Source organism: Python bivittatus, unplaced genomic scaffold, assembly GCF_059951505.1.
Source record: "Python bivittatus isolate LINGU-HERP-01145 unplaced genomic scaffold, Pbiv_v1 ctg000850_np1212, whole genome shotgun sequence".
Taxonomy (NCBI): domain Eukaryota; kingdom Metazoa; phylum Chordata; class Lepidosauria; order Squamata; family Pythonidae; genus Python; species Python bivittatus.
This window is the reverse complement of record NW_028277112.1, coordinates 13,512,033-14,088,748: the sequence shown is the minus strand read 5'-3', so window position 1 is coordinate 14,088,748 and position 576,716 is coordinate 13,512,033. Positions and strand designations below refer to the sequence as shown.

Below are 576,716 nucleotides of genomic sequence, written 5' to 3'. Positions count from 1 at the left end.
CTGTGGCCAAGAGATCTTTGCACAGGTACGTATTGTGCGGCATATGTGTCCTTTCCTGGATTGAAAAGCCCTTCAGACAGTCACTTGTGCCCTAGTGACCTCACAATTGGATTACTGTAATGCACTCTACATGAGGCTACCCTTGAAGACCATCTGGAAGCTGCAGCTGTTCCAGAATGTGGCAGTGATGGGGGCACCGCTTTATGTGTGTATGACCCTGCTGCTTCATGAGCTGCACTCAGTTGGCTTCTGGGTGCAATTCAAGGTGCTGTTATCTTTAATGCCCTTCATTGTATAGGGCCTGGATATCTTAGTTACTACTTATTTTTAGTTGTCTCTGCCCATCTGGTTTAGTGCAGCAAGACTGAGTGCACTCTAGGCTCCCTCAATTAAAGAATGTTATCTTGCAGGACCTAGGAAGCACTCATACTGTGTTGCAATTCCTGCCCTCTGGAATGATCTCCCCCCAGAATTTTGTGTGGCTGCCATCCTTATGTTCAGGAAATAGTTGAAGGTTGTTCTTCCAGGCCTTGGGGACAGGTGATTGGGAAGCCCCCTTTGGTTTGGTTTGGTTCATTTTGTTTTATTTTGGCTTGATTGTGGAGGGGAGGGGGATATTTTGCTCTTCCGGTTTGTTGTATTGTCTTTTAATAAGTTGGTTTTTAGTTGTAAGTTGCCCAGAGTTGTTTGGGAGCTGGGCAGCCTATAAATTAAAGAAAGAAATTAATAAACAGTGAAATCTATCATGTCTAATTTCTTTCCCTTGCCATGAATACACATCAGTGTACATTAGAAACAAACCATTTTTTTTCAAGGAAATACCAACCAGGAAAATTTGTTTAAAAGCTAATTCTTAGGAAAGAATTATGAATGGGGTTCAATACAATTCCTAGTTTAAGCGCTTTTAAAGGGAATATTGTAGAAATCTTCAGTCCATCTGAATGATATCATAAGGAAGGGTTAATATAAATTTCTTCACAGAGATCAGATATCAGTCCAGTAGTAAGTGGATGGTTATCTTCATGAAAACAGTTCATAGTCTCATGACTTAGACTGATACAACAAATGTAAGTTAAAATTCATATGGAATGCTTTGCAAACAAAATATGAACAGGTAAATTTACACTGGGTTATTTGAGCAGAACACCTAAAGAAAAATCATTTTCAGAACAAAACAGTGCCATGAAGTTAATTGAAAGGAATATTCTACCCCCCTCCCCCCCAAAAAAAAGAATTGTCAGGTCCGAATCAGAAATTGACCTTCCGTACACATTTTTTTTTTACAGGAAAGAAAGGGAATAATATAATTCTCTAGTCATTCCTACATATAATTATTCTGATATTAACTGCAGTTTAAAAGCAATTAGAATAAGAGTAGTTTGTTTTTTCTTTAAAAAAGATATTTTCTTGTAGTGCTGTAGGAGTTTCCTAAAAATCAGCCTAGAAATATTTAAAGAAAATTCAATTTTGTAAATGTACTATAAAACAGTAAACATTACTGTCTACGATGGCTGGTGTGGGTCTTCCAGGCTGTGTGGCCGTGTTCTGGAAGTTTTGTTTCCTAACGTTTCGCCAGCCGGACACCCTGGCACTCATCAAACAGATCTTCCCAGAAGACATCACAGCTTTATTTCAGCACTGCCTAACAACCAGTTACTTCCAATGGGATAATGAGTTCTATGAACAGATGGATGGCGTCGCCATAGGAAGCCCCCTGAGCCCAGTCGTAGCAAATTTTTAGATGGAACACTTTGAAAAACGGGCTTTAGAAACCGCACCCGTTACCTCAATAGTCTGGTTCCGGTTTGTGGATGACACCTTCGCAATTTGGGGTCAGGATGAAGAAGAACTAGAGAAGTTCTTGAACCACCTAAACAGCATCCACCCCAATATACAATTCACCATGGAAAAAGAAATGGACGGCAAACTTCCATTTCTAGACACGTTGGTCATACGCAAACCAGACCTAAAATTAGGAGACAAAGTTTACAGAAAACCCACCCACACAGACCGGTACCTACACAAAACCCCAACCACCACCCACGTTAGAAAAGAGGCATTATCAAAACCCTGATGGATCGGGCCAATCAGATCTGCGAAACCGAATTCCTAAACTCTGAACTTAACCACCTTAATTGGGTCCTACAAGTGAATGGCTACTCCAAGAATGAAATAAAAAGAGCCATCAAACCAAGAAAACATGCAACTGAAGAAGAAAAACAGCCACCCACCAACAAAGTATTTCTGCCCTACATCAAAGGGGTCACAGACTGCATGGGAAAACTGATGGAAAAACACAATTTCCAAACAATCTTCAGACCCACCAGAAAAATACAACAAGTGCTAAAATCAGCAAAAGACAAAAGGGATCCTCTCACCGCCGCAGGAGTATACCGGATACCATGCAGCTGTGGGCAAGTATACATCGGGACCACAAAATGCAGCATCCATACCAGGATAAAAGAACATGAAAGACACTGCAGACTACAGCAACCAGAAAAATCTGCAGTAGCTGAACATGCTCTCAAGCACACTGGACACAAAATCCTATTTGAAAACACAGAGATACTGGACAACACCAACAGCCACTATACCAGGCTATACCGGGAAGCCATTGAGATTCACAAACACCAGCACAGCTTCAATAAAAAAGAGGAGAGTCTAAAAATCAACAAAAAACTGGCTACCAATCCTGAAAAATACAGCCTGCAAAAGGTCAACAAACTCAGCTCAACCACCAGGATGTGTGAACAGTTCACACAATGAACATACTAATCACCCCCAGCAGCCACTCGTTAACAACTCAATAGAAGAAAAAACCCTGCCTAATCCCCAGGAAGATACACACATATTCTGACACCAAAACAAGCAGCCACTCGTTAACCCAAACCCCACACCCCCCCACCACACCCCCCCAATCCCCTCCCCTTCAGATCTCTATAAATACCCACAAAAGGCTCACATCATCCTGGGCACAGAGAGAACTCCTGTCTATGCTCCTGCTCTCTGAAGATGCCGATCACAGTGCTGGCGAAACGTTAGGAAACAAAACTTCCAGAACACGGCCACACAGCCCGGAAGACCCACACCAGCCATCGTATTCCGGCCGTGAAAGCCTTCGACAATACATTACTGTCTGCTATTTCTGTTTCTCGCTAGATCCACATATGCTGTCTCAGTAATGCAGTGCATGTTTTAGATTTTTAAAACAATTCTGTTCTTATTTTTCCTGCTTTGATGTAAATGTTAGATCAAAAATATACAAATCCATGCTACTTCCTAAAAAAAACCATGAAAAAAAAAGATAATTTCCCTTTACATTAAACATTCAGGGTATTCAGGAGCCAGGTTTTATAATAGTGTTAGTTTTGGTTTGTTTTGGAAATATTTGGAAGTTACTGGATGTGAGAAATACATTCATTAAGATAATCACTCATATGCTTTATAGATGTTCAGATGTGCAGAAACAGGTTAGCATTCATATCTTCATGCATGTAAACATTTTTATTATGAGAAACAAAGAGGGAAATTCTGTTTGAAAGGCTAGTTTATACATTTGGTCCCCACAAAGACAAGTTTGAGAACACTTTTGAAAGTGTTTTATCTGAAAATAAGATAAAATGTGACTGTCATTGCAGATAGAGAATGCTAATTACAGAAAATGATAAAATAAGGAAACTAGTGGCACTGTACAAAGAGCTAGTTTGGTGTAACTGCTAAAAACCAGCAGACACTGAGTTCTGGGCCTCCTTTAGGCATGAAAGCCAGCTGGGTGACTTTGGGCTAGTCGTTCTCTTAACATAACCTACCTCCCAGGGTGGTTGTGCAGAAAATAGAAGGCAGGAGTTTTAGATATGTTCGCCACCTTGAGTTGATTGAATATATTAAAAAAGGCAGGCTAAAAATAATAACAATAACAATAAAAAATCTTAAAAATAGAGAAACAGTTTGGTGTACTGTATAAGGTACCAGGCTAGAAACTGGAAAACTCTGAGTTCTAGTCCTGCCTTAGGCATGAAAATAGCTGGGTGATCTTGGGCCAGCACTCTCTCAGCCCTCTGAAGAAGGCAGTGGCAAACCACTTCTGAAATCGAGGGAGGGAGGGAGGGAGGGAGGAAGGACGGAAGGAAGGAAGGTAGGAAGGAAGGAAGGAAGGAAGGAAGGAAGGAAGGAGCTCTTAAAATATTTGAACAGTGTCTGGTGAACTTTTTTAGGTGAAACAATTGTGGCAGTGGATAAACACTATTTTATGCATAATTAAACTTTGGAATTTACTACCATAAGATGTGGTGCTGGCTATCAGCTTGGCTGGCTTCAGAAAAGGATTGGACAATTCAAGAAAATCATGGAGAACAGTGGTTATTAGCCTTGATAGCTAACAACTTGTTAGTGACTGCCTCTAACACTCTAGGCCATCTGCTTAGAGTGGATTAGTGGGCTTCCTTTTGGTTGGCTGGCCATTGTGAAAACAGTCTGCTGGACTAGATGGGCCAAGGGTCTAATCCAGCAGGGCACTGCTTATGCTCTTACATTCTTAATGTGGAGAAAGGGCTCCCTCTCTAAGTGATGGATTCTGGTATGTTCTGAAAACTCTGCATTTGTTTTCTGTCATAAGAAAGACTTCAGCTCACTGGGTTCAACTTTTTTTTTATAAAAATGCTGCTATTGCTTAGTCTGTATGAAATAAATTAAAGACTGGGTAGAATGAATTTGGTGATAAAGGAACAAATAACATTCTGGCAAAAACATGAGATTTCAGAGACTTTAAATAAAATAGGTTAATACAGCAATATCCTCTTACATAATTATTATGGATTTGCCTAGTTAGACAGTTTTGCAGGGGAAATCTCCTTGTACAAGCTTGAATAGCAAATTCAGTTTAAATAATGGATTTATATGCAACAGACCTTGGGGCTTCCTTACTTTTTGTCTTCACAGCTGAATAAATAGCTTTGGAGGGAATAATTGTTTTGCTCAATGCGGGATTTCAGGATGTGACATTAGTAAAAGAGAGAAAAGTTAGTAGCATAATTATGTTTGGTGCTTGTGCATATTTCTCTCTCTCATACACACAAACATACACATTTAGGGAACCAAGTTTCCACTGAAGTAAATATTAGAGGAAGTTTACAATTGTAGGTAAGGAACATTATCAGTTCTAAGGTGCCCCTGTACTTAATTAACTTCTTGTTTCAACTATTGGGGCTCTCATGTAGCCTTCACAAATCCTATATGAACAGGTAATTCTTGCTTAATGACTGTTCATTTAACAACAGTTCAAAGTTATGATGCCTTCAGAAAAAGTGCTTTACGACCTGTACTTCCACTTACAACTGTTGCAAACCGTCGCACCACTCCCTGTGGTCATGTGATTGCAATTTGCTACTTTTTTATGATGGTCATTAAGTGAATCACCATAGTTGTTAAGCAAATTACATGGTTGTAAAGCAAATCAAGTGGTTGTTAAGTGAATTCCAGCAAAAAAAATCCATTGGGGAAGCTGGATTTGCTTAAGAACCACATGATTTGCTTAAGAACCACATGATTCGCTTAACAACCATTGTAAAAATGGTTGTAAAATCGGGTCTGGTCACATGGTGTCTCATTTAATGACTGCCCTGCTTAACAACCAATTTTCTGGTCCCTATTGTGGATGTTAAGCAAGGACTACCTGTAGTCAATGTAGGAGGAGAGGCATGTTAGTGTACAGTAACCAAAAATCAGTACTGTAGGAGACATACCTTTTCAGAGTACAACATTTATTACATTGCATAAGCTTTCATGAATTACAGTTCACTTCATTGAGATCCAGTTATGGGAAGACAGGGTCATTATGCAGATGCAGGTGACTCATCAATTAACACTTGTAATGTGTTAAAACTTGTGTTTGTTAAGTCCTTCTGAGATAGCCTGAAACCTTTTGAAAATATACAGTATGTGACTTCTGCAGTTTCTCACTCTATTTTCATGAAGCCTCTATAGCAACAATAATAGACACCTGATTATTGTGGAATTAATGAATTTATTTCACAGCTTAGCTTGGGGAAGGCTAACCTAAAATCAATAAAAGCAGCATATAGAATGGGTCCTGCTTTACCTATGTACTTTTCTGCCAGGTGCTGCAGAATAAAAGTGTGATCGAGGGGAAAGTGATCAGCTCTAAAGCCAGCCCATTCCTCTGCAAGGATTTGTTCTGCTTCCAATCGGTTGAATAGTTTTGTATTTAAATGTTTAGCATATTGTTTGCAAATAATGCTTAATAAACTAATAGGGCAGTTACTAGCTATTGGTCTCTTTTTTCTTTTTTATAAATGGAGATTATCGTTGCTGTATCCCAGTCCTTTGGAACCATCACAAAGAGATCTATAGAAGAGAACAGGAGAGCTAAAATCGGGGCCACCATTCTGAGAATTTCTGCTGTTAAGAAATCATTATCTGGTGCTTTTCTTGCTTTAATTTTGGTTAATCAAATTTTAAATTTCTGAACATGTTACCGGAGACCAGTGAGGAAGCAAGTGAGCATTTAGATACATTTTATTAAGTCTAGGCTCCTCATGTACATACCGAGAACAGAAATGTGCCTTTAAAACTTCAGCTGGAATTTTAAAAGTACAGTACAAGGAACGTGATTTGTTGATTGTGCAGCTCTTAGGTACCAAAATTGAGTTGAGTTATGGGCTGCTATTATCAGCTGTTATCAGGAAGTTCTTTGCTTCCCTTTTCTTCCTATAAAGTAGTTCCTTTTTGTTTCCTATAAAGTAGTCCCTTATATTGTCATACATAGCAACGCATGGATAGAATAGATCAAAGGATCTTTCTTAATTAAAGAGCCTTAACAAAGCTCTCTTGGTTTCAAGGCAATTTAAATCAAACAAACACTATGATCAGGAGATCTTGTCCCTGGTCCTTGGAGCTACGGTTGATATAAGAGTAAGTTATTAAAATTTTAGTAAGCATTTCTCCCTGTTGTTCATCTTCCTTCCCTGATAATGGCCTGGAATCAGAAAATAATGTATCAGGCACCTGAAGAGAGAGATTCCTTCAAAGTGGTGACTGTCAGGCTGACAGTATTAAAAAAAAAAAAAATGAATAAAGAGTCACATTTTGTGAAATTGGTATATAATCTATTAGAGTTTGGTGACAGCCAAGTGATAAAATTCTGTGTAATCAGTGGACAAAACTATTTAACAGATTTAAGTTCAATATATGAAAGGCTTCCAGCAAACTCAAACCAAAAAATTTCCCCACCATATCCTTAACTGCCAAGTGAGAAGTGGTGGGGATGTTTTTGTGTCAGGTAGAAAATGGTGGTATTTAGTATAAAGACAGTTATCAGTGCCTATCCTTGCATTAAAGTAACATGCCAAAAAAATAAATATATAAGAGTGTTTATATGGTAGGTCACAAACATATGACTAATCTAGTCCAAACATTTTTACTTGAGAACATTATCATAAATGGAGGAATGTATACACTGATAAGTAAAAAGGAAAACATTAAACTAAGATACGGCAGCATAATGTTCCAAGGAGCACAAATGCAAACTTTCAAATTAAGGAGCAATAAAGATAAGTAAACTGAAGCCCCTACAAAGTCTGCCCTACCCCAGGAATTGCCTTCACTGAAAAACGATTTAAAGCTATTTAATACTGGGTCATTGGTGAGCCAGGTTTCCTGTAGGAAAATATCATACTTCATGGTGCACTTTTTGAAAGCAGTATTGCGAAGTTTGGCCAAATTCCAGGAGATGACTGTCAAGGGTCGAAGAGCCAGGAAATGTAATTTGGAGGGGGAAGATTAAATGTTTGCTTCTGCATGGTATTCCTCTGAAAGACACTCTGAATGGTGATATTGCATTGCCTTCTTTAGGCATTCTGAAGTCAGTCTTACATGGCATCATGGGTATTGAATCCTTATTAGTTGAATCTAGGTAGTTGGATTTCCCTTTAGCTTCAGATCCTTTGACGTCCCTCCCTTTTTGGTATTAGTACCATTCTAGCAGGGGTCTCGGGTATATCCACATAGTTAATATCTGCTCTTAGGGCCTGGCCCTTTTCAATTCTTGAAGCTAGCTGTATGCTTCCTTTCAGCTCCCTATTTTGATCTTTATCTTCTGACAAGATCTCTGGCAAATCAGTATATTAATGAGGAACTCAATATATCATATTCTTTGCAACCACTTGGGGGATGTGGGAAAATTAAATTAATTAGTGGTGCAGCTATTACATGGGTTGCTACGAGCCTATATCTAAGGTCATCAAGTTGCTTCAAAATTTCATCCCATTCACAGCCTGGCAAAGTTCCAAAAGAGTTGATTTCTGAACTTCTCTATGGGGGCCTCTCTTCGAGTTTGATCATTCTTATTTATTTTAGCACTGAATTCAGGGCACTGCCTAGATACAAAATCGGTACGTTTTCATTTATAAGATTTCCCTCCTGACGTCTTTCTGTTGTGAGTGGAGTTGCAGAATATACAGCAGCAGCCACAGCTGAGCAGGCAATTGACAGGGAAGGAAGTCCTGACAGTCAGATTCCTTTTGGAGAGTAGAAGTTTGGTCAGTTGTTGACTCTTAGTTTCTGTCTGCAGATCCCACACCAGCACATTATATCTGTTCACAAACACACACGGCTTATTTACGTGTTTTGTTTTCTTGACCTCCAGGAAGTTATCTATTTTTTGATGGTTTATATGGTAGTTGTGCTCCAGAGTTTGCTCTCTGGCACTTCTTTCTTTTCCCTATTGTATTTTTCAGGTTTGAAAAAATTGTATTCCCTGTTTCTGCTGTAAGAACTCAAAATCTCCACAGAGAACTCTTAGCTCAGACAAGCAGATACCCCCCTGTGCCATTCCACAAATGAGAGCCTTGGGGTTTAACCCCTCTCCCTCACCACCATGGAAGGAGAGGAAGGAGAATGACTGCAACACAGTAGCCCCTATTTCCAACCTCCAGAAGCAATGTAGAAGGATTCTATGATCTGTGGCATTGAAGACAGCTAAGAGATCAAGTAGTACCAGGGGGTAATTGAAGTACTGAAGGCCTGAAGGAATGTCAACCATATTGAGCATCCTCCATTGACTCCTCAATGATTCTGAGGTGAAGTCTTTGGTAGTTATAGCTTATGCAAAGGAGAACCCTCTGAACAGCTGGCTCTGACTTTTCTTATACAATGACTGCTATTGCTGAAAAGTCAAGCTGTTGTTCTGCAGTGGGAATTGCTGTGACAGTACTTTGGGCTTCAGTCAAACCTTTTGGTTTCCTCTCATGGCCACTTTTTATTTAAAAAGTGATTTAGATATAAAACTGATTACCATGGCAGGAAATGAGGCAAGTTAAATTGTAACTCAGTGTAGGAATATACATATGCATAGGGAAAACTGTGAGTGTAATCAATACTGGCTGTTCCCAACACTGATGCTAGAATTTTGCCCTTTACTCTTAGCTTTTGTTAATTGCATTCTGCTGCTGCTGAAGTCTAAACCTGCTCTAAGTGAATCATCCTGTCTTAGTTGTTGCAATAATATTCAATAATTTGCACTGTTGATACCATTTGTTTCTCTAACAACAGTAAGTGGATTCTTAAAAAGTACCAATCATAAAGTTAAGTGGTTGGAGAGTTGCATATGAGGTATAATAAAAAGGGATGTTATTGTGATATTTTATGGAATCGTAGTGGCAATAGTTTTTCTTAAGATTTCTCAAGTAAGTATATTAACATTGAAAATGTAAAAATATCCAGTGAAATCCATGAGTAACATTTTTTTTTAATTACCCAGTCTTATTTCAGAAATTGACTTTTTGGTTCCACTGATATACATTTTCATTGTTTAAATCAAAATATATTACAGTTTACATTTGCAAATATTATCTAAATCAATTCCAGGTATTTAGTAATTATCTAAATGTTTTAACATAATTTTATGTGCTTTATTAAACTGTAATTTTAAAATTTATGTTCTAAATATGAATAAAAATACTGTTAACCCTTGAATTTTATGTGATATATTTCTCATTGTTATTGTTACTGACTGGCCTGTGCAATCAATAGAACTTTTTTGTGTAACAACTTTGTATAATCGGGATCTAAAAATGAGAAAGAGCTTATTAGGCAGTTTCTGTATTGTAGTATTGTGTTGATTGAGCAGGCTGAAAGAGGCAAGTTTCTTACTGATTTTATGTAAATACTTGATAACATTCTGCCTTTATAAGTTAATATTGTGTTTTTAATAATTATATCAGTGTTTTTGCCAAAATCTGCTTTGATTGTTCCATTCCTTCAGTTATTTGAAGCAGTATACTTTTAAAAAATGAAATATTTTTCTGAATGGATTTGATTCTGCGATTTTCTTATAATTGATTGTTTTTTAGATTTTGTGGTCTAGTGCAGAAGGAAATTAATGATATCATAAGCATCAGCACAATCCTGTAAGGCAACATGTTCTAAGTAAACATTTCTGTGACTTCGCGCTAGTGTCTGTTGATGTTAGTACTTCAGTTTGCTTAAGGGAAGGAAAACAAATGATACTCTAGGTATCTGGTAATTAAAATTATTCTGTAATGAGTTTGTGCTAATGCTTCATAGTGTTCCAAGGTTCCAATTATCTTCATTTATCTTGAGATAATTAATTATATTAGTCTCCAGCTGTATTGCTGAATGTTGTGCAAATTGATGTAAGCTTGTATGGTGATTACTAAGTGTTCTATCTTTGGTGTAAAATCTGTATTTTAAAATCATCTTAATGCAAATTGATTCGCTTTACACTTTTGAAACTTCTTGCTCTGCTCTGAGACTTCACTTGTGCTTTGAGGAGGATTTTCCTTAGGATTGCAACATAGGAGGAAAATATGTATTTATTTGTAGAGCTTGTAGAGCCAGTTTGGTGTAGTGGTTAAGGCATCAGGGTAGAAACTGGGAGTTCTAGTCCCACTTTTAGCACAAAGCCAGCTGGATGGCCTTGGGCACTCTCTCTCAGCCCTAGGAAGTAGACAGTGGCAAATCACTTCTGAAAAACCTTGCCAAGAAAACTGCAGGGACTAGTCCAGGCAGTTGCCAGGAGTCAACACCAACTTGAAAGCAGCAGAAAAAAAAATAATAGACTGCTCCACTAGACTCTGAGTGAAGTACAATTTCCCAAATCCATTTGTTGGGTTAAAAACAATTAGATAAATAGGTGAAAAATCAATGTAAAATTGTCAATACATAATCAAATAACCCTATAAATCATGCATTACTATACATAAACTATGAATTTAGCCATGAATACCAAAGTAAAACCAACCAATTAAGCAGAGAAATAGTCTCAGCAACTGATGAAACAACCAAGTTTTCCTGACTTTCTAAAACTTTCTAAAAGTTAGGAAGTTCTAAAACTTTCTAAAAGTCAGGAGGGAAGGGACCATTCAAATACCTGAAGGGATACTATTCCAAAGAAGGGAGGCAGCAACTGAAAAGGCGTTCTGTGTCCTCTGCAGATGACAGTCTCTAATTGAGGGTACATGTAGAGATCCCATCTTATTAGATCTTATCAGACAGGCAGATGACATTGGGAGAAAGTGTTCCCACAGGTATCCAGGCTCTAGACCTGGGTTTTAAATGTGACAATCAGCACCTTGAATTGCACCTGAAAATCCAGTGGTAACCAGTGTAGCTCTTGAAGTATTATATGGCACACCCATTACTAGCTGAGCTGAGTTGGAAGACTTATCATCTCTTAAATAATGAAAGCTGTCTGGTTGAACAATATACTTTCAATTCTAAAATGTAGGATACAATAGTTTTGGTTTATGTAGGATGGAAGACATAAATATATAATTCAGACTAGAAATACTATAACATCTTGGCATGGGGAAGAATTAGTATTGAGGATTATTGTGCATTGTTCTCGTTCTGTCCTGTGGTCTGTTGCTATTGCACTTACATCTTTGCAATGATGATATATGTGCATTTAACTATGTACTATATGTATACATTGTATATTACATATATTATGTGTATACACACACACACACACACACACACACATTATATATTATACTATATTATGCATTAATACAATCAGTTCATAGTTAAACAATAAAAATGAATCCCATCCCCAAATTTATAACTCAAAACAGATAATGGCCATTGGGTTAATCAATTGATTTGGCCAAAAAGAGCATCTTAATTTCATTATTATGACCATATTCCACATCTTATAAAATCAGTCAGGGATTGGGAGTGCCATTTCTCTACTACTGTCTACTATTGACATTTTTATCACCACTTTTTAATCAAACTTTGTGTTCATGTTTCTTCTCTATACATCATATGAATAATGTAAAAGATTTCTAGATGAATGAATGTTAGTTGTGTTATGTTTAATCATTTCTACCACTCTAACAGTGAGACTTTTTATTCTGTTGCAGCCTTGTTCTAGTGGGATCTCCCATTTTTTAAGAATGTGTTTTAAAACTATATGGGGCTGCAGGGAGAAGAGGCAGTTTCCTGTCTCCTGTTTCTGTTACTGGAAGTAGTTCCACCAACAGGAGACCCTGTTGAATTATTTTATCCAGTATTGTTTTATTTCTGCAAATTCCAAAATTAATGCATAAAATCTGTAAATTGCTCTCAGCAATATCAACAATTGTCATGAGTTAAGTGTTATAAATAAGCTTTAATCTTTTAGAAGTTTTATGCACATTTGTTGCAATTTAACTCTTACCTATAATTCTTCCAGCTAGTGTAATTTCTCTCTAGGATTGAAATACCAAAAACTCTCAATTTCTTTTTATATTGCAAGTGTTTGTGCAGATGAATTTCTCTCATTCATCCATATAGCTACTCCTTAATCAACTTATGTAACCATAATTCTGTATTCGACGTTCTATGTTTTCTAACTCTCTTAATAAGTGTCTAATTTGGAAATGCTCATATAGTTCAGAATCCATTTGATTCATTTTGTTACTAGATAAAATAACTGTCTTCATAGAAATTGACAAAATCTACATGTTTTATCATTGAGATGTCTTTCCTAACGCTTCACTCTGATTGACCTGCCACTACTCTAGCTCCATATTTCTATTAACATGTGGATTTCATAGTTCTCCAATCAGTGGAAGAAGAACTGGTTGCTCCATAGCATGTTGAAAGCCTCCATTTTGTACCTGTACTATAGCCCATTTGCTTAAATTTGGAAGTCTCAAATGGGGTTACAGGTAGCTCCAAGGACAGTCAGCTTTTGGGATGAGTCACAATTTTATGGTCTCTTGCTCCATATGGTAACATAATTTTTGAACACACAGTTTACAGAGGCTTCTCAGCCCACTGTGGAATCATGACAACATTACAATTACTAACTTTACTGAAATTATCAATAATATGAGGATAGATTTCTTTACCCCATAATGAAACATCAATCTTAGAATTTGACTGTTATCATTGTTCCAAATAATTTTATTTTCTGTTTACTTTAAAGAAGTTCAGTTAATTCTGATCACTGCACTGTGATGGGGTGTAAACTTATTCCTTCCTTTCCAACTCCAGTTGGATTGCAGTTGAATCTGCCTTTAAGTTGGGACAGAATAGCAACCTCCATTGGATGGTGTCTGGCAACATTGCATACCCAGTTCTGTCCACCCCTCTTTGTGGCAACTGCTTGGTGCCCATTTAAACAATAACATGATGGTGGCACCAGTATGTATCACAAACAGAACAGTAGCACATATCTGCTTCCTCACTTGATCCAAGATTTATCTTTGAAACATCAGGAGAAAATGATTAGGAAAGATTACTTGCCCAAGTCAACTTTCAGTGAATGAAACTTGCCAGACAATAGCTAAAGATATAGCTACTACCACCTGAGATGGCAGTCTAATTTTGCCTAATGAATCAGTTTAAAAATTTACCAGTTTATCTTCTAAATACCAGCCTCCAAAGAGTCTTAACATTAATTCTTTCATAAAGATAATTGCTATTATCAAAATTGGCACTGATGTATTCAGAGTTTGTTGGGAGGGGTTAGGAAGCCCAGTATTTCCAAAACCATGTCAGAGTAGTAAGTAAATATTGTGACTTTGTGTGTTCAGGCAGATTTGCCACAGTAACATTATTTGTCGTCCCCCCAAGACACTGCATACATGTTTACTGTTTGTGTTATGTGGAATTTGTGAAAACAAATTTGTTGAAAGTCCAGTGAATGTGGTAGAACAGGGACTGATTTTTGTATACATATGTTTTGCTCTTTGAGCTCTCTAGGTTGTTTCTTCTGTTTTCTCACTTTTATGAAGTTTTCCTTCTCTTCTGATCATCAATGTTAAACAGCTGACTTAATAAGGAGCCTTTATTTAGCTTTAAATATTTCAGTAAAAACAAGTATACCCAGAAACCACAACCTTGCACATTTTTACTTATCTAGGAAGATGTTTAGTTTTCCATTTCTGTGCTATTTACTGAACTATTTACATTACCTGCAAGAAAACATGGAAACTCTGGCAGATTCTTTGTTAGGATATAACGTCTAATGTTCTTTGGTCAACAGCTACTTCATGTGTTTTGACAAAATAAACATTTTTGTCAAAACAAAAGTTTTGAGAGATCCCACCCTCGATCCCTGTTATGTGAGGTGCCACAGGATTCAATGCTCTCTCCCCTCCTATTTAACATCTACATGAGGCTGCTGGATGAGCTCATCCATCGCCATGGGGTGAGGTATCATCAGTATGCTGATGATACCCAATTATACATCTCTGCCCCAGGCGAATTAAGCGATGCTGTGAATGTCTTATCCCGGTGCCTGGAGGCTGTGAGGGTCTAGATGGGGAACAACAGGTTTCAACTGAACCTTGGCAAGACTGAGTGGCTGTGGGTTCTGAGGCCTTTTGGTTCTAGAGTTATGCCATTTTTGGTACTGAATGGGGTTGCACTGCCTCAGACAGACCCTGTGCGCAATCTGGGGGTCCTCCTGGACTCACAAATCCTGCTCAAAGAGCAGGTGGCAGTCGTGGCTAGGAGGGCCTTTGCACAGCTTTGTGTTGTGCGCCAGTTGCACCCATTCCTAGATCGGAGGGACCTAATCACTGTCATTCATGCCCTTGTCACCTCCGGTTTGGATTTCTGTAATGCGCTCTACATGGGGCTGCCCTTGAACAGTATCCGAAAGCTTCAGCTGGTGCAAAATGCAGCGGTGCGGGCAGTTATGTGTGCCCCTAGGGTGGTACACATTACACCTCTGCTTCACGAGCTGCACTGGTTGCCAGTTTCCTTCCGGGTCCAATTCAAGGTGCTGGTTTTGACCTTTAAAGCCTTTCATGGCATGGGGCCGGGTTACCTGAGGGACTGCCTCTCCCTGATTACATCTGCCTGTCCGGTCAGATCTGGCAGAGAAGGCATGCTGTGGATCCCGTCTGCTAGAGAATTACACTTGGTGGCTTCCAGGAGGCGGGCCTTCTCTGCTGTGGCGCCCGCCTTGTGGAATCTTCTCCCCCCGGAAGTGAGATTAGCTCCATATGTCTTAATATTCCGTAAGTCCCTCAAGACCTGGTTATGTGATCAGGCCTGGGGCTCCCAGGGGACTGGGGAGATTTTACGATGGCTCCCTTATTAATTTTATCCTCTCCTGTTTTGTGTGTTTTTACAGTTTTTTATGTATACAGTGGAACCTCGGGTTACGAACACTTCTGTTAACGAACTTTTCGGGTTACGACCAGCTCCAGCCGCAAAATTTTGCTTCGGTTTGTGAACTCCGCCTCAGGGTACAAACAGGATACATGGCCATTTTCCCTCCCGTGACATGGTCCGCGGCCATTTTCCGCCCGACACATGGTCCGCGGCCATTTTTCCGCCCCTGACACGTGGTCCGTGGCCATTTTCCGCCCCTGACATGTGGTCGTAGGGAGGGGGACTCTCCCTCCAAGCAATAGCCGCCTCCCTGTCCTCCACGCCAGAACGGACTAACGGTAATTACATTGAACCTTATGGGGAAATTTGCTTCGGGTTGCGACCAATTCGGGGTGCGACCAGAGTCATGGAACGAATTAAGTTCGTAAACCGAGGTTCCTCTGTAATTGTTATGTATTTATTTTTTAATTGTTGTATGCCGCCCAGAGTCACCTTGCTATAAAAGGCTATATAAAGATGCGTGGATGGATGGATGGATGGATAAAATTTTACATACCACTAGTGTGGGGCCTATAATTTCCTGCATAAAGTTTCTCTGTCCTGGCAAAGCAGCATTGAGTACACTTACTGGGTTTTCCAGATGTGGAGAATATCCCTGTTAGCAACTGGTCACTCCCCCAAGCATCCTGCAGATCAGTTATTTAATTTACCACAGGTGGAATGACACACATTTTCTTTTATATAATTTTATAAATTATTAAGTATTTTAATTACAATAGTAAAATCTAATACAAACTAAAAGAAAGAATAGAAAGAAAGGGTGAAAGGTGCAAAAGAGAAGAAAAAAACTGTAGAAAATAGAAAAGAAAAAAGTAAGAATATAATAGAAAAGAAATATATAAAGAAGTGACTTCCAACCTTCATCACAAGTATAAACAATTTTTGTAACTGTTCATCCCCCCTTAGTTTATAACCAATGATCTCTTATTTATAAACAAATGCATAAAGCATCATCTTTTCAGTCTTAGTGTCAGAAGAAAGTCCATTTAGTGTTGCCAGAGATAACACTATGTTATTTTGATCTTATTTTAACCTTGATCAAATAAGCTAACTTTATATTACTTCCTTTTACTTCTAACAGTCTTAATCTTCAGTCCATTCAAATAATGCCGTAGAATTTGATTTCTTTTCATTTCTTCTTTGTCCGTTGTCACAAGATTCTTCCATGTTTTAACAAGCCTCTTTTGTAAATCCAATATAAAAAAAAATTATGCAGGTCACTCTCATGGCTTATTATTTGTAATTCCCTTTTGATTTTTAAAACATCATCCGGTTTCTTTTATATGTCCAGTGAGACATCCTTTTCCAACAATTCTTGTACCCTGTTATTTGTAGATCCATTTTTGATGCCATCTCTTGTCAGAGAAAGCTTGTTCCTCATCTACCATTTCTTCCATAACATCTTTTGGAAACAGTCTATCCATAGAAGGCAAACATCGCTATTGACATTGTTGATACTAACTAATTATTCTATTTTCAAAAGTATCCTTCAGTATTTTCAATGTTATACTTTGCATCATTTTATACATCCCAGTTAATTAGCTGTTAATCAGACTTATATATTTTTCTCCTTTAACTAAAATCTTTAGTTCCCTCTAGTGTCCAATTTTTAAAATTGCTTATCTTTATTTTTTCTTGCAAAAATCCAAACAAATCTATTTCCCACAGGAAGGATTCTTTATAATGAATTCCAAAATCTTATTCCAAATTTATATGGACTCTTAATCTGTTTATAACTTTCTAGGATCAAAGTCTTATTTAGCTTTTTGCTGTTTATTTCAAAGTTATTAAATTCTCAAATTTGTGATTAAAATTTTTTTTCATTAAGGATTGAAGGCAAACTCACCTGGCATTTTCAAACTTCTCAATCCGAAGGTCTCTAATAGTTAAAAGTAGTTAACAAGCAATTTCTGAATGTGATTAGCAAGTGAGATTAGCTAACTTAGTGTCCTTTAAAAGGCGCTGACTGCAGTTGTGAGCAACATGGCTACTCCTGCTGTCTTCCAGGACTCAGACCCTGTTGCGGATTGCTGCCTTGCAGTCCCCTTGCAAGGAGCAACTGTTTGGAGCACACGTGGGCTTCCTTCTTCGAAGAGGTTCCAGACAGCCAGTCTACTCATCGGCTCTTTGTTCTTTGCCGCATTTGTCAGCTCCACTTTTTGTGGAGCCATCTTCAGTCTTCCATTTCTTCCTCTGGAAGTCCAGGAATTACACAAATTTCCCAGCCCTGATGTAGAACCAGTTTGAAAGGATCTGCTCCTAGTATAAATACTTGTAATGTTTCCTTTTAATAGATACTGTGTATGCAGTGTGACTGTGGTTACAGATGTAGAGACATTGGCTTCTACATTAGCAAGAAGTCTGACATCTGGAGAGCTATTTCGTTCATGCATGTAGGAAAAATCAAGTGGGCCTGGCTTAAATGCATCCAATAAACTTCATGAGTATGTGGGTTAGGATTAGGGTATGTGGGAATTTTAAATTGGGTTTCTGGTCTGAAACTAACCATTAAATCACATTGAAGGATGCTTTTGGGTATCATTGCTAAGACTTTTAAAAAGCTACAAATCTCCAAGTGTTAGTAAGCCTTTTTAAGCCTTATAAAAATTATGTATTTCTTAAACTCAAGGGCACCTTTAAATACAAAAGTTCCTCATTGCAGCATATAATCATATTTTAACTCATAGAGAGAGATGTTCACAGAATGGAGAGAAACGTGCCGTATTTTTCCGTCTATAAGACGCACCTATGTATAAGATGCCCCGCCACTTTTCCAACCCAAAATTAAGAAATCAATATTTTAAAGATAAAGCAGAACACATTTTTATTTAGTAATTAGGTAACATTTACATGATATACTCAGTGGGAGGAGGTCCAAATTGTCTCTCTGCAGCTCTATTTCCATGCTCTTTTGCATAACTGATTACATTCAATCATGAGTGAAACTGCTGATAGCTTGTCTCTGCAAACAGACTTCCTCCAATTGGTTTGTTCAGCATCAGCTGATGTCAGTTACATAAGGCTCGTGATTGGAGGAAGTCTGTTTCCAGAGACAAGCTATTTCACTCGTGATTGGAGGCTAGTGATAGGAGGAAGCCTGTTTGCAGAGACAAAGTATGGGCAGTTTCACAACCGCGCGGTTCTCTCCTCGGCTTACTTCCTTGCATAAGACGCCCTTCAATTTTTGGTATAACGATTTTAGAAAAAAGTATCATCTTATAGACGGAAAAATATGATATGTCAAGATTCCCCTGGAAGCAAACATATAGCTGTACACACAAAGGTTATTTTGTTACATACATTTCCATTGAGCACATACTGTTGGTGCTGTTGAAAAATGATATCTCAGAGATGACTTGGGAAGGAGACTCCTGGAAACTGCCATATCCCTATTTGTATGTTTATAAGCTTTTAGAAAAGCCAGAGAGAATGAATCTGGAATATACTATATGAGAAGAGAAGTAAATAAAAAACAAGAAACAAACAGAAAAATCAAAAGTGATCAAAAATGAGAAAATATATTGAAAAATATTCTCCCATTAAGACTAGTATTTGATTCATAATTCTGCAGATGTTATGGCATCTACAATACACGTTACACTGAAACTGTCACAATCTGGGAAGAAAGTAGCTACTACTTCATTCAAAAGAACCTGACTAAACTTTACATTCCACCTCAGAGGCCATAGTTTTTGGCCAAATTATACAAACTGATATAGACTAGCAACAGCACTCTCACATGGCACCAAAGCGTTGAAAGTCCTCTACAGTGAGAATTACAGGCTGCAAAAAACTTTTTCATTCAGACAGTGAGCAGACCTTATGCTATTTTATGTTTTGTTGTTGATGCTCGATTTTAATTCTCTCTGGCTTAATCTCAACTGACTGGCACTTCTTGATAAACAAGTCCCAATCTTGGTCCTTCCTCCGTGTTTTGTTAGCTAGTTCCCATCTTGGTCAAGCCTTCTAGATCAGCTAATTCTAACGTACTGATTTTCACAGTCCCAAATCTGTATAGGACTGAGCTACATGCTAGGAGTTCAGTGTCAGTCTTGAAAAAGGAAACAATTTTTGTTGCTTTATTGCTAACTGATGCTGTCAAGCAACAAGAGACATTTGTTTAAGTTAAATTAAATTGTGGAGGTTTTTTTCAACAGAAATAAAAAAATATAGCTTATTGTTATTTCAATCTTTATTGGATAACTATTATTTTACAAAACAATTGTTTTACAGTTTCTTACTGTAAGTATTCAAGTATTTTAATGTTTAGTGATCCTTTTCCTTCCTTTCCTTTTGAGAAATGTGGGGATGTATGTTATGTGATTGCTCCCACCCATCTGTGGTTTTAAAATTCATATTTTATTTCAGTATCTATATATTACTTTCCCAAAGCTCAAATAAGACAACATAATGTCAGCGATGCAGAAACAAAACTTTTTAAAAGGTCAATTAAAAAAAAACTACAGCTGTTAACTGAAAAAAAGCATTGGTTCAATTGAATTAAGATTAAGGGACTTCGCCTGGGAATTGTCTGAATTGCAGTCCTAAACATTTTTCCTAAAAAAAAAAAAAAAAAAGTGCCAGTCTAGAAGATGACCCTAAACAAATGGGTATATAGCAAAAAATAGATTTGGCAAGATTATTTTATTGGCCATTCTGGGAACAAAGTTTAAATTGTTATAGCTCATTCCATTAATTCATATTTTAAACAATGTTCTATATTTGGAAAGCCAGACTAATCAATCTCTGTGTAAGATTGGGCAAGTCTAATTGTACAGTTTGTTCTTTTGTAAGGCTTTTAACCTGTAAACATTTGGCTTCTTGGTACATACTGAACACTAATGCTCTAGAGAAAGTCTCTGGGTGTGAGAATATGTGTGTGTTTTCTGTAGTAATTTCTTCTACATGAGAAGCAGCTAGGAATGTGCGAAATTTTTTCTTTCAAATGGAAAATGTTGCAAAAGCTCAATTTTGAGAGTGAAGCAGAATGTTTTAAAGCTTTGGATATGTCTTAAGCTTAAAACAGTATCTATGTTTTGTGTTTGAAACAATTCAAATGGACACTTTTGCACAACCCCTGGCAGTCCCAAATTTAAAGTTTTAATTTCTGAATTGGAAGAATGATTTATCATAATAAATCCATTTACAGCTCAATCCCTTACATGTTTAACCAGAAGTAAATCTTGATTGCTTGATCAGATTTTCTGAAGTTCATAGAGGATATCAATTTTTGGTTCTTTTATTTTTGTTAGGTGTCTTTCCTTTTTTATTCCAGTGTATACTTCAGCTCAGATATAGTTTAATCACAACTTACATAAACATCAATGATATTGAATAATATAGCTAATGTAATTTGAAAAAAGAGTTCAGAGCTTGAATACTGAATAGGCCAAATCGCAGTATTTTGTTGTGCTGAGTATCACAGAAAAACCATATGTACAAGATAGGCGGTACTTGGCTCAGCAGTTATACTAGTGAGAAGGATCTGGGTGCCCTGATAGACAAGCATGAGCCAGCTGTGTGCTGCAGCTGCCAAAAGAGCTAATGCCGTAACAGAGATATAATGTTGAAATTACAGGAAGTGATAGTTTCACTTTATACCTCACTCATTGAAATGATAGTTCCCTTTTATACTGCACTATTCTGACCACCCTGAAATACTGCACAGGTAGTCCTCACTTAATGGCCCTAATTGGGTCTGGCAACTCTACCACTAAGCAGAGTGGTCAGTAAGTGGGAAATCATGTGACCGCAACTGTGCTTTCCAGCTGGAAAGAGACAAGGCTACTCAGTTTCACACCTTTGGCTTTTGTTTGCCTCATAATCACTCCCCTGTCCTTTGGAATGCTCAAGTGCCTGCTTACTATCTTGTACTGTGGAGTCCTTGGGGTTCTCCGAGCTTGGTTGTTTTGTTGCAAATGTTTCGTTACCCGGCTAGTTTGCAACGAAACGTTTGCAAGAAAACAACCAAGCTCAGAGAGCCCCAAGGACTGCACAGTTCAACCGTGAGCTACACATATTCTCTTCTATTGGTACTATCTTGTACACACTGAAAGGAATGCGATTGCGCTGGAAGCCTGGGGCTGGGAGCCATGGGCACGTTACCCAAACAGCTTACTGTCTTGCAATCCCCTTCTCTCCAATCTCTCCGCTCTGTGGGGGGGGGGAGCGAGTGATTTCTATAGGCAGTCTCTCCTTTTTCTGACCCTTTCCCGCTACCAGCACAATCACATTGCTTTTGATGTGTAGAAGAGCAAACACCTTACTCTCTTGCATTCCCTTCCTCTCCAATCTCTCCACTCTGCTATGGTTGTAAATGTGGATCGGCTACCAAGCGCCCAAATTTTGATCAAGTGATTGTGGAGGCACTGCAATGGCCGTAGCTTCGAGGACCAGTCGTAACTACCATTTGTTCAGCATTGTTGTAACTTCAAACAGCCGCTGAATGAATGTTCATTAAGAGAGGACTACTTGTAATTATTAAAAGATAATAGTCAGGCCTAGAGATGAATCCATATGTATGCCCAAAATACAAACTAGAATTTTCAACAGCAGTACAACTTTATCTAAAATATGTTGAATATATAAGAGGCCTTTATAATAAAAAGAAATATGTGTTATTTGTAAATTCTGTTAACATCAATCATTGTTTCAGAACACTTTCTTTAGTCTAAGATGGAAAGGATATTTAGGGACTTTCTACATATTTATTAGTGATGCTGAAATCTGAAAACTGATGGATCTTTTCCATTACTTTAACGTAGATATTAACATGCATGTTAAGCAACAGTGATTCATCAGATATTTATTGTAAAAGAAGCAAATATTTACAAGAAATACTTAGGTTAGTATAGAGACTGAATTTAGTACATGATCCAAAAACAAAAAGGGCATATATTGTTTGCTTAACAATATTTGAAAATCGTAAATATAAATCACTTCAGGAGTTCAAAATGAGGCACTATCTGCAATTTTAACTTAAAGAAGCACAGTGAAACCATTGGAATGGCTTGTGTGTGTCATTACACGTGTCTCACAATGGCAAAATGGTGGCATTGATCTGCAGCAGTTAAATACTGGCTAATAAGGACAGCTGGAGTGCATGAAAGATTCATTTTGAAATGCTAGTTTGACCTATAACTAGTAGAAATCAGTAGTTTCTACTCTATGAAGTTTACCAACCTGATCTGAATTTATATAAAAGAAGATTAAGTTTTAAAAATGTTTTATTTGCCATGTTAGGAGTCCAGAATATATAGTTTTAATCTGAAACTAAGACAGAATATATTAGAAAAAGTTCCGGACTTACTAGATTCCTGGGAGAATTAATGCTTTTTACAAGTAGGAAAAATAAGGAGTATAATTTCCCTTTCCAAGTTTAACAGAAGATTTTGTTAAAATACAACATTGCATTGCCACAAGAAGGAATAAACTGAAAAATTGGCTCTGGTGAAAGCTTTGTGCTCACTTTGGAAGGCCAGGTTAATTAAAACTTTATAACTCTTTTATGACTGAAATACTTGCTTTTGCCCATGGGTGGTTGTATATAAAATTATTTTACAGGAATCTCAGTACCATGAAAGCATTTCTTTTATATGTTAATGTTCACTTCATAGAAGTTGTTGTTTTGTCTTTAGACAGAAGTTTGGGAATGGCTTACTCTGCTGCCATTAACGGATAGCAAGCCTTTCCGCATGTTGGCAGTGACTGTCCCATTCTCCATATGGTGTCAGCTTCAGGTCAATTTGCTGTTCTATCATTTTGTCATTTGTCCATACCCCATGTGTTGTGAGCTGGATATTCCTAGGACTTCAAAAAAGGGAAGTAAACAGGTACTGCAGTAGAGCGACCAACAGCACTTATTCTTTCTGCTTCAAAGTTATGAATTGCTGACTTTATTCCCATCCTCCTAAAAGCTTTCTGCATTCCATGATTTAACTAACAGCCCTTCAGCAAAGTATCTTTGCAAGTAATGCCAGAATCTTGATGATAAGAAATTAGGCAGTAGGCCCTGAGCCCACTGCCCCTCAGGCATCCCTATTCTGGTAGTCAACCACCTGCTTTCTGCAGTAGAGAACCTGTTTCCTCAATACAGCATACTATGGTTAATATTTTGGGATCAGCTACAGGCTTTTCATTACCATATTTCTTCTACTTGAAGTGCCTTTTCCTCCCTTTGTTATGCTTCACTCTGTTTATTCATTTACATTTAAATGTATAGCGAACAAGAAAACATTGAACATGAAAAACAGTGCAAGAACACATAAATAAATAAAACCGGAAAAAAACACAAAAGCAACTCACCCAGAACATTTAGTTTGGAAGAATATGTTAGCACATTGATAATCTTAAAGAGTGATACCAAAATTTAAATGTCCATATCCCAAATTCCTGTAAAAAAAAGTGTAAATTTTACAAAATTACCTTGATGTGTCTAAAAATTGGCAGCCATATATGAATAAAACAATTTCTAATGAAAATTCTTCAAGACTGTTTGAAGATAAGTTGATTTTTCATCCAATACTATTTTCCAAAATTTTAAATACCATGGATCCAAACAAAGATTTACTTTAGTTTTCTGCTGTTTTCCTTTGGTTTTCCACTGTTTTACTGTGTTGTATTGTTCTGTTGCTTGCTAGTAACAAAAACCGTTTTTTGTATTAAACTATTTTGTCTTGGCAAAAAAAGGAGATAATAATTTTACACTACAAATATTAAAAACTGACATCAGAAGGAGAATGGTAGCACCTGTTCCAGCTAAAATTTTTTATTAAAAGACATGAAAGACCATCCTTACTGTCAACATGATTAGTTTTATGAAAATATATTGCTGGTTTTAAATAATGTAGTAAGCTGAATGTAGCTTCACATGATATGTTAACTGATTCACTCTGATTTCTTACCATGGTTTTATAGTCTGTCCCAGGCTTCTGTGACTTGTTGAGAAACCATACTTAAGGCAATGTATGAATCTAACCAATACCATGTTGATATCTAGGAAGCATCTGCTGCCACTGTTTTCCAGGAATAAGATTAGCAGAGATATATCTTAACATCTTTAAAAGGAAGGATAAAGGTTTATAACTTCCAAAATTTAAGATATACTGAATTTCCATTATAAAACAATGTGGAACTGCAAACATTTTTACTTCCAGATTTCTGTCTCCTTAATCTAAAACAATTAATTCAAGCAATAATTTTTATTACTTCTCTGTAATTATATTGTAGTAATTATTAGTATGCATCATGTAAAAGTGAAATTATTTCCTTTTTAATATATTTTGAGTTTTTAGATATATTAGAGTACAATTTTATATGAATGTATTAATTTTACAATTGCATTCCCCCAAAGGTGTGCTTTTACTCTTGTCTCAAATACCCTGTATGTCTGATAGATGTGGTAGCTTATGCCAGTAATAGGCAATCTTTTTGGTGTGCTGGGTACATTTGGAATATTAAGAGTGCTTTGAGCAGGCCCACAACATTGATGCCATAATAGCCAGTCTCAGGATCTCTGTTGCTAGAAACTGTTGGAGTTTCTCCCTGCAATTTTTAGCACGGAATGCTCCCTGCCATTCCAGGTTTTTTTGCTAGATAGGTGGCCATAGTGCCAAAAAGGACTACACTGCAATAACTCTGAATTTTTATTTTCAAGGAATGTCACGGGGATGATGTGGGGCCCAGAGTCATTCTTATTTGCTTGGCAGCACACCAGCTTTCATTTTTATTTTTTAAATTAAGAGTAAAATTGGGGAAAAAATAAAATCAACTAGGGCAAGGAATTTAGTAGGTCCCAAGAAAAGTGTCCATTGGCACTTTGGTGCTTTTGCTGTAATAAATGTGTTATTGTGTTAAAACACAGCTTTTCCTGCAACAGAAGGGAATCATTAATTTGCAAATTTATGACATTAGTAAGCTTAACTGATGGAGAGGTTTGTTAAAGGGATAAAGAAAAAATCTTATTCGTAATTTTAATGCCTAACGAGCATTTTAAAGAATATGAATAATGTGTTGGATTTTGGTCAATCAGTGGATTTTCTAGTTGAAAAATAAATCCTACATATACTGTTAGATTCATAAATTTGTAGATTTTTTGCTTTTTATATTGAAATATGTCATAACAGATGAAATGAGAATACCAGTAGAAGAGAATCAACATGCACACAGAGATAATCAACATCTACACACTATTCAAGAGACAATAAAAAGGAAACAAAAAGACCAGAACATCTCCTTGACATCAATCATCACCCAGATGATCAGAGATGAACACCAAGATTAACAATAGACAAACAGTCAAGCAGTAAACAATACCCTAATCAAGGAACTACCAGAGAAGCAAAAGAAAACCCCCACCCCCACCAACACTGGCAGGGCATGCCACTGTATATAAACAGAGAGCAACCCCCACTCCATTCTAGCACTGAAGAGGTTACCTAGCTGGGTAACGAAACTGAGCTTGGTTGTTTGCAAGAAAACAACCAAGCTCAGAGAACCCCAAGGACTCCACAGAAATGAAAATAGTTTGGAACAAATATATGAAAAGCTAGGCATCATGTTCAAACTTTGACATAAATCTGGGACTATACATGTACAGTGGTACTTGCAGTATTTCTCTGTGGGCCTTATGCTTACAGGATAGTGTGATATGCATCACCAGGTTTGATTTACTTATGCCGAACTGCAGAGAAAGATGAGATTTAAAGAGCTCCTGATTGCTGTGAAGGTACTGCTGTTTGGCGTGATAAAAAAAAAAAAAAAAAGCTGAGCTATTCAATTGAGATTGAGGACTTTTACTAATATGATTATAATTATCTTTTGTATGGTAGAGAGACTACTGTGATGCCAAAGCTTCAGCTGAGAACCTGGAAACTTCTTGTTGCTGTTCTGGATTAATTATCAACTTAGACCGCCATATCAGATACTTTGATAATATTAAACTAAATATCCTGGGATTGTAATACAGTTTAAAGAGCAGGAGAATAATTCAGAAATGTAAGTCTTACATCTGAGTAATTTATAGTTATTGGGAACTGTCAAAGCTTGGGCATTTACCAAGAAATTTATTCGTTTGCACCCATAACAACGTCTAATCCCCTGTAGGAGCCTTCAGAGTTCCTTATCTGCATTTAATCAGGTTTAAAATATAGTATCTTAAATCTTGGGACCTTTCTAATTTGGTGCTTATATTTTATTCTGAACACAAAAACAGACAGAATTCACTGAGCAAGAATTGTGCTTTAGGGGATATATGGCCTTGAGCTATAAAAGTATAACATTTCAGGATAATGATGGCTGTTCTGCTTAGATATTAAAAGAAAGAATTATGTATTTCATTTGTGCTACTTGCTTGAGTGTTTATTTTTGGGTGAACAATTGAGTAATAGACTAGAAAGTTTGGTTGACAGGATCGAATGCATACAGAGCATGCACGTTGAAAGGAAATTTGCTTGGAGCTTTCAGCAGGAAATATCCCTGTCCCAGTTATAAGGAAGTGACTTACGCTTGTGAGTATTTCTCTCATTCAAAGAGCAGGAAACAAAGTTGAAAAAAACACAAGTTTGCTGAAGGACCCTTACAGTCTCATCCCTGGACTTCCAGTGTAAAATTGTGGATTGCTGCTTTGGAGAAGTGCCTGCTGATTGACTCCAGATATGTTTAGCTTTTATATTTGTAATAAAACTAGCATTTAAAAAATGTCATCACTCTCCATTGTGCTGTGATCTAAACAAAATTAACTGTTGTATCTGGAATTTTCAGCACTTGGAAAAGCAGTGAGCATACCAGTGGGCTGATTTTAGATGGCTCCAGCAGTACTCAGTTGCAGACCCTATTGGTGATATACTGTGTGTTGAAAGTCTAGCAACAGTTTTTAAAATTATTTTTCTGTTGGATAAGGAAAAGATAAACAGAATGTAGGCTTTTTTGAACTTTAAAGAAAGGGAATAAGAAATTAAATCACTTTATTTAAACTGATCCTATTTTGTGTTAAGGAAACCTAATGTCACTGTGTGTGAGTTGGGTGGCCATATAAATTTGTTTAATAAATAAATAAAAAATAAACACATTTTGAAACCTTAATGTGGCTTTAATTCTATCAGTTTCAGACTAGGAGATTAAATTATATTCTGTTTATAATTATATCACTGTATCTGAATTGAGAGGGTTCATGGATAGGTGAAGCTTTAAGATGGCTGCAAAATATCATCTGGAGGGATTTGACTGTTTTGGGGAAGCTCTGGCATGAAAGATTTTATTTGTCAAAAGGATTTGCAGCAACAACGGATTCTCTGAGTGAGTCCATGGTGAAACCTAATTGCCTCTAAAACGTAGTGCTACCAGAAGATTGGAATGATCTCATCACCAAGTTCAAAGGATTTGAGGAGTGACAGGCTACAAGCTTTTTCCAGGGAAGTAGAATGCAACCTTCCCGGCTTGCCTGGAAAAAGTAAAGCCAGATCAAGAACATCTCTTTCTCCAGTTCTAAGCCTTACCTTTGCCTTCTGTGGAATTTCCTATGTCTTTCCTAATAACAAGCTTGGATATTTTTTATTTTATTTTATTTATTAAATTTATCCCTGCCCATCTCCCCCTAATGGGGGACTCTGGGCGCCTCACAACTCATTAAAACGAATAAATATATGATTATATAAAACCTAAAACCTGTACAAAACAATTACTAAAGAGTCCAGGAGGCCGATGGTTCGGAGCAGCAAATGCTAGGCCTCTAAGGGGCTAGCCATCCCCACACCTGATGTCTTCCCTCCCCACCCCAGGCTAGATGGCAGAGCCAGGTCTTCAAATCCCTCCGGGGCTAATCTCACCTCTGGGGGCAAGATATTCCAAAGGGCAGGGGCTACAGCAGAGAAGGCCCACCTTCTGGACCCCGCTAGTCAGAGCTCTTTTACCGAGGGGGTCCGAAGCATACCCTCTCTGTGTGATCAGGTGGGATGGGTTGAAGTCATGGGGAAGAGGCTGGTCAAAGGCCATTTAGGGCTTTAAAGGTGATAACCAACACCTTGAGTTAGACCCGGAAGCAAACTGGTACCCAATGCAGCTTGCAGAGCAACAGCATTACATGGGCCCTTCTTGGGGCTCCAAAAATAGTCTGCGCGGCCGCATTCTGGACCAGCTGTAGCTTCCAGATACTCTTCAAGGGTAGCCCCATGTAGAGCGCATTGCAGAACTGTTATGGGGTTAGCATCAAATGTTCAAAGTGTTGATGGTTGTTACTAATTCCATACCATGATGCTAACAAATGATAAAAAAGAAAAGGTATTAATAAACATTTAATAGCTTGCAATTAATAGATCAGCTGTCCTGTGGAATACATTGTTTGTTAGGCAGCCATTAAGGCGTGACAGTATAGTCCTGCATACTGTAGTTAAATTCAGATAGTTGAGAAATCTTAATAATTTGGGTTCATATTTTTAAAAAATCTCAAGTTTGATGTGTGCAAATTCTGATAGATTTATTTTATTTATAAAAGGTCTGTCCTGTTTTTTAGAAACATTCTCAAAGTGTATGGCTATATTATGATATGAGCTCACTGTAGTGTCGGTCTTGTCGGTCCTTTTCATTGGGATCGTATTCATTCATTTATTCATATAACCAAAGCTCCCAGGGAAACCACAGAATTAAACCTACCATGTAAATGTAATATATGAGAGTGTTTACAATGTAGCTTAAAATAGTAACAAACTATAAACGAATTTATAATATCTACGGAGTTGAACTCATCTCTAAGATGAAACTTTAAAAACTAGACCCGTTGGGTCATCGTTACAGAGATATTTCCTTACCTAAGCAGAGAAACAGAATGACCAAGAGCAAAAAAGTGGTGGGAGTAGGAGTGAGTTGCTGCCAGCTTCCCATTGACTTTGCTTGTGGGAAGCTGGCAGGGAGTGTCAGGAATCTTCCCTCCCTCCCTCCCTTCATTTCCACATATAATATAGGCTTGCACCATTTGCCTTCCCCTCACAACCCTCAGGAGAGCCCGGGTGAAGCCGCCGCCACCGCCTCCTCAGCTGACCAGCGGAACTACCACTTTGCTGGAAGGAGGTGAAACAAAGGGAGCCATGGACCATGAGGAAAACTCCACTGCTGCTCCCCATTCTAGCATGTTCCCAAGGGCCCTCTCAAGGAAGGAAGAGGGCTCACCCATCAACCACCAGTCCCCCCCAGCCAGCCCTACTTTGCCAGCAGGCATCCAAGTAGCTTCCTCATCCTTCCTTCAATGCCCACAACCATTAAGAAATTTCAGATTTCTGCCTCGTTTCCAAATCAGCCAATCACTGCTCACCCGCTGGGCCTTGCCAGCAGCTGATTGGACACAGGGAACAGAGGTAGGTAGGAAAGAGGTTGGGGATACGCTCATGACGATCATGTAACCTGGGGTGACAGCAGTGTTGAAGCAGCCACAGATTTCCCAAATTTCAATCCCATGGGAGTAATGGGTCCTGGATTTTGGACATGTTCTGTAAGTTAACCCATTTCAGGTACCTTGGTTCAAAAATGGTTGCCCTATGACACACCATTTTGCCCAGCTGAAGGTTACAGACACAAGAGTTTTAGTAGCATATAGATGGTTAGTAAGAGCTACAGAAAGTTAAACAGGTTGAGATTTTAAAAAATCTCTTGAGCCTGAAAAATAACATAGATACCTGAAAGACACATAGGGAAGGTGTTCCACAATTGATAGGTAATCAATAAAAACCTTGTTCATAGTTGGCCACTGTATCTCTACTGAATACGAAGACTCTTTTGACAGGTCTTCTGTTCTTGGAGCATGGGTAGGAAGGTATAGAAAATTATAGCCTTCAAATTCTGTGGCTTTAACTCATGAAGAACTTTCCAGGTTAAAAGTAAAAGTTTATCTCAGTCTGGAAAGAAACTGGGAGTCATTGATGATTGTACAATACTGGTGCAATGTTTGCAATGCCCAGTTCCAATTAAAAGTTTCATAGCTTCACAGTTTATTTTATTTATTTATTGGATTTTTCCACTGCCCATCTCCCCCACAGTAGGGGACTCTGGGCGGCTTACAAAGACATTAAAACTATAAATATATATAAAATGCATAATATATATAAAATTTTATGGTAAAAATAAAATTGTTTCACCAACTGGCAAGTTTTCCATGATCCTATAACAACAACTTCTTAAATTTTGTACGTGTCCAATATTATTTCCCTTCCCTTTTAATACTTTGCTATTTAAAATTTAGAGTAGTTAAAATTAATGTGATGATTGAGACAAGATATTGTCAATATGATCTTGTACAAGATATTACATGGAAGTGATCCTCATGCTTTCTGGCTACTTATGTGAGTAAAGTGTAAATACTTTGAGCTTTAAAGCTTTTTTGAGCTCATTTTTCCTCATAGTTTATGAAAATAAATAATCATTGAGCTGATAATTAATCATTGCTCAAGTTTGAATAAAAAATTGACTGAATCAGTTTCCAAATTAGTACTTATAATTAATGATTCAATATCAGTAATAAAGTTAGGAATATTTATGACACATTTCAGTGCAAAGGCTTCTTGCTTTGGTACCTTTTAACATACATGTGCATGTTGAGGTTCACAGATGCAAGTGAATAGAAGATTGTAGTAGTTAAAGCCCAAATTTAAAGCAGCTCTTGTTAACCCTGGACTGTATTTTAGCAATATAAATGGAAATAGATTAATTATTTATATAATTGTACCAATCTACCAGATGTTCTGTGTTTCTCAGTATCTTAGGGGTACAATAATAAATGGGAAAAGATTCTGTTTTTTGTGGTGTCCTATCTTTGAAGTGTTTCACTTCCTAGTAAACTTGTCTACACTATAATGTAATGCATTTTGAAGTCAGTGAAGATGATTTTAATTTCCTGGACTTTTAAAACCTCCTAAATTTCCTTGGATTGTCTTTTTCTCTTTTTAGTATATAGTGTTATATTTTACTTGCTTTACTTTTTAATTACTTCAGAGTGGTTGCATTTTAATTGGGTGCTGCCCTGTGAGTACTTGTGCCAAAGATGCATATTTAGCAAATGAATTCTCAGACTTGGTATGACTGTATAGAAGAAGGTATTTTGTTTCTAGTAATAAAGAGTATATTGCTGATTCTAGAAAGTTACTTGATTTATAGTGGTTGTCAGTATGCAGGTAGTTTGTCAATAGATTTTCAAATACAGTGGTACCTCGGGATACGAACGCCTCTACTAATGAACTTTTCGGGTTACAACCAGCTCCGGCCGCAAAAATTTACCTCGATGTGCTAACTCCGCCTTGGGGTACGGCCATTTTTCCGCCCTGACACGTGGTCCACGGCCATTTTCCCGCCCCTGACACGTGGTTTGCGGCCATTTTCCCGCCCCTGACACGTGGTCCGCGGACACCAGAATGGATTAATGGTAATTACATTGAACCTTATGGGAAAATTTGCTTCGGGGTGCGACCAAATTCGGAGGGCGGAACGGATTAACCGGATTTACATTGAACCCTATGGGGAAATTTGCGTCGGGTTACGACCAACTCGGGATACGCCCAGAGTCACGGAAAGGATTAAGTTCGTATCCCGAGGTACCACTGTATGCAAAGTAGAAAAGCTATAGCTTCTGTATTGAAATAAGGAAAGATTTAAAAAAAAAATAGAAAATTTGGTTTAAAATCTAATTGTTATTTAAAATTTTATTGATATCAAATTAATACTGCACAAAATACTGAAGTATATTCCAATACTGAAGTAACCTCTGTTAAGAAATATATTTTGTGTGGTCTGTTTTTTTATGGTAAAAATAAAATTGTCTTGTATAAAACAGCCCTATCAAGGCAACTTTCAATAATTGTCCTATGGTAATGAGAGAAATTAATGTTATTACTTTTCAGGTTGCCTTGGATACCTAAATAATGAATTATAATGAATGATGTATTTGAATAACCGAATAACTGATTTCTTAACTTTGTAGTAGAAGAAAAGGAGTGAGATTATGCCTTTTACTCTATCTTGATACTTTTGAAGAGAAATTTAACAAAATGTAATAATAGTAAATAACTGATAGACAAATTATTGTCTTATAATTTAATAAAGAATACATGATATGAATTCTAGGCTTATATCCATAGAAGTCTGAAATTTAATAAATTGTCAGTGACCCATAGGTATTGAAGGAACTTTAAAAGGTCATTCTTTTGAAAAGCCCTTATGAATAAATTCTGTGATTCTGGAGAGTTTCATGCTTATCCATTGTAGCATCAGATGTAGTATTTGCTTGACAACATAGACTTTTAAATGACAGAATCTTCCATTTCCTCTTCTCTTTTGGACTAAGCAAGGAGTAAGCAATGCAATGCAAAGCACAGAAATGGAGTGAAAAATTATAAGTCAAAGAAATGAAGGCAAGAGATAAAAGAAATATAACTTCAGTAAATCTTGCTTTATGCTTTACTTTCATGCATTGCTTCATACATTGCCTTTGTTCTTTAATTTAACTGGTATTGGCTTATATTTAGGAAGATAGCACTGGTGAAGCTAATTTATACTAGTCTATCTTACTTAAAAGCATTATGTAAAAACATTTTGAATATAATACCATAGTTTCCTATGGAAACATTTCAGTGGCTGGGAACTATACTTGCTTGTATTTTTTTGTAGGTCTGAGGGCTGTAGTAGGCAAGACCATGCCATCCAAGTAGAGGTGGATGGCTTTCTGAGTTGACTTGACCTTTTTTGGGGATGGAGAAAAATGGCAGTTGCTTATGCTGTTAATAATTAATGTGATGGGAAAGGGATACACACCATACTAGGATCCTGAAAGAAGTTATATCAGCTTTAAAGCTTTAAACATTTTGTTTCTCAGTTGATGGAAGCATTGAAGGAATAGGTTTTCTCTTTAATAGAAAGTTGAGTAAAAGTGTCTTAATTTTTTTTTCTTGGTGCTCATACTAATTTAACACAATTACTTAAGCTATTGAAGTTAGAGCTGCTCAGTTACTAATGATATGTTACTATAATTATTGAAAATGTTCAAAATAAGAATTTTAACATAATAGGATGCTGTAAAATTTCTGAAATTCAAATAAAGTAGTACCAAAAAAAAAATAGTAGTTGTGCAGGCCATGAAGGGGGGAAAATCCAGATCCAAAGAGGCAATAAATATTTGGCCAAGTGAATTTTACAAAATCACTGCGATTATTCAAGTGTCAAGAAATTAGATGATAACATCTAATTCCAGAAGTGGAGGCACGGAGAATAATGCATTAACTAATGACAAACTGCTGTTAACACTGCTTATTAAACTATATAAATGTGCAATTGCTTGACTTTCTGTATTAATTGTTTAAGGTTTTTCTTTCTGTTCTGTCAATCATTGTTCTAACTGTCAAAACAGGAAAAGTAAATTGTAGAACAAGCTATTACCTATTGAATACAATTGATCTTTTGAGAGAAGGTAATAATTTGCTTCTATAATATGAATCTTATTTTATTATCTTAATGTCCTAGTTAGAATAAAGAGTTTTATTTTGCAAACAAGATAATTGGGAAGATATTAAAACTGTTGAAAGGATGTTAAATATTTTCTTTATGCTTTTTAGAAAATTGGTCTTACTGGAACAAGTAATGTAGAATTATCCCTTGCTGAACCTGGCATGTACCAGTTGGACATTACATTAAGAAGAGGTACTAATTTAGCAGCTCGTGATCGAAGAGGTAAGAGTGTGCTTACAAAAATGTTCTAATATAGCTAGTTTCCTGAAGACTGAGATGATGTCTGATGAATACTATTACCACTATTACTATTACTACATTATGCTACACATTTTTGTAATGATAGCTATCCTCTTAACACAAGGATTTTGTTTATTTTAAATTATTGTTTGGTGACATATAAAATAGAAGGCTAGAGTACAAGGTAAATTTGTACCAAACATATTTCTCTTATACCTGGGCTTTCCAAATTTTATAAGGCAATGAACCTTCTTTTCCAGACCTTTTTTTGTGGTCCCAGAATGTGAACGCATATTTTCAAAACATGAAAAAAGGAATACATGTTCAATAATTCTGTGGCTACAGCAATATTGGGTTGCAGACAACATTTTGGGAAAAGCTGCTGTATGCTGTTATCAATTCACTTCATTATAGATTTCATAATTCAGAATATAAACATATTTTGTGTACTCACAGAAGCATGACTTACACAGAATTGAATGCACAGTTGATTACATTAAAACTGAGATATTAACAAACATTTATTGTCATTAGTTGAAAGATAGCTCAAAGCACTCGCTCTGTATCTTATCAATTGACAGAATGGTAGTTATATTTCAGAATTTAGCTTATTTTTTAAAGTGTCTGTGCCAATCACCTGATACTTTCTGCTATTATTTTTCTTTGTTAATGGACCTAGAAATTATATGAATGTAGTCTAATACTTATTAAATATATAGCATTTAATATCTATATGTTGTGTATATGATATAGGACTGATCATTTGAATGTAGATTAAGATTTTATAAGTATTCTGGTAATACAAAAACTATTTTTCTATATGTTTTGAGTTAGGAGGGACTATGCATACTCTGGATATGATGGTATGCTGAATGAGGGTTGGTGAACTAAGACTGATTCTTGGTAAAACAGAGGCATTGTTAATAGATCATTGCTTGGGAATTAAGAAGTTACAAGCATTGAATAGGATTCAGAAGTACTCCTGAAGGGGAGTACTTTTGAAGCCATTACTTTCAATGGAGACAGAAGTGAGTTCTGTGTTAAGGAATGCCAGTTTACAATTCTGGCTGGTTCCTGAATGGGGAACCATGCATTGGTTATTCAAGATTGGATTGTTGCCATGCAAGAAGCTACCCTTGAGGTTAATCCAGAATCTACAAACAGTGCAAAATGCTGTGGCTAAAAGGCAACCTACCTGAAAGATGCTACTCCTTTCTGAAGAACCAGTATTGGCTGCCAGTTAGTTTTTGAGGTGTGTTCACAGTAATTGTGTTGTGATTGGATGCCTGGACACTTTTGATGAAGTTGTGTGGATATCCATTGTGTTGGAACATGTTATATTTCTGCTTTTTGGACTTCTGGGGTTATTGCAGAGTACCAGCTATCACAGCATAGTCTGCACAACCCATGAAAAGGATAATTCTGCCATGCATGAAAAGCATCTCAAAAACTACCAACTACAGCCCCTTCATACCACACTGACCTGTAATCCAACACATCTGTCCAAAGTGTCCTAAGCAAACCCAAAGATCCAACAGCCAAAGAAGATAAAACAGGAGCCATTTACAAAATACAGTACAAGTATGGTAAAAACCACTATGTAAGGCAAAGAATAGAAGGTTAGCAGAACACATCCATGAACATTCATTGGTGGTTAGAAGACATGATGAAAACTTCTTTATTTCATAACATATTGAGAAGTTTTAACACAATTTCAATTGGGAATCTGTAGACATTTAGAACCAGCCAGATTAAAAAATGCGAGAGAATTCCTGGTGTCTTGGATTCTGCCCTTGAAGAGCATTCGGAAGCTTCAGCTAGTACAGAACGCAGCTGCTAGGGTTGTAAATAGTGTCGGCTACTTGGCACATGTAACACCACTGCTTTGGGAGGTGCACTGGTTGCTGGTGTGTTTCCAGGTGCAATTCAAGGTGCTGGTCATCACCTATAAAGCCCTTCATGGCTTTATATGTTGTCTTTCCCAGTTGTTTCTACCTGTCCAATCCGGTCTGGCAGGTTGGACATGCTCTGGGTCCCATCAGCCAAGGAATGTCGGCTGGCAGGAACTAGGAGACGTGCCTTTTCTGCTGTGGTGCCTGCCCTCTGGAACATCCTCCCTCCTGAGATTAGGATGGCCTGATGCTTTTGGCTTTTCAGAAAGCCTTGAAGACCTGGCTTTATGCCTGGGCCTGGGGCCCCAAATGTATGAAGGGCCCCATTTCATGGTTGTGTTGATATCAAGGGTTTTTAAGATCTCTTGGCTGCATTTATATTTAATTTTTGTACTGTTTTTAACGTTGATTGTTTTTATTGTTGTTAGCTGCCCAGAGTCACTGGTCTGAGATGGGCAGCTATATAAATTGAATGAGTGAGTGAGTGAGTGAGTGAGTGAATGAATGAACAAACAAACAAACAAACAAACTTAACAGGCACATTGAAATAAGCTACATTTATAAACCATTCAGAAAAGGAAGTTACCAGAGATCAAGGAAAGGGGCAATAAGTTTATCCATCCTTATCACACTCTCATTACCAAACATCCAGATAAGCTGGAACCAGCACCAGATACATAGGAATAATCGAGGAATAACAAGTTACCATATATAAACAGCTAGCAAACTTTACTCCCCCATGCACTGATGATGTTACCTAGCCTGGTAATGAAATGTCTGCAAGAAGAAAAGCAAACTCAAAGAACACTAAGAACCCAAGCAATTACTATTAATGCCATACTTTGTAGGCCTTTATCATAAATAGAATATGTATCTACTCACCTAGTCCTTTGCTTAAATTTGTGCTGCTGTGCCTTTTCTTTTGCTATTGCTTAGTCCATGTTGTAGGGTTTCCATACTGTGTTACAGCAATTTAAGCTGTTTCATCGTTTCAAAACTGAAGATATTTGTGTGGATTTTGTTGCAAAATTATTGTTGTTTTATTTTGCTTTGCCTTTTACAAAGCTCTGCTTTGGGATTATTTTATCAGTGAGAGTTGGGTTAGTCATTTTATAAATAAACGCAAGTAAAACTAACATTTTGAACATGAAACATAGGGTAGAAGTTACCCAGTCTGGCTGCCTAAATGGAATTTATTTATTTATTTAGTTTATATGACTGCTCATCAGACGCAGTGACTCTGGTTGGCTTACAATTAATTAGAAACATAAAAATAAAGGAACTAAAACCCAAACCCAAACATCCAAAATAGAATAATCAAGCCCACCCATCACATATCAAGATATTTCAGACTGGACAGGCTCATCCCAACCAATTCCCAAGGGAAGAGCGAGCTTTTCAGGGCCTTAATGGAAGGTCAGCAGGGAATGAAGCCTATAACTGTTGTCCCTAAGCAGATGTGTTGGGTTTCAACTTCGTTATATCAGGTGAGCATGTTCTTTGTGCTGGGTGAGAGCTATAGGAACTGATCCTAGCTTGGAATAACTGATTCTTTGAAAAGTCACCTCCACTGTTACTTGACATCAAGGATTCAGTGCATGCATTATTTGATTTACTGTAACTTAAAAATGTGAAACAAAAGATTCTTTTTTCTTCTGAAGGAGGAAGGAGAGCTTTGAATCCAACCAAATCTGTTGAGAACAAAATTTCTTTTTAAACTCTTTAACCTTCTAAAAAATACATGAAAATAATATAAAAGGCAACAATTAAAAAGAAATACTGCTTGATGTTAAAAGGTTATGTTAGTAAACACTGTCTTTCACACAGTGTATAAAATTATTATCAAGTGTGTTAAAGGCTTTATTTCAGGAAATGTTTTACTAAAATATATGAACTAGATTGTTTTAAATGTCAGCACTCTGGACTAGACAATCTATACCTGTAAAGGAATAGAATTCCCTTTAGCAGTTTTAAACTTCTAAATGACTTTGAATTGATTTCATACCATCTTTTACTTTTTACTTTTGCTTTCTTTTGTTAGTGTGCTTTTCATGTATACTGACTGGTGATAGCAAATCCAAAATGAAAGTGAAGAGGTGGAATTTATATTCAGATTGGATATAGCTGGATATAGGTCAGATTTTAAATGTAGGTCAGATTTGTGATAAATGGAGATTAGAAACAGGATAGTTTACCACTGAAGAAGTCTTTCCTTTTTAGATCACTGTGTGCTTTGCTTTGTCAGTTTAATATTAATTGGGAATCTGAGTCTTAAAATTGATGTGGGAAGAGCAGAATCAAAGAGGCCCAATAAGACTAGAATCTTCAGACAGTATTTGGTTATAATTTAGAGTGAAGTATTATTTTGAAGCTTTAAAAAAAGGCTGCATTTGGCCTTTTTTATTCTTAACTCCTAAAGCAGCTCTGATAAAATGGAAAAGCCTTTAATCTGGTTTTAGTTTCATTTCATAGATATCATAGGCACATGCAAACATTAGTTGTTAATATGCCAGTTTTTTATGTAAGTTACATCTGTGACAAAAACAATACATCTCTCTTTGCTGGTGTTATTCCTAGTTCACAGTTGCTCACTTTATGCATTGGGAATATAATAAGAAACAATTCAGTGTGATAGTCTGCTCACTCTAACAAGCTTAACACATTCTAAATCACTCTATTTACTTTACAGTAGATAACTATCTCAAATAATTTCACAGCTGGGTCACACTAAATGGAATTTGAAAAGCTTTGTTATGTGAAAACTAAAAGGATAGTGCTTTCAAACAGTGTTTGAAACTAAACTATGGATGTGACAGTATGGTAATAGAACCAATGTTTGCTAAGGATATTTTTCTATTCTCTGTGGCTTGTGTATATTAAGAATGTGGACAGGATGCTTGCAGAAATGCCTCTCCTATTGGTTAAATAGGTCAGGATGGGACTAATGGGTTGGTTAAAGGTGGAGATCAGGTCCTTCCTTGGAAAAGAAGTATTTTTTATTAACTTAAAGGGTATTGTTCTAAGATCCTTATTAAAGATGTTGATACACCATTTCTGAACACCGCATGTTCTATTACAAACAAGCCTTTAAGATCTGGAGAAGAGGCCTTCACAAACATATGTCTGCTAGCGGAGACATGTACAAGAAAGACTTTCCCCAGGTATTGTTCCCCAGCTTGGGAGTGATATTTGATCCCTACTTAATATTTAGAAAATCTGTAATGAAACATCTTTAATTTTAATGTTAGTTGTATTTAGACTTTAATCTTTGGAATTGTGTTTAATTTTGCTTGCCACATTGAGTGATTATCTGAGCAGAAAGATGAGTTTAAATGAAATAAGTTACATGACATGAAAATAACCCACTGCTTTACCAGGTAATTACTTTTGTATGACTGCTTTAATTCTTGAGTCCTTTCAGCTGAATTATGAGCTGACTATTCATGTGTTCTGTTTATTGACAGTCCAACTGAAAATTATGTTTAATTCACTTTATTTATTGAGTGACCACTGTGTATGCAGCATTTTATAGAGTACAACAGGTAATTGTGACTTCACGAAGTTACAATCTAAAATTCACTACATGGAAAAAAAATTAGAATAGGAAATGTAATATGTGTAGAGGCTCATAATTAGGATTCTTGTGTGCTTTTGAAGTTTCTGGATGTAAGTGGATGAGAGTTTATACAAATGGAAAGGCAAATTGTATATGTAACAAAAATAAGTCATTTCAACAAAATTATTCTGCAGGTAGTAGCCTGCTCTGTATGATTAAATTATGAATGAGCACTCTAGCTCATCCATTTCTAGCAAATGGAACTTGCTGTTTAAATCTGTAGTCTTGTGAATCAGTTGTCAATGAGGATCAAGACATAATTATGAAGAATCCAAAATTTTGCTCAATAACGTTGTCAGAATGATAGTTCTGAGAGCTGCAAATGGTTCCATGTATTACATTGAGTACTGTATAAAAACTTAGAATTACTATAATATAGTAATAATTGAAGAAATTGCACCTAGTGGAGAAAAATTATGGCAATATATGCCATTCATTATAAAAGGTTAATAAGAATAAGTAGCATGATCTCTCCTGAAAAATAAATTGTACAACAAAATTATATAAAGACCATTTTAAAACATAGGCTAGAAAGTAAGGCTATAGCCCACTGAATAGTATAATTCTGTTTATACAAAAGATAGAGATTGTTATCTCAAAAACTTTATGTAAAATTTCTGTATACAGAATTTTGCAAGCTAGCGATAATATAATTATACCTTGGATTGAAGTGATGTAGTCTAATTAGTTTCTCAAAATAACGTACCTATTATTTATTTCCTTTCTGTGTTTCATGGAAATTGATACCTAAGGCGGCAGAGCATTTTGATTCCTATGTGTTGAAGAGAAGGATCAGTAACTGTGTGCCATCAGAGGAAGTGTAAGAATGGTTCAGAAAAGCTTAGGAAAAAACGGCTCATGCTGCTTGTAGTGTTACAAGGTTCTCAGAAGAAGAATTACCTCCATTATTTATCTTATTTATTGTAATCAAATAAATAAATGTATATTCACCTTTCTATTCATTCTGAGGCACCAATAATAAAATACTAGAGTTGTTTATTGCATTGCATTTTATTTTTGGAAGGGCATTTTGGAACATGTGGAAATGCAAATGCAACACTGTCTGCAACTCATCAAAGCAGCCACATCTTTTTCCAGGATCACATACATAATTCTGAGGAAAAGATGTAACTGTATTTTTAGAAAGATGCTTCAGAGCACATGGGAATGTAAATATAGTTCCTGTCTGCCACTTATTAGCACGTACATCTTTTCCGAGAATCATGTGGCTGCTTTAATGAGTTGCATACATTTTAATACTTAATACTAAGGTCTTCCCTGTATTTTTACTTATTGTTGTTTATGCATATTAAATGAAAAAAGAAAGAAAAAAGTAAAAAAAAAAAGCTATTTGGTTTCTAACTTCCCCCTTCTTGTGACTCTACCAGTTTGCAGTGTTTATAAGGATTTGGGCCTCCTTAGAAACCATACTGTAAGTGTTTATATTTGCCTTGCTGCAAAATATATTGTATATATGATAATCATTCTTGCTTGAATAATACAATTAAATTTCTGTAATGAATATATGCTGTTAATTTTGTCATTGCTGCATATTCTCCAAGTTTAAGTTCCCAATCAGATATCATTGGAATTGTATCATTCTTCCAATGTTGGGCAAAATTTATTCTTGGTGTTGTGAACATGTATCTCAGTACATTAAGATATTTCTTGTTGAAATATTCTGTGATTATACCTAGTAAAAAAAGTTGTGGTTTCATTTTAATTTTCAAAATTTTCTGCATTGGTACTATGTAATCTTCTGAGGGTTTTTTACATGTTCACCACATGTGGTACAATGCTGTTTCATGGTATTTTCAACATTTATTACTGTATGATTTATCCGTTTGGAGATTATTGATGGAGTTGTGTACAATCTGTAAACCATTTTGTACCAATTTTCTTTTAGATTGTAGCTTGGAGTAAATTTTATGGATTTGGTCCATAATTCTTCCTATTGTTGTGTTGCGATTGTTTCTTTAAAAATGTGCATTCATTTTATCATGCAATTTTTTACTTGTTCTGTTTCTGTGTCATATCTAAGTAGGAGTCTGTGTATGCATCCTAACATATCGTATTGGATTTGTATAAGCATTTCAGATTCTGTCATTTTTCTTAATGTCCCGCCTTCATTCTTAAGATCAGATTTTATTCTTCCAGCAATTTGTAAATACATCAACCATGGTATATTTCAGCCCACACTGAATAATTATTGCTGTGTGTTTAATCTATTGTTTATTGACAGCAATCAACAGTAGTGGGTCTAATACGTGCTACAGGATTATGTTATGAGCCCGTGATTTGTGTAGGTTTGTAACAGAGCTCCAAAAGAAAGAATTTTGCTGTTATACTGCCACCGTGTGCCCAGCAAGGACTGTTGCTGCTGTAGTTGCTTTGAGGCTTTTTTAAGGTACTAAAGTGAGACTAAAAAAATACTTTAAATATATATTTTTAAATGAAATAAAAATTGCAATATTAGAATATAGAGTAAGAAAGCATTGCAATAATTCTATTAATGTTAGAAGTCTGCTTGAAACATTGTTTACTCAGACAACTGACTTGGCATATTTGCACTTTGAATTAAAATGGAAATGAATGAAATGTTAAACACAGGTTATACTTGTAATGGGCAAACTTACTCAGCCTTATATTTACATGGGATGATAACCTTTAATGGTAAATATTGATTAAATCACCATCAGTGTAAGTTAGATTCTAAATTCCATCTTACCTTCTAAATTATGCATGTGAATATAGGTGTATACACTTTGGCTCATATGCACATTTCATTGCAGGAATTAATGTTCTAATTGACTATTTAAATTCTGTGATCAGTTCTGAATCCAGACTAAATACTCTAAAGAGTGCCTTGAGATACTTTTCATGTAAGTTATTTAGAGATCAAGGGTTGATTTGATATTGTAGAAACACATTTTACTTGGTAATCCAAAAAGGCTTTGCAAGGACAAGTAGTCCTCACTTAATGGCTATTCATTTAGCAACTGTTTGAAGTTACAACAGCGCTAAAAGTTACTTATGACCAGTACCCAAAGTTATGACCGTTGCAGTGCCCCCATGGTCACATGATCATAATCCATGCACTTAGCAACTAGCTTGCACTTACAATGGTTGCAGTATCCAGGGATCAAGTAAATCACCATTTGTGATCTTCCCAGCTGGCTTCCAGCAAGCAAAATCAGCGGGGAACTGCGTGATTCACTTAACAACCACATGATTCGTTTAATGACTACTGCAAAAAATGTCGTAAAATCAGATCCAGTCATGTGATGATTTGCTTAACAACTGCATCACTTAGTGACCTAAATTCTGGTCCCAACTGTGGTTATTAAGCAAGGACTAGCTGTATTGTGTGTCTGCCACACAATACAGTTTTAAATCCAATGTAGAACAAATTAAGGTATTAAACTATTGCTTTCAGTTTTTTTGGTATTGTTTGATTGGAATTTACCTCAAATATTTTGTTTGCTTCTGTTGTGTAGTGTTTAGAATCATTTAGTTACTGGAAGAGGGGTTAATAAAGGATGTTTCCAGTGTTTGGCAAAAAAAAAAAAAGCATTTGATTTTTTTTTTTAATTTAACCTGATTGTAAACTGGGTAGATAATTTTGTCTTGTCATTGCCTGATAAAATATTACAAAAAATATAAATTGTCTTTATGGAATGATTTTGAATATGTGAAAATGTATTACAGGTTGCTCTTAAGTTCCATTGCACTGTAATGTGCAGTTTGCATGCAGTACTTACTTTAAAAAATTAGAAATCGAGGCTTCTGAATGTCATGTTTACAGCCATGAAAAGTTATTTAATATAAAACATCAAGTATTTTATTGTTCTTGGAATTGCATATTTTGCTTTAAGAATTAATGTGTGAGGTCTTACCTCATTTTCTTTTTCAAATGCTTTTTAAATATTTTTAAATGCTAATTTTAAAGGAACTATATAAAAGCATTGATTTAGCTTCAGGATATCCACTGTACATAGAAGCCACATATATATAAGGCAAGGAAAATAGAAAATAAAGAAATAATCAATAGATGGTAACAACCAATACATAACATGCAACCTTCCTATCACATATTAGAATTACCAAATCTTGAGTTTCAAGAACATAAATATATAGAACTGATCCAATCTCAGTGTTATTTTAACCTTTTGAAAATATTGATTACTCCAGTCATCTAAAAAGAGAAAACTAGCTGCTTTATAGTTGTTGTTATTTTAAATTTATGAGTTCTCAAGAACATCTATGTTTCATGTATAACCTTAACTTTTGCTTCAGGAACAAGTGATCCATATGTCAAGTTTAAACTTGGTGGAAAAGAAGTCTTTAGAAGTAAAACAATCAATAAGAATCTTAATCCTGTTTGGGAGGAAAGAACTTCCATTCTTACTGAACACTTAAGGGAGCAGTTGTATATAAAGGTAAGCCACATCCAGTTCCACTTAAAAATAGCAATAATGGTACGTCTTATTGATCTCATAGCTTAATCTTGTTACAGAAATATGATTAAAGAACACATTCCTTACTAAAATTGCTATATTTATCAAAATATTTCAGAACACAATAAAATAATGTCTTCAAAGCTTTGGTTAATGTTTGGAAAATTATGCCAGCCAGAAAAAACGGAATAGTAAAATAGAACTTCCAATCTGTTTTTTGTAAAAAAAAAAGAGTAAATGAACTTCAGGACCTATTATTTTGCAGTATCTTCTAGTAATTACATAACTCATGTATCTATTTGTGTAAACATTGGCCTGCTAAGTTTATGAAATCTATTTTCATTAATAAAAGTGCTGTTTCTTTATTCATCTTAGGTTTTTGATTATGATTTTGGACTTCAAGACGACTTCATGGGATCAGCTTTTTTGGACCTCAATTCCCTAGAACAAAATAGGTATTATTTTATGAAACTCACTGAATTTCAATATGTGTTTTTCTCTATTTGGACGTGACTAGGGAGACAGAGAAAGAAACAAAAGAGGTTTAATGTTTAACTACAGATGCTAGTTAAATTTAAAGTACTAGAGCTGATTTATCACTAATTAATGAAAAAACACTAGGAACTGTTGCCTTACTTTCCTTTTCCCTCCTTATCTAATATGCCTTCTCTTTTACATCTTTTAAGCTGTTTTGGGAGCATTTCAAACCATAAGGGTATAATGTCTGAAGTAAGTGATTTAGATGAATCAGTTACTGTGGGGTCTCCATATTTGTGGTGGTTATGTGTAAACACTTTTGCTGAAAATCTGTATTCTCACCCAGCCCCAGATGTTTTCTACATATGCCTAAACATTTGCACAACCATTTACAATTGACAGAAAATGTTCAAATGTGTTTAAAAGGTTATAATTGTGTTTTATAATAATGAGTGATATTTTAGACCCATGTTTCTGAAAATACTGTTTTAAAATTTTACTGGATACTGTAGTTAAGAACAAATCATGCACCAAGGTATTCATCACAGGATTCAGTTGTCCTCAGTAGTAGGGTCTTAGAGGATGGAGAAGAAGCAGGGATGAGCGATGTCGAGACTTCCAGTGTGGGAGTATAAGAAGTTTTAGGTGTCAATGAAGAAATTGTGATGGAACATTGTAGTGGGAAGCTGCTGTTTCTTTTGTCTGAACTCATTGAACATGTCTTTATATAGTGTTACAATACTGTTGAGACTTTCCTTGAACTTCATTGCATGAATCATGTTGTCATATTTATAAAATAAGTTTGCAAGGTGTTTAGCATTATGTATTGCCTGTGTTAGGTTTCCAAGTTGAACTTCTTCTCTTGGTGTGGTTCTTCCTCAACCTCATCCTCATCCTCAGAGTTGAGGCAATAATAACTAAACACTTGAAGGGTTTAGATATGGGAAAAAAAATTTAACCAATTGTACAGAACAAGCTTTCTTATCCAGTATAGAGTGAACAATGTGTTCATGTCATTTTAAGATTTCAAACAGTCCTTGGTATCCATTAAGAGCCTTTGCCATAAGTTTACAAAAATCATTGTTCTTGTGCTTGTCCTCATAGTTTACTTGGTGAAGGTGACAGAAAGCAAAACATAACTCACATCTTCTTAAACTCTTTGTCCTTAGGCAGTCTGTAGAAGCATCAATTTTAGTGTTTTCATTTTTCTGTTTACTTGTTTTTCTAGGCCTGTTGATGTTACACTGAGTCTGAAGGACCCACATTATCCTGACCAAAATCTTGGGACTATATTATTAACTGTGTTGCTGACCCCAAAAGAGCAGCAGAGGGAAGTGGTAAGTCTATGCTAAATAAGTCATATAAGCAAAGCTTCTAAGTTTCTAACTGGACACTTATAAATGTCTGAAGTTGTGTTTGTCAGAGATGATAATTAAAAGGGGGTAATTCTTCTTCTGAGTATGTATATACCTACATTCTAAATATTTACAGCTAGTGATGAGCTTTTGTGGTGCATTTGATTGCAATGTAATGGTAATGAGATTTTGATAGCACAGAATATACAATTAATGTAGAATGTATTTTATGCAAAGAAAATCGAATCTAAGATTTTGCTTTTGAGGTCCAACATATCAACCCACTTACAATGAAATTTCCCATTAAAGAAACAAATAATGAACAATTTTGGAAAAAGAATGAAACACCTCACCATTTTTGGAAAGTAACATGCATAGGACAAAAAAGTGGCCCGAAGCAAGAATTGCTTTATCAAGAATTAGCAACAACCAAATCTCGTGTTTGGAAGCAGAAAAAATAACATCATCAAATTTTACTTGTCCAAGTATTCATGAGTATCTTTAAACTGGTATGTCAGAAAAATGTTAGTTTGAAATAAGACTCTTCCTGTGTAATATTCAATATTTTTATTACTTTTCTCCTCTAGAACTACCAAAAGCCTGAGGCATGGCCCTTAAAAACTTCCAAAAGTTGTTACCAAATTATAATCTGAAATGTGTCAGAGCGAGGGAGAGTTATTAAATATGTAACTGAGTTACATTTAAATGGAATCAAATTTCTACCCTGCCTTACCCACAGCTTTTTCTAAAGTGGTATGCAAATGTCAAAGGCAGCCCTTCATCAGGAGTTCAAGGTACTATAAATAATGTTCTGTCCTTCAGTTTTATCCCCACAACCATAAACATACAGGATAAATTAGGTTGAGAGATAGTGACCAACTCAAAATCACCTACTGAGGCTACATAGTTGAGTGTGAACTTGCATCTGGGTCATCCTATTCCTAGTTCAATATCCTAACTTCTACATCATGTTATCTCTCTCACAATTGTGCAGAATTTTAGAAGAGAAAAAATGGTTATGGAATTTCATTCTTATCTATAAAATAACTTGTAGATATTTGGCACAGTATATTTTGAAAAATTCTACTTTTCTTTTCAAATGAGTCTGCTTTTTTGTTGCAGTATTTTGGCCTTAAAAAGTTACAATATGGAAGAACTTTCATTAGATGTTTATCCTATACATTGCCAAAACAAATTATATTTTAATTACCACATGCCAACTATCCAGGCATACTGTAATGGTAACTTGAAATGTGTCAGAGATAGGATAAAAATATTGCATTAAACTGAGAGTCTTCAGTGGTTTAAAACATATGTGAAAAAGAAAGGCATTTCATTTCAGCTTTTTGTCATGCATAGTATACACTTTTAATAAGTTGCATCTCAATGAATGTAAAAAGCCTAGTAGCTAATACATGGTTGCCTGAAACCTAAAGATTTGGAAGAATCTTGATGTAGTCCATATTATGATGCAGAATGGTAGAATGATTAAATGCTAATTTATTGTTGGATTAAAAGTAGTTTTCATTGTAAAAGGATTTATTAAAATTAATATTGGGCTAAATAAATGAGTAGTAAGAGGAAAATCATGAAGAAGTCATAAGGAACAATTGGTATTGAAACATTGCCTTAGAGTTTATAAAAAAGGCAATAGTTAAATTTTCCTCGGCCTTAAATGTCTCATCCCACTTTCCACTTAAATTCTGTATTCTGATCTTTTTCACAAAGATATTTAAATGTTATACTTTTTACTTCAGGGGAGGTAGTGCCTTCAGGAAAAGAGCTTGATGGCTTGCAACAAAAGTAATCAGTTAATTAAATCTGTACAGTATATGTTCACAAAGATGCTTATTGATTAAAATTTATTTATTAGATTAAAGTAAGTGTTCATGAATTAATGAAACTTCAAATTACCATCCTAACAAATATGCGTTAAAGTATTTGGGAAAATTGCAATACTAAGAGCATAGACTGTGTTTATGAGTATGTCTCTGGTCATAAAAGCAAAAGAGTAGCAGGCGTTCAATTAGAGGGAAAGGAATGGGGTTGTTGAAGTGTTAGATTACTGCAATTAGGAATTGTTAATGATGAAGTTATAATGAGTGCTAAAAAGGACAGCAGAAACATTCCATTTGGCTAATGGACTAGCTGGATAAAACTTTTTTTTTTTGTTCTATACCAGTAGCAATTCCAACTTCTCATAGTTGTGACATGCTTTCAAAATGTTTTAACTTTTTTTAACAATTAAAAAATAATTTAAAACTTTTCTATATTTGGGGGCATGTGCTCAGGACATGGGATCTCTCACACACATATGCATTCTTTTAGAACTTGAAGCCCTGCTTCTTCATAGCATGGATGGCTGTGTGCAACTCCTGTTGAATCTCTTCAGTCTGTTTTCAATTTCTGCAGTGGTAGCACATTCATTCTCGCAGCTGGTTGATACTTCTAGAATTCTTCTCTTTACCTTGTTCTGTTTTAATTTTAATATAATTTAATTGCATATAAAAAAATCTTGATTTTCTAGACTTCATGTACCTCTTCATATCCTTTGTAATTTACACTACTTGTGTAATGTTGTGACACAGTTACACAAATGACATATTTGCATCTGTTTGCATAATTTGCATAGTAGCATTAGTCAAATGATGTACTTAGTGTAATGCCAGCATCATGAAGCCTCCTGTCATTTTTATCATGATATCAGCAAATGATGTAATTTGTTTCATTTGTGCAATGTCCTCAAGTAAATTAAGTAAATGATATTATTTGCATTACTGTGATAATGTGGTTTTTCAATTTACTGGACTTATTTCCAAAAGTGCAGATATCCTTCTCCCAATTTGTTAAGACAAGGTTTCACTATTGTTTTTCCTGCATGAGAAATTTTAGGTCACAGGCTACAAACCCTATACAGGTAGTCCTCACTTAATGTTCACACATTCAGTGACGGTTCAAAGTTACGATTGTGCTGAATGATGAGTACTTACAAATGGTCCTTGCAGTCGCAGCCATCGCAGCATCCTCACAGTCACGTGATCACGATTTGGGTCTTGGCAATCAGCTCACAATTATGACATTGCAGCATCCTATGGTCACATGATCACCATTTGCGACCTTCATTGCTGGCTTCCAACAAGCAAAGTCAATGGGGAAGCTGGCAGGAGGTAGCAAATGGCAATCATGTGATCATGGGATGCTGTGACCATGTGGGATTCGCCTAAGAACAGCAACTGGGACTGCTGGAACTGCCGTCATAAGTTGGTGCAGTCACATGATGTCACGCTTTATGACCACATCGCTTAGCAATGCAGTTCCTGGTCTCAGTTACCATCAGTAAGCAAGGACTACCTGTATGTACCTTTTTTTACTTTGTTTCTATGGCTCTGAAGGCTTCATTGTGCACTACTAAATTTCTCATTCTTGGATAAACAGCTATTGTTTTCCTTGTCTTGAGGAAGGACTTATAATAAACTTTTGTAAGCACCAATATAAACAGTTCCTTTTGCAAAGACTCTTTTTGCCTATGAGTCACCCTTGGAGGCAAGCAGTATGGCAGATTCTGAGGTTATTACAGCCCCTTGTCATGAGGTGTCTCATCAACCCTCCTCAGATAAGGACCGATTTGCCAGAGGTAGACCTGGTGTTGTGAAGGGCCAACAAAGAAATACAGATAGCAACCAGCTATGCCCTGCCACTTTGACTTTGACTAACAGCCTCCTCCACCCAGCCCTCAAACATCCAGGTATCAGACAAGGTAACAACAGAAGGCATAATTGCAGAGGAAGGCAGGATTAATCTGTGAGAAAACTAGATCAGACAAGACCCAGCAAGGTAGAATAGAGGATCTTTCTATTGAAAAAGCAGTTTGGTTCATTTGGTGCTGCTAGAACAATGTGGTTGTGATGGTCTTTTGTCAGTTCATTCTGTGACAATTTCCTTTTTATTGCTCCCTTAAATTCTGATGAGTTTGTATTTGGGTTATGTTCTCTTGCTGCTTGCCCTTGTATACAATCTGCCTGGTCAAAATGTTACAAGTTTGGGCTGGATTTATGATTTTGAAGAAAAGTCTGATGTCTTAATTGCTCATAAAGATAGACAAGTGCTTCTCTTTGCAAGACCAGGACACTCCTTAATCTTCATCTAATGTTTCTACAATGTCTGAAAAGTTGTTGGGGGCTTCATGTGTGTCCCCATTCTGCTGAGAATTCCCCGGATTCTGCAGTTTTGTTGTCAGCACAAATAAAATCACTTTATAAATGGTCAAAATTTGCTAAAACACCCATCCCGCCTGGTTCCAAGGAGCATAAAAATAAGAAAAAGAAAAGAACCCTCCTCCAAATATTGGGCCTTGTATTTGTGGTTCTTTTGCCATGCTAGTTTCCTCCATCTTTGATCCTGCCTACAATTGTATTGCCCTCTCAGATTTGGGTTTCAATTTCAGAGGAAATCTGTAATAGATGTCTACCAAGAACTTGTTCTCTAAACCAGAAGCAGAGCTATCCTCTTCCTCCATCTCAGGATTTTGGGGATCAAAGCAAATCCCATTATGTTCATCCTGCTTTTGGGAAATCCCATTCCCTAGTTTTCCCTTGGTTCCATAGCCTCTCATTAGCTGTTGCTCTCTTGTCCTACACATCATCAAGCTTTCCATTGTCTTGATTAATACCTATAGGCTCACTGGAGCAGCCCTCTATACTATAATACTAACAACTGCATGTTCAGGCTATCAGTTCTATATTATATTTATTCTTCATCCAGGCTTCGTGACTATAATCCTAACTACAGTAATCATTTGTAAGAAAAACTCCAAAACCAAGAGACTCCTGTAGTATCATTTTTACATCTTTGTGTCCTCGATATGCTTTTTCAATGCAGTTTTCACACCTGAACTCTAGTTGTCCATAGCCTCTTGCCTGAAGATCATGACCTTCTGCACTATCAGGGATCAGTCTTCTATCCTCAGATGCTCTTTAACACCCAATCTTTCAAGTGCTCTAAGTTTTGGGACGCTATTCAGGGAACTTGGTAAATTTAGAGGCATTGCAGCATATCATCAAACTGAAACTATTAGTAGTTTGGGCCTTTGAAAAGCAACTCCAGGGTAGTTTGCTGTATTTGCAAAAAAGGTAGTACCAGGTCCCTCCCACTTTTAGATCTCCCACTGAAATTTCAGTTTTTCTTGTAATCTGCATGCCAAGAGACAGCTGTATCCATGAGGTCTTTCAAACTTGACTTTATTACAGTTTAAATTAGTGCTAAGGCACTTTCTAGTTCCTTTTTAGAAAATTAAAGTATAACACAAGAGTGCCTGAATTCTTTAAAAAAAAAAATTTTTTTTTTTAAAAACTCAAGTTAGTTCAAATAAATTAAAGCACTAATTCTTTAAAAAAGAAATACCTATTCAAAACTGACCTTTCCTTGTCCATGGATGCCTGTCATAACTACTTGTTATATTGGAGGTTCCTATCTCATATTGCTGAGTGAGGTCCTGAATTTCTGTATAATATCCTGCCCTGAACGCACCTCTGGAAAGAGTAGGATGAACTAGGATGCTCCTAGTTTCAGATAATTTCTTACTCTTTTTGAGGATCTTCTAGTACATCTTCAGGTTACCATATATAGTTTCTCTTTGCATCATTAAATAATAGGAATCTTAAATTGTAATTGTGCTTCAGTGTGAATAATGTTTGTAGCTGTTTGATTTCTGTCTTTAATTGTTTGAAATGTGTCTGATGTTTTGTCATGTATATTACTCATTTGGAAGGCAGTTGGCCTTTCCATGTGAACAAGTAAAAGGTGATTAAAATGCTCTATTTCATTTGCAGACAGTGCTAATGAGGAAGAGTTGGAAAAGATCAAGTAAGGTAATTCTTAGCATGTAGCCTTGAAACAACTGATATTTTGTAATGTGCCACCTTGAACTTCAAGATGTGACATGTAGCTTATTCTCTGTAAACCTGTTTCATAATCTTGACAATGGAATGTTCCTTTAATTACTAAAAAATTTTATAGATATACTTTTGTACAGAGTTATTACTGCAGAACATTTGAGTGCATCTGATTAACTGTAGTCAAGAAACATTGATTTATATCAGTATCTATTCATATATTATTCATATTGTCCTTAGTAATCAAAATGACTGTGTATGTGGCAGGCAAAATGTGAAGTATAACTATAGAATGTATATTTTCTTAAGCAGATATATGAATATGTACATACTTTGGTCATTGGTTTTGCCTTCCTGCAGATTTGGGGATAGTAAGATATACTATTTTTTTATAGGTAATGTAAATGTTTCTGCTTTGAGAGGAAATCCTTTAGATACATGCAGCTTTTGTTATATATATTTTAGAAGTTGGTAAGAATGATAGCGTGCAGCTTTGTTCTCACTGCTTGTTATATGCTCCAAGATGTTTTACATTCTTTTGTCAATGTATGTCTACCTCACATATCTCAATAGTTTATTTACAGTAATTAAAATATATAAATGTTTACACTATGGCTGTTTTTCATAGTATAATGCCTCCCTCTACCTTCTTTTTAAGTTTGTCATGCCTTGTAAGATATTGTTTCCTCCTCATTATTATAATGTTCCACTATATTTCCCATCCTTTAAATCATAAACTAAACTAAATACACAACAACCCCCCTAATTTTTTAACTTCCTAACATTGAGGTAATAAGTAAACTATTAATCACCTCTGATAGCACCAGCCATTATTTTGCCCTTAGAAATAATGGCTATTTTCTACCTATACAGAAACATAAAATAGAAGTTTCAGATCACTTTACTTCTAGAATTCACAAGTTCCATGCTTAAAATAAGAAACAAGAATCCAACAATGGTGGTTGTTTATCATTTGGTAGAAGTTTATTTTGGAATTCTTGTCTGTTAACAAACCTATCTCACTTGATCCTGTTTGTTTATATTCCTGTGAATAAGATAGCTGTTCCTTCTCTAGATCTAGCTGTAAATATCTTCCTCTTAATTGTGTGCGAAGGTAGGATTGAGGTATGTGACAACTGTTGCTAGATACTTGCTGTTTCTTACCATTCCTTGTAGTTATTTAATTTGTATTTGGGATCCAATTCTGGCAAATTATGCACCCAGTGATGGTTGTCATTGTTGAATTTGTAGAGTTTTTTGCTTTTGCATCTGATGCATAGACTGTCTTGAAATAAGGCCAATGTAACAAGGTGCATGTTTGTTTTCAGGATTCCTAGCTAATTATCCATGAATAATTGTGCTGGGCTATACTTGGGATATGAATGGGAGTTGCTCTGTAATTTAATAAATCTAAGAACGGATTTTCCTGTTCTCAAATTTATTTTGCAGTTTGAACAGCTCTTTCTGCTTCTGCATTGACATTGACTTGTGAATAGTATGGGCCGTTAATAATATGACTAAAGTTATACTTCCGTGGAAAGAGTGTAAACTGTTTCCCTGACAGTTATGCGGAGTTATTCATTTAGGAATTCATCAGGACAGCCTCATGTATCTATTGTATTTTTTAAGCAAGTAATAGGGCTTGGTAGATTGGCCATGGTTGCAGTCTCAAGTTACCTGCAAAAATAATTTATGCCAGCTAAATATTTATGAACCCGAAGTTCACAAATATCAGTTCCAGTGTTTCAGAGGATCTGTTTTGCACTGATATAAATACCACTGGTTTTGTTGTTTCGTTTTTGCTGAAAAAGTTACCTATACCCTTTTTGCAGAAGTCTTGTCTTTTCACAGTTTGTTTTCTGTTGTTTCAAGTCTGTGTAGATGTAAATCCATCCAAAAATGCCATTTTTCTTGTGTACCAGTACTACTGGTGCTCATTACTCTGTTGGTTTAATTGTCATTTCAGTTACTCCACACTAACTCATCCTTTCTGATTCTGCTTTTACTTTAGAAAGTAGTGGACTGCTATCAGTCCAGCTATTAGGAAATGCTACTTCTGAAACTTAATCAGGAAGAGATCATTTAGGCTACTGAATCTAAAATAAAGCATCCACAACAGATTCCTGTCCATTCGTTGCTTAAAGATATCCTGTGAATAGTGCCTAGCATTTATCTGTGACTGGATTTACTGTCACGTTGCTCTTTTTTACAATATTCAACCAATATCTGATTACCTAGAATTTATCATCTAGCTGATTATTATTTTTATTATTATTTATGTAAATTTGATACAAATTTAATATAAATTTGATTAATAAATAAACAAATTTGTTATAGCCACCCACTCCAATGGACTCTAGCTACTGTACAACATCAGAAAACAGTAAAAACAATTAAAAGCATAAAACCACATAGACAGCCCAGACTAAACAGTCATATCTGCAACAGGAAGCCACAACAGGAGCCCCAGAAATACATTAAGCCCAGCCCCGGGACCAACCAGGTTTTAAGAGCTTTCTGGAATCCCAGGAGAGAGGGCGCTTTCCATATCTCTGAGGGGATCCTGTTCCAGAGGGTGGGGGCTGCGACATACAAGACACGTTTCCTAGCCGCAGCTGCCACCTGCTCTTTGAGCAGTAGCTGCAAGTCGAGAAGAACCCCCAAGTTGCACACCAGTCTCAAATGGGGGAGTGCTACCCCATCCAAGACCAACAATGGTAACATCCCCAATCTTGGGGGCCAAATAGCTACATTCACTAAGTCTTGTCAGGATTGAGCCAAAGTGTGTTCCACACCATCCAGACTCGAACAGCCTCCAGACACTGGGTCAGGACATCAACAACTTCACCTGCGCAGCTCAGGGTTGAGATATAAAGCTGGGTTTCATCAGCATACTGCTGATACCAAACCCCTAACCAGTGGATGATCTCACCCAGCGGTTTTGTGTAGATGTTAAACAGGAGAGGGGAGAGCATCAAGCCCTGAGGCGCCCCACAAGTGAGGGGCTGCAGACATGATCTCTCCCCCGTCAATATTGACTGAAACTGACATTTGAGGAAGGAGGTAAAATATTGCAACACAGTGCCTCCCATTCTGAACCCCTCAGTTGGTCCAGAAGGATATTGTCATTAAATGGTATGGAAAACTACTGAGAGACCAAGGAGCACTAGGATGGGTGCACTACCCCCCATCCCAGCTCCACCATGATCTTGGCTGATATCAAGCATTGTTGACCTTGGTTAATATTTAAATGGGGGAACTACCTCAAAATTTTAGGTTTATTGACTTAGACTCCAGTTTATGAGAAACCTGTGATGACCACTCTTTAAGGACACTTTTTACACTTGCAGCATAGTGATTTAGTTGCCATGCTATCTAGCCCACATTTAACTAGCTTGTTGGGTTTTCTGTGAAATACTTTGCTGAATTCAAAATATATTGTGCCTAGGATATTCCCACAATGTATAGTTAACTAATTTAAAAAATGAGATAAGGTTAGTATTGAAAGGCTTGTTCTTAAGGATATGCTGATTTCTAGTAATTACTGCATTGTTTTATCTAGAATCTTCCCAGGTACTGATTGTCCTATACTTCCCAGATCTTCCTTTTGTTCTTTTTTTAAAGTAGGATAATATTAACCCTCTTCAATCATCTGAAGTCATCTATTCTATTCTGCACCATTCTCCACAATTTTTCAAAGATAAAGGTTCTTCAGAATAATACACATATTAGTCCAGAAGAAAGTTTAGCTGACTGTGAAAGAAATGGAGGAATTTGGGATTATTGTAGTAGTGCACCACTTACTTTGTAACACAGTATTTTGAACTGATGTTTATTTAGAAAAAGGGAGATGAGAAAATAAATCTTAAGATGTATTTGTATCAGTGTAGTGGAATTAAGAAATAATGAATTTAAGCTAGATAGTGTAACAAGAAGGCAATTATTAACAAATATACTTTCTCAAATAGATGAGAACAAAAATACAAAGAGTGGATCCTAAAGTGGGCCTCTATTCACCTAATATGTTATTTATGCCTGTTCCTTTTCCATATATAATTTTACATAGGTATGGATGTTCAGGAGGCTGTGGAGACAATGAGGAGTTGGGTAATCTTTGTTCATGAACATCAAATCTGTTCCATTCACAAAATCAGGATCTAAGGCATTGTTTTAGATAGTATGGATATTTTGTTCTGAATACTTTGTCTTGGAATCTTGTTGTGGATAGATAGTTGCCATGTTTCTTAGGCTAAATGTTGATGCTAATTTGTAAACATCCTTTTCAGGCAACTAAATGGAAATTTTGTTTAAAAGGTTTTATTTTACAATGTATGCCAAGAAAATATGTAGAAACTTCTATTTTATTTCAGATGCCTGATTATTCTTTCAAACTATATAGTAGCAAGCTAGCTTTCAAGTTCAGCTCATTCTTTGCTCACAATTGTTTTAGAAAAGAAACTCTTGGTGTTTTCTTTATTTTTGTCTTCTTGCTTTAAAAAGTGCCTTGCATATTTCTTAACCAGCTTGACATGTTTTGGGTAGCGGTTGGATATAAATCAATTGACAATAAGGCCTAGAGGTAATTGCAAGCAATGCAATATTCTTGATTATTCTTCATCATTAGAAGGAGAACAAAATGTGGAAGTAGATTTGCTGAAAATTTATATACCAGTTTTCAAAAGTTGAGAGGCTACTAAAATGATTTTAAAAGATTAAGGTGTGCATTTTTATTGCAGGTCATGTACATTGTAGCTGGTTAGCTGCAAACCATCATCTAAGAGCTTGCAAATAAATCTGTGTTTGTCATAGAACACGTAGCCCACTAACTAAAGACTCATATCTGGATGAGCTATATAAATAATCACCATTCCATTATTTTTTTCAGAAGTGGAGTAATACTAAAGAATAAGTTGCAGCTTTTTCTTGCTGTTCTAAAACCTTTTTTCATAAATGTCCATCCATCAAAGAAATTTCCTAAACATTAAGAAATGTTCTAAACTTTCCTAAATATTTTCTTAAAATAATCATTCTGTTCTGAAAGCAAATTACAAAGTTATTGTTTGCTTCTGATTTAGTAAATCAGGGTTCTCTCTGCACCTGAAGTTTCAGACCCAGAGTATACGTCTGTCGGACCTGCACAGAAAAGCTCAGTTATGGAGAGGAATAGTCAGTATCACTTTAATTGAAGGTCGTGAACTCAAGGCCATGGATCCAAATGGGCTCAGTGACCCATATGTGAAATTTCGGCTGGGACATCAGAAGTACAAGAGTAAGGTAACTTTCAACTTTCTTTAACTAATTTTTAGAGATGGTGGTAGAATTTTTTTTTTGTAACTTCAGCATTTTTTGTTGAAATCACTATTTGATTATTTTCTTAAGACTGCAGTAGTAAAATCTTAAATAGCCTTAATATTACCCAGTGTTGGAACTCTAGGTTTAAAGGTGGTGACCTACTAAATCACACCCCCAAATACAGTTAAATGATTTTAGACCTGGGCTTAATTAGATACTTGAGCGTTAGGCTATATTCAACAAAATGCAGTTCAGTAGTGATAAATGTTTGGTTCTGCAACAAGAAGTACAAGAAGGATGCGGAAGAAGTGGAAAAAGTACAGAGAAGAGCACCAAAGGTAGGGAGAGGCTTGGAAACTAAATCTTGTGAAGAATGATTAAAAGACCTGGGTATGTTCAGATTAAAGAAGATAAAGCTAAGGGGAAGCATGTGTTAGGTTCAGCCCAAGAATCACCACAAGACAGTCCAGAATTCAGCTCAGCTTCTTTATTAGCTTGCACCTAATAGACAGAATCACGCCAGACTAACTCTAATCCCCCAACAATAGCAACTGTAACCACCATGCCCTTGGGGGGGACAGTCTCCTCCTCTTGACTGTCACACAGTCCATCTGGGGGCTGAGGAGATGCTTTCCTTGGAATGTCTCTCCCCCCTCCCTGTAACCTTGAAGCTCCATTCCAGAATCCTCCCCGCTCATCCCTTCCATCACAGCATGATAGTAGTCTTCCAATATTTAAAGGGCTGTCACAGGGAAGAGCATGTTGATTTGCTTTCCATATGTCTGAAGGTAGGACAACAACCAAAGGGTGGAAGCTTTACAGAGAGAAATCCAAATTCAAAATAAGGAGGAATTTCCTGACCGTGAGAGTTATTAAGCAGCAGAACAGCTTGCCTTCTGGAATCATGGGTGCTCCATCATTGGAGGTCTTCAAACAAATGTTGGATGTCTGCTTGAGATGGTCTGAAGATTTCTGCTTTGGGCAGGGGATGGGTCTAGAAGATCTCAAGGGTCCCTGCCTAATCCCATGATTTGTATGATTCTATGAACTTACTGGCTCCTAATCTGAAAAACAGTAGGCATGTTATGAATCCCTCCATTTCACTTAGCTGGTCTCTGGATATTTGCTCTCAAATATGCTGTTACACTATCCACATGTTTTTATATATGTAATGGGAATCTTTTTCTCTTTTAAATAGCAAATATTCTCATATGATTATAACATTGTATTCTTTTGTTGAAACCTCCTTGAATTTTAAAAATGGTATGCAATTGCACATTGGAAACGATGTTCCAGAGCCCTGTGGGGCATTTGGACCTACCTACATGAATATTTAAACTGTGAGCCTGTGTTACAGCAAAATATTAGTGTCAGATCTCAGTTAGAAAATTTCAACCTAACTTGAGGGACTGATTTGATTGGAAGAACAAGAATGCAGAGAATGTAAACAAGTATCCCTTACCAGTAGACACTGTGAGCTAGAGAGAAGAGGAAACCCAGTTTTCTTCTTCTGAGCTGGTGGTACTGCAAGAAAGCACAAAGGTATTTGAAATTTGAGTGGGAACCACCATTCCTGCTTGCTCAGAAACTCTCAACTGTACTACAGGTAGTCACTGGGTTAAGAATGCCCAATTTAAGGACGATTCATAGTTAAGAACGGAGCCTATTGTAGCAAAATTTGAGTTAAATACATGATGATTTGAGTTAAATACACAATGGTTTGAGTTCATTACACGATACTACTTATATGGTATTATACAATAAGACTGTTCTGGCTTACATACAAATTTGACTTAAGGACAAATCTTGGGAACAGAAGTCATTCTTAAACTGGGGACTACCTATACATTGCTATCATTTTCTGGAATAAAATAAAATAAAAAATTCTAGCTGCATTTGTGCTTGTCTTCATGCAAGCCAGACAATTTGTAAATAAATGAAATACTAAATAAGTTCCAAAAGATATCCAAAGTAGTATTTTTGGTATGTCTAATAGATTGAACAAGAGGTTCAGTAGATTCTGACCTTTATTTTCTGATTTATCAAGTATGATATACCTGAAAAGAGTACAAGCTAAATTCATAAGGGTGATTCTGCAAGTGCCCAGATGTGTCTGCAATGCACAACTATGCTTGGAAACAGGCACGATAAAGGATGAATAGAAAGTGCACCTAGCCTCGCTGAATTTCTGGCTAAAAATAAAATATTATCTGCAGGGCTTAGCTCCACTTAATTTTCAGGATAAATTTCAATCCTTGTGGAAAAAGGACATCGAGCTCAACCTCTCTAAGTTAGGCTGTTCTACGGCTGGGATTAGCAATGGAACATGAGCAGGCAAGAATGGCCATAGAGCAAAGGACAGAGGATATAGAACGACAAGCAGATTTAGGGAAGGTTCCATCCTTTTTATCCCCGTCATGCTGCAAGTTTACGGTCACTGCTGCCAGATACCTAGCGCAGCTCGAGCTCCCCAGTCATCGGAAAGCATTCTCCTTAGCTTGTTGTCATGCTCTTCCTTCAGCGGTGCTGGATGGCAAATATAAAAAAATTCCGTTAGCTGCAAGGCTTTGTCCTTGTGATGCCAAGGAAGTGGAAGATATGGGTCATATTCTCCTCCATTGTACCTTCTACCAAGTTCCACAGAGTAAATTGCTTGCTCCCTTGATCAGTAAGCAGCCTGGCTGTCAAGAATCAGATCACCTTCAAATGCTTCTTATGGATGATCGGCCTTGTGTTACAGTGCAGGTAGCCAGGTTCTGCGCGGCGGCAATAAATATCCGCCAACATCGGATAGGAAGCTAGCTGAAAGGTTTTGCAGTAATGGATTATAGTCAATTAGTGTTTTAGTTTGCATTATCAGGTACCTTTAGAATGTGGCTCAAAAGTATGATAAAAAAATTATCAGAATTTGTAATATTTTATTACTGTTATTTGACAGCTACCAGTTTAAACAAGGTCCTTATGTAGATTTTTGTTTGTTTTGGTCACTGTATTAAATTCTACCATTAGATCTGCTAGTCCTTAATAGGGCAAGCTCCTGCTATATAGATGTATTTTATATAAGTCTAGATATTATTAAATTCCATTTAATTTTAGATATGATTACATTTTAGATGTCATCAAATTTTTAATTTTAGATGTTATATTGTAGGTAAATTTCAGATACTACCTTACTTATATCTTAGACATAGAGTGCTTTGTCTGAATTCTACCTATGGCTTTGTGCCAGGTTGCTTTATATATGTATTCTAAATGTGCATTAGATGTTATCTAAAGATTTCTCAGTTTTATAAGTGATCACAGGTCACTTATGAACAAACTTCTTGTACTGTTCTAAGACTGTAATAAAGTGAAACTGAACTGAACTACTGTTTCTGGATTTTCTGGATTTTTTTCTCCATTCTGTCTCTCATAGTTGAGGTATACCTATGATGAAAATTACAGGCCTCTCTCATCTTTTTAAGTGGGAGAACTTGCACAATTGGTGGCTGACTAAATACTTTTTTGCCCCACTGTATCTGATTTCACTTTTTTTTTTATTTTGCAAAATTTTATGTTTTACAAAAATGAAGATCGAACCATTTTTTTTTTCCTGAGGAGAGTCCTGAAACTTTGACAGCACCCTATAGAGATTGATTAGTCTGTGTACAATATCCTCCTACATTTTACCTTCATATTGTAGATGCCATGCATATTTTAAATACAGGTAGTCCTTAGTTAACATCAGTAATTGGCACCAGGACAGTCATAAAGCATGATGTCACATGAGCACACCAATTTACGATGGCAGTTCCAGTTGTAGTTGCTAGGCAAATCCCACGTTGTTGTTACATGTGATGTCACATTATTGCCATATGTGACCTCCTGCTGGCTTCCCCACTGACTTTGCTTGTTGGAAGCCAGCAGTAAAGGTCGTAAATGGTGATCATGGGACCACAGGATGCTGCAACCGTGGGAAGTGCAAGCCAGTCACCAAGCTCTTGAATCATGATCATGTGACGATGGGGACGCTGCAAAGGCTGCAGCTTTGAGGACTGGCCATAAGTCTCCTTGTTTAGTGCCGTTGTAAATTTGAATGGTCACTGAACGAATGGTTGTTAACTGAGGACTACCTATAGTGGCCACTTTTTCCCTTTCCTTCCAACTTTTTTTGGTTGTGGTGTCTTGTGTTGACTATGTTGTGTGAAAGTTTATACAGTTTTTTATGACTTGCCCATTATGGAATTTCTAATTTTTCTTATGGCCAAAATGTAATTTTGTATTATTTGTCTGACGTGTGTGTGTGTCTGTGTCTGTGTGCGTGTATGCATATTAAATGAGCATAAATGCTGATTGAATATTTTCATACACACAAATTTTGTAGGTTTCTTGCCAAGGACCCTTATGTTATATACTATTTTCATACATAATATTGATGGGAAGAAGCCTGATCCTTATTGGCTATGTGGAATAAATAGAGGATTTGTATTATTTAGGTAAAGAAGTCTTTCTTATTCTTTCTCAATTCAGGAGCTATTTACAGTGACTCAGAGAAACCTTCTGGGGTTTTGGACATGTCATTTCTAGCTCTACTGTGGGTACAAAAACTTGAACCTTGAATTTTCTCTACGTAACAAGTGTGTGTTGTACCACTGAGCTCTGCTCCTGCCTCAGATTCTATTTTGGTCAAATTATTTCTTCCCAGGAATAAAAACTCTTGAGTAGTAAATTAAATAGTATATTTTATGTAGTTTCTGAGAATTGGATGAAGAATGTCCTGTTTTCTTTTTATGTAATATTTATTTGTTTTGAAGATGTTTGTTTTTAATAATTCAGCTCTTTTTATTATAGTTTTATTTTTCAAAAAGGAAATAATATACTGAGAAAAGAAATTAATTTTTTATAAATGTCAGATTGAAAAAGGCATAACATCTGTTTCTTCTCACTGTGTTTCATAAGCGAGAAAAAAATTAATCTATTTCAAGAGTTTAAAGGAGAAACAAACTAGAAACTCAGTACACCAGTTTTTTTGTTATAAAAGGCAAATATACTGAAGTAATAATATGCCTGATATTACAGTTTTCATAGAGCTTTTTTGTGTTTTGAGAAGATTTTAGCATATTTCTCAGTGAACATTTTAATACATCTGGACAAATGTATTTCCTACTATCCAGGAGAGAAATAATATTTAAATAAAAAACTAAGGTAAATGAGTAACTTTTAAAATAAAATAATATTTTGCTGTTCTTGAAGATAAAAAACATCATAACTCAGTAATTTTTTTTTCTCTCCAGATAATGTCAAAAACTTTGAATCCCAGGTGGAGAGAACAATTTGACTTACATCTGTATGAGGAACGAGGCGGAATTATTGATATTACAGTGTGGGACAAAGATGCTGGCAAAAAGGATGATTTTATTGGCAGGTTTGTCTACAAATAACTTGTATTATGAGAATGAGCTTTGAATAAAAAGAGAAAGTATAATTTTGAATTGCCTGAAGTAAACTTTTGGTATTTAAAAGAGGAAATAAATTTAGATATTCCCTAATTCTTTTTGTCAATGTAGGGAAATAGTTTTATTGATTTATTGATGGCAGATCTTACCAACCAAAAGACATCCCTTTTCAAAATTGAATTTCAAAAGAATCAGGGCACAAGAAGTTTAACTCAATTATTGACTATACAGTGCTATCTGTCTGTCTATATATAGAGCATCACATGTGAGGGTAAAACAGAATGATCAGCATCAGAAGCTTGAATATGATTTTGGATGAGGGAAATGTCAATTTCTGTAAAGATGAGTATGTATTATTTGATCAAGTTAACCAAGAACTCCTTATAAAACTTCTACATATCTTTAGAGGCATTGTTATTAGGAAATTTCAGATTCAAATACTCAAGCTAGTAACTGACATTAGGTATACATACATATTGACATATTGATATTGTGTCTAAATGTTAAGCTGTAGCTGATATTAACTTGGTTTATTAAACAAGACAGAACCTGATTTGAATGCTAGCAGAGAAAGTATGGTATGGCTGGCTGCTCTGCAAGTACTGGTTACTTACAGTCTCTGCAATTGTATTTTGGAGAGAGACTTCTGCATTCGTGGGGCCTGAGAAAATTAGTTCCATTCCTCATTCCCCAGAGCTTCTGCTAACAGTCCAAAAGGTGACATGACTTCAGATTATAGTCTGTGATCTAAAAATTCATAGTATAGTTGCTTAGGATAGAACCTAAAGAATAGTTAAAATTTTGAAGAGAAAATTGTAGTAGCTTAAACTGTAAAGCTGTTGAGTTAGAATTTCATAAAAAATCATTTCCTATTATTTATATATCTATAAAACTCTGGAATGTCCTCTTATTTGCCATGAATTTAATTTTCATGTAGTACATTAGGTTATTTTTCATTATGCATTGAGAAGCAGCTTTTAGCTGTTCCAATAATTTTTTTTTTTAGTGTATTTAGTTTTCAGGTGTTTGGCAGGCTGCTTCAGTAATCAACTTATGCGACTTACTGTTTTTGCTTTATCCTAACAACTTACAACTTCAATATTTTCCCTGTCGAATATGTGATTAGTTTTAAGGGCATGGTAGCTGTTTTGTGTTTTCAGTCTTGTTTTTTTATTGCAGTTTTATATTCCTTAACTGTTAGATGCAGTTGGCACCCTATTTGTCCTATGTAGTAGTAGTTGCAATCCATATACAAATAATTTTGTATATGACATTAGTTGTGTCTTGGTAGGGTGTGCAGTCTTTTGGTTTGTAATGCTTTTGTGGGTTGTTGGGCTACTGTGATGCCTAGTGGTTGGAGTAGTCTACTGGTGTGTTCTGATGCATTTTTTATGTATGGGAATGTTATAGTAGTTCTTGGAGGGGGCTCTATCTGTTCTTTGTTTTGATTCCTAGGTAATTTTTAAAATGAAACTGGGGGTAGTTGTTTTTCTTGAATATATTTTGGAGGTACAGTACAGTCTCGCTTATCCGACATAAACAGGCCGGCAGAACGTTGGATAAGCGAAAATGTCAGATAACACACAGTAACGATTGAGTGCGGTTAAAAAAGAAAAAAAAACACGATCCGCTGCGCCTGTTGCAATCGATTTTTGCGTTGCGGCGCCGCACCGTCAGGAGCAACAAGAAAGAGTACACTCACGCTCGCAAACAAGCGGCACACTTTTCTCGTCGCCGATTTATGCGTCGTGTTGTGTTTTTTTTAGGGGCATCGGATAAGACGGAATGTCGGATAAGCGAAGGTCGGTTAAACGAGACTATACTGTAGTTAAGTTCTCCCTTTCTGAGTGTTAATGAGCTGCAGTACTTAGGTAGCTGATTTTGTGAGCTGTGGGATGGTTACTGAAGAAATTTAAAATGTGTTCAGGGTTTATTTTTCTGTAAACTTGGGTAGCTGTTGTTCTGTTGGTGATAAGGATGTCAAGGAATGGGAGTTTCTTTTCTTTCTTAGTCTCTTTGGTGAATTTGATCCCTGGGCATGTGAAATTAAGTGTTTGAAGTGTGCTTCCGATTTGATTTTCTTTTAGGATGACAAATGTGTCATTGAAATGTCTGATGCATGTTTGGGATTTGATTTTGTTCTAGTGTTACATGACTATTTCTGCTATGCACATGAGATGGGGGATCCCATAGATGTTCTGGTGACTTGTTGTTATACACAGTTGTTAAATTGAAAATAGGTGGTGAGGCTAAGGCTCCATGAGGTTGGGAATTGAGATTTTGGTGTTCTGCATTGAATGGTGTTCTTGTAAATTAGCTTTAACTGTGTTTCCTTTCTTTTTTATTGCATGCTTTTATTGTTTATTACTCCTTTTCTGCACTCTGCATAAATGTTGTTTATCCCCAAAGGGAGTAGCAACTCAAGGTGTATATATGAAAATGATAAGCAGTAATTGTGAGCTTAACTTGGACCTGCTGGATTGTCAGGTTAAGGTGAACAATATTCCTCCATCCCCACTTTAAGTGATTACTGAGGACTAGGGTATTCTGTTGATATCAACCAACAAATTGTATAACTGAGGGTAGACGCTTACTGTGGGACCTAATGGGCTTTGGTTTCTATTGGTTTCTATTTTCTTCAATGTATGATATAGTTAATGCTCATGCAGAGAAAAAAGTCACAAGACAAATTTCATTAGAGGGCAGAAGAATTTTACTTTTTTTTTAGTGACATCTTAACAAAAAGAATCATAAGTATCCCAGCAAAGTAAAGTAGTAATGCACAATATAGTAGTTAGCAAGCTTTGATACACATACCAATTTATAAATTCTAAGACTTTCAGTGTAATCTCACACCATTATGTGCATTATCTTACCCACTTTAGAGCACAGCTGTAGGAGAAGAGGAAGATGTTGTTTTCTATCTGTGGTGACCTCTTCCTGTTTGGCATCATGTTTCACATGTGAACCCATGGCATATATATGCTTAAGGGAGCTTAGCATAACAGAGCTCCCTGTTATGTCTGCATGCAGAGGAAACTATGAAAAACGTATTCAGGGCATTTGCCATAAGATATGATAGGGGATCTGTTCAAAGTGTGTTTCACCTTTTGAACTCTTGGCTTGAACCAGCTTAACACCTCAAGGGCTTTGCCTGAGTTTGTTATCTGTATTGCACGCCTAGGTTAGGGCTTTGCCCATTAACAGTTTGTTGTCAGTGAGGAATTACAGGAATTGTGAATAATGTGCAAAACAGGCCTGCTTCTAGCTTTCCTTTTTCTGGAAAGCTAGCATGCAGGACTGCCTGATGCAACAGCAAAATGGTTAATAAATGATCTTTTTGAACATGATCTACTGGCAGGATCTGCAAGAGTTAAGGGCAGTAGGACTACCTTACACTCATTCTTATGTAAGCCATCCATCTCTGACATCATAAAAGAACTGTTGGTCCCTGTGAAAGATTTAGTGAACTTGAAGAAAAGTTGCTATATAAACATTTAATTTTCTATTTCATTATTCTTACTATTATTATTAAAATTTATTATGGCTGGCTACTCCAAAAGGCTCTAGGCAGCTTACAACATCCAAATATACAATTAAAACAATTAAATACATGATAGCAAAACCCAGCAGCCTGGGCTAACAACAACAATAACAAAAAACAAACATGACGGGCTCCACAACACATTGACCCCAGCTCTGGGAACAAAGCCAGATCTTAAGGGCCTTCCAGAATCCCAGGAGTGGGTGCCATAGGTATCTCTGGTGGGATGCTGTTCCAGAGGGCAGGGGCAGCAGCAGAGAATGCACACTTCCTCTGTCCCACAAGGTGAAAACTTTTAATTGAGGGTACCTGGAGCAAACTCACTCTGCCTGAATGTATTGGGCAGGCAAAAATGATTGGAGATAGGTGGTCCCACTGATAACCAGGCTCTATGCTATGAAGGGCTTTATAGGTGATGACCAGCACACTGAATTGCACCTGGAAGCTGACTGGTAACCAGTGCAGCTTGCGTAGCAGAGATGATACATGGGCATAATGAGAAGTGCCTATTACTGCTCATATTGCTTCATTTTCAACCAGCTGTAGCTTCAGGGTGTACTTCAAGTGTAGTTCCATGTACAGTGGATTGCAGTAGTCCAGTCATGAGGTGACCAGGGTGTGAGTGATCATCTGAAGGGCCTCCCAGTCGAGAAAAGGGTGCAACTGGTACACAAGATGAACCCGTGCAAGACCCACAGCTGCTACCTGCTCAGGAGCAATATCTGTGAGTCCAGAAAGGCCCCCAGGTTGCACACCAGTGTTGAATGGGGAAGTTCAACCTCATCAAAGACCAGTGATGAAAATGTCCCCAGCCCAGGGGGACCAAACAGCCGCAGCCACTCAGGCTGCATGTCAGGATTCAGTCATAGTCTTTTCCTCCTCATCCAGACCTAGACACCTTCCAGACATTGGGTTACTACACTGATAGCTTCACCTGCAGAGCCTGGGGTTGAAATGTATGTTGTACATACGTTGTACGTACGTTGTATGTACGTTGTTCGTACGTTTACGTTTATGTACGTACAAGGGTTTATGGGCACAATCTCTCCCTTCCTGTCAACAATTAGTGAAAATGACTACTGAGGAAAGACTGAGGACCCACCCCAATCCAAGTCATTCCAAGTTTGGTCCCTCCCAGCCTTGAGCCTCAGTAAGGTAAAGGACTGCCTCCAACTGCATCCACCCGCATATCTCCCCCCAATCTCTGCCCTTGGGTTTGAGCTCCAGGAGAAGAAGGGGAGCTATCATGCTCTCAACAGTAGTGGAGCCTTTTAAAGGATATTGGGTTCACTAATTTCAGTTTCTAATCACTTTTGGAAATTACCTATCTAACTGTCTTAAGGCTATTACAGATCTTCAAAATGACAAATTTGAAAGCCACCTGGTGAATTTACCTTCATTCCAGAATAAAAGAAAAATTAAGTATAAGCTTAAGAATTTAAAGAATTTGAAACAAACAGCAAAAAGCTAAATAAGACTTTAATCCAAGAAAGTTAGAAATGAATTAAGAGACCAGACAAATTTGGAATATTAGAACTTTTGCTGTAAGATTTTGGAAATAATTATATAAACAAACAGCACCTTCGTGGGAACTGAATTGTTTAGTCTACCTTAAGTCATAACAGAAATTTGAGACTTTATGATTTCAGAAATTGGACATTACATTGGACTAAAGATTCCAGGCATAAAAGGAAAAGAGAGAGAGAGAAAGACAGGTTTGCCTTTTGTCATTGGTCAGCATTGAGACAAAATGACAGAAAATGGTATGACATTTGAAATATTCTAGGAAATATTTTTTATTTTTTATTTATATATCAAATTTGTCCCCGCCCATCTCATTAAAAAGCGACTCTGGGTGGTTTACAGAAAAGATAAATATTAATTAAAAATGCAATATAATAGTAGTCCTAAATAAATAATAAGTACATTTCAAAGATTGATGGTAACTAGAGAGTATTAGGCTCAGAGAGTGTCATCAGGGTGCCAGCCACCCCCAGGGTTGGTTAAAACTCTTGTTGCCCCACGCAAGGTGGCAGAGCCAGGTCGTTAGTTCTTTCCAGAAAGCCCAAGAGGGTAGGGGCCTGCCACACCTCTGGGGGGGAAATATTCCAGAAGGTGGGGCAATGGCAGAGAAGGCTCTACTCCTGGGCCCCACCAGCTGACATTCTCTCACTGATAGGGTCTGTAACTTGCTTTATCTTCCTGACCAGGTGGGGTAGGTTGATGTGATGTGGGTGAGATGGTCCCTCAGGTAGCCTGGACCCATGCCACGTAGGGCTTTAAAGGTAATAACCCAACACCTTGAATTGGAGCTGGAAGCAAAATGGGACCCAATATAGGTCCCACAGCAAACTTGTTATATGTGCCATCCTTGGGGCACCCAAGATTGTCTATGTGGTCTCATTTTTAGTAGCTACAATATCAACAATGATGTCTGCGTCTATGGATAGGCTATGCCCAAAAGATGTTAAAGAAAAAATGACAAATGTGAAAGAGAATATCCTGTGGCCTCCTCTCGAGGAGCAGCCATCCAGAATACAAGTGGGCAATCTCCCATCCTCTCCTTATCCAGAGAGGTTCCGTGGGACTGGTCTACCCACTGGTCCTTCATTCGTGGCTGTGCAACGTTGCCTCCGCTTATTCCAAACCATGCTAGCTTGTCATTTGGAAATCCAGAATTTCATCTTTCAAATCAAAGGGAGACTATTTAAAATTGTGAATCTAAATCCACAACTACAGTACAATGATTTCTCCATTCTGTGAGAGGATATTTGGAAAGCTACAATCCTCCAAATTTGTCTGCCTCATTGCTCATTTCTCTAGTAGCACAGAAGCAAAAGAGGCCAGTTAGGCCATTTAGGCCAACCTTCTGCTTAGTGACTCATCCTTATGAATAAGTTAAATAACATAAATCTTAACTATATACTTAACTAAGTAACTATAAATCTTAATATAGATTTTCTTAATTCTTCTCTTTCTTGGCATATAAAATTACAGTCCCATGGTTGATTTCTCTCAGTTATGTACTGTAATCGCTTTATATTTTACTTCCTATTTTTCCAATTATACTTCCAAAAGAAAATCTATTAATTCAAAATTACACTTACTATTAGATAAGTTGAAGCCTCTTCTGATGACAGGCATTTTTGTTAGTGGATTATCTCACCAGTATCATTTTCCTTTCTTTCACTGTTTTGTTAACAATTATCTTAACTTTTTCTTTTTCTTTGCTACTGAAGACGATCTTGGCTGCCACTTTTACAATAATCAGCTCATAAAACTCTGTTACTGTTGCATCTTTAACACATAAAAATAATCTGGCCAAATTGGCTGCTGCCAGCTCTAATACATATATCCAGGAGAGAGTGTGATGAGGAAACAAGTTAACAAATCTCATGTTGTGCAGTGTTACTGGGTTGGCATTATTTTACTCCAATATATCAGCATTTATACTGCTAGTTATTAGTATGAAACTAATATGTTCATTTCAAAATAATGTTTGCTTATATTTTTACATCAAGCTATTCCTGCTGAATGATTTTCACCATCCTTTTCAGAATATATAAGCTCTGTGCAGAACACAGTGTAGAATTTTGATAACGTCATAATTTCTTTGCATTACTGGTATGTGTGTGTGTGTGCTCACACACACATGTTCCATGTCATCTCAGTTCAACTTTTTGACAGTTATTTCTATAGTGAGAAAGGGATTGCATCATTTTGTCCAACTTAATTTAATAATAATTATTAACTGAGGCCTTGAAATGTGTCTTGGACTTTGCTGCATCAATTTTCCATCAACCCTGTTCATTTAATGGCAGAGATGTTTTAGCAAAGAGTCACTTATTCAGTTCAGAAAATGATGCTAGCCCCCTTCTGCATTTGAACCGTACACATAGTCTTACAAGTATGTTGAACTATGGTTATACATAAGGAAATTTGTATACTAAAAATTCGTACAAAAGAGATAAATTTGCATTCCTTTTTTTGAAAGTCTACCTTTGTATGACTGCAAGAGTTGACTTTATATCTCGCTAAACATTGTGGATACAAGATAGATAGGAGTGGATTCTCTCCTGTTTAGATAAAATATTAATAAGGAATGGTATTGGAATAGGGTTACTTTCCTATAGTTGACTTCATTTTTAGGTAGCCAGGCTGAGTTCCTATTAAAGTGACTCAAGATATTCTGGAACTTAGGCAGACCAGCATTAAACTGCAAATATTTGGTCATTTGGAAATCAGCATTTGAGGCTACAGAAATAAAAGAATGCTCTTTCATGCTTAGGCAGAAAGTTGAAATAGTTTCACACAGGTTTGTTTTACTTTCTGCAAACTTCAGGGATGCTAATCAGTGGCCTCTCTTTCAAGGCTGGAGAAGAATCTTATACCATTATCAACCCTTTACCAAACAGGCCAGAAGGAAAATATCATCCTGCCTTTGAACATGCTGTCTATGGGTATTTCCTTCATGGATCCTTTTTCCAGCATCTTAATTGGTGGGCCATAAAGGGCTACAAAGCCACAGGCTGGCAAGGCAAACCTGCTGGGCTGTTTGGTGCAATTTTCCTCTGTTCCAGGGCAATTGATACTAGTCTAGGTCAAGGGTGAGGCTCTATTTAACAAGACTAATGATACTGGGAGTACAATATAGGAACCACTATAGGGACAAATGAACTTTGGTCTTCCTTGGCAGGGCAGTTGCTGCTCTTATTTCTGGAACGGAAATTCTGCCAGTTCCAGAACACAGCACTCTATTCAGCGATCACAATAATACTATTGTTCTTTGCCTTCACCAATCCTTTTCTCCTATGATAATTTCTGAATTTCACATGAATCAGGATATTATGTTCTTAGCACTCTTTCTTACCTATCTACTGTAGCTTTCTGGAGTAAAACTTCAGCAGTGGCTAATAGAAACCACTACACAGTTTGGTATAGTGGTTAATGCACCAGGCTGGAAACCAGGAGACCGTGAGTTCTAGTCCCACCTAGGCACACAGCCAGCTTGGTGACCTTGGGTCAGTCACTCTCTCAGCCCTAGGAAGCAGCCAAGGGCAAACCACTTCTGAAATCTTGCCAGGAAAACTGTAGCATGATGGAATGTATCTACAAAGGGGAGGATGATGTGGTGGATAGCAACAGAGAGCAAGGCTATCAGGAAGGAGGGGGTGCATTCCAGGAAGGGAGAGCAGACAAAAGACAACACAGTCCATGGGAAGCATAAGAGGTTCAGGATAGCCACTCCTTCAAATCTCCCAGGGCATATCCACTAGTTTCAGTAGTATAGATTTTGTCTAGCAAGTTTCTGTCTATATGGTATAAGCAAATAAAGGAACAACTCAACTGGACTGTTTCACGATTGTTCTTGGGCTGAATCTGACATGTAGGGACTTATCCAGGCACTCACTAGGAGTCAACACTGACTCGAAGGCACCCCCCCCCAAAAAAGTGGCTAATAAGTGTCTTCCCAGTGGGTAACTAATATTGTTTTCTTCTGCTCTTAATTGGTGCACCTTTTTTGCCTTGAGAGTATCCAAAGGCATGCCACTAGAGCTGTATCTGCTTCTGTTGCAGCACTTGGGCAAACTCTCCTTCAGGAATTCTGTAGAGGAGTAACTTGGTCCCAAGCATAGACCAAGTATATGATTTGGAGGGAATGCAGCATTCAGCTGAGTGGTCTTGTTTGCTTGGCTCCTGATCACCTGAACCAACCTACCAGGCAAGGTGATACATGTGATTCACAGAGATGAAGATGAACTAGTTACCTGTAACTATGGCTCTTGGAATGGTTGTCTGTGAATTCACATACTCCACCCCTCGCGCTGTTCAGGAGATTCTTTTACCTTTGGTTTCAGGGATCCCTTTGGCTGTTGAATAAATTAAGATTTATAGTAGTAAATGTCTTAGTAAACCCAAATATGCATTAGGCTGCTACCCAAACGCTTTCCTACACAATGTCAGATCCCTGTATATATGAATTCTCAGATGACAACTCAAAGAGCTGTAGTTACGGATAAGTAACCAGTTTTTTCATAGAAAGTTGGTGGGTTTTTTTCTCCCTACATCCTACTCCATATTGAGATTATGTTGTTCATAGGATACTGATATCTGGAGCACAAAATATGCTTATGATTTTCCTTTCAGACTTACTAGGTGCTGGTTGGGAAGTACCTCTAGAGCTCTATCTGTTTTCCCACCTCCATGGGTGGAGGTGTATCAGTATAAATTGTGATTGTAGAAAAAAGTGTTGAGTGTGCAGCCAAATGTTATGAATTGTATTCTGAACCAGGGTTTGATAGATTTCAGTTACATTTCTGGTTAGATGCCAACATTACATGTATTGAAATCTGTTTGACCAATGAGACTTTCTATTTCTCTGCTTCCCTCCCAAATCTGGATTGGGGGTCCCCTACTATCTAGAGCAGTTTTTAGAACATATAATAATAGACTGTGGTGAAGAGGGGAAGTTCATCTGTTTGCTGCTCAGTCAACAAAAGCAGTTTGGTCAACATTAGCAATATATTGGATTCTCTGCTATGAATTTTTAAAAGTTATCATACAAGAAAGATAAAAGCACATTTCATTTCTAGTTTTCTGCTTCCTAGCATTTCAGCTTCATAAGCAGGGGTATGACTCTATAAAATGCTTTGCTGAATGATGAAATAGCTGAATTTGAAGAATTCCTCCTGAAAATGAGAAGTAAATATAATATGGTTTATTTTGAGTTCACAGCATTCCACAGCACTGTTGTGAACAGAGTGACATGCTAATTGAAATGTTTGTTTCTAGGTGCCAGGTTGACCTGTCAACCCTAAGCAAAGAGCAAACTCATAAGCTAGAGCTGCCTCTGGAGGAAGGCGAAGGGCATCTGGTATTGCTGGTTACTTTGACTGCTTCAGCTGCAGTCAGCATCTCTGACCTCTCAATGAATGCCTTGGAAGACCCAAAGGAACAGAAAGAAATCCTAAAGAGATATGTATGCAGTACCTTTTTCTTACTTTTATTTGCATAAGATTATAGTGATAAACAGTGAAACGTAAAAGGAAAACTTGCTTGCTTGCCTACTTACTTGGCTTATATGCTACTGTAATAGTCCAGCTCCCAGTAGCTAACAATAAAACTATACAATATAGTTTACCAGATGGTAAAAATAGGGGATGAGGTCCTTCTGGCCACAGCTTCCACTACTCACAGTGGCCAGGTGTCCAAAAGACCCCACAAGTCACAGATCTGCTCCTTCCAGGGTAGTACCCCCACCCCCAAGAGAAACAGTATGAATAAAAAATCAACCTAAAAGTACTAAAAGTTGTTGAAGTCACTTTTCTTAGAATGTCAGTTTAGTATGGCAGCCTTAGTTGTCTCCTCCTCCTTCAGCCTGTTGCTCACTCTATCTATTTAGGACTATAACTCTCATCTGTACTAGCTGTTGTAGACAGCTGTACTAGCTGTTGTAGATAAAGATTATTCTGTTTATTTTTAGTGACTATGTATATTTACTTATTTTCCCACTGAAAAGTTAACTTCTTGTTATAATTTACACATTTCCTTACTGAATTTTTCCAACAAGTAAGGTCTTTAAGTAGCTGAAGAATTCAATTTTATATATGGATCAACTTTGTCATTATTTAAAACAAAGTCCCTTCCTTCTGGGATTTGTTCTGTTAGAATCACACGTTTGTAGTGGTTTAGAAATCTAATATACAGTGGGGCAAAAAAATATTTAGTCAGCCACCAATTGTGCAAGTTCTCCCACTTAAAAAGATGAGAGAGGCCTGTAATTTTCATCATAGGTATACCTCAACTATGAGAGACAGAATGGGGAAAAAAATCCAGAAAATCACGTCGTCTGATTTTTAAAGAATTTATTTGCAAATCATGGGGGAAAATAAGTATTTGGCCAATATCAAAAGTTCATCTCAATACTTTGTTATATATCCTTTGTTTGCAATGACAGAGGTCAAACATTTTCCGTAAGTCTTCAAAAGGTTTTCACACACTGTTGCTGGTATTTTGGCCCATTCCTCCATGCAGATCTCCTCCAGAGCAGTGATGTTTTGGGGCTGTTGCTGGGCAATACGGACTTTCAACTCCCTCCAAAGGTTTTCCATGGGGTTGAGATCTGGAGACTGGCTAGGCCACTCCAGGACCTTGAAATGCTTCTTACGAAGCCACTCCTTCGTTGCCCGGGTGGTGTGTTTGGGATCATTGTCATGCTGAAAGACCCAGCCACGTTTCATCTTCAGTGCCCTTGCTGATGGAAGGAGGTGTTCACTCAAAATCTCACGATACATGGCCCCATTCATTCTTTCCTTTACACGGATCAGTCGTCCTGGTCCCTTTGCAGAAAAACAGCCCCAAAGCATGATGTTTCCACCCCCATGCTTCACAGTAGGTATGGTGTTCTTTGGATGCAACTCAGTATTCTCTCTCCTCCAAACACCACAAGTTGAGTTTAGACCAAAACATTCTACTTTGGTTTCATCTGACCATATGACATTCTCCCAATCCTCTTCTGGATCATCCAAATGCTCTCTAGCAAACTTCAGACGGGCCCAGACATGTACTGGCTTAAGCAGGGGGACACATCTGGCACTGCAGGATTTGAGTCCCTGGCAGCATAGTGTGTTACTGATGGTAGCCTTTGTTACTTTGGTCCCAGCTCTCTGCAGGTCATTCACTAGGTCCCCCCATGTGGTTCTGGGATTTTTGCTCACCGTTCTTGTGATCATTTTGACCCTACGGGGTGAGATCTTGCATGGAGCCCCTGATCAAGGGAGATTATCAGTGGTCTTGTATGTCTTCCATTTTTTAATTATTGCTCCCACAGTTGATTTCTTCACACCAAGCTGCTTGCCTATTGCAGATTCAGTCTTCCCAGCCTGGTGCAGGTCTACAATTTTGTTTCTGGTGTCCTTCGACAGCTCTTTGATCTTGGCCACAGTGGAGTTTGGAGTGTGACTGTTTAAGGTTGTGGGCAGGTGTCTTTTATACTGATAACAAGGTCAAACAGGTGCCATTACTACAGGTAACGAGTGGAGGACAGAGGGGCCTCTTAAAGAAGTAGTTACAGGTCTGTGAGAGCCAGACATCTTGCTTGTTTGTAGGTGACCAAATACTTATTTTCCACCATGATTTACAAATAAATTATTTAAAAATCAGACAATGTGATTTTCTGGATTTTTTTCACCATTTTGTCTCTCATAGTTGAGGTATACCTATGATGAAAATTACAGGCCTCTCTCATCTTTTTAAGTGGGAGAACATGCACAATTGGTGGCTGACTAAATACTTTTTTGCCCCACTGTATAAAGAAATAATAAGGATACTGAATGCTTAAAATCTGGGTTGAACATCTTGAAAAAAAAAAGCCTGTCCTCATATCATAGAAGCAATTGTGTAGTTTTAGTAAAAGAACAGCAAGGGGAGCTCTTACTCCAGCTTTTATTAATATTGGATTCACTAAAACTGACTTACTAAACACAAAGAAGAAAGAAGAAAAGCTATCTTCCCTAAAATTACAAAGCTTTTATTGTACACGGCTGCCAGGTGTTTAGAAGTCATCTCTAGACACTGTGCCATTAAACTAAACTCTGACTAACAGAGGACTGTTTAATTTTTCTTTTTTGTTTTAAAATATTCCTATTCAATGGTTGACATCCTCTCAATAAGTGAATTTAATAAAGATGTACCTTATCAGGCTGGGCAGATAACATGAAGTGCTAGTACTATTGCTGTACAATATTCTTCAAACAGATTAGCAGGATGTGTGCTTCAGCAAATTTATTCTACCTATCTCCACTGAATCAGCTGTCTGCAAGTGATTGTACAAATCATACACCAATAGTATTATCATAAACACTGTTTAATAGAGGTGACTTAGCAAGGCTAAACATTATATTTCCAAATCAACTGAGAACTAAGAAGTGCACTGTCTGAAAACTAATGATTACAAATATTATTTCAGATTTTTGAATCAACCAAGGCAAGGTGATCTGTCAGACTAGATCTTAGTAGATAAATGCATTTTTCAGAGATTAATTGTAATGAGATACACGTTTTGGTATCAAGTATAGAGATTACCAGGATAATGTGAAGCAGAGGATGTTCATTGTCCTGATTATCTTACAATATTAAACAAATATCCAGTAAATCACAAGTTTTGGACCTATGTCTCTTTTTCCCCAAATATTTTTATTAGTTTAAACAAATTTTAATAGAGAACAGAAACATCAATTTTTCTTAAAAAAAGTATGAAATTGAAAAACCATCTGATCATCAAGATGATTGTTTCAGACATCACAACGTTGTTTACTTACAAGCTGAATAACTTGGTTCATTAACATAAACCATACGTAGCTGCAATAAGCCTGGATAAATAACAGCATCATAATGTATATGGAAATAGCCTATGTCCTACATATTTTTGTAGGAAATCTCCATCCCTACATGTTTTATAGGAAACCTTCAACATTAGTGCTGTTGTCTTTTGCTAAATAATAAATAAAATATTACTGGGTATCTGAAAAATACATGATTTCTTTTATTATAAAATTATTCGTAGAGTTTTATTTTTAAAGCATTTAAAAAGAGGCTTTTCCATTTAAAAATGTGTTTTGCACCTATTTTTGAGACTGAAAACAGTAAATGCACTGACCCTGCCATCAGATCAAATAATCTTGGAAAATGACTCTATTACTGTCATTTAACCATTTGTAGCTGAACATCAGAGCCCTACAAATTAAACAGGCATTACTGTTTGAACCATTTTATCACAATTGTATGAAAAGATTAATTCCTTTTGGGATGGGAGGAGGGCCATAATGGGTAGCACACCAAAAGAGAGATTCTCTGACCTTTTCAGAACGGGTATGGTGAACCCCTGCTCCCCCTTGTCACAGTTTAAAAACCAGAGAAGCTAGTTTAGTGAAGAAGTTGTTAGCATTCCATTTTTATTATGACATTTCACAGTCATCCGATTTAATGTCCCTTGACCAGATTGTCCACCGTGAGACGATGGGCTTGAAATGTTATTTAGAGCATTGATAAAAGGTGAGCAGTTATAAGATGACAGCAAGTCATAAGGCTGGTGGTGTGACATTAATTTTCTCCATAACAGAGATGGAATAAGACGTCATGGTGACAAGCTGTCAATCAGTGCTGGCCCCTCAGTGTATCTTGATGCCATAGGATGGGGTATTGGTTCTCCCATAATAGAGCTGAACTGAGATGCTCTCCCTGACAGCTGCTGCAGCCATACAGAAAATATATTATACAGCCTTTCATTAAAAAAATAAAGAGGACTCATCTCCAGAGCATTTCAATCTCTTCCCATCTATTGAGGGCTGAAAGGATTCACAGCAAATCATAGATTTCTGTGCTATGGAAATTTCAAGCCTCTGATACCATCTGGATTTTGAGGCCTCCAACAATCTTCATAAATAAGAAGACTGATAATCATCTCATAAATCATTACTTTAAGTTGCATGTTTAAAGTAATGTATTAAAGTCATTTGCTTTTCACAAAATCCTACAATAATCTGCAGTATGTCATTGGTTGAGATTGTCAGAAATGCAGTAAATTGCACTAAATCAGCTGACTAGCAAAATCTAAAAGTTCAAACTATAATTATCCCACTGGCAAATAATAGTGGGCAAAATATTGCTGTGCCTTTTTAAATGAATGTGATGTGCATATAGGTGAAAAGGTCAACTTTTGCTTTTATTCTATGTTACAGGAAATGCAAGACAAATATAGTTTCAAACCAACAAAACAGACTTTTAGTTTCACCATGCCTGCCTGCCTTGTTCAACATAGCATGGAACTGGAAAATATCTGTATTAAAGTGCCAGGATTGACCAAAAAAAAAAGTCCTCAAACCTTTTTGAGAACTGTAATATTTGATAGTACCAACAAACACAATTTTTGTGTTTTCTTTAAGAACCAGTTTGAAACCACATCAAGAAAATAAAGGGAGGTGGGGGGTGAGACTTAGGGTTGCCTCTCTGATTAAGCACATTTCTAATAGGCAAATATTATAAAATTAAAAGTTAACAGTTATATTATTCATGTATTAGTGATCCTATAGAATGCTAGAGACAGAAATGCATTTATATGTGAAGATTGATGTGGCATATAAACTACATTGTCTCAGCTGAACATTGTATCTCTGCTCAACAGTCATTTGTGGGATGTATATTGTGGGCTTTGTGTCTCATTCTTATTAATAAATAGGTCTGTCTAATACATTAATGGTTAAGATTTAAACTTTTTCAAGCAGAAAACATTTTTGTCAAACAAAATACCATTAAGAATTTACATCTTGCACCATAATAGAAAAGAACATTAATGTAAATCCAGGTTTGCTGCTTTAAAGGGCTTTAACCTGTTAAAGTGTTTAGAAATTCATTATTTACTTGCTGTTTTATTTTTAAAAGACAAAACTTTTATAAAATATTTTAATTGTATTTTATAAACTATTGATTATATAGTTATACTAACTATAATTTTATGCCATAAGAATATATGAAATGTTAACATATGTATGCTGTCTTTATGCAATTAAAACTTATAAACAAGTTATTAAAATAATTACTAATAATTTTATGAAGAATATCAGGAAGCTGTAGGAAAGAGAGCTAAGTAGTACAGAAGTGTGTGTGTGTGTATATATAATTTCAGTTTTGGTACAGATAACCCATAAAACCTTCAGTGTCTAAATTACATCTTAAGAACCTGCTAAAACTCTGGTTTAAAGAACAGAAATACATTATGACCTAGGTCTAATCATGTGATATAATTCTGGTGCACTATTTCAATTAAATAGTAAACAACAAATATTAAATAGGAGCCTTTTAAATTAGATATGTTAAATCACGCATTTGAAATAGAACTGAATATTTTTTCTGTTGAATGTAAACTAATGTTAAGGAATAAAGGTGGTATGGCAAGAATCAGTGGTTTCCATGCCAGTGAGAACTAGTGCAACATAGTTCAGGTGCCTTCCAAGGCTATCCAGAGATCAGTCAAATACCTGTTGACTCAGGAAAGTGGGAGAAAAAGGCCTAGAAATTAAACCCAGGACTCTGTACAGTGGTACCTTGGGTTACGAACGCCTCTGCTAACGAACTTTTCGGGTTGCGACCAGCTCCGGCCGCAAAAATTTACCTCAGGTTTCGAACCCCGCCTCGGGTTACGAACCGGATCTGCGGCCATTTTCCGCCATGACACGTCTGCGGGTATTTTCCGCCCGTTCCACGTGGTCCGCGGCAATTTTTCCGCTCGTGCCATGTGGTCTGCGGCCATTTTCCACCCGTTCCACATGGTCCGCGGCCATTTTTATGCCCGTCCCACATGGTCCGCGGCCGTTTTTCCGCCCTGCCGCATGGTCCTCAGCCGTTTTTCCGCCTGACACGTGGTCTGCGGACGCTGGAACGGATTAACGGTAATTACATTGAACCTTATGGGAAAATTTGCTTTGGGTTGCGACCAAATCGGGTTGCGACCAGAGTCACAGAACGGATTAAGATCGTAACCCGAGGTACCACTGTACATATATGTGGGCTTTGACTTCTGTGTACTGCAGTGGAAATATATGTTTATGGCTTCCTTCTTGTCTGCAATTAGGACTAATCTTGCCAAGTTGTACCCATGAGTCTTCTGCCAAGTAAGCCAGTTCCAGAATAAAGGGTTGAGTTAGACCTGAGTGCAGCTTGACAATTAGGATATATTGAAAACACATGTAATGTAAGCAATCAGGATGAGGGAATGGTCTCTTCCTATTTTGCTTTTTTATGATTTCAGACTAACTTCCTAATTTTGTGTATGTTTCTAGAGCCTAATACAGATGTTTCAAAACATAAAGGATGTGGGATTTCTCCAGGTGAAGGTCATCAGAGCAGAAGGTTTGATGGCAGCCGATGTTATAGGCAAGAACTACTTCTAATTTCTGTGCTAATCTATAGCGACTGAATAATTTTAGAACATTATACTTTACAAAACCAACAGTATGGCAAATAAAAGACTTAAGTTTGCTAGGCTTTCTTCTTTTCTTGCTTAATGAGGAATTCTGTTATTTATTTTTTAAAACCATTTTGCAAATTTTGTATCTGGGCTTTTGAGAGCCCAAAATCTTACCAGAAATATTGACTGAAAGGGTGAAATGATGCAATCACATGCCTTTCAAAATGTTTTATTTTGAGAGCCTTCAGTGAGTTACTGTATATACAAAATAATGAAAGAAAACAAGTTAAATATTTTGCAAAATAAAGTTATCAGTGGTTCACAGTACAACAACATTACATGTCTGTGTCCAGAATACTGTAAAAATGGGGAAACAAAATAACTTAGATTGCAAGTTAGTCTTTCTATAACTGAAGTTCATATAGTTATGTAAACCCTATAAAAGATATATCATGTGTGTTCTTCTGTTTATATTATGGAATTACTTTTTTCCAATAACATACAAATTATATAGCTATCTCCTTCTGAGAATCTTCCTAGGAAAGGGACACTCATAATTGTATGGTAGTTATCTAGAATCAAAGGATTCAGAGTTGCTTTGTTGAGGAGTGGTACACTTCCACTTCTGCCAACTCATCTGCAACTCACTCCTACAAAGATGGTTTGACATTCTCTTGAGTTACCTGGTCAATCCAACCTGGCTAGATCAAATCGGCCATCAAGAACAGAAGACACAAAGAAATGTTGTTGGACACATAGCTACAAGCAATATCCTTGGACTTTATTATAGGAAGTCCTTGATTTATGACCACAATTGGACCGGAATTTCAGTTGCTAAGTGATGTGGTCGTAGAGTGAGATGTCACATGACCGCATTGTTTAGCAACCACAACCCTATCAATCCTCATTGCCATTGTTAAGCAAATGTTAATGGTTGTTAGCCGAACCCCCCCCCCCATCCAAGCCATTCCAGGCTTGGTCCCTCCCAGCCCCAAGCCTCAGTAAGATAAGGGACTGCCTTCAATTCCCCCCACCCACCTCTCTACCCCCCCTCTGCCCTTTTGGCTGCCCTGCACCCTGCCTTGCAGGGCAGCAAGCAGCTCCAGAACCGTGCAACTCTGGGGCTGCTTGCCATGTCCTGGGAAGCTGCAGCCATCCCAGCCCAGTCCCAGACGCCCTTGGCACCCTGCACTCCAAGTCTCCGGCACCTGTGCTCTACCTCCCCAGCTGACCTTTGCTGCTGTAGTCTTGCTCCTGCTTATGATGAGGTGTGCCCAGCCTGGATGCTGGGCCACATGGCAAAAAAAGGGGGGGGAGCAGCTTAAAGGGGCTGGAGCATGCCAAAATGCCCCTTTGCACCATGTTCCTGGGCTGTATGAGGCTGGCTTTGCGATGTGTAAAAGGGAACTCCTTTGGCAGGGCTGGGGCTGGCTTTGCACTGTGAAAAAGGGGGGGGAGGCTGATTTCAGCTTTCCCCCCCCCTTTTTCACAGTGCAAAGCCAGCCCCTTATGGCCCAGAAGTGTGGCGCAAAGGGGAGTTTTATGGCCTCTTTCAGCTGCTTTGTGCATTTTTTTCCTTTTTTGCTGTGCGAAGCCAGTCCCATATGGCCCAGTAGCCAGGCTGGGCATGTCTTGTCAGCAGCAGGAGCAAGAAGACGGTGATGAAGGTGGCAGGGGGCTAAAAGGGCATAGATTGGGGGAGTTACCACGTGCCTGAATTTTGATCTTGTGACTGCAGGGGTGCTATAGCAACCATAACTTCAGGCATGGGTCATAAGTCCCTTCATTTAGCACCGTCATAACTTCGAACAGTCACTGAACGAATGGTCGTAAGTTGAGTACCTGTACAGGTAGTCCTCACTTAATGACACAAGTTGGGACTGGAAACTCCATTGTTAAGCAATGTCATAAGTCAAAAAACCACATGACCATGCTGCTTAGCAATGGCAGTTCCAGCAGTCATGGTTGCTGTTGTTAAGTGAGGATTGTGCAGGTCGTTAAGCAAGACCTCACGTGACCATGACTTCTGAGTTCCTGCTGGCTTCCCCATAGACTTTGCTTATGGGAAGCCTGCAGGGAAGGTTGCAAATTACAATCACATGACTGCAGGATGCTGCAATGTAATCGCAAGCTGGGCGTTGAGCACCCAGATCACAATCACATGGCCACAGGGACACCATGCTGGCCATAAGTACAAGGACTGGTTCCAATTTCCACTCATTCAGGACTGTCATAAGTTTGATAGTTGCTAAATGAGTGGTTGTTAAACGAGGATTGCCTGTAAACTGTTTTCCCAAGACTTGTGTGTGCGTGTGCATGCGCATGTGTGCCCTCAAGTTAGCATTGACCCCTGGTGACTGCCTGGACAAGCCCCTGTAGTTTTCTTAGCAATATTTTTGGAAGTGGTTTGCCATTGCCTCCTTCCTACGGCAGAGAGAGAGAATGATTGGCCCAAGGTCACCCAGTGGGCTTTATGCCTAAGGTGGGACTAGAACTCACAGCCGCCTGGTTTCTAGCCTGGTGCTTTAACCACTACACCAGACTGGCTCTCTTTCACAGGACTGGGCCAGGTAAAATGCTGGATCTCTGTTGTGACAAGGTCACCACTGAGACTATCAGTTTATCTTTAAGGAGCCTTGCAGATGGCTCACAGCTGGTTTCTGTAGACTTACAGGGACGATGTTTTGTAAAAAGCTACCTAAAATTGCAAAGCCATTATTTTATAATGTTTAAGAGTCTTTTCTGTCCTGCTGGATGGCTATAAAAGAATGCAAAGGCCTTTCATTTTGTCTCTGGTGCTAAATGGAGAAAAATAGTCCTATTATATAACTATACATATAATTAAGAACATAAATCTAAAATAGCAAAACTCTGGTCCATTTTCTCACACTTTTTTTGGTGTAAAGCAGAGGGGGCTTGTCTCTTCTATGAAGGTGGGGCAGTCTCCATATGTTGGTTGTTATGATATCTACTGCTAAACTTAACAATGTAAGAAATGATAGGGCTCACTGATATAGCACAGTTAAATATATACATAATTGTATCAAGAGAAGAATCTCTGTTTGATCTTGGCAAGAAGAAGTTTAACCTCACTCCAGGGAACCCAATATAGTAGATATCAGTGTCTCCATTGATAATAACAATGAAAAAAATATCTTGGTTGAGATTGAAGGAGGGGGAAAGTTTTACGTTTTCTTTATAACCTTTATGTTTAGTGATCCAGAAGGAAATAGAAGCAGAAAAGCAGAAAGGGACTTATTTAGATGGGACTTATGTATGCACATATATATATTTCAACCCCTGACCCACTAGACAACACATTATATAGCTGTTGGGACTGAAAAAAAAGGTCCACCTCTAAGTAAACATATTTATGTTGCAATCTATTACTGTGTAAAAATATCAGATACAGGAACGTGTATACTTCCAGAAGTTAAGATCTATCACACTGAATGGAACTAACCATCTGCCCGTGGCTTTATGCTGCTCTGCAAATCACCTTTTTGCAGCTGTTAGAGCTGGCCTGACCATGATTTTGAAAACTGATGGCACATTTTCCCTCCAATTTAGAGTTGGGATTCACAGTTAAAGAACTCCTCATTCTCTCCAAAACAGCTCTGTCTAAATGTATGATATGACTTGGGCCTTCAACCTCTACCAAAATATGAGATATATTCCTTTTCCACCAAGTATTGCCCACCAGTGCTCTAAGCAACCATGCTCAGGTTGTAGTGATTATTGGTTCATTGACACCATGCACACAAACATACACATACAGAGCCTGCTTTTAGAAAGTTAATGATGTAAGAAATTACCTAGGTAAAAACTATTACGTTTTTAATCCATTCTAGAAATAATTAAAATATTTATGGAACATAAGTGTTACAACTTTTCTGGTGATGTCTGAAGAAAAATCCAGTGATCTAGAACAATGTTTCTCAACCACTGTGCCATGGCACATTTGTGTGCTGTGAAAGATCCACAGGTGTGCTGCATCAGTGAGCCACAAGTAAATGATGGGAAGTGCTGCACTGTTGTGCAGCCAGAACTCTTTCTCCGTGACATCACCAGGGGTAGACTGCTTCCATTTCTTCTCCCCAGTCCCTGTGAGGTCATGGGACTTTCGGCTTCATGAACTGGAAGCCCCGCCTATGAGATTTGTGAAGTTAGCACTTTTTCAGTGTGCCATGAAATGAAAAAGGTTGAAAACCACTGATCTAGAGGGAACATATGTTGTTTAATAGCCAATGGAATATTCACTGAGACATTTTTCACTTTGGTCTGTTTTCTGGTTTCAAAAATTTGGGAAAAAGTATTTGGGTCATTCACATATTTACAGACCTTCCAGAAACTAGTTGTTTGTGAAATGATATTTATGCCTTACATGTCAAGTTGTACAGAAAGAGGAAACAGTGTTGTTTCATGATAAAATATTTTTTATTTTTAATATATTGCTTTATATTCCATAAGGCTCCATATGGTTGCTAGGTGCTGTAAATAATTGGAAAGATAATTCTGAAGTTCAAATATGAACAGTATTTAGAATAAATTTGTAATGTGCTTATTTTTATTATTAGATTTCTTTCTGTATTTATATCTCTAAGCTTTGAATCTGACATTTATAATATTTTATCTTAGTTCATGCCTCAGCTGGTTGGAGCACCTGTCTGACCTTGTTCTCGGTTGGGAAGGTGAACAAGGTCAAACCTGGTTTTGACATGGTTAGGAAACCACCAGAGAATACCAGACTGATAGGCTAAGCTACAAAGTTGAAAAAAATACCTCAGAGGAAGCTGTGGCAAACCTCTGTATACTGTTGCCAAGTGTCCCTGAAATCACCAAGAGTCAAGCCTGACTCAAAGGAGAGTTTACTTTTTAGTCCTGTTGACACTATCTATGAAAGAGGCTGGTATAAACATAATTCATAGACATGTATACACAAATATTTTGCTCTAATAGTAAAAAGGTATGTACATGTGTGTATGCCTACAGTCATACGACCACTTAAATTACAATAAGGCCTGCTGATAATCAGTGAATCTTATTCTGAATAGCCAAGTTTGGTATTGCTGTAAGACGTACTTATATTTGATTATTTTGTTACCCTTATTGCATGCTATTAATTGGTGGCTATTATTAACATTGCAAAGATAGTTATTCATGACTTGCCAAATTCCATTCCAGTATAGACATAACAGTAGTGACTGGAATTATGATGCAGATTATAGAAACCTCCAAGGATTGTATGCCTCTGTTTTATTGGTATTAGCAAGTTACAGAACATTTCCACGATTTCTTTTACTATAATAATATAGCACAGCTGTAGATGTAAAGGCTTGTGTGACTGACATGCCCAAAATAAAGGTTCTAGCCCTTAAACATTTTTCAGATATATTTTTAGAGATGCTCCATTGTGTAATAAAAGCTGTGGAATCTTTTAGTAACAGCAATTCCTTCCTTTAAATTTAATTATTGTTAAACATATTGTGATATTTGAAGATTTGAATACAAAGTTTCTTTGTCTTTCAGATGCATCATTTCCATGATGATAGTTTTGCAGTGCCAATGACCAGATAATTGCTTGTATTATGGACGTGTCTAATAATATTAAATGCATATGCATATTTTGGACCCCTGTCTTTGGTTTTATTAATAATGAACAGGTTATTTATTCTCTTCCCAATGAAAGAGAGAATCTTGGTAATCAATGAGATGTAAAATTGATGAATGTTTTTCATTAGATTAATGGGAGAGAAAGTTGCTTTTTTTTTTTTTTTTTTTTTTTACTAAAACAGCATTTTTTAATCAGTTGAAATATATACTACACTGAGAAAATTTAAAAAATCATGGGATTAAACTTGCCGTAGAGTTATCAAAAACAGAATCTTTTTCTTCCCTTTTTTTCTTTTTGATTGATTGATAGTTGTTGTCCATGGGAAATCCACAACTTCCAAATGAAGGCCACCACTAAAGAACAATTAGTAGGACTCATCACTTAAAATATCTAAAAATGTGATTCAGACAGACCACAGCTTAAGTTGTTTATGATGTAGCATCTTAAATTATTTTGAAAACAGAGTATTAAATATAAAATTTAGCAAAAAAAAATTATGAAACATTTTAATAATGGATGATTATCGTATGTAAAATAATTCTTTAGCTCTCTATTCTTTGTATGTTTAATAATAGTGTGTTGATGATTTAGTGTTTTCATGCAGTATTAATATGTTTTAATTAATATTGTTGATGAAATATTATTGCAGAAACAAGAACAGTGAATGTGATGTTGAATCCTTGTTTTTACTACTACGAACTGAGTCTTACTTTTGTAAGAAATTAAAACACTGAAATTCATTAGTGGAGTCTGCATTTGACAGGCTGCCTAGAAAACAGTTTATTTTTGCTATCTGGGTTTTAATTAAGATGTGTTCAATTATAGTCTCCTCACACACACACTCCCCCTGCTTGCTGTGTCACAGACGGGCGATCAGGGTGCTTTCAGATGGTCCAGCCCATGACTTTGACCTTCTGCACAGTCCAGTGTTCCCTGGGGAACCGTTCAGCTCATGAGGTCTGATTTCACACTTCCAGGATGCCTCAGCTCTCTTAACAATGACAGGGAGACAAAGCCCTTTAGAACACGCCGCACAGGGACTTGTTTAAATTGGAAACTAGAGAGGAGTCAAGGAACAAGGTTATGGACTACAGAATAGTGCTTTTAATAAAGAGCTCACAGCTCTGGTTCAGCTCAAAGACGGTTACTTCTGTACAATTAATTGAGCCATTTATCTAAACCATCTTAGGTGTCTGATTTCTCACAGAAAGATGCAGATTAGAAATGCACAGAATGGATTTTAACACTGATCGCTTTGGGGGTTTTAGCTTGCATTAAAGCATGTATTTGTTTTCCCCACATGGTCTTAATTTTATATGATTTTGAAAAATTTTAAATAGTTGTTATTGACATTAGAGAAAAAGAAGTATAGCTTGAAAGATATATCTGTTCTGAATGGAAACAAAATTTCCAGAAAACAGTGTTCTCTTACTAATGCTTAGCAATCATGCTTTTATTCATCATACTATACTCCTGAATTTTGCAGCTGCATAATATATCTCAGCCAATCTCCATCCCCACCCCAACTTCATTTAATAGGTAGACCCATGTTCTAGCTGAGTCAGAGGAGTAGGTGGTTTTAGGTTAAGTTCTGGAGATAGTAGATAAAAAGCTTGTAGGCAGATTGTCAGCAAAGTAAATAGTCAGCTGATGGCCTTGAAGAATTCAAACAGTTCCATGGAAAATGTGCCTATTACTACAACAAAAATCAAAGCCTTTATTTGAATCCAATGCAGGTCTGATTATTTGTGTAATCCTTCTGTTTGGAATTTGGAGTGAAGGTATTTAAAAATAAAGTCATAATTGAATAATTGATTTCAGCTGCCTCTTCTGCCATGTTGTTAAGAGAGACCCACTCTTAGTCTTTTTCTAGATTATTCTGAATCTTCACTAGACCAACGTAATAGTGAATTCTTTGTTTGAAACCTGGCCATACACCCATCTCAGAGAAATCTTTTGGGTATTCTGTGTGGAGACAGGTCAATCCACTTAACAAATTCTGTACTTTTGAAATGGCCCATCCTATGCTGGATCAATCCAGAAGTGATAATTTCATCTTGTTCCTGGTTCCAGAGCATGATTTGGACAAATCAAACTGTACTGCAGGAAAAAAATTCCCCCTCACATTTTTTAAAAAGCCTTTTCCCTTTAGGGGTGTATTTCTTTTTTCAGAGCTTGGTTACTGTGATGCTAGCAGCCTCCCTCCCCCCCTTTTTTTTCTTAAACCCTACCTCCAGGAGTTTTCAATGCAGGTCCAGATAAATACTCTGTGTACCTTAGACCAAGATTGCCTCATCTCAACATCATGCAGGCCCTGTAGCTACAACCCTCTAGAAAATGACAATATTATGGTCATGTGCATTGGGAGTGGGTGAGGAATGATATATTCCCCCTCCCCCGCCATCCTCTACTGGCAAATTGCTGAGAAGTTTGTTGCAGTATACAAAATACATACACCCCACTCCCTGTATCTTCAAGGCTTTATTGCAACTCCTTGGGTCTGGGAAGATTCTTCAGAGCTTTGTATGTCTGCATGATTTTTTTTTTTTTTGGTCTCCGGACCTTATCACTTGCTTTCTTAGGCCACTTCTGCAGCATTCCCAAACCCCCAATAATCCTTTGGATTCACAGTTTGAATGAGAACTACCTCACATCTCCTCACTCTCTCTGCCATCCAGTCAATGCCCAAAAGGTCACCATCTATTCAATATTAATATAATAAGATGTTGTGATTGATAGACTAGCCTTAAGGATCACTTTGGAGTGATTGATGGGGCTGATCTTTCTTTATTACAGATTACTTCTGTAGATGTTTTCAGGTATGTTCTTAGTTTTATATACTGTAAGTCTCCTAAAGTTGTACGAGTAAGCAACATACAGATGTGTACAAAGAAATAAGTGTTGATAAATTGGGATCTGAGAGAATTTTGTAGTGCGGTTCTTTACTCAAAAATGCATAACACTTGTATAAATGAGGTGATTGAATGCAGACATGCATTTTTAGGAAATGTATATGATTATGAGTCTGCATATATTTTTATTACAATGCAGACTGGAAACTGGATGGAATTATGAGCAGAAGCAAAACTTGATTGATTTACTCATCTCTTCTTGTGACACTCAATTCTATCTCTCTGCTTCAGAACAGCTTACAGGATATTCTCAGGTAGACCTTTTTTTTTTCCTTTTGAAAGTCAACATGTTCAAAACCAACTGCTCTTTCCTTCAAAGGCTTTTTCTCTTCCCATCTGCTTTGAATAACAAGTGCAGAGCTTTCTTCTTTGCTTTTTATATTCAATCTGTAAATATCTTCTTATTTCTTCCATTTTAATATTGAAAAAATGAACCCTTTTATCCAGGTGAAAGCTTGCTCATGTCCTGATAATCTCACACCCATCTCTTCTCTTGTCTTCCATTGCTTAACCTTGTTCATTTTATTCACTTTAACCCTACCCACGACTAGCCTGGAAGGGGAGGCACAATCATTTCTTTTATTGCTCTGGCAATGTAAACTCAATATTATCCAGTAACATGAGATGTTTGTCTTTACCATCAAAGTTCTTCAGAGCATTATCCCCTTATCTCTTTGCTTTAGTATTATGATAGTTCCTGATTTTGATCTACCCCCCTCAAATATCATCAAGTGCTTCTTCAGTATTTTTTTCTGCCCATTGTGTAGATTCTGCATATATGTTGTATATGGTGCTGCCTCATATTTAACATGAGACTTTTGGAAACGTTTGATTGCTTTCAGGACCAAATCTTATGATTATATTGAAGTAGTGCTTTTCCAACTGCTTTGCTCATCAAATATTTCTGGGCTCAATTCAAAATTCTACTCTGAATCTATTTTACAGATGATTCTTAAATTTAGAGCTAGGTCACTATGTTTCACTAGTGAAAAGAAAATTCTCTGGAAGAATAAAAAGGCAGGAGGCATTCCAGGGAATGTTTAGGTGGATTATCTTAACTAGTTTTTCCACTTTAAAATACACTTCCTTGATTTTATGCAGCCTTTCCACAACCACCTACATCCACGCCACATTTTTTCTCCTTGTGAAAGATTCCCATAGAAATGGTACTACATATCTAACTACATTTTTTTAAAGCCTCTGGCCCAACCTTCTAATTTGCATCTCCTAACATAACTGAAGTGATAGTGAAATCTGAGAATGTCTGTGATAGTGTAATCTGAGAATGTCTACTTAGAAGTATGAGACTTCCTAGAAAGTGTGTTTAGAATAGGAATGTCTATGCATGAATTCTTATGTGCATGGATCAACTAACTTCCAGTAGTCTGTGTTGGGACTGAAAACGCTTGTGTTATGGGCAGAAATGTTTGAGGAGAGGAAGAATAGGAAAGAGCCAAGGGCATCAATACTACCACTAGAGGGGAGTAAGAAAGGGAAGGCACTGGGAAGACTGGGGAGATTATGACTGAGCCAGTTATATATCCATCACCCATATTCTTGTCTTCAAGCACAGCATATTCAACCAGTATTCCTGCTACTGATCTTCCCAGGGTCTTACTTTTCTTACTGCATCCTTGGCTTCCAGCTCTGTCAGAGGGTGGGAAAGGAAGAAGAATTAAGAGTGACTTTAATTCTTACAGTGCAAATAAAGTGAATAATTCTGCTTATAATTCTAAACTAGTGTTATGCATAAAATAATATGCATGTACATACAGAGCTTCTTGCAGTTCTGCAGCAGTTCCATTTGGTCATTGTTTTGTTACGTTAACTCCTTTAGATTACTAATCAGTACTCTCCCTTCTTACTCTTAGCCTTGAGAGTAGGAGGGAAAGAGGAAAAAATATTTCTTTCCCAAGCCTCTTAGAAAGCTAGCATCTTGGTCAAGCTTCTCCATGCAGTTATTTGTGTTCTCCATGCAGTTATTTGTGGTCTGTCCTTTCCAGTTATTTGTGGTTCCAGTCCTTTGATCAGCTGATCTGTTCCTCAGATCAAACTTCCCGACTGTGCTTGCTCCTTCTGGGTCCTCAGTCATGCATTCGTCCTTCCTCCAGGGATCCTTTCTTCAACGCTGTTGGCTGCTTTCCTCCAGTGATTTCTGCCATCCTGCTCCTTGATACAATACAGCACCTCCAGTCCACACTGAAACACAACCCAAACCGAAAAACCTCCTTTGCCTCACAGATGTGCCACTTAATAACTTTTGCATTAGAAAGCAGATGTGCTTATTCTTATTTGCCATGAAGTTAATGTCAACTCTTAGTAGCTACATAGATAGATTTTCCCCAGAATGTGCTCCCTCACAGGTGTCTCATTAATCCAAGAACCTAGTCATCTCCACTTTTCTTGCATTTGGCAAACAGACGTAACTCTAACCCTGAAACAAACTACAACCCCATCTCAATTGTGGCAGCTCACCCTGCAAAAAGCTTGGCATATGGAGAGATGGTGAAAAGAGATAGCTGAAATTAGCAGGCAGGATGGTTCACTGTCCTTATAGAGTAGAAATGAGAAAGAGATGAGCCAACCATCCCTACTTGCCCCATGAGACCACTCTGGATTTTTTTGAGGAAATCTGGAACAACCAAAATCTTCTGGGATTTGGTTCTACTCAACAAGAGCCTATCCAGAATAGTTCAGCAGAACTTCTAAGTCACCATGTGTTTCTTTTGGGCTCAAACCAAAGACATTTTCCATTTCATCACATCCTAGTTTAGAATGCTAGCCAGGTATATATAACTGAAAAGCTGATTGTTTTGTTGCTTAGATATGTGGCCACTTCTGCTGTCAAAATGTAGATAATAAGCCTTTTTGTACCATGTAAAGTATTTGTGACCATTGATGGAGCAATATAAATAATAAAGCAGCCAATTTAAGATTGAATAGTGGCTTATGTAAGCAGGTTCTGAGAACTGCAATAGAGAAAACTATAAAGAAATTCTGGTAATATCATTTTTATGTAACTGCCAAGGTATAGAGATAGAGATATATAGATGGAGGCAGGGGTTGTGTTTTATTTATTTATTTGCATAATTTATATCCCACCTGATTCCACAAATTATGTTCCTCATCTCATGAAACACTCTAGTCTTCCTAGGGAGTTTTCTATGGAAAGGGGTGAAGTGAATCTAGCTGATTTTTCCCCTCTTTCTGCAGCTTTAGGTTACCCACACTCACCCCCAAGAAATTTTGAAATAACATGGAAGGTAGCAAAAACCAGGAAAAGGGGATTTTACCCAAATCTCTTCTTTATTCTCTAAAGCCTCTAGTAGTGTGGGTAGCATTCCATGAGTAGAGGGACACAACAGAGACCTAATAAGATGAAATACTGTTTTGCCTCTATAATTCAAGGCAACCTCAGGAAAGCAAAAATATCCAGTAAAAACAATGTTTATTTACTTTTGTTCAGACACACAAAACAGGAAAACTACGGGTACAAATGCCAGAAAACCATTCATAAAAACCTGTACAAAACAAATATATTTTCAAAACCTGCTCAAATATAGGAAGAGAAGGGGTTTGGCTGAGATCCCTATGAAAGGAATGTGAACAGTGGGCCAGATCCTACCATTTATGAAAACTATTTGCACAGCATGTTTAATCAAATAGGGAATAGGGAGAGAGTTGTTTGAAACTATGGCCTAATCAAGTAAGCTGCAAAACTAACCTAGGTTTGTTTGGGGCTAACCTAAATCCATTCAATTAACCATGTTGTATGGACAGGTTTCTTGGAATTATTAACCCCCCTCTCCCTGCTTCCAAAATAGAAATGAGGTGCTAAAATGATTCTCATGAAAATGGCTAGGAAAACAGGTATTCTTTGTGTTGTATTTATGCCTTTTTCTTATTGAGAGATCTGTCGTATATCCCTCAGTTATACTGTAATAATCTTCGGAAGCTGAATTGATCTGCTTATGTTTTGGATTTTGTGGGTTGCTAGTGTAAGCCCACTGTGACAGTACTGACGAGGGTGGTTTCCCTTCAGTACGCCTACAGACAAGTGTTTTTTTTTTTAATCCTTCTTATTGAATTTACATTATTCGTATCTTTAAATTATGTACTTGTGTTATTTTATGGTCTGATCATACAGCACTAGTTATCAAATTTGCTTATGCAAAAGAACAGTTGCTTAAATTAAGGAATTGAAACTTTGGATATCAGGCTAAGGACTATCCAGTGGAAAATTATTTGTGCAATATCCAAATGGTTGTTCTGTAAAAGATATGGAAAATGATGATAGTGGACTGTTACTTCTGGAAATAACAGCACTTGCAGTAATTCTAGTTGATATTACAGTGGGGCAAAGAAGTATTTAGTCAGCCACCAATTGTGCATGTTCTCCCACTTAAAAAGATGAGAGAGGCCTGTAATTTTTGTCATAGGTATACCTCAACTATGAGAGACAAAATGAGAAACAAAATCCAGAAAATCACATTGTCTCATTTTTAAAGAATTTATTTGCAAATCATGGTGGAAAATAAGTATTTGGTCACCTACAAACAAGCAAGATGTCTGGCTCTCACAGACCTGTAACTACTTCTTTAAGAGGCTCCTCTGTCCTCCACTCATTACCTGTAGTAATGGCAGCTGTTTGACCTTGTTATTGGTATAAAAGACACCTGTCCACAACCTCAAACAGTCACACTCCAAACTCCACTATGGCCAAGACCAAAGAGCTGTTGAAGGACACCAGAAACAAAATTGTAGACCTGCACCAGGCTGGGAAGACTGAATCTGCAATAGGCAAGCAGCTTGGTGTGAAGAAATCAACTGTGGGAGCAATAATTAGAAAATGGAAGACATACAAGACCACTGATAATCTCCCTCGATCTGGGGCTCCACGCAAGATCTCACCCTGTGGGGTCAAAATGATCACAAGAATGGTGAGCAAAAATCCCAGAACCACATGGGGGGACCTAGTGAATGACCTGCAGAGAGCTGGGACCAAAGTAACAAAGGCTACCATCAGTAACACACTACGCCGCCAGGGACTCAAATCCTGCAGTGCCAGACGTGTCCCCCTGCTTAAGCCAATACATGTCTGGGCCTGTCTGAAGTCTGCTAGAGAGCATTTGGATGATCCAGAAGAGGATTGGGAGAATGTCATATGGTCAGATGAAACCAAAGTAGAACGTTTTGGTCTAAACTCAACTTGTGGTGTTTGGAGGAGAGAGAATACTGAGTTGCATCCAAAGAACACCATACCTACTGTGAAGCATGGGGGTGGAAACATCATGCTTTGGGGCTGTTTTTCTGCAAAGGGACCAGGATGACTGATCTGTGTAAAGGAAAGAATGAATGGGGCCATGTATCGTGAGATTTTGAGTGAACACCTCCTTCCATCAGCAAGGGCATTGAAGATGAAACGTGGCTGGGTCTTTCAGCATGACAATGATCCCAAACACACCGCCCGGGCAACGAAGGAGTGGCTTCGTAAGAAGCATTTCAAGGTCCTGGAGTGGCCTAGCCAGTCTCCAGATCTCAACCCCATGGAAAACCTTTGGAGGGAGTTGAAAGTCCGTGTTGCCCAGCGACAGCCCCAAAACATCACTGCTCTGGAGGAGATCTGCATGGAGGAATGGGCCAGAATACCAGCAACAGTGTGTGAAAACCTTGTGAAGACTTACAGAAAACGTTTGACCTCTGTCATTGCCAACAAAGGATATATAACAAAGTATTGAGATGAACTTTTGATATTGACCAAATACTTATTTTCCACCATGATTTGCAAATAAATTCTTTAAAAATCAGACAATGTGATTTTCTGGATTTATTTTTCCCCATTTTGTCTCTCATAGTTGAGGTATACCTATGATGAAAATTACAGGCCTCTCTCATCTTTTTAAGTGGGAGAACTTGCACAATTGGTGGCTGACTAAATACTTTTTTGCCCCACTGTATCTGGTGTGCGGACTTTGAAAAAGGAGCAAATTGGCTGAATTGCATCTTGTTGCTTAAAAGGAATTCAAGGGTCTGGAAATTTAATAAGCAATCTGGCAATAGGATGATGGAAAAAGGAACTGCATGATGTATCCATATGGGAATACCTTGCAAAACAGAAGTTTTAGATAGTTCAATGGCAGAATATGGCCTTTTCATTTATTAAAGAAGTTTATATCTTGCTTTTCTACTCATAGATCATCCAAGTAATTTTCAGTTCAAGTTAAATGTAATATCGTTAAAAAATCAAAACCAATGCTACCTTAAAGCAGGGTTAATGTTACTTTCTTTTAAAAATGAAATAATGAAGTGAGTTGTACAAATTTGTGCTTTATAAGGATATTAATAATTGTTTGGAAATAAAAATATATTTGTCATGTGTTCAACATTTGTTTGAAACATTCTTGATTTTTTTTAAAAAAAAGAGTAATTTTAATCCAAAAGCTGTCAATTGTAGCAGTGAATTCTTAAAATAGGTCAAGATCCAGTGTGTTTTGTAAGTTCATGAAAGATAAATCCTGGACAATTATTTATATCCAACTTAATTTAAAAGCAGAGCATACAATTTAAAATAATAATATTAGCCCAAAAACATGAATCTTGAGTAATTGTCATAAACAAGAAAAATTATGCCTTGTATGTTTATTTTTTAATAACTTTATTAAATTTTTAAAAAGTAAAAACTAACAAGATCTAATATTGAGAAAGAGAAAGAAAAAGAAAGATTAGAAAAGAGAAATAGTCAAGGTTAAAAGTGTGAAAAGGAAGAAAAAAAAGAAAAGCCAAAGGAAAAGAGGAATTGACTTCCAACCATCTTTATAATAGATAAGTAACACTATACATCAAACTCTTACTCTAAGGTTACAACATAACTTCCATTATTTCTCTTGATCCATGTTATTTCTAATATCAAATCCATATAGCATGATTTAATTTTTTCTGTATCCCACCAAAAGTCCAAAAAAGGTTTCCATTTAGCATTAAAATTACACAATGTCTTATCTTGAATCAAAGCCGTCAATTTCACCATCTTAGCCAACCCCATCAATTTCACCATCCATTCTTCCACTGTACGTAATGTCTTATCTTTCCACCTCTGTGCATATAAAAGCCGTGCCGCTGTTATTATATATAAAAACAAAGTTCCATAGGTTCTTTCCAACTGTTTGTCCATCAAACCTAAAAGAAAAGTCTCTGGGCTTGATTGTATATTAATCTTTAAAATCTTCTGTATAGAAATATGTGTCTCATTCCAGAATTCTTTTTGCATTTTTACAAGTCCACCAAAGATGATAAAATGTCCCATCTTTTTGTTCACATTTCCAACATACTTTAGAAGTGCCTTTATACATTTTGGATAATTTTTCTGGTGACAAATACCAACGATACCTCATTTTATAAAAAGTATCTTTAAGATTATTACACAGTGTAAATTTCAGTCCTTTCTGCCACATATTTCCCATCGTTCCATCTAAAAATTATGCCTTGTATGTTTAAACCAACACAGATTTGTTTTACAAGTGTGAATGGGGAAAGATTATTGATTTATGCTTAATTTGAAATTATGTAGGAGTAATTATGCTTTGAGAGCCAGTTTGGTGTAATGGTTAAGGCACCAGGCCAGATACCAGGAGACCATGAGTTCTAATCCCACCTCAAACACAAAGCCAGCTGGGTGACCTTGGGCCAGTCACACACACACAGCCCTAGGATAAAGGCAATGGCAAACCACTTCTGAAAAAACCTTGCCAAGAAAAGTGCATGGACTTGTCCAGAAGGCACCCATCACCTCCAAAAAGTATGCTTTATGAAATTCAATATACTTAAAACAATTATACCATGCCATTAAAGTAAATAGTACATTAACCAGTGGTAGAATATAAATCAGTACCACAAGCTTGGAATATATGACTTATTAATAGTTTTATTTAACTATTGATTTAATTGTTTAAGGTATGAAACAATTTAATGTGGACTCTTTGAGGTACTGAATTTGTGACATTTCATTACAAAATATTTTTATGAAAGACAGTTGTGCTACACTTGTTGGATTGCAGTAGGATCTACTGTACCTTGGACCATTTCACTACAGTAATAGAGCTTAGTGGGAAACATTTGCTACTTCATTTCTCTTCTGCTTTTTTTGTTGCAGTTAATTTTCATTTAATAAAATTGTCTTAACTTATCTGGATGTAGCTTATTTGGAAGGGTATATTAATTATTGTGAGTATTCTTGAAACAAATCAATTTTCTTATCATATAAATGTAATGTATGAAAGTGGTGCAGCTTTGCCATCACAGGCTCACTTGCAATATGTCCTGAAAAGTTCAGTAAGATTCTCTCTGCAAATATTAAATTCAGCAATATATTTTAATCTAAATAGTGCTAGGGCTATAGCCAAACTTTAGATAAAGGTTGTGACATATGGTAACCTTCAAGAAATTTTAAAAATTAAATGGTAGACAGACTTTTATCTATTTTTCCTAGTATATCAACCTTAAATTAAAATTAAACCTGAATATTACTATCTGAACTATTTAATATGTGGAATTTCAGTTATGTCAAACCTTGCTTGTAAATGCCTTAATTTGTAGCCTTCTAAGTTTTAGTCATCAGAATATTAACATGATCAGCATTTTAGACAACAAAAATGCACTATGTACTAAGGCTGTGCAGTCTTTAAGATCGGAAGGGAAAACAGTGTTTTGGAGCATGCTGAGGCATAAAAATTGCTGTCTGCAACACTTTCTGGCAGCATCACATAACTGTGCCTCTCATGCAGTTCTGTGAAAAGGTATATGTAGTTGCAGACAGGTGCTATGTTCACACTCCACCATTTTTGCCTTTAAATCCAGAGGATTACACAGCCATACTTGTATAGCTTATCACACTGCAACATTACTGAATAGCCTATCTAAGATTATTTTGTTTTTATTGTATTAATTCTTAATTATGTAGAATGCAGAGATAATTTTAATTCAAGAATGTCTCTAAAATGATCTTTTTGCAGGTAAAAGTGATCCATTTTGTGTAATTGAGTTGAACAACGATAGATTGTTGACCCACACAATATATAAGAACCTTAATCCTGAGTGGAACAAAATCTTCACTTTGTAAGTTAACATACATTTTTTAAATTTCACTTGTAAGTTTCATTGTAGCTTTCAAAATTATCAGCAAAGAACTGAATTGCTGTAATTTCTTAGGCACATCAAATAAATGTCCTTGGAATAAACAGTACCTAAGATAGTATTAATTGTTGTACACTGCCCAAAGTAACTTTGTTTGAGATGGGCTGCTATATAAATTAGATAGATAGATAGATAGATAGATAGATAGATAGATAGATAGATAGATAGATAGATAGATAGATAGATACCTACAAATAAATATTTTTGTCTTTTGGTATTCTGTTTTCATTGGTGATCTTCAGTAGGGACTTCATAGGACTTCCTATGTTAGATTTCAAAACATTTTTAATATTAATCTCGCAAATGTAACCAAATTTGTTGCTGCTGAGATGCTGGAAGACAGATGTCATACATAGAAATCTTTTTTAAAAATGCCTTACATCATGTAGGATGTTTGAACTATTTAGCTTTGGAATAATTAGATCAGCCTTCATAAACTTTGGAATAGCTGGAGAAGGTGGGAACTGGAGTCCATCTAAAGTGCAGCCTGTCAGAAAAATGTTGGCCCAAAGTAATTGGCAAAAGGCCTGAAGGATTTCAGATGTGTCTTTCCAATACCAACGATTGAACCTGGAGCTGATAGAGGCGCCCTAACCCTGGTATACTTATTTCTGTTTGCTTATTTAGGACTTTAAAATCTAGAATCTAAGAATGGTAGGAGCTTGCCTCTGAATATTTGGACCACCCCCTTTTTTAGGGGCTTCCAAAGAGTTTCAAAGGCATGCCTGTTCTAGAAAGCATTTGGGGATAGTGAGGATTGACCTATACCTATTGGGTAGTACTGTTAGGGAATATTATTGCTTTGATTATAGTGATTCTGTTGTAATGTTCTTTGTTACTTGATGTAAGCCATTTGGAATTGAGCAGCAAACAAATAATAAACAAACAAACCAAAGAGGCAACCCCCCCACACTTCCACCCACTCCCTTGCTCCGTTCCCCATCCGACAGTAGCTTCTTACCTGCCTGCACGCCTGGAATTTGCAACTTCCTGCCAGCTTCCCCACTGACTTTGGTTGTGGGAAGCCGGCAGGAAGTTGCCTCACCTAATGACCGTGGGATTCAGTTAATGACTGCAGCTGGAACTGCAGGGATTGCTGTCACTAAGTGATGTGGTCAACACTTTACGACCGCTTCACTTAGCAACAGAAATTCCAGGTCTACCTGTATGTTTCTTTGTACTGCTTTTTTGTTAGGAATGGATTTGGGATTATTACAACCCGTGGATGGGCCATGTCCAGCCATCTAGAATACAATTTGTGCACTCCAAACACCCCAGATCTTGCCTCCAAAATTCAGTTGTATGACTTGGGGCAGTTTATCAGGGTTTGCATGGTTAAGGGTAGGGAAGCAGAAGCTTTTCCTAATCCCACTCTAATCCATCTCGCACAAAGATGTCTTTCAAGTTATTTCACCAAACACTCTCCTGAAGCCCCTTGAAAGGTCAGGAGGCCAAGAAGGTTTAACCCCTAAGACATGCCCATTCCTGTTATAGAGAACAACAAAAGCTTAGTGATGTATCTGAGATGCAAAGGACTAGGCTGAACAATTTGCTGAATTGGACATCAGTGGCACAGTACTTTCTAGGCAGTTATTGTAATTTATTTAATAAAAGTGAGTTAGATATAGGAAGGAATGTAAAAAAGGCATTGTAATATTTTAATATCAGAAATCTGATGTATTGGAGATGATTTGGTAGATTAAAAGCTCTTCTTTGTTCAGCATTCTTTTTTTAGGATATAGAGAATTGAAGCAGTCCTTAAAAGTTTATCAGTGGAAAATACATTTTGAAATATTTGATTTTTTTTTTAATTTGAAGAATGAATTTAATTTGTTATTGTAGATTCTCCTAATTATATTACAAGAAAAAACAGATCTGTTTCACGCTCTTTTCTACTTAATAACCCACTGAACATTTCTGGTTAGCAGCTTTGGAGTTTTTTTTTTGTTCTTGTTGAAGCCAAAATCCAAAAGGTTAGTATAAGAACATGATACAATCAGCTTTCTAGTCCTAGGAGTCCAACATTCATACTAAGCTTTATTTGGGGAGCTGAGGTGGAGTGCTGGCAACTTCAGGACTTCAGGGCCTCTATGACAGTCGTGACTTTGTCTTAAGCTGTTAATGGGCCCATGGATAGCATTGGTCATATCTTCATTTAGTTTTTGCTTCAGGTTGAGAGTGGTCTGGACATGGTGAGAAGTGCTACAGTTAATATCTGTTCATGGTCAGACACCTTCTAACAGAGTTTCATCCTGGTTGCAGAAACTTAAAAAATTTAATGGATTCCTTATGGGGAATTTTCTTAAGCTAGAGCTGGTGATTCTGCTGAGGCCTTTGTTGACCTGTGGAATGCAAGTGAATGCATTAAATGGACCATTGTCATTATTGTCCTTAAATACCCTCAGAGAAACTGTAGAGCCTGCATTTCTCTATATTTTTCTATAGAGTTTTAGGCCAGAAAATGGCTAAAGCGCAAGATTCACTATAGGGTACCAGACTCACATTAGTGCAGGTGATCATGCCTGTTGTATAGCACTGAGGGCTGCAAAATATTCTTTCTTGATAATATCTTCAGATAGTTTGAACTGTTTAGAGTAATCAAGATTATCTGATCCAGAAAACCTAATGTTGGGGCTTTCTATAATAAATTTGCCAAAGACTTTGAGGTTTAAATAGCTTTGTTCATCCCAGCTGGAATCTTGTTTTTGATGCAATACATTCCAAGGGGTTTGTTGTATTGTATGGTCTTTATGAGATTGCTTCTAATTTTTAAAGCTTAAGGACATGTACAAGCTGTGGGGACTAGCACGTATTATCTTGACACCTTCCTCTCTCAGGTTATTCAAGGTAACAAATAGATGCTGACTGGATACATCTAGGGTTTTTTGAACACATGATGGATTGGTGCTGTTGGCCTTAAGGGAGACGGCAGCCTATCCACACATGAAGTAATCTTTCCTGGACCCAGAGGTTCTTATCAACGACCACTCAATGTCCATTTTTGGCACATTATGCTTGAGATGTTGCTATCAGTTTAGTTGGAGACATTCTAGGAGGACACTGATTATTTCTGCCCTTTTCAGGCTAGGTTCAGCCCTGATTTGGGGGACAGAATCAGCCTCAGTGACATCACATGACAGAGAAATGGAGAGTGCAGCTCTGTTGATCCTGCTTAATCTATCAGCAGCTTTTGATACCTTTGACTATCCTTTTATCCTTTTAGACCATCTCTGTGAGTTGAAAGTTGAAGGCATTATGTAAGAGTCATTCTACTCTTGAAGGAATAGTCTCAGTTTTGCATTGGGTGACTATGATTTGGCATCCTGGCAGCAATGGTTTGGGAAGCCACAAGGGATTATCTCATTTTATATATGCACATAACACAGAGATATATGTGTTTGTGCAAGAAGCTGCTGGAGTGATTATCAGGAATTTGGGGGCTAAGAATTATCAATATGCTGAAGGCTTTCAGATCTAGTTCTCCATAACATTTGAATTTAGTGAGGTTGTGCATATGTGAATCAGCTGAGGCCAATAAACTGAAGCTGTGTGGAATCCTTGTGGGAAGAAAGTGGTTGATACATCAGCTGTTCCCTTTCCTAGTATAATGGTATGTGGGAATGACCTTGGGAGATAGGGGGAAAAACCACAGCCAGGGGAACAGTTGGATAAGAGGCAGCTTAGCCTGCAGAAGGAATGTGGACATGGCAAACATCTCAGAAGGAACCCTCCTAGTTTCTTGGACTTTAAAGGTGACAGGGGAGAAATGTACTTTCAGACTTGCAAGAGTCTGTTCCTGTAACCTTACAATAAAGTAGAATTAGTTTATCTGGCTGTGCTTCCTGTCTGGACCACCTTGCAAGGCTGACACCTAGACAGAGGTAGCCTAGCTACAGTAGTTACATAGTGGTAACCCTCACATTTAGATTACATAATTTACTCAATGAGGGGTTGCCCTTGCATTTGTTCCAAAAGTCTCATCTGGTGCTGAATTCTGGGACCAAATTGCTAAGCAAGGCATCTGGCCATGTTCATGTGGCACTTTGTGGAAGCAACGGAATCAGCTGCCTATTCACTAATAAACCAAGTTCAAGATTCTGCTTGTAAGATATAAGGCCCGAAAGAACTTGGGACCAGTTTGAAATTCAGATTGCTAAAATGGTTAGGGGAGATCATGGTGTGAAGCAGGAGTGACATTTTACACATTTCCTATGGTGTGTCTGCACTGTGAAATGTTCTACCTTAAAATTTGTGAAGTATCTGCCATTATATCATTTACATCCTTTTTGTGCAAGACTTAACTGTATGACTAATTTCTGTTTTGTTTTCCTTTTTCCCACTTTTAGATTAAGCATTATTTTAGCACTACTTTATATTTTATACTTTATACTTTATATTTTAATTAGTCTGTTATAAACCAACCTGAGATTTGTAATAAAGCAATTGATAGATTTACTAAAATAATACATAATGTATATTATGTACAGTTTATAATGTTATACAATTATACATTACATAAATATAGTAATATGTTAACATGATTATTTTAAACAACAATTATTTTAAACATGTCTATTTAGCTAGATAGAAAGAACAGGAGAAAAGTCTGACAGTTTTACTCCTAATTTGCTCAATATGTTGAATCCAGATATCTCACTATGGAAAGAGATGGGTAGAAGCTTTCTTCCCTCCCATTCCTCCCCATCCTCTAGACCTAAAACGACTAAAAATGATTCCTTGGCTCTTATGATCCTATTCAGGATAGAGGGAATGAAAAGTTAATGGAAAATTGAAGCAATCTAAGAGTTGGGCAAATAGTAGGAAAGGCAAATCCATCAACTTTGATTTCATTCAGTTTCCCAGTTGTAAATTGGCTCTGTTTTACTTTGCAGATTCTCATAAACATTTCTATAATTTTATATTTATTACTCCTAACATTTATTTTTACAAGTGATTTTCCCTAATATGGCTCTTTTTCTTCATATACAGTACATTGTTTTGCATACTTTTCTTTTATTTTCAAGAGCCTCAAAATTCTGGAAGGATACATTTCCAATTTCCCTTCATATGACGAAAGGGTTTTTTCTCTGTTCAGGAGGAGAGAAACAGAGACTGAGAAAGGACTAGCAGGGAACCAGGGGTTTGCCCTATATGTTGAGTCTATGCAGAATGGTCTTTTCCCAAAGCCCTAGCTTTGACATCCAATTAATTCTGGATGAATGGTGGCTAATTTAAAACAGAAGCAAAAACGTAACTTCCAGCAGCCATGAGACCATGATAGTCTTGAAAGACAACCCAAAAGTGATTAAATAAATGAAACAAATACAGAGGGGAAAGAGGGCTACCTGACCCCTATGTTCATCACAGTGCCAAATGGTGATTTAGCATTGCCTCTAAATGTAGATGTATTGCAGTGAGTTTGAGTGCATCCTATTTAAGAAGTGGAGTCATTGAGAAAATGCAGAAAACCTACAATTTTGAGCCCTACAAGGTTATGATGTTAAGAGTCTATCATGTGTTTGTTAAGGTTCTTGTTATTTAAAGTACAGTCAGTATATATGGCTTAATCAAAAATTAGGGTTTTATTTTCTTGCTCTGAAACACTCATCACGTGTGTAGCATACTTAGTCAGAAGAAATGTTTATGTAAGGCTTTCTGATGTTGCTTGTAGAATTTATTAAAAAAATAAATATTATTTATTTGTTTATTTATGTGTTTTTCTGCCATCTCAGTCCAAATAGACTCTAGGTGATGTGCAGGTGCTAATAATAAATTAATGCAAATAATATAAATAATAGATTAATACATTAAAACTGATATAATCACTGATGACTCCATAGCCAATTCCCAAGGCCTTTTATAGGAGCAAGTATTTACCAGCTTCTGGAAGGCCTGAGAATGGGGGGCATCTTTGCCTTGGACAGATTATTTCCTAAGTAGAGAGCCCTTACAAAGAACATTCACTACTAGATCCTCTCCTGGTACAGTTTCTGTTAGGTAGGAATCCTGGGCAGGCATTTTCTACCCATTCAGGTTGAGTGCGTAAAACCTATCTTGGAAAGGTGATCTTGTAAAACATGGGCCTCAAGAAAGTGACCCATACCCTGAATTGTACTTCAAAACACACTGGCAGACAGATTCTTCTAGCAATGATGTAATATGGCAGTACCATGACTGTCCAGTAAGCATGTGGGCAGCTTCATTTTGGATAAGCTGAATTTCCAGAATGTCTTCAAAGACAGCCCTATTTAAAATTAATTACAGTAATCTGGACAAGAGATGACAAGGGCATGAGTGACCATCCTCAACACATACTGTTCCAGGTGATATATAACCCGGTATTATTAGCGTATTGATGCTACCTCACCCCAAACCAGCAGATTGATGTCTCCCAGAGACTTCATGTGGCTATTAAAGTTGATATGGGAGGGCAAAGTACCAAAGGCATGACCTCTCCCCTCAGTCATAACTGGATCCAACTTCTAAGGTAGGAGCAGAACTACCATAAAACTGTGCCTGCAACTGCCAACCCTTGCAGGAAGTACAGAAGGATAGTGCGATGAATAGTTTCAAAATTGGCAAGAGATCTAGGAAGACAAGAATGGTTGTACTCCCTTCTCTAAGTCCTGCCACAAGGGATCCACGACAACCAGTCTGGCTTTCATCTCATGCCCTGGTGTTAATCTAAACTGCCATAGTTCCATATCTTCCAGTGCTCTCTGTAATTGTAATTCCACTACTTTCTCAGCATTCTTCTCAAAAAGGAGAGGTTGGAGATAGGACAATAGTTATTCACTGTTGCTGAATCCAGAGATCATTTCTCAAGGAGTAGGCAGACTAGGACTTCTTTCAAAGCTGCTCCCTTCCCTCAGAGAAGAGTTGATTACTGCCAGTCCAACTCCCAGTCCCCTTTCTAGCTGCTTTGGCCAGTCGGATGTGTCAGGGTCTAGCTGTTTTGGCCAGCCAGGTGTGTCAAGTAGTGGTGCTAATATCATAGAGATCTTTATCTATTACCTTAAGATTAAGAGGCTCAAAAACTTCCCAGATAACATCACAAGTTGACACCTCTATCACTTCAAAAGATTCCATCCATCTGCCTTCCAACTCAGAGCAAATGCAAGTGATTTTATCCATGAAATGCTCAGCCAGACGATCACAACTTACACTAATTGGTTCTTCCGGCCCATCCTTGCCTAATAGGGTCTGGGACACTCTAAATAGTGCAGCTGGCAGACATTCCACAGACACAATAAGGGCAGGGAAGTATGTAATTGCCAAATGTTCAGTATTATGCCTGAGTTGTGTTCCTATTTAAATTGGTCGTCTTTTAGCCCTTTTTTTCCTAGTTTATACTTTCAAAAATACATGTACTATCTGATCTTTCTGTGACTTAGTGATGAGTTTTTGTTGGTAACCAGTTAAATGACTTTCCACCTCTATTTCTGCCTCACCCTTTATAGCAATATTAAAGATATCCACTCAGTTCTTGAAGTGACAGTTTATGATGAAGATCGTGATCGGAGTGCGGACTTCCTGGGCAAAGTGGTTATTCCATTATTGTATGTAAGTTGATATTATTATTGTTTTTATCATCATCATCATCGTCATTGTTATCTGCTCTGAATTTCTTTATGCTCATGGAAACAATCAGTACAGGCTGTCATTTCTCAACCAAGGTCTGTAATAGGAATACTGAAAAAAATTTAACATACTCAATTCACGGCCATGTTGAATCCCATGATAGTTAATTTTTCCTGACAGACTTGGTCCTGGTAATGAACAGGTACTTGTCAGAATTGCCACAGTTGTTTTGGGTTCTCTGTCAGTTTCAGCAGCTGGGGGTCAAAGGTCATGGAGGGAGTGTATTCAGTAGAGACTGTGAGACAGACGGCTGTCATGTCCTTTTCCTGCAGATTCAAAATGGTGAACAGAAAGCCTACGTTTTGAAAAACAAGCAGCTGACAGGGCCAACAAAGGGGGTCATCTATCTTGAAATGGATGTGATTTTTAATGCTGTAAGTCTTAACTTTGGCTTTTTTGTACTGCTAAAGAGTTCGGTTTCATGAAAGCTTTTGTTCCTGATTTGTAGAGAATTTCTGTCATTCCTCATTTTCTCTAAACTTTGATATATGCTGCAGAATACTCTTCTGCCACTGCCTGAGACAGTCACACTTTATCACTTCTCTGCTACTGCTGCTAATATATACACAAGCATGAGTTTCTGTGCTTCGTATTTCTAGCTTATAATCTTGGCATCATGATTTTGAAATGCCATAATAATGATTCTAAATGATATATGTATGTATCAGTGCCTAAATATCATGATCTTCTGATGTTTAGGTGAAAGCCAGCATCCAAACATTAATGCCCAAAGAACAGAAATATATTGAAGAAGAAAACAGAATATCTAAACAGGTAAAGATTTAGAATTGCAATGTTACTTTGCAGTTATTTATTTATTCATTCATTCATTCATTCATTTATTTATTTATTTATTTATTTATTTTTGATGAGCATTGACAGTACTTTCGCATTTATGAGAAAAGTTTATCTGGAGATACGTACACACCATGTGTGCACGCACGCACGCACACACATACACATACACACACACACACACAGAGACAACACTCCCAGCAAAAATTGAGCTTTAGAAAAGTGTCATGAGAAGCAGAATAAAGTCATCAGTTTTCCCCTGTGTATCAGGTTATGGCACAGGTGGCTGTGAACTTAGTCTAGCATACGTTTCATGGCTAATTTGACCTACAGGAACTCTCATATTATTGTGGATTAGGGAATCTATCAGTCTTTTGTTCTCCTAGTTCTAATACTGTGATGCTTATTAGAATCTTAATTAAGGCAACAAACATTTATTTGATTCTTTAAAGACTGACAAATAGGTTTTTCTATGTGTGTTTACCTTTTAGTAGCTGAAAAATTTAATTACTAATAGTGACTAGTTTAAAAAATCTATTTTGTTGAAAAATTGGTTAAAATAATATTGCAACCAAGTTTACTCTGTATTTTCATGATTACAATTATGGTACCTAAAGAGAAAGGTTCTAAATCAATCCACTTTTCTGGAGCTGATTCATAAACTGAATAGTATTTGCATAATTCTTACTTAAAATGTAGAGTTACTTTCAGTAAGGAATTTTTATAAGCAGTGAGTTAATATTTATATAATCCTAAAATAAGCAAGTACTCTTCTGTAATACACAAAACAAAATACTTTCTTCAAGATACAGTTCTCCCAGATTCTTAGAAATTAGTGAGCACATTTGGAGAATCTACATTTGCAGAATCTACTAAAGAATACTCCTTTATGAGATCATCTGAACTTAAAATATCTCACTAGAGAAATCTTACTTTAAATAAAACAGGTACAGTATTATGCTTTAAAATGCAACAAGTTAACAAGTTCTTTTCAGTGAACTTTATGAATAAACTCAAAGTAATATCTTTCCAAATGCTAGTAAAAAAATCTTCATAGTTCTTAAAAAAGACATGCATGGTTCTTCTTGTCCGTGCAAGGTTTTGTCATAACTTAAATGGAAAAAACAACAAGTAAAATTGTCCGAGAATTACTGTGTATGTCATTTCCTAGAACTAATATAAAAATAATTCTGTTTCAAAAATCTAGATTGATATACTGAATTTCTGAATCTCAGTGCCTGGAGCATGGTTACATATTTGGAACGAAAGCGTAGTAAATACAGCAGCATTGTAATATCTGTTATTGTGCTGCACAGTAGAACAGTACAGCCCTTTATATATTGCAATTACTGATAAACCTGTGGATTGACAGATAATTCCTTTTTTATTCTTCAGTAATAGCACTTTTACTCTATACAGTGTATCCTTTTAGGATAAGGTGTGAACACACTCAGAATATATTTAACAGCACAAAAGAAGCTAATACATGCTCTATGTTTCTTACCTCTAGCTTCTTCTAAGGAACTTTATGCGTGTGAAACGTCGTGTCATGGTCATTATAAATGCTGCCTACTTTATAAATAGTTGTTTTGAGTGGGAGTCACCACCAAGAAGTCTGGCTGCTTTTGTGGTATGATATTTTTCATTTAATCAACATATTATTCTTAACCATTTGTAGCATGTTAAAGGGAAAACAATTATTAATTCTGCACACAAGCTTAACAATTCCTGTTTGTCCCTGTGACCAGTGGGAATGGCTAAACAAACCATAGAAGAATTTTCTGAGGTTTGCTTAATCATTCCTGCTGGCAGGAGAAGCAAACCAGGAGCAGTCAAGTAGAATGCACCAGCAGGTTGCTTGTTCACAATAAGCCAAAACTGAATGTGCAAACACAGATAATATGTAATGGTCTCACACTTCAAATGCAGTGTTATCTTATCAACTATTCAATAAGTAAGCGATAATATCGAACAGTCAGTAGTTTTTAGAATTGGTGTACACCCTGAATTACTGATCTCTCTAAAAAAAAAAAATGAAAGTTACTTATCAGGGTTAGGAAGATTAATGCAGTGAGATCCTTATTATGTCATTCTTGATTAATTAGATTCCTGGTCCCTAAAGCTCTTCATCCTTTGAGAAACTTTCTTAGTTATATATTTAATGTTTATTTTTTTAGCCATCAAAGGCAACCCCTGATGGGTTTTCTTGCTTCATAATCTTAACTGTATGATCTGCATCATTCTTTTGGTAAAAGTTTCCTGCTCTGTGGGTAGGGTTCTACTTCACTGATTATACAGTGAATAATACTAATATTGGAGGTATATAGAAGTTGTTTTCTAGACTTCTTATAAAGCATTACTATATTAATAAGTGCAAGAAACTGAAGTGTGATTCGTTGCTTCATGTGGTGTTCAGGCAACTGTTCTACCCAAAAGAGGGGAGGGGCATGTGACATAACAGTTTTCCTATTTGGAAGAATTGAATATTACTATGGGGCTTATTCATGTGATTTCTCTACTTCAAACATTCAGGGATATAAGAAATTATTATACAGACATAGCAACTTGACTGTCTCTGTAGATTGATGGAAAACCACATGATATTAAGAATAAGACTTTATTTTATACCAATAGAAGCGAATGTGCTTTATTTTATGGAGAACACTATTTGTGATAGCTGTATACTATCCACAGTCGGAGGCTGCATCCTTCTGAGTACAAGTTGCTGGTGAACAACAGTGTGACAAGGCTATTGCCATCATCTCTGTTTTTAGATAAGTTCTTAATGCCATGGAATACAATATATTTAAAAAAAACATATTTCAGATCTTTTTCTTTACCTGAAGCCATTTGCCTTTCATTGATTCTGATGTCACACATGGGGGTTCTACATTGGTCAAGATAGCCCAAAATGTAACAGGTCTTAAGAAAGAATCAAAATCTTAACATTTTAAAATAATATTATGCTGTGATCTTTATATAACATAATCTTTTGGTTGATACCTTGTACGTACAATCTGAATGCTTTCAAAGCCTTTTGATGAGAGGCAGCTTGTGTTTGTGTGCTTATAGTCAAGACTTTTATGACTGATTCGTCATAAGGTAGATTTCAACAACAGACCTTACTGTCAAAGAGCTACAAGTACATAGCTTTTTATTATGACTAGTTTTCTGTAGCAGTTTTACCTGTGTCCCCATTGTATCTCTGAGTCTTAGTGTATTTACTGATTATAGCATTGCAACCTACATCTACTGTTCTGCAAAATTTAGACTGTTTAAAATGCCATTGAAGTAATGAGATTTTAATAGTCCTAACAAATTGGAGAGTAAATGAACAATCCTTGATGAAGTAATCAGATGAATCCAAAGTTGTGCAAAGTGGAATCCTGTTAATTTTTTATTCTTACAGCTGCTTGGGAAGGGAGGATTAACAAAATGACATCTTCCTCAAGTCATGGCAGGTGCCAGCACCTAGCCATTCTCAAAAAAACTAGCTAGTATCAGCCCTGCTTAAAACTTGGAAAGGGAGGCAACACAAAATTCCAGGATTATAGACTAGACTGAAAAGGGAAATGTCCTGAACAAAGGAAATGGTAAATTACTTCCATACAGTTTTCTGGAAAACAACATGGATATGTTCATGTAGTCAAGCTCAACTCAAGGGAGATTTTATTACTTCCTCCAGTGGGAAATTTCTGCTGGATCTTGGTTTGTTCCAACTGTGAAGTGTTCTATTCATATAACATGTTCCAAAGCTTAGGATTTAAATAGTATAGAAACAAATACTATAGTTCTTTCGGTTAGGCTAACCTCCCCCTCAGGAGATATTTTCCCCCCAATTGCCATATTCATAACTAAGTGTTCAGTTTATGAAACTACTCCGATAGAATTTTTAAAAATTAGCTTCTTTGTTCATGTTTAAATTCAGAAGTTTAGATTACTTCTACATAATTTTAACATGCAGTTATTCACAATACTTTTATGTATATCTAATATATGGAAGTCACCTCTTACACAGAAATTAGAAGAATTATCTTTGCAATAGCCTAGTGTAGGTATCAAAATGTCTTCAAAATTGGGTTTAATTTTCTCCTGCTCTTGACCAGACATCCTTCTACTTGTGGATGTTGGGGAGTGTAATGCTTTAGGGCAGATGAGGATGTATGCAACCTTTTTCGTCTACTGTCATATTACTGTAATGGGCAGAAAAATAATTGGACGTCTAAGATTTAAGTAAAAGGAGATACTTCAACATGAATCAGTGAATTATTCTGGCAGACAAATTTTAATCTGTAAATAGGTTTGTGGATAATTTGTGGTACCTTTGGCCATTTTGAATTGTTTTAGCCTTTTCAGTTGTTATACATTAAGTGCTGCTATGTTAACATTAACGTTTGATATTTTACACATTTATTTCCTGCATTGCTGTGCAGTCTTTGGGGAAATGTGCTCTAGTGCTACATGAAAGAGACAAAGTATTGATCAGGTAACATTTCAGTTACACTTATGTATGTTGCAAAATTAATGAAAATGCCAGGCAAAAATGTCAGAGTGCACAAAAAGGTGGGATTTGAATTTGGGCAGCTTAATGAAAAGTTTAAGATTTATGTTACCATATGTCCTTTTAGCCTACAGTATACAAGTCATAATGCAATCATTGGTGAATTACTTGAAGGAATATTAAGCATTAATTTATAAGAAAATGGGCAATCATCAAAGTAAGTGATATTCCTAAATGGCTTCATTTAACTTTATTAGTATAAATACTCAAATCTTGCTCTAAATAACAATAATCCTTTCATGTAAGAGAAAATGATACAAACGTTCCACATTTTCTCCAAGACCATGGAAGATTATGTAGTCTTCTTCTTTTGATTTTAGCTAACATTCATCTGCAGCCTGTTTTAGATTTTTAAAGTAAATCTAAAGCAGTTCCAGTACTATTTTTTCCTGTTTTAGTGCTCAGATTTATTTAGCTTAGGTTAGTACATATTTATGTAAACTATTTCTGTGTTTAGCCATCACACATGAAAAACTAGAGGTGCATCTTAAAATGATTAAGGTCTTACATTGTCATTACAAGTTTATGATTAATAGGGAAATCTTAAGATAACAGTAATAGAGAAACATAAACATTATTTAGTAGATTCCTTTTGGATAAATGTGCTTTTGGATAAGACTGACAAAATTAAGAAATAGTTCATGTAGTAGAAAGATTTTGGAAATAATTCTGATAACTTAAGAATAATTAAGAAGCTGCCCTCAGTATATAAAGAAATAGTTTGTGAACAACAATATTTATATTCATTTTTATTTATTTAATTGTATTATTATATATTCCAACTTTTCTCTAGGAGCTCAAGGTGCTATACATAGAATTCCGTCCCCTAATTTTCCCTACAATAACCCTTATCTTGGGAGGATGGAAAGTGACTATCCCAAAATCATCCAATGAATTTCAGTGGATAAGTATGGATTTTATCCTGGGCTTCCATAGTTCCAGTCCAGTAACTTAACCATTATACAAAAGTGGTTTTTATTTCAGTGGTAAATAAATTAAATTAAATAACTAGGAAAAAAAAAACAGACTCTGAAACTTAGCTCTTTGTTGTTTTTGTTTTTTCACAAGTAATCAAAACATTGCATTTCTATACTATATTGTTAATTTACTATTTAACATTGTTTTCTCATGGAGGTTTGTAAGAGGGACTTTCTTTGAAATAAGACAGTAGCAGTTGAATATCTTCTGGACCATAAACCTGGGCAGATGGCATACATCTGTTATTGCCATAAAAGTGTACTGAGATTTTCCACAGTTACAGAACATATTCATATTGAATCACTGTGGCAATTTCAGTCTGTTTACTCTGAGAAAATAACATTTATTGTTAAATTCAGAAGCCTGCTTGTAGCATTTAACCATAGTCTTTTAATCCCCATGTTCTCTCATCAGAGCCTTTGGTGCAGAGCCGACCAAAACAGCTGCTCCTGTGGGCCTGAGGTTTGGCAGGACTGCATCATTCCAGATAGGGGAGAGAGTTTGGGAACTAGAGGAGTTGGTGAGACACACAAAATTGTGTGGAAGTGCGTTCCATGTCCATACTGAGTATTTTGATTTAAATTATTTCTTTAAAAGAAAATAACTTGCCATACTGATTTATTTTGTATCAATATTTAAATATTCAATTGAATAATTTAGGCATACCCTGTAGGAACCACAGAATTCTATGCATATCAGGACCTGCTTCTAAGAAATAGAGGGGAGGGATCTATGTCATGTGTACAGCAAGAATTGAGTTTGTAAACTTGTTATTGCAGAATATAGTGCATTTTCATGATCTAAATCTTTTGTACTACCATAAATTACTGTTCTCCTTGGATGGGAAGTTTGTATCTAGCAAGGGATGGGGGGAATAGAATGCACCTATCTGTGAAGAAACAAGCTGTTGATGTGTTGATGCTTGGATTTTTGAAAATGTTCCTTTCTTCCTGATGCATTAAGTACATTAGATCAGTTCTCATATATTAAGGAAAATAATTAATCTCATGGTGGGAATAACTCAGGCTATCTAATCCATAAATAAACACCTTGATATCTCCCCCCTTGGGTATGGGTTTTTTTTTTCCAGGTTCAATTCCATTTGTTGAAGTAATGCTTAACTCGTTTTGCCTCCTTTGTGTGTACATCTCAAATGTTCATAATTATCTTCTTCATTTGTTTTCAAACTGGGACTGTTTTTGAGCTTCAGGTGAAATTTTAAGTAACATCAACACTTCATTAACAACTTTACTTAAATTTCTTATTTTAATATAAATTTAGCAATGTTACAAGAAAAAAAAAACCCTTACAACATGAGCAGTGGTTTTTTTTATTATTATTATGGAAATTCAACATGAGCAAAATTAGGAATTTGGATTCCAATTTGTACTTAAATAACATTTTAGTGTATTTTATCACTCTGGGGAGACATTTATTTCTTGCAAAACAAGAAGGTAGATATTCTGGAGGAGGGATTTGATTGAAATCACCTTTCAGAAAATAATGAACTCTTAATTTACAATGCAAGAAACTGGGAAGTCTACAGTATTCTATTTGAAATGTAGAATTGTGTTTCAGAAATACTTTTTTACAGATGAAATTAAGAAAAAAGCTAATTAAAACTTGCTTTATTTATAAGAGAGAGAGAGAGAGAAAGGCCATTCTGTAACAGAGTTTTCAGGACAGTTCACAACAATCCTATTATCCTTAGCTTTTTCACAGTTTTAGGAATCTGCTGTTTAAAATCTGACAATTATAATTCCTAGATCATCAGAATAAAAATACAAAGTAAAAATTATGATATTTTAAAAAGTACTAACAATAATTTGCTCTGAAAAAAATGAACCTGCTGTTAAAGGGCAATACAGAATTAGGATATACTGAAAATGCAATTAATGTCAACCGCGTAGTAGCCTTCATTACTCTCAGAATTATATAGGCAACATGATTACCATGTCTCTATTCAGATTATAATGGATCACCTTCCTTAACTAGAAATGACTCATTAATGGGCCAATTCAGGTTCTTCTCTACCTCATTAAAATGATAAAGCTAAAAAGAAGAAAAAAGGCTAATCTAACATTAGTTGATCACTGTCTAAAAAGTAAAATCTACTGCAAGTGAAACTTGACTCGTGGTGACTTCATGGCCATACATACTTATTACTTATTGTTGATGTTATAGTATAAATAATGACTCATGTGGAAGTAATATATGCAACATGCTATTAAATGTGATTTAATTCCAAAATAAAATGATCAACATTTGATGAACCTGTTTGGACCATCTTTATGTCTGTCTGCATAAGCATTCTAAATAAATATTTAACATTAAAAATAAATCCCTCTGAACTGCATATCCATTAGGTCACCCTTGATACTCATCATTTTTGTTTTAGAATACTTAGTATGTGGCAATAAACAATATTCCTCCTATTACTTTTCTATAAGATTGTCACCTAGTCAGTGTTTTGTCCTGTAATGAAATCAGTGTGTGTGGGCAGCGTCTCTCTCTTTCTTCCCTTCCTGTTTATAATGGGTGAGATGGGGGAAAAGACTCCTCTCTTTCATTTCATGTAGTGTTTAATCCTAGTGATTCTCTCCATATCATCCCTACCAGGGTGGTTTAGCTAGCAGCATTTCATTTGCCTCCCCCCTCCTGTCTTTCCTGCCATAAAGCTTTGCAACTCCTATCCTTCATTCCTAAGCGCTTTGTTTACAGCACTTTCCTTCTCTACGCTGTTCCACTTGCTGTGCATAAGATCAAGGCAGAACAAGCAGACTAGAGTGTTTTCTGGGCTGGGCTGAGATAGCAAGAACTGTTGGCTCAAGTTGATGGGAGGCGTGTATGCCTACTTACCTTACCTCTGAAAGGCAAATGCACATGGTTTCAGTTTGAACTAGAAACACTGCAACTAATTCTTAATTAAACTGAAGTCGTAACAAATGAATGCTTGAATCCTTCATGAACAAGCGTTTTATTGAAAGAAGCTCTATGTATATTTAGATAATACAAGATTTGAGTAATCTGTAATTGCAGTCTTTATGCAACTATTTTTATTTATTATTTATTATATTTTTATTTATTTATTTATTATTATATATTATATAATAGCAAGTCTATTATTGTAGCACAGATGCATGAAAATAAAATTAAAAGCATAAGGCCATATTATCAACATTTTTAACACTCTTAAGCAGATTTAATTGTATTGCTTCTACTCAGGAATTTACATACTAACAGATCTAATTTATATTTTAAAATCACTTAGGCTATATAAATAATCTTGTTTGAGCTTTTATTAGTTAATTATTTTGGGTGCAGTGCATGCTATTCCAAACTGAGTATTTTCTAAAGCTGGAAGGCAGTCTGTGAAGTTAGTAATTATTTCAGGAATTACTAGTTTCATAAACTTCTGCAGTTAAAATCAGTAACTATCAAAATATTCTTACAGGACAGTTTTTCAGTGAAATGGTGTTTGTTTCTCTATTTCTGTGCTGTGGGTCAACTAGCGTATCTTCTTTCCTTGAGCAGATACAATATGTATCTATTTCAGTGACTGAGCATTTGAGTGCACCTCTGCAAGTCACAGCTGATAACTCCGGCAGCCCATCTCGTACTAGAATGGTATCACTGAACTGTCTGGAGTTACCTACCAAAGAAACAATTACTCTATCAGGGTCAAATACCCTTTCACCTTTCTACCTGAACACCTGCAAATTGAGCTGTATCCCATTCAGAATTTTAAGAACAGAGCCATTGTAAGGGGGTAGTTTGTTTCTGGGAGAAAATTATGCCAGTTCTCTCTTAAATGAAAGACAAGTCTGTTGTTACTTAAGGGATATTAAGCTTCACTGCATTTTTGAGGAAAACAAATTTGCTGTAACTTTATCTCTAATGTAGTATTGAATAGGTGCAAATAGACTCTATAGCATGTATAGCAGAGCAAGAAAAATAAGAGTTTGTTAAAGCAATGAAAGGGATTTGTAACCCTTATTTTTCTAAGGGATACCTTATCAGAATCGGGGGTTAGAAGGGAAAATGTCTTAGTTACAGCCTGAACATTAAATAGTTGTACAGTAATTTACCAAAAGTATCATTCTACAGTCACAGTGAAATTACAAATTTCCTGAAAGTAACTAGGCTGATGGTCTTTGATTTAGTGCTTTAGTCAGTGAGTTACTATAGTAAGGCTAAACCAAAGTAGTTATTGCCGAACTGTGTGAATCTTCATTGTGATAATGCCTTATATATTCATTTGCTAATTTCATTATTTTATGTTTTATTTAAAATATAGCTAAAATGTATTAGTACACGTTTCTCCTTCATGTTAGAGTCTTTATTGATAATTTGCAAAACAAACTGTCATCTGCTATTTTTATTAGGAGTTTGAGGTTTTAGCCAGCAATTTGAAACACATTGTGGAAATAAGACATGTGTTGTCATTATTATAATTTATATAATTGTGAAGTGAGCTTGAATTTATGATAACAAAAATGTGCAGTTGAGTTAGGTTTTAAATTGAAGTTAAGAAATGTGGCATTAAACCAATACATTTATAGTGCAATACTGTGTATACCTACACAGGAGTAACTCCTATTAAATTTGGTAGAAGTTGTCCCATAGAAATTCGTATAGGATTCCAGTCTTATTGTTGTATCTCAAAAGTGCCAGTGTATATGGCCTACATAATGCCAATTATGTATGCATAATTGCCAATTTAATTGCCAAAGTGTTGTATCCTCATAAAGAATTTTATTTATCTACAACTGACAAGTATATAGATGGTTTCATTTAGGTAATATTTCAGTACATTGCTTTGCTTATTCATCTCATTTGAATGTTTACTGGTTTTCTGCATTTGAACTTTTTTTTATTAATTCACCATAGCAATGAGATTTTATGGAAGAAAAGCTTATTTATAAATTATATCCCACCCTTTTAATGTATGAATAACTTTGGTAGCAAAAATTGGAAGTGAATGAATTGGCTATCTTGTTTTCTTTAAAAATATATTAATGAATTCTGTATGAAACAAAATTTACTCGTATTAATGTTCATATTGAGAACAATATTTCTGAATCATGAAGGGACATTTTCCCATATTGTGGCCCACCCAAGATTGCAAATTATATACATCAGAGAGAGATTGAAGCAGCTAAATTGTATGTGATATAACCATCAAGGGGCAGTTAACTGACCTGAGTATTTGAGGTTTTTTAAAATCCATATATTGTAGTAATAAATTATTCTTATTAAATATCTGAGGCAAATATAACTGATTTAGAGATGATGGAGATAAATACATTTCAAAAAAGAACCTGCATGTCTTCTATTCCTTGCCTTGCCTTGTTTTTTTTTTTTTTTAATCGGAACCTGCAGTGTTATATACATTTAACTGGAATAAGCCCGTTTTGTATAGTTCAAAGTAATCCTGTGCAGTTTTACTCTCAGTAAATCTCAATTTCACTAAATAACGGTTTTTGAATAATAAGTTTCAAACCAAACTATAAATTGTAATCCTGTGCACAAATTAACGGATATAAAATCTATTGTAAGTGTCATTTCCAAATAAACATAGAATTGGCCATTAAAATGCAAGCCAGAGTCAATATAAGTGAGATTTCAGTAGAATGAGAGACAATGAAAATGTTTGTTGCCTTGGAAGCATAATGCCTGTCTATCATATCTTGTGTTCCTTTTTTATCAATGGCAAAATGCAGACTGTTCCCTGGATGACAGAACAGACCCTTTTTTTACATGAGGTTTATATTATTTTTTATATATCTACTTTAAAATTGTATTATATATAATTTGTGCTGTGGACATTAACGGTATGATTTCATTGATGTACAACTGATTTTAGAGAAACATTTAGTCCAAAATGGATGAGATAAAACTTTAGTACAGTCTAAAGTTTAAGTATAGCCAAAGCCAAGAATTTGATTAGAATGATTTATTATATCAAGGTTTTTCTTTTACTCGATGTTTGTCCTTGATATAGCCATTTTAAGCTTCTTTTTAACAGTAGCCTTGACTGCTACACAAATAATATAAATTAAATACCAAATCCACAAAAGTTTTATAAATTAATGACAAGTCATCCATCTTTGAGTTTAATGCTGCATTTTGCAGCAGCTTATGGCTTACAGTTGACAATCTCAGTTGTGTATTTGTTCTTTTACAGATTTTAAGTACTGTAAAATACCAAAGATCAGAGACCTTTCAGAAAACTCTTACCCTAAAACATTTTTCTTGATGTTCTTTCCTCCCTCCCTCCCTAGAATCATGAGTTTTTATTTTTATTTGTTTGAATATTTGTTGTCAATAAAAATAATTTTGTAGGGGGAAGTTTTCAGTGCAAATAAGAACATGATTTTTCTCTATTACATAGTCCAGAGAATACACCTGCTTAAGTGTAGAATTGTAGCATAGATAGCAGCAGATTATATGACAATATTAAAGAAATATCTAAAAAATTAGAGAACATGTATTTGCATGCGAAATGCAATTTTAATATATAAACAGAAATGTAAAATTTTATTCCCAGAATTTAAGTTTATTGGCACCATTAAATATGAGATTCTGTGTTGGAATTAAGTTTAGTAATTTAAATCTAAAACTGGACCATTTTGTACCTAGTTGTTTCATTTTTTACAGATAAAAGCTGTTGTCAGACTTATTCTTGAATTGTTTTTAACAATACAAGCCTTTTCCTTAAATTCATTATTTATTATAAAAACATATACTTGGAATAGAAGCACTCACTAAATTGTAGTAGTGCTTTAAAGGACACTGAACTATTTTAATGTCAGTTTTTAAAAGTAATTTTATGCATAGAAGATATAAAGCAGTTTAAAAATAAGAAATGTATTTAACATTAAAAAATACTTGAAAGCCTTTTCATTATCCTATTTTGACACAATTAGATTCAACAGCTTAAATGTGTATGCCTGTGGGTTATTCTTACTTACCTGTAATTTAAATAATAAAATATAGGGGGAAATTGCAAAATACTCAGATTTGTTTCTTTTTAGATTACAAAAGGTAATGAGTGGAATTGATCTATTAAATATGAAATATAGGCTGAAGTATTACACATATACTAAGTTATGATATTTCTTTTGAATGATTTAAAAAATGATTAATATCTGTTCATTAACTAACACATGCAAAGATATCTTAATCTGCATGCTTAAAATATAATAAGAAATACATAGAATCAAATGGTGTGCTTGATTTACAACCATGTATTAGTGCTTTATAGTGTAAAAGAATTCTAATAGTTATGATTACATATATTAACTAGTATACACATTAATCATTTTTATTATTGACTTATAGCACATAGTTTATCCTATCATGCAGAAAATAATAATTATTTAAAATATATTACAGAACAGTCAGTTTGAAGTATGTGAAACTACTACCGTAGGAATGTTTCACCCACTCTAGGAAATAACATTTAGAAGTAAGCTAGCCTGCTTGTAAGTTGCCCAGAGTCACTTTTTGTGAGATGGGTGGCCGTATAAATTTAGAGATTCTTTCTGGGCAGCAGAAGCACAAACAATACTTCATGTATCAGTGGTTGTTCCTTTCACTTTAATATTAGAAACAGCTCTTTATCACATGTGCTTCAGTGGCAAAGTCAGCTAGAAAAGTAATTTACAAAAACCTACCTATTAGTACATTTGGTCATTTGTAGTAAGCAACATTTGTAAAGTCGCAGCATTTTTCCTCATTGTTGAGCTTATTATTTCTCATTTCTGTGAAAATGCTGGAGTATTTGGGGTTGTTTTGGTTTTTTTTAGCTCAGTTTATTACTTCTAAAAATGTTCAATAAATCTCATTCTTTAAAGTGAAAAGAAGTTTTGCTAGCGTTGCATTAGCAGAAACACTGAATATTCCTAACAATGGAGTAGGGACACAGCTGGGCAATTCTAAATTTTAGAAAAAAGCAAAAGACATTCTTCATACATCTGACATTGCAGTATTTTTATGGTATTGCTAATTTATAAAACTTTTGCTTCCTCCTTTGAACAAATTAATGATAAATAAAATGTTGTTCTGCATTTGAACCCCTAGGTAGCACTATTGTCTCACAAAAACAGTGACATCTCAAGGCAAGGCTTTATTTATTTATTTATTTATTTATTCTTCATAAACCAAATCTAACTAGCACTACATTTGTATAGTTTTCAGACTTCAGTGATGAACTGTGCTCTTACAGCAAGTGGCCTAAATATCATGCTACAAGATTCTCTTTCCCTGGGCTATCTGATGGAGGAAAAGGACAGTGGCAAAATCCAAATTATTAGCTGAAGTCCAAAAGTTACTTTGATATGGTATCTGCAAAGAAAATTTTCTTTTAATGTGTTGCTTTTCAGCTATCAATACATCTGTGAGGTTCTGACAGACTATATTCCATTTCCTTTATACAAAACACTATTCAGCGCTTGCTTTATTTTCAACTCACTAATGAGCTAAATGAAGTCTCAATCTCTTAATCTTGCTTTTCTTTTCATCTCTAAACAGGGCCACCTACATGATTTCCATTTAGCTATGTGAGAGAAATGCAGTTGTTCCTATGAGACTGGCATGGAGCAGTAGTAAGCAATTCTTGTACACTGCTTTTACACCATTTATTATGTAGTACTCTAAACATTAGCAGCATGTATGAATAGCTGTTGCTATTTCAGGGTTCCTTGGTAAATGTAGTTAATGAACAGTATAGAACGAAACATTAAAGATTGCTTTCTTTTTCATTGTCCTAGAAGTTATCTTTTGCTTTAATAGTTAGTAAATTGCACACATGCTACTAAAGTAGACCTCTCTCTGGTTCACATGACCTGTCTACAATATTTTGAATCATCCCAACAGTAATGTGTTTTTACCAGATAGTTTTTCCTTCCTTTAATACAACTTCTTCTTAGTTCTATTATTCTCATAGTAAGTATATATTATGGAAAAAGATGGAGCTATTATTCTGATTTGCAATCATGGCCTGCTTGAATCAAAATTTGTAGCTTCATTCTATTTTACTAATAACAAAGCAGGTAAAAATATTGTTTTGAAGTTATAGATTTGTTATACCTTGCTCTGAGAAAGGTGGACTTCAATGATTACAATAGTTTCCTTTTATTCATTTGTTCCTCCCCCCCCCCTTTGGTTAACATAAGGCAGCTGTGAGTGCAAAATTCATTGAGATTCACTAAGTGGGATTAAAAAAACCTACAAAGGCCTATTAATGTGCATCTTTATTATTCCTTTGTCAGCGTGCTGCACCATGGGAGACTTGAAAAGGGAACACTACAGCTTTCTATGAACAAGCTGTTTTCTAATCATATTATCTGTGCATTCGTGCGTATACTAGAACATGCAAAGTCAAATGCAGGTGGGAGGGAGCTACCCTTTGACTCACTGTAGCAGCAAAAATATTTCAGGCTATCAGCATGGGAGTTTTCAGCTTTTCATTGTCTCAATAAAAAGAGGTATCTTTATCTTGAAGGCAAAGAACACAAATAGATCCCTAACGTGTTTGCATGAATTCTTAAAAAAAAGAAGCAGCAGCAGCTTGCAATTAAAAATAAAATAGTGAGGGAATTCAAATACAAAGAAACTGAGGAGAAGGATTATGGTGAAATCTATTCGGAGTGAATTCAATAAAGTTAAAAACAGGAGCTTCTATGGTGATACCTTCTTTCTTCCTCCCTTTCCCTCCACTCTAAATTTCTGTGGTCACTAGCCAAGTTAGAACAAATGGTGCTTACAAAAATCTTGATAGCTTGATCTGTCAAAGAAGAGAAACTATTTCCATGGTATACCCCCAAACAGACCTTATCAAATGCATGAGTGCTTTGAACACAAATGCAGACTGATGTAAAGGAATCTTCTGTCTGAGCATAACAAAACCTTTTTACAATGTCTTATGTAACATTGCACAGTTTAGCTACCAAATTGTTACATTTTAATTATGATAAATAATCATGTAGAGTCATCTTAACTTTGAAAATATGTTTAGAACCATGACTAAAACAAATTTTGGGGAAACGGGAGAATCTGGTAATCATAAATATTGTTAGAGCTAGAATCCATAAGCACTTTTGCCAGTACTGCAGCCTTACCTGCTTTCCTCTTTAAATGCAACTTGTCCTTATGCCAATGGATATGATCCTAGAGGATCCTTCAACCATTTTTTCAGTGAGGAAAGATAGGGGACTGAGAAATCCCTGGCCATTAATTGGTTTGTATAAAATATAGAATCTGGTTTAATTTACAGTGTTGTAATATATATTTTCTTTGTCCATACATTGCTTGCCTAAATTAACCAAGTCTTGTAAAAGTTTAATGACTAAGAAATTGATTACAATCTAAGCTTATGATTCCAACATGTTCCCTGGAGGCACTACTGTTCCTGCAGGGACATGCAGAAGTATTGTCCATATTGATTCTCCATTTATTTTATTGGGAATATAAAATACCTACCCAATTGAAAATGGGTGGTGGTGGTGGGGGAATGATTCTCTCATTCCACTAAGGTCCATACCCTTTTTGTCTGTGTTTTCTTTTAGCCTTCTCTTTTTGTTTCCTCTCTTTTTTTTTCAGTGTGAGAGAAAGTAACATGACTATAAGTACTGGTCTTACTGTTTGGATCCAGCCATGTCCCTGTAATATCTGAGCTTTGGCGCTTAAAACAGAAATCTGCATATGCTTTTAGATTCCCCAAATTGAAAACAGTAGCCTAATCTTTTGTGATCTAGAACTCACTTCTTCATGATGCATTTAAGCCAGTGATTCTCAACCTTGGCAGCTTTAAGATGTGCTGACTTCAGTTCCCAAAATTCCCCAGTCAGCATGCTGGCTGGGAAATTCTGAGAGTTGAAGTCCACACATCTTAAAGTTGCCAAGGTTGAGAAAAACCGATGTAAGTATCACCCTCAGTTGAAAGGTGGTGGTGGGGGGGGGAGTACGCAAATCAGCCATGATTTGATTTGAAGATTCAGTTCAAAATTCTAATTCAGTAAGTCAGCTTAATTCAGTGAGAAAAACTGGTTGGAATTTATAGAATCAGTTCCAACAGTTGGTTCAATAAAAGTGTGTGTGCATGTACAAAGTCCATCAAATGTTTTGTTTCGAGTTGAAGGCACCTGATTGAATATGATTCAATTCAAAGGGATGATTTGATTGAAACTCTGAACTGAAATTTTGTATAATCCTTTTTGATCTATAAAGGAAAAATGGTAATCAGTGGGATTAAATGATAGTGAAATGTAAATAGAACAAATTATACTCTCCCCATTATCTATCTACCTTTCTTTCTTTCTTTCTTTCTTTCTTTCTTTCTTTCTTTCTTTCTTTCTTTCTTTCTTTCTTTCTTTCTTTCTTTCTTTCATATATATGTATGTGTGTGTGTGTGTGTGTATCCGTCCATCCATCCATCCATCCATCCATCCATCCATCCATCCATCCATCTTCACAAAAATGCTACAAAGCTCTTTATTGGTTTTGCTGCAAGAAAATAATGTGGCGCACCCTTCAGAAGATTTTTACCTTTGGAAAATCAGTGATCAGATTGGAACCATTAGACGGCTATTCATTTCCCATTTTTACAATATGGTATCAAACGTATAAATATAGAATACACTTGACATCACAATAAATACAAAATCAAACAGTCTGATACTGTGGATTCAGAATGTCAGTAATAGCTGCTCTTTTTCCTATATCTTGGCTGCTATAAGCAAAGAAAGTTCTCTAAAATAGACCTGTCCCATTGAGTCAACTACAATATGCTGTGTATGCTCTCATTTCCTGAATAATGAATATAGTATGGGACACCTCTGAGCATTTTAGTCAAAAGCAACAGAAAAAGGATTGGTGAAACATAGTGGAATGGGATCTGTCCGCTCCAGATTTTCATGAATCATGTTCTTGTAGTAGTGTAAAAATAAACTCTGAGATCCTTAATTTCCCAAACTATTGAAATTTATAGATATTCCATTAGCCTGCAATATGTTCATGTTATTATAGACATTAAAGCATTCTCCGTGTGCTAATACTAATGTAAGGTCCTGGCTCATGTGAAACCCACCGTACAGTCACCTGTACATGCAAAGGTATTCCATCGGCAAAGATAGAAGCTGACATCATTGGAGCCTGGTAGTAGGGTGTGGTATATTATCAGGAACATGCACATGTTGAGCATCTGGATGCCATAATACATGAAAGGGGTTAATCTCATGCTGATTTCTGACAGGGCCATATGCTTAAAGTTTCTAATGTAGTCAGGTCACAAGACTGAGGAAAAACCTAAAAATGGCAGCGATGAACTAAGGATGATTAAATTACTATTGTAAAACAGTTTCGCAAACATTGATGAGTAACAGAATTGTGTCTAGATGATATGTTGGGTTCTACCTTTAATAAAGCAGAAAGCTATAATGAGAAAGTTATGTTCAATTAATGTGGTGAAGGCAATTTTTGTGCTTCAAACTCCAGTACTGAATTATATGCTTACCATAGTGCCAAAAAATTACTCATCAACCTTGTAAGGAGGACTGGATGGGGTAGGACTGTACCAGTAGGAACAACTTAATTTGTTTTTTAAAGTAGGCCTCGCTAATTTGGGAACATTTTGCCACTTTCTTAGGAGCTGCTCACCTTCTAGTCACACGTGTCTGTTTCCGTTGATATTGCTTCTGTTCTGTAGAACATATTTAAGCTATAATGATTTGTAATGATTGATTTTGCCTTGACTTTTCTCTCTTCCTATTGTCCATATATATAAAACCTTGTTTTTCCACATGTTTGTAAATACTCTGAAATCCTAATGAAAGCTGTTTCTAACAATGTTAAGCTCAAAGTTAATTAACTAAAATGTTGATTGTGTCATGGCATCTGTGCAGGTTTTGGTTAACATTTCCCGTTGCTGTAGATATTGAGTTTATTTTCATGTTTCGAAGCAAATTCTCCTGATGTCTTCAAATTATCTCCTTGGGGGTGTTTTTTTCCTGAGATAATCTGACAGAATTTTCCTGCAAGATATGCCCATCAATTCTTCACATACAGCACCTCTGTGCTTCAGGCTGTATGCAAATTTAATGCCCATCTCATTTCTGTTTCTCTTACATGGATGACAGATATTGCAACAACAACCTACACATTTCCCTATGGGGATTTCCATAGGATTTCCTTACATATGAGAACATACATACATTTCTGGTTTTACATGTATCTTTCCATATAATATTAGGAACTTATATGCAGAGAAATGGGAGAAATTTATGACATTGTACATAGATTAAATGCACAATGTACCAAGATATGTCTCTCTGTCCTTGGGAGACTAATCATTACTAGAAAAATAGATGTGGTCAGCTAAAGTGATAAGCAAGTAATATATATTGAAAAATAATTCCTACGATTTGAGGGTTTCTGCCTTCATAAGCAAAACAAGAAGCTACAGCATAGGAAATGAGTTTTTGTTTTGTTATTTCAAAATCAGCACTGTGAGTGCAAATGATATACTAGCATTTGCAAGCAACCTTTTAAATATAGGTCAGATTTTTCATAAGAGACTAAAAGTTTCTGAAATTAATTTTCATTATAAGTAGCTTAAAAGAATAGTGGTGTACATGTTAACATTACCTCTGTATTTTCAAAAGAAAATCGAAACATACATCATCCTAAAGGTGAGGGGAGTAACTGTGTTGCTGAATGCTTGAGAACAGTAGAACTATTTCCTGTTTGACAGTTTCTTTGTAGCTAAGGACCTCAGGAGAATGCAAAATGAGCTTGGAGCTAACAACTAGGCCATTCTCATACACAAAACAAGTAAGCACACTTCCATCTTGGCCACAGCTTTGTTTCCAGATATGAGCAGGGCATGATTATGAGCAGGTCATGGCAGTTAGAGAATCATTAAGATTGCAGAACTATTTTTTCTGCCCTGCTACCTTGTGCAGTGAACTAGCTTGGGATTTTTTTTTTTTCAGAAAAAAAATAATGTTCTGGATAAAATGGAGATGGGACCTATGTGCCTCTCAGTGGCTTCCTGCTCCTACTCCATCCCATTCCACTCTAAACCAAACCTACAAAAAAATTGACCCTGCTAATAATTTTGTAATGCCCCTGACACCCTCCTGCAGCTCTCTAGAACTTTGGGAATCTTGAGTTACAGTCCTGACCCCTCAAACATTGCCTACCTCTGAACTGATGGAGGTGAATTATGATATCTGCCTGTTATAGATGTTTGGGATTTCTAGATCTCACAATGGCCAAGAATACTGGACATCTCAAAATTAAATCTCTGAGTAGATCCCTGAAACCTTTGCAGCGGTCAGCAATTTATTTTATTATCTTGTGTTGATGCCAAGCTGCCCATAACTTAAGTACAGAGAGAGGGTAGAGCATGTATAAAATGAGTAACAATTTCAAAAGTCTCTGGATGCCAGGATTATTTAAATACGAAATTAGGCTACTGTTATTCTGGGTCTCTTTTGACTTGCGTGCAAAATAACAAACTCTTTTACTTGTATTTAGTCAATGTTTAAATCTACATTAACACTTATTGTATCTTGATAACTTTTGGAGATCACATAACCCACCTGGGCCTACCATAGCTGATTGGAATTCTGTTATTTGATACATTACTTCTTGTAATACGTCTATTAATGAACATCCTTCCCCACCCCTTGGTAACTGGTGAAGATGGAAACTCCAGTTGGGTCCCTAATGCCATTTGTCCAAGCAGTACCAATGCTATTTCCTTTTGGAAATGAGCAGCTGCATTAATCATTCTGTATCATGCATTATTAGAAAATAAAGACAACAGCTCCCAGCACCAACTGAAATTGATACTGCTGAATAGGTAACAAGAAATATAGATCAAATTGATAGGCAGCAAACTGTTAATGATAATACCGAAGACAGCAACTTTATAGTGTTTGAGCTGCCCTTACTTAAAAAAAAAAAAATTAGAGTAAGAACAAAATGGTATGATACAGATCAGTCACTTTCCTGCTCACTGATTTTATCTTTCCCCAAAACTATTGTTAATAATTTTATTAAGCTTTAAAACATCACAGCTAACATTTCATTAAAAGCTGTTATAAATATAGTATATTCATAAGCTAAATATCTCTCTAATTTTATATTATTCAATAAAAGAAGAAGAAACATAACATTATGTAAAACTACATTGCGAAAACAAAAAGATAAAAACCCTACGCTAAATTGCCTAAGGAGGGAAAAATAGAGAAAAATAGGTTTAAATCAAAACAAACAAAAAGTAAGAGGGAAAACCATTAAAAAAGCTAAACAAAACTGAAAACAAACCTAAATTATATATAACTCTAAATATTAAAAAGAATATTACATACATAAAAAGAAAAATACATCAGGCTATTAAAGTGATACAACTTTTTTCAACTTCATCTTGAGATTCAGTTTTTCAACAGTGAATTAAAGTTAGGCAAATACAGGATCATACTGACCATCTTGTGTCTCTCAGCACAAAGCTGAGAATTTATTCTCTGACATACAGCAGATTTTTCAATGACCCTTATTGATGCTTTAGATAAAAAGTTACTCATAAATGCATACAGGGTATGTTTTCCAAAAAAAATTGTAACAGTTGTAAATAAACGATGACAGCTGAGCATTTTGTTTGCTAAAATTTATAAAGAACACTTCCATTAGCTTTGGATGTTTTTACAATAGTGAATTACAATATACCAGGAATGGTAAACTTTTATATTTTCAGAACTATCCTTTCTGAGATCAACAATTTGGAAAATGTGGAAAAGCAGATTTTATAATAAAGGTGGTATCACTATGTATTTAAGAGTTTCAACCATGTGGAATGTATGTAAAAACATACAAAAGGAGATGTAACGTTAAAGTGGTGAGTAGCCTTACATTTTGCACACCTTTGGCAGTGCTGGAAAATCCAGTTAAAATTGTTTTGCAAGTTTAATATGGCTAACTCTTGCCCATTTCTGAAGTAAGTCTAAGTAGAATTGCCATCATTCAAGGAAACCACCTTTTTTCAGGTCTAGTGAATGGTCACCTGAGCTGAAACAAGATATTCTCAAACACAAACATAAATATGTGCCATCATTTCCTTTTCTTTTAAGCTATTGCGACAAAGCAAAAGTGTTGGGCCTTTTGTCTAGAGTCAAGATGTCCCTATTACTGAAAAAAAAAATTAATCTGTACCTTCTTGCCGTGTCACGCTGCAGTGTTGGTAAGAGCAAGAACAAGTAATAAACCTGCCACAGAATTATAGCAAAAGGGAACCCTGGTCCAGTTTCCCTGGCAAGTGGCATGTATTCCCTCTCCTGTAACATATTAAGAATGAGATCAGTGTGACTTTCCTTGCCCTCAACAATATCAGTATTTTGCCAGATCTGATTGACTGTCATGTCATAGTTAAGTTTACTAGGTGTGCTAAATCAGCCACAAAAAGAGAACAGTGTGACCATAAGCACCTGACTCTTAAACACAGAAAAGTTAGTTTCAGGGAATGCAGATCATATGAAATCTATGAGATTGCCAACCAAATAATAAAAGAAGCATATTTAAATAGACTCATTTTTTTTCAGTCATAAGGTGTTTATTTTGTGTCTGCATTGTGAAGTAATGGTAATCTCATAAAGTTCATTGAAAGTGAGTAATTCAGGAAATAATAGACATTTTCTAGAGGGACATAAAAGATAGCTATGCTAATCATGAGAAAAAATAACTCAAAATAAATATTGAGACAATATATTTTATTAAATAGTTGCAAGCCTTCACATTCCCAAAAACAGAAGTTTTTTACCCCTTCCTATCCATTGTTCCTTTTTTAAATTTTTACCTGTCTTGTGTAATGTAAGTTCTTCATAGGAAAACTGTCAGTTAACCTTAACAAAATTATTGACTCTAGATTCTTTTTTTTCTTCTTAGAGCATGTTATTTCATTGAGTACTGTATAACAAAGAGTTGGGAAGATGCTCAAAGAAAGAGTTGGAATATGCCTATCGGTTACACTATCTTGAAGCTTCCAAGCCTTATGTGATCAGATCAAATTTATTTTTTATTCATAGATGCAAACATATTTATGCAGCCTGGAATGAATTTTGAACTAACTGCAGGTTCAAATAATACTTATGCATGAAGCATCTTGTTATTATTGCATAAGGGGGAATTTAAATTAAAGTATTAATGTGGTAGCATAAACTGTCATTTAAAACACATATTTTGGAATAGTTTATTTGGCATTTTCAAGGATGCTGAGATAAGGGGTGGGTTTGTATGTGTGAGAAACAAGGAAGTTTATTTCCATTGATGATGATCCTTCATTTAAAGTTGAAGCTTAGGCTGCCCTTCAAAAACACAGTCCTGTTGATCACTTTAGAGTGAATCTGTATCCATTACAATCATACTAATTTTTTGTTTGCCCAGGTGTGCTTAAAATAAGTAAATAATATGTTTTTCAGTTGTAAGTATTTAAATAGTGCCTTATGGTAGCCTAGATTTCTACATTCTGCCTTTCATATTTCCACTTGCTTTTTTTAAAAAATGGATATCACATATACTTAATGGCAGTTTCTCAGAAAATAAAATATGAGGTGGCAATGTTCCATCTGCTTTCTTCTTATGTAATGGTTAAAAAGTTTAAAAATTAAATGTAAAGTTTAAGTTAAAAATTTAAAGAGCACTCTCATCAAAATGCCTAACCTTTAACCAACCACAGTATTGTTTTATCTTTTTGTGTTGCTGATCTGACTAAATAATCTTTGAACAGTATCAATAACTGATTACACTGTGAGTTTTTAAAGATTGATCAAACCTTCAGAAACTAACCTATGAATAAAAATAGGAAAAAACATTTTTGTTAGATGGTGCATGTGTCACTGCAAAGCAACGCATAGGCAAGTATCATCTTAAGAGTTGTTCTTCCCTATGTGAGAGAGGAGGAACGATTCCTCCCAAATGTTGTGAAGGAGTGACGTATTCAAAAATAATTGATTAATTGGAAGTTATCAAATAAAGTCAAATCATCTAATCGATAGCTATTACAACCTTAATTAAAACAAAGTATGAGGAAAACATGTTTGCTTTTATTCTTTCATCTGTAATAATCTAAAATGAACAAATAAACAGTTGAATTTATATTACGTAAGAACTGGAATTTGGAAGTGCAATTCAATTCTTAAGATTCCAGCTATACTTCCCTTCCAAGCCCAGCAACAGACCCAAGTTACTTTTGTTTATAGTTGAATATGTATCAAAAAAATAAATTGCAAAAGTATATTTCTGAGTAAGACTGTACATTTTGAATATTTTTTGGTTATCACGAGACCCCTTGGAAAAAATACTGATAGGTCACTAGTATTCATATGGACAGTACTGAAAAACTTTCTTATATGGATGGTTAAAGCTTTGGAACTTTTTTCTGCACAGCTGTAAAGAGGGACACCTGAACTTTATTTCTCCAAAACAGAACAAGCTTCTTAGTTGAATGTAAGGAGATGAAAATGATTATATTATTAGTGGTAATAGATTACTATTATTTGGCTTCTTGTATAAGAAACAAAAATAAGAAATGGTATTAGTTTCTTTGTCTTGAATTAATTGAGTGGCATTCTGTAGAAACAGAACTACAGTTAAGCCTTGGTTTAATGGAGCTTGATTTTCTAGACTTCAGATACAATGGACAAATATTTTATTTGGACTTCATTCCTATATTTGCCCTTTAAATTGAGGTTTTCCTGCAAATGATGCCTTTTAAGTCAATTACATGGTAATAAAGATGAAGAAATTTAACACAAATGATATAAATTTTATTTTAACAGATATTCAGATTTAACAGACATCCCTCCCCCGAATGTTCTGTTAAACTGAGGTTTTACTGTGCCATATTTAGCAGAGTGGTTAAGGTAGGCAGGATTTGAGATATGAAATTTCTGTTTTCTTCCATGTTTTGTGCATTAAGGGTGGAACTAACTAGTTTATTTTTGAGAATGGAAATGGTTTCCAACACCAGTGTAGATGGATGTATAATCTTCTCTTGTTCCATGTCTGTGCCTTCCCCATATCTTCAAAATCCCCCAATCTTCTGAAACAGGAAACTGCACAGTTATGAATAGTAAAGGAAGTCTCATTGCTTCCCTCATATGTTATAGGTTTCCATTAATTTATTCCAGGATATCTAAGGATAAATAATCTTTTTCTTGGTTCCAGCTTTTCCTTATTGTAACTTGGAATTTTGAGCTGTACATGATTCCACTGGTCTTGTTGCTGCTGTTGGTGTGGAATTACTTCTTGATCGTATCAGGAAAGGATAATTGGCCACACGATACCGTAAGTCTTTTTAAGTACATCTGTATTTGTTAACAAAAAATCTTGGGAGCAGAGTCTTTTTTTCAAGGTCTTATCCCAGTGCCTGAAGGTGTAGGGGTCTGGATAAGGAGGCTTCAGCTCGAACTAACAAGACTGAGGCTTGGCAATTTGGGGGTCATCCTGGATTCTCAGCTTCTGCTTGAAGAGCAAGTAGCATCTGTAGTCAGGAGGGCTTTTGCACAAATTCATCTTGTGCACCAATTGCAACTGTTCCTGAACTAGGAGGCCCTTCTTATGACCACTCATGCCTTGGTTATCTCAACTGTAATGCATTACTCTACATGGGGCTGGACTTGAAGACCTTTTGGATGCTTCACCAATGCAGAATGTAGTAGTATGTTCAGTTATAGAAATGCCACAGTATGCCCATGTAATACCACTGCTTTGTGAACTGCACTCATTCTTGATAGGTTTCCAGGTATAACTTAAACCTCTATATGTTGTAAAGCTTAGATATTTGAAGAACTGTCTCTTTCCCATTGTTTCTACCTATCCTGTAAGATTTGATAGAATCAGCATGCTCTGTGTTTCATCCATTAAACAATGTCATCTGATGGGATGCAAGAAACATGGCTTCTCTATTGTGTGCTTGCCCTCTGGAACAACATACCCTCAGAGTACTACCCCAGCCCCGCTCTCCTTTCAAGGTATGGTGGGTTATGGGCACCCTTTAGGAGGAGTTTTTGTCTGTTCTACCAGGATGACCAGCTTCCTTTTTTGTTGCCTGATACTGTTCTTTTCCTTTGGTTTTCATTTTGTATGCTGCCCAGAGTCATCAAGAAGTAGAATATATTTAGATATGTGAATTATAATATAAATAAACATTTGGAAGCTGTCTTTTCAGATATACTTTAGGAGAAGGCCTTTGGGGCTTGTGCAGTTCTCCTTTTTGTCTTATGGTGAACATGGTAATAGAGGATGTCCAACAGGGAGAGCCTGAGGATTTGAATGTGGAAACTTTCAGAAATAACCAGAAACATGTTTTTAACATCCCTGAGAAACTCCAAAAATACTTTATACTGATGTGGTGAACATTGTAACAAATAATATCTTCATATCTATCTACCTTTAGCACTTCTTAGAAGGAAACAGAGGTAGTACTGTACTTGAGTAAGATGATATAGAATCTGGCTACCTAGCTGACTTCATAGACATGAATTGGACCACTACAACTTAGATTGTATTATTACTTTCTTACAAATAGAAAAGAGGAACCAAAATGATGGCTCCAGATGATGAAAGTCATAATTTTATGAGTTAAACTGCATTTTACATTTTATGAATGAGGAACACTGTTGTGGTTCTTAGTGTTTGTCCCACATTATTGCAAGGTCTGCTTGTTTTCGCAGTGTGCTTGCTTGGTCCATATACTGAAACTATAAATATATGATGCAACAAAGGGTTCTGTTATTAGCCTGCTTGTCACAGAGTCTGATGCTGATCAGGGCTGAGAAGGAATGACTAGTCAAAGCTCAGCAAGCTGTCTTTCATGCCTAAGGGAGGACTGTAACCTAAGTCTTCTCACTGTTAATCCAGCACCTAAACTACTACACCACGCTGATTCTCATAGAGGAGAAACATAGAAATGATCAGACATTCAATAAATCCTCAGTAGAAAGAGTCACCCTCTGGGGGAGATGGGCGGCATATAAATTTAAGAAATAAAATAATAAATAAAAAGTACTTAAGATAGCTAAAAATACATCTCAGTGTATGCAGAGTATTCTCCTTGCCTTCAGTGAAGTGCTGCAGAGGTTAGAGTTTTAGAACTGTTTTAAATATAGAGGACTACTGCCCTTTGAACAACTAGACAAAAGACCACAGCGTTCTTTTCCTTATTTCCCTTCTTATTTTGCCTCTAGGAGCAGTTCGGAAAAGTTCATTTTTTTCACACCTGGCTTTCTCTGGTGTATTGTAGAGAAGCACCTCAGTAGATGCAGAGTACTTTTCCTCCCAAGTGCGCACACTTGCCTTTTCACAAACTTAGAACAGGAAAAGTTTACTTCCAAGCACACGCTCATCATCAGGTTTTCAGCACAAGCACAGGTCTACTAGCCTTTTCCTTCCTCTACAAAAAAAACCCTGCTGCTATTTTCGTTCTCCCAAGTTGCCTAGTTTTGTTTCCACAACTTGCCTAGTGGCAGCAAACAACCCACATAGCAAAAGAAACTTTTGTTTTGTATTGTCTTCATCTGATAGTTTCTCAATAAATCATGAGAGCATGCAAAGCTTACCTCTGTTTCTTTTATCTGTTCAAATTGATGGATGATAGCCATTTAATTTATTAATCAATGGCTAATTAGCAAGGGATGTTACATAGAACCTCCATGTTTAGAGACAGTGTACCACAGAATACCCAGAGCATTAGTACAAAAAGAGATTATCTTTCAGTATATATTTGATTATTGTGAGAATATAGGAGTAGGAAACAGGATGCAAGGCTAGGTGGTATGTTGTTTTTTCAGGGCTGTTATAGTCTTAATCCCCCTTAACAAACTAATAACATTGAGGACAATTAAATGCAACATTTTGGAAAGCTTTTGCCAATAGAATACCTCTATTACTTAATAATCTTAGTTTCCCAATCAATTATAGTATGATATATTTCCAGAGAAGTAGCTTCTGGGACCTTGTGATTAAGGTAGGCAAATGGGGGGAGGGGTTTTGTGGGGAGGTTTGGCAGGAGGAATGTGAGTGGGGGATTCCAAACAACATAAATAGCAGAGAAAGTGTTGTGATCTTACAAGATATGTGCAATGCTTATCCTTCTGCCTGAAGAGAACCCAAACTAAACCTGCTAGAAGTTTGTGTCTGTTGGAAGACTTTAGGACAGAGTTTCTATACTATAGCCCACTAGGGAAAGTGAGAAGTTCCTGGATAGAACAGGCAAAGCTCCTCAGAGGGACAGAAAAAGGAAGTGAGTCCCACAGAATACAAAGCAGAAGGGAATTGAAAGCATGTGATCTGGAGAATAAAGAGGATCATGAGATACTCAGTGCTGATGGAGTTCAATGACTGCTATTGTACTCTCCCTCTAGTAGACAGCCCACAGCTATCTAGGCAAGCCTTGCCAACCTTGGCTTCACAGAACATAGTGGAAAACTCACAGGTCTCCATGATTCAAAGAAACCCAAGAGCTAGTTGATAGGAGAACAGGCACTTCATGGTGTTTGGTAATTGCGTGATGGTGGACAGTTCCTTGCTGAGAGGAACCAAGGCTTCAGAATCCTGGAAGTGAATAGGATAGCGCTGTCAAGATAGTACCACTGAGAAGGGTTTGTGTTTCTTGACCATGAGTTGTGCTTCTACACAAATTCTGGCAAGAGGGAAGCTACAAAGACTGGGGCGGATGTTTTTGGTACCTCACTAATTTCATCAGGGCACATTAAACCAGAATAAAAGGGAAGGGTGACAAAAACCCAGAACTGAATATACCTCCAAGGATTGGGGCCAACAATGCAAGAAATAAAGGGAGAAGCACGTAGGCAGAGCGGGATCATTGGCAGGAAACTACAGCAGTAAAGCCAGCAGGGGTACCACCACAATTTCAAATGTTTCTACAGCAATGCACACAATGTATGACAAACGAAGAGAATTTGGAACCCTAACACAGGAGGACAAATATGTGATAGGTGTCACAGAAACTTGGCGGGATGACACAGATGACACTTACTCAAAAAGAACAGGTCCAACAGAAGGGGAGGAGGTGTTGCATTAGACAAAAAAGCACATGCTTGCACAGAATTAATAAGTTAGAGCCTGGAAATCTTGTTGAGAATGTTTGATAAGGTAACTGGAATGTAGGGAGAAGGTGACTTACATTATCCTTGAATTTATGGTATCAAGGGGAGAAGAAACAGAGAAGAGTCAGACTTGTGCACTGAAGAGCAGATTTTAATGAACCCAGAGCCAATGGCTTGAAATACTGAAGCAGTAAAGGGTCAGGAGAGGATGGGAAATTCTTTGAAACAAGATTCTGAAGGTACAAGAACAAACAATACCTATTAGAATAAAAATGGGGGATGTGTGAAGAAAGCAGTATGGGTACAGACAGCTTGCTAAAATGCTGAAAAACAAAAGGGAAATGGTAGGAGGGGAACATAACCAAAAGAAGAATATAAGGCAGTCACCAGAAACTATAGGGATTATGTCAGAAAAGGTAAAGGCTAGAATGTGCAGAGGCTTGGAGAAATATCCCAAATAATAAAAAGGCCTTTTCTGGGTAGAGCAGAAGCAAAAGAAGAGGGAAAGAGACTGTAAATCTGTTGCAAGGAAAAAAAAGTAAATGGTTGATAGCAAGAAAGCAAAATATTTTAATTTGTGTTTTACATTTGTCTTCTCTCAGAAGAGAAGCAAAGTCTAGGAGGTGATCATTGGGTGCTGCAACCCAGGATATGTAAGGAGAAGGTAAAAGAACACTTAGCAGAACTTGCACTAAATAGGGGGCTGGGCTAGTTAACCTCTGAGGTCCTTTCTAAATCTGTGGTTCTATATAATCAGTGGCCTTATTAATCAAGTTCCTATGTGATTTTGACAGATAAACCCAGTTTTATTTCATTCTCTCCTTTACACATCCATTGCACCACTCTATAGCGTATTTTGAAGTCCCTGTTTATGCATTGTTCTCAATACTACATGTCAAATAGGTTGCTTGATTTACACACATTAATCCACACACCAGAAGTTATATTCCCTTAGAACAGTGGATAAAACCCTCTGATTCTCCAGAAGTCAGACTGCAAATCATATCATCCCCACCCAGCATAGCAGTTGTTAAGGATGTTGATGGGATTTATAGTTAAAGAGAGGCTGGAAGGCCATAGATTCTACCTCTAGCCATACAGCAAGAGGCTTACCTGAGTCCTGATATTTTGTTCATGACTGAGAGGTCAAATATTATGACCTTCACATTGTCCCTGGAAAAACACAAGATGCCTCACATAGCTGTAGAATTGTAAAAGATTTGGGCTAATCATGCAGAATTTTATTCACTAGCCTTTATGACAACCAGACAACCTCTTTATGTCATTATGAACTGAAGTACCAAGCTACCAAACAATCTTATGCTAAATTTATGGTGCTAATAAAATAAATAACATCTTTTCAAAGCTTTGTATAAGAAACATATTCTCTAAATCAAAGTTTCTACTGAAGTACTTAAATGTCATTTTACGATTTCACTTAATAAACTGCATGAGCTCTGTTAAAATTTACAGTTACCTTTAGATTAAAATTTCTTTTTAATCTAAAGGTAACTGTAAATATGAATTTTAGGTTTTAGAGTTGTTAGACACAAACTTCAAACAAATACTTAATGATCTGTATAAGGCTTCATTTAATTGCTATAGAATCTGGGCTCATTAAAAAGAGCTGATAGATAGATAGATAGATAGATAGATAGATAGATAGATAGATAGATAGATAATTACTATTTATTAAATGTAACACACACGTTTGTGTCTGTGTGTGTGTGTGTGTGTGTGTATACATATTCTCGCTTGCTGACTTACCAATAATTGACAGTTATGACAGTGCTGAAAAAAAAAACTTCACAGCCAATTTCTGACCATTTATGGCCTTTGTAGCATCCCTCAGTCACGTCTTAGCCATTACAATCAGTACGCTTTGTCCTATGCCTGACCTGTGCTTTTTTTCTTTTCCCCCCTAAAATCTCTCCTTTGTCTGACCCTTCCCCCCTTCACAGAGTAGAGAGATTGGAGAGGGATTTCAAAAGAGCAAGTTGTTTGCTTTTCTACACATTGAAAGCAATGCAGTCATGCTGGCAATGGAAAAGGGAAAGAAATCACTTGCTCCCTCCTTTTGCAGAGCAGAGAGATTGGAGAGGAAGAGATTTCAAGAGAGTACTGTAAGCTGTTTAAGTAGCATGCCCAGGGCTCCCAGCCCCAGGCTGCTGGCATGATCGCATTGCTTTTGATGTATAGAAAAGCAAACAGCTTACTCTCTTGCTATCCCTCTCCAATCTCTCTGTTCTTCAGGGGGGCGGGCAGGTGGCAGAGCCTACAGAAATCATTTCCTCCCCCCCCCACCTTGCAGTGAGGAGAGGTTGGAGAAGGGATTTCAAGAGAGCAACATAATCTGTTTGTGTAGTGTGCCTGTGGCTCCCAGCCCAGGTTGTGTGATCGCAATACTTTCGATGTGTACAAGATGGTAAGCAGGCACTTGAGCATTCCAAAGGGTAGGGGAGTGGTTAGGAGGTAAAAGTGGAAGGTGTGAAACTGAGTAGTCTTGTCTCTTAAAAGCCAGAAAGCACAGTCGCAGTCATGCGATTTCCCACTTAGTGACCACTTTGGTTAGCAGAGTTGCCGGTCACAATTAGGGTAATTAAGCGAGGACTACCTGTGTATAATTTGTAATGAATGAAATGCATTATTAGGCCCATGAAAGAACTACTTTCTCTTAGGTATTTGCTTAAAATTGTAGAATTAGTGCTTCCTGAATTACAGACCATAATTTAGGAAGCAGTTTGTTAGTATATAGCGAATTGAAACCTCGAAGAAGTGAGAAACCAATCTCCCCATCTCTTTTCTTTGGTTCTGTCTTTCTATTAAAATAATATGTGTGCTATTAGTGACAATAAAGGTAATACAATTATAAAAAAACTTTAGACCACAGTGTTTGCATTTTAAGGGTCCATTTTATTCTGTAGTTACTTGACCTATTTGTTTTCAAATTATTGCTGGCCATTCTTACTCTTGTAGATGTATCAGATGGCATAACATTTGAATAATTGATAAAAATATACAGCAGGATGAGCTTTCAGAAAATGCTTAGATTCCTTCCATAAAAATTGCTGTCTGTATCCCAGCTCTAAATGTAATAGTATTAATCAAACAAAGGAGAAGGCTGTGTGTCAGGTATCTGTAATACCTTTGAGCTTGCCTGTGTGCTGATCCCAGTGACACATATTTATCGTAAGGCTGGCTATGGATGGCTGTCACTTCTGTTAAATGATTTTTTTTTCAATTATAATATTTTAAAGTCTTCTGCATGAGAATTCTGTGCGCTGTGTTGTGAAAATGACCACATAGACTAATCAGTGTATTGTCATTGAGCGTGTTAACTGTGGGAATATTCAGCTTGACCTAAACTACTTTCTCATGACCTGCAGTCGTCTGAGTGGTTTTATACATTCTCTTCAAACTATGCACATTTAATCATTTTATTTTATAATTACACACAAGCACCGTAAATCAACTGATACGCAAACACATGTGGTTTGATTGTACAGAGACAAATGGGAAGAATGTAAATCAACTCCAGATTCTGCTTAAATGCCTTTAGTAGTCTAGAGTAGAGATGTTGATTTGGGATGCAGTTCTGTTCTTATTGTTGTTTCAAAGAACAGGAGAAAGAAGGGGAGAAAGGGAGGGAGGCATCAACTCTGCTTATGAGTTATGTTATCAGATGGCTAATCTATGTATTCGTTAGATGAAAATATTTTGATGCTTGATTGGAAGTTTGGGGGAGGATAGCAGTGTACAATCAGAACACTATAAAACAAATGTTTTTGTAAATACAGTGCAGTTCATGAACTACACTGTGCAATCTGTGACTAAACAGTAAACATAATAAAGAACTCATATATACTATATGGAGTCAACTTTCACATGCTCCTAATTGTCATCTGTATTCATATATTAAACATGGATCTACCCCTGAAATCAGGTCTTTAAGTATCTTCCCCTGTTATGTGGCATATACAGCTGTGACAAGTGACATTACAGAAGGTCATGTCACTTTTAACTGCTTGCATTAGAGCTTTCTGATTTCCCTGGTGCTTTCCTTTGTTTGATTAATACTATTAGATTGTGAGATAGGATGCAGACAGCAATTTTTTATGGAAGAAATCTAAATTTAAGCATTTTATGAAAGTTTATCCTGTTGTAAATTTTTACCAAATATTCAAATGTTATGTTACCTGACATATCCAAGACTAAGCATGGCCAACAATAATTAGAAAACAAATCTAAATAGACCAAGTAACTACGAAATAAAATAGACAGTTAACATGCAAATAGTGTGATTTAAAACTTCCACATGATTGTCACTTATAGCACACATACTATTTGAATAGAAAAATAGAACCAAAGAAAAGAGAAGGAGCTATTGGTTTCTCACATAATAGAATAGGTTTTAAATTACTGTGTATAATAGACTGCTTCCTAAAGTAAGATCTGTGATTCATGAAGCATTTCCAGATTCTGCCTTAGAGTTTACAGTAAAAAGCTAAATAGTTGATTCCTGTTCCAACACTAACACGAATAGAAGCTACATTAAAATCCATACCTTTGATATACCTGTGCAGCCTTTTGAATTTCCAAGAGTAAAGGGAAGTATTGTTAACAGTGGAAAAACATTGCTAGAATGAAAGTATTATTTTTAATTAATGTATCAGGACAAGTTTTTAACACAATTTGCTGCCAAAATGCACATGGTTTTGTTTTACCCACTAGCTTTTTCTGTGGTATGTTTAGGAGTATTGTCATGTTGGTAGCCCTTCTATCTGCAAAGCATTCTCAACATACCTTAAAATCAACCCACATTTTCCCTCATTTTGTCCTCACCATCTGCAATCAAAATACATTCAGTATAAGTAGTCCTTGTTTAGCAACTGCCTCCTACAGCAACTGTTCACAGTTAGATGGTGATAAAAAAGTAATTTTATAACCAATCCTTGCATTTATGACCTTCAGAGGTCTGTAAAGCAAAGGAAAGTTGAAGTAAGATCATAAGCACAATTATGGTTTCACTTAGTGACCACTTCGCTTAATGACTGAGTTGCCGGTTCCAGTCGTGGTCGCTAAATGAGGACTACCTATATTTTGTTGTCCATAGCTGACTGTAAAGAATGCTGACTTATTAGTTGTGTGGCTCCACGTCAGCAGAGCTGCATTCCATTGCTTTTCCTGAGCTGGGCCATTTGAAAATGGGAACTGGGAGGTACAAGTGAGGCAGGCTATCCCCAGTGAAAAACCAACATCTACAAATGCAGGATGGACCTACATCTGTCGCACACACATTGAAAATTGCAATGCTCCATCAGCAGTCTTGCCATTTCGGACACACACACACATATACACGGATGCCACTGATCAGATTTTAATATAAAATTTAAGAATCTAGAGGGCAACCCTTAAAGCAATATTTCCTTGTAACTCTGGAATACAGTTCTTTCTGTGACCTATTTTCTCTGAAACAGATAATAGCCTTATTGTTTCCTTTCTAAATATTCTTTGCATTATATACATATGATTTGTGAATGAAAACCATCAGGAAGGTTAACATGAACTCATCCATCTTGCATCTAAAAAGGAATCGTGTTGCACAATTAATACACTCAAAGGCTTTTTTATTATGTTAAACTGCATAACAGAAGAGAAGGACGTATACATGCAACAACATTAAAGAGTCTACAAACCTCAAAATTAATAGGCATAACTTTAAAATAGTTTAAAGGTGGGGAGGCTGGAAATAAACAGAACAACTCCAAATGTTTTAATAATATTTCTTGAAAGCCTTTTTCCTTGCTTTGTTGTTGGAAAAAATATATTCAAATGTTAACAAACAAATATCAGCAGTCTATTGCTGCAAATCAAGTAGCAGATTTTCCTTCCAGTGTTATATAGCAATCCTTTTAGCTAATCCCCATGCCCCACAAAATCCACAATTCCTGATATTTTAATACTGGGATATAGCAAAGAAGAACATATCTCTCCTTAACATACAGCAGGTAATTGATCCAGAGCTGTATGAATAATTCTGTTGATATCAGCCCAGAACAAGGCAGTAATAGGACAAGACAACATTATGGGAGTTAATATCCCAACTCCTGAGTTATGTCTCTCTCACCAGGGTGATTGTAACTAACCTTTATTGAACATTATCTAAGACATTCAGTGTACCTGAAGCAAATGTATTGTTAAATTAACCTCATTTCAAGCAAATAGAAAACTAATTTCATTTATTCTGAAGACAAACTAACTTTTTTATGTCAGTGTCATCGGTTTCCATCACCTTCCTATAAAGGTTTATTGGCTTTAAGGACTGTAGAAGTTCAGAAGCTGCAGTTGCACCTAGTTCAAATAGATCCAATAACAAATGTTTGAATTTGCTCTGAATACAAACTGATAAAATATGCACAGATGTCAATAGGGAGGGAAAGGACGAGCAAATGACAAAACATGACATGCCAGAACCCTATGATTTATGTATTTGTATCCTGCATTGGATGCAAATACAAAAGGCTGGGGTTTGAAACATGAGATCACAAATTATGTTTCACCATTTTTTCGATCATTGTGGTTTGCATTGGATGCCTGTGAAATTATGGTTTAGAAGTGAGAACTTCTGAACTTCTCATCCTGCTTACCTCCTTTTGCACAGCCAGGATGAGAAGCTCTCAGAAGCTTCTCTGCTTTTGATTAATCATAGCTTGTAATGGTACCTAGTAGGAATTGTGCTTAATTAGAACAAAGGTTAAATTATTTTGAGTAATTTGTTAGAATTTGGCATTCTTTGAAACTAACCAGTTGGTAGCAGCCAAAGTGAGGATATAGGATGGTTAAAAATGGAGCTATTTACTTTTGTACATGCTTGGTAATGCATTATATACTTTAAAGCTTTGTTTCTAGATCAACTACATGTTGTAAAATTTTTTGCACGTTAAAAAAATAATAAACTTTAAACTACAAAAAGCTTAAAGAAACAAATATTTCCTTTTTAACTCTTGATGGCTGCTACTGTTTGTGCCTGCAGGTAGTGGAGGACATGCTAGAGGACGAGGAAGAAGAAGATGACAGAGATGACAAGGTAATTATCTTTCCTGGCACTTGGTACCTAGGGATGGGAGAATTTAGACACAACACTGCTCTTACAGACAGTTAAAAAGGAATTGAAGTGTTTTTAGTGCAGAGAATTGGACAGAGCTGTTTATCATCTTAACAATGCCATAGTATGTTATAGAAGGTATAGAGAACTATAAACTTCCCTTCCCCTCCCCTCCTCCCCCACCACATCATGTTTTTGTCAAGAGCTGGGCCATTTTTTCCCTTTGTTTCAGGAACAAAAGTATTTCAGCTTGTCTGGAACTTGATAGCTGTTGTGAAGAAAAGTGCAGTGACAATTGTTTTTGAAGGACAAAAATTTGCCCTCTCTAGAGTATTTCAAATAGGGCTGCACTTCCATGTGGGAGGAGTATTGTAAAAATAGAAACATCATACCGTTTGAAGGTGGTCTATTGCCATCTATAATTTTCTGAGAATTACTTGGCAGAAGAGTGTTTGATGTGTGCTGCACTCTGTAAGATATTTAAATAATCACAATTCTCATATGCCTCTTATAGACAGATTTGGGATTGGCATTGTGTGGCCCAGCATCAGTCTAAGATACTGGTTGCTCTTTCAGCTATTGAGAATATTGCTCAGTTCCTAGGTTGCTGTTTGGGCTGAGAATTTCCACCACAGTAAATAACAGCTAGTTAATACTGGTTATTGAAGCAAGCAATAGGACTGCAAGGCCGTCCCTGGAGGAGAAGGAAGAGGCATAGAGAGGAAATTAGAATGACCTTGTAAGAAAGAAACCGTGATGTTAGTTGGCAGGGCTGGCTTATGGAAAGAAAAGTGCAGCAAGATAAATGTCTTTTAAGAACTTTTAAAATGAAGATACTGAGGGAGTGAAATATTCAGATTATTCTAACGTGTTCCATTTAAATGCAGAAAATGCTGACCTTCATAAATGTTCATGTTCTCTTGTAATAAACCATCAACGTTTTTTTGAAGAGAAGAGGAAAAAAACTATCTTAATATATGCCTTTGACCTTTGTTGCTAGTAGAGACATACAGTTCTATATCACTACAGGAATTTTAGGCTGGCAGCCAGAAAACATTTGACGTGTAAGAAAATTTACTATGATTAGTTATTTCTCTGAACAATTAAGGTACGTGTTTTGAAAGATGAATCTTTGAATATTCTTTATTATCTTACATTCAGCAGATACACGATACTACTTTTTTCTCTATGTATTTTAATGATTTTGATAACAGCTGCAATCATGAAATAATGTCACACCTACATTTCTTCCACGCAAAGCCATATGTGCTGTTTTCATTACAAAATGTTTGGCAATAGAACACATGATTTATCATGAAGGTCAGTCCTATAGTATAGTGAGCTTTAACTAAAAAAAAATTCCTCTGATAAGTGTGGGTCTGCTATCCGTTTGGGAATATTTTCGAACACTTACGCATATTTCACTATCCATTGTTTTTCTATTTTTAGAAAAATTTATAACTAAAATCCCTTTAAACTAGCCAACCTACCTACCCTTCTCTCTCTCTCTCTAGCATGTGTGTGTGTGTGTGTATGTGTGTGTGTGTATTTATTCTTAATTTATTTTTGCTTAAGTAAATCCTGATAGTGTTTAAGGACTTGCCTTATTCTGTTACGAAATAATAAGTCAACAACTTTCACTGCCCTGTATAAAAAATAATGAGGAAAATAATACTAATTTAAATAAAAGCTAATGTCTGGAACTATATCAGTACTTAATATTTGGCAATCTGAATTAGTTTGTATAGTTCCAAACACTTTTTAAATTTAACTACTGATGCCAAACAAATATGGGTGATTAAGTATCTACGTTAAATACTATTTTTTAATATAGAAACTGAATGTTCATGAATAATTTAAGTGTAAAATTATTATATGTCTATGGATATGTAGCATAATATTTCATGGAAAGATTTATAAAGAATTGTTTGGCAAATGATGGTTTTGCAAAGCAGACTTAATATTTTTGGAAGAGAACATTCACAATTAAGTGTTTTAGTCCTGTATACTGTAAACTAGACTATATTCTCATAAATGATTTAACTACTTCCATTTTAGATGAGTATGTGATTTGAGTTTTGAGAGAAAATAAATGTAAATTTTGCAGTATTGACTGATGCTGACCTCTAGCTCCCATTATTGTTCTATTTTCTCATTTGGTAAAATAGTAATGTGAGGTCAGTGGGTCATCTTATAGAATCAAAATAAAAAAAAAATTAGCAAATGTGCCAAAGTCTCACTTTAATTGGAACTGAAGCATATATTGCAAGCATATAAAATATGTCCCAGATGTCTAGCCATGCAGAGTAACTTAGTTTTCCCCGATTACCACAAGGCAACTATTAGTCCAGTAACCTTTGGACTTGGGGGTAAATGGGGCATTATAAGGCTGAGAACTAAAGCACCTGTTTTCTATTTGATAAAGACCTCTACATGCTTTCCCTTATCTGCCCCATGTGTTTTTACTTAGCATATTGTTGGGTGATTATGGTAAGGGTCTTTCCTGAGAACTGGTGTAGAGAGTAGACACTTAAGCAAAATGAATGGGTAACTTATTTGCTACTTAGCAAAGTCTGTGTGGGCATTCACAGAAGTTCTTTTTTTAAGATGGAATAGGATTGTGGGTTTTGAGAGTTCTGACTAAATTGCAGGATCATAACCATAATCATAACCTAATGTCTGTGTTAGAAGTCTTGTTTGCTATAAGAGGTTTCACTGAATTTTTATAGAATGGTTCTGATTAAAAGTGTTTCTTGTTCAAATATGATTTCAGTGTTAGATATGTTACGCTATTCAGACTTGCTGTTCAGTTAATATAAAGTCATATTTTATGTGATCATTTCTGCATATGAGAAATGTTCATTTTCAGTTAAGATAACACAGCTAAATTGTTTTAAAACTTATGAGACTTGTTGCTAGGATAATAAGAATATATTAGACATTTTGGGGAAGAATAAGTTGTGGGCTCAGTTCAGAACAACATGCAAAATTCACCATTGTTTGCAAGATTGCACGGTTTAATTCCAGAAAAAAAGATGATAGACTCCATATATAATGAATAAACCAGGAATTTTGTTTTAAATTATGGTGATATATAAATAATATGTGTGTGTATATGTGTGTGTATATGCTGCTTATTTTGCTGCTGTCTCTTCTGCCTGGGACATACATAGCTTGGTTAGTACACTAAGGGTTAGGGTTAGGGTTGAGAGATCATGTTTTGATTCCTGATAAACTAATGAATATATTACTCACAGGTAGCTTTTTCATTACTGAAATCAAAATAATATATATCATAATAATTTTTAATTCACTAATTGAAGAATAGTACAAGTAATTATGAAAGCATTGTCTTAACTTTATTAATGCTTTAGGAATATTATGTTTATCTATCTAGTCGTGTAACTAAAATCCTTTTAATTTAGTGTATTTAACAGTGAATTTGTGAAGGTAATTCACAGGGTTTTTTTTAATATAGGTAGTTTTAAAATATGTTAGTGATTATAGCTCTGAAACAGAACTTTTTAAAACATAGCATATGAATAAAAGGGAAAAATAAGTATGACCTGATTAAAGTATTTCTTTTTATCCATACCCTTATATACTTGGCCAACTATAGAAAGTATGGATTACCTCAAGAAATGTTAGACTTTTGACTGTTCAAAGCGGAGGATTTCTAGGCATAACCAATCAAGGATCTTTTTACATATATTTGTTGCTTTTCCTTGGCAACCTTTTATAGACAGAAGTAGATTTTAACCTTAACAATCGGATGTTTTTAACCATATTGATATATTTCTGACAGATATCAAATGTCCTGCTCAGTCCCAAATTGGTAAGACTGAATGTTTGTCTGTTATTGTATTTCGGACCCACAATTTCCCCCGAGAACCTAAGGTGGCATACTTAAGGGCTTTCCTCATTTCTTCTTGCAGCAGCAGTCCTACAAGGTTGGATGGACTGAGGGACTGAGTGGTCCGAGTTTGCTCTGTAGTAGAATAGGGACTTTAGCCGAGATTGCCCAAACATACAGGTGAAACTCGAAAAATTAGAATATCGTGCAAATGTTCATTTATGTCAGTAAGGCAACTCAAAAGGTGAAACCAGTATATGAGATAGACGCATTACATGCAAAGCGAGATATGTCAATCCTTACTTTGGTATAATTGTGATGATTGTGGCGTACAGCTTATGAAAACCGCAAATTCACAATCTCAGAAAATTAGAATAGTGTGAAAAGGTTCAATATTCTAGGCTCAAAGTGTCCCACTCTAATCAGCTAATGAATCCATAACACCTGCAAAGGGTTCCTGAGCCTTTAAATGGTCTCTCAGGCTGGTTCAATAGGAATCACAAGCATGGGAAAGACTGCTGACCTGACAGTTGTGCAGAAAACCATCACTGACACCCTCCATAAGGAGGGAAAGCCCCAAAAGGTAATTGCAAAAGAAGTTGGATGTTCCCAAAGTGCTGTATCAAAGCACATCAATAGAAGGTTATGTGGAAGGGAAAAGTGTGGTAGAAAAAGGTGCACAAGCAGCTGGGATGACCGCAGCCTGGAGAGGATTGTCAGGAAAAGGCCATTCAAAAGTGTTGGGGACTTTCACAAGGAGTGGACTGAGGCTGGAGTTAGTGCATCAAGAGCCACCACACACAGACGGATCCTGGACATGGGCTTCAAATATCGTATTCCTTTTGTCAAGCCGCTCCTGAACAACAAACAACGTCAGAAGTGTCTTACCTGGGCTACAGAAAAAAAGAACTGGTCTGTTGCCCAGTGGTCCAAAGTCCTCTTTTCTGATGAGAGCAACTTTTGCATCTCATTTGGGAACCAAGGACCCAGAGTCTGGAGGAAGAATGGAGAGGCACACAATGCATGATGCTTGAAGTCCAGTGTGAAGTTTCCACAGTCTGTGTTGATTTGGGGAGCCATGTCATCTGCTGGTGTTGGTCCACTGTGCTTCATTAAGTCCAGGGTCAACGCAGCCGTCTACCAGGAGATTTTGGAGCACTTCATGCTTCCTTCTGCAGACGAGCTTTATGGGGATGCTGACTTCATTTTCCAGCAGGGCTTGGCACCTGCCCACACTGCCAGAAGTACCAAAACCTGGTTCAATGACCATGGGATTACTGTGCTTGATTGGCCAGCAAACTCGCCTGACCTGAACCCCATAGAGCATCTATGGGGCATTGCCAAGAGAAAGATGAGGGACATGAGACTGAACAATACAGCGGAGCTGAAGGCTGCTATTGAAGCATCCTGGTCTTCCATAACACCCCAGCAGTGCCGCAGGCTGATAGCATCCATGCCTCGCCGCATTGCGGCAGTCATTGCTGCAAAAGGGGTCCAAACCAAGTACTGAGTACATATGCATGCTTATACTTTGCAGAGGTCTGATATTGTTCTATTTCCAATCCTTGTGTTATTGATGTCATGTAATATTCTAATTTTCTGAGATTGTGAATTTGGGGTTTTCATAAGCTGTACGCCATAATCATCACAATTATACCAAAGTAAGGATTGACATATTTCGCTTTGCATGTAATGCGTCTATCTCATATATTGGTTTCACCTTTTGAGTTGCCTTACTGACATAAATGGACATTTGCACAATATTCTAATTTTTCGAGTTTCACCTGTAAGCATAAGCACTACACTAGCAACATATTCTATATTTCAGGTAGTTATTCTAAAATTAGAAGGTGCCAAGCTCCACATAGCTGGGAAAACCAGGAAAAACACAGATTTCAGGATGATGTATTCATTCATTCTTTCCTTCATTCCTTCATTCCATTCATTTATTAATTAAATTTCTCCCCCGCCCATCTCCCCCCAATGGGGGACTCTGGGCGACTCACACAAAACATTAAAACCATAAATATATATAAATACATAAAACAGCAAAATTTAAAAAATATTACTAAAAAAGGGAAAAGGAGAGTCCAAGAAGATGAAGAATCTGGGGCTGAAGACAGCAGGCTTCTATGGGGCTCGCCATCCCATAATTTAATGCTAGACCAGGGTAAATCTTAAAATCTGTAAGAGTAGTTTCTCAGTCTCAGTTATAGTGAGTTTATTAAGGTGGAGTCTCTTTGAAATGCTGTCTTCCCACATCCCTCACATCTGGATTGAGTTCCCTCTTCTTAGAGATACATCATCTTCTGCTTTCCCACAACCTCTCACAGAAGAAAATATGTATTCTTGTACACAGGACTTCAGAAAACCTATTCATAATATAAAGAATCTCTAAGTATAATATGTCTTCTTTAGGTATTATGCAAACCTATTTATGTGATTCAGATGTGGATAATATAGCTTAATTTTTTTAGCCATCTTGAGTGCCCACCAAGAAAGAAAAGCAGAATATAAATCATGAAAACATGATTTATTCAGTTAAGTTTACCTGTTTAAAAATCTTTATGTTTTGGGGAGATCATTTTGATCCTACAAACATTGTAAAAGATGATGCAGGTTTTCACTGCAAGTGTCAGTCCAGTGGTGATGAGCTTCCAGGCCACTAGGCCATGGTCTAATTGTTTGATATCCAGGCATTTTGCCAGCAACTGTGGCTGGCATCTTCAGAGGTGAAAGTGGTCTGCTCTGTAGCGCACTCTGTGGCAGCTCACAGGATACAAATTAATTAGATCATGGCCTATTAGCCCAGAAGCTCATTACCATTGGATTGTAAAAGATGATTTCAGCTGAAATGCAGATGCAGCCTGAAACAACAGGGCCTTAAGTAGCTCCTCTTTTGGGGTGGGGGGTGATCCTCTGACCTGTCTCCAAAATTCACTGTAAAAACAGACACTGCACTGTAATCTCTAAAATAGGCTTGAGTTGTATAAAGCAAATAAAATCCTAGCCAATCCTACTGTAAAAAAACTAGAAAAAGAAATATAAGATACAAACTCAGTCAATAGTTGTAATCTGATCATACCCATTTTTCAAAATCAGTTTACTCATTCAGCCCTCCCCACACCAGAAATGTTATGAACCTCCATCTAGGAGATGTTTACCCTCCTCTGGGTTAATATAGGAATAGCTTCCTTAAATAAGACATGGTATTTCTATGAAAAATAAATTATCCAGCCAGGATTGATGGGATGGAATTACATTTGGTATAGTTTATGTACATTATCCAGAGTGTTCAACATATAAGCGTTCTGGATAATCTCCCACTAATGTTGTTTTTGTAATACTTGTAGAATGAAAAGTATTACATGCTTTCTCCCTATAGACAGTCACAGTGGAACCCCTATCTTTTGAATGATTAAATGAGGCACCAACACCTGAATGGAGTTATTCTGTTTAATCCTAAGAACTGCCCTATTTGGTCAAAATGTTAAGCTATGGTAAGTGTATCCAACCTTGTGGGGGAGGCAAGAAGCATTCGGTCTCTGGGATATGTTGGGGGCTGATGTATAGGGTCAGAAACAAAGTCTTTGACCATGCCCCAATGTTCCCACCTGGACATCCTGTATAGTGGACATGCATGTGTAAACACATTTAATGATTCAACACACAGTAACCATCCCTACTCACATAGTCACATTGTTCTGCATTATCAGACAGATACCTCTCATTCCAGAAAATATCTCCTCTGCCTTCTTTTGCTCCAAACTGCCACAGTTTGAAGCCAATGCTGGGTCAAAGCATAAACATCATAAAAGGAAGTGGGATCTCTGCATTAATCCAATGAAGTTGAGTCTGTTTGCTGAGGGAGAAAAAGGCAAAGGCTAGCTACAGTTTGGAGCAGGGGATGGTGAAATAGGATTTGTGGAAGAAAAGATATGTATTCTTTCTTCCAACAAAGAGGAAAGATTAGTTGCATTTTTACGGCTTTTTCCACTCAGCAGAGGCTCAGCGTTGCTGTTTCCTCTAATACTGGCTATGAAAATGCAGTGATCTCCCTCAAAAGCCATATGGTTTCCTCCTCCAGTCACTTGTGTTATTTATATGTCGGCCTTGTTTAATTGTAAGCTACCCAGAGTCATTTAGGAGTTGGGTGGCCTCAAAATTTGATTAAATAAATAAATAAGTGCAGTAGACTGAACAGTACACTACAACTGCCTAGGACAATCCAGTGAGCATCTGAGCAACCATTTGGGAAATGTGGAATGGACTCTGAAGACAACAAACCCAGTATTGAGAGGCCATTTGCAGCTTGCAGGCCATGAAATAAACATAGCCCAGTTATAAAATAGGTCATAGTTTTAATGTTAGTGTTATGTACTCTTCTCTGATTTGTGTATTCTTTCCTCCCTCTCTCCAACTTGGTTAAGGGAAGGACTTTGAAGGAAGAAACCTTCAGATTTAGTTAAACATAATTTGTGGCATTGTCCAGACAAACAATTGCAGATAGCACTAGTAAAGTTAGTTTAGACAAGCTAAATTCAGAAGCTATTCTGATGCTGGCTTTTCTAAAACACATATGAGTAAAACTGAAAATAACTACAGTATTGCCAAAGTTACCATGTAGACCAGCCTTTCTCAACCTTTTGACCCTGGAGGAACCCTTGAAATATTTTTTAGGCCTTGAGGAACCCCTGCATATGCAGGCTCAAATATAGGCCAGAAGTTACAAAATTATTATGTTTGTTTCATAGGCCTGTATATATGCATTAACAGTGTTCTTAAACTAAAAATAAAGAATGAAACTTTCATTAAAGAAATGAAACCTGTGCTTGTTTTTGCTGCACAAATATTCAATTCTGGGCCAAACTTGAGATAAGCACACAGGGGTTTCATCTTCCACTGAAATAAGATGATTTCTGTCTTCGCTTTTGAGGTTTGTTTAATAAGAAAAGCTTGCTCATACATGTAAGAAGTTGAAAACTGCAGCAAAATGTTCAGTGCCTTCGTATGAATGGCAGGATACTCTTCTTTCACAGACATCTGGAACTTGTCCATGGGCAAATCAATGAATCACATCTTGACTGTACAATCAGACTACAGCTCACAAAGTTCTTCCTCTTCCTTCAAAGTGAAGTTCTCAGGCTGAGCAGAAGATACAGAGAAAGGATCCCTCACCCAGTCATACATTTGTGTTGAAAGGGAAGGAAAGTACTGATCAGTTTTGTTCTGCAGTGCTTCCAAGTGGTTTTCAATTAGATTTGAGACTTTCTGGTCTCCTTCCTCACTCTCAAGCCTAACCAGCAGTGGAAACATTTCACTATTTTGTTTTGCAACATGATTTTTCCAAACATTCAGTTTTGTTTTAAATCCAAGAATCTTGTCACTTGAAGTCAAAACATTTTCTCCAGTGCCTTGCAGAGATTTGTTCAGCTGGTTCCTGTGATGAAACATGTCCACTGAGTATGCTAGTTTCTGCAACCATTCTCCATCTTCAAAGCACTCAGCAAAATGTGAATACTATTGTCTAGAAAATACTCTTGCAATTCTGCCTTCAGCTCAAACACCCTGTTGAGAACTCTTCCTCTGCTAAGCCGCCATATTTCTGTGTGTATTCCTGGACAAAGAGCCCAGAATTATGGGCTCTTTGTCCAGGTTTTCACAGTTTTTTAAACATTCTTGAGCGAATTGGTCTTCGTTTAATAAAGTTAACCATTTTTATAACATCATTCAGAACTTTTTTCATTTCATCTCCAAGACTTTTTGACACCATCACTGAACAAAGCAGTGTGTTGTGACAACATTAGGATTTTCTTTTCTTACAAGAGAAACGAAACCTCTCATGGAGCATCATCAATACATATGCCAACACAGTTCCTCCAACACAGATTTTTTTTTTCCAGACATGAAGACAAAATGTTAAATACATCTTGGCCTTTGCATGTTTCATATAGTTCTTTGCAGCTGAAAAAGTTTTCTTGAATTTCACGATCATTTACAAATTTTACAAATGCCATAAGATGACATTTATTGGTGAAATCTGTTGACTCATCAACTTGGATAGAAAAGCTGCTGTTCTTCAGTTTATCACACAAAACCTCTTCTGCATCATGTGACATCTCATCAGTATGCCAACTTATTCTATTGTTTGATAGTGGAACCTTTTCCATTTCTCATACTGCATCTGGTCCTAGCATTTTTCCCACTATTATTTTATATGCTGGATGATTACTTTCTTACCCAAAGCGTGACTTTTACTTTGCTGTGTAATAAGTTCTGCTACTAAATGACTTGCTTCTTGGGCTTTTTTATTGACTTTCATTTTATTAACAAAAGCTGTACTCTGTTCTGTGATTCCAATAGCTGTTTAAAATAATTAGAACTTTTACCTGTCATATGGCAGTGATTTGTAGTTAAGTGTCTTTTTAATTTTGCTGGAGCCATTGCTGCATTTGTAAGTTGTTTGCCACAGATGAGGCCAACAGAATAGGACAGTTTGGATCACTAGTCCATGTAAAACCCATTGATAAATAGCTTTCATTGTAAAAATAGACTTTTTTTGAGTCCATTGATGTATTAATGCAGGGAAATGCCTGAGAAGATTTAAATTCTTCATTATCATCATTAAACTTACTGGTTTTGTCTGTTGTAGAATCCTCCTCTCTCACACCTCTTCTTCAAAAAATGCCACATTGAACCCTCAGACATGACTGAATAAATATGTACAAAATTTATTTAAAATAATGGAATAAAATAACTACAGGGAAACTGCAAAGAAAAGATCCAGGAGGGGGAGACTGACGTCACAGACTAAGTTGGACAAGTCCATTAATTTCTTGAAAAATGCACTTCTCCCTCCCCTTATTTCAATATATTCCTCTCTTTCTGCAATATATTCCTCCCTTCCTGCAATATAGCATTCACCTGTTATCCCCTCTCGTGTCAAAAATTAAGAATGGATTCAACTAAACACAGTCCTACAACACACTACCAGAGAGCTCAGAAGGAGTTATAATTAGATTTTTGTTCGGTCTCTGCTCATCACTGCAAGAGCGTGTTGCTCGAATTTGAAGTAATTTTAAAAATAAATTATGATTCCCAGGGAACCCCTAGTGACCTCTCATGGAACTCTAGGGTTCCAAGGAACCCTGTTTGAGAAACCCTGATGTAGACTATGCAACATAAGCCCATTTCATACAATTAATTAATATTAAATTAGGCACAGTGACTTGTAAATCAGGCTAATATAATGTATTCATCACTTCAATTTTATTTTAAAATTAATTAAGGTCAGTTAGGTATCTACACACCATTGTCTGGTAACTCATCTTACAGCAAGATCTAACGGAGCTTTTTAGTTGGCTTTTGTCAGCTTATTTAAAATATTACTATACCATTCTCATTTTTTAAAAAGCACAAAGTAATAATTTAAAATTATTAATTTAGTGTTATTTAATTCATTGTATCAGATTCAATATTATTGACTGTTGATACCCTGAGAAAAACTTAGAGGAATCCCTTGTAGTTAGACAACTACTTTTACTCATACAGGGATTATATGGTAACAGCAAAGATTAGATAAAAACAGCAGCGTCATCCCTCAGGAAAGAGTCCAGCCCAGAGAATGTGAAACAGAAATACCTGTTGGCTCCCTTGTTCTTCACCATGTATGTTGATTATGTACATGAAACTCTGATCAATCTTTCTAACCTACTACCTTAGCTAAAAGATTTTTTGCTGTACTCTTATAATTTACTTTCTATATTATAACCACAATTGGTTTGAGAAGGCTTTATGCACTTAAGAACTACTGCAAAACAGAATTTCTTACAATTAACTAACAGAAGACAAAACTCGCAGCCTTTCCAAAAGAGACAAATATAAATTAATTTAATTAATTTAATTTCTTGGATTTGAGGCTGCAGAACTCCAAAAAGACTCTGGGTGGCTTACAACATACTGTGTTAAAATACACAGTTATAGAAACATTACTGCCCAGGCAGAGCCACATCAATAGCGTTCAAAAAAATTTGATGGGGGTGCCACAAACACCTTAACCTCAGGCTGGGAACAGAGTCAGGCCTTAAGAGACTTCTGGAATATTTGATATGCTGAGAAAGAGTGGGAGCCACAGATAGCAGTTGTTCAGCTGTCTGAACAAATGAGACCATACAAACATTTTGGAGTTTTTCACAATGTACAAAAAGCACAAAGTTGAACTTGCAATGAGGTGCACTAGTACTAAGCAAAAATTGAAGGGTGGGGCACTTAAAGTTTTCAAAACCAAGGTGGTAATGTAACTGCTATATGGTGTTTCAGTAGTATTTTCTTAAAAGTTATTGTCCATTAGAGAATTAGGGCTGGATTTTTGCAGTTTTGCCCATTCCCAGATATGTGCCTACTGCCTTTTTGAGTTGAGAAACTAGGTTAGTGACAATAGAGATTCGAATATGGTTACACTGTTATAATCTGTAGGTGCACTTAACTTGTTTCCCCAGTCAGCCTAACCCCTCTAGTTTAATATATAGTGTTAAAGATAGGTTGGAGAGAGTCTTCTTGGGAAAATCCTGTACAGTGGTACCTCGGTTCACGAACTTAATTCGTTCCGCGACTCTGGTCGTGACCCGAATTGGTCGCGACCCGAATCAAATTTTCCCATAAGGTTCAATGTAAATACGGTTAATCCGTTCTGACCCCTCTGAATTTGGTCGCGACCCGATTTTGGTTGCGTCCCGAATCAAATTTTCCCATAAGGTTCAATGTAATTACGGTTAATCCGTTCTGAACCATATGTATTTTTTTTTTAAACCGCAGAAATATGAAACAAAATACAGTACAAAGAGAGAGAACACTAACCTTGCTCAAGGCGACTTCTGGTGTGGAGGACAGGGAGATGGGTGGGGAGGCAGTTATTGCTTGGAGGGAGAGTCCCCCTCCCTACAGGAAGCCACGACCACGTGTCACGGGAGGGAAAATGGCCGCGGATCCTGTTCGTCACCCGATCCGGCATTCGCGAACGGAAGCAAAATTTTGCGAACGGAGCTGTTCGTGACCCGAATTGGTCATGAACAGAAGCGTTCGTGACCTGAGGTACCACTGTATTTTCCATTTTTTTCTTGGAGAATATGATATTGTAAAGACAGAAATGATTAAAGGACAAATTTTTGGTTTTGAACTAAAGAGACTTCATTGCCACTCTAAAATACTTCCCTTTATTGCATGTTTAAGACAGTTTCAAACGAAATACTTCTTTCTTCCATAACTTCATACCAAAGCAATAGGAAGCCTTTAGTTTGACCAGATTCAATGGTGTGCAATCAGCAAATTTAGCAGATCAATACCCAACAATCCAATATGAGCAGTATTTGCCCTTGCGGCAGTAGACAGACTGAGTTAGTAGAACATTTGTTGTTACATTTTTTGTTTTATAGAGAAATGCAATCTATTTACATTGTGTCATTGAAAGGAATATAGTAAATTTGGGTGAGGAGTATATTATTACATATCTTCCTGAATGTTCAGTTGGATGAAGCTTCTTAGAGAGTGGCCTAATTTCATGTAGTTGCCAATTATATAAGATAATATTTAAGCAGCTGCTTGATGATGCATTCATCTACTAAATAACTTGTTTAATTTAAGCAATAGAAGGTAGATACAGATTATGGTACAGATAGTTACACTATGTTTTATTGTTTCCCTCCCTCCCTCCCTCCCTCCCTCCCTCCCTCCCTCCCTCCCTCCCTCCCTTCCTTCCTTCCTTCCTTCCTTCCTTCCTTCCTTCCTTCCTTCCTTCCTTCCTTCCTTCCTTCCTTCCTTCCTTCCAGCAGTGATATATGTGCATGACTAGCAGTACTTTTGGGGAGGTTTGAATGTTGTAGAGATTGGGAATTAGACTTTGGGTCATGGTCCCTTGTTGTGTTGGGAGTGGGAGACAAGAGCTGCAGCAACCAACTGCTAAGAACTCCAGTAATGCATAATGCCTCTATAGCAGCCTCAAAGAGGATCAGGTAGGCAGAGCTGCCAAGCGGCCTGGAGGTGGTCAAGGGTCATCCAGGTCTGTGGATTGGAGATGTTTGGCTGCTGATATATTCAGGGTGGTACTGGACCCACAGCTTAACAGGGTTGCAGCTCTGACACTCATCAGCTGTTTGGCAGAGCTCGGCTTTCTTCTTGAAGCCGCTCAGTTGTTACAGACTTTTCAACAGTGTGGTGGCAGTAGCAGTAGATTTAGTGCTCTTTGTTTGGATGGCAGCAGCAACAATGGTGGCCAGGCTTGTGCTTTATATGGACTTTTAGGCTGCAGAGCAATGACTTCTGGATGGGTGCCAGTGTTCAGAATGGCACAGGAGGAGGAGTGGGCTATTCTGCATCCTGTGGCTGCCATCAGACTGACTACATGAAGCAACAGCTATTTGGCCAATGTATTTGTTGCATTAGACCTTTACATCAGTCAGCTTTAAGGTTTTCCTAGCCTTGGTATCTGAAGTGTCAGTGACTGCAAGGTGTTGGATTTTTGATCTTTGGTCTGGAAGAATTTTGATGGGAGTTGTTGGTAGGTAGGTATTACTTCAGGTTGCCCATTTGTTTTTCAAGGGGGAAGAACTGGGGATGGAAGGGATGCTATCTGGGTTATCTTCATCCTGTAGATGGTTTTGTTTTGATCACCCCCACCCCCCAGGTGAGAGCAGAGTGGTATGGTGTAGTATGATGTGGTTAGTTGGGTGTATGTTGGTATGTGGTAGGGAGTGGGAAGGTTGGTCAGCTGGTAGTCTTGCCTGAAGGGATGCTGAGTGCAAGTCAGAAGCATCCCCAAAGCTGGCACCACTTGCCTTATAGTACAGTTGGAGGTTTGGATAGTTGGATGGGCCCCTTTGCTGGAAAGGGAAATAAATAGAGTTCGGAAACCTTAGGGTGATGGGGAGACAGCAGGTGAGAGTATTATGGTGATAATAGTCAGAAGGAGATATGGTAAGAGACAGATGGTAGGCTGTTTGCAGAGAAGGCAACTTCAGTGTTTAATACTGATATTGCATTCCAGCCCCCCTGTGCTCTACTACAAGGTGTGATAATCAGAGCTCCAGAAGCCTTGATTTCTAGCTGTTGCTACTTAAAGCACAGAAATTAATTGTGGATAACAGGGCTGACTTTGGTTGTTATTACCAAAACCTGATTGGGTACCATGCCATGGCCGGGGTCTCCTCTTGGAGATGTGCTCCCTCAGGTTTCATATATGGCATCAGTCACAAGTCTGGGATTAGGGCAGTGGTGCAGTCATTGTTGCCTGAGGGACCCTGATGGCTTCCAGGGTGCTGCTTCATATATAGCCAGTTATGAGGCTCTGTTTGTGGGCTATAGGGATCAACAGGGCTGTTGCTACTTTACCAGCCTCCTTTCAAAATAGCAACCTCCCTGCCTTACTTGCTGAACTCCATGGCTGGGTTGGTAGAAAGCTACCATCCCTGCATGCAGACTCAGAGGCTGTTCAGGAGTAATGGCTACCATGGTGTCAGGCTCAACCCAACGATGAAACAGTTCAGTTGAGTGCGATTCCTTTATTTGCTTACACCTTATAGACAGAATCTTGCCAAACTAAATCTATACTACAGCAACTAGTGGATATACCCTCTGAGATTCTAGGGAGTGGCTATCCTGAATCTCTTACTCTTGCCACACTCCCCCTGCAGACTGTGTTGCCTTTTGCCCTGCTGGAATGCTGCCCCTCCTTCCTGATAGCCTTGATCTCTCACTTCACTCTCCTCCTCGTAGATACCTTCCCTCATACATGGCCAACATGGTCCTAACCCAAGTAATCTCTAGCCCGACACAGTGGAGGTCATATGTTTTTATGTTGGAGTAATGCCAATGTGATCTGCAGTTGGGAGATATTACCATTATTCCCTTGTCATGGAAAGATCACTCCTGCTAGCTTTGGATTTCTCTGAGGCTGTTCCTCACTACACGGAGGTAGGGCCTATTTGATTGGTTCATCCCAAGTACCTGATGAGTTTCAGAGGGAGTTTGGGGTTGTGCTTAGATCTCTGATACACAGTTCAATGGAGGCCTTAGTTTCCACTTGAAATGAGATGGCAATGATGGCCTTGGTTCAGATTTCACTTGTGTGGAGTCTCTCTGCCTGCAAATCCCAGGGAGCTCTCTGGTTTTCAGAGGAACTCTGAGTTCTGAAGTGGCATGAGATACCTAGAGCACTGTTGGAGTTAACCTGTGGCGATATTGGGACATCAACACAATTCTAACATCTTTGGCTCTATACACCACCACAATAGATTTGGAATGAAACAAACACAATGTGCTTTAACTGCAGACTGTCAGCTTTAATTTGAGGGTATGTACATCCAACTCAGGTGAACGGTGTAGGAATTACAACAGTTTGCATATGTGCCTCCCACTTGTTAAGGGACCAAAAGTAATGGGACAGAATAATAATCATAAATCAAACTTTCCCTTTTTAATACTTGGTTGCAAATCCGTTGCAGTCAATCACAGCCTGAAGCCTGGAACGCATAGACATCACCAGATGCTGGGTTTCATCCCTGGTGATGCTCTGCCAGGCCTCTACTGCAACTGTCTTCAGTTCCTGCTTGTTCTTGGGGCATTTTCCCTTCAGTTTTGTCTTCAGCAAGTGAAATGCGTGCTCAGTGGGATTCAGGTCAGGTGATTGACTTGGCCATTGCATAACATTCCACTTCTGTCCCTTCAAAAACTCTTTAGTTGCTTTTGCAGTATGCTTTGGGTCATTGTCCATCTGTACTGTGAAGCGCCGTCCAATGAGTTCTGCAGCATTTGGCTGAATGTGAGCAGATAATATTGCCTGAAACACTGCAGAATTCATCCTGCTACTTTTGTCAGCAGTCACATCATCAATAAATACAAGAGAACCAGTTCCATTGGCAGCCATACATGCCCACGCCATGACACTACCACCACCATGCTTCACTGATGAGGTGGTATGCTTAGGCTCATGAGCAGTTTCTTTCCTTCTCCATACTCTTCTCTTCGCATCACTCTGGTACAAGTTGATCTTGGTCTCATCTGTCCATAGGATGTTGTTCCAGAACTGTGAAGGCTTTTTTAGATGTCATTTGGCAAACTCTAATCTGGCCTTCCTGTTTTTGAGGCTCACCAATGGTTTACATCTTGTGGTGAACCCTCTGTATTCACTCTGGTGAAGTCTTCTTTTGATTGTTGACTTTGACACACATACACCTACCTCCTGGAGAGTGTTCTTGATCTGGCCAACTGTTGTGAAGGGTGTTTTCTTCACCAGGGAAAGGATTCTTCGGTCATCCACCACAGTTGTTTTCCGTTGTCTCCCGGGTCTTTTGGTGTTGCTGAGCTCACCGGTGCGTTCCTTCTTTTTGAGAATGTTCTAAACAGTTGTTTTGGCCACGCCTAATGTTCTTGCTATCTCTCTGATGGATTTGTTTTGTTTCTTCAGCCTAATGATGGCTTGCTTCACTGATAGTGACAGCTCTTTGGATCTCATCTTGAGAGTTGACAGCAACAGATTCCAAATGCAAATAGCACACTTGAAATGAACTCTGGGCCTTTTATCTGCACATTGTAATTGGGGTACTGAGGGAATATCACACGCCTGGCCATGGAACAGCTGAGAAGCCAATTGTCCCATTACTTTTGGTCCCTTAACAAGTGGGAGGCACATATGCAAATTGTTGTAATTCCTACACCGTTCACCTGAGTTGGATGTACATACCCTCAAATTAAAGCTGACAGTCTGCAGTTACGGCACATTGTGTTTGTTTCATTCCAAATCCATTGTGGTGGTGTATAGAGCCAAAGATGTTAGAAGTGTGTCGATGTCCCAATATTTCTGGACCTGACTGTATCTCTGTCTTTACTGTGTCCACAGAAAGGTAACCAGTGGCCCTATTTAAGGAGACCCAATTACTCCTGGGTAAGGACGAATCCAAGGAATGCTTGCAGGGTAGCTGTAAGGATTATTTTAGGCATCTGTCAGGTAAAAGTCACTCAGATTTGCTTAGCATTGGACATTAGCTGCCCAGCTTCTGTAGAAGTACCTGAGATGGTCTTGCCCAGTTATCTGGGAAGAGTTTGAACCTGTTGGTCCTGATGATATGAACTGTGACCTTATTCACCTATGTTTTTGATCCACATTCCTCCAGGTTGTTTAAGGCCTCCCAAGAGGTGACACGTGGTTGGGTCCATGTGGTAGTTAATGCTTCTTTGCAGGGAGAGGATATGAACAGGCTCAGGTCAACCCTGATAAGACTGGGTGGCTTTGGGTTTTGAACCACCACCACCACCATGATTCAGAGATATTCCATCTTTATTTCTGAATGGGGCTGGGCTTCCCCAGACAAAACTGGTACACAATCTGGGAGTCCTGGACTCACAGCTCCTGCTCAAAGAGTAGGTGGCAGTTGTGGCTAGGAGGTTCTTTGCACAGGTTCATCTTGTGCATCAGTTGCACCAGTTTCTGGACTGGGAAGCCCTACTCACAGTAACTCATACCTTAGTCACCTCCTGTTGAATTACTGTAATGTACTCTACATGGGGCTACAACTGATCCAGAGTGCAGTGGCATCAGTAGTTTTGGGCACCTCACACCATGCAACACCTCTGCTCCATGAGCCACATTGGCTCCTATTGGGCTTTTGGGTGCAATTTAAGATGCTTGTTATCTCCTATAAAGCTGTACATGGCACAGGGATGAGTTATTTGCAGGACCACCTGTGCCCAGTTGTCTTCGCTTGCCCCATCAGAACTGGCAACATTGGTACAATCCAGGTCCCTTCAGTTATGTCATCTTGTGGGACCTAGAAATCATGCCTTCTCTGTCACAGTGTCTGCTCTATTGAACAGTGTTCCCCTACTCGATGACCCCAACTCTGTTGGCATTTTATAAGGCATCAAAGACCTGGATGTTCTTTCAGGCATTTGGGCCAGGAAGGTTAAACTAGCCCTAATTAGTTCATTGACTTCACTGACTTAAATAGAATAATTTTTAGACCCCAGGCATGTGTTATATTGTTTTGGATGTTTTTTTGTAAATTATGTTACTAGTTTTTGGCTTTAATCTTCTGTGCACTGCCTAGAGTCATTGTTGTGAGACGGGTGCTATATAAATATGTATAAATAAATAAATATGCCTATAAAAAGATGGAGATCTTATTAATGTGTTATTTCTGCGTTTCCTGGTCAAATGACTATGATACAACTGGTGGTGATGGTGAATTCATTATCAGAAAATGAGTGCTACTAAGGGATATATTAATCACATTTCTAAAAAGCCTTTTCCTGCCTTCATTTGCCCTTCTCAAAATAAGCCTCCAATGACTGAAAAAAGGACTCAAATCATATTACTTCATGGAAGGAAAAAAGGATGGTAAACAGAACTTATAACTGGATAATCATTTTGCTAGTACCAATTAACACAAAAGTATATTTAGTTCCTCAAAACTTTATATATAAAAGAACTCATACTTTTCTGATATTTGATGTAGTCTTTCTGGTCACAATTTGTAGTTTCCAGAGAAGGTATGCTTTTCAGTAATTTACTACTGGCTGTACAGATATAAGTCACCAAAACTTGATACATATCTGGTATGCTGGAACTAATGGTTAGAAAGGAAAATCCAAACTACACTTGTGAATTATCCATTTATGTAATGTTGTTTAATGTAACTATATATTTAGACTTACTTATTCTATATACAGTTATAAAATTAAAGATTCAAAAGCAGCTTCTACATAAGCTATTTCCATGGTATTCTGAAATTGGAGAAAAATACTTTGGTTTTTGGAAGCTATAAATGCCATTATATTTTACTGTAAACTGGCCCAGAGTCACTCTGCAGTGAGATGGGTGGTGACAAATTTGAAATATAAATAAATAATTTAATTGGCGGAGTGCATTTCCATATGTAATTTTTAAAAAACTTGACAGTTTTACTTTGATAATATTAATCACTCCTTTTAATATTGAATTTAAGTAGTGAATGCCAACAAGGTTGGGGACTAAGAGAGATGCTCCATTACTCTTAAAAGAATTCCAAACTTTTTGAAATACAAAAGAACCAAAAATCTTTTAGAGAGAAAATTCCAAAAGAAGAAACCAGTATTTTCGTAGTTAGAAAAAGCAAAGTGATACTATAGAAGCTGGAATATGACAGGAGGTGATAGGAATTAGAATCTCATGCTTGGAAGAAATGGCTGGCTGGAACCCCCATCTCTTTTAGGAAGCAGGTTATATGGTGGAATATTTTTCTATCTATTTACTGCCTCTCTCAGTGTTTTGTTTTTCACAACAGGTGAACATCAGCTGTTGGAGATCCATCAATATAGATTCTTCATTGGTGTATGCCTGATAAGGAAAAATATGGTTTTTCTTTTTAAGGGATGGTGTTGAACAGTACTTTTTTTTTTTTAATGAGAGGAGTGTCTTTTAAGTATGTAATTGGCAATGATTTGTCTATTTAAGCAAGCCAAATTAGTGAACTCTTGAATAGGGATATTCAAGGATATTGAATATTCATGGATATTCATGAGCCTTATTAACAGTTACAGTTTCTTTAACCAGAAATCTCTGTTTGGCAATTCTGAAAGAGACAGGGAAGATAATCTATTAAGTTGGGAACAGCTGGAGCAGTCTGATAGTTCAGTGCCCTGTATTCCTGGTAGTGATTTGCCCTGGTGTTTAGGGCCAGGGATCACTTAATGCTTTCACCAAGTAGATTTCATCGTCTTAATTTTAATTTTGTCTTTAATTTTAAAATCTGGTTTCTCAGATTTCATATACTGGCGTTTCTTTCCATTTTTCAGTGTGCTATATCAACGGAATTGTGTCATTTTTTGCCATATTTTACCAGATCAGATCAGACTGCCTTTGCAGTTATGTCAGTAGGAATATAATACTAGGCTAGCTTGTCTCTAGTGCATAGAAAAAGAAGCTTACATTGATTTATTGATTAATTACATTTTATAGATAAATCAACTGATCTCAGTGATGTTACCATTATTGCTTTAAAAATGCTATATCAGAAGTATGGTGGCTAAGATATTTGTATTTACTTTTTTATTTTACAGCTTGTTCACAGAATAAGATTGCAGTGTTCAAAATAAATAGAATCCAAAGAGCATTAATATTAATGAAATGCTTTTGAATGGAGGATAATGATTTTAGTAACACATGTTTCTCATCTTTAATTTTTGTTTTAAAGGCATTGTTTAAGGCAATGTTTAAAGGCATTGAAAAATCAGTAAGTATAATTAATTGTAGGAACTCATGTTAATTTCTCTTTAAAAAGCATTTGTTTTTTTTTCTAAGTAATTATTTTGCTAAACTAAATCTTGTAATCAAAAGAACCAAATGTTGTTGGAGTGGCTTAAATGATTTTCCATTCTTAGACCTGTTTATTACGGTATAACAATACCCAGGGAGGCAGTCTTTATTTTTTTGCAGTAAGTTGTGTCTTTTCTTTATTACATTTTTATAATATATAAATATATTTTTATATTCCAGCTTTCCTACAGCAACTTATAAGCTTTTGATCTTGGCCTCCCATTTTAATTTCATAATTAACTTGTGAAATTGTTTAGTTTGTGAAGTTATTTTAGCAAGCAAGCAATTGAAGATGCGTCTCTTCAGTTCTAGGAACAAGCTAGATAGGCCACCTAAGCAGGTGTTGTCAGTTAGTCTGAAATTAAAGTTAGAGGTAGGATTGCATCCTGTTGCAATCCTACAATCTAGGAGGTTGAACACCCGCTGTAGCAAAGGTGATACTCAACCAGGTAGGTACAGTATAGGACATTTCTCTAGTTAGCTGCCTAGTACCCTGCTCCATCTGACTTTATTTTTTGTTAATGTTCCTTTAATTAAAGCCTAACTAGGACTCTGGCATGCATCAAAGTAAAAGTATCATCTTCTAGTAGCAGCTTTATTTACATGAGTGTCAGTGATATCCATAAAGGCTCCTTGGTGCATGTGTAGGCAGGTTGAGAGTAAATCTGAGTAAACTGTAGATACTCTCTTATCTAAAGAAAACCCTTTGATTGCTAGGTTAACTTATGGGTTATAGCTTTGCGATGTCATGGGCTCATTTGCTGGCCTAGATTGTGAGGATTTGCTCCTTGGTTTTACCCCTTTCGGCATTTCTAAATTGCTGTTATAAATGAAATTGTTTCTTTGTTCTCAGCACTGGCATTTTTCCTAATCTAGGAAGCTTATTTCCTTATATGCTGGCACTGCATATTACCAAATAGGCCAAGAACTAGTGTTTTATAACTCTTAAATTAGAAAGTGTTGATGATGAAATCTTTGAGCTTTTATGGCACATTTTTTTTAACAAAAGTAATCAAATCTGAACCATCATTGATAATTTCTGTTGAGTTTAGGTTTGCCATTTATTCCTTGGCCTGCCCAATACATTTCTTTTTTTCATTGTAGCCTGTTTTAGTAACAGTGCATTGTGGCAGGCACTAGGATTAAATCTGGATAGTTACTACATTTTTTACTGTTGCTGTAAATAATTTAGTCTCTTCATACATCCCACTGTAACTCCAGACAGTTTTACACGAAAAAGATGGCAGTCTAAAGTTAAACTGCTGCAGTAATTTTCCCCAAACAACAAATTGGATGAAGGGCTACAACTTTAAGGCTGTTATTCAGTAATGCTTTAAGAATTTTGATTGGAAGGAAATAGTCAGCCTTTCTTTGTATTGTAGAATGTATTCTTAATCTGTAGAGCTCAGCCCATCTCAGTAACTGTTGGAATTATTTCTTTTGATCTAAAGGCAGCACACCAATTGTATTTGTTAACACAGTTCCCTCAAAAACAAGTTATATCTGGTGCAACCAAAATACCTTCAGTCACTATTGAACTGAAAAAGGAAATGAAAATGTAATAGTTTGATTCCTTGGCCTTAATTCTTGTTACTCAGATGATCCTCTTTGCTTAAAACTGACAGATGTACTACCATACAAACAAGTCCTAGATTTTTCTAAGGAAAAGAATGAAATACACCAACCTGAAGATTTGTTTTTTAATGTTCTGTGCCTGAGTGTGTCAAAGTCCACAGTTAATATTTGGGTAAAGGGGTGTGTGGATAGCAAATATTTAAAGAACAGTGTCAAGTTTTAGGATAATCTTGCCAACTGGAATATTGGGCAAAAATCAGCAAGATGTATTTCAACAGGGACAAATGCAAAGTCCTACATTTGGATAGGAAGAATCAAAAGCATGAGGGAGGACCATTCTGGAAAGCAGTATATGTAAAAAGGACCTTGGGTGCCTTGGTGAAATCTCAAGCTGAACATGAGCCAACAGTATGATGCCTCTGAAAAAAAAAAGCAAATGTAATCTTAGGCTGCATCAATAGAAGTATACTGTCAAGATCAAGAGAAATCATTCCTTTCTGTTCTGTGTTGGTCAGACCACACCTACAATATTATACCCAGCTCTGGACATTACATTGTAGGGAGAACATTGACAAAAAGAGGTCAGCAATCAATATGGTAAAGGACCTGGAATGAAGAACTTAGAAACAATGGTTGGTGGCACTGGTAGGTTTAGTCTGGTGAAGAGAAGGCTATGATGAGACAATGGTAACTACCTTCAGGTATTTGAAGGATTTCATGTAGAAGACAGGACAGAATTGTTCATAGTGTTCCAGAACATAGAACAAGAAACAATGAGTTTGAATTATAACGAAGTAGATTTTGTTTGGAAATCAGGAAAAAAAAACCTTAGTGGCAGAAGCTGTTTAAAAATGGAGCAGACTGCCTTAGGGAGGTGATGGACTCCCCTTCATTAGAGATGTTTCAACAGAGGCTGGATGGCTGTCTCTCAGGAATACTGTAGTAGTGAGTTTCCTACACTGAGCTGGGGACTGGAGTAGATAATCTCCAAATCCTTGGGAGAGAATCGTTTGTTTATTAATTTGCCCATCCTATAACTGTAAAACTAGCTAATGTATCTCCCTAGCAGCCCTAAGGAAAGTGAGTTAATCTCTTTTATTTCTACCCATATATCTGGAGAGGCTATACTGCATTCAAGAAGGGTGTCATTTGGTTCCTTCTCCTCAGTCTGTATTTTTGCACAAAACCTCCTTTCCTTAATCTGCCAGAAATTTAGCATAGATATTTCTCATTATTGGAACCATTTTCATTGCAGATTTCAATATATTTTGTTTCAAGACAGAAAAGATACAAAAACAGAATTTTAAAAGTATTTTGAAGTTCCCTGTGCCTTTTTCTATGAAAGGTGGTAGGTTTATCTCCTAAGAGCAAACTGATTTTCCTATATTGTGTTGTATTTGTAGGGAAGAAAAATAAATTAATGAAAAAAGAAGCTAATGAGCCCTAGTGAGTCATCTTCAGTTCCTAGTCCAGCCACCTTTTTCTTTTTAAAAATGTTCATAATAGCAGTGAAACATGCTCAAAAATTGTTGGTGCCAATAACATGTATTGTTCACTCACCTGTTCCAAATACAGTGGTGCTTAAAAGTTTGTGAACCCTTTTGAATTTTCAATATTTTTGCATAAACATGACTTTAAACATGATCTGTATGTACACAGCTTTGGATAATTTTCCTCAGTAAATAAATGAACAAGTATAATGTTTTGAGAGCTGGTTTGGTGTGGTGATTAAGGCATCAGGCTAGAAACCAAGAGACTATGAGTTCTAGTCCCACCGTAGGCACAAAGCCAGCTGGGTGACCTTGGGCCAGTCATACTCTCTTGGCTGTAAGAAAAGGATGCAATGGCAAACCACTTCTGAAGTCTTGCCAAGAAAACTGCAGGGACTAGTCCAGGCAGTCACCAGGAATCACTTAATTGGGGTCTCTTTATCTAGTTTTAGGACTTGTGTAGAGAACAGATCACGTTTTAGGTCATACTTATGCAGAAATATTGAAAATTCAAAAGGGTGCACAAACTTTTAAGCACCACTGTAGATAATTCTCTGCTGCTGTTATATATTGCAGTCCATAATCTTAGTTTTAAGTATGTTTTCTTTCATTCTTTATGTGGTGGTTTTCAAGAACAATCTGGTGGTTGCAGGTGCAGAGGGGGGTTTGCCTAGAGAGCCTAGTTTGGTTAAGAAATGCCTCCCTTTTTATACAGAAGTACTATGTCCCATTTGCCACACTTGTGATACTATAAATAGACAACATTAGATCATAACCTGAACTTCACAAGGCTTAGCTTGTTCCACTTAAATGTACTAGGTGTATTCCAGATGTGACTTCAAATCCTCTCAGGAAAATAATGAAGTCTTTGCCAGTCAGTTAATGGTGGATCTTGGTGCTTTCCATTGTACCATTACAGCAGAAGGAAGCCAGGACATGGTGTAATAAAATGCACTTGGCAGTGCCATCTACTGATTGGGGTGGGACTGGGGATCATTTCACTTTCTGTGCAGATCTAAAGCCATGTCTGGTAATGCACTAGGAGTGGTAGAATAAGAACTAAAGGCCTTCAACAACCTCATCCACATTGAAAGAGCAGAAACTATAGTTAAGTTTTCAAAAAATATGCTTTCTAGCTTCTTTTTTTCCCCCTTTTTGTGTTTTTCCTTTATCTTTTTATATTTGTAAACTGCATCTTTTCCAGACAGTGTGAACCCTGCATTTACTGGTCTACTGAAATCCCATTCCTGAAGGGTGGGGGGGGGAGAGGAGTTTCTTGCTGTCTCTTTCCTTTCTTCTCTGAAAAATCTTTTAATAAGGAATGCTACTCCTTTTCTTTGTAGAGTGAAGAGATTTCAGACAAAAGAGAAACTATGCCCAATCAGGATTAGCTACCTCTTGTTACCAAGGGAACTTCTTTATATTCTCATCATTTTAGCATGAAACAATAAGGGCATTTTATGTTTTTTGCAGCAATTTGGTGGAAATGCATTGCACAATGATTTTATTTAGAACTTTAACATTTGTTTTCTTGTGTTTTGGTTAAGATCTGGCAGTGATCTTCCATTAATTTTCTGGTAGAGAAAAATTACCATTGCATAAAAATATAAAATATTTACATAGCTGAAACTTGAAAAAGAATGAATATCCATTGCTCAGAATACACCATGAAATCCAGTACTAGTGCATATGATGACGGATTGGGGTTGATAAATCCTACTTCACCTTGAAGCATTTTCAAGTAGAAATGAAACTATTCTTAAAACCCCTTTTCTATAGTAAGGAGAACCAAAATGTGTAAGATTGAACATCAGTGTCTATTACATTCTGGAAACAAAAGTGCTTTGAACGATAAATAGTGCCATGCATTATCTTCAATAATTTTTTTATGGCTGGTTAGTAGGATCTTTTTCTGAATCTTCTTGGTACAGCTCAAAGAATGATTATCTGAACTATAAAGTTAACTTTTGGTAATTTGTGTTTCAGACTTATCTTTGTCAATAAGTAGTTATTTGATCCATTATTGGTTCATAGTGCTAGGTTTAGATTTTTTTTTTTCTCCTGTTCCAACCTATTGTGATTGATGTGCATGATCCCTGTCAGTACTTCCTCCTGCAGGAAAAAAATTGGATTAAGATCTTCAGTTGCCCTTTTCCTGGAGGACTCTGATCATCCAGAAAATACGTTTATCAGGAATATTTAATGCCTCTGCAGATGATCTTCTCTGTGGAGCTGTCCCATGAAATTTCAAAGTAATAGAGAAGCAGAGTATGTACTGGATTAGGTCTTTCTAAATATGAAAATAATATTTTCAATAAAATCTTACTAGTTGTGGCTTGTAAATGAGATTTTTGGATATAATGGCATTAGACTAATTTCATATGATTACAAATCATGCTCTCTATGGGCTGGTTTGTATATTCATGTTAATTTTTTTGGTGTGTGCAACAATAATTTGAATGACTCTGAGCCCCCACAGATCACCAGTTATGTTTTTTTGGGAGAATCAGTTATCATTTTGGCAGCTATCTATTCAGTAAAGATTAGTTAAATTATGAATATTTGCTTAGCCCTAAATGCCTAGAATCTGAAAGAAACTTTGTAATTACCCATTTTTCAAAAATACTGCAAGCACTTCAAATGTGAATTAATCAAATAAGTGAAAGTAGACTAGAAAAAAACATTTGTCTAAAAAGTATTTTTTGTTGATGAATGGAATAAAAAGCATGCAGGAGGCTGAATGTGTTCTATTTCCGAGGATCATAAAAATTTCACAACCCTCCTCCCTGTTTACTTAGTATTGCTCTGTCCTAGATCTGACAGTGTATACCTCTAGTAGCTATAATGAAATCCATGGAAAGTAGGAACAAAGAATAGAAGAGGGAAAGACATCAAATAATGGCAGCTTTTATTCCCAACTGTTGAACTGAAAATAGATAGATAGTTTGTAACCAAGGCTAAAAAAGCATTTAAAACTTATTTACAAGACAATAAATAATACAAAACCTACCTGACAAACATTGAAGATAAATGCTGTCACTGAATTCTTCTATTGTAACTGCCAGTGTTTCCTTTGTTAGATTCACTAGAATAAGCCATAAGATGGAAAACATTTTTCATAAGCCCAGAGTCCCAGTCATTACACCCCCTAAAAAATACTGCAATTCCTCCTATTTATTGGACTTATGCTAACAGTTTCATTTTAAAAAGACATTGAAATCCAAATATCTCCCTGAAATAACATTTGCGAGTCTTTATACTCTGTTTAGTCCGATGCCTCTTTCAAATATTGCTGCCTTAGAAGTTTACATTGATATCTGTAGGTACTAGCCTATAAATCCTAAAAAGGCTTGGGACCATGTTACTGGAAGGAGAGCTCCTCCCATATTTCTGAATTGGACACAAAGAGATCTTCTCTACATTTCCTTGCTCAAAAAGCAGCTGGAGAAATGAGGAAGGGCTCTTTTCCGTAGAGATACATGGTTTGCAATGCACTCTTCTCCAAAAAATTTGCCTGGCACCTGTGTAGTCCCTTTAACAACAAGTAAAATACCGTTTTATTTTCATAGGCCTTCTAGGAACCGCTGGTTTTAGTGAGGTATTACTGCTATTCTATTATTGCTTTGGGTAATGCTGCCAGCCTCTTGTTTAAGTTTTATGATATATTTAATATTGTTAAATATTTCATAATACTGTATTTCTAGATAATTTATTTCATTTATATTTTATTTCATTACAACTGCAGCTAAAGGTCTAAAAAGTAATAATGAAACTGATACAAAGAATTGAAAAGAATGTAGCTTCAGAACTTGTTAGTGCAGTCTTATAAAATATTGTATGATGTTATAAAGTGCTTTGGCATGAACACCTTCATGACCTTTGCATTTGCTAAATTATGTGATATGAGAATTGATTTGGGAATTTTCTGTACTGAATTGGATTAAGATACTAACTTTTCACTAAACTCCCATATTGTCATTTTGAAGTATCTCAGGCCATGGAAACTTTCTTTTTTGAAAAACTACATACCTCTTTCTAGTAGCAAACTTGGGTGATGAGGGCCAACAGGATCAAAGTTAAAAGGAGAAACAAACATTAGGATGATTTGCACAGGCCTTTGGTGAGGGTGACTGAAGGCCCCTTCTGGGTATTGTGGGTTTGCTTTGGTTGTTTTTCAGTTTGTGCCATCTTGTTCTTGGTTTTTATCACTGTATTATGTTGTTGTTATATATTTTTTTGTGTGAACAACCCAGAGTCACTGGGAGTCAGGTGGTATTAACATTTTTAATACATAATTTATTGATCGAGTTTACTTTGCAGTAGAGTCTTCTAAAACCACAGTGATGACTGAGATGCTTAGTAACCTCAAGATTTCTCTAAAATGTTAAATGCAAGTTGTAAAATAACATGATTCCAGGTTCTATGTATAAAAATAAACTCTTCACTGACATTTTAGTTGAAAATTTTGCAGTTATAATTTCCTAGATCATTGCAATATAACAATCTTGTCTGGCTTAAGAATTGTTGGTTCCCACTTCAACCCTTAAACCTGTTCTAGTTAGGGGGCTGGGACAAGGAAGTGGAGAGTACATAAGTGTGTCTAAGCATCCTCAGTTTTACCTTCAGCTTATCTCATAGTTTCCCATTGCTCATCCTTAATGATTTCGCAAAATTTTGTGACTATTTTATTTACCTCACTAGGTTAAAGACTTTATTTCCTTTTATGGAACAGATGAGTGAGTTAATGTCTTACTCTTCTTTTGGCCCTCTCCAAGAGACATACAAATCCAAGCCATTTGTGAACAACTATTAGTATTTCTCGTCACCACCCTTTTAGTTTGCATAATAATCCCTCAACCTATCTCATTCTACTTTGCTACAAATATTCCTTATTACAGGGATCTATTTTGCTGCAAATTGCATTATGTTTAGACTCAAAACAATGAGGCACATTTTTATATAGTACCAGAATTTAAGAGTGTATAATTAAAAAAAACACCACTGCATTGATTTCTGTGAAATACTCAAGCTTCATTCTGAAACAAAATATTTATACACATTTTATATAGCAGATTTTTAAAGAATTTAGCTCAAAATGTCTACATCTATAACTGACATTTGGTATGCCTACTTCACATACAAAGCTCTTATGTTTCCCTAAATTTCACCCCAATTTGCTAAAACAAAAAATTGTTGAATATGTGTTTCATATATGAAAATGTGAAAAATATTATAATGAAAGGGTAGAATATCAGGATTACATATTTGTGCTCCAGAAATGGGAGTGGGTCATGGCAAGCTGTCCAAGGCAGGTTTGGCTGTTTTCTGAATCTGAGGATCCAGCTGTAAAGGAGGTTGCTTGGTCCTTTCATAGAAATTACATACATACATACATACATACATACAGCATGCACAAACCTATGTAAATTTAAAATAACCAATTCTTAACATGCATATTTTGTTTTGGAAGTTTTGTAAAGTAAAATGGATTTCATACAAAAGATACAATATAAGAAGAAAATTAAAGCTGGACTTCTCAGGATATATAAGCTGAAAGTGCCCATTCATGTTCTTTAACATATTACTATCTAAATATTATGTTTGCCTTATTCAGGCCCTGTAGATAACACATCTGTTCTTCTGTTCAGGTTTGTACACAGTGTATCAGTGAAAAATGTATCATCATTCTGTGAATCTTGGCGTGTTTCGTTCTCATTGGCATGTATTTATTGTAGACATAATGCATAATCAGTCTTACTCATCTTCTGTAATCCTGCTAGCAAAGAACTAATGTATTCCAGTTATTGTTATAGTCCTTATTGCCATGGTATCTCTTTTGAGCTGCATAATAACCTCATTTTTATGTCACATTCAGTTTACCCAAACTATGCTACTAACTCTTTTAGAAAATGAGTTCCATTCTATATTTATTTTTTATTTATTAAAATGTTAACCTCTTTTTTATTATTAAGAAAATATCCCAAAGCAAATTGTATCACAGTCACCGTTTTTTTCCCCTTGATATTTGAAACAAGAAAATATTTCCTGTTCTGGGTCAAAGATGGCTTGACTCTAAAATATGAACTAAAATATTTGTTTCCCTGTGCTAATCCATAATACCAAATTAATCTGATGTCATATTTACTATGTGGCAGGCAGGGAGGTAAAACAAAAATAAAACAAAAAATCACATGGCCATATTTGGTGGTGTGATCCGGGGGGCCACTTTTGCTGCAAAGTATTGGCTGCTCGCTCCTGCCTAAAGCAACATTTGTTTTCCCAAACTGGTAAACTCCAGATATGTTGGGACTACAGCTTCCAAAATTCCTAGCAAATTACTAAATGCTGACAAGTCTGGTTGATGTAGTCTTAATGCAGCTGGAAGACACCAGGTTGGAAATGACTGGCTGTTCAAACTGTTTGCAAGACAGGAACAGTCATTTAATGCAGCTGGAAGACACAGCCAAAAGACTGAGTTATTTCTCTCTAGGCAGGACTTAAACTTTGTTCTGCTTTTCTTGTTTTCTTGGAGCCTTTCTTTGTTATCTCTTTACAGCATCACTGGAATAACCCGGGAACCTCAATTTTAGGACAGTGCAGAATAGTACTTAATGTACAAGACTAAGACTGGGGAGACCTGAGTTCAAGTCCATTCTCAGCTGTGGAAGCTTACTGGGTGACTTTGGATGAGTCACACACTCTTTCTGATCAACTTACCTTGTTCTGGGGGAAAAACTGAGTAGGGAATTCTGTCTTCAATTCCTGGAGAAAAGGCATGATATCAATCTAACAAATGTATAAAAAGAAATCTGCAAAATAAATTTAGCTTCCTCCATTGTAACTCAAGATGTTTCCCAGCAGACTTTTCTAGAATTGAGAACAACTTACTAGGATCTAGCTTAGATCAGAAAAGGAACCGGGTCTTTGGTCACTTGCTATAACAAATTTGTGACAAACTTTGAAGAAATAATTTGTGTTCATCTACAATTCAGTGCCAGAATTCAGGCAATATTTCAAGAAGTGTCCAGCTCCTAATTAATTGGAGTTGGGAGGCTGCAGTCAGCTCCAGATGTTGAGGTTTGATGAACTAAATAAGATGCTTGAATCTGACCTTCTACTGATTTTGTCTAGGAAAATTTAGTAGGAGGAGGCAGGGTGAATCTAGGATTACAGTGAAGGCCTAATTAGATCACAGAATTGTATCTGTAGCCTTATAAAAGATGGTAGCATGAACTTTCCTGAAGAAGGCTTTCCTAGTCCCAAAGGTTTTGAGAACTATTGTCCTGTTTGAACTATCTTCTTTTTGGGCAAGAAATATGAGAGGGGTAGTTAGACAACTTCAGATAGTCTTAGAACAGTTATTTAGATTCAATATATTTTGAGGATCAAAGTAACTTTGCTTTCTTTAATAGATAACGTATTGTAGGGGAGAGATGAAGGGAGTGTGATCTAGTTGATTCTTTTGGATTTTCCAGCCACTTTTCATCCCATTTACCATGGTATTGTATTGAAATCTTATTTAATGACAAATTATTTTTCCCTGTCATTGAAATTAATTGGAGACTTATAGAGAATGTTAGCTCTACAATATTCTCAATTTTTAAATCTGATTGTTTTCCAGAAAGGCTATGAGTGAAACAGAACCATACATGAGGATTGTTTCTAGTCTTTCTTCCAAGCTCTCACCTTCTGTCCAAAAATATAATTATTCCTGAGTGATATAAATAATAATCTGTTCGTTAATGTAGAATAATTATTAGGGCTGTACTCTGAATTTATATGAATCCAAACCTGATTATTTTAAGTTTTTCAAGTAATATTTCAAGTAATATTAGATACAAAATCATTTTTTGGTACTTAAGTAATGCTGTAGTGGTGAAATTGGATGTTGACTTTGGGAAGTGCTAGTTGTGATAACTCCAATCATAGCCTTTGGGCAGGTGGCAAGACAGAAGGAGTGAGTGAAGGGAGAAGTTGATGTATATTCGCTTTAACTGCAATCATAGCTAATTGTTACCCACAAAATTGTTTTCTCTGGTCCTGTGTGAAGTGGTGCACTCACTTGACAACTGGATGCTTTTTAAACATTGTTCTCATGTCTAGTCGTGCTTGATTCTCTTTCAGTTACTTTGTTTACCCAACTTTCCCTTCCCTTCCTTTTCTTTCCCATCCTATCCTTTCCCTTTCTTCCACAACATCTCATTAATATTTTTTTAAAGGCATTTTTTTCAATTGCATCAGTACTTTATTTAGCCCTATATACTTCCTTGCTCCTTCTCCATTTATTACTTATTATTGTCATTTATTTTTAAATTTATCTTTTTACATTGTAAATAATGTAATTTGTGGGTATCCTTGTAAACATTTCTCATCTCATTTTTACCTAATTGATAGATGCATGTGTACTAATATATTAGACAGCATCACAGAAGAGATTGAGGATGGGTTGAATTTGATGTGTCAGCCAAATTGTATTGATAAAAAGTTACTGGGAGTGCTTCAGAAGTGATCTGAGCAAGAGATTGCTATGGACAGAACATTATTTAACTTAAAAATTACTGCAATGATTTCTATGAAATTTGGCATGTTTCATCTCTTCTTAATGGACTAAATTCCCTATATGTTTCATACAGTTCCGGTGAAAAGCATACAGTAATAATCCAGATTAAAAAGGTGTAAAATTCAAAAGGCCCTGCAGTGTTTCCATGAAATTTGGAGTTTCATTTTCTCCTAATGATCTAAGTTGCCAGCAAGTGTTGTCCTACTCTGACAAAATACAAGGGGAGAAAAGCTATAGGCACTCTATTAGCTTATTTAATTTATTATTAGAATGCACTTTTATACCTTGTAAGTACATTTTTATGGCAATCAAATATGTTAAAATTGTTCCTCTATTCTTGCCTTAAAGAGTAAGTTTGGTTAGAAATAATTTGGGATTCTTAGGAATTCAGAATTTTTATAATTATAGAATTTTTGCAAAGAAACCCCCCACTTGTATTACATTTTTATTTGCTCAAAATGTCATTACTTAAATCTGACTCTGACAGGGCCAACATAACCTATTAGTTTCAACTCAGGATCTGACTATTTGTCAGGTTGTTGAAAATAAACTTGTGAAATGCTTTTCAGAACCTTTACAAAACATCAAACTTCAAGCTTTTTTGTTTATAATTACAGGTAGTCCTCACTTAACAACCATTCATTCAGTAACTGTTCAAAGTTACGATGGAGCTGAACAAATTGTAGTTACGTCTGGTCCTCCAAGTTACAGCTGTTGCAGCACCCCCACAGTCACGTGATCAAAATTTGGGCACTTGGCAGCCAGCCTGACCACAGTGTGCGCTTCATCTTCCCCTACCCACCTATCTCCCTGCCATCTCTGCCCTTTTGGCTGCCCTGCCCTCCGCTGCCACCCCCACCACCCTGCACACCCACTGCCCTGCATTCTGCTGCTCCTTCCACTTCCTTACTGACTTTCACCATCTTCATCCTCCCACTGCTGACCAGGACATCTGGGCCGTTCACAAGGCAGCTGCTGGCCTTGCAAAGGGTCCGGCCAGGCACACCTCATCAGCAGCAGGAGGAAGAAGAAGTGAAGGTCAGCTAGGGGATGGCAGGGGTGGCAGAGTGCAAGGGGATAGGGGTGCAGGGTGGAGTGGAGAGCAGGGCACGGCAGTCAAAAGGCAGGGATGGGGGAGATAGATGGGTCCGGGGAGTTGAAGCGGAGGCAAGTGAGGCAGGCAGAAGAAACGTGAGGTCCTTGCCTAATGACCGGTCCTGGGAGAACTGAAACTGCCATCGCTAAGCAGTGCGGTCACATGATGTTTTGCTTAATGACTGCATTGCTTAGCTACAGAAATTCTGGCCCCAACTAGGGTAGTTAAGCAAGGACTATCTGTATTTGGATATTTGATGAATCAGTCAAGATGTTTATATTTTATTTTGCAATGTATATTATTATACCACATTTTAAAAAGCTCAAGAAACAAATCTATACCCATTGACTGAATTCGTTTGCTTTTTGTGAATTCTAGAGAAGCAGTAAGATTAATTTTACAATTCCAATACTTCATTCCTCTCTGCTTTCCTTCTCAGAATATCTTCCTTTTGCTAAACTAACTGCAGACAAATATACGATTGAAATTGGATAGTTGTAAAACTGTTGTTTGTACTTTTATACAATATTTAAAAGACAATTATTTCCAGAAAGTTGGCAATTGTAGCCGTACGGATGACAAAATTGATTCCAGTTAGAGCCCATCTTTGTTTTGAGAGGAAATACCAACAGTACTTGAAAATGGATTATTAAGGACTTTCAGTTTGCTGAAACTGGCTCATGTGTTCTCTTTGCTAACACAGCACCTTGCTGGGAAAAAGTGCAACTTTTCACTAGCCTGGAATATTTTCTCTGCAAATCTTTAGAACAGGAAATAAAAAACAGCTAATGTTTCATGGGGCATGTGGAATTAGTTTAGGCAAAGCTGAACCCTTATCCTTCTGTCTGCCTTCTTTTTCCAATGCTGTTTTGTCTATGCCTCCTTTCGAATATGTCAACAAATTTTTTTTAAGCTCCAAAGTGGAGAATGCAATGGGACTGAGGAGGGTAGTGGCTCTTTCCATTAAAAGAGAAAATGTGGAACAGATGTGTATTCAAGAAGGTACAAGTTGATCTTGTTAAAATATTTGTAAAGAAAAATAGCTTCAGGATCTTCCAAAGAAAATCTCTTGAGCTCTAGAGGTATAAGGGAGGGGAATGTGTTTTGTTATTCTGATAGCATTCTTTCCATACAAGTCCTGATGATGAATCAAGATATGCTTAGATCTGGGAATCTAAACTGAAGAAATATAAGTAAGAACAGAAAGCAGTTGTGACTTGAGGCTGGATTATTGTTTACTTAGTAATTCTTAAGCAGAAAGATAGTTTCGTGGTCATCCTTATTTACTGGAAAGAATGCTGTTGCAGCAACACAGCTAGTTCAAATAAAATCCTATATATACCTAGGACTACTACTATATATGTAGGCTGTAAAAAAATGCAGACTATTTGGGGTTGTCCAGATGTTGTCCAAATCTTGCACCCTCACACACCCCCTCACGCGTTCCCCCACCTGGCAACAGCCACTTACCTGCCTACCAGCCTGCTTGCGAGACATCTGGGATTTGCAACTTCCTGCCAGCTTCCCCACTGACTTGGTTGTGGGAAGCTGGCAGGAAGTTGCCTCACCTAACGTCTGTGGTATTTGGTTAATGACAGCAACTGGGACTGCAGGGATTGTTGTCGCTAAGCAATGTGATCATGTTTTATGACTGCATCGCTTACCAATGGAAATTCCAGTCCCAATTGCCATCGTAAATCGAGGACTACCTGTACTTTATATAGGAAGGCAATGTGTCTTGTATCAAAGGATTTAAAACAACTCTAAAATGGAGTTTTATCATAACTGACAAACAGTATGGCTGTAATATGTGAATAATAATTCATATATAAACAACTGTGATGAATATAGCTAGCCCGTTTTTTTTGACTACATCCTTAAGGTATTTATAACAGATTGATTCTCAACCTATATTATTAACACAACTTAACTGCCATCTAGTTAACTCCTATAACTTAGAAAAACAAGCAAGCAGGGTCACTATTTTTAATGAGGTGTTAAGGACTAGTAGAGAAAGTAAAGACATTGGCATAGAAGCTAATTTCTCATACTCCTTGTCATTTCATTTAAAATATGCTCACTATTAATATGTTTTGTAGGGCTGTGCACACTTTGAAAATGATTTGGAAGTAAGTACTTAAATAAATACCTCATGCAAGAACATGTACAGGTCCTCTCTATTACTCTTTAAAATATGCAAGCCTGAAAAAAGATGTCACTGCATTAATCGTCACATGAAATACATGCTGCTTTAATTATTAGATTTGATAGAACAGCAGCGCCTTTTTTCAGGCCTACATGGAAACTTAAAAAAGGTTGGGCTGCTTTAATGAGTGCTGAGTGCTTCTGTGGAGTTAGATGGTAGACAGCCATAGAGCTTGATGTCGTCAGCATATTGATAGCAACCCCTTTCAAAGCTCCAAATGACCTCCCTCAATGGTTTCATATTGATGTTAATTAGTATAGAGGACAAGATGGAACTCTGTGAGAAACCCCAAATCAGTAACTTCAGGGTTGAACAGTAGTCCCTCAGCGTCACCTAGTGAATGAGCTCTGACAGAAAAGACTCGAATCATTGGAAAAGCTGCCAGGAGATCTAGGAGAACTAGCAAGGCTGTAGTTCCCCATCTTTTTTCTGGTTGATTAATTTATGTATTCATTTATTTCAATTTATATGGGTATCCATGTCAATAACATGATTCTGGGTGGTTAACAACAGTTGAAAAAACACTATATCCCAACAACATCACATATGACAATAAATACAGATCAGTACCCAAAGTAAAAAAAACACCACAGCCACAATCATCTCACAGGCCCTGCAATATATCCCAACCCCCCTGCCTAATATAGATCTTCCATTATGGTGACCAAAGCAGTCTCAGTACCATATCTCATACAAAAGCCCATATGAAATGGTCCAGGTAGTCAGTTTCATCCTGATGCATTGTCAGTCCCACTAGGTAGACCAGACCAGGAAATCAATTCCCTAGGAAGGCTAAAACTACTTTTATTCAGACTGGCTATAATAACAGCCTGGGCTGCTTCCAAACATTATCTTGTTCTGGTCTTAAAAATGCTTCAGCCCCTTTTACCTAAGCAACATGTACAGTTCTTCACTGAAGGAGACATTAGTCGTCTCCCATAGTTATGGGCGGGGGGGGGGAATGCTTCACGGTATAGAAAAACAATACTAATGTATTTGTATAGGCACAATGGAGAAAAAGAAGAGTAGGATTTTTGCTCTTTGCTACATCTACTGCGACAGAATAGGATTACAGATGGGCTCCATTTCCATGTTTGATCCAACTAATCCCAGGAGTGCTACCACTTGTACTCCAGTTATCTACCATTCAACTTCACTGCTCTCAGCTTGCTGGTAAATTGAGTAGCTATTTGGAGGGAAGAAAGCCCACAGGAGCAATAATGTCACCTTGTCCCTCTCTCTCTCAATGCCCTCACATGAAGACAGACAAAAGAGGGCTCCCAAAAGAGCTAGACACTTTGGAGTCACCCTTTCAGCATCAACTCCATTACCTTAGGACAGCAGTCTTTTTACCCCAGGGAGCATATGATGCAACTTCTGAACAAAGTAATTTCAGATGGACAAATCTTTTAACACTTCTGGTCCTGTAAAGAGATCTGGTTATTTTTACAGTAGTTACCTTCTAAGCTCGTTTCCCAGTGGGAATCACAGCAGACCTTAATTAAGGCCAAAAAAGCTTTGTTTGTTGTCTGCATCAGGCTATTATGGGTCTAACGCTAATGTTAGTTTATCTTATAAATGTATGTTCCTACTCATGTAATTAATAATGCCACTTTTCTCTAACACAATGGGCAAAAACACTGAAACTTTTCCAAACCACCATAAAGGCCTTAGGTAAAGGAGTAGATCAGACATTTTATCTTCAGAACCTACTTTATATCTGATTTATTACTCCTTGTTTTTCCAAAAAAGATTTTATCTTAAAATAGAGACATATTCCTGTCAATAATAGAAAATGTATCCCAGAAATGTGAGCTAGTAATATCCTGATATGTACCTGGATCAGTACATAGGATGTGGCATTGACATACTTATTTTCAAATAACAATACACCAAACTGCTGAATTATTGGAACATATTTCTTAGAAATAATAATGACAGATTAAGGTTGTCACTTATGTACTCATTTGTCCTTGGAGCATTGTTCAAAGTACAGGAAACTAACAATTTTCCCTCTTTTTAAATTTGTTTTATTATTATAAGATGTAAGTGATATACTATTTTGATACAGTGGTATTTATACAGTATTGACTAGAGCTTATTAACAGTTTAATGTTTAGATAACTTAAACCTTTAAAGATAGAAAAAAAGAAAAGGTTTGTATCAGTGTTAACTATGATTTGAAATGTGAATGTTAATAAGCGTAAGGTTGATTACATTTTATATCCGAAGCTAAAATATAGCATTAATGAACAACTGCAAATTACATCAAAATATTAGTTGTACAATAAAGGCTTCTGTCTTAAGCTGAATACTTAATACTAGGGTCTCCACTGTGTTGCTACTTATTATTGTTTATGCATATTTAAAAAAACAGACAAAGCAAAATAAATAACAACAGAAAAGGAAAAGAAAAAAGGGGGAAAAGGCTATTTAGTTTCTAACTTCCTCATTTTTCTGCCACTACTAATTTGCAGTGTTTATAAACTGCAGGTGTTTATATTTGCCTTGTTGTATAATATATTGTATGGATGGGAACCATTCTTGCTTAAATTTGGTTAAAGTTCTGTTGTGAATACGTACTCTTAATTTTGCCATCGTTGCATATTCTCCAAGTTTAAGTTCCCAGTCAGAATATCCTGATATGTATCTGGATCAGTACATAGGATGTGAAATTGATATACCTGGTATGTAATAAAAATACACTAAATTGCTGAATTATTGGAACATATTTTGTAAAAATAATAGTGACAATTTAAGATAGTCACTTATATACTCATTTGTCCTTGGAGCATAGTTCAAAGCACAGGAAACTAACAAATTTCTTAATGTGCGCATTTTTAAAAATATTATTTTAGTTGCATCTTCCATGTTTTACTGGGGAAAATGTAATCAATTTACCAGTGATTGTTAATTGATTCTCTTTCTCATAATCCTTAGGACAGTGAAAAGAAAGGATTTATGAATAAACTGTATGCCATTCAAGAAGTATGTGTCAGTGTTCAGAACATCCTTGATGAAGTGGCTTCTTTTGGAGAAAGGATTAAGAAGTAAGTGTTGATAAATGGATGCTTGGTTGCTCTCAGATTATGTTCATATATTTGTATTCCCATTCAAGTTACAAAATGTTACATATTTTGGACAAAGGACAAAAGCGTTACTATAAAAATCCATCATTCTTATTTTGCCATTAAAGTTCTGTCGCTTTGACCTCTAGAAGAATACTCTATCTAATGTAGAACAGAAACAGAAGAAAAAATAACCTACATTATAGTAGAGATGCATAATTCCCTTCTCGATTAAGAGCCTACACAGATAACTAAATTGGTTTGGATGATAGTTGACATCATAAGAAAAAGCCAGGATAGATAATCTTAGGGAGAATTACTTAGACTTCATCTTTATTTATTTTATTTTTTTTACTTACTATTAAATTTGTATGCCACCTGACTCCAAATGACTCTGGGCAGCTCACAGATAAAAACATTAAAAATGGATATAATCAGAAACAAAAATAAGGAATAAAGATGACAAAACCTGGACTGGAACAGAAAAAAGAATCTAAGGAGTCTTCATTCACCCTCGCTAAAGGCCTGGGAGAAGAGCCAGTTCTTCAAGTCCCTTCAAAACACTGTAGAGTAGAGTCCATCCAGATCTCGAGGGGAACCTCATTCCAGAGGGCAGGCACTACTACAGAGAAGGCGCACTTCCAGGATCCCAGTAGATGATGTTGTATAATCCAAAGAACCCGGGGCGTACCAACCCTGCCAGATCAAATTGGCCATGCAGATACTATGAGAAAGATTTGTGTACTTCCCTGTAAAGGCATAGGAAAGATTTGTGTACTTCCTTTTAAAGCCAAGAGACACAGTATTGGGGCGAGGGGATTTGGATAAAGTTTTAGAAAAAATTGCATGAAGAACAGCTGCTATGAAGTGTAAATACTGTACTCTCAAGGAGTGTAGAGCAAGTTTTAGCTCCAAATTTGTTTTTTAGGGATTGGGTCCAAAGCACCAACACATACCATATTCTGTATTCATGTATACTCATAAACATTTTGGTTCTTTCATTGAAAATTAATCTTGTTCCATTTAAAGACCTATATTCTACTTGGCTGGTGCTTGTTTTTTTAAATTAATTTTGTTCTTTGAAGCTATTATATTTCTGATCTGTTAATTTTTTATTCAGTACATTCAACTGGACTATTCCATTCTTAAGCTGGCTGGCCATTTTTGCCCTCTGTGTGTTCACAGTCATCCTGTATTTCATTCCACTGAGATACATTGTCCTTGTCTGGGGTAAGTAGAGCATTCCCCCACCCCACCCCCTTTTTTCCCCCCTGTAGAATATAGAACAAGTTGCTTTAAATTTATAAGATATATTATCTCTAGTGTACTTCTGATGGTGGCTGGTGCCAGCATGGAGAATGTCCTCTCTATATAGATCCACAGTGATGATCTGAATGTACCAGATAGAGGTTTATACCAATCAAATTGCTGCTCTTCTTCCTCATGCAAGTTTTCTTAACATATACTTTTTATTAATACAAATGTTGAGCCAATATTGAAAATATTAATGGTAATAATAAATTACCAATATACTGGTATATTGGCATTCATGCAATTGAATACATTGAGTCTGTATTGGTGGTTATCATTTTGGCATTAAAAAACCCAATTTGGCACTACTCATTAGAGAGTTTCTGCCAAGTAAAATTATTTTCTTGCTGATAGAGATAATGTTAAAATCAGGAGTTCCTGTGTTCCAAGGAAAAAAGTACGAAGCACTGATCAAGAATGAATGTACAACTAATCCAGCATGCCTGTTCAATTAATTTTACAATGACATTAAGCATCAGTACTGATCAACATGAACTGTTGCTTTCTTCAGGTATCAACAAATTTACAAAGAAGCTCCGAAGTCCATATGCAATTGATAACAACGAACTACTTGATTTTCTTTCTAGAGTCCCTTCAGATGTGCAAGTGGTCTGTATATACCTTTGATGTTAAACTTAAAGATGTATTGTCGAAGGCTTTCGCGGCCGGAATTTGATGGCTGATGTGGGTCTTCTGGGCTGTGTGGCCGTGTTCTGGAAGTTTTGTTCCTAACGTTTTGCCAGCATCTGTGACCAGCATCTTCAGAGGACAGGAGCAGAGACAGGAGCGGTTCTCTCTACGCCCAGGATGAGGTGACCCTTTTGTGGATATTTATGGAGATAAGCAAGGGTGCCTGCCGGGGGGGGGGGGCAACACCAACAGCCACTATACCAGGCTATACAGGGAAACCGTTGAAATTCACAAACACCGGCACAGTTTCAATAAAAAAGAAGAAAGTCTAAAAATCAACAAAACCTGGCTACCAATCCTGAAAAATACAGCCTGCAAAAGATCAACGAACCCAGCTCAACCACCAGGACGCATGAATAATTCACACAATGAACATGCTAATCACCCCCTGCAGCCACTCGTTAACAACTCAACACAAAAAACCCTGCCTAATCCCCAGGAAGATATACACATACACTGATCACCAAAACAAGCAGCCACTCGTTAACCCACGAAACCCCTCCCACCCCCCGCAGGCACCCTCGCTTATCTCCATAAATACCCAAAAAGGGTATTTACCGCTCCTGTCTCTGCTCCTGTCCTCTGAAGATGCCGGTCACAGATGCTGGCAAAACGTTAGGAACCAAAACTTCCAGAACATGGCCACACAGCCCGGAAGACCCACATCAGCCATTAAAGATGTATTATTTGTAGAGGGTTAATTTTCAAGTTAAATTGTGAGTTAATAGAGTACCAGTGTAAGTTATATTACAGAAAGACTTGTTTGCATACGTTGAAGCAAGAGCTTGAGGGGCATAAGTTGAAAGTAGAAAACACCACTGTTAAAAGAGCAAATTATTTCACTCAGTGCATTGTAATATGAAGCAGGTCATGCAAGACTGATGGTATGATGGTAACCATTTGTGCTTTAAAAGGTCCTCATATGATGGAGGCATTTATATTAGCTGAAAACTGCTACATATTCCTCAAACAATACTTAGCGAAGAATATTTCTACTGATCCAGTGCCTATTTGTTTCTGGGTTATATAGTTGTAATTGTGCAAATAATTGTAACTTGGGGTCAGATTATTTGAAGGACCGCCTTTTCCCAGTTACATCTATCTGACCCACCAGATTGGGGAGGCAGCGTATGTTACAGGTCCCCCCCATTAATGAGGTTCATCCAGCGAGACTGAGAAAAAGGGCCTTCTCTGTGATGGCTCCCTCCCTATGGAACATCATACCCCCAGAGATAAGACTGGCCTCCACCTTGATACTCTTCCAAAAGGCCGTGAAGACATGGTTTTGCCAGCAGGCCTGGGAATCTCAGGTTGATACAGAGCCCATCAAATGGCTAGCTTGAATGTGTTGTTGCTAGGGGGTATAGTAGGTTTTGTATTTGGGGTCTGATTTCTGAAATGAAAGCTGCAAGAAGTCACAGTGTGTGTTGGGCAGCTATATAAATTGGTTTAATAAATAAATAAAATATCAGTAGGTAGCCACCTTTGTAATAGAGCTCTAAATAATAGTCCCAACAAGGAGTACACTACTTTAAAAATGTCATTTTAAAGAATTTCTGGCTTTTAAAAAAGTTGTTATTGGACTTTTTTGAAGTAATTCCTTGTGGGAAGTGGGGTGGGAGAAGGTTTTACAGAAATGTTTATTGCCACAGTCTCCTTTGCAACATATACTTTGTGTTGTTGTTGTTGTTTTCCTCCTTCTCCTTGACCTAGTAATTTGCCATGGTTTGCATTTTAGGAACAGTGCCCATATTGCAGTTTGTGTGGACAATATTGCTTCCTTCCCCAAATATTTCTTGCCCATTCTATAGTTGTATTTTTTTAAATGCTTTGATTTATTGAGTTGAAATTGCTGTCTGAACTTTATGTTTAAACAGGTGCAATATCAAGAACTGAAACAAGACCCTTCTCATAGCCCAAGTAAAAGGAAGAAAAACAACCCTGGCTAGCCGGGTCCATGTGCTGGGGAGATCTGAACATCTGAACAAGGCATCACACCACCTAAGAAACATTTCTTCTTTTCACAATTGTTTTGTTCATTTGTTTGCTTTCTTCTGGGTGGTGGTTTTTGTTTTTGTGTTTGGTAATCTTAATGAGAAATTTGTAAATAGTGTACAGAGAGATTTAGCAGGGAAAATATTCTTTCCACTGTACAGAACTACAATGAAGGTTTGAAATCTACCTTATGCTCAAGCTTTGTTAGATGAGAGAAGCCATCAATTGCATGAATATGGAATGGTACATGATAGGCACATATAAATGGGTAAAGATGTGTTAAATTAAAAATGTAATTTAATTCATGCTCTAATTACTATTAAGAAACCAAATAACTGATATTTTATCCCAAAAAGGATGCTCACTTTTTAAAGTTCTATTTTATACATATTAGATTTGCAGAAAAAAGCAGATTTATCCACCACCATCCTTGCCTGCTGCAAATAACCAGATATTATAAATTAACCAGGGTTTGCTGGAAGTAAATGAGTTACATGCAACATGCAGATGTCTTACTGGATCTCCAAAGATTTAAAGAGTTTCTTAATACTTTTATCATTCCACCACCAGAGTTCGAAAAAATATTCCTGTATCTAAACTACTGCCAGGTTTATAAATGATTGCATATCTAACTTTTATAAAGCCTTTAATCTTGATTTGTACTTGTTAGCCTCATGAACAACTTGCATATAGTTTGTAAGTAAGTAAAATCAGATTTAAGCATATTGCTTCAGATGTCAGGTTATGAACATCTTCTGTGCACCTAGAGAATACTTAGGTTTATATTACCCTAAACTTTTATAGGAGTGAATGGAAACACACTGTGGGGAAAATTTATTTTTTTTCTATAATTAATTAGTCTCTTCTCCAAAAAATTAAGTGGCCTATTATATGCAAACCATTTTATATATTTTTGAAGATGTGGAGGTATGCTTTACAGTTGAAGCTATTGTTATTACATAATGAATAATTTTGGATATGTACTTAACAAGACCTGTAGCAATATTGGTTTGAGCCAGTATACTTAAAAAACGTTATTATATAATTTTTACAGAAAACTTCCAAGAGGATGAAAAGAACCAAGTAAAGATAGATTTGTGCTCTCAGGGGAAGGTTCTATGTTTTCATTCAGAATATTTCACTTGAGTTGGGTTTTACTTCACTACTGCAGTAGAAGGATATTAAGCAGTATATGTACACATTAAAATGTGGCGGGGGGGAGGGATATATTCCTTTGTTTCTAAAGATATTCTTGAGCATTTCTCATGAAAGCTGATTTTGGACTTTTTGTGTGTTGGTTAAGAGATCTATAAATGGATCTTGCCCTTTTATACAATCTGTTTGAAAATATCAGACTACAGGGAAAGCTAGCCCTGAACATGTTTTCTTGAGTAGCCAGGTAATTTTGACATGCATATGTATACAGGAATTGTCTGGTGGCTTATTATTGATGAGCAATATTTCATTAATGCAAACAAACAAAAACTTTTATTGATGTGAATATTGGGGAACAGAAAATAACTCTAGAACATGACATTAATTGTAAAAACTTGTCACAGCATATGTGAAAGGTTTTTTCCCTGATTTCATCATTTATTATTATCTATTACCTTGTGGGCATATATTTCCCGCACAAAATACTTATTTATGCCATTAAATATGTTGATAAAACTTTTGGCTGTTCCATGTGAAGCATAATAGAATAATTGTGTGTCTGTCTGTCCATCCATGCGCAAGAATACTTAGGGACCATAGCCTGAGTGTTATTTCCATTTTCCCGGCTCTTTAGCAACAGCTTAACTCTTGGGTAATTTTGGCCTGAAAACAACAATTACAAGTGATACTGGACTGCTTCCTAAATCTTCCTTCCTGATTAAGGAAGGATAAATCTGTCAGTTTCACAGTCTCCCATACTGCATTTTAAATCTTAAACTCTGTCATGTTTATGAAGAAATGTGTGAACAGAGATAATCAAACTGAACAAAATCCTCATTTTTGCTTCTGGGCACCTAAGCCATTTACCAAGCAAGTGGCGCTTCCCGTTTCAGCCTTGCATTCTGGAAAAGATACTGCCCATTCCTGCACTTTCCCCAACTCTACCATTCTTTTTGTGACTAGAAAGTTACACGACTACTCCCAATGTACTACTCCAACTGCAGATTCACATAAAGGTCCCAGCAGCATTCCAGGGGCCCAGGAGAATGAGCGGGGAACTGCAGGGAGAGTCAAAGGTTCCTCCTCTTTAACTCCCAGAATTGTGTCAGCAAGTAAGAAAGAGAAGCTGGGGAGTGGTTGTAGGGCAATAAGAAGCGTGCCAAGTTCATGCTCCATGGTAAGTGAATAATTATAAGGCCCTGCAATATTTCTACACAGCACCAGATAGACAATCACAGTTGGAGTTTAGCTACTGAACAAGTAAATAAGCTTTGTTCTGTTCATATGCACTTGCAGTTTGAGAATACTGTCACCCTCCTTACAGACTTTTTACTGCCACCACTAAGATTCAACCATAGTATCCTTACAAAGTAGTGTGCATGAATCAGTTAATAGCAAATTGTCTGAGATACTATCTGTCAGTGACTTGACTACAGACCACTCTTCCTTCATTTCCAAAAAGAAACTACTACTTGGAATAATGCTGCCTCCATCTTCAAGTGCTCTGAATTGTTCATTTGCTCTGGAGTGAGCATTTATATTTGTTACTGTCCTTATTTTGTTGTCTTGCCTCATTTTCTTTTAAACCTTTATATTTAAAAATCGTATGGGAGTGTTTTGCAGTGAGGTAACATTATTCTCAACAATTTAAATTCATACAGTCACACAGAAGAGGAGAGCCAGTTTGGTCTAGTGGTTAAGGTACCAGGTGAGAATCCAGGAGACTGTGAGTTCTAGGCATGAAAGTCAGCTGGGTGACTTTGGGCCAGTCACACACTCTCAGCCCACGTCATCAGGCTCGGGAGACAAGCTGTCGGTCAATTCCTGCCACAACCAATGGATCAACATTCAGTGATCCAAAAAGTGGACCTTGCACATGTGCAGAAAATGCTGGAAAGAAATCAGGCAGAAGAAACTGGCATCATGTTTAGGCTTTCCATTGATTGATTATGTGCCATTAAGTTGTTTTCAACTTCTAGCAACCACATAGACAGATTTTCTCCTAACCTGTTCTTTCAAGTTTCTCAAGGGTGCACTCATTGCCACTGTAACTGAGTCCATCCGCCTTGCTGCTGTCATCCTCTTTGTCTCTTTCCTTCTATCTTTCCCAGTATTAGAGCCTTTTCCAGAAAGCTGGGTCTTCTCATAATGTGTCTGAAGTAGGATAATTTGAGCTTGGTCATTTGTGCCTCAAGTGAGAAAGCTTTCTATAGCATGTTAAAATCCCCCCTTCAGTGGAGATTATCAGCCTCAAAGATTGATGGAAATGTCCATTTTTAATTGTCTTTTTTCTCATTCTAATACTTATGATTTGAAATAGCATGTATGCAAAGAAAGAGTGAGATTATTGGGGAAGATACAGGACTGGCAGTAGTAGATTTTGCTACCTTGACTTGCTACAGAAGCCCGTCTAGCCAGTTGCAGGATCTACTTTATTTAATGATTTTTCTGCACGCGCAGTGTAGTCTCCCCTCTCCTAGCATTCTAAATTCCAGGGAATTATTCAGCTGTCTATACCATGTTCTCAACCTCAGCAACTTAAAATATGTGGATTTCAACTTCCAGAATTCCCCAGCCAGCATGCTTAAAGTTGCTGAGGTTGAGAAACACTGCTCTATACCAGTCTTTCCCAATCAGACACCCTGCCAGCGCATCAGGAGTGTAACTCCTCAAATTCCCATTCTAGCATTGTAATCCCAGCACTCTTAGTGGTTGCCAAATTGAGGAAAGCTGGTCTACAGACATGGTTTCAAATGTGTGAGAAACTGGACTGTAAGCAAAATACGCACACACCCTTACTGGTAGGTCAGGCCAGTGTGCTAAGTTACATGACTGATTTAGCTATGAAAAAAATGTTAATCTGTAGTCCACTAAGATTTGCCAACTGATGTGGAGATCGGATCACTGATTTTCTGCAGCTAAAGGCAGTGATTTTGTAGGGAAGGGCACTAAGTTTCCCACTGCAAATACCTAGCTCTGCTGTACTCTGTTAATATTCCATGAAACTTTGTGCAATTAGGAAAAAGACAACCAAGGATATTTTTCCAATTACATGGATTCTGAATATTGTGTTCCAGTGAACAGAGAGTGATTCCTCTTTCAGTGAAAATAGTGCTTTTGTTAGAAGTGGTGCTCTGCAAAAGTTGGGCTATAATACTTTAAAATTTAAATTGGAATATACTGTATTTGAAGCTACTGATTTCTAGCTCATATTTAATATAGAGATACACAGAGATAATACTCTGATTTTACTGATGTAAAAATTTAATTCAGACCCTGATTTGGGGATCTGGAAAATATCTATTGTAGAACAATTTGGAAGCAGCCCTGGCCAGTTTGGGGCCAAATCCAAAGTGAATTTTCCAAATCCAAAGCTTTTGTTTCCCATTGATTAACATGGGAAAATTCACATACAACTATTAACTTTTTAAAAACATTTTAAAAGAGCAGAATGACATTTTAACTCATACAACAGGTGGTCCTAATTTAATCAATTGTTCAGTGACCAAACTTACAATGGCACTGAAGGAGTGGTAGTTACAACACGTCCTTGTACTTATGGCTGGTGCAGCATCCCTGTGGTCACGTGATCGCCATTTGCAACCTTCTTTGCTGGCTTCCTACAAGCAAGTCAGTGGAAAAGCTGGCAGAAGGTGACAAATGATGACCATATGACATCCTTGCTTAACAACCTGTGGCGATTTGCTTAAAAATGGCAACTGGAAGTGCCAGAATTTCTGTCGCTAGGCAGTGTGGTCACATGACATCACGCTTTACAACCATGTTGCTTAGCGATGGAAATTCCAGCCCTAATTACTGTTGTTAAGTGAAGAATACCTGTATGTGATAATATAGGCAATCTTAAAAAAATAAAATAAAATGGGTGGTTGGGTTTAGATTTGAAAAGTATTCTTTAAAATTAAATAATAACTACTTGTATTTTGGTCTGTTTTCCTTGCATAAAGCCTGTACTATTTCAGTTGGAGGAGTTTCTGTGCAAAGGAGCGTTTACAGTTTTAAGGTGATTAATGCTTTCCTCAATGTTGGGGGGAGGAAACTTATCTAGGAAAAAAAAGGCAGTCATTGCAGAGGTTGCCTATGGTAAGAAACCAGCCACACGTATATGATCAATTTTGATTTTGTTGCTGGAAATGGAGGAAAAGGTTAACAATGGTTTATGGAATGAATGAAAAAGGAGTGAGTTCGGTAAAGAAATGAGGAACTTGAATGGGAAGAACAGGATGAAGGAATTATTCCAAGCCTGATTGATCCCCTTCGCATGTCCACATCTACTTTGAATTAGCCATTCAGTTTTAACTGAAGGTGAAAGAAGAATTCCTAACCTCCTTAATGTGGATATGTAATAAGATAGTTTTCAGGTTATATTCTGAGCATTTTTTTGAGCAAGTGAAAAAGTAGAAAAGAATTTTAATTTGTCAGCCTTGAGAGAAAGTTTAACTTGATTTTGAGGGAAGAAGATGTAACACCATTGAGTCTTTTCACATAACAGCAGAGGGTGATTCATGTTTTGCAGAAGGTGCAAAATGTTTGCATGCAATTAAAAATTAATAAAAATTAGATGAGGCTATTCACCTGGTTATATCAATATCCCATTTACAGCTATTCAGTATAATTTTGGAAAGCATGGCATAGCCTGTTCTTTATATGAATAAGAACTTTGTTAGTGATTGGAACTTGTTCAAAGAAAATAAGCTAGAAATATTTCAAATGCTTATTTCCTAGATTTGCTTTTGCTTTAGAATGGTACCCATACTCTCAAAGGCATTTTTACAAGTTTGTCAAAGCAAAAGAATGCTCAGAAAGCTTAACGTAATGATGTGTCTGAACTCTCTTTAAATACATCCACAGTAGAACTTTCGTAAGTGGACTTAATACAGGTAGCCTCAGTTAACTATTGTAATTGGGACCAGGAACTCTGTCGCTGACGCAGTCATAAATAAAAAAATCATGTGACTGCACTGACTTACAACAGCAGTTCCAATTGCAGTTGTTAACCGAATCCTGCATGGTCATTAGGAGTGACATCACATGATCACGACTTGCGACTTCCTGCCAGCTTTCCCATTCAGTCGGGACTGAAGGTCACAAATGGCGATCACATGTATGCAGGATGCTGCAACCATCGCAATTGCACGCTGGTTGCCAAACCCTTGAATCACGATAACGTGACTGCATGGATGCTGTGTCGGCTGCAACTTTGAGGACTGGTTGTAAGTCTCTTCATTCGGTGCCATTATAACTTTGAACGGTCTCTTGAACGGTCGCTAACCAGTTTCCCTTTGCGCGACCTAAAAAAGGCAGACAAGGGAACAAGTAATTGTTCGTGTTCCATGAACACTCCAAAAATCATCGTGGATTGATAGGGAAGATATATTACATTATCTACATGGTATTTATATGAAAAAAGTAATACAGTGGAACCTCGGTTTACGAACTTAATTCGTTCCGTGACTCTGGTCACACCCCGAATTGGTCGCAACCCGAAATTTCCCCATAAGGTTCAATGTAATTACCGTTAATCTGTTCTGGCGTGGAGGACAGGGAGGCGGCTATTGCTTGGAGGGAGAGTCCCCCTCCCTACGACCACGTGTCGGGCGGAAAATGGCCGCGGACCACGTGTCGGGCAGAAAATGGCCGCAGACCACGTGTCAGGGGCGGAAAAATGGCCGCAGACTGTGTCACGGAAGGGAAAATGGCCGCGTATCCTGTTCGTACCCCGAGGCGGAGTTCGCAAACCGAGGTAAATTTTTGCGGCCAGAGCTGGTTGTAACCCGAAAAGTTCATTAACAGAGGCGTTCGTAACCCAAGGTACCACTGTAGTTAACAATTTAAAAGCCATCATATCCCCTATGAAGAATAGGTCTCCTTTGAAAAGTTTTGAACTAATAATTAGTTGACCCTATCAAACTGACACATCACAATTTTCTAGGACAGTTTAATGCATAACACAGGAATTTGGGAACATTTTAGATAATTCAAAAAGACCTCTTTATAAAAAGTTTGTAAGGATAAAGTTAATCAAAGTTTGTAACAGCCAAACTCAAGCAGAATATATAAGTTGCTGTTAGAGAGGAATGCAAATGCACATGGTCATAAAAATCACTAGCCATTAAAGCTGGGGAGGGGGAAGGAATGGGCAGGATCCTACTTTAAACTAATTTAGAATATGATTAATTCTTACTCTTATAGAGAAACTAGCATGTTTGTAACCAGTGCAAAATTCAGTTAATCACTATTCACAAACCTTCATTAACCTTTTTTGAACTGGGATAATTCACTTTCTACTGTTTACTTGCTAATGTATTTAAATTCTATGTGAATGTATAAATTATACCCACATCTATGATTCTTCTGTAATATTCCTGATTATATTATTAATATACAATGTGTATTTATCTTTTAGCAACTATTTTATGAAATCCAGTTTGGTGTAGTGGTTAAGGCACCAGTCTAGAAACCAGGAGATTGTGAGTTCTAATCCTGCCTTAGGCAAAAAGCCAGCTGGGTGACTGGGCCTGTCATTCTCTCAGCCCTAGGAAGAAGGCAATGGCAAGCTACTGCTGAAAAATATTGCATGGACTTGTCCAGGCAGTCACAAGGCATCAGCGCTGACTCAAAGATACTCCTCTCCCCCACTAAGAAACCCACTATTTTGTATTGTTTTGTTTTGGACTTGCAGACTGTGTTAGTTTCTTATTGTAGGAGAAGCTCTAGGTACTGTAGAGTAAGAGTAACACAATTAGCTGAATCACTGTATTTTGTTTTTATTTAGTTAATTAATTTATATCCCACCTTTCTGTTTATTCCAACACTCAAGGGGGCTTAAATTTTTATACCATAAAATGTATAAAATGAAACAATTAATGTAATTAAAATTAATTAAAAGCTTGGCCAAGAGTTTGTGTTTGTCTCCTATCTTCCTGAACACTTGGAGAGTGCGAGCTAAATGCACTTCCTTAAAGAGCAAATTCCCTACCCTGGGAGTCACACAGAAGGCCTTTTTCATTGCATGAAAAGTCAAGCTTCTGGCAGTGTGGGCATCTTCAGAATGGCCTTTTCACTGATCTAATTTAATTGGACAGGTTCATGGTGAGAAAGACAGTCCTAGAGATCATCCGGCCTGAAGCTGTTCAGGGCTTTAAAAGTCACCACCACCCCGTTAGAGTCCTGATAGGCAACTGGCAACCAGTGAAAATATTTAAGTACAAGCATCATATTGATCCCAATACCTTGTACCAGTCAGCAGCCAGGCCATTGCATCAGTTGTAATTTTCAGAACAGCATGAAATAATCAAGATGGATTGTAACCAAGGCATGGATAACCGTTGCTAACTCTGACCAGCTCAGGAAGGTCATAGTTGGCACACTCCGTAATTATGGAAATATGCTCCTCCTCCCTGCTGCCATCTGCAAACCCAGTCACAGCTGAAGGCAAGATTACTTCCAAACGGGAAACCACCTCTTTCTGCAGGAATTAACCACATCCAAATCATGTTTCACCTCAATCCCAATCCCTTTCTTTCCTTAATGACAGCACTTTCACTTTACTTTTAGCTTGTTCTCCCTCATCTGGCATTGTCAAGATTACTAGCATTCAAAGGTACTGAGGTTGGGCTGCTTTAGAAATGTGAACGAATGAATGATATAAATAGATGATAGATGAGACAGATAGAAGGAAGAGAGATAGAGAAGATAGCAGATAGCATGAGTCGATTATGCTCAGCACCACTTTCAGCGTACAGGAAAGACCAGAACCATAGCAAAACAATACCTCCAATACCTAACCCTGCCAGAGGGCCCAGGTAGATAACATGGCTGATGGTACTGAAAGGCACCAAGCATAATCTCCCAGCATGACTAAATATGTTTTGGTAACATATCTCAGATGAAGCCCCAATTAATATGATTTCAGAAAATCAGTTTCATCCAGATGTAACTCGAGTTGTGAACTCACCATTTTAAAAATCACCTTATCCGAGAACAGAATATTTGAGACTGACCTATAATTGGAACAATTTTCTGGGTCCAGGAAAGGCTTTTACAACAAAGGTCTTATGTGGGACATAACACTCTGCACAGGAAGATATTGATCATCACCCAACCTCACCTGACTGATTTAGTCAGCCAGAAGGGCAAGGATTGAGCAAAGCCCTTGTGTCTGTCCGCTGTCTTCATCCTTTCATTGAAAAATATTCATATGAACCTACCAAATGGTTGCCAAGGTTACCTTCCTATGACCTATCCTAATACTGGAATCCAAATTGAGGGAAATCTGATAGATTTTGGAGGTAACAATGGAAACTGCTCACTTTTCTGGCTTCCTTCCCACTACATCACATTGGAGGAGTTGCTATATGGTACAGAAAAGTATCACTGCCCCATTTCTGTGCAGGTGCAATGGAGGCAAAGCCCATGAATCATCCAGTGCTCCAACAGTAGGATAAATGTATGTACTTTTTCATAAAATAAATGTTGAGGGCCACATGACTCCATAATGACTCCAGGTGGTTTACAAATTTAAAAAGGTCAGAAATGTGCCAGTATCAGAAAAGAATGATAGTTGCTCAGAGGAAACAATAAAAAACCCCTGCCCCATAAGCCGTCTAGTCTAAAAGGGCCTGACAACCTCCCAAGACTAAGGCCTGGGGAAGAGCCAGGTTTTTAAGGTTCATTTAAAGGCAGGCAGGGTAGGGCGGCATTTCAAAATTCTGGGGAGAAACTATTCTAGAGGGTAGGGGCTGCAAAAGAGAAGGCATGCTTCTGATTTCCACTAGGTGACCCTGTTTAATTAATTGGACAGAGCATGCCAACTGTGATCATACAGGACAGGCAGAAACCAAAGGAGACAAGCAATCCTCCAGATAACCAGGCCCTATGCAATGTTAAGGCTTTACCGGTAACAAACCAGCACCTTGAATTGCACCCAGAAACCTATTAATAATCAGTGCAGTTCTCAGAGAAGAGGTATTACATGAGCGTTAACTAAACCTGTCCGTAACAGCTCACACTGCTGCTTCCATGTAGATGTTAACCAGGATGGGGTAAGAATGCAAAGCCCTGAAACAACCCCATGCAAAGTAGGGGCTTCAGGGGTGATTCCCTGACCTCCAACGTCCTCCCTCCCCAACTCCCAATCCCCATAGTTGGTCCAGAAAAATATAATGATCAATGATCTAGAAGGGCACTGGGAGAGGAAGAAGGATCACCCCATCCCAGCATTATCAATCAGCACAATGCCATCTCAGCATTATGTCCTGCTTTGAAATGCAACTGAAAAAAGTCTAGATAGCTCATCCATAGAAACCACCAAAGCTTTGAAAATGTTTTTTTTTTAAAGGAAAAAACAGCATGCATGTACTTCATTGCAAAATCTGAATCCCAGTATGTTTTGAGGAAGAACATAGATATTGATAAAACAGAAATGAGTCAAAGCACAAAGCCACACTCAAATGGCTACTTAACAGCTAGCTAATGGGTTGTAGATATGCTAGAACTGACTGGGTTTCCATGAGGTACTTGCCAGTTTAGGCACTTAAGGTCCAGGATGGACCTAATTTTTCTTGGACACTACGAAGCATATTGAATAAATTCCAAGTGGAGCCACCTCTCTGACTGGAGTGTATAGCAGATTGGAGCATCTAGAAGTGCTACTTCCATTTTCAAAACTTGGGACAAGACACGTTGTGAGGGATACTTTGAACCTCATAGAGCTGTGCAGGCATCCACAGTGATATGGGGCTAGCACTAGGCAAACAGGCTATGCCTGCCTTTTATTAAAAGATATGAAGTAGGAAATGGGGAAGGGTTGACCTGCTGCTTTATCTGATAAGGCAATCTTCACAGGAAGAGTAGCAGTTCCCTTGTACCTTGAGATCTATGTGGAGGCTAGAGAGAACAAGAGGAATGAGTTTGGGCCCAGCAAGGCTACCTGTGCTTTCTTTTAAGGGTGAAGCCAGGATGGCTTTTTAGTTACTTCGAGAAAGTCAGCATGTGAGAACAGCCTGTTTTCTGTGGGGGTCATAACTTGGAGTTTTCCTTTGTCCCTTTGAGGAGAGGGAAGAGAGGCAGACTTACTGGAGAAAATACCCACCAAAAGATCTCTGTGCCATGCTTATGTTGGTGCTGTGTGTGGTCATTTTGTCCCCTTAGTGTCTGGCATTGCACATTGCACACTCTTGACATCTAGAGTGGAATAGGAGGATCCTGAAAAGGACTGCAAGCACCTGAACTGCAAAAGCTTTTGTGAATGGCCTGTGTTGGCAATGTTTTCTGCTGCTAGACTAGGTGACATTTCCCATGATTCTGCTTCTTCAAAAGAGTTGTTTGCCAGTAATGTAACTTTGTGGCTGACTTCTCTGAAGTCATATGACCCCAAGAAGTACAAGAACCATGAGGATTAATAATGGTGACAGTTCCAAAAGAATGTTTGTTCCATCAGCAGCGATGAATGGAAGAATGGCTTCATGAAGCATGGCAGAAGTGGAATTGGTTACCCTCCCCTTTGGTGCTTCTTTCTGTTTGTTCTTGTGTGGGAACTGAGAACAAATCCATACATCTAAGGGAATGGGATGGGTACCTTTCTTCCTGAGAATTGTTGGGATCCCTTCTTCTCTCAACAGCAGTGGCTCCACTCCTTCACATGGGAGAGGGCTTTTGGAAAGAAAGGCAGCAAGAAAGAAAGATGAATGGGGAAAATGTTACAGAGGAACTGCACACCGTAAGTAGGAATCCTAACTGGCTAGAAGGTTGCTGTCTTGTATGCTTCTAGGCTTCAGGGACACAAGGAAAAACTGGCTCTGCCTGCATAAGCAAATGGGAAAAGCACCCAGCTACTATCATAAAATAATTCCGAGAGGAGTCTAAGCAAAACACATTACAGCAGAGCATGCTTTATGAACTCAGCTGACACAGATATGAAGAAAGAAAGAGATGTAAGATTGCCCTTTGGTATTTCTTAGTAGCAGAGATGGGATTTTACTTTCCTGAACCACTCTTTTTCAAAAGAAAGCCACTTCTTTCATTCAATATAGTTGAACATAAAATAGAGTTTAGCAACCCTGGCAATTACAGTTGCAGAAATACAGATATTCAAGACAATAAATTTAAAAAATGAAGCACAAATATTTTCATGAGTTTGGGACATTTATTTTTTTTTTAAAAGTATATATGCTAGAATGTTATATCAAAAAATGATCTGTTATAATTATTGATTTTATTCCAATATAAAGAAAAATACATCATTGCCAAAAACAATATGCAAACTTACAGACCAATATTCTGAAAATCAATGAGTATACCAATCAAACCATCATTATATAATGATTGCTTGAAGATAAACTGAATTAATGGAGAACAATTATTTTAACCCACTTGTGCATTGTAACAGAATTCACATACACGTAACAGAAAGCTATTTTTTTGCTATGTGAATGAACCACGTTGGGGCTCAGGCTAACATAGCAAAAATCACACTGTCCTGTCTAATCCTGGTATGTTCTTAAACTACAGTTCCTGAACTGAGAAATCACTAAATACTATAGTTAGGGTAAGACTAGAAATCTCTTCAACCACTACACAAAAGAGAGGGAACATTAAAGTTGATGGTCATAATAGTTTATTCACATACTAGGGTTCTCTATTATGGCTTACAACTAAGCCTGTCTTCAACCTTTCATGTTTTGGGACAAGCAATTATCCAGGAAAAAAATTGCCACTGAATATTTCAGATTATGAATTTTAGGCAAGGCATACTAATTTTGAAGTTTGTTAGCTAAGTATGTGCCAGACACCTGAATTGTAATTATAATTTGCTGTAACATGATGGAAAAAGCATGTTTCTGTTCTTCTGGGCCATTTTTAAGATCCTCAATTGTTTTCTGAAGATATTCTGGGAGTTTCTGAAAAGTTTCAAGCTCTCTAAAATAAAGATCTATTAACCAATGACTAGAAGAGCTCATATTAAGTTTACAACAGTCATCTGTCACCAGGAATGGATCTGAGCAAGCAAGCTTTTTAAAGGTAATAGGAAAAGGTCTAAATAAGTCATATACAGAACAAAGATTTAACAACATCTTGCAAAATAAGATTATCCATAATTCTTTCCGTTGATTATAGAAATTACTTTGTACTTGATCATGAAATTCCTCAACTGTCTGTTGTGGCTTCACAATATTCAAAAGATGTTGCTTAGTTGCTGGACACTTTATGTAATCAAGTGGTAAGTTTCCTTCAGAATCTTTCTGCTGTAGCAATATCGATCCTGTAAAAGAAACAAAACATCAATCAGGAAAAAAAAAATACACACACACACACACACACACACGTACAGAAAGTGTCTAAGAAATTGCTGGGCTCTCCATGAATTTTAAAGAAGGGTAACCCAACAAAATCAGACTAAAAAAAAACTAGATAAGTAGCATTAATCTATAAATCAGGATTAGACAATATTTTATAGTGTGATTTTAGCCTATTAAGACATTTATATCACAGCTGTTAAAAAGTCTCAATTACTGCCTGCTTTATGTTTGTTTGGAAGGAGGTGCTTCATTGCACCCCCTAGAACCTTACAACCCTGCAAAAAATTGAGTCATTTTTTAAAATTGAGGACTTATGCTGGACTTCAGCTAGGAGTCCAAGCCCTCCTGCAAAAAAATAATAATAATTTAAAAAATCCTGTTTTGAGCAAAAGTTATTTATTTCAAATGTACGTATAAAAACAGGCTACAATTCTAAGCACACTTTCAGTTGTTTGCAAAAGTTTAAGCACTCTGATCAAATTGTAGACAATGATCTGAAACATACCTCCAATTCAATTATGTAATAATTACAGGAAAGAAAAATAATGGTTTTGGAATGGGCTTCACAGTCTACTAGACTTGAACATTACTGAAAATAATCTCAAACATGCAGTGCATGCAAGGAGACCTAAGAATATTTCTGAGATAGAAGAGTTCTGCATGGAAGAGTGGGAAAAAATTCCAAAAGCAAAACTAGAAAATATCTTAGGATTACTAACAAGAAATGTTTAGAAATTATTATTTCTACCAAAGATGTTTCAAAATACTGTCTGAAAGGGTTCCAAACTTTTGCATCTGTCATATTCACTGTTTTCTTCTTCTGAATATGTAAATAACTGTATATAAATAATACATATGAATTCAAATTTGCAGAAAAATCTGTTTAATTTTGTATCATGTAGAGGTTGTGTCAGGAGCCACTGAAAGTTGTAATTTAACCAGGGGTTCCTAAATGTTTACACACAATTGTATTTGGGAATAAGTAGTCCTCATTTAGTGACTGCCTTGTGTAGCGACTGTTCGCAGCTATGACAGTGATGAAAAAGTAGCTTTGCAACTAATCCTCACATTTACAACCTTTGCAGGTTGTAAAGCAAAGGAAAGCTGAAGTAAGATTGTAAGCATAGTCACAGTTTCACTTAGTGACTACTACACTTAATGACCAAGTTGTCAGTCCCAACTGTGGTCGCGAAACGAGGACTACCTGTAAGCTATATTAACTGAATTAGAATGTCTCCTGAATAGACATACAGAATTGCATTATATATTAATAGGGCATACACATCCAACGCTCACTTTTACTTGGATATTATTAGAGTACTATACATTTATTGTTAATATAATCCAGCTTTTTCCAACTTATTTCCCTGTTGTGTTCCAAATAAAACTTCCAGAAATCCCAGCTAGCAACAAGCATGATGGCTGAAAAAGGGTTATAATTCCAATGCATATGAAAACCACTAAGCTGGAGAAATCTGATTATTGTATTTATTGGTGTATAACATGCACAGGCGTATAACACGCATCTTAATTTTAAGAAGGAAGTTTGAGTAAAAAAACTTAAATTTAAAATAAATGTCTTGGAAACAAAAGGTTGGAAATAAAGGTTGCTCTGAACTTTTTGCTTATTAATATTTATACCACTTATAAGGTAAATATGTAATATGAAAGAAAAAGCACCTCTTTGAACAAAAAAACTTAGATAAGTTTTTACAAAACTTTTAATCAGAATCACTGCTATCTTGGAAACCATGAAACTCTTCGTCTTCACTGCTATCTTCAAAATCAAACTGAACACTGCTGCTGTTTCAAACTGAAACAAGTAGTGAATGTAGGCACGAGTTGTTTAACTGAGGACACTCTGCACGTATGAAAGTGATGAGACAGACTAAAAAAAACGTTGGCAACGTCGGGATGCGTCACACTCTGCAGCGGTATTCTTTTTACCTAAGTTTAAATTAAAAAAAGTAAGGTACTATCAGGGGTGTGCACTCTGATCTCGCTGGGTCCTCATTCAGGGTCCTGATGCCAGAGCTGTGCCTGTGAAATCTTTAGTGCAACGTCTGTCTGTCTGGCCAAAGTTCTGTCCTCCTCAGACGCTCTGTGGCAGGCCCCAAAGGGGTGGCTTGGGCTGCTTGAGCTCCAGCCCTGAAAGAGCAGCTGCTCAGAAGACTTCAGGCCCCCTTGGGAGGTCTCAGCAAGCAAAGGCCTTTTAGCCCACTCCCGCAGCTGGTCCGCAGAGCCGCCACCTCCCACGGCCGGCAGGAGTCCGGGTGGTCCGGCCCGTGGAGCAGCTGCATCCACCCATCAACCCGCCTTCCCTCCATTCCAAATCCAGCTGCTCTGCCTGCTGTCCGGCCGGAGGAAGCACCTCCAGGTGAGAGCCAAGGCCCGTGGATCACAGCTGCGTGGCAAGGGGCTGCCGGGCTCCTCCTGGCTCTGCCCAGGGGCCCCGGGGCGCTCTTCCTGCTGGGCCCCGGGGGCTGCGCAGTGGCTTCTGCAGCCATGGCCATGAGCCCCCCCTTGCTGGCCAGGGGCAGCTCTGGCTCTGTGGGCCCACCCCGGTGCGGCAGCAGCTTGCAAAGGGCTCAGTCACTTCCAAGGGACGCGCTGCCCGGGATGGGCTTGGGCCCACTCCACTGAGGCCCTTTGGGGAGGCGCTTTGCTCTGACACACTGAGTGCCGGTGTGCGCAGGTAAAATCACTAAAGTACCATGAGCTTCCCTCCTCTCTTTGCAGCCTTCTGGCATCTAGTAATGAGTCAGAGCAAAGCACCGGCACTTTGCTCTGCTGCACTGAGTGCCGGGGTGCGCGGGTGATGTCACTAAAGTACTGCGAGCTTCCCTCCTCTCTTTGCAGCACTCTGGCACATAGTAATGAGTCACAGCAAAGCGCCGGCGCTTTGCTCTGACATACTGAGTGCCGGACTGCGCAGGTGATGTTACTAAAGACTGCAAACAGAGGAGGCATGGTTTAAGTGCCATCAATTGGAGGAGGAGGTAGGAAGTGCATGGTTGCTGCCCTGGTTACAGCCCTGGCTCAAATGAAGGATCCACTCTCCCAGCCCTGCCGGTTGAGGTGAGAAGCCGCAAGGCTTATACAGCGGCTTATACATTGGTGTGTAACATGCATATCGGCGAATAATACGCAGCTGGGATTTCAGTCCCAAATTTTAAGGAAAAAAGTGTGTGTTATATACCAATAAATACTGTACCTGTTCCGGTTTTTAAGTAAACTTTTATGTCTATTTTTCATCAAACTTTTTGTATGTGCTTATTATCTATGAAAATATATTTCTAGAATATATTTTGCAACACAAACAACAGATTAAAATAAAACCTTTTTAGTAATCAGGCTTTTGGAGACAGCTCATAATCTGTGTTGTCACACTAGACAATAACAATCTCCATGACAAAATAATTCAGAGTTGGGCAAGTTCAGGGTATGCTTTCCTAACTGCCATTTCAAATGCTACAACCAGATGCATAAATACTCTTAGGTATTTTTGATAGCATTTCCTCTCTACTATGTTGGATCTCAAAAAACAGCTGACAAAATTCCTCCCTTTTATTCTGGAAAACAATCTGGTTTACGCTGCAGCCTAACTATGCAGTGAAAGGGACGAGTTTCTGCAATTGTTTGGTTTGGGATTCTCTTCACCTCCATTATGGCAACTCATGTCTGTGCAGGCCAGAAGTTTGGACAATGATGTAAACAGCTGCAATGGCTTTCCATTATGTTCCTACTTTGTACAAAGCCACCCAAATTAAGCTAGTTTAAAAGCTTTTGATACGATAAAACCTCAGAACAACATATAATTTCTGCTTCTACATATCTGCATTGAGTAGCTTGTCTAGAATGCATTTACCCTAATCAGGAGGTGTGTGCAATTTGTATATGTAAAAGTCCATATTAATCAGTAATTAAAAGGTTGTATCCAGCACTTACTGGGAAGCAAGAGGGAGGGACTAAAGTAGGGGTCTCTTCTTTCTCCTTAATGGTGATCAGTGCTGATGTTGTGTTTCTCAGAATAGTGAAAGATTTTTTTCTATTGCTGGGTAACCCACTGCTAGTACTACAAATACTATAGACATTATTCTGTTTAGGAAAAAATGTCCAACCATTTAGATTTTACAGGATTACAAACCACAGCATAAGAAGTAATTTTCTTGGCATGAGCAAACAGCATGGGTAGTCATGAAAAACCTGTTATCTACATTTAACTAGAATTAAACCTTTTTCTGCATAAAAACTGTTACGCTAAAAATGATATATGGAAGTAAGATAAAAAAAGACATAATATTTTACTTTTAAAAGATAAACTGTGAGATGAGAAAGACCCCAATTCAAATTTCTGCTCAACTGCAAAGGTCCTTAGACGATCTTGAACAAATTACTGTGTTTCAAAGCAACCTGTTTCATAGGGTTGTTGTGAGGATTAAAAGGTATGCATAATATGGGGCAACAATAAAAACAGGTTAATATAATTGTGGTGAATGCTTATAGAGATAAAATTAGTCATCATAGTAAAGAGAAATAATTCATAACTCTGAATGATGGATATACTGCATTATGGTAAGTTACTTTAAAAAAATAAAAGGCATGGGGATGAAGAGAGTGAAAGTTTTGAAAGGTTCTGAAGAATAAGAAATGTGAGTAATTCTACCCTGAATATGCAAGACAGAATTCTTGTCAAGCTCTTGTCAAAATGTCTGACAGGCCAAAGCCTGGCAACTGACAGCAAAGATAAGTCTGAGCACAGAGCCTGTAAAGTTGCCAGAAGACCTTGATGAATGAAAGAGCAAGTAGATCTTCTCCCCTAGGACAAGGGGATCATCCAGTGGCTATTCTTCATTGACACACAGGAAAAATGCACATCTGTCAACGTAATGCCACATTCTATTGAGGACTTGGACTTGTTGTAATATTGGGTCTTGCATCACTTAGACCGATTGAAGAAAAGCTAGGTATTGGCTCAGCCTGTCAGCTGCATGGTGCAGTAGATAAATAAAACACCTGGGAGATCGCATTACTGTTCGGCACAACATACACTGAGAGGGAAGAGCAGGGATGTATTGATTGGGAAAGGATGTCAGACAGAGATCAAGAAAATAGCCTTTAGGGGGCAGGAGACAACTGCAAATACAAAGGAGCCTTCTGGAGCAAACAAAAACAGCATTAATTTGTATGCTGGGGTAAGTTTAGCTAAAAAGTAAGTACAGCACATTCTTTTACTGTACACAACTAAATTATAACATATAAATCTGGAAACAAGATAAAGCATGAAATCAGAATGACACACACTATAATAAAAAAAAATATTACAAGCTATGCTATATCTCTACAGATACAAAGTGCTCATGCACATGTTTGTGTAAATAGACTTACAATGCATGTAAGACACAAAGGGTTGTATAAGTAGCATCTACAATTTTTTAAAAGTTTTGTTATTAAAAATAGCCACCTTTTTCAGAAGAAACAACTAGAATATCTGTTCACCCTAAATAAAAGCACATTGTATTAAGTGCACGAAGCAATCAACCTAAGCATACTGCAGTTCATTTTAAAATAATGTAAAATCAAGTTTTGGGATAGTATGAAACGCAATCTGTACTATTGTTTGTTAAGATAATCTTTAAAGCAAATCTGCAATTCAGCAACTATGAAAAAACAGCCACATTTATGGGCTTACTAAAATAATTAAACTGACAAGATGAATGAGTATAAATATGGCAAGATATACATCAATATTTATGAAAACCTCCAGCTTTCAAAATGACATTCAAAACAGCCTCCAATTTTAATACTCTGCAATTTTTACAGATTCAAATTTTTCTAAGCTTATTTAGCATAAATGCACTCACCGCCATGCTGAAGTAGAAGCTCAGCAATTGCTACATGTCTGTTTGACAGTGCATCATGCAAGGGAGTCACCCCATCCACTTGACTGAGTAGGTTTACCTCTGGACAATGCTGCAAAATTTCATGGACGCACACTGTGCTACCATGGTTACAGGCTTCATGCAACGGTGTCCAACCAGCATAGTCTGAATGATAAATTATGAAGAGTTTGAGGAAACAGCAAAATCCGTAGTGGGATGGTCATAAAAATGAAATTCAAATTTCTTAAAAATAATGAACATACTTCTACCACAAACTGCAGTAAAAATTATATACAATTTTGTACTTTATTTTTAAAATGTGCCCAGAAACATGACTTAAAAGGAAAGATCTGTCTCACTGCTATTTTGCAATAACCTGAAAATATTTTTTATTTCCGCAAAGCAGATTATTATTAATATTATTACTAATATTATTAAACTCAAGCTTTTTCTAGCAATCAAAATGGTCCTGGTCTACTACAATTTACAGAAAATTCTTATCCAGAAGATAAGGCTATTCACCACTTTGAATTCATATTTATAAAATAGCTAGGTATGAGTAATTTTTAAATCATTATCATGCTTAACTGAAAACCCCAAGAATTACATGGAACGAATGACTGGTTCAATAAGCTTTAGTTCCAAGCTACTCATTCAAGCCTTGCTTTTAACACATTTTTATGGATAAGAAAATCATTGTGAAGAACATTACAAACACATACATTTCATAGTTATTTGGAAGGTTTATGGTATCTATTCAGTTCAAAAAAAATCAACCACTTACCTTTAACATTAATATCTATTCCTGGTACAGCCAGAAGACGAATCAGTTTCTTCACATTGTTGCTTTTGCAAGCAATATGCAGAGCTGTCTCCCCTAGCATGCAAAATTCATAGAGTATAGGCAAAATGGAAATTCAAGGCAATAACCAAAGTGAAAGGAATTAGGAGATCTGACTATTTGCCAGAACATTTATTCATGAGAAAGGTCTCCTTTGCCCAGTTTAAATATCTTTAAAGAAAATTTTAAAAATCCACCAAGCTTCTTTTCTGTCACAGATCCAGCAATGATTGCACTACTAAAGGGTTAACATGGGAATTATCTCTCCCCCTCCCGCTTCTAGTTGTAAAATGCTTCAGCCACATTATAAAAGCACCAAATGATCACAGAACACATGCACAAAAATGCTTGGGTTTGAAGCGGTAAAAGTTTAGAATGCAGTTGCCCTCCCTTAATTTTATTCATGAACCTACATTAAGTGCACGGCTCTTTTTATACAGCAGTTGTAGCTTAATTCAAATGAATGTTTCTGTCCAAGCACAAGTGCCTCTACACATTCAAGTATAATTCGAAACTTCAAATCTGTTAACAGATGGTTTACTGTTTCTCAATAGGCTGTCTGGCTCATGTACAGTACCAGAGTGAAAAGGTGGGGGATGGGGGAAATGGGAGAGATTAAAATGAATGAAATAATCTTTAAAAAAAACAACCCTACATACAGCCTCATTTAAGAGCTAGAAAAAGGTTAAACTACAAGAACCACCACCCTGAAATCTGAACTGCAAACTTCCAGGTAGCAGTCTAACTGCAGCAGGCCAGGTAATAAAACTGTATTAATCTACAATACTTTGGTGAACTGGTTATATCAGAACAAGAACATATGAAAACACGTCCAACATAAATAATAAAAACAAACTTTTTTTTAACCTTTTGTACCACTGGATTGGGCCACATGTAGGAAAGGTAAAGTCAAGCCCTTCATTGAAAAGCAGACTGCAAGTGGCTGAATCCATTATAAGCCACTTTACCAGGGCTTGCGTTATATTCAGAACATTATTGTTATGCAGAGATTATCTGGTTGCTTGTTATGAGAAAGAGCAATATCTTACCTTCAAATATTTCTACATTAAATGATAATTATTTGTCAATTTTATATTACTCTATACTCTCATATTAATAAAAGAAAAAGAAACAAACTAAATCATTATTTCTGACATAATTCTTGAGCAATTGGCACAGAGAATAAAATAAAAATCCATGCAAATTAAAATCTTTTTTTTCTTTTCCTTTTTAATCTATCAGTCATACAGTACAGAAGGAAAACTATTTTACTCAGATCACTCTTACCTTTCCTAACAAATGTCTAGCTTAAATTCATCACAATTGTATCACAGAAAGCCCTATTAACAGTACTGTAGTGCATTTCACTGAATTTGTGCGTTAAGTATAACTTGTGTACATTACTAATCTGGTAATTTAAGACTTCAATATTTGTATTTTAATCTAATGAAAAGTAAAACCACAACTGCCTTGCATAGCCTGGGCTCAATGCCGAGAAGAAGAAAATAGCCCATATGCTTAATAAAGATATGTAACACAGCATACACTTCAGTCTTTGTTCACAGAGAATTAGACTTTCAAATCAGAAGATAATGCTGATCCTTTCCAAGCACAGGTTGAGGTGTGTTAGTGAAGTAAGACAGTCAGGACCCAAATGGATTTATTTAAGGTATTCCCTCAATTTAAAACTTGGCGTGTCTGGCAGAACCAGGTAAGGGGGGGAATGCTACAAAAAAGGATCATTCGCTGATATACATGACTTCCCTTATTTAAGCATCTGACAGTGTGCAACATGTAAATCAGGGAAGTGATGCCTGACTCACATAATGATGTGATACTGTGAATTCTTTTACGTTTTTAGCATGTTAGAAATTCACAATACCTTTAAGATTAACCTTATGAACATTCATCCGGCTAGCTGAAGAATGGCAATTTTCTTTGTCATGCAATATGGTAGGCTTGGTTCTGCTTTCTATATTTTTTGGTAGATGAGCAGAGTTATCTTTGATTTGTACACTAGAAAAAAAACAAGCATTGAAAAGAGGGCATTAAATTATACATTTACCGTAAACAAAACCTACTGTATACTACAATAATCAGGTATTCACAAATCTGACTATTTTTTCAGGTTTTTAAGTTGGAAACCTTATTGTAATTTTGAAAAAATACGATGTATAGACTTAAGCTGCTTTTACAAATGTAATTCCATAACAAGATTCATTTTTTTTTGGTAAACAATATTAGACAAGTACATGAAGTATGCGCTCTTATTTATTTAATTTGTATAGCTGCTCATCTCACAAGTGTGACCCTGGGCTGCTCACAATTAAAACAACTGAAACAGTAAAAAACAGTAAAAAATAAACACAACAGCATACAATTATCCTAAAATCATCATTAAAACTTCAATAAAATAATAAGAATAATCAGTATATGTAAATAGATACACACACCCTTGTACACCCACAAACAAAAAAGCCCATCTTACCAAAAGAGAGAGAGGCATAATAATTTGCAGACAATACCACAGGTCACTTAAAGTTCAGGAAATGAATCAGGTCAGAAGCTGTCCCTCAAAGCAGAACACTAGTGGTGTTATAGATGTTACTTACGGTACATCAGGCAGCACTTTGGTTTGGTTCTGCTTATTGCCACTGAGCACCAGCAATGCCCTCTGAGACTCAGAGCAGGGCTGTAGCCCTATTTTCTTTTTCTTTTCTTTCTGCATCTTCCCCTTCTCACACACACCTGTTTGTAAAGTAGGCAGATAGCAACAAACCTGTTGCAAGAGTGACATTTTAGTCTGAGTATGAAAGATTATAGTTTCTTCTTGCATTTAAAGCTAATTATCTTTAAATAATTTCAGGTAATCATGGCCTGAGTTTACTTTCTAATAATACTTAATGTAAAAGCAACTCCCATGGAAAACATTCCTTCTGCTTTTATACCCATTAATGGGAGTTCAAAGCGACTTAATCTGCTATAGCACAAAAATGGAAGGGAAAAAAGTAGCTTGAGAAATTTACATAGACTTGCCCTTTACTGACTGTGATAACATTGTACTAGTATCATAATGTAGCCTTCAGTCTACTGCACTGTTCTTCAAGCAGGACTGAATCTAGGCCTTTTGCCGATATTTTCGACACTTTCTACAGGAAGGAGAGAATGTGCGGTTTAGCAATCACTTATCTTTTTTAAGGTTAATGTTTAAACACTTTCTTTTATACATTCAATATGTTCTGTTCCCAGAAGGCTTTTTGATTCAGTGGAGATTGATCTAAACAGGACTAAGAAAAAGGATGATTTTTATTTTCCTCTTTCCTTCTGCAACTCTGTGATGCCTCCCTCCCTGCAATTTGTCTCAGAATACCACAGAAAGTGGTGTGGAAATGACAGAAAAGGAGAAATTGAAAACGTCACCTACCGTAGCTTCTTCACAGAAGCCTCAATTGAACCAGAGACCCTCCCAAGCCTTCCATTAACAGTAAGGAAACAGTTAGATGCAACCCATATAAACTGAAGAAAAGAAGTAAAGCTCTAGTCTGTTGCAATCTTCTCTACTGGCATTCCTACCATGATGATTATCTTACTGGAAGATGCCTAAACTAGGTGAAGAATATATAAAGTGATGATTTGCTCACCTGGAGCAGGGAAATGCAGTGTTACTTTCCTCTGCCTACCTATAATCCAGGATTATTAGCAGCCAAGGTAAGCTAAACTTTATGTCAATAATATCTGTCGGGAACTCTTTCCCACATATTCTAGCTTTTGAGAAGAATTATTTAAGAGGAATAGTAAGGAAGACCATTATCTTTTGTCAAATGAAAAATTGTGGGCTGTTGTTCCAAAACTTCAGAGCAAAATATGAAGTATGGGTATCTGCAGGGAAGGTGTCAGGCAATGGCAAAATGTGTGTCATGTGTTTGCAGTACATACTTCATCTTTTTATGCGTTTGTTGCCTATAACAACTGCACGTAAATACAAAATATTTATTTATTTATTAAACCAATTTATATAGCCACCCATCTCACCGCAGGCAACTCTGGGTGGCATACAACAAAGCTAAAAACAGTCAATAAATACATTAAAAATATAAAAATCAAAATAGAACAAAGAATTAAAGGATGTTAAAAATAAGGGAACCAATATGCTTTCATATTTGGAGAAGGCTGTTGTGTTTTTCTTTGTACCTTATACAAACTGGTTGTATTAGTCTATGTTCCCTTAGGAAACATATAATTTGACCCGGAGTGCCTAAATTTTCACGTGCAACTACAATTATTTAATTAAAATTAAACATATAATTTGATCTGGAGTGCCTAAATTTTCACGTGTGCTATAATTATTTAGTCCATTTCCAGGTCCGTTTAACATTAAATTAATGTTAAATTAGGGCCACAGAAGATAAGGGTACGAGCAAATAAAATGGCTGAGATAAGAGGAAGATGAATAAGAAACACAAAGTCTCAGATAAGGAAATCTGAAGGTGCAGCAGAACAGCTAAGTCTGTAACATGGAAAGTTAGAGGTCTCAACCTCCCCGCTCAGAAGTCTTCTGGGTTTTTACCCTAGCCCTGCTTCCTGTTTCAAAGAGGAGGGGGGCTGGCCATCATCTGCCTTCCAGGCATCACCTCGCTAGTGTGTGAAGGAGACTGGTCTCTCACACTGGGCTGCCTTTCTGGTGACTAAAACATGCAAAAAGTATAGTAATTTCCACTGTGGAATCTCATGGCTGAGTAGTGTAGAGATGTATAGTGCATATGATTCAGCCTTCCTTCCCTTCACCAAACAAAATCAAACTAAGAGAAAGCATAACTTCCTTTTGAACTTCAAACATTAAATTGCAAATAGTCAATGTTGGTACAGTACAGATAAATGACAGAGCTGTTCATATCAGAGTAATACACTTGCCAACTTAAAAGGAAAATTCCAAAAGAAAATATAATGCTCTAAGTAGACCACAAGATGGGAATTTCAATGTATTACAAATCATAAGATGATTATAAATACAAATAATATTTTCATGCTCAGTTGGATGTCAGTCCTTCAATGCAGACCAGGTCAAGAAACAGACTGCACAAGTAATACTGGAACTCTGTTTTCCTGATATAGGGTATAGTAACAAAGTTCTGAAAGCTTGACAACATTTTCCCTCCCTCCCTCCCTTACTCAAGGCAAAGCCAGTTTTGAGCTTCTTTTTAATGTTTCCTTAAATCATGGCTTTAATCATAGTTTTAAATCATGTTTTGCTAATTGCCATCATATAGTTTCTCCAAGATCCTCTTTGTGGTTCTCTATACTGGGGTAGCTTCTTTACGTACACCACAGAGAACATCTCTCCCTCAAGAAGATGGGGTTGGGGATTTCTGCAATCCACACAACAGGGCTTCTGATAAACAGATAGATTCACAACAGGAGAGAGAAAGAGAGATGAGGGAAAAGGCAAACAGTAAAAGGGATTGAAATGCCCCAGGAAATTTGTGGCATAGAACTTTAGGACAGAATGGAAAGACTCGTTGCTGAGGATAGTGATGGGCAGGCAATAGAGCCAAGGTAAGACAGTATTATGAGAGGCAAGATTAATTTTATATACAGTGGGGCAAAAAAGTATTTAGTCAGCCACCAATTGTGCAAGTTCTCCCACTTAAAAAGATGAGAGAGGCCTGTAATTTTCATCATAGGTATACCTCAACTATGAGAGACAAAATGGGGGAAAAAATCCAGAAAATCACATTGTCTGATTTTTAAAGAATTTATTTGCAAATCATGGTGGAAAATAAGTATTTGGTCAATATCAAAAGTTCATCTCAATACTTTGTTATATATCCTTTGTTGGCAATGACAGAGGTCAAACGTTTTCTGTAAGTCTTCACAAGGTTTTCACACACTGTTGCTGGTATTTTGGCCCATTCCTCCATGCAGATCTCCTCTAGAGCAGTGATGTTTTGGGGCTGTCGCTGGGCAACACGGACTTTCAACTCCCTCCAAAGGTTTTCCATGGGGTTGAGATCTGGAGACTGGCTAGGCCACTCCAGGACCTTGAAATGCTTCTTACAAAGCCACTCCTTCATTGCCCGGGCGGTGTGTTTGGGATTATTGTCATGCTGAAAGACCCAGCCACGTTTCATCTTCAATGCCCTTGCTGATGGAAGGAGGTGTTCACTCAAAATCTCACGATACATGGCCCCATTCATTCTTTCCTTTACACGGATCAGTCGTCCTGGTCCCTTTGCAGAAAAACAGCCCCAAAGCATGATGTTTCCACCCCCACGCTTCACAGTAGGTATGGTGTTCTTTGGATGCAACTCAGCATTCTCTCTCCTCCAAACACGACAAGTTGAGTTTAGACCAAAACATTCTACTTTGGTTTCATCTGACCGTATGACATTCTCCCAATCCTCTTCTGGATCATCCAAATGCTCTCTAGCAAACTTCAGACAGGCCCAGATATGTACTGGCTTAAGCAGGGGGACACGCCTGGCACTGCAGGATTTGAGTCCCTGGCGGCGTAGTGTGTTACTGATGGTAGCCTTTGTTACTTTGGTCCCAGCTCTCTGCAGGTCATTCACTAGACCCCCCCCGTGTGGTTCTGGGATTTTTGCTCACCGTTCTTGTGATCATTTTGACCCCACAGGGTGAGATCTTGCATGGAGCCCCAGATCGAGGGAGATTATCAGTGGTCTTGTATGTCTTCCATTTTCTAATTATTGCTCCCACAGTTGATTTCTTCATACCAAGCTGCTTGCCTATTGCAGATTCAGTCTTCCCAGCCTGGCACAGGTCTACAATTTTGTTTCTGGTGTCCTTCGACAGCTCTTTGGTCTTGGCCATAGTGGAGTTTGGACTGTGACTGTTTGAGGTTGTGGGCAGGTGTCTTTTATACTGATAACAAGGTCAAACAGGTGCCATTACTACAGGTAACGAGTGGAGGACAGAGGAGCCTCTTAAAGAAGTAGTTACAGGTCTGTGAGAGCCAGACATCTTGCTTGTTTGTAAGTGACCAAATACTTATTTTCCACCATGATTTGCAAATAAATTCTTTAAAAATCAGACAATGTGATTTTCTGGATTTTTTTTCTCATTTTGTCTCTCATAGTTGAGGTATACCTATGATGAAAATTACAGGCCTCTCTCATCTTTTTAAGTGGGAGAACTTGCACAATTGGTGGCTGACTAAATACTTTTTTGCCCCACTGTATATAGGTGTACCCTGCCTGGTGTTATCCAGATACTTAATAATCACTGCGTTGCTGATCTCTCTCAAATTATAGTATTTTAGTTCAACTGTTATGGTTTAACAAATCAGGGATTTCTGTGGTAAGACACAGTTGGAATAAGAAGGGAGAAAGCATACAGATGTATGGATCACTCTTGTCATATTGCATTTTACTGGCTTGGAATCATTGTACCTGATTTGGCCCAAATATTTGAACATTTAGAATAGGATTAAATGAGCAAATGGCACTTACCACTTTTTGAAGAGAAAGCAGTTCATTAGAAAGAATAGTGCTATTTTGGAAATACAGATTTTTAAACACAGCTTCTGCAACAAACATTTCAAGCCACGGGGATGGAATAGAAGAAATGAATACTTTTAATTCCTCATATGAAAAATCTAAAGATAAGGGAAACAAACATTAAACAGACCAGTAATTTGGAAAAAATCCCTTGTAATGTTTGCTAACACAGTACATTTCTGTAGTATTAATAAATAAATAATCTTAATTATTATTCCCTAAATTATCTGGAGTAAAAACTGATCAAATTAATGCAACACAAAAGAGCAACATTTTCTATGTCAATTCCTATCAAGTTTTCAAGCTTAAAATAAAAGCTACATATTTCCAAACAGAATCTACATCTGTACTGACCTAGTTTTAAAGTGGAACATACATTCAGAAAAACCAATAGAAGTCAAGTTGGCTTTTAGGAAAAAAAATCCAGAGCCAATACTCTTATTAAGCCAACTAAAATTGTTACAATTTTAACTAAAATTTCTAAACCGGTACTAGGAGAACCTTTACCAATAAGCTTGTACATAGCTAGATTTATGCCTATCTGAATCTAATATGTGGTAGAAACTATTAGTGATCTATACTCATCACTAATCATAAGATTTCCTACCTCAAAATCTTGGATATAGCAGATAGTATCTACTATAGTTCTATACTGTCACTTGGAAAATGATACAAGAATATAGCTCTAGATTACAAACTGTATCATCTACTTACGAAGCATGGCATGAAAAGGCCAATTCTCAGAACATGTGACTTAAAACATTTTTAGGCTTATACTTCACCATATAGTTTACAAAGGTTCAAACCAATTCATTAGGGAAGTATCAGTGAGATGATTACTCTGGAAATAGCTACAGGTATATAAAAGTTTTGGTGGTATATATAACCAAACTGTATTCTACATACAAGACAGCCAGTTTGGTATGGTGGTGAAGGCATCAGACTAGAAACCAGGAGACCATGAGTTCTAGTCCCACCTTAGCCACCTTGGGCCAGTCACTCTCTCAGCCCTAGGAAGGAGGCAATGGCAAATCACTTCTGAAATCTTGCCAAGAAAACTGCAGGAACTCATCCAGGTAATCGCCAGGAGTCAACACTGACTTGAAGGCACCAACCAACCAACCAAACTGCATACTAGGATGAAAAAAGAGGTGGGTATACGTTCCACCAGCATGTATAAATCACACACTGCCAAACTACATTTTACTTCTGCATAGTTTGCTGTCCTTTGGTTAATATTAATAACATATGTGGGTTTTGTCCTCTTGGCCACTTTGTGATATTAAGGCACTACAGAATGTCTTAGAATGACTCATGATTAATCTTTTAGTTAGCTCATATAAGTTATATAATTTATCTCATGTATTAAACAAACCTTCACTTATTTTTTGAGTGCTGCCCACTGTCGTAGCTGGTGACAGCACCTAACTGACTTGGCTAGTACTGAAAAAGAAAAGTAGGATTAGTCCTAATTAGTATGTGGATGAGACACCACCAGGAATTACAGGACTGTAAACTAGATGGAAAAACTGAAAATACATCCCTAAAGAACCCGTCAGGATACCACTTCTGGACTGTTGTGAAGAAAACAACATTTGATAAGGGAGGGTTCAGTTTACCATGACCACTAGCCAATTTAGCCTTTTCTATGCATACAAATAGTCCTTGCTTAAAGACTGCCCTGTTTAGTGACCGTTTGAAGTTACGATGGTGCTGAAAAAGTAACTTTACAACTGGTCTCCACATTGACGGCCATCGCAGCATTCCCACAGTCGTGTGATCACCATTCAGGTGCTTTGCAACCAGTGGGTGTTTACAACCGTCACAGCTTCCCGCGGTCACGAGATTGCCATTTGCACACTTCACAGCCGCCTTCTGACAAGCAGAGTCAATGGAAAAGCCGGCAGTAAAATCGCAAGTTGCGGTCACATGATGTCTCGCTTAACAACCACAGACGATTCGCTTAACAACTGTGGCGGAAGTGGTCATACATCTGTTGTGGTCATGTGATGTCTCAGTTAATGACTGCGTCACTTAGCGATGGAGTTGCTGGTCCCAATTGTGGTTATTAAGTGAGGACTACCTGTAATCAGTACCTTAAATTATAGTATAAATGATGAAGAATTAGTGCCTAATGTTCCACAAAATCAAGTGACATGATGTGGGTAATTTAACAAAGCCAATCAATGGATTCTGAGGGGAAAAAAAACCTCTAGAAAAGAACAGTCGCAGAGGACTAATTGTAGATGAAGGCTCTACTGCATATACTCATACCGTTAAACAAGTCCTTAGTGGATACAAAGGCTGTACTGTTTAATTCTTACTTAATAATTATTAAGCCTTACCATCACACGAAATGGCAATATAAGAAGCAAGGTCATCAGCTACAGAATGCAACATATTCCTGTCCATTATGAACCCTGAAAGAATCCAATATTCCACAACAGCTCCCAAAATTGCGTTTAATAGCTCAGCTATTTCATGTCTGAAGATCTAGAAAAAATTACAAGTTCTATATTGTTATTACTTTCTAACAAACACTCATATTAGAAACTATATTTTCTAGTTTGATAAATAAAAATGTTTTCTGCGTTGCTAGGAATGTGCAGAAATTACTCATTCAAGGTGGTGGACACAATGTGAAGCTACAGAAACGGCCTGATCTGGTCCAGATTGTTCCAGAGGTAGTTCATTGTGATACAAAAAAAATCCAGAAAGTATTCTTACCCATAATCTAGCAAGGGTAAAAAAATATAAATACTTATTAACTTATTTTTCAGCAGAATGGGGTCTTTCTAAAGGGAAGTTGGAACTAATGAGTAGATGAAGCATGCTGAACTTCATAGAAATTGGTGTGAGTTTTTGAGCTTCTTTAAAATCTAAGTTTGTTGTTTTAGCAAGCTGTGGGATGACATAGAAAACAATTATCCTTTTTGTGAAGAATGTACACAACAAAATTGAGACACTGAGGGTCTTTTGTGAACAAGAAAGAGATATTCATTAGGAATGACAATTCCTCTTCCTCACGTAATACAGGTAATTGTCGGGTTGTCAGGTGGAACATATGGGATTACTTTGGTGTTCTTTTCCATAAAAGCTAGCTAATGGAGCTAAGGAAAAAAAAGTCTCAGTAGGATTAGAATCTGAACAATGAAGTAACACATATGATAAAACTAAGACGACTCTCAGCTCTTAAAATCTCTTAATCGTTCCACATGCTGTCAAAAGTAGGCTGGCCACAGGGATCACTATGAGTTGAGGATGGGCCTATCGACTGTAAAATATTTGCTCTCTTGCAACATTTTATACAAACATTTTTTTCTCTTGTTGCAGTTATTGAGATACCATCCTTACTAACATGCAAGAGCATCTGAGTAAGACCAGAGCTTTGTTGAGGCACAGGAACAGAATGGAGCCTGCTGTTATCATCTAAAAAATGTTAATCTGTCCTGAAAGAGGATCAGGCTTGACTTAATATGGCATACCTTACTACAAATACCTAGAAATACTTAGAAATATCTACAAATACCCAGAAAAAGAGATGCTCATATAAGTGGTCTATTGCTCTAAACTGTTTTAACCTTTGACTGTAAATAAAATAAATAAATGAATTGAACATAAAAGGAATCTCTTGCAGAAGATGCTACCATAATCTCTATAGATCTACCTCTCAGGTACACCATTTTTGTAAGAATAATTTTGAACTGGAACTAATCAGTCATCTCAAGCTTCCATTTTTATAATGATTCTGAATGAATTTCACCCAGTGTTGCAAAGTTTGCATTAGAATTAGTCATGGTTAACAGTAGTACATTTTTATAATGATTCTGAATGAATTTCACCCAGTGTTGCAAAGTTTGCATTAGAATTAGTCATGGTTAACAGTAGTACATTTTTATAATGATTCCGAATGAATTTCACCCAGTGTTGCAAAGTTTGCATTAGAATTAGTCATGGTTAACAGCAGTACATGTAGTCCTCGAGTTACAATAGCAATTGGGACCAGGACTGCTGTTACTAAGTGATGTGGTTGTAAAGAATGATGTCACATGACTGCATCATTTAGCGACAGCAATCCAGGCAGCCTGATTGTTGTCATAACCCCAAGGCACATGATCATTAAGCGGGAAGTGGCGGGAGTCCCAGATAAGGGGCGCAGGGATGCCACAGGGGAGACAGCTTGGGTGCACAGGGAGGCCGAGGTAAAGAGGGCTGGGGTGCATGCGTGTGAGTGCAGGGAGGCCGAGGGAAGGAGGGCACGGTGTAGTGCACAGGAAGGCGGGACTTACTAGAGCAACTTGTGACCTTCCCTGCCAGCTTCCCCATGGACTTTGCTTGTGGGAAACCAGCAGGGAAGGTCACAAATGGCGATTACGTGACCATGGGACACTGCAACTGTTGTACATACAAGCTAGTTGCCAAGTGCCTGAATTGCTGTCATGTGACCACAGGGGTGCTGCAATGGCCAGAACTTCAAGGACTGGTTGTAAGTACTCCTAGTTCAGCACTGTTGCAACTTCAGTTGCTGAACAAATGGTCGGTAAGCGAGGACTATGTGTACTAACATAAGCATCCACCATAATAAGCCAGTAAGAGAGTTGCAATATAAAATTATTGTTCAAGGGAATAGACAGTTAGTGCTGTCTCTGCATATGCCCATAATCAGACTAGCAAGCAGTGGCCCATGTTTTATAAGTAGTATGTGGCAGCACCAGGCTGATGCTGTCAGGATTCAAATATCAAGACAAGGAACTCTGGTTAGCATTTGGGTGGAAAAATCATCAGAAAATCCCAAAGCTGTAGGCCTAATTGGGAAAAAGACAAGGGCAAAACAACTCTATACTGCTGCCAAGAAATGTATGTGGATGTTTCCAAACAGTCACTAGATGTATACCTCATATACAAATATCTATATTAATCTGTACCATGCTACAAAATATCAAGTATGTGTTACATGTGTAACAATGGAACAGAGCATATCTGAGAGAAAGTGAAACATCTAAAAATATTTCTTTTTTATCTTTATATTAGGTAAATCACTCACGTCATTTGTCTTGTACTTTTCTCTATATGAATTTATGACCCAGTCTGTTAGAATATTTATTTGTTTGGTGAAAAGCGCTGAATCAGTTCCTAACCAAAAGGTGTTCAAAAGAATGGTCTGTGGCATCAGTTGCAGATTATGTGAATCGCTTCCTTCATACAATCTGTAAAAGAAACACTCATTTCTAGATTTAAGTTCTTAATTTGTTAGACTTTAGTACACTCTGCATTTTCTGTCAAAACCTGCAAGTTTAACAATATAACAAAGAACCTATATAATACGTGATAAACAATGAAGTGATGTTTTAGGCTACATTTAAACCATATAAAATGTAGAAGCTTGCTGTCTTGCCATTTACAGGTGGCTTCTTTAAGAAAAAAACGCTTTTAACTAATCTGTTATTTCAAATAAAGGACTATAATAGGTGACGTTCAACAGCTCAGCCATAGCATACAACAAATATGAGTATTAAGAACACCTATTATGCAAAAACTATGATATAGTATTGTTATCTTAATTTACGAGATTATTTTTGTATGTATGTAGGAAATTCGAAACCGAGACAAAATATTGTGGAGAGCAAGGGAGAAAGATGAAATCAATATTAAATATCTGTTTGTGGTCTAGCTAAATGAGAGCTAAACAACAGGGTGCCTTTTGAATACTTTGGATTCAACACCCATAATTCTCAAGCAACAAAGTAAATGGTATGGGAATTATAGTTCACAATTTCTGGAGGACACTATAGGGTTCCTATACCTGAGCTACACTGGTTTCTTCTGCCACAAATATGTCTATCTCTTACTTCTCCAATGCAGTTTATAGCATATTACAGCAAATTGTAAGCTTTATTTGCAGGTTGTGTAAAATAATTTTAATTTGCTATAATTAAAGGATACACAGAACTTCAAATAAAATAGAACACCATCAACACCTAAAATTATTATTTTTAAAATCCTTTAAATATGTGTCATGAAATAACTAATTTTTGTAATAGGGCTGTGCACCTGATTTGGATTTAAAGACAAAAAGGAGCTTCAGAGCACATGGGGGCACAAATGTAGGCCTTGCCTGCAACTCCTGAAATCAAACATGTCTTTTCTTAGGATTACATAGCAGTGTACTGGGCAGCTGCATAATCCCAGGAAAAGGCACAGCTGTTTTAAGTTTTATAGACTCCAAAGCACCTTTTTGCTAAATCCAAAGCAGTGCACAGCCCTAATATTTAATGTATACATTTCTAAGTAGCACAGCCTATTTCTGAGACAGAGAACGAGTTTACTATAAAACAAGTTAGAAATATAAATACAAAGGCTAAAAGGAAAAAACAATACCTTTTTGTTAATGCCAGCACTTCAGCGTTGAACAAATTCCTCACAAATATCAGCAGTTTTTTATGAAAGGTTTTGTCCACATCTGTAATTTCTGGATTCGTGACTGAATGACAAATATTACTGCCATAAAGACAAGATCTGGAGAGGGGAAAACTCACAATAATTAAGATTCTATCAATCAATTTAACATATTTTCATGTGATTTTTCTATTTACCACCCAGATGTTTACATTTAAGTCCATTTGAGGTATATATCTTTGCGTTCTGAGAGTGCTGTTTTTGTGGTTATAACTCATTAGATCAGAGGCCTAATTTTGCAACACAGTACTGAGTATGAAAAAGGGCAGCTGACAGATACAGAAGGGAAATTTCAAATGGATGCTTTCAAAATAAGGAAGGCAGTAACTATATTGAGTCTTCTTTACTGCATAAAGTGCTGCAATGGTAATATTTTTACTAATTGCAATAGCTATTCATTGTGGACACAGAAATGTACAAAATAATAACCACAAAGTACAAATATCCACCAGAATAAAGTGTCATCACTCAGGAAAGTAGGAGGTGCTATAGAAATCACATGTTTCTGATGATCTATTGCTCTACAATTACTGGCTCCAATTATTGCTATGAGGTTTTTAAAAATCCAGTATTTGTCTGACAAGATAGATATGCACAACAAAGTTTAAAAAAAATTGTATCTTTGTACACATTTGAATTATAATTTTGAGAGTTTTAAATTGCTTAAAAACGGTTTGGCTCATGAACCTCTTCATCCTAGAAAGTGTGCATCTGTTTCTAAAGCAATTAACCTTTTGCTGGCTCTGATTGCACTCAAGGGTTTTTTTTTCTTCTTTTTCATATCCAATTAATGATCATCTCATGGAAGTCCGATTAACATAAACTTTGCACTTTTCTGCCATCCATGCAACAAAATCTCTTATCAGAAAGTTGAAATACTGCAGATTTGAAATATGTTTAATACCGCAGTGCATGAGAAGCCTCAATTGTCCAACAGAATCATCATAAAAAGAAGCAGGCAAAAACTATGTAGAGAAAAGCATCAGAATGACAGATTGGAGGCTGTGCCGTGTGAATCAAGACTGAGATATTTTGAATAGAGCCAGAAGAAAAGGTTTCTTTAATCTGACCCAACTATACCATAGCACAATCTCAAATGAACATAGAATCCATACTTTCTGAATTATTTAGAAGATCTGTAAGAAATGTAAACTGATCAAAGGTTGTGAACAAGATCAATTTCAAAACTGGATACTTTTAATTAACAAAGATAATAAAGATCAGCTATGATTTTTCATGTAGTTAGAGCTGAAAAAACAAAAGCTTAGAGTTAGGAGAGGAGAAAGTTCAGGCCGAAGCCTTCCTGTTAGAAAAAAGACCTTGCATAGATGGCAAGAAGCTACACTGAGAAGTCATGAATGACATCATAGTGTAACCACTGTCATTATATGGTCATTATAATATTGATTTGCAGTTACTTGGTTCCTATGTATATCATGTACATTATGTCATGAATGTGTGTGAAGTTGCAAATGGTCCTGGGAAGAGATATGGCTATTTAAGCAGTTGCAGACAGATGTTCACACTCAGGTCCTTCAAATCACTCTTCTGCCTTCAAATCCCAAGTACTGCACAGCTCTAAAATGTAGATGAGACTTACTCAAAGCAGAATAAAGGCTAAAGGATGGTCTGGTAGATTTCATCTTACGGAACATGAGGAAAAACATTAGAATGAAGATATGTGAAAGACTCAACAAGAAACAGCCCAAGCAAAGGTTGATTCACAGAGCAGGACAGGGCTTCCATATGAACTGGATAAAGCACTAATGTGGAAAAGTACTAAGATGAAATTGGTAAAGTTATGTCATGGCTGACAATTACTTTGGAGCTATCATATATAATGAGATATTAAGCATGGTGAGCTTCCCCTCTCAATTCTCCTGGAATTCAAACTTAGTTGGGCCAGCTAGACTCAAAGTTTGGGAATTTATGGATGCATGCATACAAAAGTGAATGAAGAGTTTGAAGTTTTTACTTCAGAAAGTGCACAATAGTAGTTGTAAACTCTGTATTTCATCTCTGGATAAAAACGAACAAAAGGTAGCCCTGGAAATACTATCGATAACTTCCTTACAATCTTCTGTGAAATTGGTCTGTGGACAAGGTATAATCAGAGCTGAAAAGGAGATCTGAAATCTGTAAGCCAAGAAAGTATGTCATGCCATATTTGCTCTATCTGATTATGGTGGACATTAAGGAAAGATAAATGTTCACACAGTTACAGTGGGGCAAAAAAGTATTTAGTCAGCCACCAATTGTGCAAGTTCTCCCACTTAAAAAGATGAGAGAGGCCTGTAATTTTCATCATAGGTATACTTCAACTATGAGAGACAAAATGAGAAAAAAAATCCAGAAAATCACATTGTCTGATTTTTAAAGAATTTATTTGCAAATCATGGTGGAAAATAAGTATTTGGTCACTTACAAACAAGCAAGATGTCTGGCTCTCACAGACCTGTAACTACTTCTTTAAGAGGCTCCTCTGTCCTCCACTCGTTACCTGTAGTAATGGCACCTGTTTGACCTTGTTATCAGTATAAAAGACACCTGCCCACAACCTCAAACAGTCACAGTCCAAACTCCACTATGGCCAAGACCAAAGAGCTGTCGAAGGACACCAGAAACAAAATTGTAGACCTGTGCCAGGCTGGGAAGACTGAATCTGCAATAGGCAAGCAGCTTGGTATGAAGAAATCAACTGTGGGAGCAATAATTAGAAAATGGAAGACATACAAGACCACTGATAATCTCCCTCGATCTGGGGCTCCATGCAAGATCTCACCCTGTGGGGTCAAAATGATCACAAGAACGGTGAGCAAAAATCCCAGAACCACATGGGGGACCTAGTGAATGACCTGCAGAGAGCTGGGACCAAAGTAACAAAGGCTACCATCAGTAACACACTATGCTGCCAGGGACTCAAATCCTGCAATGCCAGACGTGTCCCCCTGCTTAAGCCAGTACATGTCCGGGCCCGTCTGAAGTTTGCTAGAGAGCATTTGGATGATCCAGAAGAGGATTGGGAGAATGTCATATGGTCAGATGAAACCAAAGTAGAATGTTTTGGTCTAAACTCAACTTGTCGTGTTTGGAGGAGAGAGAATGCTGAGTTGCATCCAAAGAACGCCATACCTACTGTGAAGCGTGGGGGTGGAAACATCATGCTTTGGGGCTGTTTTTCTGCAAAGGGACCAGGACGACTGATCCGTGTAAAGGAAAGAATGAATGGGGCCATGTATCGTGAGATTTTGAGTGAACACCTCCTTCCATCAGCAAGGGCATTGAAGATGAAACGTGGCTGGGTCTTTCAGCATGACAATGATCCCAAACACACTGCCCGGGAAATGAAGGAGTGGCTTTGTAAGAAGCATTTCAAGGTCCTGGAGTGGCCTAGCCAGTCTCCAGATCTCAACCCCATGGAAAACCTTTGGAGGGAGTTGAAAGTCCGTGTTGCCCAGCAACAGCCCCAAAACATCACTGCTCTAGAGGAGATCTGCATGGAGGAATGGGCCAAAATACCAGCAACAGTGTGTGAAAACCTTGTGAAGACTTACAGAAAACGTTTGACCTCTGTCATTGCCAACAAAGGATATATAACAAAGTATTGAGATGAACTTTTGATATTGACCAAATACTTATTTTCCACCATGATTTGCAAATAAATTCTTTAAAAATCAGACAATGTGATTTTCTGGATTTTTCCCCCCATTTTGTCTCTCATAGTTGAGGTATACCTATGATGAAAATTACAGGCCTCTCTCATCTTTTTAAGTGGGAGAACTTGCACAATTGGTGGCTGACTAAATACTTTTTTGCCCCACTGTACTTAATTGTTAACAATGAAACTTAACCTCTCCAAGGGAATTAACAGCCACCATTCCTTAAAAAAATGGATGGAATGCCATTTAAGGAGGGGACTATCCTAATTTCAGAGAAAGAGAATTTCTTATTGTTAGTACCGCCACGGGAAAAGCATGCTTCCATGCTATTATCTACCAGACCATCCCACATGGATGGAAAGATTGTGCTTGGAGGTGATCCCATGAGAACCCAGGACCTACACCATAAATAATGGATTTAACTCAGAAAAAGGCAGATTCTGAATTTAAAAACTTCCTAAGGATTAGAGCAGTTCAACAGTTACCCAGTGAGGTTTTAGACTTCCCTTCATTGGATGCGTTCAAGCAAAGACTGGACATCCATCTATCAAGAGTGGCCTTAATCTGCATGCCTGCACTGAGCAAGGGATAATAACTGATAGTATAAACAGCACCTTCCAATTTATATGGTTAAAAAAGAATGTTATAGTACCCATTATAGTTACTAATGAGATGTACTTTACCTTACAATTAAAAGTTACTGAAACTATGATTAACTGGAAGAATTCTAATTAGGAGACAATACATGTAGCTCAGGGTTGAACTATGGAGTCCTTGGTGCTCTCTGAGCTTGGTTGTTTGATTGCAGATGTTTCTGCAATCAGTGCATTGATGTTATTTCGTTGGGTAATGAAACGTCTACAATCAAACAACCAAGCTCAGAGAGCACCAAGGACTCCACAGAATTCTAATTAGCAAGAGATTCAGAGCATAATAGCCCAGTACAGGTAGAGATTCAAAAGTGATCTAGAGGCTATCAAAATCTTCCTCAGTTAATTAATCCAGTGGGTCTATACTAGAAGCAATGTACATCTATTAATAGTAGCTATTCCACTGAAAAAAATCTTTTCTTAACAGAAGTTCACTTCACATGAAAATCAAAAACCAAAACTCTATTTTGCTGCTTCAGCAATAATGTAATAGTTCCACAAGGGTTTTACCTGACAAGCATTTCCATCAGAGACCATGTTCCATTCTTACAAACAGGACACTGAAGAACTTCAATGTAATATCTTAGCATGGAAGGTGATTTCCAAGGAGGATTATGTTCGAGGAGAATATACATTATGTGAAAAAACTGAACAGAAAGTGTAGAGTCTGAATTGCCCTGTAAGCAATCATGAATGTGTATCAGTTTCATGTTTTGCTCCAAACTTAATATGATTATTATTTTAATAATGTTCTAAATTCCTGAAGAATTTAGGAGTGACTTATTTCACAGACACACAGACACAGACACACACAACTGTATACTTCTGTTCTTCTATATTTTATCAAATCATATCCTTACGTTTTTGAATCTGTCATTTAAGCAGAGTTTCTATTTCACTGTAATCCACTTTCTTCATAACAAAATTCAAGAAAGTATTATAGGAGATTTTGATAAAGTTAAAACCTCTTAACACAAATACCATCTTCCCGGAAAAAAATGAAGCATTGGCTTAGCTAAACGGTGTCAAATTGGCCGACTACCCCATTACAAAAACACTTTTTCAAGAAAATTATGCTGTCAGCTTAGCCATCTAACATTTAGAAGGCCAAGGAATGCTGATAAGCTGGGAAAAACTACTGGGAAGTGAGCAGAGCTCTGGGAAAGCAAAAGACACTAACTCCCTAGGAAAAAAACTATGTTCTGTGGAGTCCTTGGGGTTCTCTGACCTTGGTTGTTTTCTTGCAAACGTTTCATTACCCGGCTAGGTAACATCTTCAGTGCTAGACTGGAATGGGGTTTGTTCTGTTTATATATTGTGGCATGCCCTGCCAGTGTTGGTAGGGGTGTGGGTTTTGTTCTGTTCTGTTTTTTACTTCTGGTAGTTCCTTGATTAAGGTATTATTTACTGCTTGTATGACCGGTGGTAATCTTGGTGTTAATCTCTGCTTATCTGGGTGATAATTGCTGGTGAGGAGATGTTCTGGTCTTTTGTTTTCCTTTCTACTGTCTCTGTTGAATAGTGTGTAGATGTTGTTTATCTCTATGTGCCAGTTGAAAGCTGCCTTGTCTGAATACCAAGCTTCCAAGAATTCCCTTGCATTTTTGGATTCAGTTTGATCTAAGATGTTGACAGTTTCCCAGTTGAAACTATGGTTAAGTGTGTCCATGTGTTGTGAGGTTAAGGAGTTTTCATCATGTCTTCTGACTGCTAGTTGGTGTTCATGGATGCGCTCTGCAAGCCTTCTGCCTGTCTGTTCTAGAACTAAAACTATGTTCTTTAAATACTGCCTCTTTGTTCTTTCAAAATACCACTGTCTTTGTAGTCCTGCCCCATTACCTTATAGTTACATCCTAATGGTCTCACTGATCTCCCTAAGCACATGAGATGTTTTTATGCCAATGAAATGCCTGGCTGTCATAGCCAATCATGTGTATATTTTAATTTGCATCAGTCTATAAAGAGGGGGTGCAACCCCAGCTCTCTTTAGGCCTCTCTTTGCCTCCTCCACTGCCAATAAACCAATTTGTGCTTCAATTAATGTGTCCTAGTCTTCAGTTTAAATGTACAAAATTCTACCACAGTATACAAATATTACCAAATAATCTTAGTTTTCACTCAGTCTCAACATAAATAATTTATAGTTACACTGCAGTTAACACTCATAATTTCAAGATGTGATTTTTTTGGTGTCAGTTAAAATAACTACAAGTAAGATGTTATTCTCACCTGTAGAATATGCTCTAAAAGAGAATGAAGTAGTTTAGCAGGAGGAATAAGATCTTTTCCAGAAAAAAACTCTGTGATTGCAATTGGAAAAAAATGATCATCCACAAGTTCTTCCAATATCTTGTTTCCTCTCGAACAGTGAGCATTTTCAAGCTAAGAAGTAAAACTTTTAAGAATTATTATTAAAATACTTTTCATTAGGTGGTAACAGAAATAAACAAAACCTTTCTGGATTCATAATATGAGTTTGTTGACTAATCAATGATATTTGCATATGAATATAACTTAACAGCATAAAGAATAGCTTCTATCTTGGGTGACAGAGAAAACAGAAATGCTATTTTAAATGGTTGCAGCTGGTATCCACAATTTTATAAGAATCATAACATTCTTTTTTATCTTGTGCTTGATTATAAGCAAAACAAATTAATCTAATTAAGTTTTCAAACCTAAAAAAACCTGTTTTTAAGATTTCACTTCCACAAAAGAAAATGCATCAGTTATATTTTGATTAAAAAATTGAAACTCTGAATATATCAGTAGTTCCAGAAAATATTCCTTCAAGAATGCTAGTACTGAAACCTAAGACAAAAAGTAGGATTCACAACATTTCCTTTATTGGGGTTCATACCCTTGTTCATCCTCTTGAATAAGCTATTCTTCTTTTGTTTCCTATTCCTAACATTCCCTTTTACCAGCCCTATTTCCTTCTCTTTCCCCATCCCCCAACAGCTGTTTGTTTATACAACAGTCTTCAATAAGAAGGCAATAATAAAATACTCCATCCATCTGATGAAATGGATTGTGATCCATGAGAGTTTACATAATAATGTTTTTTCAGTGCCACAAGATGTGTTATTTTTCTTGTTAAAGACTTACAGCACTACCTCTGGAAATTGTTACTCTAAGACTTAGTGTAATATAGGACAGTAAGAAATAAAAGTGAAATACCTATACTTGAGGTACATCATGGATTATGCTTCCCCAGTCTTAATCAAGCTAAGAAAATTAAGAATTGTCTCAGTGAATAAGATGCCAGAAATGCTATACAAAGTACTTGGGACTCCCATTAAAGCAGTGTTCTTCAACCTTCACAAATCCTTTGCATCACTGTCATTAGTTCACCAAGATATCTAATGTTATCATTAATTGCGCAATTTCCACCATAAACAAATGTTGAACCGCCATGAAATATGCACTGTACTGAGATATTCCTGTCAATATTTCAAAAGTCATAAAAGATATGTATGTTGCAATAGTATTCTAGCCTACCTAATTACCCCTCAGTAGAGATTCTGAGATGATCCAGAGAATTACAATACAGAACTTTATGCACATTTTTTATACATGTAGGCTCTTTAATACATACATAATAACTTCAGACTGGAATGTAGCTATTACTGAGCATGAACAGTTATAACCAACTAAGAATGAATTCACATTTTTATAGTAACCAAGCTTGTCATTCCTTCAAAAATCTGTTTTTAAAAATAATATGGGTACATTAACCTAGATTTTTTTAAAGTTAGGAGCAAGGAGTTGCAGTTCCATAATCAAACACTTAACCAAAACCTATGGCTGTGACCGAAGTATACTATAATATACTGCTTAGTGTCTCTGGGGAAAAAAAGAACCTCCTGAAATTCAGTCCTTCCAGAATAGCATTTAAAGTGGAACAAGAGGGGAAAAAAAATGGATGGATACACTTTATGTGTCATTTCCAAGCATCCTTCAACCCTCATTGTTTTAGAATCTTACCTCTTTGTTGCATTCCACCATTTGGCCCATTTGAGTGTACTTGCTTAGCATTGCCTGTTGGTTAAAAGCAAGTCATTCTTTGAATATAAACATATTCAGTTAGTTAATTGTAATGCAAAGAAATACTACATGACAAACTAAATAGGCATTATATGGTTATCAGTCCTGCCAATTTCTAATAAGAATACTGATAATTATAGTCCAATTCATATAAAGGACTTTGCAGCTGGTACCTTATAAGTTGAAGCATGAGTCTATTTTTTTCTGATAATACTTAACATTAAATTTCTCTGTCAAGTGCATACGTACAGTATTCATGCATTTTCCTTATTTAACAAAGTTTGCAGCAGGTGGACTAACCTCCAAGTGAATTGCTAAAGGAACATATAAATAGATCTATATATTTATTATTCTGCTACTTTCCCCTCTAAATGTGTAAGTAACCTCTGATATGTAGAATGTCAGATAATAAAGTACAGTGTTAAATTCATATAATTAGATTAATGCCTTTTAGATTCATTTCTATAAAAATACTTCTAGATTCTTCTGCATAATTTTTAGCAACTTCACTCTCCAATACAGCTCAAATTGTTCAGAAAGGCTCCCAACAATCTGGAAAGACTTTGGAGGAGAGAATGTCTACCAAGGTTCCTCTTTCTAAAGTAGGTATCAAATTAAATGAAGCAATAAGTTTAAGACTGAAACAACTTTTACTATATTCAGTTCTGTCTGAAAAATATCTCAGTTGAACAAGACAGTTTGTTATTGAATATTATTTATACTTACTGAATGGTTTTTTCATTAGAAGAATGCTGGCAACTAAGTCATGCATCTTTTCTTTAAATACAGGTGGTTTTCAACTTCTTCCATTGGCAATCCATTTTTGAGATTTAATATCTGAGGCTTAGAAAAATCTCAACTTAAAATCTCAAGCTCAGTGATGAAATGTCATCACTGGGTGTCTTTGCTTTGGCTATTTTTAAATCAGAGCTGGGAACCCCTCACTAAATTCAAATTAACAATGACAGCCAAACTAAATATGTTAGAATAATTTTGGCCCAACTCTGGTTATGCTTTGTTTATGTATGTTGCATTCTTCCATTTGCAGCTGTTGTTTTTGTTCCTGTTCTATCATACCATAAAAGCAAGAGATTTACAAAGACTAGTTTTTACCTGTTGATAATATATATGCTTGATAAGTGCATTTCTCATTTCAACAAGTGGCATATCAACCATTGCTCCTCTTGATTCTTGCTCATGTTTAACATTTTTCTTCTGGTATTCTTCAATGTTGCTTTTAATTTCATCCTAAGCATTACACACATTATTTTTGTATAAGTATGGTTAATCAACAGAATAGTATAAACTCAAGCAATTACAGTATAACTGAAACATAGTTACACCCAAAATACACAGCTTAATATTGAATAGTACAATTTTTATTGAAGCAATTGTGAATCAGAGGGAGTAATCAGAATCAGCAAATGATATCCATTCTTCTTTACAACATGAAAGACAAATAGGAAAACGCAGTGTATTCTATGCTGTGTACTATTAAAATGCTTGCACTTACATTATACCCTTCAGTCATTTCATTTATATACTATAGTTTACGGTGGGAATAAGTTTTGAATATGGGGATTGAATGAGGAAATCTATGCACAGAAACTTATATGGCTCTTATTCAGGATTAAGCCATGATATATGAATAACCATACCCAGCCCATCAGAAGATATTTTACCCTTCTACTTACATATATGAAAAATACCAGAAATGAATTTATCATAGCTTCCCATATGCTATTAAACGAGTTATGCTCTGAACCAATACGCTACAAGCAAAAGCTATAGGTAAAGACTTAATCCATGATTTAAAGTGGGCTTCCAATTCTAGCTGCTTTTAGAAGCAACTTGGCATAGCTCTGGATTTTCTGGTCTGAAATTGCAGGGTTTTTGTTGCTGTTGTTCATTGGCTAATAGGGTAAGAACACTTTAGATCAGCTTTTTGCCAATCAAATTTTTTAAACCATTTGAGATACTGCAAGAGGAGTTTGGATTGTATAAAACTGGGAAATGACTATATTAAATGAAATGCCTTTGATTGCACAATTTGGTCTAGTTGTATTCACAACATTTAACATTCCTAGCTTATTGTTAGCACTGAAACATGCTTTGGATGGTTATGAATGCATACTTTTTAAAAATAAACAATTAAAGAATACTATTAAGATGAATATTGGTTAACTTAAGACATTTGGAATAAAGAACTGGAATACCTGACATTAACAAGTTAACAGTTATGAGTTAAATAATATTAAATATGTTTCATATATTATGATGAGTTTAATTCAACAGAAGAATGTTCACGTTTATTGGACACCTCAGAGAATCTTTAGAAAAGGCTTGTTGTCAATTTCATTGTGCTGGAAGTATAAAATCATGGAGAGAATACTTACATGTATGATATGGGCTTGTCCCATCTGGACAAATATGCACAAATTTGTTAATATGGTTTTGAGAAGAACAATAATATGTTAATATAATATTGAAATATATTGAAAATTGAACTTTGGGGTGTAGCAAAGAAGTTATTTGCTTATGATGGAAAGAGAATGCCACTATAGACCCACAATATTTGATTTACTGATATGTGTTAATTCTGTTATGAACTGGTTTTCTAATGATGTAGTAGAAAGACTGATAAATTATTCTATGTGATCAAGGTTTAATGCTCTGTTCAAATATTGAACTGCTTTTTCTATGCATTGTGATACGTTTATGTCATTTTTCTTTTATTCTTTTTCTTTTCTTTTTATTTCTGTATAGCAAAGCAAATAAAAAACATTTAAAAAGGCATAGGCCCTAATTTATCTGTTACAGAAAACTGTGATTAAATGCACCTTTCTGGTTTATGTGTTGCTAACATGAAGTAAAAAGGCTATAAATGATTTGAATATATATATATGCAAGCCAACTGTATATACTTAGATTTAATAAGTTACCATTTAATTGTTCACATAATGATCATGGGCTGAAGCTGTAATAACTCTTCCCTCCTGTTAAGCAATTCTTGCCAGCCAGGACTGGTTAATCTCAAACATACAAAATGACAGGCTTGCCCAACAATTCCTGAATGCTGCCATATTTGATGCAACATAACCAAAATAATGGGTGCAGTGATATCCAAATGATTCTCACTTCAGAACCTTAACTACTAATTTTTATGTAAAGATTTCAGAAACTAATATGGTACAGTTGGAACAGTAACCCCATGATAATTTAACTTAGAACTAGTTGATCATGAATCATCAGCTATGTTTAAAGCAGGGATTTTGTTTATATACTTGCCTCTAAAAGATAACTTCCTAAATAATGAACTGGATAGTATGGAGCTCCAAAGAGATGTTTCCATTTTTGTTGATTTAATATTGTATTATTAGTTAAAACATGGGTAATATCCTTCGGTGTACTTAATGCTGCATAAATATTGGCCTTCCCAGCTTTTAGAACCCTGAAAAAAATGGAAGGATAAATATTTTAAATGTAAATATGATTCTGTTTCAAAAGCAAAGCTTGAAACAATAATAATTCTTTCTCTTAGTTCCTATACCGACAATCACAGAATGGATATGTGTACATATGCATCTGAGAATATGTGTGCTCGTATGTGTATGTGTGTATGTATGTAAATCTCTCTAACAAATACCCCACTACCTACTAAGCATCCTATTTGTTCTTCAATATATCAATATAATTAAATGTCATTTACTCTTCAGTATATCACTATATGTGAATGTCATGGTTTCTCATTGTTCCTCAAGTTCTATTAACTGTTCTGGGTAGGAATGATGCTAAGGGAAGAAATAATACTGAATAGTAAAACTGAATGGTAAATAATTAAAACAACAATAAAACTCAGACCTTTTCTACTGTTAAATTTACTGTTATCAACTCATACTAGAGTTGGCAGAAAACTATTTTGGCTTGAAATTTGCTTTCCCCATTACCAATTTCTATCTTCTTTTGCCTCTGTTTTGAGTCACTGCAGTCATCTGACTTTCTTCTTCAGTAATGAGTGACGAAGTCAATCAAATTTTATATCTTGGATGCTGCCCTTGGAATGGTATCAGAATAAAGGGGAAAATACTACTTTAACATCAGTACAGCTAAAGATAACTTATGTCTGTCTCATAGATGGGAGTGAGATGAAGATATCATAGAACACGACAGAAAAATGCTGCTATAGCAAGTTTGTGCCATGGTTACATGAAAATGTGGAAAGACCCTTAATATAAAACATCAGTATATGTGCATATGTGTGTTTATATATATTTATATATTGCCCCAACCTAGGATTCATCATATTTATAACCTATACCATGCCTTTTGCACATCCCCTGCACCCTCCCCGACCTCCATGGTGTCTCTCAAGCACCCCTTTGCACTCTCTGACTTGCATAATGCCCCTCGCACACCACCGTGTACCCTCGCACACCCTCCCTGACCTGCACTGTGCCTCTCACACATCCTCCCCAACCTTCACCCCTCATGCACCCCTCACACCCGTGCACATCCTCCCCAAGCCACACCATGCCTCTTGTGCACCTTCATGCTCTCCCCAACCCATGCTGCACCTCTCGTGCACCCTCCCCAACCCGCACACCTTGCCTGGACCCTCGTGTCCTCCTTGACTCATGCCACACCTCTTGCGCACTCCAATGCACCCTCCCCTACACACCCCATTGCTCCCTCACCCACCTTGCAGCAGCTACTTATCTTCCTGTGGGTCTGGGACTTGCAACTTTCTGCCAGCTTCCCCAATGACTGTGCTTGTGGGAAGCCTGCAGGTAGTTGCCATGCCTAATGACCATGGGATTCAGTTAATGATGGCAACTGGGACTCCAGGGATTGTCATCGCTAAGTGATGTGGTCACACTTTACGACCACTTCGCTTAGCAATGGAAATTCCAGTCCCAGTTGCTGTTGTAAGTTGAGGACTACCTGTACAGAACAGAATTTTGTTCCACAGCTGTGTACACTAAAAGTATACTCACAACTAACAAAGAGAATTTTAACCACATCGGGATTAATTCATATAAAGATACATCACATAAAGAGTAACACTAGGGAAGAACTGATATATAGCATAGTAACAAGAAAAAACACACAATTATTTTCTAGTGAATTAATCATTCATTAGTTCAAATTGAAGATCTTGTCTCTACCTTATAAAAGAATCCTTCCGTTTATCATGACTCATAACAAACAGGACAACTTTCCATTTGTGGAAGGCTCCTGCAGCACCAGAACGTGTGAGCTCTTCGCGCCATCTTTTAGGTGCAGATTGCATTTGAGGTGAATAAAGAGAATATTTTTTAATTTTATATCCCCATTCATAAGTTGTTTCATCAAGCCATCTGCCACTTTCAGCACTATTAATTATGTAGTCCTTAGTTAGTACCCATTTCCCTGAAAAACAAATGAAGTGTCATCCACAAAATGTTTGTGTAAACAAACTGCCATCAAACAAAGGTCAAATATCAAAATAAGCAAAAATTCCTAAGACAAAAAAAGTAGAGATTTAATGACTTTTTATATTGCTATACCTAACCATTTATAGATTTTTTTTGAATGTGCATTTTTTCTGGGCATCGTTAAACCCTGATATTAGCTTAAGTAGAATCCTTTAGCTTCAAAGCCTGTATATGTATTTAGTAACACATTATCACATTATAATCAATAAATACTGTAATCCTATGGATGTACACTCAGAGGTAACACATTATCTTATTTTTCATTATTTATTCATATCAATGGCAGCAATACCATGCCTTTTATATAAAAACAAACTTCCGTTTGTTTCATATTTTGATCCTAATCAGTTTCATTGGAGAACAAAGCAGATTGTGCCATTGCATAGTAGTATTTTACCAGATGGTATTTCTATAGGTGCTAGCTTTAGATGCCAGCAATCATTTGATGGAAAGGTACTCTCAGCCTCTTTGGGAGAAGCTATCACACTATGTTATAATACTTTCTGGTGAAAAGATTCTCTGACTGAAATGCATGTTATAGCATATTTTAATGGCATACAATTAATAAAAATTAACAAAATTAATGGTGGTGGCTTGGATGAATGAAATCATAATCAACAGATTTTAAATGCTATAATTACATCTTGCACATCATAATAATGCAAATTTCATTTAATAATTTTATATATGTTATTAAAAATTCAGAACCAAATGAAAGACATTTGTCTTCAATCTTGATGGGGATATTGTGGAATGAATACGTATGGTCATTCTTAAGGGGAGGACTGTAGGAGAGATCTTGCATTTGTTAAATACCAAGGTATTTGAATTTCTTGATTTCTTGATTTGTTAATTATTAGTGGTATATTTTTAAGTTTATAAGTTTAATAAATGTAGACTTGTGGATTTGGGGTACATTGGGGTTGGCCACAGGAATTATCAGACTACACTAGGAAGTTGAATTTATACATGATTTGCACAACACATTGCTGAAGTATACATATTTTTTGTTAATATTTCAATTAATTTCTCTGACAAAAGGGTAAGGAAGTCTTTCAATTAATATGGTCAATTTATGGAGGTCTTCCCATGGCCTTTTCTCTTTATCATAATTATTGTTAATTCTGAAATTATATTATAATACCATTGTATATCTATCTATACTTCTGGTAGTTAATTAGCATATATTTTTTAGAAAAGCAAATTTCTCTAGTTTCTCTTCAGACTGTATAAATCTTTCACTTATTTCTAAAAATTTTAAAGCAAATTTCACCTTACATACTTTTAGTTCAGGTTCTCTGGGCTTAGGAAGATCAGTACCAAAGCAGAGATCAAGTTTTTTCTAGAAGTTTTGCAAAAATTCCACACAGACTATAAATATTGAAAGGCAATCCCCATTTCTGAATCACTGCACTGAGGAAGCCTCACTGGAATGCAAGGTGAAATGCTTGCAAAAAAACTGATCTCTATTTTGGTACTTATCTCCCTAAGCCTGGAGAACCCCAACTAAAAGTGTGTACTGTATAATAAACCTGGGCTATTGTTATCCCAAGAAATCTGTAAATTTCACTTTATTAAGATATACCTGTATAAAGTGCTGCTATACTCTAAATCCACATTAAATATCTTGGTATGTCTACTAGCACTGTGCATAATTGCAACAGCTATATTTTTTTAAAAAGGAGGAATAGTGAGCAATCTGGAATATATACTGCTTTCTAATGGAATGGGTGCTGAGTATGATGTACTGTACTGTCTGTTTGTGCAAGCATAGCTTTGAGAAACTTCTCATTCTGCTTGAATTAATGGGCAAAATGGGCCACAAGACAAACAAATCTGTAGCTAAAACAAAAGAAGTTAAAAAGCACTGCAGGAAGAGGCCTGGGCACGAAGCACAATTAGGAGCTCAAAACAGCAAAAATCGGAAATTTGATATTTCTTCAAGACTCATAACCTGTAAGTGCTTTAAACCATTGTTAGGCAATTATATTTGCAATGAGGAAGAATTGGTATGCGAAGGTGAAAATGTCCCAAATAAAGAATAGTCCTGATACAAGAAATTCCTGATAGTGCATTCTGCTTCCTGCCTAAACTGATCAGACACAGTTTTCTCACTGATTTCAGTATCTGAGCAGTTAATAACTATTAACAACAGAGTTGAGAAATGGAACTTGTGCTCAAGTTATTTTTCCAGAATTATGATTGGAAGCAAATAGACAGACAAACAGGTCCTTTCCAAGCATAAACAACGCTAATGTTAGAGATATCCTGTTCACATGTGGATAGCCAAACACAACATACTGGATTACTGGAAGAAATATGAGAAACACCAAACAGTCTAAATATAAATAGTAATAGCAATGATTCCTTACCTCAGCTGAGGCACAATAGCAGAGAAGAAAAGGAACAGGCTAGCAGATTTCAAAATAATATTAATTCACAAATCCTCTTACAAAGGTGGTGTTTCTGATAGTAATGAATAACACAAATAGAGGGAAATGGTGTAACAAAAAGGTAATCCAACCTACCTTAATGAAGCTTATAAGCTACGCAATTTCCACTTAGAGTTATTTGGTTTCCGCTCAATAAGAAGATTTAAATACCAACTATTCCACAGATACTCATGAAAATGAAGAATTTTCTGAACAGTTTTTAAATTCTTCCAAACTAAATCTTTATAGATGTTTATACTGTACCTCTTACTCCTCATACAAAATGGGAAAAGTGTTAGGATAGCAACAAAAAGCTGTACAGAGACCAAATTTAGAGAAGCTGGACAAAATAACATCAAATTATGCAAAAATGGAAATGCTTCTGCTCAACAGAGCTGATCATTTTCTCCCCACAATTCCAAGGCTACCTAGACATGAGCAGATAATAGCACTGACAAACCTAGAATGACTCAACAATTAGAAAGAAGAAGCAAGGCCAGATACATTTGTTAAAAAAACAGCCACAGATGGATAAAAAAGACATAATTTCTAGCATGGATACCTGAAAGAGCTTCTTGAACAATGCAGCTCTACTAGACACAGTAATATTACAAGGATGAATAGAAGAGGCTATAAAAAGATAAAAAGAACCCACAGGAAACAAGAAACAGCAACTCCAAAAAATCTCAACGTATTATTCCTCTGAAGCTGGAAAAATTAACTTCTTTGGAGCCTTGTCAAAGCATGAACAAGAGGAAATTACATCTTAATAGTGCCAAACATGCTCAGATGGTAATATGAACACTAGCAGGATTCCTTATATCTTCACACCCTAAAGTTGATCAGCATGAAAACTCTAATACATATAATCCAGAGAAATCTAAGATTTTGTCTAAACTACTGAAGGAGAAGAAACCGTTTAACTATACAGGTGTCCAGCAATCTCAAAAAGTGAGTCTCGATTACAATCCCGGATGGCCCAATCTGGATGGATGAGAAGCCCTCCTCTAGAATGAAACTGAAGATCCTTCAGGGAAAATAACAGCTTAACATACATCAGCCAAAAAAATTCTACCATTTGTTATGTCAGCCCTCCATATATTCTGGCAGGTATATATAAAGAAGCTCTAAGTGTGGTAGTACGTCTCATATGTATTTTGAGATAGGGGTGCTTGTTTTACCCTTTGACAATGTTTCTTATTTTTTCATTGCCAGAGTTTCTTTGGATAGATTGCAGCCATATAAATTTGACATATAAATAAATAAAATCTTCCCCCAAATCACTCTGTCAGTGCTTTCTCTTCCATATATAAAGCTGTCTCTGGCTCAAGACAGATATAAACCCTATTCAGAAATGACATCAGTTTCCCGGCCATCCCTAGCACAACAGATCTAAAAAAGGTCTTGCAACACTGATTTCCATATATATATATATATATATTATAGAGTTATAAAACTAAGTGACTTGGCAATCTCCAGATTGATTAGATCAGAACATCAGGACTTCCTGATAGCAAATATTTATTTGCTGAGTTGAATCCCAAATACAAATTAAATAAATAAATAAATGTGCTGTGGTAAAAAGTAAGACACCTATATCACTGAGTGTAATCAATTTAATGTAACTGTAGCCAGAGCGATTAACTTAAGGAGGATGGATATTTACTTAGTTTATTTTTATTTATTTTACAATTTTGGAGCTGCCAGACTCCTTAATGACTCTGATTGTGTACAAATAGTAATAATTTAAAAAAGTACTTTAAAGAGGAATCATAGCCAACCAGAACAATACAACCAGATATAAAACCAGCGTTAACTAAAGAGTACTCCACAGCTACCCTATCCCAACCCTAGGAGAATAACCAAATTTTTAGTGATTTCCTAAACATCATAAAGGTGGCAGCTATACAAATCTTTGGGGGGATGTTATTCCAAAGGACAGCCACTGCAACAGTGAAGGCACTCTTTTGGGTCTTGTAAGATGACACTGTTCAAAACCATCAACAGTAGATTCAATCAATATTTTATTTTTTTACACCAAACTTACTTTTATAAGTCAAGTTATAGATAGTGCATTTTATGTTTATATGATGCAAAAATTAAGCATTGAATATATTTCAATTTCTCCAGTATTTAATCGTTTGGCACAAAAGACACACCAGACCTAACAGGTGCTTCTAGGAGGACTTTACTATGCATTAATTTAACAGGGCATCCACATGATATTGTTATCCTTTAGTCATCAATACACTTTTATCCTTCAAGTATTTTTCTTTCTCTTAACAGGGATCTGTTTAGGCAGCAAGACTCAGAATAGAAACACAAATATCCAAAGTTAATGGCCTACTATAGCATTTTGGTTACATACATTATTATATGGTAACTTCCGCTATGGTCCCTCTACCCTTTTCATGCTCATTCTAATATTAGCACCAGAAATAAACTGCATCAATTTCACAATTTCCAAATCTGTTCGTAAATGTGGAAGGAACATTTTCTTCTACGGACGGTCCCCTACATATGAACTTTCAAGATGCAAACTTCGGCCAATACGAACAAGAAGGACCCGGAAGTTGGAACTGGAAGTTGGGCCAGAAGGCAGGAGAAAGCGCGCTGAAAACTAATCCTTTCCCACCATCTCCTGACTTCCGGTGCTGACTTCCAGTCCTGACTACTTGCATGGTCGGTTGTGTTTGGTGTGTGGCGACTGCGAATTGCTTAACTGCAAATGTCTGCAATTAAGCACAAGAGTCCTGAAGGGGAGGGGGGTAGTGCGAAGAAGCGACAGTCCATTACAATGCTCATGAAAATGGAGATATTGAAGAAAATGGGGGGGGGGGGAGAAGATGGCGAATGTGGCACGTTCCTACGGCATGAATTGCTCCACTATTGGAATGATCATTAAGAACAAAGACAAGATCACAGAACATGTGAAAAGTTCAGTGCCTCTGCAATCCACAATAATGCAAGAGGAGAGGAAAGGTAATGGAAGAGATGGAGGCACTGCTTGGCATGTGGATCAAAGACCAGCATCAGTGACGTGTGCTGCTTAGCCTAATAATGATCCAGGAGAAGGCTAAGAGCTTATTCCATGACTTACAACAGAAGGCTGGTGAAGGTGCTGCTGAAGAAGCGTTTGCTGCAAGCCATGGGTGGGTCCACCACTTTAAGGCTCGTATGAATCTTCATAACATGAAAGTCAGTGGTGAGGCAGCAAGTGCAGACAAAGCTGCAGCCAAGGAGTTCCCAGAAACCCTCAAGGAGAACATCGAGGAAGATGGTTATTTGCCCCAGCAAATATTCAATGTGGATGAAACGGGACTTTATTGGAAGAAAATGCCAGACAGAATGTACATCAGCAAGGAGGAGAAGACCATGCCAGGCTTCAAAGCTGTGAAGGATAGGCTAACTGTGCTGCTAGGTGGCACTGCTTCTGGTGACCTGAGCCTAGAACTGCTGCTAGTCTACCACTCTGAGAGCCCACAAGCTCTCAAGAACATTTCAAAAAGCTCACTTCCTGTTGTGTGGAAGGCTAACAAGAAAGCTTGGGTTGCCCTTGTCATCTTTGAGGACTGGCTTTTCCACCATTTCATCCCGGAAGCGGAGAGGTACTGCCATGTGAAAAACATCGAGTTCAAGATTCTGATACTGGATAATACCCCGAGTCATCCTCCTTACCTGGACGATTTCCATCCGAATGTGAAGGTTGTGTATCTGTCTCCCAACACCACCTCCCTCCTGCAGCCGATGGACCAGGGAGTGATAGCAACCTTAAAAAAATACTATCTTTGGCACACATTTAGGCAGGCAGTCCAGGCAACCGAAGTGGATTCACAGATGACCTTCCACCAGTTTTGGAAGTCCTACAACATCTACAAGGTCATCAAGAACATCAATGCAGTCTGGTGCGAGGTTACCCCGGTGAACGGGATGTGGAAACGTCTATGCCCTCAGTTCATTCAAGACTCTTGCGGGCTTGAGGTGGCAGAAAGGGAGTCACAGGCTGTTGTCAGTAACTTGGTTGCCCTCAGCAAGGAGCTTCAGCTCAACCTGGAGGAGGGGAACTTTCATGAGCTGCTAGCTGTACAGACAGAGGACCTCTCCAGTGAAGACCTCATGGAGTTGGAGGAGCAGCAAAAACAAGAGGAAGAGGAAGAGACTGAACCACTGAAGCAGTTCCAGACCAAGCTGATGGTGGAGGGGTTCAGCTTGATTGAGAAAGTGCTATCACTGTTTGAGATGCAGGACCCTACCATGGAGCACTTCACCAAGGTGTCTGCAGCTGTTCATGATGCAATCCCGTGCTACAGCATCATTTATGAGAAGAGGAAGACTACCACCCAAACTTCACTGGACCACTTTTTCAGGAAGGTGGAAAAAAGTACAGAGGACGAGCTTACGCCACCTCTGCAGATGCCTACACCATCGCCGCAAGTGCCTACGTCAACACTACCGCTTATGTAAGGTGCAAACTGCGCATGTTTTTTTTGGTTGTCTTATGAACAGCCTCTCAGAACGTAATGCATTCGTAAGTAGGGGACTGTCTGTATATGTTTACATATCTCCCTACAAATGAATATGATATCCAAGAAACAAAAGAGGTAAGAATTTTAAAGACCCAAAGACAATGTATGAAGTAGTGCACAGATAGAGTGGAAATAAGAATAAAAGAAAAACATATATTAGACCTTTGTTGTTTTTTACTCAGACATTTCAAATTGTATTCTTCTCAGTATACAAGCAGCAAAGAAATCCATGTCATGTCTTTGCTATATTTTTGCGTGTCACCCTCTTCCAATGAATCATTATATACAACTGGTCACTGTATCACCTGAAACAACTACAGCATATTACACTTACCTGCTGCACATGCTGCTAAAAACTTTTCACTCTTGCAAGGCTTTTTTGCTATAAGATGAGTGCAATTTTTATATTGCTAAAGAAAAAAAGAACAGAGAATTGTTATTAAAATTTGTGTGTTATTTAAGGATTAGCAGGCATCTTTACTGTGGGTCAGCACACTGCATTAACAAGTAACTCTTAGTGGGATGCACACAACAGTATGTTAGCTTGCACAGAATATCCTAGCTTGCATAAAATAGTGTGAGTGTGTTTGGAGTATAACTGAGCTTTGGTTGTACTATGGCAATCTGATCAAAATGTGCCAGAAATGACTAGTGCTGTCCTTACTGTTAGCAAGGAATACTGCACGTGGCACAGACATGACTAAAACTGGTAACTTAGGTTACACCTTATCTTACTAAAAAGCATCTTGTGAAAACTTCAACTGACCAAAGCCATAATGGTCAGATTAACATCTATGAGTCCATCTGGTACTATGTTTCCTTTTCTTATCTCATGCCTTAATTTCTTACTCTTTTTCTGTATTCTGCATTATGAAAGAATGCAGTATTCTACTTATGAAAGAAAATAACATGATGGGTCTGTCTGTCTGTCTCCATTTATACCAAGACAAGAAATTGAGTCCAGTTTCAAATCAGAAACTCTTTCCAATAAAACTGCTGCAGGCCCACAATTACCTTATGTAATTTTATCAAGTACTATCATTTACCTCACTGTCAAAGAAAAAACAGTCTAATTTCAGAAGCAACTGGATTAGCATCTTCTTTTCTTCATTCTTAAATCCAGTTAATTGAATCCTTGGTTTCTTAACAACCCCTTCCATCTATTTAAAATAGACACATAAACAGAAAGGTATGACAAACTTCAATTATATTGAAATCAATGAGTTTCTGTTCAAATTCTAGTACCATTATACTATGGCTAAAAAGGATCAGCATCAGGGACCTTGCTTCACAATTTATATCCAGACACCCTACTCAGCTTTGACTTCAAAGCTGTCCTGAGACTGCAGGTATGGAAATGCAGCACATATTCATCTCATGTAGAGGCCAGAAGACTAATGGTCATCAAGTGCTTCTCAAGTTAGAAAGCCAACAAAGCATGTTCACGTTGGATATAATTACCCTTGCAATTAGGAACTTATGAGGCAGCAAAAAAAAAAAAAAAAAAAAGCTGCCCACCCATTTATTTATTTATTTTCATAGAGAGAAAGTGTGTGTGCATGTGTATGCAAATAACTGCCCAGGGCTAAGTAGCACATCACTAGGGTCTGACAGTTTTGCTCTTGATAGATGAAGGCTCCTGACAAGCAATGGTCAAGGAGTTCATTGCCTGCCGAGTGGCATTGTTCCTATTAACCTCCCCAGTAGCAGAACTTGAGAACAAGTGGGGATTTGCTTGGGAGCAAGTGGGGCCTGGATGATGTAAAAATGACATGGCAGCACACTGATTGCGCTCCAACACCTTATTCAGATGAACAGCTACCTGCAGCCATTTTGAATGCTTTCTTCATGGTAGACAGCTAAGTAACCATTCTTTGACAAACTTCTCCAAGACTCAGTTCCAGTGAAAGTGGTTGCTTTCACAGGACTATTAAATCAGCTCTCCTGTTTAATTTCTCCGATGCCTATGCTCAATTCCTAGTAAATAATCATTACCAAATGACTGCTAATTACACAGCTGACATAAATGCTACCTTACCTGCCAGCACTTGTACTTTGCCAGTCTGATGGGAAGTCCTGTCTACTTTGCTATACAACTCCATGAAAACCCAGATAAAATACAGTAATTAAGCCAGCCCTGCTAGGCAAGAAGTAATAATTCTATATGATGCCAGTATTCTTTCTAAAGTTAGGGGAATTATGTGCATGTCCATAGTCTAAACCAGTGATGGTGAACATTTTGGGCTTGGTGTGCCAAAAATTTGGAAAATGCCTAACTTGACTCTGCTGGGGTGTCACTCCCCTGAACAAAAGAGAAACAATTCTTTACATATTCATTTATTTTAAAAAAATACAGTCCAATCATGGTGGTGCTATGTATTATATAAAGAAACATCAAATAATTACAAAAATGAAATACGAGTAAAACAAACTCAGTTTCTTTATAACTCAGAGGGAGAATAGTTGTTGGGTGTTAGTGAACACTGGCGTGTCACCCAAAATGTCGTGGCATGTCACCTTTGACATGCATGTCATAGGTTTGCCATCACTGGTCTACACTAAATGTTGGGCTGAATCCAGGCTTAAAGGTATCCCACTCAAATTAACAGGATGTAAAGGGCTATGCGTAACTTTAGCTGTAATAATTTCAGTGTGACTACCTGAAATAAACTAAGGCAGGACTCCAATTATTGTGATCAACAGAACAAATGTTTAATCCTGTGTATAAATGCTAAAAAAGAAACCCAATCTAAGCATGCACTGGACTAGGTTCCAAGCCATTGATGAATGATTACCCAGTTTGTTAACGATCCTGCTCTCCTCAAGGTACTTCCAGTCCAATAGCAAACAGATAACTTCACAACCATTTGTACCTGAAGAATCATTTGCACCTCGCAGCGTTGCTGCAGCCCTTCTTCACCTTCTTAGCTTGATTACGTATCTTGCTACGCCAGAAGCGTAAGGTAAAAAGCAAACGCTTTGGGACCATGGGAAGATAGCGGGAAATTAGTACCAAGAACTCCAAAAGTGAGGCGTACGTGCTCAAGAACGCCATGGTTTTTTAAACTGTGATTCCCACCCACGCTACTGGAAAAGAAACGGGCATCACTGTCCACCCCAGTAAAGCTTCGGAATTGGAAAACATCCTGACCACCGGGTTCAAAAAGCCGTTTGGAAAAGCCGCCACCCACTGCCCCCCCCATTCAGCTCACCGCGCGATTCTGCCTCAACCGACTGCTACCCAAGTGAAGCCGTTACCAGAAAAGTTCCTTCGACCTCCGTGAGCTTCTGCTGCCTCCCCCTCGTTCCCGCGCGCGGCTCAGACTGTGGCTCCTCCCCCGGATGTTTGAGCCGTTCCGGGCCGTAGCTACTAACGCTTGTTGGTCTCCGGGGTTACCAGGCTCGCAGCACAGCGCCGGCTGGCCTACCTGGTAAGTGACGTCGGAACGTGTCCCCTAGCAGTGAGGGGGCCTTAGGCCAAACGTCGGAATATCTGGCTGTTTCCCTCTCTCCCTCCTTCTCCACTCCGTCCTTGTCCACTGGGTTTTACTTAATCTCTTAACGCTCCGCGCCCCTCCCTGAGATTCATATTCTTGACGCGTCGTAAAAAAGTGTGGCGCTACTTTGAAAACTGTCACACGTATTTATTTTGGCGCAGGGTTCCGTTTTCCTTCCCTGCAGTTGACGAAGCGGATCCTAATCCATGATGTGTTAGTCTTTAAAGGTGCCTCAAAGACTATTGTTGCATCCGAGTAAGAGAAAGAGCCTTTTTGATAGCGGATTATATTGTGGCGCATGCCATGTACTCACTGTTTTCCTCACACTGCCATCCCTATTCAAGCTTATCTGAGAGTTAATGCCATTGAATGCGACAGGGTTTATTTTTCAGGATTGTACCAAACTCATATTTTTGAATAGAACTTTATTGTAACTGTCTATGTAAGAATGGGTTTATACAACATAATAAAAATGCAGTTGGGTAGTTAAGTGTTGGTTCACTGTGGTATGAACTCTAGCAATAGATCTAAGTTAATAAACTGTACAGATAATATACATAGCTTTTACTGCATAACATGTATAACAAAACAAATAGGAGATGCAATTGTTTACAACTATTTTTACTTCTTTCAACATTCACTCTTCATAACAGCCCATGTACTACTGATTACCTTCATATCCCCAAGTAACACATCTCTAACGTCACCACAGCATACCTTATACATTTATTTATAATTATGTAAGGGAACATCACAAATTCATGTCTTACCACATACTCGATGTACAACCATCCATTAAACTTTGTGTTTATTCTCATGCATGCTTTACTTCCATCAGGTACTTCCCTTAGCATTTCAGCAACCAAGTTTTAATTCCACATTTGCACAAAATTCCATAATTTGAGTCTGTTCATTGTACATTTTACTTGAATCAACAAAGGTAAGCTTTCTCACATTCACAAATATCTCAATGACCTGTTGAATAGCACTGTAGAATGGTTCACGTTAACCATAGTTTTTTTATATTTCCAAAGAAAAACCTCATATGTGGCCAAGAAAGCACAGAAGAAGTCTACTTCTCCTCCCTTCCCCACCCCCACCCCTGGCCGGATCTGATGTGCCAGTCACTTCTGCATTGCTACGGTTCTAACATGGTTTCATATCTGGCTTCTTTATCACTGCTGCTTCTCCTCTTCTATGCAGAAAAGGTAAGCCTCACTTGCTGGCTTCTTTGTAGATTGGTCTGCCAGTGCCTGCCTTTTCCTTTTAGGAACTGTTCCCTCCTCACTAATCCCCATGCCTTTCCTTTGCTTTCCCAAATGTTTGTATGCATGGATATTTTCACACTCTGTTCCCACATTATCTCCTTTGACACTAAAACAGACCCTTTCTTTTTCTTTTGTCCTATTAAGGTACCCTTATTGCTCTGATGCTACAATAAAGCAACAGGTTGTTCTTTCATTCTAAGGTTCCTCTGCAGAAAGGAAGAACTGATATATGGAAACATAGTAACAATGTACCCAGTTGTAAATTTTGTTTTTTTTTTTAAGAAAAAAAGAGAGAGAAGGGAAGCTTTGCAGTACTCTGGACTGAGGATGGGAAAGCAATAGGAGCATGCTTCATCTAATCTGGAGAGAAACCGAAAGGGTGCCCATTGAGAGAAATAGGGGTTAAATGGAGCATGAGCTTCTATGGGTGAGGATAGTTCATTGATTTAATGAGCCATTGTTGGATCAACTGCAAGATTTTTTCTTTTTTAATGCATAGAATAAAGCAGCAGCCCAAGTTGAAATAGCTGCACAGGGTAGTGACCAGCTGCTAAACGGGAGGGTTGTGCCAGGTACTGCAGCCAATTGTGGCTGGGGCTGCCACTAGATCGGAATAAAGTGCTGGAGACCATCTGCTCTGAAGGGCTTAACACAGCTGGGATTGAAAAATGGCAGTTTTGAATTGAAGTTGGAAAACACAGCACAGGGTATATTTGCAATGGCTGGAAGTTGGGGGAGGAAGAAGCAGTGGGTGACCTATGCCGGCCATAGACCAAGCATAAGTACAGACCTGCCCTTAGGGATGCAGCACAACACCACCTTTTCTCCTGTCTCGGCCTGTTTCTGTAGTTGATTCTTTACCCAACTTCTCTTTCTATGGAATAATCTTGTCCCTTTTTCCCAATTCTTCTGCCATTATATAGGTGTTCTATATTTGGTACTTAGCTTATATCAAATGGTTCACAATTGGTTACTGGCAGTTTTCTCCAGCATCTTATGTAAACTTAGCTGCAAAATCTGAAAGGGACTGAAAAGGTAAAATAAAGAAAATAGGTTTAAGGAAGGAGTTGACAAAGGGATCCTTTATGCTTTTTAAAAATTATACTGAGGCAAAACAGATTCATGCTTTTGGCATGTCTTCTTTGGTAAAGAAGAGCTTCTTGACATAATTTCATTGTATTTATGGTAGAAAAAGACTAAGAATATGGTTTTCTTCCTTTCTTCCAGGCCAAAATTAACCTATAAAATCCTCTCTCCCTACAATTTGCATTTATCTTCCATTACTTTTATAAACTTACTGAATGGAATTGATCACCAGTGTGATGATGATGATGATGATGATGATGATGATGATGATGATATCTATCCCAGGTCGTTGAGAAGGACTTGATAGGTAGATAAAATGCCAGATCTAGTCTAAACATCTGGCTGACTGTATGACCAACAATAATAATAAATTTATATGCCGCCCGACTCCCATCAACCTCTGGGTGGTTTACAAATTGTTTAAAACAATTAGGTCCCTTAAGACTTGGTTATGCCAGCAGCCCTGGGGACTCCAGGGCATGGGGGAATTAGTGAGATGGGTCCCTTATTTTTAACTTCCTTTTATTCTCTGTTTTATTTTGTTTTATATATTTTTAATGTATTTTACTGTTTTTTGCTTTGTGTATGCCACCCAGAGTCACCTGTGGTGAGATGGGCAGCTATATAAATTGATTTAATAAATAATAAATAAAACATTAAAAACAAGAAAAAAACAAGAGACAAAAAGAAGGGTAAAGATGGCAGAATGATAAAACTGGATGGGGACAAAGGGGAACAACCCAGTCTAAAACGAAGCTTCAGTCATCCCCACCAAAGGCCTGGGCAAGGAGCCAAGCCTTCAAGGCCCTTCGAAACACCAGCAGGGTGGAGTCTTTTAAGATCTCGGAGAGAACGTCATTACATAATTGTATCATTCAAACACAATGCTTGCCTTTCTTCTTTTGTTCTTTCTAATCTTTATATTCCATAAGCTGGTTATATATCTGCACTACACTGGTGTGTGCTTTAACTGTTTCAAATCACTCATCCCCTTCTGATGTAATAGCACAGCTATAAAAGAAATCTCTAATGACCCTTTTTTAAAATAGTCTGATCAGGATACCCACTACACTTTGTTGGTTTAATGCTCAGCATTCGATCTGTGGGACCCAGAAACATGAGGATAGATGTAAAGTAGAGCACGAAGTACTTCTGTGTGTTCTTTCAAGCTACCTCTGAAATGGGAAATGAGTATTCCCTAGATAGGTTCAGTTACTCTTTAGAAAACAGAATGTGACTAACTTTGGGGAGTGGGAGACATGTCTTTGTTGTGCTTTTGGATAGTGGCTATTTTTTATAATTACACATTTCAAAAGCCACCCAACTCTTCAATGACTCTGTGTAGTATACAGAATTAAAAACAAAGATGTAAAATATCAAACAGAACACAAAAGGAAAATCGTCATCCCAGTGGAACAAACATCCATTAAAAACTTGTGAAACCCCTAACAGAGGGAGCCTATATTTATTTTATTTATTTATTTAATAGACTTGTCCCCGCCCATCTCCCCACAACGGGGGACTCTGGGCGGCTAACAACAAACTAAAATTTGGGGGGTCCGCACCTGTGGAGATGGCTGGTGGGATGATGGGTTGCCCCCCCCCCCGCATCTTACAGATTTTTATAGGGCCAAAATTAGAGGAGGTTTTTTACGGTATTTTTAATATGTTTTTAAATTATTTATAGTTTTTAGCCATCTTGGAGAGAATTGTATTTCTTCATTTTTATTGTGAGCCGCCCAGAGTCACCCATGGGGGAGATGGGCGGCATACAAGCCGAATAAATAAATAAATAAATAAATAAAATCAAAAATACATAATGAAAAGTTATAAAAACCAGACTTACAAAGATAAAAAGGCTAAAAAGTCCAAGAGGCCGGTAGAGGCCGCACCAGGCCGCTAAGGGGCCAGCTAACCCCATTTCTGATATCCTCCCTCCCCGCCCCAGGCCAGATGGCAGAGCCAGGTCTTCAAATCCCTCTGAAAGGCCTGGAGTGAGGGGGCCTGTCTCACCTCTGGGGGCAAGATGTTCCAAAGGGCGGGGGCTACAGCAGAGAAGACCCGCCTTCTGGACCCCGCTAATCGAAATTCTTTCACTGCGGGGATCCGGAGCATGTCCTCTCTGTGAGATTGGGTGGGACGGGTTGAAATCGTGGGGGCAAGGCGGTCCTTCAGGTAACCTGGCCCCATGCCATGTAAGGCTTTAAAGGTGATAACCAACACCTTGAATTGGATCCGAAAGCAAACTGGCACCCAATGCAGCTCACGGAGCAAAGGTGTTATATGGGTCCTTCTTTGGGCCCCAAAAATTGCTCGTGCGGCCACATTCTGGACCAGCTGAAGCTTCTGGATACTCTTCAAGGGTAGCCCCATGTAGAGCGCATTGCAGTAGTTTATCTGGAAGACAACAAGGGCATGAGTGACTGTTCGCAGGGCATCCCGATCCAGGAAAGAGCGTAACTGGTGCACAACCCGAAGCTGTGCAAAAGCCCTCCTGGCCATGGCTGCCACCTGCTCTTCGAGCAGGAGCCGTGAGTCCAGGAGGACCCCCAAATTACACACTGCAAAAGCCCTCCTGGCCATGGCTGCCACCTGCTCTTCGAGCAGGAGCTGTGAGTCCAGGAGGACCCCCAAATTACACACTGGTCTGTCTGGGGCAGTGCCACCCCATCCAAACCCAACGATGACGACGTCCCGGATACAGAGGAGCCATTGACCCACAGCCACTCCGTCTTGCCAGGGTTCAGCTGGAGCCTGTTGTTCCCCATCCAGACCCTCACTGCCTCCAGGCACCGCGAGAGGGCGGTCACGGCATCACTTACCTCACCAGGGATGGAGATATATGATTGAGTATCATCAACATACTGATGATACCTCATCCCATGATGACAGATGATCTCACCCAGCGGTTTCATATAGATGTTGAAAAGGAGTGGAGAAAGAACCGAACCCTGCGGCACCCCACAAAGGAGGGGCCGAGGATGGGACCTCTCGCTCCCTATCACCACCAATTGGGATTGGCCCCGGAGAAAGGAGAACCAGCACAAAACTGTGCCACCCACCCCCATATCCCTGAGCCATCCCAATAGGATACCATGGTCGATGGTATCAAACGCCGCTGAGAGATCAAGGAGAGCAAGGATGGTCGCACTACCACCATCCCACTCCCGCCAGAGATTATCCATAAGTGCGACCAATGCAGTTTCCGTTCCATAGCCAGGCCTGAAACCTGACTGATAAGGCTCCAGATAATCCGTTTCCTCCAGGACCCTTTGGAGCTGCGAAGCCACCACCTTCTCAACCACCTTCCCCAAGAAGGGGAGGTGGGAGACTGGATGAAAGTTGTCCAGTACAGTAGGATCCAGGGAGGGCTTCTTGAGGAGGGGGTGCACCAACGCCTCTTTAAAGGGTGCTGGAAACACTTCCTCCTGCAAGGATGCATTAACCATCGCCTGGATCCAACCACATGGGTCTGCTGCTTTCACCAGCCAGGAGGGGCATGGGTCCAGATGACAAGTGGTGGCCCTCACAGTCCAGAGGATCCTGTCCACTTCCTCAGGAACGACAGGATCAAACCATTCCCAGATAACTAGGCAAGAACGATCCCCTGATATCTCCCCAGACCCTGCACCACGCTTGGGGTCCAACTTGGAATGAATCTGAGCGATTTTATCCTGCAGGTGCTCTGCAAATTCCTCCATGCGGCCCTGCAAATGAACCACCACATCCCCCTTACCAAGGAGGGACCTGGTGATCCCAAACAGGACCGCTGGGCGGCACTCTGCAGACGCTATATCCTAGCACAAAGCCTGAAGAACGAGCTTGGTCTTCAAGGGACATTTAAAGAGTAGGATCATGGCTATTTGACTCGGGGGAATTGTTTTTACAGAGGGCAGGCATTGTGACAGAGGAGGCATGCCCCATGAGATGACATTGCTTAATAGATATGATCTGGAGCATGCTGACACTGTCGGATATGCCTAATTAATGGGAGAGAGGCAGTTCCACAGTAACTAGGCCCTATGTCAGGTGAATGGCCCTACACCATGCTTGGAATGGTCAGTGGTAAAAGGAAATGAGGTCGCCAAAAAACATGGTGGTTAGACACCATCAAAGCCGATACCAGCCAGAGAATAAACTAAAAGAAGCTATACAAGATCAGAAAACGTGGAGAGAACTGGTCCATAGAATTGGTGAGAATTGGACACAATTGAATGGATAGCATCATCATCACTAGCACCTTGAATTGCACCCAGAAGCCTATTGGTAGCCAGTGTAGCTCATGTAGCAGATGGGATACATGAACATAATATGGCATGCCAGTAACTGTTAACATCACTGCTTTTTGGACCAACTGAAGCTTCCAAGTGGTTTTCAAGAACAGCTCCATGTAGAACACAATACATGTGGTAATACATGTAGTGACCAAGACCTGAGTGACACCGAGAAGGGCCTCCTGGTCCAGAAACAGGTACAACTGGCTCACAAGACACAATGTATGTGAAAGTCTTCCTGGCCACAGCTGCCACCTGCTCTTCAAGCAGGAGCTAGAAGTCCAGGAAGATCCTCAAATTGTGCACCAGTTCCATCTGGTGAAGTGAATCCTTTTTAGAATTAAATATGGAGAGTCCCCATGTCCAGATGGTCCATGCATCCATAGCCACTTAGTCTTCGTAGGGTTGATCTTAATCTGTTCCTCCCCATTCAGACTTCTATACTCTCCAGGCAGTGGGACAGGACCTTGACAGTATCACTTGGTCAGCTGCAGATAGAGATAGACAGTTGAATGTCATCAGCATACTTATACCTGGCTCCATGCTGATAGATGACCTCACCCATCAGCTTCATGTAGACTTTAAACAGGAGGGGAAAAGCACTGAGTCCTATGCACCTACAAATCAGGAGGTCCAATCTTAGTCTCTCCCTTTTCGGTCAATAACAACTGGAACAGGCCACGGAGAAAGGAGGGGAGCTACTACAACACTGTGTTTCTCACTCCCAGTCCCCACAGTTATTACAAAAGGTGACCATGATCAATGGTATTGAAGGCCACTGAAAGATCAAAGAGAGCCAGAATAGTTGCACCATCTCTGTTCTGGCTGCACCAGAGGCCACCAACAAGTCCAATCAGTGCTATCTTGGCCCTGGCCTGAAACATCATCCAAAAGGGTCCAGATAATCCATTTTTTCCAGACCCCTCTGAAGCTGCAGTACATCTTCCACTAATCTGCAACTAAGAGATATCCAGGTGGTGTCATGGGTAAATAACAAAATGAAAACTGGCTTACATAAGATGGACCATTAAAGATCACTGTTAAGATGTTCTCAGGTAGGATCCTCCACCTGCTTTGGTCAACAGCTCACAAGTGGCTGTGACTGTGCATCTTGAAGGAAGCTAATTTTCGTAAAGTTGGGGGGGGAGGATTCCATTTTGGAAATCGTATCCACACAATACTGGGCACCTTAGAATTCCTAGGTACCAGTTAGAGGAGCAGCTAGGATTTTTTAACAAGTTACAAGCATACAAAGTTCCAAACATAACTAAGTTTTATTGCTCTAGAATGTCTGCCTCCCACACTTTCACTCATGCTTCTGTTCACTCATGAAGCTCTTAGGACCTAGAGCTGGCCAAGCACACAGTCCAAGAACATGGAATTTCTCCATCTAGACAGAGAGGCTCCTCTTGAAACTTTTGTTTCAGGTCTTTTATAATCTACTGATTGCTGGGCTAAACTGCCTTGCTAAATGCTAATTTACAAGCTGCTACTTAAATGTTTATTTTTCCAGTTGGTATCCTCATTCCTCCAGAGTCTGCTTCTTGTCCCCTTTTCATCTTGGTATGCCAGGTATCTAATGAAATATGGACACATTCCTCCCATTTTCAGAAAATAGTGTTCTGATCTCTCTTTCCTTTGGTGCTGGCTCATGACTCTTTTGCAGAGAGGAAAAATCCTTATTATTTTTACTAGTATTGCAGGTTTAACAGTTTTCTAGGAGTCGCTTTGGGAACTATTAGCAAGAGAAGAGTAATCTTCTAAATTAAAACCACTTCTCTACAAATTGCAGGCCATTTACAGTATAATCTTTTTTGGATTTGTAAAGCTCAAGGTATGCTATCCTGAAGTGGTGCTTTAACTGTGTGTTTGTGTAATGAAACTATTATTCCTTTTATAGTTCCTTTAATTCATGTTTTGCTTTTTTGGTATTTGCAAAGCTAGCTACAGTGGTACCTCGGGTTACGAACGCCTCTGCTTACGAACTTTTCAGGTTGTGACCAGCTCCAGCCGCAAAAATTTACCTCGGTTTGCGAACTTGGGGTACGAACCGGATCCGCGGCCATTTTCCGCCCGTGCCACGTGGTCCGCGGCCATTTTCTGCCCGTGCCACATGGTCCGCGGCCTTTTTCTGCCCGTGCCACGTGGTCTGCGGCCATTTTTCTGCCCGTGCCACGTGGTCCGCAGCCGTTTTTCCGCCCTGCCGCGCGGTCCGCGGCCATTTTTCCGCTCTGCTGCATGGTCCGCACCGTTTTTCTGCCCTTGATGCATGGTCCGCGGACGCCGGAACAGATTAACGGTAATTACATTGAACCTTATGGGAAAATTTGCTTCGGGTTGCGAACAAATCGGGTTGTGACCAGAGTCATGGAACGGATTAAATTCATAACCCGAGGTACCACTGTATTCAGCCTTGAGAGAGGTCAGGTCAGTTGAACATTTCTTGTTGCCAGAGAAAACATGGCCAAAGAGCTGGTTCTGGAAAAGTTCTAGTCAGAGTAAATGAATCTTAGGAGTGACACTATTTTCTATCTGCTCTTGACTCTTGGCTTTATTTCTTGGCAGGCAGTTGAACAAAGCATAGAGACAAACAAGAAGTAAGCCATAGATCTATGTTTAGATGTAATACCAAGCTGTTCTATAAGCAAGTGAGATTCAGTAAACCAGGAATAAGGCATTTGATGATTGAAAACAAATCATGGCTTCTACTATTGAATGTGTATAGACTTTAAAACAATGTAGAATTAAAGATATAGTATATTTCTTTGACACATGCAGACATAATAAATGGGTTGCCTATGATTAGTCAGTGGGCTTCATGGCTGAATAAGAATAGATATGAATATAAGGCTCCAAAAGATATAGGCACTTTTTTGGGCCAGTGGACACATTTAGAGTCTTAACTTGTGATTAACATTTTCATAAAATCCTGCAAAACAGTAATGTTTTCATAAAATCTAAGAGCAGATATAAGAGCAAGTAGTCTGGCAGTCCATCTAACTGGAAGACATTCAGGAAAAAGAGCCAGGCTGTGTTTTTGGCTATGGGTAATTTATGGCATGAGATGAAGTGACTCATTTTGGAGAATAAGTTTACTACTATGAGTATGGTTATATTTCCTTTTGATGGTTGTGTCTCCTTTTGATAGTGGTAGATAGGTGAGGAAATCCAAAGAAACAGCTTTCAATGGGCCTGAAGACACTGGAAGAGGCATGAACAGACTTGCTGGTTTGCCAGAATGTCCTTTGCTTGGTGGCATACAGGGCATTCATGTACTGGTGAATCTCCACTTTTATCTGGGGCCACCAAAAATCACGGGTGATCTGATGAGTTTTAAACAAACCTAAGGATCCAGCTGCAGCAGAGTTGAGGCATAAGTGTAGGATCTCTGTTCGTACAAAACGCAGAGGTCTGTATACTCGACCTACATGGTATAGAACACCATTGTGCAGACTACAGTGGTACCTCGGTTCACGAACTTAATAAGTTCCACGATTCTGGTCGCGAACCGAATTGGTCGCAAACCGAATCAAATTTCCCCATAAGATTCAATGTAAATAAGGTTAATCCATTCTGACCCCTACGAATGTGGTCACCAACCAATTTTGGTTGCCAACCGAATCAAATTTTCCCATAAGGTTCAATGTAAATAAGGTTAATCCGTTCTGAACCATATGTATTTTTTTTTAAACCACAAAAATATGAAACAAAGTACAGTACAGTACAGGACAGTATGAAGAGAGAGAACACTAACCTTGCTTGAGGTGACTTCTGGCGTGGAGGACAGGAAGGCGGGTGGGGAGGTGGTTATTATTTGGAGGGAGAGTCCCCCTCGCCTACAAGAAGCCACGACCACGTGTCAGAGCAGGGAAGATGGCTGCGGGTTGTGTTCGTCACCTGATGTGGAGTTCGCGAACGGAAGCAAAATTTTGCGAACAGTGCTGTTTGTGAACCGAATTGTTCGTGAACAGAAGCATTCGTGAACCGAGGTATTACTGTATAGTGTCTCCAAACAGAGAGTTGACCAGGGCTGTCCAACTCCTTTATTTGGGCTTGCATAAATGAATCATTTAGTCTGTTGGGCCTGAATCTGTTCAGCTAAAGAGTTAGATCCCAGAACAGCTGCAAAGTTCTCAGGCTGTAGTACATGGAACCAGCTTTTTCTCACATGAAATTTAGTTGATGGGACAGGGCATCAGGGGAATATCCTATATTTAATATGTAAATATAATGGCTTCAGGTTTTAAATCATATTAGATGTATTTCTTATGTCCTAAAATCTTTGGACCGCTCAAAGAATGTTTTGGAAATATTGTCTCTCGTCCTAGATAGTTGGTGGTTTGAAACTCTAGACTAAATTGTGAAACTGCACAGTTCCCATCTGTCCAGGTTATCTGCTACAGTGACAGACTTCATTATAACATTCTACTATAGCCTCTGTCTTTGGTAATCTACTGTTCCACTGCGAATTCTTGTCTAAATTAACTTTGGTAGCAAATCTTGGCTCCTTTCTCTTATACCAATCTGTCTTGCTGACAGTTTTTGGGCAGTTGAGAATTTCAGAAAATAAAATCCAGAAAAAGATAAAATTGAAGTAGCTTCTAGAGGAAAAATTAGGAGGACTAAAATTATATTTAAAGCAGAGATTATACAAGTTAATATTATTTAAAGTTGAACTTAAGAGTTCCAGATAAAAATTCCTTATTTCTATGAGCATGAGTTACGGTTACATAAAAATTTGCTTGAGGAATTCCTGAATATGTACAGTACATGCAGGTTATGGGGAAAGTATTGGATAATATTTATTGATTACTAGACAACCCTGTGACCCATAGGGTCATCCTTTGAGAGAAAATAGTGCAGTCTGATGTGACCAGAATGAACATTAAATTTTAGGCTGACCATATTATTTATACCCCAATGCTGGACAGTCCTGTGATCATCTAAGAAGAGTATATATCATAAATAGAAGAATAATTGTAGTGGCAAACTAACTTCAATAATAAGTCAATATTTACTTACCTAAACAGATAAACAGAATGACCATGGGCATGCAAAAAAGCAGTGGGAGCAGGAGTGACTTCCGACTTCCTTCTGGCTTCCCCATTGATTTTGCTTGTGGGAAGCAGGCAGGGAGCATTGGAAATCATGATCATGTGACCACAGGGACCCTGCAGTGGCCACAACTTTGCAAATAAAACTGGTCTGAACATGGTGGAAATTTCAATTTACAGGAGTAATGGGTCCCAGATTTTTTACACATTCTTTAAGTTAGTGGATTTTAGTTATCTTGATTCAAAAATTGTTGTGGTATAATGCACCATTTGGGCTAACTTGAGGGTACAAACAGACAAACAGATAAACACAATGAGAGTTATAGTAGTATATAGATTTTAAAATAAAGTATTTTGAAATGGTATGTTCAGAAACTCAGATTTATATTCCCAAAAGCAGAATAAGTCATGTGAGCCTAAGAGAAGCAAATACAATGTTTTGACAATTAATTTAAGCAAACGTGATACAGAAATCTTACAATAATTCCATACATTGAAATTAAATTGCTATGTTCACAAAATGGCTTTTCACATAAGAAATATGTTAAATGATAAGCCTTGGATAAACTTTTGATCTCTATGTTTTGTTACCTTGTAACTAAACCATAATATTGAAGTGCTGCTTAAGAAGTTATTCGTATATGTTCTCAATTTTTAGCCTATGTTGAGTAAGGGTTAGTTCTGATTATTTATATTTTGAATATTCATGTGTTATACTTTTATTTTTAATAGTACTAGAAAGGTATTTCTGGCCATTGGTATAATGTTGCTGTGCATGCTGTATATAGGGAATATTGTAGTTTATAGCTTTTTTGTCTTTAGCCACTCTTAATTTTATACATTTGCTTACTAGGTTATCAGTTTTCTTAGCCCCTGCCATTGCATTATCAGTTTATGGAACCATACCCAATAAAGTGATAGCCTCTTTAAAGTTAATCCATGTGGTTTTTCCCATTCCATCACCTTCCTTGCTCTGACATAATTTCCTTTTGTAAACACAAGTCTGGTTTTCCATTTATTACAATGATAACTTTGTGACTAGTTCATATACAATTGGAGCATTTAAGAGGAAGGTGGAGGTCTAAGTCTGATTATTCAAGGACTAAATTGCTTCCAGTTGGCCCACCCCTGTGACTAATCACCCTAAAGTAGTTTGCTTTCTGAGAAGTTGAGGGAAAATGTCTTCCCTCTGCTCCACTCCTGCTCTGTAGAAGGATCCTTCTTCCTTCCTGTTTGCTTATTGATTGATTTATTAAACTTATATGCTCTTGATTTCAACAAATTGACTCATGGCGGTTTACAGCAAAAACATGAAACATCCACCGTAAGGAACAATAAAATATCCATTGTAATAGGACTCAAGTACAATATGAAAACATCCATGATAGTTTTAAAGATAGAATACTTAAAACATTTAATACATGAAACAATAACCAAAAACCTCATGGTGTCCATGTACTAGAGGAAAGCCTGTGGAAGAGTTCCATCTTTAGTTGTTTCCTGAATGTTGTCAGGGGGCAAGCCTACTCTCAGTGAAGAGGCTATTTCAGAGGATCAGTACTGCAACAGAAAACAACACCTCTGGCAATCCCCCCCCCCCCCAAATCTCTGAACTGAGACATCAGCAGCAGTTTCTCTGTGATGATCTTGTTGGTAGGTCATTTCTGGCTAGGGAATGTGGTCCTGGAGATACCAAGGTGCCAAGACATGAAGGGCTTTGTAGATTAAAACCAGCACTTTAAATTGTACCTGGAAACTATTGAGGAGCCAGTGTAGGGCCCAAAATACAGGTGTGATTATATCATTGCTTTCTGGACAAATTGTGGTTTGTTTATTTTTATATAATTATTTAAATTTGTTATAGCCGCTCAACTCCAAAGGACTCATCCATCTGATCTAGACAAGATAATGTTCTGTCTACAGCAAATGAGCGGTGACAGTTTCCCCCTTATCCAATTCCACAATTGCAAACAATATCTAACATATGTCTGCCTATATGGGCTGGGCTTAAAATTACTTGAGACAAGACCTTTGAGTCCATGAATTCTAAGTATAAAGGTTGAATACCAAAAGACAGGGAGTTTCCAACAGCAGTCCCAAGACCACATCCAAGAGCTCAGAAAGGGATTCCACTGGGTAGCAGGGCCGCTGGTAAACTAATACAACTTCTACTTGTGACACTTGGGAATCTACAGAACAGGACCTTGGTTATAGATATGGTGCCTTTAAGGATGAATGTTATTACCCTACCCCACCCCAAGCCCTGGAATTGAGGTTGCAAACGGATTCGAAACCCAGGCAGGCAGATTTCTAAGAGGGTAACATTGCCTTCACTCAGTCAGGTCTCAGTAATACACCCCCAGTCTGCCTGTTCATTCACTAGTATGTGAATGTATGTATGTAGTCTTATTACAGACAGACATAGTGTTTATTATCAGCATTTTGAAGAAACCTCAGTGATCTGGCTACCTAGCAAAGGGAGCCAAGTCAGAAATGGAGATTACCACCTACAGTAACTGGTGGCTTTACCTCCTTTAAATAAAATATTAAACAAAACAATATGTAACGCCTCTTACAAATTAAAACATTTCAATGTTGTTCTCAAGATACAGAAATAATTATCAGTCAATCTGACCAATTCTTCATTCCAGTGAAAGATCTAAATATCAATCATCACTATAGACATCTCTGCAAACGGTAGATACATTTGACTTCCCGTGGCATTGGAGTGACTTGACAGATCAGGAAGCCTCTGGATGTGTGACTTCGGTGCTTTCAGTACCTGGGATATGCTTGTTAATTTGTACTTGTATTCCTCCACTTGACTGGCACCCAACTCAAAGCGTGTTGTGCTCACTGCAGATCTTCTTTTTAATTCAGGTAAGTTATTGTTCTGAAAAGCAGTAACACAGATAAACACGAATGTTCAATTTACTGAGAGAAATCTTAATATCTGATGTTTTGTATTGAAGTAAATCCTATAATCACTACTGTGGGTTTTAGAAGTTACTAGCTGCAACTTCTACTACTACTAGGCTTCATCCTCTTAATTTTTTTAAAATTCTTTTCACATATTCTTGTCTTTTTTCTTATTTCTCTCAGAATGTTTACTTCTGCATTTGCACTTTTGTTATGGAAGTTTCTGAACTGCAACATGATGGGCTAAGAAGGAATTTACTTCTGTTATAACACTGTTTTAAATATTTGCCTTTGTTAGCATTTACTTCTGACATGTATTTTCATCCAACTAGCTGGGCAGTTGGTTGTCAAGCAGTATGATATGCAAGGTAAATGTGAAATTAGTTCTCCACAGATCACCAACAGTGGCTTGGTTAAAGGGTTTCAGTGCTAGTACTTATGGAATGTTTGGTCATTGGCACAGCTGCCTTAATATTGTGGATTATTAGCTGCTACCTTTCAAGCACATTATTTTCCTCTTTCACCCAGTAAGGCTGATCTCTTGAAAGAAGATATATTGCCAGGTTACTTTATTGGCTATTGGCCTATCTAATTAAGTATAGTTAATACAATCAGCAGCTCTCACACATTAGTGGTTTTTTTTTCCTACCGCACCTGTTCATTGTCTCTTGTATTGAATATTGATAGAAGTTTGGTATGATATGTTTTTCTCCTTTGCTTTCCATTATCATCTGCTTCTCACTTTAATTCAAATTACAGTGTGCATTCTTTAGACATAAATATGTTCTTTATGGTTAAATATTCAATCCCAAAGGATGAGGTTTATTAAATACCTTTATGGGAATCGCTAATAGCCCAAGATTCAGTGTCATTTGTCATTTGGTCTACCATATACTATCTGCAACATGGCAGCTTCACATCTCAGGCTTATGTCTTATAAATGGCAACATCTATATAATTGATGCTAAATTTGACAACATCATGCTTTCCTTCCTCATATCATTTAGTACCTGTCTCTTCAGGCAATTAAATTTACAACTCAATAATATATGTGAATCATAGCAACCATGAAAATACTGGTCACTTATCTGTAACAGTAGTTCTCCAAGTGGCCGTAGAAACATGGAAGTTGTTTTCTGCCAAGTACTGTACTTTTTCTTTGGAAAGTTCCAAAAGTTCTCTATATTTGTTGGGATTAGTAAGAACACCAGCTGCAGTTATGTTCTTTGTGCTTGTGGTCTATAATCAGAAAAACATGCTTCTGCCCAAAAGCTCAGCTCTGTAAGATGCTGAATGAGGAATCTGCAGAGATGCAGAACCCAGTTGTGTAAATTCACATGTGACTGCTAAAAAAATCTGGAGTTAGGGGTAAGTAGCCTGTTTTTCCTATCTGTAGACAGGTGGAAAAGTTGCTGCCAAAAAAACAAAAACCCAAACCACCAAGGGAAAGAGAAGCCTAATGAAGGTATTTCCATGTTTTTTACTTGTTAGCAATTTTGCAATCAAGTTTTTATATCTATATCAGCAATCAAAGGGAGGTGGACATTTTATTTATTTTCTATTTTTATTGTCTGGAATTTAGAAATGGAGCAGGGATGTGATTTTTCTCTTGATTCTTTGAACTTGGATTGTTTGTTAAACATATTTCCTGGAAATCTGGAGTTTCAACAGATACTTGGTGACATTGATGAGAAAATAAAGAAAAATGCTTCAGGGTAAGCTATTTTATTTTTTCAATATTGTATGTAACCTAGTGACAAGAGTTCTCTGAGTGGTTTCTAATTATTGTATTTGTATAATTCATCTATCAGTATGTAGTCTAGCTACTGAAGTGTTGCTTATTTGTTTATGAGCTCTACAGAGCATTTCAGAAAGGTTCTTTGTAACATGTGGGAACACAAATGATGCATCTCTTTTCAAATTGTTAGAACAACCAGATTTTTGTAAGGCTCACATGGCTGCTTTAGAAGCTACTCCTGGCTAACTCTGCAAAACTGTGCATGCATAGCCTCTTTGATTCAAGCTAGAGTAGTTTCTGAAGCATGACAGATTAGCACAGATGTCACAGACCAATAAGGTAGGCTTATACAAACATGGTAATTAACTGTTTATTTATTTGGAATATAGGCACTGCATTTTCTGAGCCTCTGGCATGAAATCAGCCCTGGGTAAGGTAGTAATATGGTGATGCTGTTGTAATCCATGCTACCTTTCTATGCAAATATTTCCACATGATACTCCTAGGATGCACAAACATTGCTTACATCAGTTTCCCCCCCAAAATGGCCATACTGAATTCTGGGAGTTGAAGTCCAGGCATCTAGGAGGGCTCAGGTTTGAATGATTAGCTTACACAAATATAGCTAGTTGTTTTGAAAATTATAAGGCAGTGATATTAGTTTTGTTTTTTGACAAATTAAGTGATGATATCATAGGATGACATAAAATGTTGATATTCTGCAGAAAATAGATAATATATTAAAATAGTGAAAATATTTACTTTCCTTTTTGTTTTAGCATGGATCAATGTCTTAAGGAACTACAACTTGAATTAAATGAAACTTGTTCTGATGAGTTGCTACAGGACACGACCAGTTATCTTCATTGGCTAAATAACTATGATTTCAGTTCAACCAAACTTTCTTCAACCCCTCAAGGAGAATTAATCAAGTTCCTCCAAACACTGGTGAAAATCCTACTATTTTATGTTATGATAGAAAATAGTTTCATTCTACACTTGTCCTTGTTTTGGAATTTAATTGCTATTTGCTAGTATAAAATGCAATTGAATTTAAAAATTGCAGTATTTTATGTGTTTTACAAAGCACTGTGGAATTTTGGACACTTTGGTTATAAGATTCTCAACCTTAAGGGGCAGATTTTGGAGTCATGTGGATTTTTCAGTTCAGTACTTTATGTTCTGAGAGCACATCAACACTGTTTGATGCAATCAGTTGTTTTTATCCAGACTGCCCATATTTTAATCTGTTCTAGTTAAGACTAAATTTGTAATTGGTTAAGAACATAATGCTCATGATACTCAATCCCATAAGGACAAATGACCTGACTCAATGGCTTCATGTAAATGTTAAATAGGAGTGGGGAACAGAGTTGAGCCTGGGGCACCCTGCAAAACAGGGACCTATGGCTAGACTTCACCCCTGCCTCAACACTGACTAGAACTGACCTCAGAGAAAGGAGAACCAATGAAGCACAATATCCCTCATTCCCAACCCTCTAAGCTGGTTCAGAAGTGTACCATAGTTAATCCATCAATAAAGCCATCAAGAGATCAAGAAGGACCAGGACAGAGACAGGTCATCCACAAGGTAACCAATGCTGTCTCAGCATTAAACCCTGGACTGAAGCTGGACTGAAAAGGGTCCTGATAACCATTTCTCCCAGGGCCCTTCCAAGGAAAGATTGGAGACTGGATGAAAATTGTCAAGAACTGTTGGATCCAGCAGTGGCCTCTTGGGGAGAGATCGAATTACCGATTTCTTCAAAGGAGGTGGCATCATCCCCTCCCACAAGAAGGCATTAATGTCTGCCTGGACTCAACAACATATCTCCCTGGGGGCCTTAATCAACCAGGAAGGATATGGGTCTAAACCACAGATGGCAGGGCTCAAAGCTAGAAGGGCCCTGTCCACTTCCTCAAGACCAGTGGGGTCAAACTCTCCCTAAATAATTTAGCCTCAGCCAATTCCGTAAGACCTGATAGCCAAAATCCAACTCTAAGCAATTTTATTTGACACATGCTGAGAATAATTCTCACAGAGACCCTTCAGAGACTTTCCCAGCTCTTTCCTACCCAGGTATGACCGAGTCACCTGAAATAGGGCTGTTGGCTGGGTTCTGCAAACACAATAAGAGCAGAGAAGTAAGTAGGTTTCACCACTCTTATTGCCACAAGATAGTTCCTAATAAAGGTTCTTACCTGTCACTGACTGGAATTGCCCTTTGTCTTTCTTAGCCAATGCTCCTGGTATCTTTTGTGTTGTTTCATCTCCCAAAATTCCTCTGCAAATCAAGTAGCAACTAAGGCCTCAGTTGAGCCAGGCAGAAGAGCTTCAGAACCTTCCTTCTGGAATCCTAACCAAGTCCATCACGTGCTTGGGATGGACTGACCAAATAATTCCTTCCTGCCAGCAATGGGGAGTGGCCATAGAGAACCCCAAGGCTAACAGGATCTGTCCATGACAAGGGACTAATATTATATCCCCCAACTCCAGATCATGTGACCACTTTCCCAAGACAAAGACCAGATTTAACATGTTACCTCCAGTGTGAGTTGGGGCATCAACTGGTCTGAGCCAGTTCAGTTGTCTCATTGATTTCAGAAGATCTGTTCCAAGCATGAAAATATGTCCATGTAATATTAGTGTAATACTAATAGTAGCATATTAGTTAATGTTGTACTATTTTAGCTGTTGTAGAATAAGACATTTTCCAGAAATTTGGGTGAAAATGTTTTTTAAAAAGCAGCACAGTACATAAAATAAAACTGAATTATTTTAATAGCAGTGGATAACTGATGCTGTTCCACAGGTTTTATTCAAACAATGGCAATGTTTAGATTATGGTAGCATCTATTTTTATGTTATTTTCCTTGATGTATTTGATTTAGATGGCTAGATACAGTATATGAACTAATAGTTTTATGATCCAGGTGAACACATGGAAATAAGTCAAACATATTTTTGATTTCTAGAATATCTCTTCTTGCTTTCATAGTCAGAAGACCAATATTGTTTGCTAACAAAATAAATTGGGTAAATCATCTCATTTTCTTCAGGTTTCTTTCTAACTCTTATGAGTTACAGTTATTTTTATAAGTTGGAATTTTTGTTTTTATACATGCACATGCAAATGACTAGTCTGCTAATAATACCTATGCTGTGATTAGAATAAATGAGAAAGTATTACCTTTTAGTTGTAGAAAATAGTTATAATAATTTAAATAGTCAAATTCAGATTTTTCTTCCAATTTTCATGGCAATTACACTCTGAACATGAAATGTTAACTTTCTCGCAGCTTTTGTGTCATTAATGGGACAAAGTTGGCTTGTCTGGGAGAGTGATCATTATACCATCACATTTAAGAATACAGTCATGTATACCTGACATTGTAGCTTTTCAAACAGTACAATTTACATTTTTAAATGCGTATTTGCATTTTTATTTTTTGTAACTTCACCTTTAGCAATTGTATTTAAACCTTTAAAATTCTGGAAGGGTAATCAGTTTTTTAAAAACTTGCATCAAGACAGTGTTATACACCTGTGCAATTGAGTGTGGATACTATGTCAGAACATTTTGATGCATTTATATAATATATCTATTTACAGTTTTTAAGACTTGACACTTATTTAGGAATTTTTCAGTCTAGTTTTTTCTTATTTATTTAATCTGTATACAGCCAGATCAAAAAGACATGGCAGTTTACAGTAATCCAGTAAAACATGACTCATTAAAATGTCCGCAGTAAACATTATTAAAGTCAAAATTGTAAGCAATACAGTATAGAATAATAATAATGAAAAAATAAATAACCAAAATACAAGATAAAACATGCAGCGTATTAGTTGAAGTTAAAAAACAGTGACAACTAGTCATCCGATGTTCTATGGACAAGTTCCATCTTAATCAGCTTTCAGAACATTAAGAGGGATGGTGCGAGTCTTAGTTCCAAGGGGAGGATATTTCATAAGGCCAGAGCAGTGACTGAAAAACAGTGCCTCCTGGCCTCCATTTCCCTTACCTTATGAAAGTGGGGTACAACCCAAAGTTCTCATGAAAAGAACATACCAGATGGGCTGATTTAAGTAGATGAGGGGAACTTGTTTTTTTTTTTTACAAATATCCATCAAAGAGAGCCTGGAAGTTTTTAATATGGAATGTATATAATATACATACTTAAAGCTTGTTTGAACTGGCAAAATAAAAATGAGATGTATGTATTGGAAAGATATTTTCTAGATCTTAAGAGATAATGAAGAAGCTTTATTTTGAAGAGAAATCTTATTTACTTTAAATATACATGTAACTTAATACCTTACATGTAACATCTATCAATTATCCTTTCATAGCAAAGTTTATTGAAGAATGAACTAAATCAGGAAGAAATAATTCTTCAGTTTCTCCTTGAACTCTCCAGTCAGTGTGGTGTCTTATTTCCCCGTACTCCAAGTGGAGCATCTTTTGAATTTATATCCAGTAGTTCCATTCATGGTATTGAAGATGATACAGCAGTAGACGTTCACTGTATTTGGGATGATATAAGATTACATCTTCGACGCTTCTTAGTAAACCAATTACAAACTAATCAAGAAACAAAAACTGGTACTTTACAACATCAACTGCAATTTAAAACTCGGTGTCTCCAGCGACTGTTTTTTCTTTATCCTGAATCTGAAGTTCTAGTCAAGTATCAAAAAATGCAGAATAAATTGGTTAGAGATCTTTTGCAGAAATGTGTTCAGGATAAGAATGATGAAATGAACTTTGAAAAGGTTGTTCATAATTATAAAAGTTCAATTCCTGCCTTCAGTGCAATGATAAAAGAAGATTTATATATACTAAGTGGAATTACCGATTCTTCTTCAGTATTGAAATTTATTAATGAAACTTATTTGAATACCTTCACTGAAGAAATTGCTATTCTTCTTGACATGTTTTGTGAGCTTCAATTTAAAGAAAAGACATTACCTGCTGTAAAGACAAGCAAGAACTCAAAGAAAAGCAGAGGAATGGTTCATGTTGGGGGTTAGTGGCATTTTCTTTATCTTCATTAATTGTCTTTCTTTTATCATTTAATTTGTGATACAAGTTTTAACCGTGATTCAGCAAAAGTGCAAGAATATAATAAATGTCAGGTTTTATATAATATACTGCCATATATACCTAAAGAAAAGCAGTCCTGAATTTAGGATTATAGTTCTCCCCAACCCAAGGAATAGTAAGCAAGATAACCTTGCTTGCCTCCATTAACAAAACAGAGACAACCTTCCCATTTTAAAGGTAAGTTTGTTGGGGGGTGGGGAGTTAACTTTCCTTTTAGGTACAGTATATTTACTGTCTGCATAAGTGTCATAGGTATAGATCAACAGAAGTCTAATTTTTGTACTCTCTAATTGCCATTATGTGAATAAGAAACCTGTTTTGTTTTTTACCCACTAATTAGATCCAGATTAAAGTAACATATTAATTAAAATTTTAATATATAATTATTTATATTAATTATATTAATCTTAAACTGCAACATTCATCCTATTGTTTGAGCATATGTAAATTGGAAAGAGTAGTGTGCATTTGAAATAAAAATAGAAATCTATTTCTGAAACCTGGAGAAATTGCTCAGTATTGTTAAAGTAATTAGCATTTCTTATTTAATTGCCAAAGTAATATAAACCTTTACCATATTATCTTATTAATTGTGCAATATGAGAATATGTATAGCCAGAACATGGGCTGCATATATGTCTTATCTCAGATTTCTATTTTTACTGCTGTCCTGCTGTTTCAAATTCCAATCTCTATCACCACAATTGGGTAATGGAAATGGCATGAGTAGGGATGCTGTTTGAGTATCTTCTTATCCCAGGACAATTGGGATCTGCCAGCTCACCAAATAACTGGTTAGTTGGTTGACAGTCCAAATGGGGTAGATAATACAACATATTATTTTCTCCATTTCAATCATGTGTTCTCCCACATCTTGCTGACTGGCAGGGGAGACAGATTGGAGCTCAGGGAAGGGAGGTTCAAAATTTCCTCTCTCTGTATGCTGAGGTGTATGCATAGACAAAGAAAGAACACATCAGCTATTTTTAGATGGGAGAATATTACTTTAAATGAACATTCAGTTGGGACTGTTACCATATAAATGAAAAAGTTTTCCATGTGTACTCTTGGGGAACATCATCTGTAATAATTTTAATGTATGAAATAAACAAATCAGCAAGTGATGTTTCTGGAACCTTACAAGGAAAAATGGGTTCTGTTTTCCAAAAAAAAAAAAAAAAAATTACAAATCAAAGTAAAATAACATTTTAAAATGTATTTTTATAAGTAATTTTTATTAATATTATACTAAATTGCAATAATTCTTTGATTTGTGAATTTATATAGCTGAGAAAAATAGGTGAGAAATATAATTCTTTTTGTATGTAATTATAATTGGATGGCAGAAAAATTTACAATACCTCAATGTGATTTTTTGGGGGAGGTGAGATTTTAAGTGACTAGACTTTTGCATGTAATTCTTCAATTGCTTCTTTGAAGCAATATGGGGAGGGTACTGCCAGTTATAAGGTATATTCTTATAAACCATACTTACATATGAGCAAGGATTTATAACAATTAATGGCTTGATTTGAACATAATCTATATTTATAGAGATAGCCAAAACATACATCCAAATACAATAAACAAAAGATAGACCACATTATGGTCTCATTCTGCATAAATAATACTAGAATAATCAGAGGAATATCAATTATTTTCCCATTCTCTATCGCAATAAAGAATCAACAAAATCATTAAGCATGTATGATAATGATATCATTGTCATTATGGTTGAACTTACCAGAGAAGAAGAATACAGGGGAAAATGAAAATAGGATGTTAAAATGAGAAGTTAAAATTGTCCAAACCTAGCAATAATTTGAATCACCAACTTATTTTAGAACACCCAGAATATTATGCTTAATAACAATAGAATAATGAATGAACTGTATCTTGAGGTTGCTTCAGAGTGAACTGATGATCAAAGAGGAAAGAGGGAAAGCATAAAATTTAGGAATCAAAATAGAGGAGCCTTCAAGGATACTGTGATGATAGATAATCGCCCAAAGGTTTGCTGCTCTCCTTCTTCTCCTTCTCCTTCTCCTTCTCCTTCTCCTTCTCCTTCTCCTTCTCCTTCTCCTTCTCCTTCTCCTTCTCCTTCTCCTTCTCCTTCTCCTTCTCCTTCTCCTTCTCCTTCTCCTCCTCCTCCTCCTTCTCCTCCTCCTCCTTCTCCTTCTCCTTCTCCTTCTCCTTCTCCTTCTCCTTCTCCTTCTCCTTCTCCTTCTCCTTCTCCTTCTCCTTCTCCTTCTCCTTCTCCTTCTGGATAAACTTTGTTTGTCCTCTCAACATAACTTAAATTAGTTCTCCTACTTTTAACTATTAACACAATAATATTAAAAGAGTACTGATTAAATTGCTAGAGAAAACTGTTGCTAAAATGTGATGATTTGAAAAGAATATTCATATAAAATATATTGCAAATTTTGGTTGCTGTTTTTCTTCTTGCATTTTATAGGACGTTATCTAAGAATAGTTGATAAATCCTTGTTGTTGCACTGAATTTGCCAACTTCTCTTCATGAATTTTAAATGGAATTTTGCCAAGACCGATATTTGGTTGGATTTTGTCCATGTTGTTTAACTGATGTTTTGTTTTTGCTTTTTGTAATGTATTTTAATACTACTATCTGGAAAAAGACACTTATTCAGGAAAATAATGAACAGCTTATAAAGGTAGGATAGACCTTAAACATTATTTGCTGTTTGATTTCTCAGTGACTTCTGATACCATTGACTGTGATATCCTGCCCAATAGTTAGTGGCATTGTGTTATAGTGGTTCCACTCCTGTTTGCAAGGATAGTTTCAGAGGGTAATATTGGGTACTGTGGCAACTGTTTTGTGTGAGGTTTTCAGTAGTATTTAAAATCTATATGAAGTCACCAGCGGTGATCATAAGGAGTTCAGGAGCCAGGTGTCTTAAGTAGGTTGCTGATACTCAGCTATACTTTTTTCAAAACTCCTGGATCAAGAGAGGCTGCACATGTCTTGACCCAGTGTCTAAATGTAGTAATGGGATGAATAAAGATCAGTAAACTGAAAATGAATCCTGACAAGGCAAAGACCTTGTGGACAGGTGGTTATCTGGGTATGGGAGATGGAGATGGGTAGGTTGCATATTCTAAATACTGTTGCATTCTCTCAGAAATAATAGTTACATATTTTGAGGGGGCTTCCAGAATCATAATTGCCACTGGAAGCCTAAGTGATCTCAATGGCCAGGAGTACATATTATCATTATCCCCTTCCCTGGACAGGGACAACTACAGTTGTCCATGCACTGTTAGCTCACACTAGATTACCATAATGGCTTCTATGTGGAGCTACTTTTCTACTTGGTATAAAAGGTGCAAATGAGGCAGAGTGTGGTGCCTAGGTTGCCAATTGGACATTTAACAATGCAGAAGCCACACCTCCATTGAAACAACTGCACTAGCTAAATGGCTGTGAAGCCAAGTTCAGTTTTGCTTATGATATATGTTGTTAAACTCTTATGCCCTAAACACCTGAACAGGCCATATGACTGACTCTCTTCTCCATTGCAGTCTGGTTAATTACTGAGGTCATTAGGGAAATGTGCCAAGAGATGCATAGTGCCACCTGGTACTTTTCCATAGTAGCACCTGGATTCTGGAATGCTTTTCCCTCTGAATTGCTGAGGTGTCTGTTATACCTTTTAGATGCCTGTTGAAAACCTGTACTATCACCCAAGCCTTTCCTGTATGGCTGCTGGGTGAGTGAGTCTGTGGTTCTATTTTCTTTTTCCTCAACTTTATAATCATTATGGTTTATATTGTTTTATAAATATTGTATTTTATATCCTCTAAATTGCATAGGGATGTATTTGTATGGGAAGCAGTATAAAAATAAGTGCAATAAAAATGAAAAACACTTCAAGGTCATAAAAATCTAAAAAGATTACAAATAATGTTCTTGATTATGTGACTTTTAAAATTTGGGAAAGAAGGGTAGTGTCCAGTTCATTATGTCCATGGAAAGGTTTCTGTTATCAGAAAGGGAAGAAGGGTAATTCTTCCTTACATTATAAACTGACATATGCTTTGAAAATGAGAAGTGGAGAGTTTAGAGACTCCGATGAACAGAATTGTTTGAGCTGCAGGAAAATGTTTCATTGTGTCCATATGATGTTGAAATGCTTGCTTCTTTTCAGCTTAGAAGATAAAACGTTATCAAACTATTTTTGCTAAAGGAATTTTGAGGCTGATACCATAAACATCTTACCATTCAAATAACTTATTAATGCCATTTTATTGAAAGGGGAATCTTGTTACTGTATTTAGAACTTCATTATTCTTGGATATGTTTATTTCATTAAAAAAAAAACAAGCTATACGTAGATGGCTTATGTTTGCAGTTTTAATAGTTGTATTATAATTTTTTTTTCTTCCATGTATATTGCCTAATAAAATTTTGCTCAAATGTAAAATTTAATTTGCTGTGAAGATTTTGCAAACAAAACAGAATTTGGTCATTTTTATCTAAATATTTCCAGTTAGAAAACACTATTTTCATCTCAAAGCCTCCTTTGCACACCTGGGTGTTCTTCCTATTGTTAGGGGAAAAAAAGATAACTCACCATGCCCCCTAATTATTGCATTCTCCTCCCAAGCATAAAAGATAAAAATGATTTAATCTTCAATCTGATTTCTCTTGAGCGGTCTGGACTCAATATGAGATTTATGTATTAGAGTACTTTCTTTAATAAAAAAGAGTGTGACAAAGAAGTTGAGAGAGAATTATTAAGTTACTTTTTCTTAGAAACATACAGTAGTGTGTAAAGGAAACCATACACACCTATGAGAGTTGAAAGAAGAAGGACTTCTAAAAGGTCTCTTGAAGAGGTTCCTAAGGCACTTACACTATTGTTTGAGAAAAAAAAAATGTTACATGACTCTTTATTAGACTCTTTTCAACACATATCAGCTGTCTCCTGAGCAAAACTTAATTAAGTGCTCCTTGCTGAGATACTATTAAGCTGTGTGGCATTGTGTATACTTTCAGTAATTTAAAGTTTGGTTAGCTTTAGATTTTTTTTTTCAAAAATAGCTCATTAAAAAAATTGTGCACATTAAGTTGGCATCTTTGAGAAAGAGATGTTTAAAATTTGAATATTACTTTCTCATAGTTCAGATTAAATTTTAAAACAATGGGTTTGAGGCATCAATTCTCAGCTTCAGTTACCTATTTGTCATACTGACCTAGATGTGAATTTTCTGTTTGTCTTTTACTGTAGGAAAATGTATGTTTTTTGTTTTTTTTTTTGCTAATAAGGGACCCAATCCATTTCTTCTTCCAAATCCCAGTTCCCCTCCACTGGCTATATATTCTGCTAGGTATGTTGCTATGTGCCTGGACTTTTATACAAATGAATGGTTTTATGAGCTTTACATAAAACTGAACTGAGGGAAGGCATATAGGCATGGATTTGTGAATTTATTTTAAATATGCCTATTTAGAAATATTATTAAAATGCCAAGAGTCTCTTTTTATATTGCAGTAAGTTTACCAGGTGTCAGTCATTAGGATAAAAAAAAAATTGGCTACAGATTTGGAATCCTAGTATAATCAGGGTTTATAATGTTTTCATAATATTAGATCAGTCTCATATCAGGACAGGTTTAAACAAATTACTGTATTTTGATTTGTGTTTCTTACTTTTTGCACCTTAAGTTTCTCCCACCCAATTTCAGCAAAAGTTTGCAAATTTAAAAAAATTGAATATTCAGATGCACTTTTATGCATACTTTTCTAATAGATGCATTTCTATAGTCACATTTTTCTCAGTTTTCTTTAATGTTTTTGTGAGTCTCTTCTCACAAATACACATTTTTTTAAAAAAACTTACCCCAATGTATACATTTGAATGCACTTTTGCATAATACAAAAATTTTAGTTCATATTTTACTGCAGGTATGCTTGAAAACTAGCTTTAGAAGCAAAATGCAATGGCAAATATATATCTATTTGTTTAAATGAGAATGTAATTTTCCTTTTATGTGTATAGATTTTACATGTACAGAATTTAGATTACAATTCATATAGCCTATCCTGTAAGTGGTAATAATTAAATATAAATTTTGGTATTGAAATTCTATCACACATGAAGCTAGGGTGTGCTACAGCTTTAGGATTTCTGGTTAATTTCATTTTTATAGTCAGATAGCAGAGTATATTGCTGGAAATAATAATAACAAAATATTGTTGCTGGAAAAATGAAATACTTGCCTTTCCTTCCATATTCACCAACATCTAGTCAGTGATTTAACTGAAGTATTTAAAAATGTCCTCCATCTTTAGTACAATAGTTTTGTTAATCTACTATTAAGGAATGGCATGATTTTATAACACGTTGTGGATTTAACATTCTTGCTAGCTTCATGTTGTTTTCTAAAGTAGTTGTGGTAGTAATTTTCACCATTATTTATTTCTCTTCCCCATAGAACGGTCAAACTAGACAAATATAAAATATATGTTTGCATTTCCTATAATTTGATTGTTTTGTATTAAAGAGTTGATATTGGTGACAGTATATCCAATATTGATATTAATGACAGCAACAACTTACTTTCAAATCAATCTTAGCATTAAGAAAATTGAATTTTATGGATCTCAGTTATATGGATACTACACCATAGTATCACAGATGCTTTATTTCAGATGTTTTAAATTATAATGTGGTTTATTTATAACAGTGAAGGATTCTAAATGATTGGATAGTTTACATTTCTTCCCATAAAGAAAGGCATGCCCAGTGAGATTATGGGAATATTTTCTTTGAATATAAAGCCCATATTACATAAGAAACTGCTTTTTGAAGTCCCTGAGCTTCAAAACTGATTTACCATGTGGCATGGCAGCTGCTATTCAAGAAACACATGCTCAAAGCTCTCTAGTGTATGTGGAACTAATTGTACTGCTTTTTGGATCCCAGCCCATACTTTCACTCTGTTGGACTGACTTTATGGAACATGGTTTGTGAGTGCTTTACTAGAGATCCTTTTCAGTGAGGTTATATAATCTCATTTTGGGTCTTTCCATCATTTATAGCAATAACTATATGCTACAGAATATTCTGAATTTTTTACAGAGGTTGAAAATATTTTTCATGCAATAAAGAACTATTATAGACATAACTACCTACTTAGAATTACTAGTAGGAAAATAATACAGTTTTTCATTTTGAGAGGAACTCAATCTGGATATCTCAGAATGGTTGTCTGCTCAGTTTAGTCTGTTTTTTCTTTTTCTTTTTTCTTTTGCCTTCTAAAACACATTTAATATTAATAGGTTTCAGTAGTTCTAAAAAGCACTGAAAAACAGACCAGTATTTTAAAAGCTTAAATACTATGATAATGATTTACATCTATGTTGTTTCTCCTAGCACTCTAACATTTTTTATGATTCTGTCACTTTCAATCAGCAAAGAGTACATATGATTAGTATATTTGATAAACTTGTCAAGGCCTGTTTAAAGCAGAATCTCCCAGTCTGTTCTATTTGTCCCCCACTCTCTTTCATCATTTCAAGTATAATCTTGATAAGACAGAGATATGTCATGGGCAGCTGTGTATAGCAAGCTCAGACTACAACTAATTTGTGAAGGAAAAAATTAAATCAGGAGGTAAATTATTTCATGATTGCTCATTCCCAACAGACCTGGGCATCATTCTGAAGAAAATATCAAATAATTGGTTTCAGACCATGTCACACACATGCAATTCCCTTCGCTAATGGCTGTGTGAGGTAGCACTAGGCCTCAGGGGTCATGAAAGAACTGAAAATAGCTTACTGCCAGGCACAGCAATAGAGAGACAGTGCACGTAGGAAATGAAGTGGCAATAAGTGCAATCCATAGGGGAAATGTGCTTCACTTGAAGTTTAATATATTGGTTTGGAATCTGGCAATAAGCCATGCAACAATTGTTTACCTTTTTGTCAGCATCTGCATCTGTTCTGTTTGGTAAATAGCACTTAAATCACTGCCCATAAATACTGAGATCAATAACTATTAGAGGGTCTACTTTCTTTTTCATATTTTATAACAAATGCAATCTGCAAACAATGTTTGTGTTAGATTAACAAAGTCAGAGGGATTTGCTTGAGAACACTTTGTAATTTTACAGGTGTACTGTACAATCACTCTGCAATCTGAATGAAACCCAGTTGCCATTTAAAAACCAATATATTATAAAAATGGTAGCTTCTAAATTCTAGTGATTAATAATGATGTGAAATTTTAAATCACTATATTAAGTCATATATGGAAGACTGCTACCATTGTTTCTAGCAGTTTAGCTTGAAATAGTACTACAGCAACCATTCCAAAATATTAATTTGCCTAAGCTAAGAGTATTAGGCAACAATATATAGGTTGTTAAACCTAGTTAAGTCATTTGTTGTATAACAAAATAAAAAAATTTAATTCTGTAGCTACTATTTCATTAACAATATTTTTATCTTAACATGGATGATAGGTGAACGTGATTAGTATGTATAAAATGAATACAATATTTCATAAAAATATTGGATATGAGTACATGCAAATAATAAGTGACAAATGCAAGACACAAGTTATAGCATCACTATAAAGTTAATGGAGATTTTAGAAATTGAATTTATATTTATAGATTTTAGAAACTGAAATTTATATTTACTGGGAGTCATATTTATAAATCCTGATATATTTTACCATTTTACCTATTAATTTTAGCTCCATTTAATTGTTCATAATTTTATTTTTTGTCAATGTTAACTATATACTTTGAATATTTATGTGTGATATATGGATGATCTTTGGATGGAATCCAAATAAGGGTTAGACAACTGCATATGCAATTTGATTTCCCCCTCACCTATTTTCTTTATGGCAATTCTTATTTTGAAAATCAAGTTACTTTTTAAATTGCAAAATGAGTCTTTTTGATAATTGTATATAAGAATTTTCTTTTCACCTTTCTCTACATTAGAGAAGACTGTCTTCCAAATAATCTTAATCAATTGAGAGCTGTTCCATAACTGAAACTCTTTATTTGAACACTGAAAATGTTTTCAACAATAAAAAATATGAAATGTAAAACACAACAAAAGTAATAAAATTCAATTGAAAAACAAAAATTAAATTCAGTTATTATAATGATCAGTTAAAAGATCTTCCAGGTCAGGAAAGAGATTTCTCAATAAAGATCTTAGAATTGCCTCCTTTAAGCATTCAGGGGCACAACCTGAACTCAAGGGAGCACTGATCACCTCCCTTAGTTATGGGGACAATCTCAACCTAGCCAATTTAATAGTTTAGGGAGGATAAAGGTTGAGAAAGCAAGTGGTGGCCTTCATCTCTAGGCACACTGTCCACATTCTGAGATGTATAAACTGAAAAGAATCCATATGAATCGGGCAATACATCAAGGTTACTTCACTGTGACCTTTCCCAGGAGTAGAGTCCAAATCAAGGCAAATCTGGTCAATTTAGTCTACAAAGAATTATGCAAATTGCTTACAGCGAGTCTCCAGCTCTTCCAGCTTTCCTTCCCCAGTAGCTTGATGGAGGAGTTACTACACAGTACAGAAAATCATTGCTGGCCTGTTCTTTGCATGCACAATGGAGACCGGGGAATAAGAAAAGGATGATCTTAAAAGAGGATCCCACTCTTATGTTTAGTCCAGTTTCTCACAAGAGTTCCTCCATTTGCACTCAGCTTTCTACTTCTATCTGCTTCATTCACTCAGCTCCCCAATAAACTGAGGTGCTCAGTGTGCTCTACTAGAGGGAAGAGGGTGTTTAGAATCAATAGTGTCAATGGCTCAGGTATATCCTCCTTTCATTACAATGGCCAAGTTACAGCTTCTCACTATATTCTCCCCTGCCAATTACTGCTCTAATGTTTGTTCCTAGGCCAAATTCTATTCCCCAATCTCCCAATTTCTCCCTAACACATCCCACAATACTAGGCAACAATTAATAAAGCTATTAAAAATAAGTGTTATTTCCTCTGTTATGAGTCCCAAATTTTCTTCCAATATTTATTCATGGGGATAAACAGTTTTATAATCCAATAAAGATTTCCCAAAGGATCACTCCTTCACTAGTGATTGTATTACCCCACAGTGGTGTCTGTTTTAGCCCTGGAGCAGGCTGATGAAATCTCATTGCAGAAAGACTCCATCTGGAAAGTTCTTCAGCAACCTTGCCCTGCAAAGAGATCTGAAAACAGGTATTATATTCAGCAGCTTCTTTCTCAATGTGTCCTCGAGTTGGGCTGGCAGAAGGTAGTAGCACTTTTTAGCCCAGGGAGCAGGATATGAGTTCCATCTAATTGGGACTGAGACAATCCCTGACTATTCCCTACAAAATGGACCAATAATGAGGAAGCTTCTTCAGAAGGAGCAGTGTAAATGTATAGGGAGCCATGGAGTTGACCTTGGAGAACCCATCCAGAAGCTAACAAAAACAGGGTCCAAAATGACTTGCTAGTCTGGAAGATACCTACTCCTATTCAGTAAGGCACTGATGAAGTTGTCAAGCAAATGTGATGAACAAAGGCAATCCAATCTAGTGATGGTGCCTTCATATACCTTTGGCTAATGGCTTTACTAGATTCTGAGGCTGATACTATATTGTATATATGCTAATATACTGATTGGTATGACAACCAATTTCCAATTATATTTGTGAAAGTGTGTGGGGGTAGGGAAGCGATGGTGGTGCCACTGCAGGTGCACTTGGCAATAGAGAGGATCCCGCAGCGTGGGCAAGTGTTGGTAACTCAGGTGTGGATTTGTTGAAGGAAAGAAAGTTTTAGATTTTTCTTGTCCACTTTTGTTTGAGCATTTGCAAGGTAGTGCTGGGCAGAATGAAGTGAGCCAGTTGAGGAACTAACTGAAGCAGAGCGAGCTGTTGGTGGAAGAATTCAGGAGAGATGAAGCAAGGCTAGTAGAGATAAACAGTTGCAGAAAGGACTCATATGTTGAGGATAAAACATGAAAAAGTATATGGGGAAAAAAAGTCAAATCTGAGTTAAAAGATAAAAGAAGTGAAATAGGAATCTCTGAAAGCAGATGAGAATGGGGCATTGAAATGGAAGTTCAGAGAGGCCTGTGGAGTCAAACACAGAATATATCAGTACACAAGCCAAGACAAGATATGAAATCTCTGTATTCCCATCTGAAGTCCAAGCATATGGCCAAATACAACTTAAACCACTTCTGTTAGCAAAACATTATCTCAGCTGCCGTAGTTGCAAACATTAGAGATGCTTCTTTGAAAGTCATCAATTGCTGAATTGGATTTAACACAACTGCAGTTTTAAAAGTGGAATTTGTTGCCAATCACAAATGGTAACTTGATGTAAATTTTATGGACTGTTAATAAATGTTTTACCAGAGACCGGAATCTGTGGTCTTTTAGATGCTGCTGAATGTGACTCTAGACATCCTCCATCATTGTCCATGTTGGTGGGGACAGTTATGAATTTTAGTTAAATAGCATCTTGAAGGCCTTACCTATCTTTCAATAATTGTTAACTGGTTCTTCTATTTTTTCAGTCCAGTCTGGGAGAGCAGGAGGACGGCTCTTTTGCTTGAAGAAATATCTGAAGTTCTTTGGCCTTGTCTCATATAAAATGGATGGAATTCTTTCTAAAGAATCTACAGATATTTCCATGATTCAAAGAGAAGTGTATATGACATGTAGCTTCCATTTTTTAACATTATCTCCATTTTTCTGCAGCCTCTTGTTTTCTGAAGTGAGGATCGAAGAGGGAATTGAAACTAGATAAAAATGTCCTCTTTTCTGTCTCCAGCAGGGGCTTTTGTTGAATCTTAGTTCTTCTCTAAACCAAAGGAACCCTTTGATTTACAAACTGGATCTAACTTGCTGTTTCTCTCTTTGCTAAAACACATTAACTCTATTATCCAAATAACATGCCAATAGCTTTAGACAATAATATGCCTATCTGACATAAACTTACAATGAAAGGAAATACTTTTGCTTACAGTAAGACAACATTTTATAAATATATATTTACTAAAGCACTGATTTCCCTACTGAATAACCAAGTATAATACTGACTTGAATAATGTTCACTTCTGGAAAATTGCTTTTTGTTTTTGAACAAAAGAAAAACTACCTCTAGTAAATTCTTCATTGTCCTCTTACATTAATTAATGCCTATTTATTGGTGATATTAAACATGATCAGATTCACTAGTACATAAAAATAAATGTTTATAATTGGAAGTCAGAATATGTCCTAATAAGAGCAATAAAGTATAATGAAAAATTCAGTACTGTTACAAATTACATATTTTCTATCAGGAATCAAACTCATATGCTCTTGTGCTGTATACAGTGCACTTAGCTTTATGAGCCACAGTGGCTTTTTAGGTTGGTAGGAAGGGGAATATATGGTCTATGGGTTCAGTTCCAGGTAGGGATTTGAACCACATAACTTTTAATTAGCTATTGTTATGTGTGCCTGATAAGTCCCAATAAATATGAAACCAGTAGCACACTGCCTCTTGGTGGTTAATGAATGTGTAACAACCACAGGAATATGTATTGAAATAGTTCCATCCTGGGAGATGGGAGTGGAATCATGAAACCTCCAGTTTGAGACATGACATAATAACAGCTTTATCTCTCTAGTGTGAGAGCTGATATAAAGGAAGATACTGTATTTACTATACATAGATGTTCAATACTGAGATAATGTCATTGACAGCTTACAAGTAACCAAGATATAGAACTGCAATTACAAGGAGTCAGACCAGAGTAAAAAAGAGGGCTGAAACAGTCAAGTCATAGGATCAAGGCAGAATCAAGAAACAGATTCATATAAATGTAGCAGAAGGAGAATCAATCTATATACAGTATCATTTTCAAAGAGGCAGGAAATAGGTAGTAATTTGGATAAAGATAAGATCAAAAAATAAATATGCAGAGATTCCAGACAAGAAGTTGACATTACCACACTGACATAAGGAGAAAAGTATTTCTTTCCTTTCCTACTTTAAATTTTTGTTTTGCAAGGCATCACAAAAATAAAGGTTTCTGTTTGAAGTCTTCATTTTAAATTTAACCAGATATCTTCAACATACTGTTACTCTTGTAGATAATCTCTAGGTAAATGTTTAGATATTAAAAAGTATTGTGAATGAGCTATATCCTTGTTGGATTTTATTGTCAACCTGAGAAATAGCTCTAATTTTTAGACATTCCTACATGAGAAACTTGAACATTTTTCACAAATGTCAGAAAAGCTTTTTGTTTTATTCATATGTACATGAAACATGCATATATTCTGTCTGTAATTTTTAGTAATATCAATAAAATTAATTGTAACATATACCACATATAGTGCTATTATAAATGTGACACCTGAATCTGATTATCTTTCTCCTTATTTATAGGTGCTGAGGAATATTCCAGAAAAGGAATGAACCAGTGTTTAACATTACATCAACTGAGGTGCCTTTCCCAGCTTATAAAGTCATTTTTGTTGATGGAAGAAAATATTGAAGAACTATCTTCTGGACTGCTATTAACATGTTTTTCTGAGAACAAAAATATTCAAGGTAATCTATGGCTATGTTTACCATATATTGTTTTCTTCAGAATAATTGATTGGTAGAATTTCAGTAGATATAATAAGGGAAACAGAACAATAACTTACTCTTATCAGCCTTTTAATGTCAACTTATTTCTGATACAGTCTTTTGAAATATTTTGTTCTTGATAGTTAGTTTTCCTTTGTAATTGCTAGAATTATACTGCCAGAAACATTGGTATGAGATAGACGGTCATATAAATTGTTTAAATAAATAAATAGTCATGTGATACACTATGAAAAATTACCTGATATGGACTTCCGGAGGAAAAAATGGCAGAGTGAAGACGGTTCTGCAAAAAATGGAGCTGACGACTGCGGTGAAGAACTAAGAGCCAGTGAGTAGACTGGCTCTTCGGAACCTCTCCGGGCAAGGATGGGAGATTGCCCACATGTGCTCCAAATAGTTGCTGCTCACAAGGAGACTACAAGACAGTGGTCCCCAGTGGGTTTTGAGTACTGAGAGACAACGGGAATAGCCATTACTCACAACCGCAGGCAGCACCTTTTAAAGGACACTAAGTTTGCAGACTTCCTTTTCTAATCACATTTGGAGATTGCAACTACTTTTAAGCTATTAGAGACCTTTGGATCGAGAAGTCTGAAAACGCCAGGTGAGTTTGCCTTCAATCCTTAATGAAAGAAAATTTTAATCATAAGCTTAGGAATTTAAACAAATTGAAATAAACAGCAAAAAGCTAAAGAAGACTTTGATCCTAGAAAGTTATAGATGGATTAAGAGTCCAGATAAATTTGGAATAAGATTTTTTAATTAATTATAAAGAATCCTTCCCGTGGGAAATAGATTTGTTTGGACTTTTTGCAAGACACAATAAAGATAAGCAATTTAAAAAATTGGACACTAGAGGGAATTAAAGATTTTAATTAAAAGAGAAAAATACACAAGCCTGATTGACAGCTAACTAACTGGGACTTATGAAATGATACAATACATTATAACATTGAAAATACTGAAAGACACTTTTGAAAAATGGATTCAGAAGTTAGTATCAACAATGTCAATAGTGATGTTTGCTTCTATGGATAGTCCAAAAGTTGTTATGGAAGAAATGGCAGATAAGGAACAAGTTTTATTTGACAAAACAGAGATGGCATCGAAAGTGGATCTACAAATGACAGGCTACAAGAATGTCATGGAAAAGGATATCTCACTGGACATACAAAAGAAACCGGTTGATGTTTTAAAAATCAATACAAATAATAAACCAAGAAAGTGACCTGGATATTTTTTTTTATATTGAATTTACAAAAGAGGCTTGTTAAAGCTTTGAAGAGTCTTGTGAGAAGGGGCAAAGAAGAAATGAAAAAAAAATCAAATTCTACAACATTATTTGAACTGACTAAAGATTAAGACTGTTAGAAGTAAAAGGAAGGAATATAAAGTTCATTTATTTGATCAAAGTTAAAATAAGATATGTTGTTATTTCTGGTAACCCTTAATGGACTTTCTGCTGACACCAGGACTGAAAAGGCGATGCTTTATGGATTTGTCGATAGATAAGAGATGGGACATAGGATGAAGAGGTCATTGGTTGTAAACTAAGAGGGGGTGAAGAGTTACAAAAATTGTTTATACTTGTTGTGATGAAGGTTGGAAGTCACTTCTTTATATATTTCTTTTCTCTTTCTTTACTATATGCTTACTTTTTTTCTTTTTTTCTTTCTATTTTCTACATTTTTTTCCTTTGCACCTTTTTTCTTTCTATTATCCTTTCTTTCTTTTAGTTTGTATTAGATTTTACTATTGTAATTAAATCAGTGTTATATATCAGATAATTTTTCATATATATATATATATATATATATATATATATATGGGGAAAATTATCTGATATATAACTCATTGATTACTGAGAAAGAGAAACATGAGTTGAAAACGGGTTTTAGAAGTAAGCAACCCATAGGGAAAGGGAATAGACTAGCAAAATTCTGATAGAGAATAAATGGGAAAGTAAAGCTTATTATTAATCTCTAGAGAAATCTAGAGACAATATGATGGTACAGTAGTAGTTACCTTGATGATACCATGACATTTCTGTTCATGTTTATTAAAGATAATAAAACAATGGGTTGTTTTTTTAATGAGTTATTAAATATTGAATAAAATAGAAATAGATGATAATTAGATTTATATGGAAATTGTGCTAATCTGGGCTGATCTTTTGCTGGCCGAGGTAAAATTTTCCCCCTCCTAAATTAGTATTGAAACAAATTGGATTGGCAGTTGAATTTCACATCAATACTGGTGATGGGATAATGTCATTTGTCAGAACTAAAAGGTAGCAGGCTATTTTTACAGGTATCAATCAACAGACAGGTTGTATGGCACATATAGCTCTGTCTTCCTATTGGTAATAAGGACCATTGGGTTTGAGGAAGAATGCTCAGGGAACCTTCTTGCACCTATCCTCTTTATGGAATTGCCTCACTCTACTTCATCTTCCTCTGTACTGCCAGTTACGTTAAGAAAGAAAGAAAGAAAGAAAGAAAGAAAGAAAGAAAGAAAGAAAGAAAGAAAGAAAGAAAGAAAGAAAGAAAGAAAGAAAGAAAGAAAGAAAGAAGGTGGTATTGTTTGGATTATTTTATTAAGACTTTAGGTTTGATGTACAAAATATTTGTAAAATTTCATTAAAAACTAAAATGTTCTTTTAAAAGTTCCTTATCTTTTATTTTAGGTTTGCCAAAGTAATGTCTGGTTTTTAGCTATACCAGAAGTTTTCTTGGCCATCATTTTTCTCTAGACCAAGTGATGACAATGGCTGCATAAATTGGATGTAAGAAGAACACTTAGGGTTTATTTAAAAAAAAATCAAAGATGTCAGATCTTCTGACAGATTGTTTGTAGTCTTAGGAGGTCTTAAGAGGGGTCAAATAACTTCTAAGATTTCCATAGCTGGATGATTATGGAACTGTATTAGGGAGGTGTACATAGTTAAAGCTAAAGTGGCTCCCAGGGTCTGTAAAGCTCATTACACTAGGACTGTAGCTGCTGCTTGGGCGGAGAGGTCGAAGGCTTCCATGTTGGAAATCTACAAGGTGACCACCTGGGCTTCTCTTCATATGTTTTCATAGTATTATCACTTGGATGTAACCTCTTCTAAGATTCTCTTTTGGTAGGAAGTTGCTTGTGAACCAGAAAGAGAGAGAGAGAACTGTGAAGAAAAGAGAGACACTTAGTATACACTATTTCGAGCTGCCATTAGGACAGGTTCTTTGACAGTTTGCACAGTGGAAACCTGTGAAAGCCAATTTAGATAGATGAAAATAAAAGTTACAGCTCAAGAAAGTACCAGCCACTGTAATCCCATGGCAAACAATAGCATTATGAGACATAGTAGGAAAAAAATAACACTATCAGAATATATATGAAGTCACATATTTTTTATTTTTATTGAAAAAAATTATAAATTTATTTGGTAAAATTCTATAATTTAGAAATTAATCTATTTTGATTCTACTGCTATAAAATTTAATTTAAAAGAATAATATTTAGAAAATTATTTAATTTCAGGATGTTTATTTGACTTCTATATTTATTTTATATTTCTGGAGTACTTTTCACTACAGGCTGCATTCATGCGAAGTATCAAGTATGAAACTCATAAAAATATGAACAACATTCATAATAAAAAGCAACAAGAGTAATTGAAAAATGTGATCAGTTATATAAACATGAATATGATTGATTAGATGAATCAATGAACCTCAGAAAACAATAAATGTTTCTGAAATGCTAAGCTAGCTGATTAAATTAACAAAAAAGTGAAAATAATTCCTTCACCATGAATCACTTCATCACTCAGACAATTTTGCATTTGTCATTTTGGGCAAAGATTTGGGACATTTTTCTAAGAAAGGAAGGGTGTACCTTGATTTCCTAACTCTGCTTTCCTAAAACCAGCAGATAATGGAAGAAAATATGACTGGTAGATTAGTTTTGCTCACCATTGAGAAGAATGCTTCTTTTATTTGCTGGTCCATTCCTGCTTTGTCCTCCTAAATTTACATTACAATTAAATTATTGGAATATTCCACTGTGCCTAGTACAATCATTATAACTGGAGATATGATCCCTTGAAAGAACCTGGAACATTTAGTAGTGGTCATGAATAAAGCAGAACATCTGTATTAAAAATGAGGAATGTTTGACTGAATTATGTTTTTCTTCCCTTCTAGTATGCTTTCTCATTCCTCTGATATTTCAGAAATCTCTTGTTGAGATTTTCAAAAACATCTAACATACTTTTCATCTTCCTCTCACCTTTTTTCCCCATTTGTTTGAGAAAGGTGAACTTTAGACAGATCTGATAATGACACCAAAAATAGCTTTTTCCAATGGAGTTCTTTGAAACCACCCTGGGCAAACTTCTCAAAATAAATTTTCAGGCTTTGCTTCAGGAAACTAGAAAGATTTGCAGAGGTCTTTCCTTTGCAGATTAAGAAGAAATCTGTTACTTCACATAAATAAAATCACTTATTAAAATGATGCAATTAGATGTATTAATTGCTTTATACTTCTGAAGCCAGTTTAACATTTAGATTCTCTGTGGATCCTAAAACAATAGCAGATCTTAAAGATCATTTTTAGGAAATATGATACTATAAGAATAAATGTTTACTCAGAACACAGCAGTCAGACATTGTTTAATAGGCTTGCTAGAATTTTTCTGCATAACCAAACCATAGGAAAGCATATAGGTTTATAATCAGGTGATCCTTTTGATGATATAATTTATGTATATATACATGTTTTAAATGCATATAGTAATGATTCAATGGATTTTGCTGTTAAATTATCTTCAATAGATTGATCATGCCATTACGAGTTCAAGTGGATTTTGGGGAATTGTATCTTTTAAGCAGGGTTTCAAATCCTTCAAATTTTCTGTATTTTTTAAATTTAATATGTCAGTTGGATCTAGTTTCCTTTAAAAGTAAAAAAAAAATGTGTTGGCTGAATTTTATTATAATTGTGTATTTGAAGAACTAATGTAATTAGTGTAAATGAGGGAATGATTTAAAGTAGAACAAATCCCTTCTAAAGTTAAATGGACATATCTAAAAAGAAGACAACAATTATTCTAGAGTAAGTAAGTAATGTAAATATCTGATGACAAAAGATATGCTACTTTTATATATGAAGAAGATGTATCTTACATTTTTAAAGAAGTCTGAGAAAACTTTCCAGATTTTTCTGGGTTAGATATATACACACACACATACATACAGATCTGGTTTTTTGTAAATGTTGTGAATTGTATTTACTGTTTGAAAAATTAAACAGTAGACCTGGATGACAATCTTGTAAGCAGTAATGAGTATGAATACTAGTTTTAGTGAGTCATATAGTCAATCCTCCATTAATTTCACAGCTGTTCAGGTAGAAGTGAAACTGTTTTTCTATTCCCAAGCCTATTATTGCATATAATATATAATTTTTCCACACATATTGTAGGGGTTTTTATTGTTATTAATAATTAATAATCATTGATGTTATTAATAATGATCAATACTGTTATGAAATTCTGTACAAATGAAAACTCAAAACTGGGACAGATGGTATATGGGTGGCTGGGTAGATGCATAAGTGTTGCATAAAACCTTTATCTTATAACTTCTTATACTTCCTGAATGCTCATTTTCTTTCTTATTTCTAAATACCACATTCATCATTTTTTATTGTGGAAGAAATTATGAGTTAGATGCTCAATAATGATAAAGACAGTGATTGGAAGATTAAACATGTAGTTACAAACCCTGGTTATTTTCAGGGGAATAGAATCATTTGTTGTGAGTTTCTATGGAAAAAATTATTTCAGTTCAGTATGGTTGCCTTTTATGTTCTTTACCCAATGTGGGAATCTTTTTTAAGTTGGCAGATGCATTTCTTCAGGAAAAGGTATTTTGTATAATTAGTTCATGGGGCTGGAGAGCTGACATTCCTATTCATTTTTTTCCTGCTCTCTTTTCTACATTTGTCCTCTCCTTTACTCTTTCTTCATTTCTGTCCCTGCTGAAAATCTTGAATTAGATTGGTGGTGTGGTGGGGAGGGAAGAACACTTTTCATTTGTGCAAATTCTATAGAGAATTTATATTGTGTGGGTGGAGGGTAGGGAACTTCACTACCAATATCTTCCCAGACACCAATAGAATCTCCTATTGAAGAGGTTTTGGGTACACTCAAGATCTGTTTGAAAGCTTATTTAGTATGACTCCTGGTTCTGCTGCCCCTGAATGTTCAGTAAGCATCCATATCATGCCACTTGTGTTTGCTATGGATTGCTTGGTAGATGGATGAGGATCTTGCAAAATCCATAGATAAATAAGCTATAGCAGGAACATAGATAAATAATATCAGAAACAACAACAGAAAAGGAGAATCACATTCTAAAAAGTTACTAGTTATTTCCTTTGGACATCTGGGCATGAACTAGGAAAGGGAATGCTAGGATGAAACCCATGCTTTGTGGGAGAAACAATTCCCAACACTCATCTTTTTCATTTCCACAGGTTCCAGAATATGGCTGAGAAAGGTGGTGCAACACAAGCCATTTGCTATTCTGGAACCCTCATCCAGGCTGCCAGCTAAATTGGTGTAACTATCAATCTTAATAGAGTTAGTCTCAAACATCTAGGATTGGCAGAAGATCCATTTTGCATCTCTAGCAATCCCTGGTAACAGTGCCTTCTCTCTTTTTAGTATTTCTTTTCCTGATAGCTTTCAATTTGAAAATATCTTTATAGATCATATTGACATATCAGAAAGTATTGTAGGCTAGTAGTTTTTTCACAAGATTAATCTTAATTTTTATCCTATTTGTTATATTGTGCAGGAGTTCTGAAAAAAGCTTGTGGGGAGGTTTTAACAGGGGAAAGTAGAACAAATGAATCCAGTGAGTTTCCTGAACATATTCTTCAGATAAAAAAGGTATGTAAAATAAAAATTAAAAATTCCTTAACTCTGATAGTTTTCCTCTGTGCACATCACCGTAGAATATTAACATATTCATTACAAAACACTGGTATCTAGGTATTAATATCAGCACAATAATTAATTTAATGTAAGGCTGGAATGAGAATACAAATTTTGAGAATATAAAACAGTTTGCTGAACCATTTTGTAGCATCACTATAACATTCAGAAATATCGCTCCTATGTTTTTGTTAATTTTTAAGAAATTTCCATAAATATTTTGAAAAATATGTATATAGAAACCCAAGGCTTTTTTGCCTAAGCTTGTTACTTTGTTAATTTGTGGTAGTTATTTCCTACATGCCTAGTTAATACCAATGCACAGCTTACTGTCCTACATATAAAAGATACTTTTATCTATTTCTTGTGGTTGGCAAGAAAACAACTTTTGGTATTAGTGCTACCACTATGTGGAGCTAGTGGGAAAGGGGGATTGTTTGCTAAGCTCGTTTTGAGCAGTAAAAGCATTGGGATAAGTAATGTGCCGCCCCTCAATTCTATACACCATATTTTGGGCCCTAGGGATGCTGGTGGAATATGATTGACAACCATACTTTATCAGATTTGTCATACTGAAAAAAGTATTAAGTAAATTTCAACAACTTTAATATATTTTGAATGATTATAAAAACAATAGTAAGCTCATCAACAACTGATTCATATAGCCTAGTCTATAGATAAACAAGATTTTAGATCTTTAAAGACAAAGATTTGAAGCTTGTCATATATCCAAAGTAATTTGTGCTTGTTATGGTATTTGATTATTTGATATTTGTTATAGTATGTGATACTTGTTATAGCATCAAATGGATTGAGATTTGATAAAAACAATCTTTTACTATTATCAAAATTAATTTCATGGCTGAGATCCAAAGAATTAAGGGCACTCAAATGTGTTTTCTTTGAATGACAGACTGCTATGCTAATTATAATGTGCTGTTGAAAGTCTCACCCTTTTAAAATTATTTGGCTATTTCAGAAACAAATCTCAAAACTAGCTGTAGTAATCTGAATCTCAACCAATATCATTTATTGATTTTAATTTATAGCCCTCCTATCTTGATTGTTTAATAACTATTCATATATCTATAGTTTAGTTGATATAATCTATGTACGCACTGCAGCAGTCTCCGTCTTCAGCTTTAACTTTGTTCAACATCAGTCTCATAGAGACTGTTCTTGGCTTATACATTAGAAAACTCCTTAGTCCAGGACCAAGTTAACTAGATAAGGTCCAGCTTAATTTGGATGAAAACAACTAGATGACAATGGCTAAAATACATTACAGCTGAAGCAGCTCATAATCAATGTGAACTATCAGCAAAACAATTTTACTGCTTGCAGTAAAATGTGTAAGAAAAATAATTAAATCCAGGAGTCAATTATAATATCAAAAGATACTGTATTGAAAGCAACTAGCTTTCTAAACTTTTGTATTCCAAAGGGAATGCATTAAAAAATTCTAGCAATTACAGAAAGTACTCTGATTAATCCAATCATTATCCTTTCTTTTTCAAAAGTTCCTTGAGATGGGTGTGGCCATTGGATATTAAAGCATGTCTATGATGTGGGATAAATTGAAAGCATAAAATAATTAAAATAATTTTTTGTCACATTATATTTTAAGTTTCCAAATTAACTCTGACTTTTCCTTTCCTCCTCTAAGCCAGGCCCAAAATGCATCTGAAAGATGTTGAGGCTTGAGCTCTGACAAGGTTCCAGGAATAAGTTTTGTTGTGGGTAGGGAGAATACAAAAGTAGCTGCCTATTTTTTCTTGCTGTCCCCCATTCCTTTCACTGCAGATAATCCAGATAGAAGTTTAAAGCTGTCATAGATAGTTGAAACTACAATATTTGTATGTTAAATATTTATTGTATACATTTATATTTCAGCCTACCATGCTAGAGTTTGGATGGAGAAATGGTTTTAAAGACCTGTCCTCTTCAGTAGCACAAAGTATAATAATTGCAGTTGAAGATTTTTCCAGTAAAATTCTTGAACATGAACAAAATGAACAGTCTTCAGCTACCTATTATATGATGTGTGTTGCAAATGTACAAAACATGAATGAATCCTGGAGTGTTGTCCATGATAAAGAGCAACCAAAGCAAATTTCAAAGGCATGTATCCAAAAATGTGAAAGTTTGAAGATCTATAGGATGTCATATTTATTGGAAGTACCTGCAAAATCAATAACACTCATAAAATCCATAATTGGGCTTGATTATATAACAGTGAATTAGAGTTATAAGATGTAAGCAACTTTGAGGACTGTACTATGAATCTACTTGGTCATTACCATAGATTCTGCTTGGAGTGGAGTGAATTAAGATTTAAAAGATATACCATATTTACCCAGTAGATTCCCCCTTCCCAAATAAATACCTGTAAATTGAAGGGTGTAATTTACAATGACTGAGAACAGAAGAGCTGGTGGAGGTGCAAATGACTGTAGAATTGCTGCTGAAAAGCTGGATACCTTTGAAGGTTATCCCTGTCTTGATAGAGGCTGCTTGCCTATTGAATTTAACCCTTTTCTAGAACTTCTTTCTCTTTTATTTCCTTTAGTGTCTAGTTACCTTTCTCCTTTGTCTCTTTCTTTTCCTTTCTCTTCCCAGTCAGCTATTGCTTCTTCTTATCCTATAGCCATGTTTTTTCTTCTGCTGCTGTTGGAAGGAGGAAGAGCAATGAGTCTGAAACTAGTTTGTGAATAAAAGGGAAAATGATTGATATATACAAATGAAATTAATTTTAGTTAGTAATTGTTAATTCAATTAATAAACATTTATTATTTTGCTCTCCCCCTCACCTTTTAGAATATAGATTCTGGTGTGTATGTATATACATGTACATACATGTATATGTCATATGTATATACTCATTGGGGAGGGGAAATCTCTAGTATTGGTTTCAGGTGGAGTTGTCAGTCTTTTTTGACAAGTGTGGAGAAGCTGGCTATTGCATGGGGTTTTTGTCTGAATTTATATATATATTTTCCCTATCAACTCTTTCTTTGGCAGAGGGACTTACTTAAATATGGATTGTCTTCCTATTTAATAAACTTGGAATACTGTCTATCTGAATATTATTAGTGTTTGTTCAGTAATTGCTTAGAAACTAATGTATACAACTGGAGATCCCGAATTTTCCCTTAAAAAATGCCACAGGTGACATGACCTTTAATCTTGAATTCTTCCTAGCTTTTTTTAAAAAATGTGCTTAATATCAAAGTTATATTTGCTTGCTCTTCTTGTGTTTAATATCAGAAAATGAAATGATTTCAAAATTGTTTTATATGTCAAATATACATCGAATGCACTGTATATCAGTCAACATATTTGGAATATAAATAACTGAATCCTAGCATTTCTATTTCTTAGTTTTGTTCTGACATCATGGAAGAACTTGACAAATTGCTCCCACTGGCTCTGGCATGCACAGGTGAATTTTTCCAGGAAATTAGAGCAAACTTTATAGAGGTGTGTAGCAAAGTGGCAACAGCTGTCCTGACAAGACTGGAAGAGAGAAGTAAAGATGTCCCAACAAGAGCTCCACTTCAGAACCTATATACCATTCTTTCCACGGCAGTGTATGTCTGTCAGCATTTTAAAATGTATCAAAACTTAATGAAAATGGCCTGTGGAAAGTAAGTCTCCTTTCAGTGATAACAAATAACTTGTTTCCATTATTTTTTTCTTTCAACTTCCTTTAAAATCTACTCTGTCTAGATTTTGACATACTTTGCTGCTAAAACTGAGGGCTGATATTTAAATGTGAAGAGCCCTTTACAATGTACATATTTGGGGGATATTCGAAGGACCTCCTCTCCCCAGTTACACCTACCCATCCCATCAGATCCGGCAGGAAAGGCATGTTACTACTAAGGAATGTCATCTGATGGGACCCAGGAAGAGAGCCTTTTCGGCTGTGGTGCCTGCCATCATTTCCCTGGAACCTAGATTGGCACCCACCCTTCTGGCCTTTAGGAAGGGCCTGAAAACCTGGTTGTACCATCATACCTGGGGGTCCAACAGTAGTGGTGAGCCTTGGCAATGGCTTTATTAAATGGATGTATGGTTTATATTCACCAGCTCACTGTGTCTCTGTTTTATGTGTTACTAAATTCTAATCATGGTTTTAGGGTAATTCTATGCTGTAGAGTTTGTTTATATTTTTACTGTTTCTGTTGTTTTATTTGCTGTGAGTTGCCCAGAGTCACAGTTGTGAGATGGGTGGCTATATAAATTTGATAAATAAATAAGTAAATAAGTAAACTTGTACCCAAGAAAACTAGTCATTTACAGTACTGTGCATAAGTTTTAGGCAGGTGTGAAAAAATGCTGTAAAGTAAGAATGCTTTCAAAAATATATATATTAATTGTTTATGTTTATCAATTTACAAATGCAAAGTGAGCGAACAGAAGAGAAATCTAAATCAAATCAATATTTGGTGTGACCACCCTTTGGCTTCAAAACAGCATCAATTCTTACACTTGCACACTTTGTACACTTGCACAAAGTCAGGGATCTTGTAGGATTAGAGTCAGGTGTATGATTAACCAATTATACCAAGCAGGTGCTAATGATCATCAATTTCATATGTAGGTTGAAACACAGTCATTAACTGAAACAGAAACAGCTCTGTAGGAGGCTTAAAACTGGGTGAGGAGCAGCCAAACTCTGCTACTAAGGTGAGGTTGTGGAAGACAGTTTCATGTCACAGGTCATACACCATGGCAAGACTGAGCACAGCAGCAAGACACAAGGTAGTTCTACTGCATCAGCAAGGTCTCTCCCAGGCAAAAATTTCAAAGCAGACTGGGGTTTCAAGATGTGCTGTTCAAGCTCTTTGGAAGAAGCATAAAGAAACGGGCAGCGTTGAGGACCGTTGACGTAGTGTTCGGCCAAGGAAACTTAATGCAGCAGATGGAAGACACATCATGCTTACTTCCCTTCAACATCAGAAGATGTCCAGCAGTGCCATCAGCACAGAACTGGCGGAAACCAGTGGGACCCAGGTACACCCATCTACTGTCTGGAGAAATCTGGCCAGAAGTGGTCTTCATGGAAGAATTGCGGCCAAAAAGCCATACCTCCGACGTGGAAACAAGGCTAAGCAACTCAACTATGCACAAAAACATAGGAACTGGGATGCATAAAAATGGCAGCAGGTGCTCTGGACTGATGAGTCAAAATTTGAAATATTTGGCTGTAGCAGGAGGCAGTTTGTTTGCCGAAGGGCTGGAGAGCGGTACAATAATGAGTGTCTGCAGGCAACAGTGAAGCATGGTGGAGGTTCCTTGCAAGTTTGGGGCTGCATTTCTGGAAATGGAGTTGAAGATTTGGTCAGGATCAATGGTGTCCTCAATGCTGAGAAATACAGGCACATACTGATCCATCGTGCCATACCATCAGGGAGGCATGTGATTGGCCCCAAATTTATTCTGCAGCAGGACAATGACCCCAGACATACAGCCCATGTCATTAAGAGCGTCAAGAAGAACAAGGAGTCCTGGAAGTGATGGTTTGGCCTGCACAGAGCCCTGATCTCAACATCATGGAGTCTGTCTGGGATTATATGAAGAGACAGAAGGATTTGAGGCAGCCTACATCCACAGGAGATCTGTGGTTCTCCAAGATGTTTGGAAGAACCTACCTGCCAAGTTCCTTCAAAAACTGTGTGCAAGTGTACCTAGAAGAATTGATGCTGTTTTGAAGGCAAAGGGTGGTCACACCAACTACTGATTTGATTTGGGTTTTTCTTCTGTTCGCTCACTTTGTATTTTGTAAATTGATAAACATAAACAATTACAATGTATATTTTTGAAAGCATTCTTACTTTACAGCATTTTTTCACACCTGCCTAAAACATTTGCACAGTACTGTACATTTCAAAGGGTTTTATCGCTCAGTTGTAATTGTTCATTCTCTTTTTCTCTCATAGTTACCTGTTGTCCATGGCTCATTTATATAGCTTAGACTCAGTGAAATGTTAAATTACCAAGAAAATTAATTAATTTAAATTGTTAATGTAAATAAAACTGACTATGATAGCATGAAAAAGATTATTTAAAATACAACTAATTATATTTAAAAGTTAGTAGCCTTTTAAATGTTAAACATTTTCATTTTCAACTAGTGTTTTTATGCCAGTTTTTAATTGTTAGTGTGCCTTTCTGCTAAGATGAACATTCAAAGCAGCTAACAAAATTTTAAAAGTACAATGCAAAAATTTAAAAGCTAAAGGCTACTAAAAGTAAAGCAAATTAAAAGCCTAGGAGCCTTGAAGACAAAGATCCTTTCACATTTACCTTTGACAATGGGAGGCATCTACAAAAAGGTCTCTTATGGTTCTTAATCACTAGACAGGCAAATCTCCTAGACAGGAGAGGGAGTTGCATAGTTTGCATGTGTTCTAAAAATACCAATATTATGGAGACTTTCAGATGGCCATTTATTGGGCATTTAGGAAAAGGGATAATCTCAGCATTTCTTGCAGATTATGGAATGTATGCACTTGGCTTTGCCTCTGTCTCTCTTTAGAGAGTCTGTAAAAGCATTGTCTTTACTCTGACCTTTAAATATTAGTGACTTGATTACTTACATCTTGATTTGATTTGATTTGTATTCTGGATATTTTGTTGTTTTAAATGGCAAGCTACCCCAGCTGTGATTTCAAAAAGAAAGCTAACATATAAATCAAAGTTGTGGTGATGATGATGGTGATGGTGAATATACATTTTCAAAACTATTGAATTCTAACAGAATAACCAGTGAGATATCTATAGTTAGGTAATGAATGAAAGCAGTTTTATAGAAAACATCTATTATAAATTTTGTTGTTTCTGAAATAACACAAGAGAATAAAATACATCTGAATTATAATAATAGAAATGCTTAAAAAGCAAAATAGCCCATGGGGCTTTATAATACAGCAGTGGGTTAAAACATGGAATGGGAGGACCTTTGAAGTCTGAATTGATTGAGCCAGGAGTCACAGGAAAGTCTTTAAAGATCCATCTTTATTTTTGTGTGTTCTTGGGATGAAACTTAAAAGGATGTTTTATTTCAGTGATCAGCTTTCCCTAATCATTTCTGCTTGTCCTACCCAAACAACTAGGCAGTGCCTATGGAGGATCCCCACTTACAAGGGCTTACCAGGGAGCCTCATGGTGAACATTCTCTGCAATAGCTCCTCTCCTTTAGAATAGCAAAGATGGCCCCCATCTTCATGGCCTTCCAGAAGCAGCTGAAAACATGGTTCTTCCAGAATGCCTTTAGGGATTAATTATAACCAGCAGTACCATACTCAGTAAACTTTAGCTTATTACTTTTAGTAATTAGATTTGGATATACTATTTAAGTAGTTATTATATTGATTTTGTATTATTTTGTATATAAGTTCTGTAAGCTGCCTAGAGTCTGTCTGGCTTCAGACAGTAAACATATCCTATAAATAGATAAATATTTGGAGCAAGCAGAAAAATTCTCCATATTACTATATATTTTTAAAACCGGCATTTATTGCAACATAGTAATGTCATACTGAATTCATTTTAATAGAAAACTATTATTGTTATTTCAGGAAATTTAGCCCTACTATAAAAGCATTCAGAATTCTGAAAAATCTTCTGCCACAAAACCCACTGATACTTGTCTTTGATAGGTTTATAAGAATAAGGTTTTTTTAGATTTTTATCTCACCTTTATTATTTTTATAAATAAATCAAGGTGGCGAACATACCTAATACTCCTTCCTTCTCCTATTTTCCCCACAACAACAACCCTGTGAGGTGAGTTGGGCTGAGAGAGAGTGACTGGCTCAAAGTCACCCAGCCGGCTTTCATGTCTAAGGCGGGACTAGAACTCACAGTCTCCTGCTTTCTAGCCTGGTGCCTTAATCACAAGTAATTCTTCTGGACCAATAAATTAAGGAGCACAAATTGTTTCCATTCTTACAATAATAAATGTATCTGTGCTTATTCCCACTCTTGCAATCAATTGGCTGATTTGTTGACATCTTTCTAAGTGCATAGAAAATGACAGGAGAAACTAAAATACTCTAGGACTAAAAAAAGCAGGCATGTCAGGGGAAATATTGAGGAAGGAATACTGATTTTTGAAAAAATGGTTTCATGGTTTTACAACAATAAATTTATTCTTTTTAAAAAGTTGAAGTTAACTTTTTGTAACTAGTTAAAACTTAAACTTAAAATAAAAAAATTAAGTTAGCTATTCTATATTTTCCAAACAACACAGTGTCTCAAATAACAATATAAATAATTTTGGTCTACAGCTAAATAAAATATACTACCAAAAACTTCAAGTCATGCTATAATTAACCATACATAGTATATATTTCAGACATTCTGATTAAATTGTAGAAAAAAAAACCTGATTAGGGATGCACAAAACTCACTAATTCAGGAACAGAACATTCTGGGGATGGCTTTCAATTTGGAGAGTTTACTTTTGGAAGTTGCTGAATTGCCCCGAGGAGGACATAACAGTTTGGAGAAGGTTCAACATGGTCCAGAGGGAGAATAGAACATTGTACTATTCTCTGGAATGTTTAATTTTGCACATCTCTGTACATGATAATAAAAGGCACTTGACAGTGGAACTAATTATCAAGATACTGAGTTCCCCTTTATTGGATATGCTCAAGCAGAGGCTAAACAGCTGTCTGTCTGGATATTTCAATATGGATTCTAGCACTGAGCAGGGAATTGGACTTGATTCCCTTAATGGCCCAACTCTACAGTTCATTGAATCAAAAGAAGAAATTATGCTTCCAATTCCAAACTTCTCCTTGCAGACATCTGAGAAGGAGAGGGAAAGTATACTGGCCTGGTTTACTTTGGCAACACTAAACTACTAATTACAAGCAAGAATTTGATGGCTACGGCTGTACTTTTACATTATTTTTTGGGAGCAGCTGAATGCTGCAATGGGGTGGAATAAATAACATCACTTAACAGAAGTGGGCAGAATTAGACTTTCAAGGAATGTTGTGCTTTTCATTTTGGTTTCTTACATGTGCTAACTCTTTCCCCCAACATCTTCTTTTCCTTCCTGATGAAAATAACCTTCTTTGGTGAGGTGGTCTTTAAGAGATTATGGAGCTGCAAAACATTTTTAAGTTCCTCATGCAGCCCACTGTCCCCAATTGTCTACCCAAAGTTAAAACTTTCAGCTAACCCAGATCATTCTGTAATTGCAATACCTTTATCACTTTCTACCCTTGCTTAACCGTTCATGTTTTTGCACCTTATATTATCTAAGCTATAAATTTGAGATAAAAATTGTGGGCCATAACTTGTCTGTCTGTATCGCATGTATGGACACTTATATATATTATAAAGCTGATAATTTATATTAGTATTAAATTATTAATTCACATTAGTGTAAAACTGACATTTTGTCATTTAGAATATGTTCTGAATAAAAATGAATTATACATTAATAACCCTATTATTTAGAGGTACGAGGTAGAATAATAGGCAGCCTTTTAATAACAGCAAAATAAGTATCTGATTATTTAGATAAGTATTTTTTTTCTGTAGTAGAAAAAGCCTTATAAATAGTGTAGATTTGTAAAATGAAACACATTTTCAAAAGAGCATATGTAATGAAAACCAGATTGTAAAGTTAATGTGGAATCAACACTAATGGATGATTGCTATTTAATAATCCAAACCATTTGTAGAATTGTAAATTGCTATCTCCTACAGCAGTGTCTTAAATCTTTCCCTATGACCTTTGCATTTGAACAGGCCCTTATTTCTAGCACTTCTCCAGCAATATCAGGAACTGATCAGCATTCTTCAGTTTCAAGTTACAAATTATTGTATACGAGTTTCTGTTACAAGTATTTTACAGGATGCCGAGAGTCATTACTGGGATGACAACAAAGCTTTTTATGAGGTGCGAGTACTATCCTTCATTTTTATACAAATGTGTTTTATTTTTGTTTCTTTTTGACTGATTTGGAAAAGTAGGTTCAAAACAATCTGGACTCAAGGTAAGGTTTTAAGATTGTATCCACTCATCCAGTTGCCTGCCTGGTACATCTTTGAATGGATTTGGTAAGACACAAGGCCAGTAAGTTTTCATTGACATCCAGTAACCCTGTTACGTCTCTGCATTAGATGTGATTCCACCATTCCTGATATAAATGTACAACAGAACTACAATTCGGTACAGTTCTCTTTTTGCATAATGTTCTTGGTCAGCAAGATCTGGAAAATATTTTGCTTTAAACTTTTTAAAGATACTTTGCATAAAATAGAACTTGTAAAAGAAGGCCCTGGAATTACAAAAGAATAGTAATTCTTACATTGCCTTTGCATGCAGTGTGACTATTGGAAACTAACATAGAAAATTAATTTTGAATTCTGGACCACTGGACCTTATTTAATATTGCATTTAAGGCAGATAGTGAGAATTAGCAATGCATAAAAGTTACGGGAGCATCGGTTTTGTGCAGTGATGTCAAAACTTTCTAGTAAATAAACTCATCAGCTGCATGAATACTGCTTTGCTTGCAAATTAGCCCTCTATATAATTTTAGGATCAGTTTTTTATTTTAATAAAGCTCTGCAGCAAATGTTAAACTTCTGTTTCTTAATTGTCAAAAATAAAGTTAGTAAATAATGTGAATGGCTTATGGAATACTGCCTAGCTGCCCATTTCCTCACATAAAATTTAAATAAAATACCATATCTGTTTTATTGCATGTGGTTTGCAAAAGCAGAAAATGTTTATCCATTTAACTATTTTCCAATAGCAACAAATATAAAATAGGAAATTGTTTCATGTATATATAAATGAGAACTCTAATTACAAAGCTTATTAAGACTTTGTAAACAAAGTTTATTAAGAAGCTTTTATTTGTATACATAAAATTATACATGTGTATATGTATCTGTCTATCTTGGTATTTCGTGAGTTTGGTTGTTCTCTTGCAGACATTTCATTACCAGGCTAGGTAACATCATCAGAGATGGGAGACTCAAATTTGCTGGTTGTTTGTGTGTAGTAGCTTGCCCTGCCAGTCTTGCTTGGGATGCAGTTTCTTCCCTGATGGTTTCTTGATTAGGGTATTGTTTCTTCCCTGAGTGTGTATCTGGTGCTATTTCCTACTTATCTGGATGTTGCTAAGGAGAGTGTGTTCTGGGCTGTTTGTTTCCTTCCTTGACTTTTGGTTATGTCTTCACATTAATAAAATGCTCACATATAATAAATTGATTTGATTCTAATATTGGAAGAAATGTCTATTGGTAAGGTTATTTTTAATGATTATGCTTTAAAATAGTATCCCATAGTAGTAAATATTACATATTAGACTAGAAATTGCAATAATCATTTGTCTTTAATTACATATTAAAATTATGAAATTATGAAAAAGTGTAAAGATAATGAATTGTCACAAAAATGATCACATTTGTTAAAATATAATACAGAGATAATGCCATAGTCCTAGCATTCTAATAGTGATTAAACTTTTACATATATTTACCAAATTATTATGGACAGTAGTGCTGTCAGATATAACATTAAAATTAAGACTTAATCTGTTATTATGGGCAAATAAGAGCTTGACTCAATGGACACTTTCCCTTTTTTAAAGAGAAGTTTCACCAAGTTAAAAAGGGTATAGTCCCAAGTAATTGAATATAAAATTGTACCCTGATTTGCTTTAAACTTTATGGATTTTTTTTTTAGATTGTGACTGATTAAAACACCTTCTGCGGCAGTTTATCATTGATAATAATGTTTATCTGTAAAAAGTATACTTGCTAGGAATACTGTTTACTAATCATTTCCCCAACTTATGTACCACATAACTCATAATTCAATAAGTGAAGTGGGTATAAATCTGTAATCTGGAAGTAAGTGGCTTAGGGAAACTGGAGTACCTAAAGATACATTAAGTTCCTAGTAGCAGATGCACTGAAAACTATTCTCAATAACAAATAAGAACATAAATAGGACCAGCTATCCCATACTTCCTACTCTTCACAGGGGAACTTGCCATTATCACTGCAGAATTGGTGAGTATTTGGACACCTTTTAGTGACTGAATATTAGTACAGGCAGTCTTTATTTTAAATTTGTTTTAACTTGGGAAAGGCTATTTTATAGTAGTTCAAATTTGTGTGATTTGGATTAATGTAAGAAAGTTGACTTTCTAACTAATAAAGCATGAGTTGTTAGGTTTTTTAAGTCAAAATCTGTTTTAAATTTTGTGGGGATTTTAACTTAGCGCCTCTTGTTCTTCAGCAGTTTCCTTTCATCCAGAATGCATTTGATTCAGAGAATCCAAACGGAGATTGAGGAAGATAGGTTGCTATTTAAACTTTGGTTGTTTTGCCAGGGAGAAAGGTGCTCATTCTCCATCCATATGTGGCATTATTTCTGCTGTGCTCTTCAACATGACCTATGGACTGTTCTACCTCCTGTGTTAGCCCAGAAGATTCTAACAGAAGTGCTGGAAGAATCATTAGCACTTTTGGCTTGCAGATATTTTCAGGCCCAGCCCAGTTACAAAAGGACACCACAAATAAGGTAATAATTTAGCTAAATTATGTGCTTTGAATGAGATGATAGGAATAACAGTAGCTTGCTCTTGAGTTAATTGAGAACAGAAATGAAAGTGCAGTGTAACAATTAAAATAACATTAAAGCAATATGTTAAAAATTTACAATTTAAAGGCAATTGGCTTAAAAATAGTAACAGAAATTACACATTAAAATCCTGTTGAAATCAAAACATATAAAGGAAAATAGCCAGAGGTTGGTCATACATTTGATAGATGGTTATTTTACCTTACTTATTTATTTTTATTTTATTAAATTTAGAGGGCGCCCAAATCCAGATGACTCTGGGTGGCTTATGTTAAAAAATAAAAGATAATAAAAACAGAAAGAAAAATCACGAATGTCTGAAGGAGCAAACAGAATGCCCCAAAACACCTCCACAAAAAACTGATAGGGACTCAGCAGCTACCATTCAGCCAAGCCTGGGAGCAAAGCTAAGATTTCAACAACCTTTGGAACACCATCACGGTGGGAGTAGTATGGATCTCCAGTGGATGCTATTCCAGAGGGCAGACACCACAACAGAGAAGGTGAACTTCCATAACATGACATTGATTAATTGAAGGGACCTGGAGCGTGCCTACTTCATCTGATTATACTAGATGGGCAGGAACTATTGGAGATAGGCAGTCCCTCAGATATGAAGGGCTTTATGGGTGATAGCCAGCACCTAGAATTGTACCCAAAAGGCAACTGGCAATCAGTGCAGCCAGTGCTGTCTCAGTACTGTAGCTTGGCCTGAATCCTGACTGAAAAGGGTCCAGATAATCCTTTTTATCCAGGGCCCTCCACAGCTGGGAGCCCACTGCCCTTTCAACAGTCTTCCCTAAACAGGGCAAGTTGGAGACTGGATGGAAGTTATCCAAACTTGCTCATGGTCACTCATGCCTTAGTCACCTCCCGATTGGAATACTGCAATGAACAATACATAGGGCTGTCCTTGAAGACCATCCAGAAGCTGCAACTGGTCCAGAATATAGCAGCATGTGCAGTTTTGGGTGCCCCACAGTTTGCCCAAGTTACAATACTGTAGCATGAGCTGCACTGGCTCCCTGTTGATTTCTAGGTGCAATTCAATAGACCCCCACCCTTTTAGCCTTTTGGAAAGCCATCAAAACCTGACTTTTTACCCAGGTACTGGGATAAAATGAGGGTATTTGGAGTTGATTATGGGGCCTCCCAAAGGGACGATTGAGATTCTGGGTTTTGGTTTTATGGTTTTATGGTTTTATGGTTTCATGGTTTTACAGTTATGGGTTTTGTTGTTGTTGTGAACTGCCCAGAGTTGTGTTTAAGATGAGTGGCCATACATATCTTATAAATAAATACATACGTACATACAGATCCTGGTTATCACCTTTAAAGCCCTACATGGCATAGGGCCAGGGTATCTGTGGGACATCTTCTGCCTGAGGGTATCTGCCCATCCCACTAGGTCAGATAGGATGGGTACATTCCAGGTCCATTTCCTTAAATGCTGCCATCTGATAGGACCTTAGAGATGCACTTTCTGTATAGCAACTCCGGCTCTGAGCTTCCCACCTGAGATCTGAGGGGCCCCTACCCTTTTAGCCTTCCAGAAGACCAAGAAGAACTGGTTCTTCCCCCAAGCAGTGGGCTAGGATAGGGGTTGAGTCAGGAGGTTAATTGTTTGGTTGGTCTGGTGCTTAATGGGAAAGATTGTTTTGCTTTTATTTCTGTTTTTATTGGTTGTTGTGAGCTGCCTAGGATCACTATGTGAGATATGTAGCCATATGAGTGCTTTAATTTTAGTCTTGCATTTATTTATTTAAAGCATATTAATTCAAAATGCCATATTATTACTAAATAAGTTGTACAATATAAACAATTTGCTTCTGGAAATGTTACTTCTGTAGAAATTCTATAATCTTGTTAGAGGAATTGCAGATTTGAATATTTATTGAAATACTTTTTCATAGAGTTTGTAATTCCTAGTGATCTCTAAATTTAATTTTCTGTATAATGAATACACACACACACATGATTATGCTATATTACAGTACAACTGTACTTTAATATTCTTGAATTATGAATGTAATGAATTTCAAGTGGATAAACTGCTTAAGCTCTGTATTACTTCTGCTGTTCTCTATTGAATGTTAGCTTTATTGGCTTCGTATTATGGTCACTCAATCTTCTCAAAAAGATGATTGCAAATGTGTACTTTGGCTGTCATGTTTGTCATGTTAAAATAAGACTTTTTCCAGTTATATCAGTGAGAAATGGTTTATCATCTAAGCACATGGTTTATCTGCCTGTTAGTTACTGGTTACTGTTCTTTTTTTGTCATGCCATAGGCAATCAAATCACTATACCATTTGTCTGATATGTAATTCTGTAGCAACTAGGGACATGTGTTGGGCATCATAACATAGTACAGTGTTCAGTAGGGAACTGGATAGTATTGAAAGATTAGAAGGAAAAAAAGCACATTTGACAATATGAAGATCTTTGTGTGCTTAAAATTGCAAAGCAAACATAGGATTAAAGTCAGTTGGTGAAATTATTAAATATTCTGTCATATTTATACTCAGTATTGGTTTTGAAAATTGAAAATTTTTAAGAGGCAGTGATAAGAAAGGACATCCATTACTGAACAGATTTAAAATATAAATAAGTGTTGATTGCAGTCATTGCAATAGCTTCAGCTGACAACATATGTATGGAATAGGCTAGTTAAATTAAGTAGTTAGGTGTGTTTTTTTTAAATAAAAACTAATGTTACCCAATAAATGTTAGCAAATAATAATTCTGATCCAGAATTCAGCATGTATGCAAGAGAATTGCTTTTCTGTTCATCTTTATGAAGTGAGTTGATCCATGTGTGTAAAACAAATATTAGAGATTATATCAATTCATTAAATTTTGTCAGGGAATTGTTTGAAGCAGGGAAAGTCTGAGTATGTTTCTAGTACTTTTTTTTTTTTTTTTGAGGGTTAAGGTTAGGGTTGCTTTTGAGTCAGTCTTGATAATCTCTTATATAAGTCCACGCAATTTTCTTGGCAGCATTTTTGGAAGTGGTTTGCTATTGCTTTCTTTATAGGACTGAGAGAGAGAGTAATTGGGCCAAAGTTACCTGGCTGGCTTTTGTGCCTAAGGCAGAATTAGAACTCGCAGTCTCCTGACTTCTAGTTCAGCACCTTTAATCATTACACTAAGCTGGGCTTCTTCATTATTATAAGTCATTATTATAACTCATTATTATAATCAGTTTCTGTGATGGAATGGAATTATGAAGGCCAGGCTCAGGGAGAAAAACATTTTCTTTCATCTCCTGAGGAGAGTGGGAAATATAAGAGGATGAGACTGGCACCTCCCTGAGGAATTCACAATGTTGTGGCTGGCATTACTTGGGAGCTGGGGTTTCAGTCTGGGAAGGTTCTTGCTAGAGGGAAGAAAATGTTTTTCTCCCTGAGCCTGGCCTTCATAATTCCATTCCATCACATCTTCTTTCCTTTTGCCTAAGAATCCTGATAATCAGCCTTTTGGAAGTATTATATAGGAAGTTCGTTATTGTAGCATATTTTAATTAATTAATTAATATTTTTCTATTTTAACTGTAAACCACCCAGAGTCACTCTGCAGTGAGATGGGTAATGACAAATTTGAAATATAAATAAATAAATAAATAAATAAAATAATTTTAAGCAATATGAAGGAACTATTAATTTTTATAGTATATCTTCTGTATTATGGCAAATAAGCTTATGATTATGGATTATATTGTATTGTTAGGTTACTGTACTTCCTGAGTTTTTATTCTGCCTCTTACAGAATAGACGTCATAGCAATCTTGATGACCTGTGAAAATATGCTGTGGTCAGTTTGTGGCTCCGTTCAAGAACTTTTAGGTCCACATAAAGACAGAAATCCTCATATTTATAATATCCACAGATATTGCAATAATTTACTTGCAGCTGCTCTCGTTTTAACTTCACCACTAGAGAATCTGTACAAGTAAGTATGATACAATACTTTAAGACTAATATACATTTATTAACCTATAGTAGGAAAGACAATTATCTTTCTTTGTTCAATGGCTGATTTATAATATGATAATAAAGCCCTAAAGTCCAAACATGGATTTCAAGTATTAAAGAGGGCAGTGCTTTAGTAAATTTAGTAAACTGCAATCAGTTTATATCCTAATTCATTAACATATTTGTTAAAAGTTGTGAATCATCTGGCAGCTGCTTACTTTTTATACAGGGGTTAGGCAAATAGTATCTTGTATCTGCTGCCATTTAGAGAAGGGCAGAATAGGTAGAACGCTTCTGAAAAGAAAAGATTTAAAAGGCATGAAAAAGTGAATTTGGTCAAAGGAGATAGAGGCTAAGAGAGCAAAACAAAATAAAAGAATATAAGAAGGAAAGATAAGCAGGAGAAATATACATATACCAGTGGATCCCTTGATGGGGAAACTTAAATATTTTAGCTGTAGATCTGTAATAATAAAAATATATTGCTGTGCTATGTAATTTCTGCTTTTAAGTGTATATTCAGTCTTGAGTCCTTTATATTGGGAGAAATGTAAATACACATTTCTCCCTTACACACAGAATCAGGGGCAGATATTCACTATATATCATTTGTATTCATTAATTGCCTTGGTTTGTACAAATGGAGATATGTTACATTTTTTTCTTACTTGTTTCCCCATTTTTTGTATAGTGATTGCTAGGGTTTTTTGGGGGGAGAGAAGTAATATACAGCTAAAAGCATCTATATGTTTGTGTGTATGTTTGTGTATGTGGAGGGAAGGAGGATGGCAAAGGTTGTCAGCCCATTGTGACTTTCTCTTTTACAGATACCATGTCCACAATGTCTCTCACATACATTACTTAAGGTTAAGTTAAGAGATGGAATCAGAGAGTTTTAAATATGGACATAAGGCTGGTAAAGTTTTTGGCTGGCAAAAACAGAAGCTGTCAGTGTGGTTTGGTTGCTGTTATTGAAAAAGAGACAGAAAAAATAAGCTAAGAAAAAAGGAGTGCCAGGAGAAGAAACTAGAAAGTAGTCTTGGAAATTGTGGTGGGGTTGCGGGGAAGGATAGTAAAGTCTAACAGTGAAGGAGTCACAGCTAAGGAGTAAAGAAAAGATTAGCAGGAGACAGATAAAGTAGAAGTAAAGAAAAACATAATAAAGGTTAGGTTTCTACATGTCTATGAATAGAATAAAAGAGTAAAACTAAATCTACAAAAGGACAAGATAATTAAAAAAAAATAGAAAAATATAAATCCTAAAATCCTTGAGATAAGGTATAAAAGTATAACAAGTAAGAATTCACATCATTATTTGTGTAAAAACCAAACACTCTTCTCCCAACAGGAGCCAAATCTGTACCATCTTTAAAAAACGTATGACTCTCTCTCTCTCTCTAACTCACACACACACACACATACACATTCTAATTTAATTATATGTTCTAGTATATTACATATACAATCTTAGGTGTATATTTGTTGTACTTTATCTGATAATCCTCCCTTACTTTATCTGATAGCTTGACATCAATAGTGACATTAAATAGTTTAGTAAGGCCCAACATGGGATCAGGTAATTCTACTTCAGATTGTCTGTAAGTTAAATATATAATTTGCCATCATTGTAAACCCACTATTGGAAACATGCTTAATACAGAATTATATTGTCAACATCAAAGTGTGACCAATTAAGTTATTTTGACATGCAGAAAATGTATAAACGTATTAACATATTACATCATATACTTTGGTATAATTGCATAAGGTCATTGTTTTAAGGGTAAGCCAACTGATTTTAATTCAAAATATTTGAAGAAAACATGATACTATTTCTTTTTTAAGTTCTTATGGTCCTCATCTGTTGCAGTGCTAAGGAAAAGGTATTTTTTCTTTTAAGTTTGCATGAATCCAGGTACATGGTCTTAGAGACCAAGTTGCAGCCTTTCCTTTGAGACTAGACTGAACAACACAACATGCCTGTTTCTAAACTTAAATCCAATGGATATTACTTTTTGTAACTGTTACTATTGATTAATAAATACTTGCACAAATAATACATATAACATCCTGTAACACATGCTGTTGATACCTAGTTTTGCTTCCTAAGAGAACTGAGGCATGTTTTGCCACAATCAATAAGTAATGTCATCAAAGTGACCAGTTTGGCACTAACTCATCTTGAAGCCTGTCAGACTACAGAATTTCTTATGCTATTCTTCCAGACAAAAATTTCCTTTTATTAGAGTACTGCAATATAAGAGGACAAAAAAGGGCCTAGTATACTATGTCCTGTGAGGTCTTATTATCGTTTTCTTAAATGTACAAACTTAATATAGCTGACAGTGTTGGTGTTAGCTCAGACCATAGGTGAACTATCTCCATTTTTCTCTACCAGGAAAAGAAAATAGTGGTAAATGCAAAACATTAGTATTAACCTTTTTTTTTTTACTGACGTATTGTACTTTGCTTAAGATTGCTCTCATTGAACAGGGAAAATGGAGTATTACTTGTTATATAATATTTATTTATTTATTTATTGAATTTTTCAACTGCCCATCTCCCCCCAATGGGGGAACTCTGGGCGATTCACAACAAACATTAAAAACATAAAATATATAAATACATAAAGCCTTAATTAAAAGATTACTAAAAAGAAGGAGAGACCAAGAGGATGAAAAATCTGAGGCTGAAGGCAGAAGGCCTCTATGGGGCTAGCCATCCCCATGCTTGTGGTATTCTCACCCCACCCCAGGCCAGGTGGCAGAACCAGGTCTTCAAAGCCTTATGGAAGGCCAGGAATGTGGGGGCTAATCGCACCTCTGGGGGCAGAATGTTCCAAAGAGCAGGGGCTACAGCAGAGAAGGCCCGCCTTCTGGACCCCACCAGTCAAAGTTCTTTCACTGAGGGGGTCCGAAGCATGCCCTCTTTGTGTGATCGGGTGGGACGGGTTGAAGTCATAGGGGAGAAGTGGTCCCTTAGATAACCTGGTCCCATGCCATGTAGGGCTTTAAAAGTGATAACCAACACCTTGAATTGGACCTGGAAGCAAACTGGCATCCAATGCAGCTCGCGGAGCAGAGACGTTACATGGGCCCTCCTTGGGGCTCCAACAATAGCCCGCACGGCTGCATTCTGGACCAGCTGTATCTTCCAGATACTCTTCAAGGGTAGCCCCATGTAGAGCGCATTGCAGTAGTCTATCCGGGAGATAACAAGGGCATGAGTGACTGTTCAAAGGGCATCCCGATCCAGGAAAGGGCGTAACTGATGCACAACCTGAAGTTGTGCAAAGGCCCTCCTTGCCACAACTGCCACCTGCTCTTCAAGCAGGAGCCGTGAGTCTAGGAGGACCCCCAGATTACGCACTGGGTCTGTCTGGGGCAGTGCCACCCCATCCAGCACCAAAGATGACAAAATCCCGGAAACAGAGGAGCCATTAACCCACAGCCACTCCATTTTACCAGGGTTCAGCCGAAGCCTGTTGTTCCCCATCCAGACCCTTACAGCCTCCAGGCACCGCGAAAGGGTGGCCACAGCATCACTTACTTCACCAGGGATGGAGATGTATAGCTGCATATCATCAGCATACTGATGATACCTCACCCCATGATGACGGATGATCTCACCCAGTGGTTTCATGTAGATGTTGAAAAGGAGCAGAGGGAGAACCAAACCCTGCGGCACCCCACAAAGGAGGGGCTGAGAATGGGACCTCTCACTCCCTATCACCACCAATTGGGATCGGCCCCGGAGAAAGGAGGCGAACCAGCACAAGACTGTGCCACCCACCCCCAATTCCCTGAGCTGTCCCAACAGGATACCGTGGTCGACGGTATCGAAAGCCGCTGAGAGATCAAGGAGAGCAAGGATGGTCACACTTCCACCATCCCGCTCCCGCCAGAGGTCATCCATAAGTGCAACCAATGCAGTTTCCATTCCATATCCGGGCCTAAGATTGTTCTTTGCTGACAGATAAAATACTAATGGAATAGTGCATTTACTGATTTCTGTAAAATTTTCACATCAATTTTCTTGCCTTTTTACATATAACTTAACAGGAAATAAAGTCTTTGTAGTTTATTAAATACAATTTTCTTGAGAACAATATATGAAAATTTCAGATGAAAGTGTCAGCCTTCCTGAACAGAATTCAGCAGAAAATGGAGATCTCCTGGCATTTGATGGTTCAGTTTGTTGCCTTGGTATGACTTGACGGAAGAGTTAAAGACACAGCTCAGCTTGTTCAGAATCTTTATTGCAGACAAAATGAAGCCATACAAAACAGTTGTTTGCTAATGAGGTGATGCAAATGATTTTTATATCCTTAGGGATTTAAATATCTGGCTTCTTCCTTTCACCATTCAAATTAATAGATAATTGATATGGTTTTGGGGGGCCTTAAAGCAGAATTGCTGTATATTTACATAATGCCCTTTCCTACCTGGGTGCCACTGGTTCCTGCCTCACTCGTCACACAAAGAATTATTGGATTGCTTGATTTGCTCAAGTGTGAACCATTGGCTGTCAGACTTTAACTGAAAAGAGGGAAATGGCAATGAACCAGTCTGTGCGTTTTGTTGCACCCACAAAGACTTTTTATACTGGCGTGAATTTGAGTATTTACATAGCCAACAGTCATTCAGCATTTTGCATACAGGAAAGCTGCTTATTAAGCAGGACGTGTTTCATATTCCATTTCATTTTTGAACTGTGGGTATTGTTTCAGGTGTTGCTCCTAAAGATTTCTTGTATTTTTGTCAAAATAAGAGGGCTCTTCTTAAATTTCAGTGTTTTATTTTGGCACTCAGCCATTAAGTATGCTGTTACAATGAGGATCTTTCTCACTTCATGATTCACAAAATATGATGATTTGCATATGTAAATAAGCTATCTGATGGGAGCTGTACTTTTCTTTCATCCTATGTGAAAAGAATGGGAGGATATCTTAGACTGCAAATGTTTTATCTTAAATATATTATAGCCAATAATTTTTTGTGAGTTTCTTCATGAATGATAATAATAAAGAAACCAGCCAACACTTCAAGCATCTAGTTGGCTGCTAATAACCCTCCAGCTGCATTTCTTCTTTCAGTTGACCAAATAAGGCATCAATGTAACTACTAAAGATATAGAATGTAAAGAATATATGTGATTTTAATGAGAAGTAAAAGAATATTAAACATCTGTATTAAGTATTTCTACCCAGTCTGACATTTGTACAAATGTAATTTATTCAGGAAAAAAATATAGTAATATAGCTAAGCAATTGTGACCAGCAATTGTCTACTCTTAATTGTAATATTCTTCAAAGTTCTTTCTCAAAGCTATTTTTTTCCCAAATTCCCACACTTTTAAGTTCCACTGATACAAAGTAAGATGAACATTAATTTTCCAGTGTTTTGCAACAATAACCTATGTTTAAATTGATTAAATCAATTTCTTCTGCTGTATCACTGTATATGTTTTAGGAGAAACGGGCAGTTAACCAATAGCAGGATTCATTGTCAGTTATTTAGGTAATTTTCCCAATTTCTTCAATTATTTAAAGAAAAGTTTCTTGGGAATTACACTATAACAGGAATTGAAACAAACAAACAAAAAGTAAAAAATTGTGACCTCTTATTTAAGGCAAGATTACCTCATCCCCACTCCCCCTCCATCCAAATCTAATAATTTTCTCTCTAGGAGAGAAGCATTCAGCTGTTCCAGTGTGCCCCAAAGCTGGTTTGAATATGTCAGTCTTCTAATACTTTAGATGGAACATTTGTTTCAATATGGTTCACATCAAATATGATGGAAAGGATCTAGGGTTTCTGAGCAGCTTTCCATTTTTGCACCATTCTGTTCACCTTGCAGTCTCTCATTCACAAAATAATTCCTTCAGAAGATTAAGATGCCCTCTTGAAGTGTGGAAAACAGGATGGATAACTGTTGAAAAAATGTCCACTATCAAAAAATGCATATTCATCCATGTATATTTGTGGAGGTTCCAGTTAAACCAAGCCTGTTCCATACGCAATTCATTTGTTTTGTCTGCTGAAGAACACAGGAAAATTTAAATGCTGTTTTGGTCTTTACTAGCTTTTGACTTAGATATTTATTTTTAACCTATAAAAACATTGATATGTAATTCCATCTATTATATCATCAAGGTGGTATACAGCTAATCAGGGAAACCACCAGGAAATTCCAAGACTGTAGGCTAGATTGGGAAAAAAAAAAGTCCCAGAAGAATACAGTATTTCTATATTATTGCAAAGAAAACAAAAGAGGTGTCTATGAAGTCACCAGGAGTCAGGTTCATTAAAAAGAGACTCTTTATTTAGCCCGTTCTACTAAATTCAGTATCTTTCCTTTTAAAAAAAAAATGCAATCTTTGTAGTTAAAAGTATTTTTGTGAGTTTAAAAAGTAAATAGTCTAAATTCATGCAGCTTGATACCATATAAAATTTAAGATTTTCAACACTAATTTCTTTAAATGTTATGATGCATCTATTAGGATTCATTATTTAGGCATCTCATAATTTCACACCAGTGCTGAAATTTACAAGATCGCTTCTCACCTTGTCACACACTACAGAAGAATAACACCATCCTAATATGGAATTTTGCCTTGATATCAAATAGTTTCACAGATGCTTCCCCCAGCTTTGAGACAAGAGGCAGCTGCTATAGCATATATTATATATAAAGAACATCTAGTAACTAAAGTCACACATTATCAATCAGTAGAGCAGGAAAATTAAACCAAATGATCCAGCAAAGCACTAGAGCTGGGTACAGAAGGTGAATCCACTAAAAGAATCTCTCCCATGATTTACTCATTGAGCATTGTCCCTGCTACTGGTAACTATCTAAATTCTGATCACACAGAAGTATCCTTTTTGGGATGCGGTATCATCATCTGGTCTGTCTGCTTGGACTCCCTGATCAGTCCAGATGGAATGTAACTGAGAGAGAAAAGAGTGAAGCAAAAAACAGAGCCAGGTCTGTCTGTCTTCTGTCACTTTAGCCTGGATTGTAAGAATTGCATTTGTAGTTCTCCTTATGCAACAGGTGTTTTCAGTTATATCTTTTTTGCTCTAGGGCCCTGGGGCCCCTAAAAGCCATTCTTTGTGTTGGCTTATGTTCTAATGTTGCGTAGCATGCAGATTGGTACAGTAGAGTGAATTGAAATATAATACCATGGACAGTAATCTAAAGTATTTCCATTAAACATGAAGCTATTGGAATTGAAATCAGTTACCTATTTTCTCTTCATTGCCTGTCAAAGGAATATGATAAATTGTGATTTTGAATTGCTTATATTTTTCAGAACATTTCAAAGTGTTTTTGATAACTTGTCTTCAGATATTTTGGAGCAAGCTGTTTACCAACCATTGCACTGGTTATCTGGCATATCAAAGTTTTCCTCTTCTTTGCTAAAGTAAGTATCTTCATAATATAGACAAGACTCTAGAATCCATTTCTGTGTTCCATACTATTGCTTTTACTGATAAATTGAAATAAATATACCACTTTGAAACATTTTATTAAAATATCTATTTCATTGTCTATTTTCTTTAAAAACTTGTTCTTGCTTTACAAATTTTACACAACAATTATTTTTATATTTATTTTTTGTACTCAATTTAACTTACGTACATAGATTTAACTTTGAAAAAGTAGCAACCTTGGGAATTGATGAAACTACTCAAGTTTACGTTTATTGCTTTTGTTCATATTTGGTATTTTTAGAAAATGGCATGTTTAGAAGCAAATGCATAATTTTCTTGCTGTTTCAGTAAGTGTAATAACAATTTACATATGAGACATATGCTACCAGCTGTACTGCCATTTCTTTTCTAACTTTGGATCAGAATCCTCCCACATCCATTTCAAAACCTGTTGAGGCTTCTCACAGTATTTTGTGTCCCTCCCTAGTAATCTTTGATTTCTAATTGAATGCTAGATTTTTTCATGATTTTTATGAAAGAAAAAAGATGTTTAGTTTCCATTATTCAATTTCTCTAGCTCTGATGTTTAGTTTCTTCTCTCCTGCTTTGTAGAATCACATTGCTCTGAAAGAAAATCTCAGTAATGACATTACATAGTTTAATAATGCCCAATTTGAAATTAGGTAATTCTACTTCAGGGTACCTATAAATCTAATATACAGTTTACCACCTATTGAAAACAAACATGTTTTAAAACAGAATTACATTGGTATTATCAAAGTGTGAATAATTAAATTATTGTGACACAAGAAACACAAATAGACATGTTAACATATTTATTTTAATATATTATTATAACCATATTAAATAATAAATGCATAGATAGATAGATGATAGATAGATAGATAGATAGATAGATAGATAGATAGATAGATAGATAGATAGAAATATTTAGCATATATAACTTTTTCTTCCAGTATACTTCATCACTTGAAATGCAATACTTGATTAAATAGAGATTATAAGCAATAAAAACTTTCCCATTTAACTTGTTCTTTCCTTTTCTCTTTCATTGTCCTTAAGAAAACATTTGCTTTTATTTCCAGAGGTTTACTTTCCAGATTTCTCTTCAAGCTCCCTCAACATTTCAGCATGCATGGAGGGAAGGGAGGGAAAGCCTGCTCAACAAAACGCCTTCTCTGCATAACTGGCTGTCATACAGTGTTAGGTTTTTGCATTTGTATTTGTTTATTGCATAGTTTATTTCTAAACTGCATTTTTATATCCAATGAACAGTCCTCCATCCATTACATTCTTTGACAAATTTGTGAAATGGATTGAGAATGACTAGGGCAAAGTCACTCAGTAAGAAACATGACTTTATTAATATTTGAACTTGGTTCTTCCCAATCTTTATCTTTCTAATTGCTGCGCTGACTTTTATTGGCAAACACTGCATTTAACTATGCTTTAGAGTGCATCTTACTGCTTTTTCTATCAATAGCCAGTCTTTTTGAAGGATACCAATATATAAACTCACTTTCACTTTATAGCTTTTTGTCATTTCTTATGTACTATGTATATAATACACCCACACACACATACACACACACATACACAATTATATTTATATAATCAATTAAACTTTGAAATAATATGTCAGTTTAATAACGCTTCATGCAAGTGTCAAAATGTATTGTAGGACACTGAAGTAGCCCTTCAGCTATTGAGGAACTATACTTTCCAGAGGTCCCAAACAACATTGGTAATGATGAGAATATACAGATTACCACAGATTCTTCATCTTTGTTACAATACTTAGTAATTATTGAGGATGATTGGTTTATTTTAAATGTTTCATGCTGAATTTCAACCATCAATAACTGGGCTATTATAACTGAGGTCCTTATTTAAAAATTGCCTTTGCTGGTCATTTCTAAATTTTCTCAGTGTAGCTCAATGGTACCGCATAAAATCATCTATATCATTGTGTAAAGAGTGTATAGAAGGTGTTGATGCTGCTAGAAGTCTTTGTATGTGTATTCTATGAGTCTTCAACTGCAACAATGTTTTATTCAGATGGATGTAAACCATAACTTTCCTCACTACAGAATTGTTTATACATGTCATATTTTATATGTAGTTCATCTGTTGCCGTATGTGGCTAGCCTTGTATTCATGGCTATATAAGCTTCGAAGATGAAGGAACATATGCCTCTCCATATGACCAGTGAAAAACTTTTCAGTGTTTTTACTAGTATTAACACAGTGACTGAACATTTCAATTTGCACTGTGCTTTAAGAGTCTAGAGCAATTGGTAAATACTGAAAGATAACAACACCCCATCTGGTTAGATATAAAAAAAAGTTTGTATGAGTTCCACATTATAAAAACCTTGCTCTTTTCACATTAATAAATTTAAGATAAAATTGCTGCTTAATTATTTTATGATATATATTGAATTATAAATAGGAATTTAGGCATTGTTGTAACAGTTAAGAGTTATTCGTTTTCTTGATACTAAATAAATGTATGAAAAAAGTTTATATATTGTGATATACAGCAGAAGAATAAACTGTCTAATAAATAGCCTTTGTATTGAATATATTTTGCTAATGTGCAGTATAGAATACAGTGCTAGAATAATTGAATGTTTAAATGTAAGGCATGCTAAAAGGCTACAGTTAATAGTTTGGAATTATGTAGCACAATTTATTTCTAACCAAGAAGTTAAAATCTTAAAACAAAGCTAAAAAAGCTTGATTTAAAATTGTAATCAACCATTGTATATTTTTCTTCCTTTCTATTGTGTGCGAGAAGAACTTACACAGGAACACAATCTACTGGGAATTTCTCTTACATAAGCCTTGTTTAAACAAGTTACAACTCTTTATTAATTTGTTTTATTATAGAGAACTTCCATGTGCCTTCATCCAATATTGCAGGACATACTGTAACTGAAGATAAAATATTCCCAAATATTCTCCATGAAGCAATCTAATTTTACAGGCAGATTTGCCAAAATTGCACAGCAATTTTTACTAAACACATGTCTCTTCCTCTAGTACTGACCTTTAGTTAGAATAGATGCATACAGAGCAGTACCTCTTTGTATGACTAAATATATATTTATACTGTAATTTTGCTTTAATTATGACTTTGGACTCCACTTCAAATATTTATAGCAATAATTCTAAACAAATTTAACATTGAATTATAGTAAAATATTTCATATTTATTCAAGCATCAAAACAATGTTTGGCTTGTGAAACAAGAGAATACATAGTCCCAAGGAAGGAGGTAAGTAAGGTTACTTTGTATCTGTTATAAATTTGGCATACTACCAAATGTTAACCTACTTTTAGCTAGTTAAGATGAAATATAATTCCTTCCTTCAGCAGCCTTAGCAACCGTAAAGGATTCAGCAGTCTATGAGGAATTGATGTTTAAAGGAATTAGCATTAACCTATACTTTAAGGCTGTTGATTTCACAGATAAATTAAATATATTATTCTGTCTGTATCTTACATTTTGAAAGGATTCCATCAGCTGGAGAAATGACAGTTCAGGGTCATCTGAAGCTTCTTTTATCCCAGCCATACTGTAATTGGAACTTGCTTTTGAGAACACTGCTACATCATGATTGCCTCTTAATGAAAATGTTATTGAGAAGTTGTAGTAAGTATTGATTTTATCATGTTTCTAATAATGTAACTGTGCAAACATAAATATATTTTTCCCAGTTGCCATCCTTTAAATTATTTGAATATTAATAGAATTCTAGATGATACAATAGATGAGAAATATGGTGTTTAAGACTCATTTCAGTTTTTGCTAAAATTGTTTCAGTCTGCACATAATTTTGTTAATGTAATAATAAAGAGACCGATGTGAGATGCAGTGTAAGTTTAAGAAGAAATGAATGAATAGAATATCATACTTGAATCTAAATTCTTTAAATAGTGTACTCTTATATCTGGTTCAAACATTGTACATTTGTTGAAGCATTGTTTGATGAATAAACTGCAACTTGCAAGTTCATAGAACATGCTGACTCTTAAAAATGTTTTATAAACCACAATGGTTTGGCTTCTATTATATGTCAAAATCTATCAAACCACATTATAGCTTATTGTGATGTGCGAAACAAGCCCTAATCTGACACTGGAGTTTTTAAAATAAATGTAATCAGTTCAGTTCTGATGAGCATATTTAAAAAGTTAAAGCTGCATTTAAATCGAGTGCCAACCATTTTTTGTTTTCCTGTGAACCTACAACTCTGCTTGAGGAGAATGCCAAACTATATTAAATCATGCTTTGAAGCTGGTTTGCAAACTACAATATCTGCTAACTGTATTTGAGTTTGGGTCTTAATTCATGAAGCTTGGTCAAATCATGATTTGGGCAATTGCTTTATCCAATGAAACTGCTTTACTGTGAATTTATGAAGCTAAATGCTGAATAGATGAAAAACAAGAACAGGGTAAACTGGTTTTCCTGATGTATGTCTGGAAGCACTAAATAGTGGGCTAAATTCATTTATTTCATTTATAGGATTTATATATCCTTCAGTCTGGATAACTCTAAGCAGTGGACATTAGAGCAGCAGTACAATATAACAACATAAGAATATTAATAAAAGTAGTGCATTAAATAATTTCACATAAAACAAGTCATTCAGCACCATTGTTGGTCTCTGAAGGGCTTCTGAAACAATTAGGTCTTACAAATCTTTGGAGGGCCATAAGAATTGGGGAAACTGTTCCAAAGGAGGGAAGCTCCAATAGAAACGGCTGTATTGGGTTTCATAGATAATGAACAGTACATTGAATTTCACTTGGAAAAACACCGGCAACAGGTACAGCTCTGTACAGCAATGCTACATGGCAGTGACAAGACTGCCCCATAGCATATGGTCTGCCACATTTTGCATCAGATGAAACTTCTAGATAGTCTTCAAGGGCAGCCCCATTTAGAGGGAAAATGATAATCCAGTCTCAATCCAGGAATTTTGTCTAACACTACCGTGGATATTTTGCATGTGTTAGATTACTATGGGTAATCTAAGTTCTTTATTTTTATTAATTGATAGAGTACAATTTATTAAAGAGATAATTTGGCAAAAACAAAAATGGTTGAAATATTTTATACAGTTGTTATAAATTCATAATTTGTTTGGAACATATGGTAATTCAGTTAAAATTAATTACAACAGTTTTTGTTCTTGGTTACAGAATTTATAATTCTGTTGAGAATGATTATAATGAACAGTGTTCATTTGTTTGTCATTTTTCTGCAAAGTAGTTTTATATTAGCTAATCTAGTTCTGGGCTACAGTTCTGATATTTAACTTGAAAGCAGTACTTGAGAGAAGTGAGGCTGTCTGTCTGTCATGTTTCTTATAAATTGTTGCAAAGTACTGATTTACTTGTTCAAATGCATGTTATCTGCAAAAACTAAAAAAATGTTTGTGAAGATCGTATTGTTATCCTGTACTGAATTTTATTAGCCTGTTTAACACTAGGATGAAAGGACAGAATTTAGATTCACTGTTTTTCTTAGCTTCAGACAAATGTATGTTTCTTAAAATCTTAAGCTGTAAAGAAGTATTTTTCCAGCAGTGTATGTGGTATTTGTTTTATAATTTATTTATACATAAATAAATTTCTGAATTTTATAAGAAGGAAAAAATAGTCCAGGGATTGGCATACATTTCAGAAGCTGTGCTATAATGCAATTTTGGATGGTATGACCCCCCCATCTTTTAAAAAATGGCTAAAATTTCATGAGATTGCCAAATCTTCCAAGATTATCAGCACTTTCAAACCAAAATCTGTTATTTGGTCATCCTGCAAGATTCTGGATTTTTTTTTTTTTATAAACATTTTGGAGGTCCTGTGGATGCCATATAGGGTGATGCAGAATCTGTGTGTTGCTGATTCCAGTATAGATCCTAGGGCACCAGAAGTATTTTCCTTCAAGAAAAGGATTGAACTGTTATTTTTTTTCAAAAATCAGTTTTGCAATTAATTACATTTATAATCTGCCTTGGAAACTCAGGGTCTCTACATGCTTTCCCATCCAGATGATGGCCAGAACCAGCATGCATTTCCAGGGTATATTCAGAAGAAATTAGAAAAATATCCAGTGTGGAGTCCTCCAGTATGTACTTTTCACATCCAGTTTGCTTTTGTTGTGAAGAATATGTTGTTCTTATTGTCTCACAACATCATACATATGGGTGATGCAAGGGTGTTAAGCTGCTTCAGTCTAGTTCAGTGTAGCTAATTCAGTCCAGTTCACACAAGTTGAGTTTAATGTTTTTCTAAGTTAGGTCTTATCTTTTGTGAAGATAAGACCTAACTTTTATTCAATTTTGTACTAAATTGAATAAAACAGTAATTTTTACAATTATTGTAAAACTTACAACTGAAGATGGGGGTGAGGTGGAGTAGGCCACCAAGAATATTAATGGCAGTAGCAGGATGACACTGGGAAGATCAGGGATAGGCTCATGGAAAGACACTGGGAAGTGTCAAGCCTCACATAGCTGGAAAAGATCAAGGAAGCAAATACTATAGATTTCAGTAATTTATCTTTAATGCTGGGAACCAGTTTAGTGTAGTGGCTAGAGGTACCAGGCCAGAAACCATGAGACTACAAGGCTAGTCCTGCCTTGAGCATGAATCCAGCTGTGTGACTTTGGGCCATTCACACTTCACTTTATTGTCATCTTCTATGTAAACAGAAGCATGCAAATTTCTTTCATGAGTACTTCTCAGCATCTTCTATAGCAAATGAATTACTTATTCTGTTCCCTTTTAGTCTTCCTTTTCATCTTTGTCAATAAAAGAAAAGAAAAAGTTATATTGTCCTCTCCCCAAGTCCCTTCCCTCCATTTGGGATTTCATTGGCTTAGGTTAAACTGTACACTCCATGGACAGTTGTTTGTATTGTTAGTAGTTTATTAGTAAAGCTTGTAGATACCAATCTTTCCAACTCTGGGTTTTCATATAAGAGGGTACCTACTCACAGTTGCTCTGTCAAACTTCACATTGCACTCAATACTAGTTATTTAGAAAATGAAGTACTGTACAAGTAGTCCCCAGTTTAAGAACAAATTCCAATTCCAAGAACTGTCCTTAAGTTGAATTTGTATGTAAGCCAGAACAGTATTATTTTATAATACTGTATAAGTAGTATTGTGTAATTAACTCAAACCATTGTGTATTTAACTTGAATCATTGTATATTTAACTTGAATTTTGCTACAGTAGGTTCCGTTCTTAACTATGGGTTATCCATAAACTGGGCCTTCTTAACCCAGGGACTACCTGTATCAGAAATACGCACCAATCTCAATTGTCCCAGAGCAGCCTGTGATACCTGTTACGACTATTGTCCATCCAGACCATCTTCCTGAAAATAGTGGGAATATCTTTTTGCTTTATTAGTACCAATGGCCAAATTTAAGAAACATTCTTTAGTAATCTGTCAGGAGGGGTTGGGGGGAGGAAGGAAGGAATGACTTGCACTTATTTCCAGGCCAGAATTTCATCCAAACAAGTTATGCTTTAGACCAGTGCTTTTTAAACTTTTTTCTCGTAGGACACCTTCCCACTTCTAAAAGTTATGGAGGACCCCAAAACAGCTATTGTTTGTATGAGTTATACTTATCCTTATTTTCTTCATTAAAAATTAAAATTGACACATTCACTACCGCTACCGCTTCTCATGATTGTTCGATGGGATTTAATATTATATTATTTTTCAACATAGGCTGGCAAATAATTTTGAGTTTGCAGACCCCTGAGAGTGTTTTGAGGACTCCCAGGGGTCCTAGGACCACACTTAAGAAACACCGCTTTAGAGATTCTTACTGGGCTAGCCACACCAGGCCATGAACTTCCTTTGTCTTTCGTGTCAGCACCATCAATCACCAATGGAGAGATTTTTGAAACTAACACATTAGATCTAATGCCTCCATAACTGATGATGATTATGTGCCATCAAGTTGGTGTTGTTTCTTAATTTTCTCCATGACAATCTGTCCCCAACCTGGTCCTTCAGGTCTTCTAACATTGGAAATTGAGTTCATCTACCTTGTGGTTGGTCGTCGTCTTCTCTTTCCTTCCCCTTTCCCAACATTATAAAATTCTCCAGAAAGCTAGGTCTTCATGTAATGTGTCCAAACTATGATAATTTGAACCTGGTCATTTTTGCCTCGAGTGAGAATTCTGGCTAGATTTGTTTGATGATCCATTTATTTGTTTTCCTGGCTGTCCATGGTATTCTCAGTCTTCTCCAACACCAAAGTTCAAAAGTGCCAATACTCTTCGTATCCTGCTTCTTCAAAGTCCAACTTCCAAAGAGTGTCACAGGGAATACCTTGCACAATTCTGATTCTTGTAGGTATAGATGCATCACAGCATTTGAATATCTTTCCCAAAGCCTTCATGGCTGCTCTACCAAATGCTAGTCTGCAGCATATTTCTTGAGTTGGCATCTCTACTGTACAGAATTTCGATATTGCTTGATCTTCTTGGAATCAGTTATTCTGTCCATCAATGCCCTTTAATATATCAATTTGAGGTTGGAACCTCCTTCTGAGTTCAAAGAGTTCGAAGACTCTTGTTTTTCCATGTCTGTTTCTATCTTCAGTGTCTTTACAAATAACATTGTAATACAGCAAAGACATAAGACAGCAAAGACATAATACAGCAAAGACATGGCTGGGGGCTGTTATACAGTGGGGCAAAAACGTATTTAGTCAGCCACCAATTGTGCAAGTTCTCCCACTTAAAAAGATGAGAGAGGCCTGTAATTTTCATCATAGGTATACCTCAACTATGAGAGACAAAATGGGAAAAAAATCCAGAAAATCACATTGTCTGATTTTTAAAGAATTTATTTGCAAATCATGGTGGAAAATAAGTATTTGGTCACCTACAAACAAGCAAGATGTCTGTCTCTCACAGACCTGTAACTACTTCTTTAAGAGGCTCCTCTGTCCTCCACTCGTTACCTGTAGTAATGGCACCTGTTTGACCTGGTTATCAGTATAAAAGACACCTGTCCACAACCTCAAACAGTCACAGTGTAAACTCCAGTATGGCCAAGACCAAAGAGCTGTTGAAGGACACCAGAAACAAAATTGTAGACCTGCACCAGGCTGGGAAGACTGAATCTGCAATAGGCAAGCAGCTTGGTGTGAAGAAATCAACTGTGGGAGCAATAATTAGAAAATGGAAGACATACAAGACCATTGTTAATCTCCCTTGATCTGGGGCTCCATGCAAGATCTCACCCTGTGGGGTCAAAATGATCACAAGAATGGTGAGCAAAAATCCCAGAACCACATGGGGGGACCTAGTGAATGACCTGCAGAGAGCTGGGACCAAAGTAACAAAGGCTACCATCAGTAACACACTATGCCGCCAGGGACTCAAATCCTGCAGTGCCAGACATGTCCCCCTGCTTAAGCCAGTACATGTCTGGGCCTGTCTGAAGTTTGCTAGAGAGCATTTGGATGATCCAGAAGAGGATTGGGAGAATGTCATATGGTCAGATGAAACCAAAGTAGAACGTTTTGGTCTAAACTCAACTCGTCGTGTTTGGAGGAGAGAGAATGCTGAGTTGCATCCAAAGAATACCATACCTACTGTGAAGCATGGGGGTGGAAACATCATGCTTTGGGGCTGTTTTTCTGCAAAGGGACCAGGACGACTGATCCGTGTAAAGGAAAGAATGAATGGGGCCATGTATCGTGAGATTTTGAATGAACACCTCCTTCCATCAGCAAGGGCATTGAAGATGAAACGTGGCTGGGTCTTTCAGCATGACAATGATCCCAAACACACCGCCCGGGCAACGAAGGAGTGGCTTCGTAAGAAGCATTTCAAGGTCCTGGAGTGGCCTAGCCAGTCTCCAGATCTCAACCCCATGGAAAACCTTTGGAGGGAGATGAAAGTCCGTGTTGCCCAGCGACAGCCCCAAAACATCACTGCTCTAGAGGAGATCTGCATGGAGGAATGGGCCAAAATACCAGCAACAGTGTGTGAAAACCTTGTGAAGACTTACAGAAAACGTTTGACCTCTGTCATTGCCAACAAAGGATATATAACAAAGTATTGAGATGAACTTTTGATATTGATCAAATACTTATTTTCCACCATGATTTGCAAATAAATTCTTTAAAAATCAGACAATGTGATTTTCTGGATTTTTTCCCCCATTTTGTCTCTCATAGTTGAAGTATACCTATGATGAAAATTACAGGCCTCTCTCATCTTTTTAAGTGGGAGAACTTGCACAATTGGTGGCTGACTAAATACTTTTTTGCCCCACTGTAACTGAGCTCTTCTGTCTCCTTGTGTCAGTCTTTCAAGGTAGACCAGATCAGGAAACAAACCTGCAGGAAGACTAGAACTATACTTTATTGAGATAGGCTAAAATAACAAAATCTTCAAGTCTCTCTGTGTCTTCCCTTCTCTCCCTCTTATATCTCTTAATTTGGGGGAGAGGGATAGTCTGGGTCTCTTCATAACATTTGCCCACCTCTCTGGACTTAATGCATGTTTCTTCTGCACCTTGTGTTTCCCTAACAGACTCTGGATTCCTTCCTCAGGGTCATCTCCCAGGCTCTCTACTCCTTGTACCAAATAGTCAATTTGATTTCTATGTATTCCATCTGGTTATCTCCATGTATTTAGGGCTTGTTTTGGTTTTTGAAAGACCATGTTAATAATGAAGTAGTAATTGGATTGACAGACATTGTTAAGTCATTCTCCCGCTTCATTTCAGTTCCTAGGCCAACTGTGTTTTCCTCCTTAATATTTCTTTAGCGTTCCAGTCTTCAGCCAGAAGCAGCACATCTTGCTTGCATGTTCTTTCAATTTCAACTTGAACATGACCATAAAACTCATCAACCTCCTCTTCTTTTACATCAGTGGTTGGTGTGTAAACTTGGATAATTGTCATATTAAAGGGTAGTCCATGAAGTCTAATTGATATTATTTCATCATCAGTTGCATTGTAGCCAAGTGCTCTTCTGCTGTATTGTCCATGACTGTGAGAGCAACACCATTCCTTCTTGTCCTGAATAATAAACAGTATTATCTTCTGATTGAAGGTGTCTAGTTCCAGTGCATTTCAATTCACTGATGCCTAAGGTGTCAATGTGTAGTCAGTTCATTTCATCCTTAGGATGAAATGTTGTTATGTTGAGCTTTCTCATGTTCCTGCTTTTTATGTTCCATGTTCCCACTTCTGTCTTTGCAGCTTTGGATTTTCTTTTCCTGCATGGCATCATCAGCAACCAAATATCCTGAAGGCTTTAATCTAACTACGTCATAAACACCATTAGTACTCCGAAAGATCCTCAGCTGTTCCTCATTAACATGTTGAGTACCATCTGGCCTGAGGGGGCATTTGGCACTATATCATCAGTCATTTTATCTTGTCTATCTATGTGGTTTTCTTGGTAAAGTACAGGAGTGGTTTACCATTGCCTTCTCCCATTCAGTATGAAATAATGCTTTTGCCATTGTCACTAAAGTGATCTTCTACCTCCAACATTATCCTATATTGCTGCTGCCAAATATAGGTTCCTGTTTGCTTTAGTTGAACAGTGGGGATGACCTTCATGCCTTTGGAGACTGCTGGGATTATATGCTCTTGATATATACTCCTGGAGGTCTTCACTCATCCCTCTCAGGAACACTCCCACCACCACCATGGTGAACAGGACTTGTGGGGGCATGCCTCTATACCATGTCCAATAGTTTTTGATCAAGAAGTTCTGTTGATTCATATGCCATTCATGCTTCTAACAGGTATAGTAGATATTATTTGTAGTATTCTCATCCATTTCAGATTTTCTCTTTGGTCTACTGGTATTCCAAACCACCTAATTATCACCCTGCTTCATCTTGAATGTAAAGGCATTAAACTATTTCTGAAGCAATATCAAAGCCTTCAGATCCTCCAATCCATTCTAACAGCTGCTTCCAACAGTTACATCAGCATGTGAACTGATAGTGAAAAAGATAGATATCTGTTGTAGGTACTTCATTCTTTCTTGCTCTTCATCCCCTTCCTGCTTAGTTTCAAATTATTCCTATAGGTTCTGGGGAAACACCTGTAACTAATAATGGTTCAGAAAATTAGATTCATCGTCTAAGGGTTCTGAAACACCATTATTGTCTTTCCCAGTTTAAGTGGTAGGGTATCAGTCCTTTCTCTCTGCCTTGGAAGGTATTAGATCCTAAAGATGAAAAAGTACATTGGACTAAGTCTTCTGTAGATGGTTCCCATATTTCAATTGATCTGTAATTATTCTTACACAACAGTAGCAATATTTGTATCACCTATGCTTCTTCAATTTATGAAGTTGCTTAGCTGTGCCCAGCCTCAGAGCCACTTACCTCCAAGAAGTTGGACACCCTATAGCATGTTTGTGAAAAATCTAAATTCTCTTTCTGCATCATCTTCCAAAATTTTTGTTGGGGATATTGTTTAGAGGAAACATCACTAATTCCTTTTAGGCACTATTGGATTATGAAGGAAGAAAACTGTGCCATTGAGGAACGAGCTTAATCTACAACTTCCTTCTCTTTGAAGATTTCAAATCATTAGAATAGTTTGGCTGCTTTTCCTTTGGAAAAATATAGATTATCTGTTTGTTCATTTTCTTGCAGATAAATGACAGGCTGTAAGTATTTTTGTCGCTAAAGTCTATGTACTTCAGAAGCAGCAGTTGAATGCAACAAAACACTAAGATGATTATATATTTAACCTGGATCCTTTACATTGTGCAGGCATGAACTGCTTATATTTGTGGAATCAACACATGAAACCCAAGCTCATATAGAATATTTGCCCTTTGAAAGTGAGGGATTGTTTAGCACTTGAAAAGGTGGGGTTCTGAACAATGTTCAAAACAACAATAATAAAATCTAACACTTTATTAACCATTATTTTATTAGCATAGTGGCTATTGGCCTAAAGATATATACAGTATCTCAATCCTTGCAACTCTCAAGTCCTCAACCCAACCTTCACAATGAAACAATGCAATAATGAAAGACCCATGATTACTCCCAGATGCATTGATTCTGACATGAACAGCATTCCTTGACCTGTCAGTGTGAATGCATCCCTGCAGAATGGGAGATTATCACTGTAGATTCCTAGGTACTTACTGTCATTCACCAAACTGCCTCCATTAGGATTTCTTTATTCCCATCTTTTTCTCTCCCCTCCTCCGAAGTCAAGCACCTCTCACAGAAATGGGAGATCAAACCTTTCCCCCAACAGCCATTCCAAACAGCTTCTGCTTGAAATATTTCCTGGCCAAAATGAAGGATGGTGGGATGAGAAAGAATTTAGACATTCATTGCTTGAATTCATTCATAAGGATCAAGAAGTTTCATTTGATCAGGTTTTTCAGCATAAAAATGGTTGCCTAGCCAAGAGAATTGAATCAATTATTCTGTAAGGTGCATACTTCCATGTTTCTATTTGACCACAATATTGTTGATATTTGAACTTCCTATTGGATGGCCAGGCATATTCACTACCAAATTCTACACTTGGATCTCTTCATCTCAGCCCAAGGTAGGATAGAACAGACTAAGAAACTAATGCCATATTGGCCAGGACTACTTTTATTGTAACAGCTATAATAACAGAATCTTGCAAGTTTGAGTGTGCTTCCACCTCCCTTACTTTATCTTCTATGAACTAGCAAGGGGCTTGTCTAAGGCGTTTTCTCGTTATTTTCTGGCCCAGGCCCACTTATCTAATGGTTGCCTTGGTAGGGGCTCTTCTTCCTATCCTTCCTCCTGTCCTTCCCTTTGCCATTTACATTCCACTGCACTAAAGGTATTTAAAGCATGCACACCTGTGGTTGTAGTTGCTATCTGTCTTTATGTGATTCACGTCTATCCTTGCAGAAATGATTGCTTGCTTGTTCCTATACAGTTTTTCTGGACCAAATATGCAAGAGTACAGTGGTACCTCTACTTACGAACTTAATCCGTTCCGTGACTCTGATCGCAAGTCGAGTTGGTCGCAAGTCGAAGTAAATTTTCCCATAAAGTTCAATGTAATTACCGTTAATCCGTTCCGGCGTCCGCGGCCCACGCGTCAGGGGCGGAAAAACAGCCGCTGACCATGCGGCAGGGCGGAAAAATGGCCGTGGACCACGTGTCGGGTGAAAAAATGGCCACGGACCACGTGGAACGGGCGGAAAATGGCCACGGACCACATGGAACGGGCGGAAAATGGCCACGGACCACATGGAACGGACGGAAAAATGGCCGCGGACCACATGGCACGGGCGGAAAAATGGCCACAGACCACATGGAACATTGGAAAATGGCCGCGGACCACGTGGAACGGGCGGAAAATGGCCGCGGATCCGGTTCGTAAGTCGAGGCGAGTTCGTAAGTAGAGGTAAATTTTTGGGGCCGAAGCTGGTCGTATCTCGAAAAATTCGTAAGTAGGGATGTTCGTAAGTAGAGGTACCACTGTATATACAAGTCTTGATTCTAAGTAACTCTCAGAAAGTCATTGATGGATTCAAGAGAATCCATTCTGTTTATTAGAGCACTCTTGTGTTTGATTTGAGATAGAATGTTCCTGCTATTAAAGAAAGGCTTCAATAGTTTCCAAAATTTAGTTGCATATCTGCATTTCTTTGCTTCTGGTTCAACAGCTCCTGGGTTACTAGATTTGGGGGAAGCAGTCTGGCTCTATTCTGGGGGAGTTGCACATGGATAGGGCAATTTAAGTTCAGTCTGCTTTGTAATAATCATACTGTGAGGCATTTGTATATAATGAATGCAGTGATTTGTGAATCATTCAAATGGGCATGCAGGCTAGGCATAGTGGCCGCCTCCTCTTTTTGCTTGCTGGCAAACTAGCATTCTCATCAACATCTCTAGAGTAACTCTTGGTGCTTTATAGGAAGCAAAGTCCTAGTTGTTCTACTTATAGCTGTGGTTGCCATGTGGGCTCTTTAACTGTGTCTAACTTACTAAGGATATCTTTTCTAAATGATATTATCAGCAGAGCCTTTCTGGCTGGAGTTTGGCCTTGAATAAGAATGGCCACTATGGAAACTTGATTGTTGCCTAGCAGCCTTGCTGAATGGTTTGCTTTTATCTTGCAGTCTCTCTCCATTCTGCTTTACCTTTCTAGCTTCCAACAAGGAAAAAATACCAATGTCCTTGAAAACACAAAAAGGTGTAATATGAAATCTTCCCAGATAAACCCTCATTCTCAAGAGCATTAGGGGAAGTGTGGCATATTTGAAGGTAAGGCCTGTCCTTGTAAATTTAGCATGGCTAGATAGCCACTCATTTGAGTTTGCTAGAAGAAACTCAGCAGCACAGTATTTGCAAAAGTGATTGTTTGTTCTTTGTTTGCCACCTGCTGTACTTGATGTTCTCAACTAGTAGTATAATTCTTTCTGGCTGAAGGATGTGCTCTCTACCATTTTTAATTCTAGGAAATGATGTATCTATCTGAAAAGGTTGCAGTAATGCCTCCTTTGTAGCAGTATGATGCTCCCCTAGAATACCTTGTGGAGTTGCCCCACTGTCTGCATTGATGAATCCATAATCTGGGGGACTATCTATTGTTGTAGATATAAATTGCTGTATGAGGGATTTTAAGTTATGGATTTTAATGTTAGACATTAACAGCTGATCATAAATAAATATTGTTTGTGCAGTCAGGAGGCAATTCTTGACTACCAAGTCCATATCTGGGGTTTGGGATCTAACTTCATTTTCCAGTTCCAGTTGTAACTTGTCCTCCACCTCCAGTTGAAACTTACCGTCCAAAATTGTCAGCTCCTCACTCTCTCAGTCAAACAAGGTATGATTGCTGGTAGAGCAGGCAATTGATTTGTCCTGTGAGTTGTCGTTGTTGCTATTGCTGTTACTAGAACACATTAGACTTTCAGTTGTTGACTGCTTACGGCTTAGGATGCTCTTTAATGATCTGGGGCTTTTTCCTTTGGTCCTTGTTTACTTTTATTTTGCTGGAGGTTTAGCTCTAAGTTTCAGGGAGTTTTGCTTTTCCTATTGTTGTTGGGATTTCCCGTCCGTAGCTTCTTGTTGTCTGATAGAAAAAGTTGGCAGTTAAAATCAGAGTTGCTCACCCTTTGCCATCTTGATCCTTTCCTAATATATGAAATTCAGAGTCCATGAACAAGAACATGTTACTCCCCTGTAATTTTGGTTCCTTGAATTATCATCTGTGTATTCATACAACTCACCTTTTGTTCTACAGGTAGTCCCCACTTACTGACCATTCGTTCAGTGACTATTCGAAGTTACAATGGTGCTGAAAAAATAACTTTACGGCCATTTATGACCTTCGCTGCATCCCTCAGTCACATGATGGCCAACCCTGGGAGGGCTTTTGCACAGCTTCAGGTTGTGCACCAGTTATGCCCTTTCCTGGATCGGGATGCCCTTTGAACGGTCACTCATGCCCTTGTTATCTCCTAGATAGACTACTGCAATGCGCTCTACATGGGGCTACCCTTGAAGAGTATCCAGAAGCTTCAGCTGGTCCAGAATGCAGCCGCGCGAGCTATTTTTGGGGTCTGAAGAAGGACCCATATAACATCTTTGCTCCGTGAGCTGCACTGGGTACTGGTTTGCTTCTGGGCCCAATTCAAGGTGTTGGTTATCACCTTTAAAGCCCTACATGGCATGGGGCCAGGCTACCTGAGGTACCGCCTCGCCCCCACGATTTCAACCCATCCCACCCGATCTCACAGAGAGGGCATGCTTCAGACCCCCTCGGCAAAAGAACTCCAATTAATGGGGTCCACAAGGCGGGCCTTCTCTGCTGTAGCCCCCACCCTTTGGAACATCTTGCCCCTGGAGGTGAGACAGGCCCCCTCACTCCTGGCCTTTCGGAGGGATTTGAAGACCTGGCTCTGCCATCTGGCCTGGGGCAAGGAGGGAGGTTGTCAGAAATGGGGTTGGCTAGCCCCCTAGAGGCCTGGTGTGGCTTCCATTGGCCTCTTGGATTTTTTCTCTTCCTTCTATTTGTGTAAATATTTTTCTTTTTATAAATTTTAATTATGCATTCTTTTTATAAATTTTAATTATGTATTTATTGTTTTAATTTGATGTAAACTGCCCAGAGTCCCCCATTGTGGGGAGATGGGCGGGGATAAGTCTATTAAATAAATAAAATAAATAAATAAATTACAGTCAGTACGCATTGTCCTGTGCATGAAATGTGTTTTTTTCTCCCCCCCCCCCCTTGCAGAGCAGAGAGATTGGAGAGATGCAAGAGAGGGCTGCTGGGGTGATTGCATTGCTCTCGATGTGTAGAAGAGCAAACAGCTTACTCTCTTACAATCACTTTCTCTCCAATCTCTCTGCTTTGGGGGGGGGGAAGAAAAAGCAAGCAATTTTGGTAGTCAGTCTTTTCTTTGCCTGACCCTCCCCCCAGAGATTTCAAGAGAGTAAGCTGTTTGCTCTTCTACACATCGAAAGCAATGCAATTGGGCCGGCAGTGGGAGAGGGTCAGGCAAAGGAGAGATTGCCTACAGAGGTTGCTTACTTTTTTTCTCCTCGGCCCCCCTCGCATGGCAGAGAGACTGGAGACAAAGGGATTTCAAGAGAGTAAGCTGTCTGTGTAACTCGCCTGTGGCATGATTGCATTGCTTTCGATGTGTACCACACAATAAGCAGGCACTGAAGCATTCCAGAGAGCAGGGGAGTGGTTAGCAGGCCAACAAAAACTGAAGGTGTGAAACTGACTAGTCTTGTCTCTTTCCAGCCAGAAAGCACAATCATGGTCATGTGATTTTCCACTTAGCAACCACTTCACTTAGTGGCAGAGTTGCTGGTCCCAGTTAGGGTCGTTAAGCAAGGACTATCTGTATCAACAGATGCCTGTTTGTGGTATTCCTTTTTTTTTTTTGGCTGGTTTATTCAGCTTACAGGACTAACTGGGAACCATGCCTATGAGCACCAGACCAACGCTTCCTGACAAAATCTGCTGCAGTTCTAAAACAGCCTAATGTGCTTGTGCATATTCTTTCCTTGGTTCCTTCTCTTGTTGCTTCTACCATTTATAATAACTCCATACAATGTTTCTAGTCAAATTAATCAGAGAAGAAGGAACAGAAGTTGTACATCACAGTACTTCAACTCTTGCACCTTAACTACCTAGGTAGTTTAGACTAGTGTAAAGAACTGCAGGGTACTAAAGTTGACCAAAGCAAAGGGGAAAAGTGCCCCCTTCTACCAGCTCTGAAAATGGACCTAGGGAAGGAAAGGAAAAAAACAAAACAAAACCCTGCCCCAAACGAGCAGGTAATAGTGGAGAGAATATACTATAGCCAGCTGTTCCTAAATGATAAGAATTATGGGTTCAGAGAAGGCAACTCGTACATTATACAGAGAAATTATAGGAGAATGTGAAAAAAGAAAGGATATGTTTTCCCTTTTCTATTCTCGCCATACTACTACCCCCTAATGATATATTAAGGTGCCTTATACTAGCCTGTTCATTTATCTGTGCTGTCTATTCTTACTGATAGCAATTCACAAGAGTGTCAGGCAGCTACATCACCTATTATCTGATCCCTTTAGAGCAGTGATAAGCAACATTTTTTGGGAGACAAAAATATTGTTGCAGCATGGATGTAGCCATTCCATGTACCTTGGCATGATCAAATGTCTTTTTTTCCTAAATTTACAGAGTGGTTAAGGGTTACTTTATTTTTAAAATTGTGTTAAACCTCCTTTTTGTTGGGGGTTCAAATCCAATGGTACTGATTCTTCAGCACCTCATGACTATTGACCACAAGGGGACAATTGAGTCTAGTTAAAGAGTTAAGGATTTCCTGTGTGTACATTCTTTGTTTATCACTGTGCCTGCTCTTGTCTAAGAGATCCTCAGTCTGAGGTCAGTTCCTTCTGCCTTTTTTCCCAGACACATACCACATGGAGAACATGCTCTTTTGACTCTCTCCTGGTAAATATAATTGGCTAGATGCTAGGCTTTCTCTATTCATATAATGTATTTTCTGTAAGTAAATCTCCTTTGTGTTACTGTTATAAAACATGCCTGTTCATTTAACTGATTTCTAAGGCCAACTAATCCTTGCTCAGGTCAGATTCCTACTCCCAGGAATGCTCAAATGCACACACAGAACACTTCAGTTTCCGACTTTTGGGGTTGCCTTACCATTTTTTGTGTTTTCTGCCTCAAAATGGAATAATTTTCAACAATAATAGTTAAAGGCTTCAGGAACCTCAGAAAAGGAATCCGGAGGACCAGATATTATTTTGAGGCTACAGGTTGCCCATCTCAGCTTTAGGGAAGATTGGGAGGCAGGCAGGTGGGTGGATATATTCTTTTTCCCTGCAACTCTACCTCACCCCACAAAACTATTATCAGACTCTTATTTCAGGATGACTAAAAGCTTGAAAAGAACTATTTCTGTTAAGATCTTTTGGCACACACACATGTATGTACATACACACATGTGCACAAGAGTGTATGTGTGTGACAAAGAATGCACACAATCTGAAACTGATTAAACAGAAACTATTCTAATTTACTCCATTCCTGTTCCAAAGAAAATTTACCTATCTTTACTTTTGAAACAGCATATATGAATGTATGAGTTTATATTTTATTGTTTTGTAATTTTAAACAAAATACAATATACTACACAGTTCATTTGTATTAAATTTTTATCCTGCCTTATTTTTGGTCAACTCAAGGAAGTGAGTTTGGGTTTAACCCTTAGAAACAGTCTAGCTGTAATGGTATTTTGAATAATGTAAGGTTAAATTATATTTCTGTAATTATTTTTAAATATTTCATTTAAACTATTTCATTTCAGAAATAGTTCATTTTGTTGCATAGCAAATTTACTTTTGTGCAATCGCTGTTAATGATTAATGTAGTTAAAAATAGTTTTTGTTCAACATGGTATCCCCACAATTACAGTGGGGCAAAAAAGTATTTAGTCAGCCACCAATTGTGCAAGTTCTCCCACTTAAAAAGATGAGAGAGGCCTGTAATTTTCATCATAGGTATACCTCAACTATGAGAGACAAAATGGGGGGGAAATCCAGAAAATCACATTGTCTGATTTTTAAAGAATTTATTTGCAAATCATGGTGGAAAATAAGTATTTGGTCACCTACAAACAAGCAAGATGTCTGGCTCTCACAGACCTGTAACTACTTCTTTAAGAGGCTCCTCTGTCCTCCACTCGTTACCTGTAGTAATGGCACCTGTTTAACCTTGTTATCAGTATAAAAGACACCTGTCCACAACCTCAAACAGTCACACTCCAAACTCCATTATGGCCAAGACCAAAGAGCTGTTGAAGGACACCAGAAACAAAATTGTAGACCTGCACCAGGCTGGGAAGACTGAATCTGCAATAGGCAAGCAGCTTGGTATGAAGAAATCAACTGTGGGAGCAATAATTAGAAAATGGAAGACATACAAGACCACTGATAATCTCCCTCGATCTGGGGCTCCATGCAAGATCTCACCCCGTGGGGTCAAAATGATCACAAGAATGGTGAGCAAAAATCCCAGAACCACACAGGGGGACCTAGTGAATGACCTGCAGAGAGCTGGGACCAAAGTAACTGAGGCTACCATCAGTAACACACTATGCTGCCAGGGACTCAAATCCTGCAGTGCCAGATGTGTCCCCCTGCTTAAGCCAGTACATGTCCGGGCCCGTCTGAAATTTGCTAGAGAGCATTTGGATGATCCAGAAGAGGATTGGGAAAATGTCATATAGTCAGATGAAACCAAAGTAGAACGTTTTGGTCTAAACTCAACTCGTCGTGTTTGGAGGAGAGAGAATGCTGAGTTGCATCCAAAGAACACCATACCTACTGTGAAGCATGGGGATGGAAACATCATGCTTTGGGGCTGTTTTTCTGCAAAGGGACCAGGACGACTGATCCGTGTAAAGGAAAGAATGAATGGGGCCATGTATCGTGAGATTTTGAGTGAACACCTCCTTCCATCAGCAAGGGCATTGAAAATGAAACGTGGCTGGGTCTTTCAGCATGACAATGATCCCAAACACCCCGCCCGGGCAACGAAGGAGTGGCTTCGTAAGAAGCATTTCAAGGTCCTGGAGTGGCCTAGCCAGTCTCCAGATCTCAACCCCATGGAAAACCTTTGGAGGGAGTTGAAAGTCCATGTTGCCCAGCGACAGCCCCAAAACATCACTGCTCTAGAAGAGATCTGCATGGAGGAATGGGCCAAAATACCAGCAACAGTGTGTGAAAACCTTGTGAAGACTTACAGAAAATGTTGGACCTCTGTCATTGCCAACAAAGTATATATAACAAAGTGTTGAGATGAACTTTTGATATTGACCAAATACTTATTTTCCACCATGATTTGCAAATAAATTCTTTAAAAATCAGACAATGTGATTTTCTGGATTTTTTTCCCCATTTTGTCTCTCATAGTTGAGGTATACCTATGATGAAAATTACAGGCCTCTCTCATCTTTTTAAGTGGGAGAACTTGCACAATTGGTGGCTGACTAAATACTTTTTTGCCCCACTGTATATGAACTCTGCATAATTATCTCTTGAGTAATAGCATTCCTTCTAATAAGAAATTATGAGTGCTCACTGAAATGGAGACAAAATGGAGTAATTAAGAAAGAAGAGCAAGGTATCAGCTCTTGGAGGAATCTCCAACTTTGCAGAAGTACAAGAAAGCTATGTTTGAACTCCCCCCCCCACCCCACTGAGGAGCATTCCCCACTCTTAAAAAAAAAAAAAAGAAGGAATTGAGTGTCAGGTGGAAAGAGAAATAGGGATGGAGAAATGAACTCTTGGATAGTTATTATTTGGATTAAATCCTAAACAACCATAGTCCTGTTAGAATGTATGGATGCACTGGAACATTTTATTGTATGTCTTGTAATTCATTTCCCTCCCTCCCTCCCTCCCTTTCCAGAATCTGTGTTGTCTAAAAGCAATGAACAAAGTCCTTGCCAAGACATGAAAAAGAACAAGGAAATTAGTATAGCTGAAGCAATATTTACAGTGTTGTCTTATTGCACTTTATCTCCCAAATCTCTTGGTGATGTCCTTCAGAACTACATGGAAAAAGAACACTTATGGGATTTCTTACATAGTATATCAGGTATGTATAATGTGATAAAATATACCTTGCATATTATATATTCAGTTTTCTTGATTTACAGATAAGATGTGTTAAAATACAGACCTTAAATTATTCAATAATACAAGTGTTCTCTTGCCTCCAAGATACTGTAGTAATTATGACAAGGCAGTGTTTAGAATTGAGTTGATACTGCTAAATATTACATTTGTTTTCATCAGTGAAAACAACTTCATATATAAAAACATTAATTCTGCAAGAATTAATGTGGCATTCGGACAGTATCATTATTCCTCTGGGGAACATTTAATTTCTGTCTTAGAGATATTTTGAAATACTACAGAAATTACTTTCTACTCATCTTGATATGTGGTACCCCCTGGCACTTTCAATTTGAACTTCATTTCAGGGATAAACTATATAAGACATTAATCATGTAGTATGTTCTTAAGTGCAGGACTGTTTTTTCACAAATAACTGGCCCAGTGGGATGGATTGGGACACTAGCAGGGGAGAACTTTAACTACTTGTTCTTCTGCAGTCCTCTCAGATTCACCCTGTGTCTGATGTTTACCTTTTCTTATATCAGTGTAAGCCTTTTTCCCCAGTGAGGTAGTATATGCTAGGTTCATATGAATTGGGATTATGGGAGTCAGAGAAGGAAGTCAATCTGTGGTGGTCTGGATCAAATATCAGGTATTTTTACAAATATGTTTTGTATTTTAGAACTTTTCTTTTTTTTGCCAAATACCTTAAGAGAATGATAATAATGATAATGATGATGGACATGATTTTTGTAAATGTTTGTCCACCAAAAATGCTTAACAGTATAATCTAATTGAACCAGTCATAGAAGCATTCTTAAATGGAAAAAAAAAAGAATAGAAGTATTATGGTGGATGCTAGTAGTAATCCTTGTTTAATTATTTTTTTAAAAGTTCTCCTAAGAAGAATAAATGATTAGAGTACAATATTTATGCCATAAAGAAATGTAGTTGGCTTTGGGTTCTATTTATTATAAGAATCTAGCATTAAAAACTAAATGAAACTTTATAAAAATCCTAATATCCAAACTTACTCAATCCAGAGTTTACTTGTTTCACTATCATTAATGTTTTTTCTCTGAAGTTTCTGATTGCAGTGAGTCAGAGCCAGAAGTTATCAAATGCTTGAAATTGACTCTGATTAATTCAGTTAAAGGAATAGTGAAGGAGGTAATCTCCTTGATGCATTCATGGGAAACAACAGAGAAATATGGCACCTATCTGCCTAATAAAACTGTTCCTGAAAATTTGCTGAAAACAGTTCCAAAGGAATGGAATTACATCTATAGAGATATGAAAAGAGAAGAATCTGGGAAATGTAAGTGTGTTTACTTAATCCTGTCAAAATATTAGTTAACCATTTAATGAGAATATGTAAAAATGGAAGAGTTTTTGATAATGAATACTGTGGTAACAACTTTATTGGTTTTTTAAAAAAGTTTACTAATGAAATGGTTGACTTATTCTTTAGAAAGTTAATGGAAAAATACATATAATTATAATAAAAAGGGTACAGTCCCAGATGCAGCAAGGTAAATCAGGTTCAGAGGGGAGGAAGAAAGAGTTCCATACAATTGAATATTGTGCCACTCTTCCTAGAATTCTCTGCTGTAGTTCATCTCCTTCATTTCAGGACTACAGAACTAGATTTACTCTCAGTAAGTTAAGTTGCTCTATCTTATCCTCTACAAGAGTTGATGACAGTTATTAAATGTCAGTAATTCACTTAAATGGGGGAAAACAGAAGGATGCATTAAAAACATTGGGGAAAGAGGCTAAACCATAAGGCACAGTTAAATAAAAACATTTAATATATTTTGGATGTTTATATGGAAAGTGTGTAAATAGTAGGCTAGGCAGAATACAGTAGGAAGTACTTTTTTCTGTATAATCACTGCAGCAAACAGTACTGTATATGCCTCCAAATATAGTATCTCTTGTCTTCATATTGCTATAAGTTACATTAGTTTCCAGACCACCGGAAAAAGTCATGGCAGTGAGATGGGTGGCCGTATACATTTAATAAATAAATAAATAAACTGATGATACTGGCTGTTGTGAATTTGTAGTACTTGCATTACTGTAGAAATGTGGTATGGCCTATTGAAGGTGAAGGGCATTATTTTAATATATGATTTTATATTTTGTATATATGTTTAACATGCATGTAACAGTGCACTCTATCTTATTTATAAAGGATCAACTTGCTTTGTAAAGATCACAGCGTTTCTTTCCCCCACCTTATCTCTTTGTTGAATGCCTGATTGCCTTCCAAGAGAGCACACCATTCCCCCATCCCATTTCCTTTAGAAGCAATTAGCCAGATGCCTGACTGAACAAGTAAGCTATAAATTAGATTTGTACTGGGCAGGCCGAGACACCAAATTCTAAAGAAGTTACAAAGAAGGCCAGAAGATATTCCAGAGGAACAAAGAAGAGAGAAGGACCAATATGGGCTATTCCCTTGGTAACAGAAGAAGAAAGTTGAGCTCACTTTCTTCTTCTGGGATCCACGTTTTTCCCCCCCCTTAGACCATCCCTGCATTTCCTTATATGGGGATGAGGGGATGTACAATTCGATTACGTTTGTGGATGTCTATAAAATCTTTGTTGTTTGCTTTGCAAGGTGTGGTTCTTTTCAACACTTTGCCACGGTGTTGAATGACCCATCCAGATGTTTCTTGGCCCAATAAAACATTTGTTAGATAAAATGCCTCGTCTCAAGTTAATTTGGTTCTCTAAACTTGGGTAAACGAATAAACAAAGGCTAGTGCCTAACAAAGGAAAAGAATTTGCTTTTATAAAATTTGCATACACGTAATACCAAAGTCAGTTCTTTTATTCTGTAGATATAGTACACTGTAGTGTTACTGGGGAAAAAAAAAACAAGTAAAACTTTGTTAGTAACATGCCCTCTCACCAGACAGACAGACAGACCCAAATATGAACACCTAATCATATGAAGAGCAGGTTAATCTTTCTAGGAAAGAACATGAGAATGCATTCCAACTCGGCCTCTGCCTGTCAAGTGTTCATGTGCAGTGTCTAGTCCACGGCAGATATTATCTGCATGGTTGAAGCAATGGAGATCATGTTTGCTCAGTCTCATAAGCCGTAACAGACAGATGAGCGAGAGAAATGTGTGGTAGCCACAATTAAAATTAAATATCAGCTTTTAAAAGTTGTGACTGCATTGCAAAATAAAACTGTTTAATCTTATTCACATCTTATTTCATTTTTCTTTTAGGTTTCACAAGACTTGCTGCTCAACTTGTATCTATTGTAATCAGCAAGTTACCTTCTATAATTGCAAGTTTGCCTTCCCCAATTAAATATTTTTTTTTCATATCTGAGAAAAAAATACCACCAAAGTTTATTGAATCAAAGAAAGCTACTTTTCTTGTCAAGATTTTGATTATAATTGTATGTCAGATATTTGAGGATGGAAACATCACAGAACTTTTAACAGGTACAATTCTTGACAGATGGAGCAAAGAAAAGCTCAGCTTAGTTTGCATATGTTTGGAAACTATTATAGAAAAAAAGAAAAAGAGCCCTAAACAAGTAATTCATAAGATTATTCAGAGCATTGAACAGGAAAAACCAAACTGGATTGAAAACCAGTTACTAAAGGCAAGAAAACTGAGCACAGATTGGTAAGAAACAATTGTTTTTCTTTGTTGTTGTTGTTGTGGCTGCTGCTGTTGTTTGAGTATGGATCATGTTCAAATACAGTGGGGCAAAAAAGTATTTAGTCAGCCACCAATTGTGCAAGTTCTCCCACTTAAAAAGAGGAGAGAGGCCTGTAATTTTCATCATAGGTATACCTCAACTATGAGAGACAAAATGGGGGGAAAAATCCAGAAAATCAAATTGTCTGATTTTTAAAGAATTTATTTGCAAATCATGGTGGAAAATAAGTATTTGGTCACCTACAAACAAGCAAGATGTCTGGCTCTCACAGACCTGTAACTACTTCTTTAAGAGGCTCCTCTGTCCTCCACTCATTACCTGTAGTAATGGCACCTGTTTGACCTTGTTATCAGTATAAAAGACACCTGCCCACAACCTCAAACAGTCACACTCCAAGCTCCACTATGGCCAAGACCAAAGAGCTGTTGAAGGACACCAGAAACAAAATTGTAGACCTACACCAGGCTGGGAAGACTGAATCTGCAATAGGCAAGCAGCTTGGTGTGAAGAAATCAACTGTGGGAGCAATCATTAGAAAATGGAAGACATACAAGACCACTGATAATCTCCCTTGATCTGGGGCTCCATGCAAGATCTTACCCTGTGGGGTCAAAATGATCACAAGAACGGTGAGCAAAAATCCCAGAACCACACGGGGGGACCTAGTGAATGACCTGCAGAGAGCTGGGACCAAAGTAACTGAGGCTACCATCAGTAACACACTATGCCGCCAGGGACTCAAATCCTGCAGTGCCAGATGTGTCCCCCTGCTTAAGCCAGTACATGTCCGGGCCCGTCTGAAGTTTGCTAGAGAGCATTTGGATGATCCAGAAGAGGATTGGGAGAATGTCATATGGTCAGATGAAACCAAAGTAGAACGTTTTGGTCTAAACTCAACTTGTGTTTGGAGGAGAGAGAATGCTGAGTTGCATCCAAAGAACGCCATACCTACTGTGAAGCGTGGGGGTGGAAACATCATGCTTTGGGGCTGTTTTTCTGCAAAGGGACCAGGACGACTGATCTGTGTAAAGGAAAGAATGAATGGGGCCATGTATCGTGAGATTTTGAGTGAACACCTCCTTCCATCAGCAAGGGCATTGAAAATGAAACGTGGCTGGGTCTTTCAGCATGACAATGATCCCAAACACACCGCCCGGGCAACGAAGGAGTGGTTTCGTAAGAAGCATTTCAAGGTCCTGGAGTGGCCTAGCCAGTCTCCAGATCTCAACCCCATGGAAAACCTTTGGAGGGAGTTGAAAGTCCGTGTTGCCCAGCGACAGCCCCAAAACATCACTGCTCTAGAGGAGATCTGCATGGAGGTGAAGGGCATTATTTTGATACACAATTTTATATTTTATATATATACCGTATATATATATGCTTCACACAATGTTTAACCATACCTGTAACAGTGCACTCTATTTTATTTCTAAAGGGTTAACTTGCTTTTGCTTTGTAAAGAGCACTGGTTTCTTCTTCCCCCCCCCCTTATCTCTTTGCTGAATGCCCGATTGTCTTCGAAGAAACAATTAGATGAATACAAGTTGTTTGTTTTACCAAGCTTTTGCAACAGTCGTGGGGCCCTGCATTCCAGAGAAAGATAAGAAAAATCTTGTATGCCATTCTCTTGGTAACCAGAAGAATAAGTTACATTTAAGTTTACCTTCCTAAGAACCACCTTTCACTTGCTCAGACCGTCCCAAAAATCCCTTGTATGGGTGTGAGGGGATGTACTATCTGATTACAGATTTACATGTCTATAAAGTCTCTGATGTTTGTGTTGTAAGGTGTGATTTCATCAACCTCTCTTCTGAATGTGTTGATTGGGGTCACCCAGCTGTGTCTTGATCAAAATACATCTGTTATCTTAAAGAAGCCTCGTCTCAAGTCTTTTTATTTGGCTTTATTGAAACTTGGGAAATAAAAGGTGCCATACAGAGGAATGGGCCAAAATACCAGCAACAGTGTGTGAAAACCTTGTGAAGACTTACAGAAAACGTTTGACCTCTGTCATTGCCAACAAAGGATATATAACAAAGTATTGAGATGAACTTTTGATATTGACCAAATACTTATTTTCCACCATGATTTGCAAATAAATTCTTTAAAAATCAGACAATGTGATTTTCTGGATTTTTTCCCCCATTTTGTCTCTCATAGTTGAGGTATACCTATGATGAAAATTACAGGCCTCTCTCATCTTTTTAAGTGGGAGAACTTGCACTATTGGTGGCTGACTAAATACTTTTTTGCCCCACTGTAGTTTATAATAAAAAAGTTTATTATAATTAATTATAATAAAAATAGTTTATAATAAAAGTTTGAAGTAGATAGTACTGAGTTCCCAGAAAGTCTTCTTAGAATAAACAGAAAACAAGAAAAATAATTTCCTTATTTGCCCTTTCAAGAATTTGACAGTGAATTTTGTTATGGAAATTAGGCTACATGGCAGTGCTCTACATAGGAATTTTCTATTGGATTATGTGATTGGTATAAAATAAGCACATTTAATATTGTAACATAGCAGTAGATTCAAAGGGAAATTGAAGCATTTGAGAAAAGCATTAACATGTAGATTTCACATTAAGTTTCCAGCAGTTGGAAGATTTGTTAGGAGCTGAATGAAGCTAAATATTTTATGTTTTTCTGACTGATGCAACTTTATCACATACTTTAATTTATTGCTAATTATGAGAATACATATGTTGCATACTTCCCAGATGATACTAAAATTGACTGTGCTGTTTTATTCCTGTTTTATTAGGGCAACCTCATTAATTTCTGAGTAAATAGTAGTACAAATGCTCTATGCCTCTCACCTGGAAGAATAAGCAGGATTGCTAGGATGAAACTAAACGGAAATTTCTTAAGGGTTACAATGCAAAAGCATATTATAGCATAGAGGTCATATTCAAGGAAGAACATGAAATTATATTGTTTTGTAGTACTGTGGTTATTCTATTTTGAGTCCTTTTAATTATTTAGTGGGCGTCTCCAGTTTCCCACTATCTCCACTCTACTCTTTAGATAGAAGAATTAATCTTTTGAAATTCTCTTCCTGTCTCTTTGGAGGATTTCTATCTTTGAATTGAAGTCTCACTACACTTCCCAAATCCCTGATCCCTTGAAGTAAAGATGTAGATTTGCATTTTCTTCTTTTTCTATTTTTGGGTTTCTTTCTTTCTGCCAAACACTGTATAAGGAAAGATGCAAATACCATGGAGTTTCAGAGATCCAGTGGAAATTGGTAACCCAGCAAATCTAGTTTCCTTTTGCTGATGTTCCAGGCAGATTAAACTAAACAAGTAGAAAAATGTAAAAGATAATTCACATTTAACACCCAAGTTCCTCAATATAGCCGAGTCTCACTTCTAAAATGCTTTTACATTTTTTGTGCTTAATGTAATTATCATTTTACTTTTTATATTATAGTAGGCTGCTAATTTCTCCCACTAAAATAATTGGGTTTTGTTGTATTATTTATATTTTTGCTATTTCCCAAACAAATTGAGTTCTTTCAGTGTGCTTTATATGTGTAAAAGCTCTTAACTGAAGAGACTGTTGTATTGGTGGCAATAGAGTTAAATTCACAAAGATGTATTTTGGTCATTGTTTAAATATCCATTGTGGGTATGTATTAGGATGTGGTTAATATTTGAGGCACATTCCTATTTGATAACATAATTTAAGCTCAAGTAGTTCAACATGATTTACGTTTCATCCTAGAGCCATAAAGCACCTTTTCAAAAGTGTGTCTGATGAGGCAATGTTCTCTCTCTCAGAAAAGAATCCTTGGCCTCTTGTTCTTGGGGGAAGGGCACACTGTTGATGCTTATAGTTATTGCCAAGCTTTTCCAAAGCAGTTATAGGAGAATCTGCTTGCAGTCTTTACTGTAAGAGCAGGCCATAGAATTCTCACCTTCCCATTCCATTCCAATTCATACTGTTTCTTCTGCTGTGGCCTCCATGGCTGGACCACCTGTTTGGAGACACAATTTACTGTGAAGGTGAGAGAATATAATTATATACTGATGGGCTCTTCCATAGTACAATCAATCATGTCAGGCTTGACATCAGTGGATTCTGCCACTCCTTATGGAAGGTTAATTTGTGTCCAAAATAAAAGCACAAGTCTTCAGCTTCTGAAGTTTGAAAATCTTCATAAGAAGAAGAAAAAGGAGGCAAAGCATCTACTGAAGTTAATTTTTCCCTGATATAACAGAGCCACTGGCAGTGGAATTATTAGATTAACCAATGCTCTGTCAAATGCCTTCTCTTCTCATAGGGATGTGACCTTTGCTCTTACATCTTCCTGCATCAGTGTCAGTGTTCCACTTCAGAAGGAAAAAAATTTGGAGCATTTTTGGAAGCAGTCAGTGGAATCAATTTACAGTATGTGGTGCTTCTCTCCTCCAGTCCGCTATCAGTGGGTGATTATAATCACCAGAGGAGTTGACCCACACCTTCCAAGGCAGTTCATTACATTGTTGAACAGCTTTTACCATCAGGACCTTGATGTCCCATTGAAATCTGCTTCCTTGTGATTTAAGCCTGTTGTTTCTTGTCTTCTCTTCTGGAAGAGTGCTGAACAAGTCTACTCGAACTTCTACATGACAACCCTTCAGATTCTTGAAGATAGCTATGATGTTGTCTAGTTCACTTTTCTCCAAGCTAAACTTACCCAGTGCTAAGATAGTTAAGGAATAACCTACTTTATTATAGAAAAATGTAATGCATCATATAAAAGTAGTTAAAATTCTGCTGGAGGACCCTAAGATTCTACCCAGTAGAAGTTGTGCTCTACTGTGATTACTATTCTTCAGGATTGCAATAGCATTAGTGCAGAATTTTGTGACAGTCCTGGAAATCATTGCTGCTAAAGGTGAAATTCAAAGAGTAGGTCTCCTATATTGCCTATTAGCCAAAGGATATAGGGAATTGTTTGATTTCCATCAGTGGGCATGGATAGAAAGAAGATGGCTGTTCAGCAACTTTATGAAGGAAATAGGTTTGACTAGGGCCAGCCATGCTTAGACAGGGGACAGAGTCCTTGGAAATATGAAACTGTGTGCTCTAGTTGGCACACCTCTGTTTTGAATAAATGGCCACTTGAAAAATCAGAGTTTTAGTTCTCATCTAAACCAGGAAAATTTAAGCTAGAAAGGAAAGTTTAGGATATTGTATTTGTATTTGTATTTAGGATATTGACTATATTACTATCTACTTGTGACATTTATTAAACTTGATTGTGTGCATTTTTCTAACTATGCAGTGTATTTTTGTATATTTTAGGAAAATTAAATTATGAAATGTAGTTTTGATTAATATGAAGAACATAATCTTAGCTTAATAAAATATTACAATTAATAAACATAGATATAATTTCATCTTTATAGAAATAATAGACAAAGAGTCATGAGAAAAGTGACAATTGTATTCATTGTCTGTCTTGTACATTACTTTAAAACATTACTATTGATTAAAATAACCTTCACTTTATTGTTAGCACCCAAATTATAATTTGTCAACTAAGATTGTGGAGAATACACAGTCTCAAAAGAAATGTCTGCTTTTCAATGCAATTTGTTGAGTCGAACATTATTATTTTTCATTATGGTGACCCTGAGTTGCCTGACTGGGTGCATATAAAGATTAAGATGAATGCAGTTATTCCTTGGCTGAGGTCTGCCTCTTTCAGGGCACATTCTCCCTAATGACATGATTGATAGGCAGTCCCAAATCTAGAGAGGAACTCATTAATCACAACACTGACTGAATCCAATCATTTGCTTCACCTGCACAGTGATGGACAGGAAAGGATACAGTTTGTGTGCTGACACTGAAACAGTCATTTGTCAGAGGGCCTCAACTTTTTCAATGTCATCCTGTAAGCAGCTTGACATAAAATTCAGCTGTACCACTATACAACTTCAAAACACTACTTTTTAATTTTGCTATGGTTGTAAAGATGTACTTCTTTGGAAACTTTTAGATCATATATAATGATAGCATGTATCAGCAGAATTAAATTGTAGTGTTTATATTTTCAAATTATTCCCCATCTTGAATGTTCTAAAGTGATATATTATCTGGGATAATATTAATTACTGGGATCTATGTATGTACATGGGTTTTGCAAATAGATTTAAATTACTGAAATTTATTGCTTCAGTCTAATAATTATGCCTACAGTCCTATGTATGTTTATCTGGCCCAACTGAACTCAGTGAAGCTTAATTCTGAGTAGATATATACTAAAGTGCACTGCACTTAGTATTCATAGGAAAAAATACTTGGTTTTCATTGGCAGTGTTACACTATAGGCTCTATTATAATTAAACATATTGTATTAGATTTTGGAGCTTCTGAATTGCTAATTGAGGATGGATGCAATGCTGTCATACATTTTGAAACTTAAATCAGATCACAATATATTAAATGATTAATATTAGAGTGGGAGATAGTTCAGTAAACCAGCCATGGTGTCACATGCAAAAAGAAAGTGCAAGCTTTTAACTATTTGTCCTCTCCCCAAATTGAATAGTGATATAAAATCACCCAATTAGTAATCTTGTTTAAAGATGCAGGCCTTTTAAAACTGCACTTAGTATAGTGATTACTTGAGTGGTGTGTTAATCAGAATTTAAAATATTTTATAACAAATCAAGGATATGTTACCCAAAATGTGCTTTTTTGGTTAAGAAAAATAGAAAGCATATAATTGTCTTATATTTTTATACTTAGCATGATTTGAAATTGAAGTATTATGTTTTCTTTTTATTAGGATTCTGTTTCATAAAGTGAGGAGACATATATTTAAAAACACAATCAGAAAAGTAATTGTGAACAGTGAAAAGATACCTGCAAACTTACATTTTTCTCTTCTTTACACTGAAGGACTTTTGCACAACTGTGTTTCCGTAGTTTTTTCATATAATCGCATAATGTAAGGATTATGGAAATGTAACTATATTAGTCTCCTGGATTAAGACTCTGTCTTTTGGTGATATTAATCACTTCCTATTGTAATACTTGTGCCTTCTTTCTTTTTAGTACAATTACTACTGCAAAAGATAGTAGAGGCTTAGAAGAGGAAACTATTGAGCTTGAATTGACTGAGCAGAAAATAAACATGATGGCCTTGGATATCTGCCACAAACCAGGTGGCAGTGAATACCTGAGGCAAATTTATCACATCATCCAGCTCAATGAGGTAGGGAAACGGGCTTTTTTACCGAGCAATTAGGTGTGTAGTGGCCTGAGGCAGCATCTGCTGGCAGCTAAGGGTTAGTCAAGGAGGTGATAATGCTTCCTAAAGTCAATACCTGAGTCAATACCTCACTGTTCACTTTCAGCTTTTCTGCATTTATTTATAAAAGGTTACTTTAGGAGATTATATGCCTTTTATTTATGTATATAAACTCTGTCGTGCTTCATTAACTGATTTCTGAGTTCTAAAACTGAAACAAAAAAAGTACGTGTCACAAAATAATTTTATTTCCATTTATTTCCATTTTATTTTAAGGAAAATTATATTAATGTAATTAATGTAAGAATATGAATGTGTACATTTATAATAGATTATATTTTTTAAGATATAAACTTATAATCATTGTGTTTTTTTTGGTGAAAGAGCATTTAATTTAGCAATGTACAAATTGCACAATGAGTAAATAAGACAATTTCTCTTTCTGAATTGACTTTTGAAGCATTTTTTCTTTGTTACATACAATAACTTGTCATTGTGCAAGTTATGGGCCACCACTGCCCAGTATATCAGATTCATATATATAATTGTATATTATATAAACTATATAAATACTATAAACATGATTGCTAATAGAAAGATGGTTGTTGGCTTTATATCATGTCTGTCATTTTCTATAATCATTTCATTTAGGAGCAAAGGTTAAAACAGGAACTTGTAGCTTGATTAATCACTCTAACTCCAAGTACAGTTTGTTAATTATTGGAGAAATTGCTGTTTTGATTTGGAGGGTATATAGGTGGAATAAAAAATTAAGTTATCTTCTATTATTGATTCAGACAACTGGGGCCTCTCTAATTCCCCAAGTTATTGGACCCTAGAAACTTTAGTCTGGCAGTTTTGCTAAATTACACAGCATTCTTCTGGCAAGGTACAAGTATTAACCATGAAGCTCTGAAAACAGTCCCAGACCTGAGTAAGATTTCAGGCAGGGTACTCCAAAACCTAATGAGATTTGGCTGCCTCCTAAAATTTTGGCCATTTTAATATATTAACAAAATAAATTGCTAGTTGCTGAACAACTGATCGGCATGCCATGTATTCCTTTCCAACCTGCAATTATTTTTCATTTATCAGTGTGGCCTTTTTCCCTTTCCAAGTTGTGCAGGCCTGGCACAAACTATACTTACTGTTGTTGCATATGCTTATAGATGTCTTCTATCTTACAATGCTTATTTCTTATAATTATGTATAGTTTTTCCTAGCTGCAGTTTCAGTGAGTTGTACAACAACACAGAATTGTATCTGAATGCTATTCCAGTGAACATTACTGAAAAAAAGATCTGAATACATAGATATTAATCTGAATTATTCTCTCAGAAGTATTTATTCATTCATTCATTCATTCATTCATTCATTCATTCATTCATTCATTCAGTTTATATGGCCACCCACTTCAAGACAACTCTGAGTGGTTTACAGCAATCTAAAACCAGACAAAAACCTAAAACTTAAAAAAATAAACAACCAGCAGTCAAGAACAATCACTCAACTTCATAAAACGCTTCTTAAAACATCTCTCAGAGTCACTCATTCAATGTTCTGGCTCAATGCCCCTGGGAACAGTCAGATCTTCAGGGCCTTTCAGAAGGCCAACAAGGTTGGGGCTGACTAAATTAGGGGGAAGCTGTTCCACAAGACAGATGCCATGACAGAGAAGGCACCCTTCCTGGGTCTTATCAGATGATGTTGCTTGATAGCATGGGCCTAGAGCATGCCAACTTTGCTGGATCTGATGATCAGTGAGAATTAATAGGAGACAAGCAGTCCTGCAAATAAATCAGCCTTGTGCCATAAAGGGCTTTACAGATGACAACCAGCATCTTGAATTCCACCTAGAAGTCTATGAGTTGCCAGTAGACTTCCAGTAGATTTCCAGGTAGAACTGCTGGTTGTCATCTGTAATGCCCTTTATGGCATAAGGTGGTGGTGCAGTATGGGTGCAATGAAGTATGGCCATTACTGTCCACTCTGGTGCATTCTGGACCAGTGCAACTTTTGAGTGATACTTAAGAACAGACCCAAGTAGAATGTGATTCAGTAATCCAAACGGGAGATGACTAAAGTGTGAGTGATTGTGAGGAGAGCCTCCCAATCCAGAAACAGTTGCAGTTGATTTATGCATAAGCCCTCCTGGCCAAGGCTGCCATCTGGTCCTCAAGTAGGAGCCATGATTCCAGGAGGATCCCTCTGAAACCCTGCATGGTGGGAGTAGCTATGAAAAACTCCAAAGCAATCGGAGAGTGATCCAACCATGGTAGGGGACTGATTTTAATATCCTCTATATCCAGATTGCGCTGCCACTGCCCTGAGGCAAAAACAAGATCAAGCATCCCCTCAGTGAAATAGCGCCATCTTGAAGAACTCAGCCGGCATGCCTTATCTGTTGCAGCACGTGTCCTATGGAGTAGCTTCCAAAGGAGATCCAGATGGCCCAAATCCTGTTGGCCTTCTGGAAGGCTGTAAAAACCTGGGTTTTGCCACAGGTGCTAGGGCCAGGCCATGACCTCACAAACTACCTCTCAGTCCATGCTGAAGAAGGGCAAGTTGAAAACCCCTAACACTAAAGTCTGGGGTACTCCACTCCCAACTCTGCCACAGTGTAAACCAGTTCAGGCAGGGAAGCCACTACACTGCAGGACGCTGGTAGAGTAGCCACATTCCCATCAGCTTAAATTATCTAAAAGATTTCTTTTAGATACAAAAGATAAAATTATTTAAGTATATACTGTATGTGCAAAATATATGGGAGGAGTTTAAATGCTAAGTGCCTTTACATGACTGATTTCTTGTTCTTCTCCAATGCAATTGATACTCAGTTGGAATTCTTTTTTAAAGGATGATTTGAATGAACAGCTATCTTACGAGGGAACTTCTGAAGAAAACACAGCAAGCATTAGACCTTTAGATCTAAAGTTAAGAAGCAAAGAACAGCCTGGTTTTGACCCTTTCCAGGTGCACCACTGGTATTGCACTAATGTGTTAAAAAAGGTTAGTCATTATAATAAGCATCTAATGTTGTTTAATGTTTAAATCTGTTAACGAAAGAAATCTAATGCCTAGCTCAGATTGCTTTTGAAAGCCTTGAAATTATGGTTCTTTGCATATACATATACACCATTTGACAAAATCTCAGGTGCTGATATACTTGTCCTCTTCATTTGGAAGCCATCTTTCATATATATGCTGCCTGGTCTATATACACATTTAAGGCCAGGAGGTATTCTACATGACCTTTTAGCTGCATTTTTTTTTTTTTTTAATCTGCGCTCAGTCATTGCTGACCCTGCAGTGACTGCTTGGACAAGTCCTTGCAGTTTTCAAGGCAACTGTTTTTCGGAAGTGGTTTGCCAGAGCCTCCTTCCTAGGGCAGAGCCCAGCTGGCGAGCGCAGGAGGCGGGGTCTCCATTGCTTTGCGCCCTTTTCGCGCTTACCGGCAACTGCTCCCAACTCCTTTTTTGCAAGGCGCCGCCAGCATTTTTCCTCCCACCGGAGTGAGAGTCCCCATTTATCTACTCACGTAAGTTTTCAAACTGTTGGGTTGACAGGAACTGGGGAGGAAACAGGAGCTCACCCTGTTTAACGCGAAGGCTGGACTCGAACCGCTGAAGCGTCGACCATTTCTGAACAAATGTATCCTGTCTTGATTTTGCTATTTGAGGAAAAACTATTTTTCCCTCAAAATATTAGGCAAATTAATTCACCTTTTACTCAACAGTAAAACAACAAGGAACAGATACCTGAAAAAATATTTTTTTATTGACAAGCAATAAGAGGAATTAATTTGGACACAAAACATAGGGAAGGGAGAAGAAAATTGCTTGGTTAATATCTCTATCTGGTAGAATGGGGATTGGAATTCATATTTTATACATTTAAATCTAAGTGTCGAAAAATTGGTGAGAAGAAAAATAGTATCTACAGCATATGGAATGGAAAAGGTGGCATTAGAGGAGTCTCATAGGTTATATGGCTATATAGGTTGATAGTGGAAATGGAGCATGAGAAAAAAATAGTAGTAACAGAAAAAAAGAGCTCTATAATTACTTATTCCACAAAAGATGAAATTTTAAAAACCTTAACTTCCTGTTTGCTTATTGAGGGTTGGAATGAGTTGCTGTGTGAGGTTGTTTTCTGGAATAAGGGATGGTCACCCTAGGTCTCTGAATCGTTTGTCTCCCATAACATCCTTTCATCATGCTGCTTTATTTCAGCAGCACAATTGCTAGAAATGGTTTCTTGTCCTTCTCAGATAGAAACACAAAAACTGGAGCATAAGCCCTAAAATATGTTTAAGAATGATTTAAAGCACACATAAACACAACTCTATCTTCCCCCAAATCCTCACACATGTACGAAAGGAAAATCTCAGTCAAACTTAATGTATCATATGGTCCTGACTAATTTCTGTAATCACTCTAAGCATTGCAACCTCCTTTTCAAAAACTTAAACACAGCCCCCCCAAACCAAAAGGTCTGAGATCCTCTGTTAATTTAATTTGACAGTCAAAATCTATGTTAGCCAAACATTCAGACTATATGGCCAGAATTGCAATAATATTGTACAAAAATACTCAAGAAAATTGTTTTATAGAAAGTGAGTTTAGCAACAATGATTGGGTGATTAAAGGAAAACTTGATCCATTATTAGGAATTCTGGAACCCAAACTTTTTGATTAAAAATAGAATAAAAACAGCCAGTTACAATTTTCCTAAGATTTTACTATGTTACTTTGCTGAGTTCTGTGTCTAATGTTGTTGATCTTGGTGTCAGATATCTGCACTACCCAAAGGTATAGTTTTTGCAGGCAGGCAGGCAGGCAGGAAGGAAGGAAGGAAGGAATTTGCAATTACGTTTTTGTCTGTTGTATGTTGATAAGCAGATGGTAGGCCTAGAGATGCTTTGTTAAGATATAAGCTGTTTTTAAACTAAGTAGAAGGATCTCTGTGAGGAGCAAAGCAACCAAAATAGGTCAAGAAAAGCAGCAGACATTCTGGCCTTGGTGTTGGGCATCAAAATAAATTATAGATTGTGGTAGGTATGTAGCACAAAGAAAAAATAAATCCTAGCTCAATCTTTAGTGAAAACAGTGAACAGAGAATTCTAATCATACAACAAATGAGCAGAAATGCAACAGTGCACCAAAATTTACAATCATTTATATTAAGTTATTGTTTTTTTAAAATTCCATTAACAGATAACACTGGAAAAATCAACAAAACATTCATCTGACCTATTTTCTTCTACTTGTATTTATAGCTGATTGCAGACATATCTATTATGTACATAAGCTGCAGTGACTTTTGACCTTTACAAACCTAAGTGGCTTTTTTCTGTTAGAAGGAAGCAAATCACTGAAACAGAGATATTGCTAACCACTTGTTTCCTTTTGAAATCTACTCCTACCAGTAGTGTTAAGCCACATACAATTCAAACTCTCAACTAACTCTCTTTTCTGAGAGTGGGGGCACTAATGGAAGGAGTAATCTTGCTTAACTATTTTTGTCTTTTATCATCCTATAACAACACCAAAACCATTCGCTGGAACCTTCTATCTTTGTAAACCATCAAGAACATCCATATGCTGATTCATACTTTGCTTTTATTCTTTAAACTCTCTTTTTCTTACCTCTCTCTTTCTCAGGATCTTGTCAATTCCATCCAATCTCATCTTTCTTTTCCTCTCAATCAGTTAACTTTTCCTTCATATATTTATTTTGTAATTCAATCTTCATTCACTCTCTCTATATGATCAAGCTACTCAGCATACTCCTTTTATACTGTTCACTTGCCTTTATATTCAGTCCTCATTCATTCATTCATTCATTCATTCATTCATTCATTCATTCATTCATTCATCATCCATTCATTCTTCATCCTGTTGCTTCTTGTTTTTCCATACACATTTCTTAAGTACCCTGTTCTCACTGCATTTAATTTTTAGTGTATCTTCTCATAGCCAGTGCTGACTTCTATATAAAAAGTGGCCAGAAACACCATCTTATACACAGCTGTTTTCACTTCTTTTGAAAACATTCATTCATTCACAGCAGACCACATACAGTCTAATACCTTTCTACTAGCATTTAAACTTCTTAAAACAGCTCCATTCATTTTCCATCTTCAGTAAACATTTTACAAAGATTCATATATTTGCTCTATTTTTTCAGCATTATTGTTCATTTCATTTTCCCTGTCAAACATAATTACCTTGATCTTTGATCCATATGTTACTCACTGCATCATACAATATCTAACATTTCCTGCAAATCATTTGGGTTCTCAGCCAATAACATGGCATTGCCTGCAAACAAGAGTATAAACACATTCATATCCCAAACATTTAATGTCACCACAAACATTCCCATAAGTGGATTAAACAGTCAAGGGGGCATCACACATCATTGTCTTATTCCCTGCTCAGTGTTGAATTATTCACTGAACGTTCCATTTATTCTCACACACATACTTTTCTTTCATCATGTACCAATCTTATTATATTCAGGAACCAACCTTTATGGGAAAAGCATAACACCAAATAAGAATGTATACCATATCAGGAGATAAAAATCATGAAAAGCATCCTTTCAAGTTCCTAAAGTACAAAATATTAGAAAGGTAGTAGTGGCCTTTATCTTATACAATTAAATAAAACTTTCCATACAGTCCCAGTACTGATGGTTTTGAACATCTGTGAACCAGCAGAGGAGATGTACAGTGATAGCCTGCTGCATTCAGTAATGAATCATGTTTATAAGTAATCCGTAGAAGCAAGGACAGATACCTGTATTGGCAGAGTTTGTCCTACTATAGCAGATTCTCTATGCTGCCCCCTCATTCCATTCCATTTCATGTACTGTGACTGTATTCTGATATTCCATCCAAATGCTGTAGGATGAGTTGGGAAATAACACTGAGCAGTATGGGATGGAATGAATACCTTTACTAGAAATTGCATCCACTGAGGTACAATATTGCATCCTAGCTGCTATCTCAGATAAGCACAAGTATATCTATAGATTGCTAAGAAGAAAAAAATAGTACTATATACAGAATGATTGAACTATGTTCCATCATTGTATTTGATGCATGCAAGAGATACTCTAATGAACACTAGTGTAACTAGTTCCTTGTTCCTTACAAGTTTGAAAGATAGTGCTTTTGGTTTTTTATTGGTTTCTAAAAATTCTTAAGCCAATAGATCATTTGGCAGAAGATCATTGTCATCTTTTGACCCCTTATGCTTGATTTATCACATCACTATACTTAACTTGGAACTTTTGGCAGTCTTATTAGCTGGAGCATCTAGATCACATTTATCTCATGGAGAAATCTTTTCTTGACTGGAGTAGCTTCAGATCAGTAATATATAAGAGACTATAACATTCCTGGTGATATTGTGGTTCCAAGTGAAATGCCAGACCTATTTGACATGGCAACAGAGATTTGAAGTTAGCATATCAGCGTATCATATGAGGCATAAGTCTGTTCCCAAATGATAACAGAACTATATCAGGGAGGAGATAGTAGATCCTAAATTATTTTGGTTACTAGAAGTAGTTAAGGAAACAGATTATGGAGATAACATTACTCTATGGAATGTCTGTATGCAACTATGCCCCTTCTTCCAACATGAGACACTCATCATAGTCTTGCCTATGTCAACCAATCATTACCTAATGCTTTGACACAAATCTCAAAGAATGGGATCTTTTGCATATAAATTAACTGTCAGAACCTGTGTGAGGTGGTTCTGTGGTTAAACTGATGGCCTTCCATGAATTAAGTAGGGTTAATTAATCTCAGTGCTACTGATCTTGATTTCCTTTTTCTTTTGTAGAAAAAATCCTCTTTGAGTTTCCCCTTTTAAACAAAAATTAAAATGGTTAAGATTGTTTAACCACTGAGCCACCTGGATAACATTTGCAGTTGCCAGAAGAACCAAACAACTCAGTATTTGTATCTCTGATTTGCAAGCTTCTCCCTTCTGTTATAGAAGACAAATATTAAAATATCTGAGAGGACTGTTGAAAAACATCCATAATTTATAGTTGCCAGTTCTCAGAATTCTATTTTCAGAAATAGCAGATTAAAATGCACAAGAAACATAAATCAACATAAACATTACAACAAAATGAATAAATCTATTATTTGGCTGGCATAATAAACTTACATTGCCTCCTTGAAATTTGGGTTTGAGGGAGAGGAAACCACCTCAACATTCTGGAAGTTCTTCTTATTTTACAAACTCCTCAATTGACTGAAGTCATCAATACACCCTCTCCCCTGTCTTGCCTGTAGATATCCTGAAATCTGTGAATTTATTTTTTCTTTACTAGAAATACATATACCTGTTTTGTTTTGAAAATGTAGTAGCTCAAATCTAGAGATCTCTCTTTCTGTAATAGGATACATATACTGTGTTATGTATTGGACCAGCAGATGGTCAGTGTTTACAGCTTTGATGGACCTAATTGTCCATTGCAGAAGGAATGGGATTGTTATGAGCCATGCCCCAAACAGATGATCAACACTCTCTGAGTTGGTAGTACTTTTATGATGATCAGCAGAGCATGTGGATTCTGAAGCAGCAAGAATGCTGCACTCATTGTCTCAGATGCTGAATATGTTGTCTCTAGCACGCACATACACACATGCACACATACATTGGTATATAAGATGCCTGACAACCTTGAGGCAGCCTTGTTGTTTCTATATCCAGGTAAATCACACTACAAGGTAATTAACAACATTATCTCTATTGCTCTGTAGTGCAACTTTGCAGATGGCCAACAGAGATATATATTAGTGTCTTAAACCCAAAGGTTACTTATCTTGAGGCAGCCAATAAGGTCACATATGACCTTCTCTGGCTTGACTTTGAGCAGCTTGCTAGGCTAACAATAAAGCTGTACTTGAGTGTACTGAACCATCAGCTTGTCAGAGAGCCAGCAGCCTGACATACTGTCTTACATATTCAGAGCTGAATTTGATCAGGAATTCATGCACAAAATTCTGTTACTTTTTTGTTAATTACCTTGCTGCAGTTGGAATTATTTATAAACCCTGTAATGTATGAGAGCTATTCCCCATACTGTTCTGGGAAATATTAATAGTGCTAACCTTGACAAGGTATACATGAGCCATTAAGGAAGGAGAAATGACAACTTAGTCCTGGGAAAGGAGAAAGTGTTAGAAAGAACTTAAACTGATCTCTCCTTGATTCTGTTTGGTATAAGAAGGGGCTAAGGGAAATTCTAGCAGGCTTTCAAGATTCTGTTCATTAAACCATACAACAATAAAGTAGCATTCCAGTAATACTTGTGGTATCTGTTTCCTCACCTAGCCTACCTCAAAAGGCTGAGAGTGCAGAGGAGAGAAAAGTTGAAAACATTGGTAAAAACTAACAAGTATTTTTATCATATTGTGTATTTCTATGAAAATATTAATAAAGGCATTCATGAATGCTTGCTAAGTTGATTAAGGTTTCATTTCAGTTAAATTCAGCTCAAACTGAAGATTTGCCTTTTGGATTCCATGCTGTCTTAAATATTGCTTGATTAAAAGATTAAGTTAAGCTAGGCTTTAATTTGGAATGCAGGTAATATTTTTATTTTATCTGTTACAACTGATTCCTCCATTCATTAATACTGTAGTAGTATAAGACCTTCAAAAGCTGACAACTCTGTGTAGAATTCAGTCACTGTGTGACAGGACTGCATTGCTCTATTAACTTGTAAGTGACAAGCAATAGTTACAATGCACTGCAGAAACCTTTGTTATACTACCTTGACTTTGCCAACTAAGAGAATTTTTTTAAAAAATCATTTATTATGATAAAAATAATTCAGTAGACTGATATTGTTAACAAGCAATCAGATTTTTGTTCAAAATATCTACATAGTTATATCAGGTTTTATGACCTTCATTGCTGACTCTCTGTGGTTCTTTGTCATAAGGCAGGTTGCAACTAATAATAGGACCTTTTTGAATATAATATGTAACCTGTGCCCCATTCTACTTGTTTTATTGCACTTTTTTATGACAGCGCAATGAAAGGGAGAGATTATTGGTACTGTTTCTCTTTTTCCATTGTAGCTTTTTATATTCTCTGGAATTCTTGGCAGTATTTTCTTCACTCATTCCTGCTCAAGGATGTGACCCAGGAAGATTTTACTGGCAGAGATTTACATATCCTAACCTTCTGAATATTTCTACTTTATCGGCTCACACAGAGATTGTGAATATGAGGTTGAAAAAGTCTCTGCCTTGGGAACCTGAGAGAGAAGATTTATTTTAAAGGGTTACGTCCAGTTACTGAGAATTCTGTAACCTTATCCTGTCCTTTTTTTTTTTTTTTTTTTTAATAAATCTTGTTAAAGAAACTCTGGAAGAATCTTGCTTTCTGTGGAGGTGGGGTGACCAGAGTTTCTTTAAAAAGATTTATATAAAAAAATGGATGAGTGGGATACTGGAAATAAGCACTTGGCTATGCAGAAAGTCCTAGTGGGACATGTTTCCAAGATGAGGGATTCCTGGCAAGAGAGACCCTCATGGGAACTAGAAAGAATATGTTTGGAAGGCACTGTGCAAACCTGATTCAAAAGGCTTTGAACTGAATTGTGTGGGGGAGGGAGCAGAGTCCAGAAAATAATGCAGTGCCAAGCACCGGAACAGGACTGAGAGGAATATGCAGGATGTGAAAGCACCCAATAATGAGCATATAAATACAGGAAGGGATAGGCCAAGTTATATGCTCCCTAGGATTCCAGTATCTCTATAAAACACACAGAAAGAACTAGAAGTCTTAACACAGAAAAGTGAATATAATAGGCATTATTCAAACCTGTTGGGATAAAACTCATGAGTAGAATGCAAAGACAGAAGAATATAACATTAAAGGAGACTAAGATTAAAAAAAGGGAAGAGGTGGGGAGGAGTGGCACTATATGAAGGAAGTACACCCAATACTGAGACCAGGAATTTGAGCATAAGAGTCCTAATAAGAACATTTGAGTAAGAATATAAGGAATTGGAAACAAATATATTATTGTGAGTGTCTTATAGACTTTCATGCCAGATAGAAGATAAGATGGTCTGGTACCCCCATCTCTTTTAAGAATTTGCCACAGTTTGTTGTGATCCACACAAAGGCTTTTGCATAGTCAATGAAGCAGAAGTAGATGTTTTTCTGGAACTCTCGTGCTTTCTCCATGATTCAGCGAATGTTGGCAATTTGATCTCTAGTTCCTCTGCCTCTTTGAAACTCAGCTTGTACATCCAGTAGTTCTCGGTTCACGTACTGCTGAAGCCTAGCTTGTAGGATTTTGAGCATAACCTTGCTAGCATGTGAAATGAGTGCAATTGCGTGATAGTTTGAGCATTCTTTGGCATTGCCCTTCTTTGGAATTGGAATGTAAACTGACCTTTTCCAATCCCATGGCCACTGTTGCATTTTCCAAACTTTCTGGCATATTGAGTGCAGCACTTTAACAGCATCATCTTTTAGTATTTTAAATAGCTCAGCTGGAATACTGTCATCTCCGCTAGCTTTGTTGTTAGTAATGCTTCCTAAGGCCCACTTGACTTCACTCTCTAGGATGTCTGGCTCAAGGTCAGTGACCACACCAGCATGGACATCAGGGACATTAAGATCTTTCTTGTATAGTTCTTCTGTGTATTCTTGCCACCTCTTCTTAATCTCTTCTGCTTCTGTTAGGTCCCTACCTTTTTTGTCCTTTATCATGCCCATCTTTGCACTAAATGTTCCTTTGTTATCTCCAATTTTCTTGAAGAGATCTCTAGTCTTCCCCATTCTATTGTTTTCCTCGATTTCTTTGCATTGTTCATTTAAGAAGGCCTTCTTATCTCTCCTTGCTATTCTCTGGAAATCTGCATTCGGTTGCTTATATCTTTCCCTTTCACCCTTGGTTTTCGCATTCCTTCTTTCCACAGCTACAGGTGAAACTCGAAAAATTAGAATATCGTGCAAATGTTCATTTATGTCAGTACGGCAACTCAAAAGGTGAAACCAATATATGAGATAGATGCATTACATGCAAAGCGAGATATGTTAAGCCTTGTTGTTGTTGTTTAGTCGTTAAGTCGTGTCCGACTCTTCGTGACCCCATGAACCATATTGCGCCAGGCCTTCCTGTCCTTCACTGCCTCCCTGAGTTTGCTCAGTTTCATGCTCATTGCTTCAGTGATGCTATCTAACCATCTCATCCTCTGCCGTCCTCTTCTCCTTTTGCCTTCAATCTTTCCCAGCATCAGGGTCTTCTCCAAAGAGATCTCTCTTCGTATTAGGTGGCCAAAATATCTGAGCTTGAGCTTCATTATCGATCCTTCCAATGAGCAATCAGGGTTGATTTCCTTTAAGATTGACTGGTTTGACCTCCTAGCAGTCCAGGGGACTCTCAAGAGTCTTCTCCAGCACCACAGTTCAAAGGCATCAATTCTTCGGCGCTCGGCCTTTTTATGGTCCAGCTCTCACAGCCATACATTACTACTGGAAAAACCATAGCTTTGACTATGCGGATCTTTGTTGGCAAGGTGACGTCTCTGCTTTTTAATATGCTATCTAGGCTTGCCATAGCTTTCCTCCCAAGGAGCAAGCGTCTTTTAATTTCATGGCTGCAGTCTCCGTCTGCAGTGATCTTGGAGCCCAAATAAATGAAGTCTGTTACTGCTTCCATTTCTACCCCTTCTATTTGCCAGGAATTGATGGGTCCAGATGCCATGATCTTAGTTTTTTTAATGTTGAGTTTCAAGCCAGCTTTTGCACTCTCCTCTTTCACCCTCATCAAGAGGCTCTTTAGTTCTTCTTCACTTTCTGCCATTAGGGTGGTATCGTCCGCATATCTGAGGTTGTTGATGATTCTCCCTGCAATCTTAATTCCGGCTTGTGATTCTTCCAGCCTGGCATTTCTCATGATGTACTCTGCATATAGGTTAAATAAGCAGGGTGACAGTATACAGCCTTGTCGTACACCTTTCCCTATTTTGAACCAATCGGTTGTTCCGTGACCGGTTCTAACTGTTGCTTCTTGGCCCACATACAGATTTCTCAGGAGACAGGTAAGGTGGTCTGGTATTCCCATCTCTTTAAGAATTTGCCACAGTTTGTTGTGATCCACACAATCAAAGGCTTTTGCATAGTCAATGAAGCAGAAGTAGATATTTTTCTGGAACTCTCGTGCTTTCTCCATGATCCAGCGAATGTTGGCGATTTGATCTCTAGTTCCTCTGCCTCTTCGAAACCCAGCTTGTACATCCGGTAGTTCTCGGTTCATGTATTGCTGAAGCCTAGCTTGTAGGATTTTGAGCATAACCTTGCTAGCATGTGAAATGAGTGCAATTGTGCGATAGTTTGAGCATTCTTTGGCGTTGCCCTTCTTTGGAATTGGAACGTAAACTGACCTTTTCCAATCCCGTGGCCACTGTTGCGTTTTCCAAACTTGCTGGCATATTGAGTGCAGCACTTTAACAGCATCGTCTTTTAGTATTTTAAATAACTCAGCTGGAATACTGTCATCTCCACTAGCTTTGTTGTTAGCAATGCTTCCTAAGGCCCACTTGACTTCACTCTCTAGGATGTCTGGCTCAAGGTCAGTGATCACACCAGCGTGGACATCAGGGACATTAAGATCTTTCTTGTATAGTTCTTCTGTGTATTCTTGCCACCTCTTCTTAATCTCTTCTGCTTCTGTTAGGTCCCTGCCTTTTTTGTCTTTTATCATGCCCATCTTTGCACTAAACGTTCCTTTCATATCTCCAATTTTCTTGTAGAGATCTCTAGTCTTCCCCATTCTATTGTTTTCCTCGGTTTCTTTGCATTGTTCATTTAAGAAGGCCTTCTTATCTCTCCTGGCTATTCTCTGGAAATCTGCATTCAGTTGCTTATATCTTTCCCTTTCACCCTTGCTTTTCGCATTCCTTCTTTCCACAGCTATTTGTAAAGCCTCATCAGACAGCCATTTTGCTTTCTTGCATTTCTTTTTCTTTGGGATGGTTTTAGTTGTTGCCTCCTGTACAATGTTACGGACCTCCGTCCATAGTTCTTCAGGCACTCTGTCTACCAAATCTAATCCTCTAAATCTATTCATCACCTTCACTGTGTACTCACAAGGAATATGATCTAAGTCATACCTGAGTGGTCTAGTGGTTTTCCCTACATTCTTCAATTTAAGCCTAAATTTTGCAGTAAGAAGCTCATGATCTGAGCCACAGTCAGCTCCTGGTCTTGTTTTTGCTGTCTGTATAGAGCTTCTCCATCTTTGGCTGCAAAGTATATAATCAATCTGGTTTCGGTATTGACCATCTGGTGATGTCCATGTGTAGAGTCGTCTCTTGTGTTGTTGGAAAAGAGTGTTTGCTATGACTAGCTTGTTCTCTTGACAGAACTCTATTAGCCTTTGCCCTGCTTCATTTTGTACTCCAAGGCCAAATTTGCTTGTTATTCCGATTACTCCTTGACTTCCTACTTTAGCATTCCAATCCCCTATGATGAAAAGGACATCTTTTTGGTGCTAGTTCTAGAAGGTGTTGTAGGTCTTCATAGAAGCGGTCAACTTCAGCTTCTTCAGCATCAGTGGTTGGGGCATAGACTTGGATGACTGTGATATTGAATGGTTTGCCTTGGATACGCACTGAGATCATTCTGTCGTTTTTGAGGTTGTACCCCATTACTGCCTTTCCCACTCTCTTATTCACTATGAGTGCAACTCCATTTCTTCTAAGGGTTTCTTGCCCACAGTAGTAGATATAATGGTCACCCGAATTAAATTCACCCATTCCCGTCCATTTCAGTTCGCTGATTCCCAAGATGTCGACGTTCAATCTTGTCATCTCATGTTTGACCACATCCAGCTTGCCTTGGTTCATAGATCTTACATTCCAGGTACCTATACAATATTGTTCTTTACAGCATCGGACCTTCTTTTCGCTTCCAGATACATCCACAGCTGAACGTCCTTTTGGCTTTGGCCCAGCCGCTTCACTCTTTCTGGAGCTACTTGGAAATGCCCTCCGCTCTTCCCCAGTAGCATATTGGACACCTTCCGACCTGAGAGGCTCATCTTCCGGCATCATATCTTTTAGCCTTTTAACATTGTCCATGGGGTTTTCTTGGCAAGGATACTGGAGTGGGTTGCCATTTCCTTCTCCAGTGGACCACATTTTGTCAGAACTCTCTGTCATGACCTGTCCATCTTGGGTGGCCCTGCACAGTATAGCTCATGGCTTCACTGAGTTACGCAAGCCCCTTCGCCACGACAAGGCAGTGATCCATGAAGGGGATGTTAAGCCTTACTTTGGTATAATTGTGAGGATTATGGTGTACAGCTTATGAAAACCCCAAATTCACAATCTCAGAAAATTAGAATATTACATGACATCAATAACACAAGGATTGGAAATAGAACAATATCGGACCTCTGCAAAGTATAAGCATGCATATGTACTCAGTACTTGGTTTGGGCCCCTTTTGCAGCAATGACTGCCGCAATGCGGCGTGGCATGGATGCTATCAGCCTGTGGCACTGCTGAGGTGTTATGGAAGACCAGGATGCTTCAATAGCGGCTTTCAGCTCCGCTGCATTGTTCGGTCTCATGTCCCTCATCTTTCTCTTGGCAATGCCCTATAGATTCTCTATGGGGTTCAGGTCAGGCGGGTTTGCTGGCCAATCAAGCACAGTAATCCCATGGTCATTGAACCAGGTTTTGGTACTTTTGGCAGTGTGGGCAGGTGCCAAGTCCTGCTGGAAAATGAAGTCAGCATCCCCATAAAGCTCGTCTGCGGAAGGAAGCATGAAGTGCTCCAAAATCTCCTGGTAGATGGCTGCGTTGACCCTGGACTTAATGAAGCACAGTGGACCAACACCAGCAGATGACATGGCTCCCCAAATCAACACAGACTGTGGAAACTTCACACTGGACTTCAAGCATCGTGCATTATGTGCCTCTCCATTCTTCCTCCAGACTCTGGGTCCTTGGTTCCCAAATGAGATGCAAAAGTTGCTCTCATCAGAAAAGAGGACTTTAGACCACTGGGCAGCAGACCAGTTCTTTTTTTCTGTAGCCCAGGTAAGACGCTTCTGACGTTGTTTGTTGTTCAGGAGCGGCTTGACAAGAGGAATACGACATTTGAAGCCCATGTCCAGGATCCGTTTGTGTGTGGTGGCTCTTGATGCACTAACTCCAGCCTCAGTCCACTCCTTGTGAAAGTCCACAACACTTTTGAATGGCCTTTTCCTGAGAATCCTCTCCAGGCTGCGGTCATCCCTGCTGCTTGTGCACCTTTTTCTACCACACTTTTCCCTTCCACATAACCTTCTATTGATGTGCTTTGATACAGCACTTTGGGAACATCCAACTTCTTTTGCAATTACCTTTTGGGGCTTTCCCTCCTTATGGAGGGTGTCAATGATGGTTTTCTGCACAACTGTCAGGTCAGCAGTCTTTCCCATGCTTGTGATTCCTACTGAACCAGCCTGAGAGACCATTTAAAGGCTCAGGAACCCTTTGCAGGTGTTATGGATTCATTAGCTGATTAGAGTGGGACACTTTGAGCCTAGAATATTGAACTTTTTCACACTATTCTAATTTTCCGAGATTGTGAATTTGGGGTTTTCATAAGCTGTATGCCATAATCATCACAATTATACCAAAGTAAGGCTTGACATATCTCGCTTTGCATGTAATGCGTCTATCTCATATATTGGTTTCACCTTTTGAGTTGCCTTACTGACATAAATGAACATTTGCACGATATTCTAATTTTTCGAGTTTCACCTGTATTTGTAAAGCCTCATCAGACAGCCATTTTGCTTTCTTGCATTTCTTTTTCTTTGGGATGGTTTTAGTTGTTCTCCTTATTTTTGTTTATTCCTGGAATTCTTGTCCTTCTGGTTCATCTTGATCACATGTCTGCCTTGCCCTGTGACACTTGGTGACCATGTTATGTTTATCTCCTGCAATTCTTAATCTTCCATTTTGCCCTTTGAATCCAATAGACAAACCTCTCTGTTTTGACTTGATAAATTAGATGAATGGCCTTGCTTTGTGAGTTTTTGAAAGGGTTTCATTTATTAATGAAGGCCAGTGGGCCAGGATATTAATGAAGCCAACCACCTTTTGAGGATCTTTGAGCATACTTGAACTTAGCAGTAGCTAAGCTTCTAATGTTTTTATGGGGCCTTCCTTTTGCTGTCATTATATAATTTATATAATTTACATAAATTATATTAGCATCAGTATGTTTGAATCCTGGCAGATAATATGTGGCTTTTAGAATGGCAGTCTCAGCTGCCATTCTCGATTAGGGCTGCTTGATCTGGGGTGCAAACATTTACATGACCACTAGGTGACAGCAAAGATGCATGGATATCAGTAACTCTGCTGCCACCTCATGGTTGTCCAGATATTTGCAGATCTTAATCAGCTCTATCAGGTAAGTGTGCTACCCACTCATGATGCACAATGACCATAAAGAGGAACAGATAGTTTTCATGTAACTAGGTTTTTTTGCATGTTCATCTACCCACCTTGTTCTCTTTTAGTCCTCCATTTGTCAGTGTTCCTGAGGTTCTCAGACTGTTGAGTAACTCTTCAGGGAAAGGCAATATCAGCTTTTCAAGGTAGGCAAGAAGAAGAAATGAACACCACAAGGATTCCAGGAATGCTATTTTATTGTTGTAGGGTAGTATAACAGAATAATGAAAACCAATCCAAGTTTCTCTCTGTTCTATTTTATACTAAACGAATCAAGGTGCGATTATTTTGAGTTTCTTTCTCATGCTTGCTTCTATCTCTAGACTGTGTAATCTTTTCTGCAAGTCACTCCTTAATAGTTCTTTCATGCCTCCCCAAGGTCATCTCTAAATTCCTTTATAGGCAACACCATACTTAGTAGAATGCTTACTGGTGGGGGGATGTTTCTTACTGAAAAATATACCTCAGCTCTAGAAGATTTGTTGATAGCTTATGTGCAGATGCATCATCTGTATATAGATGCGTAGATAATGTCTTGAAGATATGTAATTACAGGTAAATAAACTGTTCTTATTGTATATCACTAATGATTAATTAGATTAGACTTTGTCATTAACTTCTCTGTGGCATCTAGCTGTTTTGAAACTTAACAGAATCACATGGCTCAGAAAATTCCAAGAATTACTGATGTATCCACTACTGTAAATCTCAACCTACTGTTTATATCACATAATATTCCTTATGGAAAAGAAGAAGAAGCAAATACAAAGCAAAGTCAATACTAGGACTACCAAACCTATAGCTAAAATTGGATAGAATTTAGCAGGGAACCATAATATAGGGCCATGTTAGCAGTACTTCAACAAACTGTTGAAGTTTGTTCAGTTATCATGATTTCGAAATAGTACTGAAGTTAAACTGCCAAAATTCAGGAACCAGAAAATTTTGTCATAAGAAGAGATGCATGGAATTTCATTAATGGGCCTTGCCACATACATACATACATACATATAAAATGTCATAAGAAGAGATGCATGGAGTTTATTGTTTGAACAGAAAAAATGCAGAAGATGGTTTCTTATGTCAGAAGAGCAGAACAATGGTGGGTTGACCAGGACAGAGAATGGTGAAACATCAACCAACATACCTGAAACTTGATTGGATGGTGCAAAACCAGCCATTTATGGCACTTTAATTTAATTTAATTTAATTTAATTTAATTTATCAGGATATTAGATTTGTCCCAATTTATTTTGAGGGAATTTTGCCTGCAATATTCAGTGATGGCTATTAAAAGGCCCAATCTTGAACAGGAGAGTAAAACTTTGTCATCAGTATACAGCAAGCATAGTTTTGTATGGTCAAGAGAGGGAAATGACCCTTGACATGATTTAGAAATGACTCCAAAGGCATTAAGGTAGATGTTAAATAATGTTGAGGCCAAAATAGAGCCCAGGGGTTCATTCACTGGGATAACATTTGTAAGAATGCCATCATTACCACATCTTATTTGCAGTTGATTATTTTTTGTATAGAGCTTTTATAAGAAGGAGTAATTGCTTGTTTTTGCCAGAGTTTGGGTCTAGGGGTCAAATGCATCCCTAGGATCCGTAGATGCAGCAAATACTTTCCTTCTTGGGGGGCTGGAATATTTTTCTGCAATATGAGAAAGAAACAAACAATGGTCTAGATTAGAGTGGCCTTTCATGACAGCATCTTGGGCTTCTGTGATTATGATTCTTTTTCTAGAAATGATGCTAATTTATTATTTAGAGATGTTTAAATAGACTGCGTACTGGCTTGGGTAGAACTAAAGATCAAATGGAAAAATGGGGGTTTCTTCCTGAGGACAAGGATATTTACTGTGAATGTGGTGCTATTCAAACAACTATCCATCTTTTACAGTGCCCTTTGGGACCGACATGCACACAGAATGACTTGTTGGTCAGAAATATCTTTGCCATTAATGTGGCCCGGCATTAGGCAAGAATTAAATAAATTTATATTTTTATTAAAGTTTTTAAATTTTTTAAATTTAGATTAATAATTATCTCCTTTCTAGTTCCTGCATTTCTAACACAAGACGAGATGAGATACAGCCTCCCTATATTAAACTTAAAGGTCTGTAGTTTACAGGGTTCATTGGGGATCCTTTTTTGAAGATTGGGGCAATTATAGCTCTGTTCCAACCTGAAGGCATTATCCTTAAGTTGTTAACAGCCATAAATAGTGCGGCAACTAAAGGTGCTTACCAGGTCAGATTTTGCCTACTGAAATCAAGGGATGTAGTGTTAACATTTACATTGTCAGTATCAGAAGACTGTTCAAAAAACAAGAGTTTAAAAAAAAATTGAGTAGGAATATTGCAAACCACAATCAGTACATTTGAACCAAGATTACTGGGTATAATGCTCCAAAACATTTTGGATTTTTGTTCAAAGGTACATAAAATAATTTGTTCTAGGTATCATTTTTTGATATTTTTTAAGTTTTATAAAATTCTTATAATCTTTTTTTAGATGAAAATAGCTAGGTGGAAGATCAGGAAGATTGTTTAAATGTTATGAAATATAGATTTCTCTTAATTGTCTCACAAGAAAGAGACACTCTGAATCAATCCAATTATCTATATACTTCATTTTTCTGTTGGTTATTGGATTATAAATTTTAGATCCCTCAATCAATAAACCTTTAATTAGAAATGATGGTTTATCAAAACCATTTATAACCACCATGAGGATTCCATTCTCAGTTTTAACATTTAGTAACTTAGGGGAATTTAAATGGGCCAGCATAAAATCATTTAGACCTGGCAACCATTTAAATCTGACTACTTTGTGCTCGTAATATTTTCAAGGTAAAACCATTCAGTTATTTTTAGATCACATCTAGGAATTAAAAGGTGAGTTCTTGGAGACTGATGATTGCTGTCGGTTATAGAAGCAATTAAGAAATTGAACTGAAGTGGTAGCATTTTGGATATCAGGCAGTGATCTATCACACTTTACTTCTTTTCAGAGTCAGAAACCCCTTTTCAGTTCAAGCACTGCATTTCCTCATGGATAATGTTCTGGGGTTCATAACTAGAGGTGAAAAGAGTGACATGGGCTACTCACGTATGAACCTCCTACCTGCATATACAGCCTGAGATATGGACTTAAACACCGATAGGATTAAGAAATGGCTGTGGCTCTGTCAGAGACATCCTTTCCAGATAGGAATGGGCTAGACCAGTGTTTTTCAAACTTGGCAACTTTAAGATGTGTGGACTTCAACTCCCGGAATTCCCCAGCCACAACTTAAAGTTGCCAAGTTTGAAAAACACTGGGCTAGACTGTCAGTTGTTCCTTTTGAGTTCAAAGGAGTAAAATAAATAACTGTAATTGAATATGCAGAACGGTCTTTACTTAAGGAAATCCTTTACAGGGAGAGCAGCGTCCCTCTCGCTTTTAGTGAAATATATGTCCGTTTTTTAGTTATCTTTCCACCTATGACATTTGATTTTGCTATTATGTAATAACATGATTAATGTTGTGTATTCGCATATTGTTTTGGATGGCATTGTGTCTCATGAAATCATTTGACAATCTCAAGGAAAATGTTTATATAATGCAGATATTACATGAGTTATCACTGTTTATATAAATTTAAAGAAATCTACAATAATAATCTAGTGGATTATGGATTATTTTATATAACAGTAGATACATAAAACCATATAGTAGTTAAGACATAATATGCACCTCCAAATGTAGTTACACTAAGGTCTTCCTGTCAATACATTTTATGTCAGTAAAAAAGGTAAATTGCTACAATGCATAGAAAATGTAGTCTTTCAAGGAACATAGTTTGGCAAAATGCCATTAACAACTGGAGAATTCAAGAATTGATTTATCTTTATATAAATAATGGCTACATCCCCAAATGGATATATAAATTAATTGCTGTCTTATTAAAATAAAACACTTCTTCTGTTGATATGATTGATGCTATCTATATAAGTCCTTGTTCCAGCCCTCCCTTCTCCTTATTTAGTTACCACAGCTGGAGTTTTAATTTGCTGATCATATTAACTCTGATTAATAACTAAGAATATTTTATTTTTATACACCAACAGTTTACCATTAATGAGTGGAAATGGGATTGGTCAGATATGCTGCCAAGTTATTTGGGACAAAATGGGATCACCCTCGGGACACTATTAGCACACAGGTAATGTAATTAGGGAAGGGGAAAGTTTTCTTAGAGTTTGATAAGCTTTGTGTTCTTTGATAAAGTTTGGATAAAATGTGAAACAATTTAAAAAGTCATTTTAATTAATGGGCTAAAAGTTTAAAAATGAAACTACATTGGTGCTCATTGCATCCTTTCTGCTATAATTTCCTTTGAAAAGATACTGCTGAGGATAAGAGGCACTACAGAATTGTGTGGGATGTATTGTGAGGATGCCTTTACATCCATAGAAACTGAAATACTTTCCTTATATGTGAAATTGCCTTTTAAATGCAAGGATTACTGGATAAAAACATAAGTAGATAAACAGCATAGAACATATATATATATGGTATGAGTTTAAAGTTAGGGAAGAAAGATTCATGTGTGGAACTACAAAGAAGCCACACTGTGTAAGAATTCATGTTAATTGAGTTGTGAATTGTGAGAAAATGGTGAAAGCTGGAATATATATGCATTACTTTCTTCAAGATATGACTTTTTTTCATTTTTATGTGCATTAATGTTCAGTTACGAATTCGCATGAGAAGATGGCAGATTAAGAATGTCTCTAGGGAATTTGTGTTATAACCAAATGACCATATAACTGATTTGCTGTAAGGTGTTATATTAAATAATAGTAATGAATACTAAAAAGAGTGGCAAGTTATGTTTTAAGAAACATTTAAGATTTTTTTTCCTATGCTGTATAGTACTGTAATAGAGAAGCATGGGCCTCATTAAGTCTCTTCTATAAGATAGAAGAGCTACAGCAGATTTCTGCAGCAACCAGATAAATTGTGCTGTTTGTAGATAAAGGAAAGCTCTGATATATTGCCCACACAAAGGTAGAGTCAACAACAACAAGAGAAAAACTTTAAATTGATATGTAATATTGAAGAGTTGAAAATCATTTTATTTGAGAATTACTAAAGTATCAGTTTGATTTTGATATACAATTCCAGTTGTAGAAAGGACATAATTGACCAGGCAGTTTCTACTTTTCTGAAATACAGGTAGTCCCTGGATTAAGAACCCCCAGGTTACAGACCTATAGTTAAGAACGGAGCCGATTGTAGCAAAATTTGAGTTAAATGCACGACGATTCGAATTCATTACATAATACTACTTATATAGTATTATACAATAATATTATTCTGGCTTACAAATTCAATTTAAGGACAGACGTTGGGAATGGAACTCATTCTTAAATTGGGGACTACCTGTAACAATGCTGCCAAATCCTTAGCTTCTGGTGGTTGTTATAAAAAAAAGTGTGGCCTGCCTTTGGCAAAGACTGTTTCCTTGCAGAATATATTTGTGATGCATATATTAGGACAAAGTTGTAAAATTTCCTTCCTAAATCAGTAGATACATAATTATATACTGCACCCAGTCACCTGTAAAATGTTAGTGTAGTTAATGTATAATAATATTACTATTCTTGTTTGGAATGATCAGAGAGCAAAACTGAATACATGCATATTTTAGTGGATATACAGACAGCATCTGCTGTGAGTGTTTGCCATATTATGGCTATTTATGGAGAAAATGTTTATATTTATAACATTTATTATATTGCTGATTTTTATTTATTCCCCATGCTTAAAAACTCTTATTATTATCTTACCTATCAATAGTTAAACTCTCTCACACTTTTTTTAAAATTAAAGCCTATCTGATACTGAGTATTAGCCCTATCAACAATCTTTCTTTTTTGTTCTATTGGCCCCTTCTCTTCCAAATTTACCTGGCCTTGGGGTAAGTGGTTGTGTGTATATGAGGCATGCAGTTATGACAACAACATTTCTCTGGAAACCTAAATTAAAACCAATTTCTTTGCATCTCAAATGCTGCAGTGGCAGCATACCAAATACAAAAAGCCTTGTAAATGTTCCTTAGAGTCTATAAACCTGTATGGACTGAAGGACCCCCATCATCTTATTTATACTTTTTTGAGATAGAAGTGAAAGACTGTAATATAGGCTTATTTATTCCCCATGTAGATGCTTGGAAGCTGTTATTTAAAGGAATATTGCCTCTAACACTTGAGGTAATATGTAGTTATCATGATTAGTAACCCTTCATAGCCTTATTCTCCTTTACAATGGACAGTTTATATTGATTGATTATGTGCCATTAAATTGTTTTGACTCTTAGGAACCATATAGATAGACTTTCTCCAAAATGATCTGTCCCCAACCTGGCTCTTCAGGTCTTTCAACAGTGCACTTATTGCCTTTGTAATTGAATCTGTACACCATGCTGCTGGTTGTCTTTGTCTTCTCTTTCCTTCTACATTTCCCTATATTATGGATTTCTCAAGGGAGCAGAGTCTTCACATAATGGGTCCAAAATATCATAATTTCAGCCTGATCATTTCTCCCTTGAAAACTCTGGATTGATTTGTTCTATAATCAAATGATTTGTTTTCTTGGTTATCCATGGTGTACTTGGGCATCGTCTCCAACACCAGAGTTCATAAGCATCAAATATTTTTCTATTCTGTTTCATTTATATTTATATTTGCTGTCAAAGATTAAGGGGGTTGTAATATTGTTCCTTCATAAAATTAAGTCACTCTGAACTAATATTGATGTTACATTTTTGCCTTCCAATATTAGAAAACTAAACAAGCAATATTCCATGTTTTGAATTAGACTAATTATTTCAGAGGGTGCTTTCATTGAAGAAAATGAAATAATTCCGTGCTTCAGCATTCTATAATCTCATTTCATAATTAAAGCTGAATAACAACATGGGATCATACTATTTTGTTGTGTTTGGCAAAAATAATTTCTCTATCTCAGCTGCATCTTATTTTGTGTAATATGGAGAAAAAAAATTGCTTCCTTCTCAAGCATTTTTATAATTATAACCTATTTTTCTTTCTTCCAAATGGGATTTTGTTATCTTAATGAATGAATGCAATTATTTTCAGGACATTGAGCCGACTATAATTGCCTTCACACTTCAAATCATATTTTGTTAGGAAAAGAGAGTTTGAAGACTACAGACAGTTCTATAAAAGGGAGAAAGTTTATCCAGTTAGCCCAAAGTATCAACATTTTGGTGCATTGGTTAGCTATCTTTATTGCCTACAGATTGCCGTTTGGTTTAAGCCAGTTCTTTCAGCAGAGATTAAAAATCTCTTGATATTTATATTCTTATTTGTAAAGTTGGCACTTACTTCGTTGTTTTAGTGTATTATTAATTGCCAGAAATATGAAAAATTGTAAATCACAAGTTCTTCAGTATAATGGCAGCATTTCATAGAAAGGTTTCTCTTGAATTGTGTAGTAAACTTATTTTCAAATGGAAATTCCTTTGTTGCAGGACCTCCATATTGTAGTAAAGAAAGAATGGAGTGGTGTTGTTCCAAAAGTTTGCAGTATAAGATATATCTCTGAGGGAAGCTTTTTAAATGAATCTTTAGATTGACAGTTATGATACAACTGTATTCCTTTTCCTTGAATACATTTTGTCTAGTTTTACATCCTTTTTGATTTGTCTAAAAAATAACATATTGAGATTTTCATTTGCTTTAACCAGGTGTATTTTTTTTGTATAGAAGCTAGCTGGGTAGGATTGCAGTTGAAAGTGAATGAACCAGTGAAGCTTGGAAAGGCCATGGCCCTTCTTCAGATGGTAGCGATAAGTTGAAAGACTCATTAATCAACAGCAGAGTCACAGGTGTGGTGGCTTTCCTACAAACTGCCAGCAGACTGTGAAAGTCATATCTACCACACAATGCTGTCAAAATGGGATTGCAAACACTTGTGCTTTTTTCTGTTTCAAGTTGAAAAATGCTATTGTTTAAGTAAGGGAAATAAGCATTTACACTAATTTTTAAAAGTGGGTCTATTTTTATTTCTAAGGGCTACAGTAATAAAATATGTCTGCACAGATTTATATGCACACTAGATTTGCTATGTATCTAGTTATTTGTTTTATAATCCTGAAAGGATCCAGTTGGCTTACAATAATAATTTGTAATTATTAATTACAAGCTTCATTTATGATGTTAATGAAAATTTAATGTTAGTTAAAATCCAAGTATCAGGAAATTAATTTCCATCCGTAGACTGGTTTTAATAGAAGAATTGGTATTGAAAATATTAGGGATGATATGCCAGCAATGTTAAAATGTTGTATACAGTGAGAACATGAAAAATCATATTTATAATTTTATACCTCATTGACGAGAAGAGGGAGTTTTTTGAGGATTGAACTAACACACTTTTCTCTCCTATCAGCAGCCTGTTCTGTTTGCTAGCAGAAAGCTTTACTTTTTCATGGTCTTTGCTGTATTGGAGCTATTGTCATTAGTATGGTGAAGAGTGAAATAGCCTTTTTCTGACCTTTATTTTTTTAACCTTCTGTCTGTTATTCTTTAATTTAGTAATTATAGCCTTTTAAGAAAACTCACAGTAAAATATAATGAATATGTTCTTATTAATTGTACTAATAAAGAACTTTGTAACCACCTGTACAGAACTAAATCTTTGTCAGTGAAGTGTTAATGAAATTAGCAGTAAAATGATATAATCACCTCTGAAATAATTGTATAGGTTATTCAATGCTACGTTTGATTAAAAAAAATGAAGGCACTTGTATGATATAAAGCCAAATCTCAGTAAATGCTATATTGAATTTAATACCTTCTTATTGTTTCTGAAGTACAATGAATTCTTTTTGTATGCAGAGCAGCAGCATCTCCTTAATCAATTTTTTTTTATCATCAGTCCCATTTTAAACAGCTAATGTAATACTATTCCACTTGTGATTTTATTTTCTTTTTACCTCCCACTATCCCCGTTTATAATCAAAATAAGATATATCTTAAGATAGTTCTTTTCTTATGACTTATCCTGTACAAATACCCCAACTGCTTTATATTAGCATAAGGAATTAAAGCAAACAAAGCATATGTAATTTTTTTCTTAATTTGTAAGCTTCAATTTCTTAGATTGTGCTACAATAACTGTTTAAACATCTCACATCTTTAGGGCACTTCCACAATAAATGTAAAATGCCAGTGTCAGTCAAAGCATATAAGATAGGCTTTCTAGTACCTTCCAGATATTTCTGAATCTGAAAAGTTGAAATGCCAATAGTTAGGAATCACAGAATAATTTGAACCTTCAGTTTTCTGTATAGATGGATGGATCGACCGATAGATTGGTAGTTGGAGTCTTATGCTTCATTCTTCATCTTCAGGAGCTCTGGGCTCATAAACTAAATGGCCCAAATGGGGAATAGAAGGAATACTAGAAAGAAAAAAAAATTGGTTTTACTCTTTGTGGAGTGGCATGAATAAAGAAGTAGCTACATATTTCTGCCGATTAGATTCAGTGGAAATTACTTGAAAAATAATCCAATTGTTTGCTGCATATCTAAGTAAGTTTCATCTTCTTGTACGTATAATCAGAGGCGAGCTTTGTATTGGCCAATAGACAACCCTGATGGATAAAATAGTTGTGAAACATTGTTACCTCCACTTAGGTCACCAAAGTTTATGAGTACAGCAGAATCATAAGAGTATCTACATGCCTTTTTATTTTTAGCCCTAACATTTATTATCTAGGAGTTCTAGTAAGCAGTCAACAGGGTACATCTGTTATCCCGCCTGTTTTGACCCATGTAGGACATAGCCCTAAGACTTTTGAAATAATTGCCTGAAACCTGATAAATATCCTTCAGTCCAAGCACTCATTGTACTGTTCTTGGCCAATCTGCTGCCTAAATATTCGTTTTTCTAGAATTTGGCTTTAGAATTGGATACAAGGTTCATATAATTCTTCATTACTCTGCTTTATTCTGACATATGCTCTGTTTCCAAGTCCAGAATCTCACATTCTTTCTTTAATTATTTGATTGCCTCACTGTCTGTAGAGCAGCCTTTCTCAACCTTTTGAACCTGGAGGAGCCCTTGAAATATTTTTCAGGCTTTGGGGAACCCCTGCACATTTAGGCTCACATATAGGCCAGAAGTTACAAAATTATTATATTCATTTCATGTGTAGGCCTGTATATATGCATTAACAGTGTTCTTAAACGAAAAATAAAGAATGAGTTACCTCTTTAATGTGAAACCTGTGCTTGTTTTTTGCTGCACAAATACTCACTTCTGGGCCAAACTTGAGTTTTGGAGATCAGCTGTGGGAAATTTTTGGCATTTGCAGGTTGCATTTTTCGGGGCTATTGGGCTACCTTTAAGAGCGTGTATGGTTTTTGGGCAATATAGCAAACTGTCATGAATGCTGCAAAATGCATTGCAGGGACACAGATGACGCCAGCATGCTGAGTCGGGTCGGCTGGCCTCCTCCCTTCTCACTGGACCACCAGCACATCATTCCCCAAATCCAGCTTCTCCTTTCTTGTCCCCCTCTTCTACTTATTCTCCCAAGGACCCCTTTGTAAAACTAGAGACAGGCTCATGCCTTGCAAGCTCCAACACCCTTCCCCTTAATATTTGGAATCCTCAACTTCTCCTGAACTCTTGGCACCCTGATGCCAAAGCCTCTACCCCCACTCCCACTTTTTCCTCCCCCCACCTCCTTCCCCCTCTGCCTTTGTGGCTGGCTTCTGCTGCTGCTGCTGCTGCTGCTGCTGCTGCTGCTGCTGCTGCTGCTGCCCAGACCAGACCAGCCCCAGATCTCCTGTGCCTGCCCTGAGAAGGAGCCCTCCTGAGCCATTGCGCCTGCAGAAAGGCAGGTACGCGCTGGCAGAGAGCCCTGTCCAGGAGGTGGAGAAGCTCCAGTGGCATCTCTCTCTCTCATGTGTGGCTGTGGCTGAGTGGCAAGCCCCTGTCCTAGGTCACACTTTGCACACCTCCCTGCTTGCACATGTGTGTGCAATCCCTGCCCCTGCCTAGGGTCTGCATGCACTCCAGTGGGCCAACCCAGTGTTGGAGGTTGGAGGGCTGTTGTTTAGTCTCTGCTCATCACTGTGATCTCCCAGGGAACCCCTAGTGACCTCTCATGGAACCCTAGGGTTCCACGGAACACCAGTTGAGAAACCCTGCTGTAGAGAAATCTATTTTGAATTACCTTTTGCCTCAAACAAGTTCCTCCTGAACACATAGTTCAGTTCTAAATTCTATACAGTTTCAATTGCAAAATCTTAATGGCCTAACAGGGGCCTTTTAGCCCTCTGCTACTCCAGATGTATGGCTTCATTTGAAATTTGGCAGTAAAATGAAGATTCTAGAACAGGTTCACAATTTTTTTCTGGTTTGAGAGCCACACTTAATTTTTGAGTTGTGTGCCAAAAGCTGTACTCCTAGACCTATATCTGGGGTTAGGACAAAAATTATATTTTATTCAATTTACATGTAAATATAAATTAAATATTGCATGTTTAATAAACAATAATTGCATTAGTTAATGCAGTCACAAAAGCTTAAAAAAGACATGTCTGCTTTAATGAGTAGTAGAGAGATGCTTTAATAATTGAAGTTATGAAACATTCCTGAATCATTTTTTAAATTAAAATATGTGCAGCCCTATTAAATATAGTTAGCTATGTGTATGTTACGTAAAATACAATTTGATAACAACTTTTGAAGGACTTTGGAATACATGCAATCCTAGAACCCCAGTTTGTGCACTTCTATTCTATAATCTAGACAGTAGTCTCTATAGCGTTCCCTTTGAATTATCTGTGAATCAACTGGAAGTTAAGTCATTTTGCATTCCAGCTTGTGCTCTGTCACTTCCTTTCCCTGTCTGCCGATCCTGGGGTGCACCTTGGTTTACCAAGCAGCTCTGGGAGATGAAGTGCCAGAAGAGACACCTGGAGCACCATTGAAGCAAGTCTGACTGGAAAGGGTAAGAGCCCATATTAGGAATCAAGGCGATAAGGGTGGCGAAATGTCAATATTTCTCTGCCCTTATTGCATCTGCTGATACTATCCAGTGGCCCTGTTTAAGGTGACCCATTCCCTATTGGGTAGGGAGGCTGCCTGGAACATCTGCTGGGCTGTTGTGAAGATTATTCAGGCTATCTGGTGGATAAAGTCACTCAGATTTGCTCTGCCTTGGACTCTGACTAGGCAGAGCAGGCCAAGGTGCCTGGTGGTGTGGTGGGATGAGTTTGAGCTGGTGACTTCTGAGGAAGTGGACACTGCTCTCTGTGCTGTCAGCTGTGCTGTCACCTGAGCCACCTGTTTACTGGATCCGGGTCTCTTGGGAAAGGTTGTTGAGAAGTTGGTCCATCTGCAGCTGATTATCTAGACCCGTTTTAGTCAGGTTTATCTAGATAACAGATTATCTGGACCCATTTCAGTCAGGTTTCAGGCCAGGATTTAATAATCAGACAACTTTGGTTGCAGTTGTTGATGACCTATAGTGGAGCTGGGATGGTGGTGGTGCATCTATTCTTGTACTCCTTGATCTCTCAGAGGCTTTCAATACCATTGACCATGGTATCCTTCTGAGCCAGCTCCATGGGTTGGGGATTGGGGGCACCGTTTTACAGTGGTTCTCTTCCTTTCTCTGGGGCCAGTTCCAGTAAGTGTTGGTTGGTGGGGAGAGATTGTCCCCTAGTCCCCTCACTTGAGGGTTACTACAGGATTCTATTCTCTTTCCCCTCTTTTTCAACATCTGCATAAAACTGCTGGGTGGGGTCATCTGCCAGTTTGGAGTTTGGTATCATCAGTATGCAGATGATACCCAGTTACATCTTTTGACTCTGGGCTGGCCAAGTGAGGCTATTGAGGTTCTGTCCCAGTGCCTGGAGGCTGTGCATGTTTGGATGGGGAGGAATCATCTCTGACTCAATCCTACCAAGTGGCTGCAGGTGTTTGGACTGCCCAGATCTGTGGATATTCCAACTTTGACCTAGGATGGGGTTGCACTTCCTTATTCAAAGATGATGCACAATTTGGGGGTCTTCCTGGGCTCACAGCTCCTGCTCGATGATCAGGTGGCAGCTGTTGCCAGGAATGCTTTTGCCCGGCTTCATCTGGTGTGCCAGTTGTGCCCTGTCCTAGATCAGGGGGCCTTTCAGACAGTCACTCATGCCCTGCTCACCTTATGGCTTGACTACTGCAATGCACTTACCTGGGGCTGCCCTAGAAGACCACCCGGAAGCTTCAGTTGGTCCAGAATGCAGCGGTATGGGCATGTAGCACCTCTGCTTTGTGAGCTGCACTGGTTGCCAGTTTGCTTCCATGTGCGATTCAAGGTGCTGGTCACTGCCTATAAAACCCTTCATGGCATAGGGCCTGGCTACTTGAGGGACCCCCTGTCTCCCATAATTTATGCCTGGCCAGTTCAATCTGGCAAGGTTGGCACGTTCTGAGTTCCATCAATTAAACAATGCCATCTGTCTAGACCTCAGAAGTGTGCCTTCTCTGTAGCTGCACCTGCCCTCTGGAATGAAGTTCCCCACCGAAATTTGAACGGCTCCCCACCTATTGGTATTTCAAAGGGCCTTAAAGACATGGCTCTTTGCCCAGGCCTTTGGCGAGGATGACTGATGCCCCTTTCTTTCTTTTTGTTTCCTTCCAGGATTGTTTTCTTTGCTATCATTATTCTTTTGTCTTGTGCTGTTTTTGTGTTTTTTGTATCGTTCTTTGTTTTTAAATATGTTGTTAACTGCCCAGAGTTAGCCTACTCTAAATCTATCAATATTCCATGCTCCCTGTTTTTACTATCAACTGAGTTTCTCTTGGCCAGTTCAGCCATACAATCCCTGATTCCCTTAGTATCATTCCTCCTAAAACAATGAATAGGTGTTCTATAAAAGTAAAAAAACTTAAAATTACAGGACTTTAAGGCCCAGTGTGGAAGACTGAACAATTGCAAAGGGAACAAAAGGAAGATCAGAGTACAACTTAGAATTTTCAATTTTTATAACTTGTATAAATAGTTCAGGTTTTTGTTTTGATCCTTTATATAAGCCCTTCATCTTTTTTATAGACCTCCTACTGTTTTTCAGAACCATAGCCTTTAATTCTAATAAAGTGAATTAATTAATTTTAGTAAAGTTATTAAGCTCAAACTTAAAAGTGAAGCTGAGGACTTAATAAAATTTTGCCTTAATTAAGACATGAGTTTTAAGGATCTAGCTTAGGGCTTCTTTTCTAACCTGAATTAAAAAGTGATTCTTTCCCCTCATTTTCCACATAGTAACCATGCTCTATTTTTGTTTAATTATTACAAGTCATCATTAAAGTATACACAAAGAGAAAGAATCCTTAATTTCAGTAATAAAAAATAAGGTTTTCAAGTATTCATATTTGAAATTTAATTTTTCAACATGGCTAGCTCTAGCCAGAGGTAGTGTGGATCCTCTGTTGATAGGAGTTGCTTAATTGTAAACAAACCATTGATGAGTATTTCAGTACTTTCATTGCTTGTACAGGTGGGTGACAGAAGCACCAGGCATGTTCACACCTATCAAGCACTATGCCTTTATGTGCTGTACAAAAATAGCTCTTATGTTATTACACATCAAAAATAACATACCATACATCACACAACATACCTCTGGAATGAGGTTCCCCTGAGATCAGATGGTCCCCACTCTCTGCAGAGAGCCTTGAAAACCTGGCTGTTTGCCCAGGACTTTGGCGAGGGTGATTGAAGCCTCCTTCTGGACAATGTGGGTTTGCTTTGGCTGTTGTCTAGCTTGTGCCATTTTTTGCCATCTTTTGCTCTTTATTTTTATTATTGCATTATTCTGTTCTGTATGTTCTTATCTGTGAACCACCCAGAGTTGTTGGGAGTTGGGGTGTATGAAAAAATGTAATAAATAAATACCAACATGCATTTAAGTATTTAAACCTAGTTGTGAAAATGCCATTTAGGTCCTAATGAAAAAATCTTCTCAAATGTATTACTGATTTTTTAATCATACTATTTCTTTTTTTAAAAAATTTAAAGATAATTTTGAATGAATACAATTAATTTAAGTAGTACAATAAAATAAAGTAATATAAGTAATAACAATTAAAAATATTAAACTTCATTGTATTTAAACTATTTTTACATAAGTTATATACTTAAAAAAACTAAACAGAGAAAGCAAAAAAAGGAATGAAAGAAGACAAAAGTAAAAATGCTAAAAATCATGAAAAAAGACTACTTTTATTATATCAAAGTAATAGGATTATGTTTAAACAAATTGTTACAAATCAGTTTTTAAATAATGAGTTAAACATGGAGCACACAAAATCATATTTCCTGATTTTGCCTCATATATTCTCTTCTATTGGTACAATCCTGTTTCACCTCTGAATTTTGCATTTGACACAGATATTGCTAAATCAAGGAACTTTCATTTAAAAAGCGGGGGGGAGGCCCCTTATCTAAATTGGAATCCCATGTAGTTCATTGCTGCTTGATATAGAGCCAGTATGGTGTAGTCATCTGTGGAAACTCGCTCAGTGACTTTGGGCCAAAATAACTACAACAGTAACAACAATAATCCTAGTTTGAGCTGAAGAAAAATCTTACAGTACTATAGTAATGATCTCAATATATCAGGGCATTCTGTTTTGCTCTGTTGCAATGCAGTCTCCAGAAGCAAGAAGCTTAAAAAATAACCCCAAGATATTTTGATCTGTGCAATGATATTTCATTTATTGTTCAAGGAAGGATTATTGCATCTTTTGTATAAAGCATAAGGTAATCTCCTTACTTGCCAAATAGGTAAAGAAAATGATAGCCCTGATCAAAAAAGTTCAAATAATTAAGATGAATACTAGTATTGAAGCTAAATAAACTTTATCTAAAATTCACTTTATTATGGAGATTATGAGAGAATCTAAATTGGGTTATTTATATTAAGTTACTGAGTTATGTTTTATCTTTCCTACTGTCTGTACTACTATTCAACCATTTAAATTGAAAGATTTATTTAACAAGAAGCACAATGAGCTGGTTTAGATCAAATGCTAGTAGTTTAAGATTAAGTGAAGAAGACTCAGGCTCTTATATTCCTCCTTCCCAACTCTTCATTTGATCATGGTTGGTTTGAACTATCTAGCTAGAACATAAATTAACAAGAGGTCCCTGAATTCAGACATAAGTGGGAACCCTAGTTCAAAGCAAAAGTGAAAACTTACAATTCCACTTTCTGTCTGCATCAGATCAGAGAAGAGAAAAAGCCTGTACATGATCCCAAGGCTTGTCATATAATGCAATTACATAAATTTAGCATGATATCTGAAAAGAGTCAGTGTTAAATTCTGCATGTCACAGCCCCTCCCCTTTGGAACAGCATCCCCCCAGAAATACATACAGCTCTTACTCTTCAAGTGTTCCTGAAGCCTCTTAAGACCTGGCTCTTTTCCAGGCCTGGGATTAGGATGTTTTTGGGGCCCCTATCAATCTTTTTCCCCCGGATTTTATTTATGTGATTTTGTTCAGGTGATCCTGTTTCTTTAAATTATGTATTCTTTTAAATACTATAAACTGTCCGGAATCTTTTGGTAGGAATAATTTAAAAGATGTGTATATCCAAGACCATTTTCTAGCCTGGTGCCTTAACCACTGCACGAAACTGGCTCTTTTAAACTAACCCTACTCTTTTTTCTTTTTGCCATCTGTCATTATTATAGTTTTGTTTTTATAGCTTTATATAATTTATGCTAATGTCTTAATATAACGGTAAACTCTGTGTATCAATGTATATATCTGTGTATGTATTACTTGATATAGTTATTAAACAGTTATGATAAGTTAAATGAATGTTTAATGAAAAGTTAAATTATAATTTATTTTTTTCACCATTCTCTACTTTCCCTGCAGTTGTTTTCTGTATGTCTTTCCTTTTATTTTTCTTCTACTTTTTATTTTAATTTATCATTTAATTATTTTATTTATTTCTAGAATAAATTGCCTTACTAATTTAGCTAATTTTCTGCTGGAATCAGATTCCTATTAAAATAAGAGCTGATCTTCTCAGCCATGTATAATTTGTTCATATATAACACAGTTATTGTAAAGTTGTTTTCAGTGTTTTCATAATATTGTCACCTTTTTTTTGCCAGGCTGAGATGTATTCCAAATATCTCTGAACAATGCACCCAGAAGATATTCTTCTAGGTCATAAATTTTGGGTCTTTATTTAGTATTTTCACCCTTATTTTGTACATGACATAATCTACCAGATACCAGTTCTTTGTACTACCTGGTAAGGTCTGGAAAAAATCAGCATAAATATTTAACTCACTGAAAAAGTATCTGTAGTTCTGCTCATTATCACTGAGTTTCCATGAGCAGCAAACAAAAATATTCTATCCTAATTCTATCCTGTCTAATGACATATTGCTTTCTTGATATGAAATATTGAAAATGTAGTTCATTATTTCTGAGTTTTTATTCTGTATTAATAAGCACAACATGTATATTGGGTGCCATTGGCCTCAACCCATTGTCCACAACCCAAGTTTAAAGTATGCAAAAATAGAACTTTAATAATTCTACAATATATTCTATTATATGTATAACTTCGTTTCCTTTTTGCTGAATACAGGCCATTCTTCTAAGGTTTAATGATTTTTGTTATATGTGATAATGAAATAATATCCTCTTTTTAGACTTTTTTTTTTGTAGAAATTACTGTAATTTAGACAAATTCTCTGTGCTTAATATTTAAGAAGATTATGAATTAAACCCAAACTTCCTAAATTACTCATAATATTTAACATATTCATACAGCTTCTTTCCAGTGTATCAGACAGCATAAATGCATTCTGTCAGGCAAAATATATTAAATTTGGCTTTGAAAATAAATTGGTAATATTATGTGAACTTTATACAAACATAATTATAGTTAGCATCACTGAAACTTTATCTTAAATATTTTTCTCTTCAAGTTTACCATTTTAACTAAGCAGACTTACGGTTTGAATCAGTGTTTTTAAAATACTCTTCTATTTGTTTTAATAGCTTAATTGCTTAAATACTTTGTGTTTGATTGGTTAAAAACAGTAAAGGTGTTGAACTTTCATTCCAGAACATGTATATTACCTTAGATAGATAATACTGAACTGAATAAAAATTAAAGAAATGTTTTATTCTATAAGAAATTGTTTCACAATATGTTTGAATTTATCTGATGAAAAGATATGAAATTAAATAGGGTACTTGGCTGATAATACATTTACCACTATCATTATTTCTCACTCTAGACATCATATACTGTTCTGTTCCATTGGGGAAAATGTTTTTTCTATACCTGTTTTTATAAAATGATTATAAAAAGAACAGATCTTAATGATCTGTTGTTCAGGTTATCCGCATTTATCTATATTATTTTCACATTTGGTCCAAAGAAACAGTTTAGTTAAAATGAAGTAGTTATACTACTACATTTTTAAAAAGTTAGAATGTATATACAAATACCTTAACATTCATGTTGGTTTATAGCTATGTGTTATTCAGAAATTGTTAATAACAAAATAGTGCTATTAGAAACTAAGGCAATAATTTGAACACATGAACATTCATACACAAACTTTATTTTCATTCTTTAGCACTTGCATTGGTTGTTTTGACTGTTTTTTCTATAGTTTTAAACGTGTGGGAACATTAGATGAAGATCTTTTTTATATTTAAATGAGCAGGCTTTCTAAGTGTCTCATTGTCGCAATGTCACTACATCTCAAGATCTGACCTTTGCACCATAAGGATTCGTGATAGTCCATTTTTTTTTACAGACTAGATTGCTTTTGTCCTCCCGCTAGGGGGTATCAAAGCCTTTTGGAGAGGAATTTTCAAGTACTGATTGATTTGTAAAAACAAAAGTAATTTTTTGCATAAACTTTGCACCGCCAGATGTCGCAAAGGCTTCATTGATTAAATGTTTTTAATTCAAAATATGGCACTACTAGTATAGTGTTTAAGGGGCCATAACAGGTCAGTAGACTGTCCTTCAAAGATTTGATTTACACATTCACGAATAGGTCAACATGAGAAGATAACCACAAGTCTAACCTAGATGTTACTAGTATTAGATGACTGATACAATTGCTTTAGTCAGTATAATCTTATTAGTTTTGAATTATTGTAACCTAATTTCACCTATCTCTATCCAAGAGGAAAAAAATTAAATTCTTTATAGATTGAGGTATGACCAAAATACATAATGTTTTTTTAAAAATCTAGAATAATGAGGCATAATGTGGAATGTATTTCACCTGAAATTATCTCAGCTTTAATTGGCATTTCAGCCTGTAAAATGTGGAATCAAGAATTTGATCCTTTTTTATGTTTAACAGAATGAGAAAGGGAGAAAAAATTGAAAGAAAACATGGTGTTTTTCAACATGTCTCCAGAATAAATGAGAGGCCTGTCAAAAAACTGAGCAACACTGTTATCTATTAAAAGATGAATTAACATAAGTACATCATTTAATTTATTGATCATATGCTATGCTTTAATGTTCAGAATATTTATCACTTTAAATTGCAAAAGCTAGTTTTATTAAGTTATATTTGGGGATGAGTTTAATAGAAAGTTCATTGGAACTCATTGTCCATTTTAAATAAGTATTAACTGAGGAAATGTGAAATCAAAAAATTGACCAAAACCATCTTCAAGTGTAGATTTCACATAAATTGCTGCTTAAGATCAATGGGTAATTTTGCTGTTCAATTTTGTTAATCAAAATTAATTGATTCTTGCTATTTATATCAATTTTAAATACATGAAGAGTTTCTTATAGCAAATAATATATGCCCACACTCACTTTATTCTGTCCAGTTATATTTAAGGTTACATAACCAATTATCCTCTAGTTTCCACCAATTCAGCAAATTAGCCTAGATATTTCATTCAGTAGAACTAGAATTGCACTACTGGTTTCTTTTCAATGGATTTGCATGGATGAGTGCACACCTTGATTGTACTTACCCACATTGCATCTATTAGATGGATAAATAGATAGGCAGATACTCTTAGCATGCTGGCATGCTTAGAAGCCATAACAATAATTAACCTTCTTTGTTAATTTATCTGCCATTGTCACTTTCTTTCTTATTTGTTTCTGTATAAGATATTTTTAAAAAACGATACCTGCAGACATTTGCCTGGTCTTAAGTTTACAATCTTTTTCACTCAAGGAAAGCAGTGAAACTTCACTAAAACATCTGAATATTTTGTTATTTCATTCATGAATTTTGTTTTCTATATGTTGAGAAGTGATATAAAGCCACTTTCAATTAAGTAATTATAGTAATAATTGTTTATGATATATTTATTATCCTCTAAAGGTACCCAGAAGAGATAAATGATTATAATAATGCCTTAATAGAAAATGAAATATATATGTTTATTTTAAAAATAATACTAAAGTATGTTAGATTAACAGAAGAAATTTGCTTATTGTCATAGTAATTCTCAAGATTTTTAAAGGCTGAGTAAGTTCTAACAGTTAAACCTAAAGCTAAACATTTCACTAAATCTTGAATTTTTTTCCTTATTTTAATTTTATACCAGTAAGAGTTCATATCAAATCACTTTATTTTGGTCAATGACTAGATCATGTACCTAGATGCACAAAATTAATTATTATAAAATAATCCAAAACTTAAGAATCTTAAAAGAAGTAAAAAAGGAAATTAGAGAAGCTTCTTTTTACTAATCAAGAGTCAGGTATGTTTTTCTGCTATAAGCCACTGCACAGAATTTAGCTACCTTTCAATATATATATCTGGGTAATTAGCTGACAAGCAAAAAAGTAAAAATCACGGTATATCCTTCCAGAATACACAGCTTATGAGGCATCTTCTGTTGATTTGCTGATTTCCTGGGCTAAGGTCAAAGTGTAGTATCTGTTCTTATTATTTTGGTTGTCTATCATATCTTGTGTATAAATATAAAAAGCAGCCGTAGGATACAAATATCTGTGACACTTCCTACTGGGCCTTCTAAGAAATTAATACGTATAAACATGTGTTAGCATTTACTAAGCATCTTGCATTTACCACATCATATATAAATATAATATATACAAAAGCATATATTAGAATATTGGTTTATATACATAATTTATGATAGAAATTCCAAAAGTATAGAGAATATACAAGTAAGGCTAAATATAATAAAGAGATAAACAGAATTTGCTAGCCTATAAGTTGCTGGTTTTTAATTTTTTTATCTTTATAATTTATAATAACAGGTTATTACTATTTAAATAATATACATAACATATTTTGTCAGTAAATGGAATTTTCTGGATTAGATCCAGAGCTACATGAACTTGAATTCTCAGATGAATGTGGGAAAGTTGCAGTAATTTCAGCCAATTACCCATGTAGCTACTTTGTCCTCCAAAATCTGCCCTCTGAGGTCAGTTGGGCCTCTACATCAGATAGAAGTGTCTGCAATTAGGGAGGGGTTGTAGGAAGAAGAAAGGACTGGCAAAAATTACTCCCCTGCCCATTTCTTCCACCTAATATTTCTGCTGCATCCAACTTCTGTTTGCAGTTGGATCGTGGAGGAGAAGGTTTGGATCCAAATCATTTGTATGTTTATGAGTACGCATTCTTTTAAAAAACTTATTTTTTAATTATAGCCCTTCAATATAGGTTTGGTTAGTCATCTGTACATACAGCTGGGAATACATACCATAGGAAAGTTGAAATATGCATAGGACTGGGCAAAACATCAAAATTATGAGACATAGTTATCAGAACATTAGAACGAAGAATACTTTCTAAAAACCTTATATAGTTCTATTTTTTAAATCCCTCCACTTATTTCTTTTAAAAGAGCATTCCTTTATGTGACAAAAACACTGTACCACATTTGGATTTGGGTTCTGTATTTGTTCTGTGTTTGGTTCTCTCCCTCTATATATATATTGTTACACACTCATGATATGCTAGGGGAAAAAATGAATCCATTTCAATAAATTAATAGGGATTAAAATCCCAGTCCATCCTTCTTTTCAGAGGTTCACATGCATTGTAATGAAATGCATTAGGAGTTTTGTTCACTTGAAATCCAAATGAGACCCATTTTGGCTCACACCCTTGACAATCTCTTTTATAAGCACTGCTGTCTCTTGTTCATGTGTGGGCCTAGTAAAAGGGTTTCTTTGTAAGATGCACAGAGACAATATAATGCCACGAAAGACGAAGATGTCAAAACACAAAGTTAGAGGCAATCTAACCAATGCCTCCCAATTTTTGTCTTTGAAAGCTCTCTTCATTAAAACTATTTAATTGTGAAGCTTATCTGGAGGTAGAGCTGTTACTTAATATTTTCCAGTGTCATTCCTTGGACAGTCATTTGTAACTTTTTTATATAGTTTCAATATTCATTGTTTAGTAAATTGGATGCCTTATTAGCAGGGTAGTACTAGAATGACTTCTGTTTGAATTATTTGGGTGTAATGAGGTACAAATGTTTCATACTTATCCCTTCTCTTCTCCCTTTTCAAAGTTGAAGAGCTTTATACAGCACGCAAAAGCTACATGTTATAAAATATGTTTAAAAGTAAATTCAATATTTTTGAAATATCTGCTGCTATTACTGTTTTCAGTGAATTTATGATCCCATCAATAATAATATGATTAAATATACAAGCATGGATAATTTCCAATATGCCCAAATATAAATAACTGCTATTCAGTTATACAGTTTTCCTGGAAATATTACATTAAAATAAAACATAATTACTATTTAATCAGAAAATTTGCTATAAGTAAATGTATATTGAAATGAGACATATCTTATGTGCATGTTTGTTTAAAAAATGATCAAACTATCATATATTTATAAATGAATATACTTTTACAGTTTTTCAGGAAAAATGATTGGGCCCCTATAGTTTTATTACATTACTATTATGAATATTAAATTGTTAAAATATGCTAGAAATAGTATATGAAACACAGTGAATTTTATGTGTAGACATAATGTATAAGAATGAACAGAAGCAACTCTGACCTGTGCAGTGTGTGTGCTTAATAATTATTTGTGATAGGTTTTTTTTTTTTTTTTGAGTCCCATATGTATAAAAGCTCCAGGCCCAGCTATCTCATCTGCTAGCACACAGATTTTCCAGGTGCTGAATATTAACTTTTAATATATTATTTAAATATTAAGAGAATCATAGCTTCAGTAATTTTATTCTACAGTTGTACACAAAATATACCAGAAGTAATAGCTACTTAAGAAGGATATATTTGTTTGGAATAGTTCACAACAATAAATATTTGATTTATTATATTGTTTGTGTAATATTCCATGCATAATATATTAAAACATTGTACAATTATTTATCCATGTAGTGCAAACTACTTTGTACACAATTTTATGTAAACATGACGGCAAAATGAAGGCAGTAGAATTCCAGTGTACAGGCAGGAATATGACTAATTCCATAACTGCAGTTGCACGCTATTGCCAATTTATGTCAGCCATTCTAGATTACACGTGGAAGTTGATGGACTTTTTTTGGAATCAATGAATATTTGTAGATTAGGAAGGGATAAAAATTAGTTCATGGAGGGAATATATTATAACTTATGTTCAAAATTGCATTATAACAAACTCTTAATAATGAGAGCTATTAAATAATGATATATATTTACTCATCATATAACTATTATTATTCACAACATTTACTGTTATTGTCCACATAGTGAAGTTTGTTCACTGTATTCATACAATTATATGACAACATCATAGATAGATCTTGTTGACTGAAATCCCATTCTCTTTATAGCCTTTTTTATATGGTTCCCAATCTCTAGAAGGTTGGGGGATTCCTGGCGTACTTTGGGGTTAGTGCAGGGGTCTGCAGAAAAAAGGAGAATGAAAACTCTTTATGTAGAAGTCTGCTCATATAAAATTTAATTTAATCCATTGTATTCAATATTGATAGGAAAAAAGCAACTGGAAAAAAATCTGGTGACATTTTATATGCAATATTATTTCAAAATTTTATGAATGAACAGCTTCCTTCAATAAGCTTTAATTTTACTTTGTAAAAACTTTTATTTTAAAATAACATATATGTGCTAAAGGCAGTGCCCATAAAAAAAAAAAAAACACTTTGAAATGATTGCTGGGATCTTCCAGTAACCTGTTACATGTATTATTTACACAGCTGCTGAAATGTAACATTAGTTCTAATCTACTCGTTTTGTGTCCCCCTTTAAAATAATGTAGTAAACCCTTTTTTATGATTAGAAGCAAAATTTTTGGCAAGATCATCACATTTATTTGTTGGTGCCAGAAAGATGGCTAGCATTTGACTCTGTTTTAAACCTTGTGAAGATTGGTCAACAATCTTCCACTCTAGCAAACCTGAATAAGAAAACAAACATTAAAACTGAAACAATAATTACACGTCTATTTTTTATTGGCAGGGTTTTCTTCTACTTTTAGCAAAAACAAGGATGGAAGCAGATGAATTAAGCTTCTGCTAATAAAAACACATCTATTTTCAACCTTAACCTACATGTGCTTACAAATGGGCCAAACATTATTTTAAAAACACAGCTCCAAGCTGTAACCGTTGCCTACCACTATCCAAAACTATTAGCATTTCATAGGATAGTTGATTAGTAACATCTTCACTGATATCAGCAGTATTGGACCAATCATTGTCCTCTGAAAACCAATAAAAATTAAGGTTCCATACTCAATTGCTGATAGAGACTGTTCGGTGCTGCTTAAATAACGATGTGAAACCCTAGAAACCATCAGGATTTTTATTCTCAGAAACAAATTGAGTTCCTGTTAGGTTCCATGTTGTGGGAATCTGCACAGAAGATAATTGTTGGAGATGTGGGAGTGAGAATGTTGAACTTCTTTCTTTATCAAATCAACAGTTTCTTGAAGAGTACAGTGGAACCTCGGTTTACGAACTTAATTCATTCCGTGACTCTGGTCGTACCCCGAATTGGTTGCAACCCGAAGGAAATTTCCCCATAAGGTTCAATGTAATTACCGTTAATCCGTTCTGGCGTGGAGGACAGGGAGGCGGCTATTGCTTGGAGGGAGAGCCCCCCTCCCTACGACCACGTGTCAGAGGCGGAAAATGGCCGCGGACCACGTGTCAGGGGCGGAAAAATGACCGCGGACCACATGTCAGGGGTGGAAAAATGGCCGTGGACCACGTGTCAGGGGCGGAAAAATGGCCGCGGACCACGTGTCAGGGGTGGAAAAATGGCTGCGGACCACGTGTCAGGGGCGGAAAAATGGCCGCGGACCACGTGTCAGGGGTGGAAAAATGGCCGTGGACCACGTGTCAGGGGCGGAAAAATGGCCGCGGACCACGTGTCAGGGGTGGAAAAATGGCTGCGGACCGCGTGTCAGGGGTGGAAAAATGGCCGTGGACCACATGTCAGGGGTGGAAAAATGGCCGTGGACCACGTGTCGGGCGAAAAAATGGCCACGGACCATGTCACGGGAGGGAAAATGGCCGCGTATCCTGTTCGTACCCCGAGGCGGAGTTCGCAAACCGAGGTAAATTTTTGTGGCCGGAGCTGGTTGTAACCCGAAAAGTTCGTTAACAGAGGCGTTTGTAACCCGAGGTACCACTGTATTAGTACTTTGATTTAGAGAATACTTTTATTTTAAATAGCAGCATGTGTTCTTATAAATGATAAGCAGATAGGTATGATGTTCTATATTCTATATTGCATTGGATCAAACCACAATAGTGACTTTTAATGCATTAAAATAATTGTTTCTTACAGCAATACTGGATGAATATTCCAAGGCTGGAAATCAAGATTTATTGATTTATTTAAACTTGTTATGGCTGCCCACTACAGTAGACTCTGGGTGGCTTACAAAACATAATTAAGCAGTTAAAACAGTTAAAAGTATAAAATAAAACAGACAGCCCAAACTAAAAACCACCATAACGATAACAATATAACTTGACAGGGGAACCAGGCATATATTCATAAATGCTTGAAGGATTAATACAATCATATTAATTTATACACATACCTCATACAATTGTGTATTGCATTCCTATTAATGATAAAAGTTGTTTCCTGGAGGCCAGGATAAGATTTAACCAGTGTATCATAATGATACTTTAACCTTTAAGCAGTGCAACACAATGATATTTTGCAGCATTTCACTTTATACTTCAGTCACATTCAGTGAGATTTTATTCTGATTAAGTTTTGGGGAATGATTTGCAGCCTCTTTGAAGTATCAAGATGATTGCATCTTCCTGATATTTGGTGTAGCTGCTTTTAGGGTGTGCACTGAAGACACTTCCCCTGGGAATGCTGAAAAGTTTTATTTTATATATATATATGTGTGTGTGTGTGTGTGTGGATGTGGATGTGGATGTGGCTTGGCATGATGTATAAAACCATCATCTTTCAGGATCATAAGTCTACCATATCTTTATCCCTTTTTGCATTATGGCTATACATTAAAGCTATTTTTTTTAATTAAGATTGGCTATAACAACAGAATCTTAGAAGTCTGATTGTGCTTTACTTCCTCCTCCTCTTATATGAATTAGGGAGGTGTCTGCCTGGGCTGCTTTTGCACTCCTTCTGGTTGTTATGGACTTAGGACATGTTTTTCCCCTTATCATTTTGATAACAGATCTTGCCTATCTCCATCGAGTCATCTTCTTTACTCTCTACAATTCATCTTCACTGTCTGCACCTTAATCTCACGTATGCTTAATTAGATAAAGGAAGATAATTTACTCAGTACACATAGATCCTGAATAAATCCTTGCAAGGTTGTAACATCTATGATTCATTTGGTTGTACAGTCAACTGTTCAGCCCAAATCCAGTACTGTTCTTTTTTCCATCAAAAATAGTACATCCCCCTTAGGCACTCTTAGGCAGTGGGAATACTGGATTTACACTGCTTTCTCTGATTGTGGCTAGGAGTGAGACGTGAGCCCAGCAGTTGTGGTTTATTCAATAAAACATAGTTATGCAAACATTGGTTTAGTATGATGGTTCAATCTGGCCAGCGATATTTTGCTAGGTCATGAGGGGTTTTTTGCAAATGTAGATGTTCCAGTTTATTTTAAAATCATGAGCATGATAAGTGTAACATATGTGATAGTCATGATAGTCATGGTTATGTTAATGTCAACTCCTAGCCTGTAGTGGAAATACTTGGAGCTGCAGTTTAGTACCATCTGTAATACACAAATTGCTTCTTATTCTGTAGGTCTTAGAATTGTCCTCACAGATGATAGATTGGATTTTCTAGACTCTGCACTACTACCAACTGCATATCCAATACCAAAATTACTTCAGAAACATGGGAGATCCTGTCCTGATATTTATTTTGCAGTGATGCTTAAAATACTGGGAAGAACATAAATTCTATTTGGTTTCTCAAACTAACATTACTCCGATGGCTGATGTGGGTCTTCTGGGCTGTGTGGCCATGTTCTGGAAGTTTTCACGACACGGCCACACAGCCCGGAAGACCCACATCAGCCATCGTATTCTGGCCGTGAAAGCCTTCGACAATACATTAACATTACTCCATTGACATTGATTTGCAAAACCACATAGTCCCAGCAACATGGAAAGGAGCTGTGCTGCAACACTGTGCTTATCTTGCTACACTTTCATATTATATTATAAAATATGGTAATCTGTTGTATTTTCCTTCAGTATATTGATATATATTTGTAATAGCGTACCTTTCAATAACTGACAAATGTGGAATAATTATGTAACAATATTTGTTCTATGAAATCCGCTTTCTTGCAACTGACATTAAATCATGGAACTTTTGAATTTTAACATTTCTTGCAACAATGAGTTGAAGAGAAATGACCCCAGAAGACTGAACAAATCTAATTGAAGGTAGCATAAAAGACACTATCTATTTGTAATGGGTCTCATTGTAGCATAATTATATGCTTTAGACAGAATGCAACTCTACTGTTCTTTCCTGCTGTGTATTAGTATATAATATTTTAAAAATCAAGAATCTCATTTCCAGGGGAAATAATGGTAGTGTGGAATATTAAGTTATAAATCATAGCTATCACTCCTATCAGCTAAGCTGTTTTGCTTTTCAGGTTCTTTTTGCATTCAAAATGAGAATTTAGGAATTAAAATCCTATGCTTCAAAGATCATAGAGGCCTACAAAACATATGTTCAGCACCTATCTTTTTCCATGCTCAGCAATTAAAAATGGCTTTGGGCTTTTTTGGCCTCAGAGGTTTGCCAACTGCTATACCTTTCAACATTTGTAAAATGATTTCTTCATTTGCTGAAATATGAAATTAACTGAATATAAGAGTGGTTTGAAACATTTTGGAGAAAGTTCATTTCAAGAGTTCTGGTTTTCTGCACATAGAAGTTTGGTCTGTTATTTTTCAGATCCTAAGGACAAAAATAATAAGTCCTTTGTCATGGATAACAAAGAGATGATTCCTTTTTAGTATTTGTATGTTGTGATGCCAGGCTTAGGAAATTAGCCTAATTTATTATTTAAAACACTGATGGGATTCCTAATTGCATTCATCATTAGATATGACACGTTTAGAACCAAGAACCGTATCCAGTGAGAATTTTTCAGATTGAATTTTGAAATAAAAATATTTTTTTCAAGAGATCCCTAGCTCTTCCTTGTTACCATGACAACAGTTCTATTTGTCTGAGAGCTCAGTCCATGGCCAATGAGAGAGCAAGCAGCATCAACTAAACATACGAATACATCAAAGACAAATTCATATACTCAATCTGATCAGCTCAATTAATGTAAGAACAGAAGCTGAAGGGGGTTAAAAGAGGGCACCCATTCATGATAGATAGAGCTCCTTTTAGCAGAATATCTACATTGGCCTTTGGGGGGAGGAATTTAGCGCACTGTCAAAAACATTATCAGAAAGGAAAGTACTAGGCCTCCTACACCTAACAGATATGAAGCTGTCAGACAAAGAATAGCACTATTCATTAAATGACACTTATTTTCTCCCACTTTACAAGAATACAGCGAACAAAACAAGCAGGGGAGCAGCTGAGAAAGACACTTTTTTTCTTTTCCTAGTGATGACAGACATGCAGCAATTATGGTGATAACTAAGGAATACTAAACAAGAAGCCAGCCTCCATTCTGTTTATCACCTCAAATTTTATGTTACTAAATTTGCATGCAACTCTTGTTTTCTTTTATTATTTATGTCTGGGAAAAATTAGATCCTTTTGTTTTTAACATGGCTCTTTCAGTTTTGGTGAAGAGTTCCTCTGAACTATACATTTGCTCTTAGTTTTCCTTTTAAATGGTCATATCAAGCTTGAAGTACTTTTTGAAGTGAGGTATTTTCAGAACACAATAAAATTGCTGTTCTCAATGGCAGATGGAAGGAAGAAATAGCATTAGTGTAATGGCAGGTATTGTGTAAAATTTCAGCTACTCATAGTATAAAGGAGATATAGTGAAGGTCTTATTAATTGCTGCTTTCTGGGTATAGTACAGAAAGTAAGAATCTATGTTTCTGATTGCTTTTAATAGATTTATTTCAGCTATCTAGGAAGATGTAAGTAATAGAAGGTGCCAACCTTCTCTAGTTTCTAATAGGTGGAAGGAAAAAGGAGCTCCCTCTGAGTTGATAGGTTTTACGAACCTTATGTTTAAACCAAAGTAGTTTGATTCCAGACACATTATCAATAGTCTGCTACTTATATCTGCATGATCTTGGACTGATTGATACAAACTCTCTGGCCAAGTGCTCTATAATGTGCTGTCAGGAAAAGCTGACAATTGTAATGAAAGAACAATAAATGTGGGATAGAAGTAATGTAAAGGTCCAGCTAGACAGTATGAAAACTGATAGCTGGGATATTGGATCCTATGTACTCACATATATTAATCCCTTGGAGAATTTAGTTTGAATGAATTAAAATGGTCCCCTGATTCATGGAAAAAGTAAGGGGAAAATCATTTCATGAACCTGCAGATTTTGCCAGAAATTCTATACTAAGCAAATGGAGACTACACAAACACAAACACACACATGCTTGAAATTCTGGGCATGTGTAACATCCCAGAAAAATACTTGATACTTGGAAAGTCAATACATTATAAGCATACTATATATAAAGTGTATGTTTTGGAAAATGGTGAGGTTGCCATCTTAAGCAAAATTACTTAGAGGATCATTGTACTTCTGAATAAAGATATTTGGACTTTTCATATGCTGCTTTTGCTTACTGATAGGCAGAACAAACCTGTGAGCCAGTTTTCATATCTTTGCTGGAGCTTGCATAAGGGATCCTAGTACATTAAGACTAGTAGAAAAGATACCAACATAATTACAGTGATAGTTACTTATGCTGCATGGCTGTAAGTTCTATTGCCATTCCCACTCACGTTATCATTCTAAAATGAATCACGTAGAATGCAACAATCAATATGTGGCAGTGGTGAAAAAAAAAGACAGTAATATTCTAAAAACATGCTATACCTTGTCACACATATTGTGCTTAAGTCTTAATAGACAACTGATTCAAGCTACTGAATATCCAAAGTTAAATTTGAATTCCCTGGCACTCCAGACAGAGCTAGACGCAAGGGATAAATAAATTCTTTTGACAGGGATGCAGTCAGGATAGAAGGGAAAGGATGTCATTCCAATCACAACAGTCAGTCAGTGTCATGGTATAAGTGGCCTGTGCATAAAATCCATAAGCAATAGATCTCCAAGAAAAGAATCTGAATCTGACTGTAGTACAAAAACACATATAAAGCCAAAACAAGAGTCTCATTCTACCATGTAATCTATAGTGAGACCAATTTTTTACTAGGCAGATTTAAAAAATAAATAAATAAATAGGCATTCTGTTTATAGTGTTTTGTTTTATTGATTTTATAATACTTCATGAGTTTTACTTACTGTATACAGGCCAGATCCTTAGGATACAAGCAGAATATACATAAGTATAAATAAATAAATGGAGGGATGAATATGGAACCAGAACTCATTGAAAAACATACAAGGCTGCAGTTTTGATTCTTAACTATAGCCTCCAAGTAAAATGGCTGCAGTAAGTCAAACCTGAACTTCTAAGCCTAATTGGAGTGACAGGCAGATAGACCAGTTGCATTAACAGTATTTGTATAACATGGTAGATATTGTTTGTGGGAAGAATGACTTGGAAAACCTAACTTTAAATCTCAGTTTCATCATGAATCTCACTAGATGACCATGTGCAATTACCATATCTCAGTATAACCAACTTACAAGCTTGCTGTGAAGAAAAATGCTAGGCTAGAAGAGCTACATCGCCCTGAACTCCTTAGAGGAAAGTCAGGCCAATAATGTTATAAATAACTGATTACTTCATAACTTGAAGTTCCTTCCCATTATGTGCCCCATCATGAAAACATCAGAGAATAAGAATTAGGAGGCAGGGCTTATATGCTAATATAAAAACAAAAAACAGTTAACAAGTAACAAACGTTTCTTTTGTTGAGCACCATCAGTAGCGGAACGTCCTATGTCTTGAAAGTTAGATGGATGACAAGTCTTCCCAATTAATTACTATCTATCATGCATTTTGAAAGTCATAGTAGCTTTGGGAAGAAAATTCTTGTACCTCTTAAAAAGAATATTTAATACTGCAAATCAAGATAGAATTTAAAATCTCATTCTAAGCATAGAAGACACTAAAATTTATCTTATTTCAAATATTCCTATATTGCTTTTCATTTATATAAACATGAAAGTTATTATCTATAGTTTTTAGGGGATGAAATTAGCTTGCTATATGTAATATACAGTGACATAAACTTATTGCACACTGGAGGTCACCCTTGTTACTTAGTCTACATTTTTGCAAAATATAGAGAATTGTATTTTATATATATTGGTGGAAAATCAGGCAAATTCCAGTTACATGGAGCTGAATGTTAGAATCAGCTAATCAGTAGGGAGCAGAGAGAAATGTCTATAATTTACATTCAGTAATGATGAAAATAGCAAGTTTTTATATTATTAAAATATTAATATTGACTGATGATTGAAAGATACTGAATTATTTGTGAATATTACATGCTCTGTAATTTATCCTATGTTACTGAGCAGAAGTTATTTGATACAGAAATATTTTGTGCTATACATGGCAAAGTCACATGCAAGAGGCTTTCAGCTGAGGCTTTTAATGAGTAGTTGCTAGGCCTCCATCATGTAATTCCAGATGACATCACAAACAAATTGTAATCCTCTTGCATTTTCTGCCTGTTTTCTCATTCAGTGAAGGAAGAAAATAATACACTTATTGGAAATGAATAGGAAAATGCACAATTCAAACACTGTGAAAAGAGTTAAAGTTGGAATTGATCAATGATTTACTTGGGATGCCCCTTTTTTTCTATTACTTAATATTATTTTTTGTTATCAGTGCCACCTCATGTTGTACACTACAAGTCCTTCCTCTTAATCTATTGGTATTCCTTTCAATTGCTTTCTGGCATTAGACTTCAACAATCTAAACACTTCAGCTATTTAATGAGTAGAATAGCTGAAAACAAAATGCTTTTTTATGAGTATGCATGTATGGGTTCTGGATTTAGTCTTTTAAATTTGCAGTTTTATTGCATGCTAAAAGGTCTCTCTGACTGAGCTGCTTCCAGGAAACATTAAAAAGATCTAGCGTGTTCCCTTACTATTATCCCCATCCAGATCCTATCTGTTTCCCATACATAAGATTTACCTGGCCTGGTTGTAGTGGCTAAATGTATGTTGAGAAGTTTGCAAGTTCAAATTATAATTTAATTAATTAACTCATGATCTTTCAACAAGCTACTGTTTCATAATGCTTCCCAAATTGAAGCACTCTGAGCTAAGGAGTACTTGTTATTTGTAAATATTGGTGTTTTTTTTAAATCCACAGCCTTAGCTATGCTATAACAAAATGATAGTATTCTAGAGACCATGTAGTTCACAATGTTCTGTTGTCTAATATATCTATCTAGTACAGTTGTAGAACCTGGCAAACATCTTTGAATTGTTAGTCCATGGGATATTATCTCATGAAACAATATTCAGATCTAAATATTGTAGATACTATGAGAGCAAAACTGTATTCTAAAGTGTAAACCTCAGCTGCAAGTGTAACATATAGAAGATTTTGCTAGTCCTCTTAAGCAGTTTGCATAAGTGTTTAGCTGCAAAGAATAGAAGGTTGTGATAGTTTCAGCCTTTAGTCTGATGTTGTTTCTTTGCTTAAAAAAAGAAAATTGGAAGGCCTTTATCACCAGCTTTTGTTCTCCCACCATAAATACTTCCTAAGTTGCCTGTTATCCCCACCCAGCTCCTATCTGTTTCCCGAACATAAAATAGGAGTATTGAATTATTTTTGCCAGCTTCTGTAATTTTGAGCAATTCCCCTTATGCCAACAGCCTCTTGGGTACAATCTTACATTGCTCAAGATCCAAGCCACTGCATTTTATCTCTTGGGTAGCATACATTTTGTAGTTCAATTGTATTTTAAGAAATTGTAATTCCAATATTTAAATATTTAAATGTTAATTAAATATTTAAAAATTGAAATTATAATAATATTTAATTAAATATTTAATATTTAAATATCTAAAAACTAATTCGAACCATGTTCTTTATATTATTTGGGTTACATATTGTTTCAGAACTTATTTTACCATCTATTTCATTTATTTCAATTTACTTGTAGTTTTCAATATGTTATTTAGTGAGATGATTTATTCAGATAATCGTATCATATTTAATAAAGAGCAGTCCAAGGCAAACAGAGCAAATGTCTTTATCCATAAGCAACCAAATGAGAAATGGATTTTTATTCAGTCAAATCTTTTTAGTCAATGAAACTGCACTTTCATGCATACTGCACTGAAGTGATAATTAATATAGTCTAATTCAGGACATGATGCTTGAATTGATGTACTGTCATTGATACCCCATGTTAAAATCAAACCTTGACAGGAGTTTAATACCCTGGAACAGGTCATCATATGATAATACTTCTTTTGCTTTTCAGTATTTGTCTTCAGTCAAGCAAAGTATTACAAGATAGGTTAAAAAAAAAGAAATAATTACAAATGAAGAATGACGCAGGCTGTGAACAGAACATATGTTAGGCTAGGCAGAGGCATCAGTGAATTATATCATTTTGTGATGAAGCAGCACTGAGGCTGAACGGACCTATTTCAGACCTTGATGTATTTTATCTCTACTGTATTTGGACTGTCATCTTTAGAGAAAGACTTTGTGTAATTGAGAGTCAACTCTAATCTGCATGACTCAAGCATGAAGCATAGACTAGATGAACAGTATTATGGAAGAGAGAGAAGCATCTAATAAGGTATAAATGAGTTATAACCGGTTAAACCAGAGACTTTCAATGAAATAATGTGCAAAATACAATTTCCAAAGATATTAATTTCAAGTGTGATCCATGTAACTCTTTTAAAATTGTATCAATTATAAATTTATTTTGATTTATTTTTATATGCATCTTTAGAAATACTTCTGATTGAATTTCAAAGCATGAACTACATTATTTTGATCTTCAGCCAAGTCTGGAAGGTTTTAGATTGTCAGATTGACTTAGAAATTATCTGATGAAAATAGCAAGATTACAATTTTAAAGATTGCAATTATTATTATTATTATTATTATTATTATTATTATTATTATTATTACTATTACTATTATCCTGCCTTTTTATATATATAAGGCAGTGAACATACTTAAAACGCCTGCCTTGTATTTTACTATACATATATACTATAAGGTAGATTACTATTTACCTTGCAAAATAACAGCTTCATAGTTAGGAAAATGCATGTCTGTTTGTTACAAAATGCCATTCAGGGTATCATAAAAAAGCTTGTGGCCAAGGGTCTTCTTCCACGTGCCTGTTCTTCAAGATACGTTTATATGGCCATTTTTCTATTGTTGGCAGCAAAGCACCAGAGGGCATTTTTTTCTGGCAGTTTATGATATGCGGAACTTCCTGTTTCAAGAATTGACATAGTGTGCCACTCTACCTTTTTTTAAAAGAGTATTTGAAGAAAATATGTCAGTTTTAAATAACCAATATTTTATTTGTACTCTGTTGTTTTGGAAGTGGTCAGAAATAAATGCATCCAGTAATAACATGCAATGTCATTGACAATAAACAAATATACAACTACATCAATTAGGTTTTGTGTTATGGAGAAAATGATCTAGGGTCTTCCCCATTCCACGATGACTCTTCTGGTTCCTCTCTGTTTTTTTATAATGTTGCTTTTAGCCTTGATTCTTTTTTCATAACTGTCTTAATAATCAAATCATTGTTATTTTTATCCCTGTGCATGGTTTTGTTTTGTTTTTTGGGCAGCCACTTTAACTGACTTCTTTGGAGGTAAAAATCAAGCTGTAAATGTTTGCCTAAATAATTAAAGATAATAAAGATTCATTAGAAGAACATATATTGGTTTATTATACAGTATTATTATTTATTACAGTATTGGGCAGTTGAAAAAGTGTTTAAATTCTATAATAATTGTTATTTCTAAACTAAATTATTCATTATTAAAAGCAATTGAATAAAGGGAACAATTTAATATAGTTTTAAACTTCTTGTAAATTGTTTTTTAATTGTTTCCCTCTGTATTAAGTGATTAAAGTGATGATGACAATTAAAAAAAATCAGTAAAACCCTTCTAAAACCCAGGATATTTAAAACCATAAAACGTGGACAAAATGGTCCCTTTAAAAATAGACAATAGTAAGAAAATGTAGTTGATGGTACTGCGACATAGAGTTAATCAATATACAGTGGTACCTCGGGTTACGAACGCCTCTGCTTACGAACTTTTCGGGTTACGACCAGCTCCAGCCGCAAAAATTTACTCGGTTTGCGAACTCCGCCTCGGGGTACGAACCGGATCCGCGGCCATTTTCCGCCTGTGCCACGTGGTCCGTGGCCGTTTTTCCGCCCTGCCACGTGGTCCATGGCCGTTTTTCCGCCCTTGACGCGTGGTCTGCAGACGCCAGAACGGATTAACGGTAATTACATTGAACCTTATGGGAAAATTTGCTTCGGGTTGCGAACAAATCGGGTTGCGACCAGAGTCACGGAACGGATTAAATTCGTAACCCGAGGTACCACTGTATTAGAAGAACAGATACGTTTTAAGCTAGTGCCAAAAGCTTATAAGGCTCTGCACTAAATGTAACTTGAACAAGGATGGCACTTCTACCAATAGGATGCTCATATGGAGAATGCCTTCCCCCAGGTCACCGTGTAGCTAATTGCTGGCAGATGTGGCCTGCACAAGACGGCATTGTCACTATAAGCAAGTAAATAATGAAATAGATGATGTACTAGATATTTAGTTCCCAATCTGTATAGGCCTTTGTATGCCACCACATGTATCTTGACCATAGTTCAGTACGGCAGTATAACACTTTCAGGAAAGTATATTACATTCACAGATGACTGTCCTCTTCAGGAACCTAGTTACTGCATTTTATGCTACTTAGAGCTTCTGGGTAGCAGGGATAGCATCATGTACAGTGTACAAGTAGTCCTTGGTTAATGACCACTTGTTCAGCAATTGTTCGAAGTTACAATGGCACTGAACAAGTGATACAACCGGTCCTCCAAAGTTCTGGCTATTGCACCATCCCTACGGTCATGTGATCGCGATCTGGGCACTTGGCAACTGGATCACACTTATGATGGTTGCAGTGTCCCACAGTCACGTGATCACCATTTGCAACCTTCCCTGCCAGCTTCCCACAAGCAAAGTCAATGGGGAAATTGGCAGGGAAGATTGCAAGTTGCTCCCACTACCTTTTCTCCTTAGGAGCCCCCTACAGAGTACGAGATCCCAGGGATCTCGTATTCTGTAGCACTCTTGCTTCGCAGCATCCCCTCCCCAGCTTGCACACACTTGCCACAGTACCCCTCCGCCTCACTCACCCTCTAGCCCACTTGCGAACGCCTGAGACTTGCAACTTCCAGCTGGCTTCCCCACTGACTTTGCTTGTGGGAAGCTGGCAGGAAGTTGCAAATTGCAGTCATGTGAGGTCCTTGCTTAATGACCCATGATTTTCATTTAATGATGGAAAAGGGGACTGATGGGTTTGCCATCGCTAAGCGATGCAGTCACATGACATTGTGTTTTATGACTGCATCGCTTAGCAATGGAAATTCCAGGCCCAATTATCATTGTTCAGTAAGGACTACCTGTAGTGCAATAATCCAGTACTGTATGGAATAACCAATGTATGGATAATGTGACTGGGTTATTCCCATCCAGCTGGCGCACTAGCTGTTGCTGGAAAAAGGCACTTCTTGGAAGTAGATAGTGATGTCTCTAAAAGCAATCCCAGATGTTCATCTGTTCTTTCAGATCCAAAGCAGGTAACATCCCTAAATCCCAAATAAGGGAACGACTATCCATATTTATTTAATTGAATTGGGATTCACCCACAGTTTATTGTCCCTCATCCAGCACAAAGTTATGTCCAGACACTGATCAAGAGTCTGCAAGTACCTCTTGACTCAGAGGAGTAGTGCTAAATCTGTCAGTATACTGATGACATTTCATTCTATCAGTATTATTTTCTGATTGGTCCTGCAGGTAGGAGTAGGAACACAGAAATCATTGCTCCCACCTAAAAGTGGTCTAGAAGAATATTAAAAGCTGCTAAGAAATTATGGTTGCATTGAGAAAGACTTCATCAATCCCATAAGCAGTCTTAAACCCAAACTGGAAATCCATTTCTTACATAGCATCTATAGCTGTCCTACCACTGATCAATTATCTAAAAAGCTATATTAATTATTGGTTGTTAAGCTCCAATGTGCGTTTATTGAGGAGTGACTGCCACAGAAACGCATTTTTCATACTGAACTCATCTAGTCTCTTCCTTTAGGCTAGATCAAATTAGCCATGAAGGCAGGGACCAAGCAGACATGAGATCAGAATCTTAACGTTGAGCATCTTCTTCACGATTTGGGCCTCAAAGGCTGAAACTGATATCACAAAAGTAGATAATATGAGAGATTGGAGCCTCAACTGTACTTGGATCAATTGTGGCATCCAACTCAGCACTTGGAAGAGAAATTTTATCCCTAAAGTTCTTTGCAAATGAGTCACAGCAGGTATTTCTAAGCTCCAAAATAATATATGGCTCAATAATGGGTTCTCATCTGTGTTTAGTTTTTTTTTTTTCTTTTGCAGTGAGATTTCCATCATTTGCATGCTTTAGACTGCCAGGAGTCCTTGGAAGTGGGGTGGGGTTGGTATGATTATATGAAAACAAATAAATATAGTTGATATTCCAGTAATAATCTAACCTGTTTCATTATTTCTAGGAAAATCAAGGCTGTTTTCTGGGCTCTTCAGCAGTGCAGAGAGCAAGCAGTGGTCTTGACAGGCATTGGAGTCATGACATGTTTGTTAATGGGAATGTTTATGTATCTTTTTCTGTTAGTATAGTAGGCAGTAACATCGGACAGATGCATGAGGGAGACCCCAACCTAATTGTGCTGGCAAAGGATTACTAGGAATAATGTGGATGTACTCTTAGCAAGCATTGCTGTGGTCAGAAACCATCTCATTTAAAAATCCCTACTCAGATTTATATAAAATTTCACTCACTTCATCACTTCATAATTAAGTTTCCTGTAAGTAGTATCTTGAAATGCAAAAAACAGAACTGTTATGAGCATTTTCACAGCATAATTTATACATGAATGTAATTCAGAATTCCCTATATTAATTTTTATGATATTTGGCAGGTTCTGTGCCTTCATTAATGGGTTAATTTCATTCAAATTATCCCATTCTAATAAGAAACTGTAAAGGTACAAGTAAAGTTAGTTATTTGTTTTTACCAGACAATGGGAGGGCAAACTTCCAGTTTTCCTGAGTGGGAATAGGTCAGGCATATGCCCCACTCCTAAACCAATGCAAACTGAGTCAAGAGCTTTCTGAGCTGAAAATCCATGAAGCACGTCAGATAAATTTGCATAGCCTAGTTATTAATAGCAAGCTTACACAAAATCATTTTCTCTAAAAGTATGCATTTTAGTTTGTATAAAATCCTCTCTTGGGTTCTTCTGCTCAGATATGCTTCTTGGCTTTTAATTTTTTTGTTTCTATTAAAGATTGAAGATCCTTATATTAACTTTAAAAGGTGCCCTGTTATATTCTTTGGAGATGTACCTTTACTGCTGAAAAATTATGTATGGTATATTAATAGAAGTGGCAAATTATATAGTTTCAGAATTATTGAATGTATAGGTTTATGCAAAAAAAATCAGGATGTGAAGATTTTAATTAGGTAACATTATATGAAAACTGACCCATTAAAACCTGTTGGTTGTTCAAACTTGTCCTCATTTAATAGTGCTGTAGGTGGATTCTTGTTCAGTTTATTATGCCATTCAGCAAAAAGAATGCAGCTGGGTATCTTTCTAGCATCTTTAAAGAATTGCCTGTGTATGTCCTGTTAAAACTTTGTAAAGTAATTGGATAGGGTTTGGGTAATTCAGTTCTTGATAATTTGTTAACCAGCATATACATATCCATGCTAAGTGACATCTGAATTTAGTATTAATGCAATACACAGAAAATAAATCTGTATGGAAGTCACAGAAGATATCAGCTCAATATGCTATAGCATTGGAAAATGCAAATTCAACTTAAAGTGCTACTGTGAATGGGGTTGAATTTAAAATGGCAGCTATTATAATAGCATTATAGAAATCTATGGCATGGAAATATTGCTAATAGTGTCTACGGCTCTGGCTACTCTGTATCTATTGTCTATTTAGTCACAAATAACTCCTTTTTGATCAAAGGATTAAATTGGGAAAGCTAAGCTTTGTCACTGAGTAAAAAATGTTCTCCATAGAATATGTTACATCATCTGCAGCTGCTCTTGGATATAGCTACCGCTGCCACAGCTGCTACATCTACCAAACATAGACAAGTAGGCATGAGCAGACAAGGAAGGAGCTCAATCTTTGTCCAAAACTATTTCCCCTTCCAAGATGTTCTTACCTTGACTGGGTGTAAAGCCTATCCAAAGAAAAAATAATTTTTCAGATAATTGGGGTGGGGGAACAAAAATAAAAAATAGTGTACTTTTAACACTCTCCCTCCCTTTCTGTCTATATTTGCCCATTCTGTCATCCACTAAATAAGATTTGATTTGATTGATTAAGTGCCATGAAGTCTTTGTTGACTCTTAGTGACTACATAGATAAATTTTCTCGATGACAATCTGTCCCTATCCTGGTCTTTCAGGTCTTCCAATGGTGTACTCATTGCCACTTAACTGAATCCATCCACTTTGCTGCTGTCATCCTCTTCTTTTCCTTCCACCTTTCCTAGCATTAGAGCCTTCTCCAGAGAGCTAGATCTTCACATAATGTGTCTGAAGTAGGATAATTTGAGCCTGGTCATTTATGCCTTGAGTGATAACTCTCATTTGATTTGTTCAATGATTCATTTGTTTGTTTGCTTGGCTGTCCATGGTATTCTCAGGAGTCTTCTCCAATACCAAAGTTCAAAAGTGTCAATACTCTTCCTATCCTGCTTCTTCAAAGTCTAACTTTTGCTTCCATAGAGTATCACAGGGAATACCATGGGTTGCACAATTTTGATTTTTGTAGGTATAGACACATCATGGCATTCGAATATTTTTTCCAAGCCCTTCATAGCTGCTCAAGCAAGTGCTAATCTGTGGTGTATTTCTTGCCTGCTTGTTCCTTTACTGTTGATGGTTGATCTGAAAAGGCAGAAGCTATCCACAACTTAGATATCTTCATTGTCAGTTCTAAGGCTGGTTGTTCTACTGGTTGTCATTAGTTTAGTCTTTATATTTAATTCTAGTCCCCATTTTCCACTGTGCTGTTTGACTTGTAGTGCTAGCAAATCCTTTGCATTTTCAGGTATTGGGGTAGTGTCATCAGCATACTGCAGGTTACTTATATTTCTGTGTTCAGCATAGAGGTTGAATGAATGAGGGGGAAGTATACAGCCTTGTTGCACTTCTTTACCAAACTGGAGCCAGTCTGTTTTGCCATGTTGTGTCTGTACTGTGGCTTCCTGATCTGTATATAAGTTTCCTATTAGGACAATGAGAAGTTCTGGGACTGCCATTTTTCTGAGCAGATTCCATGGCTTGATGTGATTGACCCAAAGGCCTTTCTGTAATTAGTGAAGCACATAGTGACTTCTTTTTGGTATTCTTTGGCTTTCTCAATTATCCAGCTTGCATCAGCAATAATGTTGTATGTTCCTTGGCCTTTTCTAAAACCTGCTTAAACATCTGGCATCTCTTTTTCCATGTAGGTTCTAATCTGTGTTGGATGATCCTAAACATTATTTTGCTAGCATGTGAAATTGTAGAATGTAGATTGACCTCTTCTAATCTGTTAGCTGTTGTTTTGTTCTCTAGATTTGCTGGCATAGCTTGGTTAGAACCTATACTGACTCTTCTTCTGTTGCTTGCCATATTTCTGTGGGCATTTTTCAGCTGTAACTCCCTTGAAATATCCTAGGGGCCCTAGAGGGCCATACAGCCCCCAGGTGAGAATCGCTGCTTTAGCATACCAATTCAAGGTTCTTCCTTCTGAGTTCAGAAAGCTTTTGAAAGACTTTCTTTGTTTTTCCATACCTGTTTCCATTTTTAATGTCTTTACAGATGTTGTAATACTGTTTCTTGTCTCTTCTAACAGTTTTCTAAAACTCTTTGTTAAGTTCCTTTCTCAGATTTTTGTCTTTCTTAGCTTTGGCTTTTCTGACATCCAGTTTGTTTTCTTCTGTTTCCTCAGTTTTGACAGTCTCTTTTCTGATATTCTCCTTGAAAATGGTGGGTATATGTTCAAGATCATATCATGGAAACTGACTGACTTTCTTCTTTTTATTTAGCTTAACTTGGAACTTGCACATGAGCAGTTCATGATCTGTTCCATAGTCAGCACCTGGCCATGTCTTTGATGCTCTGATTGAGCTCCTCCACCTCCTTTTAGCAATAATATAGTCAGTTTGATTTCTATGTATTCCATATGGTCATGTCCATGTATTGAAGCATCATTTTGTTTGTTTGAAGACATTATTAGCTATGAAGAAGTCATTGGAGTGGCAGAAATTGATAAGCCAGTTTTCTGCATTCTGGTTTCCTAAGCCAGAAAATCCAACTACATTTTCCTGTTTAATGTTTCCAACTTTGGCATTCCAGTTACAGTCACAATCACAATCAGCACATTTTGTTTACATGTTCTGTCGATTTCAAATTGAACTTGATCTTAAAATCTATCAATCTCCTCTTTTTTTGCATCAGTGGTTGGAGCATAAATTTGAATAATTACCATTTTAAAGGTTGTCCACAAAGTCTAATTGATATTATTTGGTCATTGTTTGCATTGTATCCAAGTACTGATCTTGCTATACCCTTCCTAACTATAAAAGCAACACTGTTCCTTCTTTGTTTTTCATGTCCTGAGTAATAAATAGTGTGATCTTCTGACTGAAAGTGTCCAGTCCTAGTCAATTCATTGAAGCCTATGGTCAATTGTACTTGTTACATTTTGTCTTTCACTGTGTTGAACTTTCCTGTGTTCATGTTTCTTAGGTCCATGTTCGCTCTGTAATACTGTTTTTGCAGCTTCTGATTTTGTTTTTCTGTATGACAACATGTAGATGTTCCAAAGACTTTAATCTAGCCACGTCATAAAGGCCATTTGTACTTTGAAAGATCCTCAGCTCTTCCTCAGTAGCATATTGAGTGTCATCCAACCTGAGGGACCCATCATCTGGCACCATATTGTCAATCATTTTATAATTTCTGTCCATGTGGTTTTCTTGGTAAAAATACAGGAGCAGTTCACCTTGCCTTCTCCCATGCAGTATGAATTGATGCCTTTGCCACTGTCACTAAATTGATCATCTGCCTCCATCATCTTTCTATATTGCTGCTGCCCACTATAGGTGCCTTCTTGTTTTAGCTGGGTAACTGGGATGACCTTCATCCCTGTGAGGATTCTTTGTTTTCCAAAGATTGGAGACACCACAGCGTAGAAGTTAACTACACAATGCTTTATTGTAGCCCACACTTTCCTAACAATAGGCTGTAGCCCTGGGTTAACTTAACCCTCCTAAGCTTTTCAGGTTGATGTAGCCATGTAAATAAGTCTTTGATGGTTAGTCCCTATAACAAATAAAAGTCTTAAAAGTTTGTAAAGTGGCATACAACCTTTGCCTCTTTCCAAAAGTTCTTGCACTTGTTGGGATTAGGTACTACCTCAGCATGATTGCTCCTCTTCTGATTACTACTGAGGTCCAGGCCAAGCTCTAAGCCAAGCTTCAGGCAGGAATCACACCACAATAGGCTGCTTACTGTAGCTTGTGGTCCTGGCAGTTGACTGATAACCCTCTTGCTTGCCTGAAGTAGTTGTAAATTTCCAGGCGTCGCTTCCTGCTTCCTTGTCTGCTTGCTATCTTCTTATCTTTTTCTTCTATACACCCACACTTTTGTAGGCTAAGGGCCTGGATGGGGTGAGGCTGCCTATGGATGTCCATACATTCCTAAAAATGCCAGGGTGTGGCTCAATTAGCCAGACACCTGGAATGTTGGCATAGATTCTTGTAAGTAAACTGTGAGTGGGGGAATGAATGAATGAACAAGCCCATCTCCTCTCAAGTTTCTGGTGCTGTAAATTGCTTTTCCCAAATGCAGAGAGCAACCCCAGGTCTCTGGGGTGGGGGTGGGGGGACATTAAAGAAGAACTTGGGATAAATCTGAGTTGGATTTTGTTCCTGATGTGTTTGGTATACCTTTAATCTTTGGGATGAATAAGAATCTAGATGTTATGCTCTAGCATTAAATAAAAGCAAAACCTAGGAATTGCCAGAATTTAAGACTTGTACAAGTATATCCTTTATCCCATTGTGTTCATACTACTTACATTTTTAAACTAGAATTGTGTCATAGTATAGTATTTTTAAATATAACATATTTCTGTGCCGAAAACAGCAATGCATCTTTTTTGCTCTTCATGTAGTTAATGTATTGTAGATAATGTAGAAATTAGTTTAAACTCTTGCATATTTTTTCTCAATAATACAAAGTATTGATGAAGTACAACAATCTAGTTCAGTATTATTCAGTTAATTACAGGATTTCCTTTCCAGATTCCAGTTTCATACAGCAGCTGGTCACATTTAGTTACCGTCTGTAACAGCACTCTCATCTTTTTAGCATTAAAATTAATTTTCCTCATTTTGGCATACGAAGAACATGAGTGTGCCCCTTACCTCATTACCTGAATTTTTACAGTGGTAACAACAGCAGGGGAAGTTGTGGGACAATTTTTAGAAATCAAAAATTGAAGCATTGGGAGTACTAACATTCATAGATTCTGCTGAGATAGCCCTTTCATCTTCTAATTGTGATAACACATACTTCTTCCATGCCAGTGTATTTTTCTGAGCTAAAGTATCATGTAGATTATGACTATTTTAGTTATATCTAAACTAAATCAAGAGAAAAAACAACAGCCATATATTTAAAATTCACGTCAGGTATACTAATTGGGAACCTTAGTGAAAATTTCCAGTTGGAATTCAAAGATGAAATGGGCCAAGTAATTTAAATAGTCCTTTGCTAGGAGGGGAAATCCCATGGAATTAAGAAGACAAAAGTTAGACAATAGTGTAATGTGGGTTGAGGAAAGTTGAGAAACAAAAATATGACTTATGAAAATTGAATTTGTGTTCATAAAAATAAATAATTACTAAACGTACCCAAAGCTAATATTGATTTTTTTTTTCTTAAAGAAAAATGAAGTATTATATACAAGAATTCTGTTATTTAGTTGTATTGAATATATTCTGAAACAATCTATGGAAATATATATATTTCCATATATATATTGTCGGGCAGAGTGATAATCACAAACACTCCTGTTTGTGCAGAGCGCAGCAAAAACTCCAGGAAAATATTAGCCATGACAGCAAACACAATGCAATGTCCATTTCTTGTTTCCCAAAGAAATCCAGTCAGAAAATATATACTAACTGGTGTTTATTGATAAAAATGCAAAATTCCATAAAATGCAAATATCATACAAAATATAAAGAAAAACACATCTTCTCATTTAATGTAGCATCCAAGACTTATTAGCAACACAAGCTTAACAAAATCTCTAGCTACAAACTCTTAGAGAAGAGGTATGCTACTTGGTACTTTGTTACAACTACGTAGCCCATAAAACCTACATAGTGGCTAACACTAAAACAACTAACAACTACTCAGAGAGGCTGAACATTTTCCTCCCTTTGTATTATAGCTCTATGCCACCCCCACTGGGTAACTAGCATACACACGCCAATAGGTGGCAGTAAATAGCACAATACACAACACACAATAACAGGTGTTTTTCACATGATCTCTGTAGTCAAAATATTATTTGTTATTGTTGTAAAGATAACGGGATGAATCCTTTCCCATGAGAAAGAAAATCCTGACATATATATATATATATATATATGTACACATATATATATACACACACACATATATATATACACACACACACACACACACATATATATATATATGTGTGTGTGTGTGTGTGTGTATATATATATTTATATATGTATATATATATATGTGTGTGTGTGTATATATATATACACATATACACATACATACATGTATGTATGTATGTGTGTGTGTGTGTGTGTGTGTGTATATATATATATAATATGAGAGACTCCTGCTGTTTATAGAGCTGTTAAAATAAGTACAACTTATTTCTACTTCTAACAACTCTATAAAGATGGCATAGCAGTCTCACATACTGTAAAATCAATCATTTATAAACCTACCCTTAAAGGTATCAATAATTCTATTTCACATCCTGTTAATTGTATTTGGCTCAACAAATCATTATAAATATATAATTTGCTAGCAAATAACTAGAATTAGGCACAGAGGATGAACTCAGAATATCTGATTCCACACAATTCCACAAATGACAGAACTGAAAATTACTCCAGGCATTTCTAATAGTAGAATAAGAGATTTTTTAATAGCTTCCTTATGTAATCTGTTCATATGTCCAACATTTTTTTCAAAGGCTCTGCTAAGCATTTCTTTTCCTTTATAATCACTTTCTTAAAACACTATGTTAAACTCACTCTGTAAATTCAGACATATGCGTTACCTCTTAACGTAATTGTACAACACAGTAAAAACAAAATCTGATTTAACTAAAACACATTTGATGGTTTCTCCTCATAAGCAGCTGCAAACTGCAGTCCCTGGTTTATTTTAAGATGAAAGTGTTATGTGAATCCAGAATGATGGCTTCTCTCTACAAAAAAAGGAACTCAAACTTTAAACAAACAGGAGGCTTTCTTTTTGGCTTTTTTTTAGGTTAAATAAACCATGTTGCTAGATTCAGACAATACTTAATGTTTAAAGAAACCTCATTTGAGTGATTTGTAGCAGCTGCACCTCTTAAATGTAGTAGCCTCTAGGTGTGCTTGCAGGTACAACAAAATTTGACTTGACTATATCATGCAAATGTACCTACAGTCCTTTAATTATGAAAATTCTATGCCTTAGTGTGTCACAGAAAAGAAGTATTTTCTGTGATATGCAAGTAGGACTTAAAATGTTTTGAACTGTACAGATATATTTATTACCAATCCTGTCTTTAAATTAATGAAATTGGTAGTAACTTTTAAACTATATCAGTATTGTTAAATGAAACTATATGCAAATGTTCTCTGGCTTTCTTGCCATTAAGTTTAGGGAGATGAAATGAAGAATGTTAGCTTTAGTTTTCCCTGGGATTAGGGCACCTTGGAAAATTAACCAGATTTATTTCAAGCATACACACACACACATTTGGAAATAGCTTAGCTTACTTTTCAAAGCAGTCCAATTTAGGACATACAAATTTAGGACAAGCAAGGTAGTCCTTGCTTAACGACCATTCGTTTAATGATGGTTCAAAGTTATGGTGGCCTTGGAAAAAATGCTTTATGATCTTTACTTGCACTTACAACTGTCACAAACCTTGCACCACCCCCTGTGGTCATGTGATCACAATTTGCGACCTTTTTATGATGGCCATTAAGCAAATCACCATGGTCATTAATCGAATCACATCTGAAGCGAATTCTGGCAAAAAACATCCATTGGGGAAGCTGGATTTGCTTAACGGCCACATGATTTGCTTAACAGCCGCAGTGATTCACTTAATGGCCATTGAGAAAATGGTTGTAAGATTGGATCCAGTCATGTGGTGACTCACCTAACAACCAATTTTCTGGTCCCTATTGTGGTTGTTACGCGAGGACTACCTATATACAAAAGTTGGCCAGAATAAAACTAACTGAATATCATATACAAACAAAGCAAAAAAATAAAATAAAAACAGCTATTCCAAAGGTTTTTATATCAAATTTTGAGACAATCTGTTTATCAACAAAGATTAGTGACTGTATTACAGATTATTCCTATTAGGTAGAAAGTGTTTTCTATAATCCAGGTCTGTTATTTACCCTTTGTAAACTAAGAAGAATCATAAAGTTGGAAGGAACCATTTAACAAGCCTCCTAATTAGTGTTGAAATCCAAATTAAAGCATCCCAAACAAATGGCTGTCTAGTTTCCATTGGAGTATATCCAATAAAAAGAAGTCTACCACTTATCTGGGTAATTGATTCCACTATTGATCTACTCTTTCTATTAGGAAGCTTTTTCTAACATTCATTTGGGATCTACTTCCTGTAACTTAAATCGATTATTTGATAACCTCATTCTGAAATGAGACAGAACGGGGTTTGACTTCCTTTTATATAATATCCTATCAGATAGCTGACAATATTTTCACTCAAGTATCTTGTCTCAGGACTAAATATATCTAAAATCTTTCTTCATAAGACTTGGAATACTTAGAAACTTAGTTGCCTAATCCATTTTTATTTATTTATTTATGTATTTGATTTATCCTGCCTTTATTTTTCATGAACTCAAGGCAGCATACATACCTAATACTCCCACCTCCTATTTTCCCCACAACAACTCTGTGAGAGAGAGTGGCTGGCCCAAAGTCACCCAGCCGGCTTTCACGTCTAAGGGAGAACTAGAACACACAGTCTGTTGGTTTCTAGCCCAGCACCTTAGCCACTACACCAAAGTGGCTCTCATTTCCTGCTTTGAATCTGTTCCAATTTCTCTGAATTCTGTTCAAGTGTGGTGACAAGAATTGGACACAGTACTCAAGGTGAGGTCTGACCAAAGCAGAATGAAATGAAACGATTACTTCTGTGATTTGAAAATGACACTTCTGTTATGCAACCTAAAATCACATTTGTCTTTTTGCAGCTACAGGTAGTCCTTGCTTAACAGCTGTTCATTTAATGATGGGCTGAAGTTACGACAAAAAAAAGGATTTTACAACCTGTACTCACACTTATGGCTGACGCAAACAATTGCACCACCTCCCACAGTCACATGATCGTGATTTGTGACCTTTTTTACAATGGTTGTTAAGCGAATCATGCAGTCGTTAAGTGAATTCCAGCAAAAAAAGGTCCATTGGAGAAGCTGGATTCTCTTAACAACCATGTGATGGTTCTCTTAACAACCTGGTGATTCTCTTAACAACCATCATAAAAATGGTCATAAAATCAGGTCTAGTCATGCGGTGACTCACTTAACAACTGCCCCACTTAACAACCAATTTTCCAGTCCCTATTGTGGTCGTTAAGTGAGGACTACATGTACATCACATTGCTGACTCATATTCAGTTTGCGGTTAATTACTGTTCCAAGATTCTATTACCAAGCTGAGAATTCCCTGTCTTATTCCTGTGCATTTGATTTTTCTGTTCCAAGAGTATAACTTTGTGTTTGTTTCTGTTAAATTCTATTCTGTTACTTCCAGCTTATTTCTCCAACCTATCAAGGTCATTTTGGATTTTATTTCTATCTTCTAGGGTGTTAGCTGTTGAGCCTGGTTTAGTTTTAGCTGCAAATTTGGTAAGCATTTTCCCCACCTCATTGTTCAAATTAATAATACTGAAGAGTAGGAGGCTCTGGACTGTTTCATGTGGCATCCCATTTGACACTTCCCCAAATTGATAAGGAACTATTTATGAGCGCTTTTTGAAAATCATTTTCAAGCTACCTGTGTATCTACTGAATTGTTGTACCATTCAGCCCACAATTAAGTAGTTTGCTAATCTGCACTGACTCAATGCTACATGTTGGCAGCATTCCCACAATTAAGAGAATTATAAGATCAAAAAATGGCATAAAGTTAGCCTGGCAAGATTTGTTGTTGACAAATCAAGGCTGACTTGTAGTAATGAATGTATTTTCAAAGAGATCTTTTTATGTTTTATGATTTACTGTAGAACCTTCCCAGACATTAGGTGATCTTTCTTCTTCTTCTTTTTGAAGACAGGGAACATAAGAACATAAGCTGTGCCCTGCTGGATCACACCCCTGGCCCATCTAGTTCAGTGGTCTGTTCTCACAGTGGCCAACCAACTGCACAAGGAAGCCCACTAGTTTCCCAGCAGATGGCCTTCAGGTAGTTACACTGCCATCAAGGCTAATAACCATTGACTTCCCTGAATTCATCCAACCCTTTTTTGAAGCCAGCCAAGCTGGTAGCCAGTACCGTATTTCATGGTTCTGGATTTTAACATTTGATTATGCATTGTATATATAGAAAAAATATTTTTATCTGTCCTGATTCTTCCAGATTCAATTTCATTGGATGAACTCTGGTTCTAATACTTTTTGTGTGTGTATGCCTTCAAGTCAGTTTTTGACTCCTGGTGACTGCCTGGACTAGTCCCTGCAGTTTTCTTGGCAAGGGTTTCCAGAAGTGGCTTGCCATTGCCTTCTTCCTAGGCTGAAAGAGAGTAACTGGCCCAAGGTCACCCTGCTGGCTTTGTGCCTAAGGCAGGACTAGAATTCATGGTCTCCCAGCTTAATGCCTTAACTACTACACCAAACTGCCTCTCTTTCTAATATTTTGGGAAGGGGAAAATAGCGTCTCCTTGTCTACTTTATCCACACCATGCATAATTCTGTATGCCTCAATCATGTATCCTTTCATTTGCCTCCTTTCTAGACTTAAAAAGCCCGAAATGTTGCAACCTTTCTTCATAGGGAAGCTGCTCCAGTCCCATGATCATCTTAGTTGGCTTTCTCAGAAACTTCTCTGGCTTCACTATATCCTTTTGAGGTGTGGCAACCAGAGTTGTAGACAATATTCCACATGCAGTTGTGCAGTTGATTTATATAAAGGCATTATAATGTTGGCATCTCTATTTTCAATACCATTTCCTATTATCCATAATATGCTGTTGGCTTTTTTTTTTTTTTACAGTTTATGTACACTGTGTTGACATCTTCACTGAACTCTTTCCTCATCAGTCACTGAATGAATATATTTGTTTCACTAGTTGTCCAAGAAGAAAAGTAGGAAGGCTTTTAAATTTTGCCTTGTCTGAATTTTTTCCCTAATTCTGAAGCTCTACAGTAGCTGATCTTACTTCTGATGCAGATATATCAGGAATAGGTTCCTTCCTTCTTGGCCTAGTAGTGTTCATACTATCACTGTTCAGTTCCTTCATTTCTTTCTCTCTTACTCTCTGTTTCTCTTACACATATCTTGAGAGAGGGATTGCTCATTTCTATCTTGATAAATCAGTGCAAGCAGCAATTCTTCATATAATTGTAATGTAATTACTTCAAAATAACTTTTGTATGATTTCTAATGTGTCACCTATTAATAAAACACTGCAAAAACAATTTGATTTAATCACGATTATCTTCAGTTTTAAAATAATGCTTTATTTTTCCTTCCTTACTGTATTCTCTATATTCTTTTAAATGTGTATTTGTATATGTATAATTTATTTTCCTTTTATTGAAATTATAATAAGAAAATCTGTGCATGAAAAAATGATGCTTTATTAATTATATGGAAATTGGAGGGGAAATACCTTAGATAATTTAAATTTGTTTCATGGAGTGTTTTTATTATGTTTTTAGTTGGGTTTTAAATTTTATTTACTTGCTTTTTACCTCTTCTGATGTAAACTGCTGAGGAAAACAAATGTGGCTTATAAGGCAACACCTTAATTTCAAAATTATTTTTAGAATTCTTCTAATGTTCCTATTAGAATTTTTATTTATTAAAAGATGCTATCAGACTCTTCCTAATAGCGCCTTTTAAGACTAATTAATTTTATTATAAGACACAGGTTTTCATGAGCTGCACTTCATTGGATGTATGGAGTGACTTATCTGATGGAGGACTTAAATACATAGTAATTAAGTGTAGTGGTAGGTGGGAATGATCTTGGGAGACAGATGAAAAAGCCCCAGACTAGACAATGGGCAGACAAGCGGGTGCTCAGTCTGCAGAAGGAATGTGGGCATGGCAGATGTCTCAGAAGGGACCCTCCCTAGCCCTTCAGACCTGTTATCTACTGATGTATGTAATCTCAGCTGTCTCATTTAATTGTGCTAGCACTGTCTTTTCGTTCTAAAACTTCTACTTTAAGATCTATAATGGAATGTCCTGGGAGATTAAAATACTCTGCTGTTACTTTGTTTTTGTTTTGAGTCCTGATGTCAAATGTGTGTCCATTAATTCTTTGGTACAAAGTCTGGCCTGTTTGCTCTACATAGAATTCAGAGGGACATTATTGGCAGATGATGGCATATATCACATTAGAGAAAAACCATGTGAAGGCATCTCTAGCCTTATATATAAAATTGTTAGGGACTGTGATGGTGCTACTGTTGTAAACATAGAGTCAAAGTAGATATCTGGGCTTATTGTAGAGTCAGTTTCCATGTCAGTGTCATCATCCTATTGTTTCTTAATGCTTGTGAGAATCTGCTTCAAGTTGGGTGCTTCTATTTTTGTTGTCTGTATTTTAGTAGGTCCTCTCTGGGAATGATCTTGCTCCATTGATTTGTGTACCTGTCTTGCTGGTTGGGTAGTTCAGTCTCCTGAATGCTTGATTTAGTTTTGTTGGTTGAGGATCTCTGTCCAGTGAGTCAGAACAAATGTGATTGTAATGTACAGCCTGGCTGTAGATGATAGATTTAGTAGTGTCTTCTGGATGTAAACTGGAAGATGTAAGTATGCATTGCAATCTGTGGGTTTCCTGTACAACTTAATGTTTATGTGTCCATGGTATAAAACTAGTTTTACTGTGACATCAAGGAAGTGGACTTGTAGATTAGTCAAGGCTGAGGTTGATGATGGAATAGAAGTTGTTGAGGTCTTATTAGAATTTTGTTGAGGAATTCTTTTTCATAGGTCCAGATGATGAAAATGTCACCAATGAATGTCAGATAAAGGAGGGATTTCAGGAGGTAATTTTTGAGAAAGATATTGAGAAAGTTCTAGGTTAGTTGCGAAGATGTTGGCATATTGTGGACCTATGTGTGTGCCCATAGCTGTGCAACTGTTTTGAAGGTTTATGTTATCACCAAAAGTAAAATAGTAATGGGTAAATACAAAGTCTGGAGGCAAGATATGCTGTAGTGGTGATGATATCCATGATGATACTCCTAGTGAAGTCTGTGTTTATGAGGGATGTTAGTATATAGTGCCTCAACATCCATGATAGCTAAAATGGTGCTGTCCTGGAGGATTGCTAATGAATTTAAGTTTTCCTAGAAAGTCTGTGGTGTCTCTTATGCAGCTGGGAATACTGGGGTCATAAAGTCTTTGTACAGAGTCAATAAAATGGATAATCCAGCTGTGATTATTCTGATGTTCTGAGACAATGGACTTGGATTCTTTGGCTTGTGTATTTTAAGAAGTAGGTGGAAGATGCCTGGTCCTGAATGACTCCATGTAGATATGTCATGTCTTTAGAAAGTGCATTCATCAACTTGTGTAGTTCTTTCTGATATGTTGTGGTAGAATCTGAGGATAATTTGATAAAATAGAGTATTGGAGAGTTTCTTTTTGGCTTCCTTAACATAATCAACAATATTCATAATGACAACTGCCACTTCTTTGTTAGCTTGCTTGATTATGATGTTACTGTTCTTGAGGCATTCTGCCTGCTTGATCTTGTAATAGTGGCTTCAGCTTGTTGTTGAAAGCATTTAATGTAGAAATCCAATTCAGTATTACATCCATCTGCAGCTCACAAAAACCTATGTCTTATAATAAAACTTGATAGTCTATAAAGTGCTACCAGACTCTCTGATTTTTTATTACCATAGGCTAACATGGCTCTTCTACAATTATTTGTCTGTAAGCCTTTCAAGACTTGGGACATAGCATGTGAAGGAACACAAGTCCCTATGTATTCTTAAACTTACTAACATCATCCTTGAAGCCATTGTGTTTAGTGTACCAAGAAGGGCTGTCAAGAGTGGGCTTTTTCAATGGTAGCATTGCAGCTCAAGAATACCCTCTCCAGTGATATACTCCTACCACCTCTTTTATTGTCTTTCTGGTGCCAGGAGGGTTTTTATTCTTTTAGACCTCTTAATATATTATCATATTTTAGATTTATATGATGCAACAAAAAATTAAAACTATTCTTTCTGCTATTTAATAATAACAATAACAATAACAATAATTCATTTGATTTGGGGACTGCCCAACTCCAGACTGACTCTTGTATGTATATTGTGTTTTTAATCATTGTTTTGTTTTTTAAAATTTTTATTGCAATTTAAATGTTTTGTAAATTACTCTGGAAAAAATCTTTTGAACAGTGACATACAAAAGAAATAAAAATAAAATAATTATCCTGGAATTCAGCAGAAGTGGAAGGCAGGACAGAGGGAATACAGAAAATACTACTCATCCTTAAAAATTGTGAACCAGTTAGAAGAGGTATCCTGGGAAACATTGTATGTGATTAAGATCAAGCCACAGGTGAAGCCTTATGTCTTCACTTAGCTCCACATAGTTCTAAAATCTACTTAACTACATGTCTTGTTCCCACATGAGCTAGAGTGGTAGCAAAGAAATAGCTTGATAATTTTGCTGATCTTGCAATTCACATTGCCACATTTATTTGTTTGTTTGTTTGTTTATTAAATCTATATTTGATCTTTCTTCCAAGAGCTCAAGGCAATGTACATAGCACTTACTGAAGCATATGTAGCCAGGAAAGAGTAGAATAGTAGATAAAGATGCGCCCCAATATATGATCAGGCAACTTTGCTAGTATTGCAACATTATAAGTCCATTCTATATGAAGTTTCAGATCAGGTGAGATCTTAGAGTCAAGTCAAGGAAGAAAGACACAATCACATTTGTAGTTTATGTGTCTGTCTCAAGCACTAAAAATCAATCTGAGGTGTCAATTTGGATGCATAGATAAGAACTGAATCCTCTTTTTCCCTTTGCTATAGACTTTTGCATTCTATACTGAAACATTTTTCTCACAGACGAGTTTACTTGTACTAGAAATAATGTGATAAACTCTTAAGAAAGTGAAATAAAGTGGCTTAGTTCATCTTTCCTCACATCCCAATTTCAAATGTGAACAGGATGAAACCTCAAACAGCAAATCTGAGTGTGCCAGTCATTCTGACTTGGTGCTTAGAATGTAGCTGAAGCCATTAGAATAAGAAGTGTAAGTATTCTCAGTAAATTCTATGAGGCCATTGCCAAGAGCTGGTTCACAAGCTTACTAAATGACAGAACAGATAGTATGTGTATATAATCCTAAGCAATATATTGCATTTTTTTCCATTTTGAGTAGTCAGCTGTGTGCCAGAACAAACTTGTCCAACATTGTCCCTTCAGATTTGTTGAGCTTCAGTTCCTATACTCCACCAGAGAACACTGCTATACAATTCTGAAAGTTGAAGACTATAAATCTATAGAATATCATGTTGGGAAAAGCTGCTTTAGAATTACCATATTGCTTCTGTACATTATTACATATTCTTCAAATCTGCATCAACTCAAGCATCTCACTGGAGAAAAGAGCTATTAAGTTGAAATTTGATAACTTGCTATAAATATAATTTCCAATAATTTATATATATTAGCATAGCAGCCAATATAATTCTTAGATATGACTTCTGCATTTACCTTTATGTTTATTTAGAAAGTTATTTATTAGAAAAGTTTTAGGTTTATCATATCATCACCAGTAATAAGGGTTTCTCTTTACTTCCAGACATTTCTGAAGAATGTCATGATGTTTGACAATAACAATGTCATGTTCCAATGTCATGTTTCAGAAGCTGAACATGAATAATTAATAATTTTTATACTTATTTTTATCTGGTTCTGAATGATTCTTTTTATGTTGCCTTGTTATCAATATATTAATAATAGAAGTAATTCTTTTTAAAGTTCTTTGTTGTTATGATGTTAACATTCCTTTGAGTTTTCATGTTACATATCTATATGTTAGTGAAAATATTTCATTTTCCTGGTATGCTTCCAGAGCTGTATCATGTAGTGAAGGTTTTATAGTCAATATACAGTGCAGCAGATGTCATTCCATTTGCTTAAGTCCTGCTGACATTTGGAGATGTGGATTAATTGAGCTACAGAATGAAATTTAATTAAAATTAAATACAGACTTGGCCATTGTATCTGTTCATTTCCAGCACTCTAGTGTGTACATTTGTAGTCAGTGCCATAGTTAATTTGTTTAATCAGAATGCTATGTAGGAGAAACTGTACTTGGTTTTAAGCTGAAAGACAGAAAGCATGGTAAGTGCCAAGCTGAGCTGTTATCGTCCTAGTCTCTATGAAAGGTGAGCCTGATTCATCTCTTAGAACCATTTGGAAGGTGTAAGATACTCATTTTCTGCCATACTAGAAAAATGACTGTGTAATGGTTATGAATTTACTGTGAAAAGTTAATTTAAGAATTGTTCTTGTAAGCCATTGATATGAGGCAGAGTTTGTAAGGATAACATAATTCTAGCCATATGCCCAAAATGGTGGAATGTATTTTTGATAATTCTACACTGGGAGTTCTTGATTATCCATACTCTTTTTGATTTCAGCAATGCATCCATGTACTACACAAGCCATTATGCCAATCTGAAAAGTATAGAACAACTTGTTCTCCTTCCTATTTAATGGTATCTGAAGGCCTTTTTGGAGTCATCATGTTGTCTTGTTGTTTTAAATGTGTTGGATTTTTATGGTAATCAGTGTAATCTAACTAAAAGGCTATGTTGAGCATCAACATGTGCAGTGAATTATATGGGCAATAACTAATGGTAAGAATGAGGATGATCTTCTTATTGAACTGCTAAATATGGTTATTTTTTTTAAAAAATAGGATGATATAATAAAAGGTAAGCAAATAAGACAATACTTTAAGGATAATTAGCTGTAATCTTTCTGTTCATGTGTCACCCATTCACTTTGGAGTTTATTTATAGAGGGAAAAAACAATGCCTAAGGAAATTTTTAAAAGCCGGAATTATTTTATTGAATGATGGAGAAAAGCACTGGTATAGCTTGAGTACAATAACAGGATCATGAAAATAAAATACCTAGGATACAACAAGTATTTCATAGAAGAGTAAGATCCATTTCACTGAGGACAATCTGACAGCTCATTTTTACTGAAGAAAAGTAAATAAGGGTGTGGTGGGTTTTTTTGGCCATTTATTCTTCATCCCTTCATTTTCTTCCTTCTTGTTAAAAACAAGTTCATTGGTACAGTTCATTGTCTTTACTGCATTTCACACCTAATGGACTTGAAGGACCCAATATTAGAAAGTATGTGAACTGCTGGAACAATCTTAGATCATAGATTGATATTCTATGTATCTTACTTTGTGGAAAGATGTTTTGTGGATTCTGTTCCCTATTGTCGCAACTTTACAAAGCAAATGGACTGAAGCTAATCATCCAGGTTTTTAGCCATACCATGGAAATTAGTTCTATGAACTGCACACATGAAAGTATTAGTGTCAATTGAGATTGCTAATAAACCTCCTTCAGCACCTATTGCTTCTGCTCAGACATCATGAGCTTTGGTTTCATCAGCAATTTTGGATAGCTTTGTTACATTATCAACATAGCTATATATAGCATTAAAAACTAAAAGACAGGTTTCTTTGAAATATAAGAAAAAAATGCCACAGGTATGTGTAACATATACTGTCTAAGAAAAGGAGACCTAAACATGGGCAGAACCTAAAATTCCATAGTCAGCATCAGTCCTTCGCTTTGTGAATATGTTAGACCATTTCCTCTTTTTTCATTTGTGAATATGTCAGACCATTTTCCACCATCAATATTGAGAAAACCACTGTTTTCACCCCAGGCTTAGACTCATCAGTCTTTAGATAGAGAAATTAATAATTGGTCACTGTAGTTTCTCCAAAGAATAAATATTGTGTTTCATATTGTGATTTATATCAGAGTACACTCGTAGCATTCCTCTTCTCTCTTTTGATACACTTATTCCTTACCATCTTATACTCTGATTATTTGCTGGGAGCTAGAGATTTTTATTTGCCAACTGTTCGTACCCCCACTAAGTTCATGGTTGATAATTGGATGATAATCATTAAATGATCTATATCAAGATTTTCTTTGTCTACAAGAGAAGTTGTAAAAGCCATTTCCACTCCTACTGTGGTAAAGGGTCTCCTCAGCACCAGAAATGGTAGTTCATGCCTTTAACCATTCTTCTCCCTCTTTATTCTTGAAGCTTATTTTCCTCATTTGTATAATTTCAAGACAGGATTATGAATTTGATCCCAACTCCATGGATTTGGTAAAACCATCCATTTTTTTTTTCTCTAGAGCAGATCGTATGTAAACAGGGGTCTTTCTCCATTGGAAGAAACTATTATATGGAACGAATCTTAATAATTCTATGAGCTTTGGATCAGTTTCAACTGATAATGTTTCAGTGCTCCAAGCTGTTTAATCAAGTGCTTCTGGCGCTCCCTGCCCTATTGTGTGTCATCAACAAATCTCGGCAGAAGCTGGTCTTTCTATTCCTTATTCTATGTTGGTTGTGTTACCATATTCATTGCAATGACCTTATATTTATCATATGTCAGTGTCTGACAAATTATTTTATTGTGGAGGTGAAACAGAAACTTCATAGGAGTTCATAGAAAGTCCACTTGGCTCTAACAGACAAAGAAGAACAAAAACTTGGGGCGGGGGCAGACTGTTTTCTAGTAAAACCTGCTCTGTTTCTGTTGAAATTAACTAGCTTGCATGGGATTATTGACTCGCTTACCAAATGACACCAAATACAAAGTAACTTTTTTTTTTCAGAAAAGACTGCTAGACTTGCCCAATGGGAGGTAAACATTCCTAAACACCACCAAATTAGCTCTCTTACACAATGGCAGGTCTTTTGCTTTGAGGAGACATGTTTGATTTTGATCATGTATTCTTACAAAGAAAACCCACCATGGAATAAAGGGCATGGAATGTGATAATTATGGTCTGTTTTATATCAATATCAGTGATGAGACTAATTGCATTCAGCAGCTATGAAATTTATCTCACTGCATGGAACTAGTATTTTTGAGACACAATTCCTCCATATGTCAACTTTGGACAAGAAAATGATTTGTTTCATCAACAGAATCAGGATTTTTTCCCAGTTCCTACAAGATAGCAATTGTTCTGGAAACATTTATTACTTTATTCCAGGTTTTCCAAGTCTACTTCAGGAATCATAATTCCCAGAATTGAAGGAGAGGGAATAAGTGGCAATTTTGACTAGACTCTGCCTTTTTATCTTGCCAAAGTAAATTTGAATGATTGTCTATAACTTTCAGTCTGGGAAGAATATCACTATGGATCAGTTAGTTCTGAAAATCATCTGCAATTATTACACATTGGAATTTAGGGATTGCTTCCCCCAGTATATTTTTGAGAACATAATCTTCCCTGTATTCAAGGTCAGAATCTTTGAATCTTCCATCAAAAAGCACAATCAGTTTGCTAACAGCCATAAAAAGACTGTGGATTTCTGTTCCTAATACTTTATTGTCATCAATGATTTTATTTCATTTCATTAGTTCTAAATTGTGACTTTGGCATCTCTTTTTCTACCTTTATTCATCTGAAGGGATTAATCTGGATCTGAATAACTTTGGAATACTTTTAGTATGGTGAGCACATCTGGTTATGAGAATTTCTCCATTTTGCTCAGAATACCTGATGAGTTGAAAATTCTTCCCTTTGGCCTGTCAACAATGCCATGACTCTGGACCATCTACAGTTTTCCTATACAGTATGTGAATGATTTAGGTAGAATATTGGGAATAAATTTGGTTAGCAAATAAAACTGGATTTTTTTTCAAACATAGATCTCTCACTCAATTTTAAAAAATAACATCTGACTCCAACACGATCCTTAAGATTATGCTAAACTTCCTTTGTGGCAAGCATTCCTTTGGCCAGAAAATGTAGTAATCGTGTTGACAGTGTCTTCATATTGGCTGGTTGCCCAGTTCACCCACATCTGCAAGATTTAGCTATTGTTTGTGGTATGGTAAAAGGTACCATAAGTTAGTTCACAATAATTAACTTCATATATGGATATTGTAGCATTGGTTCTTGGGAAGCTTTCCATTGTTGATTTACCCAAGAGATACTTGGATTATAATACCATTTTGTGTCCTTTGATTGCTCCAACAGTAGAATGTCAACAGAAACTTGAACAGGTTAATTTTCTTAAAGACTGCATCTTGACTTCTTATTATAAACACATCACTAATAGGTGAGGGCTCATTGTTGCAGGATATCTGTCTGGAGCAGATGATCAGTATCAGAACCAAAATTGGTAAATAACAAATTTAGCACATGCAATGAAGAAATAAAACAGACTACTTCATATTGCAGGTGTATAAATCATATAAATATTGAGTATTTTAAGAAATTGTATAGCTTTCAACTGAATTTTGGGAAAGAAATATTAAGCATTTTGAGTTAAACTTTTTTTGGAGGTTCTGTAACTTAAAGACCCTGTTTACACAGGTGCAAATGTTATTAGAAGCCAACACAGAAGCTGGTGCTCAAGTAGTTTGTTTTTTGACTTTCTTAAATGATATATTGAGGATAAGACCATTGTAATGCATAATGCTTATTATGAAAGAATAAAATGCAATTATTATTTTTATATTTCTTGTATGATGTTGGTGGGGTATATTCTCTATTTTTACCAAACCTGGAACTAAAACTATTTATCATACAATACAACTGCTGACTTCAGGAGGTGAGCCAGCAGTTGGAGGAGCAACACACATTTTTGGAAGCTCCTGTCTTTTTTATAAATTTCATTATCTTAAACTGTTTATTTTAATTTTCTTTTTTCTTTTTTAGATAATACCAGTTAGATCTTTTGACAGTTTCACTTAGAATACGTTTTTTAGATTTTTGTAGTTTTTAAAATTAGACTTTTAGATTATATCGTTTTAAAAATATTCTCAGGACCCTTGAGACTGATATTTAATGGAGGAACAGAACTATGCCTCCTAATAACAGCTAAAGATGCAAAATCTTAAAGCAAGATTAAAAAAGAACTTGAAAAGAAAGTTTAAAAGGAGACATATATTGGAGAATCAGCCAAGAGGAAACTATAAACAAGGTAAGTCAAGACATAAACAAGACAAAACCACTTCTAGGCAACCAAAAATAAAGGAGTTTCTACAGCCAATGGATAATGTGAGTAAATCCTCTCACCTTACTTCTTCTCCCCTTGTAACCTCCATATATAATTCCTATTCAACACTGGATTGGGATGTGGAAGATGGTACAACTTCATTGTGTGGAAGTGAGGTGTTAATAGGAGGCAGAGGGGAGGATATGGACAATATTAGGAGTAATTTTAAAGGTGACTTGGACTTGGTTGCCAAGAATTGCCTCTTAACAGCACAAACAGTTATTTCTATATTTGGCCAGCTTCTGGAGGCTAACAAAAAGATTGTTGTTGTTTAGTCGTTAAGTCGTGTCCGACTCTTCGTGACCCCATGAACCATATTGCGCCAGGCCTTCCTGTCCTTCACTGCCTCCCTGAGTTTGCTCAGTTTCATGCTCATTGCTTCAGTGATGCTATCTAACCATCTCATCCTCTGCCGTCCTCTTCTCCTTTTGCCTTCAATCTTTCCCAGCATCAGGGTCTTCTCCAAAGAGATCTCTCTTCGCATTAGGTGACCAAAGTATCTGAGCTTCAGCTTCATTATCGATCCTTCCAATGAGCAGTCAGGGTTGATTTCCTTTAAGATTGACTGGTTTGACCTCCTAGCAGTCCAGGGGACTCTCAAGAGTCTTCTCCAGCACCACAGTTCAAAGGCATCAATTCTTCGGCGCTCAGCCTTCTTTATGGTCCAGCTCTCACAGCCATACATTACTACTGGAAAAACCATAGCTTTGACTATGCGGATCTTTGTCGGCAAGGTGACGTCTCTGCTTTTTAATATGCTATCTAGGCTTGCCATAGCTTTCCTCCCAAGGAGCAAGCGTCTTTTAATTTCATGGCTGCAGTCTCCGTCTGCGGTGATCTTGGAGCCCAAATAAATGAAGTCTATTACTGCTTCCATTTCTACCCCTTCTATTTGCCAGGAATTGATGGGTCCAGATGCCATGATCTTAGTTTTTTTAATGTTGAGTTTCAAGCCAGCTTTTGCACTCTCCTCTTTCACCCTCATCAAGAGGCTCTTTAGTTCTTCTTCACTTTCTGCCATTAGGGTGGTATCGTCTGCATATCTGAGGTTGTTGATGATTCTCCCTGCAATCTTAATTCCGGCTTGTGATTCTTCCAGCCTGGCATTTCTCATGATGTACTCAACAAAAAGATAGACGAGTTAAAGATTTTAATGGGAGATTACATCACCAATTCAGAAAAGAAAGCAAATAGCAACCTTTATGGGCTGACATCTACATTAAATCCAAGGACAGAAGGGCCGGACCGGGGTTGCATAGATGGAGAGGATAGGAAGGATAGACTAGTATTACAGAGATATAAGATTTTACTTCAAGTTGCTGATGTACCCATGAACAAGGGTAGGTGGCATAATAAAAGAGTAATACTGAACTCCCTTTCACAACTTTTGCGCTGCAGAGTATACTCTAATGAGATAACAGAGATCTCCTGGCTCCCTAGCAGGCATGGATGCAAAAGAATATTGTTAAAGTTTGAACAGTTTGCTTTGCCATCAATGCTCTTAAAGCTTGAAAATTACCTAAGGAAGTTTCATATCTGGCCAATACATGATTTTCACAACACCCAAACCCAGCCTTTATTAAAGCCTGGGCAGAGAGCCAAGACAGAGAGGGAGGATGGAACAAACCTTGAAAACTCTAACTATAATTGCTTATTATCCACAAAGAGGAGTTCTCCTACTTTAATAAGGTCAGAACAAGGTAAGGATAATGGAAATTTGGCTCCAGACTTGCAGAAAGGAGAGATACAGGCCCTTGAAGACTTTGTGGAAAATGAGGAAGAATTAACCCATCTGTTTGCCACTCTTCCCCCAGGGGAACAACAATTGATCTTAAATAAAATTGATACAGTAAGATCAATGCTGAAATCGGTAACAAAAGCAACAGAGACTCTCAATACCCTACTCCCATCAAGTTGCTCCTCGATGGAACTGTTACTAAGCCCAGACTCTGAAAAAATAAAATCTCCCAAAAAAGAGAGAAGGCAAACTAGCCCTAAATAGAATAATATAAAAGGAAAGGTCACCCAGCGGGATATTACAACACAAACTTTAACTAATCACTTAGAGGATAAAACTGCAGTCAGAGATTTAATATCTTTGGCATCGGAAAATCAGATAGAACCCGCAGAGTCGCCTCTAGCAGCTGACCCAAGGATGGCTTATACTCTGGATTTTATTCAGCAAGGGACTGACTCACCTACATCTTGTCACCCTATATCTCGTCAGTCTACATCACTGCAAATGGAAATCAACAAGGGAGGCCTTGAAAGGAAGCAACCTTTTGTCTCCAACCCCCATTTTGATGCTAGACACATGCAAGCTCAGCAAGTAGAAAATCAGAAGGTAGGATTGAGTATAGAAGAGCAACAAATACAACCTCCTGTAAGGAAAGTTGAAATTTATAATAACTATGTTTATTTGGGAAGCATTGATAATATTGTACCAGATTCAGAAACAAACTGACTGAATGTACCTCTACGTCCCACTTCACTATCCCGCTTAGAACATCCTGCCTGTACGAGATCTATACAAATTGTGTCCTGGAATGTAGCTGGATGGAAGGAAGTGGTGGACAGTGAATTGGCGGGCTTCCTCTCTAAATTTGATATAATAGCTATTCAGGAAACCTGGTTAACAGGAGAGAATGAACTTGTACAACTCCCGGGATTTCAAAGATGGGATATCCCTGCCCAAATATTAAAGAACAAAGGACAAGCCTCTGGTGGCCTTTGTACTCTTATCAAGCAAGAATTGCACTGGCAGGGAGAGAAATTATATAATGAAGATAAATTTCCCCACATATTTTAGCTGTGAAATTTAGATATAAGGACTTAGAAGTAATAGTAGTAAATGTATTCCCCCACACACATCCCCTTATTTTAATTTCAATTATTGGATAAGTTTAGAAATGATAATAGATGAATTAACATCATTATATTCTCAATCCATAATTATATTATTTGGCGATTTTAATGCCAAATTAGGATCATCTCTTCATGATTTTACACAAAAGAATAGTTTTCCAAATGAATTCCTTGAGAGTCATCCATAGTGGCTCTCAAGAGATAATAAAAGTAATAATGCTGGCCTGTATTTAGTTTCTATAATTTTTAAATGTAATATTCAAATTTTGGGGGGCAAGGATAATAGTTATATATATCCATACACTTATCATTCAGCCCACACAAGAAGTGTGTTAGATCTCATTTGTGTATTGCAAAATAAAGTTGACCTATTTTCAGAGATTATAGTATACCTAAGAGGCAAAAGTGACCATCAGCCAGTGAGTGTGAATTTCATGGGTAGTTCAGATCTAAGGCTATTTAATAAGACCAGGTGGCTCACTAATAAATATGAGGTGTGTCAAAATAAAAGACTACCATGGGCCAAAGTCGATACTATGACTATATTAGATAGCCTTAAGGCAGAGAATGTAGCTAAATGGGTTAAGACAATTTGATCTCCTAATGCTGACTGGTTGTTAGTTACTAATCCATTTACAAATCTGTGCTATACGTTGAAGAAATATTTAACAACCAAAGCTTTAGTGAAAAGTTCTTATATAGGCAGATCTCCCTGGTTTGATAATGAATGTCAACTGACGAAAAAGAAACTGAAGTGAGCCATGAGACATGCTCAGAGATGTTCCTCTGTTCATACACACAAGGAGATGCTGACCTTAAGAAGGGTATATAAAAAACGTATAAAATTAAAGAAAAAAAATCACGCCATCTCAATTTGGTCAGGACTAGAGGCAGCAGCAAAAACTCATAATTTGGCTATATTTTGGCACTCTGTAGCAGGAATTTTAAGAGAATGGAGATTTGCATTTGATATCCCAATCTCTGCTGAAGATTGGGAGAATTATTATAGAGGTTTATTTGCTTTAACGGACTCTACAGAAAAACAGCCTTTAAGCAGTGATTCATTACCTACTGAAATTACTTTGCCCTGGCCACCAGTTTCAGAAAATGAGATACAGGCCATTATTAAAGGTCTAAAGAGTAATAAAGCCCCGGGAGAGGATTTTTTGCCAGCCGAATTATTTAAAAACTTCCCTAACTGGTGGTGTCCCTTACTGGCAGGTCTATCTACACATATAAATAACACCTGCCAGATCCCAGTCAGGTGGAAGATGGCAATAGTGGTGCCTATATATAAAAAAGGGAATAAAGAGGACCCTAGCAATTATAGGCCTATTAGTTTAATAGATATTGTTGCCAAAATATATGCTTGATTACTCTTGAGTAGCCTTGAAAGCTAGGTATATGAAAAAGGTATCCTGGCAGAAGAACAAGCAGGTTTTAGGCAGAATCGATTGACCATTGATAACTGTTTCGTTTTAAATCACCTGATCGCCAAATATGCCGGTAAGAGGAGACATCTCTATGCTGCCTTTATTGATTTTACTACAGTGTTTGACACGGTGAATAGAGAATTATTATGGAGTAAACTAATTGCCCTCAAAATCGAACATAGACTGTTGGTATTGATTAAAGCTCTATAGACAAGCACATGTTTGAGAGTGAGGTTTGGGGTAAATGGAGCTATGATAAACAGGATCAACACATATAAAGGGGTAAGACAAGGGTGCATATTAGCGCCATTGTTATTTAGTCTATATAGTCTTCCGGGAGTAATGAAGGACCCCTCAGTACATGTCTAAAGTCCTAAATACATATTGTAACACCTTGTTATATGCTGATGACATGATATTATCTTATTTGCAAGTGGGACTTCGCAGGTTGTTAAGAAGGCTTAGCTCTATTGTCAGAATAATTCTCTAATCATTAACAAATCAAAATAAAAAATTATGGTATTTGGAAAAGGTCAGCAGAGACATAGATGGCGATTAGATGGTGAAGTAATAGAGCAAGTGAAAGCCTTTCCTTACCTTGGGGTAATTTTCTCTGAAACCGGATCTTGGATTTGCCACCATCAAAGGAGCTCACTTAGAGCAAGGGCACGTATGAACCTACTGCTTAAATTAAAAACTCATAGCTACCTAGGCTCCTTGACCCCAATAATTAAAGTATATAAAGCTAATGTTATTCCTGTGCTTTTATACGCAGCAGAAGTTTGGGGCTTAGATTCTACAACAATAATCGAACAAACACAATCACGGAATCTGAGAAGCATCCTGGGGTTAGATAAAAGGACTTCAGCTGCCTCTATTAGAGCTGAACTGGGAATTTATACAATCTATTCACAAACTAAAATCAGAGTGTATAATTACTGGTATAAAATTAATGAAATGGAATCTGATAGACTTCCTAGACTGTGTTTATTAGAACAGATAAAATCCCAACGACAGACCTCTTGGATCACACAATTGATATCAATTTTATAAGGAATTGTGGTCTCCCAGTCTCCGATGCTCTTGGAGATCAAGCTAAAAAGAGAGCTGTACAAAGAATTTTGGATATTGAAGCACAAAAAGATATAGCCAACCTTAGTAAGGTTGGCAATTTGAAATGGCTGAGCTGTTATAAACATACATTTCAAACTAATAATTACTTAAAAATGCAAATGCCAAAACAACTTAGGGGGGCATTCACACGAGCTAGATTTGAACGACTTGACACTATGGTCAGATATGGGAGATTTAACAGGATCCCTTATAATGAACACATTTGTATATGCAGAGCACCTGAAATTGAGGATATAGCACACATACTATCCGACTGTAACTTGTATAAGACAGTGAGAGACTTACATCTTGGCCCATACATTAAACGAACGACCCATTGGGATTCACATATCAGAATAACATATTTTATGTGTGGTCAAAACCCAAAAATAACATATAACACCGCCTTGTTTTTAAGCAAAGCAATGCGTTTGAGATCTATGTATGTGGGGTCGATTGGAGTGAATTGCTGGGGTGATATGGAAATATGATTTATATTTTCACTTACATGTATACTTACTTATACTTATTACTCTATTTTTATTCATGTTTTATTTAATCTGTTTGCTATATTACTTTTGTAAAGAGTTTTATTCATTCATTACTGTCTAATTGTTATTTTGATAAGGCCTCAGGGCTAATCAATAAACTTTGATTTGATACAATATAACTATGTGGCATTATATAATCCTAAACCCTAGGAGATGTACAGTAAGCTGAAAACATTTTATACTGCTTATAAGAATACATTAATTGCTCTCTTTCAATAGCTGTTCATATTACTTTTATAAATCAATATAGAAGTAGATTTAACATAGTCTACTTAGCTATGACTTGATATGACTATTTTATGGATGGCCGCTTTGGTTAATTGATTGTCTTTCCTGATTGTCTTTACTCTGTTGTATGAAACTTCTGACTTCAGCCTTAAACTCATTTTCTCTTCTCAATGTGTTTATAGAGTCATCAAAAGATTAATGAGGCAGCATCAAATGATTTTTTTTCAGAAAGTCAGTGACAGAGATTGTTTCATTTTTTTTTCCTAATAGAAGTGTTTTTTAAGTATGGTAAATCATGATATCTGAAAAGGCTCACTAAAAAACTCAGGTTTTATAATATAGGACTAGGCTTTTCTCTTGCGTAACATCTTCAAACAAAGTTACACTAATTCTTTTTCATTACCTGGGAACTAGTATATTGTATGAGTAACACTAATTAAATATAGGGCTAATAGGAAAATACATTAGTATTGATTTGTTAAAGCCTATTTTTGTCAGAACAGCAGTTCCTACAGCACATTCAGGTGAATATTACAATTGAAGGTAGGTAAATGTTTGGGCTTTGGAGGAATTTTGAGATCCTGTTTTGGGATCCTCTTATAAAATGCTGCTATAGTGGAACATGTCTATTCATAAAATGGATGCCATGATGGCTGCCAGTCGCAGAATATTCAGACTGCTTGCTGTCCCTTCTAACTTCTCCAAAATCAGGAGGAAAGACAATTTGTTTTCATCAACACCATTTGTTTTACCTCTCCATATCTCTCTGTCCTTTCAAATCTTCATTCCACTAGGGCCATATACTGGTTCATACATTGTCGTTTGTTCTTTGAACTTCCCACTTTCTCTCTTAATTCCATTCAATCATAGTTTTCTCAGTCTTCCCTTTTCTTTAAGCCCATTCACTCTTCCTTCATATATTTATTTTACAGTTTGATTCTCATTCATTCTTAGATAACCAAGCCACTTTAGTGTACACACTTTGTACAGGGTCACTCACTCTTGCATTCAATCCATGTTCACCACACATTCATTGCTGATCTTATAGTATTTCTTCTTGCTTACCAGACAGGTTCTTAAGTAACACATCCCCACTTCATTCAACTTCCTTGTTGCCCATGACATAACTTACGACATATTGCACTTCTATATAAACAAAAGGGATTTTGTTGTTGCAAGTTGCTTTTAATTATTTCTTTGAAGTTTTTTTTAAAAAGAAAAGCTTAAGAAAATCAGATGGTTTGCAGTGGTACAAGGAAAGGAAATAGTCTTGAAAATTAGAATCAACAATATAGGAGTTCAGTCAGAATATTCTATCTAAAATATATTTTTCTCTTCGCCAGAGTTTTTCTCTAGAAGACATGAAGGCGTTTAATACTTTTAGAGACATCAGACCAATAAATAATATAGATAATTGTTTAGAGGAACTCATTTCACTCTACTAATGTGAATTGTGAATATTACTCTATTCCAATTTCCTTATATAAGGTGCTGCTAGGAAATTAGGAATTACATAATTACATCTTCAGTGGGTATATGTTATAGGTTGTTGAAAGTTCAGAAATGTAGATGAGAAATCAGAAATATTTAAAAATAATGAATGAACCTATGCAGCTCCTTGTAGTTGCCAAAACTGAGTATATTTCTGAACAGTAACAAGGAGTTTTTTGTATAAGGTTCTTCAGAGTAGATCCTATCTTATGTAAGAAATATATTTAAAAAGTTAATTTCTTTTCTCCTTACTGCACTGCAATCCACAAAGCGTGAATAATAATAGATTTAAATTTGCTAAGTGCATATACTCCTTTGTGCCATCATAAAGAGAATCTATTACTGTAAAATTGAAGCTTAGTTCCAAATTGTGCCATTATGAAGTTTTCTTCCAGCAATGTTTTGTCTCACATTGTTCCAGCAATGTTTTGTCTCTAATACACTTCCCTCATTGTAATTCTATTGGAAATCTGATGTCTGGAATCAAGTCTCACAATAATTATTTTAAATTGCTACTAGGAACAGTAGTCCTGGTGGGATATATTACTACCATTCTAACAAGATGAATTTCAATGCACTTGTAACCATGTTATAGAGTATTATGAAAGAAGTAGGATCTTTGAGTACTCAATAGAAATACATATAAGCAACACTGAAAAATTACTTCTATCAACCTCATTTTACAAACCATGTTATGTTTTATAAAGTTCATTTAAATATCTAAAATGGCATAGTCATATGTAATAATGCATCATAACATTCTACTATAATATTTTCATGTAATACTTATCCAAATTAAGTGCTCCTTGTAAATTATACTAATATGTGTATTATTATTATTATTATTATTATTATTATTATTACTACAGCTGGCTTTATTAATACTGAGATATTAAAAAGCTGATAGATTGGAGAGTAAAGGGGCCAGTTTGGTGTAGTGGTTAGAAACCAGCTAGAAACCAGGAGACTGAATTCTAGTCCTGCCTTAGGCACAAAGCCAGCTGGGTGGCTTTGGGCCAGTCACTCTCTCTCAGCCCTAGGAATCAGGCAATGGCAAACCACTTCTGAAATCTTGCCAAGGAAACTGCAGGGACTAGTCCAGACAGTTGGAAGGAGTCAACACTGACTTGAAGGCAACCTCCCCCCCCAAAAAAAGATTGGAGAATATAGACAACTAGAAAGAAAGCTATAATTGCTACATAATAATGGTAAATATCTTTAGGTATTTAGCATTCCATATAGTTTTATACTTGAACTAGTGGCATATTAACATTATAATTAAATAATCTATAAATGTATTTTCATATTTAACGTAAAGAACTGCTGGTTTTTACAAAATATAGAAGCATTCCAGTCTCTGTCATAGTCATTTATAAACTAAGGATATGAATCAGCTATCACAAATGGAAGACTAAATATAAAGGTTCTGTATGCACAGAAGGATTGTTAGGCTGGCTATCCCATTCATGAGGAGCATGGATGTGGAATATTACCCTTACTATACCATGTTTTTGCTATTAGCTGTTCATACATTTGTTGGTCAGCTTGAGCAAAAAATTTAAAAGGTAACATAAAAGAGTTAATCAGTGAATGAGTAACGTAATAGGTATGTGGCACAATGCTTTGAAACTGCAGTAGAGTATCTCTGGACCTCTCAGCTGAGCATCTAGTTAGCCCAATGTTATTTACATTTATGTGCAAAGTATTCTCTGCTGCGCTCTGGGTGACCAAACGTACAAACTACTGTATGGCAGTGCTGGGGCTGAGACAAATTGGGGGGACCTATGATTTATTTAATGCAGGAGTGGGAAGGAAGTTACTGAACTGTACCTCCAGACTTGTACAAGCATGCCTATGCTAAGAACCCCTAATCCAGCATCTGTATGGCCACAAGCTCCTAAGCTGAGATATTTTTTTTTTAATCTGTGCTCAGTCGTTACCGACTCTGCAGTGACTGCTTGGACGAGTCCTTTTGCAGTTTTCAAGGCAAGATGTTTCGGAAGTGGTTTGCCAGTGCCTCCTTCCTAGAGCAGAGCCCAGCTGGCGAGCGCAGGAGGCGGGGTTTCCGTTGCTTCGTGCCCTTTTCGGGCGCACGCAGTTTTTCACGCTTACCGGCAACTGCTCCCGACTCCTTTTTTGCAAGGCGCCACCAGCATTTTTCCTCCCACCGGAGTGAGAGTACCCATTTATCTACTCACGTGAGTTTTCGAACTGTTGGGTTTACAGGAACTGGGGAGGAAACAGGAGCTCACCCTGCTAACGCGAAGCTCACCCTGCTAACGAGAAATGGACTCGAACCGCTGAAGCATCGACCATTTCTGGCCAGCAACTTTCAGCGTCATTAAGCCACTGCGCCACCGCGTCCCCCCCCAAGCTGAGATATTAAATATCTAATTACAACAAAAAAGTTTTCAGTCACTAAATGGAAATGATAACATACATTCTACTGGGAATATCTATCTATCTATCTATCTATCTATCTATCTATCTATCTATCTATCTTTGAGACTATAAGTAATGTTGGGTAACTATGGATAACTATAGGTTTTGTTTGCATGTAGCAGTTACTAAGTCCATCTTTTTATGACTTGAATCGTACAGCCTTGACTGACACTATTAAGTCAGTCAAGGCTGTATGATTCTATAAAATAACCTCTCTGGCTGAAAATTAGTTCAATCTGGGGCACCAAGACTGAAGTAGTAATTTTAAGCATGCCTATGCCAAGAATATCCTGATCTGATTCCTGATCTGACTCAGCTTACAAGCCACAGTATAATTTATAAACTGGAGAGCCAGTTTGGTCTAGTGGTTAAGGCACCTGGCTAGAAAACAGGAGACTGTGAGTTCTAGTCCCCTCTTAGGCATAAAAGCCGGCTGGGTGACTTTGGGCCAGTCGCTCTCCCTCAGGCCAACTCACCTCACAGGGTTGGTGGTGTGGGGCAAATAGGAGGAGGAAGGAGTATCAGGTGTGTTTGCCACCTTGAGTTATTTATAAAAATAATAAAGGCAGGATAAAAGATCTTTTAAAAAAAATCTTATAGCTGTTCTCTGTGTGGTTTCACTAGGCAGAGATTTCATTTTTCTACAGTATTAGCTATCTGCTTGTGCAGAGAGTAAAGAGTTGTGGTCCTGCTGCCAGATTCACCTATATGAATCTGTTGAAGCTTCTAATCCACTTCTACCTATATGCCTTTGACCAACCTGTTTGAAAAACATGCCTGCCCTCAGTGTCACATGTGGTTACTATAATTGCCAGGAGCCCCAGGCCATTGGATATAACTACAAAGCTTTTGTTCTTTGCTGTCCTGAAAAAAAGGACTGCTGTTTTTGTATTGAAAGGGTTTGGATAAGTTGTTTAGGAAGATAAATTATAAGTGTCATAATAATTATTCTTATCAACATTGTCATCATCATAATTAATTAATTAATCTCTATTCTAGCCTTTCAACATAAAAGTGCTTGCAGGAACAATTGCAATTTAAGCAGCTAGAAGCACTAGAATCAATTGCTTAATATTAATAGGATAAAAAAGCAAGTAAAACAAATCAATACTAATTTTAAAGGTTTAAAAGCCCTGACAAAATGTTTGCCAAAGTGACATTCAACTACATTTAATCCAGAATGTTCTTTAAGAAGGATATCTTTTGTGGTATACATAAAAACAGATTAATGCTATGTGGGAGGGAAAGGAAGTTATTAAAATATTAAATTATTCATTTTCAGTGTCCTACTCAAATTTCAGATCCTCTAATGTTTTGAATACTATATATTAATAAAGCCACAATTTTCCTTTTGGCTTCCAAAAGTTACAATTTTAACTACTGGCTAAAACTGAAAACAAGCAGAACAATTTGTTTTCCTGTTCCATGTCCCATTATGTTGTCCCAGTGGAATTATTTCAAAACAGTCATGTGAACTTTGCAAAAACTTTTAATGAGTGAATGAGAAGGGTTTTATTTGTACTACACTTCTGTGGAATATATTGCACAACACTAACACACTGAGCCAATGAATGTTTAAAACCTTTAATGAACCATATAAAAGTTGCTTGATATACATGTGGAAAATACAGTTAATGAACCATATAAAAAGTTGCTTGATATACATGTGGAATATTTAGAGCGTTAGCAGAAGGTGAATTGCCATATATATATATATATATATATATATATATATATATATATATATACACACACACACACACACACACACACACACTATTACATGAGGCTTTTTTTTTTTTTGCTTTAATTTCAGTAGTGCCAAACAAGAGGTATTGGAAATGTGTGACCTTGTCTTTTTTTAATTGCTTTGGGTCCCCTCCTACAAATCAGTTTGGATCCACCATGTGCTTTCTAATGTTTCCTCTAATATACCATAATACTGATGACATTTGCTCCATATTAAATAAAACTATAATCAGTAATATCTTATTGAGTTCAGGGTTACATAGAAATAGTGGAATTAAAATTGTAGCTTTACGTATGTACAATCTGAAGTAGGTACTGATACATTTCCCACAGTGTGAAACTAAACTGCTTTTGTATTTTGATTATATGCATCTCTCTACATGGAAAGTATGCAATTCTCAGTTTGGACATTACATTACATTAGAAGTACAAAAGTAGATCTAGATGTACCTTTGCTTTCCTCTCTTCTCAAAGTTTTGCTTGTACTTTTTGTTAACTATAGTCATTCCTCAACATATAGATTTTTCTGTATTTTATTTAAATTCAATTCTCAGTTTACCTCTGCAGTTATTAAGTACAGGTAGTCCTCATTTAGCAACCACAATTGGGACTGGCAACTCGGTTGTTAAGTGAAGCAGTTGCTAAGTAAAACTGCGACTGCTTATGATTTTAGTTCAGCTTTCCTTTGCTTTACAGACCTGCAAAGGTCGTAAATGCGAGGATTGGTCACACAGGTACTTTTTCATCACTGTCGTAACTGCAAACAGTCCCTAAATGAGGCAGTCACTAAATGAGGACTACCTATATGTCATTCTTGCCAAATACTCTTCTCCCTCTAGTCTGTTTTTTTTTTTAACTTAGCTTCTCATGATCATCACTATATTTCCATTCTCATATTTAAAGGACAACATGATATAGACAAAATTATTACATTTTCCAGTAAAATCTTACTTCTTTATTTTTTCTAGTACCCCCTCCCCCAGCACTGAGGTTTGTAGCTATAGTATATTCCTTTGATGTTTCCTTATCCTTCTCTCATTTCATCAAAACTTTTAATAATAGGATTTATATTACTGATTCATTTTTAGAATTAAAATTATTATTTATTTTTTCTATCTGTTGAGAAAATATTTAACCACATTTTTATTATCTCTAATATTACAATAGTTTTTCTTTCCTTTTCCACTGTATAACCTGTCCAGTCAATACAGCATGATTTTGCTGGATTTCTATATTTAAATATTTTGGTTTTTAAAAAATCTACTTATCATAGTATCATAAAGTTGAGAGGAATCTTAGAGGCCATCTAACCCAACCTCCTACTCAATGCAGGATTGGGAAAAGCATTTCACATAGATGGCTATCCAGCCTCTGACTGAAGGGGAACTTACCAGTTCATGAGGCAATCTATTTCACTGGTTGACAGCTCTTACTGTCGGGAAATTCTTCCTAATATCTTTCCTATACTCTCAGTCAATTGGTTCTAGCCTTGTCCTCTGTATATGACAAATCTGAAGACTTGTGTCATATCATCTGTCAGTCTTCTGCTGCTAAACATACCCATAGCAGTTCCTTTAACTGTTTGTAGGACTTGGTTTCCAGTCTTGTTGCCATCTTGGTAGTCTTCCTCTGAAATTATTCCAGTTTGTTTATGTTCTTGAGTAGAATAGGATAGGCAGATTATATTCTTGAATAGAGTAGGCAGAGTGGGGCAATTACTTCCTGTGATCTGGAGTCTATGTTCCTACTAATATATCCCAAAATAGCATTTGTCTTTTTACCAGCTGAATCTCACTGTTGGCTCTTGTTCAGCCTGTGATTTACTAGAAGCCCCAGATCTTTTTCACATGTACTACTGCCAGATCAGATCTCTCCCAGCCTATACTTATACCTTTCATTTTCCCTCTAGATGCAGGACTTTTAACCCTGTTAAATTTAAATCTCTTCATTTTGGCCCACTGTTCAAGTCTCCCTAGAACTTTTTGTATTTTATCTTTCTCTTTTAAACACTCCTCCTAGTTTTACATCATCTGCTAATTTGATAATAATTCCCTCGGTCCCTTCATCCAGGTCATTAATAAAACTATTGAACAGCAAACTCCATATGATAACAGTATCCAATCTGATGTGAAGCTATTTGTGAGTACTTTCTGTGTGTGATCATTAGCCAATTATGAATCCATCTAATAGCTGTATCGGCTATAGTTTATTTATATTTTATATATATTATATTGTATCACTTTGTTAATGAAGTATAAGAGCTTACTGAGACTGAGAAGAAAAAAGAGTCTTTCAAAACATCAGCGATGGGGAGCAGTTCGAAGTTTATGTGGCAGGCTTATTTGGGAAAAGGGCAATTAGCCCTTCAGTTAAACATTCTGGGAAAAAGGTTCCAACAATTCACTGAGACTCTGCCTAATTAATTTTCTCATAAACGAAGGCATGAATTTTGCTTATTCAGTTTCTAAGATTCTGTATTTTAATCCTGCATTCCTTGGTTTTATGCCTGATTAATGAACTCCATGTGAACTTTGCTTTCTTGGTGGTGCTTTGCTGATAGAAGTTTGATATTTATTTATTTAATTTCTATAGCTGCCCATCTCAACCAAGTGACTCTGGGTGGCAGTGATATGAGATATGAGGATATCTTTGTCAAAGGGATTTGATATGATGATAACTTTGTCAAATACTTTGCTGAGATCAAAGTGCAATATATCCACAGGATTTCCCTGATATATTAAGCTGTCCAAAAAAACAAAGAAGAAATGGTTAGTCTTGCATAACTTGTTTGGGAGAAACCCATGCTAGCTGTTGTTAATTGTTGCATTCCTATCCAAGTGCTCACAAATATACTATTTAATAATCTGCTTAAGTCCCTGTCTAGTATAGATATCAAGCTGTCAGGTCCTCTTTCTTCTCCTTGAAGATAGCAACAACAATTGTTCTCTTCCAATCTCCTGGAGCCTCACCAATTCCCAAAGAAATAATCTCAAAGAGTGCAGTGAATGGTTGTGTAATCACCTCTACTAGTTCCTTCAGTACCCTAGGATGTAATTCATCTTGCCCTTTGCAGAGATGCATTTTCTGTTTTCCCACCCCTCATCTATTCTGAGCTACAGCTCCCTCCTTCCACTAGTGTACAATTATGACCAGTTAGGACTTCAACTCCCTTCTTATATCTTCTAAGAGATATAAAATATGAGTTAAGACATTCTTGCCTTCTCACCATAACCTGTTACCAATTCACCTCTGTGTTCTCACAATTATGGGAGATTGTGAGGAGGCTGGAAAAAGAATGGAAGGAAGAGCAAACATAAACAATCAAGAGATAGACAGTTGACAGCTTATCCTCTGAATGGCAACTTAGTCTAGGAGAGATGGAGTGTTTCAAATCATTTGATATGATTCTGCCTAAATTACCTATTATTGTGCATGGGAAATTCTGTATTTACTCCAGACCAACATTAAAGATACTGTACTGAATAGTACTTGCTTCTTTGATAATACCTAGCTGTATTTGATAATACCTAGCCCAAGTCTTTCCTTTTATTTCTGGCACACCTATAAAATCCTTCTTTGCTCTTTTCAGTATTTCTTGCAAGCCTTGCTCATTCTGCACTTCAGCTTTTTTGAAGAAACCCTATACTTTCTGGTGACTGCCTTGTATCCTTCTTTGGTTATTTGCTCTTCCTTCCATGTCCTATACATTTTTCTTTTGAGCATTTTGGAAAGCTCTGTGTATATCCACACTGGTTTCTTTAGATATCTACCTTTTTTTCTTCCAGTAGTAATTCTCTGACGTTACTTTCACAGGATTTTCTATACTTCCCAGACACTTTAGTCTTTAAGTATTTCAACCCATTGGATTGGATATACCTTCCTTCCAAGTTCAGCAAAAAAAATTATCTTTTCCCACATTCCAGTCACCCTTACTTTTTCAACCATTTCTTCCCTGTTAGTAATGATTAGGTCCAAGATAGAAGATCCCCTGTTCCTCTTTCCATTTGCTGACAAATGAAGATTTCAGTGACAGAGAACAGGAATTTGTTGGATCTCTAACATCTTGGCAGCAAATGACAGGGTAGTTAAAATCTATCGTTGTCACAGTTGCGTGCCTTTTGAAAGTGTGTCATCTGGCATAGGAAGACCTCATCTGTATCATCTTTCTCTTTTTTATAACAACTTTATTAAATTTTAAAAGAAACATAATAAAAGCTGACAAGAACTATTGTTAAAAGAGAAAATAAGAGAAAGAAAAAATAGAAAAAAGAGATAGTAAAGAATGAAAGTGCAGAAAGCAAGGGGAAAAAAAAGAAAAAAAATGAACTTCTGACCCTCCTTGCAACAGATATAAGTAACGATATACATAAACTCTTGCTCTAAATTCATAAATTACTTCTATTACTTCTATTAACCTATATTATTTCTAACCATTAAATCCATACAACAATTTAATTTTTTTCTGTTTCCCACAAAAAGTCCAAAAATGATTATACACACACACACACACACACTACAGTTGTTATATATGAGAACAAAAATCCATAACTTTTATAACAAATATATTGTAACCTTAATCAAAAAGAGATCCATTTTATAATCCAACTTATCATTTTCTCTAAAAAAAAAAAAAAACAAAGAAAAATCTCTCCCCATTTATACACAAATCTTTAAAACATCATCATTCAATCCTGGTCACAAGAAAATCCCATTAATAACTGCCAAAAACCTCAACATATATATTAACCATAATCAAATAAGTTCACTTTATAAACCTTCTGTTTACTTTTAAAAAGCTTGATCTTTAATCCTTTCCAACAATATCCCCCAAACGGACTTATCATTTTCTGTTTGTCTCCTCTCAAATACAACTTTCCTGATGTAACACCTTCTCTTTGCAAATCCAGGATAGGCCGATTGTCCAAATCACACTTCTTTTTTATTATTTGTATATCCCCTTGTATTATTATATCATCAGTTGGTTTTAGTTGTAAGTCCATTTTGGCTTCTTTTTCTGTATCACACTTTTCTCTTAGCTCCAGCAAAGCCACATTTTTTTATTCTTTCTCCAATTCAAAATCTCTGGTCTCTGCTTAGTTCTCCAGCACTTCCACTCTTTCAGAACCTGCTTTATTTCTCCAGATCTTTGTTTCATCTCTCCAGCTATTTGTTTCACATAACTGTCCATCCTGTCTACTCTTTCTTCCATTTTTTCCCCCAAAATTACAAATTTGGCCCCTAATTCATCCAACATTTGTTTAAGCAAATTTAAAGCAACCACTTCTTTCAGTACTTTCCACTTAGCCATACTCTTGATTTTTTTCTTCCCCTTTGCATCAAATATATTAAATGCAAGTGAAAGTAAGCAGACAGTTCACGCCTGCTGGAGACTTTCAAGCTAGAATTGCAGGCAAATGTCAAGGGAAACACAGAGGGATCAGGTTACAGTCTTCTTCTGTTTTAAAACTCCAACCAATCCACACGTATGATCTAACAAAATAAAAGACCTTCTCATGGAAAACTCAGACCTCTTTACTGCAAGTGGAGTTTTGTATAGAAAAGAAAAAAACAACCTCAAGTAAATAAATCTTCTTTTTGCACTGTAAATCTTTTAAAATCCAACTTTCATCCAGCTTTTTATGAATTGTTCAAAGTCAAATTAAAACTCTGTTTCTTTTAAAAATATAGCCTCCAAAATAAGGTTAAGCCCCAAGAGATGTACGTATCTGTTGCAAAGAAAGGTCCCTCTTAAATTGAAAACCAATCAGAATCCGAAGTGTTTAGAAATGAGGGTGGTCAACTCTACTGTCCATAGAAAGACTACATCACAGTTGCAAACGAAGATGGGTCCCCTGCCTCCCTGCCGTTCCACCCGAAAGCCGTTCGCAGAGGCTCCCTCCACAATTAGCTTTCGAGGAATGACCGTCCAGAGATCAAATGGATTTCGTGCTTCCTCCTTATCTGAAGCAAGTTGGGTGGCCAGCACTTACTGCTAGCTGTCGATCAGCTGAGATGTCGTCTCCTGCTGCTTTTGGAGACGTCTAAGCCGCCATTAATTCCCCACTGGAATTATCCTCTTCCTGATCAAGTGCTTTATATTAAACCCTTTTGAACCCTATAGCTCCAAATAGAGCTTAACTTAGGATATTTAGTACTGAAAAATATAATAAAATAAACATTTAAAATGTGCATACCTATGATTGTATCCAGTGCTGATTGTTTAAGAGACTATTGGAAACTACTAATGGAACACCTAACTGCAGCAGTCCATTGCAGGACTCCAAATATTCTCTGAAAGATGTGGAGAGTTTACAAGTTAAAGGAAAAAGAATGAAGGCAAAGTCACATTCTATAATTGGAAATCTACTCACTTGTTGGAAGTAGCACAGTAGCCAAAAAAATTAACATTATTTTCCTTAATTAGACTGAATTTCCTAGCGTACTTAAAAGTACATTGCTCAGTGAGAGTCATACATGAGTATTAACTATCTTCTAAAACAATAAAAGGTTGGTTGTAATTGCTGATAAACATACATTTTCAAAATTCTTAGCTTTGTTTAATTGAAGGAAACTAGCAAATGTCATAAGTAGCTCTCCGCATACTAACAATCAAAGATGCTTTCACATACAGGTAGTCCTCAGCTTACATCCTTTCGTTCACCGACCATTCAAAGTTATAGCAGCATTGAAAAAATGGACCTTGAGGTTCCAGCCATCACAGTGCCCCTGCGGGCACGTGATTCCAATGCCTAGCTTGTGATTACGATGTTTCAGAGAGCTGCAGTCATGTGATCACCATTTGTAACCTTCCCTGCCAGCTTCCCACAAGTAAAGTCAATGGGGAAGCTGGCGGGGAAGGTTGCAAGTCTCTCCAGAAAGTCACTCCCACTTTTTCTCCCACTCACACGCAACCTCCACCAGCCCTCCAAGGCCCTCCAACAGCCTCCTGTTACTTGCATGTAGCCTGTGCCAGCCCTCCCCTGGACTCCCGCACACACCCCTGTAGCACCCCATGGTACCCCTGTGTTCCTTACTTGAGAGTCCCACCTCTTCCCACTTAATGACCTGCACATCTTGGGGTTACGACGGCAACTGGGACTGCTTGGGATTGCCATTGTTAAGTGATGTCACATGACATGCTTTAAACCACATCACTTGCCATCATAACCCGTACCTGTAATACCTTTAGTAAGATAGAAAAGATGTAGCCTAGGTTCCTTGCCTTGGTCATACCTATGCTATATGAAGCATCCTCTGCTAACGCAAGGACAGTGCCAGTCCATTTGGACACAAGTGCAGTCTAAACTAGTTTTATTCCAAGCAGTTTACACTAGTCTATGCAAACTAAGTTTTCTAATATAGAGGCTACCTTGTAAACCAACATATTGTTGCTGGTGACACACACACACACATAGAGGATACACTTTTTAATCCAGTTTCCTATTTCTTACTTCTTCTTTTCACTCTGCATAACACTACTTATCCCAAAAGGGAATGCTGTGATGGGTATATATGTATGTATCTACATACAGTATATATGCATGCTAAGGAAGTTAAAAATGAAAATACATACTACTGCATAATGCACTCCTAAGTGCTAAATGAAAAAGCCTTAACAGTGAACTCATACCATCACCTTCTATCACTTTCTGGGAATGATCATGTCCTTTCATTTAAAGTATAAAGTAAGCTTTAATGAGTAAAGTTACCATTAAAATGTTTATTTCTTTACATTTGCAAATAGATTTATTTGCTAGTTCATGAAACAAACAAATAAATAAAAAGTGGTATTGTAATATTTCAGTTAGCATAGTTCAAACACAAAGGATATTCATATTTTTATATTAAGAAATATAGAGTTCTAATGGTATACCTACCTGTTTCGAATTCTGCAGCTTCTCAGTAGATTACCTGATGAGAAACAAGCAAACTGAAATTTAATGGAATACTGGAGCTGGAATACTGGAAACTAACTGCATGATGTATTAACCCAAATAATAATGCTCCTGACACAGGGAAAAATGATGGAAATTAAACATCTAGTTATGCACAATGTGGCTGCACAATGTGCTGCATGCACCGCATGTGTTAGAAATTCTTCTGAGATCCTTTTTTTTAATCTTTTATTCATAGCATTGCAGGTAATGAAAAATTTATGCTTTGAGTCTGGCACTGAAATTAAATGCAAAATGAAAACAGAGGCAGTTTATTGTAACATCTTAAATATCTTCATCTAGCATACTATTATGCTATAAAAATCACAGGGTGACTTTTAAAATTTCCAAGTGCAAAAATGTAAGAGTTGTGCAATAAAAATAATGAGGTGTGTAAACATAGGAACAATAAATTTGTGCATTATTATAAATAATGGACTTAAGTAATTGTTAACATTTTCACATCTATATGAGGATACTTAAGTCCTATACAGGCTTAGTGATAAATCATGGGAAAATCATAGTGACATATAAACACGAATAGCATGTATTAAACTTGATAAGTTGGATTTTTCTGTAAGTCATATGAACAGCAAATTTTCTTGAAATCTGTAGATATTAGAGAAGGGCTAATTACAGATAGTCCTTGCTTAATGACCATTCATTTAACAACCGTTCCAAGTTATGATGGTGCTAAAAAGCTACTTATGACCAGTCCTTGAAATAACTGTGGTCACATGATTGCAATCCGGGCACTTGACAACCAGCTCACACAATGGTTGCAATGTCCCACGGTCACATGACTGCCATTTGTGGCCTTTCCAGCTGACTTCTGGCAAACAAAATCAATGGGGAACTGCATGATTCACTTAACAACCACAGGATTCATTTAACGAACATGGTGATTTGCTTAACAACTGCCACAAAAAAATGTAAAATTGGGTATGGTCACATGATGACTTGCTTAATGGCTGCCCTGCATAATGACAAATTTTCCAGTTCCTATTGTGGTCGTTAAGCAAGGACTACCTGTATTCAAGAAGTGCATTTTCAGCACACTTATGTATAAGAATTTCATCTGTTGCTATTTCAGTTTAGTTTAAAGCAGATTTGCAATCTAAAGCTTTTTTAGAGATCCTTAAAATGTTCACCATATTTGTGTTTGTTAGCCACACTGTAATTACATGCCTTACATTACATGACCTTACAAAGTTCCTATTAAGAGAAGATATTTAATAAAGTGGTGTTTTATACAATTCCCCTTGTTTGGCATTATGTCAGTTTGTTGAGAATTCTGAACTGATTAAGTACCTATTAATAACATGGAAATATTTTCTGTTATCTTTAATGAATGCTGCAGAGTGACACATTTCAGAATTATATAACTTTGTAAAATTAAAATTAAGCCAATTAATAAAAGTATTATTTATAAAACAATAAATAAAAACTAAAGTTTTAGATTTCTGGACCTAATCAGATAAGCAATGACTAATTCAAAAATGAACACTAATATATTGCTTATCATTTTACTACTAATGTATGGATTTGTATGCTTTTATCTTTCTATGTATGAAAGGAATATGCATTATTCTGTAAATAATGTTATACATTCTTAATTGTCCTAAGAGTACCTGAAAATATATTTAATTCAGTTAGTCATTCACATTTCAATGATTTTCATAGTATCAAGTTATGGAATTAATTTGAAGTATCTGGGATTCTTTAAATATTAATGCATAAAATGTTGTGATAATTTTATTGTCACATGGTACTCATAATGAGCATTACAGAGACAGTTAAAATTAGAAAACATTTGATAATTAGTAGCAGCTTTTATTCAAATCTATCTAGCCTTTCATAGTTTTTCAGCATTAATACTCAGAACTTTCGTAATAATAATAATTTATTAAACTTGCATATTTTGAAATATAAGGCGTTTCAAAAGAAATGTTGGGCATTGTTTTGGTAATTGGATATATTACTCAATTGTTGTTTGAACAGATGAAAAAATTTACTTTGAAAGGACAAGTATGAGAAACAGAAACTTGTGAAGCTAGATGCATTATATTGAAATGTTTTTAGGAGCAGGAATAAATCTGCTAATTTGTACAAATACATGGATTAATATAGTCCACTGGACTGCAGCAACTATGTTAGGTTTTCTGTGTAAATTCCTCTTATTTCCTTAATCATATACAAATTTAATATCAGCACGAATAAATCTAAGTTGTTTGCTTCTTTCTTCCTAATTCCTGAAGCAGTGTAAAAACCTACTGAGGTTTGAAATGACAGGATTACAAGCAAGGTTTTGCATACAAGGCCTTTAGGGAAGAGCGGCTATCTTGCATCTAATAAACAAGAAAGTGAATTCATTGAATAAAAAATTAAGCAGCATAAGTTGTGATAACAAGGAGCAAATGTAACTTCTGATGAATGATATTTGCTTTGTGTGGGGGTATCTTGAGAAGGCTGAAGCACTGCCAAGAGAGCCTGAAAAAAAGCTCATTAAGATGCCCTTTTGCAAAAAACAGTTAAAAACACTCTTGCAGAGGATGTTTTTTTTTTTTTTTTTTTTTTGTGGTGTGTGCATTGCTGTTGCTTCTTGAACTATGGCGGTTGTTCTATCAAATGAACCATCTCCACCAGGGAAATAACTGATTCTTTTAGACCTTTGCATGTAAATTCTAGTGAGTTTTAGATAGGTCATTGTCATCCTACAATTAAATAGAGATGTCTAATTGGTTGAACCATATTAAGGTCAGATCTGATCATAAAATAAAGCTAGTAGTGTCCTACTTGTATATAGTTTTTATATTGTTTTTATTCTTAAATTGTTGTATTGCTTTGGTGTTTTTATATTGTTTTTAACTGTTTGTAAGCTGCCCAGAGTCATATATTTGAGATGGCGATTATATAAATTAGAATAATAAATAAATAGTACTGAACTGAATTAAATTATTAATCTATTCTTTCCTTCAGTATAGGTTCAAAGGAATTCCTAACCTGCCATGCCAAATAAAACATTTCATTACAACAAATTGTATTTTACATTACAAATGCTCTCTTCTTTAGCTTATATAGAATATCTCATCTTGTGTCTACAGTTCACTCATAAGTAGTATGATTTGACTGTATAATGATCAAATAGAAGTTATAAGAATAAACTCAGTTTGTGCACAGAAAACTGGATCTTGTCCTGAAAATGTCACATAGTAATGATTTACAGCAACTTAATGTAAAATGGGATGGCAACACTCCACTTCTAAGCACACTGGCTTAAAATACATTTCACTAAAGCAATGTGGAATAATAAAGTTTATTATTCAAATATTAGGAAGCTAGGTGAGTACCAAAAAAGGTATTTAGATTTGTTCTGTCTCTTACCACCCACTTTAACAAGACAGTACTTTTTAAACAGTGAAGATACATGCTTGCTATAGTAACAGATTTAATTGTGATGACACTAATGCACTTTATATATTGAAACTAACTTACTGAAGATTACTGTTACATATTGTAATCTAATTAGCAATTAAGAAACATTGAGATTAACTGAAGTACAAGTTTTGAGAGTTAAAGATGGAGAACAGTTAAACTTCTTTCAGTTGTGTTTTGCAACTGAATATTGGTTGTTAATTTAATCAGAGAATAGACTTATTTTCAGCACAACCACATAGAGAAAATATATATATAAATGATAGTTAAATGTGAAAAATATGGAGTGCCTATTCACTGTTGATGTGCATGTATGCATGTACAGTATGAGTTCTCTCTTTTCCTGGTTTTGCATGCACTGTATATTCTCTGACTGATTTTCCTTACTTTGTCTGACTTTTTTCTTTTCTCTCTGCATGGCCTTTCCCAATCTCTGCCACTTTCCCACCACCCAGTGCAACATTCCCAATCACTGTGATCCTTTTTCACTATTCTCTATCATGAATGGGATTTGATTGTAATTTGTGCATATATTATACATCACTACAATGTATTTGTCCATTTTAGGGGGTGCTTTGTTGATTAGCAATACAGGCTCATTCAATGTCTCTAAATACTGTTATTTTACCTGCAGTGTCCAAAAAGAAATAACTGCTAAAATGTTTTAAAGAATATAAAACATTTTTAGGATTATATTCTTTATAAACTTCTTTCTTCTTTCTTATAAAGCTTCTTCTTATAAAGCTAATATTTTAGTTTTACTGGATATTATAATCCATATTTGTATTCCCATTTCCTTGCATTATAATGTAAGTAACAATAACATTTTATGCATTTTTATTTTTTATATTTTTATGTATTTTAAAATATAAATTTTTTTTATATTTTTATGTATTTTAGTTTTATAGATTTGATGTTATATGATATTTTATTTACATTTGGGAATGCTACCATAGCGTGGATATTTTTATTGTACTGTATGTTGTTTTATGCTGGTCACTGGCAAAATAAAATGAATTGAATTTATTTCATATTTTATGACAGAAACATAGTACAGCAATCCCAAAAATATATTGCGTATTGTTTGCAATACCACCTTTCTCATTCATTTAACTATCTAGTATTTATTTATTAGATTTTTAAACTGCCACAATCATACAACTTTCAGCAGTTAGGGTTACGTGATTTGTCAGGAAAAGATGTTATGTCCTAGTTTAAGATATAGGAAGCTACCTATAGTGCAGACCCCAATTGTTCAGTATTACCTACTCACTGACAGCCACGGTCCCAACTTTCAGCTGAAATCTTCCCAGTCTTAAATAGAGAGGCCAGCATTAAAAATGGGACTTTGTGTGTGCAAATGAGACATGCACTATGGAGCTCTAGCTTTGGAAACATTTATGAGCATTCTGGGGAGAACCTTTTGCAGGGGAATATTAGGGAGAAATGGATACATTTGGCCAAAACTTTAGAATACACTTTTATTTCACATTGTTGATCATTAATTTTTAAATCACCTAACATAAAATGTTTCTGGAATTATTTTTCTTGAATTTTATACTACAAAGATGCTCCTGGAACTGAATGTTTTACTGCTGCAACTGCATATTTTGTGTCTTGTTGATCACTTTATTTTTAAAAAAAAAAAAACCAGAGAATAAGACTGCCATTTCATTTAGATCCTGACAGAAGAGGACTTTTTGGCTGTCCTAAGGGGAGAAAAAGTTAAATTGAGGACTATTTTAGGACATTTTCCATAAAGTTAAACATTCATGAGCCTCAACATCAAAATCAGTCTATGACCCAACAAGTCCCAAACATGTCTGTCTGCTCATAAACCTGGAAATGTAAACCCTTTCTGCTGTATATTGTCTCTAGCAATTGCCAGGACCTCAGTGAAAATACATAGTAACTTTCCAATAGAGACCACAAAGGTTGACCGCAAAGGAATACTGGGTATTCATTTGACATAGATGTAGTTGATAAGATATACGCCCAAGGATATTTTTGAAAATCTGATAAAGTAGAACCATCATCCTCAATAGATAATCTCAATTTAGCTAATGAAATCCTAGGTGGTTTATTTTCTGATATACTGTACATTTCCTCAATAACTTATCTACCTGAAGAAAATATATTTATTTGGGATTAATATTGGAATACCTCTTAATACATAAATTAATAGTGGACTTTTCTTTAGCAGTTCTCAGGCTAGAGAGAATTATTATGTTAATATAATATGTAGATGCCTCCCAAGGCTAGAAAAAGAACAATCAGGTACTCAGAAACACAGGAGGAAAAAGGTTAGAGTTTGGAGCATAGAGCATTATAACAGTTTTGAGCTTTGCTTTGCTTTGCTTTATTTATTTGCTTTATTGTACATAAAACTTCATTATTTTCTGCAATAACAGTTCTAATGTAGTTGAGTCATGTCTGAGAGACTTTTGCCAAGTTAAGACAATTGCTGAAGAAAGGTTAAGTTTCCAAAGAACTATTATTTACTCCTGGTGTGAAGCTTGACATGAGCTGTGTACTGAGTCGAAGCTAGTTACATCAGAATCTAGAAACTGCCAAGATTCAAGTAGGGACTCCCAGCTGATGTGAAAATAAAGGGAACACCAGCCTCTGGACAAGTATATCAATTTGTCCCCATACACACAGCAAAAGCTATTCCCTGCAGATTATTCTTTCTTCAGAATGCTTATTGATGTTTCTAAAACAATGGAAAGGGCTGTAACCCAGTTGAAGAGCTTCGCAGACAGAAAATTCCAGTTTAATCCCAAGCTTTATATCCTCCTTTCATAGTTGTTTCTCTTTATAACAGTTCCTGCATTCCTGACATGTTAAAGTACAGAACATGATTGCCATCAGTAGAGGGGAAAAAGAAGGGATCTATATGAATTCGGGGGAGAGTCTAAACATACTTTATGGCAACTGCCTCTCAATTCTGGAAACTACTGGAATAATAACTCCACCTTTTAGAATAATAATATGGTTCAGAACTGAGCACAGATTTATTAAATATTTCTTTAAAACATACATGCTGATTCAGTTTAGATATGATAAAGATGAGTTGCATTAAAACATGGGGCTCACATAGGCAGGATAAAGTAGAACTGCCTGTTCATAATCCAGAAACTATATACAAGTAACTATAAATAGTTTTATCAGTTAGATGTATAATGGGCTATTAGATAATCCAGAGCAATATAAAATAAATCTATCTGCCTTTTCCTATAAAGATGAATTATGCTGGTGCTTTGTGATATCATAGCTGCCTTATTAAAACATCAAAATAAAGCAGAACACATTCCTTTGTAAGTAGTCTATTGATTACAGTCCGCTTTGGATTCTGAATTATTTAGATTTACTTTAAATTTTAAAGTAGAATTTTCCTAACCCACAATGAAGCTAGATAGATACATTATAGATATAATGTAAACTATGTATCCATCATCATACAGCAGCAGCAGCAGCAGCAGCAAAACTATTCTCAATTGTATTGATATACAAATTTATATCTGTGGTAAGCAAATTGGTATGTTAAAATGAATTGTTAACTGTGACATAATTAAATGCATTGGCTGAGCCATCCAGAAATTTCTTTGCCTTTAAGGAATTCCTAACTGGCAAATCAGATAACCTGTTTAGCTGACTTGAAATATCTAAATCTGAGGAAAGAGTGAGAAAACTGTGTTTGTTTGTTTCAATCACAGACACACATGCAATTTTCCCTATAATTTTCAGATCCGCAGTTTGGTAATTATGCTTTGAATTGTAGCAATGCCAACACATTGCTATTCGAATATAAAGACTTCAAGTTTTAATATAAAATAAAATATTTAGAAAATAAAATGAAAATTACTGGCAGTGTGCTGGGACTCTTCCTGTGAAACCATCTGCCTGCCTGCCTGCCTGCCTGCCTGCCTGCCTGCCTGCCTGCCTGCCTGCCTGGGTGAGTGGGTAGGTGGGTGGGTGGGTGGGTGAGTGGATGGCCGGGATGACTGCCTGCATTTATGGGCTACAAGAGAGTGGCCCAGCCATCTTGCACATCAGTCCCAGAAGCCTAAGGCTGCAACCTAAGAGCAGCATCCATTTGGTGCCCATTCAGGGCTGGAGTTGAGGTAACAATGACTACAACAGTGACTACTGTAACACCTTTGCTAATGCAGTGTGCTAAGAACAGGAACTCCTGGGACTGTGAAAGAACCTTGTTTGCAGAAGAGCCTTACCCCCCCCCCCAGTCCCTTTAACACGATCAATTATGCGCCTGGGTAATGTATATAAGAACCTGGGGAGGGATGTACGTGCCTTTATTGCTGTGGTCATAGTAGAGGGAGACACGGCTTTAGGGTTCATCTAGCAAAGTAAGGAAAAGTGAGTCTAGACATCTTATGCCTATTCTATGTTCTGGTCCCCCAGCCTCCAATCCTGAAGGTACCTGGTTACTGTACCAGCTTGCCCTCAGGTCTGCTGGTGCTGATGTTAAATGCCAGGTCAGTCCAAAACACCTCTCATCTACAATCTAATTGTGGTTGAAGGACTGACCTAGAATGTATAACAAAGACTTGGGTAGGTGAACCGGGAGAAGGTGGTTTCTCTCAATTGTGTCCACCTTTAGTACTCTGTTCAGCGTAGACATAAGTGTTGGGGAGCGGGAGTTCCTGTAGTCTGGGGGTCCTTCTAGACTCACAACTCCTGCTCAAAGAGCAGGGGGCAGTCATGGCTAGGAGGGCCTTTGTGCAACTTCATGTTGTGCGTCAGTTATGCCCCTTCCTGGATCGGAAGGCTCTCCGCACGGTCACTCATGCCCTGGTCATCTCCCAGTTGGATTACTGCAGTGTACTCTACATGGGGCTACCCTTGAAGAGTATCCAGAAGCTACAGCTGGTGCAAAATGCAGTGGCACAGACAGTTCTGAATGCTCCCAGAGGGCCCATATAACACTTCTGTTACGTGGGCTGCGTTGGTTGCCGGTTTGCTTCTGGGTCCAATTCAAGGTGTTTGTTATTACCTTTAAAGCCCTACATGGCATAGGACCAGGTTATCTGAGGAGCCGTTGTTATATCAGCTCACCCCACTTGGTCCAGCAGAAGGGGCATGTTGTGGAACCCACCGGTCAAGGAATTTTGACTGGTGCGGTCTAGGAAGAGTGCCTTTTCTGTTATGGCCCCCACTCTGTGGAACAACTTACCACCTGAGGTGCGGTGTGCCCCCACTCTCATGGCTTTCAGGAAGAGTGTAAAATCTTGGCTATGCCAGATGGCCTGAGGGCCTGATGGGGGCTCACACCATTGGAATTGGGTCGTGGGGTAATTGATTCTATGCCCTCCCCCCCATCATCTTGAATGTTTTTAGTCTTTTTTATGTATATGGTCTTTTTATATACTGTAGTTCGACTTTTTAACTAAATTAATGTGTTATTTATATTTTTTACTGTTTTTGAGGTTTTAATTGTGAGGCACCCGGAGTCATCCTCTGGGGGAGATGGGCAATATGATAGCTAGCTAGCTAGCTAGCTAGCTAGCTAGCTAGCTAGCTAGATAGATAGATAGATAGATAGATAGATAGATAGATAGATAGATAGATAGATAGATAGATAGATAGATAGATAGATAGATAAATGGTCTATTGGGGTTCCATCTCCCTCTTCAGGCTTCCTACCCAGTTGAATACTAATATTGACTGTTTGTACCTTGTGTTGGGCAATTGGGACAGATTGGGGATTCTGTTGGTGTACTCTCACTGCAGGGCATACTCTGGATGTGTTTTTTTCAGCCAGTCAGGAAGCAGATGATTTGAACTTGGGAGACCTAATGGTCACCTCTGTGTCATGGTCAGATCATTTCCTGGTGAAGTTTGGAATATCAGTAGCATTTCTCCTCTGCACTCTGGTGGGGTTCTATCATATTTTCTTAGAAAACCATATCCCTAACTTAGAATTGAGCAATTTCTTTCTTAACAGGCTGTATATTCCTTCTAACTAAGGGCTCTAATGGTTATAGAGTCAAAGTTATAGCCCATGTTATAAATATATATTTTTATTATACAGTACAGATAGTAACTAGGATAGGATATTATTTTTGTTTTGCTTAGAACTAATAAAGCAGAACATATTTAAGTAAAAAACTACACTGGCTCATTACACAAGCTTGACATAATCCCATTGCAGAAGCAGATACAACAGTTGTTTTATAAACAGTTTCTAACATTTATTGCACCTAGCAAACCTCATTGTACATTCACTTCTTTAGAATTTTCTGCCTCTTATTTAGTATCTCCATGTCTAAATTAACTGGTTCTAATTGTTAATTCCACAAAATGAAATGACTTGGCATTTGCCAAACAATCATGTTAATGGTATTATACTACACAGCCCTGAAAGAATTAATTAACTTTTTAAAAAATGATAAAATGTACAATTATATACACATTTACCTAAGAATAACCATTATAACATACAAAATGTGAGGTACGCATTTTTTAAAAAGTCTCTAACTCAATTCATCAAATTGAAATTGTTAATCTTTCTAAAGAAGCTATATGAGATATCAATAAGTGCTGGTGCATTGACTTTACAGAATAATAGTATCTAAATTCTTCCTAGTGATATAGGTGGTAATCAAATTTGAAATATAAATAAATAAGAAATAAAATAAAATATTGGTAATCTGAGGCAATAGGAGTGTTTCAAGAATTTGGAGATCATGATTATTTTAAACTGATCTGGGAGATGTTTATTAATGAAAGAAAATCCTTACAGTAATTCAAAACTAAACTTAAATTGGTAGTCATGTTACTGACCTTCCTCCTAAAGAAATCAAATTAGATGGTTTTATCCTATGATGTTTGGAAATAATGGTTTCAAACCAGTTGGCAAGTAAAACTTTAGAGATAAAGATCAGAATGGAGCCAAGACTGGGTTTGCTGGATTTTATTTTCCTATCTCGGCAAACACTTCTTAAATTCTGTCCTTAGAGGCCCATAACATGCTCCAAATAATTGAAATTGTATTTATATTGGCTCCATTGTTTTATTTATAACACATATTCTGTATAAGATTATGAAATTGTTTGAACAACAGAACACCTACTTATAGTGGCTATTGTGTTATCAGTATTGTCAATGTATTAGTAGGGTAATCAGATTTCATTTAGTTACAGTAAGCTAAGTGCATTCTTGGCTCATAAAAGAGTATCGTTTGCTCTCTCAAGCCAGCTATCCCACTTTTGACGGTAAATGTCATTGCCTGGATTTCCCTTTGACAGTTTGGCAACTCTGAACCCCTGTTATAGTATCCATTTATTTGTCTTGTTTTCAGCCACATTAATCCATTCTGTTTTGACAAGTAGACTGATGGGTAATTGATAACTGTGATAGACACAAACAGAAGAGTTAGATGCTGAATAATTCAGCACTTTTCAATATCAATAAGAGAACAGGTTGAAGAATTTTTGTCTCTATTTACACTTAAACTGAACTAAGTCAGCCTAGACATTTATGCTGCCAGTTTATCAGAAAATCAACAGTGTACATTTGGTTTCTACCCAACAAAATGTTTTATAAGCTTGTAACAATATGTGTGAAGCTGCCAGAATAATAAATAGGTACAGCAGCCCATGCATGCTAATGTTATGTTGTAAGCAGTTTTGTTGACAAGTGCTAATACTTCTTTCATACTATCATCAAAAGCAGCTAATACAACAGCCATTATTTGCTGGCTTTCCAAGCAAGACATGATGGATTGTGACCTTAATATGGGTTAGCCAAGTTTTGAAAGTTAAACAACTTGCAATAAATCATGGAATTATCACAATGCAGTTTAATTGGTTAAGGACTGTTTATTTCCTAAACAGGGTGAAAAAATTCTGTTTCGGCACTTCTAATTTGCAAAGTGCATTTTCATTATGAATGGCAGTTTAATATTCACCTCTTTTGTCATGCAAAATATGCAACACACAGGCAATCTATTAATTGGACAAAAATGCATTGCAAGCGTAAATTATCCTTTATATCATCACTTGTGAGCTTTTACATCTATTAAATGTGTTAAATGGAACATACTTACAATATACAACATACAGGTTAGTCCTTAAACTTAATTCAGCCTCAAGATTACTTTAATGACCTTTTTTGGCAAAGTAAAGTAATTAAGTAATTGTAAACACATAGAGCAATTACCTTTACTTAAAGCCCTTGGTGGGTATGTTTCATTGACTTGGCAGTTTGGGGGTATGTATAATTTTCCAATATGTAGCAAACCTGTTTTGTTTTCTTCCAAACAAAGGTTAATATAATTTTGCATCCATATGCAAACAGAAAATGCTCAAAACTGATTTACGTTTGTACTATATATTATGCATAGTATCTTTTTAATCATATATGAAACATTTTGTACATGGAATACTGTAATGAAATTGTTATTTACAGTATATGCATGTAAGCATTTCCATGGCTGTATGGTGCTGCCTGTTTCACCTTAAAACTGTAAGTTTTTTAGCTGCATCAGAGACTTCTTTACATGGTCACCTAACTTGATCTAATAGTTTTTCACAATGGCTGGAATACTGTTATAAGAGACTGACCAGGTTTATTGCTCAACAACTGTATTCAACAACTGGAGTCAAATGAAAATATACCTGAAGTCCTGCCTCACCTATCCCTTACATTTTGCAAAGTTGGTACCTCAGAATTTTCCTTGACATGGGATTAGGATTAGTGAGACTTCTGAATGTTAATTGTTTCAAGGGGGTTAAATTTAGGTGAAAACTAAAGTGTTATCAAGTGTTCCTTGATCTCTCAGTAGCTTTCGATACTGTCAACACAGTCTCCTTCTGGACCAGCTGTGGGAGTTAGGAGTGGAAGGCACTGTGCTTCAGTGGTTCACATCCTTCTTCAGCAGTTTTAGCCAGTGTTTACTGGGGGGGGAGGGGCTCACATGTGGGGTGCCTCAGGGCTTGACGCTCTCTTCTCTCCTGTTTGACATCTACATGAAACCATTGGGTGAGGTCGTCAGCTAGTTTGAGATTCGTTATCATCAGTATGCTGATGATACCCACCTCTGCATCTCAACACCAAGCTGCATAGGTGAAACTGTCGATGTACTGACCCAGTGTATGGAGGCTGTTCAGGTCTGGATGAGGCAGAACAAACTTCAGCTCAGTCATAACAAGTCTGAGTGGCTGTGGGTGTTTGGCCTCCCCAGGGTCAGGAATGTTACCATTGTTGGTCTTGGATGGGGCTGCACTTCCTCATTCAAAACTTGGGTTTTGCACCTCTGGACTTGCAGCTACTGCTCAAAGAGCAGGGGCCAGCTGTGGCCAGGAGGGCCTTTACACAGGTTCATCTTGTGTGCTAGTTGTACCCTTTCCTTGATCAGGAGGCCCTTCAGACAGTTACTCATGTCCTGGTTGCCTCACAATTGGATTGTTGCAATGCGCTCTACATGTGCTACCCTTGAAGACCATCTTAAAGCTATAGCTGCTTCACATTATAGCAGCGCGAGCAGTAACAGGTACCTTTCAGTATGCCCATGTGTCACCACTGCTATGTAAGTTGCACTGCTTCCAAGTGCATTTCAGGGTACTGGTTATTACAAAGCCCTGTATGGCATAGGGCCTGGATAACTGAGGAACTACTTATCTCTGATCGTTTCTGTCCACCCGGTACTTTCTAGCAAAATGCTTATGCTCCAGGTCCCCTTTATTAAATCTTGTCATCTTGTGAGACTTAGGAAGTGTGCCTTCTCTGTTGCGGCCCTTGCCCTCTGGAACAGCAACCCCCCAGAGATAAGGACTGTGCCCTTTCTCCAGAAAGCTCTGAACACCTGGCTTAGGTCAATGTATTATTGTGTGTCTAAAACCCCTGTTTTGTTTGATTTATGTTGTTTAATCTGGGCTCTTCATTTGGTTTGATGTTTTATTTCTTTTTATGGATTTTCCAGTTTTGTATGCCACCCAGAGTCCACTAGAGTTGGGCAGCTAATAAATTCAAATAAATAAATGAAAACCAAAACACTTGTGGATGGACATGTTATAATGTGAGAACACCTACACTAGTCAATTTATTTGCTTACCTGCCTAATCCCTCACAAAAAATATCTGGAAAGAAAGAATGAATTAAAAATGTTATATAATGTTTCTCCATTACAGAGTTCACTACAGAGGCCCATTGCATAGAACATACCTTCCAAACACTGATTTTTTGCAGATACCAAGAGATGCCTGACTAATGAGGAAGATGCTAGTAACAACATTAGCCTTGCCTTTTATGGTGCAATTGTTGAAGAAAGTGGTGTCTTTAGTATCCTATCCTATCCTATCCTATCCTATCCTATCCTATCCTATCCTATCCTATCCTATCCTATCCTATCCTATCCTATCCTATCCTATCCTTTATGTTATATTTAGAATTCTCCAACCTTGATGTTTCTTTCTGATGCAAAGGCACATTATCATAACTAGAAAATAGATTTGTGTTGTACCAACATTGAGTCTTAATTCCACCTTTATTAGTTATTTATTTTTAACAGAGTTTCAAATTGTTTTTTAAATTTGCCCCAAGAAATTACTTACAGGCCTGGGTAGCTGAATCCTACATGTGAGGGAAGAGCTGGCAAGAAGAACAGAATTGGGTCTTGGGAAGGAGATCTTTGGAAAGCTGGATCCTAAGTCTGAAGGGAGGAGGAGGGCTGTATACTTGGACTGGAGTTGGTAAGGGGGACAGGGACAAGGAAAGTGGCTGGGGAGCATAGAAGAAAGATTGCAGTGGCTGGGTACTGGCAAGGGAGAGTGACTGAAGAAAAAAAAGGTAAGAACAGGACTTGAGAGGAAAGGGAACAAAGAGTGAGGAAGACAACAACAATGTGGTGTGCAGACATGGAAAGAAGAGAAAGAAGATTGGGAGATGTAGCTGTGAAGCAAGGCTGCTCAGAGGCTGCTCCAGCCTCTTTAAAAATGAATGAGCATTCCAGACAGTTTTGCTTGTCTCTTCTAAATACTCCCCTGTGAAAATTTAAATTATTTCTTCTGAACAAGGAGGAAAGTTTATGAGATACTTTGTACTCTGAAGGTTTATCTTTTTCTCTTTTTCTTTCCTGCTCTTTTTCCAACTTAGCCAGGGCTGCAAAATATTTATGTAATGAAACTTGACATATCACTATAGAAGTGCTAGAGTAAAACAGTAAGTGCAGTACAGCCAAGTCCCACCAACTGAAGAGATGGAAATGCAAATAAAGAGTCCTCCCCAATGTGTCCTTCCTAATTGCTAAAGGACATTCCCTACTTCTCCTTATCTACAGGATGGGGAGGCGAACATTGGCTCTGACTTCAGTGACATGGATGAACTGGTATGCAATGACACTGAGAGCAAAAGACGGATGAAGTTCACAAAGCCAAGAGCAGCCTTGCAATAAAACAGAAGGGATGTATTGTTGAGGCAGAAGGGATTAGACGCTATGATTCTTATTTCAGTCCCTGAATGGATCGTATATTCCATTTCTTGGGGGTTTAGTGGGTGGTAGGGGTAGCTAAAGAGAAAATTGACTCTTAGAAATAAAAATGTCTCCCATTTTAACTAGCCCTGAATTGTCATACAAAAAAATCCCGTAGAAACTAGGCCCATGCAAATTCTTTAATTAGATTTTTCAAGCTGCTGTGGCTGCTTTGAAGAGCAGATCTAGAGGGGCTTGTTTGTCCAATAATATGTACAGATGAAAGAGCTAAAAAGAAGTTGCAATATTACTTTAGAGGCAGGCCTTAGGCTAAATACCACAGACTTTTCTTTCTAAATGCTCATTCTCTGATTCTGTTTCCTTGAGACCTCTTATTCTTTATTCCACCAATAAAGTGGAATAAAGCAGAAAGTTTGAAGTTGAAGGAATTAAATCAATAAAGGGGAAAATCAGTGATGATTATACGTCAGTATTGGACTTAACTTGCCTCCTTTTTCCAACTGCTGGTAGTCTTCCTGATTCCACTCCCTACGTACAGGCTTGGGAACAACAGAAATAATATCAGCATGGCTGCTCAGACTCCAGAGCCATGGATCAAGATGTATAAGACACTGAGAGCAAGTTGCTGAGGCTGTGACTGGCAGCCATTATCCCCTCAGATTCTTAGAGCTCTGAAGAGAATTAGGCTAAACTCTCTGAGGAGGTTTTCAAATTCAATTGCTTATAGAGCAAAGTAGTTAAGAACATCTAACTCTTGAGCCAAAGGTGGTAGGGTCAAATTCCCTACGGATAGGGATATTTTAACAAAAAGACAAAAAATATGCAGAGATCTTTTTTTTCTGCAGAGGCTTTTCTTGTGCTGCTATCAACAGTGTGTAAGAATCTGGCCCTTGGAAAGGCTAATCCAGCGGAAATACCATTTGGGGATGGGGGAAGGAAACAACACCAGAGTAGTTTTCTTGTCAGAAGTACCCAAACTTTTGTTGTTCTTTTTCCCCTTCCCATTCTTCCTTTGAGCAACTTTGAAGGCAGAGGTCACAAACTGAAGGAAAATGGTCCCATAGGTTAACACACTTTATTCTGCTGACTGCCAGTTTAACATGGTATGATTATGAGCATAGTTGTAAACTTGCCCAGTTGTGAGTTCAGATCCTTCCTTAATAAAATTATTTTTTTATGAGGTATTGTGGATCTCCTTATGGTTCCCTCTGGTTGCTTTGGTTGTAGTTAGAACAAACTCAGCAATTACACAAATAGCTGGAGGAGCCCACAGATCTGTAAGATAAACTGGTGGAGGAAGGCATACTTAATGGATTTGGTACTATAGCAGCAATCCTTTTAATGTCTGCTGCTAATTTCTGTTGTTTGCAGTGCCCCACTGAGCTATCTAGTAAAATTTCTGGGCCAAGCTCCTTGGCCCTGTCTGATGAAAACGTATATTTTATTGTTCCCCATACCAGTGTATATTCCAAAATACTAAAATGACTAAACATTTTCTTGTATGTAAGAAATATCTTGTATGTTGGATTCTCAGCTCTTAGAGTATATTGAGTTCTGTATCTCCAATGAGCATACCAACCTCCGAGATCAATAGGATATGGCCAGCAACTATTATGCAGGTAATGTTCCAAGTTATAATATACCTGCCTCTTTTTGCCCTCCTCAGTTCTAGCACAAACTGTCCAGAGGTATCCACAGTCAGTCACACTGCTTTCTCAATGGGATAAACAGAGAAATCAGTGCCCTAATTAGGGAGAGTTGCTAGAAATGTCTCAGTGTCTTCCTGTTCTAAGGAGGCTGCGTGGTCAGGTTAGTATAGATTAATGTAATATGGAAAGTAAGCACAAGCAATTCTCTCAGAATAGTTTAATGTTATTCAGCAATCTTCATCTGTTCATACTCTGCTACAACATGGTGTTCTAGCACCTGTGGTACTTGGGTGAATATAACTGTCACACAACCACTTCTTTTCTTTGGACCATTACACCACAAAACAGGTTGGGGGGGAGTCACCACTGTAATATTAACAGAATTTCAATAAATCCTCTGATAAGAAGCAAATCTTGCCTGCCTCCAGCTTATTATGGTCAATCTGTGCTGGAAAGGTAATGTCCATAGCTAATGGGTATCTGTGGCTCATAAAATCTTATGGGGCTGTAATTCCCCTCCCTTGGTCCCAATTTTCACTCATGTGTCACATGGAACACCCAGAGCAGCAATACACAATTCCTTAAAATAGCTCTTTTTCATTTACTTGCATATATAGGTTATGTGTGAGGATAGATAATCATCCTTGCAGCACTAAGGCCCCTGCCTAGTTGTCCTTACTTCAGAATGATTAAAGTAGCAAAGACTATGCCAGATGGAGGTACATTAGGATCTCTTTTTCTTTGCTGGCATATTTTCAGCAACTTTTCTTTCCTCAAAAGTCTACGTTGCTTTCCAGAGATCCTTCCTTTCCAAGCTCTACTGTGCTCCAATCCTCCTCTGCTCTGAATTTTCTTTCAGAATTAGACCTGTGGAGTCCTTGGTGCTCCCTGAGCTTGGTTGTTTGCTTGCAGACATTTCATTAGCCAACTAGGTAATATTATCAGTGCAAGTGAGTATGGGGTTTACTCCCTCTTTATATACAGTAATTTGCCCTGCCAGTGTTGGTGGGGGTGTGGTTTTCTCCTTGGTAGTTCCTTGATTAGGGTATTGTTTTCTACTTAATTGTTTGCCTGGTGTTAATCACTGCTTATCTGGGTGTCAGCTGCTGGAGAGGGTGTGTTCTGGTCTTTTTGTTTCCTTCTAAGCTTTTTTTATTGAATGGTCTACAAATGTGGTTTATTTCTATTGTCTATTGATGGCTGATATGTCTGAGTGTCAAGCTTCCAGGAATTCCTTAGTGTTTTTGGATTTAGCTTGGTCTAGGATGCTAACAGTTTCCCAGTTGAAACTATGGTTGAGTCTGTCCATATGTTGTGAGTTCTTCTGACTGCTAGTTGGTGTTTGTGGATGTGCTCTGTTAGTCTTCTGCCTGTCTGTCCTACATAGTGGCTGTTACAGTCCTTACACTGTATGTTGTAGATGACTCCTGTTTTTTCTTATTGGGCTACTGATCTTTTGGTTTACTTAAGATGTTTCGGAGGGCTTTAGTTGGCTTGTGTGCTACAGTGATGCTGTGTGGTTACAATAGTCTGTTGGTTGTTTCTGAGATATTTTTGATATATGGTAGTGTTATCCTTTTCATACCTTGTGTTGGTTGTGCTGTAGTGGCTTGAGTGTTCAGGCACTTTTTGATAAAGTTGCATAGGTATCCATTTTGTTGGCAGATGTTGTATAGGTGGTCTGGTTCCTTTTTCTGGTATTCTGAATTGCTATAGTGCGTTTGTACTCAACTGAATAATGTTCTTACACAGCTCCTCTTGTGGGAGTTTGGGTTGTTACTTTGGTAATGGAGCACTTGGTTAGCGTGGGTTGTTTTTTGATAGACCTACATTTCTAATTTGCAGTGATTCCCTCTGCTGATGAGGATATCCAGGAAGGGTAGTGTGTTGTTGTTTTCTTCCCTTGTGAATTTTATTCCTTTGAAGATGTTGTTGATTGTTTCATATGTCTTCTCTAGTTGTTCTTTTTTTATTATGACGAAGGTGTCGTCTACATACCAGATCCATAGTTTTGGTTTTATGTGTGGGAGTGCTATAGTTTTTAGATGCTGCATTACGGTCTCTGCTATGAGTCATGAAAGTGGTGATCCCATGGGTGTGCCTCTGATTTGTTGGTATATTTGTCCATCAAACTGAAAGTAGGTAGTGAGGCAGAGGCTGATGAAGTCCATGATTCTGAATATTTTGATCTTAGTGTTTTTGGCAAGGTTGGGTGTGTTGTGTAGTACTTCTGTCATGGATTCTTTTGCTAGTTCTGGATCTATGAATGTAAAGAGTGCTGTGACATCAAATGAAACCATAATTTAATCTTCTTTTTTTAGGTCTTTGATTTTCTGAAGGGATGGGAGTTGATAGAATATTTGCTCCCCTCTATGAGATATCCAAGTTTTTGTGAAAGTTCTTTGGCTATGTTATACATTGGGGTCCCTGGTAATGATACAGTTGGATGAAGAGGTATGTCAGGTTTGTGTGTTTGGGGGCATACTGTCTAATTGTTTTAGCCATTGGGATTTATTCAAAAGAGCTTACTATCTGACAGTGATGTTTTGCCAGAGCAAAGACTACTAGTGCAGCATTTCCCACCTGGGTAACTTCAAGATGAGTTGACTTCAACTTCCAGAATTCTTAGCAATGGCTATGGTGGCTGGGGAATTCTGGGAGTTGAAGTCCACACATCACAGAGCACTCAGGTCAGGAAACACTGGATTAGTTCCTTCTCTTTTTACTATAACTAGTTTATATTATCTATTTTCCTATTGTTAGCTTTTCCCTTCTTCCCACAGCATTGATTCTTCTAACACAGAAGGTAAATAAGAAAATATAAACAGTAGTTCTGATTCTTCCAGCAAATGTAATGTTCTAAAGTTTGCAAAAACCTGAAAATAATATACAATATCAAGAAGGGGAAAATATTCTAGCTTTAAGTTGTGACATTATTACTATTGCTACAAATGAACATGTTAAAATCCTTTTAATATTGAAGTTCAACTAACAATCCATTTTATACCTATATAACTGAAAAATAATGCTGACTATTTCCTAGATATCTCTAATTCGGTCAGGCCTTCAAACGTCCTTATGCAGGCACCACTTCAGCACTGAACACAGTAAAAAATTCTTCATGATGGAAGTGACTAGGTGGTAGATCATGATCATGACAGACAAGTAGATTTTTCTAACATTCTCAATTCAAAAGGCTTCTTTCTATTTCTATAACATAAGCATAATGAAGGACTGCTCAACAACAGCCTCAAGTTGCCACATATTACAACCAGCTCCAGCTTCCCAATCCTTTCATTTATAGACAAAAATGACACTTGGGGAACAGGAAAAAAATGACTAAGTTATTGCAAGAGCAAAATATTCTCTGGGACACATTGTCAATAGCTGAAAATACTTACTGGCAGGAAGCTTTTAATTACTAAACCATCATACCATTCTTTGAACTGTCTCTTAGCATCAGAAAATGAATGTGTATATAATCTGTATAAGGAAAAAAACAAAACATAAGTATCTTGTCATTCTTATAAATGTATCAACATATGCCTTTGGAGACAAAGAATCATAAACTTTCTAATAACAACACCTCAACTTTTTTTTTTTTTTTAACAGAAGCATAGAATAGGAGGAATCAGGCATTCTGCAGAGTTTGGCAGTAAAATCTGTGATCCTATAGTACATTAGAAGTAGAAAAATATTTGTTATATTAACAGACAAGGGAAGTAATATAAAAGAAATATAGAGATAATAATGGATAAATATCTATAAATATCCACATATTACCAGATTGAAGTTGATGCAGTGCTGTTGTTCTGCTTGCCGTTGCATGTGGTATACTCTTGGACTGGACTGGTGTTCCAGCTTGAGTTTCTTATTCTTTGACTGTGGCACAGCTGCTCTGATGACTGCTGGCCAGATAACTCTCAGGTCATGTGTATCCACAACTTCATTAGGCTGAAGTCCATCCAGCATGCCCAGAGTAGGCTCCTCAGTGTCAGAATCCTTTGAAGCACCTTTTGGAGACTAAACCTGAACCATTGCACAGCCATATCTTTTATTACAGAATTTTTGTACACACAATAGTTGTCTTTTATAATTGGAAACTGATATGTAATTATTTTTCTTGACACATACAAAGATTTGGTATGTCTGTTTCTCTGGTCCTATAAAGCACTGAATAAACTCTTATGTTAAAAAATGGATCTAGATGCATTTCTGAATGAAAAATACAAAAATCTAATCTTACTGACCAAAAAAAAAAACCCCACAAAGGGAACTAAGTTCTTCCATCTTTCTAGTGGATGTAAGTGCCTTTCAAGTTAGAATTTAATGGAGATTTTGTCAATGCTTTCAAAAGTAATGTCAGTTTCAGAAAGTGAAATAAAGAATGATTAACTATGGGTGGACTGATATTCTTTGACCTCTTAAGGAATCACGTCAGCTGAAGATGACTGCAAACTGAGATGCCATTAAATCCTGGCAGATGAAACTTAATGCTGTTCCCTACTTCTTCAGCTTGCTAGCACTCAGCCTCTATGCTGACCCTCAAGAACATGTCCAGAAATTTAATCATTGATGCTTTCTGTCTCTGCCTCTCGCAACATCTCTAAAATGCAATTCAAATAATTTTGTAAATGTTGGTGGCTGGATGTGTTGATGCTAATTTAGTTCTTATTACAACCTGAGGCAGACCACTTTTAATTTCCATGTACTGAGTTGTAGCCATTCTGGGTCCATGTGTCAAAAAGACCTTAGAAGGATATTGTCTACCTGATGGATAACTTCCATAAAGATTCCACGCTCCAACTTGTCAAGTCTAAATAAAAAAAAAAAAAAAAATGACAATGAGAATTTTTATCTTGACATTATCTTGGTGATAATCAGAAAGGAGATGGAGAATGCATACAGCAATTGCAGAAACCATGATACTGTGGAAATATCCACTACCTTCTCACTATTGTTATAGAAACATGAAAAGTATCAGAAAATTTCTATTTAGCCAAGTTTGCCATGTATCAGGAACCCCTTCTTGTTGACAATCTAGAGAAAATCCTCTGGATGAAGAGAGCTTTCTCTTTTGGCTATCCACTGGTGATTCAGCCAAGCTGCTGGGGCATATATTTATTTCTGTGATTTATCTACTGCCTGAAAGCAACTAGACTCTAGGTGGCTTGAGATAAGATATCCCTTAATGTTCTGATGAAATGAATTTCAGATGAAGATCTGCCTTCTCAATAAGTGAGTAGTTTCTAATATTTTGGAAGCATGATCTTCCAGTAGTAGATGTGAGCTTTTGTTGTCACATCTTGGCAGATCAGAACATCTATTCAAGAGTTATTAGTTCAGATAATGGCTTTCAGCTATGGTAGATTAATAGAATGGAATTCTCCTTGCCTTGCTAGCTACTGATGCTTTCCATTCTGAGAAACATTGTAATCTGCAGCTAAACTCTTCAAGAGTATTTCTCAAGATAAAGGCTACCAATCACCACTGAGGCAACCAGATGACCTGGAGGGAACTCTATAAGTGGTGTGGATTTAGTAGGGAAAATGAAGCTTTTGCAACACCCAGAAAACGAAACAGATCCAAGCCCCTGAAGTGGCAATCAGTATCCCTTAAAACTGTGCCAGTGCTATCAAATAAGCATAGAAGAATTTTCCTTTATGAGACCTTCTGGGAATTTGGTCATTCTTTTTTGGGCCGGAAAAAGTTACCTTGTGTAGTACAATGTTTATAACCACTGAGAAATTGTGAGTTTCTAAGTTTGAGTTTCCCAAGAATTTGTTGGGAAAGGTGCAAGAAACTTTTGGATTACCAATAGAAGAGAATATGTGTAGCTCAGGGTTGAACTGTGGAGTCCTTGGGGTTCTCTGAGCTTGGTTATTTTCTTGCAAACATTTCATTACCCGGTTAGGTAACATCTTCAGTGCTAGAATGGAATGGGGTTTGCTTTCTGTTTATATACAATGGCATGCCCCGCCAGTGTTGGTGGGGGTGGGGGTTTTGTTTTTTCCCCCTGGTAGTTCCTTGATTGGGGTATTGTTTAGTGCTTGATTATATGTCTGGTGATAATCTTGGTGTTAATCTCTGCTTAGCTGGGTGATGATTGCTGGTAAGGAGATGTTCTGGTCTTTTGTTTTCCTTTTTATTGTCTCTTTTGAATAGTATGTTGATGCTGTTTATCTCTATGTGCCTGTTGATGGCTGCCTTGTCTGAATACCAAGCTTCCAGGAATTCCCTCGCATTTTTGGATTTAGCTTGGTCTAAGATGCTGACAGTTTCCCAGTTGAAACTGTGGTTAAGTCTGTCCATGTGTTGTGAGATTAAGGAGTTTTCATTGTGTCTTCTGACTGCTAGTTGGTGTTCATGGATGCGCTCTGCTAGCCTGCTGCCTGTCTGTCCTACATAGTGGTTGTTACAGTCCTTACACTGTATGTTGTAGATGACTCTTGTTTTTTCTTCTTAGGCTACTGATCTTTTGGTTTGCTGAAGATATTTTGGAGGGCTTTAGTTGGCTTCTGTGCTATGAAGATGCCATGTGGTTGTAATAGTCTATTGGTAATTTCTGAGACGTTTCTGATGTACGGCAGTGTTATTCTTTTCATAGCTTGTGTTGGTTGTGCTGTAGTAGGTTGAGTGGTCAGGCACTTTTTGATAAAGTTGCATGGCTACCCATTTTGTTGGAAGATGTTGTATAGGTGGTCTTTTCCTAGAACACAAATAGGAGCATTTAAAATAGATATTGCTCGGTAGCATGTGCAAACCTCAGGAATCTCCTTGAATCCTGATCAGAATACAGAGATATGCTTCCATGAGATCCATCAGAAATCTCCAGAAAAAAAGTTCCTGTTTTTGATCTTAGGGCTTCCATTAAGAATTATTGTGAGTTTTATGAAACAGTTTAACTTCCAGTCCATCAAAGCTCTTTTGGAAAAAAATGATGAAAATAGAGAAAACTATATGTCCTCTATGGTCAAAAGGTATAGGATAGCACAAAAGGCCTTTTGATGTTTTTCTGTTTTTTTTTAATAACTTTATTAAATTTTAAATATGTTTTTCTGATTCTTTGAAAGCAGAAATGAGGGGTGGGAAAATCTTAGGGTTTATTCAAGAATTCAAGCACATATTTGTACTTCATCTAGAATGTCTTGGAAGTACATACCCATCTGATGAGATCAGGAGTCACCCTGAGAGCTGCTTTCAATGTTGCTTATTACTTTGGCCTAGCTAGGGAAATCCTAAATAATAAAAAGGCTTTCCAAACAACTTGTTTCTGAGGAGTTTGAACTAGTGAGCCTAAAGCTGAAGCCCGAGGCTCCTCTGAACACCGATTCTGGTTTGGTTTTATGCTTTTTTTATAGTTGTTTTGTTTTTAAAAGAAACAGCACAGACAAATAATATTTAAAAACACTGTAGCTTATAACAGTTTTAGTGCTGCTTCTTCAGCTGTTTTAACTGTAGCAAATTAAAACTAATTTTGGTATTTTAGAAATTATTTTATGATCTGTATTGTTTGATCCTATAAGTTAAACACGACACCATGGGTATCTTGCATAAAACCAAGATCATCACTCTTTGCTACTGCTGTCAAATTGTTTATGCTTAACCAAGCATTTATTTATCAGTTCTTAATGACAAAGTCTAACAAGGTTATTACACCTGAGAGAAAAATATGTAAGACAGGTTTTCTAATTAATCACAAGGAGGGTTCAAGAAGGTCTAGCTATTTCTGTGTATAGAAAATTTTATGAAGTTTCTTTCAAGTGTCTATTAGTGAACTGCTGCTAATACATTGTTTCAAATTATTTCAGCTTGTGGGGATGAGTGTTAATGTAGTCTTTCTATATCTGAATATACAAAGAAATGTATGCAGTACAATATGCTTATTCACTGTGAATGTGATCTCTCCTAACTGGAAAAGTGGCTGGAAAAAAAAAAAATTTAAAATTAAACTCAGACAACATGCAAAATTGTTTTACATCAAGTCTCATTATTTGTCTATTTAGCCCATTATAATATACTTTGGCTTTCAGGGTTAAGGCAGAGGGCTTTCAATATCAGGTGCTACACAGTTTTTTTAAACTAGAAGACATCAGAGATTGAATCTAGGACCTTCTGCAAGGAAAGTGTGTGGCTCTGTCACTGAACTGTTATCTATGTAATTCATTTGTTTGAGAACTATCATATATTTTCTGAGACAGTATCCTAAAAACCATAGGATGTAGTGGTTTCTCCTGACTGAAACCAGAGCTCTCAGAATGGGAATATATCAAATTCAACCAATCAATCATCTCTGAGACTAATTGATTCCAAATCAAGAATTCCTAAACTTGGAAGACTAGTTGGGATGGGAGAGGCTCCGGATCAAATAAATCCTTAGTCAGAATCAAATGAATCTTAGGTCCCACTCCAGGTCCTTTTGTAATATCCCCAGTCTTAAGACAAAATTTAGACTCTCATGAAGATGAAAATGTCTAACTTCATTTCTACTCTACAGGCTTCAACTAATAGTGTTTCAAAATGGAAGTATCCTGACCTGAGTTAGGATTGTTATTAATCTATTTAACCAGGAATCTAATCTGAAAAGCCAACCTTTTGTTGTAAAGAGACTGCCACCTGCAGATACTTTTTTTTTATTTTGTACACTTAATGAGTTGTTTTATTATTACATGCAAACAAACTTTTGTGTAGTTAAAAATAAATAACTTGAAAAAAATCATAGGAAAAAAAATACTTCACCATAAAAACACAGAGAAAATTACCTAAAGGTTAGCAAAATAAAAGTATGGCAAATTAAAGGTCTTAGCCATTCATGTAAACCATAAAAGTGGGATCAAACTGAATCTCTCTAGGAGAGAGTTTCTCAACTAGGATATCACAAGACAAAAGGCCTTGTCTTGCCTCACAGTCTATTATATTTCTAAAGTTGAATGGCATGCATTGTAAATCCTCTTATATTGCATGCAGTGAGCAAGCATGATTGTATGTGATGAAGAAATTCTTGAACTATTCTTAACCCCAGACTATGTATTTGACAAATATAAGTCAGCACTTTGTGCCTAAAATAATTTGGAAGTTACTATGAATAGTCATTCTTTATTAATTTATTCCCTAGTACATTTTGCTTAATAAAATATGGAAACTCTTTATGAACTCCTTTGTTTCTCTAACAACACTATTTCAACTCACTGTTTGGAATCAATTTTCCTTTCTCCATTCAGACCTAGAAGACTGGATTTTAATTGGCGCTCCATGAACTAAATTGGGTGCCTTAAATCTCTGCCTTATTTTGGCTATTTCCTTTCACACACAATTCTTGCATCGGTGTCTCCGAATTATTGGCATTCTATCTTCTCTTATGTTTCTGTGTAAGAGAATAATGACCCTGTATGTGTACACATGCACACACAAACACACCATGCACATTCATATGGTAAAACTACGAACTGAAAATAATTGGAAACACAATGTGCATAGGTAGGGTCAGGTAATTAGGGTGAATACTTCTTTTGACTTTGTGTAGACAAAAGTCCGAGTGCCATTGCTCTGTTTCCTGACATTCCATGCTGCTGTGACATACATAAAGAAAAGTTGTATAACAGAGATAGGTAACATTTTGGGGCTTATGAGCACAATTGGAACTCTCAAAATGGCTGCTATGAAAACATGGCTAATGGCAGTTCTGGAACTGTGACCATTCACCTTTAAAAATAACTTTTACATTAGATCTCCACTGCCTCCCATCTATTCTGTTAGTGCTACTATCTGCCACTTTTGACATATTGGACCATCAAAAATTACTGCCATGATTGAGTTCCCTTGATGTTGCAGATATGGCACTTCAGTAGTCTCAGTCTTACCTATCTCCCATTATATTCTCAGCTTTATTGAATTATACCATCTCTCGATTTTTTCCCATAGTCAGTAGGAATTCCTCAGGGTTCAGAGTTGGATCCCTCTGATACACTCAGAGATGTTTATACACTATTCCTCTAGGCCAGGGGTTCCTAAACTTTTTGCCATTACACCTCCCTTTAGTGTAATCTTAATGTATACACCTCTCCTAAAAATCCAAACACCAAAATGAATACAAGTGAACAATGAAAACAATATGATGAAACTTGGGAAAGGTGGATTTATTGTAACCATATAACTAAAAGGTTCTTCACACTTCCCCTGGACACTGTCTGCACCTCCCCAGGGGAGGTACACCTCACCATTTGGGAAACCCTGCTCTAGGCTATCTAATTTCATATTTCAAGTTCAGCTGCCACATGTAGACTGAAAACTTCCAAATTTATACATCAGTTCTTGCTCTGGATGATATAATGTGTGTGTCTCTTTCCAGCTGCCTAGGCAGGATTTTGGTTATGCTTCACAATCTTAAACTGATTGTGCCCTGCATATGGGCACACCCAGTTATTTGAAATACTTGCAGGTGGCGCATGTACCTCTGTGCTTGACCATATTATTGGGCCAGGATCATTTGATCTGTAGTATATTAGAATCATCTCATCACAGTTAATAGGGTTTTCTCACCTAGCTCTGATTCTTTGGAATAGATTCTCACCAGGATTATGATTGGAACCAGATCATTTGTTCTTTGCACTTGTCATCCATAGTTGCACAGCCACTTGTTTTTCACTGCACTTGCTTAGTTCTTACAGCGAAGATGCATCAAGGAATTTTGTTTCACAGCCAGCTTATTGCAGAGCTGGATGCTAATTAAGACTGAGAGAGAACAACTGGCCCAAGGTCACCCAGCTGGTTTTATGCTGAAGCCGGGATTACTAGAACTCATCATTTCCGGGTTTCTAGCCTTCTACCTTTAACAGCTACACCAAACTGGCTCTTACTTTGACTATCTAGAAATTAATATTATTATACCTTGTGTACATTTAGTTTAAAAACTACTGATTTTATACTATGATGTTATAAATGATTGCAATTTGTTATTGTAACAACTGTTTTATTCTGTGTGGCTGTGCAGTTAGTTATAACTGCATAATACTAACTTCTACCTTTACAATAAATTCAAAACTGAAATTTTTGAAATCCATTTCTAATTTTTAAAATAAATTTAAAAATTCACATAATTCATCAAGATCAGAGGGGGTTGGGGGGGACTGAGCTGCATATAAATCACATAAATAAAGTCCTTTAAATTTTAAAATGTGTTAAATAAAATGCATGTCTTTACCACATCTTTGCAAATCAGTTAAAGCGGTTTTTCACCCATGCAAATCAACAGAGCTAAAATTGTCTGGTTTGTCCCAAGTATAGTCTGGTGGGAACAGCGGTGCCATGAATACTGCATTATCACCACCAGCATGCAAAAAACAACAACAAAAACATAAGACAGGAATGTATGGAATGTGTATATGACAGATGGGTCTCTCTGCTGCTTGGGAAAAGAGAACTGGCATATTTTTTTAAGGAAAAATACCTGCGCTGGGCTTAAATGAGTAATTTAAAAATTAATTATTCTAAAACTTTTTGATGCACAGTCTACATAATTATGGCCTTTAAAAGATTAAATAAATGCTTACTTCACAATTTATCTTTCCTACAACTGTGTTTTCTGGCATGTTATATTCTATCTCAGTGGCATATTTCATTCAGTCTACCCTCCTCTTCCACCCACAAAATGTTATCTGTGATGTAAATTTAAATATGCATTATACTTCTATTATTGGATAACTCTGTAATAGTATACTTAAAATCAACTAAAGAAAGGAAAATTAGTTTTCCTGCAGGTGAGATCATATAGATCAATTGTTAATTAAAATTAAATTGCAGACTCCCCAAAATGACTAAAACTGTGGGATGGGTTTGAGCAAATTAATTGGAAAAATATTAAATACACTAACTATGGAGTTGATGGGTGTCTGCTTCAGTACTGGTTTTTTAAATGTATATCTATTTTTCAACTTTTAGATGCATTTTTCTTATCTGCCATTATGGTCCTTCTATAATAATTACAATAAAAAGTATATTTTAGAAAATTATGGTAAATACTGATATGATGTAAAAATATAACCTGTAATTCCAACTTTTATTGGTGAGCATGATGCCTTTTTTAGGAAAATTGCCAAATTTAAGATTGAAAGTAGCAAATATGGGATTTTGTTGCTGCTGAGAAAGAAGCTAAGATCCTACTATGGCTTTAACATGGTAAATCAGACTGCCTTCCTATTACTTATGGAGGAGATCTCTAGTAAGAAAATATTCATGAACAATGTTTAAATATTACATTTATGCTGAAGCAACAGGTGAAGTCTTTGCCCAACTTTACCTGCTATACCATGTCTTGACTTCAGTAACTCATCTCTGATCACCACCTGATCAGATTTCTGCAATGTGTTTTATGCTGGTTTGCCTTTGAAAGTGACCCAGAAACTGCAGTCAGTAAAAAAATACAGGAGCAAATGTATTGTCAGGACAACCCTCCCATTGTAGAATTATATCTATATTAAAGCCACTGCATTGGTTGCTAGAAGAGTCACCTTGTGTGAGATGGGCAGCTATATAAATATGATAGATAGATAGATAGATAGATAGATAGATAGATAGATAGATAGATAGATAGATAGATCCAATTCAAAGTGCTAGTTGTTACCTTTGAAGCCCTAAATGGCAAAGCACTAGAACATATCAGACAGCACCTAGTCTAAAGTTGAACTGGCTCACTTAGAGAGGGCCTGCTAAAATTTCTTCTCTTCACAAGGGACATGAGGTATGGATGCAGTGGCAGGCCTTCTCCACAGTAGACTGTACGTTGTGGAATACCTTCTTCCCAGAAATATATGCAGCCCCCTCCTGATTGCAATTCCATAAACCAGTTAGATATATTTTATTTCATGGTGCCTTCAGACCAGCTGATTGATTGGGGTATCTTGGGTTTGTATTTTAATTTATTTTTATTATCATGTTTTCTTTTGTTTTGATAATGTATGCAGCCAGAGTCCTACAGGATTGTGGAGGGATACAGATACTGTAAACAAACAAACTGTATGTTAGTATACTGCATATCCTCCTGGTTAATAGGATATAGGCAAAACTATGTCATCTTGCAAAGTAATTTCTAGATTAAAAATCCTAGCTTGCATAAAACAGTGTGAGCAAGAAAGCTTGGAGTAAAGCTGGGCTTCAGCTGCACTTTTGGCTTACTGGCAAAATGTGCCCAAACTTACTAGTAGGGTTCTTACTCTTAGCAGTGAATTCTGTAGGACACATGGATATAGCTAAGCCAGATAATCTAGTTCTCACATTCCCTATTTTACTGAAAAAGTGTTATGCGAACACCTCGATTGACCAAAATCATCATGTGCAGCGGAAGTCAGTATGTATGGGCACATCTGGTTATGATCATGGCTTATGTGAGATTGCAATTTGGAGATTTATGTGGAATAGTAGTGGTATTTTGAAGAGTAGAATTGAAATAAATACTATCAATATTAGTGCCAAAGAAAAAATGGTGAAAAGTAGATAATAAATGCTTCAAGAACATTGACAAATGACAGGTTTGCAAAAGTAGATAGTCCAAATGGAGGAGACTTAAAATATGAGTGCAGTTTGCTTATGGAGCGGCTGTTCAACTTGTTTAATGTGTTTGAAAAAGCTGCATCTGTGGGACTGAGAATATACCACTGGGATTGGGAATATACCATTATTAAGAAAACATAGTAAGGGTGAATGCAAAAACTATATGGGGATTAGTTAACACCAGTTAACAATTAATTGTTTTGAATTATATCAATTAATTTAGTAGAATTCCAATTGAGTTGGTAAAAGAGGTATCAGGAGAGAGTGCAGAGCAGATTTTTGCTCTTCAAAAACTGTGAGAAAGAAAGTTGATTATGCATTTGTTGATTTAGAGAAAGCATGTGAAAAAGTGAATAGGCTTGAATTACAGAATGTTATGTGTGAATATGGAAGTGAAGATTGGTTACTGAATGTGATAAGAATGGTAGGTGATGGAAGTAAAGCATTTTATTTTATGTGCCATCAAGTTGGTATCTTCTCTTAAAAACCACATATTTCTCCAGGAGGATCTGTCCCCAACCTGGTCCTTCACATCTTCCAGCAGTGTACCCATCACCTCTGTAATTGACTCCATCCACCTTGCTTCTCTTTCCTTCTATTTTTCCTTGCAAGAGCCTTCTCCAGAGAGGCAGGCCTTCATATAATGGGTCTGAGGTATGATAATTTGAGCTGATCATTTTTGCTTTGATTTGTTCAATGATCCATTTATTTGTTTTCTTGGCTGTCTATGGTATTCTCAGGAGTCTTCTCCAATACCAAAGTTCAGAAGTGTCAATACCCTTTCTGTTCTGCTTCTTCAAAATCCAACTTTTAGTTCCATAGAATGTGACATGGAAAATCATTGCCTGTATGATTCTGATCTTTGTAGATACAGACACATCACAGCATCTGAATATCTTTTCCAAGGCCTTCGTTGCTAGCTTACCAAGTGCTAGTCTGTGGTGTATTTCATGACTACTGGTTCCTTTAATGTTGATGGTTGATCTTAAAAGGCAGAAGCTATCTACTACATCAGTATCTTCCCTGTGAATTCTAAGGCTGGTTGCTGTTATCATTAGTTTGGTCTTCTTTGTTTAATCTTAGTCCTATTTTTTTTCACAGTATTCCTTGATTTTAGCTTGCAGATAATTTGCATTTTCATCTATCAGAATAGTATCATCAGCATACCACAGGTTACTGGTATTTCTTCCCCCAATTTTAAAACCATGCTTATATTCTTCCAATCCAGTTTCCTTCAATATACAGTATATTCCACATATAGGTTGAATGTGATGGAAGTAAAGCACGCAGGGAATAAATTGAATGTTTAGCAAATGTTTAGCCAATTAGAAAGAAGTCAGTTCGGTCTAGTGGTTAAGGTACTAGACTAGAAACCAGGAGACTGTTAGTTCTAGTCCCGCCTTAGGTATGAAAGCCGACTGGGTGACTTTGCATTTGACAGGGAAAAATGAAGTGAACAATTGCAAGTTATACAGAAATGGCAAAAAACTAAATAGCCTTAAATTGCATCAACAGATATATAGTGTTAACATCAATAGAAGTCACTGTTCCTCTCTATACTGCACAGATTAGACTTATCATCTTGGTTCCCTATATTTCACCCAGTTCTAGATATTGCCAGTGTTTAGAAGAGAGGAACCAAGATGATTTACTTACGGTAAATGGTTGGCGGCAGTGAGTACATTTAGCTTGGAAATGAGAAGTTTGAAGACATGACAGCTGTCTTCAGGCATCTGAAAGGCTGTCATGTAGAAGACAAGGCAGAATTGTTCAGAGTTATTACAGAACAGAGAATAAAAAGTAATATACTTAAATTACATGGAAGTAGATTTTGGTTGGACATCAGAAAAATTTTCCTAATGGTATGAGCTGTTCAACATTGAACAGACCACCTTGGGAGACAGTGGACTGTCCTTCACTGAAGGGTTTAAATAGAAGCTGGACTGCCACCTGTCAGGAATGCTAAAGTAGTAGATTCCTGCCCTGGGTGGGGATTGTTCTAGATAATCTTCAAGATCCTTTCCAATTGAATCCATAGCTTATGTCTAATTTTACTGTATATTTTATAAGGATGCAAGGGCCTGTTTGATAATTTCTGTTTGGTAAAATACCCAGACAATTCCGATTTATTTTATGTACAGCTACTTTTATTAAACCAATATGATTTTATCTCCTTGAATGTTAATTTGCAGAGTACTGGTCAGTGACCATAATGAAGACTACTTACTTACCATATATATGTTTATATTATTCTAAGTTATTTTTTCATTTTTTAAAATTGTCATATTATATTGTTGATATTTTATCTTAACATATTTTGTAGTTATCTTTATATAATGCTGAGTCACTTGACTGTGGCAGTTTAGAAAACAAGTAAATATAGTAATGTGATGCTAAAAGGAAATTCTACTAACTTTTGCTATATCTACCAACTCATTCATATTTTCATGAAGCTAATCATGACAAATATAAACAATAACATTCCCATGCATCAACAATCCAAAACTTTTAAGAATTCTGATTTAGTTGGGAATGAGCTAGACCAGATCATTCCATCTTGGCTCTGTCTGCAAATAAATGTGACAAACCCAGTCAGCTCAATCCTTGATTATAATGATATTCAAAGTTAGAATTCTGGCTGATTCCTCTCTTAATAAGGTTAGTATCAAAAGTCAGGATCGTTTAAGATTAGCAATTAATTTTTTATTTTCAGATTTTGTAATGAAGGCACTCTGACAGGAACGTGAACATGTAGATCATCAAAATCTGTGTTATCATGAGAAACATCTTTGCAAAATTATTTTTCAAGTTTCATTCTTTTCCTTTATTAGAAATAATAACATTTTACTGATGACAATTAAATACAAATATCCAATTCAGCTATATCAATATTAATAAAACATAAAGACTAAATTAACAATAAACAGTATGCCTTTTAAGGTTTCCCTCCTGCAGTATCCACTTCCAGTTTAGGGCTAAATCAGTATATCCAAACTATTCTCTTCCATAGAAAGCCCACTCAGATAAGTCATTTCAGGGAAAGGTAGGGCAGTTAGAAAAATAAGTTGTCTGCGGTAGTAGTTTCACTCCTGTGGCTTCTTGAAAGTTGGCTGTTTGCACATTGAGTACATTTTTTAAAAAGCAAATTTGATTCAATTTTTTAGGTTTTGGTGTTTATTTCACATAGTCCACAGTGTCCTATTGTTTGTGGAGCCTTCAGAGCACATTGCTTGGTGTCGTGAATTTAAGTGTACATATGTGCGTACGCTATTGACGTCCTTGTGCAGTGTGCAGATGCCTTTATGCAAATATATATGAACATACACGGCCAGCCTACCATGCAGGTCACTGTACAACTGTTCCAGAATTGCTAACATGGTACTGCAGCAATCTAAGGAAATGCAGAGTGCTGAAAGCACATTTAACATGGACATTTATCATGGACATTAAATGTAAGAAATTATTAAATTTTAAAAACTACAGCCTACCCAAATCCATTCAAATCTTTAACCATACAGAATATTGACTTGAACATCTCTTATAATTTATTTTCCATTTCTCTAATTTTCAAATAGTATTGATATTTACAGTATTTACGGTACACATATAGAAAATGATTTTGGTTTTTGACCATAAAGGAAAATAATAACATATAGAATGTGATTCCCACCCAAGTTCATAATTTTATATGATTCATATGAGTGTGAGATTTAGGCATATGTACGTGCCTAAAAATTATGACAAAATTAATTCTACAATTTGTATGAAAATAACATTGTCTGGGATAAATTTTCAAACTTGTCATGATTGTTCTTTTCATCATAAACCAAGTATTCCATATTGTCACCAAGATTTGGACCAAATTATTATTTATTTGGGCAGCAAATTTAATTTAATTTAATCTTTAAACATTCTAATGTAATCCTAAATAAGGTATGTGCCAGTTATAGATTTAATAGACTTATCTAAAAGTCACATTGTTGTTAATTTGGAATAACATAAATTGAAAGCTGGCAGTTCAACTCATGGAGCCAGGATTTTAAAATGAACAGATTCATATTACTTGAGCTGGTATATGATCATATTCTGCCAGCCGATGCTGCCAAAATAATGTTATGTATTTTGGATATGCTAATAAAGACATTTCTGTTGTGGACATCTCTGGAGTTTTTAATACTGAGTTCTGTTTTTGATTCAAATGAAGATAACTTCTTGGCATCTGCTGTTTGTTATACTTCTGGGTTTCTTTAAACATAATAATGCAATTACATCTAAGAAGCAAGCAAGTTATACTTAATAAGCTCCTAGTTTTTCATTTTAGAACCAAATTTTTATCACTCAAATAGTGATAGACATTGTCAACATATACACAAAACTATTTCTGAAGATGGAACTCCCTTCCTGAATAAAAATGACTATTTTTAAGTGGATAGAGTTTTCATATAAGGACTATATCTCAGTGCCTTATTTGTGTTACTCAATTTCACAAATGTTTAAATGTTTTATTTTACTTTTTCAATGTTTTATTTATAGTTTTAAAACAGGTAACTTATCTTATTAATTAAGATAAATACTTCAAATTAAATCTGTGATCTCAAAACACCTGAGTCATAAATTCATATTAAAGTTACTAGACATGTGGGATTCGTTCTTTGTGATACAGTATGGAATAGAAAAAGAACCCTGCCCGTTATATTAATGTATTTCATGTGGAATTATTGAAGACATAGGACATATATGTCCACATTTTCTGACTTTATTATTCTCATTTGTTGCTTTTCTATTGCATCCTTTCGCCCAATTCTCATGGGCTCATGGAGTGGGGAAGCATCCAGAGCAAGTACCTCTCCTCCAAGTCAACATTCAGGACAGTTGTGTGAAAGCTAACTGACACATGGTCAAAAGCAAATAGCCTGATTTCAAATCTGTCCCTTGTCTACCAAAACAAGGAACAGATGGAAACTGTCCCTCCCACCTAAGAGAGAGTTGCTTCTAGCCCTGTACATAGACCAGGTTGGAGAAAGAGGAGTACCAATTTGAACACTGAAGTATAAACAGAACTTGAGACATAGCAATCACTGAAATTCTGTTGTAATGGTTGTTTTAGCTTTTCTTCGTAAATCAGAAATAATTCCATCTTGTATCTTTGTATTCTTCTATCTGTTCAATTCAGCTTGCCCAAGAGAAGTCTGACAGGTTATATACAAGTATTTCTTTGTTGTTCTGCCTTGACAGCAATGCGTTAAATATCAGTGAGAAAATATATGCATTATTAATAAATTGGTAAAATGAGAACCCAGAAGATTACACCTGTCACAACTATGCTGGTGTAGCTAACATTGCAAAGGTCAGAAGCAGGTGAAGTAGAGCAGTGTGCAGAATTATAATGCTAAACATGGACACTTAGCTGACTTTTGTGCAGAGTTTCTAAGCTGGCTGATTCTGGAATGAGTGACCTTTGCCTAATAATGACAACTCAGCAAAGAAATGCATGGATGGAAGCTTTTTACCACTTACACATCTTCCTCTTCTTATTGAGCCATAAGTGTCGAAGATATCTCTCCTGTCTGTAATTACTGTAGGAGTAAGAGGCTTCTAGTGCAAATTCTAGAGATGTAGAGGGCTCAGAATCTATTATTTGTTTGCTGACAGGCACTGAAACATAGAAGTCTATGGTCTATTTTGTTTACATTCTTTTTATATTTTTCAGTAGTAGCTCCATAAGTCAGTGAAGAGATTCAGAAGAGAACCTGAACAAAATAAAATTTAGAAATTTAGAGAATGGAATATTTGGCTATGTGTCTTTTAAATACCTATCAATGTGCTGGTTGTGTAAAAAAAAAATGGTTGTACAAAAATATAAGGAAATTGTATACTCAGTTGTAACCTAAAAGTTATGCTTCCATATAATACATAACAATAATTTTAGAAGTTTTTTTTTCAGTGTGCTAACATGTATACCTCATATATTTAATTACAGGTGGGAGATGAAAGAGAAAGAAACTCTGAAAGAGGAAGAAAAAGTGATGCTAGAGAAATTACAAAAATTTTATCTCACACCACCTTCTCTTGCTTCAGAAGATAAAGAATAACAGAGAACTTGATAAGAACATTTTTTAGTTATGCATTCTTAATATCAAAGAAATAAATATTTTTTGGAATGATGACATTCCAAAAAAACACTACATAATTTGTATACATTTTATTTTATTAGTATTTTCTAGAGAACAGCTGCATATTGCATTTTATACTTGTTTTTTCTTGCTTATTTTGTATGGATAATTTTGTAATTTACCATATGAGAAAAAATAGTTTTAACAATTCTTAATAGAACAGTAAATTGTAAAAATAAACCTACCAGAGAATGTCTAGCAACCTTGAAACATCCCAAGAGCTAAGGCTTTAGCATAATATACTAAAATGTACAGCAGAATAAATTCTGAAAGAACATATTAAGAATATTTTGCAAAACTAAACACTCTTTAGTATAAAACATACTTTGACAGATTTAGCAGCTGACCATTCATACAGAGTACCATATTTAGCTTGCAGGTCTGCATAGACTCTCCTGAGAATAATTCCCAAGGACTTCAGAAAGTTGTATTTTAGAGATGTATCTAATTATATTATAAATCTGTTATATGTACTGTCATTAAAACATTCAGAAGGCATATCTTAAGCATAAAAACATTTCCTTTGTCTCTTCTAAGCTAACTCTTCGTTAAATACCACTATTATAGGTTCTTTTCTGGGTATTTTCTAGATAGCTGCATATGTGTCAGAAGTAAGAGTTATAAAAGTAAGAATGATAGATGAATTGCTTTGCTTGATTTCCTGTATTACTATTACAGGTAGTCCTTGTTTAGCGACCATACACAGTTATGACAATGATGAAAAAGTAACTGTGTGACCAATCCTTGCATTTACGATTTTCACAGGTCTGTAAAGCAAAGGAAAGCTGAAGTAAGAACATAAGCACAGGAGTGGTTTCACTTAGCAACCGTTTCACTTAGCAACCAAGTTGCCAGTCCCAATTATGGCTGCTAAATGAGGACTACCTGTATAGTTACATTCACACATGAAACCTCTCTCTCTCTGTGTATATATCTATGTATGTATGTGACACTCTCTCTTTGTGTATTTTTTCTCTGTATTTTTTTAGAGAAGAACTACAAAGGATAAAACTAAAACAATAAAATACCACCACCTTTTGTTCATATTGAAGAAATATGCATTTCAGAAACTACAAGGATGTACATCTCATAATTGGAGGAAATTCCTGCTTCCGGACTGTCTTTGTACAAAGACAGCTAGATGCAGTTAGACATACCTTGGCCTTACTGGGTAGAAGATTTAAATTTGATTTTTCTTCTCATCAGAAACTGGAAATTCCAGTCCCAATTGCTGTCATTAACTGAGGACTACCTGTATTCTTTAAAACCTAGAGGCTTTGATTGGGTAGTGTAGGATATTCCAATTAATTGCCAGGAGATCTTCCAAATATATTTTTGAAATCTTTAATTTTTGGTAATAATAAATTGTTGGTTTAGTTTCCACAAAGGCCATCCCCAACAACTTTAATATGGTGGTTTCTAATGTAGATAGCAAAAGTTTTAACTGTATCTATTGCCATTCAGATTTTCTAAGTAAATTATATTCATTTTATAGAGTTTTGAAAGTTTTAAACTATTGTTATTTAATAGCTGATTGAAGGTAATGATTCTGTTGTTGTTGTTTAGTCGTTAAGTCATGTCCGACTCTTCGTGACCCCATGAACCATATTGCGCCAGGCCTTCCTGTCCTTCACTGCTTCCCTGAGTTTGCTCAGTTTCATGCTCATTGCTTCAGTGATGCTATCTAACCATCTCATCCTCTACCGTCCTCTTCTCCTTTTGCCTTCAATCTTTCCCAGCATCAGGTCTTCTCCAAAGAGATCTCTCTTCGCATTAGGTGACCAAAGTATCTGAGCTTGAGCTTCATTATCGATCCTTCCAATGAGCAATCAGGGTTGATTTCCTTTAAGATTGACTGGTTTGACCTCCTAGCAGTCCAGGGGACTCTCAAGAGTCTTCTCCAGCACCACAGTTCAAAGGCATCAATTCTTCGGCGCTCAGCCTTCTTTATGGTCCAGCTCTCACAGCCATACGTTACTACTGGAAAAACCATAGCTTTGACTATGAGGATCTTTGTCGGCAAGGTGACGTCTCTGCTTTTTAATATGCTATCTAGGCTTGCCATAGCTTTCCTCCCAAGGAGCAAGCGCCTTTTAATTTCATGGCTGCAGTCTCCGTCTGCGGTGATCTTGGAGCCCAAATAAATGAAGTCTGTTACTGCTTCCATTTCTACCCGTTCTATTTGCCAGGAATTGATGGGGCCAGATGCCATGTTCTTAGTTTTTTTAATGTTGAGTTTCAAGCCAGCTTTCGCACTCTCCTCTTTCACCCTCATCAAGAGGCTCTTTAGTTCTTCTTCACTTTCTGCCATTAGGGTGGTATCGTCTGCATATCTGAGGTTGTTGATGATTCTCCCTGCAATCTTAATTCCGGCTTGTGATTCTTCCAGCCTGGCATTTCTCATGATGTATTCTGCATATAGGTTAAATAAGCAGGGTGACAGTATACAGCCTTGTTGTACACCTTTCCCTATTTTGAACCGATCGGTTGTTCCGTGACCGGTTCTAACTGTTGCTTCTTGGCCCACATACAGATTTCTCAGGAGACAGGTAAGGTGGTCTGGTACTCCCATCTCTTTAAGAATTTGCCACAGTTTGTTGTGATCCACACAATCAAAGGCTTTTGCATAGTCAATGAAGCAGAAGTAGATATTTTTCTGGAACTCTCGTGCTTTCTCCATGATCCAGCGAATGTTGGCGATTTGATCTCTAGTTCCTCTGCCTCTTCGAAACCCAGCTTGTACATCTGGTAGTTCTCGGTTCATGTATTGTTGAAGCCTAGCTTGTAGGATTTTGAGCATAACCTTGCTAGCATGTGAAATGAGTGCAATTGTGCGATAGTTTGAGCATTCTTTGGCATTGCCCTTCTTTGGAATTGGAACATAAACTGACCTTTTCCAATCACGTGGCCACTGTTGCGTTTTCCACACTTGCTGGCATATTGAGTGCAGCACTTTAACACCATCATCTTTTAGTATTTTAAATAACTCAGCTGGAATACTATCATCTCCACTAGCTTTGTTGTTAGCAATGCTTCCTAAGGCCCACTTGACTTCACTCTCTAGGATGTCTGGCTCAAGGTCAGTGATCACACCAGCGTGGACATCAGGGACATTAAGATCTTTCTTGTATAGTTCTTCTGTGTATTCTTGCCACCTCTTCTTAATCTCTTCTGCTTCTGTTAGGTCCCTGCCTTTTTGTCCTTTATCATGCCCATCTTTGCACTAAATGTTCCTTTCATATCTCCAATTTTCTTGTAGAGATCTCTAGTCTTCCCCATTCTATTGTTTTCCTCGGTTTCTTTGCATTGTTCATTTAAGAAGGCCTTCTTATCTCTCCTTGCTATTCTCTGGAAATCTGCATTCAGTTGCTTATATGTTTCCCTTTCACCCTTGCTTTTCGCATTCCTTCTTTCCACAGCTATTTGTAAAGCCTCATCAGACAGCCATTTTGCTTTCTTGCATTTCTTTTTCTTTGGGATGGTTTTAGTTGCTGCCTCCTGTACAATGTTACGGACCTCCGTCCACAGTTCTTCAGGCACTCTGTCTACCAAATCTAATCCTCTAAATCTATTCATCACCTTCACTGTGTACTCACAAGGAATATGATCTAAGTCATACCTGAGTAGTCTAGTGGTTTTCCCTACATTCTTCAATTTAAGCCTAAACTTTGCAGTAAGAAGCTCATGATCTGAGCCACAGTCAGCTCCTGGTCTTGTTTTTGCTGTCTGTATAGAGCTTCTCCATCTTTGGCTGCAAAGTATATAATCAATCTGGTTTCGGTATTGGCCATCTGGTGATGTCCATGTGTAGAGTCATCTCTTGTGTTGTTAGAAAAGAGTGTTTGCTATGACTAGCTTGTTCTCTTGACAAAACTCTATTAGCCTTTGCCCTGCTTCATTTTGTACTCCAAGGCCAAACTTGCCTGTTATTCCGATTACTCCTTGACTTCCTACTTTAGCATTCCAATCCCCTATGATGAAAAGGACATCTTTTTTAGGTGCTAGTTCTAGAAGGTGTTGTAGGTCTTCATAGAAGCGGTCAACTTCAGCTTCTTCGGCATCAGTGGTTGGGGCATAGACTTGGATGACTGTGATGTTGAATGGTTTGCCTTGGATACGCACTGAGATCATTCTGTCGTTTTTGAGGTTGTACCCCATTACTGCCTTTTCCACTCTCTTATTGACTATGAGTGCAATTTCATTTCTTCTAAGGGTTTCTTGCCCACAGTAGTAGATATAATGGTCACCCGAATTAAATTCACCCATTCCCGTCCATTTCAGTTCGCTGATTCCCAAGATGTCGATGTTCAATCTTGTCATCTCATGTTTGACCACATCCAGCTTGCCTTGGTTCATAGATCTTACATTCCAGGTACCTATACAATATTGTTCTTTACAGCATCGGACCTTCTTTTCGCTGCCAGATACATCCACAGCTGAACGTCCTTTTGGCTTTGGCCCAGCTGCTTCACTCTTTCTGGAGCTACTTGGAATTGCCCTCCACTCTTCCCCAGTAGCATATTGGGGAAGCATCCGACCTGAGGGGCTCATCTTCCGGCGTCATATCTTTTAGCCTTTTAACATTGTCCATGGGATTTTCTTGGCAAGGATACTGGAGTGGGTTGCCATTTCCTTCTCCAGTGGACCACATTTTGTCAGAACTCTCTGTCATGACCTGTCCGTCTTGGGTGGCCCTGCACGGTATAGCTCATGGCTTCACTGAGTTACGCAAGCCCCTTCGCCACGACAAGGCAGTGATCCATGAAGGGGAATGATTCTGTTATGAGCACATATTTTCCAGATAAATGTATTACCAGCCATTTTCAAATAAGATTTTCTCCAAAGTGTCAGTTTCCCTGGTTTATTTGTATTTCAAATTTAGTTACCACCCATCTCACTCAAGGAGTGATTCTGGGTGGTTACTAAAGAAATTGACAGATATAAACTCAGAATCAATGAGTGTAATCTTTGGCAACTCCTGGAGTACAGGGGAAGTGTCAGAAAGTTGGAGAAGAGCTAACATTTTTCCAGTCTTTTAAACAGGGGGACAAAAGAAGACCAAGGAATTACAGACAAATCATCTTGAGATCAGTGCCTGTTAAAATTCTTGAAAAGATAAGTATGTAGTGGATTTGCAAGTATTTGGGAAGCGACAAAGTGATTACTAGAAGCCGATGGGTTTGTTAAAAATAGGTCGTGCCACACAAATCTTATTGCTTTTTTGGACAACTAAATTAGTAGACTAAGGGAATGATGTGGATATAGTGAATTTGGATTTCAGTAAGACATTTGATGAAGTTGACCACAAGTCTCTTTCCTGATAAAATGGAACAATGCAGGAAAGATAGTCCCACTACCAGATAGATTTGGAATTGCTTGAACAACCATATACAATGCATGGTCCTTAATGCATCTATGTCTACATGGATAGGGTTCTGTCCTAGCCCCAGTGCTCTTCAACATTTTTATAAGGGATTTAGATGAGGGGATACAAGGGATTCTCAGAAAATTTCATATGATACAAAACTGGGTGGAGGGATTGCCTACACCTCAGAAGACAGGCTCTAGGTTCAAAATGATCTTGACAGATTTGAACATTGGGACTTTTCCAACAAAATGCAGTTCGATGGTGAATGTATGAAAAATCAAACACGCAGGTACAAGATAAAAGGTATATGGCTATTTGCATTAAAAAAAAAAAGACAGATGATTGGAAAGGTTGCCATTTTGCCCTGCGCCCTTCTTTCTCATTTACCTTAACCTGTCAATCATTTGCATTAGTGCAAATATTTAACAAAAAATCCCAGAGACTGGGAATCCCTAGGATGAAGCCTGTTACAAAACAGCTCTCACATATTATAAAAGAATAGAATTTCAACTTTCAGTTTACTTACTGATAGATTTATCCCATAGAAATCCCAGGTAAGACATTTGATAAAGTTGACCACAAGTCTCTTTCCTGATAAAATGGAACAATGCAGGATAGATAGTCCCACTACCAGATGGATTTGGAATTGCTTGAACAACCATATACAATGCATGTCTACATGGATAGGGTTCTGTCCTTGCTCCAGTGCTCTTCAACATTTTTATAAGGGATTTAGATGAGGGGATACAAGGGATTCTCAAAAAATTTCATATGATACAAAACTGGGCGGAGGGATTGCCTACACCTCAGAAGACAGGCTCTAGGTTCAAAATGATCTTGACAGATTTGAACATTGGGACTTTTCCAAGGAAACGTAATGAAAAAACGTAATTAAGTTGCCCAGATGACATGCTGCTGTTTCTATTCACAAGCTTTTTGAAGATTTCCACCTCTATATTCAGGAAATTCATCTAGATTTCTCCTTGGCATTTATGGCTATATGCTTTCAGAGATAATCCATACTCCCAATTTATATTCAACTATTAAGTGTTGTTAAACTATTATGAGAAATAGGTTTTTTTATATAGGGATACAATTTGTTAATATATATCACCTATTAAACAAAAAATCTTAAATAATCCATTTTGTGTTGCTTTTATTTTAATATAATACTTGCATATTTGTGTCAATAAATCAAACTATATGAGGTTACAGCCCCAGACTGCATAAAAGAAAATACAGTGTATAATACAAAGTACACTACAGCATGCATAGTAAAAAGACCTTTATCTGTGTTTAATCTACTTTGCTGTCAGCAACATGCAAGTTATACAAGCTACAAATAACTTTGCAACAGCAAGAGTTATTTTGGGATCTAAAAGAAGCCACACTTAGAATGGGCTAAGAAGTAGTAATTAATTGCAAATGTCTCAGTAAAAGTTACAATAAAGCAGAAAGTGATCCCATGATTCAGTACACCCATCTTTATAAGGACAAAGCCTTTCAGCATAGACTATTTTGCAATATTTGCCCTCCAACACTGGTGATGGGAAAATATTAAACCGCAATAGTTAAAGCTCTTTCAAAATGTATTGTTTGTAAGTTGGTCCAAATGTAATGCTGGTTTGATATAAAATGTATTTTGACTGAATTGATCTCTAAGTGACATCTTGCTATATCCTGTTTGTAATTCTATATTAAGAATCATTTTGTTTGAGAGCTACCATTGCCTAATCTTATCTCAGGGCATCAACATCTCACTTGAAAATCCCCATTTTTGTAATTTGTCTTTTATTAGGAATTTCCAAGAGGAATAATATTTGTCTAATATGATAAGATGTATCAGACCTTGGGGATGAGAGTAACCTTTTAGCCAATAACTGCATACTCATAGCATGTCCTCATTTTGATTTTTATAAGCTCCCAAATGTAGAACATTAGGCACATAATTTGCTACCTAGACCTTCTCTGATTCCTCATAGTTAACATATGGATTTAACTCAGCTCCATACAGGAACTGTGCCAGTATTTTAGCTTCAAAAAGTTTCAAAGCAGCTAATACATACTGTGTGTTTCTGGATAAAAAAAGAAGAATCCTCCTGAACTCCTCTGAGTATTCAGTGCAACTGGGATAATATCAGATATGAGTGTATTGCTTCTCTGAATCATGCAGCACAAAACCAAGTACTTAAAACAAGGGAATTGTTCTATTTTGTGTTGTTTGAGGGTTGAATGGAATTTTTTGAAGCCCCTCGCAAAATGCATCAGCTTTGTTTTCTCATAGTTTATAATGAATGTTCCCTACAAAAGTGAACCAGTGCTCCCACAGCTCTTTTAAGACTTACCAGAGCCTGGGACAATATGAAGCAGCATTTGCATGAAGCAGTATAGATACAGATCTGTTAGTCAGTTTGGGGGATGAAACTTCTTGCTTGGGGCACCTAGCATCACATTAAGAGAGTAATTAAAAAGTAATAGGGCCAAAATACACGCATTTAACTCCCTTGTTGATTGTTCCTGTTTGTAAGGTGCCTGACTATAGTGCATCTCACCCTCAAAGTGCTGTTCTTATGGATGGTGAGTAACAATATATCAATTGTAGATGTTTTGCATTTATTCCAAAGAGTTTCTCTAGAAATGGAGTCAAAACCTTGCTTGAGATCTACAAACAAGGCAAAAAGTGTTGATTTAGGTGTCTGACTATATTTTTCAATCAATTGAGAGTATTAAACCTTGATCTAACACAGATGATCTGCCCAAAATCCTGCCTGTTCTTCTTCCAGGAGTTTCTAAGAGTTTCTAGTAAAGGTGTCTAGAAAAGAAAAAAAAAGTCATGCACAAGAGAGATTGCCTAAACAAGCGCTCTCTTAAGACAATCTCTCCTGTGCCTGACCCATTTTCTTCTACCTCCCCCCCAGAGTGGAGAGATTGGGGAGGAAAGGATTACAAGAGAGTAAGCAGGCACACAATGGGGAATACACCAGCTGTTTGCCTAGCACGCTCGAAGCTGCAGGCACCAGTGCATCCCTTTCAATATGTACTCCTGGATCCCATCAGATGACATTACTTTGCAGACAGGACCTGCCACATGCCCTACCTGATGGGATGGATAGATGTGATTGGAGAGAAGTGGTCCCTGAAATAACTCAGCCGCATGCCATATAGGGCTTTATAGGTCATTACCAGCCTTGAACTGAGCCCAAGAACAAACTGATGTAGTTCTTAGAGGTGTAACGTGTTGATCTAGGTGCACATATAACTGCCCACGCCACTGCATTTTGTACCAGCTGAAGCTTCTAGATGCTCTTCAAGGGCAGCCCCATGTAGACTGTGTTACAATAATCCATGCAGGCGGTGACCAGGGCATGAGTGACTAAGCATAGGGCCTCCTGGTCCAGGAATGGGCGCAACTGGCACACAACCCGAAGTTGTGCAAAGGCCCTCCTAGCCACAACTGCCACCTGCTTATTGAGCAGGAGTCGTGAGTCCAGAAGGACCCCTGGATTGTGCACCGAGTCTGCCTGGGGTAGTGCCACCCCATCCAGAACTAAAGACAGTAAATTCCCTTATCTTGGTAGCTCCATACCCCAAAGCCACTCAGTCTTGCCAGGATTGAGCTGAAGCCTATTGTTCCCCATCCAAATCCCTAAAGCCTCTAGGCCCTGGGACAGGATATCAACAGTACTGCTTACTTTACCAGGGGCAGAGATATACAGCTGGGTATTATCAGTATACTGATACTTCACCCCATAGCTACAGATGACCTCACCCAGTGGCTTCAAGTAGATGTTAAACAGGAGTGGAGAAAGTACTAAACCCTGTGGCACCACACAATGTGGAGTGATACCTCTGAGCTCAGCATTTTTCAGTGCTAGTTCTTTCTAAACTCACCAACAGTCTCTGAAACTGCCAGCTTCATTGTACATTGTATTCTGATTTGCTTTATTTCTTAGCAATCAGAAAGCACAAGTTTTTATAATTTCTGGTTTTCACAATAGTTAGGTATTATGTTTGGCTGGCAAGATAGCCTTTAAACATAAAGCAAACTGAAAGGAATCAAAAGACCATCCACCCCCAGCTAAGGGTCCTATAATCAAAGTAAATATATGTAAAATAAACAATAAATAGTAGGCAGCTATCTTTGAAGTTGGATCAAGATAGGATGAATCAGCATGAAAAAATGTCCAAAAAGGCATTTCAAACTATAGCTATTCAAAAACACTGGGAGAAGATGAAAACTACTTTCTTAAGTTCAATATAACAAAAATACATAATCTACAAGTTACTTTTAAGAGGATGCTTAGCTATTTATTTCTGTATTAGAGGCTATATGAAACTAATCTACAGTAAACTTTCCTTCCAATCACACATGTTAAGCTTGACTCCTTATACCACTTTTTATTATTATTATTTATTAAATTTATATGCTGCTCATCTCCCCCAGAGGGTGGCTCTGGGCGGCTTACAATTAAAATCTGACACAATAAAAACAATAAAAATATAAATATCCATATTAAAATAACTAGTAACAATTCTATATAAAAAGCCTATATACAATTCAAGATTATGGGGGTGAGCAGTATCGATCATCCCACCATGTACATGCCCATGTTGTTACCTTGGCAGCAAAACAGAAATGGTTTAATACTGTCTTCTTTCAAAATGTTCTTTAAGTTCCCAATTCAGCTACAGCCCTACAATTCCCGGGTGTACTAACAAAGTACTAACAATCCCAATTCTGCTTATCTTCTGAGTCCTGACAAGGTAGCTAGGTGCCGTCACCTGCTGATTACACCCCAAATTTTGAATACTCAAGTTTAAGAATAGGACTGAATTGTGCTAATACATATTGTAACAAACAGGAAAGGCATAAAAATTAAGACTATCTAAAACCATGGGTGTCCATGCGAGGGGTCAAGTTGAATAAATGATAACATGTTGGCTGCAACAGAAACTCTACCCTTTTCTACATGCATTAGAAAGTTGTGTGCATATAAACAAATGTAAAGGATAGAGAGTGTATCACAATTCATGTTATTTTATTCTGATGAAACCTCTGAATTTGACAGATGTCTCTTCAAAACTGACACCAAATGAGTGCCTGTACAGCAAACACCATGCTGCTTTAAGAGTTATCTCAAATATCAGATTCTGTTTTCTGTTTTTAAAACTCAGACACTTGCTATCCTGTTTTCATGAGCCCCAGGAAATTCCAATCATATCCAAAATATTCAGAAGTACATCTACATTAGAAAAGGTTAATTAAAAAACAAAGTGTACAGGAATTATTTGGGAGTCAGCTGTTTAGACTCGGTGGTTTAATTCACACAACACATTAAGCCCAAATGTAGCTTATTTGCTTGTGTTATTTGAACTCATTGTGATTTGTAAACCAGAGTTTACAGCTTAAGTTTCTGGTCACATTCAGCCAAGTGTGGTTATTCAATAAGCCATGGCCAAGCAAACTATAATTTAGCTAGGGCTACCAGATCTGAGCTGCGAAAATCCGGATGACCACCAGATGGCAGCAAAAGCAGGTGTTTCTGTGCCCCTTTGCTGCCACCTAATGGCTGACCGTGTTTCTGCAGTCTACATCCCGCACCCCAAGATTTCGCACGCTGCGTGAACTCAGCCAAGACAAAAGTACTTCCGAGGCAACCAGACACCTGATGCATCACTTCTAGCTAACTGTCAATCCCTTTCTTTCTGGGGCAATGGACTCTGCTGTTCTGGGGAAGGTAAACATTGGAGGCTCATTCCGCAACTAGAGAAAATACGGACAAACCTCAAATACAATGGCCCCGACTAACCAGTCCCTATCGATCAGGGCATGCTCTGGGTGAAGACGCGCGCGATGTTCAGCGTTTACGCCGCATCCCCCCTTCGATCTGAGAGGGGGAGGCGGCGAGAGCAGGAGAAAAAAAATCGCGAACTTTTCGGCTCCCTGCTTTGACTACGCCGGGTCACCGGAACCGGAAGTAGGGCTCGAAATGTGCCTGGTCTCAACGTTGGAGGAACGGAAGGGGCGGGACAAGCCATAGCAAAACAGTAAGAGGAGAAGCGGCGGTGCGTCTCTCGGTAACAGTTTTTGCCCCGCCCCCTTTCCCGGAACTGCAGGTACGTGTAGCCGCTGCGCTTTGCTTTTGCGTACGCCGACGGCAGGCATGTCCCTCTTCCCCTCAGATCAGGCGGTGACAAGCCCTTCTGACTCCCCTCAGGTGTGGGTGTGTGAGAGTGAGAAGGGACGGGCAGTGCAGGACACGGAATCTCTCCCCCCGCCTGTCTGGTCTGTGTCCTTGGCCTTAAATGCGCCTGGGAAGCAGAGGGCTCCGCGGACAACTTCGCTCTCCTCCTCCGTCTCCCCCCAGGCGGTGTCGACGGCACGGCTGTGGCTATCTGCCGAGAAGAGAGCCTCTGGGGTGGTAGCTGGCCCCATGCCCCTTGTGGGAGTTGTCTGTCATGAACAGGAAGTACAAGCTGGCGTCCTCCAGAATCACAGGAACCGGTTATGCTTCCGCCTCGCCTCGCGCGTTTTTGAGATGTTTTTTCTGGGTCTGCTTTTCTGAGAAATCAAACCTGATATTTCAGGTACTTGAAAGAAGTGTACCAAAACTAGCCTTAAGGGACAACTCGGCGTGGAAAGAAAAAAGATGTGGAGCCTGGACTGTGGCGTCTCTGGTTAACTTTGCTGTACTCAATGCAGGGCAGGCGCTGTATTTAAGGCTAAATCGGACGTTTTAAAAGTGCGAGAATAACAAGGATCCGTATGTGCTGCAGAATAATATCCTGAGGACGATCATTAACAGTGTTCACCCACATAGAGTTACTAGTACTAGATCTTCCACAGTTCCTCACTGAGAGGTCATGTTCAGTAAGGTACATTTATGGTGGGATAATCAAATATTACTTCTTTTAATTTACAAAATAAAATAATGTAATTACAGTAATTTCCTCCTAATATCAGTGCTGAGGCCTTTTTTCTCCTGGGTGAGTGCCAATCAACTACAATATTTGCCTTCTGAAGGAGAATATATGTACTTAAAAAGAAGCAAATTATGTTAATGTTGAAAAAGAACAGGTTGTATTCTGCAATACAGTAACTTAGGTTTGCTGACCATTGTTTACTTAATCTAATTACTGGAGTTCACAAAAAATGCACTGAACCATAAACAAGTCTGATTTAACCATAAACCATAAACAAGGCTGAACGTGAATGGCACACTTAACCGTAAACTAGCTGACCATATTCCCACAGCATGTTGTGCAAACTGAACTAGAATGCCTATGTTGTAGAAAACTACTGTGCATGCGTGGATATTTACTTCCTGAAAAGTAAACATAGGGTTGGGTGCACCATTGATAACTGTACTGGACTGTGCTTTTTTTTCAATACGCCAATAGAGAACAAAGAACCCTCATTATGTCACATAGTCAGTTTATCTAGTGCAGTCTTCTCCAACCTGGCACCCTTCATAGGTCCTGGACTGCATTCTTGTGAACCCAGACATTACTTTCACTGGCTCTGGTGATTACAGATCATAGGGTTGTGGTCTAATGCATCACATAGGCTCCTGGTTAAGGAAGGCTAATGCAATTTTATCTATACTATCTAGCAAGCTGTTGAGCCTGGAGCTATGTATGAAAAGCATGTCTCTTACATTTGAGCTAGCTTGGTATAGTTATCCATTGGACTATATTTATCTCTTGTACTAGTAGCTCAGCTTTGGTTTTGCCTTAGGCACAGAAGGCAACTGGGTGGCTCTGGGCCAGTTACACTCTTTTGGCCATAGGAAGAATGTAGTGACAAACCATTTCTGAAAATGTTGCCTGGGAAACTACATGGACTTGTCCATATAGTTGCCAGAAGACAAGACGGGCTCAAAGGCAAAAAAAAAACCCAAAGCCAAACCTTGTGCTGATTCCATTCTCATGTTGTGGTAAGACAAGTTTGTTAGCAATGATTAATTGAATACAGAATTAGTTGGATTTGTGAGTTATACTAAACCATAAAAAATCTATACTAAATCAGAATATAAACTACAGTGGCTCAGTACATATTGTGCTGAAACTAAATCAAAATAAAACAAGTTACATTCAGATTGGAACAATATATAAATTCAGACTGCAAGAAAGTGATGACATGACAGAAATGTTAATGTTCTGGTTACCTTTGGAAAGCATTTCCCAGTTTATTATTGGAAATTACTGTAAGGTTCATAATAATGGAAAGGGTATACAAGCTAGTATAATCTGTAAATCAATTATATTTTTTTCTTAAGATAGTTTAGGATATCCAAGGGGAAATCTTCCCTCTTTCTTCCTTTTGCCACTGGAAAACAAGGGTTTGAAATTTAGGGTTCATTTCCTCATAGCAGCTGGAAATACTTTTTTTCTCCTTTAAGAGTAATTGTAAATGTTGCTTCACCTAAAAAGGAAATATCTTCATTCATTAACAGCATGAACTAGTAATGATCCAATTATCTACTAACCATTGCTCCAGATTGTCAGTAAGTAAGTAGGTGTATTGTTGTAACAAGAAGGTATAACGTTACATAGCATAAAATAGAATGAAGCAAAATAAGGAAACAAAATTATGAAGCATGCTGGATATAAGATATAAGGTGAAGGAATATAAATGCCTTTCTCAGTGAGGCACTGACAATATTAACCAGGTATTATGAGAGGTTTTTATATTTTTTATACTATCAGGATGAATGTTTAGATAACTATTCTGCAATTTCATATTTATTGCCATCCCTTTCAAGAAGTCTATGTAATATTTTAACTGTTCCAAGGTCCCCAGAACAGATAGGGATTACATCTGTAGGATAGGCGACAAAAGTTTGGTCCATTGATTCCCAGCTGTATAATGAGAAAACAAAATTTGGCAAGGTGGAATTCTTGAAGTCTTTCTAGTTTCTTATAATGCCCCAACAGTGCAAGGTGTACTGTAATGGAAATGGAAGGTAGCCCTACGTTCATCCGCAGATAAGCAGCAGTGGTGCATCTTTATTGAATGGTGTTTCAAAGTATAAATAATTGTCATGAGATTTGTTTTGGACTACTTCCAACTGAATGTTAACCTTCTCATTCCACCCCAGATTTCAGCCCTATGCAACATTTGAACTATCACCTTGCCCTGGAATATTTTAAGGGCAGAGGCTACCAGCTGCCCTCCTTTGGAATAGAAAAACTTCAGGATAGCACTCACTGTGCATTGGGCAGTTGCTAAAATGGTGGATCAGTGTGTTTTTCATGTAAGGCAATGTGTCCTTTGTATAATGCTATATTTTAATTTTCAAAAGTAACTCAGTCCATTATCTATCATTCTTAGGTTATTGTTCTAGAATAGCAGTTCCTTAAAAACAATGTTACTAATCAACTTTTTGATTAGCCCACATCAATTGGTACTTTTTTAGTATTCATTGTTTTATAACGATAAAAGTTTTCTTAATAGGATTGTGTGAAATGGTGTACACTAATGCAGTGTTGTGCTGAAGTTTGCTTACATACCTTTCTGCTGCTTGTACAACTTCTTTAAAACTGCTCTGAATGGTCAATCAGAAGTTTCCATATTAATGGTACAAAGACACTGATATATTTTTCTATATTTAATATATTCTGAAATGTATAAACACTTCCCCCATTATCTATTTATTACTTGGTACTGATGTTTAAATGGTATATCAAGTGTAAATAATTGTTGTGAGATTTGTTTTTCTAGAATAGATTCATTTTTATAGCAATTCATTGTTTAACTGTCTCAAGTCAAAATGCATTATTGTTTTATAAAGAGCCTATTGGAAACCTTTTGATGATAGATGTGGTCACCAATTGGCTGTGATCTGGCACATTATTTATGTTATTTAAATCCTGAAACAGTTGAAGAGCTTCATAGCATTTTAATTAAAAACCTGATACACATTAAAACAAAACTAATAAAATGAGAAAAAAAGATCAACATATGTTATAATCTCATAAAAACCAAGATATAAGCATATATTGTTATTGTTAATGTAACATAAGCACAACTAAACAATCTATGCATTCATAATTACTAGCTAAAATTGTAGCTCTGTCCAAACATCTTTAGTTTATGATACTGTTTGCATTTAACTGAAAATCAATCCCATCAAATACCTGGGTATACATGTATAAGATTGTACTATTAGTTATAATAGATATAGAAATATGACAACTGCAGTGGTTTTGAATTTATAGCCTGTTTCTCTGTTTCAGGAAAAATATTGTGCATATTCTTTGGGAAAGTTAGAGGAAGCAAAGTAGCCAGAGATATTTGAGACAGTGCAAATTCAATTTTGAAGGATAGGGACTGGGGTAAAAGTGTGAGGTTGTATGGAATAGTTGGCTGTAATATTTATAAATTGACTGAAACACATAGGTAAGTATGTTTTTTTAAATCAATTTCAGTGTTAGTTTTATGAAACATTTTTGTACTGTCATAAAATTTCAGGGAAATGTCTAAATAAATAAAAGTACAAACTAGAGAAAAAAAATCTTGGCTGGAATTAGCTTTCTTACTTAAAGTAAGTAATGATGAAGAAAGCCTGTATCTCCATGTTACCTTTTATGTATAAAATCTTTGCTTGTGCGCTTATTCTAAGTTTTTCATTGTCTTATTTATGTGTTGTTTTAATTGATATGTTTAACTGTTGAGACACAATATCAAGATATTCACTAAAATTGTTTCGATTGTGAAATTGTTATTCTGACAAAAGGATTTAGAGCTAAGTAAAGATTTATACCAATAGAAAGATACTAAAATGTAAGGTGCTAGAAAAATCATAATTACAATCAACTCCAGTGAAAAAGAAAAGACAGCAGGGAAAAAAAAAAACAGTGTGTCTTTAGTGAAGATATGAAAACAAAAAAAGACTATATATGGGATGTGGAAAGAAGTGTCTGGCAGCCCAGCAAGGAAGAGCACACACAGGTCAGGTCAGAACTGCAGAGACAATGTCAGCAAAGCTAAATTCTGAATGGAATGAGAAGGGTGAAGGAGGCTAAGAACTACAAAAAGAGCTTATTTAGATATATTTAAAATCTAAGGAAAAGGAAAGAAGCAGTGTGTTCATTATCGCCAGGCCCAAGTATTCAAGAATTGAGAGGGTAATTATAGTTAGCAAAATCTATAGACCAGTAACAGTTTACGTGTGTGGCTGAGAAATAGAAGCAGAGGGCTATAATCCCAGAAACAAAGGGTGAAGGAGATAATTGGATAAAATTAAGCTTTAATTTAGTATGAATGGCCATATCTTTGGCTCCTGATGGTATAGGCCTATATGTTTGCAGAGCATCTAGTTCATGTTTAGCTTTGTACTTTATTATTATTAGATTTTTATCCTGCCTTTTTTATATCTATCTATCTATCTATCTATCTATCTATCTATCTATCTATCTATCTATCTATCTGTCTATCTATCTCAAGGCAGTGAATATACCTAATAATCCTGCTTCCTATTTTCCCCACAACAACAACACTGTGAGGTGGGTTGGGCTAAGAGAGAGTGACTGGCCCAGTCACCCCGCCAGCTGTCATACCTAAGAGAGGCCTAGTAATCAACAGTCTCCTGCTTTTTAGGCTAGCACTCTAACCACTACACCAAACTGGCTCCTTGCATATATCCTTGTTCTTGCATATGTTTTGGTATTAATGTTAGCCTGATGTAAAATATGGATACATTATGCTTAGTGTTTTATGTAAAAAAATCTTTTTGATTTGATTTGATTTCAGCATCGTCCAATTCTAGATGGATTCTTCTACCAAGGCTCAGATGGATTTTATAATAATCTGACTTTCTTGAGAGTTTATGACCCAAATCTTTGGTGGGCAGACTTCAGGCATATACAGCCACTCCTCGTTTAGTGGCTACCTTGTTTAATAACCATTCGCAAATATGACAGTAGAAAAATAAAATTAAAAAATCATTTTCTGATCAATGCATGCACTTATGACCACATTTCATGTGCCTGACAATGACACACGCTGAAGTGAGTATAACACTGGTGAAGCTGCACAAGAGAACTTTATCTGAAAGAGACAGGAGCAACCAGTGATCTTCACATTGCCTCTCTCTGTCAGTCACGTGTTCACTTAGTGACTACTTTGCTTATGATTTAAGAAATGGATTGTGGTCGCTAAACAAGAAGAGGGTGTATTAACTTTCCTTATTCTACAAATCATGGTCTACATGGGGCTGCTCTTGAAAACCATTCAGAAACTGCAACTGGTCCAGAATGCAGCAATGGGAATGGTAAGGGGCTCACCTTGATAGACCTATGTAACCTCATTCTTCTGTGAACTGCAGTGACTCCCAGGTGCAATTCAAGATGCTGGTTGTTACCTATAAAGCCCTACATGGGACAGGGCTCAGTTATTTGCCTCTGTTATTTCTGCCTGGTCCACTAAGTTGCACAGGTTGGGCAAGCTTCATGTTCTGTTTCTGAGACAGTGTCATCTAATGGAATCTAGGAGATGGGTCTTCTCTTTTGCTGTGCCTGCCCTTTGGAATGAGTTCCCCTTGGAGGCAGCCCCAACTGTGTTAGCCATTCATAGTGTGGTGAAATGCGGCTTTTCTCTTGCAGATTTGGCCAGGATAGTAACAGAGCCTATTCTGCAGGAGGAGTGAGTGTATATTTTGCCCATCCTTGGTTATATACAGTCAGGTCCAGAAATATTGGGACATTCGTACACCGTTCACCTGAGTTGGATGTACATACTCTCAAATTAAAGCTGACAGTCTGCAGTTAATGCACATTGTGTTTGTTTCATTTCAAATCCATTGTGGTGGTGTATAGAGCCAAAGATGTTAGAATTGTGTCGATGTCCCAATATTTCTGGACCTGACTATATATGTCAGTCCTTTGAAGTAAATCAGGCCAGGAAAAGATACCATGAGAAACACTAGAACTCTTTATATAGGCTAAAATAATGGAATCTTGAAAACTTGACAGTTTCTTTTTCTATCCCTCATATCAAAGAGAATCAAGGTGGGGTAATCTTGAATTTCTCTCACTTTCCTGTTCTCCCAGCTAAGCTCATGTTTTCCTAAGAACTAACAATCTTTTCTTCAAGGCCATCCCTGTGTTCCTTTAAGGCAGAGGTGTCAAACACATGGGCCACGTGCAGCCTGAACGAGATTAAAATGCAGCTGAGAAATATTTAGCAAAATAAAAATACAATAAAACATAGATACCACATTTTGAAACTAAATAATAAAAAATTTAGTCACCAACCGCCATAAAGCTCTGGGCTCACGATTGGTGAAGAGTCCTACACAAGTTAGACACCTCGGCTTAATTGCAGCAGCAAGAATTGCTTGGCGTTCCCGCAGTGCAGACTGAGCAGGAGCACCAACGTGACAGGAGTTCCCTCTCGGTCTGCACTGCAACAGCGCCAAGCAACCTTGCTGCTGCAATTAAGCCAAGGCAGCGAGTTTATGCCTTTTGTCCAGGACAGCAGGCAGGAAGCCTTGTACTAGTAGCCACCTGTTCCAGATCCCAGAGCCTCCAGTGCATGAAGGAGTGCCTCCGTCCAAAATAAGTTGAATTAATTTCCCTTCTCCCTCCAAAAAAGGTTAATTTCCATCCTCCCTCCAAAAAAAGGTTTAATTAATATCTGTTGAGTTTCAGGCTGCACAAGGTCCATAGTCATTGTTAGCTTTATAAAAAAATCAATTTTTAAATTAATAATAAAGTTTAAATAAATTCAGAATATATCCAGAGAAGGAAAGAATGGGGAAAAAATGAAAGGGAGGAATCTAAATGCTTTTTATATAATGCTTTTCTTTCTTTTTTAAATCTTTGTTTCATTACAATAGCAAATTCCAAACGAAATAAATTTAAATACTTTAAAAATAATAATTGCAGTTATCAGTGACTGGGGAGTTTGTATTATAATCTCTAAGCATGTATATGTGGAGCCAGTTTGGTGTAGTGGTTAAGGTGTCAGACCAGAAACCAAGAGACCCTTAGTGGTTAGGTGACCTTGGGTCAGTCATTTCTCTCTCCCCTGGGAAGAAAGAACTGCCAAGTCGTTGCTGAAAAATGCTTCCAAGAAAAGTGCAGGGGGCAGTTGCCAGCAGTCCAAAATGAGTTGAAGGCACAGCTTTCAAGTACATATGTGACATACTATTATGCTTTCTAGTTTCAGTTTAACTAAGAAATATGTGAATATCTTAGCATGTTGCTATTATACATACTTGCAATTTACTCATATTCTTGTATTGCGGCACACAAATTTGTACTTGGTTTGGGAAAGCCTCCACAAAACAATTTTTATCTGCAAATGGCACATCAGAAACTAGAGGGAGCATTGCAGGGAGCTGATAGGTGCGACTAGGGGGTGAGAAGGTGGTTGTGCGATAATATGGCAGTAGGCCGGGAGGAAGTTCAGAGTGGGATGATGGGGAGAGGAACGATAGGAAATAGGCCCAGCTTGGCACATCTAGTGGAAATCGAAGATAAGTTTGCACATGTGAAAGGCAGAGGTCAGAACCTGACATGCAAGCACATGATCAAAACAACAAAACAGTTCTGGAAGTCTCACACTTCGCAGCCAAGCTCCTATTTTTGAAAATTGCAGTCTGTTTTTGGTAAAAAATGCAGAAGAATGTTTATTATAAAGAATTTTGTGATATTTTTAGTAACTGAAGAGCTATTAGTAAAAAACACAACTGTCAATTTGGCTTTGCATAGGAGCTGTTTTTGTGGCATTGTAAATTTATATTTTCATTGATTGAGTGCCTTGTGGCACACTAAACAGTCATGCCATCCATTTTGATACATAGGTATGGATTCTCCTGTGCAGTAATGAATCATGTTGTGCATTAGGCAGCTTTTGCTTTAAGTCAGGGTTTCACTCATGTTGGCAAAGTACCATGTTGCCATGAGGCAAGCGATCTACTGGATTTCATATGGAAGCTGAGCAGATGAGAGTCCGTTATTTCTGAGAAAGTAAGAGAAGGCAAAAGTGATAAGCGTGGGGCTCCACTTCCTTTTCTCAGGATTCTTGTTCTCCTCATAGCATGTTCTGTCTCTTTCGCACCACATGGAAGTGCCTGTCACGTTCTGAAATTTGTTCTCTATGAGTACCCTAGTGGGGAAGGCTTCATGCCACCTATGCAAGTAAATCTGACCCTCAAGGTTTTTTTAAGCATAGTTTGTGCAGTTGATCTGTAATTTTGATCCATGCACCACAAAAAATCATTCTGTGTTAAATGATATGCAGGAAATGATGTTTTGTTGCTTTCATGTTCATCGAGTCTTTACTATAGGTAAAAAAAGGTTAAGAATAGTCTTTGCTGTAATTTATGTAAGTTAAATTATAAATTTATTTATAATTAGAAATATAAAATTATAAATTATTTGTTTTTAAACTTATTTAAATTTTATATTTTATAGGAAAGGGTATAAATCATGTTGCATTCTATGAGCAGTAAGGAAAGAAAAGAAAAGCAGTAGAGTCACTTGTACAGTGAGATGGGTGGCGTATATAAATTTGAAAATGAATGAATGAATGAATGAATGAATGATCCATACAAAAAGAACACAGAATTTTTCAGACAAGATGGGAGCTAGATTATTTCTTTTCTGAAGTAAAAAACAAGATTTTATGTTTGATTTGTAGACATGATATTGGTCTTCCCAAGGAACATAATTTAAAATGCCACTATAAAATACACCGTTCTGAGTATAAGCAATACTTAGGAAAATAAGAGAAGATAAATTAAGAAATTTGAAATCTGCACTTCAAAAGCAACAAAAAGTATTTACAAAAATCCATGAAGACAGCCAGAGGGTGGTCAAAGCAGTTATGTTGTTTCAGAACTAGTAGCTAAACATTCAGAATATTTTAGTGAAGGTGAATTTGTGAAGGACTGCATTGTGAAAGCTGCTGACATTTTTTGTCCTGAAAAAGTTAATTATTTCAGAACATTTCATTATCATTAAACACTGTTATGAAAAGAATTAACAAGATTGCCACTGATATAAGTGGAAAACTTAGAATTGGAAAATTGTCTGACTTTTTTGATTGCAATTGATGAAAGTACAGTGGATTGGCTCAAGTAGCCGTATTTATTCACGCATGTTCCAAAAATGTTCATGTGAGTGAAGAATTACTTGATATTCTTTCTCTTAATGACACTACAACTGATGATATTTTTAAGAAATTCTGTGGACTTTTAGAAAAGTATAGTCTTCCATACAGATGTTGGAATGGAACAATGTAGCAGCAATGATAGGGAAGGCAAATGGATTTGTAGTTAAATTATTGGCTAAGCAAAATGAAATTGTTCCTGATAGCTTCATCACGTTCACTGCATCATACATCAGGAAGTGTTGTGCTTAAAAAGTAATGAAAGTGGAACATGTGCTGAAGTTTGTAGAGAAAACTGAATTTTTATGTTCTTGAAGATTGAATCAATGTCAGTTTTCTTGGAAATTGAAAGTGAGCAGGAACGTTTACTTTATTATACAGAGGTTCACTGGCTTTCCTGTCTTAAGGTTTTGAAGTAAATCTGACAGCTTCGCCATGAAATCAAAAGGTTTTTAGAAGTGAAAGGAGAGTCACCAAAACAACATAATAATAACTGGTTTCAGGATTTGGCTTTCTTTGTAGATACTACAAGGCATTTAAATGAGGTGAATTTAAAACTTTAGGGTCAAAATCAGGTTGTAATGTTTATGTATGACTGCATTAAAGCATTTAAGATAAAATTTGGTCTTTGGAAAGGCAACTAAAAATTGTGATTTGACTCATTTTTCTACATGTGAAAATTATCAAAAGATTATCAATTATCAATAACTATTTGGTTCTTATAATTTCAGCAATTCCTCAGATATTCGGGAATTACTATTTGAATTTGAAAGGCATTTTGAAGGATTCAAAATGTGTGAAAACAATTTTTTACTAATCAGTGATCCATTTTTTTTTTATGTTGAGAGAGAAAAAAGTAACATACAAGTGGAACTTGTTGAAATTCAGTGTAACACAGTGGTAAAAGAAAGGTATAATGAAGTTAGTGTTCCAGATTTTTATTCTTACTTGCCAAGACATTTTGTTGAAATGTGCATGTTTGCTGCAAGAATCTTAACAATGTTTGGTAGTACATACCTATGTTGAACATTTATTTTCACTCCTGAAGATAATTAAAATTTCACACAGGGCAAGATTAACAAATGGACATTTATTGTCCATACTGAAAACTGTGTTATAACAAAAGCTTATACCCAATATTGGTAAAATAGTTTCTAGCAAAAATATGTCAAGTTTCTAGCAAAGAATATTAAAATAATTTTGAATCTTCTTGTAGTGACATGCTTTATAATGATTTTGAATCTATTCAATATTAAATTAAAATTGTATGCTTCTTTTTATAGGTAGTCCTTGGGTTACAATGGCAATTGGGATGGGGATTGATGTTGCTCAGCAATGTGGTTGTAAAGGGCAACATCACATGACTTCATTGCTTAGCAATGGCAATCCCAGCAGTACCAGTTGCCCTCGTAACCCCGGGAATGTGCGGTTGTTAAGCAGGAAAAGGCAGGAGTCCAGGCAAGGAGTGCAGGGGGTGGGGGTACCATGGGTGGATGCTAGGGAATGCAGTCAGGCTGGTGAGGGCTGTGGGCAGGTGCTGGGGAGCTCGGGCAGCCTGGCAAATGCTGCGGGCGGGCTGGCGAGGGCCACAAGTTGCTGGTTCTCAAGGAGTATTGTAGTCTAATTTCTTTTTTTACCTTTATTCTTCCTATAGATGGTTTTGTATTAGTAATGAGTGCATGTTGAATTTGGAGGAGGGAGAAGCTAATGCAGATGTACAGGGAAAAGATAGTTAGCATTTGAGAATAGGCATTGCAGATCTAGGGACTTAAAAGTGATTGAGAAAGCCTGATACATCAGTAAAAGCTACTAGAGAGGCAGGCAAATTACTATGATGAGAAATTTGTTGAAGTAATAGGTTGTAGACTACATGCATAAAAAATAATAAACCAAATTATATTGATGTGAGAAATATGGAAAGTTTTAACAGTGAGGTTGCAAACCTTGAAACTCTTGTCATTCCAGTCATAGTAGGACCTCAAGCTCTAGATACTAGATTACAGATTAACAATTATTTGTAGTTTGTAAGGGTTTCTGCATCACTTCTAGTATATTACATGATCATCCTATTTGATTAAGAGGTTCCTTGAAGAGAAATTACATACTTAAGAAATGAAGGCAAATAACCAAGGACAGTGGAATGTGGGCGATCGGGATGAAAATTCACACTGAACTTTATTGATATTATTGAAGAAATTGCCAAAAGCTTTGGCAGGGATGGGGAGCAAATGCAACCCAGTATATTCAAAAAGCAAATCAGGAACGGAAAAGAAAGTGCAAAAGCAATCTCTTAAAATAAGGATTATTGTAAGGGAGGATATCTAGAATTGTATGCCTATGCTGAGATAAGTTTATGACAGATCTTAGAAACCTTATACAATATTTGTTCATGAGTCATATTATTTATTTGTTTATTTAGCAACATTTATAGCTAAATATACCCATCCCATTCCAAACAGAATCTAGTGCCTTTTTCAGATGGTATTGGTGGTTGTTTTTTTTAAAAGACTTTGATTTCTGTAATTATTGTTTCCAGTCGGGATATTTCCAGAAAATAAATTAAGCATTCTAATTTATAATTTTTTTTCAGCTTATCACCTCAAGATTGATGCATGTTTTCATCATTACTTTAAGCTTGCTGAGAGTTTGGATAAACATGGCGCAATTCCAACAAGGAGGTCCTGATGAAAAAGAGAAGACTACAGCATTAAAGGGTACAAATTAATTTGGAACTTCTCCTCCATAGGCACTCCGTAGACTGTGTTCTGATGAACTATAATTTTGTGGTTAGTAAAACAGGTGAGCAAGTGCAAATGATACAACCCACATTTCTTGGCTGCAATAAATCTCTTACATATATCCATAATCCAGAATTTTTGTTCTTTGCTTTGAAAAAGGATATATCAGCATACAAAGGGAATGCTGTAAGCTGTGATAGATCCCCCTGTCTGAAAAAATCCTATTATGGAAAGAAAAAAAAAATCAGAGAAGCTACAACTTATGCATATTAGCAAACACACAAAGTGAGCAAAGCAGTGTGTGGGAATAGCTTTAAAGTCTGTACAAACATATCTCAATTGTTTGCAAAAGCTGATCTTGAATTAATGTATTATAATAATTTCAAAATAATTTAAGTGGAAAGACATACAAAATTCCACAATGGCAGCCTGGCAAAAATGAGGTGTGTGTGTGTATTGGGAGGAATTGTTGCTTACTTGGTTCACTTTTGGATTTCCACAGTTTTTAATCTGTTGCAATTTGGGATTCTGAATCCTAATCCCTGCTGAGCTCTCTTCAACATGCCTTTTTTTCTCCCTCCCAACACTATATCCCATTTTATATGCTGTTTCAAGTCTTTAGAAATAGAGTGGCATGAAAACTGTCGATCAGTGTATACTATCCTGAACTATTTGGAAGACTGACAGAACACAAATATCACCAATATGCTCCTTGGAGGCAGTATTCACATGATAGAATTCAGGCATCTTCACTCTGCAGGAGGCAGGGCAATTGAATTTCCCCACTCTCCTATGGTGCTGTCTTCCTCTGCACTTTCCCTCAGTCAATACAGATGCAAGTTCATGTATTATTATTGTTATTAAAAAAAAATAACTGGGCAAATGTGTAAAATCAAGACTGCAACATAATGAATTTGCATGTACTGCTTATCTTTATTCTGTTAGCAAGAATGTAGTTATACATTAAGTAAGTATAAAAACGGAGTTAGGTGGTAAATATTTAGGCTTGTTTGAATATGCTTCTAGGAATAATTCAAGTTTGTTTGTTGATTCATTTATAAAAACACATTTTTAAGGCCACATGATTCGAAAGTTACTCTAGGTGGCTTACAAATTAAAAAGACAAGAAGCATCACAATATCAGAAAGAAATGATAGTTACCCAGAGGGAACAAAAATCCTCTTCCCTCTACGACTCCCATATTAAAGGGTCCAAACAACCACCCTAGCCCAAGGCCTGGATGAAGAGTCAGGTTTTAAAGGGTCAGTAGGGTCTAGAGCAAGCCAACTCAAATTGTACAGGATGGGCAGAAACCATGGGAGACAGACAGTCCTTCAGTTAACTAGCCCTATGCCATTTAGGGCTTTATAAAATGATAAGCAGGACCTTGAATTGCACCTGGAAGCTTATTGGTAAGCAGTGCAGCTTGCAGAGCAGAGGTTTTACATGGGAATAAGGAGACCTGCCCATAACTACTTCTCCCACTGCATCCTGGGCCAACTGCAGCTTCTGTGTGTTCTTGAAAAGCAGCCCAATGTAGAGCAAGGTGACCAAAGCATGAGTCTAAGGAGAGCCTCCCTCCAGGAACAAGTGCAGCTGGCACACAAGATGGATATGTGCAAAGGCCTTTCTGGCCACAGCTGCAAGCAGCTCCTCAAGTAGGAGCTGAAACCCCCCAGATTGTATACAAGCCCCAAATGGAGAAGTGAGGTCCCATTCAGGACCAAAGGTGAAAAGACTTTCTTTGTACAAGAATTGCTATTTAAAAAACATTAACTCAAATTGTTCAGAGATCTATAAATACGGTTTACAGATGTTGTATAAAATTAAATAAATAAAAGTTTCCACCCATTGGTTTTTGCTTATGGAGAATAAATCCAAACCCTCTTCCTTGTGATAGCATTTCAAGAATTGGAAGACTGCTATCCTGTCTTCCCTTAGCCTTCTCTGCTATCCAATTATTTTAATCGTTCTTCATAGGATTTATCCTCCAAGATCCCCACATTCTTTGTTGCTCTTCACTGTTGATTCAGCCCAAGATTGCATTGGCTCTTTGGGCAGCTGCAGCACATTGCTAACTCAGCCTTAATCTGTGGTCTACTAGCACACCGAGATCCATCTGACAAATACTACTGAGAAACTAGGTACTACCTGTCCTGTACTTGTGCATCTGTTTTTTCCTAGTTAACTGCAAAATTTTACATTTCTCACAGCTGGATAGAATTTTGTTGAATGGGGTACAATGTTCAAGCCCATCAAGATCCTTTTGAACCTTGAGTCTGATGTGTTAGCAGTCCCGCCCCCCCGCCCCCAGTTTTGTGTTGTCTGCAGATTTGCTGATCATCCCTTCTATTCCTTCATCTAAGTCATTTATGAAAATGTGGAAGAGCAGTGGGCCCAAGACAGAACTTCTCCATGTACATATAGATTCATTAAAGACCACGTATTGGATATACTTGTTTAAACAACTGTCAATCCATCTGATAATAGGACCATCTATCCCATATTGTTCCATTTTATTAAGAGGTTGTAGCTGAATCCTGTAACAACCCTTACTGAAGTTTAGGTATATTATATCTACAGCATTTCCTTGATCTACTAATTGTTCCTTTCCAAGTGTTTGCAGTATTTTCTAGTTTTTTTCCAAGTATTGATGTCAAGCTGATTGGTCTGTAATTTCCTGAGTCTACTCTTTTCCCTTTTTAAAAGATTGGAACAATGTTAGTTTTTCTCCAATCTTCTGCCATTCTGCTGTACTCCAGAGTTCTCAAAGATTACTGTCAATGGTTCTGAGATTACTTCAGCCACCTTCTTTAGAACTCTGGGTTCCAGTCCATCTAGCTCCAGCAATCTGAATTTATTCAAAGCAGCTAGATGTTCTCTCACCCCTTTCTTTTCTGTTTTGACTTGCATTTCTCTTGTCCCTTCCCCTCCCCCATGCTGCAACTTCTGACAGGTTGGCCATTTTTTCCTTTTCCAAAAATATAGATGCAAAAGATGATCTTAGTGTGTTCATTTATTTTAATAATAAACTCTGGTCATGAGTTTTGACAGAAATGAAACCAAATCAGGTCACTGTAAAATTAATAATATTAGTATGTTTCTGGAAAGCCCAGCATTTGTAATATACTAAATTAAGTTTTATAGTTACGGGGGCAATTATTCTAAAATAAACCAGTAGCTTCAAAAAGTTGAATGTGGGTTGAAAAAGAAAATTAGGAGATTGGAGTTGGCTGCTTCAAAATGTTTCAGGGACAATAGCCAGAAGGGAGGCATAGCTAGATGGAATCTGTGTAGAAACAACATACTGCCAATACTTTTATAGTTTCCAGTTAAACTTAAATGTTTTTATGTATATAGGAAGTTGCTGAATATTTGTGATAAATTAACAATTCTTTTAAAGTCACTAGTTTTGTTAGAAGTAATAACTTTGAGGTCTACAGAAAGACTGTCTTCTTCCCCACCTTTTCCCCCCAGACTTGTTGTCTAGAATAGACTTGGATGAACTGATGAAAAAAGATGAACCACCTCTTGAGTTTCCTGATACTCTTGAAGGATTTGAATACACCTTTAATGAAAGTAAGTAATGGTTTCAGAAAAAATCACTTAGAAACAATCAAATATTATTTTTTCAATACTTTGGTTTTATGGCTTGGTATTGATTATCTTTCTACAGGTATGTTAAATAATTAGTAAAAGTAATAATCTGAAATAAGTTTTCCCTAGGTTAGAAAAGTACAGATATTCATGTTCTTGCCATACATAAGTAAAAAAGAATTGTAAATATACATTGGGGAAAAATCTGAATCTTTTTACTCAAAATACCATTGTGAACTATATCTTAATAACTGATGTTAAAGATATTGCATATTTTAGTTTAACAAGATACTAAGTATCAAATACTCCGTAAAAATATTAGCTTCTTTTTTCATGTCACATTTTCCAGTTTTATGGAAGAAAAAACTTTTCTTTAAATATAATCATGTATGTAACACTTTACATACATGATTATAATTACATGTGTCACATGTGTCACATGCATGATGTTGAAATGTTAGAAGTTCGACCATTCTCATGTTTGAAAGGCATTGCTATATTAGCACTAAATAATTCTTTATTCTATGTCATCCTATTGGAGCTGTTACTATAAGTTTTTTACATGCCTTTAACATCCTCATTCATGTTTTTGTGATTTAGAGGGAAGATATACCTTTTTATTTTGATTTACAAAAAAAGTTCTAGTAGGTGGTGACTCAATGAAGATTAAGAGCACTTCAGAATATACTGTAATTCAAAGCAGTGTGCTATGATTTCCTCAGAAAGGAAGTAGCCTGCTTTAAAAATAAGCACAAAAATTGAGCAGGGATTTTTAATAATTAGATGTACTGGAAGAAACAAAATGATTGGCATGAAGAAAGGGTTATTGGAACTGGATGTGAAGCTGGGGCGGAACATTTCATTGGCAGTTAGTAAAATCACATTGAAACTGATACAATGAATAAAAAAGTTACTGTAAGAAAGAATACTTTTGCTTGATTAACATACTTAGAGGCAGAAATGCTGAGATAGCATAAAGTACACATTTTATTACTAGGCTTCAAGATTTTTCCAGACTAATGATCTTCTCAAATAAAAGATCTTATTACTTATTTGTTTGTTTAGACAAATATAGTATTGAACTGTATGTAAATCCTGCTTTTATATCTAAATACAGGTGAGATTATTTTAAATGTTCTTTTAATTGCTTCTCGGATTTATTAAATTGGTAACTATATATGACCAAATATTCAACTCAAGCTATAGTTTCTAATAAAATTTTCTCTGCTTAGTTTAAATTTCCTTTTAGTTTTCTATTCAGCAACCTACTGTTTTGATTTCATCAGTAATTAGATATATACAAAATAAATCTATACTGTATGAAAAATAGTTACTACTTTTGTGTGTGTGTGAGTCAGTGTAGCTCCTGGTGACCGCCTGGGGTAGTCCCTGCAGTTTTCTTGGAAAAAATTTTGGAAGTAGTTTTCCATTGCCTTCTTCCTAGGACTGGGAGAGAGTGACTGACCCAAGGTCACCCAACTGGCTTTGTGCATATCAGGAATAGAATTCACAGTCTTCCGGTTTCTAGCCTGGTACCTTCAGTACTACACCAAACTGGCTCTTAGTTACTACTTGCATAAAAATGTTATTCAATATTTTAATGATTTTATTAATGATTTATTTAATGATTTTATTCAATATTTTAATGATCCCATATTTTAAGATTAAATTAACATTTAAAATGTGGCCTGAACCGGTTCCACATTTGAATGAAAGATGTCAGATAACTGTGAAGTTTTTGTTTAGGTGTTTTGCATGTGTTTTGTTACCTTAAGTGGATATGAGAGAAAGATCTTAACAAATCTATAGTTTACTTATTAAAAAAAATAGTATTAAGAGCATGGGCATATAATTAGTGATCCACAGTATTTGTAATGGCTGTTAAATCTGCATTAATTTGAAGAATCAGAATGAATTCCTTAAGTTTCATACATGACATTCAGCTTTGGGTAAAAATTTATGAGTGCTGCAGAATTGCTCTTAAAGTATTTTCCCCCTTAAATTACTTCATTTTATTTATTTATTGCATTTATTTATATATCACTCCATCACAAGATGTGTAGTTTAAAACTATACAAACCCATACAAAAAGAAATACCATAAAACCGAATAAAACATCTTTAAAACCCCAACGACTCTTAACCAACAGACTAAAACATGAGCTAAAAAATAGCAGCCCAACATCACCATTAGATTTCAAAAACTCATTGTTTTGAAATGAGTTTACACAATGCCAGTAGTGAAGGGATGACTGCAGAGAAAATCTACTTTTAGATCCATAATAGTGATTTATTATGCACTTACAACTAAGTGTGTTATAAACAGTCTAAAACAGCATTTGATACAATAATGTATGACAATAATTTATTATATATAATATGAAAAAGGTCAATAATATATGATAGTATTAAGTTCTGTACATTCAAACTAACAGGTAGGAATTTATTTATTTTAAAGCATCTTCACAAGGCCCTTGAAAAAGAGGTCTTTTTAGAGGTTTTTTTCCATGTTGAATTTACCTCCCAGGTGTGATCACAGCCATAAACAGCCCTTCCCTAGATAACCATATATAATGAGAAGAATGTGCTTGAAGTTTTGGATCTATACTATGAAGATCTACTGTATCTCCTTTTACTTTTACCTGTTTGAATCTTGAACTGGATTCTAAAAATTACAAATAAAATTCACAATTAGGGCAGGATTAGACAACTTTTTGTTGCTTCCAGAGCCCCACAAGATTGTGCTGCTGAAATTTGGTGGTTTGATTTTCAGCTTTTTAAAACAATAACACAGGTTATTATTCTGTTTTTTAAAAACTGGAAAAATTGGGGCTGAAAATGTTGCCACTATATTCCCTGTTTTCCTCAGAGCCCTCCCCTCCCAAAAAAAAGAAAAGAAAAAGATTGCCTGTTCTTACTTTAGGACACTTTCCTATATTACTTTGCCATGAATTCATTTTTTAATATGCAAAAAACCTAAGTCCCAAAGCTCTTGTACAGATCAACTGATAAACCTTCATAACCACAATGCCTCATCTGCTTTTTTCAGAAGTTCTGACTTTTAAAAAGATAGATTACTTTCTCATATGACTGGTTATTTTTAAGTACAGGTAGTCCTCAGTTAATGACCACTTCTCCAGTGACCATTCAAAGTTGCGATGGTGCTGAATGAGTGGTTCTTACGATCAGTCCTTGATGTTCTAGCTGTTGCACCACCCCCGTGGTCATGTGATTGCGATCTGGGCGCTTGGTAGCCAGCTCGCACTTATGTTTACAGTGTCTCACGGTCATGTGATCACCATTTGCAACCTTCCCTGCTGCCTTATCACAAGCAGAGTCAAAGGGGAACCCAGCAGGGAAGGTTGCAAGTCGCTCCTACTGTCTTTTTTCCAGAGGAGCCCTGCAACAGAGCACAAAATCCCAGGCACCCCCTCCCCAGCCTGCACACACTTGTGTGGCGCTGTAGCATCCCCTCCCCAGCCCACATGCACTCACCACAGCAAACCCCACGCCTCACTCCTAGTAGTCACCCACCCTCCGGCCTGCTTGTGAGCCACCTGGGACTTGCAACTTCTGTCCTATCCCAAGCCAAACACACACAACACATAGGGAGGTGATTGCAAGCTTTATTAAATGGTTTTTGCAAAGTCAATAAATAAGTGGCAAGAAGATGTGAGTGTGAACAAACATGCTGCAATAGAGAAACAAATTCCCCAAAGTTTATCAAGCTTGCCTTAAAAGAGTTTCCATCCAAAACAATGGCTAGAAGAGTAATCAGGCGAGTCCGAGGGTCAAAAACTTTGTAGAAGATTTGTCAGCTGGTCCAGTTCCAGAGTCAGGGTTGTGAGGTTCGCAGATCAGGAATCAAGGTGCATGGAGTAGGAGTTAATGCGTGATTTTCATCAACGGAGAGACTGGAGCTTGCTGCTCTTCTAAAATAGGAGCAGCCCTCGTGTTGCTCATTTGGAAGGGTGAGGCTCCTTTCTTACAAGAAGCCTCACCAAGCGCCTCTGCTCTGCTCTCCTCTGCACAGTGAGCCCTTATGCTGGGAGGGTTACTGGACAGCCCCACCTCCTCTGCCTGCAGCTGCTCAGACAGCAGTTTGTCCAGTAACTCTAGAGCTCTCTGCTCATTGTCAGTCTCCTCCTCTGAATCTGAGCTCACTATAACTCTATTCCCCCCTCCCGGGCCTTCCTCCCCTGTAGCTCAAGGCCTGGGCTTCTGTGGGTATCGCTGACGGAAAAGTCATATGAGATGGGGGGCATGAACATCTTCCGAGGAATATTCCTCTGGTCTATACCCCTCGCAGTCTACCAGATACTGGAGGTGTCCCCAGTGAAGACAGTCTGGGATGCAGGTCACCTCATATTCAGGTTCCCCATGAATGTCGACAGGTGGTGGTGGAGGTGGCACAGACCAATGAGGGCTTGCAGACACTGCTGATACCAAGAGGGACTGATGAAACACAGGGTGTACACAAATGTGTGTGTGTGTAACATAATCTGAAAAGTCACTGGCTTGATGACAGCCTCTACAGGAAATGGTCCCAAGCAGTGATGATCCAATTTTTGTGATGGGCGAAGTGTGGAAAAATGTTTGGTGGATAACCATACTAAGTCTCCGATGGCTAAAGAAGGACCCAACTGATGATGTCAATCCACAAATCATTTCTAGTCTGTCTTAGCTTTTCCCAATTGGTCTTGGAGAACTTGATGAATCGTCTGTAATTCCTGCATGAACTGATCAGCAGCTGGAACAGAAGAATCTGACCAAGAGAATGGGAAGAAATGAGGTTGGTCAGAAAAGGTGTCTTCTGAGTGGATGTGTGCTGTGCATTGTTATATGCAAATTCTGCAAGAGCCAAGAGGTCTGTTCAGTTGTCCTGCTGGAAATTAACATAACAGCACAGGTATTGTTCCAAGACAGCATTGACTCGTTCGGGCACTCCGTCCAACTCCGGATGGTGCACAGATGATAGGTGAATTTGGATCCCCAGGTTCTTGAGGAGGGCCCCCTAGAAACAGGCAGTGAACTGTGGGCCCTGATCTGAAATTACACACTTGGGTAATTCATGAAGTTTAAAGATGTGGCATAAGAACAACTCTGCAGTTTCCTGAGCAATAGGTAAACTGGGGCACGCAATAAAATGTGCCATCTTGGTCAACATGCCAACTACAGCAAGGATTGCTGGGGCCCCCTTGGACTTGGGTAAGTTGGTGATAAAGTCCACAGATATGGCCACCCACGGAATGTTGGAGTGGGAAGTGGTAGCAAGAGTCCAGAAGGTTTTCCGGGTACATTTTTGGCCTGATGGGGGACAGAATGCTACATATTGACTTACATCACTCCAAATGTGCCACCACATTGAAATTAAATGTAGGGTCTTAAAAAAAACCAAAGTGGCCAACTGTGGGGCCGTCATGGCACAGTTGTAAGATTATGCTGCACATTGAACCTGCCGGTACATAGTAGCATCCATGGAAGCACAACAGGTCTTCTTTCCAAGTCCAAGGATTGGGTTGGTCTTCAGGTATCTGTGGGAGATCTTCTCTACATGCTTGAGTGTATGGATCCTGGTTTAGCTGCTCCCAAATTTGTTGGACAAGGTCTACTGGAACCTGGGTGGCAGCAAACTTTTCTAAAGGAATGACAGGTCATAGTGGTACTCGATTCTCCAAGCAACTGTATTCTGGTTTATGGGAGAGAGCATCTGCTTGTTGGTTATGCCTACTTGGAATGTAGGTTATTTTGAAGTTGAACCAGGAGAAAACTAAATCTGATTTAGTTTTGGCGGTCTTTAGGTGTTCCAGATTCTGGTGGTCAATTTGAACTTCAACAGGATGTGGGCCACTTCCAGGTGGTGTCGCCAAACCTTGAAAGTGACGTTAATAGCCAGAAGCTCTTTGTCACAAATAGTGTAATTTCTCTCCATAGGCACAAGCTTTCAGGAATAGTAAGCACATGGCAACAAAATAACTGACTGCCGATGTGCTTGAAGTAATACTGTCCCAATAGCAATATCCAAAGCATCCATTTCTATCTTCTTCTTTTTTTTTTAATTTTTTTTTTTTTACAACAAACACAAACAAACAATAACATAAAAAGCATAAAAAAAACCATCTTCCATTTTAAACCGTGTGTCAGCCAGTTACCAATCATTTGTGCCATCCTTTCATAATCTTCACTCATCATTTATATAGAATCTCATGTCATCTATCCAACACATATTTATATATTTATCAATTATCAATTATTATTCATTTGTTACTAGTCTATAACACCAGCTTTCATAATAGGATTTATATCATTTTTATCCATTGATTATATATATATATATATATATATAATAATTTATATCAGTTTGTCAAGTTTCTATTATATAATTTGCTGATCTATTACATTACTATATCTTTTCATCCAACCATTGATAAAACAAATCCCATATCATATAGAATTGTTTATCTTCTTGCTCTCTAATTTCAAATGTTAATTTACTCATCTCTGCACATTCCATAATTTTCTTAATGACTTCCTCCTGCATAGGTACTTTTTCATTTTTCCAATTTTTAGCAAATACAATTCTAGCCGCTGTCAGAACATTTACAAATATTTCAGTTCTTTACTATATGTTTCAGGTATAATTCCTAATAGGAATGTCTCTGGTTTAAAGTCTATATGTTGTTTTATCATTTTTTCCAACCATGTGTGGATTTTAATCCAATATCTTTTAGCTTCTGGGCATGTCCACCACATATGGTAGTATGTACCGGGCTTCTGATGACACTTCCAACATTTATCAGACTTGTTCTTGTACATTCTCGCAATCCTTGCTGGAGGTAAATGCCACCTGTAAAACATCTTATACAAGTTTTCTTTATATGCAGTTGACATTGTCATTTTATAGTTTTGAGACCATAATTTTTACCACTTCTCTAAATCAATTCCGTATCCAAAATTTTTCCCCCATGCGATCATTGTATCTTTAACCTGTTCTTCCTCCATCTTAAATTCTAGTAAATGTCCATAAAGTTTTTTAATCACCTTTTCATCAGTACCCATCAAAATTTTGTCTAAAACAGTCAGCTCATCATAAATACCTTCTGCTTTAAAATCTTTATCGAATCTAGATTGTATTTGCAAATATGAGAACCAGTTCATTTTTATACCTTGTTCTTCCAACGCTTGCATAGTTTTAAGTTCACCCTTTTCATTCAATATCTCAGTATATCTAACTGTTTGTTCCTTTTTATATGTTATTGAATAAGAAAAGGCTTCAATAGTGGATATCCATCGTGGAACTTTTAAATAATATTGTCTTCTTGTCTTCTCCCAGTTTAAAAACAATGCCTCTCGAATATAGTGCCTTCTAAAGTAGCCCTGTGTTTTCGTTCCCTTATACCATAAGAAAGCATGCCAGCCCAACAACAGGTCATGTCCCTCTAAGGTCAATAGTCTATTATTTCTTAAAGTTATCCAGTCCTTTACCCACATCAGATTTGTCGCCTAGTAGTATAATTCCCAGTTAGGCAAGGCAAACCCACCTCTTACTCTTGCATCTTGTAGTAATTTAGGCTTTATTCTTGCCTTTTTACCCTGCCAGATGTATTTCAATACAATTTTATTTAAATCATCAAAAAACTCTTTCCCTAAACGAATTGGAATTGTCTGGAATAGATATAACATCCTAGGCAATATATTCATCTTAATAGTGGATATTCTCCCAATCATTGATAATTGTAAATTCTCCCATTTTGTCAGATCTATTGCAATCTGTCGTTTAAGTTTAACATAATTATCCTCCTTCAATGTACTACATCTTGGTGTAATATATATCCCTAGGTATTTAACCCTGTTTGTGACCTGTATTTCCAAGACTTCTTCCAATTCTTTCTTTTGCCTTGCTAGCATATTCTTTGTTAATATCTTTGTTTTATCTTTGTTTATTTTTAATCCTGCTACTTTTCCATATTCTTCTATCTTTTCAATTAATTTAGGTGCTGTTTCCAATGGGTCCTCTAGTATAAATACTAGGTCATCTGCGAAGGCTTGCAATTTGTACTCTTCCTTTTTGATCTTCATTCCTTTTATTTCTTTCTCTTCTCTTATATTCCTGTTCAACACTTCTAATGTTAAGACAAACAACAAGGGCGATAGTGGACAACCTTGTCTCGTCCCTTTTGTTATGTCTATCTGTTCTGTTAAATCTCCATTTATCATGATTTTTGCAGTCTGCTTATGATATATTGTTTCAATGGCTTGGGTAAATTTTCTACCAAAGCCCATTTGTTCCAATTGCAGTAGCATAAATCGCCAATTCACGTTGTCAAAGGCTTTTTGTGCGTCTAAGAATACCAAGGCCATTTGCTTTTCAGGGTGTGCCTCATAGTATTCCAATGTGTCGAGAATTACTCTCATGTTGTCTTTAATTTGTCTCTTTGGCAAAAATCCATTTTGATCAGCATGGATAAAGTTATTCAAATATCTTTTTAGTCCTTCTGCCAATATTGAAGCAAAAATTTTATAATCTGAATTTAATAAGGATATAGGTCTATAATTTTTAACCTGTTGTGGGTCAGTGTCCTCCTTTGGTATAAGTGTAATATATGCTTCAGTCCATGTTTGGGGTATCCTCTTCTTTGTCATAACCTCATTCATAACTTCCAATAGTTGAAGGCTCAATATGTCCTGGAAGGTTTTGTAAAATTCCACTGGCAGTCCATCTGGACCCGGGGCTTTCCCGACATTCTGCTTTTTAGAGCTTCTGTTAATTCCATCATAGTTATATTCCCCTCTAACGTTATTTCAATGTCTTTAGGTATCTGAGGCAATTTCGCTTTCTGTAAATATTGTCTTACTTCTTCTTCTTGTACATTCTCTTGATAATACAATTTTCCATAGTAGTCTTGTATAATTTTTTTCTTGTCCTCATTACCAAAGCAGATCTGTCCTTCTTCATTTATCAATTGATTAATCCTTTTTGATTCTCTCTCTTTTCTCAGTTTATAGGCTAGCCATCTACCTGGTTTATTTGCATCTTCAAAGTAATTCTGTTTAGCACTTCTAATTTTTTGTGCCAGTTCCTCCTTTTCCATTAATCCCATTTTATGTTTAATTAGATCCATTTTAGCTTTAATATCTTTTTTTTGCGGGGATTTCTGTAACTCTTCTTCCAATTTTTTATGATCATCCTCCAGTAGTTTAAAAGTCTTTTTCTGCGTTATGTTTCTTTTCCTCTCTTGGTAGTTTATTTCTCATTGCATATCTCGTATAGACACAAAAGATTTCATCCATCCCATCTGACATTTTCTCTGTGGTTATCTCCAATGCTTCTGCCAGTATTTCTGTCATTATTTCCGCAAGGTTTTCACCTTTTCCTTCCTCTATGTTTTGAAATCTCAAACAGTATTCTGATTTATCAATTTCCCATCCTAGCAAGTCACTCCTGGCTTTTTTGACTTCACTCAGTCGAGTATCGATATCTCCAATTTTCTTATCTCTTTGTATGTCTTCATCTTCAATTTTCTTAAATCTCTCCTCATATTTTGTCATCATCTGTTGTATACTTTCATCTGTCTTTTCAATTCTATGCTCAATATTCTCCGTCCTCTTTCCAATCTTCTGAATTTCTTGCATAATTGCCTGTAATGTCACTTCCTTCTCTTTTTCATATTGTATCATTGTCTGAATTGAACGTTGTCTCCCAGGAGGTGAAGAGGAAGCTACTGACGTTGATGGGATTGGGGCTGTTATTTTCTTGCTCATCTTGATGCTTAAAGCTGCAGAAAAAAGAAAAGAGGGAGAGAACAAGGCAAGAACCACAGATACTATTCCACAAAATGAGAATGAAAAACAATAGAAAGGAGATAAAAAAAAAACCTGGAAATAAAAGGGAATGGAAAAGGAAAAACCTTCAGGCACTTGTCCGCCTTAATCCAATAGTATGCAGTTAAAAAAAACTAAAGGAAGAGGAAAAGAAAGCTAAATTTCTTTTTTTAAAAAAAAAAAAAAGAAAACCAGCTGAAGAGAAGGTAGAGAGGAAGAGAAAAAAAAAGGAGCAAAAAAAAAAAAGGAAAAAACAAAAAAAAAAACCCAAGGCTCTAGCAAGAAGTACGCTACTGCCGCTAAATGTCCAAGGCTCTTGTGACTAAATCAGGCTTTCCACCTTAAACATTTTCAGAATCCACTCTCCGCTGTCTTGTTTATAGTTATTCAGGTGGCACCTATATAAACAGTTTGTGATGCACTTCGCTATCTTTTTAAGAGTCCTTGAGTATGAGTAAAACAAGTCACAGTAGAAAAAACAATATATATATATATATCCAAGCCTCTAGGTGGCAGTGCTACTTTCTTTCATTAGCTTTCGCTTCGCTTTTCCTCTTTCCCAGCCGGGGAGAGAGGAGAGAAAAAGAATGAGAAAAGAAGAGAAAAAGAAATATACTTCTTAAAACACTAAAAAAAAATCTTAGTCCTAATGCTTGAAATCAGAAATTATTGAATATCAAACAGAAAAGCCAGTCCAGTTGAGTTTAAAAATGAAATAAACCACGCTCTGCCAGATTCAAGTCCATAAAAAGGGAAAGTTAAATAACTAAAAAGAATTTTCCCAAAGGCTTAATCTCGCCGCTTAGTCCCACTTTTCTTCACTTTTAAAAATTCACTTTGGATTACTTAGGGTGTTCTCTAAGCAAAATTGAATAATAAAGGTCCATCTCACCTGGTTGACACACTTTCTTCTTCCGTTTGGAGCTGTCCCGGCTTTTGCAGTCTCAATGGCTGCCGCTCCGTCGCTGGTTTCAGGGACTTCTCCCGGATCAACCAGAGATTTTGCGATATCCCTGGGATCAACAGGACGTGCCCTATCTAGTCGCCGTCTCTACGGGACGGCTTAGGTCCTTCGGGACCGTCCAGCATCGGAGATATCAGCTGCGATCTTGGGAGCTCCAGATCGCACACTGTACCGCCGCGATGCCAGCTCCGCCTCTCCGCATCCATTTCTATCTTGAATGGCTGTGAGGAGTCCAGATGCCAGAGGATGGGCTCTGAGGCAAATGCATTCTTAAGAGTTTCAAAAGATTGTTGTATGGCCTCATCCCATGTAAATGTGGTTCTTTTTCATAGCAAGTTGGTCAAGGGTGCGGTAAGTTCAGAAAACCAAGGTAGGAACATGCGGTAATAATTGGCAAACCCCAATAATTGTTGTACAACTGTAGCATGACATGAGGGTTGCCAAGTCTGAGTTCTTCCACCTTACTTGGGTCCATGGAGATGCTGGTAGGGGAAGTGTGATGCCCCCAAAACTCAATGGTTGTACATTCAAACTCACACTTCTTCAGCTTGGCATAGAGGAATTGTTCTTGGAAACGCTATAATATGGTTTGAACCTGCTGTGTGTGCTCTACTGGAGAGGAGAAAACTAGTATGTCATCAGGGTAAATTATGACATACCAATTCAGGATATCCGTTTCCCGACTGAGAAGGTCTGGCCTTCTTAGAAGGGCATGTGGCAACTAGGTGACCCTGGTCTCCACAGTACAGGGACATCACCTCATGCTGGCATCTGTCCTTTTCTGCCTGAGTAAGATGAGGCTGAGCATCCCTCACTTGCATGGGCTCCTCTGTAGGAAAATCCCTAGGTTTTTGAGTTGGTGTGAGTAGGTGCCTATCCTTGCCTTCTGTTGCTGCAGGTGGCTGTCAATACAAAGACATAAATGCATGAGAGCTTGCAGGGTCTATGGGCACTCAGTCTGGGTCAGTTCATCTAGTATTTCTGATGACAGACCTTCCTGGAACTGATCCGCTAAGGCAGCATCATTCCATGTCAAATCCTGGGCCAAAAGACAGAATTCACTAATGTATTTGGTTACTGGCCAGCAACCCTGCTTCAGTTCTCTAATCGTCGATTAGCAGTCTGAGTCTTTACAGGATACATAGTTTGAAGCTGCTGGCTAAATTCATCAAAACTGTCCAGCAGGGGGCTCTGTTGTATAAACAATGGAGTTGCCCATCTGGCTGCAGAGCTGGAAAGCAAGCTAATTATTAATCCTACATGGAAGCGATCTGTAGGAATATTGTTAGTCCGGATATTCATGTAAAATTTGCATTGAGCAAAAAATGCAGGAAACTGGGTCAGTGTCCCATCAAATTTTTCTGGCATAAGGACTGGGCATTTCTGCAGCTGAAGGTTGCGAAGACTGAAGCTGATTCAGCTGAGCGGTAAGGAGAGCAACTTGCTATGAAGGTCCATTTCCATTTTCTTTGTGCCAGCCTAGCAACAATGGCTATGGGTGGGCAAAAAAGCAGTGGGAGCAAGAGCAACTTCTGACTTCCTGCCAGCTTCCCCATTGACTTTCCTTGTGGGAAGCTGGCAGGGAGCACTGGAAATCTTCCTCCTTCCCTCCCTCCCTCTCTCCCTCATAAGTCTCCCCCACCAGCCCACACTCCCACAACTGAGTTTAGAGTTCCTGCTGGCTTCCCCACTGACTTGTGGGAAGTTGTCAGGAAGCTTTGGAAAGGAGGATCACGGACTGTGGCTCACTGTGGCAGCGTAGCAGCAGCACTGAAGTGGCAACAACTTTCCCAAATTTCAATCCCACAGGAGTAATGGGTCCTGGATTTTGGACACATTCTGTAAGTTTGCCCATTTGAGGTACCCTGGATGAAAAATTGTTGCCCTATGATGCACCATTTTGCCCAGTTGAAGGTTGCAAACTATCAGATACAAGAGTTTTAGTAGTATATAGATAAGCTAACTACTTAGAATGGGTATGCTTGTGTCATGAAATATTTTGTCTTTATAGTGAATTATCACTTTGAAAGTTTGTGTTTTAAATCTAACACTACTGTTTTTCTTTATAGAAGGGCAGTTAAGACATATAAAAACTGGAGAGCCATTTGTTTTTAACTACCGAGAAGATTTGCATAGATGGAACCAAAAGCGCTATGAAGCTCTTGGAGAGGTATATATTATCCACAAATAATATAGTAATGTATACAGTGTGCCTGTTTTATTTTGTATTTGGCTAAATAAAGGAGAAGAGCTTATTATGGTAAGAATAGCATAGAACTGAATAGTCTTGGGAGCAAGGAATAATCTTATTAGGAAATTATCTGCACTGCTTTAAGGGTAAACTAACTGTTCTGTGAGGGGTGCGTGTATGCCTAACTATAACAAAAAAGTGCCATGTTCTCTGTATTGTATAAAATCTTGCAGTTATTATGTCAGAACTTTTTGTTGCAAGTGCAGGTATGAATATGAGGAGGCAGTTCCATCTGTACTTACTTATTTGTTGTGTAGATTTTTAACACATTTAACCAATTTGTATTGATTTTTAACACGTTAGAGGAAGCACATTACCATTTTATCAGTATCAAACAAATATCAAGTTTATTTACTTATTTATTCATTCATTCATTCATTCAATTTATATAGCTGCCCATCTCAGACCAGTGACTCTTGGTAAATAATATTTTAGATTCTATTTTCATTTTGTTTTCTCATGTAAATGTTGATACATCTTGAGTAACATGCAGTTTCCTTTGTCATTTAAATATTTCACTTATAAAAATCTGATTCTTAAAAAGTTATTAACTTTTTTAAAACCAGCATTCATACAAGAAAATGTCTAGATCTTGGTGATATTAACTTACAGTTTAAAAAATCCCTATCATTTATATATTGACCTTTAAGCTTTTTCATTACTGTGATCATCACGTTTTGTCTTGTGTACAGGTAGTCCTCACTTAGCAACGGTAATCAGGACTGGAATTTATGTTGCCAAGCAACGTAGTCATAAAGCGTGATGTCATGTGACCATGCCACTTAGCAAGAGAAATTCTGGCACTTCTGGTTGCTGTTGTTTAAGTGAATCACTGTGGGACGTTAAGCGAGATGTCATATAGTTGCCATTTGTGACCTCCTGCCAGCTTCCCCATTGACTTTGCTTGTAGAAAGCTGGCCAAGAAGGTTGCAAATGGTGACCATGTGACTAGGGGATATGGCAATGTTGTAATTGCGAACCAGTTGCCAAGTGCCCGAATCATGATCATGTGACTGTACGGATGCTGCGAGAGCCTCAACTACAAGGACTTGTCATAAATCCCTCTCGTTCAGTGCCATCATAAATTCATCTGGTCGCTGAATGAATGGTCATTAAGTGAGAACTAGCTGTAATGGATGATGCAAGAGAGACTCAGCTCTAGCATAGCTAGATGTTGGTCAGTCTCTTATTCATTGTTTAGAGGAATGACAGACTGAGCTATGGCAATATGCATCCATATTAAAGAAACAGGTCTGATACTGAATTTAATTAATTAAAATTAAAAGGTCGTGTTACCTTTTCTTTTGTGCTGGCATTGAAAGTATGGGAGAAATAATGAGCCTCGTCATCAGTTTAGTACAGCAGAAAGATCATCTGTGCATGTGTCCGTGTGGTCAGTCAAGTAGGAAGGCACTTGAAGAAGCTATGCCAGGCCTCCAAGAGGGAATGCCACTTGGAGCCGTCAGACAGCAAGCTCAGCAAGAAGTAATGGGAGGAATAATGAGCCTCCTTCAGGCAGCAGGTTCCAAAAGATGTATAAAGTGCCCCTCAAAGAAAAACACACAGCCCTATTTTTAACTGGAATAAAGTTTCAAATAAAGCTGAAAATGTACCTTATTTGAACATTAATATGAAGACTATAAATATAGTGAAAAAAAGTTGGCTCTTGTCTTGCTGTGGTACAGCTAAAACTTAATAGGATATGCTATCTCATTGTAGTTTCCATAAAAGTCTGTTAGCCGAGATGCTAAGAAATATTAAATTGAATCGTAACTATATTTAGGGAGGGAAGAAATAAAGGATGGATGAACATAATCCATCAATTAAAGCATAAATGTGATTTAAAAAATGTAATAGAAGCATTAATTTTTGAAAATATAGTGTTTTTCTCCTCCTATTAGGAAAAGTGCCAAGAATGAACAGATGGAGTTATCTTTTTCAGGAGAATGGACAGCATCACTTTTATTCAAAATACTTAATACTTAACTTTCTAAAAGATTCTTGTGGCATGCTTTGACCAATTTATTGTTTATAGCAAATCTCTTGCCCTGAACTTCCCACGGCATTGGCTGTGACTCTTGTTTATATCTTAGCAATATATTAGGATGCAAATGAGCTGAAAGATTTTCAAGCTACAGGTTTCAAACTATGTTATAGATTATTCAGCATAATTTAGTAGCATGCTAAAAAATTAACAATTTAAATAAGGCACTATTGCTGTAGCAGCAGCAGCTGAAGCCTACATAGCTTTAGGACTGCCTGGGAGCAGAGGCATCTGGCTGCAGATGGTACAGAACTAGTTGTAGAATTGGGGGAATGAAAAATAAGGGCAGGCGGGGGAGAGAAAAGTATTTGAATTAGGCTATTCAGAGGTCTTGTAAAGTTCTTGCATTATTTGACATTATGCCCTGTTTTAAAGCTGAAAATAATATATTGTTAAAAGTACAGAAAATAAAATCCACATTCCCAACAGGCAGTTGTAATTCAAACAGTGAAAATATTAAGGGATGCTCCTACCAGAGGAAGTATTTAATATCTTATAAGTCAATCTCAGAATTAAATGCTTGTTGATCACATTTATTTTACCCCCAAATCTTTACTCCCAGTTTTGATGCAAATCAAAGATAAAACATCAAATTTATTAGTTAAGAAAGATTTCTGGGAATTCTTATATTGGGATAACTGCTATTTTAGAGCAAAGTGGCAGAGAAAACCTGGGAATAAATAAATAAAGGAGCTGGAACGCAACCTAACCTCCCTGTCCCTATGCATGCTGAAATTATTACTGAGAACCAATGATATCTCATCTGATTTGTTCCAATTTTATGAACTAATCAGATGGGAGTCCCAAATTGTGTTAGCAATATAAAATTAGGAATGGACATTTTCATTGTCATAGGAAACATATCATCTGCATATAACAGAATCTTACACTCTGTTCTCCTACTATGATCCTTATAATATTTTCAGAAGTTCTAATAACATAAGCAGAGATTTTGATGGCAAATTGAAATGAAAAGGAGAGAGTGCATATTTGAAATGATTATAGCATAATTTTAACTAAAATGATAACACATAGTAATAATACTTGATTTAAGGATTAAGTAAAATAATTCAATCTAAGCTTTAAAACTTTGAGGAAATTCATATCAACTTTCACTCAGTTTGAACATCTCCAAGAAGTCATATAGAAAGCTTTCTTAATATCCAGTGAAGTAAGAGCTTCTGGATTCTGCCTGTTTTGAGTTAAGCAATTATGTCAAACCCAATATAACCATAACTTTGATGATTATATATAAATTCAGCATGAGTTCAGAATGCAAAACAGTTATTGAAGCACATTTCATTCTACAAGCAGAAGATGCTGTTAATAGCTAAGCATTTGTATTTATCAAAGAAATAGGTGTATAATTGGTTCAAATACTGGATGAAAAGTAACGCATGTTTCACAATTAAGTGATAGGAGTCTATTTGAAAAAGCTTCAGTTTATATCTCCAATAGAAGATTAAAACCCAGCCTGCCTTATGCTGGAGAACTAAAAAACTACCAGGGCCAGGAGAATTTTCAACTTTCATAAATCTAATTGTAGAAACAGTTTGTTAAAGAGAAAGAGGTACTGTAGAGTAAGATTGGTATGTGGTCCTAGGATAGCTGTAGAAAATGAATCTCATCTGTTGATAAGAGATCTGAACTGCATAATTTGGAACAACATTTTAAAAAACTGTTGCTTGATTGATCTAAAGTTGAAGTATATTTTCCCACGTAGGTTAAAATTGAATATTACTTCTTGCTTAATTTGGAGATAGGAGATATATGACATACATAAAGAGTTAATTCTTTAACATCTACCACTATAAAATTTTATCTAATTGTTGCTTTTTTCCACAAAAAGTGTATGCATACTGTATGATCACAATAAATGCTTTTGTTGTTTCCTATATCAATATAGTGATGAAACAGAACCTTTTTTGATATGGAAAAATTCTATTGTTCCCTCAGTTTAATAAAATCATTATTGTACAACAATTGTATACTTAAAAATTAATGAAAATCTTAGTCAATTGAAGTTACTAACATCACAAGAGCATAGTCTGAAATAATTGTAAGTTATGTTACATGGCTTAATGTTGGATACTAAATAATGAAATATCAATAAGCTTAAATGAAAAGTTTTATGCATGGAAAAGGAGAAGTCTATTCATATTGGGAACAATTAATAGAATACCAAATACCTACCAGAATATATTTGCATATATAATCTTGCAAAATTTATCTAATCAATTTATATGGCTGTCTAATTCACAGATTGTGACTCTAGGCAGCTTGGATGAAAACCAAGAACAGAACCAGCAAAACAACAATAAAACAAAACAAACAGAAAACAGCACAGAAAAAAAAAACATCAGAAATCAAGGCCAACTTCCAATAATTCATATTCTGACTTTTGCAGACAGGTTCATTCAGTGCCTTGACTCTGTGCCTGGAGGGCTATTCAGGTCTTCAAGGCTTATGGAGCAGGTGCAGGGCCATCCAAATCTCTGTTATATAAAATTAGGAATCTTGGAATATAATGGAGGAGAGTATTACTAAAAAAGGGATCTAAGGTTTGATTCAAATACTCCCCAATTATTATATGACCTATTCTTATTATATAAACTCAGTGTGTACATTCTAAAGAGTTTATAGTTGCACTATATACATTTAGTTATGTTACATATGGATCTTGAACCATAAGAATCACTTGTTGAAATGGGCAGCTATACAGGAATGAATGAATGAATGAATGAATGAATGAATGAATGAATGAATGAATGAATGAATGAATAATGATTTCCTTGACCTCAGCTTGGAAAATGTAATAACATCAGAAAACTTATTGCATGTTTGGAAATATGTATGTATACCTCCCTCCACCCAAGTTTTCTATATTCCTTGGAAAAATATGGGTTTACCATATGACAGCAACTTCACTTCCCATTTTTAAAATTTAGATAGCATTTGCCTTTACTAAGGCCCTGACCTCTTAACATTCCATGTTGGGAAAGAAACTGTCATTAGGATTGGGTTAGGCTGTAAATACTATAAAATAAATCAGCAGATAATAAAATGAATTAATCTTAAAACAGAAAAGAAATGACATTTTTGAGTATGCAGGCCCTCCAAAACAAACATTCAGTACTTCCAATGAAAAACTGAAATAAAATATTACAAATGAAAAATGAAATAATACCCCAATATTCCATATATCCTTTAGCAAGCTAATTACTGCTAGTATGAATCAGGAACAGGGAAAAGTAATGGGGGGGAGGTCTGTTAAATGTTTAAAAAGGTAGCTTCAACAAATTCAGATGAAGAGAAAAGGAGAGAGAGAGTAGAGAGAAGATACAGACAGAAAAAATAATCACAGTTGCAAGAATTTCATTACCTTTTCTTGCTGACCAAGGTCATTTACATAAATCAACTGAAGCTAACAACAAACAACTTGGGAGCCCAAAGTTGATAGCAGGTACAACAGCAAAACATAGAAAGCTTTAATCCTTTGAAGAGATTTCAGCAGAAACTTAAGTAAGAATGGTTTCAGAATTATGAAAGGATCACTATCTAAAATCTGAGAAAGCTGGATACCTGATAAAGTACTGTAGATTCTTGTCACAAAAGTCAGGCTTCTCATCTTGATGGACTTACTTAATATAATCTGGGAAGAACATAATATGAGACTTATTTTTGCCCTATTCAGTGACATTAATAGAGAAGATTCGCCTTATAGCAAATCTGAGAAATTTCACAATAGATGGCCAAATTTTATCAGTTGTACTAAAAGAAGCTGGAACACAATGGGCAAGGTGGTGGTGCCATCTGAGCAATTAATGAACAGATCCTTTCTGGTAACAAAATTTTTACCTGTTTGTGATTCCAACAGTTGCCAAGATAATAAAACTGCAGGGAATGCTGGAGTTTGCCAGTGTCTCTGACTACAGTACCATCTTGGCAGTATCAATATGAAAATAAGTCACACGCTTCTCCCCACCCCACATCTCCAGCATAATTATGATGGTTTCAGAAGTTTTGGCTACCCCTTATATTAGCACTTGTTTTGTCTTAATCCTGACAAATAGTAAGAATGCAAACTATTGTCAAAGTTTTGCTTATGAAGCAAGCTTATTTGAAAAAGAACATAGTTAACTATTGTTTAGGGTGTGAATTAAATGCTACAGTGCAATTAATTTAAACTGTTCACTGTGGCTGTTTCTTTGTACTGCTAACACCAGTGAACAATTCTTAATCATAAAACAACCTATAACAAATAGTATCAGAACACTGTGTCAAATTCTGCAAAAACTGGGAAAGTACACTGAAAGTATATAAATCAGCCTATTCACATTAAGCCATATACATAATATTTTCCTTAATTGTTTGCAAGGTGGCATATATAGGGACATTTATTTGAATTTATAGTGGAATTGTCCATTTATGAAATACTTTTAGGAAATATCTCCTCTGAGCATAATAAAATACAGGCTAAGAACACATTGTGATATGAAAAATGGCTCCGTTTTCCTGTTTGGAAGTTACTAAACAATCATGAATCAAGAACATTTTTCTTTGTAGTGGCAAGACAAAAGAAGTTATAGAACTGGAGATAAGCATTACATCTTACCTTGGACTTTAAGAATTCCCTCTACCTTTATTTTCTGCTTATATTCTGTTGTATTGTCTCATGTATAAACATGTCTCATCTGTTAATAGCAGCCTTCTAATTCTGTAGGTCATTCTGTATTATATCTTGTGTATATTAAAATAATGCAGTACAGTTGGAAATGCTGTCTGAAGATGATTCACCACCGCTTATAGTGTCTGCTGCAATACAGGTAGTCCTCGACTTACGACCACAATTGGGACCAGAATTTCCATTGCTAAATGATGCAGTCATAAAGCGAGATGTTACATGACCACATCGCTTAGCAATGGCAATCCTGGCACTCCCCGTTGCTGCCATTAAGTGAATTCCACCGGTCATTAGCTGAGGACTACCCCAATCCAAGCCATTCCAGGCTTTGTTCCTCCCAGCCCTGAGCCTCAGTAAGATATGGGACTGCCTCCCCACACCCACCAATCTCCCGCCCATCTCTGCCCTTTTGGTTGCTCTGCACCCTGCCTTGCAGGGCAGCAAGCAGCCCCAGAACCATGCAACTCTGGGGCTGCTTGCTAAGCTGTGGCTCAGGGGCTTCTTAGCGTGCCAAAGCTCTGGGGTTGTAAAGAGTCCCTGAGCTGCAGTGCACTGCGAAGCGGCAGCCACCCCTGGAGGCTTCAGCTGCCTCAGCAAGTGCCAGCAAGCATTTTTCTGCCCAGCTGCCCTCTTTCCCAGGTCCCCGCACCAACCTTCCACCTTTTGCACCCAGCCGCCATGACCAAAACAGAAGTGTCTGGCTGCTCCTGCTGTCTCCTTCACGTGCTCTATAATAATAATAATAATTGTTGTTGTTATTATTATTGAAAGCTGGTAAAAGCAATAATAATAATGGAAAGTGGCAGAGAAGCTGAGCCAACCCCCAGCACTTTCCTGTTGGCTGGACATTCTTATTTGCACCGCCCTGCTGGGCTGGGCTGAGGAGCCATATGTAGGAAGTGTTTGCCCAGGATAGCATGGTGGCTGCAGGTCTGAAAAGGAGATAGCAAAAAAAAAAAGGCACCTCTGCTTCGGCCGCAGTGGCTGGGTGCAAAAGGCGAAAGGTCGGTGCAGGGACCAGGAGAGAAGGCAGCTGGGCAAATGAATGTTTACTGGTGCTTGCTGGGGTGGGCTGGGGTAGCTGAGGCTTCCAGGGATGGCTGCAGCTTTGCAATGCGCTGTAACCCTACAAGGCTGGGTGCAGGGCGCCCAAAAGGGCAGAGATGGGGGGAGATAGGCAGATGGGGGAGTTGAAGTGCCCCTGCGGTTATAAGTGCAGTCAAGCTGCCAAGCACCCACATTGTGATCATGTGACCACGGGGGCATGCAGTGGCTGTAATTTCAGGGACCAGTCGTAAGTCCATTTTTTCAGCACTGTCATAACTTCAAACTGAATGAATTGTAAGTCAAGGACTACCTGTACTTTTGGTAATCTGCTTCAGCAGTAACAAGAAGTTTTGAAGTAGCTTAAAAACTAACTTGTCTGTTGCTCTGGAATCATTTCTTTTGGGAAGTGATTTTGGAAATATGATATTTTAAAGACTTTAAGCTTTGGAAGGATAAAAGCAAAACACTTATGAATGCTGCATTCACAGCAAATTAAATAAAATCTTCTGTCCTTAAAAGTAAGAAGGGGAAAAAAACTTTTTGTGGAAGATATTCTGGTTTCATCATGCAGCAGCTTATAAGAACCAGAAAAGAGTAGAGAGGAGTCCTTCATTTTAAGTTTTAGCTGTCTCCTTGTTCTAATGCAATTGAGAAGAGGAAGAGTGCTTCTATAAATGGTTCTGCCTAGCCAGAGGGAAATTATATGATAATAAAATTTCTTACCACCAAGAAACAATATAAATAGTGCAATCTGATTTTGGAAGCAGGAAAAGGCCATTGTTTTTAACAACAACAAAAGGAAACTTGAAAAAATTCTCAGTAGGTTGAACTTTAGCTATTGTAGCATGTCCATTAAAGAAGAGTCAAGCCCCAGACTCCTGATTTTCTGGGAAGACATATCAGAGAAACTAAAACCTGCTTTCTCACAATTAACTTGCAAACAGCAGCAGCCAGTCAACAGTCGGCTGTTTCTTTCCAAATATCAGTTGTTTGATATACATAGACATTTTCATTGCTGATTTTGTTTTCTGCTCCACAGTTTTGAACATTCATTTAGCTACTGTGTACATTTGGATTTTTTCCCCTCACTGGTATCAGAGAGAGGGTAGAGCCGAGTGTTAGGAGGTTCTGTGGCATACCTTATTTACTTGGCAGATTTGTCACTTCAGAGACAGGAGAGTTTATTTAGCCCAAGCATATAGTACCAGTCGTATCAAATCTTAGATCAGCTTTGCTACTTGAGATGTGCTGGAGGGCAATGTGCTTCTTCATTCTGACATGTGTAGAAATATGTTTATTTTGTTTGTAAAGTGTAACAGCCGAGGTCTGCTTGTATTTATATTTCTGCTGGTTTAGTTGTTATTTCCAGACAGTATCATCCTGAAACTTAGTATCTAGTGGGCTTTTAAAAAGGATACTAGACTTGAAGGCTTAGTAGGAAGTGATTAAAAAATAATTATCAATTCTATCAATTTTCCAAGCTTTTTTAAAAATATCTTTGGATTGTGAATTGCTGGATCAACAAAATACTGTTGGATTTGGTTATCACAACCTAGTAACTGTGAAGTATCTGAGATAAAAAAATGTAAAGTAAGAAAAAAATCACTACTACTGTGCACATATGAAAAATATAATTCCTTTTACCAACATAATCTCATTAAAGTCACAAAGAGCTACCTTTAACTGGACTACATCATTTGAATATTTATGTCAGCTTATACTTGGATTAAAGAAGAAATTCATAAAGCTATACTTCAATGATGCGCATTCAGTACTTTTACTTGCTTCAGTATATGCAATTACATATAAAACCTGGATGTGATTCTATTTCAATTTATTATTTTTTTGTGCTGCCAATATTAGCGCAACAAATTGTATTTATTTAGTTGCTGAACCACCATAGACCAAAAGGCACAACATATTGAATTCTCTTCTCTGGTTATATTGGAGGATTAATTGAAAACAGTATGAGTATTGGTGGCCGGTAAGCAAGGCATCAGAAAATGGAATTTAAAGGTGTTACAACTTTGTTAATTAACACCTTTATATTAGAGATGCTAAAAATGTCTTAAATAAAAAAGATGGTTCAGCAAAACCAGACACTGCTATTCACAGAGTTCTGAAAGATAATTATTTTGGCAAAAGCTATATTTAAAGTTATACTCTGCTGCCAGTTATAAAATTAATAGTTATTTTTATTTTGCTTTATAAAATTATATCACAGTGCATCAGAAATAGTTTGTACTGTGTTGTGATACAAAGTGTGCTGCTTCTGGCAGAAGCCCTAATTCATGTTAACATTTTAAACATTAAACTGCTTTGGTTTAGCAATTGAAAAGATGAGTGAACTCTGTGTTTGGGACAAAATAACTTCTTGGAAGCATGTTTAGTTAAAATTTCTTCTGCACTTGAACGTGAAAGGGATTCAAAAAAATTTTTAACAGATTTTTTAAAAACCAACATATAATATTTTTCCACTATTATTTTCTGTAGAAGCTGTTTAAATGGTTAAGTTTAGTATCTTACAACACAGAGGCTTTTGGGTTGTGTCTGTTCGAAATTTCAAATGTGAATGTTGTAGATATTCTTATTTACATATATTGTTATTCTGGATTTTTTTTTTCCTCTTCTGTTCTAGGGTTATGGTTTTCTTTTTGTGCTTCTCAGTCAGCCTTGACTCTGAAGACTAAATGGACAATCCCTACAGTTTTTTTGGCAACATTTTCAGAAGTGGTTTGCCCTTGCCTTCTTCCCTGAGCTAAGAGACAGTGACTGGCCCAAAGTCACCCAGCTGCTTTTATGCCTGAGGCAGGACTAGTATATCTTGCAGATGAAGTATAACAGTGGCTGCCTGGGTTAAAGATGACTATGCATGAAATAGATATGTTTTTTATCCTTAATTTTTAGCTAAATTATTCATATAGCAGTAGGAATCAAAATCCTAGATCATACAGTATATTACATTTCTGGACAAATATATTGGGGCAACAAGGCAGGAGTTTTTGTTTCTTAACTAGAAGTTTTTTTTAAAAAAAAATAATGTACTTTGCAGAATGTATTGTATTCTTCTAAACAGTGGCTTGATAAATCATTTGCTAATTTTTTTTTACAAAAAAAAAAGCTATTTGTGAATATTGTACAACTTTTTTCTCTTGTAGATCATCACTAGATATGTATATGAATTATTGGAAGAAGAGTGCCATTTGAAAAAAGTATATGTCCCAGTAAGTTAAATGTACACAGATTTTTCTTAAAGTACATTAAGATGTAGAAATCAGTCTGAGGAAATAATTTTTTGTTATAACTTTCTTTGTGAGGGCTTGTAAAATCCCATTTCTGAACAATGACAGTTCAGAAATTCTATTATTGCTCATGTTAAAGAACTAAACCTAGATTTGAATTTTTCTTCAATTATGAATCTTACTGGGTGACATAAGTCCTTTATTTTGTCAGCTTAACAAATAAAGAGTTGCTCTGGATAGTGGTGGGAGTATAACACCACCTATACTACCTTGTGCAATTTAAATAAATCATAGGATATTTAGAGTTGTATGGATGATGTTTCCAGTTGCTGCTTCATTTTATTTTAGTTTGGAAAAGGATGGAACATAATAGAAATTAAGCAGACTGTGAATTTATATGTGTGCATGTAATCCAAGCCATATTTCATTCTGAAGAATGACTTCAGGATTAAATTTTTTATTCCAGATGTTAAGTGTACAGGGTGTAATGTGTATCTATTGTACAGATAGGTCTCCAGATTAAGTCTCTATTCACATCAAGTGTTGGGCATATTTCACGTTTGCTAGACCCATCTCAACTAATTGCTGAGATTTACAACCCAGCAGTGCTCCAAATATGTTGTATGTGCTTAAAATTAAAGAATTCTGAGAGCAGATATAGTCTTCAGTTATAGAATGAAGTAAAATTAATGATGCTATGCCATAAAAATCCACAATGGATATTCTTCATTAACTGTTGAGATTAGAAAATATGCTGATGCTGCAATTCTCCCAAATGTGTATCTGTTTTTCTGTGATCAACACGATCATTTGCCTTTGAGATCAGTTGATTATCTCACTTTTCTAAGATAGGTGAAGTTTCATGATGGATACTCATGCTGCTGCAAATCTTATGGCAGAAAAGGAAAGGATTTTTTAAAGGCAAAGACAATAGGCTTGATGACTGAGCACATTGCTGATCTTTTTATAATTTTTCTTTATTGTAGGTGCCATGCAGTTTTCCACTGATCTCAAGAAAGGATTTTTTGTAATTGTATGTTTATATAGTATTTATTCAGATCCATTATCTGTAACCAAATCATCCCAGATGCTCTGTCATCACACCGGAATTACACATCTTGTAGCAAATTAGAGATATTGGCCTAAGGGTTCAAAAATAATAATATATTTAATGAACTGTTAATCAGAGCCCAGCTACACTGATATTTTTATAGGTTACTTGATTTTTACCATGTATCAAGGTGATTTAAGACAAGGTACTTATATTGATCATGAGAAGTTAAAACAGATATACCCAAAGTAGGCCTTCTTGAAAACTATTTCAAGAAGGCAGTATTAGAAAAGTATTTAATTTTAACGAAATTATCTGCTCTCCTTTAATAATACTGTAAAAATGCATATACTGTGTACCTAAGTATCTAATCACTTAAGAGTGTTATGCTGGTACCTACAGTAAACATTGTGAAAGGTTGGCTGATCTGAATAAAGGTCACTCCTAAAAAATGAAGCATAATATCTAAAATTATTTTAAGGAATTAATAGCATTTGTTTTTACTCCATGTTCACCACCAGGTTTTGGTGAACCCATACATTATTTTTTTCATTTTTTAGTTTAGTTAAATAAACATTGGAAAAAGAGATGTGACTTATTTAGATATTTCTAAATCACTGGTTCTAGATTTCTAAGTCACTGGTTCTAGATTTTCCCATTGCTTCCCAGAAGAGTAGGACTCTGTTCTTTGAAACCTTGCCTTTTTCCTCCAAACCAGGATGAAGTACACTCACTTTTGAAGACACCCACACTGACACATCATTGATTAAAAAGTGAAATGTTAATTTACTTATAGAACATCTCAATAACTCAAAATAGATCAAACAGTTGAATGAAATAGTAATGATTACAATCTGTGATAGTTTCTCTATCCTCTAACCCCCACTGTCAAGTATATTTTTTAACTGATACTTCCTTCATCCACCATTTTGTTCTCTAATTTATTCTCAATCATTCATTGACAGTTTTTGGGACACTTATTACCAGAAGTAAGTGCACACACAGTAATATTTATTCAGTCAGTGACCAGCAAAATTTATAAAATATACAACATGAAAATCAAATTAAATGGATGAGATAAAGTATCAACGTAACAAGGAATATCTGTTACAAAGTATAGCATAAGCTACTGTAATGAAATGTGTTCATAAACTGTGCAAGTATAAGTCTAAAATACTACAGTCTATGGAGTAAAATGCACAAAATATAAAACAAAATAACAAACACAGTTGCAGAATCTATAAAATCTGAATAAAACAGAAGTGATTATTCCTAAGACCAGTTATGCCTTATTTTCATTGTGGTAATGCAGAATTTACTACTGAAGAAGTAATGAAGGGTTTCAAATCTTCTAGAAGTTGATTCACATAGAAATTGTCTGGCCTTCCTAGGAATTTACATATTAGGGACAAAATATAAGTAGTTCTAATATCCCTGTAGAATTTACAATGTAATAATACATGAGAAATGGATTCAATCTCCAGGTGTGCTTGGTTAATGGAGTTTTGGGTGTCTGCCTTGCAGCAATGTGGATGGTGAGATATTATGTCTGGCTTTGAAAAATGCTATCCTCAGCCTGGGGAAAGTTAGGTTCTGTAAATATTTTGCTGGTTCCCAACTGCTGCTGTTTATCCAATTTCTGCCATGTTGGGGCAACCTATTAACTTTAGTCTGGAACTCCATGTCTTTTATTCTTTGGGTAAGCAGTTGCATGGCTTGGTCATACCCCAAAGAAATTAAGAATGGTGCAGAAAGCCCATATGATGCCAACTTCTGCTGTATGGCCTGTTTCCTAGGAGAAGAAAATTTATCTTTTAAAACAAGTAAGCTATTACTAACATATAATGCTTCAGCTACTATTCAAAGTGCTAGCTTTATCCTTTTGAAACAGTAAGTAATATTTAAAGGAAAATCTTTTTCAGTACATGAACTTCATTGGAACAGTCCTTTTAATGAATGTTAGATTATAATGTTTCCCACGTTCAAGAACTTATGATATTCTGGAACTTATTTTCTAATGAAGATTGTAGAGTTGGTTCTATTGCACTTTATTAAAAAAAACTAAGGATTAGGGAGAACATATTAAATTACTATATTGCTGATGATCAGAATAGTATGTCTTATAATAGTAAGATAATTTTATTTTCATGCTTTTGAGTTACAGAGAATGTTGTGTGTTAAAAAAAAACTCTGGAAGTCCATTGAAAATATACATCCATAAATAAAATGAAATTGAAAGAATGTTGTCATTCCAGTTACGTAGTAGTGTGAGGTTTGTATTCTGTATGAACAATAATACTAACATGTTTTTTAAAGTGAAATCATGATCATAACAATCTGTATATACTGTAACGATCATTTAAAAGAACAATAGGGAGATTTATATCATGAAAATATAAATTGCTAGGGACACTCTCATTGCTGTGGTACACTAGTTTGGTTTGTCAATAAAGTATGATTGTGTACTACTATGACCTTTTTATGGCTATTTAGTGAAAGCTTCATTTAATGAATTACAGCAGTCTGAAGACAAATTGGCTTGAAGGAATGTTTCCAAATGTAATTAAGATCAAAGTTGTAAAGGCTGATTCTAAACCTTGGTAGATATTTGACTAATTTGTTTTTAGATAGATTAACTAAACATCTTATAATGCATGGGTCTTTATAATAAACATTTTTCCTTATAATTTTACAGTGTGTTCTCTAATTGGATTTTTTGTTATTAATTGTATATAAAGCTATAAAAATGAGTCCTAATTATCTGCAGAAAATGAGAGAGAGAGATCAGCTCATAATCCCCTAAGATGTAGTAAAATGATCTTGGAAAAATTTTTACAAGCGAAAGACAAGATTTCTTTGAAAGTAACAGCTTTTTAAAACCAGCCAACTGCCAGCTGCTTGATTGTTGTAGCTGTGGAAAGAAACATCACAAAAGCATTCTTCCTCCATCACCTTCCCAAGAGGGAGTAACATTGTTCATTATGTATCTAATTTAATGTAATACATTGATCCACTATTGCAAAACCTGATCTAAAGCTGGCTTGTTCCACAGCTAATATTCTTTCTTGGTTCATCCAGTCAGCTAACTTGTAATACTGTAGAGATTCATTAATTATGCACAGGAGGTTGTTTGGATGGTAATGAGCTGGGTTGGTTTTACTGCCCTTTATAGATTGGAACTACTAAAGAGTTAATCCATTCCTTGGGAATCTGCAGCAAATTATCAGTGTAGGTAAATAGGGGTGCCAAGATAGAGGCCCACCATTAAGGATTTAGTTTTAGCATTTCTGGAGAAATGAGATTCCCCACCCTGACTCAGGGCTTTGCCTCTTTTCAGCTGAACGATTAAGTTTAATATTTAAGTCAGATAAAGAATTAAAAGATGTTGGTATGTGTCTGAATCCCTAACTGTTGTTTGAAAGAGATTATAACAGCAGAGATTCCAGGTTTCCTGTGATATTAAGTTGTCCATTCCAGATCTTGGTCTTGTTGCCAAGGGAAGGACACTCTTCTGTTTCTTCCACCCATGTTCAGTTTCTGTAGTATGGGAGGTCATTGTGAGATTTGCCTATTTGGAAGAAGTGAAACTGGTAAAATTCAGCTGTTGCTATATATTTCTAATAAATGGTTACTATATTTTTAATAAATGGTTTAGCATACCACGTGACCACTACTATTACATTTTGCTAAACTATGGTTTATGGCTTAGTATGATCTGTGAACCTACCCATTCTCTCAATCTAAGTTACCTCAAAAATACCATTCTGAATTCTTTGGACGAAGGATAATATACAAATCAAACAGTCAAATAAAAAGATACCTACTGATAATGATGTATGGGAAATGATAGGTTTGGTCTGCTGTTTGGTTGGACTACTGAGGACAGTATGTTCTCTTTTTTCCCTTTTTGGTAAGGCTGTGTTGGTTAGAGATTTGTTTTTTAGTTATCAGTCATAAATAGTATCTGAACTGCTGATTTGTAATCATTGTTTTCTTCAAGTAACTTTTTGTTATGTGACCTATGCAATTGTGTATAGTCACTAAATGTTTGGTTCTAATTTTAGGTAGATGCAGAAGAGACTGAACCTAGGAGTTTTATCTTTATGAGTGAGGATGCAATGACAAATCCTGACAAACTGATGATTTTAATTCAAGGCAGTGGTGTTGTCAGAGCAGGACAGTGGGCAAGAAGACTTATTATAAATGAAGATCTGGACAGTGGCACTCAGATTCCTTATATTAAAAGAGCTATACAGGTAAGATAATTATGGGTTTTCCTAAAACAGAGGTGCACAGCTGATCCCAAACTGCTTGGATGGTACTCCAATACTATATTGGAGGCCAGTCTTCCCAAAATGGTAGACAGGGTCAGGACAGAAATTAAACCTGGTTGTTTTGAATTTAAATTTAATTCCAATTTAATATAATTAATATGGTTGTTATCCAGTTACATATCTACCACTTATATTACAGATTTAAATTTAGTAACAACTTTTAGAGGTTTCTGGGAACTGCATATAAAGCTTTTGGGTAACCATAAAAGGCTCTAAGGGTTCAGGGGCACCTCTTTTTTGATGGACTTTTTTTTCTTTTTTGGATTAGTGTTCACAATTCTTGGTGTATACATTAAGCTTAATGTATGTCAAATGTATATTTGTTTTATTTTCAAACCATGTATTCAATTTCTATTTTGTTTCAGGATCTTTAAATGTTATATTGAAATTCATTGTTACATATATGGTTTAAAACAGAGAAATTAATATAATGATTTGTTAAACTTTTTTTTTTTAATTTCATTTTACTGGCTTAAAAGGTTTAACTTATTTCCATCTCAAATACAGATTTCATCTGCCTTTTATTATAAAAAGTTGATCTTAGAAAGCACTTAAGCTCCTATGGTTTGATAAAGAAATGGATTTAAGTAGAGTATGTTTCTGTAAAGTATACAAGTGAGCCTATCAAAACCAAGTAGACTGTCAGATGCTTAGTACTAAATGTGCATTGCAGTATTTTATAGTGATATGTTCTTATTTATTTATGTAGGACTAATTCTGTGATTGAGTTTATAATGCCCTGTAATAGGGATTTTCTGATTAGTGGCTATTAAGTTTCTGATAAATCAGTAATAAAACTTAATTTTCTTGAATTTTCTAAAAACCTCTCCCATGCAACACTTGTATTGACAAAATCCAGCAACAACATTCACAACAGAAAAATAACAAGACAATGCAATACCTTTCCTCATCAAGAAATAACAATAGCTAATTAGTAGGGTCTACAAAAAATCAACCCACACTGACTCAATTCAACTCAAATCGCTCAGAAAAAATAATGGTTGAGATCATAAGAGGCATGAAGATAAGATCAGATTCAGTATGTGCCAAGATAAAAGATTAGGGATAGTAAAATAAAACTACACCCACTCCACGTATAGTGACTACCTCAGTTAGTGACCACTTGCAAATACAATGGTAATAAAAAATTCATTTTCTGACCAATGCATGCATTTACGACCAAATTTCGTGCACCTGACAACAGTGCACACCAGAGTGGGAATAATGCTGGTGTAGCTGTATGAGAGAACTTTATCTGAATAAGACAGCAGCAACCAGTGATCTTCACAGTGTCTGTCTGTCTCTTTCTTTCTCTCTTTCTCTCTCAGAGCCACGTGTTCACTTAGCAACCATATTGGAACAGAACTTGGTTGCTAAATGAGGAGTGGGTGTATAAAATATTCCTTCAGGAACAGTAACTATGCCACAAGGACAATTTGACAAGGAATGAAAATTCCAGAACCTAAACCTAATAAGAATAGTTGCATCAGTCACTGTACCCATATAGTAGGATGGGGTATTTGGACTGGATTCCATGGAACCCCAGGATTCTGTGAGGACTTGAATGGGTTCCATGGGATGGGGGTGGGGGTGGGGAGATACTCTGCAAGAGTCTAAGGAGAAACAACACCCAACTCTGCAAGGGATTAAGGCTTTTTTTCCCCTTACTCCCTTGGGAGAGTTTTATTTTAGTCCCTTGTGGAGATTTTAGTCACTAAGGTATAGCAGAAGGGCAGGGATTGTCAGCTGACATTCAGAAGCACTACCCCTCTTTATCAGGGGTTCCAAGAAAAAAAAAATAACGAACAGGTGCCATGGTCTGAAAAAGTTTGAAAACCTCTGTAGTAAGATGCAGATGGAATTCACACAGTCTGCCTTCCTACTCTGCTTGATGTCAAGTGACCTCAAGATTCCTTTTTTAAATAATCAAATGTATGTCTTTAATGCATAATGAAATAAAGCAAACTAGCTAAAAGACCAGTATGAATCAGAATCTTCCACAATAGAACTAGAAGAAATAGAACATGCTAACCAAATGTAACTAAAAACAGATGTGTTAAAGAAAATGTAGCAAACAGTTGTATGTAATTAAGAGATATAGTTCAATTTTTAAACAAATCTTAATTACACAGAATCATATTGCCCATTCTTTTCATTGTGTCAGTAAAGACCTGATTCAAAGATTTAGAATATGTACATTACAACAAACCAGATTTGACATCTTAGTGTCTTTTTAGGGTTTATTACCATTTGTTGGGCACAGTCCAAGAGGAAAAGATCCCAAGGTCTTCATAAATATATAAATTCCAAATTTTAGAGTTAATTCAGTGTTTCTGAAACTTATTGCCCTTAACATTATTAATGCCATTAACATTATTACAAATATCCAACCAATACTGAATAACTGGAAGGCATGTTTAAATCATATGTGTTAATGTACCTTTGAATTTATTGCATCTCCAACATAAAAATGTAGAGAACCAGTCCTTTTGAAACATCTGTTGGAGTATCCAGTAAATTGGAGAAAAGAATTTTTGATGAATTAGTCTCATCTTGCTATTATAGGACATATATTTAATTTTTTTAAATAATTGAGAACAGTTATTTGTTAAAATGGGATAGTCCAAGTCTTTACAATGTATTTCCTATACAACATCAACTAAGATACTTCAGTTGTTGACATAACTGAATAACTGGTTTAGCCTCTCTCTTTTTTTTTCTAATATTCTCAGAATTATGGGATTTTCCAAAGCTGCCATAGCATCAGGTCAAAAAACACAAAGATAATAATTGCTTTAATTGTTATATTGTCATCCAGCAGTTTTAGGCAGGTTATATTCCTTTCATAATCTCAGGAGAATGTTAAAAGTATAATTAGCCGTTTGCTTATCCAAGGTGTCAGCCTCATTTTGGCACAATTATTTTGTAAAAGAAATATCTTCCATTTTAAATCATAAATATCCCAGAAAGTCAATTTCTTATGAGAAAGAGAATCAAATTTAAGTCTCCTTCCCAAAAGTACATGTCTTTCTGCCTTTAATTCTGGGAATACAATTGAATTCCAACTAAAATTAGAGCCATACACCTGCTAGGTTTTCAGAAAAGCCCAATAATAACTATTCAGTTGTACCTATAGTGGTTCATATTCAAACTCATTTAGATAACAAAATAGAAATGAATATATATGACCAAAGGTACAATTGAAAATCTGAAAATTAAACACCCCAGTTTAATGTGGGAATAGCAGTTTAGATAGAGGGAAACTTGGGGCCTGGCCATGCCATAAACATTTGATTTTTTGCTTATTGGTTTCTCTAAAGTATCTTAGTAGAATTAAAATAGGTATTGTTCTAAAGATATAACAATCTTGAATTTGAATAATTTTAACATTTATTCTGCTCCATATGCTTGTGTATTTTCAACCATCAACTAACACTGATGCTAAGCCGTACGGCTCATAGTATTCACATCTACTAACAAATGCTTTTCTTGAAATAATTATTCCCAAATATTTAAGAGATTCTGGAAAATAAATAACCTCCATTTTTACATATTCCCATAAAATCTTTTTTGTTGATTGGCAATATATTTATTCCAATTTATTGTATATCCAGAAAATCTGTCATAGTATACAAGATTAGGTAAAGGCTTTTGGTAATTATTAATAAGACCCAATATATCATCCGCATATAATAATAATGTGTGTTTACTTCCAACCACTAGTATACAGTCCCCAGTTTAAGAACGAATTCCATTCCCAAGGTCTGTCCTTAAGTCAATTTGTATGTAAGCCAGTATTATTGTATAATACTGTATAAGTAGTATTGTGTAATTAACTTGAACTTTTGTGTATTTAAGTCAAATCATTGTGTGTTTAACTCAAATTTTGCTACAGTAGGCTCCTTTCTTAACTATGGTTCATCTGTAAACCAGGCATTCTTAACTCCAGGACTACCTGTACCTTGAATGTCTTTGGATTGTCTGAGATAAGCCAAAGATTCCAAAACCAAATTAAAATAATAGGATATAAAGAATCCTTGACACGTTGCATGATACTTCTTAACTTTTAACCCACCTTGGGGTTTTAACCCACCTTGGGTCACACCAGCTGTCAAAGGACCTATGGAATAGTTCTGCCTTATCAACCTTCATAAAAGACACTAGAGTTGACACCAATCTGATTTCCAGGTTACAGAAGCTATTTGATAGAAAGAGAACTACCATAAATAACATCTGCTCTAACCCTGTTTGTTCCTGTGTTTTTACCTCTATGAATTCATTTATCCTATAAGCTGGTCTTACTTTGCAAAAAACCTATAGTATATTTACACAGAATGTCTACATAATATAATTTGTCTTAAAATACACTTTTGTATACTTCTGGAGTTTGGGGGATTTAAGTTAATTTGCAGAATTTTTATATTATTAGTTTAGTGGTAGGTAATCATTTTATGAATTGATAAAGGACAGAATCCCGTGTTGCGCTTGTACACGAAGATTTTTTCTCTTTGCAGCCCCCACACATTCTCCATTTTTTACTATGAACAGGTTTTGGGGATTGGGGTAAGGAGACTAAGAAGTAGTTCCATTGCCAGAAGAACATGTTTCATTTCAACCAGTAAGATATGAATAAATATTTAGGAGATAAGTTATATGAAATAATCAGGGCATTAAGTGTCAATTAAAAAAAATTCTCCTTACGAATACATAGTAGTGTCTGTGAAATTTAGATTAAATTAATGGATTTCCAAAATATGGTTACATGGATATTTCATACAATTGGTTTTATGCTGAGAATAAGTCAAAGATTTGTGTAAGCTTAGAAAAAGTGGCTTAAGGAAAAGTAAGGAGGATAGTTAAATTCTCATTGACAGACTATATGAAGCCACATTACCCCCCAAGCCAGTAGAACAAAACAATGAGATGACAGCTCTAGTGTTTGGAGAGAGGTTGTTAATGACAGCTTATTCTTTTATGATTTCAACTCTTGACAGAAGACAGGTCTGCTTGTTGCATCACGGCAGATGTATCATTACCTCCTGGCCCTGTCATGACTGAGTTGGAATAAAACCACTTGCAGTTCTGAAAATCCAATTACTTGTGGAAGTTTGGGAACACTGTCTATGATTCATGTGCAAAATAGCATAAGTCTCATTGCAGTAGCTATATTTGAATTTTAATAGTGGTGTGAAGTTTCAGATTTTGAAGATTATGGGAGTAAATCCATGATGGTCTTTTCTCTGTATATTAATGAACCGTTTTATAATGGGATACGATTTGTAGCATTGTTTTGTTACTATTTCTACAGTCTTCATTAATGCTTTTTAAAAGCATTTTTTCCAGTTTTTTCCAGTTTTCCAGTTTTTTAAACTTCTACATACTGGAAAAAATATTCCTAGCAAATTTATATTGCTATTTTGTATTATTTCAAGAATTAGGTGGTACTTTCTCTTAGTTCATGTGGATATTAGAATTCAGTATTATTAGTACTTTGTGTGGGATACCTCACAGTGATTCTGGAAATTAAGCAAGAGAGAGAGGAGGTGTAGATTTATGAAAGTATTATAACAAACCTTGATGGTATGATCAGAATTTTAATCAAGTGAGATGAGTTTAAATGCAGAGAAAGCAAGCATAAAAACTATGCTTAATTTCTATCATATTGTTCTTGTTTAGTCACTTTGAAGTCTCTTTCAAATCTGCTTTTCTCTCTAGCTTTGTCCTATCGTAGCCATGATTTGTGATCCTCCCCCACTCCGTGTTTCATTTTAACTGCTGGCCTCTTTTCTATGCTGCTTCTGCCTTTCATATCAGCTGAAGAGGCTTAAATTGCTGAATCAAAGCCAGTTGGGAGGGAGACAGTGTTTAAGATGGTAAAGGAAGAGCATCTCTGGGCAGAAGATAACCCTTCTTGCAGTTACAATCAATGCACTTGACACTTTCAAAGGCAAGAGAAGCTATAACTTGTGGAGGGGTTAAAGTTTTTAAATAACCTCCCCAGGGAAATCTGCTGTCAATACAACATAATAATTAGTCGAACATTTATTATTAGCCCTCCTTAAAAATGAAAAAGGTACCCTTTTATTTATCAACCTAACCTTTTGTTTACATTCTTAAGATTTTTTAAACAGTAATCTTTCAGCTGTGTGAAGACATAATAAAATAATTAATTTAGCGTTGTTCTTTCTGTAATCAATAATCATGCTTCTTCTTTTCACATACATGGCAGAATGTATTGTCACTAAATACATATGTAGAACTAATACAAATTAATTTTCAGCAACATTTAACAAAATTTAAATGGATATCTGTACTGATAAAGATTAAATAAAATATGAAACATGTAGAGAATACAAAGTAGGATAGAAACCAATTTTGAAATGTCTGTTTCTTTGTTTGAAAAGCGAGCTTTTTGTTTCCTTCTCCATATAATATGAAGCTTATATTTTTTGAATCTCAGAGGTATGTAAAATGCCTCAAAATAATGTGTGGATTACACTAAATATGGACTAAATAATGCAAGAATTGGTTCAGTGTGAAAAAGTCCCGCTAATGTTTATTTATTTAATATTTGCACTTTTTAGAAACTGTAAAGAAAAGCAAAATTACTGCTGTAGTTTGAGAGAGTAATCCTGCATGCTTCAGTAGATATGTAAGCTGAATATTTCATAGATTCAGAATTGATTGTTTTATCTCTATGGTATTTTAAAACAGTTAATAAATATACATTGCCTTCCTGTCAAAAGTATCCAGACAAATGCACAGTCAGTGTGTGTGTGTGTGCACGTGCAAACCATAATTGCACAGCAACTTCTGAAATAAGAACAAGATTAATAAACCAGGACAGCAAGGTAAAGCTAACACAGTTTCACAGTGGCACAGGCTTCATGTTTTCCACTGGTTAGAACAGGGGTCGGGAATCTTTTTGTCTGAGAGAGCCATGAACGCCACATATTTTAAAATGTAATTCCGTGAGAGCCATACAATATGTTTAAAACTAAATACAAGTAAATGTGTGCATTTTATGTAAGACCAACACTTTTAAAGTACAATAAGTCTCTGAATTCTTTTTAATAACATTGTTATGCTGTTGCTAACCAATGATGAATAAAGTACTTCTTACCAGTAATGCGACTTCTGGTGCTGCATGGTTTTGCTGATGGCTTTGTAGTCTGGTTGATACGTGGTGAGGTTAAGCTTCATGCAGGCACTGAGACTTCCATCCGTTAAACGTGATCGTAGGTTGGTCTTAATGTTCTTTAGATGTGAGAAAGACTGCTCACATGCATACGTAGAGCCAAACATTGTCAGTACAGCAATACTCACATGATGCAGTGTGTGGTATGTGACGGGAAGCGCGTTCCAAGTTTTGACAATCAGCTGGTCCGCGGGTTGAAGTTTTTTCATTTCTCCCCACTTGTGTTTGCTCGCCAACTCTGCTTGGTGTCGTGCAAGTCTTTCCAAATCTTCATTCAGTGACTTGAACTTATTCACCCACATGTCTGAGGCCTTCAGGTCAGCAGCTTGTAGCTCAAAATCTCTGATGGAGACACCGGGGATGTAACTCAGGTCGGCGCTGTCCACTGCACACTCGTGTGGATGGGTGATGAACTTAAAAAGACGAGTGAGCTCACGAAATTCTCCAAAGCGCGCTTTGAATGACTGCAGGAGATTAGATGTGAAGCCCACTAGCTGCTGAAGATCAAGATGTTGAGCAGGGTCACTTGCTGTGCATGCATCTTTAAACTCTCCCAGTTTTTCAAAGTGTAGTAAACGACCTGTTTCAATGTCGGCGATGAAGACTTCTAGCTTGTTTTCAAATGCAAACACTGCTTGTTGAAGGGATAAGACTGTATTTCCAATGCCTTGCATTTTCACATTGAGCTGGTTCAGATGTTCAGTCATGTCCACGAGATAGCAGAATTTCAGGAGCCACTCAGTGTTAGCTAACTCAGGATGCTCGACGTTTTTCATTTCAAGCAAAATCCGGATTTCGCTCAGACAAGCCGCGAAATGGCTGAGCACCTTCCCTCTTGACAACCAACGGACATTGCTGTGCAGAAGCAGACCAGGATAATTATTCCCAACTTCATCCAGCAGTGTTTTAAACTGGCGATCATTTAAAGCTCGGGCAACAATAAAGTTGACCACGTGAATGACCAGCGACATCACCTCACCAAGCTGCTCGCCACACATCTGAGCACAAAGCGCCTCCTGATGTAGGATGCAGTGAAAACTTAGGATGGGTCTCTTTTCATGTTCACGAAGAAGCGCTACGAATCCTCTGTTTTTCCCCACCATGCACGGAGCACCATCAGTACACACCGAAATAAGTTTATCCATTGGTAGATTTTGTTCTTTAGCAAACTCAGTGAAAGACTTGAATAAATCCTCCCCTCTTGTTGTCCCTTTCATAGGGAAAACAGCAAGACTTTCCTCATGTAGTGTGTCACCGACAGCATACCTTGCAATCACGCTGAACTGGGATAAATGGCTTACGTCTGTTGACTCATCCAAAGCAAGAGAAAAGAATGGTGCTGCATTTATGTCCTTCACTTGTGTTGCCTCAATTTGATTTGCCATCATGATGGTACGATCGTGAACAGTTCTTGCCGACAGAGGCATGTCTTTTATTCGTTTGATTATCTTGTCTTTATCCGAAAAGTCGTCAAAAAGTTCATTGGCAACATCAAGCATGAATGTTTCGGCATACTCCCCATCTGTGAATGGCTTTCCGTTTCTCACAATTGCTAAAGCACCAGCAAAGCTAGCCGAATTCCAGTCACCTTGTTGGGTCCAAACACGGAGTTGCTGCTGACTAGCTTGCACTCTGCACAGTAGCTCTTGACATGCTTTCTTCCTGATGTCCCCCGCAGGATATTTCAATGCAAATGTAGTATGGCATGTATCGAAGTGCCGCTTTATATTTGACCATTTCATCGATGCAATTTTATCATTGCATATTAGACACACTGCAGAACCTGCTCTCTCCACAAAGGCGAATTCCTCTGTCCATTCCTGCTGAAAAGTGCGATACTCCTCATCTTTTTTTTCTTTTAGGCATCTTCTTCAATAAAAGGGTTTCTGCAATTAGCTAGCTGACTGAGGTGAGGAGGATACCACCCCAGGTAGTGGTCCGTGGGGCAGGGCAGAGGTAATGAAGGCAGGGTAGCCAATTGCGGGTGTAGCTGGTGGGATGGACCCTTACAGGCCATCAAGGAGGTTAGGCCCAAGCCGGGGGCTCGATTTTCGACCCCTGGTGGAAAGTGGCACCGTGCCTGAAATATGTCTTATACCTCGTTGGGGCCACAAACAGGGGGCCAGCCCAAGATGAGGACTCACCCAACAGAGCAGGGGCAGCGGAAGCAGGATGCAAAGCGGTGTACCCGGATCGCATTTGCGTGGGCCGCCGACGGGAGCTAGGCCGAAGCCGGAGCCTCAATTTGCGGCTGCCTGTAAAAGATGATGCGGCTCCAGGCCCATTCGGCCGCGGATGCTGCGGGGCAAGGTAGGGTGAGTCCCAAGGATGGCGGATGCGATGTGGAGGAGGGCGTGGCCTGCGCTCGGCGGATAGAAGATGTGTTCTAAGCCTTACCCCGTTATTTTTTTTATTAAAGATTTGGCAGCGAGCCAGATGCAGCCATCAAAAGAGCCACATCTGGCTCGCGAGCCATAGGTTCCCGACCCCTGGGTTAGAATTTTACATAGGACTGGTGGCTGTATTTATAGTATAAAATGTATAAGAAGGTTCAAGGGATTTTGTTGTTGAGGTTGAGGTATCGTATGCTATTAGGCACTGCTTTCCAAAGGTACATGGGTCCTTCAGGCAGTGGCAACTACTACTTCATTTACTTTTCTTTTTCTCGATGCTTTGAGAAGGGCCTGCATTTTAGCTTTTAATGGCCAAGGGCCGTCCACAGGATGTGGTCAGAAAAGTCAAGATGGCAGCTGCAACAGTGTGATTGAAGCTGTGCCTGTTTTTAAAGTGCATTGCGTGTAAAAGCAGTTGGAGCTTCAATCACACTGTCACAGCTTAACTTTTTTTGACCATGCCCTGTGAATTCCCCTATACATAACTACTAAAAAATCTCCCTCTTCTGTTAATTTTAGACCTGGGGAAGTCAGAAGAATACTTTGATAATTCTGCCCCTATATGAAAGGCTGAAAGAAGGACTGGTTGTTTGCCTTGCTCTCTGGGGAACTGCACCATATTCACCATTGCAGACCTTTCACAAGTATTTATTGGAATTTCTCATGATGAATCAGCCATTCTGCTGCAGAGCTCAGATTTCTGGCAAAAAGTTTTATAAAGTGCTTTGGCAGACCTGTAATCTAGAAGACTGTCAGTTTGTAATACAATTCATTTTATTCTATATTTAAAATATTTGATAATTTGCTAAGGTTTCTTGTAACTGTTTAAATGCTAATCCCAATGAATCATATTAATATATTTAGGATTCTGGATAGCCTCCAAAGCAAAAATAAGACCATGAAATTCAACAAAGAGATAAAAATGTGCTAATTGAAGCCGTTGAAAGTATAGCTGGAAAACATTCTTTTATCTACTAGAATAATAGTTCTGGAATAAAAATCAAGTGTTTCTATGTCCCATTGCAAACCTTCTTGCTGTAACTAATTAGGAAATAAATCTGCTACAGGGATTCTCATACAAAAATTATGTAGTATCATAATCTTCTGAAAAAAAATGTTCTTTTAAACATAATCTTGTCACCTTTGATTTAAAAACTCCTTTATAAAATCAAATACCACCACAAGAACAAACTGTAGGTGTTGATAATTGTCTTTTTTCTTAAAATTAACGAATTACAACATGAAAACATTTCCAGTGAGACATGTAATAGGTCATTTGCAGCTGCAGGCGTTTTCTCTCCTTCAGGATGGGCTTGTTTAGTTTCTCTCACTTTCTGCCTGTGGCACTGTATAGTGAAATTCAGACATGTTCTTCCCCTCCAGGGAATCTCTAGGCTTGAGGATAATTTATACAAAATTAATAAATGGTGCTGCTTTTTCATTATAAACACTCCAACGCTATTGCTATAAAATTTCTTGCATTAAAAAATACATTGTCTAGAAGACATATATTACAAGAAAGCAGTATTCCTGCTTTCAAGTTTAGCAAGTAAAATATTAGCTTATGGAGAGGAACCAGATGATTAAGAAACATTGAAGATCATTCCAAAGCCCAGATAGTGAAGTTGACTGAATAATAATGTTGAAAATGTTGTAAGAAATGCAGGGTCAGTAGTCATATTAAGGAAGTATTTACAAAATGTAGTGATTTAGCAAGGTCATTACCAAATCTCAAGCCTCAACTTTGGATATCATAAATTTTGCATTTTGTAACTAATAGTTGGATTATACCTATCCAAATATATATATGAAATGAAAAAATCCACAATTCTTGTCATAATCAGCCAAGATTAGAATCACATCACTATGATCTGTCATAACTTCTATTAGAAAATCTTGGGAATTGTAATTTTGAAGCATTCGGAAAAGTTTACTGGGAACTCTTTTTCCACTGACATATTTTCAGGAGGGCTACCAGTTTTAATGTAAAAAAAGATGAAAGCAAATGAATAGCTGGATCATTTGCAGTTTTCTAAGTTATAGTGAGACCTCTTTGTCTAGAAAAACCTATGTTCTTATTAGGCTGAATTTTGAAATTCTTTTATATTGGCAGTTAATATTTTAAGTAGATTAAATGCCAGGTTGGCAGATAATAAGACCGCCCTTAGCTTTCCTGGATGGGCTTGCTCATAATCAGAAGTCCAGAGGAGTGAGCCAAAGTGTGGTCTGAGTCAGTCTGAAGGTCAGAGTATCATAGCAAAATCGTCAACTGGTATGGGTCACAAAGGAGCAGAGTTTCCATAACCAGAAGTTCAGGGCCCAAACAGACAGGGTTTCTGGTGAACAGAATGGTTGTTCCAAACAGAAAACTTCTGGGCAGCAGCAGCTCTTAAAGAAGTCAGCATCAGGTATAGACAATCAAGGGCAGGAACACCCTTGCCAAGTAAGAAACCTCACATCTGTTCTGTACTCAGCTCTATGTGCTTTAGGGCTGGGAGGAGGTCCTGGATCCAGCCTATCATCTTCTGCAGCCTCCAGCTGACTTGAATGTTCCTCAGCCATGTCAGCCTCAAGTAGCAGCTTCCTCCATCTCAGATTTTTTTTTTTTTTTTTTTTTTTTAGCCTGAGCTGGCCATCACAAAAAAGAGGTCAGGCTACAGATTTAGAGAATTCTGGAGGAAATGGATTATCTGAATTCTTTTCAGTCAGGTTTCATGGTGGGGCATAACACTAAGACAGCTTTGATTGCTCTAGCATAGCAGGAATGGGGGTGGTACAATCATCCTGTCTCTCCTTGATCTTTCAGTGGTTTTCAATACCACTGACATGGTATCATTTTGGAATGACTACAGGGAATGGTTGTGGGGGATATGGTGTTGCAGTGGGTCTCCCCCTTTCTCTAAGGCTAGTTTCAGTTGGTATTGATGGGAAACAGATTGAGTCCAAAACCCCTGATCTCCTGGTTGCCACAGGACTTGATTCTCCTACCCCTCCTGTTTAACACCTATATGAAGCCCTGGGTAAGCACAGGGGCAGGTGCCATCAGTACACTAGTTATATTGTACTGGGGTGGGGAGGGAATACCTCAAGCATGGGGATGGCTAGCCCCATAGAGGCCTTCTGTCTTCAGCCTCAGATTTTTCATCCTCTTGGACTCTCCTTCTCCTTTTTAGTAATGTTTTTAACTAATGTTTTATGTATTTATATATATTTATGTTTTTAATGTTTGTTGTGAGTCGCCCAGAGTTCCCCCATTGGGGGGAGATGGGTGGTTGAAAATTTTAATAAATAAATAAGAATAAAATAAATAAATATTCAGCTATATATCTCAACCCTGGCTGAATGAGTAATGCTGTCATGGTCTTGTTACAGTGCATAAAGGCTGTAGGGGTCTGGATGGGAAGGTTCAACCCTATCAAGATTATGTGGCTATGGGTATGTGAACTTTCTGGATCCATGGAGTGTCCATCTTTAGTTTGGAATGGAGTTGCAGTACCCCAGATGAAACTGATATGCAATTTGAGGATCTTCATGGATTCTTAGTTCCAGCTCACAGAGCAGGTAGCAGCTGAAGTGTGGAAGGCCTTTGCAGAGATTCTTTTGTGTGCCAGTTGTGCTTGTTATTGGACTGAGAGGCTCTTCTCATGTTCTTCCATGGCTTGGTTACCTCACATGTGGACTATTGCAATGTATTCTACATGGACTGGCCTTGAAGTCCACTTGGAAACTTCCACTGATCCAGGATGTGGCAGCACAACAGTCATGGGCATGCCTTGGTATCCCTATGTAATACTTATGCTTTGAAACCTACACTGGTTACCAGTAGGCTTCTGAATGCAATTCTATGTGCTGGTTGTCACCTACAAAGCCCTATAGTTTGGGGGGGGGGGGTTAGATTTTTTTTTTTATCCCACCTTTCTTATTTTTTAATAAATAACTCAAGGTGGTGATCATACTTAATACTTCTTCCTTCTCCTGTTTTCCCCACAACAACCCTGTGAGGTGAGTTGGGCTGAGAGGGACTGTATTTGAGGGACTGTCTCCTTTGTTTCTGCCTATCCTATAAGAAGAGGCAGTCAGCACGGTCCCATCCATAGGATGTCATCCCATCCATTAAACAGTGTCATCTGATGGAACCCAGGAAGCATACTTTCTCTATTGCAGTATCTGTCCTCTGGAACAGCACCCCTTAGGTCCCAACCCTTCTCTCTTTTAAATGAAACATGAATATCTAGCTTTTTCCCTAGGCTTTGGGCTAAGGTGAGTTGTTTCTTATTTCTATTCCACCACATTGACTCCTTTTCTGTTGTCTGATATTGTTCTATTTCTTTGATTTTCAATTTATACTATACATCTCCCAGAGTCAACAAGAAATTGGGTGACTTTGTGAATAGGCAATCAATCAAAAATAAATTCTGTAAAATTGGAGTGTTCATCCAAAAGTCCCATTTCTGGGTGGATACAGCTTGGCTTCAGAGAGGGTGGGATCTTGGAGGGAAGTATCTGTAGTTTTTTACAGGCTGGAATAATTCATGTGGGAGCAATCTTCTGGGAACTTTGATCCCAAGTTGTTTAATACATTATAAATCATAATACATTAAATTGTATCTGAAAGTGAACTAGTAACAATTAGCTGGAATAAGAGTAGTAGTATGTCCTCTGTTTTTTTAAAGCCAATGAAAACCCTTGAGGTCATATTTTGGAGCAACTATAGCTTTTCAAACATTTTCAAGGGCACTCCCATACCGAAAGTAATCTAAATAAGAGGTAACAAGAGCATGGGTCACTCTGACAAGATCAGTATGTTCCAAAATAGTTGCAATTAATGCATCAGCTGAAGCTGGAAGAATGCCACCTGGATGTTATCTAACCAATCTGTTTCAAGGAACAATCTAAAACTACATGTCCACTCCTTCAGAGAGAGGGCAACTCACCCATAGTTGGATATACAACCAGATCTGGTCCATATTTACCCTTCACCAAGAGTATCTTGCAAATTTAGTTTTTAATTATTAACTCCCCTAAGTTATCACTGTTTCTAGATATCCGTTCAGGATATCCACTGCCATGCCACCTGGGGCTGAGAATAAGTTATATATATCTTGAATATATATAACTGGGCATCATCTGCATATTCATGACATACAGCTGCCTAGAATGGGGGGGGGCAGCTTTGGATCAGATGGCGTACATGTGGCTTCTCTCCTCCCATGGATCCCAGAGCTCCCCCTGGTTCTGAGTTCTCCCATGGAGGATCTGAGAGGGATAAAATAGGTAAAGAGACACCTAGAATGCTGCTGGAAGACAATAAGGAGTGAAGCTGACTGAGCACCAATTAGAGCTGCTGTTAAGGCCTACTTCGTGGCAATAAGAGTAGCAATACAACAGTTTTTCTCCTGCCTTATTGCATTATCAGATAGCCATCTGGCGGCCTTGTTTAAAGTTACCAGGGCCTTCCTGGGAAGAGCTGGCTGAGAGGTTAATCTGCAAGGTTGCTGTGAGGACTATGCTAGGCATATGCAAGTTGCTTGGATTTTCTCCAAGTGGGACTCTAGCCTTGAAGAAGGTCCTATAGAAGTGACTGAGGCTCAGTTTGGCTTGGTTATCTGGGAGGATGTTCCATCTTTAGTTCTAGATGGGGTTGCATTTCCGCAAACAGAACCAGTGTGCAACTTGAGGGTCCTCCTGGACTTTTTGCTCCTGCTCAAAGAACAGCTAGCAGCTGTGGTTAAGAGGAGTTTTACACAGCTTTGTGGTGTGCACCAATTGCACCCATTCCTGCATTGGGAGATTCTCCTTGTGGTCACTCATGCCTTGGTCACCTCCCGAATTAACTACTGCATTGTGCTTTACAATGGGACTGCCCTTGAAGAGCATCCATAAGCTGCAACTGATTCAAAATGCAGCAATGCATTTTACACCTCTGCTCCACAAGTTGCATTGGTTGCCAGTATGCTTCTGGGTTCAGTTAAAGGTGCTGGTAGTTACTTATAAAACCTTCAGGACATGGGCCAGGTTATCTGAGGGACTGCCTCTCCCTGATTATGTCTGTCTGTCCCATCAGATTCAGCAGGAGAGACTTATTATTATTGCTGTTATTTAAATGTATTAATCACCCATTTCCAGTGGACTCTGGGTCCCGTTTGTTAGAGTCCCATCTGGTGGACCTCAGGAAGAGACCCCTTTCTGTCATGACACCTGCTCTTTGGAACATCATCCCCTTCAGAGATTAGATTAGCTCAAATCCTGTTGGCCTTTCATAAGGGCTTAAAGACATGGCAATCTCACCAGGCATGGGAATTGGACTGTATGCAGAGCCCATGAAATGGTTATGCTGATGCTAGTTTGCTGGTGTTTTGGGGGAGGGGGTTATCTCTGTCATGAATTCCTTTTTGAATCTTAAATAGTCAAATTGACTCAGACTCATAAAGACACAAAGCACTACAAACTTGTATAGTTGGTTGGTTTTTGTATCTCCTTTTAATGACTGGGGGACTTTGATTTTGCAAAATAAGGAAAGCTTACCCCCCCCCCCCAAAAGAATTGCAAATCATCAAGCAAAGTTACAAAACTGTTTTGGTACAGAATTGAGGCTTGAATCCTGATAATCCATTTCTCTAGAAATTTCTGGATGATGAAGGCATAATGTCCTTATTCAAAAATGGAAATTATCTAACTAGGAGGAATTATCAGCAATTGGTCAGCTTTTGCTTCTTTTAGGCATGATAGATTATTATTCATCTTTACTGTGGCATTGGTTTTATATCTTGTTTTTGTTGTACTGTTAATTCAATATTTAGTATTTATAACCTATGAATTAATTTATATTGTAAAGTAATTCAAATCAGTTTGTCTCATTCTTTCTGCCAATTCTTCTCTAGCTTTTTCATTAGATGAAATACACAAGATCAAGCACATGAGTGGTTAGCCTTTGACTTCCAAGAGCCCAGATTCAGTTCAGTGAAAATACTCCAATAATTTAAAAGAAATAGCCATTTTAGTCTCAGAGAATCCAGAATGAATTCAAAGGAAGCAAACAGGAGTTTGTCTGAGGACTTCAACAGGAACTGTCCTGAAGTGTGAGATGAAAGGATCATCTCCAGAATTCCTAATGGCAAGGAATGTGTTCTGAGAGCTGCTGTTTATGCTATGTGGATGATGGAGTAATCCCAAGGACTGAATTTACTGATTGAGGGAGAGCTACACATTTTCAGGGGAATTTAACTGGGAGTCTTAACAGATTTTCCCATCAAGACAATATGTTGTATTTGGCCAGTGTGAGAGCGTGAGAAGGGAATAAAAGAAGAAATAGAAGTTTTTCTACCTATGATAGAAGAAAAGTAAGATAAAGAAGAAAAGTAAAGATACATGGATAGGAATGTGTAATTGTGGCATGCTTGTTTTCTTGCTTGAGAATGTTCTAGGATATATTTGCAGCAAATGAAAACTCATAGCAGTCCCTGAAAAAAAAGTCAAAGTATTGGACTAGTGAGTGGCCATATTTCAGTTGATGCGAAAGTATGAGATTTATCAATTCCAGTAAAAGAGGCTCTAAATCAAACGCAATAGAAGCAACTCACCAGAAGGCAGACAGACAATGTAGGATATCTGGCTTGGTAATAATACTTGTAAAAAAAAAAAAGTAAACTAGGAATGTTAGTTGATTGCATACTGAATATGAGTTAACAATATGAGGACAGAGGCAAATGCAATTTTGGTTGCATCAAAGGAAGTATACTTTCCAAGTCACAAGAAATAATCTATTTTGCTTTGGTCAGGCTCAAATACTGTGTCCAGTTCTGGGCACCATACTCGAGGAAGGAATAAGAAAAATTGGAAAAGATTCAAAAAAGGTTGCAAAGATGATCAGTTGACTTAAAGCTTAAATCCCATGAAGGCCAATGAAGAGATTGAAGGAGCTAGGAATTTTTTAACCTTGAGAAAAGACCACTGAGGGCACTTCAATTATATAAAAGGATGTTGCATAGAAAGTCGTGCCTATTTATTTATTTATTATTAAATTTGTATGCCGCCCATTTCCTCCAATGGGCGACTCTGGGTGGCTCATTCCACAATCCCACTAGCCAACAAACTGTCTATTGCAGTGCCAGAAGATCCTCAGTAAGCCAAAGAGACACCTTTGTTCTGGGAAAAAAGTGCTCAGGAATGTCAAACCTATGGCTTGGCTTACCTCTAAATTCCAGAGATCCATCTGGACCTTCATTAACTCTGGTTACCTTGCCAATAAAATACCCCTCAGCATCTTAATTGGTCCACCATTTTTGCAGAGGTTAAGAGCTTCAGTGGATCTCAATTCTCTCAGTTTTACTAATGGTAAATTCAGATTATCATTCAAATCAACAATAAATATCAGGTTGAGTATATTATCTTTTACAAGAGTAGGCTAATTACTGAGATAAGCTCATCATTGCCATGAGTAGCATAAGATTCTACACTATACCAAATAAAATGACTTTGGCATGCCCAAGAACCAACAGCCAGAGCTGCCATCAATGCCATGGTAGTAAAACCACTTAACTAGAGAGGCTTGGGCAGTACCTTCTTCCCCTCTGCATTATTAATAATTATTCCTCTTATGCAGATAAAAATACATGGTTATCAAAATGAAATATAAGCTATCATTGCAAACTAGCAGGAAGAACTAAAAAGGAAGTATCTCAAGTTCTCCTACCACAACCCAGATGTCTTGACTTAGAGGAAAAATCTCAAGAATGCCTACAAGTACAAAGACATAAGGGCCAGCAACATACAAACATGAAATATACATCAAAATAGAAAAAAGGATTACTTCTAGCTTTTCAACCATATTACATTAAAAATGGTTGACTTCTATTCACTTATAGTTAAGTGTAAAATCATACATGTTTTCTCTTTAAATACTAGAGAATGCATGAGCAATAGCAGATGGCAGAGAAGATGCTTGTGATACTCAGTTTGATTTTATTGGTTACATATGCATCTTATTTCTTACAACTATTTATTGTACCATATTGTAGAAAGAATCTTAATAAAAAAGTAAATTGGGTTTTATTATGTCATAAATACTATATAATAAGTTGTATGGTTTTCCAAAATTATACTTTTTATAGTAATTTTATTAAAGTTTATAATTACAACAGTAAAAATCAATACAAACTAAAAGAAGAATAAAAAAGAGTAGAAGGTGCAGAAAAGAAACGAAAAAATGAAAAAATAGGAAGAAATAGAAAAGAAAGAAAAAATAAGAATATAGTAAAGAAGAAAAGAAATATATAAAGAAAGGTCTTCCCCCTTCATCACAAGTATAAACAATTTTAGTAACTTATCTTCTCTTAAAATACAACAAATGATCTTTTCTTCCCATATCCCATTCCTTATCTATAAACAAATCCATAAAGCACTGCCATTTCAGTCAGCAAATGTCAGCAAAAGTCCATTAAGGGTTACCAGAGGTAATATATCTATTTTAACCTTGATCAAATAAACCTTCCTTTATATTCCTTCCTTTTATTTCTAACAATCTTAATCTTTAGTCCCTTCAAATAATGTCATAGAACTTGATTTCTTTTCATTTTTTCTGTGTCCCTTCTCACAATATTCTTCAAAACTTAACAAACCTCTTTTGTAAATCCAATGTAGGAGAATTATCTAAGTCAGTCTCTTGGTTTGTGGTCTCTTTTAATTATTAAAACATCAGTTGGTTTCTTTTGCATGTCCAATGTAACATCTTTTTCCATGTCATTCTTGTAGAAATCCACTTTCAACTCATTCTTGATCTTGTCAGGTAGAACTTGCTCCTCTTCCATAACAACTTTTAGCCAGAATCTATCTATAGAAGTAGACACTTTTAAAATTAACTTCTGGGTCCATTGTTCAAAGATATCCTTCAATATGTCCAACATTAAAATATTTTGCTTCATTCTGTAATTGTAAGTTGAGTTTAAGTGTTCTTCTTTAATAGTAATCCTTAGTTCCCCCTAGTTTCCTCTATTGTTCAATTTTTAAAATCTTATTATGTTTCAAAACAAAAGCTTGTTCCCACAGGGAATCCTTTCCTACAGGAAGGATTCTTTATCATTAATTCCAAAATCTCATTTCAAATTTATCTGGACCCTTAGTCTGTTTATAACTTTCTGAAATATGTTTTAATCATCCTTTTGCTGTTTACCCCCCCCCCCCCATTTTTTAAGTTCTTAAACTTATAGTTAAAACTTATTTCACTAAGGATTGAAGAAAAGTCACTCGATGCTGTAAAACTTGTTGATCCAAAAGTTCCTAATAGTTGAAAAGTAGTTAACAAGCAATTTCCAAAAGCAATTAGAAAAGGAAGTATGTGAACTTAGTGTCCTTTCAAATGTGCTGACCACAGTTTGAGCAAGATGGTTATTCCCTTGTCTCCCAGAGCTCTAAACCCACCAGAGACCACTGTCTTGCAGTCTCCATGTGAGGAGCAGCTGTCTGGAGCACTTGTGGATGATCTCAAGTCCTCGTCCAGAGAGGAATTATCGAAGAGCTGGTCTACTCACCGGGTCTTCATTCCACCATAGTCATCAGCTCCACTTTTCATGGAGCCATCTTCGGTCCACCATTTTTTTCCCTGGAGTCAGGTTTCCCAAAATCATACTAATAAGACTAAAATTGTTTTAGCTGGCCAAAAACGTTATCTATCTTGCTGTTGCATGAGAGAACAATTTAAAGTGTTTTGTAATAGCCAAATCTTTATTTTTCTGTCTATATAAAATAATTTAAAAATTTGTAGAATAGCAAATCTAAATGTCATGTAAATTATTGTGAAGTGGAATTAGTTTTCAACAAACCCATTTGCTAATAAAATAGTGAAGAATGGTCAGGGAGGGAGACTGTATTATAGTTGCTAAATTATGTTACCAGAAAAACTTGGAAAAGTTGTTCCAGTAAAAAAACTCCATTCTCTGGTTCTGAAATGGTATCAGTAGAAAATTCTTCCCTTCTCTCTTCTTCTGGGAATATTGCAGCTCTGACTGGTGGTCACATTGGGTTCACCATTTTCAGTTCTTCTGTAGTGCTGCTCAGATAATTTATCTCCTCCATATATTTAATTAGTTTCTTGATGCAGCATTATTTTTCTTTTGGGAATTCCATTTCTCACATTTGAATATATTCCTTTAAGATCACTTCCTATCAACAAGCTCCTGTGCTGTTTCATTCCAACTGCAGATAATTTTTTAAGGACAAGGATAATTGAGCAAGCAACTTCATGTAATTCTTCCTTCCATATCTTTTTCCATTTCACAGCCTCATTTGCAAATCTAAAAAAAAAGGTTTTATACAACCAGAAAGGGGGGAATAATTAAAACATTTGCATTTTCCATGCTTTACCTTCAGCGTACCAAAAGATATTTAGCCTTTGTAATGCAGGTTTTGAAAAAAAGATACTTGGTGGGCAATGCTGAGTTTTGCCTTGGAAACCAGTGAAATATTTAGTTTTCATGAGGAGACCTGAAGGGAACCATTTCTTAGGAGGAGCAATGCTATTTGTCCTGCTTATTCTTCAATTTAGTTCTATGGGAGACCCGGGCTGAAACTGGATGGATAGAAAGGGAAATCTATGTGGTAGATACTCCATACATGTTTAGTCTAGTACAAATAATTTGAGGGCTACTAAGTCCCTTTTACTTTGGTGTTTAGTTTGGGCTACCAAAAATTGTTTTGCCAATAGTAAAATACTTTATTTGACAAGTCTCTAAGAAAAAGTATTCCAAAAGCATCCATAGCTGTCCCACTTTTAGTTTTTTTAAGTTCATTTTGATTAAACTTCATGCTAGTTCTGCAGCAATTAATAAGTTTCACTTAAAGCATGAGATTTGAAAAACCTGTTGAGTGTTGATAATGCATGCATACCGTCTAGTTTTACATTTTGAATTAGAAGTCTGTGATATTTGTCTTGTAATAATACCAAGCAGGGTAAGCTGTACGGATTAATATTCTAGGTCAATCAACTTTATTGATTTAGTCTATTGACCATATCAAGTATACTGCAGATTAGTATCAAGTCAAGAATAGCTGATTGTTGCATGTCTTCTTTGTGAAAGACAAAGTTGTCAGCAAGACAAATAAGACATTTTATGCAAGGACCAGGTTTGAAAGAGTTTGGTTCCCAACAGATGATGGGATAATTAAAGTTCCCTGTCACTGTTATTTCATATAGTATGGCATTGCCAGGTTCGTTCACTAAGATTTTCTGTGTTTCATGCTTCTGGATATTTACTCTTTTATTTTGAAGTCTTCCTTATGGAGAGTTGTTTCCACTGTCAGTTTCTGTTGCAGAGCTTCCTTTTTTTTGAATTGATAAATCTTCATCCTGTCTCATCAGATGAAGCATGCTGATGTGTGTGTTTGCTGCTCCAATCCTTTGTCTTTTTCTTCAAGGACTGCTACAAATTTACACTTGGTATAGATAGATTCTTTCTCAGGCAGAAAGACAAATGTGAACATTGCAAGTCACAGCTCCTGTTTCATCTTCACTCCTGTTTTTTAAACTGCCACCAGTATATTTTTTCTTATTCCTTTCTCAGGCTGTTAGGTTATTCAACTATAGACTATTGATTTGGACAGAAATTTTGCTATGCATTTTGTCCTAAACTTCCTCACCAACCTTCACTGGCAAACTCTTCTTAACTATCCCTTTTTACCTGCTTGGTATGGGAGTTTAGCAAAATTGAAACCCAGGCTTTTACAGACTTCATTTATTTGGTTTAAAATGTTTATAAAATGCTTTATTTAAGAAGAATTTTGTTTTTATTATATAGTAGAGGAAAAATCAGCATAATGTACTTAAGTGGTAACTTTTAGGCTGACCCCTAGAACTGGTTAAATTAAACAGTCTTCCAGGATGTACAGTATAGTCCAGTAAGAAGTTGAAATTGTAGAAAAAACTCTTAATCATAAACATTATAAGGTTCTTAGTTCATGTAATTATCCTTGTAAATAGCCACGTACAAAGAAGTCTGAACATTCACTAATCTGGTGAGTTTATGATCTAAAATCAACCTTGTTTTAATACTGAATTTAACTGGAAAAATCAGTAATATAAGAATATTAATAAATGTGCTAAACCTGAAGAAAAATTACCTTTGAGTTTGAGATTTTTAAATTGAAAACTAACAATTTCTAATCTTGGGTATATTTACTTGATTCACTAAATAATGCCTGATGCTAATCTTGGGTAAGTTGCTGACATATAGATGAGTAGCTGTAGCCTACCATTCCCCTTGTTTTTTGGCTAGTACCCCAGTCAGGTTTGCTCTGATTTGCTACTTTTCGCACACACGTCTTTCTTCTGTCAATGACCAGCAAATTTAAGAGAACAATGACAGAGTAAAGCGAATTGATCGAATAATAATAATAAAAGACAGATCATGTAATAATATTACATTCACTCTATAACGATATCAATACATTAATATCCCAAGTAATAATAAAAAGTAAAAATAAAAATGATCTGCTTAAACCAATTACTCCTTTAGCTATTTTTGCCTTATATTCATTGCAGCAACACAAAATTAGCTACTACACAGGTAATAATGGGTTTTAAATCCTGGGGAAGATGATTCAGATAAAATATATCTGGTCTCCCTGGGAGTTTATCTATTAGGGGCAAAATATAAATAGACCTTATATCCCTATAAAATTTGCAACGTAATGTGTGAGATGTTTTCTACTTCCTTATTGCCACATGGACAGATGCACTCCACTATGGGGATTTTATTATATCTGCCCTGAAGTAGGGCTGATGGCAGAATGTTGTTTTTGTTTTTTTTATCTGCGCTCAGTCGTGACCGACTCTGCAGTGACTGCTTGGATGAGTCCTTGCAGTTTTCAAGGCAATTGTTTCGGAAGTGGTTTGCCAGAGCCTCCTTCCTAGAGCAGAGCCCAGCTGGCGAGCGCAGGAGGCGGGGTTTTCCGTTGCTTCGCACCCTTTTCGGGCGCGTGCGGTTTTTCGCGCTTACCGGCAACTGCTCCCGACTCCTTTTTTGCAAGGCGCCACCAGCATTTTTCCTCCCACCGGAGTGAGAGTACCCATTTATCTACTCACGTGAGTTTTCGAACTGTTGGGTTTACAGGAACTGGGGAGAAAACAGGAGCTCACCCTGCTAACGCGAAGGCTGGACTTGAACCGCTGAAGCATCGACCATTTCTGGCCGGCAACTTTCAGCGTCATTATAGCTATAAAAAAACGCTATTCTCAACTTGGAGAAAGTTAGGGTTTGTAGATACCATGCTGGTTCCCATATACCCCTGTTTATCCACATTCTACCATGCTGGGATAGCCTGTTAATTTCAGTTTGGAATTCTACATCCCTTATTCTTTGTATAGGTAAATGCTTGGCTTGATCATAGCCCATTGATATCAAAAATGGAAGAGAGAGCCCATATGAAGCCAACTTATGCTCCATCACCTGTTTCCAGGGAGAAGAAAAAAATTCTGTTAAAACTAAGGAAGTCAGTCCAGCTGGGAAGAATTGTATTTTAAGCCAGTAAATTATCATCATCTTCCGGGCCCTAACCTGAATTAATGGCATTGCTGTCTCGAGTCTTAGCTGGGCATTTGGAGTTCCATTGGGAGCTGCTAAAATTGATTGCAAAAATTTTGTTTGCAAGGTTTCCTGTGGCTCCTTGTTCACATAACCCTTCACATAAATTCCTGTTTGTGCTCCATAAAGAATTTGAGCCAATGTTTTGGCCTCAAACAGTTTTAAAGCCGCAGGAACTAATTGTCCTCCACCCATATAAAAAAATAATGTTTAATGGCATTTATCGACCTATAGGCTGATTGCATCACATAATTCTGATGAGCATTCCAAATGCCTTTCGAGTGGAAAACTACCCCCAAGTATTTGAATGTGTTAACCTGCCCTTCTACTCTCCAGGAATGTTGAATGGCTCTCTTAGCGAATACCATAATTTTTGATTTATCAGAATTGAGAACCAAATGATTTTGTCTACAGTACCTTGGTGTTGCTGCAATTGCTCATTTCAATCCAATATGTGTTTGTGAGATTATAGCGGCATCATCAGCGTAAAGAAGTATTGGGAGTTTGCACTTTGCTACAATGAGTGCATGGAAATCCGAGTTATATAAAAGGTCTACCAATGAGTAGAAATATAGATTGAAAAGAGGGGGCCAAAATACATCCTTGTCACACTCCTTTCTGCACTTTTATAGTGCCAGGGTCCCAAGGGGGTTGCACCTCACTCTTAGGGTGGAGTTGGAATATAATTTCTGTATGAGATAGAGAAGGTACCTATCTATAGTTGTATTTTTTAAAATCATCCCAAAGCACTTTCCTGAATAGTGAGTCGAAGGCTTGTTTGAAGTCAAGGAAAGCCACAAAGAGGGATGTTTTCTTTTTGTACATATTTTTTTATAAAATGATGAAGGGCCAAAATATGATCTACTGTTGACCTCCTTTCTCTGAAACCTGCCTGTTCATCTTGAATTGTGCCCTCTGTCTCTATCCAGTCTTGTGATTTAAAAGTGTTTAAGTGTTTGGCATATAACTTGCTAACAACACTCAGAAGGCTAATAGGCCTGTAGTTACATGAATCATATTTGGTACTTTTCTGTTTCATTTTAATTTCAAAAATCACAGTAATCCTATTGTCATTGCATACAAAGTTTAAAAGGCTGGTATTTTATTTTACTTCTAAATGCCTACACATGTGCTTTAAAAAACCATGCTTAACATCTGACAGTACTGCAGATGAAACTAGTAGCAATGGTTCTGCATTCAGTTCTTCTGTTTAGTTGAGATTAGTTAATACATGTTCATCAGCATATTTATTAGTTTTGAGAATCCTCATGAACTGCTGAAAGAACAAAGCTTTTTGGCGGAAAAATGATCATAGTCTAACTTCTTTGAGCAAATTAGTAGCTGTTTGGCTGGAATAAAAATGTCTTATATGAAAATTAAAACTTGGTGGAACAAACTGAAACTATGACAGCTGGAAGGAAGGGAATCTCACCAGGTAGGGTACTGAATAGGCAGAGAGTCCAAGGGGATATTGAAGGAAAGGGATAGAATAACCAGAAGAGTCAGAGGTATCGAATTTGAGGAAAGAACAGAAGCAAAAGTCAGAGGATTAGAAAAGATACAGAGGTTTAGGCTAAGGAGCCAAAAAGTATACAATAACAAGGCCATAAGTGAACTTGTGAACTTTTCAAGAGAAGCATGGTAGAAAATATAATGACATGCTGTACCTAAGAAGGTAGTGATGAGATAGAGTTAAATTTAATTTTAGGAACTTACAAAGTCTATATTGGAAATCCAATTAATTTTGTTTATGTTTCAGGCAATATATTTTTAAAAATTAAAAGTAGTTAATGATTAGAATTGAAATACTGATTCCGAACTGTATTTTGTCAAATTGTTCTATGAAGAATAAGTGAATGAAACTAAATTAAAATAAACCTTGTTTACAAGTTGACTAATGTCATATTATTAAAATATTCTGAAATCTGAAAAAAGTAGAAAGTGTGGTATAAATAGACCTGGGTCCCTTGCATCTTAAATTGAAAGTAGGTCCATGATAGCATGGATAGGAAAGATGACTGCCTGAAATACTGAACAGCCTATATTAGTGAGTGAGCAGCAGAACTGGATTAAATGGACAAAGGGCACTCTAATGTGTTAACCTACTAATTTCCTAATACAAACTTCAAGCTTCCCTTATTTATGTCTTTAGGCATTCATGAATTTTCAGGTAAAATAAAAAGGTATAAATTTCTTAAGAAGCAATAAGAGAGATTAATCAACTTGGCAGTAATCATTTTAACTTAAAAAACCTCTAAGAAAACTATTCAGTTGAATCCTGGGATATTTTTAAAGAATATTAATGAAAAACAACATTTAAAAAGAGTAATAGAAATCTAGTAAACTGATTTTTAAAAAAGAAAGAATTAACAATTTACTTTAAAAGAACCTTTAGATCTGTTTTATGGTAATAATAATACTGCTTGTTTTGTTTTTCTCATAAAATATATTGTTCTTGTTCTAATCTTCCTTTGCGCTCTCTGTATGTATTTTATAGTAATATATGTGGAACTTTTAAACTGAACTATAGTAAATTTACTTTATATTGCTGAAGGCACTAAGTAGAGGAGCTCATCTACTGATTTTATATATGAAAGCTTTTCTCATTCCTATAACTTTTTTAGCAGTTGATAAAAGGGATGCTAATTCTGGGCTTTGTGGCCTTTTTCATTGTTTTCCATACTAATGAGTTGTACTTTCAGCTATAAAGAACCATCTCCATGCCTTGACCTTTGTAACATTTTCTTTGTGTTATCTGACATTCAGGCAGTGGTAACGGAGGATTCTGCCATTCAGCTATTGGCGTATTCGTTCAGAGATGAGTTCCCTGATGTCATTCTTGTCAGTCAAGTTACTCTGTATTGGGGGAATAGTAGTTGAATGACTTATGATGTGTTTTGCAGCTGTTACCAACAAAACATTTACTGCTTAAACTCTGAAGTAGCTTCCTTACTGTTTTATTTTGAAAGAGTATAAAATTAGCATGGTTAACAAGCTTTGGCTTAGCTTTAAAATCATGCATATCAAAAAGTTTTATCATGGGGAATGCATTTATTAAACAGGTAAGGTGTTTTTTTGCAAATTTGCTGCATGGAAAAAAATAAAATGTGAAAATTAAGATTGTAAAGTGTGAAAATGAACTACCTGTACCACCAATTGTTTTAATGGTAGAATCAAGAAATGTTATCTATATCATTAAGTTTGTGAGAAATTGATAAAGCCTGATAACCTTGTTTTTCAATGTTCCTTGAATGAGTAGTATATGCCAAAAGTGGGGATGGGGAGGGAGTGAGGGAGTAGGACTCTTTAGCAGACGCATCAAGTCCTTTTCAGTTTCCCTATTGCTCCTTTAATTCAGTCTCATTCTGGTTTTGCTTTACTTCAGTGAAACTAATAAAACTATTTTATTATGCAAGATTTCTAGAATATAAATCAGTACTTTGTGTTAAGAAAGTTTTTAAGGATTGTGTGAAAAATTGAGGCTGATAGAGCCTCAAATGTCAACCTGTTTCCAGTTTCCTGCTATGAACCTGCAAATGTAGATAAAATTACAAGAAGTTTGAGAGGGGGAAAGGAGTAGGACTCTTTATAGCTTCTGAATGGTTTTTGTGTTGCTAGAAATAAAATCAAGCAGAATGAGAGAGAGGGAAAGGAATAGTTGTGCCTGTTGTTGATGTTTATTGATGTTTCTTAAATATGATTAAAATAGCCCATACATATAGACATGTCTAAGTGATATAACTGGTTACTTGTATAGCTTGTGTCAAGTTATAGTTAATGTAGTGATCTAGTTTGATGCTGTTATTTGGCCCAGGCAATCATGGGGAAGAATGGTTTCCTATCAATGGCAAATATAATTGATACAAGCATAGTATATTTATAGAAAAAAATGCTGGCTTTATTTTGTGGTGCCCCATGAAACTGTGATGAACAAGGTGAAACAAGAAGCACGTCATGTAGCTGCCCACACACATGTGGGAAAACTTTTAGTGACCAAAGGCCTCATTTAACATTTGGAGGGCAAGAAGTCCCTAGTGGATGGAATTCTATCAAACCTGTCATTTGGCCAAAATTTTTGTTTGTGCGTGTGTGTGTCCTTCTGGATTTCAGGAGAAGGAGTTGTTATTTTTAAGTATGTTAAGCCTGTTTCATGGTTTTCACATGCAGGTTTTTTCTGTGTGTTTTTGCCTAATATAGCAAAAATTCTGTCACTGATTTTTAGCAATTATAATTTGTGGTGACTCAGGAAAATAACTACCATTTGCTTATTCTACTTTAATGGAATGGAATTCATATTTGAGAGGAAAGGAACATAAGTGCTTACCGGCATTTATTTTATCATTTCTTTTCTGTTGTTCTAAGTTGGAGATACGCAAAGATCCCTGCTGAATCAGGCTGAGATTTCAACTTATCTAGCATTTTATTTTCGGCAGTGTTGGAAAGTGAGGTTTAAATTTAATAAATATCCAACTACTACGTTTAATAATAAATAGGTCCAATCAGCGACATGCAGGAAAGTTACAAATATGTAGGTATTACCCTTTGTATCTTGAGTCTGCAAGGCTTAATTAGGGATTGGAAGGGTTGCTACAGATATTGAAGTAAAATTGCTGGTATGTAAATACCTTTAGATGATTCTGCAGCCACAGAATTGAAGTGTTTGTATAAATTCTGTGTGCCACATTAAAAAAAATAGAGTTGGGGCTAGAGAACCATCTTTATGGGAGAAGGGAATTTTAGAGATTTTTCCACCATTATGACCCAGGCTAGCAAATGAATTGAATTCTAAAGATTTATTCATGTTGTTCATATTTACTTGATGGAATTAACTACCACAAAATGTTATTGCCCTAGTACCTAGTAGCATTGGCTTTCAAAGCGAATTAGCCAAATTCATAGAAGATACATAGCTGCTAGTCATGGAATCTGTATGTCACTATCAGTTTCAGAGTGGGCCTCTGAATACAAGCTGCTGGGTACTAACAATTGGTGAGGGCTGTTGTGTCCTGCATGAGCATTTTTAAGAGGCTTCTGATTTGTGTAAAACTGTATATTTAGCTAAAATCTCTCTCTCTTCTGATCCATGAAAGTTTGTTCTTCCAGTGTCATGACCAGTGATTTTTATCTTAGCAACCAAATATTGTCATTGTACCTGTGGCTTACTTAACCCTTAATATGATTGTTCTGCAGGCCACCCTGAAAAAAATCCCAAGTCATGCTGACAGCTATACTTTATGTATTCTCTATGCCTGTTAATAAAGCCCTTTAGTGTACTGTTGTAAACATTAATGCTTGTATAGAAGAATTAAATTATATATATGCGTATGGTGAGACAAACCTCTCTATCTGTATCTGTATCTATATCCATGGAATGGTGTTCTAAGGTACATGTTTTAATAGACCTTTTAATAGACCTTTTGACCATGCTAAAAAAAAAAAGGTGAAATTTAGTAAGTAGCTACCTATACAAAAATCTATTCAAAAATAAATGAAGTAGTTTAATGGACATACATTCATGATGCAAAAATACTTTGTTGGGGGGAAATCAGAAAATAAATCCTTACAGAGAAGTATTTGACTCATAGTGAACAAAGATTGCTGAATGGTTAAATGCAAACCATGTAAGTCATAACTAGCAAATGAAGCGCTTGAATTTAAAACATCAAGCAATTATTACAGGAAATTATATGCAGCTATCAGCAGTTTGATAAGTTTCTTAAAATAGACTGTGGATAAATTGAGATTGTCCAGAGGAACTTAAGGAAAGTGATAGGAGTTCTAAAGTGATATTAATAATAGAGGAAGGATTGAAAACATTGTTCAATTCTTGTTTCCTGTTAATGGATTCCATCTCACCTTGAAAAAAAATAAGATAATGTGTGAAATTTGAGGTAGTTTTCAAATATCTTTGAAAAGTCCATGCCCACAGAAATGTTTAGCGGCCTGTTTTGAGATATTTAAATAACCTAAACAAGTATTGCAGAGTATCCTTCTAGGGAATAAAGAGAGAATCAGCACAACGCATCAAGAGCAGAATTCCAGTTATTAGGTTTTAAAGATAAGCAAAATAATTACACTTACAAACTCACATATGGAAAGGTAATAATGCAAACATTTGGGGAGGCTCAAATGTAGAGAAGAAATCTTTACAGAAAATAGCAAAAAGTTTTAAAAGATATATTCATCCATTTGACTGAATTAGCAGTTACTGGGTATTGCTTGAAACAGAAAAAAAAAACCCTAGCTCTTTGGGATTAATTAAGGGAATTTACGTTGAATTGTTCTCATAGTCTTTCCTTTGGAATATTGAAAGTTTAGATATTTTCTTTCTCTTCTCTGTACAGGATTCTGACCTCAGATACCCACCTGGGCCAGTCAAAAATGGGTACACCAAACAATCAAAAAGGGTGAAAAAATAGATCAGTGGCAGCTGTTTAAATAGCAGTTTTCTTCCTCTTTAGGATGGTGGGATTTTTTTCTTAATTGGCAGGTTCTAGTTCTCTATGGAACAGTTTAGAAAAAGAACCAAAGAGAAAACTTATTTGTATTCTGTAGTGATTTCTGACCATGTATGAGAGAGAATCTTCTACATGAAATGTACACGGGTCAAATCACCCAGGTGTGTGCTTGAATTGATGTAATCAAAAGAGGCAAAAAGCATTTCGCTTGTTGTCAGATTTTAGAGGAAGATGAAGGAAAGAAGACTTAAAGGGAAGAGTATTTTGGAAATAAATGACTTTAACAGCTTTGGGAAATTAATATTCAAATGAATTGCTGTTTTTAGCATCATTGATAATCAGTCATCTGAGTTGTTGCCCTTGAGATATTTATGCAACCTGTAAAGTTATTAGAATTGATTAAATGCTGAAATGTCAATTTTTCTAAGAATTCAGAATTATGTCTGTTTAATATGTTGCTAATATGAATGTATAATTTGCTATCCATTATTTGCAATAATTTTAATGGTGGCAGTAGTGGGTTTTTTTACCTTCTACTATTTGTCTATGTTATTTTATTTTCTATTAAAATATGTTTTCTTTTGTGAATATAGATATGCCTATTAGACATACAGACATTGTCCGGATATTTTCTTATGTTGCCTAATTATTTCTCACTTATAAAGCAAAAAAAAGAAAGAAAAGAAAAGAAAACCACTCAAAGTGTTTTCTGTTCAACCTCTAAGTTGCTATTTGTAATAATTGCTGGGCTGTTCGTGCATTACTGAAATTACTGAAACATAATCTATTTTGTTTGATCACTACATTAGAAAGCTGTGTTCTGTTCTAGAAACTATGAACTCCATATCTATAGGCATCTTCCAGAAAATCAAGTGCAGCAAGGGAATATGGGTAAGATTAATAAAATATATTCAAATAGGTAGTTGCAGAAATGTTAGGGTTATATGCTTGAGTTTTGAGAGATGACCAGCTTCACTTAATGATTCTCTGTCATCTATATATCATTGCAATCCCTTGTAGCATATTAACATGCTGAAAATGCACCATCTGATCAGATTTGGATTTGTTTCTCTTCCTACCCAGCACCACCAGTTGACAGAGCTGACAGTAAAAACCACCACCAATTGCCCTCCTTAAAATGTAGCAGAATAGGTTTGTGTAGATGTATTTTGGTACCTGGGATAGAGGCTTTAGTTATCTTTCAAGCTGACCAAATAACAGATCATTAAGGCAGAGATCATTGGTGCAAAAATAACCCAGTCACTAGGGTTATTTCAGAGAACAGAATACAAAATAAAGCAGAAAGAAACTCAAAGGTGAATTGAGAAAACTCCCTCCCACTTTATTCTCAGCCTGCCTTCCATCCCACCAATTCATCACCCTGGCTATTGAAGAACATAGGTTTACTGTTCTTCCAAAAGACTGGTAGACCCTGTGTTCAGAAATTGCCCAAGTAACAGATATGAACGCATGAAATTATGAAGCAGCAGAAAACGTCTAATGTGCTCATTTGGGACAGAATCAGTGATACATGTCTTTCTCAGTTTAAATTGACAGCTGCTCTTTTTTAACAGACGGGTCTACTGGTCTTTTGAAAGATAACTGAACAAATGTTTAATAACAGTTCTGTGGTCTTCCAGAAGACCAGTATACCAGAGCACATTTAATGCATATAGCACTTTGTGAAGCACAAGGCCAGCATAAGTGGGCATATGTCTCTGTGGAAACCTGATGTCTAATCTCTCCTGCAATCCAAGCCAAAATGCGTTGCACTACACAGTTGCTTGAAAATTTTAGCCCCTGACTGCATCATCGCCAAGATCATGAATGACATATCATAGATTGTCTGCCAAGGTATGTTAGGAGAAAAATGGAAAACACTTCTTAACCATTAAACCAGTGTCCTTAAAGAGGACACATTTAGGCTGCCTCCACAATGTGTTGTATATGAGATGAAGAATGCAGAATGAGGATATGTCTTCTAAAAACAGCTAGGTGTGCTTATTCCAAGATTAGCAAAATATGAAGGAAACCCTTTGAAAGTTAAAACAATTAGCCTCACCCTGAAAATGTGACCATTTGCCAAGTGGTTTCATCCTTTCTGGGAATTTTGCAAGCAAGACTGAACACTATGTTGTTGAACATGGGTTTGTAAGGCCTATGTAGGAAATTTCACCCATGGTACAAAATAAAGCCAAATACTGAATCCACTGTGCCATCTTTATTGGTAGTGTGTTTTTTTTTCAGGAAAGCTGCTTCAGTATTTTTATCAGTAATTGGAAACCTGTGACCTTTCAAGATATTATTGGACTACAAATGCTGTCATCCCAGCCAGCATAATCTTGAAATTTCACATGTTTTATATTTATATTTTATTTTATTTGAGGGTAAGTTCTTTGGTGAGTACTGTCCAAACAAATGATTTCTTAATTATTAATTTGTTAATAAGCCAAGCATTTAATCTTTTGTCACCTCAGTTTAAGTTCTTCAGATGCCTTCCTTGATAAAGTCAGTTTAGAAACATTTATCTCTCCTATATTATCTACGATGAAGATAAAAAAATTATTCCACTTTCTTGCTGTCTCCATTAGCACATCTTTGATTCCCTTGTTCAAACATCTGTCTGTCTATCTATCTATCTCAAATTCAACCCCACATTCTCCTGGCAATGCCAGCATGTGGCAGTTTATGACTTTAAATAACAGTAACACTGGCAAAATTCTTCAAGATGTAAAGGAACAAGGAGGATTAGGATTGCCAGATTTGAAATTATACTTTGCAGCTTGCTGTTTGGTTTGGATGAAAGAATGGCGTTACTGAGAAACAAAAGAATTTTAGATTTAGAAGAGCGTGACTTGAGATTTGGATGGCATGGTTTTTTTTATGTACAATAAAGTTAAGGTTAATGTCAATTTAACAAACCCAGGCTGTGCATGAAAATGCCTTTGTGGATTTCAGCGTGAGAAGCGAACTGCAAAAAAAACAAAAACAAAAAAAACAAAATAGAAAAGAAACAGCAGGCAAAGAGAAATGGTTGACATTTCATAGAACAAGAACGTGGAGAATATAAGATGAAGTCAGAAGATCAATTAATGACAGAGGGATTTAGTTTCCAATGGAAGATTTAAAGTAGACAAAAGAACATTTGGAATTAAATAACACAAGACAGAATTTGAAACTGAATTAGGTGCAAATGGTGGACATATTATTGCTAAAATATACGCTTTTATACGTGTACGCTTTTACTGAAATTTGAAACAGAAGAACAAATTAAAAAATGTATGATAAAATGGACTAAGAATTTTGGTTATAACATACAGATGAATCAATGGGAAAATATGTGGATGAAAGGACTGAAATTCACATTGTTATAATTTAAAAGAGAATTTTTACAAAATAATGTACCATTGGTATATGACACCAGAAAAACTTTCTAGAATGTATAAAGGTACTTCAAATCTATGTTGGAAATGTGGAAAACATGAAGGGTCATTTTATCATGGTGGTAGATTTGTAAAAAAGCTAGAAAATTTTGGGTTCAAATATACACAGTGATACAAAGAATTATAATATTATATTCAAAAATTATATTCAACCGAAATCAGAACATTTCTTGCTGGGACTAATGGACAGACAACTAGAAAAGAGTTATGGATTATTGTTTTTGTACACAGTAACTGCAACAAGATTATTATATGCACAAAGATGGAAAGACTCTCAAATACCCACAATGGTTGGTGAAGATGACAGAATTTGCAGAGATGACAAAATTGACTTTTTTGATTAGGGAAAAGACAATAATTTTTCTAGTTACTGGAAACCCTTTATGGACTTTTTGCTAAAAATGGAAATTAATGAACTTGTAATTTATGGGTTTGATGATTAGAAAGAGTAAAATATGGAAAGAAGGGAACCATGATGTAACCTTAAAAAGAGAGGATAAAATATAAATTCATTTGTAACTGGTGTAAAGAAGATTGGAAGCCACTCCTTTACCTATTTTTTTCTTTTTCTTTTTCTCTTTCTTTCTCTCTTTCTCTCTTTTCTTTCATTTCCTTACTATTCTATTTGCTTATCAATTTTCCTTTCCTTTACTTTCTTTTTTCTTTAAATTTGTATTGTTTTTACTTTGGAAAAAACTTATTTAATAACAACTAATTAAAAAATAAATAACAATAGCATTGGATATTGATGGAAAAGGGAAGTAGATCTGGGTATCATCCCCCTCAAGATAGTATCCACTCCTGGTGGCTTCATATAGATATTAAAGGTTTTGGAGATGGAAGAGAATACTTAACAGCCCCCGGGCTGTGCTCCCCCCAAACTTCTATTTCAGAGTGATGATAGGAATGAAACCACAAAACCATGCCTCCAGTTTCTAGCTCTCTTACATGGCCCAGGAAGATACCATGATCAATGGCATAAAAAGCCAATAAGAGATCTAGGAGTATAAATTAAGATACACTCTCCATCATGCTCCCTCAACAAATCATCCATCATGGTGACAAAATCTGTATGCATTCCATGTCTCAGCCTTTGGCCCAAAACCAAATTTAATTAGTTCTAGATAATAGGTATCATTCAGGAACACATGGAGTTGCATAGCTACAACCCACTCTTGGTTAAGAATGGTAAATTAGAGACTGGTCTATATGGATCAAGTTTATCTTATCACCACTTTAAGGCCCCTAGCATCACCCCCGAACAAGGGAGGAGTTAATGCTATCATCAGTAGATCCCTTTCTGCCAGTATGGACCAAAATGGAGCAGTAGACAGGTAGTAGCACAAGCTTATCCAAGGACCCTGTCCATGTCCTCAAGGAGAAGTAAAAATTGATCCAATATCACTGGATTAGAGAGTGCACTGGCACCCTTTCTACATTCTTTCTAATTAAAGTTGACTTCTATCTGTGTGGATATGAGCGACTTTCTCTGCAAAAAAGTTTTAAAAGCCATCATGGTTTACCACCAAAATTCATTGATGAATTTATCATTTAATAAACTTGGATAGAGTGAGCTCCAAGGCACACAGTGAGAAGTCTAATTTAGTGTGCTTTTTGACCAGATTTTAAAAAGCAGTATTACATTCAATCATAATTCAATACATTATCTCAGAATAAAGAACAACTTTCTTTTACTGAATATCTTCAAGAGCACAAGAAAGCCCTCCTCAACATTTACAAGTTGGGTCAACTTCCATACCATCCAGTTACCTTGGACAATGTTTAATAGATACTGTGATGGTGGAAGAAAAAAAATCTTTTCTTCTGCAACCAAGGCCATAGCATAGATGTTCTAACAGCTCTTAAGCAGTGCTCCATCATGCATTCTAGTGCAGGGCTCCACTGCATTCTTGCCATCTGTCAGCCCTTTTCATCATCTGCACGTCCTTGATAAACCGAGGGGCTCTATGTATTTAGTGGGTTGACAAGGACATTCCAGAGCCAAAGCTTAACTGTCGAGGCTAGACATTCCAGTCTACTATTAAGCTATCTCTTTCTAGCTATCTCTCTGCATTTTTTCTTCTTCTATTTTAAATAGAGTTATTTTTGGTTTTTATTGTTCTGAATTGTACTTTTTTAAAATTAATTTTTACATTATTGTCAAATTATAGATATTTTTGCCAGAGTTGAAATCCATTTTATTCTCCATGCTTGAATGATTTTTTAAAAGAGGCCTTCTTTCATTGTCTGTCTTTTGTACAGTAGTCACATTAAATAGTAAAGTTGCAATTGAGTATTATTTTTTTCTTCCTGGAAATGTAGTACTTCCCAAGATCTGAAAGTAAAGGAGGCAATTAAAGGATAAACACTGTTTGCTTAAATTTCTTACAGCCCAGTTTGACTGCAACAGAGAAAGATGGAAAATAAATTGGAGAGTGAATTTGAAATAAATATGCCATTAATACATTTTAGATGATGGATGTCAAGAAGTTATTATCATTAATGCAAAATCTTTATTTTATACCAAGTTCAACAGTAAAACATAAAAATCAGTATCGTTACTTCAGTCTTAAGATATTTAGTAAAATAAAGTTGTTCTTTATTTTGAGATAATGTATTAAATTATGATTGAGTGTAATACTGTTTTTTAATCTGGTCAAAAAGCACACTAAATTAGAATTCTCACTGTGTGCCTTGGAGCTCACTCTATCCAGCTCATCAAATGAAAAATTCATCAATTAATCCTCTGACAATAATGATATATAGACAAAAATCAATCTGGAATTGATTTTTTGAATCAAAACATGAAAACCAAGCTCTGACCTGCACATAACATGAAATTTCTCTTCATTTCAATGATATCACTGTGCAGAAAAGCTGAACTGTTTGTATAATTATTTGTTTTTAGACCATTGCATGAGGTGCATGTTTGAATAAGAGCATATAAGCTGGAAGAGGTGCTGAAGTACTGCCTCTGTAAGTTAATAAAGTTGTCAAATGTAAGTAAGAATCAGAGATAGGATTTTTTCTGTAATGATACAGTACTGAGAAAGAGAGATCATTAAAGCCCAGTTGGGGACCACCCAGTATGCATAAGAGAGAGAAAGCGTGTGTACAATTCAAATAGATTTAAAAGAATGTGGCTAAGAAATGGTTTTCATGTATAGATGTTGTATGGCGTTTCTTACATTTCCTCTTTTTGCAGAATTTTACAGAAGTCTTTTGGAAGAATAAAAATTGCATACTCCTTCAATTTGAATGTTTCTTAAATTGTATAGTAGAATTAAAACCAAAACTACCATTTTAAAGTGATCACTACTTTTCTGCATTTACAGTTGTAAAAAAAGAATTATGCAGTGAATCAAAATGTCAAAAAGATTTTGATCTGAAAATGCACTTGTTTTTATTCTCAGAACAACATTTTATATGCTTTAACATTGAGATACATATATTTAAACTCCTCCAGTTTCTTGCTACAAGCTATGCAATCTGGGATTTATGGGAACTAGATTTTAAAATCAGTTTTTATTTCATTATATGGAGTGTCTTGAGTAGATAAATTCATGTTCCCCTAGATATACCAAATATTCTTTTATATTCTATATACTTTCTATCAATATTTTTGTGCAGAGTTCTTAGGCAATTTTTTTCGATATTTTTCCTGCTCTTCAGCCTTCATAAAGGACATTTGGGAGTGGGGGCGGGAGCGATAAATTTGTTTAAATCTATGTAGTTCTTTTACCTTTTTACATGTTTTGCTTATGAATCACATAAGCTGCATAATGTCTTTTGCTTGAAAAAGTGTAGATTGTTTGGCATGGATCAAATATAAGTCAAAATTCAGATAGTTTGGTGAGACTTTACTGCATATGTTCATAAGGCTTATACGTGTGGGGTTTGTATTATACATTATATATATGTACATGTATATGTCTGTGTGTATGTATATGTGTGTGTGTTTATATATGTATATGGGATTGAAATTGCTATTACAGCATTTAGATGTGGAAAGGGTGGAACACCAATTATTTGACTTAAATTTGTATTCTTTTTATATTTCTGAATGTATAATTATTGTATTTGTGGCACTAAATCTTCATAGAAATATTCATATTAATGTTTTTGAGTAAAGTTTTTATTTGTTCTCATGTTTCATTACATTTTTAAAGCTAAAACTTGAGAGAAAGGGTAGAAGTAGAGGCCCTGATTACAATTTGTTCTTTCTTTTAAATTACATTTTTAAACAATTATCTATAGAACAAATTGTTTTTGAAATTCACTTTTTAAAGGAGAATAAACATTTTAATTAATTTGCAAGGAATAAACATGCAATTTTCATTATCATTTGAATAATTTATTTTACAGTATAGTGCTTTCCTTTCTTAGAGTAATACTTCGTTTTTTGGTAAATAATTTCAATAAGTTATTTTTAATACATCAAGCAGGTGGTAATAACATTTTTTTAAAAAACTAGAATAATCAGGACAGTGAAAATCATTTTAAAGCTATATTGGATTTTACTGACTTTCAAGATATACTGCCCTGTGTTTTTTAAAGCTATTAAAATTTGTTAGGATTCTAGTGTCCCTTACATAATATAGTAGTTTATTGTGCTGTTAAGCACAGCTGATGTAAATGATGATTTCTTAGTATGCAGGTAGACTTGAGCTGTTCTCTTCAAAACTTTTCCCTAGGGTATTATGCAGAAGTATCTGTGAAAGCAATAATGGAGTCTTCATATTTAACAATCATTAGTCCATTCCAATGAGCAAATGGGAAAATATACAAATACCTCAATGGTACAATGCTGAGTATTAAACCCTATGAATATGGTATTTTTGAAGTAAGATTAATATCTCTAGAAATATTTTTTTTTTCTTTTTCAAACTGCCTAAGCATTACTTTCAAGCTATGTCATAGGATTCCTGTTGCTTAGAAATAGTGAAGAAGCTATTGTCAGAACAGGAGAATGATGCCATGAAGGTGCATTTCAAACCTGTGGCACTTTTGTCTACTATACTGGAGTCTTTTCTCACCTAAGCCTTCAGCAGGAGTGGAATAAAATCGGTTACAGTATAAAGTTAAGCAAGTTATATTGCTTAATAGATACAAATACCAGATATCATGCCATATATTGGTAAAGCTCCACAAGAACAAAGTGAATCTATTGATGAGGAGAGGCATGATATTTATACATATATAAATATCATATATAAGTGTGTGTGTATGTGTGTAGAGATTTTCCTTCCATTTAGTTGAGAAAAATCTCTGAAATAATAGTCCTTTTTTCTTCAGTAACTGTGTATATGTATTATAAATATCTCATTAAGAATCAGCCAAGCAACGTCCACCTAATGTGAACATTAATTTGTGGTGTTTATGTATTTATTTGCTGAATTAATATCCCACCTTTATTTTGTGCAACTCAAGGTGTACATGTACATGATGCTTCTTCCTCCAAAAAAGAGTGAGCGTGGGTCTGTGTGTGTGTCAAATTTCATCTGTGTGTAGATAGATATAAATAAATATAGACACACACACACACACACACACACACACACACTTTCTGGCCAGTAACACATTACTATTTGGATGAATTTGAGGGATGTGATGTTTTAAGTGAGGAACTAAAAACCTATCTAAAGGATATTGCTGCTTCTTTCAGATTATGTCTATCCTGAATGTTGGGAAATAATAACAGTAGGAATCATTGAGTGGATATGTGTGATAGTGTAATACCATCTTTTAACCACTTATCTAAATAACCATTTTCAAGCCTGAAACTTCACTGATCATTAACAATACACATACTAGGAGGTTTTTAAGCAAGGTGAAGTGCAGTTGTGAAACATCTACACAGTGAAACATTCAGCTCAAGTAGCTGTACCTTCAACTGAGGAGATCAGCATGATTCTCCTTGGGAAAGATTCCAGATGGTATTCTTTTGCTGAAGGGGACAATCTTGTCTATATCTGTTGCCATTTTCAATGGACCTAAAGAATCTGAATGAAGTTAGAGTGACGAAGCAGACAAAGAGCAAAGGCAGAAATAGCTAAAATCTTTGTTTCACTTTAATAGGTACTCAGATTGTACTTCCTGGTGTGTCAGTTTTTCCCATTCTTTAAACCTGGAAATTGCTGAAGTAGTAATCCAGCATATTTTGGGAGTGCTTGCTTAGAGAAGCCAACATATGTGATGGGTAAAGGAAAAGCAAATGAAATATTGTTCTCTCCAAGTCAAAATTGGGAACCTTGCTTTGAAGAGGGTTATGCAGCATTTTAGATTTGAAGGCAGAACAGTGGTTCAAAGTTACAGCTTCTCTTCTCGACATGACTCTTCTGGGCATTGCACTGCATTTACACAATCCCAGAAAAAGATACAGGTGCTTTAAGTTGGTACCAGCAGATGCTACACGAGCCCCCTTGTGTGTGCCTGAACACCTTTTTATCTTTGAAGTGCCACACAATCCTAAAAAATAACATCAGCAGACAAGGCGTAACTTCTGTTTTCTTTTCCAGAAAGTATCTACAAACAACAGCTGCTCAGTTCTCTTACAATTTATGTAACATTTCTAAAAATGAAAGGGATTTTTTTTCATGTGAATATTAAGAAAAAAGCACCATATACTGTATTTCATATAACTGAATCTGAATATTCCTGAATATCTTCGCATAATATATATCTGGAAGTAAGGCAGACTATAGTTCTATATCTTTGTTTCTTTTTTAAGCAGAAAATAATTCTCTTTCATATGCTTCTATTTCTTTGTGAACAATATAGAAAGTTAAATTAGATATGGTTTTAATAGACTATTTGTTTAACATGATTCTTTTAAATCTAAATTCTATTAAATCTGTTTCAGTGACAGTAGACATAGGAAGAGTGGATTATTTTTGTGCTAAAGAAAAAGACAATTTATATTTAGGATTTATTTCTCAGTCTATACTGTTACATTTTACACTCTTTTTTCAATAAGTCAATCTTATGATTTTGAGCAGATAACTATGATTTTGAACAATTTACTCTTTGGTTACTATTTCCCTGATCCCCATTAATGGCATCTCTTAAGATTAGTGTCCAAAGAAACATTATAATATTTTTATCTTTACAAATTTTCAGTGGAAACTGATATATTCATTTAAGTGTATGTGCTTCTGTTTTCCACTCCTAAATTATCATTGATAACTGAAATTCCCAATAATTCTGCCTGAGCTATATAGTTTTATTTTACTACCAGCCTTGCAACAAGTTCCTGTTACTAGTTAACTTTTCTGCAGCTCTTCCTGATCAGTAATATAACTATTGGAGTAAATATAATGTTTGGGGTATTTTCCCAATATGTTTGGCATATTCTTCTTTATATGGGCTATGGTGTGCAATGAACATTTTTTCATCTTTTAATTAAGAAATCCTTTACTGTATTTTACATTCCAAACCATGTTCAAGGTTGCAAGAAGGTTGAAGATTTTAAAATATAATCCACCTAATGTATAAGAGTTAACAGATTACAAGAAAATAACCTCAAGTAGCACAAATGAAAATGTACAAATTATAGGAAGAGATTAGTATATAAACAGCATAGTAAAATGCCAGTTTAAAAGCTAAATGAGTAAACTTTGGCACTGTACAAAAGACAGCATTCAGTATCTTGGTATCAAGCTTTCTCCTTAGGGGATAGGCCTGCCATTCTGTAAATAAGAACAGTTATGAAGTTAGATCTCAACATATTAAAAATAAATGCACTGTAGAAAAGTATCACATTTGCAGTTGTTTTATAGAGCTGGCAAAGCATAAGTGAAGAAGCCCCCCCCCCCCTTTGTGAAGTGTTAAACAGCCACATCCTCTGGAAGGTTTGTG

At 36.6% G+C, this 576,716-nt stretch overlaps 4 protein-coding genes and 1 long non-coding RNA gene across 12 annotated transcripts in view; 3 read left to right on the top strand and 2 right to left on the bottom strand.

Annotated features, from left to right (window-relative positions):
* Window positions 1-185,401, top strand: part of MCTP1 (multiple C2 and transmembrane domain containing 1) — a 197,444-nt gene extending 12,043 nt beyond the window's left edge. Inside the window, exons 2-25 of one of the 2 annotated variants that reach the window (XM_088130050.1) lie at window positions 23,663-23,685; window positions 34,239-34,353; window positions 44,176-44,318; window positions 44,712-44,791; window positions 46,042-46,147; window positions 51,997-52,035; window positions 57,163-57,333; window positions 62,625-62,755; window positions 73,123-73,309; window positions 80,166-80,259; window positions 97,828-97,930; window positions 105,469-105,571; window positions 105,922-106,023; window positions 106,349-106,423; window positions 107,955-108,074; window positions 131,211-131,330; window positions 135,402-135,426; window positions 138,706-138,721; window positions 139,720-139,723; window positions 142,146-142,199; window positions 181,279-181,388; window positions 182,527-182,636; window positions 183,229-183,326; window positions 185,285-185,401. In XM_088130050.1, the coding sequence (XP_087986176.1) occupies window positions 23,663-23,685; window positions 34,239-34,353; window positions 44,176-44,318; window positions 44,712-44,791; window positions 46,042-46,147; window positions 51,997-52,035; window positions 57,163-57,333; window positions 62,625-62,755; window positions 73,123-73,309; window positions 80,166-80,259; window positions 97,828-97,930; window positions 105,469-105,571; window positions 105,922-106,023; window positions 106,349-106,423; window positions 107,955-108,074; window positions 131,211-131,330; window positions 135,402-135,426; window positions 138,706-138,721; window positions 139,720-139,723; window positions 142,146-142,199; window positions 181,279-181,388; window positions 182,527-182,636; window positions 183,229-183,326; window positions 185,285-185,356 (2,201 nt within the window). In that variant the 3' untranslated portion in view covers window positions 185,357-185,401. Of the gene's footprint in view, window positions 1-23,662; window positions 23,686-34,237; window positions 34,354-44,175; window positions 44,319-44,711; window positions 44,792-46,041; window positions 46,151-51,996; window positions 52,036-57,162; window positions 57,334-62,624; window positions 62,756-73,122; window positions 73,310-80,165; window positions 80,260-97,827; window positions 97,931-105,468; window positions 105,572-105,921; window positions 106,024-106,348; window positions 106,424-107,954; window positions 108,075-131,210; window positions 131,331-135,401; window positions 135,427-138,705; window positions 138,722-139,719; window positions 139,724-142,145; window positions 142,200-181,278; window positions 181,389-182,526; window positions 182,637-183,228; window positions 183,327-185,284 lie in introns of both variants that reach the window. The other variant, XM_007425963.4, reaches the window with a different exon arrangement.
* A 12,316-nt stretch (window positions 185,402-197,717) lies between these two features.
* Window positions 197,718-243,982, bottom strand: SLF1 (SMC5/6 complex localization factor 1). 3 transcript variants are annotated; one of them, XM_088130000.1, is made up of 18 exons: window positions 243,787-243,982; window positions 241,405-241,518; window positions 240,693-240,768; window positions 233,092-233,335; window positions 231,215-231,377; window positions 229,040-229,174; window positions 227,867-227,920; window positions 226,109-226,261; window positions 224,390-224,556; window positions 219,493-219,630; window positions 218,159-218,321; window positions 215,460-215,607; window positions 213,067-213,212; window positions 208,210-208,376; window positions 207,480-207,613; window positions 205,541-205,633; window positions 204,739-204,921; window positions 197,718-198,837 (listed from the first exon to the last, which is right to left on the bottom strand). In XM_088130000.1, exons 2-18 carry the CDS (start codon window positions 241,516-241,518, stop codon window positions 198,329-198,331), a joined length of 2,787 nt encoding a protein of 928 aa, XP_087986126.1. In that variant the 5' UTR covers window positions 243,787-243,982; the 3' UTR covers window positions 197,718-198,328. The 3 variants fall into 3 exon arrangements, with proteins under 3 accessions (XP_087986126.1, XP_025021035.2, XP_087986125.1); XM_025165267.2 differs by lacking the exon at window positions 243,787-243,982 and adding an exon at window positions 243,617-243,700; XM_088129999.1 differs by lacking the exon at window positions 243,787-243,982 and adding an exon at window positions 243,571-243,670.
* KIAA0825 (KIAA0825 ortholog) lies at window positions 243,705-479,381 on the top strand. The gene is made up of 23 exons (XM_088129998.1): window positions 243,705-243,789; window positions 244,890-245,063; window positions 258,189-258,417; window positions 259,853-259,921; window positions 260,039-260,171; window positions 260,974-261,142; window positions 264,549-265,224; window positions 278,731-278,895; window positions 285,783-285,877; window positions 287,816-288,043; window positions 289,304-289,569; window positions 295,700-295,850; window positions 298,303-298,493; window positions 302,322-302,504; window positions 309,846-309,956; window positions 313,506-313,645; window positions 331,966-332,154; window positions 333,262-333,495; window positions 335,425-335,833; window positions 342,924-343,083; window positions 345,976-346,128; window positions 364,749-364,843; window positions 477,341-479,381. The coding sequence occupies exons 5-23, from the start codon at window positions 260,041-260,043 to the stop codon at window positions 477,450-477,452; spliced, it is 3,858 nt and encodes a 1,285-aa protein (XP_087986124.1). The 5' UTR covers window positions 243,705-243,789; window positions 244,890-245,063; window positions 258,189-258,417; window positions 259,853-259,921; window positions 260,039-260,040; the 3' UTR covers window positions 477,453-479,381.
* Window positions 440,168-461,918, bottom strand: LOC148213773 (uncharacterized). The gene is made up of 3 exons (XR_015793762.1): window positions 461,599-461,918; window positions 461,217-461,298; window positions 440,168-441,256 (listed from the first exon to the last, which is right to left on the bottom strand). It is a non-coding gene; the product is annotated as an uncharacterized LOC148213773 (long non-coding RNA).
* Window positions 479,382-488,905: 9,524 nt separating the features above from the next.
* Window positions 488,906-576,716, top strand: part of ARB2A (ARB2 cotranscriptional regulator A) — a 278,187-nt gene continuing 190,376 nt past the window's right edge. Inside the window, exons 1-6 of one of the 5 annotated variants that reach the window (XM_088130004.1) lie at window positions 488,906-489,018; window positions 501,612-501,735; window positions 505,237-505,338; window positions 518,211-518,311; window positions 529,326-529,391; window positions 534,525-534,716. In XM_088130004.1, coding sequence (XP_087986130.1) covers window positions 501,630-501,735; window positions 505,237-505,338; window positions 518,211-518,311; window positions 529,326-529,391; window positions 534,525-534,716 — 567 coding nt within the window. In that variant the 5' untranslated portion in view covers window positions 488,906-489,018; window positions 501,612-501,629. Of the gene's footprint in view, window positions 489,019-489,097; window positions 489,490-489,526; window positions 489,778-501,611; window positions 501,821-505,236; window positions 505,339-518,210; window positions 518,312-529,325; window positions 529,392-534,524; window positions 534,717-576,716 lie in introns of those variants that run through there. The other 4 variants (XM_088130005.1, XM_088130001.1, XM_088130003.1 and 1 more) reach the window with 4 other exon arrangements.

Bases quoted from the DNA above. Each gene is read 5' to 3' on its own strand.
- SLF1 (XM_088130000.1), bottom strand. From the start codon at position 241,518: ATGGAAGGGGTTGTTAAGAAACCAAGGATTCAATTAACTGGATTTAAG. The intron at 233,336-240,692 runs GTAAGTGTAATA...TTTGTTTTTCAG, and splicing joins TTTAGCAGCATGTGCAGCAG to GGAAATGGGTACTAACTAAG. The intron at 215,608-218,158 runs GTGAGTGATTTA...AATTTTTTCTAG, and splicing joins AAAAGTACAAGACAAATGAC to ATCTTCAGACATGAAATAGC.
- KIAA0825 (XM_088129998.1), top strand. From the start codon at position 260,041: ATGGAGCAGGGATGTGATTTTTCTCTTGATTCTTTGAACTTGGATTGT. The intron at 265,225-278,730 runs GTTAGTGGCATT...CCTTATTTATAG, and splicing joins AGGAATGGTTCATGTTGGGG to GTGCTGAGGAATATTCCAGA. The intron at 298,494-302,321 runs GTAATAATTTAG...TGCCTCTTACAG, and splicing joins AAAAGGACACCACAAATAAG to AATAGACGTCATAGCAATCT.